This window comes from Pongo pygmaeus, chromosome 11 (genome assembly GCF_028885625.2).
Source record: "Pongo pygmaeus isolate AG05252 chromosome 11, NHGRI_mPonPyg2-v2.0_pri, whole genome shotgun sequence".
NCBI lineage: Eukaryota > Metazoa > Chordata > Mammalia > Primates > Hominidae > Pongo > Pongo pygmaeus.
The window spans coordinates 23,336,011-23,865,483 of record NC_072384.2 but is presented as its reverse complement, the minus strand read 5'-3'; the positions used below and the strand labels follow the sequence as shown (position 1 = coordinate 23,865,483).

The following is a 529,473-nucleotide window of genomic DNA, read 5'->3' as shown; positions in this document are numbered from 1 at the left end:
AATTTTTGTATTTTTAATAGAGTTGGGGTTTTACCATGTTGGCCAGGCTGGTCTTGAACTCCTGACCTCAGGTGATCCACTGGCCTCGGCCTCCAAAAGTGCTGGGATTACAGGCGTGAGCCACCGCGCCCGGCCTATTTTTACTTTTTAAACATTTATATACGTGGCTGGTATTTGTGGCTTGCATTATATTCTTTTTTTTTGAGACAGAGTTTCTCTCTTATTGCCCAGGCTGGAATATAATGGCACAATCTCGGCTCACTGCAACCTCCACCTCCTGGGTTCAAGCGATTCTCCTGCCTCAGCTTCCTGAGTAGCTAGAATTACAGGTGCCCACCACCATACCCGACTAATTATTTTTTGTATTTTTAGTAGAGATGGGGTTTCGCCATGTTGGCCAGGCTGGTCTCCAACTCCTGACCTCAGGTGATCCACCCGCGTCGGCCTCCCAAAGTGCTGGGATTACAGGCACGAGCCACTGTGCCCAGCCGCTTGCATTATATTCTTATTGGATGCAATTTGTCCCAGAGCAGCGGTTTCTCAACCAGAGGTTGTTTTGCCCCCAGAGGACAATGGCAATCTGGTGGGTGGGAGTGCTATTTGTGTATAGTGGGTGGAAGCCAGGGATACTGCTAAACATCCTATAATGCATAGAACAGACCCCACAACAAAGAATTATCCAGCCCGTAATGTCAATAGGACTCAGGTTAGGAAACCCTGGTCTAAAGGTAATAGGTTGTACAATGTCAGGGAAGCCTTCTGATGCCATGTTTGTTTGCCAGGTGAACCTTCCATTTGCCGGGTCATGGCACAGTCTAAAATGGCTGCTGGAGCTCCAGCCACTATGACAGTATTCCTGAAGGAATGGGAGAAAAGGGCATACCTCTCTTTGAGGAAGATGGACACACCACTTCTGCTTTTTTCCTATTGACTGGAACATAGTCACCTGGCCTCCTCCTTGCTATATGGGAGGCTGGGGAATGTAGTCCTTATTGAAGTGGCATGTGCCCAGCCAAAAAGAAGAGGTTCTTACTGAGGAAGATGGGAGAAGGGATTTGAGGGGGAAACTAGTACCAGCCATACTCTGCCAGGGGCACCAGGCAAGGAATGTTATTCCCATTTTACAGCTGAAGAAACAGAGGCACTTTGGTGAGAGGACTTGCCAAGACACAGAGTGAATGGCAGACCCAAGCAGGAACTGAGGCCTCCTGACTACTGGCCGTCTCTTCATCATACCTTGCTGTCCTGCAAACTTGGCTCCATCACATTTGTATCCTTTGAACCCTATTTGCCAATGGCCCATATTGTCATCTCAGATGTGGTTCATCTTCATGTCTGATCCTAGCTTCTCAAGAGAGGAGAATGACTTTTCCAAGATGTTTCTTCAAATTCAGATAAAGTCCGACGTGGCCTTCAGAGGACTACCCCAAGTTCAGTTTCTACGCTTTAACAAATGTATGTCGTCATATGAGATGTTAACAGAGGGGGAAACTTGGGGAAGGGGATATGAGAATTCTGTTTATTATATTGTTAACTTTTCTGTAAATCTAGAATTATGCCAAAATACAAAAATTTCTTTTAAAAATCTTTCTTCAGAATTCAATTGGTCAGCTTAAAATTTGGGCAAGTGTGGTTTGGTTTTCCTGAAGCAGAACTCATCTGCATCATTGACATTACTCATTTTGTCATGCACCAACTAGCCTTGGTGTGGAGCTACTACTGGATGAGGGTATATAGTCTGGGCTATTTGGTGCATGACAAAATGGGGGCAGGGCAGAGACTGGGTGGGGGCATACTATATATATATATATATATATTTTTTTTTTTTTTTTTTTTTTTTTTTTTTTTGAGATGGAATCTCGCTCTGTCGCCCAGGCAGGAGTGCAGTTGTGCGATCTAGGCTCGCTGCAACCGCCGCCTCCCAGCTTCAAGCGACTCTCCTGCCTCAGCCTCCCGAGTAGCTGGGATTACAGGTGCCTGTCACCGCACCTGGCTAATTTTTGTACTTTTAGTAGAGACGGAGTTTCACCATGTTGGCCAGGCTGGTCTCGAACTCCTGACCTCAGGTGCTCAGGTGATCCACCTGTCTTGGCCTCCCAAAGTGCTAGGATTACAGGCATGAGCCACTGCCCCTGGCCTACATATAAGATATATATATATATACACACACACACACCCCCACCTACTCAGGGGTATAGCACCTCCTCCCAGACTGGGTGGGAGATAGATGGATAGATAGATAGATAGATAGATAGATAGATAGATAGATAGATAGATAGCTCGCTCCCATCCAACCTGGGCTATTTGGTGCATGAGAAAATAGAGAGAGAGACAGAGAGAGAGAGCTCATGCTGGATTGTGAAGTACGGTGGTGTGAGCTTGCTCACTGCCCCCTCCAGTTCCCCGGCTCAAGCAATCCCTACACCTCAGCCTCCCGAGCAGCTGAAACTACAGGCGTGTACCACCACACCTGGCTAATTTTGTTTATTTTTTACAGATGGTGTTTCACTATGTTGTCCAGGCTGGTCGCAAACTACTGGAGTCAAGTGATCCTCCTGCCTCAGCCTCTCAAAGTGCTGGGATTACAGGCATGAACAACTACACCTGGCCATACATTTGTGTATATATATATATTTTTTTTTTTTTCAAAAGAGATGGGGTGTATTAGTCCATTCTCGCATTGCTGTAAAGAAATACCTGAGATTAGGTAATTTATAAAGAAAAGAGGTTTAATTGGCTCATGGTTCTGCAGGCTGTATGGGAAGCATAACGACTTCTTCTTGGCTTCCACTGAGACCTCAGGAAACTTCCAATCCCGGAAGGCAAAGGGGGAGTGAGACGTTTCACATGGCCCAAGCAGGAGGAAGGGAAAAGAGGGGAGGAAATTGCTACACACTTTTAAACAACCAGATCTCATGATAACTCATTCACTCACTATCACGAGAGCAGCACCAAGGGGATGGTGCTAACCCGTTCTGAGAACTCCACCCCCACGATCAAATCACCTCCCACCAGGCCCCACTTCCAGCACTGGGGTGGGGGGAAATTACAATTTGACATGAGATTTGGTGGACACATAGATCCAAGCCATATCAAGGGGTCTCACTGTATTGCCCATGCTGGTCTTGACTCCTGGCCTCAAGCAATCCTTCTGCCTTGAACCCCAGTCCCTCCCACGCAAAGACCCTGCTCTGACTCTCCTCCTCTTCCCTCTCTGGCCTAGATTGCTCCCATCAGTCCTTCCAGCAGCAGTCAAGTATTCTCATTCTGACAAGGGCTGCCCTGCTCCCTGCTCAGTAGTCATGGCTAATTGCCCTGGGTGGAGTTGGCCACATGCACTTTGGCACAGCGCCCTCCCTCTAGGGCCAAACAAGCACCCTGTTATCTGCTTCACACCTCCTTCTGCAAACCGCCCTGTTACAGGTGCCAGTCTCTGCAAGGGGCCACGGGGAGCACCTCTAACCCAGGGACTGCGGCTCCAGAGACATGGAGGAAAGCAGTGAGTGAGACTACACAAAGACCCTGGCTGGGGGCACGGCTGAGGCCAAAGAGGGAGAAAACAGAAGTGCTCCCCATTCATTAGCCCACTTAACTCTCAACATCCTAGGGAGGTAGATGTCATCACACCCACTTCACTGATGAGCACACCGAGCCCCTGAGATTCAACAACTTGTCCAAACTTGCACAGCTGGAGGACAGTAGAGCCAGGACAGGGCCCAGGGTGGTCTGGCTTGAAAACCCAGGCCCCATCTGCTGTGCCAAGCTGAAAGGACAAGAAGTTGGAAGAATTTTCTTGAAGAATTCAACACACTGGGGGCTCCCCAGTGAAAGAGCACAGCCAGATCACCCTATAGTGACAATGTGTCAACAGCCCCTCCCATACACTCTGAGCTACCAGGGCAGCTCCCACTATGAGCAGGTAATCGTGGATTGCTCAACACGTGAAAAAGGGCTCTACCATAAGAGATGGAGACCAAAACACAAATGCAGTCATGGGGTGTTGGGGACCAGAATCAAATGGGAGGAACTAGAGACTGCACACGGAAAGAAGACATTAAGAATCTGTCAGGAGCTGGGTGTGGTGGCTCATTCCTGTAATCCCAGCACTTTGGGAGGCTGAGGTGCGTTGGATCACTTGAGGCCAGGAGTTTGAGACCAGCCTGGTCAACATGGCAAAACCCTGTCTCTACTAAAAATACAAAAAAATTAGCTGGGCATGGTGGTGCACACCTGTACTCCCAGCTACCCGGGAGGCTAAGGCACGAGAATTGCTAGAACCAGGAGGTGGAGATTGTGGTGAGCTGAGATCACACCACTGCACTCTAGCCTGGGTGACAGAGTGAGACCCTGTCTCAAGGAAAAAAAAAAAAAAAAGAATCTATTGGGGCCAAACACAGTGGCTCACACCTGTAACCTCAGCGCTTTAGGAGGCTGGGGCAGGAGGATCTCTTGAGGCCAGGAGTTCAAGACCATCCTAGGCAACATAGTGAGACCTGTCCCTGTCTCTACCAAAAAAAAAAAATTAAAAAAGGAATCTCTTAGTGTTGGCATTGGCCATCCCTGAGCTCTAGCTCAGGAAGGCAATGGATGGTCACTGTGTCCCTTGGGCCAGCCGTCATGAATAGCACACACACTATGCACTGCAGCAGCTCTGCAGCATATGGTTGCAGAGTTTGCGCTCCGCAAGAAGCAATAGCCAAGGTGGTGGCTAGGAGACCTGAAGTTCAGCCCATGCTCCTCTCACCAAGCCATGTACCTGGCATGGGGCTGCACCACCTAGAGGAAAGTCACCAAAAGTACCACCTGCTCATTCATCTGAGTGCTCATGTCTGTACCCACCTGGGGCCACACAGGCTGTTAAGTTTCTGTACTTTTTACACCTCAGCTCTTTGCCTCTCTACTGTTCCCACTTCCTAGAGCACTTGCTCCTCAGTGTCCTCCTCCCTGGCCCTAGTTTGCCTAACTGACTTTCATGAGGTTCAGCTCAGCATCACCTCCTCCAGGAAGCCTTCCTTACCCATCCAGAAGAGTAGGCCAGGTGCTCCTCTCCTTCACTCTAAGCTCTGTAGATGTTGGTTCAGTACAACCTCACAGCCCCACAAGCCCAGGCTCAAGATGTCACAGGATCCTTAGGGTGTTGCCTCACCACCCAGAGACCTCTGTGGCTGGTGGCACCTCTGCTTGGGTTTTGCTTGCACCTGCTGGGCTCATTCTTCCCACTCAGCCTGGCAGGCTGCATTTGGCTTGCACTACCAGCCTGGATCCCACACCTGCTAAGGGTTAGAGTTGCCCACTTAAAATCTTTTTTTTTTTCTTTTTGAGATGGAGTCTTGCCCTGTCACCCAGGCTGGAGTGCAATGACGCCACCTTGGCTCACTGCAACCTCCTCCTCCCGGGTTCAAGCGATTCTTCTGCCTCAGCCTCCCAAGTAGCTGGGATTACAGGCGTGTGCCACCGCATTCGGCTGATTTTTGTATTTTTAGTAGAGATGGGGTTTCATCATGTTGGCCAGGTTGGTCTGGAACTCCTGACCTCAGGTGATCCACCTGCCTCAGCCTCCCAAAGTGCTGGGATTACAGGTGTGAGCCACTGTGCCAGGCCCACTTAAGATCTTTTATTTCCTTTTTCCTTGTTAACAAAACCCTGATTTTACGAGGTGTCAGCAGTGTGTGCCCAGCTAAAAAAAAAAAAACTGTATTTCCTAGGCTCCTCAATGAGAGGGCTAACCACATGACTAAATTCTGGCCAATGAGATGTAAGAAGAAGTTGATGGGCGGAGCTTTGGGGGAAGATTCCATAGCAAGTGAGCCGGCCTCAGTGTGCCCCCCAAGGTAAGGTCCCTCAGATGTGTTGTATGGGTCAGCTCCCCAAACTAGGGTTTCATTTTATTATTGTTAGTTGTAGCCATAGGGCACATATTTGAGGGAATTAGCTTCAAAAACAAAATCACACCCTGAAATATTTATTTGGAATTCTGGTAAGGCAACAAAAATATGAAGGTTTAGGTTTCCTACTGTTTATTGATAACCCCCCCAGGAGACAGGGGACATTCTTTTGGTCCTGTACACAGGTTTGTACATAGCATGTTTGTATGCGATCCCCATTCAGCCTGATAGGAATCTCTAGGCACAAATTGGCCACGTGTTTCTATAGATAATGTTAGTGCAGAAAAGATTTGACAGGCTAGAAGCTGACTCTATTGCCTTTTCTTTTTTTTTTTTTTTTTTTTGAGACGGAGTCTTGCTGTGTCGCCTAGGCTGGAGTGCAGTGGCATGATTTCGGCTCACTGCAACCTTTGCCTCCCGGGTTCAAGCGATTCTCTTGCCTCAGCCTCCCAAGTAGCTGGGACTACAGGCTTGCGCCACCAGGCCTGGCTAATTTTTGTATTTTTAGTAGAGATGGGGTTTCACCGTATTGGCCAGGCTGGTTTCAAACTCCTGAACTCAAGTGATCCGCCTGCCTCGGTCTCCCAAAGTGCTGGGATTACAGGCATGAGACACCGCACCTGGCCTGCCTTGCCTTTTCTGAAGTAAATTTTGAATTATATGACCACTGACTTGGGTTTTATTTTGTATTTTCAAGCTTTGTCATTGAATTCTTTAATGTCTGTCTTACAGAAAACCTGTATTCGTAACTCAACAAATGCTGATTTTCCTCACGTTTGTCCTGTACCCCTTTTGGTACCCTCAGAAGTTGATTTTGGTTTTCATGATGGGACTGTTTCTTAGTGTTTTGAATTGGAATAGTTTTGCCTTCTGAAGCTTTAAAATATGATTATAAGTTTTTTTGCAGATTAGGGGGTCCTGTGTAGCATTTGTTGCAACGTGCCACGCCTGTTTAACACTGGATACAGCATGGCTCATTACATTCTGTTGAACCTAGTGGTGAAATCTGAGTAGCATTGTTCCCACCTAAAAGTTCCTAATACTTTATACAAATACATTTTATAGCAAAGGAAGATGGGAGAGAGAGCCGAATCAGTTGACCAGCCTCCTTTTGCCCTTGCCTTTTCTGCTTCCCCCCTGCTTTGAAGGGAGATGTGAAGGCTGGAGCTCAGGCAGCCATCTTGGGAAAGCTAGATGCCCATTCTAATGTTGAGCAGAAATACAAAAGGAGCCTGAATCCCTGGAGACATCATGAAGCCATCACTTCAGCCTTGGTTTTCCCATCAGATCCTAGTTGATACTACTTGATCCCAATTTGGTATCTCAAAGGGGGGCTGCAAGTTACAGAATCTGCAGTTTGGGAATTGGCTGAATGGAGAGGGTTGGGTTTGGGGCTGTAAAGGTTAAGTTGTGGTGAGCTGGAAAGGGAAGGGAGGAAGGAAAAAGAGAAGGAAAGGAAAGGAAAGGAGGAAGGAAGGAAGGAGTTTTCTGCCCACTGGGAAGATCTAATTAAGGGTGTTGCCTTTCCACCTGGACTTATTGTTTCAAATGACCTCAAGGCATTGGCAGAGGGGGATGGGCAAAGGGCAGAGATCATCAGTTACAGAGCCCCAAATTTTCAGACTAAAAAAAGATTTTTATAGTAAGTATAATAGTGATGGGATTAGTGTCCAGAATATATTAAGACTATCCATAAATCAATGAGAATGCAACAAACCACCCAATCACATAATGGGCAACAGAATTGAAGGGGCATTGCTCAGAAGAGGGAACACAAATTGCCCATAAATATATCAAACATTGCTCAACTTCATTAGTAATCGGGAAAATGAAAATTCTGGCCCTGAGATAAGATTTCAGTCAAAAGACTGGCAAAAATTTTCGGAAGACATCAAGTATTGGCCAGGATGTGATGGTGTACATTGATGTAACACTGCAGAAAATAGTCTATCGGGAAAAAGTCAAACATGTACATACTCCATGACCCAGTGATTCCACTCCTAAATATACAGACGTTTTCTACTTATGCTTACAATGATTTGATGTATGATTTTTCGACTTTGCAATGCTGCAAAAGTGATACACATTCAGTGGAAACTGTACTTCGAGTATCCATACAACCATTCTGTTTTTCATTTTCAGTAGTGTATTTAATAAGTTGCATGAAAACTGGGCATGGTGGCTGATGCCTGTAATCCCAGCACTTTGGGAGGCTGAGGCAGGTGGATCACTTGAGGTCAGGAGTTCAAGACCAGCCTGGCCAACACGGTGAAACTCTGTCTCTACTAAAAATACAAAATTAGCCGGGCATGGTGGCGCATGCCTGTAATCCCAGCTACTCAGGTGGCTGTGACAGGAGAATCGCTTGAACCCGGGAGGCAGAGGTTGCAGTGAGCCGTGATCACGCCATTGCACTCCAGCCTTCGAGACAAAGCAAGACACCATCTAAATAATAATAATAATAAGGTACATGAGCTGTTTGATACTTTATAAAATAAGCTCTATGTTAGATGTTTTTGTCCAACTGCAGGCTAATGTATGTGTTCCGAGCACATTTAAGTTAGGCTAGGCTAAGCTATAATATTTGGTAGCTTACGTGTATGAAATGCATTTTCAACTTACAATATTTCCAGTTAACAATGGGTTTATCAGGATGTAACCCTATCTTAAGTTGACAAACATTTGTATTTTCTGGAGAAACACTTGAACATGATCTTCAGAGCAGCAGTGCATATAAAAATAGGGGCAGTTGGCCGGGCGCAGTGGCTCATGCCTGTAATCCCAGCACTTTGGGAGGCTGGGGCGAGCAGATCACGAGGTCAGGAGATCGAGACCATCCTGGCTGACACGGTAAAACTCCATCTCTACTAAAAATGCATGGTGGCGGGCGCCTGTAGTCCCAGCTACTCGGGAGGCTGAGGCAGGAGAATGGCGTGAACCTGGGAGGCGGAGCCTGCAGTGAGCCGAGATCGTGCCACTGCACTCCAGCCTGGGGGAGAGAGCAAGACTCCATCTCAAAAAAAAAAAAAAAAAAAAAAAAATAGGGGCAGTAAGGACCCGTGCTCAACTGTAGAATGGCATAACGTTTCTTAGCAGTGAAAACGGAATCAATATAGCCACATGCATCAACATGGTTCAGTCTGAGAAGCATAATGTTGAAAGGAAAAACTCAAGTTGTAGGAGGATTTTTTTCCATTTGTAGAAAGTGCAAAAAGGGGAAAAATTCAACAATATAATAGAAAGAAATATGTAAATATGTGGGAAAATGTAAAGAAAAGGAATGGTTAATACAAAAATCAAGATTTAAGTCCCCCTGGGGAGAGAGAAAGGATGTGACTGGAGAGGGGACCCGGGCTTCTAAATTATATGTTCCATTTCTTAACCTAAGTGTGGGGGGTGGAGGGAGAACATGGGGGTTTGTTTTCATTTTGAAAAGTCCATATCTATGATATGCACTCTTTTATGTATGATGCATTTCACAATCAAAACAAAACAAAATCAATCACAATCAAAACAAAACAAAAAAACCTGGGAGAAGCAAGCTATTGGACTGTGGTTACTTGCACATAGATTTGACCAGAGTAATATACCCTGCAAGCAAAGTTACTATATTACAAAAAAATAGAAAATCAAAGGCTGACCACAAGGCTCTGACCCTGAACTCATGCCAACAGGAAGCCTATTGCAAAAGCCCTAATTATGGTTTCTGGGAGGGGCATCTCCTCAATGCCCACACCAGCCATGGCCTGGAGGGATAATGGGTCAGGAAGATCCCCATGGATGGCACACCCAGGAGTGCCTCATGAGCTGACCAAAGGACTCACTCCACTGCCCAGGCAGCAAGGCTTCAGGATGTGATCACATTCTGGGGCAGTGATTGTGATGTATTTCCTAGTGTCTCTTTTTTGAATGAGTTTTTGTTGTGGATACCCCATTCTTTCTCTACCACTGTATTTTAGGTGTGTTTGGGACAGATGATTTATCTTTCAGATTATGAGTTGCAGGTCCCTAACAAGATACATCCCCCCCGATGGAGAGGACAACACACCACCCAGGGACCCTGGACTTTGAGCTGATTACAATCACTGGATGAGAAGTGGGCAGGGCACATGTGTTCTGTGGATGGGAAGGGCACGTGATGGGTGATAGATGGCCCAGGGAGAAGACAGAGTAGAGACTGCTCTTGGTCACCAGTATAAACATCCCCTTTCTTCCTTATTAATCAAACCCTGATTTTGTTGGGGGAACAATGTGCTTAGCTAAAACAAACACAAAAACTGTATTTAGCAGTCTTCCTAGCAGTGGGGCAACCATGTGACAAGGTCCTGACCAATGAAATCAGGTGAAATTTCAGTGACGCTTCAGGGAAAGCTTCTTAAAAATATATATATAACTCAGCTAACAAGTGCCCTTCTGCCCTTGCCTTCTTTCTGTTGTCTGGAACATAGACATGAATGTTGAAACAGCAGCAGAAATCTTGTGATCATGAGGCATTCTTTTTTTTTTTTTTTTCTGACACGGAGTTTCGCTCTTGTTGCCCAGGCTGAGTGCAATGGCGTGATCTGGGCTCACTGCAACCTCTGCCTCCTGGGTTCAAGCGGTTCTCCTGCCTCAGCCTCCCAAGTAGCTGGGATTACAGGCAGGCACCACCACGCCTGGCTAATTTTGTATTTTTAGTGGAGACAGGGTTTCTCCATGTTGGTCAGTCTGGTCTCGAACTCCCAACCTCAGGTGATCTGCCCGCTTTGGCCTCCCAAAGTGCTGGGATTACAGGCATGAGCCACTGTGCCTGGCCACAGCATTCTTAATGATAGAAGTGTGGACAGAATGCCTGTGTTCCCGCCAAATTCGTATGTTGAAACCCTAATCCCCAGTGAGACTCTATTTAGAGTAGGGAAGTAATGAAGGTTGAATGAGGCCATAAGGGTAGAACCTGATCTATAGGATAGGTGTCCTTAGAAGAAGAGAAACCAGAGCTCCCTTGCTCGCTCCCACTGACTCTGTGTTCTCCGTTCCATGCTTAGAGGAAAGACTATGTGAAGACAAAGTGGGTGTCTTCAAGCCAGAAAGCGGGTGCTTACCAGAAACCAAACTCCTGCCAAGAACCTTGATGTCGAACTTTCAGCCTCCAGAAGTGTGAGAAAATAAATTTCTGCTGTTTAAGCCAACTAGGCTGTGGTATTTTGTTATGGCAGCCTGAGCTGACTAGGACAGAAATCGTGTGTTATCATTAGATGGTAGCACAGAAAGATCGAAGAATTCTGTGATGAATCAAGGAGCCAAGAAATAGATAATTCAATACTAGTAGTTGGAGACTTCAACCTCACTTTCAATACTGGATAGAACTGGGCAGATAGAAGACTTTAACAACACTATAAACCAACTAGTCCTAAAAAAATATCTATAGAACACTCCACCCAGCAACAGTAGAATGCACATTCTTCTCAAGCACTCGTGGAACTGTTTCCAAACAGGCTAGGTCATAAAATGAGCCTCAATAAATTTAAAAAGATGGAAATCATACAAAGTATGTTCTCTCACCACAATGGAATTAAATTACAAATCAGACCAGGTGTGGTGGCTCACACCTGTAATCCCAGAACTTTGAGAGGCCAAGGTGGGTGGATTGCTTGAGGCCAGGAGTTTAAGACCAGCCTGGGCAACATGGCAAAACTCTGCCTCTACCAAAATTACAAAAATTAGCCAGTCTCATAACCCAATGTCAAAATAAATAAATAAATAAATATTAAAATAAATTACAAATCAGTAAAAAATGAAAATTTGGGAAATTCACTAATATGTGGAAATTAAGCAACATATACCTAAGCAGTCAAATGAAGAATGGGTCAAATAAGTCACAAGGAAAATTAGAAAATACTTTGAGACAAATAAAAATGAAAACATAACATATCAACACTCATGGATGGGCTGGGCACAGTGGCTCGTGCCTGTAATACCAGCACTTTGGGAGGCTGAAGTAGGAAGGTTACTTGAGCCCAGGAATTCAAGACCAGCCTGGGCAACATAGTGAGAGCCCATCTTTACAAAAAAATTTTAAAAAATTAGCCAGGTGTGGTGGTTCACACCTGTGGTCCCAGCTACTTGGGAGGTTGAGGTGGGAGAATCCCTTGAGCCCAGGAGGTTGAAAGCAGCAGTAGGCCATATCCATACCACTGCATTCCGTCCTGGGAAACAGAGTGAGACCCCATTTCAAAAACAACAACAACAACAACAAAAAAATGGATGCAGGACAGACATTGGTAAGACGGTAGACCAAGAATATCCTGGCCATTATTCCCCATGGAAACATTAAATAAACAACTGGAGACTGGTTAAAATACCTCTATGGAAGCTCTGGAAATCAGTCAAGATTTATAGCAAACAAGAAGATTTCATGATGTTTTTACTTGCCTGTGCTCCATCCCCTCCCCAGATGGTGCATTTTGGGGGAGGCAATGTCCTGGTTCCCAGCTTCTTTCCATAAGTCAGAGGGAGCAGAACCAATCAAGTATACCACATTCTAGCCTGTCCAGGGGCTGCCTGAGGGATTGGTCTCTGTAATTGTCTAACTTGGAGCTCAGACAGCCAAAAGTGACAATGCTCAGATCTCGAGCTGGAGGAACCTGTGGGAAGCAATAGTCATAGCTTCTGAAAACTGACCTGCAGACCCCTGAGGTAAGAAATTACTGATTAAGGAATACAATAGAATACCTAAGACCTTGAGAGGAAGCAGGGGGAGGATCTAAGGGGAAATTAAGACGTTTAAAGGTAGGTGGTACATGCCTGTAGTCCCAGCTACTCAGAAAGCTGAGGCAGGAGGATTGTCTGAGCCCAGGAGTTTGAGGCACTAGTGTGCTACGATTGCACCTATGAAAACACCTGGAAAAACCTTATGCCTTCATGCCTGGCTGATTAGTGGTCTGCATGAGACAAGTCTGCAAAGACTGGGAAAGGTGGCTGTTCTGTCAAATGCCCAATTTTTAACAAAGGATCACAAAGTATACAAATACATAGCAAAACATGGCTAATTCAAAGGACCAAAATAAATCTTCATAAACACAGACATCAGCCTTATTGCACAAAGTCTTTAAAAAAATTGCCTTATATACGTTCAAAGAACTAATGGTAAACATGGACAAAGAACTAAAAGAAGGCAGGAAAATGATATATAAACAAAATGAGAATATCAACAAAGAGATAGAAATGATGTACACATAAAAAGAACCAAACAGAAATGCTGAAGCTGAAAAATACAATAACTGAATTGAAAATTTTACCACCAGTATTCAATAACAGATTCGAAAAGGCAGAAAAAAATAATCAGAAACTTGAAGCCAGGTCATTTGAAATTCTTGAGTCTGATGGGCAAGAAAGAAAAAGGAGTGCAGGAAAAAGTGATCAAAGCCTTTGAGACTTGTGGGACACCATCAGGTGGCCCAGTACAATCACTATGAGAGTCCCAGAAAAAAAAGAGAGAAAAAGGGTCAGAGAGATTTTAAGAAATGATATGGCCCCAAATTTCCCATATTTGAGACATGAATATACACATTCAAGAAGCTTAATGAACTTCAACTAGATAAATCTAAAGAGACCCACACCAAGATGTGTTATAATCAAATTGTCAAAAAGCCAAAGACAAAGAAGGTATCTTCAGATCTGCAAGAGAAATGCAACTCATCAAGCGCAAGCAGTCCTCAATAATATTACCAACAAATTTCTCAGCAGAAACCATGCAGGCCAGAAGGCAATGGGATAACATGTTTAAAGTACTGGAAGAATAAAACCTGCCAGTGGAGAATTCTGTATCTGGCAAAACCATCCTTCAAAGATGAGGAAAAAATTACAACATTTTTAGATAAGCAAAGTTGGGAGAAGTTATTATCACTAGACTTCCCTGCAAAAATGGCTAAAGGGAATCCTTGAAGTTAAAACGAAAAAACACCAGATAGTAACTTAAAAACTGTGTGAAAGTATATAGTTCTCTGGTAAAGGTAAATAAATGGGCAAATGTAAAACCAGTATTACTGCAATTTTATTTTAGAACTTCACATTTTATTGTTCTATGTAATTTAAGTACAAAAGCATAAGAAATAATTATAAATCTATGTTAATGGGTACACAATATATAAAGATATAATCTGTGACATCAATAATGTAAAGTGGAGGGGGTGTGGCTGTAAAGGAAGGGTTTTTGTTTGAAATTCAAGTGAAGTTATAGCAGTTTAAAATACATTGTTATAGCTTTGGGATATTATATGCAATCCTCATGGTAACCACAAAGGAAATACATATATAATATACACAAAAGGAAATAAGAAAGGAATCGAAACATCTCACAACAAAAAATCAACTAAACACAAAGAAAGGAAGTAATGGAGGAAATGATGTGCAAAAATTCTTCAAGACATACAGAAAATAAATAACTAAATACCAATAGTAAATTCTTCCCTGTGGGTAATTACTTTAAATGTGAATGAATTAAACTTCCCAATAATAAGACATAGATTGGCAGAATGGCTTTAAAAAACAGTGTTTCTATGTTACAGCATAAGAGACTCACTTTAGGGTTAAGGATACACATTGGTTAAATGTGAAAGGATAGAAAAAGATATTCCAAGCAAATAGTAATAAACAAAGCAGGGATGACTATGTTAATATCAGACAAAATCAATTTTAATGCTAAAAGGGTCAATTCACCAGGAAGACACGACAATTATAAACATATATGCACCACACATCAGAGTTCCTAATTATATGACGTGAATATCAACTGAATTAAAGACAGAAATAGCTCTACTATAACAATAGAAGACTTTAAAACCCAATTTTCAATAATGGATAGAACAACCAGACAGAAGATCAATAAGAAAATAGGGGATTTGAACAATGCTTTAGACAAGTTTGATGTAAAAGATATATACAGAACATCTACCCAGCAACATCACAATACACAATTTTCTCAAGTGCACAAAGGCCAGGGAGGGTGGCTCGCACCTGTAATCCCAGAACTTTGGCAGGCTGAGATGGGAGGATCACTTGAGCCCAGGAGTTCAAGGCCAGCTTGGGCAACATAGAGAGACCCCATCTCCACAAAAAGAAATTTAAAAAATTAGCCAGGTGTGGTGGTGGCAAATGCCTGTAGTCCCAACTGCCTAGAAGGCTAAAGAGGAAGAATTACTTAACACCAGGTCAAGGTTACAGTGAGCTATGATCATGCCACTGCATTTCAGCCTGGGCAACAGAGCAAGATCCTTTCTCAAAAAAAAAAAGAAATAGAGAGAGAGAGAGAGAGAGAAAGAGAGAGAGGAAGGAAAGAAAGAAGGAAGGAGGGAGGGAGGCAAGGAGGGAGGGAGGGAAGAAAGGAAGGAAGGAAAGGAGGGAGGGAGAGAGGGAGGGAGGTGGGGAAGAGGAAAGGAAAGGAAAAGAGAGAGAGAGCAAGAAAGAGAAGAAAGAAAGAAAGGAAAGAAAGAAAGAAAGAAAGGAAAAAAGAAAGAAGGAAAGAAGGAAGGAAAGAAAGCAAGCAAGCAAGAAAGAAAGAAAGAGAGAAGAGAGAGAAAGAAAGAGAAAGAAAGAAAGAACATTATCCAGAAGAGATCATATGTTAGGGCACAAAATAAATCTTAATAAATTTTAGAAGATTAAAATTATGCACAGTGTCTTTTCTGATCACAGTAGAATGAAACTAGAAACCAATAGCAGGAGGAAAATTTGAAAATCCACAAATATGTGGAAATTAAACAACACACTCTTAAACAACCAATGGGTCAAAGAAGAAATCACAAGGGAAAATAGAAAATATCTTCAGACAAATTAAAATGAAAACAGGTTTCTGCTTTTTTGGAGGGCAGTGATCTAATCTGCAGACACCATATCCCCTCTTCCACTTCCTGCTGCAGCCAATAAAGGCCGTTGCTACCATAAAAAAACCAAAACAAAACAACAACAGGTTTCCTCTTTCACCAAGGACCCACCAAGATGAGTCATGCTCACACCAAAGCCGTGAATAAGGTGGCCGGGGTCATCACAGAAAAGCACTACATGAGCCTGGGCAACAACCTCCACATGAACGTGTGTGTGTGTGTGTGTGTGTGTGTGTGTGTGTGTGTGTGTGTGTGGAGATTGCTGTTATCTCCAGTAGGAAGTCCTGCAACAAGATAGCAGGCTATGTCACACATCTGATGCAGAGGATTCAGAGGGTCCCAGTGAGAAATATCTCCATCACGTTTTAGGAGGAGGAGAGAAAAAGGAGAGATAATTCTGTTCCTGAGGTCTCAGTCCTGGATTACGAGATCATTGAAGTAAATTCTGACACTGGGGAAATGCTAAAGCTTTTGGACATTGGGAATCTGTCCAACTTGCAGGTCACTCAGCCTGAAGTTGGGATGAATTTTAAAATGCCACGTGGAATTGTTTGACTGTTTCTGCAATGTTATAATATTTTCAGTAAGCCTGAGACAACAGCAAAAAAATAAAATAAAAACACAAACTAATACTTATGGGATGCAGTATAAACAGCGCTAAGATAATTCATAGCTGTAAACACATTAAAAAAGAAGAAAGATATGAAATCAACAACCTAATGTTACACCTTAAGGAACTAGAAAAATATCCCAAACCTGGCAGAAGGATAGAAATGATAACGATCAAAGCAAACATAAATAAAATAGAGAATTGAAAAACAATACAGAAAATCAGCAAAACCAAGAGCTGGCTCTTTGAAAAGATCAACAAAATTGAAAACAAACCTTTAACTAAGTAGACTTAAGAAAAAAAGAGAAATGTAAAATAACTAATATCAGAATGAAAGAAGGGCCATTCAACTTTACAGAAAAGAAATTATAAGAGAGTACTAGAGGGCCGGGCACAGTGGCTCACCCCTGTAATTCCAGCAGTTTGGGAAGCTGAGGGGGGTGAATCATTTGAGGTCAGGAGTTCAAGACTAGCCTGGACAAATAGTGAAACCCTGTCTCTACTAAAAATACAAAAATTAGCAGGGTGTGGTGGTGCGCGCCTGTAATCCCAGCTATTCGGGAGACTGAGGCAGGAGAATCGCTTGATCCTGGGAGGTGGAGGTTGCGGTGAGCCAAGATCGCACCACTGTACTCCAGTCTGGGCGACAGAGTGAGACCCTGTCTCAAAAAAAAAAAAAAAAAAAAAAAAAAAAAAAGAGTACTAGAATAACTGCATGCTAAAAATATTACATAACCCAGATGAAGTGGACAAACTTATAGAAACACACAACATACCAAGACTTAATGATGAAGACACAGAGACTCTGAAAAGGCCTATCAGTAGGAGGGAGATTGGATTCAGAACCAAAAACCCCTCAACAAAGAAAAGCCTAGGACCAGATGGCTTCACTGGTGAATTCTACCAGACATTTAAAGAAGAACTAACACCACTTCTTCTCAAACTCTTACAAAAAATTGTAGAGAAAGGAACATTTTCAAACTCATTCTGTAAGGCCAACATTACCGTGACATCAAAGACACTGCAAGACAATAAAACTTCAGACAAATATTGCTTATCAATATTGATCCAAAATTCCTCAACAAAATTCTGGTACACCAAATTCAACAGCATATTAAAGGGACACTATGACTAAATGGGATTTACTTCTGGAATAAAAAACTCCAAGGATGGTTTAACATATGAAAATGGATTAATGTAATACAACATAGTACCAGAATGAAAAAAAAATGACCATCTCAATTGATGCAGAAAAATCATGTGACAAAATTCAATAACCTTTCATGACAAAAACAATCAACAGACTAGAAATAGAAGAAAAGTACCTCAACATATTAAAAGCCATATATGGAAAATCCAAAGCTAACTTAACCTGAATGGCAAAAGACTGAAAGCTTTTCTTCTAAGATCAGAAAGAAGACAAAGATGCCTGGTTTCACCACTTCTGTTGGACATAGTACTGGAAGAGTCCTAACCAGAGAAACTGGGCAAGAAAAAGAAGTAAAAGGCATAAAAATTGGAAAGGAAGAAGGGAAATTATCTCTGTTTGCAGACAATATAATCTTACATGTAGAAAACCCTAAAGATTACACACATACACAAACTACTAAATGCATTCAACAAAGTAGCAGGATACAGAATCAATAGGCAAAAATCAGTTAATTTCTGTACACTAACAATGAACAATATAAAAATGAAATTAAGCAAACAATTCCATTTATAATAGTATCACAAAGAATAAAATCCTTAGGAATAAACTTAACCAAGGAGGCAAAAAACTTATACTGAAAACTACAAAATGTTGCTGAAGGAAATTAAAGAAGACACAAATAAGTGGAACGACATTCCATGTTCATGGATTGGAAGTCTTAATACTGTTCAGATGCCAATGTTACTTAAAAGTGATCTACAGACTCAATGCAATCCACACTGAAATCCCTACATTGTATTTTGCAGAAATAGAAAATTCCTGGGGCTGTGTGTGGTGGCTCACGCCTGTAATCCCAGCACTTTGGGAAGCCAAGGCAGGCAGATCACCTGAGGTCAGGAGTTCAAAACCAGCCTGGCTGATATGATGAAACCGTGTCTCTACTAAAAATACAAAAGTTAGCCAGGTGTGGTGGTGTGCACCTGTGATCCCAGCTACCTGGGAGGCTGAGGCAGAAGAATCATTTGAACCCAGGAGGCAGAGTTTGCAGTGAGCTGAGATTGTGCCACTGCACTCCAGCCTGGATGACAGAGCAAGACTCCATCTAAAAAAAAAAACAATCATATGGAATCTCATGAGACTCTGAATATTCAAAATAATATTGAAAAATTTTTTTGAATATTTGTGACACAAATTTGTGACACAAATTTATGACACAAATTTGGAGGTGTCACATTCCCTGAGTTCAAAACTTCCTACAAAGGTACAGTAATCAAAACAGTGTGGTACTGACATAAACATATACACATACAACAATACAATAGAATAAAGAGCCCACAAATCAGCTCTGAATACATGGCCAAATAATTTCAGACAAGGATGCCAAGACCATTTAATGGGGGAAGGGCAGTACTTTAAACAAATGGTGTTGGGAAAACTGGATATCCAAAAGCAATAGAATTATGTTGGGTCCTTATCCTACACCATGTGCAAAAATTAACTCAAAATGAATAGAAGACCTAAATGTTAGAGCTAAAACTATAAAACTCTTCTAAAAAATATAGGACGAACAGTTTATGACATTGAATTTGGCAATGACTTCTTAGTAATGACACCAAAAGCACAGGCAACAAAAGGAAAAATACACAAATGGGACTACATCGAAATTTAAAACTTTAGCAGAGAAACAGAAACTACAAAAAAGAATCAATTAAAAATTTTATACTAAAAATCATAATATCGGAAACAAAAATTTACTTGATAGGCTTAACAGCAGGTTATAAATGACAGACGTATAAGTGAACTTGAAGCTAGATCAAGGGATCTAATCTGAAGGACAGAACAACAACAAAAAATTGAAAATAAAAACACAATCTCAAGGAACTGTAAACAATACTTAAAAACCCTAATCCCCTTGTATTTGGAGTCTTGGAAAAAGAAGAGAAAGAAAATGAGGTGCCAAAAATATTTGAAGACATGATAGCCAACCTTGTCTCAAATTTTGTGGGCATACATTTATAGATTCAAGAAGCTCAGCAAACCCCACACCAAATAAATACCAAAAAATCACAAGGCATATGATTGTCAGATAAGTGAAAATCAAACATAAAGCAAAAGTTTGGAAATAAAGAAAAATAATACGTAATATACAGAAGATCAAGGATAAAAAATGTGAGTGTTCCTCTCATCAGTAACAATGAGAGTCAAAGACGGTGGAACAATATCTCTGAAAAAAAAACAAGAATTGGCTGGGCGTAGTGGTTCATGCCTGTAATCCCAGCACTTTGGAAGGCCGAGGCAGGTAGGTCACCTGAGGTCTAGAGTTCGAGACCAGCCTGACCAACATGGAGAAGCCCCGTCTCTACTAAAAATATGAAATTAGCCAGGTGTGGTGGCGCATGCCTGTAATCCCAGCTACTCAGGAGGCTGAGGCAGGAGAATTGCTTGAACCCAGGAGGCGAAGGTTGTGGTGAGCCGAGATAGCACCCTTGCACTCCAGCCAGGGCAACAAGAGTGAAACTCTGTCTCAAAAAAAAAAAAAAAAAAAAAGATATTTTCAAATAAATGAAAACAAAGACAATTAATCACTAGTAGACCTGCACTATAATAAATACAAAAAGATGTTCTTCAGGTTGAAAGGAAATAATACTAGAAAGAATATCTAGGAAGGAATGAAGAGCACCAGAAATCCTAAATATGTGTATCAATATAGCCAGGCGTGGTGGCTCACACCTGTAATCCCAGCACTTTGAGAGGCCAAGGTGGGTAGATCACCTGAGGTCAGGAGTTTGAGATCAGCCTGGCCAAGACAGTGAAATCCCATCTCTACTAAAAATACAAAAATTAACCAGGCATCGTGGTGGGCACCTGTAATCCCAGCTACTAGAGAGGCTGAGGCAGTAGAACTGCTTGAACCCGGGAGGTGGAGATTGCAGTAAGCCTGAGATCGTGCCACTACACTCTGACACAGATGGGACTCTGTCTCAAAAAAAAAGTGTATAAATATAAATATACAATTTTCTCTTGTTTTTTTTTGAGATGGAGTCTTTCTCTGTTGCCCAGGCTGGAGTGCAGTGGTGTGATCTCAGCTCACTGCAACCTCCGCCTCCCATGTTCAAGCAATTCTCCTGCCTCAGCCTCCTGAGTAGCTGGGATTATACGCACACACCACAATGCCCGGCTAATTTTTTTGTATTTTTAGTAGGGTTTCACCATATTGGCCAGGCTGGTCTTGAACTTCTGACCTCAAGTGATCCACCCACCTCGGCCTCCCAGAGTGCTGGGATTACAGACATGAGCCACAGTGCCTGGTTGACTTTTTTTTTTTTTTTTTTTTTTGAGACAAGCTCTTGCTCTGTCATCCAGGCCAGAGTGCAGTAGCATGATCACAGCTCACTGCAGCCTCCACCACCCAGGCTCAAGCGATTCTCCCATCTCAGCCTCTCAAGCAGCTGGGACTACAGGTGCACCTGTAGGCCCAGTTAATTTTTATATTTTTCGTAGAGATGAGATTTTGCCATATTGCCCAGGCTGGTCCTCTTGATGACTTTAAGATGCATTTGATTGTGTAAAGCAAAAATCATAGCATTGTGTATGGGATTTACAGCATATGTCGAGGTGATACACATGACAATTACTAAAGGATGGGGAGAGTACATGTATCTACATAAGCACAGTCAAGGTTTCTGCATTTTACATGGTGCGGACAATATTATTGATATTTATTTCCAGTGTAATTACATTGTGGTCAGAGGACATGCCCTGCATGATATCAGTCCTTCTAAAAATTTATTCTGATTTGTGGCTGGGTGCGGTGGCTCATGCCTATAATCCCAGCACTTTGGGAGGCCGAGGCAGGCAGTTCATTTGAGGTCAGGAGTTCAAGACCAGGCCAACCAACATGGTGAAACCCTGTCTCTACTAAAAATACAAAAAAAAAAAAAAAAAAAAAAACCTGGGCGTGGTGGCACATGCCTGTAATCTCAGCTACTGGGGGATACTGAGGCAGGAGAATCACTTGAACCCTTGAACCAAGGAGACGGAGGTTGCAGTGAGCCAAGATCATGCCACTGTGCTCCAGCCTGGGCAACAGTGAGACTCCGTCTCAAAAAAGAAAAAATTATTCAGATTTGTTTTATGACTTGGAATCTAGTTTATTTCAGTGTAAACATGTACCTCGTTTTCCACCTAATATCAAGAACATGGTAAGGATGTCTGCTTTCTCTAAACATTGTGCTAGAGGCCCTAGCCAGTGCAAGAAGGCAAGAAAAAGGTGGGGAAAAAGGCAGGCCAGGTGAGGTGGCTCAGCCCTAAAATCCCACCACTTTGGGAGGGTGAGGAGGATGGATTGTTTGAGCCCAGGAGTTCAAGACCAGCCTGGGTAACATGGCGAAACCCTGTCTCTACAAAAAATACAAAAATTGGCGGGGCCTGATGATGTTCGCCTGTATTCCTAGCTACTCGGGAGGCTGAGGTGGAAGGATTGCTTGAGCCTGGGAAGTCAAGGCTTCAGTGTGCCACTGCACTCCAGCCTGGGTGACAGAGCAAGACCCTGTCTCAAAAAAAAAAAAAAAAAAAAGGCACGCAGACCAGAAGAAAGAATTAAAATTGTCTCTATTCTTGAGAACTCTGCAAAATAATTACAAGAATTTAAAAGATAATTTAGAAAGGTCACACAATACAATTTAGTGTGCAAATAATTAAAACTTTAAAATAATTTCCCTTTATACCATCATACCATCAAAAAGTATACAAGTCTTGGAGGTAATTTGTTGTTTTTTTTTTTAGTTGGAGTCTTGCTTTGTCACCTAGGTGTCACAATCAAGGCTCACTGAAGCCTCAAATTCCTGGGCTTAAATGATCCTCCCGACTCAGCCTTCCAAGTAGCCGGGACTACAGGTACATGCTACCGCATCTTGCTAATTTTTAAATTTTTCATAGAGATGGGGGTCTCACTATGTTGCTCCTGGGCTCAGATAATCCTTTCACCTCAGTCTCCTAAAGTGTTGGGATTACAAGTGTGAGCCACCACCCCTGGCCCCTCTGATAATTTTTGACAACCAAAAATACCACACATCGCCAAGTCACCACCAGCAGAGAACCACTGAGAATCTTTAATGTCTTAAAACTTTGGGACTGATGTAGCCAGAACTCAGGAGCAGACTTGACTCTACAGGTCGCTGAATCACAGTGTAGGTTGAGCGTCCAGCCTCACTAGGTTCCTCTTTTTTTTTTTTTTTTTTTTTTTTGAGACGGAGTCTCGCTCTGTTGCCCAGGCTGGAGTGCAGTGGCGCGATCTTGGCTCACTGCAAGCTTCGCCTCCCGGGTTCAAGCGATTTTCCTGCCTCAGCCTCCCAAATAGCTGGGACTACAGGCGCATGCCACTATGCCCGGCTAATTTTTTCATTTTAGTAGAGACGGGGTTTCACCATATTGGTCAGGCTGGTTTTGAACTCCTGACCTCAGGTGACCCACTCGCCTCGGCCTCCCAAAGTGTTGGGATTACAGGAGTGAGCCACCGCGCCCAGCCTAGGTTCCTCTTTTAATAAGGCATGGATGGAGAAAAAGCAGGGCCTCAGGTGTTGGGGGAGGACTGCCTAGGAGGATTCAGGGACACAGAGGATCCCGTACTCTTGAGCTGTCTCCATTTCCCTGCCCTGCCAGTGGAGATACTCACTCCCCCGTAGGAGGAGGCTGCTCCTGCCTTGTTTGAAGACCCTTGCACAGGTGTGACAATCCTCCTTAGGCCCATCCTTACCTGACCTTTGAGTGTCCTCCAAATCCTAGCATACTTTAGGACAATACTTACAAAGAAAACCTGGGGGGACAAGCTTACACACATAAGTGATAGTAAGATTTTGGTATTTTATATCAGGAACAAAAGCACTCAGGGAGTCTACGTGGGGGTGGATTCTGAGAGTGAGAGATGAAGTCGGCAGGAACAAAATTTCAGACCTGGATCTGTTTTGAAAATAAGTGTACTTACTTCAGATCTTGGGATTCCCAAGACTCTTAACTGTACTTCCTGAATCTGCTCCCCTGACAGCCCTCCCCATCTCTGTACAGTTGCCCCTTGAGCAGTGCAGGGATTGGGGCACTGATCCCACCCTGCTTGAGTTGAAAATGTGCATATAACTTTTTTTTTTTTTGAGACAGAGGCTCGCTCTGTTGCCCAGGCTGAAGTGCAGGGGCATGATCTCCACTCACAGCAACATTCACCTCCTAGGTTCAAGCGATTCTCCTGTTGCAGCCTCCTGAGTAGCTGGGATTATAGGTGCCCGCCAGCACACCCAGCTAATTTGTGTATTTTTAGTAAAGACGGGGTTTCACCACGTTGGCCAGGCTGGTCTTGAACTCCTGACCTCAAGAGATCCGCCCACCTCGGCCTCCCAACGTGCTGGGATTACAGGCATGAGCCACCACGCCCGGCCTAAATAAACATATAACTTTTGACTCCCCAAAAACTTAGCTACTAATAGCCTACCATTAACTGGAAGCCTTACCAATATGATAAAGAGTTGAGTAGGCCGGGCGCGGTGGCTCACACCTTTAATCCCAGCACTTTGGGAGGCTGAGGTGGGCAGATCACGAGGTCAGGAGATCGAGACCATCCTGGCTAACACGGTGAAACCCTGTCTCTACTAAAAACACAAAAAATTAGCCGGGCATGGTGGCGGGCTCCTGTAGTCCCAGCTACTCGGGAGGCTGAGGCAGGAGAATGGCGTGAACCTGGGAGGCAGAGCTTGCAGTGAGCCGAGATCGTGCCACTGCATTCCAGCTTGGGCGACAGAGCGAGACTCCGTCTCAAAAAAAAAAAAGAGTTGAGTAACACATATTTTATATATATATAAAACACATTTTTTATACATATAAAATATATATAATAAATATATATAAAATATATATAATAAATATATATAAAATATATATAAAATATACTGTATTCTTAAAGTAAGCCAGAGAAAAGAAAATGTTATTAAGAAAATCACAAGAAGGAGGAAATATTTATTATTCAGTCTGTGGAAGCGGATCATCATAAAGGTTTTCATCTTTGTCATCTTCATGTTGAATAGGCTCAGGAGCAGGAGGAAGAGGAGGGTTTGGCAGAGGCGGAGGAAAATCCACGCGTAGGTGTTCCTATGCAGCTGAAAACCGTGTTGTTCAAGGATCAACTATAATTGCCTAATCCAGCCTTTTAAGATCTCAGGCCAAAAATGTTGGAATCAACCTGAGCTCTTTTTTCTCTCGCTCTATATTCAATCCATCAGCAAAATCTGCATGATCTACTTCAAAAACATATTGAGGCTGAGCATGGTGGCTCATGCCTGTAATTCCAACACTTTGGGAGGCTGAGGCAGGAGGATTGATTGAGCCCAGGAGTTCAAGACCAGCCCGGGCAACACAGTGAGACCCCATCTCTGCAATAAATAAAATAACTAGGTGGGCGTGGTGGTGTGCACCTGTAGTTCTAGCTACTCCGGAGTCTGAGGTGGGAGGATCCCTTGAATCTGGGAGGTTGAAGCTGCAATAAGCCATGTTTGCACCAGTGCACTACAGCCTGGGTGACAGAATGAGACCCTCTCGAAAAAAAAAAAAAGAAGAAAAAAAAAAGGAAAAGAAAAAAAAAGCCTGTGGTGACATGGACAGCGCTGCCTGAAAGGGGCCCTGTGTTTGGCAGGGATGGAGGGATCATGGGTGGCAGAGGCCATGTAGCAGCTCCTCCCAAGGCAAGTCCATGAGACTTCTGGTGACATTGTCTGAGCCTGGGGTCTCTGGGACTGAATGAGATGTGGCAGCCCAGCTAAGCTCCTACTTGATTTATGCGACCAAAAAGCTCCAGGTGTTGAGGATGGATATGTCACCTGAGAAGGCACAATACAGAGTCCCTGCCCCTCACCCAATTCCCAGAGCTCAGTCTCCAGCCTGGGTTCCCCAGAGTGCAGGGGAGGCTGGAAGTCTTGAGAAAAAATCCCATGCTATCATCACGAGGATGGACTCTCAGTCCTCCTCTGGGCCTTCCCTAAAGGTGCATGTGGATCTTTACCAGAGTAACTATGCACTGGACACAGTCTTTTTTAAAAATTATTTTGTTTGTTTGTTTTTGTTTTGTGACAGGGTCTTACTCTGTCACCCAGGCTGGAGGGCAGTGGTGTGATCGTGGCTCACTGCAGCCTCCACCTCCTGGGCTCAAGCAATCCTCTCACCTCAGCCTCCTGAGTAGCTGGGACTATAGGTGCACACCACCCACCACCTCTGGCTAATTGCTTATTTTTGATTTTTGTAGAGATAGGGTCTCGCTCTGTTTCCCAGGCTGGTCCCAAACTCCTGGATGCGAGCCATTCTCCCACTTTGGCCTCCCAAAGTGCTAGGTGGCACGAGCTACTGCACCTGCTCTGGACACAATCTGAGCTCATGCAAATTCCTAGGAAGAAAAAAAATTTGTTACTGCAGTCCATTGGTCAAATGGGGATTTTGGGCATCAGGTGATAATAGGTGGACTTTGGGCCCAGGGGCATCTTGTGTGACCGGTAGGTCTGTAAACACATCCTGTGGCTACTGTGCCTTAACAACTTTCAGAATCTTGGCTGGGGCTCTTTGACACGGGAGAGAGTGCTGTTACTGTTGGAAGAGCTAAACAGAGACCTCTGGGTTCCTCCTGTCTATGAAAATAATTTATTAAAAGCTGCACCGCATCCCTGTTTGAACTTCAAAGATTAATACCACCATCAAAGACTTCAAAGATGCAGAGGTCATCCGTACTGTGGCCTCACAGACTTCACATATTTAGCCTGTAGACAAGACAGCTGATTCTTGGGTACTGGAAAATTTAATAAGGTGGTGACTTCAAATGCAGCTCTTCCATAGACCCTCTCCTTACTGATACAATTCATAGATCCTGGTACCTGGCATTCAGCTGTTGATCTGAATAGAAACAGGAAACACTAGGAATTTTATTTTTATTTTTTGAGACAGGGTCTTGCTCTGTCATCCAGATTGGAGTGCAGTGGCACTATCACGGCTCACAGCAGCCTCTACCTCCCAAGCTCAATCAATCTTCCCACCTCATTCTCCCAAGTAGCTGAGATTATGGACATGCACCACCACATCCAGCTAATTTTTCTATTTTTTTGTAGAGATGGGGTTTCACTATGTTGCCCAGGCTGGTCTCAAACTCCTGGACTCAAGCTATTCACCCGCCTCGGCCTCCCAAAGTGCTGGGATTACAGGTGCGAGCCTCTGCACCTGGCTAGGAGTTTTCTTTTAAATTGATACATAATTTATATACCATACTAGTTACCCTTTTAAAGTGTACAATTTAGTGATTTTTTAGTGTATTCTCAAAGTTGTGCAACTATCACTATGCTTACTTTGGAACATTTTTATGACCCCAAAAAGATCCAGAAGTTTACTGGTACCTGACAAGGAACTAAACATTCCTTTGGCACCTTGCCTTGGAACGATGTCACCTCTCTGGTCCTGGGCCACGACATAGAGAACCGTGCCATCTCATTGTCCACTCAGACATCTTACAGGATGCGCTTATACCTCAATGGATCCAGTGGTGCTCAGCGTGTCTGTGGCGGCTTTGGAGCAAAGCCGTACCCTCTTCTTCTTCTTCTTCTTCTTTTTTTGATATGGAGTCTCACTGTGTCGCCCAGGCTGGAGTGCAATGGCACCATCTTGGCTCACTGCAACCTCCACCTCCTGGTTCAAGCGATTCTCCGGCCTCAGCCTCCCGAGTAGCTGAGACTGCAGGCGTGTGCCACCATTCCCAGCTAATTTTTTGTATCTTTAGTAGAGATGGGGTTTCACCATGTTAGCCAGGATGGTCTTGAACTCCTGACCTCATGATCCGCCTGCCTCAGTCTCCCAAAGTGCTGAGATTACAGGCATGAGCCACCGTGCCCGGCCAGCCATACCCTCTTCTGTGAGTAGCCAGTCTCCCGAGAAACAGCTTTCATTGTGGTTCAGAGTGAATATCCATGGGATACTAGATTACTGTGAACATGGAACTGAACAGCCCAACATGCACTGAATGTCGTCTGATCCGCCAAGCCATGGAGTCTTGTATGCCAGCAGCACCCCACCCTCGAATGAATGGGAGCAGGCTCGTGCAAGTCCTGCAGGCACAAGCAAGTTGCACGAGCAGGTGGTCACCTACCCAGTATGCCTACTCCTGTCACCCTTCCTCCCCACAAACACCCCACGAGCAGTTGACAGGGGAGGAAAGCAATGAAGTCTGGTGTCTGATGGCTCTGAACAATATGCTGGCACCAGCAGAAGATGGATTTCTGGGCCGGGTGCAGTGGCTCACGTCTGTAATCCCAGCACTCTGGGAGGCTGAGGCAGGTGGATTGATGACATGAGTCCAGGAGTCTGAGACCAGCCTGGGCATGTCTCTACTAAAAATACAAAAAGAAATAGCTGGGCATAGTGGCACACACTTGTAATCCCAGCTACTTGATAGGTTGAGGTGGGAGAATCACCTGAGCCCGGGAGGTCAAGGCTGCAGTGAGCCGAGATCATGCCACTGCACTCCACACCCTGGGCAACCAGAATGAGACCCTGTCTCAAAAAAAAGAAAGAAACTGCCGAGCTCAGTGGCTCATGCCTGTAATCCCAATACTTTGGGAGGCCAAGGTGGGTGCACCACTTGAGGTCAGGAGTTTGAGATCAGCCTGGCTAACATGGTGAAACCCCATCTCTACTAAAAATACAAAAATTAGCCGGATGTGGTGGCATGTGCCTGTAATCCCAGCTACTTGGGAGGCTGAGACAGGAGAATCACTTGAACCCAGGAGGCAGAGGTTGCAGTGAGCAGAGATAGCACCACTGCACTCCAGCCTGAGTGACAGAGCAAGACTCTGTCTCAAAAAAAAAAAAAAGAAGATGAACTTCTGCGGAGCTCAGCCCTCCTCAGTGGGGCTCTGAGGACAGTGGAGATGAGAAATCCTCCCCAAAGCACAGAACCTCAAGGATTATATCATGCATCATCCTCTTGTCCAGGAGAGACGATATGAGGTGTGGACCTCTCTAATTTGTGTGTGGTAGCTAACGGTCAGTGGTAAGGAAGTTGGAAAAAGCAAGACGGGCAAAGACTGGTAACAAGAGGGTTAAAGAAAGAAATAGAATGAACCCAGAATGTGAGGATATTTGTGTCTTTTGTGAATGTTCCCCAAAGGGTGCCCATTGCAGAGGAGGTTTTAAATAATCTCTTTCCCTGACCAGTACTTACTCATCAACAGAGTGGAACAGTGGCAGGGGATGGAGGTTATATATTGGTTCAACAGCATGGAATTGACCATTCCAGAGCCAATTTAGCTACGGCTACTACAGAGTGCCCAAGCGGCCTACTGCAGAAATCAACCCTAAGCCTTCAAAATGGCATCATACCCTGGGGGACCAGTCTGCCACCTGCTGGGGGTTGATTGTACTGGGTCCCCTCCGTTATCGAGGGGCAGTGATTTTTTTCCTTATTGAAGTAGGGATTAATTCTGCAAGTGAGGCCGGGTGCGGTGGCTCACACCTGTAATCCCAGCACTTTGGGAGGCCGAGGCGGGCAGATCACCTGAGGTCAGGAGTTCGAGACCAGCCTGGCTAACATGGTGAAACCCCGTCTCTACTAAAAATACAAAAATTAGCCGAGCATGGTGGTGCGAATCTATAATCCCAGCTACTTGGGAGGCTGAGGCTGGAGAATCATTTGAACCTGGGAGGCGGAGTTTGCAGTGAACTGAGATTGTGCCACTCCACTCCAGCCTGGGTGACAAGTGCGAAAACCCATCTCAAAAAAAAAAAAAAAAAAAATCTGCAAGTGAATTTTCCTTCCCTATTTGCCATGTTTCTCCTGCTAGCACCATCTGTGTACTCGCTGGAGGCCTTACTCAGCATTGCTACTGATCAAGAAATGTCTTTCGCAGCATAAAGAAAAGTAAGGCAATGGGCTAAGAATGCCAATGAGATTCACGGGCTTAACCATGTACCTGATCCTTCTGAAGCAGCTGTTCCTGAACGGTGGAATGGCATGTTGAAGACTCAGTTGCGGCACCAGCTAAGAGATGACACCTCTCAAAGTTGTGTTCTTCTTCTAGACAACATGGCACATGCCCTGAATCCCTTACTAATATCTGGCCTTTTTTTCTTTTCCTCTCAGCCCGAATGGGTCCAGGTATCCCGCATTCTACAACTAATAATCGACTCACAAGACACCCTTTTTTTTTTTTTTAATTTTACTTTAAGTTCTGGCATACAGTGCAGAATGTGTAGGTTTGTTACATAGGTATACATGTGCCATGGTGGTTTGCTGCACCTATCAATCCGTCATCTAAGTTTTAAGCCCTGCATGCATTAGGTATTTGTCCTAATGCTCTCCATCCCCTTTGCCCCCTCATATCCCCATGACAGGCCCCGGTGTGTGATGTTCCCCTCCCTGTCTCCATGTGTTCTCATTGTTCAACTCCCACTTACGAGTGAGAATATGCGGTGTTTGGTTTTCTGTTACTGTGTTTGCTGAGAATAATGGCTTGCAGCTTCATTCATGTCCCTGCAAAGGACATGAACTCATTCTTTTTTGTGGCTGCATAGTTTTCCATGATGTATATGTGCCACATTTTCTTTATCCAGTCTATCATTGATGAGCGTTAGGGTTGATCCAAGTCTTTGCTATGATGAACAGTGCTGCAATAAACATACATGTGCATGTGTCTTTATAGAAGCATGATTTATAATCCTTTGGGTATATACCCAGTAATGTGATTGCTGGGTCAAATGGTATTTCTGGTTCTAGATCCTTGAGGAATCGCCATGCTGTCTTCCACAATGGTTGAACTAATTTACACTCCCACCAGCTGTGTAAAAGCCTTCCTATTTCTCCACAGCCTCGCCAGCATCTGTTATTTCCTGACTTTTTAATAATCACCATTCTAACTGGCATGAGATGGTATCTCATTATGGTTTTGATTGACACCTGTTTTTATATCCCCACAATCTTGGGCTCTATTATTTAAGTGGTCTTGGTAACTCAAGGGATGAATGTATCCACTAGAAGAATTAAATTAAATTGGAAATGGAGACTCTCACCTTTGGAGCTCCCCATGCCACTGGAAGGTAGCCCAGAGAAAGGAAGGCTGCCAAGAATGTGGTAGCAGAGACTCCTAATTGCCCCTAATATCTGCTCTTCCCTTCTACCATGAACCCTAACCTTCTGCTGGACACACGGATGTATGTTCAGAAGGCAGACCCTATTTCCCTTGTGCTAGGCAAACCCATGCGACTGAGTTCTGGCCAATGGGACATGAGGGGAAGTGACCTGTCTCAGTACTGGGACATAGCCTGAAATCCCGGGGTACTTGCCGCCCACCTTTGTGCACTTCTTGGAGCCTGGGTGGTCAGATGGCACTCCCTCTGGACTCAGGAGTCTAGAGTCTAGGGGTGATGCAGAAGAATGCAGGGAGGGAAGCAGCCTCGCTTCGGATGACTGTGCCGCCACCACTCCAGCACTGAGCCCCAGTGCAGGACTTGCACACGAGAAGACCTCGGCTCTACGTTGGATAATTTGTCCCTGCTACTCCTGTCGCGTGCAGCAAACGCAAATGTAAGCCTGCTTCTGGGGCTAACACCCTTCCCAGGGTGCTCAGCATTCTGTCTGTCCCCTCCTGCTTCATATTGGCCTGGCTATCCATTTACCATGGGCAAAAGCCTTCTCAAAACGAGTTGAAGACCCACAGTCCTGCTTGGCAGAGGCCCAGGACCCACCCCACGTCTCTCCTGATCCATTGGGCACTTCTGCCTCTCATCTGATCCACTCTGAACTTCTGCCTCTCCTCTGGCCTCCCCTGTCTTCTCTTCATGGGCTCCACCCCAGTTTGCTACTCACCTCCCATTTCTCAGACTTGTGCCCATATTTGTCTTCCTGAGCCACTGTTTCCATTTCTTTTCCCTGCGGCCTCTCTGTCTCCAAACTGCCTCGTGGATCTAAACTGCTGGACACCCAGTTTCAGCACTAGCAGGGCTGCTAGGGACTGGAGTGGGATTCAGATGGGGACTTCATTGGACAATCGAGGGCCTATTGTGTCTGGAATTTATTCCTTCTGGTGGGTTCTCGGTCTCACTGACTTCAAGAATGAAGCGGCGGACCCTTGCGGTGAATGTGACAGCTCTTAAAGATGGTGTGTCTGGAGTTTGTTCCTTCAGATGTGTCCGGAGTTTCTTCCTTCCGGTGGATTTGTGGTCTTGCTGACTTCAAGAAAGAAGCTGCAGACCCTTGTGGTGAGTGTTACAGCTCTTAAAGGTGGTGCAGACCCAAAGAGTGAGCAGCAGCAAGATTTATTATGAAGAGCAAAAGAACAAAGCTTCCACAATGTGGAAGGGGACCTGCTGGCTGGGGTGGCCAGCTTTTATTCCCTTATTTGTCCCCGCCCACGTCCTGCTGATTGGTCCATTTTACAGAGCATTGAATGGTCCATTTTACAGGGTGCTGATTGGTCCATTTTACAGAGTGCTGATTGGTGCATTTACAATCCTTTAGCTAGACACAGAGTACTGATTGGTGTGATTTTACAGAGTGCTGATTGGTGCTTTTACAATCCTTTAGCTAGACACAGAGTGCTGACTGGTGTGTTTTTACAGAGTGCTGTTTGGTGCATTTATAATTCTTTAGCTAGACACAGAGTGCTGACTGGTGCGTTTTTACAAAGTGCTGATTGGTGCATTTACAATCCTTTAGCTAGACACAGAGCGCTGATTGGTGCGTTTTTACAGAGTGCTGATTGGTGCATTTACAATCCTCTAGCTAGACAGAAAAGTTCTTCAAGTCCCCACTGGACCCAGGAAGTCCAGCTGGCTTCACCTCTCACTATCACAAGGCCTGCTACACAGATTCTCAGTCAACACGGCTAAATGAATGAACAACAGATGGTTGAATGAACCAGTAAATGACTACATAAAACACAACCTTGTGCCTACCATGTTTAAAACCAGTACCGCACACTGGATCTCAATAAAAAATCACAACACTGGCAGTGCCAGATATTCACATGGTTTGTGGCCCAAACATTCATTAATGGAGTGCAAGCAATGTGATTTACCCTAGACCCAATGGTGGAGAGGTTAACCCAGGGTGTTACCCAGAGCCCATGTCATTCAGAATGTCACTGGAAAATTGGACCACCGTCACTGGTAGGATGGTGACAGCAAAAGCTCCCCTCTCTCCTCACTGTACTAAGGAGCAAGTAGTGAATTTTTAAAATGACAATTTGATGAAAAATGATGTGTTTATTGTAAAACTTTAGTACTGTAAGTTAACAAGTGTCAAAAGATCAAAATGCTAAATTTTAAATATAAAATAAGTTAATATTATTGTTATTATCATTATTTGTGAGATGGGATCTCACTGTCACCCAGGCTGGAGTGCAGTGGCATGATCTTGGCTCACTGCCACCTCTGCCTCCTAGGCTCAAGAGATCCTCCCACCTCAGCCTCCTGAATAGCTAGGACTACAGGTGTCCGCCACCACACCTGTAAAATTTTTGTATTTTTGGTACAGATGAGGTTTTGCCATGTCTCCCAGGCTAGTCGCAAACTTGTGTACTCAAGAGATCCACCTGCCTTGGCCTCCCAAAGTGCTGGGATTATAGGCATAAGCCACTGTGCCTGGCCTTCTGTTATTTTTAAAGGTAAATATAAACTAAGTTAATATTTTATAAAATGCAACTAAGTTAAAAAAATGTAAAATAAATTAATAAAGATCACTCCCTAATTCTACTCAGGGTAAATAGGCAGAATTCAATGTGGGTCCCACGATTCCTGCCCCACTGGCCAGATGGCTGTAGAATCTCCTTCCCTTGCCTGTGGGCAGGCCTGACCTGATCACATGAACCCTTTACTTCTGGGTCTAGAGGTCAGAGATGAAGTCAGAGATAGATGAAGCTGCAGCAGATGCTTTTCTGTTGGCCTTAAAGAGTACTGTGGTGTGACTGTGTCTCCCAAAATTCCTATGTTGAAATCCTTACCCCTGAGGTAATGGTATCTGGAGGTGGGGCTTTGTGGAGGTGATTAGGTCATGACAGTGGAGCCCTCATGAATGGGACTGGTGCCCTTAGAAGAAGCCCAAGAGAGAGCTCTCACCCCTCCCACAGGGAGAAGGAGAGAACACAGGGAGAAGGCACTGTCCTTAAGGAACAGGCCCTCATCAGACACTGAATCTGCTGGCGCTGTGATCTTGTACTTCCAGGCTCCAGAACGGTGAGAAATCAATTTCTGTTGTTGACAAGCCCCCAGGTTATGGTACTCTATGATATTATAGCAGCTGGCATGGACCAAGAGGAGGAGGCAAACTACCACGTGTGGAGAGGGCCAAAAGGCAGAAGAGAGTGGCAGGAAAGGCCGCCCCTAGGAGGTAAGGGCATCTCCTGGCTGATGGCTGGCAAGAATCCAGGGATGTTAGTTCTACAACCACAAAGAACTGAATTCTGCTAACAACCATGTGAGCCTGCAAGAGGACCCTGAGCTCCAGAAAGGAACTCAGCTCAGCCAACTTACTTTCTTTCTCTCTTTTTCTTTCTTTCTTTCCTTCTTTCTTTTTTTTTTTTTTTTGACAGTTTCACTCTTTCACCCAGGCTGGAGCGCAGTGGTGCAATCTCGGCTCACTGCAACCTCCGTCCCCTGGGTTCAAGCGATTCTCCTGCCTCAGCCTCCCAAGTACCTGGGATTATAGGCACCCACCACCATGCCCAGCTAATTTTTGTATTTTTAGTAGAGACAGTGTTTCAACATGTTGGCCAGGCTGGTCTCGAACTCCTGACCTCAAGTGATCCTCACGCCTTGGCCTCCCAAAGTGCTACGATTACAGGTGTGAGCCATGGCGCCCAGCCTCAGTAAACATCTTGATTTCAGTCTTAGAAGACTTTGAGCAGAGGAGTCAGTCAGAGAACCCAAGATTGGACTCCTGACTATGGAAACTATGAAATCATACATTTGTGTTTTTTGAGCTGCTAATTTTATGGTAAATTTTTATGCAGCAACAGAAATGATTACAGAATGCACAGAAACATGTTCATATATTTTCTTTCATATATGCACACATACAAAATAAAATTGGGGGAGCTGGGTGCAGTGGCTTACACCTGTAATTCCAGGACTTTGGGAGGCTGAGGTGGGCAGATGCTTGAGTTCAAGACCAGCCTGGGCAACATAGTGAAACCCCATCTCCACTAAAAATACAAAAATTAGTCGAGTATGGTGGCACATGCCTGTAGTCCCAGTTACTCCGGAGGCTGAAGTGGTAGGATTACTTGAGTCTGGGAGGCAGAGGCTGCAGTGAACCAAGAGTACACCACTGCACTCCAGCCTGGGCAACAGAGCAAGACCCTGTGTCCAAAAAATAAAAATAAAAAATAAAATTGGGTTTATATTATATATATACACTTTTGCAAATGGCTTTTGTCTCTTAATATGTCATAAGCCTTGGTTACCATTTCGATAGTTTAGTTTTAAAAAATGAAACTTTTGTGTGTTTGTGTGTGCAATGGGGCATACTTGGGCTCTACAGTGAGGTCAGACCCTTCAAAACAGAAGAGTTCTCCTTTAGGAACTGGACTTTCATTTCCTTTTGGTGGGAACACAACAACTATTTCAGTGAACGCCATCTCTTTCCTCAATAATACTGTAAACTCTTTGAGAGCAAGATTTATGCCTTCTATTCCTTTTTATTCTTCTTGGGAATTAATTCAGTGCTGAGCCCCCTTGATAAAGCTGTGGTATGTTGGTGGTGAGAAAAATGTCCTGTGGCCACTCCAGGTGCTAATCCTCTGGTTTCTGGCCCAGAATGGGCTGACCTTAAGAACCCTGTTGTATTATCTGTTCTCAAACTGCTATAAAGACGCTACCCAAGGCTGGGTAGTTTATAAAGGAAAGAGCTTTGATTGACTCACAGTTCCATATGGCTGGGAAGGCCTCAGGAAACTTACAATCATGGCAGAAGGTGAAGGGGCGGAAGGTGAAGCAAGGTCCTTCTTCATGTGGTGGCAGGAGAGAAAAGTGTAAGCAGGGGAAATGGCAAATGCTTATAAAACCATCAGATCTCTGCTGGGCATGGCGACTCATGCCTGTAATTCCAGCACTTTGGGAGCCCAAGGCAGGTGGATCACCTGAGGTTGGGAGTTTGAGACCTGAGGTCAGGACTCCATGACCAACACGGTAAAACCCCGTCTTTACTAAAAATACAAAATTAGCCTGGTGTGGTGACACATGCCTGTAATCCCAGCTACTTGGGAGGCTGAGGCAGGAAAATCGCTTGAACCCAGGAGGCGGAGGTTGCAGTGAGCCAAGATCGCACCACTGCACTCCAGTCTGGGCAACAAGAGTGAAACTCCATCTCAAAAAAAAAAACAAAAAAAACCAAAAACAAAAAACCATCAGATCTCGTGAGACTCACTCACTATTACGAGGACAGCATGGGGGAAACTGCCCCCATGATTCAATCACCTCCCTCCCTTGACATGTGGGGATTACAATTCAAGATGAAATTTGGGTGGGGATACAGAGCCAAACCATATCATCTGTTGAGGTGTGCTAGTTTACTAGAGTTGCCATACCAAATGCCACAGACTGAGTGACTTAAAAAACAGAAATTTATTTTCTCACAGTTCTAGAAGCTAGAGGTTTAAGATCAAGGTGTCAGCAAGGTTGGTTTCCTCTGAGGCCTCTCTCCTAGTCTTGTTGATGATTCACTTCTTCTGCGTCCTCACATGACCTTTCTTCGATGCATGTGTGTCTTCGTCCATCTTATGTTTCTATAACAAAACAGCACAGACTGGGCAATTTACAATAAACAGAAATTTATTTGGCAAACAGTTCTGGAGCCTGGGCAGTTCAAGAGCATGGTGTCAGCATCTGGTGAGGGCTTTCATGCTGCATCATCCCACGGTCCAAGCCAGAAGGGCAAGAGCAAAAATCCACTCCTGGAGGCCTTTTCTTTTTTTTTTTTCCCCCAGACAGGGTCTCACTTTGTCACCCAAGCTGGAGTGCAGTGGCACAATCATGGGTCACTGCAGTCTCAACCTCCTGGACTCAAGCAGTCCCCTCACCTCAGCCTCCCAAGAGTAGCTGGGACTACGGGCACATGCTAACTAAGCCCGGCTTTTATTTTTTGTAGAGCTGAGGTCTCCCTATGTTGCCCAGGCTGGTCTTGAACTCCTGGACTCAAGTGATCCTCCTGCCTCCACCTTCCAAAGTGCTAGGGTTACAGGCGTGAACCACCATGCTCAGCCTTGGAAGCCATTTTTTAAAGACATTAAGCCCACCCATGAGAGTGGAGCCTAATCACCTCTTGAAGGCCCCACTTACAGTGGGTCATGCCTGTAACCCCAACACTTTGGGAGGCTGAGGTGGGCAGATTGCTTGAGGTCAGGAGTTCAATACTGGCCTGACCAACATGGTGAAACCTCGTCTCTACTAAAAATAGAAAAAAATAGCCAGGCATGGTGGCACACACCTATAGTCCCAGCTACTTGGGAGGTTGAGGTGGGAGAATCACCTGAGCCCGGGAGGTCAAGGCTGCAGTGAGCCAAGATCACGCCACTGTGCTCCAGCCTGGGTGACAGAGTGAGACTCCATCTCAAAAAACAGACAAACAAAAAATGCCAGGCACAGTGGCTCATGCCTGTAATCCCAGCACTTTGGGAGGCCAGGGCGGGTGGATCATGAGGTCAGGAGATAGAGACCATCCTGGCCAACATGGTGAAACCCCGTCTCTACTAAAATACAAAAAATTAGCTGGGTGTGGTGGCACGCATCTGTAGTCCCAGCTATTCAGGAGGCTGAGGCAGGGGAATTGCTTGAACCTGGGAGGTAGAGGTTGCAGTGAGCCGAGATCACGTCACTGCACTTCAGCCTGGTGGCAGAGCAAGACTCCGTCTCAAAAAAAAAAAAAAAAAAAAAAAAGAAGCCCCACCTTTTAATGCTGTTATAGTGGCAATTAAATTTCAACATGAGTTTTAGAAAGGACAAGCATTCAAACCATAGCAATGTGCATCGTTGGTACCTCTTTGTGTATCCACGTTTCTTTTTCTTATCAGGACACCAGTCATATTGGATTAGGGCCCACCAGAAAAACCCCATTTTAACCTAATTAACTCTTTTTCTTTTTTTTTTTTTGAGACGGAGTCTTGCTCTGTTGCACCCAGGCTGGAGTGTAGCGGTGCAATCTTGGCTCACTGTAATCTCCACCTCCCAGGTTCAAGTGATTCTCCCGCCTCAGCCTCCCGAGTAGTTGGGATTACAGGTGCCTGCCACCATGGCTGGCTAATTTTTGTATTTTTAGTAGAGACGGGGTTTCACCATTTTGTCCAGGCTGGTCTCAAACTTCTGACCTCAGGTGATCTGCCTGCCTCAGCCTCCCAAAGTGCTGGGATTACAGGTGTGAGCCACTGTGCCTGGCCTAATTAACTCTTTAAGGGCCCTATCTCCAAATAAAGTCACATTCTAAGGTACTGGGGGTTAGGACTTCAACATATTAACTTGGAGGGGGACACAGTTCAGCCATAACACTAGGTCAAGGTGGACTCAGGGTCTTGTCATCGACAGTAGGCAAATAATTTGGAAGGGTGCAGTCAGTCCTGCAGTCACCTGGGAAGGGAGCTGAGCTTTGCAGGGAAATGCTGCCTTCTCTAGGAGGACTTGGGCTTCACAAAATCTGACATGAAACCCCAAGGGAGGCCAACTGAGAACTAAATACAAAAAGAAAAAGGATCTAAGCAATCTGGTTTCCAAAAACAGCTTCTTGTTGGGAACCTCTAGGCCCCTTACCTTTCCCTTAGGATTTGAGGAAGATAGAAGGTCCCCTGGGGGCTTCATCCATGTGAGAGGTGATACCACCTCCCAACCGCAGGCATCCTCCTGCACAGGCTTTTACACATCTTTTAATTTTTAACTTTTTATTATAACAAATGTTTAGTATACAAAAAAGTTTAAACAAAAATATAGAGTACCCTTGTAGACACTTCCGAAGCTTAAATGGTTAGTAGTTTGCCATATTTGCCTTACCTACCTTTTTGTTTCACTTTTTCTTTTCTTTTCGGCTGAATCTCGGTAGCTTCTTATTAGTGTTAATTTTATTTCCACTTACAAATGTAATATAGACTTGGCTGGGCATGGTGGCTCATGTCTGTTATCCCAGCATTTTGGGAGACCAAGGTGGGTGGATCACTTGATGGAGGAGTTCAAGACCAGCCTGGGCAGCATAGCAAAACCCTGTCTCCACAAAAAATACAAAACTTGCCTGGGTGTGGTGACATATGTCTGTTGTCCCAGACACTCAGGAGGCTGAGGTGGGAAGACTGCTTGACCCTGAGAAGTCAAGGCTGCAGTGAGCCAAGATCACACCACTGCACTCCAGCCTGGGTGACAGAGGAAGACTGTCTTTAAAAAAAAAAAAAAAAAAAAAAAAGGGAATAAAGACTCAGTGAAGAAAACTCAGACCATACAGGCTAACATAATGAAACAGAAAAATCACCCATCTTCCCATCATTTAAAAACAACTACAAATCATCTTACAGTGCCTTTCTTCATATATTTCATAATTGAGATTCTTTAATACACATGGCTAATAATTTATCATTTAAAAGTGCTGTTCAAGCACTTCTCCTGCCTCAGCCTCCTGAGTAGCTGGGATTACAGGCATGTGCCACCAAGCCTGGCTAATTTTTTTTGTATTTCTAGTAGAGACAGTGTCACCATGTTGGCCAGGCTGGTCTCGAACTCCTGACCTCAGGTGATCTGCCGGCTTTGGCTTCCCAAAGTGCTGGCCTTACAGGTGTGAGCAACCACGTCTGGCGGGCACCTTTTCTTATACTTTCATTTGGATTCTAGTTTTGTGAACACCACTACTCTATAGCCCACTGTTCTTCTAGATTGTCTTTTCTCCTTATTGATTTAAAAGAGTTTTTCTTTGATATATTTTGATATTGAATCCTTTATTGGTTAAATATATTGCGAATGTATTTTTCCATTCTCTAGGTTACTTTTTCACTCTTTTAATTACTCATTCGATGACTAGAAGCTATATATTTTATGTATTTTATTTTTGAAACATGGTCTCACTCTGTTGCCCAGGCTAGAGGTCAGTGGTGTGATCATGACTCACCGTAGCCTTGGTCTCCTGGGCTCAAGCAATCCTCCAGCCTCAACCTAGGCCCATGCCACCATGTTTGGCTAATATTTGAATTGTTCATAGAGATGAAGTTTTGCCCAGCCTGGTCTTGAACTCCTGGGTGCAAGTGATCCTCCCACCTCAACCTCCCAAAGTGCTGGGATTACAGATTTGAGCCACCATGCCTGGACTGAAATTATTCATTTTAATGAGTCAATTTATTGATCCCTTCCTTAATGAATATTGCTTTTTGTGTTCTATTTAAGAAATCTTTTCTATCCTGGGAGCATGATGATATCTGCCTTAATTATCTTCTAAATAATTTGTTTTGTCTTTCGTGTTCAGGCCTATAATCCTCCTGGAATTAGTTTTGTGCATGGTGTGAGGTAGGGGTCACATTTTTCTTTTCTTTTTTTTTTTCCCATGTGTATCTAGTTGGCTCAGATTATTATTGAAAATGCTTTCCTCTTCTCACTTGATTGCAGTGCCATCTTTGTTTTAAACCAAAGCATGCATGGGTCTATTTTCTCTTTATCTATTTGTCTATTACTGTTGCATACCATACTACCATAATTATTTTGAAGTTTGTAAAAAGTATTGATTTTTGTTTGTTTGTTTTTGAGACAGAGTCTCACCCTGTTGCTCAGGCTGGAGTGCAGTGGCACAGTCTCAGCCCACTGCAAACTCCACCTCTTCGGTTCAAGGGATTCTTCTGCCTCAGCCTCCCAAGTAGCTGGGATTGCAGGCACCCACCATCATGCTAGCTAACTTTTGTATTTTTAGTAGAGATGGGGTTTCACCATGTTGGACAGGCTGGTCTTGATCTCCTGACCTCAGGTGATCTGCCCACCTTGGCCTCCAAAATTATTGATTTTGATAGAACAAATCCTCCCACCTTTATTTTCCTCTTCCTTAAGAGTGTCCTGGCTATTGTTATTCCTTTGCACTTCCATATATAGTTTAAAATCAGCTTATCAAGCTGTATAATAATTCCTGTTGGTATTTTTATTAGAATTGCATTAAATATACAGATCATTTGGGGAGAACTGGTGACTTTACAATACTGTCTTCCGATCCATGAACGTATCTCTCCATTTACTTAAAACTTCATTTTCTTGCAAAAATTTTTCTAATAGTTTTCTTCAAAGTCTTGCCCATTTTAAAAATATTTATTTCTAGATACTCAAAACTTTTATTCTGTTGTAAACATTATTTGTTTAAAAATTTCAGTTTCTTCTTGTGTTTATAGATAGACAGTTTTAACTGAATTTTATTCAGCAACTTTGCTAAACTTATTATGAATTATCATAATTATCTTTAGATATTTTTCGGTTTCCTATTTGCATGGTCATTTCAGTCACAAATTATGACAGTTTTACTTCTTTCTTTCTGATCCTTATGCCTTTAATCTTTCTTCTTGCCCTTCACACCACACCACAGCATTCCATGGAAGTAGCGATAATGTGCATGCTTGTCTTGTTCAGATCTCAGAGGGAAAGCTTTCAACATCTTATCATTAAGTATGATATTTGCTCTGGGTTTTTTCATAAGTTCCTTTTATCAGATTTACACAATTTTCTACTATTCTGAGTTTGCTAAAAGTATTTTTAAAAATCATAAAGATATTGCATTTTATAAAATGCTGTTTCTATATGTCTGATGATTATGATTTTCTCTTATACTCTGTTCATGTGATAAATTCCACTAACTGATTTTCTTTTTTTTTTTCTTTCTTTTTTTATTTTTTAGACGGAGTCTCACTCTGTCACCCAGGCTGGGGTGCAATGGCACGATTTCTGCTCACTGCAACCTCTGCCTCCCAGGTTCAAGTGATTCTCCTGCCTCAGCATCCTGAGTAGCTGGGATTATAGGCATATGCCACCATGCCTGGCTAATTTTTGTATTTTTAGTAGAGACAGGGTTTCACCACGTTGGTCAGGCTGGTCTCGAACTCCTGACCTCATGATCTGTCTTGGCCTCCCAAAGTGCCGGGATTACAGATGTGAGCCACTGCGCTCAGCCTTGATTTCTAATTTAAACCAAACTTGGAGTAAACACTATTTGATCATTATATGTTACAAGATTCCATTCGCTAATGTTTTGTGCAGAATTTTTGTATCTATGTTTAATGAGTAGATGGCCTGTAATTTTCCTTTCTCATAATGTCTTAATCAGGTTTGGTATCAAGGTTATGCTGACCTCATAAGGTAGTGTTTCCTCTCGTTCTATTCTCCGGAAGAGTTTGCATGGAATTGGAATTATTTTCTTCCTTGAATGTTTGGTCAATGTGCAACAGCAGCCATCTGGGTTTGGAGTTTTCTTCATGTGGAAGTTTTAAATTATCTATTAAATTCCCTTAATAGTAATAAGACTGGCTGGGCACGGTGCTCACGCCTGTAATCCCAGCACTTTGGGAGGCCGAGGTGGGTGGATCACTTGAGCTTAGGAGTTCGAGACCAGCCTGGCCAACATGGTGAAACCCCATCTCTACTAAAAATACAAAAGTTAGCCTGCTGTGGTAGTGCACGCCTGTAGTCCCAGCTACTTGGGAGGCTGAGGCAGGAGAATCACTTGAACCTGGGAGGCAGAGGTTGCAGTGAGCCAAGATCCTGCCACTGCACTCCAGCCTGGGCGATAGAGTGAGACTCCATCTCAAAAAAATATATATATATAGTAATAAGAGTATTAACAATTTCTTTTTTCTCGTGTTAGTTTTGAATTCTGTTTTTCTATAATTCATCCATTTCATCTACATTTTGGCATAATATTGTTATTGCTATATTGTACATACTTACCTTTTTTGTTTTATTTGTTTGTTTTTTGAGACAGAGTCTCGCTCTGTTGCCAGGCAGGAGTGCAGTGGCACGATCTCGGCTCACTGCAACCTCCGCCTCCTTGGTTCAAGTGATTCTCCTGCCTCAGCCTCCCAAGTAGCTGGGATTTCAGGCATGCACCGCCACGCCCAGCTAATTTTTGTATTTTCAGTAGAGACGGGATATCAGCATGTTGGCCAGTATGGTTTTGATCTCTTGACCTTGCGATCTGCCCGCCTCAACCTCCCAAAGCACTGGGATTACAGACGTGAGCCATTGTGCTTGGCCTTTTTTATCTTTAAGTGTACAATATAGTAGTGTTTGTTATAGCTACAGAGTTGTGCAACCATCACCATTATTTAAATTCCAGGATATTTTAATAATTCTCCTAAGAAACTATATCCACTAGCAGTTACTCACCATTCTCCATTTCCACCAGCCCCAGGCAACTACTAACCTATTTTACATCTCTATATATTTGCCTATTTTGGACATTTCATATAAGCAGAATTATATAATATGTAGTCTTCTGAGATTGGCTTCTTTTACTTAGCGTAATGTTTTCAAGGTCCATCCATGTTACATTACAGTGTGTATCAGTACATCATTCCCTTTTATGGCCAAATAATATTCCATTGTATAGCTATATATTTTGTTCCTCTGTTCATCACTTGATGAACATTTGTGTTTGCACTTTTTGACTATTATAATGTTGCTACAAACATTCTTGTATACATTTTTGTGTAACATATATTTTCAATTATCTTAAGTAAATATCTAGGTTTGAAATTGCTGGTCATATGGAAACTCTATGTTTTGCTTTTTTAGGGTCTGCCAAACTCTTTTCCAAAATGGCTGTACCATTTTACAATCTCACCAGCAATATATGAAGGATCCAATTTCTTCACATCTTTGTCAACACTTGTTATTGTCTGTCTTTTTGATTCTAGCCATTCTAGTGGGTGTGAAGTGGTATTTCATTGTGGTTTTGATTTGCATTTCTTTAATGACTAATGATGTTTATCATTTTTCATGTGCTTGTTGTCTATTTCTGTGTCTTTTGGGGGAAATGTCTATTCAGATCTTTTGCCCATTTCTAAATTGGTTTGTCTTTTTATTATTGACTTGTAAGAGTTCTTAGGTATTCTGGATACAAGTCCCTTATCAGACATGTGATTTGCAAATATTTTCTTCTATTCTGTGGGGTTTTTTTCTCACTTTTTGTTTGTTTGTTTGAGATGGAGTCTCACTCTGTTGCCCAGGCTGGAGTGCAGTGGGGCGATCTTGGCTCACTACAACCTCCGTCTCCTGGGTTCAAGCAATTCTCCTGCCTCCACTTCCTGAGTAGCTGGGATTACAGGCGTGTGCCACCATGGCTAATTTTTTTGTATTTTTAGTAGAAACAGGGTTTTGTCATGTTGGCCAGGCTGGTCTTGAACTCCTAACCTCATGTGATCTGCCTGCCTTGGCCTCTGAAAGTGCTGGGATTACAGAAGTGAGCCACTACACCCAGCCCTCACTTTTTTTTTTTTTTTTTGAGATGGAGTTTTACTCTGTTGCCCAGGCTGGAGTGCAACCTCCACCTCCTGGGCTCAATAGGTCCTCCTCCCTCAGTCTCCCCAGTAGCTGGGACTACAGGCATGCACCACCATACCTGGCTAAGTTTTTTATTTTGATTTTTAATTTTTTTCAATCTAAAATGTGAAGTCATATAAATTTTTAATTTTTAATAGAGACAGGATCTCATTATGTTGCCCACACTCGTCTCTAACTCCGGGCTCAAGCAAATCTCCTGCCTTGGCCTACCAAAGTGCTGGGATTACAGGTATGAGTCACTGTGCCAAGTCTGTTTTTTCGCTTTTTTGATGTCTTTTGAAGCACAAAAATTTTTAATTCTGATGAAGTCTAATTTATCCATTTTTTATATGTTTGCGTGTGCTTTTGGTGTCATATTGCCTAATACAAGATTACAGATATTTAACATATGCTTTCTTCTAAGAGTATTATAGTTTTTGTTTATTTGTTTCTTTATTTTAGAGATGGAGGTCTCACTATGTTGCCCAGGCTGGCCTTGAACTCCTGGGCTCAAGCTATCCTCCCCTAGCCTGGACAACATAGTGAGACCCTGTCTCTACAAAAAATAAAAAAAATTAGTTGGGCCTGGTGACACAAGCCTGTAGTCCCAGCTACTCAGAAGGCTGAAGTGGGAGGATCACTTGAGCCCAGGAGGTCGAGGCTGCAGTGAGCTGTGATTGCACCACTGCCCTCCAGCCTGGGTGACAGAAAAATACTGTCAAAAAAAAAAAAAAAAAGCTACTCTCCTCAGCTTGCTGAGTAGCTGGGCCTACAGGCATGCCACCATGCCTGGCTTATAGTTTTAGTTCTTGTGTTGGGGTGTTTGGTCCATTTTGAGTTAATTTTTGTATATGGTGTGAGGTAGGGTTCCAAATGTACTCTTATGCACATGGATTCCAGTTGCTCCCAGTTATGTTTTTAACATCTATAGGATCTCTAATAATGTTCCTCATTTCATTCCTGATACTGACAATTCATGCCTTTTCCTTTCTATCTCAATTAATCTTGCCAAGGGTTTATTGGTTTAAAGAAAATTTGTAGAGACAGTCTCACTATGTTGCCTACACTGGTCTCAAACTCCTGGCCTCAAGCAGTTCTCCTGCCTCAGCATCTGAGAATAAGATTATAAACATGAGTCACCACACCTGGCCAGGTTTATTGATTTTTATTTTTGAGATGGGGTCTCACTCTGTCACCTAGACTGGAGTGCAGTGGCATGATCTTGGCTTGCTGCAACCTCCACCTCCTGCACTCAAGTGATCCTCCCATCTCAGCCTCCCAAGTAGCTGGAACTATATAGGTGTGCACCCACCACACCAGGCTAATTTTTGTATTTTGGTAGATACAGGGTTTTGCCATGTTGCCCAGGCTGGTCTCAAACTCCTGAACTCAAGTGATCCACCCACCTCGGCCTCCCAAAGTGCTGGGATTACATGAGTAAGCCACTGCGTCCAGCCATAATTTCAGTTCTTTGAAATCTATTGAGACTTTATTGCCCAGTGTGTGTTTAATTTTTATAAATTGTTCCTGTGTGCATGAAAAGGATGTGGATTATACAGTTGCTGGTTGGAGTTTTATACATTTGCCAATTAGATCAACTTTATTAATTGTACTGTTCAAATTTTCTATATCCTTACTAATTTGGTAAGGGGGCCAGGCTGCTTTTGCTGTTAGTAACTGAGAGAGTTGTATTAAAATCTTCCACTATGATTGAGGTTTTTGCCTATTTTTCCTTTTAGTTCTGTTAGCTCTATTCTCCATGCACTTTGAAGCTGATATATCAGGTACATCAACTTTAGAATTGTGTTAGCTCCCTGATAAATCAAACCTTTTACCATTTTGAAATGTATTCTTTAGTTCTAATACTGCTTTTTGCTTAACTCTACTTTCCCTAATTTTCCTGCAGCTACACAAGCTTTCTTTTGGTGAGTGTTTTCATCATATGTCTTTTTCCAATCTGTTTTCAACTTACCTATATCTTTATATTTAGATATGCCGCAGAATGTAGTTGTGGTTTTTAAAAATCCAATCAAAAAAATGTTGGTAACTTCACCGGTGTATTCTGTCCTTTTTTTTTTTTTTTTTTTTTTTTTTTTGGAGACAGGGTCTCACTCTGTCACCCAGGCTGGAGTGCAGTGGTGCAATCTCAGCTCACTGAAGCCTCTGCCTCCTGGGTTCAAATGATTCTCCTGCCTCAGGCTCCTGAGTAGCTGGGATTACAGGCATGCACCACCATGCCTGGCTCATTTTCTTGGTATTTTTAGTAGAGACAGGTTTTCACCATGTTGGTCAGTCTGGTCTTGAAATCCTGACCTCTGGTGATCCACCTGCCTCAGCCTCCCAAAGCGTTGGGATTATAGGCATGAGCCACCGTGCCTGGCTGCCATTATCTTTTAACATACTGCTTCTGCTGCACTCTGTTTCTCCCCGGCTCTGGGACACCCATTATGTGGAGTTAAGTATTCTTTTTATTACTATGCTTCCTCCCATAGCTTCTGTATTTTCATCTTTCTGTTTCTCTGTGCTTCTCTCTTGATATCATCTTCCAACTTGTCTTCCAGTTCACTAATCATCTTTTCAGCTATATCTAATCTGCTGGCAAAGTTATCCTTTGAGTTCTTAATTTCAATTATTTTGTCTTTCTTTTCTTTTCTTTTTTTTTTTTTTTTTTTTTTGAGACAGAGTTTTGCTCTGTCGCCCAGGCTGGAGTACAGTGGTGTGATCTCAGCTCACTGCAATCTCCACCTCCTGGGTTCATGCCATTCTCCTGCCTCAGCCTCCCGAGTAGCTGGGACTATAGGCGCCCACCACCACACCTGGCTAATTTTTTGTATTTTTAGTAGAGATGGGGTTTCACCGTGTTAGCCAGGATGGTCTCCATCTCCTGACCTCATGATCCACTCACCTTGGCCTCCCAAAGTGCTGGGATTACAGGCGTGAGCCACTGCGCCCGGCCTATTTTGTCTTTCAATTGTAAAAATTTTAAAAATTCTGTCATATTCTTTTTTTTTTTAGTGTAGTATGACAGATTTTTAAAATCTCTAGTCAGTCTTCTGCAGAAATCCTCAATCTTGTCTTTTATCTCTTCGAACATGTTAACGTTATTTTAAAGTCTGTTTGATAGCTCAAATAGTTGGAGCCCTTTGTGGGTCTTCACCCATTGTGTGTTTTTCCATGGGTCTTTGTGCACACTGTCTCCTCATGTGGTGGGCTAAACAGTGTACCTGAAAGTCACATAAGTATCTTGTGGCCCAAATGATGTTATCCTTCTCCAGAGAAGCTTTAGGTTTGTTTCTGCCAGGAACTTGGGGCATTAACAACTTGGATCAGGTTGTTTCTATTAAAGGGAATGTGGCGGTCAAAAGCCTTGCCTGGCATCTCAATTGTCTCTTCTGGAGCAGCAAACACCCCTGGGACACAAGTTGTCCCAAATGTTAGGCTCATCTCTCCAGATTGTCATCCTCTCATCCCCTCCTGCAAGTTCCTGGAAATTGTTTACTACCTTGTTAACGCTCTAATACTATCAATAAATGTTCAAAATATTTTGTCCAGCTTTTCTAGTTACCCTCTGCAGGAGGCTTTGCCCAAAATTATCTAGCGTACCATTGTCAGAAGAGGAAATCCTCCCTACCTTTCTACTTTCCACTTAATATTAACTGTCAGTAATCCCCATGTCTTGAAGAATTTTTTGGACATACACTTTTTTCTTCAAATTTTATTTTAAGTTCAGGGGTACCTGTGCAGGATGTGCAGGTTTTTTGCATAGGTAAACATGTGCTATGGTGTTTGCTGCACAGATCATCCCATCACCTAGGTATTAAGCCCCTCATGCATTAGCTATTCTTCCTGATGCTCTCCCTCCCTCATCCCCTCTGGCAGGCCCCAGTGTGTGTTGTTTTCCCCCATGTGTTCATGTGTTCTCATATTTCAGCTCCCACTTATAAGTGAGAATATGCAGTGTTTGGTTTTCTGTTCCTGTGTTAGACTGCTGAGGATAAGGGCTTCCAGCTCCATCCATGTGCCTGAAAAGGACATGATCTTGTTCCTTTTTATGTCTGCATAGTATTTCATGGTGTATATGTACCACATTTTCTTTATTCAGTCTACCATTGATGGGCATTTAGGTTGATTCCATGTCTTTGCTATGGTGAATAGTGCTGCAGTGAACATATGTGTGCATGTATCTTTATAATAGAATAATCTATATTCCTTTGGGTATATACCCAGCAATAGGATTTTTGGGTCAAATGGTATTTCTGATCTAGATCTTTGAGGAATTGCCACACTGTCTTTCATAATGGTTGAGCTAATTTACACTCCCACCAACAGCGTAAAAGCATTCCTTTTTCTCCACAACCTCGCCAGCATCTGTTGTTTTTTGACTTTTTATTAATAATATTCGCCATTCTGGCTGGTGTGAGATGGTATCTCATTGTGGTTTTGATTTGTATTTCTCTAATGATGAGTGATGTTGAGCTTTTTTTCATGTTTGTTGTCCACATGAATGTCTTCTTTTGAGAAGTGTCTGTTCATGTCCTTTGCCCACTTTTTAATGGGGTCTTTTTTTTTTTCTTGTGAATTTGTTAAAGCTCCTTGTAGACTCTGGATATTAGGCCTTTATCAGATGGATAAATTGTAAAAATTTTCCCTAATTCTGGTAGGTTTTTTGTTCACTCTGATGATAGTTTCTTATGCTGTGCCGAAGCTCCTTAGTTTAATTAGATTCCATTTTTCAATGTTTGCTTTTGCTGCAATTGCTTTTGGTGTTTTCTTCGTGAAATCTTTGCCTGTGCCTAGGACATACACTTTCAACTGGCTGGATGGTCTTCCACCAAAAGGCTAAGCCATCATTTGTGGAGATGTTTTCTCTTCAGTTGGATGCTTTAGTCTTGTCTCTGCATGGCTCAGAGTTCTCTACTACGGATGATGGCATCCCCTCCAGCTAGTTTATATATGTATTTAGAGACAGGGGCTCGTCCTATTGCCCAGGCTGGAGTGCAGTGGTGCAATCTCAGCTCATTGTAACTTCCGCCTCGTGGGCTCAGGTGATCCTTACACCTCAGCCTCCCGGAGTATCTGGGACTATAGGCATGCAGGCATGTGCCACCATGCCTGGTTAATTTTTTTTTTTTTTTTTTTTTTTTTTTTTTTTGGTAGAGATCAGATTTAGTCATGTTGCCCAGGCTGGTCTCACACCCCTGAGCTCAAGTGATCTGCCAGCCTCCGCCTCCCAAAGTGCTGGGATTACAGGTGTGAGCCACTGTGCCCAGCCCCCCTCCAGCTAGTTTAAGCAGAGTGGGACTTCTTAAGACATTTAGGTAGTGGACATCATCATTGGGAGGGCCAGGATGCCAGGGTTGGGTGACACCAAACCAGGAACAACAAGAGACAGGGAAAATTCCTTTCCAAATCTTGGTGGCTGCCACTTGCAGCTTGGTAGCTTTGAGACTGAGGACAAGCTAGAACCTGCACCTGAGATGCCCCACAAGAACCAAATGTAACCACCACTGTGTCCATCCTCAACAAAAGCTGCTTCTCATTTTGCGAGGTGCATCTATCTTCTTGGCAGAACCTAGCCATACATGAAGCCCTGGCATTGAGGGAGAGGGAGCTGGGTCCCACCATAGAAGCAGGCATGATAGCGGGATGGCCCTCAGACTCAACCTCTCCCCACTGCAACCTGACATTTCGAGAGTAGCCACCACCCCATGTGCACCTGCCTCTCTGAGTGTGTCTCTCTTGGATCCTCTTTCCTATACTTTTGGAAAATGTCTCACAGAGAATAAGGGACCTCAGACTTGGCTGGAAAAGCAGGACCCTGTGTGATTAGTGCTAATTTGGATAGCATCAAGACCATTTCAAATCCCTTTGGCTTTTGTTAGGAGGCAAAACCAGGCAGAGAGGAGCCAAGGAGGAGCAGGTGGCGAAGGAGACAGAGCCCGTTAATGCTCTGGCCAGAGGGGCAATGCCCAGCCCTTCCCCACCACCATGTGCAGAAAGTGTCCCACAAAAGCTGACAGTATCTGTATGTGGAGTCGTGCCCTCAGACACAGGCCTGTTAGGACACTGGGCAGTCTCACGCGGAGTGGCTTTCCTCGGATGGGAGTCCACAGAGGTACTCTCAAGGCTCTGTAAATTCTTTACAGGAATTTTACATTTGGGGGTTTTCATGTCTGTGATTGTCTAAAGAATCAATAGGAGACTCACCTAAATTATGGAGACTCACCTAAATAACCACCTTATAACTTGGGATTCTCACACAATTTTAGTCTTTAAGTTATGAAACATTTGATAATGCAAAAGAAAACATAGAACATAAATGATAGTTATGGGCTGTAACAATAAAACACAAACCTGTGAACCCACCCCCAAATTACAAAGCAGAACATCATCTGGTCATTGAAACTGAGGACATGCTCCCCGGATCTCAGTCCCCTCTGCCCCGAACAGGCAGTTACTCTCCTGAATTTGTTTCCTAACCACTCATTTTGTAGAGTTTTACCACGTGTGTGTCTCTAAGAAAATACATGGTTTTGTTCTGGTTATTTTGATCTTAAAAAAGGGCAAGATGCGGCTGGGCGCGGTGGCTCACACTTGTAATCCCAGCATTTGGGAGGCTGAGGTGGGCGGATCACCTGAGCTCAGGAGTTCAAGACCAGCCTGACCAACATGGTGAAACCCCGTCTCTACTAAATACAAAAAATTAGCCGGGCGTGGTGGCGGGCGCCTGTAATCCCAGCTACTTCGGAGGCTGAGGCAGGAGAATAGCTTGAAGCCGGGAGTCGGAGGTTGCGGTGAGCTGAGATCGCGCCACTGCACTCCAGCCTGGGCAACAAGAGCAAAAACTCCATCTCAAAAAAAGAAAGAAAAAAAAAAGGCAAGATGCTCTGTGCTTTCTTCTGTGACTCTCTTTCCCCCCAAAATGGCGTTCCTGATTCCCCATGTGATAAACGCAGCTGCAGTTCCTTCCTTTTCCCTTCATGGTATCGCTTATGTGGGGAGTCTACAGTTTCTTGACCCCTTCTCCTCCCCGGGCGCCTTCGGGCTGTGTCTTGTTTTGCACACCCTTGCTCCAGGGTGTGCCCCAGAAGCAGAACTGTGGGTTGTAAGGTACGCACATCTTCTACTTTACAGACTGTTTTCCACATTGGTCACGCTGCTTGTAACTTTAGGGCTAAGAGAAGCCAAAAGACGGGCTAAGAGAAGCCAAAAGACTCTCTGAGTTTGCAGATAAAAATGAGGAAGCCAGGTTAGACCCCAGGCTGGCTCCACGGCCAAGCACACTTCCCCACTGAACCGGCTCAACTGCCCACCCGACAAAGTACAATGGCTGCCAGGATGTGCAGGCCGTGGCCGCGTGCTCTTACATTTCATTTATTTTTATTTTTATTTTGTATTTTTTGAGATGGGGGTCCTGCTATGTTGCCCAGGTTGGTCTCAAACTCCTGGGATCAAGTGATCCTCCCACCTCAGCCTCCCAAAGTGCTAGCATTACAGGCATGAGCCACTGTGCCTAGCCATATTTGCTCTTTTTTTTTTTTTTTTTTTTTCTGAGATGGAATCTTGCTCTGTCACCCAGGCTGGAGTGCAATGGTGCAATCTCGGCTCACAGCAACCTCCAGCTGTCGGGTTCCAGCGATTCTCGTGCCTCAGCCTCCTGAGTAGCTGGGATTACAGGCGTGCGCCACCACGCCCAGCTAATCTTTTGTATTTTTAGTAGAGATGGGGTTTCACCATGTTGGCCAGGCTGTTCCCGAACTCCTGGCCCCAAATGATCCACCCACCTCGGCCTCCCAAATTGCTGGGATTACAGGTGTGAGCCACCATGCCTGGCCATGTGCTCTTTTATTTCAGTGATTTACAAATATCCCATAAGGTAGATACTGCTGCCATTGGCACTTTTTCCATACAGAGGAAGAAACTGAGGCACGAAGAGTGAAGTAACTTGCCATGGCCACACGAGTTAGGATTTGAACCCAGGCAGTTTAGTAGCAGCCACTGTGTTCTCGAGTACCATGGCAGGGCTCCCGGCTAAGTAGAAAACACTGTAAGCCTCAAGTCACTCCCTTGAGACCACATCCTAGTTGGGGAACCACAAACTAGTCATTCATTCATCCATCCATCCATCCATCCATCTGTCCATCCATCCATCCCGCACCTACCATGGGCCAGGCTAAGTGTTAGGAATACAGAGGTAAAGGACACGGGCCCAGTTCTTAGCCACAGAGATGACTAAGATGACAAATAATTGCACAAATAGATACAGAATGCGTAACAAGTTTAGGAAGGAAAAGCAAAAGGTCTAATTTAGAATATTCTCCAAAAAGGAAGGGGGCCTGGCACTTAAGCTGGGACCTGAAGGATCTGTGAAGTTAGCCAGAGGAGTGCTTGAGCAGGTGAGTGCATGCGTGCGTGTGTGCAGGTGTGTGTGTAGACAGGGGGCCAGGCACAGCCAACAGCAATGCAAAGGCCCCAAGGCCAGGAGGCAGTGCATGGGGCACAGCGGCACAAGACGGGGTGATGGAGAAGGCAGGGGCCAGGTGGCGAGCCCTGTAGGCCATGTTCAAGATTTCGGAATTTTATCCCAGAGAGTGTGTATGGCAGTGACGGGTAGGAGGTAGGCATTGCAAGGTTTGACATGAAATAATGATACATCAGAGGAACGTTTTTTTTTTTTTTTTTTTTTTAGTACTGGTAGCCTTTATTTATTTATCATGTATGCATTTATCAGGAATCCATTGTGCCTTCTGTGCTGTGCTTAGGTGACAGATGAATTTAACACTATTCCTCCCCTTAAAGAGCTCACAGACAAACAATAAATCATGCATTTTTATAAAAACATTCCAAACTGCTCAAAGAGGTGGTGAGTTTTGAGTTTTCTTATTTCCCAGAGGGATAGGGGAAGGAACCTGAGGAATCTGTGGAGGCTGTTCTATGAAGACATTGATCTTTTTTTTTTTTTTTATTGTACTTCTTTTCCTTTTATTTATTTATTTATTTATTTATTTTTTTAATTTATGAAGAATTTATTGATGATTCTTGGGTGTTTCTGGGAGAGGGGGATATGGCAGGGTCATAGGATAATAGTGGAGAGAAGGTCAGGAGATAAACACATGAACAAAGGTCTCTGGTTTTCCTAGGCAGAGGTCCCTGCGGCCTTCTGCAGTGTTTGTGCCCCTGGGTACTTCAGATTAGGGAGTGGTGATGACTCTTAAAGAGCATGCTGCCTTCAAGCATCTGTTTAACAAAGCACATCTTGCACCGCCCTTAGTCCATTTAACCCTGAGTTGACACAGCACATGTTTCAGAGAGCAGGGGGCTGGGGGAAAGGCCATAGATCAACAGCATCCCAAGGCAGAAGAATTTCTCCTAGTCAGAACAAAATGGAGTCTCCTATGCCCACCTCTTTCTACACAGACACAGCAACAATCTGATCTCTCCTTCCTTTCCCCACACTTCCTCCTCTTCTCTTCAACAAAACCGCCATCGTCCTCATGGCCCGCTCCCGATGGTCGCTGTCTCTTCGGAGCTGTTGGGTACACCTCCCAGACAGGGCGGCCGGGCAGAGGCGCTCCTCACCTCCCAGACGGGGCGGCCGGGCAGAGGCGTTCCTCACCTCCCAGACGGGGCGGCCGGGCAGAGGCGCTCCTCACCTCGCAGACGGGGCGGCCGGGCAGAGGCGCTCCCCACCTCCCAGACGGGGCGGCCGGGCAGAGGCTCTCCCCACCTCCCAGACGGGGCGGCCGGGCAGAGGCGCTCCTCACCTCGCAGACGGGGCGGCCGGGCAGAGGCGCTCCCCACTTCCCAGACGGGGCGGCCGGGCAGAGGCGCCCCTCACTTCCTCCCAGACGGGGTGGCGGCCAGGCAGAGGCGCTCCTCACCTCCCAGACGGGGTGGCCGGGCAGAGGCGCTCCCCACTTCCCAGACGGGGCGGCCGGGCAGAGGCGCTCCCCACTTCCCAGACGGGGCGGCCGGGCAGAGGCGCTCCTCACTTCCTCCCAGACGGGGTGGCGGCCAGGCAGAGGCGCTCCTCACCTCCCAGACGGGGTGGCCGGGCAGAGGCGCTCCCCACTTCCCAGACGGGGCGGCCGGGCAGAGGCGCTCCCCACTTCCCAGACGGGGCGGCCGGGCAGAGGCGCTCCTCGCTTCCCAGACGGGGCCGCCCGGGCAGAGACGCTCCTCACTTCCCAGACGGGGCCGCCCGGGCAGAGGCGCTCCTCACTTCCTCCCAGACCAGGTGGCAGCCGGGCAGAGGCGCTCCTCACCTCCCAGACCGGGCGGCCGGGCAGAGACGCTCCTCACTTCCTCCCAGACGGGGTGGCGGCCAGGCAGAGGCGCTCCTCACCTCTCAGACAGGGAGGCCGGGCAGAGGCGCTCCTCACTTCCCAGACGGGGTGGTGGCCAGGCAGAGGCGCTCCTCACTTCCCAGATGGGGTGGCGGCCGGGCAGAGGCGCTCCTCACTTCCCAGATGGGGCAGCCGGGCAGAGGCGCTCCTCACTTCCCAGACGGGGCGGCCGGGCAGAGACGCTCCTCACTTCCTCCCAGACGGGGTGGCGGCCAGGCAGAGGCACTCCTCACCTCCCAGACAGGGAGGCCGGGCAGAGGCGCTCCTCACTTCCCATATGGGGTGGCGGCCAGGCAGAGGTGCTCCTCATCTCCCAGACGGGTCAGCCGGGCATAGGTGCTCCTCACTTCCTCCCAGACGGGGTGGCAGCCGGGCAGAGGCACTCCTCACCTCCCAGACGGGGCGGCTGGGCAGAGGCGCTCCTCACTCCCCATACGGGGTGGCGGCCGGGCAGAGGCGCTCCTCACTTCCTCCCAGATGGGGTGGCGGCCAGACAGAGGCGCTCCTCACCTCCCAGACGGGGCGGCCGGGCAGAGGTGCTCCTCATCTCCCAGACGGGGTGGCCGAGCAGAGGCGCTCCTCACTTCCCAGACGGGGTGGCCAGGCAGAGGCACTCCTCACCTCCCAGACGGGGCGGCCGGGCAGAGGTGCTCCTCACTTCCCATACGGGGTGGCAGCCGGGCAGAGGCGCTCCTTACTTCCCAGATGGGGCAGCCAGGCAGAGGCGCTCCTCACTTCCTCCCAGACGGGGTGGCGGCGAGGCAGAGGCGCTCCTCACTTCCCAGACGGGGCGGCCAGGCAGAGGCGCTCCTCACTTCCTCCCAGGCGGGGTGGCGGCCAGGCAGAGGCACTCCTCACTTCCCAGATGGGGCAGCCGGGCAGAGGCGCTCCTCACTTCCTCCCAGACGGGGTGGCGGCCAGGCAGAGGCACTCCTCACTTCCCAGATGGGGCAGCCGGGCAGAGGTGCTCCTCACTTCCTCCCAGACGGGGTGGCGGCCAGGCAGAGGCACTCCTCACTTCCCAGATGGGGCAGCCGGGCAGAGGCGCTCCTCACTTCCTCCCAGACGGGGTGGCGGCCAGGCAGAGGCGCTCCTCACCTCCCAGACGGGGCGGCCGGACAGAGGCGCTCCTCCCTTCCCAGACGGAGTGGCCAGGCAGAGGCACTCCTCACCTCCCAGAGTGGGCGGCCGGGCAGAGGCGCTCCTCACTTCCCAGAGTGGGCGGCCGGGCAGAGGCGCTCCTCACTTCCCATAGGGGGTGGCAGCCGGGCAGAGGCGCTCCTCACTTCCCAGATGGGGCAGCTGGGCAGAGGCGCTCCTCACTTCCTCCCAGACGGGGTGGCGGCCAGGCAGAGGCGCTCCTCACCTCCCAGACGGGGCGACCGGGCAGAGGCACTCCTCACCTCCCAGACGGGGCGGCTGGGCAGAGGCCCTCCTCACTTCCCATATGGGGTGGCAGCCGGGCAGAGGCGCTCCTCACTTCCCAGACGGGGTGGCGGCCAGGCAGAGGCGCTCCTCACTTCCCAGACGGGGCAGCCGGGCAGAGGCGCTCCTCACTTCCTCCCAGACGGGGTGGCAGCCGGGCAGAGGCGCTCCTCACATCCCAGACGATGGGCGGCCGGGCAGAGGCGCTCCTCACTTCCCAGATAGGGCGGCCGCGCAGAGGGGCTCCTCACATCCCAGACGATGGGCGGCCAGGCAGAGATGCTCCTCACTTCCTAGACGGGGTGGCGGCGGGGCAGAGGCTGTAATCTTAGCACTTTAAGAGGCCAAGGCAGGAGGCTGGTAGGTGGAGGTTGCAGCGAGCCGAGATCACACCACTGCACTCCAGCCTGAGCACCATTGAGCATTGAGTTAGCGAGACTCCGTCTGCAATCCCAGCACCTCGGGAGGCCGAGGTAAGCAGATCACTCGAGGCCAGGAGCTGGAGACCAGCCCGGTCAACACGGCGAAACCCCGTCTCCACCAAAAATACAAAAACCATTCAGGCGTGGCGGCGCGCGGCTGCAATCCCAGGCACTCGGCAGGCCGAGGCAGGAGAGTCACAGGAGCCCGAGGCAGGGAGGTTGCAGCGAGCCGAGATCATGGCAGTACAGTCCAGCTTCGATAACAGCGGGAGACCGAAAAAAGAAGGAGAGGGAGACCGAAGAAAGGGGAGCGGGAGCGGGAGAGGGAGAGGGAGAGGGAGAGGGAGAGCCGTTTTTTTTTTTTAACAGCATGGGCCCGTAATCCCAGCACTCTGGGAGGCAGAGGCAGGAGCATCGCTTGAGGCCAGGAGTTCAGGAGACTGAGGCAGGAGGAATGCTCAAATCCAGGAGGTCCAGGTTTCAGTGAGCCGCGATGGCGCCACTGCACTCCAGCCTGGACAACAGAGTGAGACCCTGTCTCTAAAAAATAAAAAAACAAAGGCTGGGTGCGGTGGCTCACGCCTGTGATCCCAGCACCTTGGGAAGCCGGGGCAGGCAGATCATGAGGTCAGGAGATCGAGACCATCCTGGCTAATACGGTGAAACCCCATCTCTACTAAAAACACAAAAAATTAGCCAGGCGTGGTGGCGGGTGCCTATAGCCCCAACTACTCGGGAGGCTGAGGCAGGAGAATGGCTTGAACCCGGGAGGAGGAGGTTGTAATGAGCCAAGATCACGCCACTGCACTCCAGCCTGGGCAACAGAGTGAGACTCTGTTTCAAAAATAAATAAATAAATAATAAATAAAAAACAAAAAAATACAAATACAAAAGAAAAACCCAGCAGCCATGCAGCTTTGGGGAAGAGGATAGAAGGGGTGGAGGATGTAGGGAGTTGGGAGCGAAGGGCTGGGTAGGAGAGGGTCCCAGCAGCATCTTCTCAATGGGATGCTGGTTGCAGGGGGCTGCGGGTGGGCCAAAGGGGGAGTGGAGGGTGGGGAGAGCCTGGCATCAGTGTCCACAGACTAGAGAGCAGTGAGCAGTGGGAGACGGGCAGGGAAGCCAGGCCTGGCAGCGCTAGGTTTGAGGAGCCCAGGGACAGCGTGGAGGAGGCTCCTGGCAGGTGTTGGGGGTGAGGAGTGAACGGGAGGGGATGCTGGCCCCGTACTGTCCCCAGCCCCGTCATCCCCCCAGGTGGGAAAGGCGCCTGGAAGCCCACGGTTGTCGTGTGAATCTTTCGCGTGGAATGGGGGGTGATAGGGCAGAGACTTTACATCGGTCGTTCATTTGTCCAGAACTTTGTTGAGCGTCATGTGTCAGAAACAGGGGCAGGGACCTCCATGATACTAATAATACAGGAATTATGATGGCTGACATTTGCTGAGGCTTCCGGAAGGGTGTCAGGGACTTTAACACAGTGTGCTAATCCTCACACCGTCACACACACACACCCCAGCCCTACCTCCCTAATTCCCATCTCCTAGGGTTTTACAGAGGAAGAAACTGAGGTCGTCGTAAGCTGGAGTCATCTGGCTATTAAGTCACAGGCTTCAAATCACTCAGGATTGGATTCAAGCCCCAGATTCCAGCACCCAGGCGGCCCTTTCCCCCACCAGGCCCAGTGAGCAGTCGCCCGGGAGTACTGCGGAAATGTTTACCACGAGCTTGGTGTCACACAGCTGGGTGGGCCTGCCTGTGACCACAGCCCACCTGAACTTGCTAACAGGAGTCAGGTGGATAGGAAATGGAACAGAGGCTCAGGGAAGGGACAGAGTTACAAAGCAAAAGACTCCAGTTCAGTCTAGAGCTAGACTTCCTGGGTTTGAATCCCAGTTCTCTTACGAGAGAGACCTGTGACCCCAGGTGAGTTACTCAGAGTCTCTGTGCCACTGTTTCCCATGTGCAAAATGGGAATTATCATAGGAACTGCCTCATGGTGCTGTTGTGAGGATTAAATCAGAAAGCTCAGCAAAGAAAGCATCAGAACAGAGTTTGGCAGGTGGTTTCTGTTTTGTCATTTTGAAACAGGGTCTCTCGCTGTCACCCAGGCTGGAGAGCAGTGGCGCAATCAAGGTTCACTGCAGCCTCGATCTCCTGGGCTCAAGCGATCCTCCCGCCTCCACCTCCGGAGTAGCTGGGACTTCAGGTATTTGCCACTACACCCAGCTAATTTTTAAAACTTTTTGTAGAGAAGGGGGTCTCCCTCTGTTACCCACACTGGTCTTGAATTCCTAGGTTCAATAGATCTTCCTGCCTCAGCCTCCCAAAGTGCTGGGATTACAGGCATGAGCCCCTGCACCCGGCCAGCTTGGCAGTAGTAAGCACTCATAGGTCCCAGCTCTTGTCCCCACTGAAGAATGAGCAAGTGTCCAGGGGAAATGGCAGGACAGCAGACAAGACAGCAGGAGACCAGAGGAGAGGCATGGCCTGGGTGCTAGCCCTGGATATACCTCCGGAGCCTTCCAAGTCCTCATGGTGGGGGAGCAGAGGCCACGGTGGTGCAGAGCCTGAACCACTGCTGTAGGAGGCTGCACTGCCGGCCCCACCCAGACTGTTCCCAGGCACTTGGCAGGGCACAGGGGGAGGCAGGGCATCCCGGAACTGCTGGGAAGTGACCCAGGAACACTGTGTCTCCAGGAGCTCCAGGGCCCGGCAAGTCCACCTGGAGGCCAGGCCCCTGCAGCTGAGGAGGGCATGGCATGAAGCATTTTAATGTCTTCTAAATACATAGCTGGGATGAGACACCCATTCACATGACCTTTGTCCATTCCTGCCTGGAGCCACTGAAGTCAGTTAATAAATACTGGGGGAGGTGGGCTGAGCCTGCGGGGGAAGCGCTGTCCCCTGAGGAGGGAGCTCTGGCCCAGGCAGCTTAGGCCACCATGGTCTTCTCTGCTAATAGCATCCCATTTCACTTTCAAAAGTCCTCGTCCTCCCGTGCTGAGTTAGCTGGTCACCACAGTTACCTGTAATGACAGGGACGGCCTGACATTCCTGAGGCCATGCCTTTTCAGCCACAGCCTGCAGGATTGTCCCCAACCTTAGGGTCAAACCACCTGTCACATTTTAAGCAAAATGCTCTACAGTCCCAAGTGGGGTCCCCAGCCCTGTAGCGGTGGCATTGCCTGCGCGCTCCGCAGAGATGCAGGTTTTCAGGCTGCCCCAGCCCTACTGGGTCAGCAACACAGGCTGGCAGTGAGCCGCTTCACAAGCCCCAAGGGATTCTGATGTGCACTCTGAGTCCTCATAACTCCAGGAGGAGATGGAAGGGTGCGAGGCCTGATGAGGGGAGGGGAGCACTGCCGGACCAAAAGCAGAGTGGGGCCTGGCCCCAACTCCATCAATCACTATTTGGCTGAGGCTCCTCCTGTGCCTGTTTCCTCATTTGGAAACCGAACACGACAGTGCATCCGTCGATCGTATTTCAGGACTGGTGTGAAAAGCAGCAAGATGCTACAGACCAGAATCTTGCAAAGTGTGAAGTTCATCAGCCAAGAATGCTAAGAGCCTCAGTACCCCACCCTTCACTGGTGGCCTGTGACCCTCTGAGAAATGGCAAGGACTTCCTGGCAGCCCTTGATAAGGTAGGGCAATGGCACCAGGGGTTGGAGAACCACATATAGAAAGCTGAACAGGCTGCTGTGCCTGAACCTGGTCCCATCCCCCAGGGTTTTTCTTTTGCTAATGAGTAATGGGCTCTGACTGCACATGCAGGTGTGCCTGTGGGGAGGGAAGGGGGGTGACATCACCCTCTTGTGCATTTCCAGGTCCACAGTAGGAGGCAGGGCAGGTGACCATCGGGAGCATTTATTTTGGGCCAGCTGCTTCACTTACATCATCTCCATGAACTCTCATGGCACCTCTGCTAGGCAGTTATTTTTTAATTTTTTTCTACAGTTTTGAACACAGCCAGGCAGTTCTTAACCCAATTCATAAATGAAAAGACTGAGGCAGGAAGTGACCTGCCCAAGGCGGGCAGGGGTGGAGCTGGGATTCCAGTCCAAGTATCTGTGATCCGGAGCATCCTGTGGCGTCTCAGGCAGGGGTACAAGGTGGTGGGCCACAGGAGAAACGGGTACAGAGTCACTGGATAGTGGCACTCGGGACGTATCATGGAACACGATGGAAAACAACTTTTTAGTAGAAAGTAAAGCTTCAAAATGTGGTCTATCCATACAATAGAATATTATTCAGCCTTAGGAAGGAAATTAAAAATGTGAAAAAATGCAGGTGAACATGTGTTTAAAAATTTAAAAAAGAAATTCTGATACATACATGGATGAACCTTGACATATTAAGCAAAATAAGCCAGTCACAGAAAGCCAAATACTGTATGATCCACTTATGCGAGATGCCCGGCATAGTCAAATTCAGAGAGATGGAAAGTAGAATGCTGGTTGCCAGGGGGCTTGCGGGAGGCAGGAATGGGGGAGTTATGCTTAATGGGGACAGGGTTTGTTTTACTAGTTGAGAGCCCTAGAGAGGGATTCCAGAACACCATGATGGTGATGGTTACACAATGACCTGAATAAATTTACCACCACTGAACAGCACACTTACAAATGGTTAAGATGGTAAATCTTGTTATGTGTATTTTGCCACAATTTTAAGACTTGAAGGAAAAAAGGGCTTCAAAGAAGCAGCTGTGGAGCCCGTGATGTTGTGCATTTGCTCCCAGAAGCTCTGCTCCTGCCCTGCCTAGCCTGCTCCAGTCCCCAGTGACCAGCAGAGAAGAACCGCAGGCATGCAGGGGAGCCCGGCTGCTCTCAGTGGCTCTCCAGCTCATCTCCGGGATCTGAGGCTGAGGCTTTCTCCTGCTTCTACCTTTTCAGGGAGCTACTGTTCTCACTGTTCAGTTGAGGAAATGGAGCCGATGAGGGAGGCCCCTGCTCACGTGGCCTCCAGGAGCATGGCTGGGATTCCAGCCCATGCATCTCATCTCCCACCTTGTCACTGCACACACGGCACAGCAACCAGCTCCCAGGCGACTCCATCAGGTGTGACATTTCCCCAGGTTGACCTTTTTAAAAAAATTTATATTAATATATATATTTTTCAGATGGAGTATCACTCTGTCACCCAGGCTGGAGTGCAGTGGTGTGATCTCGGCTCATTATAGCCTCTGCCTCCTGGGCTCAAGTGATTCTCCCACCTCAGCTTCCTGGGTAGCTGGAATTACAGGCACACCACCACACCCAGCTAATTTTTGTATTTTTAGTAGAGACGGGGTTTTGCCATGTCGCCCAGGCTAGTCTTAAACTCCTGAGCTCAAGTGATCCGCCCGCCTCGGCCTCCCAGAATGCTAGGATTACATGGTTGACCTCTTGATGTCACGAGGGGAAAGAACTCTTCTGATGTATGATTCCTCCTGGATCCTTTATCGAAATGGCTGTGTTCTGATGGCGGGGGTAGGGGATCAGCTATCTGCAGGGCATGGCGGTGATAAAGACATCATCAAGCAGAACATTGAATTAAGTCTCATTTATTCTAGGGCAAACTCAAAAGGGTTTTTTTTTTGTTTTCTTTTTTAGCAAATCCTAGCACATTATTAACAAAAAAAATCTGTACATTTGCCATGATACACTTGAAAGTGAAACAAATAAGATATAAATACAGATATGGATGTAACATGAAAAAGCCCCCAAAAAAAACCCAAAAAACAAAAAAACCCACCCAACCTGGGGGTGTGGGGACCATGCGTGTGAACACAGTGCCAACAAAACTATTTTGGTGGCTGATATTTTTTCAGAGCATTTATGTATTTCCAAACATTATTGTTAGCAAAGTCCTGGTGGGATTCTACAAAGTTCTTATTTGCTGTCCTTTAAAGTGTAACATTATGCTTGATAAATAAAGGGTGGCAGGGAAAGAAAAAGACTGATGAGACAAAGTCAGTTGCATTACCTGCACAGGGTGGTAAGCTAGTGAGGCGCATAGAAAAGGCAGGCCCGTGGCATCGCCGCAGGTCCGGGAAGCACACACAGTGCACTTGAAGGAAGCTGCGTGCCCCGAGGACCGGCTGCACCCTGCCCAGACCCTGGCTGCAGGGGAGGCAGCAGCTTGGAGGAAGCAGGGAGTCAGCCCGCCCAGCCCCGCAGAGGAGCAGCAGGGGTCTCGGCCCCTGGCCAGTCAGGTAGACAGGGAGGCAGAGACAGGCTTAGGTGCTCTGCTCTTTTGTGTTCTGTTTTTCATTGGAACAGGGGCCCTGCAGGGAGGCGGCGGCAAGGCAAGGCAGCTGCAGCTGTCAGGGTCTAGGGGGCGACGGTGGGCTCGGCGCCCTCCCAGTGAGGTGGTGGCGGCATGCGAGTCTCCTCGGCGCGGCGGCAGCAGTTTTCAGATTGAGGCCAAGAGACCTGTGACGTGATTGTATCTCTCTCTAAGTCAGGAGACTGAAGACTGGGCGAGTGACATTCAAGGCTAGCCCTTTGTGAGTACTATGGGGACGTCCAGCAATGTTCGAGATCCTTTCTAAGTACACTGGGGACTGGGGGACCTTCTGGGAGTCAAAGAGCTCAAGAAGAAAGGTCTTTCTAACTGCATTAGGAATAAAGAAACTCATGGATAACCTAGCCCGACGCACATTCCTACAACAGAGGGGTCAACAAGAGACTCCCTAATTCACTTGTAGAGTGTAAAAAAGAAATACCATTAATGACATATTAATAAACAAACAGTATTTATCAGCAAAAGACCTGGTCCTGCTATATTTTGAGCCAAAGCTAGTCAGTAATACCCAACCCCTTGAAACGCATCCCTCAAGTCCCCTAAACAGCAGCAGTGAGGTACCACACATGTGTAGGGTGCACGCACAAACACACACACACCACACAGCACACACACACACACACACACACACACACACACACAGGTCAGCACCCTTGCTTTACTGTTCCTATACACTATGGGGCCTTCATTTTCAGCGCATGTTTCCAAATACATCAGTCTTTCCCAGCTTCCTGCATCCAATCCAGAGGGTCAGGGCAGAGGGGTCTGTGGAAATGATGGTAAGAATCACGTGCTCTGGCACCCAGCCTCTGCTTTCAGTCCTAGCAGTTGCAGTGGGCTCTGCACTGGAATAGCAAATACGTTATTAGAATTAATCTCAACAGAAGCATTTTCCTTATGGAAAAATCAGTTCAATTTATAGGATCTAATACAACGGTAAGAGACAATAGAAGTCCTCATGATTGCATTAAGAATTTCCATTTGGCTTAAGAATTTTACTCAGAATTTATTTAACCAGACTCCAAACCTCTAGTTACTTTTATTGGAGTAATTAGGCTCTAAAGGTGTTTTTAAAAAGGGGGCCTAGTGGTTCCTTGAGGAGGAAGAGAGACTCTAAATATGTGTTCTTTTTAAGTGTGTTTCTAATCCTGTTTTCTGCAATCTGCTACACCTCATAATTACTTTTTCCTTAAATAATGACTATTTCATCAACAGACATTCAAGGAACTACTTCAGTTTATAAAATTAAAAAAAAATTGTGATATCCAGTCTCTCTAGGCTTTTCTTGGCTCTTAATCCCACATTAAACGGAGAAGTCAGAACTAAGATGGTAAAGATGCCATTTACCAGATTAATTGAGACCATGTTAGAACTGAACGGCTTAGGCAGAACTTCGAGGAGAGGAAAGAAGTTGGTGCTAAATCTGAATCACCATGTAGCCCAGACATGAGGGTCTTGGCAGAACCCCCATGACAACAGTGTTCCCAAGGATCTCAGCAGTAAAGATGAAAGACTTCTTTATCTTCTGTGCTTCATGAACTGCCATCTCAGGCATCCCTAAATGATGCCATACATTTATCTTATTTTTGTGTCCAGATTTAAACTTGAAGAATTCCTTTGCATGGAAGTTCTGGGGTAGGGACCTTGTCAGTGGAGTCGATTAGGGAGGGCTGGAAGGAGACTGTTGGGGTGCACTCCCAATTCTACGCTGAAAGCCAGGGCAGTCGGCCTCCAGTCTGGATATGACAAGCAAAATTCCCAGCGTTTGTTAAAAGCCATCTTCAGACTGTTCTTGCCAAGACTTGATTCCCATTTTTAGCAGGTCTCAGAACACAACTTAAAGATATATCACCTTTCATGGTGTCAGCTGTGAAAGGGGCCCCACACAGACCATACTCACAAGAAAATAGGCTAAGGAGGAGGAACACAAAGTAACACCCCACCCCACCCCCAAATATGTTATTAACTGAAAAAAAATGCTAGTTTCTACCAAGTAGTGGCTAGAGCGCTCTGATTTTTAAAAACTGCACCCCACACACATGGTTTCGCCATCTCAGCAGGCTGTACAAGACATGTTTCAGTATGGCTCTTTTCTGTTCTTATTCCTTTTGTTTTGTATGAAGACTGCAATACAGGCCTTGCTTCCTTTACATTCAATACCAGTAAGATTCTACAGAAAAGCTGGAAGGGACCAAAATACTGATTGTAATAAATATTTGTGGGCCTCCTTGTACTGACTGGGCAGCCGATGAAGGGGGTGGGGAAAGGTCTCTGAGAGGCACCACCGATTGCTTCTAGGTCTACACAAGAGACAGGTACTGCCATTAGCTGTGCGTGGAGACATCGGAGGAGGAGCTGCTGTTGCTGTTGGTGGTCTGGGCCCTCTTTATATATAAGTTTAGTAGCTTCATCTGAAAAGAGAAGATGAAACTGAATTAGCAGGAAGAAAAGCAATCAGAAAGTAGAAAACAGCAAAAAGAATCCCAGGTGACAGTAAGAAAACAGCAAGTCCCTTAGTCCCCTTGGTTGAGGAATTCATGATAAAAACGTGTTCGGAGGGCCTGCTGCTCATCCAATGCATCTGCCAGGCGCTAGGGCCACAGAGGAGAGGGAAAAGCAGTGGGCAATTACAAGACCACCACCAGGTGCCACAACTAGGTGGGCCGCAACAGCTCATGGAGGAAAGGATACGGGGGCAGGGCCATTCATCTCAAGGGCGACTGCAGCCCAAAGGCTCCATCAGAGCCAGGAGAAAAGCGGGGTGAGAACCCCGCTCCACAGGGGTGAAGTGGCTGGGCCAAGGTCAGAGGGCAAATCCTCTAACCTTCACACCCTTAGCCTCTTGAGTAGCTGGGACTACAGGCGTGTGACACCATGCCTGGCAGTACTTTAAATGTAAATGGATTAAATTCTTCAATCAAAAGACAGAAATGGGCAGAATGGATAAACATGTGATCCAATTTTATGCTGTCTATAAGAAATTCACTTTAGATCCAAAGACATAAATGGATTGAAAATGAAAGGATATAGCAAGGCTGGCTATACTAATATCAGACAAAACAGACTTGACATCAAAAAAGCTTCTGGAGATAAGACTTCCATACTCCACCCTCAATAATGGATAAAAGAACCGTACAGATGATAAGCAAGCAAATAGAGGACTTAACTTGATAAACCAACTTGATCTAACAGATGTATATGAAACTCAACAACAGAACACACATTCTTCTCAAGGGACACATTAAGTTTCAAATCTATTGAAATTTGATTTGTGATTTAACATATGGTTTATCCTATTCTCCAGGATAGACCATAAGTTAAATCACAAATTAAGTTTCAGTAGATTTAAAAAGATACCAAAGTATCTTCTCCAACCATAATGGGATGAAATACATCAATAATAGAAGAAAAACTAAAAAATTCATCAATTCGTAAAAATTGAGTGAACATATTCTCAAACAACCAATGAGTGAAGAAGAGATCATAAGGTAAACTGGAAGACATATTTAAAAAAAGAATTTTTTTTTTTTTGAGACAGGGTCTCACTCAGAGGCCCAGACTGGAGTGCAGTGGCACAACCTCAGCTCACTGCAGCCTTGACCTTCCAGGATCAGGTGATCCTCCCACCTTAGCTTCCTGACTAGCTGGGACCAGAGGTGCACACCACCATGCCCAGCTAATTTTTGTATTTTGTATGATGGGGCTTTGCCATGTTGACCAGGCTGGTCTTGAACTCTTGGGCTCAAGCGATCCTCCTGCCTCGGCCTCCCAAAGTGCTGGGTTTACTAGCATGAGCCACCGCACCTAGCCTTAAAAAACATCTTGAGACAAATGAAAATGAAAAGACAATTTTTGGGGATGCAGCAAAAGCAGTGCTGAAGAGGGAAATTTAGAGTTATAAATGCTTACATTAAAAAAGAAAGCTCTCTAATCAACAACCTAAATTTTTACCTTAAGGAACTAGAAAAAAGAACTACATCTAAAGCTAGCAGGAGAAAACAATAAAGATTAGAGCAGAGATAAACAAAATAGAGAATAGAAAAATAGAGAAAATTGGCTGGGCATGGTCACGCCTATAATCTCAGCACTGTAGGAGGCTGAGGTGGGAGAATCGTTTGAAGCCAGTTCAAGACCAGACTGGCAACATAGTGAGACCCTATCTCTACAAAACATTTAAAAATTAGCTGTGATTATGTGTGCCTGTAATCCCAGCTACTTGGGGAGGGGCTGAGATGGGAGGATGGCTTGAGTCCAGGAGGTCAAGGGTGCCAGTGAGTCATGATTGTGCCACCGCACTCCAGCCTGAGTGACCAAAAATTAATTAATTAATTAATTAATTAATGCATGCACAGACGCGGTCTTGCTGTTCTCCAGGCTGGTTTGGAGCTTCTGGCCTCAAGTGACCCTGCCAAAGTGCTGGAATTACAGGCGTGAGCCACCCACTCCTGGCCCAGTCAAATAATTTTCAACAAGCATGCCAAGACCGTTCAATGGGGAAAGGATCATCTTTTTAACAGATAAGAAATCGCCATCAGGTTATTTCTTTTCAACAAATGAGATACCCATCCTCATCTCATAGAGGATGGCTATTAGAAATAATGAGAAATAAATTAGAAAAATGAAAAATAAAAACAGAAAATAACAAGTGTTGGTGAGGATGTGGGGAAATCAGAACCCTTGTGCACTGTTGGTCAGAATGTAAAATGGTGCAGTCTCTGTGGAAAACAGCAGGGAGGTTCCTTGAAACATTAAGGACTTGAACAGGTGCACCAGTGTTCACAGCAGCATTAGTCACAGGAGCCAGAAGGTGGAAGCAACCCAGGGTCTATCAACAGATGAACAGATAAACAAACCATGCTATCTACACACAACAGACATTCAGTCTTGAAAAGGAAGGAAATTCTGACAAATGCTGCAACACGGATAAGCCCTGAGGACATTATGCTAAGTGAAATAAGCCAGCCACAAAGGACACATATGATGTAGTTCCACTTATATGAGATACCTGGGGTAGTCAAATTCATGGAGATGGAAAGTAGAATGGTGGATGCCACGGGTTGGGAAAGAAGGAAATAGGAAATTATTGTTTAATGGGTGCAAAGGTTCAGTTTTGCAAAATGAAAAAAGTTTCGAAGATGGATGGTAGTGATGGTTATATAACAATATGAACCACACACTTAAAAATAGTTACATTGGGTCGGATGAAGTGGTTCACACCTGTAATCCCAGCATTTTGGGAGGTGGGTGGATCACTTGAGGTCAAGAGTTCGAGACCAGCCTGACCAACATGGTGAAACCCCGTCTCGACTAAAAATACAAAAACTAGCTGGGCGTGGTGGCAGGCGCCTATAATCCCAGCTACTCAGGAGGCTGAAGCAGGACAATCGTTTGAACCTGGGAGGTGGAGGTTGCAGTGAGCCAAGATCACATCACTGCACTCCAGCCTGGGTGACAGAGTGAGACTCCATCTCAAAAAAAAAAAAGTTACAATAGTAAATTTTGTTATACCACAATAAAAAGACTGGAGGGGGGGAAAAGAAAAGAATGCTTGTTCAAGGTCATAAAACTCGTAAGTGGGGAACAGAGACCAGAAGGCAAGCTGACCCCAAAGCTAGTGTTGCTGCCCTAGCAACACGGCATCTCTCCAAATGTACTACAGAGGTTCCTTCCCTTCATCAGACCTCTTCCTACCGAAGATACCTCTTCCTGGTATCACCTATTTTTTTTCTTAAAAAAAAAAAGACTTTTTTTTGAGACAGAGTTTCGCTCTGTCGCCCAGGCTGAAGTGCAGTGGTGCGTTCTCGGCTCACTGCAACCTCCACCTCCCAGGTTCAAGCGATTCTCCTGCCTCAGCCTCCTGAGTAGCTGGGATTACAGACATGTGCCACCACACCCAGCTAATTTTGTATTTTTAGTAGAGACGGGGTTTCACCACGTTGGTGAGGCTGGTCTTGAACTCCTGACCTCAGATGATCCGCCTGCCTCGGCCTCCCAAAGTGCTGAGATTACAGGTGTGAGCCACCATGCCCAGCCTTCATTTATTAACCTCATTTAAGCAAAAGGAGAGGGTGTTCCCATAGGCCTCTAACACTGGAACACAGGGAGCCATGACTTGATTCTCTTTGTTTCTAGTCAAGGAAATTGAGACAGACTTAGCACCAGGTTCTGCCGCTACCATCTGGTTGAGGAAGGGAGGGAGTTTGTATTAGGAGATGTGTACCTGAGTCTACAAAGTTCATATGAACATACCAGAGCTATTACATGAAAAGAAATTTAGGCCAGACATGGTGGTTCACACCTGCAATCCCAGCACTTTGGGAAGCCAAGGCAGGAGGATCACCTGAGGTCAGGAGTTCGAGACCAGTCTGGCCAACGAGGCAAAACCCCGTGTCGACTAAAAATACAAAAACTTAACCAGGAGTGGTGGTGCATGCCTGTAATCCCAGCTACTCGGGAGGCTGAGGCAGGAGAATCACTTGAACCTGGGAGACAGAGGTTGCAGTGAGCCGAGACTGTGCCACTGCACTCAGCCTGGGTGACAGAGCGAGGTTCCATATAAAAATAATAATAATAAAAAACTTAATGGCTGGATGAACTGGGCTACGAAAGCAGAAAGATGTGAAGGCCAGTCTCTCCAAACTCCTTAGGAACTAAGGTTGTAACTGGGGGAGGGAAGGCGCTGGCTTCTGGTCAGGAATGTGGGTTCTGGACCCAAAGCTTCACCAAGAGTGGCAGCAGCGGGTCAATTGCCAAATGGGGAGGAGAAAACACCTGGATTTTCTCTCCCTTATCCAAAGGGTCAAATGAGTTGATGGGACAACTCTCTTACTCAGGAAAAGTAAAAAGTGCCAGACAAAACCAAGGTGTGACTCATGTTATTTTTGGATGAATTTTCCATTTTATAAATGTAATTTAATTCCCTTTGTGAATTGTATCATCGAAGGTCCTCCCGGTCAGCAGGAATCACCTACAAATCCCTGTTGGAGGTAGGAGAGCTGGGGGGACTTTTGCTCAGTATCTTTCAGATAATTAGGAAGGGGATCTGATGAGGAGCCTGTGTAGCAGTAGGGCGAGGAGAAGGAACTGGAGAACAGAATCAGGTCACCCCCAAACCATGCACTGCACACCTGCCTCATACACCTCTTCCAGCCTGTCTGCTGATTCCTGTTTACAAAAAGAGGAAAGTGTCTCCTCTGGACCACCGGTTCTCAACCAGGGGTGATTTTGCCCCCAGAGGGCATCTGGCCAGGTGTGAGACAGCAGTGATGGTTACAATGGCAGGGGGTGCTATTGGCACATGTTGGTATAGACGGTGGTGATCAGAGATGCTGCTTAAACTTCCTACCACACACAGGACAGCCCACCTCAACAAGGTGGCCCAGAGTGTCAACAGAGCCAAGGTGGAGAAACCCTGCTCTGAACACCCCAGCCAGAGCTTTGCTTCCCCAGAACTCTGGAGAAGCAAGGCTCCGGCTGTTAATGCTCACCAGCTGTATCAAAGCAACAGCTCAATCTGAAATGATGAAATGGGCCCCACTTGCCAATTCCTCCTCTCATAAGAGCAGGCGCTTCTGGTTTCATGTTTTCCACTGGCTTCATTGGATGGAGTGGTTTGTATAAAAAGGTGGGGATTTTAAACTCCACAGAGATGTGCTTTCTCCACAGGCAGGTCCTGAGGTCCCAGGCCCAGCTGGCCTACTCTCCGGGAACCAAGGCCTCACCCCTTCACCACGCCTCTTCTGCCCAGCATGAGGCCAGGTTTTTAATCTGCTCTCACCAGCCCAGCATGTCAGATTTGAGTTTGTTGTTGTTGTTGTTGTTGTTTTAACTAAAACCAATAAGCAGTCTAGCCACTCTCATTTTCAGTGACATCCATTTTGGTCCATTTTCTTCCCCTAATTCCAGACACCCTTAAAGGAACATGAGAGGCAGCAGTGTGAGTAAGAAGTCTGCCTCCTGGAGTCAGGTCTGTGCCCTGGGGCACGTTAAGGGGGATGACCATACCCACAGGGATGTTGCCGTAAACATGAGTCAATGCATGCAAAGTGCGTAGGGCTGCCCCACAGGCTCAAGGTGAGAGCCAGCTGTTGCCACTACTGATGCCCATGAGGGACTGAGCTCTGATTCAGCAACTGCTAAGCAAGCAGGTAAATTTCTTTAGTGTTTCCATGAAAAATCGGATGGTTTCTACTTAAAGTTGTTTTTCTTTTGGAAATAAACCAGCAGCTCAAAATCAGCATTTCATAAACAGGAGTTAAGGCAGACTATGTTGTATAATGTTAGTGTTACCTTAAACTGATTTCACTGTATAGTTCATTTTTATATTTAGAAAAATCCTATTGGAGAAATAAGGCTCAGCTAAAACACAATGAACAAAACCTGTCTGGAATCCAGAGCTGCAGTCAAATGGGTTTATGACAAGCTGGCAGAGCCCAGGTGTGCATATCAGCCCAGGTAACACTATACATACCTTGCTCCCTGTGAGCTGTGCAAGGTGAGGTTTCAGGTCTTCTCCGATTACGGAATAAATTGCCACTAAGCAAAACACACTGGCCTTACGAACACTACTTTCGGTGTTGTCGTAACCCTAGAGAGCCAGAAGGGAACACGAAAAGGAAACCAGATCAAAGATTCATTCCATAGCCAACATCTCATCAACGTTTCCACAAATGCCCTCCGAGTTCAACCTTGGACTTGTCAGTAACAACCAGGATAGACCTCGGCCCCACAATGGAATCCAGACAGCTTTCACACCAAAGTGGTCACAACTTAGCATCAAGAGAAACTTGGTTTCTGGGGTGCGGAAGCAGGAGGGTGGAGAGTCCCAGACTGGTCTCTGCATCTGCACAGGTATCACCGTGTAACAAGCTGCCACCCAAGAAACATTGTAGAGGAGAGAGGATGAGAAAAGGAAATGAAGGGGAAGGAGAACTTGCTTTGTTCCCATTTCTCCCAAAGGTAAAGCAAATTTCCTTGTGAAAATGCCTTTAAAGAAATGAGAACATCATCACTTGCTCTTGTGAGCAAAACCCCTCTACCCTCCAGTGATTGCTGGGGAACGTCTGGTCCCACAGCCTGATGTCTGTGTCCCTTTGCAGCTGGGCCTCCATCTGTCTGTCGGCCTCATCCTGGCCCACACCCAGCTGGGGCTACCTGCTGCTGTTCTCCAAACAGCCTGGGACTCTTCAGTCTCTGTGCCTTTCCCTTTGTTTGGAATAATCTAGTCCTCAACAATTAAGTGTTTAATCCCCAAGCCAAGTGCCCAGCAAACAGCAGCATTGATTAAATGTGATGCTGACTCCTCTCTACCTTTCCCCAGTGAAACTCCCTCGCCAAGGGCCAACTTGAAACCACCTCTTCTATGAACCCTCTTTCCCCCACCCCAACCTGGAAACCCCTTCTCTACTGTCATGTAGCCCATGGTGACACCTGTCGTTGTCTGTGTGGCTGCACAGTAGGCTGAAAATCCTCTGAGGCAGTCCACACAGTGGAACGCAGCTGCTTTATGCCAGTCTGTCTCATGCTTAGAAGAGTTTCAGTAAGTATTTGTGTGCTGCATGAGACCAAGGACCATTGTTTGATTTACACTCCATGGTCCACCTCGCCCAGGACTGGGGCTACAGCAGGTGTGCAATAAGGGTTTGTTGAAGGAATGGACAAAAAAATGATCAAAGTATGTTTATAGTAAACAGACAGTTCATTCTGTGAGCTGCCAGGAAAGTATTCTTAGTGCGTTCAGGAGAGGGGGTGAGCTGGAAGCCGACAGAGGAGGCTGTGAAGTGTCCCTGCCACACGGCCTCACAGGTCCTGCCTGGTTTTTCCTACCCGTCCCTGCCAGTGAAGGAGAAGCACAAAGCCCTTACATTACTTCAAGTTAGGCAGCCCCACACAGGCCTGGGGCAGGTCCCACCAACACGAGGGCCTACCTGCAGTAAGCCTGGGATGATGTCGACGAGGAGCTGCAGCAATGACTCCTTTGCGATCCTCTCGACGACTTTGGTCTGCATCTTGATGGCAGCAAGGTTGATGGGGTAGTCGGCCGTCTGGATGATGGGGCAGAGCACCTTGATGCACTGCTCCGGGTGGATGGAACTGGCTAGTGTGGACGCAGCCTCCTCAGCCGCTCTCACCACCTGAAACACCCAGTTCCCCCAAAGAGTGAGCTCCATATGCCACATGAAGCGGAAGACCAAACATCACTTGATTTCAGAGGCCAAAGGACAATGACCTCACTCAATGTCAGACGGCAGCCATTGCTTCGCCTGGCTCAATTGTTAAACCTGCAGAGTGGTCTGCAGGGTGATATTAAAGGGGAGTGTGGGCCACGGAAAGGCAGGTCTAGGGGATTCTGGGAAAAATCTTAGAAAAGTGGTACTCGGCTGGGCGCGGTGGCTCACGCATGTAATCTCAGCACTTTGGGAGGCCGAGGTGGGCGGATCACGAGGTCAGGAGATCGAGACCATCCTGGCTAACACGGTGAGAACCCATCTCTACTAAAAATACAAAAAATTAGCCGGACGTGTTGGTGGGCACCTGTAGTCCCAGCTACTCAGGAGGCTGAGGCAGGAGAATGGCGTGAACCCGGGAGGCAGAGCTTACAGTGACCCAAGATCGCGCCACTGCACTCCAGCCTGGGCGACAGTGCAAGACTCTGTCTCAAAAAAAAAAAAAAAAAAAAAAAAAAAAAGGAAACAAAAGAAAAGTGGTACTCCAAGTGCGGCCCCTATCAGCCCCAGCAGCAGTGCCAGGAACCTGTTAGAAATGCAACTTCTCAGGCCCACCCAGACCTGCTCACTCAGAGGTGGGCCCCAGCTGGAGGATGAGGTGCAGCGAGCTGTGTTGGTAAGCACCAGGTGATTTCTAGGCACACTAAAATTGGAGAACCTCCGCCCTAGAAGACTAGGACCTGAATACAGAAATGCTTCCCAATGGCTTGTGGGACACCTACAACTGGAGCATCTGCAAAGAAGCCCGGAGGAAATCAGAGTGACTTCAATGCTGGCACTTCCTGGAAGAGGCCCACCTGCCAGGCAGTTGGGAAGGCGCACAAAGAAGCCCCTGAAAGGGTTTTCCTGAGGAATCTCTTCTGGAAAGTTGCTTTTCTAGGACTCTGTGCTCACGATAACCCCTTTGCCTTCCACTTTTAGGGAGGTACATGAAATGGCCATCTCATGGTCAAAGGAGCAGCCTCTGACCTCTGGAGGGCCACAAGACCCTTTTGTAATAAAGATGGAAGCAAAATGCAAAACCCAGTGAGGAAGAAAGAGGACAGCAGAAAGCCTGGTGGAAAGAGCCTTGGCCTTGGGCTCAGGGAGCAGGTCCCAGTCATGCTAGTCCCAAATGCTAAAACTCCATGTCCTCATCTGTAAAACAGGGACATCATAGAGATGAATGGTGAGCAGTACTCAAGATATAGTCAGTAAAGGATGCTTACTACTACCAATGGCACACGAGTACACATTATATAAATGACAGATAAAGACAGGCACCAGGCTATACGCACATGCATTTTCTGACAAAGTACAACAGAACTTGAATACTTTTCGCCTACTGCCAGCCCTGACTGGGCTGGTCATTCCATCCAGATTCCTTTTTGCATTATGTTCCGCTACTCAAAATAACTCAGCTCTAACTTCATACAACAAAAAGGTGAAGACTACCAGCCCACAGCTTCAGTCATCCCAGCCCTTGTGAGTGAAGCAAGACAGGCCCATGGAAACAGCATATGGATCATCTGGAAAGCTGCTTCTAGTTATGGGCATGAAGGGGGTGAAGAAGTCTGTACAAGTCAGGGAGCGTGGGAAACGGACAGGAGGCCCACAGAGAGGCCACCTGAGCTGTGTAGCAGACAGGCCCAGGGCTGGGCTCAGAGGCCATATAAACTGCTTGGGGTCACTTTGGGGCCCTCACTGAGGCTCTTCTGGGGCTCTGGGAAGAGACTGTGGCTCCAGAAGAGGCTCACCTTCACCTTCAGCCCAGGGCTACACTGCCCCATGAACAGGGCTCACTTCAGGGAGTGTGCATGAGTCCATGTGTCAGCTCTGCTCTGTGGAATGGTAAAGGGAAATTTTTCCAACACTAGACAGCTGAGTTCATCTCGTTAACAATGGACACGTTTGGGGCCAGCCGTGCTGCTGTTAGTGGGTTTTTCACTATGAAGCCCCATATGAGCTTTGGCTACTCACACCCACTACCTGGCACTTACACTACAAAACACCTGGAAGAAGGTGCATCAAGGGTTAACGCTCTTTCTCTCAGGGTGGTAAGATTATGGATAACTTTGTTTTCCTCTTCATACTTTTTAGATAGATAGAAAAATTGCAATGAACATTAGGCTGGTGCAAAATTAGTTGCGGTTTTTACCACTACAATATAACCTTTGTAGCAAGGAAAATATATTCCAGAAAATCTACTTGAACTGTCTGAGGCCAGGGAAAGCTGGCAGCCCAGCCCTGGCTCAGGGTGGAAGGTGGCAGGGCGGTGCACTTGAGGAGCAGGCCACGCCTCATTCATCTTCCTGAAGGGAACCCCACCCTGGCATATGAGAGGTGCTCCGTGGTGCAGCCAGCACCATCATCATGACTGTTCCTGCTGACCTCCCACTCTCCATAAAGCCCTTCTGCTGAACTACAAAACTCACTGTCCCTCAGATGTGGCTGACACACACGTCCCAGCCCCTGCCCAGGCCTCCCTATCAGACCGGTGACACTTTTCCCCCAAATTCTGTTCTTCTGTCTGTGACACTCACATGGCACCATATGTAGACGGCTTTGTATTTCTGGTGGCATTTCCATGTGTGTTTCTTCTTACCAAACATCCAGGAACTGGAACATTTCTGTTGTACCTAAGTACCCACTAAGCTGGGCATTTACCAGGAGCTGAGGGACTGAGAATTCATTCTCCTAGCTGTCTGAGAATATATCCCACTTAAAGAAGCCCTATCTCCCTCAAGTCTTTCTTGTTGGAGGTCTTTTGTACTTTCCCTGGGAGGACCCGCTAACTCCTTGCAGCACTGAGTAAAGGCTAGGAGTCTCATGAAATAAGATCACCACATCCATCACCACGTAGCCGGCACCCTGGAGTGAACACACTGCAGCCACCTCTGGGATTATGGATGAATCCCTGGTGGAGCTCCGGATCAGCATGGCTTAAGGGTAAGTACTGTGTACAGGTCAGAACACCCAAGATTCGCCTGTGCTCACTACGTATGTGAAGGTCAGGCTCGAGGACAAAGCACTGTAGAGAGGCAATTTTATTTTAAAAGTCATGTCCAACTCTTAAGCACCTCATAAGATTCTTTCCTCTCATTTGTGCTGTGTGTACGTTTGTTCACCCAGCACTGACCAGGTGCCTCCTGTGTGTCAGAGACTGAGCTCAAAGCTCAGGCCACAGAGCTGAAAAGGACTGGGCCATCCATGCTCTGGTGGTTCAGGGCAGAGTGAGGGTAGTCTATGCAGAGGGGCAGCACGAGGGTGCGGAGACCCAGGAAGGAGCCAGACGGCAGGGACCTGCTACCTGATGCACTTCTTGTGGGTGGCCAGGATTAGATGGGAGGAGGAAGGAGAACGGATATGTGCAGAAGGCTTCTTTGGTGTTCTGCGGGCCTTCCTCCAGCTCAAGGGCCCTCGGCCAAGCACAGCCAGCCTACCTTGCCTCTGCCTCGTCCAGGCACCTCAGTGAGCAGGCCTTCCCCTGCCAGCCAAAGTGTTAGACTCAACATTGATGGCATTGACTCCATGCCACAAATGTACAGGAAGGAGCCTATTTGAAGGAAGCCCACTGTGATTTCTTTTTCTTGCCAGTTCAAACTCCTGCCAAAGGTAGCTTTTTCCACACACGTCACCTGAAAGCAGAGTACTGTTTGGACCCTGGTGTGTACACGTGACCTTTCACTTTTTTACCCTGACAACGGCAGCCTCCAGAGTTAGATGAGCATATTCTCAGCCTCTCAGAGAAGTACAGGAGACAAACCTTAGTTGAATCCTCTGGCAAAAAACTTCCTTGGTCTGAGCTTCCATTTTTTAATAAAAACTCCTAAAGTGAGGATTTTATTTTTAATTTTTTGAGACAGAGTCTCACTCTATCATTCAGGCTGGAGTGCAATGGAGTCATCTGGGCTCACTGCAACCTCTGTTTCTGGGTTCAAGCGATTCTCATGCCTCAGCCTCCCAAGTAGCTGGGATTATAGGTGCGTGCCACCACACCCAGCTAATTTTTGTATTTTTAGTAGAGACGGGGTTTCACCATGTTGACCAGGCTGGTCTCAAACTCCTGGCCTCAAGTGATCCACCCACCTCGGCCTCCAAAGTGCTGGGATTACAAAGCCACTGCGACCAGCCTAAAATGAGGATTTTAAAGTATCTACTTTCACAGTTATCTGAATTGAGACAAGATGTAAACCAGCGTGGTATATTTTAGCTACAAAACACATGATGGCTAAGCCATACATGGAGGCTCACACCTGTAACCCCAGCTACTTGGAAGGCTGTGCTGGGTGGATCACTTGAGCCCAGGAATTTGAGACCAGCCTGGGCAACATGGAGAAACCCCATCTCAAACAAAAACAAAATACAAGCTAGGTGTTGGTGGAGGAATGACACCAGAGTGGAGCTCAGCAGCAGAGGCACCACCAGAAGGCACAGCAGCTGAGCCGGGAGCTCCCAAGTTGCTGGGGATGGGGGGTGAGGGGGGCAGAGCTTTGTGACCCCGAGACTCCACAGAGGGCCAGTCATCACACTGAATGTTCTAAGAATGGGTAACACTGGTAAGCCAGCTCCTTCCCTGGGGTCCAGTGCCAACATCATGATGGGTCTGCCCTCTCCAATGACCTCTAAGATGCCTGAGGTTCCCCAGCAAAGCCTGGCTCCTTCCTATGTGGTGCTTCCTCTCCCTGCCCACACCCTGCCCAGCCACATCTCTATGTCCCTGGCCAAGTCATCCTGAGGACTTACCGCAACAAAACTCCCAGGAAGCCTCATCATGTGTACGCTTTATTTCATCACTGCAGGTAATTATTTTGCTGAAATTGTCCCTCCCACTAGACTAAAAGTTCCTTGAAGGCAAGATCCCATCTTAGCCATCTTTCTATTTCCATGACTGGCACAATGTCCAGTATACGCCAGGTGCTCAATAAATAGCTGTTGAACTAATTTCCCCATAGCGCGCGTACACACATACACACACACACACACACACACACACGGTCTTTCTCTGTTGCCCAGGCTGGAGTGCAAAGGTGTGATCATGGCTCGCTGCAGCCTCGATCTCCTGAGCTCAAGCGATCCTCCTACCTTAGCCTTCCAAGTAGGTGGGATTACAGGCACACATAATATTTTAAGTTTTTTGTAGGGGTCTCAGTATGTGAGATGGGGTCTCGCTATGTTACCCAAACTGGTTTCAAATGATCTGCCCACCTCAGCCTCCCAAAATGCTGGGATTACAGGCTTGAACCACTACACCCAGCCCAGTGTACATATTTTTAATGCTCATGATTCACAAAGTCATATCTGGAGCATGCCACATTGACTTGGATTTACATTTTTCCTAAGGAGCTAGCACAGAAAACTAGGAGCACGGCAGGGTATCTACAAATGATCAACTTGGGCTGTGGAAAAATCTACTGTACCAGGCCCAGAGAGTCCCATTCCAGGTGACACACTGGAAAAGCAACAGACTAGTTCTTTGGAAAAGAGACTTCAGCTCAGGTTTTTCCAGTCACCAATTGTCTGAGGAGGACCGGCATGTTTCTTGGAAGAGCTCCGTCAGGTAATGGGTTACCTCAGACGGGGCACTTTTCTTCCTCCTCCATTTGTGCAGGTCTCAGAGTCTGTGTGTGTTTGGGAAAGCCAAGCATGTGGCTGTGTACCTATGTGGCTGAGTTACACACAGCTGAGTGGACGGTGAAAAGTGGAAGGAGACAGTCCCTCTCTTATCTAATCTGGCCCAGCATTGAAACCATGCTCAGAAACTGCTGGCTTTCTAGTGCAAGAAATCACTGCCCAGGTATCATAACACATCAGCCTGAAAGCTGAGGAACTTTTAGGCTTCTGTTTTTAAACCCGGAGAAAGAAACAAAAAGTCAGACAACACCGGATGATTCTGTAGCGTATCAAAGTTAGAAAGCACTGATGCACAGGAGTCAATATCTGAGGTCCCCCAGGAAGTGGGAAGCAGCTCAGTGGGTGGAAAGAACACGGCTCTGGAGACAGGATTCAAGAGTCGGCAGCGTTGCTTTCCAGGCTTGACAGGAGCAAGCTAAGGGCTCCTGGTGCTCTTCGGGGTTGCAATGAGGATTAGTGAGACCAGGCAATCGATTGCCGGGTTTGTGGTGAGAACTCGCGGTTTTCCTTCTCTCCTCCCCTTCTCCTGCACTCTATTGCCCTTCAGGTTAAGGTGAATTATCCTACAGGGAGCTGCTGGGAAAAAAGGCTGTTTCAGATCTGCTGAGCCAAAACCCAAACCCAAGGAGCCCTTCATCTTACAAAAATCCAGGAATTCTGGATGTGGCCTGCATGAAGCATTTGGTGAAATGTATCTATTATTTTATTTTATTTTGAGACAGAGTCTTGCTCTGTTGCCCAGGCTGGAGTGCAGTGGCGCCATCTTGGTGGGTTCATGCGATTCTCCTGCCTCAGCCTCCGAGTAGCTGGGACTACAGGCGCACACCACCATGCCTAGCTAATTTTTTTGTATTTTTAGTAGAGACAGAGTTTCACCATGTTGGCCAGGCTGGTCTCAAACTCCTGACCTCAAGTGATCTGCCCGCCTCAGCCTCCCAAAGTGCTGGGATTACCGGTGTAAGCCACCACACTCGGATGATCAAATGTATCTAACGTGGATGAGGGCTTTGGTTCTAAAATGTCTGAAAATAAAATGTCAGAAGCTGCACATTAAGATGGGTAGTTTGAGGCCCTCTTTTTCACTGGGGTTAGAGAAAGTTTCCCAAGACAGATGCTGGTTTTGGCAAGGGAGGTAGGTGTTCTCAACTTCCCTCTATATGCCAAACCCCTGGCTTTGGCAAGCTGCCTGAATCAGGGTGAACTTTAGGTTTTGCCCCTGTGTTCTACGTAACATAAGAAGCAAAGATTATAAATGTAAGCAAATAGAGAGCAAAAGTCAACATGGGCAGCAGAAACAAAGGAAGACAACACCACTTAGTACACAAGGTGGCCAGAAGTGGCAAGGATTTAGAAAGGGGTGAGGGACTATTCAAAGAGGACAGGATCAAAAAGACTTCCGGGTTATAATCTGCCTTGAAGTCATCAAAAACTGTTCCAATTCTGCTACAGTCTCATTAGAAACACAGGACTCCTTCCCCTTTCAAAGTCAGTGAAGTAACAATGTCTAGCTAAGAAAAGCATAATTTTCACACCTAGCTTGTCAAAATTGGATCATTACTCAGAATACTGGTGAATGTTTGCTTAAAGCTTTCTTTCTTTTAGCACAAAGTTTTCAAAATTTGGATTGCATGTTTTAGGTTCAGAAGGTTTGATCTGGCTCTGTCACAGACACACCAGAATAACTGGTTGAGTCAAAAAAAAAAAAAAAGCAAAGGTCCAGGAACAACAGTGGCTGGAATCAAAGAACTCTTCATAGTAGTGTCCTGAGCTTAGCTACTCAATCGTGTGGAAGCTAAGGAAGAGTTTAGCGCCACCTTCTGGGAAAGGCCAGAAAGACCTTAAAAAATTGGATTGACCCTGAGTTTAAGTATCCCCCAGTAGACTGGGGAAAAACGACCAATGCCCCAGATTGGCACCGACACGGTCCTGGGATTTACGACGGAGCGCCAGCATGGCCCTGAACCTGGGACGAGGGTCTTCACTTAGCTAGGCTCAGTACCAGAGGGAGGGGAGAAGAAAAGTTCCAGGCTATAAGTCTGGAGACCTGAGTTTTGGCTCTGGTTCTGGCATCAACTAGCCAAGTGAGCTTGGGGTAAATTTCTTCACCTTCTATGCCTCGGTTTTCCTCATCAGTAAAACGAAAGGGAGAATCTGAATCAATTATTTTAAAAGTATTTCAGATTATAAAATCTTATCATCCAACTCTACCTGATGAGTCTTTTCCCCTGAAAAATGTGCATGCACAAAATTCCAGGCAGCTTTGAAGATCTTGAGAAGTAGTGTCTGTATGAAATGACTTCTAACAAGACAGTCATCACATCCTTGCCTGGAAAAGTAGATTCAGGGCAACACAATGGATATCTTCAAATGTGGTCAGGCTCTTAGGCGGGAGATTTATTCTGTTCTACTCTAAGGGGTAGAATTAGGGCCAACAGGGGCAAATGATGAGAAGGAGTGGAAAGAGGGGCTGGGAGCCCAGGAGGTGGTGTGTCCTGCTGTCCTGGAGATGCTGCAGAGGCTGGGCTGGCCTCTCAGGAGGTGCTCAGCATCAGATGGGAAGCTGGGCAGCACGTTTAAGGCTTCTCTTTGGCACTCTAATTCCGGTATCCATCTCTAAAAACTCATGGCATTTCCTAGCCTAACGCTGACAATGTACCGGCTATCCCAGCACAAATATGGACGGATTCCAAACAAAGCAGCAGCCAAAAAATACAAGTCGTGTTTTTGACTGGTGTTTTAGAGTTTACTCAATTGCATTTAATAGCTTCTTAGATGTATTTAGAGAAATGCAGTTATATCTGCTTTATGTAGAATTTTAAAAACTTGACAACAATTCTATTCAAAATCAGTCTACTTTCTTCATTGGAAGAGTATATATAAAAAGGATACTATCTTCAATTTTCAACAATGTCAACCACCTTACCTCACTTGATTTTAATGCTAGCCTCTCAGGGAAGGGTATAAAACACCTGCCCCCCACCTCCCACCCAGCATACAAGTGCTTTAGATATCCAGAGTGTCTATGACTTGTCCACGATCACAGCCCCCGAGCTGGCAAAAGCAGCATGTGAACCCAGGCCTTCAAACCGCAAACTCAAAGGTTTTAACATTAAGTTATGGCTTTTTCTGAAGCTATAAGAGCTAAAGGGCAGGTGTCACATCTGGCTCCTTGAGAGTCAGTTCATCAGCGAGGCAGAACTACTCCCCTACCTGTGAATAACAGCAGGAGCAGCCGCCACCACAGCTGCCACTCAGAAATAGACACTATGCCTGGCACTTTACAAGCCTGTGAGGTGGGCTATGTTTCTTCACTCGACACAGAGAATATGAGGGCTCACAAAATGGTAAGGTAAGTCTCCTGCCATCTTGGCTCAGCGGGGTTCAACCCAGGAGTGTCTTCCAAGCCCATGGCCCCTCTCTTGGCCACATGGCCTGGGCTCCTAGCTAGAGTTCTCTCCCTATGTGCTCCTTCTCAGCCCATCTCAGGTTCTAACTCCCTAAGGAACTCTTCCTTGACTATTCTAGCCCACTCCTAAACTCCTGGTGTATTTCGCTTTGAACCACACATGACTCTTTGCTTTAACCTCAACTAAACCATAAGGACCTTGAAGACTACAGTACACCACTACCCATCAATTATCCAACATTTATTGGAGTTTGTGCTGTTAGTGTGACTGCTGGCTCAGTAACTTGGAATCTCTCGATGAAGCTAAACAGGTTTTGGGGTTTTGTCTTTTTATTAAAAAGCAAAAACCTACAAAGGAAATGGGGCTTCTGGTCATATCCCAAGGTTGGGCCTAGGGAAAACTGAAAATTTAGAATTTGAGGATTTAGGTTTGTTACTCAACAGCAACCTGTATTACTTGAGGCTGGATGAAACACAGATAATCATCTAGTCCACTTGATAGGGTAAAAGATAAGGAAAAACCAAAGTACAGAGGAGTAAAGGCATTTCTCCAGAGTTCATGCAGTATATTATTTCCCAGTGCCCACAGATACAAATGACTGCTGCCCTGAGAGGCATTTAAGGGCCATTCCTGAGCGCAGGGGGTCTGGCTAAGATGAGGTCAGCTAGTGATTCTAACTGGTATTTGATCACAGATCTTCTCTGGCACACTGGTGCTTCTCTCTGACTATGGCATTTGTCTAAAGGACTGCATGAGATACCATGCTGGCTGGGCGAATCAGAAACCAGACAAGTTCCTAGGAAGTTCTCTTTCTTTTATAAATAACCTTGGTCTGATTTTGCCATTTTAATTCTTTAAAGTCATAAAATAAAAAGTTAATTAGAAATGATTTAAAAATAAAACCCCTGAAGACATACTACTGGTGGTTTTATATTTATCTAAGAATCAAACTTCCCAAAACAAGCCAAACCACTTGAAGCTGGATTCTGGTGCCTTAAACACCACGACCTTTGTGTGTGTAGCAAGAAATGTTTGCTGATCCAGCACAGTGACATGAATGATGCTAATATTTTCCTCTTTTAACAGACAAGTGTAACTGGATATTCACTAATGTGGCAAAGTTCAGAATAAGCTAAGTCTAATGATCAGAAAACCTCAATTACAGAATATCTTCAAAAAATAGAGTTGGGCTTCTTTCAAGTTTAAATAAAACATTTACTGTGAACTTCAACATTATGGGTACTATATGCACATCACAATGATTGGCAGCAACAAATATTCTTGCATTGAATGTGCATACAATGATTTATAATTAGTATATCAACTATTTCCTGAGAGATGGGCACTTCTGAAATGAATAAGGATGTCTGAGAACAGTTTTATGTAGCAACAATTGTATAGCATATGACAATTTTAAAAGCATATTTCTATATCATAATATCTTTCATTCTCACAACAGAGCTGCTTATTCAGGGTTATATTGAGATGATGAAACTGGGAACAGCTGGACAACAGCAGACGCAGGACTAAAAACCAGGTTTTCTGCCTCAAGATTTGTATCTCACACTGACCCCAGAATCTCTTTGTAGTATCAATTCTCTTATTTAATCCTCTCTTTTTAATCACCAAAGGAGAGGTTCTGTACCAGCTCTAACAAACAGATTACAAATTCTAATATAAGAAGAGTTCAAATTAATGGAGTTCTCTTGGAAACAGAAAATGGACTCAAAATTTTAAAAGGTCACTCTCAAGGCCTTAGCCCTTTAAGGTATTTGCTAAATGCCAACTCTACTGCAAACCACGGTAACTTCATTAATGAGGCACTGAAACTCAATAGCAAAATTTATTTACTAAAAAGATAAAGTTAGATAATGAAAGAGACTTACTCAAATAGGGACTATGAAAACATTATGTCTAAGCTCAGAAACACCAACTTTTAAAATAAAAACTCTAAATTGGTGTCCAAATCCTTCATCTATCTTGCTTACTATAGAACATGTATGTTAGCTTTGGATGAATGGTGTCTGAGACAGATTTGGTACTTGGCACATTTTCAATGTGTAAGAAACACATTCTGCACGTATTACTTCTTTTAAAAGAAACTGACAAAGCAGACGCTTGCTTATATGAGAAAACAAGCCATCTTATCGTCAGTCCTACCTCATCCATCTTCCCAAATAGCTTTTGTGACAAATTTCAATTTACAGAAATTGTATTTCAAGAAGCTGTCCTTCCTCGCTGCAGTCACATAGTCAGAGCCACAGTGCACATGCTGGTGTGGTAATGTCATGCTGGCAAGAGAAGGGCAGCTGGTGCCAATGTCTCTAAAAGCAGCCCCATGTTAACCTGCCGAGTCTATGCTCTTCATCTCCTGCTGAAGCCCAGTTTTTGTCTGGGAATATAAAACCAACTAGCTTCTTATTGAGAAGGAAGCTCCAAGAGAGCTAACTCTGGGATAAACAAACTTTGGAAGTATTAATAACACAGGAAGATAGACTATGTCTTTGTATGACTAATAAAGTAAGTCTAGAAACATTTCAGATCCTTTTCAATAAATGTTTGGAGTCGTAAGAATTGAATGCAATGATGAGGAAATGGAAGGACTAGAGAACTATTACGTGCCATATTAATATGCCAACAAGATGCCTACAACACAAACTTTATGTCCATCTCAGCCTTCTGCCCTAAAAAATAGCAAGAAGGAATGGAAAAAGATTGGTTAAAATAAGAGGAAGAAGAACTTCAAGGGAAAAGAAAAAAAAAAAAGGAACAAAAAATGAAAACCCAACCCCAAACCTAAATAACACAGGTTCTTGAGTTATTATAGTGGCTCCTGGCAAAGTGACAGAGTAAAGTTTTATAAGGAAACTCCAAGGGCAATGAGTCAAGGTGAGTCAAACTATGCAAAGCAGGAAGGCCTGCCAATGCAGGCATCGTTCCCAACACATCTCCTCCACCAGCTCTACCACAAGTCAGTAACAGCAGCATGGGGACCCTTGAACCCGAGTGCTGCTAAGTTTATTTTAAGCAGGATATATATTCTGCTCTTTTCCCTTGGGCAATTTAAAGGGCCTCATACCTGAGAATTTTCTCTCCTAAATTTCTAATTTTGCAGGGAAAAAAAAAAAGATCTCCCAAGAAAAAAGCAAATAACAAACCAATTACTTAATGTTAACTTATACTTCTTAGGATTCAACTTTAGACAGATATCTTCCAACTGGCGAGTCGGTAAGTGCGTGCCAAGACACCATGGATGGCTTGGTGTTTCATTTAAATGCCCGAGTCTAAGTATGTACTGCCCCATGAAAACAACTGATTTCATCTCTAAGTAAAAGAACATCAGGCCAGGTGCAGTGGCTCATGCCTGTAGTCCCAGCTACTCAGGGGGCTAAGGCAGGAGGACTTCTTGAACCTGGGAGGTGGAGGTTACAGTGAGCACAGGTTGTGCCACTGCACTCCAGCCTGGGTGACAGAGCAAGACCCTGTCTCAAAAACAAAGCAAAACAAAAAGAACATCATTTTAATTTCATTTTTTGATCACATATTCTCATTAAGGAGAAGCAATTATGGTTTAAAAAAGTTAGCACATGCCATTTGCGCCTTAAAGGAGACACAAAACCTAGCTAACGTCTCAGTTCTGCCAGTAACTGCTGTGCATACAGTTCCTCTAGGACAAGCTTGTCCAACCCGTGGCCCAGGATGGCTTTGAATGCACCCCAACACTAATTCATAAACTTTCTTAAAACATTATGAAAATTTTTTGTGATTTTTTTTTTTTTAGGCTCATTGGCTATCGTTAGTGCATTTTATGTGTGGCCTAAGACAATTCTTCCAATGCGGCCCAGGGAAGCCAAAAGATGGGACACCCCTGCTCTAGGACCTTCCCTCCTCACCTGGAAATCACTATGTTGATTGTACTAGCTCATCTGGTCTTCACGTTTTTTAAATGAGTTATTATAAATGAAAAGTGCTTTGTTCAAATGTGAGTGATTATCACCATCATGCAATCAAGCCAGATTTTGGAAACCCAGTGATTAGTCTGAAAACACATCCATCCCCTGTGTACTGTGTGCTGTTCTAGGACTGGCAGGTGGAGAGAGGCCCAGTCTGAGGACAAGACCCTCGCCCTTGCTGAGCTACAATTGTGGTGGAGATTTGAAGAGGTCACATCAGTCACTGCTCAAGCAGTCACACAAATGCCAAACAGAACTATGATCTAGGGTCTGACTCTCTATGTAGACGGAAGAATTGTGTTAATTATAATTCCCTTCATCCATTAGCATGCTCACACGACAGTCACACATGAGCCAAGAGATCAAACTAAGCAAGTTGTTATGTCTCACTCTGGGGTCAAACCCATTATCTGGCATGCTAAGTTTTCTGAAGTTCCAATATATGATTTTGTTCCCCACAGTTCCTTTTACTGAAGGATGTCACTGAATCATTTGTATCAGGACAGCTCCTGCCACCTCCCCATTCTCTGTGGGCTTCTAGCCACTTGAAAGCCTGGTGAGGCATGGGGGCTGGACAATCCAATAAGCAACAAGCTGAGTTTTTGCTGAGTGTGCACCCTCCGTGGCATGTGTGCAGGACACAGAGACATGTCCTGCCGCTCTCTACCAGGCAGCTGAGGTCCCAATGCCAGAAACTGCAGAGATAGCTTGCTAGCATTTTAAATACTCAAAAGTGAGTGGAAGAGGCACAGCAGGGCTGCCTCCACTCAGCCTCATCTTGCAGAGAGAAGCACACTGAACGGCCGGGAGGGAGGAAGGTCAGTACAGCAGCCTGCTACCCACTGTTGGCAGGTGCTGGGCTGGAATCATCCCTGGCCATCTCATTTAATTCTCATGAGAAACTCTGTGGAAATATCCATTCCTATTTTACACACAAGGAAACGGAGGCTCAGAAGGTGAAATGACTGGTCCACAGATCTGGAGCAAGAAGGCGTTGGTTCTGGGACTTGCATGTCTGTGATTCCAAAGCTGGTCTCCACCTCCCACACCAGACTACCGGAGGCTAAATGCCAGAAGGCAGCAGCAGACCCTTCCCTTCCACAAAGGCAGCCAGAAGCACGGACATGGAACACATCTCAGGGGCAGGGCAGGCCTGCTGGAAACAGTGAGAAGGAGCTAGGAACTGAACAAATGGCATTGGCCCTGGAACTGTGCCACTGCTCAGCAAGGACAACAGCAATGGGGACTCCACTCTGTATTACGACATGGCTGAGTTCCAAGGAAGGGGCTCTTAAGCTGTGCACTGATTCTGATTCCTCTATCTCCACATCCCAGCTGCTCCCCATGACCCATCTGTTCAGCACCCCTGGGCACATGACTGACTCACCTCCTTATGGGAGTCTTTGTGGGCTTCCAGAGTCTTCATAATCGTCAGCTCGGCGTAGTTTTTAAATCTCGCTGGTTGATTTCTCAGAATTTCCCTCAAAACTCTCAACGCCAGTGCTCGAATTGAATGCTAGAATACAAAGGGAAAGGAAGACATCACCAAACACCACACAGCACTTTCACACATAGCAGTCAGCAGGGTCGGCAAGTCCAAGCACCCAGTTCTGGGTTCCCTGGAACCTCGCAGAACCCTCTAAACAGATCACACAGCTCACTTGAAATCAGCTTTACTTGACACTGGCTCTCTAGACATCAGCTCCATGAAGGCAGGCACTGTGCCTTAGGGTGACATTCCCAGGACCCAGTGCCTGACAGGCACTGAGAAAAGCTACTTGAACGAGCCATGCACTCAAGACCAAATGAGGATGATACACCTAAGTTCATTATCAGTTTTCTGGGGATTTCCAGATTTCCTGAGGCTTCAGCCTAAAATTATGCTTCTGTAAAATGTATGAAAGAATGTGTATAAAGCACCTGGATGTTTCATCAACACAGCCTGTAAGAGTGAACTCCACCTAAGGACAGTGGAAGGCCTGTCATTATTCCTGACCTTCCATGTGATGAGATCACTGGGTATGTACAGGCCTCGAGTTGGTTAAGGCCACAGTCATGCATCTGGAGGAAAGCCATTCCAAACAGACTCCTAATCTCAATAAAAGAGAACGTAGTTTACACCAAACAGAGCCAGAAAGTACATCCTGATTCTTTGTCACTCATCTGTACAGTTCACACACTAATACACCATTTACCTGTCTTCTACAGGACATCACTTTATCTCCCAACAGAGCCAACAAGGCATAACTGCCTTACGAGCCAATGCTTTGTTTTTTTAAAAAGTATTTTTAAAAAGTTTTTTTTAAAAAGTAAAACAGATTACTTATTACCATTCTTCTATTTTTACTTATCCCTAAACCAAACCATTAATCCGAAGCATTAGAAAGCTATCTGAGTCACCACGGCATGGCATGCAGCAGCCTCCCTGTCACTCGCTTGTCATGCAAGTCCCCTCTAGCTGGCCCTGGGCATGGCCTGTCACCTCCTGGCAATCCTCCCATCCCCTTCCTCCAGCCCCTCACCACAGCACTCTCTTCTCATTTCTCTTCTCCATGTGGATGGAGAAACTTTTTCTTGTAGAGGTTTAATTCTGGTAATTCTCAGCATCTATTCCTGTTTCCACATAAGGGACCATCTCCACAGGTGGGAGAAGGCAGGACTTTGACCAGATTACTCCTCCTTTTAAGAGTTCTCTATGTGCGATGTGCAGATCACAGACCAGGCATGTCAGAAATGCCTAGTTTGTCACATTCAAATGTCTCAGCATGATGAAGCTTTTTTTATTTTTAAATTAATAATACGAAAATCAGAATCATGCTTCTGGAACCTGCCACTTGGACTGATTAAAATTATTGGAACTCTTAACATATGCAGGGGGGGACCAAGATGGAATTTCATGGAATGTAGCATTTAATTAGGTCTTTTAAAATGAACCTTTTTATTTCTCAATTACATATGAAACAAAAATGAAACTCACAAGTAAAAAAGTGCATCCTAAAAGACCACATTCTATGCTAATGAAGTTTTAAGAAATTCTGTGTTAAAGCAACTAGATGCAGGAATGAAGTTCCCTCAACTACTATAAACCCAGTTATAGACCATGCACGTAAGCCAAGCAGCAGCTTGTTGCTGATAAAAACATGACCTTACTAAACGTGCTCAGAAAATGTGATAAATGAACAAATAAATGTTTTGATGTAAACAGTAAGCACAACCCAGAAAGTAAAGCTGAAGCTAAGCCCAATAAGAAAAGGACATCGTGACCCCAATTCATGGAAAGGGGCAAGATAAGGCCAAACCAGCATCTCACGTCTTTGTCTCCAAGGGTCTCCAGCAGCAGGAGCAGAATGGTCTTGAAGTGCTCCTCCCAGACACCGAGGCTGTCTTCCCGTGTGATCTTGAGCAGCTCCAGCAGGGCTCCCTTCCGTTCCTCCACTCGCTCGTTGTGGTTGGACAGCTCTTTCAGAAGGTCAGCCACCAGGTCAGAATGGTCGATGGGCACTGGTGAAACACACCAGACATATGTCACCTCGTGAGGAAATGCCTGGCACAGGGGCTTCCTCAGTGGTGCCCAGTGATCCTTCCCTTCCTGCCTCATCTCCCAGAGGCGACGCCTCCTTCAAGGTTCCCCTCCCACCCTCCGCCCTGCTTCGCTGTCCAGCCTCAGCCTACACACCCTCCACCAACCTTCTCACCAAGCTCACTGTGAAAGCAGAGGTGCGAGACCAGCTGTCCAGTCCCAACAGTCAATGTCTTCACCCTTCCTTGCTATCTTTTCCCTTCTACTTCAGACAAAGAGGAGAAATGCCTGTATCCGCCAAAGCCCCTCCTCAACCCTTTTATTTTCCGAAACTCTCTCCCACTGCCATGGTCCTGAGTCAGCCCCACCACTGGACCGCCTCTTACCAGGGTCAAATCTACTCCCATACACACGTATTCCCCAAGGCCGCCTCACCATCACATCTGATTATCCTCCATTCCCTTCTCAAATGTCTACAGCTTAGGAACCAGCATGGTGAACAAATACCAATCAAGGTGTTTGGACTACTGGTGGACTATCTATGTAGAGACTAAAAACTGGCCCAAGATGACTCAACATAGTTACCTGCAGGGCTGTGAACACGGTTTCTATGGCAGAAAGGCACATCCTTTCTCCTCCATGTTCTTTTAAGAAACCTCAACTCTGAATATTCAACTTTAAATAGAGAGGATGAAAAAACAAACAAATCAGACAAGTTATTAGGAACTACTTATATGTGTATTTGCATACTTCTTTAGCTTCTAAGATTGGGTAGCAAACACACAAGAAAGTCTGAAATGGTAAAGAACTCTGTCATTTCCTCCTGCCTTCCTACCTTTTCCTCCTTTTCTTTAAGCCTTTTAGTACACAGTTGGTGAATAACCAACACTGTAATTTCTACCCTAACATAAAGGATAAGGTAAACAATTCTATAAGCAATGAAAACAAATAGTCCTCTTCTTCCAGGAAGTGCCAGTCCTTACAAACACTATACCCTAATAGCTCACTGCCCAGTAAACAGATGTGTGGGCAGAGTCGGAGATGCTACCTACCAGCATATAAGCAATTAATAGCCAAGTGATTAGGCTTTTAATCCCTACAGCCATTTCTGCTTTCAAACAGAGAACTCCTCTTCTATGTTAGCATTCCCCTACTGTCTGATCCCTGCAAGAGGTTCAGCTTTCTTTTCTTTGTGCCCCGACTGGATCTGGCATCTGCCTCCAGCACAGGCCTTCTCTGGTACTAGTGTGACCACTATCAGTCTGCTCCCCTGACAGACCTTGAGCTCTCTAAGGCCAGGGACTGTGTCTCATGTGCCTCGGTCCCTGGCAACCCATACACTTCATGACACACGGTAGGCCCTTAGTGAATGTTAACTATTTAGAATTCTAATGTAGGTTCTAATTACTCATTCAAACTTGAGAAATAAAACAGGCTTCAAAACAATATTTTTTTAAAAGCACTATCAAATTGAAATAAACCAAATCATGTAACATGAGAGGTGAAAAAATAATTCAGTTCCCGATAAAAATACCATTGTACAAATACATACTCATCACTCACTAGTTTATTCAATAATGGACGCTGGTCTTAACACAGGAGCCAGAAAGAAACCAGACTAGCTCTGCTTCTGCTCCCTACTTCCTATGTTATATGCTTACGTTACATTTTGGGCAAATCTTTCTGACCCCATACTTAGCTTGGCACCACACATGGTAATGCAAATGCTCAGTGTGTATGTCAAACCCCTGCCTCCCAAATGCAGCACGGAGGTCCACACAGCTCCAGGGAGACCTGGTTACAAAGCGGGTGTGAAAAGAGAGGGAAGCCTGGGAGCAGTGCTTCAGGATCTCACTCCACAGCTCAGGGAGCTGGGAAGCAGGTCCAAGGCCTTCACAAAGGCTGAGCCCGTGCTCGCCATCCTGTTTGTTCCTACGGCCCTGGCCCACCTGGGCCCTGGGTTCTACAGCAAAGCCTCCCTGATGGTAGAGTTGGCCTTCCCTCATGCTCAGCTGCGGCAGTGGCTACTTCATATCATGTGTGACTGTTTATTTCCTCACTGCCCCGCTACTTGTGCTTCTGTTCACTGCCGTGTTCCCCATGCCCAAGTGCACAGTAGGGATTCAGTTAAGTAGTGCCTGAACAAATGACTAAGCAGAAAGAACAGACCCAGCATCTCCATTTACATCTGACCAGTGGGCCTGGTGCTGGCCAGACAGGAGGGAGCACAAGGGAAGCACTTCTGGGTGGGGACAGTTAAGTAAAGAGACACCAACCGTCTCGAAGCTGCTCCATGTCGTCATCGAACACAGCCTCTTTCAGGGCGGTCTTGTCGTAGGTGTTGATGGCATCTGAGTAGGGGTACGGGTTGTAGTCTCGCGCCCGCGGCCCTGGGAAGGCACGCGGAGGCTGGGTGTTGAGTAGTGAGGTCTTGTTATCCAGAGCTGTCCGGCCTCCTTCTACCTCACTACCTGCCCAGCCCTCGGTGGCAGGGGAGGCAGCACCCCCATCGCGGGACACCTGGAGCACAGCACACTGTCAGTTCCCTTCTGGGACTTGTAATGGACATTTCCTTTGAATGCTCAGAAATATTAAGAAGGCCAGAGATTTTCACTTGAAATATGTATGTCCAGTGACAAAAGGACAGCTATTAGTACTGCAATGTAAAAATACCAAATCCGTAAACTACCATAAAAGGAACAATATACCTGCATTTGCATCTAGTCTTTACACTTTAAATCTCCTTTACTTTGTAATTTGATGATCCACTTTACCAAGATGTTTTCTGAGGGATAAAAGGCTCAGAAGCCTTTCCTTGAGAAGGAAAGGCTGTCCACTCACACCCCTGCTTTCAAGCACCAGACCAGCAATGGGGGCTTCTCGCTGCGGCCCTGGCCCACATCCACAGACAGAAGCTCCTCCGACCGCCATCATTAAGTCTAATGGGTGTCATCCATCCCCAAATTAATTCCTTGTACTATATGTATTCCTGCCTAGTGCTGGGCCTCAGCGCTTCACAATCTCCTATGACAGAGAACTCAGCACCTCCTAGGCATATCATTCTTCTTTTAGATATTTCTGACTCAGAGTTGTTATGCTGGGTCAAAGAACAGGACTTTGGTATTTCCCAAATTTTGTTTTTCTTCCCTAGTATATTCTGAATGTTGTCTTCAACAAATTCAACTGCTGGCCCTCTGACTGGGCCCTTGCCATGGTATTGACAAGAGCAAATCACTTTTGCTTTTAGGGTCCTCTGCTGTGGGGCACACCACTGGTCTAGCCCCTTTGCAGGCGGCAGTGTAGCCCAGCAGGTGTGGGCTGGCTGCTGGCAACTGGCAACGGGGCCAGACTGTTTTCCTCATCCCAAACATCTGACTACCCAACAACGGTGGAAACATTCCAGGCAGCCAGAACACGTTGGTGACACCTATGGCAAAATTTTTACTTGTGCTGATGACAAGATACATTTCTCTCACTTTATGCTAATACATTTACACTTTTTTCCAGTTTTGGAAAAGTAGATTAATATACCATTTTGATCATTCCTAACATACCATTTTTGATCATTCAGTGTCATTAAATACATTCATGATGTTGTGTAACCATCACCACTATGTATACCCAAAACTTTCTCATCATTCCCAACAAAAACCCTGCATCCTCATCCCTCTCCCTTCCCCACAACCCCTGGTAACCTTTATCTTACTTTGTCTCTTGGAATCTGCCTATGCTAGGTACCTCAGATAAGTGGAATTGCTGAACACATTCCACTGTGTGTATATACCACATTTTATCTGTTCATCTGCTGATGGGCACTTGGATTGCTTTCGCCTTTTGGCTCTTGTGAATAATGCTGCTATGACACACTGGTGCACAAACATCTGTTCAAGTCCCTGCTTTCAATTCTTTTGGACTTGAATCTAGTGGAGGTGCTGGGATGCATTTGGTTTCTAACACCCACAAACAAAATTTTATAATTAAGATGTAAAAATAATATATAATATATGCGTAGACAGAAACAAATTAAGACTAAAAAGGTATAAATCAAATATTAACAGAGGTTTTCTCTGGGTGGAAGAAAATTCATGGATGGTTTTAACTGTTTCTTTTTATAAGTCTTCTAAAAATACTATTATAATGAAAAATTATTTATAAAAGAAAAAGGTAAGCCATTGAACAGGAGGTTTAAAAAAAAAACGAAAAAAGAGAAGGGTTTTAAAAATTTCAGACATTTAAAAAATAAAGCTCAACTCTCAATTCTAATCACTGTTAACAACAAAACCTTACTACCTCAGTGTGTGTCTCCACGCAGGCTTTACGCAGCAGGAACCCAGTGTGCACGCTGGCTTCTGTTTTCCTTTCCTTACACTGCAAGCATTTCCCGTGTGGATGAAGTTTTTGTAACCACCATGTTTAATCACACCACTAACTCTACTTGTGTTTTAAAAAAGATTTACTCAGATGTTCCCCTTTAGTATTTTTGCTACTGTAGATAATGCTGAAATAAGCTACTTTATGGAAATGACATTTTTTTTCTTCTGTTGAGTTCTTTCTTTAGTGTAGATTAACCATACTGGGTAAAGAATATGCAAATCACTTTTGCTAAATATAATTTTACTGAGTTCCAAAACATTGTATCAATTTCCCATGGCACCAACATTACACTAGATCCTTATGCTCTTTCTAGTATTAAATGTTGTAATTTCTATTAAAGCAAAGCAGAAGAGAACCTTGATATAAGTCTGCTGTATTTCTCTAATTGACCGTAAGGATGGGCTTTCTCCCTATGTTGAATGTCTTCATTTTTGCTGTGTGCATCACCCTCCTACTGCATCTGACATTCATCCTATTGGCTTGTCTCCCTAGATTGGGTTTCCTTGTTACGCTTAAGAGGAGATGTACTGGCTCCCGAGTCTTTCACATTTAACACAGTTTTATATCCACCTCAATGTTTTAACTAAACATATGGTAAGTCGTGGCTAAGATGGTGAATTTTGAAGCTCCTCCATTCTTCGATTTTCTTTCTTTTTTTTTGAGACAGAGTTTCACTCTCGTCCCCCAGGCTGGAGTGTAAATGGTGCAATCTCGGCTCACTGCAACCTCCGCCTACTAGGTTCAAGCGATTCTCCTGCCTCAGCCTCCCAAGGAGCTGGGATTACAGGCACGTTCCACCAAACCTGGCTAATTTTTTGTATTTAGTAGAGATGAGGTTTCACCATGTTGGTCAGGATGGTCTGGAACTCCTGACCTCAGCCTCAGGTGATCCACCCGCCTCGGACTCCCAAAGCGCTGGGATTACCAGCACGAGTCACCGTGCCTGGCCCATTCTTCGATTTTCACTGCCACCCTAGCTTTGCTGCTCGAGGCCACATTCTCCAGCAAGAGCAGCCACTGCTCTGACAGACAGCATCTTCACGGCGCTTCCTGACTCCTCCTGGCCCTGCAGCTCTGCCACTGCACTCCCCCCACTCCACCTGTCCCTAGGTGACACTGAGGCTTCCCAGGCCTTGCCCTCTTTATTTTCTCCCTCCCAAATTTTACTCCTTTCAACTCTCATCACAGTATTTTTACACTTGACAAAATCAGAAACCATCTAAATATTCTGAAACAGGACACTGGGTGCCTATCTACAGAACATCATCCACAGGAGGAATCATTGAGTAGCCACAACTCACACAGGAACTGACGGAAAAGCGCTCATGCCCTATGCACAACAGATGGACAGTGTGATATTACTCTTATAAAAGCAATACTCCGCACACTCCCTGCACACATACATGTATAAATATACAAAAAGGAATAGAAAAATACACCCTATAATGTTAACATTGGTTATCTCTAGAGATCGTGATTTCTTCTTTTTCACTTTCTAAGTATTATTTTTTGGGCATATATTAAATGTGTGTGTGTGTGTGTGTGTGTGTGTGTATTTTTTTTTTTAAGGGACACAATCTTACTCTGTCACCCAAGCTGGAGTGCAGTGGCACAATCGTAGCTTACTGCAGCCTCAAACTCCTAGGCTTAAGCAATCCTCTCACTTCAGCTTCTCGAGTAGCTGGGACTACAGGGTGCACACCACCACATCTAGATAAATTATTTTTTTTTTTTTTGTAGAGACAGGAATCTCCGTATGTTGCCCAGGCTGTTCTTGAACTCCTGGGCTCAAGCAATCCTCCTGCCTTGGCCTCCCAAAGTGCTGGGATTGCAGGCGTGAGCCACCATAATTGGAAAAAGTAACCCCTCACGCATCCACCTTTTCTACTGTTCTTGGTAGGAGTTCTGTTTCCCTAGTCAGATTCCCTCATTCCTCACAAGTCCCCCGCTTCAAAGCAGGCCTCCTTCCACTGCCCTGAGAAACCGGCAGTGGGAACACACTCTACTTCCTGCTTCAAGCCCCTAAAGCCGCCCTCCTCCCTAGCTAAGACCAGTCATTCTACCTGGGCCCTAATCTCACATCCCCACATCCTGAAGGATCTGCATCCAATCATCTGCTCCCCTCCACTGTGTAGGCAAGGTTCTTCTCTCCACTGGCCCTGCTGGGAGAGATCTCTCTCATCTGAAATGCCCTTTGATCCTTATTTCTCTCCAGTTTGTTCCTCAACTTCTTCACCCACCGTGATCTGGTTTCCATTCTCAACTCTGCACTCAACTATGCTCACAAGATCCAATGTACTCCTGGAAGAAACTAACTTTGGATATTGCAGACTGTAACTACGTGTAAAGTTTATTTAAGAAGAAAAACATGGAAATCCAGTGAGCCCATTCTCGAAGGAAAGGTCTTAACTTTACATCAAAACATTGGCAAGTAAATGTGTATTTTATATCTTTTAGGTTAAAATAGAACATTTAATGTGGATAATAAGCAAATAATCCAATGGAGCCCTTTCATTTCACATGTGACCTGTTATCTCTTTGCAGCATGGCCCCTTTGGCTAGCATGTCCTTCCTGAAATAGTGTCCCTTATCTTCTGGGCCACCACCGTCTCCTGGTCTCCCTCCTGTCAGCTCTAGCTTCTGTCCTTCCCTTAGTGTTGATGCGCCTTAGGATTCTGTCCTTATCCTTTACCTGGTGATTTCACTTACTTTTCTTTAGTTATCTTCAAGCAACAAATCAATCTCTCTCAAATATCTAACTTCTGCCTAAATCACTGGCTAAAACAGACTGGTATATCCAAAGTCCTGATGGATATATTTGCTTGGATATTCCACAATTACTGCAATTTGCATGTATTCAAAAGAGAATTCGTTATATTTCAAAGAGAGCATCTCCTTCTAGGGTAATATTTCACTGAATTGCACTAGCATTTGCTCAACAGCCCCAGAAGACTTCTGATTCTTCTGCTTCTGCTCATGCCCTGTTCAATCCCACTTCCTTCTGAATTATTCTCCATTCCATAGTTACAGTAGCCTGTCTAAAATATAAGTATGACTATGCCACTTCCCTGCTTAAAGATCCTTCAATGACTCTAGTATCACCAGGGTGAAGTCAAGGCATTGGCTGGGAATACCCCAGTGAGCACATCCTTCCTGCTCTGAATCTCCCCAGCCACTCCTCACGCCCACTCTTCTCCACTTCAGCCACTTCGAATAGGAAATCACACCATGCCTACATCCATGTCTTAGTCTTCAAACAGGCCCTCCTGACTACAACCCTCCTACTCGACCTGGCAAACTCCTCTGGACCTCCATGAGGTTCAGAGGTGACATAGAATCTCTTTTGCAAATCTGATATGGTTTGGCTCTGTGTACTCACCCAAATCTTATGTCAAATTGCAATTTCCAATGTTCAGTGAGGAACCTGGTGGGAGGTAATTCAATCATGGGGGTGGAATTCCCCCTTGCTGTTCTCACGATAGTGAGTGAGTTCTCATAAGACCTGGTTGTTTAGAAGTGTGTAGCACTTCCCCCTTCGCTCTCTCTCTCTCCTTGCCACCATATGAAGACATACTTGCTTCCCCTTTGCCTTTCTCCCATGATTGTAAGTTTCCTGAGGCCTCCCCAGCCAGGCCTCTGGTATAGTCTGTAGAACTGTGAGTCAATTAAACTTCTTTTCTTTATAAATTACCCAGTCTCAGGTAGTTCTTTATAGCAGCGTGAGAACTAACTAATATAGAAAATTGGTACCAGAAATGGGGTATTGCAATAAAGATGCCTGAAAATGTGGAAGCAACTTTGGAACTGGGTAATGGACAGAGGTTGGAACAATTTGGAGGGATCAGAAGACAGGAAAATGATAGAAAGTTTGAAACTTCCTAGAGACTTGTTGAGTGGTTGTGACCAAAATGCTAATAGTGATATGGACAGTTAAGTCCAGGCTGAGGTGGTCTCAGATGAAGATAACAAACTGGAGTAAAGGTCACTCTTGATATGCTTTAGCAAAGAGACTGGCAGCACTGTGCCCCTGCTCTACAGATCTGTGGAACTTTGAAGTTGAGAGAGATGATTTAGGGTATCTGGTGAAAGAAATTTCTAAGCAGTAAAGTGTTCAAGATGTGGCCTGGCTGCTTCTAAAAGCCTCTGTTCATTTGCATAAACACAAAAATGACCTGAAACTAGAACCTATATTTAAAAAGGAAGCAGAGTGTAAAAGTTTGGAAAATTTGCAGCCCAACCAGGCAGGAAAAAAGAAAAACCCATTTTTGGGAAGGAATTCAAGGCTGCAGAAATTTGCACAAGTAATTAAAAGCTGGATGTTAATAGCCAAGACAATGGAGTAATGTCTCCAGGGCATTTCGGAGACCTTCTTGGCAGCCACTCCCATCACAGACCTGGAGGCCTAAGAAGGAAAAATGGTCTTGTGGGCCAGGCCCAGGGTCCTGCTGCTTTGTGCAGCCTTGGTACATGGTGCCCTGCATCCTAGCTGCTCCAGTTCCAGCTATGGCTAAAAGGGGCCAACGTACAGCTTGGGCCATTGTTTCAGAGGGTGTAAACCCCAAGCCTTGGTGGCTTCCATGTGGTGTTGGGCCTGTGGGTATGCAGAAGGCAAGAATTGAGGTTTGGGAGCCTCCACCTAGATTTTAGAGGATGTCTGAAAATGCCTGGATGCACAGGCAAAAGTCTGCTGCAGGGGCAGAGCCCTCACGGAGAACCTCTACTAGGGGAGTGCAGAGGAGAAATGTGGGGTTGGAGCCCCAACAGAGTCCCCACTGGGGCACTTCCTAGTGGAGCAGTGAGAAGAAGGCCATAGTTCTCCAGATCCCAGAATGGTAGCTCCACCAACAGCTTGCACCGTGTGCCTGCAAAAGCTGCAGGTACACAATGTCAGTCCATGAAAGCAGCTGTAGGGGCTGTACCTTGCAGAACCACAAGGGTGGAGCTGCCCAAGGCCTTGGGAGCCTACTCCTTGCATCAGTGTGCCCTGGATGTGAGACATGGAATCAGAGGAGATTATTTTGGAGCTTTAATGACTGCCCTCCTGGGTTTCAGACTTGCATGGGGCCTGTAGTCCCTTTGTTTTGGCCAATTTCTCCCTTTTGGAATGGAAGCATTTACCTAATGCCTGTAGCTCCACTGTATCTTAGAAGTCACTAACTTGTTTTTAATTTTACAGGCTCATAGGTGAAAGGGACTTGCTTTGTCTCAGATTAGACTTTGGACTTGGACTTTTGAGTTAATGCAGGAATGAGTTAAGATTTTGGAGGACTGTTGGGAAGGCATGATTGTGTTTTGAAATGTGAGGTGATGAGATATGGGAGGGGCCAGGGGTAGAATGATATGGTTTGGCTCTGTGTCCCCACCCAAATCTCATGTCAAACTGTAATTCCCAATGTCGGGGGAGGAACCTGGTAGGAGGTGACTGGATCATGGGGGCAGATTTCCCCCTTGCTGTTCTTATGATAGTGAGTTCTCATGAGATCTAGTTGTTTAAAAGTGTACAGCACTTCCCTCTTCACTCTCTCTCCTGTCACCATGTGAAGATGTGCTTGCTTCCCCTTATGCCATGACTGTAAGTTTCCTGAGGCCTTCCCAGCCACGACTCCCTTACACCCTGTGAAACTGTGAGTCAATTAAACCTCTTTTCCTTATAAATTACCTAGTTTCTGGTAGTTCTTTTTTTTTTTTTTTTGAGACAGAGTCTCACTCTGTCACCAGGCTGGAATGCAGTGGCACGATCTCGGCTCACTGCAACCTCTGCATCCCGGGTTCAGGCAATTCTCCTGCCTCAGCCTCCTGAGTAGCTGGGACTACAGGTGTGCACCACCAAGCCCAGCTAATTTTTATATTTGTAGTAGAGACGGGTTTCACCATGTTGGCCAGGATGGTCTCGATCTCTTGACCTCATGATCCGCCCACCTCAGCCTCCCAAAGTGTTGGGATTACAGGTGTGAGCCACTGCACCTGGCTGGTAGTTCTTTATAGCAGTGTGAGAACTGACTAATACAACATCCTCCCTAGGCACCACAACTAGCCATGGGTCTCCTGGATGCTGAGCAGTGGCCATACTCACTGCATCATGATCTTGTGCTTATCTGTCTGCCTCTCCCATGAGACTGGAGCTCTCAGAAAGCCATGGTGGTGTCTGGTTCAGGCTCACCATTTTTATTACATCATGAAACAAAACTATGTCCAGAATAAACAAAAGCAAACTGAGAAAAAAGGCACTTAACGTTCCTTGAAAAGATAGCTGAGGGTTGTTCTTTGGAAATTTTGTAAAACTAATTACCTTGGGCCTCTTAATACTATTTTATGGTTATTATAAAAAAGACAAAAAATAACAAAGGTGAGGATTTGGAGAAAATGAAATTCTTATATACCATTGGTGAGAATGTACATTAGTATAGCCATTATGGAAAACAGTATAGTGGTTTCTCAAAAACCTAAAAATGGAACTACCACACAACCAACAATTCCATTACTGGGAATTTATCCAAAGAAAGGAAATCAGTATAACAAACATACACCCTCATGTTTGTTATAGCACTATTCACAATAGCCAAGATACAGAATCAATATAAGTGTCCCTCAACAAATTGAATGCATAAAGAAAATGTGACATATATACACAATGGAATACTATTCAGCCATAAAAAGAAATGAAAGCCTATCATTCACAGCAACATGGATGAACTGGAGGACATTATGTTAAGTGAAATAAATGAGGTACATTAAGACCAAAATCATATATTCTCACTCATTTATGGGAACTGATAAGAGTTGAGCTCATAGAAGTAGACAGTAGAACTGTGGTTACTAGAGGCTGGGAAAGGGGCGCGGTCAGGGAGGAAAAGAGGCTGGTTAATAGCTGCAAAATTACAGCTAGGTAAGAGGAATAAGTTCTAATGCCCTATAGCAGGAGTCCCTAATCCCCAGGCCATAGACTGGTATTGGTCTGTGGCCTGTTAGGAACTAGGCAGAACAGCAGGTGAGCAGTGGGCAAGTGAGTGAAGCTTCATCTTATTTACAGCCACCCCCCATTGCTCACATTACTGCCTGAGCTCCGCCTCCTGTCAGATCAATGGCAGCATTAAATTCTCATAGGAGCGTCGACTCTATTATGAACTGCGCACGCGAGAGGATCTAGGTTGCGTGGTCCTTATGAGAGTCTAATGCCTGATGATTTGTCGCTGTCTCCGAGCACCCTCAGATAGGGCCAACTAGTTGCAGGAAAATAAGCTCAGGGCTCCCACTGATTCTACATCATAGTGAGTTGTATAATTATTTCATTATATATTACAACGTAGTAACAATAGAAATAAAGTACACAATAAACGTAATGTGCTTGAATCATCCCCAAACCATCCTCCCACCACCTGGCCCGGTCTGTGGAAAAATTATCTTCCACAAAACCAGTTCCTGGTGCCAAAAAGCTTGGGGACTGCTGCTCTAAAGTACTGTAGGGTAAATACAGTTAACAACAGTTTATTGTGTATTTCCAAAACACTAGAAGAGAGAATTTTTCAATGTTCCCAACATAAAGAAATGATAAATGAGGTGATGGATGTACTAATTACCTTGATTTGATTATTACACATTCTACACATGTATCAAAATATCACTTTGTATCCCGTAAATGTGTATAATTATTACATGTCAACTAAAACTAAAAGGAAAACATTATTTTAACTACAGGATAAAAATAATGATGAAGCTCAATAATCATGATGGTCAGTGTTCAGAAGTCTCATTATCTGTCATTTAACTAATACAGAGTTCTTTTTTAGCCTAGGGATACTTACAATATCACACTCCTTTTTGCCATCTCGTTTAATTGGCTCATTCAGATCTTCTTGGCTTCGAAAACTAAACTTTTCAATGGCTTCTGTAACTCCACGTAGAGAACTATAGATTTCTTCAGAGTTCAGGTTCTCTGTATCATAGTCCAGCATGCTAAAGATAAAAAATATTTTATTTCTTAAATCGAGGCATATACATAGAACTGAGATATGGGCATAAGTTACTTCCCACAATTTAAAGAATAAGACATATTTATAGTTTTGTTTATTGGGTGATTTGGAATGAAAAGGAGATGTCATTTGTTAGAGTACCACCACTGGACAATTACACATCTTCCTTGTTAAATATGCCAAATACATTACATCAGCACTCAATAAAAACCAGTGGGAAACAACAGTAACCACGAGAATGCAGGAACTCAAAGAGGGACACTGGTGACTGAAGGCACGAGATAATGAAAGTGGAAAAATAACTTTCTTATTTTGAAGATGGAAAAAAAGGAGTTTGGTTGTTACTGGTCTCAAATGTACAAACTTAAGAGGAATGGGCAGTTGGAAATAAAGCTAGTACTATACGCAAATTTCAAAGGAGCAAAGTAAATGACCTCACAAGGCTAGGTTATACTCCCAGGTATCCAATCCAGAAAACAAATAAAACCCTATTAAAACAAAACAAAACAAAAAACCCTAGACTCAAAGTCAGATCCACCCTACGAATAGGCCCAGAAAGTAACTCTCACATCATCTCACCCAGGAGCTTGCTATTAATATCAGACTCTTCTACATGCTTCTGTTTGGAGTTTTATAATCAAAGCAGATTTTATAAAAAGTCACATTCCTGGATGGACATCTAAAAATCCTCATAAAAGCAAGAAATACTTGTTGTTCACAGAAAAGTGTTATTGACTGCTGTCTTTATAGACACTGGGCACAGCAAAACATGAAATGAAGCAAAAAAGCCAAACAATCCTTTTGGTGCACTGCAGTTTGTCAACAAGTGCCTTTTAGATGTCTGGAAAGTGCACTGAAACAGGGAGAATCCTGAGAACAAAAACCATCCTAAGAATATAAAAGAAAAGCATGGGATGGATATATCAGCATAAAGCAAGCAAAACACGAAGCAACAGTCAACCAAGGGCAAGTTAAAAAAAAAAATCTTAGTTTAAATGTCACTTGTTTCAAGAAAGTTTCAAGAAAAGATCAGATGAATTCGTCTAATTTAATTTTTAAAATAGTCCTGAGCTATATTGAGGATTGCTAGGGACACACAAAGAATCCTTGGCTGTAAGCATGCAACACTGTTTAAGGACTAAAGAAAAGCAATCTTCCTGTTCTTCAAAGAGTAGTAACTGAAGAAATGAAGTATCCTTTCTAAGGGCAACACAACCAATCCTGTACATTCCTGAAGTGAGTTTCCTGTAATGTAAAAATGATGAACATTTACTAAATACTCTTCCTTAAGTATTCTGCCTTAAAAGAAAAAAAAAGTCTGGGCAGATGAGCAAGATAAGATTTGGAGAGCTCTCACTTGGAGTGGCCAGATCTCTACTGGCTTGATGTTGCAATCGTCCAAGTGTTTTCTAGGGCTGGTGCTGGTAGGTTGTTCTAGAGCCCAAGAGCTGACCACAATCTCAAAGATGGGAGCTATTTGTCTAGAATTGCAAATATGGCCCAGATAAAACCCACCTTTCCTGATGAATGAATATTTGGAGAGTTCACAAAAAAAAAATTCAACTCAAAGATTGACTTGAGCATCAAACAAAAAGAAATGTGACTCTTGAACAGGTTTGCTGTTGAAATTCCATGTCTAAACTGACAGGAGGTAGAATAAAAAACCTGAAGAGAATTTAAGATTTCAACCTCTTCTATGTTCACAAGGCTGTCTGTCAAAGAGGCAACACTCCTTAGATGTGAGAAAGGCATGACCAAGGGGCCAGAGGCTCCCCTCCTCCTTCTGAGGACACCACAATACTAGCTTATGTATGGACAAGGCATTTATACATCTGGCCAGTACGCTATTTTTTATATATAAAGACTGAGTATTATGACTCAAACAAAAAATATATATATACAAGATGTAAAAAAATGCCTTAAAATACTTTTAATCACAACAACCAAAAATAACAGCATAGCCCATGCAAAAGAAAAAAATCCAAAAAACTGAAAGAATGATGGAATGGACAAGAGGAAGTCTGGCGGAACGTTCAAGTTTTTTAAGGGATGTCACAATATTATTTTCCATATGTCGCTTCAGATAATGTCAACTTTCAGATAATTCATCTCATTATTCTTAACCTGAACTTTCTTAAAAATATTTCATTTCAGATCACATCACTTCGCTATTACAATAGCCTCTTTTTAAAATAAGAAAATAAAGGATTCTGCCAGGTAATTTCCTCCTTCTCACTTTCAATTAATAAACCAACTCAAACTCCCAATTCAGGAGCACCATTTGCAGAACCAAGAACAATTGAAGGTGTCTTCTTTTAGACTCACTAGCCTGGGGTTTGAAGTATCTCCTTGGTATGAAGCTATAACTGTGAGCTGCAGGTGAGAGGCATAACTGCTTACCTCTAGGAGGAAACGGACCATGCTGCTTTCTTTGCTATTTTTATGCTTTGGCTTGAATTATATTTTTCCAAATCAGTATCTGTTAAGTTCTCACTTAAAGGAAAAAGGAACTTCCCATGAAAGCCATCATCAGGGAGGGTAGATATTGTGTCCTCACAAGCAGTATATGAGGGAGCAGCAGGACAGCCTCAGAAGCTGACTGAGAAGAGACCTGGGAAACCTCAATCTGCCATCTGCCCCACAGCCTGTCTTGTTTCAGCCCTGAGACAACCCCAGGACATAATCCTTGGGTTAGAGGTCAGGCTCTGATCACCTATAAATACTCTGGTTAGACTCCAGAAGGGCTCTCTTAGGGTTTTTTAGATTAGGGAGAATTCCTTAATCAGCCAATAGTCGCTGACCTAAGGTTAGGCCATGCCACCCAACATGGAAGCTGAAAGCGGCCCTGGGCTTGCCCGCTAAAGGATCTATGTCGTGGGGAGGGAGGAGAACATGGGATCAAGTCTCCAAGAGAGAGAAACTGGAGAGAGAAGTCTGCCTTCTTCGTCATTTTGTAGGAAAAGGGTACAATGTATAGAATAGGGATGGTCATTCTTTGTTATGGAATCAATAGGATTTTGGCACAGAGCAAAGAGACAGACATACAGATTCCCTCTTAGTTTTATGTAACTGATGGGTTTTCTAAATGTAAAAGTCTCTAGTCAACTATCCCTGCCTCCAATGGGCAACAGAAGTTATAAGTATTTAGTAAGCATTCTCTCTTAATGAGTTAGGTCAACACGTATCGTGTATGTATGTGAAAGATGATCCTAGGAATGGGATGTGCTCTGGAGGGGCAATCTTGATGGCCGGCTGGCGGTGAAGCTGAGTGCCCATGAGGGAATACAGGTCAACATACTGGGAGATAGTCAACCAACTGATCTTACACTTGGAGGCACAGCTAACCTTAAAAAAAAGAAAAAGGAGTGACCTGCTTTGTTAACATTAAAGACAGCAGCCGTCTCCTCGCCTGCTTGCCCTAACCTTGTGTATCTAGAAACATTCATCGCAGGGTTCTCTGTACATTTTAGAAATGACTTTTAGAGGTATAAGAGCTTCAAAAGGAAGGTGTTGTTAAAATATTTCATTTACTGTTTTTGGCTTCACTATGTAGATTATTTGTATTCCACAAAAGTCAGAATGCAAATCTGCACAAAAGCTATCTATGAAGTATTTAAAAAGTAACAGGCCTTTTTTTTTTTTTTTTAAACCCTTTTCCTACCACATCCTCTATCATAGAGGGTAGAAACTCATCTCACAAAGCACAATGACAGCTGGACTGCCCAGTGCTCTAACAGGTTTCTAGGGAAGAGATTATCTGATCTTTGGACCTTATAAAAAGCATCCCCAAGAGACCCTGAAATAGACATCTGCAGTACTATGTGGACCCTTCTTTGTACCACAGATTTACCATCTGTCAGCATCTGAGGGAAGCCCACCCCTTCTTCCAGACTCATAACATTGTTGCATAACCAGTGTCCATGATGCCACATTCAGCATCAACTGTGGGGGTGCGTGAGGTGACTGACATTTCTCCTTCTTAGAGGCAGGGCATCCTTAGTGAGCTGTAACAGTTATCCTGCCTCTTGGGGATTCCTTTCTGGATCTGTGTGCTCAGACTACCCTCATATGACAGTATGTTAGGAAAGAAATCAGTTACATATAGTTAACAGCAAGGCTGAGAGTGACAGATATGGTTTGGGAAAGAGTAGGTCTTTTTGGCTTCTCAGGGGAATGTCTTCTGCACTTTAGACGCATGCTAAGGAAACTGCTCCCACTATTGCCCACGCTGACCTCACAGCATTTCCTGAGATCTTTCTAGGGGCTGAGCACTGCACTGTACAGAAAGGCCCACAATAATGGGTGGTGATGAATCTGATCAGCTTATAAAGGGTCATCTGTCCCTGTGACACAGCAGGAACCACACTTGTGAGATTTGGCAAAGATCACACACCTGCTCACACTTCTCACCAAGGCTCTACTCCTGCTATGTGACACCAAGGAAGGGACCACACTGGAGGCAGCTTAGAGGCTTTCCCAAAGACCTGAGACGACCTTGGAAACGCAATAATATTGTGACACCTCAGACAAGTTTGACAGGTAGCTTGTTACCTGGGAGAGTAAGAGCGCCTGAGAGCCTTGTGGGAGGGAGCGGTGGGGATGGAGTTAGGCTGAGAAAAGGGAGGTGGGTGCTTCGCTAACCCGTCGGCACTCCAACCCCATAACCGACTGCAGTGATCAGAAGAGGAAAATCAGAGAGAGAAATACAAAAAGCAAAGGGGAGGGGAGGAGGAAAGCACTACACACTAAGTGTCTTAGTCTCTTCTTTCCTTGACAAAGTTCTATTAAAGTTAATCAGAGCAAAATTAGCACTTCATCATACAGAGAAAAGAACAAATTTTGTTTTACAATTTGGTCCTAGATGAGACCGCTTTATTCTTTCCCCTCCCAACCATTGAATGTGTTTACTACTTAAAATCACATGAGATTCCAAGAGTGTCTATGCGTGAGACTATGTGTATATGCCAGTATGAGGGAGTGTGTGTATCTGCATGCACTGGGAAGGACATAACACAATACACAAGAAAATATGGATGCTCACTTTCAGGTAACTCATCAGTTATTTTAGAAAGAACCAAAGAAGAATCATGAGGCCTTAATTCAAATCGGACCAGAGGGACTCCAGCGGGAGGACTCAGAGACCGTGCTACTCTGACTAGAGCTCTCCAGCGTGGAGCAGTGCATTCTTTGAGGCTGTGATCCAGTTGGATGGCGTTCAGAGACAGCACAAGCTGTTTCCTTCTGAAACAACAGTAGCACCACTAGAGGGCTAGTGTGTTAAGTCTCAGCTGCCCAGCTCAGAGTGCCGGGTCATAAAAACCAAATCCCTCTGCTCATACCACCTAATATGAGAACTGAAAATCTTTGAGGAACACAAGTATTCACCTTCCCTTCACAAATGTTACTGGGTGCCTGGGCTTGCAGAGGCCCTGAAGGAGAGTTCTAACAACTGCTGCAATTCAAAAGGATGGAGGGAGAGACTGGGAAAGAGCTGGCTGGCTGGTGATGTGGGGTAAGGCCACGGGTGGAGTCCATGGCATCAGCGCCAGGGTGCCTACAGAGCAGCCCTGCCTGCCACTGGCATTCATTGGCATCGTCACAGCAGGAGCCTCTGCATGCTAGTCTCCCCTGAGCACAGGTATGGTTCTGCTTTATAAGGAAAATAAGGCATTGAGATGCAAAGTCACTAGCATACAGAGGCCTAAAGACACACTGGCCTCTGTGTGGGGCACACACTGGGTCAGATGCACACACTAGGTTTGAGGTGAGGGCATAGGAGGGATGCAGGTGACACCTCAGGCTGGGCCTCTGCTTGGGGAAGGAGTGGCAGACACACCCACCTCCGAGTGTGGGGTGGGGTCTCCCTGTTAAGCCCCACTTTGATTCTATCCATACTCTGGATCCTCTCACAAGAGGATGACTAAAAATTACTTCCTATTGCTAGGGACATACATGCTATTTACACAGAGTCATCCTGCTCTATGACATGTTTGCCAAGAACATATGGCAGACCAGAGCAAGGACCACCATATACTTTTTTTTTCTTAAAGGAAATGGACTTTAGATGACTTCTGAAGCCCCTTGCAACTCAGTTTTTCATTTACCGTAAAATGACATTGGGTAAAATATAAATATGTATTTCACATATTTAGAGCACATAGATCTCTTCTCCAAATACCAAATGGTATTTGTGTATTAGTTGGTAATAGGAAGTTTATTCTTTCACACAGAAATGATGTCTAACGGAATGTTTTACAAAAGTTTAACCTATTATCTACAGCATCTCTACTACTACTGGGTTGATTAAAAAAAAATGACTTCCTCACTGGTGATATATATATATATATATATACACACACATTTTTTTTTTTTAAAGACAGGGTCTCATTCTGTTGTCCAGGCTAGAGTGCAGTGGCATAATGATGGCTCACTGCAGCCTCCATGTCCTGGGCTCAAGCAATCCCCCCACCTCAGCCTCCCAAGTAGCTGAGAACACAGGTGTGTGCCACCATGTCCAGCTAATTTTTTATTCTTTGTAGAGACAGGATCTCACTATGTTACCCAGGCTAGTTTCAAACTCCTGGGCTGAAGCAATCCTCCCACGTTGGCCTCCCAAAGTGCTGAGATTACAGGCATCAGTCACCGTGTCCAGCCACTAGTGATATTTTTAAACAATTATCAGATTTATCATTTTAGAATAGTTTCTTACTATCATCATGATCCAAGTATAGAAATTTTGGACTAAAAAAAAAAGTTTGACAGTTAAAATTAGACTTAAAACAGGCCAGGCGTGGCGGCTCATGCCTGTAATTCCAGCATGTTGGGAGGCAGAGGTGGGCGGATCACCTGATGTCAGGAGTTCGAGACTCCGTCTCTACTAAAAATACAAAAATTAGCTGGGCGTGGTGGTGTACGCCTGTAGTCCCAGCTACTCAGGAGGCTGAGGCATAAGAATCGCTTGAATCCCAAAGGCGGAGGTTTCAGTGAGCAGAGATCATGCCACTGCACTCCAGCCTGAGTGACAGCGTGAGACTTAGTCTCTAAATTAATTAATTAATTAAATAACTGATTAATTTGACTGAAAACAAATAATTGGTAATAGCTTTTCCCCTACAGAATAAAAGGCTAACACTGTCTGGTCAAGATAACTCAAAGGAATGGCAGGTCACAGAAAATCACCACTTTAAGAGCAATGCTCAGAAAAAATAGCTGAGATTATATACAACAGATCTGTCTACCTGTCTGTAGTCTCCTTAAATGAGGTAACCTAGTCAATTCTATTGAGTGCAATAATTCATTTCTTTTATCATTTTCCTGTTAGAAAATATGTAGCCTATTTGAATATTTCTAGTGACATGATAACATGAAACAGTTTTTCCCACTGCTGGACAGTTTTAGTTGGGAGAAAAATCATTTCTTCTGTGAGCTCAAGTTGGCTAAGGCCATCTGGCTATTCATGCACTGAATGATGGCAAGTTTAAAAAAAAAAATTTTTCCAAGAAAGAAACTACATAAATAATTCCCTAAATAAGAATTTGATAACAAGAAAATATTTAGACCACACATGAACTACTGAATATTGAAAATAAATCTCTTTGTTTCTTCCACTGATCTGTAACTATAAATAAAAATTAAGATGAGGCCAATTAAGAAGGAATAATGACCTTGAAAAACACAATTTTTAATGACTTGAGGACCCATGGAGATTGACTTAGCCAGTTTTAGCTCTGATGAATGATACTAACAGCACTATCAAGTTTTTACTTAGATTAGTCCAAATAATAAAATGCTTAATTTGAGTTATACCTTTTGACTTACTAAAGAATATGCCACCCTAAGAATGCAATAACTAAAAGATAAGATGTATGAACTGTATATTATGGAAGAAAAGACTTCCCAATTAATGTTGCATAACTATCTCTTCTAGACAGAGGCAACAATTTACAGAAAATTCAAGTTTTCCATATAATTTTCTCCACTAGAAAAGATAATTTTATGATTTTACTGTCACCACTGTACCATCATATTCGAAAGTCAAGCATATTTTCATTAGTCTCTGGTCTCAATTATTTAATTGTAACAGCCTGTTGAAGCCATGACAACACAGACCAAATCTGGAGACATGATATCACATTGCAGTCTACCTAAACATAGTGCAGAGGCAAATCTGAGGGAGTAAACATAAGGGCAATCTAAACAGCAAGATAAGATAGCTATAGAAAATACTTTGTTTCACCAAGAGGAAAATACAAATTTCTTATGTTCCAAAGTATTTAAAGGATATGAGGAACTGGAAACCTTCAGTGATAAGGAAGAAGTGTGGGAGATTCTTGATCATTTAAAAAACTAAATGTAAAAGCAATTATGTTTTGATATCTTCCTAGTAACAAGGTCCCATTAAAGGGAAAATAGCATACTTGTGGTATTTTCATTTCATTTTAAGATCCTGGTGTCAGCAGCCCTCAGGACACAAGCTTACTGGTTTGTATTGTTAGTGATCCCAAAGAGTTAATCCTGTAGACATATAGAGCATGTGTGCCCCTTGCTGGTCCAGACACTGGCTCTCTCCTAAAAATTTTGGCCTGTAGGGCAACTACTTTGAGTGGGGCCATGGGTAACTCCCAGCCCGTGTGAGGGGGTCACTAAAGCCACCACGCAGGCTTCTAAAGGCTCTTGTCAGATGGTGAAGTATTATCTAAAGATCCCAAGACAAAGCAGTTTCTCTTTTTAAATCATTGCCTCAGCTTCTATAGGGCCAATATTTGCATGGTCCCAACAAGAGTATGCAATGTTGATCCAATTTTAGTTCCCAGATTCTAAATCACAGTCCTTCAGAGCAGCATTCTGCTTCAAACATGATAGTAACTATGTTTAGAATGATTACTTGGTTGAAAAACTACCCTAGACTTGGTGTAACTGACTATAACAAGTTGGCTTGGATGACTAAATACCTTCAGGTTCTACCACCTGCAGAACAGGTAATGAGCTTCTACATGGATTCTATGTAAAACAGTACTAAATACAAACTTTTAGTTGTAGGTACTATTAGGTACTAGTGAGTGTTTAGAGCTACAAGAACCAGAGAACGTTCAGCACACATCGCTCATCTTACCACAGAAGTTAATCCCTTTGCATAAGATTATACAGTTACAATTTGAGTGAGGACTAGAACCCATGGTTCTTGATACTCAATATTCTTTTTGTTATTTAGCTTAGTCTAAAAATCTAGAAATAAGATGCACAGCAATTAAGATGCTTTAGTTTCTTTACTTCTGTGGAAAGTAAAGAAGTGACCTTACCTTGGAGACAGACCCCCATGGGAACAGTTGGTGGGTGAGGTCAGGGGGCTGGTCCTGCTGCTGGTGTGTCGGGAGGGCGTCCGGCCAATGGTATTGCTTGGAGAGCCCTGGGGTGAAGCAGAATAGGCATCGTTATTCAAGGGCTGTATATAGAATATATTCTATTCTTTCCTTGGTCTTTTAACCCACATGTAAATAAATGGGTAGAATCTGCCCAGGATTTTTTTTTTTTCCCCTCAGAATCATAAGGCCAATTTTAAGTGTATATAAACCAAAAATGAATAATCATCATACAGGCACTCCTGGAGTCGAATGATTGATGTTGGGTGTGCTAGAGTGACAGACAAAATTGAGCATTTGCATCTTTCCAGTGTTGAAAAATAAGACCAACTCAGTGAATGAATGACTAACTGGATAACCTAGTGAAAATGTAGCTGACTGAACAACCTGAGAAAAAACGGCATACTTAAATATCAGATTCATTCATTCACTGTGGCTTAGGATGGCCCCATCCTCAGGATGCTCAACATTTCCTGAAAGAGGACAAGGAAACGGGGTATTCTATTAGAGTAGGTTCTAGCTAAGGGCTACGCAGAGGTCATGGACATTATATAGGCACCAATCGTGACCAAAGCACTCACCACACTGGTATTACTGGAATTCTTGAGGTGGTTGTGCAGGAGTTTGGTGGCACCATCCTGGAATGTTTTTGGCAAGGCACCAAGTAACATGGTAAATTCAGGAGTATTCAATTCAAACAGAGAGATTAGCACAATCTGTGCTGCCTAGAAAAAGGAACCATGATTAATTTATGTAATGTACAATAGGTCCTTCATCAAGATGTTGATTAAAGTTGTTTTTAAAAAATATTTTATAAGTAAAATCACTAATAAGAGGGCATTCTAGGCATCAAAAACAAAAAAGCATCTGAAGAAAATAATACCAATCATAAGTAGTCTGACTTCAATCTGGAAAATAAACTCTGGCTTCATTTTAATGCTCTGGCCTTGGAATTCCACAGCACACTAATAATAAATTCCTAGAACTTTTCTTTTGTTGTCTGGTACTAGGAAGGAAGCTGGTTAAGTAGGTAAATGAAACAATTAAAAAATTTTAAAAAGTTTAAGATTGATCCCACTTTAATAATTCAGAACTGAACAGGGATCTCAGTGCACCCTGGGAAGCACATATTTTTAAACAAGCTGCATTAGTTTATCTTGTGAAGCCATACTCCTCTTGACTAAGAAACATGAGAAAATGAGTATAAATACCTCAGAAAAACTTCTACTTTTACACCTATAAACCAAGGAGAGAGACTTTGAGAAGCAAACCAGATTTCGAAGGAGTCTACACTAAAAACATGCTCTTCTGCCTTTTGGAAAATGTTCTACTTTTGCTTATTAATTGAGTCAACACACTGCAAGCCTGCTTGTAGTGATTGTGGTAGCGAGGTAGGCAAAGCAATGAGCTGGAACAAGAGTGGTCAATGAGACTCGGGCTTCTAGTAAGTGATGTGCTTTCTATGGATTTAGTAGCAGGCAATCTGAGCTTAAAGCACAATGCCTGAGGAATTAATTACAATAGTTTTCATTTACAAAAGCTAAGCCAAAAAAAATTTAGTAAATACTAATTGGCATTTCTAATTTATTTCTAAGAGTCAAGAGAAAGAAAAAGACACAAAAAATTGTCTGTGAATATAATCACTTCTTTTTCGTTTTTAACCATAAAGACTTTACAAACATAAAGTCTTTCCAAAGACCATAGTTTTTAAGATTGCAGTAATTATTCAGAATTTTTTTCCATGACATAGAATATTACACAAAAAATGTGCTTGCACAGAAATTCTTTTGGAAATAAACATCACAAAATATTTCAATGGTTTTACAATGCTGAAATTAATTATAGGTCCAGTTAGGACAAAATTACTATTTTGTGCATGGAGAAGGAAAAGAAATCCAAAAACCCAAAGGTATTTAACCAAAAATAAGAATTATGAATTTAAAAATATAATCAAAAGTTACTTTTTTAACATTTTGAAATCGTTCATTAATCACAGTATTGGGCAAAAGTACATTACTTTTTTCCCCTTTAATTTCAAATACAGTCATTAATACCTTTTCCACCCAAATTAAATAAGTGGTCATAATATTTTTATGACATGGGCAAAAAGCATTATTATTAATTGTACTAAAATATACTTTTCTACATTTCATTTTGGAAACATTTTAAACAAATTATCTGAAGGAATCTATTTCACCAATTTAATGTACTGTTAATTTGATATGCATATTTGTATAACACAACAATTTCCAAAACTCATGCAAAGTAACCTGCATATCTTTAAAAAACATTGTATTAGGTGTTAGGAAAAAAAAAAACAATGCATGCAGAAAAATAATGCACTACAAGGAGGAAAGAAAGCAGCAGCCTGGAATTGTAGCAGGAAAAACACATCAATGTCATCAATTTAATTAAAAAATATTGGCACTTAAATTTGGTTGACTGAAAATGGCATTTGAAAGTTATAAAATATATGATTACATTCTTGAATAGTAAGCTTTTTATGTGAAATGTGCCACTGCTTTATTTAAGAGACAATATTTCTTCCCAGAATGTTATCTAATGTCACAAGCTAACTTGAGGCTTTTCATGATGCAAATTATTAACTTAGAAGCTTAGAGTGTTTCCAAAGTAAAATCTTTTAAAAATAAGATCCAAGTTCTAGAAACGGTAGAAAGTATCATTTAAATATACATTTTTTTTATTTTTAAGAAAAGAGACGGGGGTCTCATTGCCCAGGCTGGAGTGCAGTGGCTGTTTACAGGTCCAATCATAGTGCACTGCAGCCTTGAACTCCTGTGCTCCAAGCAATCCTACTGCCTCAGTCTCTGAAGTAGCTGGGATTATAGGCATATGCCATAGTGCTCGGCCCAAGTATCCCATTTTTAAAAGATTTTATATCAGAGTTTTGCAGGGAATTAGACTGTTACTGTTTTCAAATATTTTATCTCCAACCCTCTGAATTAGTGAGAGGTTAAAATATGGAATCCAAGCAAGGAAGAAAACTGGGTAATATTTATCATTACCATCAATATGATCTCATTAAACAAGTAATTCCAGATATGGAACTGGGCTGGAGAAATGCATTAAAAAAGCCTAGGGCATAGCTCATGTTCACTAGTGACTCAAAAAGTAGAGTACGCCACTGTTCTTGTCTGCATATCTGAACTGTTGTCTTCATAAGAGGCAAGACCGTTAGGCAGCCCGATGAAAAACTCTGAGTACTGCTGACTTTTTCTAATGGGCAACCCTAGGGCAATTTATTTTAAGGATCACATGGCAACTTAAAATGAAATGATTCTCACACACACCCTCACAGAGGAATTTGAGAGGTGGGGTTTGTAAAAGGTTCTTCACATCTCACTGCTACCATCTGAAGAGAACTCCCAGGGACATCAACTGTCTTGAATGTTGCACATCTTATAGCAGAAAGGAATTCTTCCTAGCAGATTAGATCAAAACAAAGCTTTGCCAAACACTTCACTGTTGGTATTAATTTGGGAAAACAAAATTTGAGAGGAAAGGCAGAGTTTTCCAATTTATTAAACAACTCACTGCTCCCTTCAGACTCTCATTAAAAATTGCTTCATAAAGTCACCAGAGAAACTATTTCAAAACCATCAGACATTTCTCATTTAGTATCTCTCCTTTCTTTTTTTCAAGAGATGGGGGTCTTGCTATGTTGCCCAGGCTGGAGTACAGTGGCTATTTACAGGCATGATCACTGTGCACTGCAGCCTTGAACTCCTGGAATCCTCCTGCCTCAGCCTCCCAAGTAGCTGGGACTACAGGCATGTGCCACTGTGTCGGCCTAATATCTCTCGTTTTTACTATTCTATTAAAATATGGTAGCAGTCGACATAAACATGGCTATATCACTGAGAAGGTAGTTAATCATAAAACACACCACAACACAAACGTTGACACAGGCACACATACACACGCTCATGTATTATTATATTAATTTTAGATTTCTCAAAAGCTTCCCAGAGCCTTCACAAGGGCAACTGGTATTAATAATCTAAAATGCAAACAGTGAAGTGTGCTGTTTGAAATTAGTACACAGTTTTCAATCTACCTGTTTACAACTTTCTTCCAAGTTTCCTTCTCCAGGCCCAGAGCAGGTTGAAGCTGACCTAGTGGGGAAATCCTCACCTACTCGACTACGCTGAAGCGAGGACTGGCAAACAGGAAAGTTGGGAGGATTGAATCAGAGAGAAGCAGAAAGTGCCTCAACATGGCAATCTGTTAGCTGTAGAAGCATTTGGCTTCTTAGATAAAATCAGCGAGACACACATGATTGAAAGTAAGGAAGAATCAGAATAATAACAGTAGCTGCCAGTTTTAACCCTCAATAGTATCACTAGTTCTTTTATTTAATAATCTTGAAAGTAGTATTCTTGCTTCAGGTGATGAAATGGAAGATGTCCAAATAAGACTTGAAAGAGTCCGGGCGTGGTGGCTCACACCTGTAATAATCCCAGCACTTTGGGAGGCCAAGGTGGGCAGATCAACTGAGGTCAGGAGTTTGAGACCAGCCTGGCCAACATGGTGAAACTCCCGTCTCCACTAAAAATACAAAAATTAGCTGGGTGCGGTGGCATGTGCCTGTAATCCCAGCTACCCAGGAGGCTGAGGCAGGAGAATCGCTGGAACCTGGGAGGTGGAGGTTGCAGTGAGCCGAGATCGTGCCACTGCACTCCAGCCCGGGTGACAGAGCGAGACTGTCTCAACAACAACAAAAAAGACTTGAAAGAGACTCGCAGTCACAGTTAAGCTGAGATCCAGTTATTTGATAGTAAAACCCATAGCTTTCAGACTAGAGGCATGCTGCCTTTATAATCATATTTTTTTTAAAAGTCAACTAGATATCTCACCTTTTCAAGGCAATTTATGTATTAATACTTCTCCCTGCTCTAGCCAACAGCATCTTTATACTTCTAGGTTTCTTTGCCATGCCTTTTTGCCCACACTTCTCAAAACAAGGTTTGAGGGCTAAATCTGTTGCTTCATTTGACAAAGAGAATCACATGTGATAAGCAAACATACAGGCATTTTAAATTCCAAAATGTAAACATACAATTAAAATTCTACTGCCATTACCACATTCCCTTTGATCACATGGCTTCCTAAATCTTAGAAAAAATTCTGATACTCAGTTTATTCCATAAATAACAACAGCAGCAAAACCAAAACAATCCTCAAACAATAATAGCGGAGCTGCAACTGCAAACAAAATGTCTAAGTTTTAATATACTTTATGAAATTTAATCCTCTCAGTAACGCCTGAGGTAAGTGTTATTTGAGAGATGGGTCTCTTTCTGTGGGTGCAAGCAGTCCTCCTGCCTCAGCCTCCCACGAAGCTGGAACTACAAGTGTGCGCCACCATGCCCAGTTTGAGGCAAGTATTATTATTCCCATTTTACAGATAATAAACAAGAACTCAGGGATTAAATTACTTGCTCCAACCCCAATAAGTGGCAGAGGCAGAAGTCAAATGGAGGTCAAACTCCAGAACCCACCTTCTTTCTATCAGTAATATGTACTATTATCTTACGTCAACACAGTGCATTAAGAAAGGTCTAGTGTACGTCTGCATAGTTTCATCACACAACTAAACTAGTCAGGGCTCCCATACTGAGAAAATGGAAAAGTTTACTTTTGGAATAAAGCAGGCTAGTTACAGACAGGGCTGGGCTTTTTCATCTTGTCCAAACCAGTCTCAGTGCGGTAAGCACATCTCACTGGTGATTTGTTTGTGTTTTGATTTTAAAAACACCTTAACAATTTAAGCACGCCTCCCTCCAAAATGTGAAATACCCCAATACACTGAGGTAAGAAGGAAAACAAAATATTAAAAATGCTAAAATCAATTAATCTGGGTTATATCAGTTTGTTATCAGTTTAAAATGCTTCAAAAGTGCTTTCACAAATATGGTTGTATGGACTTAGAGAATGAATTATTATGTTGTCTGAAAAGTCCCCAGGTACTGTTTACATAAAATATTCTCCAGAGATGAGTCTAATATGAGAATTTACTGTATAAATTTCAGACTGAAGGGCTCTTCTGTATTTAGAATACCTACCCTAAAAAAATTAAAGCAGGACATTCACAGAAGAACTTGGTTTAAGATCACAAAATGCTTTTAAATCACCAAGATTTCCACAATCCCTGATATAACCTTTAAAAAACTCTGGAAATGAAGGATGAGGCAGAACAAAGTTTATTTATACAGACATGTATTTTATGTTTAGTGTGTTAAATGATCTAGATAAGAATGGTACTAGTTTTTATACAGTTTAAAATAATTTTAAATCTTATCAATTTTAGATCTTAGAATTGTGATGTAGTATATATCACTACTCTAAGTATTTTATTTAGGCACTACCTTCATTTTGACAGTGCTTCAAGAACGTCTTATATTCTTGGGTAAGGCAGCTGCATCACTTACAAAAGCAACTATATTTATAAATGTTCAACGGATGGTACATCAAAACAGGGAATTTAAATAAAAGTGAATCTACCTCCAAAAAGGATTAATCTGCAGTGCCCTAATGAAGAGTTTGAGGACATCTATTTTAATACTGTCCTATGATACACCTATTTGAATCAAAAGTAATGCTTTACTAGTTAGTGCTGAATGTTACTGAAAGCCAAATAGTTTAGAGCCATGGATATCTTGGATGATTTAAAAAAAAAAAAATCTAGAGGGTGCCAGAATATAGATATGCATCTGCTAAGTAAGTTGAACCACATCATAATTTGCATAGATAGGCAAAAAAGCGCCCTCCTAAAATAAGAGCCAAGGAATTATTGAATAACTATGGAAGCCTTCTGCCAACCCCCGAAAACAGACATCAAAGCCCTGGTAGTCAAGACACGAAGACGGCCCCCAAGATTCCCCATAACGTATTACACCCTATATAACCTCTCCCACCCTTAGAGTGAGCGGGACTTGTGAATATAATGGATATCACTCCCATGATTGTGTTACACGGCAGAAGGGATTTTCAAAAATGTAATTAAGGCCCTAAATCAGTTGACTTTGAGTTAATCCAAAGGGAGATTATCCTGGAAGGGCCTGACCTAATCAGGCAAGCCCTTAAAAGGCATCAAGGAGATTCAAAATGAGAGAGACTCTATGGCTGGCTTTGTTTTAATTTCTCCATTTTTGAAGAAGAGTTTTGCCAAACAGTGAATTCTTGGCTGAGCGCTTTTTTTCTTTCAGCACCTTCAATGTCATCCACTGCCTTCTGTCTTTTGTGGTTTCTGAAGAGAAATGAGCTGTTAATCTTATTGAGGATCCTGTGTATAGGATGAGTTTCTCCCCTCTTGCTGCTTTCAGGATTCTCTCTTTGGCTTTCAGCAATTAGATGTTATGTGTCTAGGTATGAATCCTTTTATTAAAAAATCTTGGCTGGGTGCAGTGGCTCACGCCTGTAATCCCAGCACTTTGGGAGGCCAAGGTGGGCGGATCATGAGGTCAGGAGTTCGAGACCAGCCTGACCAACATGGTGAAACCCCTTCTCTACTAAAAACACAAAAATTAGCCGGGCATGGTGGTGTGTGCCTATAATCCCAGCTACTCGGGAGGCTGAGGCAGGAGAATGGCATGAACCCGGGAGGCGGAGGTTGCAGTGAGCCGAGATCGTGCCACTGCACTCCAGCCTGGGTGACAGAGCGAGACTCCGTCTCAAACAAACAAACAAACCAAAAAAACAAATTTTTTTAGTTTGTTGGGCTACTTAGATGTGTAATTTTTTTTGTCGAATTTGGGGAGTTTCTTAGATATTATTTCTTCATGTATTCTCCCGATAGCTTTGAACAAGCAAACTTCCTGGTAGCCTCTACTAGCTGAGAATGGCTCCCCGTTGACAATCAGGAAGAAAGCAGGCAGCTGAGTTCTACACCTGCAAGAGACTGAAATCTGCCAAGGACCAATGAGCTGGAAGAAGACCTCAGCCTCAGATGAGACTGCAGATCCAGATGACATCTTGTTTCAGCCTTTGAGACACCGACCAGAGGACCCAGAGAACACATGTCAGATTCCTGACTTATTACTGTGAGATAATAAATCTGTATTGTTTCAAGCTAAGTATGTGGTAATTTGTTATGTAATAGAAAACGAATAACGAAGTCAAAAGAAGGGAATTTTCAAAACTAGTTTTAAAAATGATGGCTTCAAAATATTTGAAATGAAATAATTTCCATATGGGTGTTTATCATTCATTACTTCATTCAAAACATATCAATGCCTACTATGTTACTCCAGGTATAGGCCAGGCACTGAGCATGCAGGGTGAGCAAAACAGTCTCCTTACTGGTCATCTTCCCAAACCCTCTGCTTCAGACATATCAGTCTATTTCACTGTTCCCAGACAAATCTCATTTCTTAAACATGACTACTGTCCTTTCCCTAAACTCATCACTTATGCAAACTGCATCCATATTCCACATCTGAGGATGAATCTTATCTTCTCTAGGAAGCTTTCTATGATCAATAAAGAGTGCACTGAGCTGACAACATACAGAAAACCGGGCAGGTATTCCATCAGTTTGAAGGAAGCTGCCCAGGGTAACAGGGCCCTAACCACTAAAGTGGGTTTAGAGGAAGCACAAACACTCTACGTCCAAGGAAGGGAGGTGGGGAAGATGCCAGGGAACAGAGAGGCCAAGCCTAGTCCTGAAGATACTGAGGAGCAACACTGCGTAGCAAGAGAATTTGCAAGAACCAGATCAAGACTATATCAGTAGTCTGTATGTCTTGAGGTTCGTTCCAGGGCCATGGCCCAAAATACTAGGCCTTGTCTGTGTATTAAAAATCAGCCAAGAGTGAAAGGAACCCCAATGAAAAAAACAACAAAGTGTCTAGGCTCTGCCCTATACCAATTAAATCACATTACTTGGGAATAGAGCTCAGAAACCTACATTGATTTTAATTGCAGCCAGGACTGTGAACTATTAATCTAAATCTTCTGAAATTCCTCTGAAGATCAGGATTATTGTCCTAGAACCTGGGTATAAGTTAGGCGTGAAGGTGAGGAGTTAAGTACACCTCACAATGGGAAAGGAGAAGTACGGGGGCAGGCATGGAAAGTAGCACGCCAGTGGAGATAAAGCATTGCGAAGTAACACTGTATAATCCAAAATAACTGAAAACAAGTGTTGAAGCTCATTCAAACAGCAAATGAACAAAGTGATTTCTGGCAATATATCTAATGTTCTCTTTATATTTGGCTTGAGCTAGTATTAAAATAAGTTGAGATTTTTGGAGCATCAGGCTAATCATTTGAAATTATCTGTAATGTTCTGATTAGAATAGTAAGGACAATAAGTCCTAGTTCAAATATCCTAATGTGCACGTCCACAGGGAGTGGGTACTATGATCAAAGCTAGTTTGTCCCAAACAGGCCCTAATCGAGGTAATATGCAAATATAAAATATGTTTCAGCCTGTAGCAGGCAATACTTAAGTAACATTCCATTACAAAAGCACATACTCACATATCACACACATACTTATGTGCTACATACTGAAAGATGTTTGGTCTTTTTTAAGCATCTATTACGTCTTATCAAACTTTTCAACCACATTTTACGATCAGGGGCCCTGTAGCCAGCTAGCGCTAGATCTGCAATTTTGTCTTCAAAGTACGTATTACAAACTGATATAAGGAAAACAAACATCTGTGTGAAAGACACTAATTTACCAGTGATTTCATATTAGAAAATATATAAAACAGATGCCTGCGGAAACCATAAGCCCATCGTGCAAGATTTCAGATTTTCATTTTTATATTCAAAACTGGGCAGAGCTGGAGAGAGAAAAGGGCAACAGCAGAACCTTAGTGACATAGGTTTGTGGGTGGGTGGCATGGTTTTTCAAGTTTCTAAATACATTTCTCTAACACAAGCCCAGGAACAATCTGTAATTACACGTCGGTTCTCTTGGACATACCTTTCTCACGTCTGAACTCTTTGGTTCTGTTGTCCAGGTTATGATTCTAGAAACAGCAAGTCTTGTCTCACTAGAGTTTACAAAATCTGTTGGATCCATCTGTCTGGCCAGAGACTCAATGTATTTCAGGATTGCAACTTTGACCTGAAAGAGCCAATAATTATAAACATTAAGTACACTTGATGAATCTTTGAACATAATTCTTATCAGGTGGCCAGAGAAAAGTAAACCCTGGTGAGGGGGATCTCCTTCCTTTCTCCTGTATTGATAGTTTCCACATGGAGCGACGTCCAACAGGGGAAAAAGCATGAAATGACTGATGGGTAAGTTTGGGGCCAGGAAGAGGCACACGGCTCAGTTTTCTTCATTTTTAGCTGCCTGTAGAGAAGCTTGCTCTGCTCCTCATCTATGCTGCAAGACACTTCCAGGGCAGGAGCCCTTGCGAGGGGCCCGTGGGATTTCCAACTCTGCCACTGACAGCAGGGCACGTTCAACTCTAGTTTTGTCACACATTCTAGGCCGTGTTCTGTAAGGCAGAATTTTCAGTGATCAAGCTGATGCTCTGCCCTAACTTCACCATTAACTTCTCAACTAGTTTTGACTTCAGGAGAAAAAGGTAATTATTTGTTAGGCTCATTCTAAAACCTCCAAAAAGTTAATGATCAAAGAACAGATGATGAACGTGACCTAATTCAAATGAACACACATCCTCCCTCAAACTTGGTCTTGTTATTACAGGTATGATTGTCCACAACATGTAACGATTAACTTTCATAGCTTAGAATGTTAATATTAAACATTCCAATAAGACACCTGTCTCCACACACAAAAATGTCTTAATTTTCTAGTTTAAATATTAATTGTGAAAAAGACTAGTACTGCCCAAATGCTGGTGAGGAAGCAGAAAAACTAGAGCTCTCATAAACTACTGGTAGGAATACAATATGGTATAACCATTTTAGTGGTTTCTAAAAAAGCTAAACATATACTCACCCAATGAACCAGCAAATACACTACTAGGTACTGAACCAAGAGAAACAGGAACATGTCCACAAAGAATCAAACAAGAATGCTCACAGCAGATTTATTCACAATAGCTAAACATGGGTCAAGTATAATATAACAAAAGTAAATTTAAGCAAATTTGAGTACCAGGGTTGAATTGCAATGACAAATAATTACTGACCTTGAGGTTTGGAGTTTGAGTTTGATCCACAATAAATCTCATCAAAATGTTAAACTGTTGATCAAATGGAAAGGAGTCCCTAGGTTGGTGGGAAAAAAGTGCTTATTTTTAAAGAAATTTATTACAAAACAATGTAAAACTATTTAACAAAAGCATACCATTGTAAGTTAATGTATGTAAAACGCTGTTCGCATTTTTAATAAATAGTGCTTTTTGTTTTATGTAAAGTAATACACGTTATACAGAAAATATGGAAAAAGGAAAATCTTTTTGCAAGTCCCCAAACACAAACTAAACTTACTTTGAGTGGCTATTTAAAAAATTAAGACTAAACAATAAACTAAGGAAGAAATTTCTACCTGCCTTTCTAGGGATTCGCTCATTTTCCCTCCAGCTACCTTTCTGGATATTGCTTAAACATAAACATCACTTCTGATACGCAAATCTCATTTTTACATCCTGACCGGGCGGCTTACAGCTGACCCTGCTTAAACTAACCGTATCATCATCATCCTCCTTGGTCCTGGTCACTGCTTAGGGTCCCTGCACACCACAGAAGAATGCCTGTGAGATGGTGACAAAACACTTCCCATCCAGCTACAAATCACACACAGAAGCCTGGGGTCCCAGGAGCCCCTTCTCTCTCTTGGCCAGAGAGTCAGTGCTCTTTCTGTTAAAATGCTGTAATTACTAGTATTAGTTTAAAATTGCACAATGGGGCCCATGTGGAAAATGGTGAAGTAACTTCCATATTAACAGGAAAGATAAATGCAAGGCAAATATCTACACTGCTTTCTTTGAACTCTCTTAGAGATTTTTCCCAATCTACATAAATGTAGTAAAATAAAGAAATAGGTTTGACTCGCTAAAATGAAGCAAATAGAACTGATTTGAAAAGTAAATAAAATCATACAATAAAAATAAAAAGCACATGGCGTATATCAGGTACCAGTGTTATCCTACATATAATTACTAATAAAAAGTAAACTTGATCCAATAGTACCCTGGAATCTTTGAAGATCACTTCGGGAAGGAAAGTATACTTTAGTATACCTAATTTAAGTGACTATGTCAACAAACTACCCACAAAATGTCTCTCCCTTCTTCTGGCAGCATGGGGTGGATGGAGAATACATTTCAGTAATGGGTGTGTATATTCGGGAAATACGCCAGTGTTAGGCACAGGCAAAGGAAAGGAAATTGAGGCAGATTAGCACTCAAGTCTATAAACTGAGAAACAATTCTCAGCCATCACTAAAACCTCCTATTAGTAGCCACTGACTATTCTAGATCAGCTTAAACAGCTGTGCATCTCAACTGCTGAGAAAAAGAAGGGAATATTAAAAATGCTTTAGGCACTCAGACCAAATCTACTGAGATTAGGACTCTTAAAGGGGCATCCAGGAAAACTAACAGGAGGTCACAATTGTATTCCTTAATCACCAAAGTTTAGGAACACAATCTTAATACTCCTACCATTCCTAAAAATATGAAATAGATCTGGTCATTGGTAAATTCACCTAAATTAAGCGACCTATAGGCCAAGTCTGGCTCACATGTGTTTTACTTGGCCTTCACAGTATCTTAAAAAATTCTCGAATATGTTGCCCAAATCCACATTTCTGACCTTTCTTGAAAAGTCTGGTACTACTGAGCCCATGTCCCAATGTGGCCACAACCGGCCCCAGTCTATCAACAGCCCTCCTATCTACTCCACTCAATTATACCAGCTTATCAGCCTAGCACCTCAGTCAATCTTGGCTAAACCTTTATAATCCATTGGTGTAATGGTGTACTGTAATGCTCCCTAACTCCACTAAGTTTAGCCATGCAAAGGAATGACGAAGTTTGAAAGCTTTATTGCAAATTTAGTACATTACTTTGATTCTTACTTATTTATTATTCTTTTTTTATGGCCTCACCGACAGATGCAAGTACATTACTCTGAGTTCATTAAAAACCAGAAGGGAAATCTCTCTGGATAATAGAATTCTATAGCAACGCAATTACACAGATTGACAGGGTCATGGGCCAAAAGAAAACAGCTGGCATCATGGTGTAGAGGAACAGATGCATATTTTGAAGTCAGAGTCATGTAACAGCTGCACGCATAGGGATGCCGGCAGGGCAGGATGTGCTACTGTGCTAGTCAAGGGAGCCAGAGAGGGAAGAGAAGCTTCCAGTGCTATCCATACCACCCCCTGCCCCCACAGGAGGTGAGGACACACACCCACAAGACAGCCTGCAACAACAGAAACAGATGACAGTGCAATCATCAGAAATCCTGGATTTGCGTTCCCATACACCCACTAACACAAAGTCAAGGCAAACTGTCTCTCACTGATAAAATGAGCATCATCTTTAAGGTCCTTCCATCTTGAAATTCTATGATAACTAGAATTATTCCAGTTTGTAGTAACTTATAAAAGTTATTGCCCTGATAATTTTCTGAGTGACTTGGAAGTTATTCCTTTGTTCTTTAAAAAAGTTCACCAATTTGACATTCCCCCCATCCATCTTCCACCAAATCACAACCAAGACATTATTGCAAAGTGTCTTCTGAGATGTTTCAACTTTCATACTTGCACACTGAGGACCCACAACTACAAAGACAATAGAGAAGTGGTTTCTGAACAGCAGCAGCATGTACTTTTTCTAACTTTTCTGGGCTTCAGCAGCTTTTCTTTTCTCACAACAGCCAGAAGGGTCACAAGTACTGCAAATGTGCTATTAATCTCCAGCCAATGTACTACCAATTTAGAGAATTTCCTGGACCAATGGAAACTCTACATCATACACTGATAGAAAAATTTCTAGTAAGACTTGTAAGTTGAAGTAATAAAAATACTAAGGTCTTCAGAAAAATGTAAACAAATATTCTAAATGTTCCCTTTAAATTTTTTTAATGAGAAGAGAATCAATTTCCAAAGTTTTACATTTGTTTATTATATATGTCTTAAATACTCACAAAAGTAATATCAACACAAGGAAGATATGGTATTTCATTTCATGGACTGGTGGGACATGTCAACAAGTATGTCAACAACAGAAAGTGAGAACTGAGTAAAAGAGATATTCAAGTGGGTGACAGAGGCCATGGGTAACAAAAGAGAATGGCAAAAAGTCACTTACAAGTATCCTGTAACATCAAAATGGACCTAACCCTTAAACACTTACCTTGTGACATCTAGAGCCTTTTGAACTTTTGCTTGCACAGATCCAAGTAAATCTGCTCCCATTTTCTTAAGTAATTGTGTGAGAAGAACAAAAAGCCAGTCTTGTAAATCATCCTTATGAATTATTATAAAATCCACAAGAGTCTCCAAAAACATACTGAAAACCTAGACACAAATGAAAACCAAGTACTTCACATTTTGAATTCACGATTTCCTCCGAAGTCTACAAAACATTAAAAATGCCCATACGTGCTTTGCCCAGACTCTTGTAACTTAGGTTAACACTGTTAACAACTGTTCATAGTACAGAAGGAAAATGTAGTGCAGAAAACAGATAAAGGAAAAAGGAATGGAACTTACTCTCTGTTGTGAATTCCACCGCAAACGAGGCCATGCAACAAAACAAATTCCATGTTAGTTGGCAGTGAATTAATACCATTTTCATGCGTTTTTTTAAGAAAACCTGAAAAGGCTACAAGCCAATGAAATATTCTCTCCTCCATCAATGTAAGTCTTTAAAAAGCAGTACAGAGAGAAATTAACTTTTCTGAGTTTAATCCTGAAGGCTTTTCTTTCTTAAACAACAACAAATCCTCTTGTCCTAATTCTATAGTATTCTTATTCACTATCTAGCAGTCAACAAATACTATTATAAAATGAGCCAATAAAAACACCTACTCACTATTGTGTAGCTATTGCTTTTCACGTCAGACATTTTGATGCATACCAATTTCAGATATCATAAAGTAATAGATTACGGCTTAGAATAAAATATATAAAAATATTAACATAATTATCATGCTGTTGTGTAGTGATTTTTGCTAAGGTGATATAGAGCGCACAGTGGAATATCTCTGAACCAATTTCAGAGAGAAAAGTAGCACTGAGTATCCCTACCTTGTTAATGAAACTTGTTCTACTTGGACAAACCACGAACCCTATACCGCCTCATTTCTAGCACAGCAACTATTCACCACCAGGGGTCTCCTGTGAGACAGCTCAGGAAAAAGTCATTCAGCTGTGGGATTCCTGGCTTCGCTTACAAGCAGCTAACAAATACTAACTAAACTGAGACCTCCAAACTCACTGTACAAGAGACTTCTGATGGAAACAAATTTCCTTCTTTATCCTCACATTCTGCTTCTGAATCAGCAATCTAGGGGTGACAGGTAACAGAAATTTATCAATGTTCTAAACCATCTAATAGTGCTTATGTTATAAATCTTAAGAATCTAATTATGCTTATGCGTCAAATCTTACTGCTTTTACCACTACCTTAGAGAAAAATCTTGATAAATTTTATCTTTGGATATCTATGTGGCCTTTAAGCTCAGTCTTTCCTGAATTTTTATTGAGACAGAGTCTCACTCTGTTGTTCAGGCTGGAGTGCAGTGGTGCGATCTCAGCTCACTGTAACCTCCGCCTCCCAGGTTCAAGTGATTGCCTCCCAAGTAACTGGGATTACAGGTGCCCGCCACCATGCCCAGCTAATTTTTATATTTTTAGTAGAGACAGGGTTTTGCCATGTTGGCCAGGCTGGTCTCGAACTCTTGACCTCAGGTGATCCACCCGCCTCGGCCTCCCAAAGTGCTGGGATTACAAGTCTAAGCCACTGTGCCCAGTGGATTTTTATTAATATTGTTAATGTTGACTTTGCTGTGAGGGTCATAGCAGAAAGTTTAAAGACATGCTTCAAGAATGACACTGAGTGAGGAGAGCTGTTGTGGGGGGAGGGGAGGAGAACCCTTGCATTCACTCCCCTTTACTCTCATGAGCACCTCAAAAGGCTGGGACCATATCTTCTTTTCTACATCCCTGCCCCAGAGCAGGTACTCAGTAAATGTTAAATGACTGGGTGAACGAGTGGGTGGATGGATGTTTGATATTTCAAGGACAATTCCTACGAGGAAGCAAGGATAGGAAAACAAAGATGATGACTAACTGGCTGGGCTCTCTGGCCATCACAGGTTTCTTTCTTCCAGTTAAGACTTGGAGGAGCCCATCTTTACTAGGAAAACTGTAGTTGATGCTGCATGTCAGCATTAAAGATTTGCTTCTGCTCATTTAAGGTTCTATCCATTTCCACACCTTACTTTCTTCCTCTAAAAGCATCTAATAGTCTCTAAGGGCCTTCTCCCTAACAATAGTATTTAAAATCTAGACTCCAAGTAAACTTCTGTAAAGATACCCTGTCTCACGCCTTTTCCACCACCCCTGGAAAGTGTTCTGTCCCATACTCATGGGCGTTTCCCCCTCAGCTGGGACTCTCTCATCAAAAAAAGCATTCCTCGGGCTTAGTGTTCCCTATGGCCCTCAGGAGGTGTGGGCACCAGCTAAGTGATCCCCATTCAGCAAGTTCTTGGGAACAGCAAAATCCTATTTCACGAAATAACCTGGTTTTTCAATAAATCCATTACATATTTTCATTTTTTCTATCTTGTCCTATATGGACATATTCTACATGGGATACAAAAATAATTATATACTTATTTTCTTCACTACTATAACATTAAAAAATGCATGATATTATAATATAATCTTATACCCTAGCACCTACCTCACTGTTTGGCTAAGAGGAGACATACAAAAATATTTGCTGAATATAAGACCATCTGATTCTCTCCCTGATAACATTTACTTGAAACACACTTATTTAACTTGAAATTTTATGCACATTTAAGTTTCCAAGAATTCTGTTTTTAAAAGATGTAACATATACTAGTGCTGAAACTGGTGTGACTCTATAAGGTCGGAACTGCACTATCGGGAATTCTCTCTCATTCTTGGGTAGTATATCATATCACACAGAGCACACAGACATGCAGGGGGAAAGATAGGGCAGGCATGACTTCCAGACTTACCTTGCTATGAGGGTCAGCAAACATCCGAGTGAAGATCTCACACAACCTTTTCAGTTCAACTCGACTAGAAGAAATAAAACAGAAATCAATGAATTTACTACTTTTATTATTTTTGAGACAGGGTCTCACTCTATCACCCAGGCTGGAGTGCAGTGGTGCAATCATAGCTCACTATAGCCTTGATCTCCCAAGCTCAAGCGATCCTCCCACCTCAGCCTCCCGAGTAGCTGGGAGGTGCGCACTACCACACCTGGGTAATTTTTTTGATCAGTCAACTACATAAGCTTTACATAATTCATATCTATATAACAATGTTTCTTCACAAACTCTTATTTAATTTATAGCTAAATCAAATAGGAATATAAAACCAGAGATTTGCTCTCATTTTAAGATGAGGAAACTAAGACTGAGTGATTTACTCAAGCTAACACATCTGGAAGTGACAAAGCCATGCACCAAATCCTTTTCATTTTATCCCAGCTGTGTTTTCCACATGCCACAATTGAAAAGCAATGGAATAAAGTTTAAAAAGCATGTCTATCCTGCATTGTAATGAGAGGTACAAAACAAAAAAGGGAAAAAACAAAACAGCATGTGTTTCAGGGTCAGACAGACCTGGATTTTCATCTCAGTTCTGCTGTAAATAAGGTACTCTGGGCCAGGCGCAGTGGCTCACACCTGTAATCCCGGCACTTCGGGAGGCCAAGGCAGGTGGATCACCTTAGGTCAGGAATTCAAGACCGGCCTGGCCAATGTGGTGAAACCCTGTCCCTACTAAAAATAAAAAAATTAGCCAGGCATGGTGGTGGGTGCCTGTAATCCCAGTTACTCAGGAGGCTGAGGCAGGAGAATCGCTTGAACCCAGGAGGCAGAGGTTGCAGTGAGCCGAGATCACACCATTGCACTTCAGCCTGGGCAACAAGAGCGAAACTCAGTCTCAAAAATAAATAAATAAGATAAATAAGTACTCTGCTATCTTTAAGCCTGTGTTTTTCCTTATTGGTCAAACAGGATAAGGACCATGTCACGTGGCTGCTGAGAGAATTAAAAAAGATACAACATTGTACCTTCTACTGTACCTAGGACAAAGCAAACACTCATTTCACATTGGTGCCCTTTGTCTTTTCTGATCCTTGACTACCACCAAGTCCCATGTTTAAAGTTTGATAGAAGGGTCCTCTCTTCCACAAATCATCCCTGATTAATGCCCTCTTATGTGGATGAGACAGTTTGTTCAAGGACCCTTCAATATTGTTAATGACATAACCTAGATTAGACCAATGCCAATCAACAGATTCCTAGAAATTATTCAATGGGTACTTGGTGAACACTAAGAATCTACAAAGTGGGACCACCAGGATTAAACAGATTCTTGAGGAACAATCACGACAAATCATCTTCTGTTTTTGACAGGTCACCAAAGTGTCACAGGATGCCTGCGTTTCAGAAGGCACATGACAAAACTTCCTGTATCGTCTTCGTGAACAGACAAATAATAGGGGCAGGTATGAGTACAGGAGGGTTGAGTCAGACTGCCTGAAGAGCCACAGTGAGAACTGAGCAACTCATCAGCCAGTGCTCAGCCTTACAGAACCCAAGAGGAATGCCCATCTATGACTGTTAACTTATCTTATAAAAATTATCCAAAGGATAAAGTAGACTGAATTTCATGTATTCTAAGTTGCCCATTTCTTAATTCCCATTCACGTCTCCTTTCTCTCGTTTTCACATCTCTGTAATTGAGTCATCTTATAATCAATGACATTTTTGTACTGTTATGGTTTAATACGCAGCATTAATTAAAGGGCTAAAAATAAGGGTGTGTCTATGGTGCCTTAGATTTGACAAAATATGGTATAACCACATACTTTTTTGGTATGTGTAATACATGCTTATTTTAGAAAATTTATAAAACTGAAACAAAGAAAAAAGCAAAAACGATCCATCTAAAAGACAATGCTGTTACTATTTTGGAGTGCTCCATTTTGTTATCTCCTCACTATGTACATTTATAAGCTACATATATGCACACGCGTATCAAAATTTTCCAGACTAAGACTGATAACATTTAATCCAAGACCCTAAAGTATAATGAACCATACTAACCTGCTGAGTTGTTTTATTTTATGTTTTAACCTGAATTGCATACTGTACACCAAGATTTCTCAAATAACATCTACTGGACAAATATAAAACAGAAGGGAACCAAATACGGGGTCTTTTTTTTTTTTTTGGAAACAGGATTTCACTCTGCCACTCAAGCTAGAAGGCAGTGGTGTAATCATAATGCACTGCAATCTCCAACTCTGGGCTCATGTGATCCTCCTGCCTCAGCCTCCAAAGTATCTGGGATTACAGAGGCATATCACCACATCCGGCTAATGTTTTAACTTTTTTGTAGAGATGGGGTCTCCCTTTGTTGCCCAGGCTGGTCTCGAACTCCTGGAGTCGAGTGCTCCTCCTGCCCTGGCCTCTCAAAGTGCTAGGATTACAGGTATGGAGCCACTGTGTCCACCCTAAATCTTTTATCAGCCTAATAAATTATAGAATATTTGCCAGATGGGCTGGGCACGGTGGCTCATGCCTGTAATCCCAGCACTTTGGGGGGCAAAGGCAGGCAGATCACGAGGTCAGGAGTTCGAGACCAGCTTGGCCAATATGCTGAAACCCTGTCTCTATTACAAATACAAAAATTAGCCAGGCGTGGTGGTGTACACCTGTAGTCCCAGCTACTCAGGAGGCTGAGGGAGAAGAATCGCTTGAACCCGGGAGGCGGAGGTTGCAGTGAGCCAAGATCGCGCCACTGCATCCAGCCTGGGCAACAGAGCGAGACTCCATCTCAAAAAAAAAAAAAAAAAAAGTAAAGAAAAAAAGGATATTTGCCAGATATTTCAAAGCAAATGGATGGCAAAGCAAATGGATGGCAAGGACTGTGTCTTAGTCATCTTGGTAGCTTTAGTGCCTGTTCCTGCAAGCAGACCTCTTGAAGACTCCATTAATTATAGGAAATCCCTTTAAATCCCTGAAGAGTCCAACAGGGGATTCAAACTTAGCTCATATTCTTGCTGTGGTCCTCACCTCAGTGTTCTTTGGCTCTTCAGTAAGTTCTGCAGGCCCAGAAGCCCTTCTTTCCTTTCTGACCAGTTTGAACTAGCACAGTGGTTGAGAACTTCTGCTACATCCTCAGTCTGCCGCAGATAATGGGGAATGCCACCATTCCTGGAGCCATATGAGCGCTCAGAGCAAACACTTGAGGCATCACTGTTGGCATCATCGTCAGAATACATCCCATACGGCTCATATCTCCTCCTCACAGGCTTCTTCTGACAGGTCCAATGAGGGATGGGAGTGATTGAGGAAGAAATAGAAAGGTGAAATGACTGTGAGTCATACCAAACAAAATCTACAACAAAGAGTTAAGTGTAAAAAGACACATGCACACACACACTTTTCCTGTGCTTATAGATTAGGGAAATTAAAACAGAAAAGCAGTTTTCCATTAGGTAAAATAACTAATAAGCAAAGCACTCTGTAGTAGAGGGGAAAGAGTATGGCCTCTAGTAAAGTGCGTAGACTTTACAGGAAGACAGATCACAATCTTGGTGCCAACACTGACTGGGCTGCATGACTTCTGAAAGCCTCCTAGGCCTTTTGCTTCAGTTTCCCCATCTTTAAGACAACAATAATTAAACCTATCATACAGGCTTATTGTGAGGATTAAATGAAATTATTTGTTAAATATTTCAGCTGGGCACCTGGCACAATGCAAATACGTGCAGCCAACAGTCCTTCCCCAGTCAAAAGCAATGTATCTTGAGCACGGTCTATGGGTAAACTTGTGTGAATATTTATGTTTCCTAAAAAAGTCAGAATTTGAAATGTCAATGGCAGAAGCAGCCCACGTAAAAGGATTCCTAAGTCATCTCCCTCTGTTGCCCAGGCTGGTTTTGAACTCCTGGCCACTTTTATTAAAGACTTAGGGTTTTGAAACACAAATAGGCTTCTTTGAAAGTAGACTATATTACCCACTTTATTCATTTCTCTGACCCTGAATACAAAACTCTTATACCCACAAATATGATACAGCAGCAACTATACAAAATTGATAAAAACAAAACAAATAGCTATTGGCTTAAACCATACAAATACACTTCTCTAATAATATGGCGTATTCTTGTTAATCCAACTTGCTCAGGACTGTTCTGCCTTAAGCCTATTGTCATAATTATTGATAGCATCCCCCTTTTAATCTCAAAAGCATTTTTATTTGGATAATAAATTACGTGGTCACACAAAATCCAGATTCCTAAAATAAGAAAAATGTTGATAAATCCATTCATGAAATCATGATGACATAAGAATAGGCACAAACTGAGTTAATAAAATGAAACACTACTAGGCAAAGGAGCAGAGCTTGACATTCAACATAAATACTAAAACAGATGTACGTGAAAGGTGGCTGACTCCACCATGAATAAAGACAACAATGATGGCGAATCACTGTTATGATTCAACAAAATCGTATTTCAGACCAGAATTTCTATACTACATTTTTTGGTTTTCACTAGCTTCTAAAAGAAATATACTTGCAACAGAAGAAATAAAGTTGTAAAACAAAAGTTAAAGCACTGGTACCTTGCTCCTGGAGTCTCCTAACAGCTGTAGGCAGGAAAATATTGAAGGATGGGGAAAAAGCATAGAGAATTATGTCAGAAGCATATGTAGGGATTGTTCTTGCAACAAAAGTGTACAGCAAAACATATCTTAGCAAACCAAAAATACAGGTTAGCAAGCATTTCATATCAAGCGAATAATAATAAAGAAAGCTTTCAAAATGGCATTTCCTAACCCTCCTCCAAGTCTCAGAAGACCTTCTGGTAACTTGCTGTAATTCTTTGTTAAAACTTTTCCCATATCGGTGAGGCAAATCTCTAAGGTCACCATTAATTCTACTATCTATTCCTCTGAGACATTCTGTCTGGCGCCGTGGTGTCTATTCAGTGAGGCGAAGATTCTGTACCATTTCTGTGTTTTCTCTTCAGAAGTAGGTCACTTGGAGAGACTGAACACTTTGGACAAAAAGTAACAAGGGCAGCATGAATCTAATGGGAGCTAGAGCTCAGAGAAAAGCTCAAGTCAAGTTAAGCCAAAGCTCAAACTCTCAAGTCCTATTCCGCCTCCTAGAACTTTACACACAGTCCCTTATGCAGTTCTTTAAAGAAATAAGAAATTCCCCTGCCTTAAGTGGAAGTCTTATCATTTCCCACCCCTTTGACCTCCACTTCCCAGGGTCTCTGAATGAATAAGATACAGATTCTAAATGCTGCAACTTGGAAGGACAAACAGCTTCATATAATTCTGTTCCAGCTCTTGACTGTTAAAGCCATGGTTAGAGCAGTTACCCTGAACTCTAGCACCTGCCAGAAAAAAGTCTTTCTATACATAAGGTTGAGGAATACAGGTGGCCAGGCAGCTTGCCTACAGGAAAAGGATTATGAGAGCAGCAAACTGCTCACAGACACTTGTCAAAGAACCTGACTGAGCAGGAACAAATGAGGGCAAGACAAGAAGGAATGAAAACTGGAATCACCATACCATAAACTATAAAATGTTGATCTGACAAAACATGGCTGGATTAAAAACTTCAGAGTCTGAAAGCAGGATATTACATACTTTTTTCCCTTACGAGAGAATAAATCTTAAAACAGCAAGAGCAAGGCCAGTGATCAGACAGTTCTAAAGAACATCCATTTCAAATGCTGAGCACATAAACCAGAATACGCAAGAGACCGTGTGACTAGCTGAAATGCATCTTTAAAAAGCAATCTGACCACAAGCTGATTCTAAGGAACTTTTTGGTACAACCAAAAAAACTGAAGGATCCATGATCATTTATGTTTTTCAGATATTACACTATAATGATGCAAAAACATATTCCACCATTGCTTCACATCCTCAAAGATTTAGGAAAAACAACATAAAATCAAACAGACAAGATAACAGAATAAATGCAAGATTTTCAAACCTCAAACTCTATTACCTATTATTATTATAATACGTCTAGGTTATGCCATCAAAGTCTGTAAAGCAATAGAAGCAACAGAATGGAAAAAAGGAAATGCCAGAAAAAAAACATGGTTAAAAAGAAAAAAAGAAGCCCAGTGACATCTGAGAAGTCCAGGGTCATCAAAAGCTCCTTGATACTGAAGAGCACAGATAAGAAATACTTGACGCTAATATTTTCTGTAAAGTCCATTTTCACTTATATGTGCGCAGAGGTAAAAGTTTAAGGAGCAAACAATATAAATTTACCCAACATTAACACAATTTTAAAGAGTGTCAAAGATGATTTAATAACCTGATTTGGGGACAATTTCCTGTTAAGACAGAGAGAAATGCAGATGAGTATTTCAAAAAGACTCTGTGTACATACATACTGTGCCTCTTACCAAAGCATCGGCAACAGCAGCTTCAAGATCTGTACTTGTGCTCAGAACTCTCATGGCATTCACAGAACCAGGTATTCTTCCTGGCTGGCCAAGCCCAAACCGATCTATTTAAAAAACAAAAGCAAAAGATATGTCACTTTAATTCAAATTATCTCAATTCCTTGCAAGGACTACTGCCTCTTTCCACCAAGTAGACAGAAGCACTGAAAAGTCTCTAGCCAATTTTAACTACACTTGACTTGTTTACCAGTGGTAGAGGTTAAGCTGTTCACATTTAATGCTATCGTGCCACAAAGCACTGTCACTCGTAATTGTTCAAACATGGTATTTTATTATTGAAAAGTTTCTGAGATATGAGAGGGAAGCGGGAACTTATTATAAAAGGGAGCTGGGCTATGAGTTGAGTCTTTTAATCTATTTAGCTTTCCCTGTAGAGGCAAGCGGCCTTGATGTTTGGTCAAACTAATTAGAAAGCTTCATGGTTTCATAAGAGTTCTAATGCAATGTGTGGTAAAAACTTAAAATTTGAAACAAATGAATTGATTTCTGTGCAAGTTTTTATTAGTGTCACTTCTGTTTATTGCTAAGCTCATTTAATTTTAGATACTTGTTCGTCATGATGCCTGTGTCAACAAAAATTAAAAATCAATTTATTAAAATTATTTAATAATCACTGAAAAAATCTAGCACTTTCACTGAAGAACATTAAAAATTTAGATAATATTAGTATAAGTTTTACCTGGGTTCCTCAAATAATTTAGAATGGCAATTTTTATACAGATAAACAAATAATAGAAAGAATCCAAAGAATTTAAAACAAATTTAGTAGTTCAAACGACTATTTTGAGCTTATTTGTGATCATGGAAATGAAAACTCACTTTTTAAATTCCCATTAAATCAGCTGACCAACCTTCCTTAGGAAGTGCTGGAGATTAAAACTGAACTAGGAGAAAGGCAGTGTAAGTCGTATCTTCATTAAGTGTGTTGTACATTATCTACCAGTAAAAAATTTCTTATTTAAAAGTCTAATGTATAAAAACCTTTGGAAGAAAAATGTTAAGATAAAATATTTTCTCTGTGTTAACAAATAAGACATCATTTGGACAAGGAAAATATCTATGTTAGCTATATTCTGGAAGCATCTAGAATAAAAGGGAAGCTAATATCTATTTTACATGAATTGATCTTTCCTACAAAACAATGTATTTAAAATTTTAGATATGTAACAAGACAGTGCCTACAAAACTGGTGAACTTAAAAAGTGAATTGTTATTTAGCTTTTTTAAAATGTCAATTTCAAAACATTATACCTTCCACCACCACAGAAAGGGAGAAAAATTTAAATACTGCTAATCAATAGTTATACAGTCATGAATTTCTTAAAAAGAAACAAAAACTGTATGTTATACTATCCCCTTTTTTAATGCATTTGCCGGTCTTTCCAACTGTCATCTTAACCATTATGTTTAAAAGGTAACGTGCCATATAAACTAAAAAAGGCCAGTAAAAATTACATTTATCTATATTTATCAGTTGAAATATGAAACAAGTGTAAACGTGAGATTTACTATGCACACATAGTTTTGCAGATGATCTTTGTTCAAGTTTTTTTTTTTTCATTAAAAAAGGGTAGATAGTAGGAGACTTATGAGTAACAGAATGAAAGTAATTCAATTATAAGCCATTAAAAAATTACCCAGTATAAACTTAAATAAAACGAAGTCTAATAAAATTAAAAAAAGAAATCTCATGCCAGCAATTCTTGCTCCAGGGAATATACAGATTTTTTCAGATACAAAATTAAAACTATAAGAACAATGCAATTATTCTGTGCTTCCAAGATGCATACAGCTTTGCCATACAGAGTGACTATAGATCATTTGATATCTATCACAGACAATTTGAATTTCAAATCTTAAGGGGAAATGTTTATCTGGATCTAAGCAAAACTATAAGCTTTATGTTTTCACCAGAACAAAATCTGTTCCATATTCTCAAGGCTCTGATACTATTATGAAGTCTGATTTTTCCAAGAGATGAATACATATGACTGTGCTCTCAGTCTGGCCCCTAATCTTCAGGGAAATGTACATAATCAGAATATATAGGAGGCTGGGCATGGCGGCTTTGCCTGTAATCCCAGCACTTTGGGAGGCCAAGGTGGATAAACCGCTTGAGCCCAGGAGTTTTGAGACCAGCCTGGGCAACACAGTGAAATCCCGTCTCTACAAAAAACAACAAAAACTAGCTGGGTATGGTGGCACACACCTGTAGTCCCAGCTACTTGGGGGGCTGAGGTGGGAGGATCGCTTGAGCCCAGGTAGCAGAGGTTGCAGTGAGCCAAGATCACGCTACTACACTCCAAGCCTGGGCAACAGAGTGAGACCCTGTTTCAAAAACAAAAAACAAAAACAAACAAACAAAAAAAGCAAAGGGGGCTTCATTTAGAGGAAGAAAAGAGAAAATACCAGACTCGGTGAATTGGTAACAATCATCACCATCAATCGTCTGAAAATTCATAGATTATGCCTTACTCAATTGAGAAAATTGTAGCCATTAGGGACTGTTAGCATATAAAAATAGTGGCAGTTAAATCTAACAAATTGATGTATTACTGTATGCTTACTTTTTGCCACTGTGGCTAACCAGTGGATGTTGAGTATTGCTAAACAGAGCTGAGAGAGCAGGTTTGGGGTTTGCAGGCTGCAAAGGATACCTCTGGCCTGACTTGATTACCTGAATCCTGATCTTGTTTTTCCATAAAACTTTGAGAACAATACACTTATTTTCATACATATGAAATTATGTATGCTATAATTTGGAGCGCTGTTAACTAAATGGTACCTTAAAAATGTGAACTTGACATCAATAACTAGCGTTAATATTTGACAGTTTATTCGGAGTAAAGACTTTGGAAGAGAAAGAATCTGTTGGGTGATATCCATGCCCCCTTGCCCCACAGGAACCCTAAATAATACCTAATTTTGGTTATTTTCCTGGGGACAGAGTGGCAGGAAGGGAATTACTTCCCTGTTGTTTTAATGTAAATATGAACACTGGAGAAACGATGTTGTCAAACAGTCTATAAAGCATCTACAGCCTATTAACAGAACTATAAACATTCAATAACTTAAAAAAATTAAAGCACATTGGGGAAAAAATATGAGGTGCATACATGCCAAGTGCTAGCCGACACAGATGAAAACAAATGTTAACATGGGTGTGAAACTAGAACATATGAAGAAGCCAAGTCATGCAGTTAGCACTTGTTCACCTGACTGCCCAACAGATTCAGCAGTGGAGAGAGCACTAGTGGACCTGGAATGACGTCGAGAGGCTGCAGGTAAAAGGAATGGCAACACCCACAGGATTAACACAGAAGTACCAGAGACAGAAAATGCCACAGTCCAGAGGAAATGCAGGGACTGCTACCAACAAGGCCATGTTTTCTCATGAGAAGAAATGGTGCTGGATATGAATGGACAGCAAGTGCCAATCCCCAAACTTCACAGTGGCCAGCTGGCTCTCGCACAGCTATTAAACACACAGGCACAACAAAGGCGCTCTTAAAGGTGCTCCAAACTAAGTATGCATCAACCAACTCGGACTCCAGGGTTATATTCACGCCATGAAGCCTCTATCAGCCAGTATGGACATACGCAACATGAAGAACAGCAGGAGTCACAGAGCACCGTCTACATCCCAGAGCAGAACGGCAGTAAGACGGATTGTTAACTCAGCTCACGAGATGTTTTATCAGTATGTGATGCATATGCAACCATGCACCAAAAACAAGCATAGAAGTTCATAATGTTACTTCAACGGAAATAAAATAAAATCACAGGAAGGGGGTTCAACAGTTGGAATTCCATTTTCCCCAGTCAAAATGTTTGTTGTTCTGTTGCATGAATATCCTAATTATTATTATTACTATTGTTTTGAGACAAGGTCTCACTCTGTTGCCCAGGCTGAAGTCCAATGGCACAACAATGGCTCTCTGCAGCCTTGATTCCCCAGGCTCAAGCAGATCCGCCTGCCTCAGCCTCCCAAGTAGCAGGGACTACAGGGATGTGCCACCACATCCGGCTTTGTTTTTCTTTGCAGAGACGAGGTCTCCCTATGTTGCCTGGCTGGTCTCAAACTCCTGGGCTCAAGCAATCTGCCTGCCTCAGCCTTCCAAAGTGCTGGGATTACAGGTGTGAGCCACCACGCCTGGCCATATCCTAATTATTAGTACTTGTGTAATTGTTGGAATTTAGCTGTATTAAGTTTAATGATCTTCCCTGGAGAGGCAGTTACAGTACACTGGTTATGAGTACCAGCTCAGCAATGCAATTGTAAATGCTCGTTGGATCACAACTAGCCATAGGACTGACCTTGGGCAAAGTACTAAATCTATCTGTGTCTCAGTATCTTGTTTGTAAAATGGTGCTAATAATGGTTAATGGTACCTACCTCTTGGGAGTTACTGAGTGGATTAAAAGAGATTATAAAGCAACTTAAACATTGGTTAGTAGTGCTGGGTGGTGCTGGTGGTGGCAGTAACAGTTAAGAGCAACCTCCAATTTACAATCTGACATTATAGTACCATTTTATTAACGAGTATTCTTAATGAGCATATTACTTCATCAACCTGAGGAAATACATGCTAAATTCTGTCCTCATGTGGAGAGAAAACAACTTTTAGAAATAATTATGAAATAAAGACTTGGTTCAAAACATTAATTTATTGACTACAGTTTCATGCAACATATGGCTTTTCCTTAACCTCAGGAAAAACAAAAGATAATATGCTTCCATTCATTACTCTGAAAAATTCACAGTGATTATACCACAGAAAATTTATACGTTTAACAAAATAATACTGAGCAGTGCTACATTTTATCCGTACTACTAGAGTATTCTGTACATGTTAATGCTCTCACATTCAGTCATAAAACATCAATACCTCAAATTCTTCAATATAATTTTTAAGGTCCATGTTGCTTTATGAAATGTGCATCTCTATGGTACATGTGGTATTAAATAGCAAAGATTACCTGGAAATTTTTACCAGCTTGCAAAAAAAGGAAAATGTCCCTTTCTCAAGATTCACAAAAATTAAAACTAAATTGGCAAAGAATATTATAAAATTATCACTTTCCCTAAATAAGGAAGTTGGTAAAATATCTTAAGACTGAAGCAAACTATACATTTTTGTACAAGCACATCACTATCTTGAAAGTCCAGACTGAAATAGTTTTTATGCAGTACCTGATATGTAGGTTCCTTATAAAGTGGTCCTTTGGTTCAGTTTCAACAGAATATTCTAAAAAAAATCTGTCATGCCATGAGTCCTCTGTCACATTCACAAGTTGACACCCAACACTGGAATCTAAGGTAGACCCACTTATGTGAAAGCCTAATTTACAGCAGCCCTAGAGCCCTTAATTTCCCTTAATCAAAAATTATCACCGTAACCATATATATTCATATCATCAAAATGGTCCAAAACAATAAAAATGCAAACTTAAAAATATATATTCACTAGAATATAAGTACTTTCATTCTTTTTGTTGTTGTTGTTGTTGTTAAAGAGTTGGCTACGTAAGTGGATTCAAAGAAGCACTGACACACAATCTCACTAATTTCCAAAAAGGGTGGGAAGAGATTATTAAAATGAATGAGCTAAAGAAGGAACCTTCAGAGGATGTGTAGTAAGCTCCCCTGAGGACAACAACCTTCTGGGATATATCTTTGAGTTCCCAGGTCCTAACCCCAAGCCTGGAAATAAATGACTCAGAAACATCTTCTAACCCCCCACCCCAAGAAGCCTCAGAACAAGCATTTAATATATTTTCGAGAAACAGATGAAAGACATTGAATTATCCAAACTACTTCCAAATGAGGCAGGCTTGAAGTCAAACCTGAATTCAAACCCTGGCTCCACCAGTTAGCTGCATGATCTTGAGAAAGTGGCTTATTCTCCCTAAGACTCTGATGATGATAATACCTGTCCCAGAGGATGAACAGGGACCACATGGCATTATGCCTGCTGACTGCTCCAAATGGTGTGCATACACACGAGCAATGCTGTTGTTCTTACTGGACGTAAGTTTTAGGGTTAGGTTTAACCCAAGGTGGGGAAAAGCATGATACAAAAATTTTAGCTCAAAGACCTTAACTATTGCCCTGACCACAACAGAAGACGTGCTAATGCTAGAGTTTGTGAGGACGCACACCTTCTGCCTTGGTAGTGGCAATTACACATTTCAACATTCTGGGTTGTCACCAAGACTTCTAAGCAGATCCATTTAATCAAACAATGTACAAAACAGACAAGATTCACTCAACCACTCAGTTCAATTAGGATCTCAAGAATTCAGCACACCTTGCCTGCTCCACATGCCAGATTCCAAAGGATGCTTCCACGGACAGTATCAAAAATAACAGTACATATTTGAAAGGAAAACACTGAATTGCTTCTAAGAGACAAAATAACCAATAAAGGATTGAATTTTACTCATAAATAGGTTGTTCAGAAGGTCAAATAGTGAGCAAGGATGCAAAGATATACAGCCTTAATTTAAAAGGAAAAATCACCAGTTCATTCAGAAAAAAAAAAAAAAAAATCATCATTGCCACCTCTGATTATTGAGAATTCTGCTGTAATGCTTCAGACTGCTGTGGAATAGCTGACATGCAATAGGTAAGCTGCCCCACTCAAGGGCTCATGCTAACAAGGTGGAACACCTCACAACTGGTATTGCCTCGCTAAATCACGGGGACCATCTAGCAAGGCTTTGGCATCTGGTTACCTGTTCTTTTTCAGAATCTCATAAAGGACAATCGGTCGTAAAGAAATATATCTAGATTTTGATTACCGACACTGATTAGGGAAAAAAGATCAGAAGAAGTGAGTAACATTAGAAGGAGCTAGGTAGAGGCAAATATTAAGACCTTATGCTTTTGATTTAACATCCCTCTTTTGTAGTGACATGTATAGTTTTCAAAAGACCAGTTACATAAATACATAGTTAAAATTAACAGACTGCTGGAGTCCACAGATCCACATAATTTCAGGTCTACATCTAATTATTATAAAATGATTTCTGCATTTATGCTTATCAAGAGGAAAATGGACATCTGTACAGCACTTAACATGGCAAGCAGCCAAAAATAATTATTGAAGAATACAAAATATTCCTTTTCACAAAAGTACGTGTTGACAGATGTCTTTTGGGGATCGACAGTTTATGCTAACTAAAAAGGGTTTATCATAAGTCCATTTTAGAGACGGCAGGACTATTAACTCTAAAAAGAAAACTCATTTACTTTTCTAAACATTATCGCAATTGTACTTTTGTTCCTTCTTTGGATTAAATTACATATAGACTGATCTGTAGTAAAATTAAAGACAAATTGTAAAAATTCAATGACTAAGAATAAACTTTGGATTAACTTTACTTTTAAGCAGCAACTAACTTTGGCTGAGTTTTGCCTTAGGTTAGAAATTACCACACAGATGGGCTTGCCCGAGAGCAAGTGGTCACAATGACAACAGTACAGAGTGAAGTGGTGTTTTTTTCCTCTAATATATAAAAATTCGAAGTTGCCAAAATTCAAGCATGCAGAGGGGGACAACAAGGGGTAACTAAGGAAGAGGAAAGAAAGAAGAAAGGATCACAAGGACAGTAGAGGAGGAAAAGCAGGTCATTCCACCTAGCAGTGTCTCGGACAAGCAGGGAAAGGAACTCTTTGCTCCTCAGCCAGCGCCTACGTGTACTCACCAAGTGGAGGAAAGCCCCGAGCAGGGCTTGTATCTCGGCTGCTCTCACGGCTGGTATCGCGGCTGCACCCCTGACTCATGCTGGGTCGAGGGATACGGCTGCTCCGTGCTAGTGTGCAGCATGAAGGGTTTCAGAGAAGGTGAACAAGTTTAATGAAGACAGAAAAACTCACAAAATGTCAGTCACATTTGGTTAATGTAATTACGACATTGTTCGCGCTGGGGAGTTCTGATGACTGAGCCACCTATCCATGCTGAGGTCTCACTGACTGACGTGCCAACGGGGGAGGGTTTGGGTAAAATGTGATTATGCTCAATAACTCAGAAAGCTGTGAATTTCAGTATGAAGGTGAAATTACACCTAAATGTAAGAAGTGAAAATAAATCTTTCCGAACAACAAACTGTCATCAGAAAATACAAGATGAAAAGCCTTTTAGAAACGATCAGTTTTTACGAGTTTAGCAAACTTCTCAACAAGAGGACAAAAAACCAAAGCTGTATTCATATGCACTTGTTTCTTAGAAAGGTAATTTAATTTGGATTAACAAACAGAATAACCACACTGGTCACTGAAGTCCATGAACTTACCTAATGATAAGGAAGAGGGCTCACTGCTCCCAGGCTGGCCATCTTCACCAAGAGAAGCCATAAGAGTTGACACAACCAGAGAGAGAGCCTACCCACTCCAAGTAAGTGTGTAGCTGCTTCAAACATATCCAATTCTCGAAACCAGCAGATACAAAAAGTGCGGACTGTTATCCTTTCCTTTACTGATCCCAACATTTTATCCCTGCTTTTTCTATGAAAATCCGAAAAGATCTGCCTGTGCTCTACCAAGCACCACCACTGACCCAGTCTTTCACACTGTGTCTACAGCAAGTAGATCAATACTCTCAATATTTGGGGAAAGATCTCTCCACTGACCTGAGAACAGCAAATAACTTTCTGATTATCTACGGATAAAGTTAATCATTCTCATGTTGTAAAACACCGAGACTACAAGACAGAATTGCATGAATAGCTCAGGGTCTCATAATAACTGGGCTGTGAAGCTCAGAAAAGACCAGGATACCCTTGTTTCTCCATCTGAGAAAATGGAAATACATTACTGGCAAAATACTCCAAAACAACCTTGTATACTGAATACACGTAGGTGGAATGCCTAATGTAATAGCTGATGGGGACAATTTACTCTTCCATCTTGAGAGGATGGACTGGAAAAAATGTCAAGATATTTTAGAAACAATCAACTTGAATCACTGATATCAAAACAAGTATGTTTCTATACTGCAACGAGCATAGTCTCTTATTTAGGAGCAAAGGTTATACAGCCAAAGTATAACAAGAATGTCTTATAAACCAGAATCATAACACTCCCTGATTAAAAAAAGAATACGAAAGGGAAAACTAAAGCCAACTTTCTATTGTGCTCAGCTGCTCAGTGCTAGAGTGGAACTAGACTCTGAAGGCATTTAAGTGATATCCAAATGCTTACTATTGCTCAGGAAAAAAAAAAAGTCAAGCACAGGAACGTAATCTCAACAATCTAGACATAAAGGGCTTTATTGGGGGTTCACCAGAAATTCTTAAGCTCTCCTTAATTTTGCCAGCGTGATGTGAAAGCACTGAATTTTCACTCAAAGTAGTAGTGACTATTTAGTCAGCAATTCTTGATGATATTCTAAACAGCTCCTACAATGACGACAAAAGGAGATGCCAAATTAAATGCTTAAAAAACTAGGGAGCGTGTACTGATTCTACCAATATGGACAACTTTCCTAGAATGTACACAGCAATACCACTCATCCTTAGAGAACCAATGCCAAATCTGAGTCAAAAAATGACCATTCCAGCTCCATGCTATCTCACTGGTCCAGCCACTTGGCCTCTTTGGGTCTCAAGCCTCCCATTAGGAAAATGAGGAAAAAGAACACATCCCCTCATTTTAAATGAGAAGGGTACTGTGAGATAATGCACATACATAAGTATTTCCAAGTCCCTTGCTGAAGAGCACATGTAAAAATTTTGTTGTATTCCACTGCCCACTCCAAAACAAATAATAAAAAAGCTAAAAGGTCTTGATAGTTGTTTAAACAAGTTCATGCTTAGTTGAGCATTTTCTTAATAGTTCTTGCCTGATTATTTCTGAATTCTTCCCAGCCCCATCCCCTTCCTTAAATTCATATACATGCTAGAACAACGGGGGAAAAAAATGCTCTCTTTTTGGTCCGAGTCTGTTTTGTGAAGACAATAAAAAGCATTAACAGCAGTAAACAGATATGATCTGAAATAACAGTATGCATAAATTTCTTAACAAGGTTTACCCCCCTCCGGTATTTCACCCAGAGAGAGTTCATTCACCCATTCGAGCTGATTTTCTCATTTAAATATGGCTAGTAGCAGTATAGAGAACAATAATTCTGTCCGTTTATGATTTTGTGAAAATATGGTCATAGTTACCCTAAACCTCAAGAGCTTTGGCATCATTTACTCATCAAAGTAAATCTAGTGGTGACATCCAAGGTTCAAATGTTAAATAATTTAAAATACAAGAGAAATACAAACTCACTTATACTACTACTTTGAAAGACTAATCTAAAAGAAGGATTTAAAATAAGTATATTTATTTATTTAATTTCTTTTTTTTTTTTTTTTTTTTTGAGATGGAGTCTTGCTGTCACCCGGGCTGGAGAGCAATGGCATGATCTTGACTCATTGCAACCTCTGCCTCCTGGGTTCAAGTGATTCTCTTGTCTCAGCCTCCCGAGTAGCTGGGATTACAGGTGCACACCGCCATGCCTGGCTAATTTTTTGTAGTTTAGTAGAGACGGGGTTTCACCATGTTGCCCAGGCTGGTCTCGAACTCCTGAGCTCAGGCAATCCACCCGCTTTAGCCTTCCAAAGTGCTAGGATTACAGGTGTGAGCCACTGTGCCCGACCTATTTTTTATTTTTGAGACAAAGTCTCCTTCTGTTGACCAGGCTGGGAATGTGGTGGCGCAATCTCGGCTCACTGCAACCTCTGCCTTCCAGGTTTAAGTGCTTCTCCTGCCTCAGCCTCCTAAGTAGCTGGGATTACAGGCACGCACCACCACATCCAGCCAAGTTTTGTATTTTTAATAGAGATGGGGTTTTGCCATGGTGGTCAGGCTGGTCTTGAACTCCTGACCTCAAAGGATTCACCCACCTCGGCCTTCCGAAGTGCTGGGATTACAGGCGTGAGCCACTGCGCCCGGCCTAAAATAAGTATATAAATGACTTTTTATAAATGAATTAATTAGGCGATCAAAACTAAAAGAAAAAAACCCACCAAAATAACTTGTCTCTTTAAGTGCCAAACTAAATGTTCTATGTGAAAATATGTTACAGAGGAGAAGGCATAAGAGGGAGAGACCAGGAAAACATACTTGTACTGTGAACTTCCTAAAAAAGCAGTATTCCTAGGTACCTCTGGGGTCTTCTGCTTACATGAAATGCTGGGAAGCCATAAGATACCCATTTGATTGGTTTACATTTCTTGATAGACACTCTACCCTACTTCAGTGTTTCAATGGTAATCTTGACTTTTACATCTTAAGGAAGGGTCCAACCAGGACTCATAAAAGCAGAATATAAGAGAATTAATAAAAACAACCAGAAGTTAAAGACATGAATGTCTCTCTGGTCTAGACATTTTCATGTCTTGGTCTTAGACAGTAGTCTAATTTCACAGTTGAAATGAACTATTATTAATGTTTAATTATTTCAAAGTATTTTAATCAGAAAACCTTAACATTTAAAATACACATCCACAGAATGAAAGCTGCAAAAATATCAAATGTGTTTTCTTAGCCTTTCCATAGAGGAGTGGGAGCAGGGAACAAGAGCAAACTTCCAAAATATAATCACCATAGATACTAGTGATTTATGTGACTTTATTGTATCTATAAAGTATTATCTTTAAGACACAGAAATAAAACAACTTAAAAATATATTTTTCTACTCAGATAGCTTATGAGGGAACAAATCACCAAGAAAAAAAGAGTATCAGGGATATATTTTGCTTCTTGAATATTCAACAGGAATTACAGGCTGTTCTGCTTAAGAAAACCTAATGCCAAAGAAGAGCCTTGGCATCAGTTTTAAAACAAATGAAAAAAGAAAATTTTGTTAAGAAGTATCATTTCAAACAAAAAGAGGCATAGTTGAACCAAACACAATTTGTAGATCACTTACGATTAATTCCAAACCTAGTTTAGCTATCATTAAAACTGTTGAATTTGTTGGTTTGGGGATTATAGAAAATATTCCTAAAAGATGTTTCTCCTCTTTTTTTCAACAATTATATTGAAAACTGCTACACAATGAGTCAAATGTTAAGAAGCACAGGCATATATCCAGTATATACTAAATGATAACACTAATATATAATCTATTACTGAATAATGCTATTATGTCTGCCACCCTATTAAATGCAATCTCTAAGCAATACCACAGGAAAAAAATGAAAATATATTTTATTCATATATATTTCTTTATATGCATATATTCTCGCAACGTGTGGAAATTTAAAGAAAATATCTTCTTTAATATAAACTATATGTATGACCTCAAAGCTCTACACGTAACTGGTCCCTTTAATTAGCATCAAGGAAGTAACTTTCTTCAAATAACTCTTTGGAAGGGAACAGGCCTAAGTTCCTACTGATGCTCCATAATACCTGTTTTAAAAACGTATAAAATGTTGTCTTTTCAACTACACACAACACAAACTTCCTAGTTAAAACCATGGAACACATTAGAATTATGTTAGATAAATGAAGTTGGGTTATTTCCCAGTTTCAAGAAGAAGATTAAAATGGCATCTTTAATAATATAAAAAGAAAAAAATCTCAAAACAGAAAAGAATCTTTAAATGTATAAAACTAACATGGATTGCAAACAGACATCCTATAAACTTAAACTATTAACTATGGAAAAAGACAGCTAAAACATAACACCTAGATTTAAAATCAAATGCATTTTCCAAACACAAATATGTTACAGCATCAGACATAAAATTCAGATATTCCAGCTGTGACCTTTTCTATGGTTGTATCCACATCAACACCCAAATAACTTGTCAGCTAAGAGACCACACTACGCAATGCCAATAAAAAGTTGGCATCATAGAGATTTACTAAAACCAAGAAATACTTTCTACTTGCTTTGGAAATAGGATTTCAAATCAAATCTTATCCATTCTTAAATATCTTCTCCTGCCTTCTCGTAGCTAAAGTGGCCTTCAAAGACTTTCATGAGCTGGACTCTACCAGTCTCTGCCCCCAACTCCCACCCACTCTGACTTCCTTTACAGCAGCCAAATGAATTACGTATGGCTGCCTCTTGCCTGACTGCTTCTGCAGATGCTTCTCTCTCCTCTAGAGACCTTTCCCCTCATCTCCCCACCCGGACCAATCCCATCTTGTACTTCATGAAAACAGAACCTACTCTGGGCAGCCTCCCCTAGCAAGAAATCTGGGGTGGCCAAGGGTCTAAGATACTCTTTTTTAGGTCATAGTTTTGATTATGTGAAGCACCCCGTCATAGTATTTGTCATACTGTCTTACATTTCCACCTCTCCCCAACAGACATCAAGCTTTTTGAAGTCAGAATCTAAATCTATCTCATGTATCTTCTAATTCTCAGGTCTAACAAAGTGCCTGGTACATCATAGTAAACACTGTTGATGAGATAAATGAATAAATGAGAAAGATAAGCAAACACGATTTAAGAATACAGTAGTCTGATTTTATATTAATACATTTTACCCTTAGGAAGGAAAGAAGTCATAGAGTATGAATTTAGATTTTTTGTATTATATCACAAAGACTTCTAAACTTTTATTTAAAAAGGTAGCGTATGAATTAGATTTTAATGGAGTAAAAGGTATTTAAGCTGCTGACAGTAATTCACATGATTCTACACACTATTACAAAGAAACTAAGTAACACAGAACTAAATATTATATATTGGTTTTAATCAATTCCTAGCTTTCATGCTTAAACAAATCTATGTCAAAAGTAACTATACATATTTTTTCACCATAAGTTTCACCAATTAGATTAGAGAAGTTCAGAATTAAAATAAATGTGGACCCTAAATGTTGTTTTTGAAAAATTCATATAGGTTAATGTCTACTTAGTGCTCATCAGTAAAAGGAAAATGAAAAGCAACACTGCTTCTAATTGTGGGGGAAACACCCTGCTATTTCCCCAATTCCAATGCTTTGTACAATGACTGCAAAACACAAAAGCCTACAATGACATAATTCCTTCCCATCAATTTGAAGGGTTAAGTCCCACATATTTTTCTAACCGAAACCTCAATATGCCATGATCTGTATAAAGCACACCCAGGCAAAGTGACATCCTCAGTTCAAAAAACAGATCTATATTTCCTACATTAGACATAGTCATTAGATTATAATCAAAACTATGACCAAGCTGGGAATGGTATTCCAAGATCTTTGAGAATCCTTACCTAATCCTATTCGGTTTGGACTTGTTTCCCGGCTACATCCCTGGCTCCTGGGAATCTTGCTTCGCTTTTCTGAAGACGGTGTCACAGGTGGGCCTCGTGAGGAGCCCCCAGTAAGTCCACCATAACCACTTCCCAACAATTTTCCTGGGGAACTTGACCGGCTGCCAGCTAAAAGTGAAGAAAAATGACAATGAATAATAGATGTAAATGTAGGAATGAACTATAATACTTTCAAAAGCCAGGTTTTACACATTAATTTGGCTAAAATACAGAATTTTATATAAAAATAAATTTTTATTTGGTGGTAGTAATTTTTTTTAAATGTACGAGCATAAAAGACAATTGAATATCATAAAAGAATATACTTAGAAGAATTACTGGTGGAATAGCCTCCTTATTCCACAGTAAATATCTACAAATACCACAAAGGTGTTTATTCTTATTTTGTTTTTTTTATTCTGTAAGAGCTGATTATGTTAAAAATTTTAGGTGTCACTGCTAGAAGAGCAGAAGTAGAACTATAACAATTTTCTTAGCATTAGCTACAGAAAATGGATCCAAGAAAACTCTATTAATCTGACAAATGATATAAAAGGGAGTAGGGGGATAAAATAACCAGAAACCTGGTAGATAAAAATCACAAAATAAGACAGAAACTCAAACATATTAGTTAATCATAATAAATGTGGCTGGATTAAATTCATCGATTTAAAAGAGATTAAAACAAGCCTGGGCTGGTGGCTCATGTTTGTAGTCCCAGCACTTTGGGAGGCCAAGGTGGGAGGAGTTTGAGCCCAGGAGTTTGAGACCAGTGTGGGCAACAACAGGGAGACCACACTTCTCCAAAAATTGTAAAAATTTGTCAGGCATGGTGGCACATGCCTCTAGTCCCAGCTACCTGGGAGACTGAGGTGGGAGGATCACTTGAGCCCAGGAGGTCAAGGCTGAAGTGAGCCATGATCACACCACTGTACTTCAGACCTGGCAACAGAGCAAGACCCTGTCTCTTAAAAAAGAACAAAAAAGAAAAGAAAAGAAAATGCAAAGTAAAATAAAATGAAATTCAGCTGTCTGGTATTTTTAAGAGTCAAACAATACACCACAAACAAAAACAAACAGAATAAAACACAGCATTTAAAAAAGACAAAGAAGGATATTTAATATTTATGAAAGAATAATTGTCCATGAAGATATAATAATCACGAACCTTTATGCTCCAAACAACATAGTTTTGAAATATAAAACTAAAAAATGATAAAAGTACAGGGAGAAATGGAAAAAGCCATACTTACTGAAAGACCTCATGGAAAGACTAACAATATTGAGAAACTATATACCTCACAGAAATTGACAGAGCAGTCGAAATTGTGTCTGTGTGTGTATATGTATGTATAAAAACACACACTTCCCACATACACATATCCCAACAGATAGAACACACATTCTTTTTACCTTTCCACACATGAGTATTAAAAACAAAAATTGTGTATTAAGCCTCAAAGTAAATCTCAAAAAAAAATCTACAACAGTAGAAATAACATGGACCATATTCTCTGAGAAGTATGCAATAAAACTGGAAATTAACAACAAATAATATGGCTGATAATTTTTATTAATAGGTAAGTAGCTAGATACATATATTACTATTTCTTGGGGGACCTAATTCTCTCTCAGAGAAAACAACAAAATTTTAAGCATCACACCAATACACTCAAATGGCAATCATTTGCATTGATAGATTACCTCCCTAAGTAGAGAAGGCAATACATTCTAAAATATAAAGTATACATTTACTATGTACTAGAATAGAATAACCCAGAGGAAGAAAGCATTTGAAGCAACACTTACCTGTAAATGTGTGTTTATTTTAAATACATATTATTTAAAAATACATATTATATAAATCAAAACCACCATCATTCAAATGAACCACTCAGGTGAATACTCACAAAAATTAATAGTTTATAATGATTTAACTACAAACTGAAGTGAAAAATCATTATAAAAACCAACGAAGAATTTGTCTCAGGACCTATTAATTTTACCCACAAAATTTGAGCTATATAAACTATTAAACTATGTATAAAGGGGAAAGAAATCCATTTCAAACTCTAGAATTTGAGGACAAAGAAAAATGCAGAAAGATTAACTAAGCTTACAATAAAGAGAGAAATTAATATTGTGCAAGGAACAAGGGCTCGGGGAGAATGCCAACAACAACAACAAAAAAAGGCAAGAAGAGAAATGGCTTACCACCAGCAGGATTAGCAGATCTGGATCCTTGATTATGAGAGCAGACCAAAGGACAGGCAAAAAGTGGATTAAAAGACAATAACACAATACAGAAGGTCAGCATGCAACACAACACAAAGGTCTTTGTTCACAAATACATTAGCAAAACAGCTATATTTCCTAGGACTTGTTCCTCCTATTTTTGTACTTATGTTTATCTTTGCCATTCTACATTAGCATTTATTTCAGATCTGTTCATAAAACACTTTCAAACCTACAATGTGCCAGGCCCACATCTGCTTTCTAGCTTTAAGCAACCTGAGGGAAGTGATTGTAACTTACTCATCTGTGTATCACTACCATCTTCAAAAGTGCTTACCACACAGTAAGTGCTCAATAAACATCAACTAACTGAAAGAAACTGCTGTTAACTAGTTTCACCTGTCCTGACTTCCCATAAACCTCAAATATTTAAAATATGCCAATTATTAAGGGCCCTAAATCTAATATTAATGAAGCCTACTTAGTATTAAATCAGGACTATGAATACTAGTATATCTACATTTGTGATATATACACTTATATTTACCACGTATTAAAATAATTTTTTAAATATTTAATTTATATGCATAAGCTTAAGGTATAGGCTTGATCACTGGCTAGTGTGGTCACTCTTCCTGAGTATGATTTGATGAGTGAAGTAAAACTAAGGAGTTTTAAAAGGGGAGCCCCAAGGCTAGGTACAGTATTTTTATAAGACTGAAAAATTAAAGCTCTATTATCACTCTAATCACTATTAGAGAAGGAACTGTAATCTTCACCACCTGCCAAGGTAACCTACACATTCCTAAAACCTGCAATATAAGAGAGAAAATTACAGCATTGACCTAGCTGGGGCAGGGAACCCCAAAGACCCCAATGCTGATAAACAGCATTAGAAAGAAATATGTAAAATACTGTTCAACCCTCAACCTCCACAGAGGGAAGCAACACTGCATAATTACATGCTTAGACATTTTTTATTTGGCTTAATTTCATTATATTGACCTAGATTCTGAGATTTGAACACTTTTTGTCAAGAATTCCTTTGCAGTAAAATTTGACCCATATGTATGAGTCAAATATCCTTTTGTGTCTCCAGGCATCACTAGGGTTCAACAGAATAACCAGAGCCAAGAAGTTGTTCCCAAGACAGACACTTCTGGGCTACACCTGCACCCTGGATCTGAATGAAAATCCAGTTTAAGTTCTACACTAAGCAGGGCATTCTTGGTCTTAATGGACTCAATCTATCCTGAAACTGCATCCCTCATCATGTAAATCCATTCCTAGCCTTCTTTCCTAAACCTACTGAAGTAGACAGGGATCAAGGAGGCTCAACTTCAGCTAGGATGGGAGTCTGCTGATCTGAAACAATTATGACTATAAAGCTTGCGTCCATTTACTGTCTATCACATGCTAGGCTCCTAATGCTCATTAAATCGTCATGAAAACCCCATGAGGGTGGGAATTGTTATCACTCAATTTACAGACAATGAAACAATGGCTCACAAAGGTTAAAAGACTCACCCAACATCACACTGGAGCCAGGATGCAAACCCAGTTTTGTCTGACACTGAAACCCATGTTTGTAGTGTATCACACTACACAATACAACCTAGGCCACAGGAAGGTTCTGTAGCCTCACCAAAGACAGCACTATAACTGATCTTCTGCTTTCTTTACAGAAATTATATAACATGAGAACTGCAGTTATCAAAGGGAAAAGAATTTAAATTCAGAAGGTATTGAACAAGGCCATTTTCTATACTAAGGGAGCTCTTAAGGTTTGGTGCAGACTGAGCACTCTCTACAACAGACAGACAGTTCCTTGGGCCACAAAGGAGGCAGGCAAATGTCAGCTAGTGAGTGCTGTGCTGTGAGACAGCATGCAGCTCCTGGGGACAGGAAGACTCTTCCTTCCCATGCTCACCTTGCCCAGGAGCACTCTGCTACCCAGCTCTACTCGACATGCATAGAGAGGAGGTGGGCCCCTTAAAGTTTATGTGTGGCTGGAAAGTGAGACACCAAGGGAGGATCTGAAGAGTGACCAGAATAAATTCATTCCAGCTGTGGCTGCTTTCATGGCTAAGGCTAACAAACCAACTGACTTCACATATACAGAGACGCAATCATGGAAGCAGCTAGGCAAAGCAAGAGCCCACATGGCAGGAAGAGAGGTGCGGGCTGCAAATGTTAGAGCACAGAATTAAAGGGGGAGAGCTTTTAATGGATTTACTTATTTACCACTGGAAAGAACATAGCATTAATAGTTTTCTGCCCACGTACTGTTCTAAAATTACATCAGAAGGATTTCTTATCAATGCAAAAATGAGTCACAGAACAGATAAGTTACAATTTGACAGGCTTCAAAGGAGGGAGAAAAACTACATTTTAATGTTTAATGCTTAACAATACAAAATGTAAATCACCTGGACAGGAGACAAATGTATGCCTGGAATGTTTCATTTTTTAAGCTTACCCAACAAACAGTAAGATTACTCACAGTATCTCAGAGCCACAAAAAATGTGTTTTTCCCTCTGAAGTCAATATAAAGATTGTAAAATGTTCAACTGCAGAATGAGCTGTTGAATAAAACTGAGGTAAGCAAGAGCATAAAATATGTTTCTTACGCTGGGACTGTGAAACCACTTTAGCGCGACTGCGGCCCCGGTTATCAGGTGTAGAGGCGACGTTGGTGGCACTCCCAGAGCTTTGCCGCCTTGTGCGGATCCGACCTGGAGGACACAGCAAAAACAGTGTTTCACAACATTTCCAGTAAGTGCCACCTCCTCAAGAAAAGAACCCATGCCCCAAAAGAGGGGCACTGACCAGCCAACTACATGGGGAACAACAGCTTCTGTGAGCAGATCCTCCACACGAGGTCTGCCACGTCTGTGTGTGCATGCACACATGTGCATATGATCCGCGCACAACTGTTGTACGAACACAGGATGAACTCCTGAGATGGAGCCATGGACCTGCAGCTGTTTAGGTTCCAACTATTTTAGTATGTTATCTCTTCAGATGAGGAAGTGATATCCATTTGAGGACATTTCCCATAATTTTTTCCAGATTAAATTTTCTCTTTTATTGTCTACAAATCTGACAAATTTCCAAAAACAGAAAATATTTACTGTCACTGTAAAAAACAAACTATAGAAAATAAGAGTAATACCAAAAAAAAACCCAAAATAAAAAAGTCTACCTTCTTAACTCAGCCATCACAGAACTATAGCTCCCCAGTGAATAAATGTGTTTTTGATATGCAGCATTAAACTTCTATTTTTAAAGCATGTATGTCAGTAAGTTTCTAAGATAAAGAAAAGATAAAGCTAAAAAGAGAGATACAGCTAAAAAGAATCAGTATTAGGAGTACCTACAGAAATGATGGCCCAAAGATAATTCAATGCTGTAGGCAGTTATGAAAAAAGTACGGCAATTATTGAACCATGAAGCCATAAAAATAAAAATGAATTCAGAAACATAAAATCATTAGTGATCAAACTAGTATGATTAGTGATTAAACTTTTTTTAAAAAAATATGGGCCTTTTTGGTTTTAAGGGAGCACAAAATGCCTCTCCGGCCATAATTCAATGAGGATAGGAAAAACACAACCAACTTGAACTCCCACTGGCTGTTATGTTGTTCAAAATCACTTCTACCCCCACAAGAGACAAAGCTTACAGAGAAGTAATGCAGGAAGCAAATCCTAAAGCTTGAAAAAGTTTCAAGAAAGGAAGGTAAAGAGCAATGAAAGAAAGCTAGCATTAAAAAAATAATAAAACTAGTTAAGAATTAATGACTTTTCAGTTTAAGGAAAAACTTATACACAAACTCTATAATCTATACAGAAGTGAAAAGCTATACCATTTACTAACAACTATATATGAGTTCATTCAGAATCCTCACAGCATATAAAGTAATTACTCCCATTTTACAGATGAGAAAACCGAGAAACAGGGAAATAAATTAATTTGTTCAACGTGACACTACTGGGCTAGATACCTGTGCCTGGCTGACTGGGAAGCCTATGACTGATGACCTTTGATTTTCCTAAGGAAGTCACCGAGCTAAATCAAGGCAGTCACAAAGGCAAAGTGAACATGAAAAAAACAACTGAATTTAAATTCTTAAACTCATTATAAAATATTTATGTCACAAAAAGATTTTTTAAATGAACACGTATACTCATTTAGCTTAAAAAATAAAAACTCTTCTTTGCTAACCCTCTCGTATTCTACTTTCCCCCAACATCTGGTAACATGATCCTAAACCCAGTGTTCAGCATTCCCTTGTTTTTTTTTTTTTTTTGTAAATACATGTTTTCACAACCAATAACTGTGTGGTTTTGTTTTACATATTTAGAAAGTTTTTAAATTATAACACAAGGTCTATATTTTTCTAAAGCTTACTATTTTGCTATTATTTTATTTGAAAGTCACTTATGTATGGATACAGAACGGATATACTTTATTTTTTCCATATAACTAACCAATATTGAAATAAATTTACTTAACGCTTTTCTTACTGATTAAAATGCCACTTCATTGTTTATCAAGCAGCACTTAGGGGTGTCTGGGTTTCTCAGCCTTCTAGTCTGTCCCACTAGTCAATGTGTCCATACCTACACGACATCACAATACTGTGATTAGCTTTTTATTAATTAATTAATTTATTAGTATATGAGGCAGAGTCTCTTTCTGTCGCCCATGCTGAAGTGCAGTGGTGTGTGACCTTGGCTTACTGCAACCTCCACCTCCTGGGATCAAGCGATTCTCCTGCCTCAGCCTCCCCAGTAGCTGGGATTACAGGAACATGCCACCACACCTGGCTAATTTTTGTATTTTTAGTAGAGTCAGGATCTGACCATGTTGGCCAGGCTGGTCTCCAACTCCTGACCTCAAGTGATCCACCCGCCCTGGCCTCCTAAAGTTCTGGGATTATGGGCGGGAGCCACTGTACCCGGCCGGTGATTAGCCGGTGATTAGCCTTTTTTAAAAGACATCCTGCTAATTGACAGGACAAGTAAATTTGCCTTTTCCTAAGCCCTTTGCTCTCTTCCATATGTATGTGCAGACACAATAACAACGCCTGTGGAAATGTTGACTGGCATTATGTGAAACTCTGGGTTAAGGGGAAAAGCTTTATAATATTGGTCTTCTCATTCATTGTATCTTCTATGTTTATTTAACTTTTTCAATTTTTTTTATAAAGTTTCATCATTTTTTCAAAGTTCTTACTCAATTTTTATAGACTTATTTAAAGTTGCTTTATTTTTATAATTTATTAAATTATATTTTCTGTTCTTGGCAGGTAAGAATGGAATCGTTACATTTTGATCTTAACACTCTAGGATTCTGCTAAACTTTTATTAATTCCGCTAATTTGTATACAGATTTGGGGTTATCTAAATAGAATAACACCCACAAATAACTCATCAGCTTATTACCCTCAAATAATTCACTTCTACTTCTTTGCCTTTATTGTGGTGTCTTGGTCATGTAATATAATGCAAAACAGAAGCAGTGAGGGTAAGCACTGTTGACTCAAACAAGATTTTTTAAAAGAATTTCTGAAATTTCACAGAAAATGTATCTGCCAATAGGTTAAGAAACTTTGGCCCGGTGCGGTGGCTCATGCCTGTAATCCCAGCACTTTAGGAGGCTGAGGTGAGCGGATCACCTGAGGTCGGGAGTTCGAGACCAGCCTGGCCAACGTGGAGAAACCCCATTTCTACTAAAAATGCAAAAATTAGCTGGGCATGGTGGCGAATGCCTGTAATTCCAGCTACTTGGAAGGCTGAGGCAGGAGAATCTCTTGAACCCGGGGCGGATGTTGCAGTGAGCCAAGATTGTGCCACTGTACTCCAGCCTGGGCAAAAGAGCAAAACTCTGTCTAAAAAAGAAAAAAAAGAAAAAAGAAAAGAAAATTCATTTCTGTGCCTAGTTGCCAACAATTTTTATCATAAATGTTTGAATTTTTTGATGTTTTGATCTTTTTAGATAAGAGGGTTTTTCTCCCAAATTTGAACTACATTAATAAATTTTAAAGTAATAGGTGAGGTGCGGCGGCTCACGCCTGTAATCCCAGCACTTTGGGAGGCTGAGGTGGGAGGATCACTTGAGGACAAGAGTTTGACACCAGCCTGGCTAACACGGCAAAACCCCATCTCTACTAAAAATACAAAAAATTAGTTGGGCATGGTAGTGTGGGCCTGTAATGCCAGCTACTTTGAAGGCTGAGGCACGAGAATTGCTTGAACCTGGGAGGCAAAGGTTGCAGTGAGCCGAGATCGTGCCACTGCACTCCAGCCTAGGCGACAAAGTGAGACTCTGTCTCAAAAAGAAAAAAAGAAAAATTAAACCTGGGCTAAACTTACGTGGTCATGGCATACACACCCACATACACAATGTTTGTAGGTATTCTGGTCATACTAGCTGCATAAAACCAGTGAGGGAAGTATTCCCTCTTTTCCTATATTCTGAGTTTACATAAGACTGGAATTACCTAATGCTTTTATTATTATTTTTTTTTGCATCTCCACTGATAAACTGACCATGCAATTATCCAGTGTTTGATACAACTTGTGTGCGGAACCATCCGAGCACGGCAGGAATTTTTGGAGTATCTTTTCCATTTTTTTTTAAGTTTATTTTGGCAGGGTGGGAATAGAGCAATGAACTTTTAACTAACTGATTCAAATAGTTTAATGAGCAGTCTTAAAACTACTCAAATTGCTTGTTTCTTTGAAGAAACAGTTTCGGGTTTTCTTGAAACTTGTACAATTTGTTTTTGAACTGTTAACAAAGCTGTCATAGATTTATCTTACCTTAATTTTAAAAAATTATTTTTTTTCTTTGATACAGAGTCTAGCTCTGCTGCCTAGGCTGGAGTGGAATGGTGCAATCACAGCTCACTGATGCCTCACTTCCCAGGTTCAAGCTGTCCTCCCACCTTAGCCTTCTAGTAGCTGGGAGCAGCTGGGACTACAGGTGTATGTCACCATGCCATACTAATTTTTAAATTTTCTGTAGAGACAGGGGTCTCACTATGTTGCCCAGGCTGGTCTCAAACTCCTGGCCTCAAGCAATCCTCTCACCTTAGCCTCCCGAAGTGCTCAGATTATAGGTGTGAGCCATTGTACCCGGCTTCTCCTATTATCTTTAAAACTCTACTGATCCACATTTATGCCTAATTTATTATTCTTAACAGTTAATTTGTACCTTTTCTGTATTTCAATTGACATTTTTCAAAAGTTTGCCTACTTGATTAGTATTTTCAAAAACTGAAATTTTGCTGGGTGCAGTGGCTCACACCTGTAAGCCCAGCACTTTGGGAGGCTGAGGCAGGTGGATTACTTGAGGCCAGGAGTTAGAGACCAGCCTGGGCAACATAGAGAGACTGTCTCTACTAAAAATGTAAAAATTACCTGGGCGTGGTGGTGCATGCCTACAATCCTCTTTTACTGGCATGAGCCACCACGCCCAACTTTAGTGTCCTTCATCAATTACAAATTTTTTTTTGCCTTTGTTATTAAATACTCTTCAACAGCTTTCTTCTACTGATCCTTTGTCTTCTATCTGTAGTCTTAAAGTTTTAGATTTCTCTCTTTAAATATCACATTGGGCTGGGCGTGGTGGCTCTCCCCTGTAACCTCAGCACTTTGGGAGGCCTAGGCAGAAGGATAGCTTGAGGCTAAGAGTTTGAGACCAGCCTGGGCAACATAGCAAGACCCTGTCTCCATTTAAAAATGATAATAATAAATAAATATTATATTGCTAGAGCTTTAACATAAATCAAGTGTGGCAATCTTTCTCATTTAACCACAAAGCTTGGTTTATTTGACTTTATTTTTACTTTTTTTTCTTTTTTTTTTTTTTTTTTGAGGCAGAGTTTCATTCTCGTTGCCCAGGCTGGAGTCCAATGGCGCAATCTCGGCTCACTGCAACCTCTGTGTCCCGGGTTCAAGTGATTCTCCTGCCTCAGCCTCCCGAGTAGCTGGGAATACAGGCATGTGCCACCACGACTGGCTAATTTTGTATTTTTAGTAGAGACGGGGCTTCTCCATGTTGGTCAGGCTGGTCTCGACCTCCCAACCTCAGGTGATCTGCCCGCCTCAGCCTCCCAAAGTGTTGGGATTACAGGCGTGAGCCACTGTGCCCGCCCTATTTTTACCTTTTTATATGCATGCTTTTGTCTTGGTTTTTCATTTTCCTGTTATCCTCTCTTTTGTTTCCTTCTTTTGGCTTAATTTTTTAAAGATGCCTTACTATCTTTAAATAATATTAAAAACGCATCCATTAAATCACACTTTAGAGGAGATACAGTACTTTTAAGGGCTCCTTCCTTTTAAAATTAAACCTCTTTGAGATAATTATAGATGCCTATGCAGTTTTAAGACATAATAGACCTCTGTGTTCTTTACGCAGTTTCTCTCAGTGGTAACATCTTACAAAGCTATAGTATAAAATCAAACAGGACATGAACCCTGATATGCTCCACCCTTCCTATTCAGACTATTCAGATTTCCCTGTTTTGTTTGCAGTTAATCTTTGGCTTTCCTCTGTAAGTAGTTTCTTTTTCTAGTGGCTTTTATGTCTTTCGTGTTCTGCAATTTTACTTTGTTTTTTTTCCTGAGACAGAATTTTTTTTTTTTATCAAATAGGATTTATTCTTTGGATGCAAAAATGATGAACATACACAACTCAATAAAAGTGATATACCACATTAACAAATTAAAGAATAAAAACAATATGAACAACTCAATAGGTGCTGAAGAAGTGTTTTATAAAATTCAACATGGCTTCATGATAAAAACTCTCAAAAAACTGGGAATGGAGGGAAGTTACCTCAGCATATTAAAGGTCATATATCAAAAACCCACAGACAACATTATAGTAAATAGTAAAAAAAAAAAAAAAAAAGTTTACTCTAAGATGAGGAACAAAACAAGAATGCCTACTTTCACCACTTCTTTTTTTTTAATTTTATTATTATTATACTTTAAGTTTTAGGGTACATGTGCACAATGTGCAGGTAAGTTACATATGTATACATGTGCCATGCTGGTGTGCTGCACCCATTAACTCGTCATTTAGCATTAGGTATATCTCCTAATGCTATCCCTCCCCCCTCCCCCCACCCCACAACAGTCCCCAGAGTGTGATGTTCCCCTTCCTGTGTCCATGTGTTCTCATTGTTCAGTTCCCACCTGTAAGTGAGAATGTGGTGTTTGGCCTTTTGTTCCTGCTGAGAATGATGATTTCCAATTTCATCCGTGTCCCTACAAAGGACATGAACTCATCATTTTTTATGGCTGCAAAGTATTCCATGGTGTATATGTGCCACATTTTCTTAATCCAGTCTATCATTGTTGGACATTTGGGTTGGTTCCAAGTCTTTGCTATTGTGAACAGTGCCGCAATAAACATACGTGTGCATGTGTCTTTATAGCAGCATGCTTTATAGTCCTTTGGGTATATACCCAGTAATGGGATGGCTGGGTCAAATGGTATTTCTAGTTCTAGATCCCTGAGGAATCGCCACACTGATTTCCACAATGGTTGAACTAGTTTACAGTCCCGCCAACAGTGTAAAAGTGTTCCTATTTCTCCACATCCTCTCCAGCACCTGTTGTTTTCTGACTTTTTAATGATTGCCATTCTAACTGGTGTGAGATGGTATCTCATTGTGGTTTTGATTTGCATTTCTCTAATGGCCGGTGATGGTGAGCATTTTTTCATGTTTTTTTGGCTGCATAAATGTCTTCTTTTGAGAAGTGTCTGCTCATGTCCTTCACCCACTTGTGGATGGGGTTGTTTGTTTTTTTCTTATAAATTTGTTGGAGTTCATTGTAGATTCTGGATATCAGCCCTTTGTCAGATGAGTAGGTTGCGAAAATTTTCTCCCATTTTGTAGGTTGCCTGTTCACTCTGATGGTAGTTTCTCTTGCTGTGCAGAAGCTCTTGAGTTTAATTAGATCCCATTTGTCAATTTTGGCTTTTGTTGCCATTGCTTTTGGTGTTTTAGACATGAAGTCCTTGCCCATGCCTATGTCCTGAATGGTAATGCCTAGGTTTTCTTCTAGGGTTTTTATGGTTTTAGGTCTAACGTTTAAGTCTTTAATCCATCTTGAATTGATTTTTGTATAAGGTGTAAGGAAGGGATCCAGTTTCAGCTTTCTACATATGGCTAGCCAGTGTTCCCAGCACCATTTATGAAATAGGGAATCCTTTCCCCATTGCTTGTTTTTCTCAGGTTTGTCAAAGATCAGATAGTTGTAGATATGCGGCGTTATTTCTGAGGGCTCTGTTCTGTTCCATTGATCTATGTCTCTGTTTTGGTACCAGTACCATGCTGTTTTGGTTACTGTAGCCTTGTAGTATAGTTTAAAGTCAGGTAGCGTGATGCCTCCAGCTTTGTTCTTTTGGCTTAGGATTGACTTGGCAATGTGGGCTCTTTTTTGTTTCCATATGAACTTTAAAGTAGTTTTTTCCAATTCTGTGAAGAAAGTCATTGGTAGCTTGATGGGGATGGCATTGAATCTATAAATTACCTTGGGCAGTATGGCCATTTTCACGATATTGATTCTTCCTACCCATGAGCATGGAATGTTCTTCCATTTCTTTGTATCCTCTTTTATTTCATTGAGCAGTGGTTTGTAGTTCTCCTTGAAGAGGTCCTTCACATCCCTTGTAAGTTGGATTCCTAGGTATTTTATTCTCTTTGAAGCAATTGTGAATGGGAGCTCACTCATGATTTGGCTCTCTGTTTGTCTGTTATTGGTGTATAAGAATGCCTGTGATTTTTGTACACTGATTTTGTATCCTGAGACTTTGCTGAAGTTGCTTATCAGCTTAAGGAGATTCTGGGCTGAGACAATGGGGTTTTCTAGATATACAATCAAGTCATCTACAAACAGACAATTTGACTTCCTCTTTTCCTAATTGAATACCCTTTATTTCCTTCTCCTGCCTAATTGCCCTGGCCAGAACTTCCAACACTATGCTGAATAGGAGTGGTGAGAGAGGGCATCCCTGTCTTGTGCCAGTTTTCAAAGGGAATACTTCCAGTTTTTGCCCATTCAGTATGATATTGGCTGTGGGTTTGTCATAGATAGCTCTTATTATTTTGAGATACGTCCCATCAATACCTAAGTTATTGAGAATTTTTAGCATGAAGGGTTGTTGAATTTTTGGCAAAGGCCTTTTCTGCATCTATTGAGATAATCATGTGGTTTTTTTGTCTTTGGTTCTGTTTATATGCTGGACTACATCTATTGATTTGCATATATTGAACCAGCCTTGCATCCCAGGGATGAAGCCCACTTGATCATGGTGGATAAGCTTTTTGATGTGCTGCTGGATTCGGTTTGCCAGTATTTTATTGAGGATTTTTGCATCAATGTTCATCAAGGATATTAGTCTAAAATTCTCTTTTCTGGTTGTGTCTCTGCCAGGCTTTGGTATCAGGATGATGCTGGCCTCATAAAATGAGTTAGGGAGGATTCCCTCTTTTTCTATTGATTGGAATAGTTTAAGAAGGAATGGTACCACTTCCTCCTTGTACCTCTGGTGGAATTCGGCTGTGAATCCATCTGGTCCTGGACTCTTTTTGGTTGGTAAGCTATTGATTATTGCCACAATTTCAGCTCCTGTTATTGGTCTATTCAGAGATTCAATTTCTTCCTGGTTTAGTCTTGGGAGGGTGTATGTGTCGAGGAATTTATCCATTTCTTCTAGATTTTCTAGTTTATTTGCATAGAGGTGTTTGTAGTATTCTCTGATGGTAGTTTGTATTTCCGTGGGATCGGTGGTGATATCCCCTTTATCATTTTTTATTGCGTCTATTTGATTCTTCTCTCTTTTCTTCCTTATTAGTCTTGCTAGCGGTCTATCAATTTTGTTGATCCTTTCAAAAAACCAGCTCCTGGATTCATTAATTTTTCGAAGGGTTTTTTGTGTCTCTATTTCCTTCAGTTCTGCTCTGATTTTAGTTATTTCTTGCCTTCTGCTAGCTTTTGAATGTGTTTGCTCTTGCTTTTCTAGTTCTTTTAATTGTGATGTTAGGGTGTCAATTTTGGATCTTTCCTGCTTTCTCTTGTGGGCATTTAGTGCTATAAATTTCCCTCTACACACTGCTTTGAATGTGTGCCAGCGATTCTGGTATGTTGTGTCTTTGTTCTCGTTGATTTCAAAGAATATCTTTATTTCTGCCTTCATTTTGTTATGAACCCAGTAGTCATTCAGGAGCAGGTTGTTCAGTTTCCATGTAGTTTAGCGGTTTTGAGTGAGTTTCTTACTCCTGAGTTCTAGTTTGATTGCACTGTGGTCTGAGAGACAGTTTGTTATAATTTCTGTTCTTTTACATTTGCTGAGGAGAGCTTTACTTCCAACTATGTAGTCAATTTTGGAATAGGTGTGGTGTGGTGCTGAAAAAAATGTATATTCTGTTGATTTGGGGTGGAGAGTTCTGTAGATGTCTATTAGGTCCGCTTGGTGCAGAGCTGAGTTCAATTCCTGGGTATCCTTGTTAACTTTCTGTCTCATTGATCTGTCTAATGTTGACAGTGGGGTGTTAAAGTCTCCCATTATTATTGTGTGCGAGTCTAAGTCTCTTTGTAGGTCACTCAGGAGTTGCTTTATGCATCTGGGTGCTCCTCTATTGGGTGCATATATATTTAGGATAGTTAGCTCTTCTTGTTGAATTGATCCCTTTACCATTATGTAATGGCCTTCTTTGTCTCTTTTGATCTTTGTTGGTTTCAAGTCTGTTTTATCAGAGACTAGGATTGCAACCCCTGCCTTTTTTTGTTTTCCATTTGCTTGGTAGATCTTCCTCTATCCTTTTATTTTGAGCCTATGTGTGTCTCTGCACATGAGATGGGTTTCCTGAACACAGCACACTGATGGGTCTTGACTCTTTATCCAATTTGCCAGTCTGTGTCTTTTAATTGGAGCATTTAGTCAATTTACATTTAGTTAATATTGTTATGTGTGAATTTGATCCAAGACAGAATTTTACTCTGTCACCCAGGTTGGAGTACAGTGGCGTGATCTCAGCTTACTGCAACCTCTGCCTCCCAGGTTTAAGTGATTCTCATGCCTCAGTTTCCTGAGTAGCTGGGATTACAGACATGTACCACCACACCTGGCTAGTTTTTGTATTTTTAGTGGAGATAAGGTTTTGCCATGTTGGCCAGGCTGGTCTCAAACTCCTGTCCTCAAGTGATCGGCCCACCTCGGCTTCCCAAAGCATTGGGATTAAGGCGTGAGCCACCGTACCTGGCCTTACTATGGTATGTTTAACTGCAGAGTGAGACAGAGACAGTCTCACTCTGTCGCCCAGGCTGGAGTGCAGTGGTGTGATCTCGGTTCACTGCAATTTCCACCTCCTGGGTTCAAGCAATTCTCACACCTCAGCCTCCCAAGTAGCTGGGACTACAGGTTCGAGCCACCATGCTCAGCTAATTTTGGTATTATAAGTAGAGACAGGGTTTCACCATGTTGGCCAGGCTGGTCTCAAACTCCTGGCCTTCAGTGATCCACCCACCTCAGCCTCCCAAAGTGCTGGGATTACAGGCATGAGCCACTGTGTCCAGCTTTAGTGTCTTTCATCAATTATGAAAAATTCCCAACCATCATCTCTTCAAATATTGTCTCTGCCCCATTTTCCCTCTTCTTCTTAAACTCCCATTAGACATGTTAAATTTCTTTACTATCTTGCACGTAACTTAACAACTCTGTCATATTTTCTAACTCTGTACTATGGTCTGGATAAGTTCTTCCTAGCTTTCTTAATTCATGAGTTCTCTCTTCAGTTACACTGATTCTACTGCTCAATGTACCCATGCAGTTTTTTATTTTTATTTTTTTCAGACAGGGTCTTGCTCTGTTGTCCTGACTGGAGTACAGCGGTTATGATCACAACTCACTGCAGCCTCAACCTTCTGTGCTCAAGTGATCCCCCTGCCCCAGCCTCACAAGTATCTGGGGCTACAGGTGTGCACCACCATGCCTGGCTAACCGTAAAAAAAAATTTTGGTACAGATGGGGTCTCACTATATTGCCCAGGCTTAACTCCTGGGCTCAAGCAATCCTCCTGCCTCGGCCTCCAAAATTCCTAAGATTACAGGTGTGATCCACTGTGCCCGACCAGATTTGATTTTAATAATGTATTACATTTTCATTTCTAGAAGTTCCATTCGTTCTTTTTCAAAATCTGCTTGGTCATTCTTGATAGCCTCTTACTCCCTTTCTAAAATTTCACTTTATTTCTTTAACTGTTAAGACAATGAAACAATCACTTTTCTTGGAAATTTATGGGAATTCTTTAAGATCTAGATTAAAGCTGAATTATTCCAAAGAAGATCTCTGATTTTGTTTGTGTCCTGTGGACACAAGTAATCCACAGCCAACTTAAAATGATTTCTCTATTTGGGTTTTTCAGACTAGAAACGTAATGTAAATTCTGACCAGAATCCTGCATCACGATTTTGATTGCACATTCTCAGGGGAGATTACTTTCCCCCTCTAACCAGTACCAGAGTTAAGATGGGCAAATTTCTCTGTTGTTCTTTTCAGTTTAGTAAAGTTAACTTTTTGTTCACTAATGACGATGCAGGTCTTAAGTGGGCTTGGGCTTTCTGTCCTTTATGTCCTGCACAATCATCACATCAAATGCCCAAGGACCCCAGGGTTTAGCCAAAAGCCTCAGGGTGACGGCCAGCATTGACCCTGACATACCAGGGCTCCTGCCATGCTTAGGTTTGAAGCTGTGTGGATTCACTGCTTTTACTCTAGAACAGTAATATATTCTCAACTGTGAGGATTATGCTGGCTACTAAGTTGTATATATCCTTAAAAAATGCGAGTTTCTTATTTTTTTTAAACACTTTAGTTATTTTACATTTTGTAACAGATCCTTAAGTCCTTAAGGGTACATTCTGTTTTTATTCTTTTTCTTTGCTGCCTCTCACTCATAATGGATGTAACACAGAGTATGAACTCTTATTTCGCTGATTTCCATCTGCATGAACCCCGAGGAATGAGATTTGAGAGTAGCTTCCTCTACAGAAGTTTAATGTTTGTTCCTGGCAGGCACCCTTGGGGGCTATAAACACAAACTACTTTAATTCATTAGCTTGGAGTCTTCCAAACACCACAGGTGAAGTAAATTTAAAACCACAACTTGTGTGAGTAGAGAGCTTAGTTACAAATTATGAGAAAAGATTAGGGTTTTTTTTCCCTCTCTGTCTAAGGCAAAGTCAAGACAGACATTATATCAACTTGAAGATAAAGAGGATTTTTTGTGTTGTTTTGTTTTTCTCACCTGTCCACCTTGTCATGGATATAAAGCCCCCTTGTCAATGCTGGCTTAATGCCAACTCTCAATCTTCACCTTGGGTCAGCTCAAGGTCTTGTGATCTGTGTGTCTTGCTATTCACATCAATAACTAAGCCCTCGGGGACAGCCTTAAAAATCAGTTCAAGCTTGTCATTACAGTCTGTGATCCTCTTGGTTTTGAACATTTCCTTACTCTTTTGGGAACACAGCTATGCAGCTTAAAGGGCCTCTGTTGTGTTAAACTCATATATTTATTTTATAGGAAAAGGTGTCTTTTGTTTCATTTTGTTTTGTTTTCAGTTTATTGATTTGGCAATATTACTATGAGTACCTGTGCATGTTTTTAAAAGATGATATAAAATGCTCTGTGGTAATTAGGGGAAAAAAGTTTCAATAACTCCAACAAGCAGGCTGGGCGCAGTGGCTCACGCCTGTAATCCCAGCACTTTGGGAGGCCAAGGCAGGAGGGTCACTTGAGTCCAGGAGTTCGAGACCATCCTGGGCAACATGGCAAAACCCTATCTCTACAAAAAAAAAAATACAAAAAATTAGCAGGGCATGGTGTTGCACACCTGTAGTCCCAGTTACTCGGAAGGCTGAGGTGGATCACTTGAGCCTGGCAAGTCAAGGCTGCAGTGAGCCATGATCATGCCATTGTACTCTAACCTAGGTGACAGAGTAAGACCCTACCTCAAAATACAAATAAATAAATAAAAATAAAGCAACAAGCAGTAAAAATATACTTCAGTTCTGTATTATAATCTATTAAGTGACAGAGACAAGTAGATAGATGTGAAGAGAGAAAAAAAAGTCGGCACAAGTAACAGAAAAAAAAAAAGAGGTAAAGAACTGTACAACAAAAAGAATTTTGAAGGGAAGGATGAACAAGTTACGCATCAACAAACAAACCTAACCAGAGCAAAACCAGACCCAGAGGAAAACAAAGACTTGTGAGAGGAGCCCAAAGCCTTCGACTTTCATGGAATAAAGAAAGATCATTCATCTCATGACTTTTTAATACTGTTCCTAAGGATTCTTTTTCACTCACATTGCCATCTCTTCTAGAAAAGACTCCAAACCAGGAGAAATTCACCCTGTGTACCAAGTGTAGTTTGTAGGCCTGGTTTTCCCAGCTTCTTGTTAGGCAAATGAAAAACCACTAGATAGCCTTACGTCACTAGGGTTTTTCTGTTCCCTACGTGTTTCAAATTTTCTAGCAAATTCCCAAATTACAGATTATAAAATTAAAAGGTCTTCAAAGTAAGTCTCCGTTCTCATCACACTGGGACGTTTTGGCATACATATCTGCTGTACATTTCACTGCTTAGGGGCATAATTAAACCAGCCTTTACTCATACACTGACATCTTTCATAGAACCAAAATGGAAGAACTTGATCATTTCTACATTTCGCTACCTACAACTATTCTCCCCAAAAGAATAATTTCCTGCCAGGCATGGTGGCTTACGCTTGTAATCCCAGCCCTTTGGGAGGCTGAGGCAGGAGGATGACTTGAGCCCAGGAGTTTAAGACCAGACTAGGCAACATAGGGAGACCTCATCTCTACAAAAAAATTAAAAAATTAGCCAGGCAGGTGTGGTGGTGCATGCCTGTAGTCCCAGCTACTCTGACGGACAGGGTGGGGAGCTGAGGCAGGAGGATCACTTGAGCCTGGCAGGTCAAGGTTGCACTGAACTGTGATAGCACCACTGCACACCAGAGCCTGGGTAACAAATAAGACTCTGCCTTTAAAAAAAAAAAAATCCTTCATATTTTAAAAATTTAAAAGAAGCTTAACACCATTTTACTTCTATATATAGACATGCATACTTTTTCCATCATGTAAAAAGACCAATTACCTAAAATTCACAGTTCTTGGATAATTTTTTACATTTTATTTCCCAGTAAAACTGTACTAAAATCTAAGTTCTTTTTCCTGAAGAGAAGACAAGGCTATATAGTTTTGTGTAATCTTAATTAAAATCACTGAAAGTTAAGTTGATATGGCTTTTGACTACATCTTAATAAACATGATTATTCCCCAAAACAAACAATGGTTGTCAGCCCCACAGGCCATTCAAAGCACTGTAACTTTTCATTTAAAGTTACTTATTTTGGGAAAAATATGAATGCTTTTCCTAAGCATACTAGCTTTTTAAAAAAAGTATGAGAATGCATTCATTTACCATATGACATCTCATCATAAACTTCCTCATGTGCAACATAAAAGACATAATGTTTCCCTCATCAAAATCTCCAAAAATTACTGAACATAACATACTGAAGATAACAACCTAGAAATAAACTTTCATCCAAAAGTTGAGTTTTTCGTTCTTTACAAAAAGTATTTTTCTAATTAGCCACAAATGTTAGGATTCCTTGATGTGGACAATGAATAACTCCTAAGGAATATATATTTTTCTCAATTACTATAGTAATAAAATTGCCAGTAAACTCAAACGTACTCCCTAAATTTCTTTTTTTTTTTTTTGAGACGGAGTCTCGCTCTGTTGCCCAGGCTGGAGTGCAATGATGGTGTAATCTCCGCTCACTGCAACCTCCGCCTCCTGGATTCAAGCAATTCTCCTGTTTCAGCCTTTTGAGTAGCTGGGACTAGAGGCGCATGCCACCACATCTGGCTAATTTTTGTATTCTTAGTAGAGACGGGGTTTCACGATGTTGGTCAGGCTGGTCTCGAACTCCTGACCTCAGGTGATCTACCTGCTTGGCCTCCCAAACTGCTGGGATTACAGGGGTGAGCCACTGCACCCACCCTCTAAATTTTTAATTTAGAGCATACAACTGTTTTAAAATCATCTTGTCTCAGAAGCTAGATTATAAAATATTTAAGAGACTGATTAATAAATTTTTAAAAGGCCCATAATGGTTCCAAAAATGCAGGTGGAAAACTCATATTGAAAAGGCACCAAGTGACATCTCCTGCAGACTTTACCTAGAAAACCACTGTGGCTTTTCTAAACAGAACAGGCTCTCTCAGTCTCACCGCTGAGAGAACAATGACAACCCAGAAGTGTTCAAACTTACAGGTCTTTCCAGGCTTTGACTAGCCAGTGTTGCCACAGCCTGTGCAGCCCCAGTACACAAACACTGACACTCCCTATGCTTCTTCAGCAACGGTCTCTATCGTCAGAGTCTGAGCTCTCTATAAAAACAATTTCTCCCAGAAGAAGAAAAACCAGAGAGTTAGTCTCCTGGACAATAACTGAGAGGGCAATGCTGACCTTACTCAGGACTGTGGAACTGATGAAAAAAAAAAAAAGTTAAAAAGTCCTAGGGCTGGATGGAATAACAGGCTGATTTCAATTCTGTTATACAGGCATAGAAATCAGGGCATTCTGGAAAAACATATAATTTCCCATATAATGTCTTTGCTTTCCATTTCATCTACATTATTCTCTTCCACTCTCCTCCTTCCCTCCCAGCAAGGCTGAGAAAACACTCAGGATTGTTTCTTTGGGCAGGAGAAACATAAAATTACCCATATTAGCTTAACAAATGAAGAAAATTATCAACCAGCTTCCCAATCACACCAGCCTCTGCCTTCTGCTGTCAGACATGACGTCCTCATCAGGACAGAGGTTTCTTGCCCTTATTTTAATTCTGGAATTTTTTTTGTTTTACAAACTTGTCCGACCCTAAGAACCACCAATGAGGCTTATTAGAAATTCAGATTCTCTGGTTCCTTCCAAACTTAATCAGCATCCTCAGGGTGAAGGACCTAAGAGTATTTTTTTAGTAAGTATCCAAGTAATTCTCACGATGTGATAAATTTAAGAAACACTGCTCTTGGGATCATGTTCCCCTTTAAAAAAAAAATCCATTCATCTTTCTTTCATGAGTCCCTTAGAAAGTAACATATGGATTAAAAGAACTGAGCTGCACACATCAAGTTAAACCCAGCCAACTTTGCATGCTAGCCCTTTAGAGTGACTAAATAATATATGAAAATGAACTAGCTGTTCCTAACTGTTAAGTAATTATCCTGAAGGTTGGTGGGTCTAAGGCTCTATTTAGGCAGAGAAGGTTCCTCTAAATTTCAATTACTTAAAGCATTATCATGCATTCTATCTAGCAAAGGAATGATATTGTCTTATATGCACTTATCAAAAACCTGCAAAGACTAAAACAACTGTCTAAAATTCAAAAGGTAATACAAAAATAGAAAGAGCTTCTTGAGAATGGCATAAAAAAGAAAATAAAGTGGATCTGGATATGCCGATTTCTTACAGCATTACTATATCCTCGGTGTGTAGCACAGAACATGACACATGGAAGGCATTTAATACACGGTTGATGAGGGGATGAATGAGAGTAAATCAATGAATGGGGCGTGTGTCCGTGAGACAAATAAAAAATAGCATCATATAAGTCAGTAGTACCTTTAGAGGAGAGAAAAATATATTTTTTTATTTCTTTAAATTACCTGTTAGAAAACGTTTACCAGCCTTTAGTCTGAATAACTGACATTGAAATTTACTTTCAAAACAGGAAAGGCAAATCCTGAGAGGCCCACAAAAGCACAAAAGGAAAGAAAAGGAAACAAAAGCTAAGGTAGTGCTTCAGGAGTAATAAAAGCCAAGACAGGCAGTCCATGAGGACAGTAGCACACAGTGTGACATCGACGCTCCTCCCCAGAGTGTGGACTCAGCATTAAAAACCACGCGCAGCATACTTTAGTGCTAAAATTCACAAGAACAAAGACTGAACAAGAAAGGGAAGGAGAACTCAGGTAGAGGTAGGGCAAAAACCCAATGGAGACAGAATGAAAAGAGAGGAGGAGAAATAGCGTGCAACATCTCATGCAGGGACCTTGGTGAGGACAAGTGGGTACTGGGCAACACTTGGTGAGAACAGAGGACCAGAGAAAGTGAGACACACCTCAATCACAGAAACAAACCGCTTACCCTCCGCTTTAGTGGTAGTACCATCTTTAAGCAAATTAAAAAACAAGGGAAGGGATAACAGGGAACAGTTAGTAACATTCAAAAAATTAAAAAGCCGAATGTTATTAGCTACTAAAAAAGCAAAAGTACAATTTAAAACAAAATTAAAAGGGAAACAAGTTAAACAGCAAAGCAGAGTCTGAAGCAAGTAAGTGTGCCTTGTATTGAAATTAGCTTAATATAGCATAATGGTTTTTTTGCCTTTGGAAAATAAAACACAGAAGGGCAACCCAGGGTAGTGCCACAGTTGAAAGAAAGATTGTTTTTTGTTTTAGCCAACTCTCATCCTCTTAAGAGTTCCTTTTTCTTGGAAGAAAGTACCAGCAGAACAGGGCAGAGAGGAGGAACTAGAAGCTAAAATACTAAAGAGTTACCCAAAAGGCAGAGCCAAGTAAGAAGCTCAGAGAAGCTTGCTCTAGCAATGCCTATCCCAACTACACGTCCAGCAGCAAAAGCTGTCAAGCATGGTACCTGAGTCCAGGCCTATGTATTCCATGTCTTCCCTCATGTGTCTGGACTCTAGAAGTTTGGAAAAGGATCATCAGCTTTAATGCTACACTTCTGCAAAGATGTCATGTGTCAACCTAGGTAGCAACTGTAACAAATTCTCACTAGGATTGTGTTATATTTCAATTTTTTGGTGCTTTTGTTTGGGGACAAAATAAGGGAAGTTGAGGTAGAATTCTCAGGAAACAGAGAATTTGAATACCCCAGTCTCGTTCTTTGAAGAGGTTAATACTGGACTGAAAGCTTATCATCAGTGCTTCTGAAGGGTCAGCTCCATATTATCATACCAAAAGACGTGAGGGCTTTTACTAGCACTGGGGGAAGTCTATACCAGCCATATTCAAACACTCCAAATACAGACAGAAAAACAAAAACACTGAGGCTGATTTTTACTCACTTTTTCCAACAATGAAACAAATACTAATTACAAATACTAAAGGTGGATCTAATATACTAAAGCATAGGTAAGTACTGAGAAACGAAACTAAAATTAACAGAACTAATTCAGCATAGGAGGAAGAGTTGTTACTTCTCCTTTGCTCAATGGTTACATATGGACAACACTCCTACATAATGTTGCAATAGTTAAAACGATTTTAAAAAGAGAGTTCTTAATGAGTTTCTTCTGGATTGTTATGGGTGTATGAGGTATTTCCATAAAAACAAGACTGACTGAGCAAATGTTCCAGAACACATATCTTTCAAATTAATAATGCTCCTATCACAATCACACTTTCTTCCACCTTACAGGACAATAGTTTATAAAGAACCTTTATATAATCTCATTTTGCCTCATATATGAGTTAGGTGGCTATTATTACAAGTAATTTGCAGGTATGGAAAATAGATTTACAGATTCCATGGCCTACTCCAGGTCACAGAGCGAATAAATGGCAGACCCTAAAATCTTCTCTGGGTGCTATTTGTTCACTGTGCTTCCAATGTTCAAAACATTTTGAGAACATTAGTTTTAGAACTGACTCTGGAATTTGTCTGAAAGTTACATGAGTAACTCCACCTCGATATTTCAGGAAGTTTAAATTTTATTCATTTCCTTAAAATCTAAAGTAGAACCAATCCAGCTAAGTTTTTGGCTTTGAATGAATTGGCTCTTACAAAAACAAAACGAAATAAACAATTAGCCTGACACATAGTAAGTGTTAAGCATCTGCTGAAAAATATGAGTAGTTGATCTATCACTATGTCAGATATTAAAAGTTTTGGAAGTAGTTTTTAAAAAACTTTTTTGGGCAATCATCAGAGTAAGGGCATGCTCCTCCCAAGGTGACACATGGAAGGACAACACTCTTCTGCACAGACATGGTTATGCTGATTCATGAGCTCATCACATTCCTTCAGATTTCTCCTGCCATTCCCCACAACCCAATCCGATTATCCCTGCCAGCTCTGGTTATATTCTCAAATTGAGAAACACCTAACGACACTGACTACCTTTGGTGAATCCCTCACTGAACCTGCTGGCTCTGCTCCCACCAGCGTCAGAGGGGGAAAAACTTAGCTTTGACAATATGGGAGGTGGCTGGGCTTGCCGTGGAGGGGGAGGAAGAGTTGAGGAAAGGATGTGCTCAGTGCCACACACCCTCTGAGCATGAGTGTACCGTGTACTTACTCAACACTAAAACGGATGATGCACCGAAGAAAGGGACACTCAACAAGGGTGGCTGGCTGATCAGCAGCAAGTGCACAAAGCTACTTAGATTTAAATAGTAGCCCCGCAACAGTGAGACTTGCCTCAATCATGGGTTTGTATTTTGCTAAGAGGTAAGAGTCATCTCTGGCAGAGCAGTGCAGGAGGGAAAGGGTGATAGGGGTGTGGTTACCTAAGGATGCGTATGACCCCGGAGGCAAAGCCGCTGCAGAGCTGAAAGGCGTCGTGCCCGAAGAGGAGGAGACTTTGGATTTGGCACTGGCTGCTGCGTTCACATCAATATCACTTCGAGATCGCTGGAGGGACCCAGTCGTTGACACAGATTTGGTACTAACTGTAGAAGCTTTAAAAGGAGGAGATATGAATAAGGACTACACAGAATTTTGAAAATACACTGCTAAAATTTGATGTTGTTTTGCTTTCCTGAAAACAAATACCAAGTTTTAACAGATGTTGGAGCATAAAAAACTGACAAACAGTTTCTCCTGGTCCCTGAAGAGAGTTCAGGCAATGCCAAAGGAAACTAAAAGTGACCTCAATTGTAATGTATCAATTACATTTGTTTTCTTGTTATCGAAGACTATAAACCCCAAAGACAAGGACCATGTTTCTGCTTACTATGAAGAAGTGAAATAAGGAAAAAATGCTCACATCTAGGGAGTCTCCTCATGAAATGACATAACTGTGCCACACCCTCTTACCTAGAGCCCTCCTCTTTCTGGAACATGCCACTCTCCCACCACTAACCACCATCACACTGCTGCTGCTGCTCAAAACGCCACCAAGATGTCTTCACTGTCTCATCAAAGGATCAGAGACAGGAGGTACAGTTTGTGGCAATGTCAACATGCAGGGGAGGTGGGGAGAAAAGGTCACAGAGCTTCATTCCTAAGTCACCCCGTCAATGTTGTCCTCAGCAGCAAGTGGCCCTGACAAAGCAAAGCTCTGCTGGAGAGTCAGGGCAGGGCAGAGCAGGCTACATTCAGGCCTAAGAAGGAACTGAGGGCAGGCCGCCGGCCTCCCGCACCTGGGCAGCCTCTCACAGCTGCACGTACAGCCCACCAGAGCCAAGAACAGGCCTTCTCCACGGCTGTCAGTCTCACCTCTAGATGTGGTACTTCCAGTAGGACTTCTTTTGGCAGACAGTGGACGACTAAAAGTAAAGATGTATATTACTTATTACATGTACTTTATCTGAATTAATACAAATACAAACTACAACATGAAATTATTACAATGAAGAATTATTTCAGAGTTTTCAGAATTTTGTGGGCAATGTGAACCACAATGTTATAAACTCCCTGATTCCCAACAAAGCTTTAACAATCTATTTTGGACTGCCTTTCGAACACAGAGAGTGAAATAGTAACTACAGACAGAAATTAGAAACACAGAGCAGAGATGATAATTTATTAAGTTACAGAGTTTGAATGCCCTCCATTTCCAAACTTGTCTCCAGGTTCACACTTACATCCTCTGAGAAGACTCTCGGAAGCACTGGTGTGTACAGTTCACACTACTCCATAATTCACTTACGCTATTCCAAAACTGTATTCTAGGACTGCCATATACATTTAACTGAAAAACAGTATGCTAGAGACCAAAGCAACCTATTTCTTACCACTCCGTGGTGGTATCTTACCTTGCACCAGATCTACCTGAAGTAAGGGGGCGTTTTAACAAGCACACATGTAAAAACATAGCTAGAATTTGTGTTTCCATGTGACAAACTTTTAAATACAAATTCTCACATGAATGATAAGCAAAGATGAATCTCTTACTTTAGACTCTCTTGAGAGCTGGAAGACGAGCGGTCTGACTGAGGCAGAGACACTATGCTGTCTGAGTTCTTCAGGTGGGACTGCAGGGCTTTCTGGTAGGAGGACTCCAAGGTGTGGTATAAGTGCTCTGCTTCTCTGCTGAAGTGACTGTGGAAACCCCAGTAACATCTAGAGGAAACACACAAAATCCTGGTCTAATTCAAGGATCCAAACAGGTCTTTCGCTGAACTCTGGAGTATTCGCTGAACTCTGGAGTACACCACAGAAGATTTTCAAGGACTGGAAGCCTCAGTTTAGCTGCTAATAGTAGCAGGAGGAGAGGGTAAACAAAGGAGACCTGGTACGAATCCTGGCCTCACAATTTTACTGTCTTTTAGACAATGGGCAAATCACTTACCCTCTCTCAACCTCAGCCTCATTTATAACATGGGAATTAAAGAGCCTAACTTGCAAAACTGGGAAATCTTAGGGAAGGTGGAGCTAAACATCTAAGACTATACCTAGAACACAGGACAGGCTCATTAAAATGGCAGCTATTATAAATGCAATTTCACATCTCTTCATACAAAGTATTTAAAATTGCCTTAGGTAACATGTGCAAAAGAAAAATTTTAAAATGTTCAGAGCTACTTGAAATCGGTATCACATTATGATTGAAGACCAAGAAAAAATGGGCCTGGGGTGGGGAGGGTCCAATACAAGGATAAAAACAGCATAAACAGATCATTAACAAATCCATTCCTAATAGTTTTTAGCAACGATTAATTATGTCACTTACTTTGGTAGAAACTAGCCAAGAAAAAATGGGCACAAACACTTCATAGTTATAGTAAGCTCAGAAACAAGTGAAATATAATTTAACTGTGAAGGCAGTCAAAGAGCAATAAGTACTAGATCAGGATGTATTAATGCAGCTAAGTAAAACCGTAACGTTGCAGGCTAGTACAATTAGATTTTAGCACGTATCAATTATGAGAGTTGGTCAACTTTAAGAGTAAATTAAAAAAAAATCACAGATGCAACGTTGGCAGTAGTTATCAATGCACTGCCCAACAGAGAATGTCTTAATATCAGACTTCTGGTATTTACAGTCACACTGGCAAAAATTATTTCCAAGGCCGGACACAGTGGCTCACACCTGTAATTCCAGCACTTTGGGAGGCCGAGGCGGGTGGATCACGAGGTCAGGAGATCAAGACTATTGTGGCTAACACGGTGAAACCATGTGTCTACTAAAAATACAAAACATTAGCCAGGCGTGAGGGCAGGCGCCTGTAGTCCCAGATACTTGGGAGGCTGAGGTAGAAGAATGGCGAGAACCTGGGAGGTGGAGTTTGCAGTGAGCCAAGATTGCGCCACTGCACTCCAGCCTGGGCAACAAAATGAGACTCCATCTCAAAAAAAAAAAAAAAAAAAATTTCCAAGAAGGTAACGAATACAGAGGCCATGGCCACATAACTGGAGGAAACTCAGTCCTAATGGCAGAAGTACCTCACTTGTGAGACAGAAACAACAAGTTATCACTGTGATAATCCCCGGCATTAGTAGATCCAACTTCCCTTAATATGATTCACACCAAAGAACCAGATGCTTGCAAAGAAGTGACTGCAGGGAAAGAACTCCCTGTGACCAAGATTTTTCATGGTAAATCATTAAAGCAGCTTTGGATTACAGTATGGCTTAATGAATAAAACAATACATTGAGCATGTATACAACTGCCTTCCAGAGCTATGTGATAATTTGTGATGAATGTAAAAACAAGCATTCTTTTGTCTCCCTCAGTCCTGTTTATTTACAAGGTTGAGTGATGTTATTAAAAAAAGAGAGAAATATTCCAGAATGGCCTTTTGGGAGTTATATTTAAAAGTCACAGTTAACAAATATGTTCAAGTAACCTAACAAGTTTTTAATAAGGCAATCCTATAATTCATGTGAAATATAGAAGTTGTTAATTTAAAAAGTGGTGTACAATAAAAACTTACTTTCTGGCTTCTATTCTTGCTTCGGAATCAGCATCATGTATTCCCTTCTTTATTGTTTCAGCTAATACTGATATGTGTCTAGATATTTAGAAAAGAAAGCAGTAACAATCATAAATGTATGGTTTGATGCAGATGAAACCAGGTGGGAGAAATAACTTCCAAATGGCAACAAGGAGCTGGGAGCCTCTGTGCCAAGGCTGGTCAGTTCCCACATGGCTGGGCGAAGCAGGGTACTCCTACAGTCCTTTAATTTCCAACCCTGCCCCAACACCCTAGCGCCACTCCAACCCACCCACGCCTAAGGACTTTGATAACCATATTCTCTTGTGGGATTTCTTTTAAAAAACACAAGCTGATTTTTTTAAAATCTGCACTTATAGCTCAATCTTTTACGAACCCAAACAACAAAAGCTTGTGTCTTTCACATCAGAACTAGTTTCTATGGAAACCGTGAGATAATCACCTTAATATTAAATAGGCTGTCTACATCAAATACAAAGGGAGAAAAATAAAACTTTCAAATGAGTGAAATTCCTTGAAGGACCTAACACTTGCCTACTAACAGCAACTTGAAACAGTTACCTCATGGGAACTGATGGGAATGTCAAGCAGCAGGGCCAGAGTCAGTAACAGTTTACATTGGCTTTGCAGCTGTCAGAATGCACATGGACATAGTAGTATTTCAACCAATGAAATTCACTAAAAGCGTCTGCGCATATTATGTGGCCAACATCAATAAAACAACAGACGTAGTCATGAAAACAAACGCATATACTCCTCCATTCTTACAGAAAGCCAGCTGGATCACTCACCAAAGCATTCACTCTAAAGACTCAATTCAGAGGGAAAAATGGTTTCAAATCAGATGCTCACCGTTCTAGTGAATGTGTCTGCCATTCTTGTAAAAGCAAATCTAAAAATTCAAAACAGCGCCTAAAAAGTATTAAGAAATACACAACTTATTAATATATATTTTAGTGAAAATGAAACAGCATTTTTCTTAAGTGACCCAATACTATTTTTTATAATTAGTACATTTCTTCTGATTTTTATGATTAGAAAAACAGAACATAAAGAATGAATCAGAACTAATTAAAAACCAAAGCAAATGAAAGTAATTAAGCACCTATTGGTGCCACAGGGACACAGGGACAGGATCCAAGCATTTCTCTTCAATCAGAAGCTTGCACTTCATGGCAACATCACTGAAAGGACTTACCAGTGTCATTCATTTCTATCCTAAGTAATATGTTAACAGAGAATGTACACATGCACAGAAGATCAACAAACATGACAGAATCAGGTCTTTGCATTAATTTCAGAGAATGCTTTGCACAAAAAAAGTTAAAAGTACCTTGAAAAACTAAGTGCTCTCCATATTTTCATGCTAAGGCCCTAAATAGTGCTTAAAATGGATTTTCTCCAATTACTTTGCTTTCCTCCAACCAACCTTTCAGCATCCTTCTTTAAGCCTTTTCACTTTTATGATTCTTCTTGGTCTGATTTATGCACAAAAACAATTTAGATTACATCACCACTTCGGGTTCTACCTCTACAAAATTTTCTTTTTCTGCCCGGGCACAGTGGCTCACTCCTATAATCCCAGCACTTTAGGAGGCCAAGGCGGGCGGATCACTTGAGGTCAGGAGTTCAAGACCAGCCTGGCTAACATGGTGAAACCCCATCTCTACTAAAAATACAAAAATTAACCAGGCATGGTGGCGGGCGCCTGTAATCCCAGCTACTCAGGAGGCTGAGGCAGGAGAATCACTTGAACCCGGGAGGCAGAGGTTGCAGTGAGCCAAGATCGTGCCACTGCACTCCAGCCTAGGCGACAGAGCGAGACTCTGTCAAATAAACAAACAAACAAACAAATAAAAATTTCTTTTTCCTAAGTCTAGCATTTCTATTTTTGTATGAATAAATCCTAATAGTCCTAGGAACCCATTCAAGAACACACAAATCAGAAGTAAAATCTTTCTCTAAAGAAATGACCAGACTTTCTTTCCTACGACCTTCCCAATTCACAACTTATAATCCACACACAATCACTCAATAAATCAAGGCTGGGAGCAGCGGCTCACGCCTGTAATCCCAGCACTTTGGGAGGGCAAGGCAGGAGGATCACTTGAAGCCAGACGTTTGAGACCAGCCTAGGCAACAAAGCAAGACACTGTCTCTACAAAAAAATTTAAAAAAAAAATTAGTTGGGCATGGTGGCATGCACTAATAAAGTCCTAGCTATTTAGGAAGCTGAGGTGGGTGGATTGCTTGGGCCCAGAAGTTTGAGACTGCAATGAACTATGATTGCACCACTGCACTCCAGTTTAGGCAACCAAGTCAGACCCTGTCTCAAAAATAAATAAATAAAAATAATTATTTACTAACCCTTTACCCCACGCTAGATGCTGGAGATCCAATGATAACCAAGACACAGCCCAGAGAACATGAGACAGTTACATTGCCAGAATGCAAGGGGCTCCAGTAGCTCACAGGAGAGCCATGCAGCTTGGTCCTGGGGCTGGCAGTGGTGGGGCCAGAGTGGTAGAGCAAGCCTTTTCAAAGGAAAGGACACCAACTACACACACACATTCCTCACCATCACCCTCCCCATTCCTGCCCCAATCCCCAATCTAAACCATGTTTATTCTACTTTCACCCTTTTGCCTGTGGCATTTCCCAGTCTGGGCTCTTTACTGCACTTATTCCTACTCATCTTTCAAAATGTGGCTCATTTTTAACCCATCTATGAAGCTTCTTGGGAAAACATCAGCAAGCTTTAATCACTGCTGTATCTGAACTCCTAATTCCACAATATATATGTTAATGTCAGAGTGTGTGTAATCCATTTGTTACCAATTCTACGAAGCGAAGCTAAGTACAGGCTGAATATGTAACAGACGGTGCACTGCCTTGCCTACACTGCCCTCTTAAGCTCCCTCTCCCTTTCTGAGGGCAGAGGGCAGAGGGACTGGGCAAGATGGTCCCTATTACTTCTCTCAGCATTAAGACATACAGTTCTGACTGATACCCACTGGCTAAATACAGAAATAATCTGAGTGTGTGGTTCAGAAATTGGTGAGGGTGGCGGCATTTCTACTGTCACAATGACTGTAAGGTGCTACTCATATTTAGTGCCAAAGGCCAGAACTGCTAAATGTTATGAAGTGAATTTTATCTCCCTGCCCCCAACCCCGAAAATTAATATGTTGAAGTCCTTACTCTCAATGTGATGGTTATTTGGAGATGGGACCTTTGGGAAGTGATAAGGTTTAGATTAGGCATGATAATGGGGCCCTCATTATGAGATTAGCATCCCTATAAGAAGAGATAACAGGTAGCTTGTTCTTTCCTCCTTCCCACCCTGCTCTCCCTCTCTCCCATGTAAGGACACAGGAAAACACTGGTCTACAGGCCAGGACGAGAGTCCTCACCAGAATCTGACCTTGCTGGCACGCCGATTTTGAACTTCCAGCCTCTAGGCCAGGGATATCCAATCTTTTGGCTCCTCTGGGCCACAGTGAAAGAAGAATAATTGTCTTGGGCCACAAATAAAATACACTAACACTAATGATAGCAGATGAGCTTAAAAAAAAAATCTCATAATGTTTTAAGAACGTTTACAAATTTGTATTGGGCATTCAAAGCTGCCGTGTGCTGTATGGTTGGACAAGCTTGCTCTAGACTGTGAGAAATAAATCTGTTGTTCACGCCATCCAGTCTGCAGTATTTTGTAATGGGCCCAAGATGATGAATCCCCTAAACATCCTGCAATGTTCCACAACAAAGATCTGTGTCATCTTATTGGAGAAATTTTGCCTTACGCAAGGAAAAACACATTCTGAATTTCTCTTGGAAACCTAACAATAGCGAAATGAAAACAACAGCAAGATGAAAATTACAACAGCCACAGCTGCAACAAATTAAGCTTTCACTAAATGTTTTACGTAATGATTGTGAATCCTCCAAACCTTACAGAGGGGTACCCTTATGCCTAACGAGTCAAACGAGTAAGTGGGAGAGGAATGTTTCAACTGATGCTGGTCAGGTTCTGAAGTTCATAATCATCCCTCTGGCATACCAACTTTACATTCTCATCTCTAGGGGGAGCTAAAGCTGTTCCACTCTAACCCCAGGAGAAGCTGAACCCTAGGTCAAGGGTAGATTGCATTCCCCGGGGTACGCACTTGAGCCACACAGTAAGGAATTACATTTTTTCAGTGGAAGGTATAAATTTCTTTTTTCGTGACTTTAGATAGCTAGATTATTCCTCTTTTCTGTCTTTCATGTAGTTATTAATGAGATGGATATAAAACCAGCTACTAGACATATATCCCAAAAAAATGAAGTCAGTATGTTGAAGAGATATCTGAACTCTCATGATTATCGCAAGACTATTCACCATAGCCAAGATAGGGAATCAACCTAAGTATCCATCAACAGATGAGGAGATAAAGATAATATAGCAGATATACACAACAGAATCTATTCGGCCTTAACGACAACAACAAAATAAATCTTGTCATTTAAGACAAGACAGATAAACCTACAAAATATTATCTTAAATGAAATAAGCCAGGCATACAAAGACAAATACTGCATGATCTCACTTAAGTGTGGAATCCAAAAAAGTCAACTCAGGCTTGGTGCAGTGGCTCACACCTGCAATCCCAGCACTTTGGAGGTTGAGGCCAGCCTGGGCAACATGGTGGGACCTTATCTCTACAAAAAATTTAAAACTTGGCTGGGGGCGTGGTGGCGCACGCCTATGGTCTCAGTTACTTGGGAGACTGAGGCGGAAGGATCACTTGAGGACAGAGATTGCAGTGAGCCATGATTGTGCCACTGCACTCTAGCCTGGGTGACAGAGTGAGGCACCACCTCTAAAGCAAACAAAATTGTACTCATAGAAGTAGAAAGTAGAATGGTGGTTCCCAGAAGCTGGGGGTTGGGAGACTGAGGAGATGTAAAGTATGCAAAATGTCAGGTAGATAGGAGGAAGTTCAAGAGATCGATTGTACATCATAGTGATGGTGACTACAGTTAGTAACAACATTTTATATACTTTAAAATTGCTGAGAGTAGATTTCAAGTGTTCTCACCACAAAAAAATAAGTATGTGAGGTGATACACATGCTAAAGAGCTTGATTTAACCATTCCAAAATGTATACACATTATCAACACAGCATATTGTTCACCGTAAGTCTTCACAATTTTTACTTGCCAATTAAAAAAATAAAGATTGGGCATGGTGGCTCACATCTATAATCCCAGCACTTTGGGAGATCAAGGTGGGAAGACTGCTTGAGCCCAGGATTTCAAGATCATCCTTAGGCAACATAATGAGACCCCCGTCTCTAAAAAAAGTAAAAAAAAGATTAGTGGGCCATGGTGGTGTGTGCCTGTAGTCCCAGCTACTTGGAAGCCCAGGAGCTTGAGGTTACAGTGTGCTGCACTCCAGCCTGGGTGAAAGAAAGAATAGAAAGGAAAGCAATAAAAGAAGAAAGGCGAAAAAGGAAGGAAGGAAAGGAAAAAGGAAAGAAAAGGGAAAAAAAAGGAAGAAAAAGAAAAGGGGAAGGGAAGGGAACAGAAGGGAAAGGAAGAAAAGAAAAGGAAAGGCAAGAAAATTTTTAAAAAGGTGGCCTGTGGCCAATTTGTTAAAAATAATAAAATAAATTTTAAAATGACAAATATAGAGCTGCTTCATGCTTAAGAGGGTCTTGTACCCATAGAAACCCAGCAAGATCAACATGACACCCCAGGAAAAAAGGCAAACAGCTGGCAAAGGTCATCTGGGCTCTAAACCTTAGAGTGAAGGACTTCCACAGGACTAGGATCAAGACACACAGCTAAGGGAATGGGGCCAAGAGGTTGCCCAAGCCTGCCAGTAATTATCTTATAAGACTCCCAATACAGTCTACTGGAAAAGTTTTAGTGGTATTCATGAATTCCCTGAAAACCTACACAAAACTATTCTGTACATTTACCACTTGCTGGGAAGAGGGTCCATAGATTTTAACAGACTCTTAAAACACTCAAGAATCACAGGTCTGAGCTAAGAGAATACAGTCTTTATTCCTCACATGCAGTTCAGAGCAGCTCACCAGGACATGTAAGACAGGGACTCGGGAACAAACCCCTAGCTAGTTACCAGGTTGTATTTGCCTGTGTCTTCCGGGTATATCTCCCACAACTGCGCAGAACTAAGTGACGGTGAAGATTCAGAATCCCAGAAATCGCTAACAGAAGATGCAAACAACACATACCTTTCCCCTTACCTATGTTAATATGAAACTACTGCCATTGATCTTTATGGTATTTTTTTCTTGCATGCAGTTACTGCCTTTACTCAGAGAATAGGGCAGACCAATGACAAAGGTAGGAGGATTATCACAGCAAAAAAATTTACAGGGGGTCCTCTCCCCTTCTCCTTCTGCCACTAGCACCCAAACTCACTTTCTCTCTCACACACACACATATAGAAACATAATAGAGATTGTCCACATTCATTTCCCAAAATATTTAGATCCTGATTCTTCAACTCAAAGTCATTTATTGCAGTGATTTTAAGTAATACTAAGCATGTTATACATGAAATTTTATCCACGGAAGGAGATTTGGAATTTGTTTTGGTTTTTAAACAATTCAAAAACAATGAGAAAACCCTTTAAAATTTACCTTCTAACTGCGACAGACTTAGAGGTACAGTTGCTTGTTATGACAGGTATTAACCTAGGGATGTGTGTGTGCTGTGAAGAACAACAAAAAACAGAGGTCAACACTTGCAAATACAAAAACAAAACAAAATTAAGAGAATCACTTCCTTACTAACCTACTTATAGCACATATACGTTCAGATTAGAATGTCAGTGAGTTTTAAAAGAAAAAAAGAATTCACAGGATATTGTCAAAAGCCATTACAAAATTTACAGAGTTAAGAATAGGCAACATGATGACATGAAGATAAGCCTAAAACAATCATTAGTATGAGGTCTAAATTATATCAGCTGTAGAGATCTGAGTGGGTTTAAAAGGAGTCATCAGACCAATATATTTTGATACTGTTTCAATGGAAATGTCCAATAATGACCTTGGGTTTAACAGTTAAAGTAGGCAGTGCAAGTAAGAACAGTAAGAACTTATAATAAAAAGTAAATAACCAATAATCAAGAATATTCTGGATAGATTTTAGACAACATCATCAAGCCTCAAAGTTTCAAGAGCTGCCTCTGGGCAAAAATGACTTGAAAGTGGTGGGGAGGTAATGTGGAAAACCATTTTAAACCTTTGTGAACTATTAGATTTTGTTAAAAACTTGTGTATAAATTACTTGGATAATTATTTAAATGTAAACAAGTACCTAGAAAACCAAACCAAAGGGAACATTTTGTTTCTGTGCTTACGTGCAATTAATTAAACTCTTGGGTGAACAGTAAAACCACAAGCACCAACACCTAAAATGGAAGGACTGGGACTAAGGAAGTAAGACTAAGAGTAATATCTGAGTAACAAGAATACAATATAAACTCAGTAGCAGACACCAGATGTTTGAACATTTTAAACCAATAGTGAGTTAACAATCAATACCTCATTAACTTTATAACACATCCATAATTCACATTATGGATTATAAAAAGCTCACATGCCACAATTAAGTAGGGGGAAAATATGATATATATACAAAATTCCAATATAATTATGCTAATAAATTTAATTACTCAATATAATTATGTTAACCAAAATGCCTCTAATATTTGTCAACCATCAGTATTTACCACTTGCTTATTTCATGTATGGCCTATAACATACTTACCCGAATAATTAACCTAACAGCTACAACACCAGATGTGGCCATAATTTTGGCACTGTTTGGAATTAAATTAAAGATAGTTGGCATAATGGCTTCGGCTCCATGGTCAAACTTATTCCCCAGAACTGATGACAGATGCCTAAAACAAGAAATGGATACTGGACTGTAGTTATTTTTCTTAGAGACAGTGAAGCATATAAACCACTTAACATCTAGAGCCTTCATTTAAAGTTATCTAGAAAGGACAAGGGTCTAAGATTTACGATGTGCATGTTAAGAACTTGGCAAATAGTTCTTAGCCCAAAAGTTTCTTTTTTTTCTTTTTTTTTTTTTTTTTTAAACATTTCCAACTAGTCTGTGGAGCTTTTTGTCTGTTTTCTAGAGGCAGGATCTCACTATGTTGCCCACGTTGAACTTGAACTCCTGGGCTCAAGCAATCCTCCCACTTTGGCTTTCCAAGTAGCTGGGTCTCCAGGCACATACCAGCCCACCTGCCCCAACTAGTCTTAAAATAGCAAACAAACTGATTATATATTAATAAAACACAAATATGAAAAAGCACCCTTGGCTCCTTTTTCTTTTTTATCTTAACATAAAATATTCAGGCTTTAAAATCTGACTTCAGCCAAAACTTTAAAACAGCTGCAATGCCTCCTCCTGCTGCTGCTGCTTTGATATTCCGACATACATTCTAACACAAAGTTTTATTAGCTTTGATCACTAGTACACGTACAGCTAGAATAAAATTTTACTGCAGTAAATGCCTTTAACTTTATAACTACAGTACTCTTCTAGGAACAAACATTCTGATAACCACGCTACTGCCTGCCAGCAAAAATCAATGAAAAATCAGAGAAACAGGATTTTATAAAATTTCATTTTTCCATATTAATAACGGCTTCCAAGTTTGAAATAAAGGCTTCAGAGCTATGTCATTGAATAAAATTTAAAATCTGTCACACTTCACATAATTGAGCAAAAAGTATTGTAAAACTATTGAAAGAAGTGTTAACTGGAATGGGTCTTGGAGACTAGTCAGAAGTTACATTAAAGAGACCCAGCTCACATGTTCAAGGAGACATCTCTGAAGCTCTGTGGTGACACTATTTTATGGTGAGAATATGGAGCATCGCAGTCCTTACCCCAACGTGATACAAGCCTCCCGCACTACCTGAGACCGCAGATCCTTAGCAGAGAGTTTAAAGGCTCCATCCAAAAGACGCAAATGTTGAAAGAAGTTATCATACTCAGCAGCACCAGCCAAAAGTAAAGATCTAATCTTTTTTAGCTAATGGAAGAGAAAATTCAGAAAAATAGAAAACAATTCTAACGCAGAATATGCAAAACAAAAGAAGCCATCAAATACAAAAGAGATCGTTAACAAAGTTCAACTGATTAGAAAGTTTTCCCAAGAGAATTCAGCCAGTTAAATATTAGCTAATACAATAAACAAATCTACATATCACAAATAAGACTAAATAATTTTTAACTGGAGTATTTGTGACACATATATTGTAATTTCTGCAAAAAAAGTTTTACATTTGAAATATCTTAAAGTATTTATAGATCCTACAACACTAATGATAAATAATTAAACACTTTCGGCTTGCGAAAAGCCCCTCCTCCTAAGCTTACCTCCCCCCCACACCCCACTTCAACTGCCATTTATTTAAGAATCAAAGGAAGAAGCATTCCTATAGTATTTATTATCCTCCACTGAACCATTAACTGGCTGGTCTGAATTTGAAATACAATATAATGGCAATTGTACCACCTCTCTTCTTGCCAGCCAACCAGTAGAAAATAGCCTTCTCAGATAAGACACACCCTCACTTTAATGCCCAGCTCACTTTCCATTAATCTACTTTTAAAAATAAAGGAGACACAACTTTCTAGCAATTGATAAGAAGAAAGAAAAGAATATTGGGGAACATACACTAAAAATGCCACAAAAAAGCCACTTTAAAGGCAAACAATCACAGAATGAAATTTCTGCTAAAGTGAGACTGGAGACTATCATCATACATTCCACAGTTAGGTCTTTGTTAAAAGACCAGGCGATTCATAAAGGTGTAAGTTGGTGTGTTTTCAAAATAAAAATAAAAGGAGATACTCTACTAAAAGGGTGAAGTATAAATATGATAATTTGAATTTAAAATATGTACTATTTAAAATTCATTAGAGCTGTCCCAATTTCATAATAAAGTATTTGAGATATTTAAATACATCTTATGAAAATGTAATCACATGAAGTCAACAGCTTACAGCATTTACTCTCTGCTCCCAATCGTGCTTGTCATCAGATAATATTTCCCTAATTTTGTTTATGGATTCCTCAAGGTCTCGGCTGGAATAAATCTGTAAGCAAAATTAATTTACAATCAATATAAAAACATGCAGAATACACAGATTATTTCTTAATTATATGAAGTCAAGAACATTAAGTATAGTAAAAGAAATTATTTCATTTTTAAGAAATACCTATGGGAAAATATCTGAACAGTTTTGTCTACAATAAGGATCTTTCTCACTATAAATGTGTACCCACAAGATTTGCTACCATATATGAATAACCCTGCCTCAAACATAGCTTTACTACGAACTTAACAGATGATTTCATGTACAAAGAGAAACAAGCCTAATGGGAAACAGCCAGTGATGCCTAAGTCATTTATCAATTAGTATTATTTATAACATGACACTATACCTATAATTTTAAACACTTTCAAATCTACTTTCTCATTTATCCCCACATCTTACCTAGAAAACAGGTAAGGTACAGGGTATAATCAATCTTGATGTATGCTGGGAAGGTCAGGTCAAGTACTTAAGGATGAACCTGAACCCGAGATTGTTTTTTGTTTAAAAACATCCTGTGGCCCAGGATGGAGTGCAGTGGCGCAATCTCAGCTCACGACAAACTCCACCTCCTGGGTTCAAGGGAGCCTCCCACCTCACTCTCCCGAGTAGCTAGAACTATAGGCACAAGCCACCATGGATGATTTTTGTATCTTTTATAGAGATGAGGTTTCGCCATGTTGCCTAGGCCACTGAGATTCTTGTTACCTGCTTTATACACACATGGCAACCAAGGTGGCAAAGAGAGTTGTACATAACAGACAGTAAGTGCCACAGGAATCCAGAGCACAGACAGTCAGTGTAGGCTGAGGAAAAGTATTAGTCTCAATCAGCAACAGACGATACTAAGGCACAAAGCAGTCAAAAACTTGTGGCTGTATCCCAATTTTTATAAATAATCTTTGTTTCATCTGTTAGGTACTTAAAGTGAAGCATCAAAGAACGTATAAACTAAGCTCTTATTAAATCATTCTCTATAACTTTTCAGACACCAAAATCCTTCAAATTTATGAATTTTTCTAAAAAAAAATCCCTAAATAAACATACTTTTTAAATTCTCTAATTTAGCGTCATCTATTTCTTTCTCTTTTATGTGACCTGATCCATAAACTTAAAAATAGAACAACCAATGTCTTTCCTGTTCTTACTGAAAGATCATCTTGGGCCTTGACTTTTGCTCCAACATTTTCTAGTCTGCACCTCAGATCTCCTGTAGTGTTGACAGTTAAAATTACCTGACCTAGTAAACAACATTACATAGGCAGAATTGGAAAATAAAACTTGAAGAGTAAGTTGACCCTTGTTTGTAATCATACTCAAATATCCTCACTGACCTGTACTACAGGTACATCATCAAATGCTTTAATAAAATCCTCTTCATCAACAGCACCAGCTCCTTCTTTTGCAGCTGTAAAAAAGAATTTTAAAAATGTAAACAATATGAAACAACGTATATAACACATACACTGAAGAAGTCTAAACATACACAATCAAAATTACATTTTGGAAGATTCAGAACATTTTTTAAAAAGGCTTCATATAACTTTGGAGTGTCACGAAATTGACAAACATTACTGACTTCATATCAAGATGAAATACAGTAATTCTACAATGCTATATACATTAGCTTAAGGTCACTTACACTACCTGTTTAAGGAGAGACGGTATGGGTTTTAAAGGATTTAGATATTGTATTAATATACAAGTCCTTTGAAAGATTCCTAATAAATGGATCAAGCAGAAAATTTAATCATCAGGGAATAACTTAAATTGTTATTACTGGGAATCCAGCATAACAAATTTGTGAATATTCAAACAAGTCCTAAATAATTTCACAGTTTTATTTAACTTTATATTAGTTTGAAAATATTTCTATTTCCTTGAACTCATGATAACTGTCCTTTTTTTCACTTAAGAATCAGTTATAAGTTTCTCCTACAAACTTACCCTAAGATGCTTTGTATAATTAAAAGTATTTGGAGAAAGTATTTCTTTTTGCTAATATGAGCTCCCCTTTATGTATGAAAATCAAGTGATGCTTTATCAGATTTTTTTCACATTGTAAAAATTGGTGTCTATAGTCATCTTTATAACCCTCATTAATGATTTACATGGATTAGTCTGATTGCTTTTCTAAGACCTTCTTACCACGCGTGTATCTGGTGTTCGGGGTCCTGATAACTATCCAGACAGAAAGGGGCTTTAAAGACAATCCCAGGTAGCAGTAAATGTGTGTCATCACTCTTGCTGAAGATCACTCACACTGTGGAAAAGCTAACTACCATAAAGGACGATAGTCACTCACTGTGATGTGGTGCTCTGTGTCTGTTTTAGCATAAAAACTGGATCCCATTGGGCAGATAGGCCCTGAATGCCTCCTTTGCATAAGACCCTACACCATGTACCCACATATACCAAAGAGGACCCAAAGGCCAACAACAGTCCCTGAGCCTAAGCTATCTGATGAGGCGGAACTAACCAGGAAATTCATGACTATGGCATTAAACAACATGGAAAAAGGATAAGTGCAGGGCTGAAGGGGAAAACTGGGCTGATATGTGCATAATCTACACAGCAGGGACTTCTGGAAGGGGTATGGATGAGAAATGGGAAGGAAAGCACCAGTCTAGTAATTTTCTAAGCCTTGTTTGTGCAACGGATAATTACCCAAGAATAGATCAAGAAAAAAGATTAGAAAGATTGTTCAGGCATTAAAAAGAACAACATATTGATATATGCTACAAGGTAGATGAAACACTGAAAACATTCCCTTTAAAATGGCTAATTTTATGTTATGTGAACTTAATAACAAAAAGTAAAATGTTTTAAAATACACCAAAAAAATGATTAGAAAGAACTAGAAATAAGCACAATTAACATTCTTACAGCTCCTCTATCACCGATGCTGGGGAGGAGGCAGAGTGGTTGCATGCTGGTCTGGTCAAGACACCAATATTCTAGGGCCAGTTCAGAATTCAGGAAAGGCCATCAGGAGACAGCATTTTAATGCTAATCATGAGTACAGCTTTTACTTGGCCCACTCAGCTTCATCTTTTTTGGCTCATGGGATTCCCCAACCCACCACTATCTCCACCACCACCAACAGCTCAAAGCTCACAGCCATCAGTGAAAATGCTTCTACGAGCAGCAGCTACACAATTTTTCTGAGGTAAATTTCAGAGGGAATTTGCATGTAAATGTAAAATTTGAGAGAAAATGAGAGTTGTATATAACAACTAAACTGTCTACATTAGGGGTGAAAGGAAGAATTTATGGGAGAAATCTCCTACAATTTATTTAATGCAACATCCATACTGGTCTCACAAGGAACCATGTTACTTGTAAGAACAAAATGTGTTTTATCTTACTTATTTTTATTCCCGACTTTTAAGTTCAGGGGTACATGTGTAGGATGTGCAGGTTTGTTACATAGGTAAATGTGTGCCACGGTGGTTTGCTGCACAGATCATCCCATCACCTAGGTATTAAGACCAGCACATTAGCTATTCTCCCACCCCAAACCCTGCAACAGGTCCCAGTGTGTGTTTTCCCCACCCATGTGTCCATGTGTTCTCATCATTCAGCTCCCACTTATAAGTGAGAACATGCAGTATTTGGTTTTCTGTTCCTGCATTAGACTGCTGAGGATAATGGCTTCCACCTCCATCCATGTCCCTGCAAAGGACGTGATCTTATTCCTTTTTATGAATGCATAGTATTCCATGGTATATATGTACCACATTTTCTTTATCCAGTCTATCATTGATGGGCATTTAGGTTGATTCCATGTCTTTGCTATTGTGAATAGTGCTGGGATGAACATATGCATACATGTATCTTTATAACAGAATGATTTATATTCCTTTGGGTATATGCCCAGTAATGGGACTGCTGGGTCAAATGGTATTTCTGCCTCTAGGTCTTTGAGGAATTGCCACACTGTCTTCCACAGTGGTTGAATTAATTTACACTCCCACCAACAGTGTAAAAGCACTCCTTTTTCTCCACAACCTCACCAGCATCTATTGTTTTTCTGACTTTTTAATAATAGCCATTCTGACTGGTGTGAGATGGTATCTCATTGTGATTTGCATTTCTCTAATAATCAGTGATGTTGAGCTTTTTTTCATGTTTGTTGGCCGCATGTTCGTCCTCTTTTCATAACTGTCTGCTCATTTTCTTTGCCCACTTTTTAATGGGGTTGTTTTTTCTTGTAAATTTAAATTCCTTGTAGATTCTGGATGTTAGGCCTTTGTCAGATGGATAGATTGCAAAATTTTTCTCCCATTCTGTAGGCTGCGTGTTCTCTCTGATGATAGTTTATTTTGCTGTGCAGAAGCTCTTTAGTTTAATTAGGTCCATTTGTCAATTTTTGCTTTTGTTGCAATTGCTTTTGGCATCTTCGTCATGAAATCTTTGCCCGTGCCTATGTCCTAAATGGTATTGCCTAGATTTTCTTCTAGGGTTTTATAGTTTTGAGTTATACATTTAAGTCTGTCATCCATCTTGAGTTGATTTTTGTATAGCGTATAAGGAAGAAGTCCAGTTTCAATTTTCTGCATATGGCTACCCAGTTCTCCCAGCACCATTTATTAAACAGGGATTTCTTTCCCCATTGCTTGTTTTTATCAGGTTTGTCGAAGATCAGATGGTTGTAGTCGTGGCATCTTTATTTCTGGGTTCTCTATTCTATTCCATTGGTCTATGTGTCTGTTCTTGTACTAGTACCACACTGTTTTGGTTAGGGGTAGCCTTATAGTATAAAGTTGGATAGAGTGATGCCTCCAGCTTTGTTCTTTTTGCTTAGGATTGCCTTGGCTATATGAGCTCTTATTTGGTTCTATATGGATTTTAAGATAGGTTCTTCTAGTTCTGTCAATGTTAGTTTAATAGGAATAGCATTAAATCTATAATTGCTTTGGGCAGTATGGCCATTTCATAATATTAATTCTTCCTATCCATGAGCATGGACTGTTTTTCCATTTGTTTGTATCGTCTCTGATTTCTTTGAACAGTGTTTTGTAGTGCTCCTGAGGAAGTCCTTCATTTCCCTTGTTAGCTGTATTCCTAGGTATTTTATTCTTTTTGTGGCAATTGTGAATGGGAATTCATTCACAATTTGGCTCTCTGCTTGCCTGGTGTTGATGTACAGGAATGATAGCGATATTTGCACATTGATTTTGTATCCTGAGACTTTGCTGAAGTTGCTTATCAGCTTAAGAAGCTTTTGGGCTGAGACAATGGGGTTTTCTAGATATAGGATCATGTCATCTGCAAATAAAGATAGTTTGACTTCCTCTCTTCCTATGTGAATACCCTAACCCTAACCCCAACCCTAAGCCCAACCCCGTGCTCCTTTAGCTCAGTGAAGTTAGTTATTATCCACATTCTGAGGCCTACTTCTGTCATTTCAGCCATCTCAGTCTCAGCCTAGTTCTGAGCTCTTGCTGGAGAGGGGTTGCAGTCATCTAAAGGAAAAGGGGCACTCCGGCTTTTTGAGTTTTCAGCGCTTTTGTGTTGATTCTTTCTCATCTTTGTGGGCTTATCTATCTTTGATCTTTGAGGTTGTAGTCCTTTGGATGGGGTTTTTTGTTGTTGCTGCTTTCTGTTTGTTTTTCCTTTAACAGTCTGGTCACTCTTCCGTGGGGCTGCTGCTACCCAGCTTTCTACAGATTGTCTTTGAGGTCTTGAGCTGTGCCCTTCCTGCATGAAGAGCCTGTGGTCCAGGTAGAGAAATCCAGGTCTTCCACTCCCACAGAGCTACCTCCCGCTGGCCCAGCTCTACTTCATGCTGCCATCCAACAGACACACCAACAGCTGCTACCTCACCATGGCTCACTGGGAACTGGAGCAGAGGTGGCTGGTCTCTACCACCCACAGCACGACCCTGCATGTGGAGTATACACACACGCCCCAATACCTAGGGGCCAGTCTACAAGATATATTTTAAAGACAGGAGTTACAGTGTGACTTCTGGATTATTCTCAGTCTTGTTAAATAGAAATTGTCTAAAACACCCCTAGTGGTTTCAGGCATTGCTGGATCCACATAACTAAATGATGTGATGAGGGTGCGCTCTTGCTCTTATCTCTGAGCTAAGCTTTCCTCTGTGCTGGCTTCCTTCTCCTGCAGGCTCCACCTTACCAGAATGTGGCAAAAGTCAACATAGTAGCTCAAATTTACAACTTACCAGCTTTTCAGCATCAGTATCGCAATGCTAATTCAATTAAAGAATAGCAGGCAGAAACCTGCTGCATATGGGGACTGTATCACTTCTGAGGGCCACCATAGGCAACTACTTGCACCTCTGGTTTGAAAAGCTGGCGTAGCTGACCCCAGAACGCCACACAGGGCTTAGACTAACCTGAAGACTTGGATCCAAGGGTGGATGAACCAAGCCGGCGGGTAGTTCCCATTCCAACGTTTCTCCGAGAACTTGGTGGAGCCTTGGATGATGTAGAACTAGCAGAGGAAGGTCTGTTACCATCCACAGAATCTTCATCGTCGAAATTTTTATCTGAACAGTAAGCACAGAAACCAATGTTTTTTTAAAAACAAAAACTATATATATATACTTCTTCACCTGATTATAAAACAATTAGACTTCGAGACTGATTCTGCATACTCTTTTGGAATCTGAGGTGCTCCTCTAGGGTCTGGAAAGCCTTAGGTTAAGCCCAGAATGAAGCTACAAAGATCATACTTGCTTTCACATACCCAGAATACTTTCACACTCAAATTTTGAAAAATAGAACAAATATAAAGAAGAAAACAATCTCTCATAAAACCACCACCTAGAAACAGTTATTTTCACATTCTGGAACATTTCTGACCATCATGTTGTTTTCTTTTTTTTGAAGACAGAGTCTCACTGTCACTCAGTCCTCTCACCTTGGCCTCTCAAGGTGCTGGGATCACAGGCATGAACCACTGTACTTGGTCACTTGGGTGTACTTTAAAATAACAGCTGAGATGAGAGTATATATCATATTGGAATAGTGCTTACTTCAAATATGTAAATTTTTCCTCTGTGATGAAATATTTTTCATAACCACCATTTTAATAATTGTATGGTACTTTGTAATTGGAAAATGGTACAAATGAAACACTCTTATTGTTAGACATTTAGGGTGTTTCTAAGTCCTCACCATTAGAAATGCAATATTGCAAATACTTTCCTACACTTTTTTTTGTTTGTTTGAATTTCCAATCGTTTTAGGAATGAAAACCATAGAAGCAACAATAGCGGGTCAAAGAGTGTAAAAGTTCTTGATGTATAGTGCCAAAATTATCAGAGAGGTCATATAAATGTACATTTCTCCTAGAAGTTCAAAGAAGTACTCATCCTTCCAAACCATTGCCAACATTTAATATTACCATTTTTAAACTTTAATCAATCTGATAGGTGAAAAAAAAGACTTCACCTTCTATGTTGTATTTCTTTTTTAGTGAAGATGAACATTTTTTTCTTAAGTTCATTAACTTTTAAATTTTCTAAACAGCAGTGGATCCAATCAATACTCCTCAAGTTGCATTTAAAATTTTAAAAAACACAGCTATAATCCTACCACTTTGGGAGGCCAAAATGGGAGGACTGCTTGAGGCCAGGAGTTCAAGACCAGCCTGGGCAACATAGCAAGGTCCTGTCTCTTAAAAATAAAAAAATTTGTCAGATATGGTGGTGTGTGCTTGTAGTCCCAGATACTCAGAAGGCTGAGGCAGGAGCATCAACTTCAGCCCAGGAGCTTGAAGCTGCAGTGAGCCAGGGTCACTCCACTACATTCCAGCCTGGGTGACAGAGCAAGACCCTGTCTCGAGAAAAAAGAAACATCTTTGGAATCTTAAAAATCAACATATTTACGACAATAGTTTAATGATGCAAAATTAAAGTTTATGTATCAAATATAAGAGTGAGTCATTTAGGGGGCTAAACAAAGAACTTAAGAGTAATTTAAATAAAACAAAAAAAATCTGTAGCTGGCAATATTCATGATTTCTGAAAGGGGCATTAGTTCTTTACCAATAAGTTTGAAATAAATCATTGCTATCCAAAAAACATACAAATAGAATCCTGTTTTCCTTGATCTAGTTGCTTCTTAAGCTAAATTATCAACAGCCAAGTCTTGTGTCTACTCAAGACCCCAATGCTCCCTAAAACTCAACAACAATGCACTCCAAATTACATGGTTCAGTTTATTCAACACAGCGTAGGGGGAGGAGGAAAGATATCTTCACAAATCCCTGTCCTTATGCAAATGAGCTCCTTTCACTGTGCCTTTAAAGCCCCCAGATTGTCTTGCTATGCCATGCTGTTCCAAGATGGTTCTTTCAATCCATACATCCATTTTTCATTGATTCAGATGCACAGTGCTCTTAATTAGCATAGACTTCCCATGGATTCAGAAAGTGGTTCATAATGGCCTTCCCAAAAGGAAAATTTAAGTCTAACGTAAAGAATAAGAACAACCCAAAGGAGAAGTCACCCACTGAGTACTGCCAGCATTAGCAGTGACAAGGACAGATCTCACTCAGCCTATCTGTCCTCTGGGGAGCTCCAAGAACATATGAACTGCTGTCATTATTCTACTACCTTTGAAATCATAATCATTCTGCTGAGTGGGAACAGTTCCAGTCTGTGGGACAGGTAAAAAATAAATGGGAGACATGAGGACAATATCATGCTTCACTCACAAATTCATGTAAATTATGTTTAGTTCAGTCTTCTAAAATATGCAGGCATGTCATTTAGAACAGTACTCAGTTGCCAAGATTTTCAATGGACCAATTTCAATGGAATTCCTGAAATTTTTGCTTGCATCAGTGATAGACTAGACGTGGATGACTTAATCTCTTGCAATAAACAGCTAGAAAACCTGACAGTATATATAAAAGAACTACGTGCAGGCACCGGACAACAGCAGTTCAGAACTTGGCTGTTCAGCTAATTTGCATAAAGATATGGATTTGTTTGTTTCTCCCTACAAGAAAAGAAACAAACAAGGTAAGCTATACAATCACCCCAACTTTCTGCCTGGAGGTGTTAATAACTGCCAGGTCACCAAGTACAGGGAAGGGGAACTCAAATTAAACATAGTAGCCCTGCAGATTAGATACTGCAGACAATGAAGAACAGAGTTCAGAGAAGTTCAGAGAAGTGCTAGAAATTACAGGAAGCTACACAGAAAGAGGGCTACAGAAATGTGCTAAGTTCTAGGCCTCACGTGTGTGAGTGAACTTCCACGAAGCAAGGCAGAAAACAACCAAGAAGGTGTGAAATGAACAATTCTTAGAGTTTACACAAGTAGGGAAGCTCCAAACTGCCAAAGTGGAATGTTCTTGGTGACCCACCCAAGGCATTCAATGGAGACCCCCAGAGAGGTCGGGTCTTAGTGAGACTGAAGTATGTCTGGAGTGAAAGTTAAATGAAATCTGCCCTATCAGAGCTTAAAAGCAGGCCTACAGGGCATTAGGCAGACCTGCAAGTAACTTATCTGATTTGCCAAAACAAAGCATGATATTCCTAAAAGAAATATAACAAGACACAGACACTCAACAAGGTAACATTCATAATACACAACATCTAATAAAAAATTCCTTCACTATGTACAGAGAAGACTTACAAAAAAATTTCCTAAACATGACAAGAGGGAAGAAAATGTGGCCCATAATCATGAGGGGCAAAAAAATCAGAAAATAGTAAACTTCTGAGAAATGATGAAATAAGAACACTAAACTTCTATTATAACTATGTTCAATATTAAGAGAATACATAGACAGTCATAAGAAAAAAGAAAGTTTTTTTAAAGAATCCAATGGAACTTACAGATTTTAAGAAAACATAATATCTGAAATGAAAATTTCACTGATTGAGATTAAGTACAGACTAGACATTGTAGAAGTAAAGAAAAAAATCAGGGAACTTAAACATACAGCAATAGAATTTATCCAAAATAAGCACAGAAGCACAGAAACAAAATAGGCTGAAAAAATAAATAAACAGAATAGAGTCTCAGAGACATGAAGGATAATATCAAGCAGTCTAACACACACAACACTGCAGACCCGCAGGACGAGGGGAAGAAGGGGAAGGACAGAAAAAGACTGAGAAATGATGGCCAAAACATTTCCAAATTTGATAGAAACTATAAACCTACAGATCCAAGAAGCTGCACGCCCCAAGCAAGACACACACACACAGAAAAGCATACTGAGGCACACCATAATCAAACTGCTTAAACCCAGACAAGAGCAGCCAGGGGAAGAGACATAGCACACAGAAGAACAAACATAAAAGCAGCAGCAGACTTCATCAGAAACCCTGCCAGCCAAAACACAATGGAAATGACGCTTGAAAATGGTATTCACCTAGAAGTAACCTAGAATTCTATATCCAGTGAAAACATGTTAAGAATAAAGGCAAAATAAAAACTCAAACAAACAAAAATTGTCATCGGCAGACCTGCACTTCAAGAAATGTAACAGGAAGATCTTCAGGCAAAAGGAAAAATGATACCAGCTGGAAACTTGGATTCACATAAAGAAATAAAGAGCAGTAGATACAGTAAATATGTGGATAAATATAAGACTTTCTCCTCATATTTTATTATTTATTCTCCTGTTTTAATTCTTTCACATTATCATTTCTATAAAAGATGACTGACTGTTTAAAGCAAAAATATTTAGCTTTCATTCTTTTTATATTCTTATGTAATAGGCCAATAACCTGGGGGCCAGAGGAACCAAAATTAGGATATATGTTGCTGTACTAGATGACACACACAAAACTATACAGGAAATAAGGCACAGGGAAGGCATGAAGAAAATGGAAGTTGTCCCATTTCCATCCTCAAAGAGCATATATTTTTCAAAGTTAATTATAACGTCTAAATTGCCTGAAGATGTCACACAATAGTGTATCACAAACCTTACTGAGAAGGCATGCCCTTCATCACCAACACCTGTATGAAATGCCTCCCAAAGAAGGGGAGGAGGAGGCCAGGCGTGGTGGCTCACGCCTGTAATCCCAGCACTTTGGGCGGCCGAGGCAGGCAGATCACGAGGTCAGGAGATAGAGACCATCCTGGCTAACACGGTGAAACCCCGTCTCTACTAAAAACATAAAAAATTAGCTGGGCGTGGTGGCGGGCGCCTGAAGTCCCAGCTACTCGGGAGGCTGAGGCAGGAGAATGGCATGAACCCAAGAGGCAGAGGTTGCAGTGAGCCAAGATCGTGCCACTGCACTCCAGCCTGGGTGACAGAGCGAGACTTCGTCTCAAATAAAAAAAAAAAGAAGAGAAGGAGGAAAGGGAATACTGAGCAGCCAGTGTAGGGCTTTTTAAACTGAACTTTAGGAGCCTGATTGTCTTTTTATTTACCCTTTGGAAACAAATCTAACAAGCCTACTTAGCTGATTTCCTAAGCAGATTAGAAGCAACTAACTATAGGGATAGTGACAAGGAGGACGCAAGAATTAAGCAAAGTAATGTTAATAAGTGAGCTGAAGGCCTAATAGCCTAATAGAAACTACGAAAAGCAAACACATGCACATAAAAACCCCTAAACCCAAAATGCTTAGAATACGGTTGACAGTACAGGGGTCAAATCACATCTATACAATAACAGCACAATGACCCCGCGCAACAACTTAAGATTCAATTTTTCAATGATCTGTGAGCTAGTGAAGGAAGTAATTCACATTTCCCATCTCGATTGGAAATTCAGGAAAACAGAGGATAAAAAGTGTATTTATTTTCTAGATTAAGAGCTGGACACAATGCTTTGAACTGAAACACCTGCAAAGGCTTTTGGAGGATAAAAACCAACTGAGCCAATTATTTGAAAACTTAACTAACGTACTGTTTAAAAATAAGTTTAGCCTATGTTTCCTAGCTTTTCAGACATCAGAAATTAAGATTAAATTTAAAAGGAGGCTGGGTCATCAGAAAGGTACCTAGTTTCAGTTAACTGGGAAATTCCACTATGTAGAATGAGCCATTCTGTACCTGGGCAAATAAGCTGTATCTGCAACTGGACCATGGTTACAGTCCAGGATGAAGAGTCTCACGTCCAGGTTCTAACGTTACAGTATTTCTCAGCTAAATTAACCCATACTGAACTCTACTAGCCATCTGGATTCCCATTTTCTTTAGGCTTTTCTGCTAAGCAGACATCTGGTAGTATCTAACCTCTTTTTCTAGAGCTTTAACTAAGGCAGAAATGGGTAAAAATGAGTATTTTTAACTGCAGGCTTGTGCCATTACATCAATTTTAACATTTTCACATAATACAACAGCATATGTTACACACAAAATCATCTTAAGGGGAAGTTCTCTTTAAGCCCACAGAAATAATTAACTGTATCTTCAACCCCACTGCAAAGACTGCCATGGGAGGGACACTTCTCTCATCTGATAGTCTTGGGTAGAAATCTGAAATAAGCAGATGGAAGCCTTCAGTTCCTAGCAAGCATCACCTCCTTTGATTCTTTAAAAATCACCTGAGCTCCATTCCACCTTCTACAGCATCAGGATAAACCACTTAAAAATGACTCATGAAATTTCTACAGAGTGATACTATAATTTTCATCCAACCCTGAATCACCCCACCCCCGGCAATCCAAATAAGTAGACATAATGAAGGGAAAAATAGCAGCAAAACAGCAAAAATAAAGCCAGATTACAAACACAATCATCCATGGCCTTAGAAGCAAACTAGCAGACTTCCAGAAGCTGAACAGGTCTACTACTGAGGTCCAGATGCTGGAGACAGGCTGAGGGATAGCCAGGGCCAGCACTAGGAGGTCAGAACCAGTCCCTTCAGCAGCCTCCACTGAAGTCCCTAAGAAAGCCCCAGCACAGCCCAGCTGCCCCAGAACTGAACTTTAACCAGGCTGCATAGGGGAGATACCCAGCAACAAGCACAGACAGATCAGAAGGAATATACCACTGTGGCTACAAGTTTGGCTATGGGGGGCAGAGATATCAGTCTAAAGACAAACATGAATTCAAGTCTGGTGTCTGGAACTTGTAATTAGAAGCTTTGGGCCATACTGTTCGCTTGAAAAATTTAAACACTCATCTATGAGGACCAACAAAACGTCACAGAGACTAAGAAATATCTGCTCATTGCCTATCTGCCAGGAAAGCCAGAACCTAAACTACAAAGCTTTTCCTTCTCTTCTCCTGAGGCAGGCTTTGATGGATAGAAGCCCAATGGGGAGAAAATGCCTCATTTTCTAAAGAAAAGACAACTATCTCTCTGTTTCACTGCAGCAGGGTCACTTTGAAGAAGCTGCTATCCTGACAGGCTTTCAGATTCACCCACTCCCTGCTAATTGAGATTCTCCTCCAAGGGAGTAAGAAATGTGGCAGCCTACTAACTAGACTATAATTAGCTCTCTCAGGAGGAAGCTGCAGAGAGACAGGATAATGAGCCCAAAGGCGGCTGCTTTTCACAAATATCCCAAAATTTCTTTCTTCTTGAATTTGCAGAGCTCCAAACCTTTTGCAAAGGCTGTTTCTGCTATCTCAATTCTTGTCCCATCTGCTAGACACACCCGTATGCATTCTTGAAAACGCAACTCTACTGCTAGCCTGAGATCCTGCCCGGCTCTGACTATGCATGTACCATTTACTCCATCGCCCCCTGAAATTAGTTGGCTGCAGATCTGTTTGGTCTCTCTGTCCCTGGAGTAGGGACCACTTTGTATTCTTCTTGGTATTTACAACATCTAGAACAGAGTCTGGGCCAACACCCAGTAGACATTAAAAAAAATTTAATTCTGGTAGTCCACATGAAGAAGGGCAAAATTTGTGAATGGATGAAAATCTTTTCTCATATATATTTTTTAGAAGCTTTTATTACTTATTTAACATGCACATGGTTTAATTAGATAATAAATTCAAACAAGGCTATGAAAATAACTGAGGACAAATCAACAGACAATTAAAACCTCAAATACTTTTTAAGCTTCCAAATTTTCCTGCTAGAAAGAAATGTATATCCTTCTTTCCCAATAAAACATACACCTATTTTAAAATTAAGTCACAGTTCCACTATAAGCAATCATAAGCTCCCCAAATTAAACTTAACAATTTGATATATATGCATTTCTAGACTTTAATGCATTCATAAACATGAATTCCATATACACGTATAAAAACTGCTTTTTTGCACACCACCAATATTTTTCTAGATCAATATTAATCTAGTCAATTTTAAAGACTACTTATTGTGACACTGTGTGCATAGACTATATTTAATCAATCATCTATTTATTCATAGTTGAATTGTTTTCAATTTTTCACCTTCATAATACCACTGCAGTCAGTATGTTTAAAAGTAACAAGAAAAGTAACAACTAATAGAATCACAGCACACAACTGTGTACCAGGTCCTAGGTTTGGTTTTGCGTAGTAGTCACATTAAATCCTCCTGACAATGCTGAGAGAAGGACTATTGTCACTTCGGTCTTAAAGCAATTCCCATAAGCTGATGCTTAGGAGGTGCTGGGCATTGTGCTAAGTATATTCTGCACATTGTGTTGTTTAATTCTTACTGCATATGTTTGCTTACTTAAAATTATTTATTTAAGATAATTTCTCAAGTACAGTATCTTCAATATCTCTTATGAATATAAACATTAAAAATCCTCAAAAAATACTAGCAAACCAAATTCAGCAACATATAAAAATAATTAACATTATGGCCATGTGCGACTTATCCCAGGAATGTAATGTTTGTTCAATATACATCATAGTTGTCATATTAATAAAAGATAAAAAACAACATATTCTCTAAACACAGTAAAATGCTTTCATGCTAAAAACACTACAAGCAGGGATTAGAAGAGAACTCCCTCAACCTGATAAAGACCACCTACAGGCCGGGCACGGTGGCTCATGCCTGTAATCCCAGCACTTTGGGAGGCTGAGGCAGGCAGACTGCTTGACATCAGGAGTTTCAGACCAGCCTGACAAACATGGTGAAACCTCATCTCTACTAAAAATACAAAAATTAGCCCACCGTGGTAGCACACTCCTGTAATCCCAGCTACTCGGGAGGCTGAGGCAGGAGGATCGTTTGAAGCCAGGAGGGGGAGGTTGCAGTGATCTGAGATTGCGCCACTGCACTCCAGCCTGGGCGATGGAGCCAGACTCTGTCTCAAAACACACACACACACACACACACACACACACACCCACACACACACACCCACACACACACACACCCCTATCGACAACATGGTGAAAGACCGGATGCTTTCCCCCTAAGACCAAGAACAAGGGAAGATGTTCACTCTCACTACTTCTATTCAACATTGTGGTAGACGTTCTAGCCAGGGAAATCTGACCAGAAAAAGAAAAGCATGCAGACTGGATTGGAAGAACTAAAACTATGGATTGGAAGAACTAAAACTATCTCCATTTACAAATGATTTGATTTGGTATGTAGAAAACACTAAAGAATGCATGCAAAAAATTAGAACCAATAAACAAGTTCAGTGAGGCTGTAGGATATAAAACCAACATTAAAAAATCCATCGTATACTCTATACATCAAATTAAGAAAACAACAATACCATCAATAAAAACACCTAACAAGTTTAACAAAAGGAAACTACATAACATTGTTAAGATCCATTAAAGACAAACCTAATAAATAGAAAGATATTCCACGTTCATATATCGGAGGAATTTTTGCTCATTATCCAAACTATATTCCTTGCCCATCTGTTCCCTCTTAATTTTAACCAAAGTTGGATAAATAGAAAAGTGTAAAAGTGCAAAACACACTGTCTCAATTGAATGGCTGGATAAAGACTTTTTCTTCTAAGTTTCTACCTCCCCTTCTCCATCAAAGTATGGGAACTGGGGTACATGTATCACCCCCAATCCAGTCAATATGGACCAGTGTTAAATAGGGCTGGTTCTACCACTCTGTACAAAAAATCCTTCAATATCCATATTCTGAAACAAAAATTCCTCTCCCTGTTTACAAAATTAAGGAAGGCTTTTGTCAGAACACAGGGAATATAAAAATTTCCAACTTGGCTGGAAATGTTGGCATTTTTGACAATACAAAGGTGGAAATGGCATAACAGAAGCTCTGAGGGTGCTAGCAGAGTGCTACTTCTGCCCTTTGGCACCAGTAATCCATCCTCTACCACAGAAGTGAGCCTGGAATGCAATCAAGCTGCCAGTTAGGGATCACGTTCCATTCCTTCCACCCAAAAGCTTGCTGCCAAAAAGCTGGGCTGGCATTTTAAGATGATCTCAACAATGACACCACCGGTACAGATAACGTGAGAAGACAGAACTGGAGCACAGACAGGTGACAACTCAAAATTCATTTCAGCTTTACTAGTCCTTCACAAAGGGAGTTCAAACGGGACAACACCAGGGAAACACAGGCAAGGAAAACACCATCGGAAACTGGAGAGGGAAATGAACTGTGAGGAGGGCAGAAAGCCAACTTCCACAGATGCCTGCTCCTTAAGGCACTGTAGGAGCTCAAAGTTCACACTGGGTAAGAGCTGCTGAGTGCCTCCTGCAGGTGCAGATCAAGGCACAATTCCTCTTTGGGTCTCAGGTGGAAAATGCCCTGGCTGCTGCTATATAACTTATAACCAGGCTCCAGAGAGATGCAGGCATACTCACAACAGAGGAGCCCAGGGATGATTCTGTGCAGGAAGAAATCCACAGCTCGCACTGGGCAGTGAGCCTGTCCTGGGGCAAAGCTGTAACGTCACAGGCCTGCACTTTCAGCAAGACCAACCTCATGTGAGGTATAAAAAGAAAATGGAAAGAGATAGGCTTCTGTTTCCCTGTGTGAAAAAGGATGATCCTGTCTACCTATGAAATGTGCTGCCCACCCAATATCAACCCCCTTCTTCTACTGACAGCCCAGGGTAACCACCCTTCCCCACTCTCAGAGTGATGACACCTTTGTTTGCCTCAGTGGATCCTGGCCACAGCATCAGGGCTCTCCCAACCCATTACGGTAATTAATTCTAGAACCTCTCTTCTTGTGGACTTAGAGCTATGCAGGTACAAGCCTAGAGCTGTTGGAGCCAACAAACGGCAGTGCCTGCCTAAGAGAGAGGCAAAGCAAAAGAAAGCAGAGTCAGGGGCAGTGAGAGCCGAGGTCTAATGCCTGGCATGCGTCCAAAGGAGGACCGCAAGACCCACACATCCAGACTTCTCAGTTCCACGAGCCAAGTCACTCCCCTTCTCCCTTACACCACTTGGAATGAGGCCTGCATTGCTGGCAACCCAAAGCATCTCTGTACTATATCAAAGGGATGTCATGCAGATTAGACAAAATGCATTAAAGACAGGAAAACCATAAGTATGGGACAAATGTGCAGCTACCCTATTTGTGCTATGCTTTGCATGCAAAAAACCAGCTCTTCAAAAATATTTCAATAGAAGTGAGGGATTAGGAACATAATTTTCCTTAAAAATGGGCTTAAAAGGCCATACAACTAATTCAAGTTAGGCAGCCAAAAAAAAATATATGGACATTCTTGAGAAATGGAGGAAGGCATGGTTAAAACCACCTTCTCTAGAACTGATTCCAAAGGGAAAGTATCCATTTCCCCTTTGTCAAGCGTCCTTAGGAGGTCTCAATGACAATTTTCTCAGGGTCACAGGAAAGAAAATAATTTGTCATTTGTAAGCAAAAGAAAAAAGCTCAATTAGGAATATGCTTCCATCAAGTGGAATCAATGTTTTAAACTCTCTCCAAATCCTCCATGCCCTGTAACTTGGAAGTTCAAGTCCAGAGCACAGGGTCACCTTACAGGTGATTTGGTCTCAAACTAATCATTTCGTTACTTCTGTAATAAAACTGGACTCCCAGAGCACCAGCCTTGCCCTAGCCTCTACCACTGGGAGGCTACTGGAGAGGATACTGCCTCTGAATACCAATAGGTGACCACGTGCATCCTTCTTCATCTCTCCAGCATTTCTCTAGTAAGCACGCTTGTGTCTGAAGTACTCTGTTGGGAGCTGGGATGCAGAAAGGGAAGTCATGGTTCTCACTGTGGAGTGCACAGTCCAACGTGGGAACACATACAATCAACAGCACGTAGGATTCAGTGTGAGGTTTTCCTAACAGCACACACACAATATGACATATGAATCCAAAATAGGGCCAAACAAATTTAGAAAGGATCCACTGTGCCCCCCAACCAACCCTTGGATGTGACCCGTACTACTTGGGTCCACTTAACATTAACTGAGAGTGTGAGAGGCTTTAAATGTGTGCACATCCTACTTAACTCAGGAATATCCTGGGCTACCATGCTCAGTGAATACACAGCGAGAGAGAACAAATTCCAAAGACTCTTCCTGAACAGATGTAGCAGGGGCAAGGAACTCCTGACAGGGGATAATGAACAAACTAGCCAGCTTCCCTCTGCACCTGGACAGGCCCAGGTGCCCCACTACTCTGCGAGTGTGCCCATCCTGGACACTAGGGAACAGAGAATCAAAGACAAAGTCCCCAAGTCATGTCCAGGAGTTAGGGTTCCTGAAGTTAGAATCTCTTGGCCAAACTGGAGGCCCAGTTTAAGTTAACCCTGTTAATACTATGGCTTCCTCAGAGAAAAGAACTTACAGCGACACGTCAAGAGTGATTAAGATCAGTCTTGAAGAAGAGTACCTCTAAACGTATGTCAGAAAGACTATAAACCTACCCTTAGAGCCAAAAAGCAAAGGAAGGGAACACAAAGAGACTGGTACTTTAATATCCAGAGTACCAAAGAGCTCCCTAGGGGGTGAATTAGGGAAGATGAGAATAAACTATCCTTCCTGCTGGAATAGCTAGTCCCCAACACAAAACTCTCTGAGCACCTGGGCTGAGCCCACAGTATCATCTCCTGGAATGACACACTGAAACATCCACAGGAACTCAATTCTCTATAGAAACGTCCACCATTCCTCAATATCCACAAGAGCTCTTAGACTGAAAGCCTGGCTTCATGTGTCATTAAGGACATCATTCCCAGACATATGTGTATTAGTGCCTCAAACTCTGCCCAGGACCGGACAGACCCAGGGTAAGACGAAAACAGACAGAGCCTTCCCCAAGAGAGCTGCTTCTGCTTCTCCCACTTGCTACGTTCGCAGAGCTGGGACCGTCCTCTAGTCCCCTCCATCAGCCACCTAACTCAGAGTTCATCCAGCAGGAGCAAGAGAGGGAGAGGAGAGGGGCTGAAATAAGTAGTCACCTATAGGAATCTTCCTCTTTTAAGATACCAAAGCTCTCCTGGGCAGAAGACTGACCTCATCCATCTGGGCATCCTGCTTTATCTGCCCCTCTTTCCCTCCCCGCCCCACACAGGCCTGGTAGAAAGTTAGTCCTTGAATCACCTCACTGTTGACTTTTGTACTCTCTGGCCATGAATTTCTAGCTGCTTTGAAGCTTCTCTCTGCGGAAACAGGATGACTATAAACATCTACAATAGCTCAGTAAAGCTCAGGATAGCATGAAAAGAATTAACCATTGTAGTGAAGGAAAAAATAAGTTCTTACTTTAGGAATCTGAAGGTTTTTCCTAGCAAATATCTGAGAGAAAGAGAGAGAATATGAATGAATATGTGTGTGTGTATATATGTATGTATGTATATATGTGTATATACATATATACACACACACACAAGAATTTGGGTTTATTTTCTCCAATCAATATTAATATGTCTGTTTTTTGGTGCAATGTTCATTCAAATCTAAATAATTCCAGTCCTACAATTTGAAAAGTTAAAATCATATTTTAGTTGACGGTTTTCAATGATTTTAGTAACACCTTTGGCTAACTACAGCATACATATGCTTAAAACAATAGCTATCTAGAGTTCTCATTGCTGTATTTACATAATTATAAAGAGTTAACATAAACCAAAAATAACTTGTTTCAAAATTTCAAAGTAGTTAGCTTTCTAAAATTCTTTTAATTACACTTGGGTATTATTACAAACCTAAATGCAAATGGCACTCAGCTTCCCTGCTATTATTTGTCTAGAGAATTATCTAGACATTCTGATGCATGGCCGGGTATACAGGCCACACAACTGCAGGCTAAAAACAGGAAGAAAGCAAAGTTTAGGAGGAATCAACATCATGAGAGGTTTCAAGCAAGCGTATTTTAGGAGGAGGAAGTGCAGGTAAGTGCAGTTATTCTACGTAAGGTACAGGATATCCTTAAAGAGATTTTTGTAAATTATAGATATATCACTAAAAGTACCTATTTGATAACTGTCCTCACGCTTTGATCATATGCTCATTTTCTAACCCAAATAGGTCAAGTGAGTGTGCCACACACCACATCTCCATCATCTCGGCCCACCACTGAGGCCTGCTCACCACTACCTTCAGCTTCCCTCCGTATTCCCCAGCTCCCAAGCCAACTGCCCACATAATAATCACATTGCCCAATTTATGCCAAAGACAACCATTGTGTGAGAAATTTCACACCCAATTTATAAGCACCAACATCCCATGCTCCCCTTTGTCCTGCATGCCAAAAAGTCAGCCTTGCTGGGCACAAACACCACCATGCAGGGAACTTCTGAGCACAAACAGTGCAGGGCCAGGGTCTTGGGCCCCATCACAGGGCTTCCATCCAGCTCACAAATATGGAGGCCAGGATTCTCTTCCAGTTGACTATGAACCTCTTGATGGCAGTGGGAGGAAACAAGGGAAAGATACAAGAGAACATGGTGGGGAAGAGGTGGGAGAAAAGGGGAAAAGAAAGGAACAAATGGAGAATGAGAGAGAACAGATTTTCTTAAGCTCTGAGTTCATGAGTAAAGCATTAATTTACTTCAAGAAATAACAGCCAAGATAGTTTATAGGAGGAGCAGGCTAGCTGCCACCTGACTTGGATAACTATCTTCCTCTTTTGTTTATTCATTGAGGATGAGGATCTACTACATTTCAGGCACTTTACTAGTTCCTGGGAATACAGTATGAACAAAACATTCATGCTAACTGCCCAAAGGGACTTTCCAGTACAAAGGGGTATGACATTTGTAAAGACAAATCTGTGATAAAGGCAAAGAAGAAAAAGAACAGTGTTCTGTAACAAAGTGAGGGGAAAGGCAGAGGGTGGTGAGAGACATTTTGGACATGGTGGTTCAGAGAAGGCCAAATCACACTATGCTGTAGGCCTTTTACCAAAGGCATAACCTCATCTACGTGGAAGAGGATTACTCAGGCATCTCTGTCATGGACATGGAATTTAAGAGTAGGAGGCAGAGAAAGGTAGAAGGAAGGTTCCAATTTGCCTTGAAAAATGAAGCAAAAGAATGCCTTTGACTAAGCAGCAGGGCAAGGCTCACTGTTTTGGCAGGAAAAGGGGCCCTACAAAAAGTGTACTCTTTCTCTTTGGAAAGGGTTTACCCTGTGGGTCTAGCCTCACGGCCACCAGCATATGCACACAGGTTATCACAGCCTGGCCTAACTGCAGATAACTGAACATAGTAAGCCAAGCTCAAACACCATTTTCATTTCTGTATAAAGAAACCCAAGTACACTAAAGACTCCAAAAATTGTTTTAAGATAGAAAAGAGGGCCTTCCAATTGTGTGTGTGTGTTTTTCCTTCAAATTTTGTATTTTAAAGACCCATGAGCTGTGTACGGTGGCTCACGCCTGTAATCTCAGCACTTTGGGAGGTCAAGGCAGACAGATCACTTGAAGACAGGAGTTTGAGACCTGCCTGGCCAACACAGTAAAACCCTGTCACTGCTGAAAAAAAAAAACAACAAAAATTAGGGCATGGTGGCAGGCACCTGTAATCCCAGCTACTACAGGCATAGTCCACCACACCAGCTCACATACCCTTTGTGTATGCCAAGGATGTTTGTAAATGCCCGCCCTGTGCCTGGCACTGGGCCGGCTGCTGGTAATTCAGAGGTGAACACAGCAGCTCCCATCTTTATTCTCACAAAGCTGATCATAAGCCAGCATAAGGAGCCTTAGGAAAGCGAATTCCTAGAGGCCACAGAAGTCCAGGCAAGGCATTTCGGAGGAAGCCTCTGCACCAAGACCTGAAAACCAGGCAGGTGTGAGGAAAGTGAAGTGCATTCTAAGTGAGAATAATGTGTGCAAGCTCCCTGGGGCAAGAAAGGGACAAGGCAGGAATGGCAAAGGCACAAAGGCAGTAATGAACGAGAATGGGTGACTACAATGACAGTAATAATGACAACCACAAGCTTCTTCCTGGTAATAGGTTAGAGAATAGTAGGACATTGAAATCATCATTTATCCCTCAAAAAGGAACTGAAAAGGTACAAGGCAGGCCTTAAGTGGGCATATTCTGACTTACATTTTTACTATTCATGGCAAAGGGGAAAGTTTTCAGCAACACTAAGGGATGTGAATAAAGTTTGCAAACTGATGACCGAAAACTGAGACTTCCAGAAGCCAACAACTAAAATTTCAACACCTAGATAATCTCTGAGTGTCATATTACGTAAGAGTCACCACAGATCCTTTCATTGATTAAATGTTCATTTCTCCTTTTGATCACAGTACTTATTTTACCTTTCAACTTGCCCTGAAAGTTATAAATGTCAGAACCCAAATCCCACAGATATCAGATCTACACCCTGTGCTCTTTTGGAGATGTCATTTTAATTATCACTGTAGCAATCTTGACCCAATTCTTTTTGACAATCACTACATAGGCACAAAAGTAAGTCAGGTGGAAAAACTTAGAGCCAAATTTGGAAAAGGTTTCCTACCAGAATGTTCTCTCATACTTTAAAGTAATTACACTAAGAGCTATTTGCCATTTGTGCGAATAATCCTTCAAATCATCCATCTCCGCTTTAATGATCTCTTTCTCCAGAACCCTCTTTAGCTAGAGAGGCAAATACCATACTGCTACATACGAAGACAAAGAGAAATAAGATGACAATTTAACATAAATATCCATGTTACAATAATACTTAATCCTCTAATAGCAATCTCAACTCTACTCCAAGATACAAACCCACCTGAAGCAAACTCACGTACAAACAAAATTCTATGTCCAAGTGTCCAAAACTATAATCACCTACAATCACCTTACCCTCAAAACCTGCTCTCCCTCCAGATTCCTGACTTCAGTTGGTCCTACCACCATTTGTCCACGCCAAAATATGGAATTGCTCTTAACTCTTCCCCTCCTATCTCCCACCAGGTCTTTCCTCACCCACTGCCCTAAATAAGCACTGGGTGTCAGTGCTGCTTAGAACCACCTCTCACTTCCATTCCCTCTCACTCCCACTAAGGCCAACCTAATTCGGGTCTTCCTCATCCCTCAGGTAGATCTGTATTACCAAAGAGTATCCTTACTGGTGTCCATGTCTTTAATCTTTGTATGTTTTGTTTTTTTAATGACCTGTTTTAAATACACGAAACAGTGAAAAAGATTTTCTTAAAGCACATACCCCAACACGCAGATCAACTGTTACCTTTAACTACTGTCCCTAGCGTATTCAGCATTCCTTAGTTTTTCCCTAATGTCCTTTATCTGCTCCAGGATCCCATTCAGGACACCACATTACATTTAGACATCCTGCCTCCCTAGACTCTTCTAGGTTGTGACAGTTTCTCAGACTTTGTTTTCAATGACCTTGACATGGTTAGGGAGTTTATAGAATATCTTTCATTTTGGGTTTGCCTGAGGCTTCTGCCATGTTTCCATAGAGCTTACGGGGCTTTGGGAGGAAGACCACAGAGGTAAAATGCCATTCTCATCACATCCTATCAAGAACACCCACCACACTGACAGACTAGGAAGTTATGCTCCCCTCCTTTAGAATGGGATATTTGCATAAATGATTTGGAATAATTCTGCACAAGAGGTTCGTCTCTTCATCTCCATTTACACACTTTTCAATCATTTTGTTTACATCAGTATGGATCATTAACATTTATTTTATACTTTGGGTTAAAACCCAACACTATTTTACTGTGTTGCTTAAAGTGTTCTAGCTTTGGCTATTGGAAGCACTTTCAGTTGACTCCTGTGTCTCTCAGCCATACCCCCACTGTTGTTTTGTTTTGCTTTTTCTTTGATTTTTTCAACCACTTCCTTACTTTCTGGCCCTGCGAGATACACGGGCTCACCTTGCTCCAGCCCTAAACTCAGCCATTTCCCCAAGGAGCCCTGGTGGTGTTAGTGACCAAGATCTGGGTACTGGATGGTTTCTTTTTACAAGATCTTAGGATACATTTAATTCTGCATCTTGTTTTCTTAGAATACCTTTCCATATCTACACAAAAAGATCAACTATATTATTTTAAACCTCAGTTCAACCTTCATACCTTCTGTTATGAGATCTAGAGCTGCCACAGTGGATGTGTCCCTGTATCAACAGGATGAGATTGATGTGCCAGGCCCAAGGCCCCTCACTGGCTCCTCAGCCAAGGGACTATCATCCCCAATTTGCACACGAGAAAATGAAGGTGGACAGCCATGCTGCCAGTCCCAGGTCACACACTGCCCATGTAGAGGTGACACTCATACCCAGTCTGAGGGATTCCAGAGCACTTGGCCTGACAAGATGGCTTTCTGGAATAAAGACTTGTCTAAGACAGCAAAAACTAGGACTCTCCCCTGTCCTGCAACTAACCCAATTATAGAAACCCAAAACCTTCAGTATCTGTGTTTAAAAGCTGCCCTACCTACTCCTCATGGGGCTGCTGTGAAGTTCATAAAACAGAAAACGCAGGAAAGTGCTCTGAAAACACTAAAGTACTCTACACACCTTGGGAGACCCGCTGCTGTTATATTTTGCAGATTTTTAATGGTCATGAATTAATATATGATTCAAACATGCCACTTCCATAAGAAACAGTATTTTAATCCTTGTTTCCTATCACGACTGCAGTTACTGAGGGTAAAAGTTACCAAAGCATGTAAGCCTGAATTCCAGGTGATAGTGACTAAGGAGGCAGGCAATTTGAAAAAATATATCAAGTGTAAGAATAGTCTTTATTTTAAACTCAGATTCAGGAGGCTATCTCCATGGCTTTTAACATGAAAAAGTTGACTCCCATATTATTTTGACCTGTTGCTAAATACAAACGAAAATATCACAACTGAAGTCAAATGCTACTTGTAAGTGACACACTTTCAAATCCTCAAAGAAAAGGCTCTGAGAGAGGTTACTTCAAAACATGAATTATTTAACTCTCCTGCCCAGGTATTGATTTCCTGCAGCAGTTTAACCTGAAAATAGAATATGATACTTAGGTATGAAATAAAAATATTATCACTGTATACCTTAAATCCTCAATTAAAGAATACAAATATACTTTAAATTCTCAATTTAAAAATATGAGCAGAAATGTGGCATCTTCCAGTACTTTCAGCCCAACTTAACCAAATTTAAGAAAATAGCTATACAAACCTTTAATAATCCACTACAAAATAAACACTGAGCAAAAGTCCTGGATGTATACCCAATTCCCCACAGCAGGAGACAAATAAACACTTGTTACTGTATGCAATTTTACTCTGTGCAATACCTGTTTCAGTAGAAGAGTCTGGAAATACCCTTTGGAGACAACAAATTAAGAGTCTGCCAGCAAAACCACTAGGAAAGCAAGACAGTGATACAGGTTGTTCCCATCACATCAACTGTACCCTACACCTTTAAATGCAAACCCTGTTTACACAGAATCTTCTAAAATCACTTCGATATTGGCCAAACCTGAGAAAAAGCTCTGTGGAAAGACTGAAAACTAACCTAGAAGATTTTTTGTGAACAATACTTCTTTTGTAGTTTTCCTGTACATTTTTGCATTTTTAAAATGCAAAAATGTAAAGGGGAAAAAAATAAACAATGACTTAAGACAGAAGCAGCATCCTTGCACTGCTATCATTTATGCTTTTCCTCTATCACTACTGGGAAAACTTAGAAATTTCTAGCCAGTAGATTCTTTTCAAGACCACTTAGCGTTATTAACAAATACCTTGCAATTGCAAATAGATTTATGTTCATAACCCTCATACTGTGAACATAAGCAGAGAAAAATTAAAAGCCCATGAAATAAACAGAAGATAAAAACACAGCTAGCCTCAGCCTACTGTGCCTACTTCCTCTCTCCTAGTCTTAGAATGTTAACATTGATGTTTATTTCCCTGTAGGTTTCACAATTTTTCACTGCTTAAATACCAACAACATTCATAACAATCATTCCCATGTTTCATCCATGATTTTTAGTTATCAAAGGAATTATAAAATTTTTAAGCATTTCCTAGCCAAGCAGCAATAATTATAAACACTTTTCAGAATATATTAGAATAGCCTACCTTTCCCAGTAGTCATGATTGTCAGTAATCCTGGTATCAAATAAAAACACTGCTCTGAAAGCTATACCTACTCACAGCAACTTAAGCATCAGCAAACTCTCCACCCACACTTGTTCAGTATGATCCGGCAGCACCAATGACAACTGCCACCCTATTCCAGAATAAAAGCCTAGACTAACACTGATTTTTTTAAAAAGGGTTGGGGGGTGGTGGCTGGGGGGAGGTGTGAGCCTTCTCCATCCAACTCTACTCATTTAAGAGAGTCTTCTTTAAAAGTGGTATTAAAAAATTTTAAACCAGTTCTTCCCCCTCAAGAAAAAGAAGAATATTCCTAACACAAATCTTAAAAAGAAAAACATCAAAAAGCAACCTTATTTCCACATAGAAAATAAAATAAGCTGCCCGCTGCAGCTTACACGACTTATGCTGCCATCAGAAGCAGTCTCTTCCAGGCTATTTTAGGTGGGCTTCTTAGCACAGCTCAACACATATGCCAGCCTTGTAACAAACACATTATCCTTGTATTCGTGACTATGGAAACACTTTCCTAAGATACTGAACCACTATCCCAAACCTTGTAATATGCATAGTCTAATAAACAAGCACTGGGAGAGAGTGTGAACCTAGAACTGGCACCTGATCCACTTATTCACAATCATTGCTTTTAAAGGATAAGCATGGATAATAATGGCTTGGCTTCTTAATAAAGAAAAGACAACTGATTTGCCTTTAAATGAATGCTTTGTCCTAGCTACACTAGGCAGTAATTCAGATCTTATCTAACACAATCTGTCAATGGTCTGTTTTCAGACTTGCACAGGTAATTCTCATTTCCAACAAAGTAGAACTGATACCTGTAATATTTTTCAAGTTACAGTTTTTTAAGTGTAAAACCATAAAGCAAAATGCATTTGGCAACAAAATGATACCCTGTACATTCATGTATAAGAGCCAATAATGTTATGATTACTTGTTTCCTACTTTATAGTTTTATTAGCAAATAAATATTGGGTCTTTTACTTCAGCTACAAATTTATTATAGAATTATCATGGATTTAACCAAGATGATAGGTTGTATCTTTCCTCATAAACATGTTAGCTTTGCTCAAGAAACTCAAAAGCATGTGTATTTTTTAACCAAATTAATGTTCATGGGCCTCGAGCTTCAATCAAATCCAATTAAAGATCATTAAGTGGTTGCAGATAAAGGACACTGAGTAGTCCATAATTACTGGCTCTTTCATTCTGAAAATCCAATTCTCCCATGAGCATAAGCACATCTGCATGATTTTAAAACTTACAAATAATTTGCTTTTTGAAACTCATGGAAGGAAAAACTGTAATTTTTGCTTCAAGGGGCTTGCTAATTATATGGAGATGAAAAAAAGAAGAAACATCTATATGGCAACATATTTTTAACTCTCATATTCTCACCATTCAAAGCCGAAAGGCCTTTGGGTAACCTAGCAACAAGAAGGAATCATACAAAGATGAAGTATTCTATTACAGACAGGAAGCCCATTTCAAATTGCTACTTGGCTGCTTTTTCATTGCTGTTTTAGTCACAATTCGATTACGCTTTTAAAAATTAAGTCCATGGGTTTCATATAAATATTAAGCATCAGAGAACAACATAATTTTGCACATCTGAAGATATACAAACCCTGGATAAAACCCTATTATTTCTTAGGAGTACCACCATTAAATATGTTTCTTTCAACTTAGCTAAAATCCAGAACGTTTCTTACTCAAAAGTGCACTGTTGTTCACAAGTAACAAAAGAAAAAAATAAATTGGACTTCATCAAAATTTAAAACCTTTATACACCAAAAGACACTTAAAAGTGAAAAGATTGGCTCACGCCTGTAATCCCAGCACTTTGGGAGGCCGAGGTGGGTAGATCACGAGGTCAGGAGATTGAAACCATCCTGGATAATACGGTGAAACCCCATCTCTACTAAAAATACAAAAAATTAGCCGGGCGTGGTGGCGGGCGCCTGTAGTCCCAGCTACTCGGGAGGCTGAGACAGGAGAATGGTGAGAACCCGGGAGGCAGAGCTTGCAGTGAGCCGAGGTCACGCCAGTGCACTCCAGCCTGGGCGACAGAGCGAGACTCCCTCTCCAAAAAAAAAAGTGAAAAGATAAGCCACAGAATGAAAAAAAAAATTTACAAATCGTATCTGCAAATCATATATAGTTCAACAACAAAAAGATAAACAATTCGATTTTTAAGTGGGCAAAGGACTTGAATAGATGTTTTTCCAACATAGATCTACAAATGGCCAGTAAGAACAGGAAATATGTTCAAACATATTAGTCATTAGGGAAATGCAAATCAAAACCACAATGAGATACGACTTCATATTTACTAGGGTGACTACAATTGAAAAAAAAAAAAAAGCATTGCCAGAAAGTGGAGAATTTGGTAATGGCTAGAGAGAATATAAAATGGTGCAGCCACTGTGGAAAACAGTTTAGTGGGTCCTCAGTAAGTTAAACATAGAATGACCATGTAATAGAGCAATTCTACTCCTGGATATACACTCAAAAGAACTGAAAACAGGTGTTTAAAAGCTTGTATACAAATGTTCAAAGCAGCACTATTCACAATAGACAAAGGTAGAAACAATCCAACTGTCCATCAATAGATGCAGAGTTGCAGCTATCTGTGACTATACTAAAAATAACTGAATTATACACTTGAAATGAATGCTGTCATGGTATGTAAATTATATTTTAACAAAGCAATTTTAAAAGAGCATTACTGTCCATACTACTCAAAGCAATCTATAGATCCAACATAATCCCTATCAAATGCCAATGACATTCTTTACAGAAATAAAAAAGTAATCCCAAAATTCACATGGAACCACAAAAGACTCAGAATAGCCAAAGCCATCCTAAGCAAAAAGAACAAAACTAGAAGAATCACATTATCTGACTTCAAATTATACTACTACCATTGCTGTTTTTGTGACAGTATGGTATTGGAATAAAAACAGACACACAGACCAATGGAACAGAATAGAGATCCCAGAAATAAATCCACACATCTACAGTGAACTCATTTTTGACAACAGTGCTGACGAGAACATACACTGTGGAAAGGACAGTGCTGGAAAAACTGAATATCCATATGCAGAAGAATAAAACTAGACCCCCATCTCTCACCACAAAAATCAAATCAAAATGAATTAAAGAGTTAAACCTAAGACCTCAAACTATAAAACTACTAAAAGAAAACATGGGGGAAACTCTCCAGGACATCGGTCTGGGCAAAGATTTTTTCAGTAACACCCCACAAGTATGGGCAACCAAAGCAAACAATCAACAAAGTATAAGACAACCCACAAAATGCAAGAAAATATTCGCAAACTACCCATCTGACAAGGGATTAATAACCAGAATATATGAAGAGCTCAAACAACTCAATAGAAAAAAAAATCAAATAATTCAATTTAAAAATAAGCAAAAGATCTGAATAGACATTTTTCGAAAGAAGACACACAAATGGCAAACAGGCATATTAAAAAAGTGCTCAACATCATTGATTATCAGAGAAATGCAAATCAAAACTACAATGAGGTATCATCTCAACCCAGTTAAAATGGCTTTAATCCAAAAGACAGGCAATAACAAATTCTGGCAAGGATGTGGAGAAAAGGGAACTCTTATACACTGTTGGTAGAAATGTTAAATGAGTACAGCCACTACGGAAAACAGTAGAGAGGTTCCTCAAAACACTAAAACTAGAACTACCATATGTTCCAGCAATCCCACTGCTAGGTATGTACCCAAAAGAAAGGAAATCAGTATATTGAAGAGATAGCTGCACTGCCATGTTTATTGCAGCACTGTTCACAATAGCCAAGATTGTAAAGCAACCTAAGTGTCCATCAACAGGAGAAGGAATAAAGAAAATGCAATGCCTATACACAATGCAGTACTATTCAGCCATAAAAAGAATGAGATCCTGTCATTTGCAACAACATGGATGGAACTGGAGGAAATTATGTTAAGAGAAGTTAGGCATAGAAAGACAAACTTCGTATGTTCTCACTCATTTGTGGGAGCTAAAAATTAAAACAACTGAACTCATGGAGACAGGGAGTAGAATAACGGATACCAGCAGAGGCTGGGAAGAATAGTGGTGGTGGGGAAGGGAGTGGGGATGGTTAAAAGGTACAAAAAATATAGTTAGACAGAGTAAGATCTAGTATTTGATAGCACAACAGGGTAACTACAGTCAATATTTATTGTATATTTAAAAATAACTGAAAGAGTATAACTGGAATGTTATACTCTTTTGCAACACAAGAAATGATAAATGCTTGAGTTGATGGATACCCTACTTACCTTGATGTGACTGTTATACAAAATACCTCATGTAATCCATAAATATATACAACTGTTATATGTCCATAAAAATTAAAAATATTGGGCCAAGCGCGTTGGCTCATGGCTGTAATCCCAGCACTTTGGGAAGCTGAGATGGGCGAATCACCTGAGGTCAGGAGATTGAGACCATCCTGGCTAACATGGTGAAACCTCGTCTCTACTAAAAATACAAAAAATTACCAAGGTATGGTGGTGGGCGCCTGTAGTCTCAGCTACTCGGGAGACTGAGGCAGAAGAATTGCTTGAACCTGGGAGGTGGAGGTAAAAGTGAGCCAAGATCGCACCACTGCACTCCAGCCTGGGTGACAGAGCAAGACTCCATCTAAAAAATAAATAAACAAATAGGCTGGGCACGGTGGCTCAGGCCTGTAATACCAGCACTTTGGGAGGCTGAGGCGCACAGATTGCCTGAAGTCAAGATTTCGAGACCAGCCTGACCAACATGGTGAAACCCCGTCTCTACTAAAAATACAAAAATTTGCTGGGCATGGTGGTGAGCGCCTGTAATCCCAGCTACTCGGGAGGCTGAGGCAGGAGAAGCGCTCGAACACGGGAGGCGGAGGTTGCGGTGAGCTGAGATCGTGCCATTGCACTCCATTGCACTCCAGCCTGGGCAACAAGAGCAAAACTCCAACTCAAAAAAAGAATAAAAAATTTAAAAAGTAAATAAATAATACATTAAATTTTAAATGCATCCTCCAAAATAATCTGAAAATCTACAAGTATGACAGTTATTCTTAAATATTCTTTTTATTAAAAAAATGAATATACCCCCAAAATTGAGCAACTGGAGGAGAATCTATTATTCTGAGCACCAACCATGTCCCAGGCACTAAGAAATTTGCTAAGAATTTTACACACAATCTCATTTATTCTCCACAAAATCTCTGCAAGGTCTTCACTCCATTTTACAGATGAGCAAATGTGGTTCACAAGAGTTAAGTCACTTGCCCAAAATCCCATAGCTAAAGCGTTGCAAAGCAGGGCACAGACGCCTTTCCTAAGAGGGAAAGAGAGCCACACATTTCCAAAGCAATCCCCCTTGACTTGCTCCCTGACACTGTCCACACTTCCCCACACAGGGGCATGTGGGCACCCACACTCCAAAATTAACAACTATAACTACTGTTTGGCATACACAGTCACCATTTATTAAACAGATACTTGTTGCCAAGTCCTTAGCTGAGTATAGGCTGTTAAATTTTCACAAATGGGAGTAGAAAGACATAGATCATTTAATTGACACCCTTTTGAGTCAGCCTAGGAAGCCCCTCTGTGGACATGCAGTGCTAACCAACCAAGGCAGCCACCAAGTGATCAGAACCTCTGCCCAAGAGGTCGTTGAGGAGCCTGGAAATGAGCCCCACGTTGTCATTCATTCTCTCCTGTGTTTTGCTCAGTTCTCTGTCAGCTCCAGCTCATATGCAACACTCCAGAACCCAGTGGGTATATAAGAATCCATGGGAAAAAGCAGACAGAAAAAGAGTCTAGTCATCTCAGATACTAAGTGTTCGTACATGCACTCAAGATTTACTAAGAGACAAAGAAGAAAAGCTGGTTCCGGTGAAACAAACCAATCACAGAGAACACTGGGACTAAGAGGCCAGTCTGCGAGGTATCCGAGTCTTAGAATGAGCAAAAACAGGCACACAGTCCCCTGTATGCAGGAGGGTTACAGTCCAGTGCCGAGATAGGTATTAGTCAGATAATCGCCAAATGTAAACCTGCAAACATAACACATACCAAGCAGTGGGCTAAGGGGTGCCTGCCCACACTTAACAGAGGGATCTGACGTCATTTGGGAGGCCAACAGATGAATGGAATAAGAAAAATATGTATATATACACAATGGTATATAATTCAGCCATAAAAAAGAATGAAATCCTGTTATTTGTAGCAACATGGATGGAACTAGAGGCCATTATATTATATAAAATAAGCCAAGCACAGAAACACAAACATCACACGTTGTCAGTCATATGTGGGAGCTAAAAGGGTAGATCTCACAAAGGTAGAGATTAGACTGGTGGTTACCAAAGGCCAGGAAGGAGAGGGGGAAGAGTGAAGAGAAAAAATATATATAAGTGTATTTATTACCACTGAATTGTACACTTAAAAATGGTAAAGATTGTTAATTATATATGTAGATTTTACCTCAATAAAAAAGCAATATTTGAGTTAAACTCCATATGAATCAGTGATAATATTTATGAAAAGTTAGGGAGAGGGAGGTATCAAAAATGACACCCAATCTTTAATTTACATACCAGGATGAATAATGGAGCAATCACGCTTATAAGGAGTACAGAAAACACTTAGGGTGGAGCAATATTTATTGTTTTGTGTTTTGTCTTTCAGCCAGAAGTAGAATATAAATTTGGTTTTAGATACATGTTTCAAATACAAGAGGAAATGTCAGACAGGCAGCTGTTTCACATACAGTTCCAATCCTGTACCAAGATCTGTATAGGAGACAAACATTTATGAAAAAAATGTGATATAGCTAATAAATAAAATTACAGCCATGGATATGTGTAACCAGGGAAAAAAGCACTGCCTGAGAAAGGAAAAGGTCTAGAATCAAGCTTTAAGAATTTAATGACTAATTAGTAGACATTAGATAAAGGAAGCCAAGAAGGTGCAGCCCAAAAAGCAGGAAGAAACTAGGAGGAGGTCAGACCCAGCTTTTCTTTCTTTTTTTTTTTTTTTTTAAGATGGAGTCTTGCTCTGTCACCCAGGCTGGAGTGCAGTGACACAATCTCTGCTCACAGCAACCTTCACCTCCCGGGTTCAAGCAATTCTCCTGCCCCAGCCTCCTGAATAGCTAGGACTACAGGAGCCCACCACCACGCCCGGGCCCGGCTAATTTTTTGTATTTTTAGTAAAGATGGGGTTTCACCATGTTAGCCAGGATGGTCTCAATCTCATGATCCACCCACCTTGGCCTCCCAAAGCGCTGGGATTACAGGCGCACACCACCACGCCCAGCTAATTTTTTGTATTTTAGCAGAGAGGGGGTTTCACCGTGTTGCCCAGGCTCGTCTGGAACTCCTGAGCTCAGGCAATCTGCCCGCCTCGGCCTCCCAAAGTGCTAGGATTACAGGCATGAACCACCATGCCTGGCCTCTTTTCTTTCTTTTTACTGTGGTAAAATAGGTAATAGTTTCTTTTTCTTTTTCTTTTTTTTTTTTTTTCTGAGACAGAGTCTCACGACCAGGCTGGAGTGCAGTGGCACCATCTCAGCTCACTGAAACCTCCACCTCCCAAGTTCAAGCGATCCTCCCACCACCCCCGCCGCTGGGACTACAGGGGTGCCCCATCACACCTGGCTAATCTTTGTATTTTTGTAGAGATGGAGTTTCACTATATTGGCCAGGCTGGTCTCAAACTCCTAACCTCAGATAATCTGCTTGTCTCGGCCTCGCAAAGTGCTGAGATTACAGGTGTGAGCCACACTGCACCTGGCCAAAAATAGGCAATAGTTTCTTAGGTATGACAAAAGAAAAAATAAACAGATAAATTGGACTTCATCAAAATTTAACACTTTATATCTCAAGTGACACTATCAAGAAAGTGAAAAGAAAACCCACAGAATAGGAGCAAATATTTGCAAATAAATCACATCTGGTAAGAGTCTGGTATGTAGCACATCTAAAGACCTCTTAAAACTCAACAATAAATAGGCAATTAACTCCTTTAGAAAATGGGCAAAAGATTTATTTGAATAGACATTTCTCCAAACAAGGTATTTAAAGGGTTAATAAGCCCATGAAAAAGATGTTCAATACCATTATTCATCAAGGTAAAGCAAATCAATACCACAATGAGATACCACTTTACACCCACTATGGTGACTATAATGAAAAAGATCGACAATGACAACTGCTGGTGAGGATGTGGAGAAAGTGGAAACTCTTACAGGTTGCTGGTAAGAATATAAAATAGTGCTGCAAAACTGGAAAACTGTGTGTTTACTGTGTTTGAGCAGTTACTCAAAAAGTTAAATGTACAACCCAGCAATTCTACTGCAAGGTATATAGCCAACAGAAATGAAAATACATATCCACATGAAATCTTTTACATCAATGTTCAAAGAATCATTCTTCACAATGGCCAAAAAGTGGAACAACCCCAAACGTCCATCAACAGATGGATAAAGAAAATGCAATCTAATCACACAATGGAATCTTGTTCAGCCATAAAAAGAAATGAACTTCTGATACATGCTACATTATGGATGAACCTTGAAAACATTATGCTAAGTGAAAGACACCAGACACAAAAGCCAAATATTGTATGATTCCAATTATACAAAATGTCCTGAATAGGCAAATCCATAAAGACAGAAAATAGCATGCCAGAAACTAGGGGGAGAGGGGAATAAGGAGTAAGTGCTAATGGGAATGGGACGTGAGGGTGACGAAGTATTTTAGATTTAAATAGTGGTAATAGTTGCACACTTTGTGAATATTCAAAAAAAAAAAAACCACTAAAGCATACACTTTAAAAAGTGAAACACCAGTAGGTAAATTATATATAATCTCAATTTTTAATTTTTAAATGAACAGCAACTAGAAGGAGAATGTATCTCAATTTTTTAAATATACTGATAACTTCACAAAAGGCCTAACACCTATTTCTGATAAAAACTCAGATAAGGGCATTTGACTTTCCTTCTTTAACCTTCATGTGCCCACCTGGGCACACTTTCCTTTCTTTCCTGTTCTAAGGCCTTTTTAAATAAACTTCTATTCCTGCTCTGGAAAAAAAAAAAAAAAAAAGATAAGATAAACAGAAGTAAAGAGAAAACTACCTCATTTTGATAAAGAACATCTACAAAAATCCTACAGCTAATATCATACTTAGCACCTAAGATAGGAACCAGACAAGGATGTCTTGTCTCACCACTCTTATTTTACACAGTACTGGAAGTTCTAGCCAGTGCAATAAGGCAAGAAAAAGAAATTAAAAGCATACGTATCTGAAAGAGATAAAGCTGTTCCTATTTACAGATGACAAGACTGTATATGTAGAAAACCCCACAAAGGCTACAAAAACTCCTACAACTAATAAGTTCAGAAAGGTTGTAATCTAAGCTGTATAAGGTATGAAATGGAGAAAGCAGACGATGAATGGATCTAGAGAAAGCTGAACAGTCAAAGGTCTGAAGTTCAAAAGAGATCAAAGAATTACACTGGGAGTTGTGTTTAAAAAAAAACACGAAGGAGGAGGAGGTGGGGGAGAGAGAGGGAGAGAGAGAGAAAGAGAGAGAGGAAGAGAAAGAAAGAAAAGAAAAGAAAGAAAGAAAGAAAGAAAGAAAGAAAGAAAGAAAGAAAGAAAGAAAGAAAGAAAGAAAGAAAGAAAGAAGGAAGGAAAAGAAAAGAAAAGAGAAAAAAGAGGGAGGGAGGGAAGGAGGGAGGGAAGAAAGGAAGGAAGGATGGATGGATGGATGGATCAATGGAGGGAAGGAAGGAAGGGAAAAGAAAAGAGAAAAAGGAGGAGGAGGAGAAAAGGAGAAAGAAAGAAAGAAAAGAAAAAAGAAAGAGAAAGTTAGATAAAGAGGGAGACAGGTTTTATTCCATCACTACTGCAGTTTCTCTATGCCATCTAAATGTTCAATGAAGGAAATCAGGTGGTTTGTTTTTTGACAGCAATTGAACATTTTACTGGTCTCTCAAAGTTACTGTAAAGAGATGAAAATCATTTAGGTTAGAAATTCTAAAATTTTATACATATGGCTATATATTACTTAGTTTCCTTAAACATTTTGGCTCTAACAATTAAAACAGTAATACTACATATATAAAGCAAAAAGCTGAAATTATCAGCCTCCAAGAAATTTTGTTAAGGCTTCCTTACCATTTGCTATTTTTAACATAGATGTTTAAAAGAACTGTTTCCATCCTCAACCCTACACCTATGTGTGTGCACGTGCACACACACATAAAGGGAATTCGGGGGCAATATTTATACCTAGCCATTTAGAATAAAATGCTGCTTGTGATACATCCAATGCCACACAGTTCTGGCATTCCTGAGGGTGAAATCCTATTTGTCACATCACTGGATCCCAGAGTATATGTACACTCTTTTAGGCAAGATCCCCAGTGTGGATGCAGTCTTTCTCCCCAATGCCAGCACTATAATGAGATTCTGTTTCATAGCTGTCATACTGGCTTATGAAGCACAAACTCACTTTCCTGCCACTGCTTTTACTTATTTGCACAGCAGGTTCTGTCCTAGTGCCAACAATTTTTAAACTGAGAAACCACACAAATGACACAAATACACCCACACAAAAGTAAAAGCCATGTGTCCAGCAACTAACTGCCTGTGAAGACCTGCCTGTGGACACCCAGCAACCCCACTCATCACGAGTGCACCACTCAGATGCCAGATTTCTGGCCCCGGCTCTACCAATGATATGTTTTTAAAAGTTAAAAGTATGTACACTAAAGTACAGGGTAAAGGAGAGAAAATTATACCATAGTTAAAATTATATACAAATTATACAGTTATAGGAAAATGAACTAAGAAAATACAGCGAAAATGATTTTTGATGGTAATAGCTGAATTATATCCATTTTCTACTATTTCTTACAATCTATGAAAAAGAAATGAGGATAAATGAAAGCATTTTTAGATCACTTTAAGTATTTTGTATAGGAAACATGCTGTTCAAAGAAAAATTCCTTTGGAATAATAATAGGTACACAGCAGAGTGTGAGTCAAAAGACTTGCATTCTGTTACCTGCTCTGCCCTTATGGATCAAGTTACTTTGAGGAAAAGTGCTCAGACTTTTCTTTACAATCTCAAGATATTCAAAATGGGAAGGCTTGTACTAGGAAGACAGTAGTAGTGATGAGGAGAATTACTGGGATTCGGGGTGCAGTTTTAAAAGTTAATACAACAGGATTAATGAATTCAGTACTGGTTGTAATCTAAGATACCTGAAAATTCTAAAATAGCTTAGCTATGACACAATGAGGTATCCAGAGTTAGAAAAAGTTTTTCTCAGCAATTAACTTTTTGATATTTTTTCCTTCATACAGGAGTAATTCACTCCTGTCTTTTCCTCTCCTTCTGGAATCACAAGATTTACCCACTAGTTCTCAAATATCATCACAAAGTATAGTGAAAGGAATACAGGAACTGGAAACAATAGATTACAACTGACATCAAAATCATTACTTTATTTATTCAACAATACTTACTGCACACCTATCACAAGCCAGGGACTCTTCAAGGCACTGAACTTATGCTCATTGAGAAAAAAAATAAAGAACAATAAAGGGAATAAAGTAAAGGTCCTGCTCTCATGAGTAAACACATATTTTTCTAGTGATACATGGGAAGAAAACTCAAACAGAGTGAGGGCACAGAGCGTTCCCTCAGAACCCTGGACATGCTATTCTGGTGGCCTCAGTAATGCAGTGATACTATATGAAGTGAGATCTTCATGGAATGAGGGAGGAGGGAGGAGGCCATAATGATACCCACAGGGCAAATAATAGTTCAGGCAGAAGGAATTACAGGCACAGAGGTCCTGAAGCAGGAGATGCTCAGAATGTTCAAAATTAGCAAGGAGGTCAATGTGGCTAGAGCAAAGAGAAATTTCACAAAGAACAATTCAAATGACATCAGAATGGTGGTGGGTGCCAGATCACGCACGGCCCAGTGGGCCATGGTGAGTTGCTGAATTGTAGTCTGGGTGTGATGGGAAGTCTTTGGAGGATTAGGAAGAAGATTAACATCACCTGACTTGTATTCTGAAAGGATTACTCTGGTTGCTATATCAAAAACAGACTTTAGGCATGGGGAAACAGTAGAAGAAAAGATACTGTTTAGGAGGGAAACACAAGAGCCCAGGTAAAATACCATGACAGCTTGTGCTAGGAAGACAGCAGCAGTGATGATGAGAGTTCCTGGGATTCAGGATGCAGTTTTAAAAGTAAAGCCAACAGGATTCATTAATAAATTCAATACAGGTTATGAAAGAAAGTCAGTGATGATTCACTCCATTGTTTCTGGCCTGGAAAACTGGGTGAATGGAGGTTAAGTTTTAAGACTTAGAAACTCTTACTAAATTACCTAATTCAGCTCTTCACATATAACATAAATGATGCGAATGTAAAACTGAAAAAGCAAAAGTAGAGATTGCTTTTTCTACTCACCATTTGCAGATTGTATCATGTTTCCAGATTTCTGGACTTCATCAAATTTTGTAAAAATTACATTCAACCTGTATGAAAGAAAAATGTAAACAAACTATTAACTATCACTGCTCATAGCCAATTATATTAAAATGCTAATGTGAAGTTGATCCCCACCCCCCACCAAAAAAAATCAATGATACAGACCCACCTAATAACAAAACACAGTGACTAAATCAATAACATTAACAATAGCCAACAATAACTGAGCACTTACTATGGGTAAAGAATGGGCCTAGAAGTCTATCTGAAAGATCTCATTTAATCTCCTTAAGGTGACACAGGTGTGGGGTGGAGATTCTAGCCCTGACAGTAGTAATCCAGAGCCCCTGCTCTCTGACATTCTGACTACTCTACACAAAATGTGTATCTTATGAGAAGTGTGTGTTTCTCCTATTTCTTTCTTAGCGCAGACTATCAATTACTTGGGATGGAGCTTTTCAAAATGCACTAATAGTACGTTACAAAGGCTTGTGCTTATTGCTGTGATTCATGCTTAATCCAAAAATGCTATAAATAATTTCTCTAGAAACAAATGCTGTGACTGGATAATCTTCAGCTTAAAAAATCTGTATTACATTTATTTTCTATTAATGGATCATTTCACCTTGGCATTTAAATTAAAGCAAAATTCCTTAACCAGTCTAAATATTCCATCCTAGTGACACCAAAAATGAAAGGAAAAGGTGGGAGAATGCAATCATAATTAGTAGAAAAAGTTAAGAAAAAAGAGGCTTTCTTGAGCCAGGCATGATGGCTCATTACTGTAATCCCAGCACTTTGAGAGGCTGAAGCAGGTGTATCGCCTGAGGTCAGGAGTTTGAGACCAGCCTGGCCAACATAGTGAAATCCCATCTCTACTAAAAATACAAAAAATTAGCTGGGTGTGGTGGTGGGTGCCTGTAATCCCAGCTACTAGGGAGGCTGAGGCAGGAGAATTGCTTGAACCTGGGACACAGAGGTTGCAATGAGCTGAGACCGTGCCACTGCACTCCAGCCTGGGCAACAAGAGCGAAACTCCGTCTCAAAAAAAAAAGAAAGAAAAAGAAAAAAGAGGCTTTCTCACAGGTATATTGGAGTAAGTGTTGAGATTCCAAAACAATGTACCTGTGCATTCAATTTTAGGGACATTTTAAGTGCTTTTTAACAAACCATCCTATCCTGCCAGCTCTCATCATTTCAAATATGTTTGTCTTTTCTTCTCAAGCGAATGGAAGCTCCTCAGGGGTAGAGAAGTGAGCTATATATTCTTTTGGTATTTGTACCAAACACTATGTATGCCATGCAGACGCTCACTCAGGAGAGTTACATCACTATGTTAGACAGCTGGAACCTAACTCCTCACTCTGGAAAACTGTAGGTATTCACACAAGCTCTGGTGTTACTTCATTAATTTGTTCATTCACTCAAAAATACTTGAGTGCCCATTATGTGCCCAACACTGAGCTAGTGAGTTCTTACCCTCTGGAGCTTATGCTATAAGTAACAGAGAGGCCAAAATTACACATCAGCAAATGAGGGGGATGAACCAGCCTGATGCACTGCCTCCCCCCCATTCCATAGGAGACATCAACAATCTTTTCAAGCCATCTTTCCACCAAGCTCAGATGTTCCCTCAGAATCCTTCTCAAAACTATTCTAGGCAGCCACTACCCATTCGTTAAAACTGGCACTGAATAAAACTCCAATTGCCACCTCAGGACCAGATATGAGTAAAACTATAACTCACTTTCAAATCCAGCAGTTACTAAAGAACTGGAAAGATGTCTCACATGATTGTGTTTCTTATGATGTTTCCAATAGCTTCCCTTTTTAAAAGTAACAAAGATCTCCAATGGCTTGACAAACTCATAAATAATATCATGACACAGGTTGCCAGGGCATGCCCTCACTAAGGCACTACTTGATTGTGTCACAACCACACCCTCTGATGTGAGCACGTCTGCAAGTCTGCAAGTTGGAGCCAAGGTATACCTCTAGTCTGGCTGTTCCTGAAATTACTGGAAGAGGGCAAGTATTTCTTCCATTCCTGGGAGAGTATTCACCATTCTAAATGGTAATTGTGTACGAGTCTGCGGATTCTTTCTCAGTGGTGAGGCATTCTCACTGTGGTCACATTACCCACGACCTGGCAAGCCTGAACAACTAGGTATGAGAACACTATAAACATAACTATTACTAGTATGTCCACCTTAATTCAGAATTCCCTCTGCTTTTACTCTCCTGTCTCACTAGCTCCCTCATTCTCTGCTCAGTAATGCTGCTACAACAGCTCCTATCAAGGTTACCACCTAAAGAGACAGTCTAACACCAACAAAGCATCCTTAGGAATGAAAGGACTGGTTTTTGTTTGCTAGCTCTCAGCACAAAAATATAAAATGTCTCTCTTGGGACCTACGGATTCACACAAATCTAAAAGGATGAGTTTTATATATTCAAAGACATTGAATACGTAACTAATGATTACCCTCTGAAGCCACCAAATTGTTTTATTTTAAATCTCTGGATTTCCATTTAAAATAAATTTCTTTACTGGTTTGACAACCACCATCTTCCTCTATTTTTTCTGAATTTAAATTTCCATATTAAACTCTTCAATCCAATTAGAACTTATGTTACTATAAGATTTAGTTCAAGTTAGTTCCTTCCTAGAAAATTTTATATATAAATTTTAAATAATTTCCTGGAAGCAAATACTTAATCACAGCAATCTCAGTCAATAAGCTGCATCCATATACTCAGAGCTTCTAGCATGAAAAAGAGAAATCAACATAAACACATACTTAAAAATCCAAACTTGGAGGACAGAAGAGATTTTGAAGAGAAAGAAAAAGTTTTAAAAAAAAGTCATTAGTGCTCCCAAAGAGATAAGAGAAAATATTGTGATCATAAAACAGGAGAGGAGCCCTTTAAAATGGCAGAATAAGGACCCTTGAAAATCTGCTTCAAAGAAGCAAAGAAAACATTGGCAAAAACTGTCCAAATCAACTTATCATCATGGCAAGTGTGAAAACTAGCAGCCTGGCAGCCACTAGAAAGAGCTGAAGCTCCCAAGTCTGGAGCTCCCTAAAAGTCCCCATTCCCAAAACTATCATTCCACCTATCTGGCACATCCCTGCAAGCCCAATTGCAGGGCTTGTCTTTATCTGACCTGACTTAGAGCTTGTTCAATGTTAGAGGCCTTTTCCCTGAGGCGATGATCAAAACTAACCAGTGACAACTTTTCAACATGGCAGATACCCGAGACAGAAATAACAACTGGGGCAAAGAAGCTGACCAAAAATAGAAAAAAAAAAGGAGGGGAGGCGGGGGTAGAAATTGAGATGTCCACAGCAAACTTTGAAAACACTGACATACTCCTGGGAACCTGGGAGGTCACGTATATGTGCAAGGCTGTGCACATGCACAGGCCCAGGAAAGACCCCTGAAGCCTCTAATGTCCCCACTGGCTGACTGTGACACTCTGAACAAGCAGGAAGTAAAAAGGAAGCTAGAGGTGCAAAACACCTTTCAGAGCACTGAAAGCATGCCCCCAAAACACAGAGCCAGTCAGTAGAGGCTGGGAGACTTACTGGTTCAACATGTTTAAGGAAATCTCTGTTCAATCATTAGCTAACCGCTAAGCTAACCAACCAGAGAATTCAGTGGCCACATAAAACAAAGAACAAAGACTTTAAGGAATTCTTTCAGGAAAGTCACTAGACCAAAATAAGCAACAAAAACAATAAACAGCAACAACAAAAAATCTGGGGAGGGGAAAGAATATGATTTCCTGAGTTGCCACAATATATTATTTAAAGTGTCCAGTTTCAACAAGAAATGATGAGACAAAGAAACAAGAAAATATGGCCCATACAAAGGAAATAAAAATCAGTCAACAAAAACTATTTTTAAGGAAACCTATACATTGGCTTAACTCAATGAAGACTTCAAGTCAACTAATATAAATATGTTGAAAGATCTAAAGAAAACTATTTCTGAAGAATTAAAATACAAGAACAATGTCTCACCAAATAGAGAATAACAACAAACAAAAAGAATATATTTAAAAGAACCATATAGAAATTCTGGAGATGAAAAGTACAATAACTGAAATTAAAAATTCACTAGGAGGAGTTAAACAACAGATTTGAGCTGAGACAAGAAGGAATCAACAAATTTGAAGGTCAGTCAATTGATACCATATCCTATCTAAGTAACAGAAACAAACAAACAAAATGAACAGAGCCTAAGAGATCATCTTACAAAACCAATGTACTAACATAGTCACATAACAGAAGTCCCAGGAAAACAGAAAAAAGAAAAGGAGATACGGTACTTTTCAAAGGATTTTTTGGGTCAGATTCTTTGCCCTAGTTGTTACCGTTGCCTCAGACATCTACCACGTTGAAAAATTATCAAAAAAAGATACATGAAGAATAATGGCTAAAAACTTCACAAATTTGATATAAAACAATCTATATATTTAACAAGCAACTCCAAACAGGATAAACTTAAAGAGATCCAAATCTAGACACAATAACCAAACTGTCACAAGAGAAGACAAAGAGAAAATCTTTAAAGCAACAATGGAGAACCCACTCATTGTGCACAAGGGATCCTCAAAAAGGTCAATATCTGATTTCTCATGAGAAACCATGAAAGCCAGAGTGGAGCAGGGTGGGAATAGATAATATATTCAAAGCTCTGAAATTAAAAAAGACAATCAACCAAGAATTCTATATGTAACAAAACTATTCACCAAAAACAAAGGAGAACTTAAGATATTACCAGATAAACGAAAAACAACAGTCCTTTGCGTTGAAATGAAAGGACACTGTACAACAGCTCAAATCCACATGAAGAAATAAAAAAAAAGTAAAAATAACTACATAGGTAAATATAAAATATAGTATAAAGGTACTTTTTGTTCTTAGCTCTTTTCTTGTCCTACATAACTTAAAAAGAAACTGCATAAAGCAATAATTATAGAACTATATGCACTGGTGGGCTTATAATGTATAAAGATGTAATTTGCATGACAGTAGCAAAAAAAAGAAGTAAACAGAGCTAAGTAGAAGTTTTCAATACTGAATTTAATAGTATCAATTTAAACTAGACTGTTTAAAGTCAAGATGTTAATTGCAAGCCCCAGAGCAACTGCGAATAATTCCCCCCAAAAAACTAAAATAAACAGAAAGTTATAGTAGTACACTAGAAAATACCTATTTAACACAAAATAACACAGTAACAGAGGAACAAAGAAACAAGTCATGACATATAAAACATGAATAGCACACCTGCAGACATAAATTCTACCTTACCAGTACTACATTAAATATAAATAGATTAAACACTCCAACGGAAAGTTAAAAAAAGTCAGACTGCATAAACAAATAAGACTCAACTTTATAGTGTCTACAAGAGACTCATTGTGTTTATTTTTTTTTATAAAAGATGGGGTTTCACCAGGTTGCCCAGGCTGAACTAGAGCTTAAGTCACCCTCCTGCCTCAGCTTTCCCAGTAGCTGTAACTGGGAGTACATGCCACCACACCCAGCCTAAGAGACACTTAAGACTCAAAGTCACAAAGTGGTTGAAAAGTAAAGGATGGGAAAAGATATTTCATGCAAACAGTACACAAAAGAGAGCTAGAATGGTTACAGTGATAACAAGTAACACAGACCTTAAGACAAAACTTCTCTCTGTGCACAAAGAAAGACATTTTACAATAGTAAAAGAGTCAATGCTCAGGGGATCATAACAATTATAAACATATATGCACCTAAGAACAGAGCCCAAAATACAGGAAGCAAAAAGTGACAACTGAAGAGAGAAATAGATAATTCAACAGTATTAACTGGAAACTTCAATATGTACATTCCTTAATGGATTTTAAAAACCAGAAAGAGGATCAACCAGAAAATAAGACTTCAATGACACTATAATCCAACTAGAACAAACATCTGTAAGACATTCAAACAAACAATATCAGAATACAGATTCTTGTTTTTTGAGACAGGGTCTCTCTCTGTCACCCAAGCTGGAGTGCAGTGGCACGATCTCAGCTCACTGCAACCTCAACCTCCCAAGCTGGAGAGATTCTCCTGCCTCAGCATCTCATATAGCTACGACCACAGGCACATGCTACCACACCCAACTAATTTTTTAATTTTTTTGTAGCAACGGGGTCTCATGTTGCCCAGGCTGGTCTTGAACTCCTGGGCTCAAGCAATCCTTCCGTCTCGGCCTCCCAAAGGGATGGGATTACAGGAATGAGCCACTGGGCCTGCCTTACAGATTCTTTTCAAGTGTACATGGAACATTATCCAGGAGTCCACATGCCAGGCCACAAAAATAAGCCTCAATAAATTTCAAGCCGGGCACGGTGGACCACACCTGTAATCTCAGCACTTGGGGACGCTGAGGCAGGTGGAACACATGAGGGCAGAAGTTTGAGATCATCCTGGCCAATGTGGCAAAACCTCGTCTCTACTAAAATTACAAAAATTAGCCGGGTGTGGTGGTATACATCTGTAATCCCAGCTACTTTAGGAGACTGAGGCACAAGAATTGCTTGAACCCAGGAGGCAGAGGGTGCAGTGAGCCAAGACTGTACTACTGCACTCCAGCCTAGACAAAAGAATGAGACTCCGCCTCAAAAAAATGTTTTTAATTTAAAAAACAGATTTCAAATGACTGAAACCACACAAATTATGTTCTCTAACCACAATAGGATAAAATCAGAAATTAATAACAAAAAGAAATGAGAAACAAAAAAATGTAGAAATCAAACACTCCTAAGTAACAAATAACTCAAAAATGAAAACAAAAAGGAATTAGAAAATACTTTGAGATAAATGAAAACATTAACATATCAAAACTTATGGAATACAGCTAAAGCAGCACTTAGAAATGCATAGGTGTAGACGTCTACATTAAAACAGAAGATCTCAAATCAATAACCTTCCATCTTAAAAAACTGGAAAAAGACAAGTACATCAAACCAATCAAAAGTAAAGATTAGAGTGAAATAAGCAAAATATATACAACAGGGAAAACAGAAAAATCAATGAAACCAGAAGTTAGTTCTTTGAAAAGGCAAAAACTGACAAACCTTAACTAGACTGACCAGAAGAGCAAAGGCTCAAATTAATGAAATAAGAACCTTGAAAGGGAAGGCATCACTGCTGAGCATGTACAAATAAAAAGGATTACAGGGGAATTCTATGAACAATTATACGCCAACAATTAGATAACCAAGATAAAATGACTAAACTCCTACAGAGACCCAAGCTACCAAAACTGATTCGAAAAGAAACAAAAAATCTGATAGACCCCTAACAAGTAGAGAAATTGAATTAGTGACCCCTAACAAGTAAAGAGATTGAATAAGTGATTCAAAAAAAAATCAGCCTGAGACCAGCCTGGGCAATATGGCAAAAACCCATCTGTACAAAAAATACAGAAATTACTCACGCATGGTGGCATGCGCCTGTAGTCCCAGCTACTTGGGAGGCCAAGGCGGAATGATTACTTGAGCCCAGGAAGTCAAGGCTGCAGTGAGCAATGATCATGTCATTGCACTCCAGCCCAGGCAACAGAGCGAGATCCTGCCTCAAAAAATAATAATAATAAATAAAAATAATTTTAAAAATTAAATAAATGAACGAATGAATGAATGAGTGAATGAACCAAGAAAGAAAAGGCCTGGTCTCCAAGAAACAGCAGATGCACCTGCCGAGAAAGGTGAAGCAAAGACCCAGGATGACAAAGAGGTGTCAGGATGATAGGTTTGCAAGAGGCAGTGAAGGCAGCCAGTCCAGGCTGAAACAGGCTTCATGGACTTACACAACTGGCAGAGAAGTTAGCAAGTAGAAAGTATGAGTATGCAGTAAGTATATAGACAACTATACAAATGAAACTAAAACAGTTAACTCCAGGAAAAACAAAAAGTTGTAAGAAAAAGGTAATCATAGTTTGTCAAATATTAATAGTGAACTGTAAATAGCATTCATAATCATAATATGAACTATATGTTGTCCTTACCAAAATTAAAATATGACTTTATTTGATAGATGAGGAGATTGGAAGTATATATGAGAGAGGTTAAGAGAAAAGAGAGCGGTCAGGGGCAGTGGCTCATGCCTGTAATCCCAGCACTTTGGGAGGCCGAGGCGGGTGGATCACCTGAGGTCGGGAGTTCGAGATCAGCCTAACCAACATGGAGAAACCCCGTCTCTACTAAAAATACAAAATTAGCCAGGCATGGTGGTGCATGCCAGCAATCCCAGCTACTCCGGAGGCTGAGGCAGAAGAATCACTTGAACCCAGGAGGTGGAGGTTGCAGTGAGCCGAGATCACACCACTGCACTCCGGCCTGAGCAACAAGAGTGAAACTCCATCTCAAAAAAAAGGGAGAGAGAGAGAGAGCTGAAATTCAGCCTCCATAGTGAAAAGTATAAGTCTTATAGTGACAAAAAATTTTTAAATAGCAATACCTGCCGATTATTAGGAGAACAGTAAATAACAAAAGGATCAATAAAAACAGTTGACAGCGTTTGCCTCTGAGGAGCAGAAAATGGCAGAAAGAGTGAGGAATTGTCTGTTCAAAAATGTATCTTATAAATCTAGTTGAATCTCTGTGTGTACAAATAACTACGACAAAAAATAAAATTAAAAATAAGTGATGTCTCAGAGCAATTTATCATCTGCTTTCACCTTGGGTTCTCTTTAACACTAAAGCTTTAGCAAGCAAGTTAAAAATTTTAAAGTACCAATTTTCCCTTTCCGAAACAATCATTAAGTAATAAAACCTAATGAATGTTTATAAATTTTAAAATAGATAGCAAACGAGTAAATATTATGAAATCTGTTTTTTAAAAAAGTAGGTTCACAATGCAAGCTACCAAATAGTTATAATGAATCAAGTGACCTATGTCTCAGCCCTGTCTATAAGTTAAATTATCTTCAGGTTTAAAGCCACTGCTTTTTAGAAGCTTGGTTCCCAAATGATGATCCCAGAAGAAATTTAACATCAGTGACCTTTTTCCCAACACTCTGCAAACTAAAATATGTGATACTGACTAAAAATATTTCCTAGAAGACTCAATGGGATGAGAGTGAACGTCAGGATATGCTGAAATTTTATGAAAGTAACAAAGAGTTAACATTTTAAGTTGTCAAGCATGCCTCACAGAGTATCACACAACTACAGATATCTTATGATGGCTAGAAGTTATTTATTTTCTGAACATATATACATGAACTATAATAATACATGTAAAAACCATGTTAAATGGTCAAATATTCTATACCTTTAGGGCCTCAACTACTCTGAGACCGCATGTAAGCAGGGAGACCCTCTAACATGAAGATTTTGTTAACTACCTCCACTTTATTATCTGGCTCGATATGATTTTGGCCACAAGAAGAGAAGACTGAAATAACAACAAATGGCCTTAATCCCTAATTCCAGCTCCTCCAAAGTGAAGCTAGTTGTACAGGTCTCTTTTCTCAACTGCGAAATGGACAAAGAAAATTGTTACTTGAATGGGATTACTACTCTTGCTATTTAAGTCATTTAGGTGATCTCACTAAGGCATTTTCTTCACCACGTATTTCTTAGAGATATAATTAATCGTATTCTTCTCAACATACTCTCTTGGTGAACAAACTCTTATGAAGACATTTTTAATTTAGAACTAAATCCAACTTTTGGAAAGCATTAAGCAAATTTTACAATATTGTACTAGTCCTATGGAAACTTGCTAAGTTGAAAAATCTACGCTCACAAAATTACTAAAAAATCTATAATGATGTAAGAGAAGTCTAGACTATTCAAGTAATCCAGTCACCCATGTGGAGCCACATATAGCAGATGCTGAAGTTTTCTGATACCATAAAAGCCTCATTCCATTTGGGCACAAAAACAAAGGTGGTAACTGGAGCCTCTGCCCCTCAGAGTTCTAGATCTTAGGTAACTGTCTTGTAGTAAACGCAAAGAAACTTGAAGTTTCAGCTTCTCTCACTAGAGTAAGGTTTTTAAAGAACAGCATAGTTCTCCAAGCACTTGTGTATGCCAAAGTGTCACAATATGGATGTGAAGGGTGCGGGTCCATTTCCCTAAGAACACCCTCTCCATTTTGGAGAATTTGTAGGAGGATTTTAGGTAATGTGAGCTAGCAGAAACCCTCATTTCTATTCAGAGGTCCAAGTTCTTTTGTAGCACCTTTTTTAATGTTTTGTTTTGTTTTGTTTTTAAATAAAAAAGAGAAGAAGGAGGCGGTCATGTGAAGAACCTGAGAAACATGTGACTGAGAAGCTGGAAAAGGTGGCTTTAACTCCAGCTCCGGCATCCAGACCTCTGAGGTCCCACCGTGTTGGGGATCTCCAGAACCACCCCCAGGCTTACTGGTTCACTAGGAAGACTCACAGGACTCAGCACAATCATAGTCACAGCTGTGATTTTTTATAGCAAAAGGATACAAAGCACAATCAGCAAAAGAAAAAGATGTATGGGGTGAAACCCAGAGGATACCAGGCAAGCATCCTAGAGACTCTCCTGGTAGAGTCACACAGGACACATTTAATCCCTCAGCAGTGACTTGTAACAACACAAGTGAGATGCTTTCTATCAGGAATGCTCCTTAGAGACTCAGTGCCCAGGGTTTTTCCTGGGGGCTGGTCATGTAAACACCCTCTGCCTGGCACTTAACAAAATGCCAGACTCCCAGAAGGAAAGCAGGTATTCAGCATAAACCAAATTGTGCTGTGCAGTTTGACACAGTGAGCCACTCTTATTCCACTTGTTGGGAATGGTGGGGGCCCTCCCCAAATCCACATTTCTAGTCACCAGCACGGGGCCAGGCCTGTAAGCAGGCCTTTCTAAGGACAGCAGTCTCAGGCCAGCTGCATTAACTCTTTCCTGCACTCACCTCTCTAGATCTCGGTTTCACCATGTCATTTCCCCCTGATTTGCTACTTTGCTGTGGTTACCCTCCAAAAATACAGAGGAAGCCTCCTGTTAAGATGGAAACTGTGTAAAATGGTGGATTCATGGTCTGGGGTCACATCAAGTTACACAGCATGGCATGAGGCCATCCCTGCAGCAGGGCAGGGTTTCACTCTCGAGACCTGTTTTCCCAACAATCACGGTGACTTCGTCATTAAACAGTCCCTTCCCTTGATATCATGCCTTCCCTGCTCATCTGTGCCCTCCAACTTTCCCTAAGAGATTGTTTAGTATTGCTATTGAGTTCTTTTTCCTCCTGTGTTCTCACCATATATTCAAAGACCAGAAGGCTGAGGTTCACAAAACACAGGAACTTTAAAAAAAAAAAAAAAAACAAACTATTATCACAGATTATCTTTTGTAAAGAACATGAAAAGTAGTTTTATTCCCATCTAATCACCCTGTGCACAGATGGCGAGAGCAATTCCAAATCAGGCATGACTCTCAACCACAAGGAAGCACAGTCCACTTGTCTGCCCATGGAGCCGCCACTTGAGGGTCTGGGGCCCACCGCCGTCATGTTTGCCTTAAAGACATCAAGACAGTTGACTCCTGTATACTTCAATATTCCATCCCATTTCCAGATGCCCAGTATGCCATAAATTCTTTTGTGAAACAGGACGGAGAAAATTAAAAGGCAAGTCAGAAGAACAGGGTTTTGAACTTGGGTCTCTCTCTTAGTAGCTGTGTAATCTCTCAAAAGTCACTTCATGTTTCTAGGCCTCTGGGGTTTCCATGGATAAAATGACAGGCTCAGATAAGCTGCCCTGTGAGTCCACTCCAGTTCTGTCTGGAATTTTAACACTACTTTCCCCCTTAAAGGAATGACCCAGGGTAAAAGTTTGGAATTAATTTGGTGTTAAGTTTCTCCATCACAGTTAAAATTATACATATCTGATCACTACATTATTTTAAAAATCTGGACTATAACAAAGTCACATTTGTGGACTCCAATTGTCTTGGGTCTGACGAGACGCTGATCCCCTTGCATGGGCTTATATACATTGCGAATGACATGAAAACAGAAAGTTACATTTAAAACATGATTACCAAAATTATAACTTATGAATTTTTATCCAAACACATTCTGGAATGGCTTCATTCATTCAAATATATTCTAAGCACCTACTATACTAAGTGCTGTCTGTACAGATATAGATACAGAATCATAGATATAGAACCATAAAAATTAAGAGTGCTGAATTTTTCAATACCAATTGCTTTTAAAATCAGTATGTGGCATGGGACCTGGCCAGTTGTCTGAGTGAGAAACTCTCATTTCTGAGGAACTGGAATGGGAGCAGACCCCTGATGAATGATCTGGACAAAATCTCCAGTGACCCTCTAACCGTAGATTCTCTGAATAAAATAACCACAACAGAAAAAGTATTGCAAATCAAGATATTAACTGGAAAAGAATGGGGGTGGGGGTGGGGGGGGGTAGAGCAGAAGAAAGGAAAAAATCTGCACTCACCGGGACTGTGGCAATCCTTTTTTACTGAGATCTGCCCTCACACGTTCTCCTACATGTCTGTAAATTTCCACTAAGCTGTTTATTGCTGCATCTCGAACCTAGATATAAAAGAAGAGATCTTACAGCTGCTCTGTGTCATCCCCCAGCAAGTCCTGCTGGGACACAACAGGCCATATACCACCCCAACTTATCACCATTTTACCAGTGCAACTGTGAATACAATCCTTACATACATTTGTCTAGAGAAAGCCATGTTTGACAGTTTTCACTTTGCTGATACAATGTCAAAGGGTAGTAAAACTGTGGGACCCCCATCCCTATATACACGGCAAAGTCCATATCCTTAGTTCTTTCCATTCTTTAAGGTAATTTTGGAAAACTGGAATTTTCAGACCATCTTTCCAAATTAAGAAACAACACTAAAAATAAATAAATGATACTAAAAATAAAATACCATGTAAAACACTCTGGATTTAAGTCAATTAAACAAATACTTAATGAGCAACAAAAATGGGTAGTACAGGCTATATGAAGTCCCATACTCAAGAAGCCCCTAGTCCTAAGAAGGAGATTTCTAAAAAGTCCTAAAATTCTACATTACAGGGCATGATGCAATAAACATTATTCAAGAGCATAAAGAGCTTGCAGTTTAAAGAAGGGAGCAATCACATTAGGGGATGTCAAGGGATGCTGTATGAGGAAGAAACCACTGCAAAGTGCTTGGAACAGCAGGATTTCACCAGGTCCAGATGGAATGAGCGGATTCCGAATAAGACACAGCCTGTGCAAAGGCATGAAAGCAGACATGCACGGCACATGCTTCAGGAAGAGGAAGTACGCCAGTCTGGCTAGACCAGATCAAACTAAGAAAGCAGCATGAAATACGAAATAAGGTGTGAAAGACAGGGTAGATTTTTTTTCTAACCTGGAGAAATTTGAATACGGACTGTATATTACACATCACTGTATCCATGCTAAATTTCCAGGGTGAGAGAAATGACATGAGTTTATATAAGAAAATATCCTTGTTATTAAATGATACACACTGGTAAGTCTAGGGTTAAAAATATCATCATAAGCCGGGCGCGGTGGCTCACGCCTAGAATCCCAGCACTTTGGGAGGCCGAAGTGGGCAGATCACAAGGTCAGGAGTTCGAGACCAGCCTGGCCAACATGGTGAAACCTTGTCTCTACTATAAATACAAAGAAATTAGCCGGGCGTGGTGGCGCATGCACCTGTAGTCCAGCTCCTCAGGAGGCTGACGCAGGAGAATCGCTTGAACCCGGGAGGCGGAGTTTGCAGTAAGCTGAGATTATGCCACTGCACTCCAGCCTGGGCAACAGAGCAAGACTCTGTCTCAGAAAGAAAAAAAGAAAAAATCATTATATCTGCATGTTAATTTCAAATGGCTCAAGAAAAAAGTATGCGTCTGTATATGTATGTATGTGTGTACACAGAGATACAGAACAAATGTGACAAATGTTAACTGGTAAATACACTCACTTTCTCTGTATGTTAAAAAATTTGCAAATAAAAAGGTAGGAAGAAAAACATTTTTAAAACATAAAATGGAACTAAGGCCAGGTGGTACTGGGGAGACTGTGCTTAATTCAGTAAGCAAAGATGGGAGTACAACATCAAGGTAGTGGAGAATGAAGAGAAAAGAAGTAGGAATACAAACAAAAATTTACAATTTGAAATACTGAAGGGAGTCCTCTGATTTAACAGTGTTACATGACAGGTAACTTTACTCATAATTTTTATCTCTTCCAGTGGAAAAAGGCAAATCTTAGGCTATATTGTCACCCAAAACCTCATGCTATGGACTGAACTGTGTGCCCCCAAAATTCAAATGATGAAGCCCTAACTCTCCAACATATTTCAAGATAGGGCCTATAAGGATGCAATTAAGGGCCAAGCATGGTGGCTCACACCTGTAATCCCAGCACTTTGGGAGGCCAAGGTAGGAGCACAGCTTGAGCCCAGGGATTTGGGACCAGCCTGGGCAACAAAGTGAGCGCCCATCTCTACAAAAAAAGTTTTTCTTAATTAGCTGGACCAGTTGGTACTCACCTACAGTCCTACCTACTTGGGGGGGCCTGAGGTAGGAGGATCACTCAAGCTCAGGAGTTGGAGGCTGCAGTGAGCTATAATCCTACCACCACACTCTAGCCTCAGAGATAAAGCAAGACTCAAGTATTTTTTGTTTTTTTTTTTTTTAGAAAAAGGAGGTAACTGGGTATGGTGGCTCGTGCTTATAATCCCAGCACTTTGGAAGGCCCAGGCAGGCGAGTTTAAGTTCAGGAGTTTGAGTTCAGGCGAGTTCGAGGTCAGGAGTTCGAGACCAGCCTGACCAACATGGTGAAACCCCATCTCTACTAAAAAATACAAAAATCAGCTGGGCGTGGTGGCGCACGCCTGTAATCCCAGCTTGGGAGGCTGAGGTAGGAGAATCACTTAAACCCGGGAGGCAGAGGTTGCAGTGAGCTGAGATCACACGACTGCATTCCAGCCTGGGTGACAGAGCGAGACCCCCGTCTCAAAAAAAAAAACAGGCAATTAAGATTAAATGAGGTCATGATGGTAGGACCCTAAAATTAGAGGATTAGTGTCCTCATAAGAGAAGCCAGAGAGCTGGGTACACACACAGAAGAGGTCATATAAGCACATAGTGAGATGGCAGCCATCTACAAGCCAGGAAGAGAGCCCCAACCAGAACCCGGCCTCCCAAACTGTGAGAAAATTAATTTCTGTTGTTTAACTCACTCAGTCTACAGCATTTTGTTATGGCAGCCAGAGGTGACAAACACAGATTATCAGTTTATTTTTGGGGGAAAAAAATAATTTCTAATGTTAGGGAACATTTTTACATTGAAAATGCGGTCAGGCACGGTGGCTCATGCCTGTAATCCCAGCACTTTGGGTGGCCGAGGCAGGCAGATCACTGGAGGTCAGGAGTTGAAGACCAGCCTGGCCAACATGGTGAAACCCTGTCTCTACTAAAAATACAAAAAAAAAACTTTAGCTGGGCATGGTGGTGAGCGCCTGTTAGTCCCAGCTACTTGGGACACTGAGGCACAAGAATCGCTTGAACCCAGGAGGCAGAGGTTGCAGTGAGCCAAGATCACACCACTTCACTCCAGTCTGGGTGACAGAGCAAGACGCTGTCTCAAGAAAAAGAAAAAAGAAAAATGCACATATTACAGAAGTAGTCAATGCTACTATACCTTGAATATTATTAAAGTATATCACCATTGCTTAGTTTCTAGGGATAACATCTGCTCAGAGCAAATCTCAATGGGTGATCTCTTTAAAGAACAATCAATACCCAGTCAGCTACTTAGAAAGTCTGGGCCATAAACGTTTAAGAGACTTACTGGAAAAATTACTAGCTTTAGAGTCAAATATTAATAAGTAGACTTAAGGACCTACTTGGCCATTTAGGGAGCTGTGTAACCTTAGACAAAACACTAGAACTCCTTTGGTCTCAATTTCCTCCTCTGTAAATTGAGGGTTGCTCTGAGGACTGAAAGAAATAACAGTTTCATTCAACAAATATTTGAGTGCCTACTAGGTGAAAATGAACTGAAACGCCTACACAGGCCAGGCAGTGACATGAGGAGTGAGTGACTGCAGGAGGCTGAGTGCAGGGTGACAAATGGCACTGGCAGGGAACCCTGGAGGCAGGGACAGAAGAGAGATAAGGTGCTCAGGCAGATGGGCCAGCACCACCCAGCCACAGAGGAATGGAAGCACAGCTTTACCAGACCTTCTATCCTTTCAAGAAAAGTTAAAAATATACATCTCCCAAATATAAACTCATTTGAACTCAAAATGTAAAATTAAAACATTCTGCAGGCACAAGCATACACACACCCACGAAGCTATAGGCTGAAACCAGCTTTTTGCCAGCAGTTTGTTACCTATAGTTTGTATCTATAAAGCAATCAACACAATGGCTAGTGTTATCTATATCTTTTAAACCAACATCTTTATCCTTTAAAATAATCGTTCCTTAGACCTAGAAAGTTACAGGGTCAGATAGCATTTAGGGGTCTAAACTATTCTTCACTGAAGAACTGCAGATGAACAGATATTCTTTGATACTGCAAAGTAGGACACTCTAATAGAGAAGAGGTTTAAATAAAAGCCATTCAGCTGAGACTGAAGGACAATGCAGCTATTCGCTTCTACACAGGCTCTCACTGGTCTCGCACTGCCTCTCCCTGCTGATCCCTCAGGCTCACCACAGAAAGGCACTGCAACGTGTCAGGCCATGAAGACTGCAAAAAGACAAGAGCCCCATACATGCAGCACGCTCTGCCAGGTCTTATATGCATGCTTTACAGAATCTAAGGTCTCCAATGTCTGACCGTGTTGTTCCTTCCTTCCTCATAGTCACTGCACACTGGAGGGTGTAGAGGCTGGCAAGGTTAGTCACCTGCCCAAGGCACACAGATCAGGAATGGCAGGCTGGGGCACCTCTCTGGGGGCAAGCCAACATCCTTCTCACCAGCGCACTGCACCTTATTGTGGATGCCAAAATAAAGGCTTCCTGCAAAGCAAAAAACTCAAAGGAAGGCTTCCGCCCTAGGGTGGGGGACAGGGAAGCAGTCTATAGACTAATGAGACCCTAAATCCACCCTGTCCTCCTAGAACCCAGCACAGCCCCACAGCCAGTGCCTTGGAGCGTGGGTACCCCAGCACCCCAGCACAGCTGTGCCCAAGAGCCCACCCCTGGCTCCCAGGCTGCAACTGTGGCAGGGCCGCATGGGAGCTCTGTCAAGCCAGCAGTAGAGGTGCTCCTCCCTCCTCCTGAGCTCTGTCCAGCTGGAGACAGCATGAAATTAGCAATGGTCATCATGTTTCAAGATGTTTTAGGCTTTGAAAACGTCACCAAACTCAACAAGAGGGCCAGCAGTCAGCATGGGGAGTCCCACTGGACGCAACCCTCTGCCAGCCTGCCTGCAAAAGGGTAGGTGAGGTGCTGGGAAGATGAAATCAAAAGTCTTCAGGCAGAACTCAGGCTTTTCTTATCTAGTCAAGGGAATTCCTATTGTTAGGATGCCTCGGACCACTGGCTGCCTCTGTTACAGCCACTGCCCTGTCCTCATCAACAAGTACAGACTTCATACTGAAATCCCCACCTCCAGGAAGAAAAGCTTCCCTCAGCTCAGGAGGTACATCCTTAGTGTACGGCCATCACAGAATTCTAGTCCCTTCCCAGCAGCTGGGTCACACAGGGGCATGGAATGCAACTCTCCAACAATGAAACATGAGGGGAATCTGTGGGAAAGCTTCTAGAAAACATTTCTCTGCTCTTGGAAAAAGACATTCAGGGAAAAGTGAACACTGGCTGGGTATTTGACGATAGGAGAGAACTGCTGATTCTCGGGACACAGGAGGTGACAATGGTATTAAAGTTATGTTTTTGAGGGAAAAAAAGTCTATCTTTTAAAACATTTAAGAGTTAAATAAATGTGGTCTAAGATTTGCCTCAACATAATCTAACTTTTGCTTCAAAATAATGGGGTGGAGGAGGGGAAAAAGACAAAACTGAACTGGCCTTGTCAAATGAGCTGATGGCACATGAGGACGCTTTATGGCACTCTCACTGCTTGTGTGTATGTTTGAACCTTTCCATATGAAAGTTGAAAACAGAAGAGGAGCTCACAAAGCAGCAGCCTCCTCTCTGCCAGGCCAACCGTGCGTGCGTGCGGCAGCTATACCTGTGCTGTGCCTGTGCTGAGAGCTCTAGGGGGCAATGCACACAGGCTGAGGTGCCCAAGACTCCGGCTCCAAGCTACTGGCAGATCCCGGAAACTTCCTATGTCAGGACCTGTCGTCACGCAGAATGACACATTTCCCTACTGCTCTAATGATTCTGAGTTGGGCTTTCAGTTACTTGTAACCAAAAGCATCCTAGCCCACACACACTGTGCACCTGTGGCCCACTCTGAAAGGCTTCCCTGCTCTGAGTCACTGCACTCAGACCACCAAGGAAATGAACACTTGCCGAGTTAATTTTAAACACCAAATCCAGTCTTTGTTAGCCGCTGCCTGAAGAGCTGAAAGAGGATTCTCCATACACTGGCCGTAGGGAAATGAAGAGCTGGAGGCTGACTACTAGGTCAGGTGCCTGAGTGCAGAGACAACACTGATACAACAGTGTCCTCTCTGGTCTGAGACTTGGCAAATAAGGGAAAGTCATTCGAATAGTTATGGGACATTGGGAACTGCAAAGAGGAACAAGTTATAATCTTAACTCTAGAGGTTCAGAGACTAGTAGGAAAGATTAATGAAAAAATTAAAATAAAGGCAACAGCAAAAGCACATGCAAGCTACACAAGAACCCCAGAAGCAGAAATAATTAACTTGGTTAGTATCGGGGAGGTAGGTGGCAGAACTTCCTGGCAAAAGGGAGATATGGATTGATTGTATGTCTGTGTATGTGTGTGTGTGTGTGCACACGTGCAAATGTATGTGTGGACAAAACATTCCTAAGGCACATGTGAATATATGGATTATTTTCAGAGTGCTCAATTTGGAATACTCTAGCTGTAAATCCTGTCTACTACAGAATACTGAAAGCTGCCTGTAGAGTACCAACCTCATCTTATGGATGAGGTGGGGGAAATGAAAAAACAAAACAAATAATAAGAACTTTCGCAAAAGCAGACACACAGGTCTAGAACTCAACCCACAAAACCACTATAGGCTCCAAAGTCCTGGCCAAAGCCTAGGGCTTCCTGGCACAAAAAGTATAACTGACATTAAAGACACTAGGCAGGAAGTGCTAACTTGAATTTTTGGCTTAATGAAACATTTTAAACAAGTCTCACATTTTCTATCTTATTTTAAAAAACTATCTCTTTGCTTCTTCATAAATTATTTTGTAAAATTATATAATCTATTTATGATTTATACAGCAGTAAGATGTAACCCATTTAAATGTACTACTTTTGTTTTTCAGTTGTATTATTATTATTATTACCCATAATCAGTCCAGGAGCACCTGATTTTTGGTAGTGAAACTAGTGTCTGGTATATGGCAGTATGTGTATAGTCTACTCCAGGGCTGCCAATGTTTGGTATCAGTATGGCTACGTCAATATCACAAATATATCTCAAGACACTAAGGCTATCCTACAATTAAGGTTTTTCATACATTTAAAGCACTATACACCTGGGTTTCTCAGAAACCCACTGGCACATGGTAGGTGCATGATTTCTGCAAATGAAAATGACCATCTCAGATGATGAGGAGACTACTGAGTAACTTGGCCTTCTGAGAGTCTTCTACTTAGACCAACAGGTCACACCAGCACCTAAGAACATTCACTTGCAAGGACTCTCATAAGGATTGAGGGGTGAGGCACTTCCCACTGCCTCCACTTTAAAGGGGAAACAGGCTCAAGATGCAAGTGACCCCAAGGTCAGCTATTACCTGCAAAGCAGGGATCTATGCCTTTAACCTAGGTGTCTTACATTGTGTCAGGTAGCTCAAGTATTAATATTAAACATACTCTGCCTTTTGGCAGCTTTAGAACAGTATGTCAAACTGTTGAAGACTCGACATTATCTTAAACTCTTAAACAACTGAATCTACATTTTGAAATTGTGGGATTGTGCTGATCATTTGAAATTTAATCTGTGTACTTCTAAAATAAAGAAAATCTTGTTAAAATCCCTAGAGACCTTACAAGTTAACCCTAGATCTAAAGGAGAAAAATAGTATCAGAGAGTAGCCCAACACAAAAACAGACTAGGCCCTTCCTGTCTCCTTTCTACCAAAGCTTCAGGGAACTTTTAAGCGAGACCTCCTCTAGCAGAAAACTTCAGAGAAAAGGAAAACCTGTGAAGAGTAGGGCATTCTCCAAGGCTTATCTGAATAGCTTCAAGGATGAGAATGTACCCATTCAAAATTTTAAATGTGCTTAACATTCCACTCCCAATGTCTCTTAAAATTTACACCGAATCCATGATCTTTTGGGCGGGGAAATACTGAGGTTATTCATCAGTGAAGAGCCCTAGGACAACGAGGCATTTCCTTCACTTCCTCTGGAGGATGTGGTCCGCCTCAGTTGCAGAAGCAAAATTTGAGGCTCAGAAGCAAAATCAAGCTAGTAATCTCTATCCCCTTCCCCAAAAAGCCCAAGGATCCACACAGACAAGACAGGTCCACAGCATGAGCTCTGGCTAAATATATGTGGAAGAAAAAGAGGAAGAAGGGGAAACGGGGGTGAGTGAGGGGATCCTGTGGGATGGACTGCAGTGTGGTGCACAGCCATGCAGTGCTCCCCTCCCCAAACCAGACTCTAGACAACGTCCCTTGTTGTAGTTCTGGATGGTGTAGGTCTGGTCTGTGTTCTTATATTGCCCCACCACAGAAGTGCATTTAGAGGAGCCAGCCCTGCACCGCCCACCCCAGGTATTAAGATCTCCACAGGCAGTGTGAACATTCACATCACCTGTCTGGCCAAAGTCAGCAACTGAATGAGGAGAGAATCACCTCAGCAAGTTGGCTTTTCTGCTCTGCTAGAGCACTCCATGTGACGGCAGCGAAACCCCCAGAGTGCGGCCTCTACAAAGGATTTTTCCCATGGAAAACAAAAACAGAAACAAAACCAAAAGGGGGAAGGATACAAAACGATAATCTATTTGGTAATTTAGAATCTTTTTAAAAAATAGCACAATTTATTTTTAAATTAACGATGAATATAAAGTATGATTAAGTAAATAAAAATGTCTAAACATTTATTTCCAATGCCATATATTTTCCTTTTTTTTTTTAAAAAAAGAAAAAGTCTTGCTGGGTTGCCCAGGCTGGAATGCAGTGGCACGATCTTGGCTCACTGTAACCTCTGCCTCCCAGATTCATGTGATTCTTGTGCCTCAGGCTCCCAAGTAGCTGCGATCACAGGTGAACGACACCATGCCTGGCTAATTTTTGTATTTTTGGTAGAGATGGGGTTTCACCATGTTGCCCTGGCTGGTCTCAAACTCCTGGCCTCAAGTGATCCACCCACCTTGGCCTCCTAAAGTGCTGGGATTACTGGCTTACTGGCATGAGCCACCACGTGCCCGGCCTAATGCTATGTATTTTCAAAAAAGGCTGAAAAAGGGCATGAGTGGAAGAAGAAAGCAGGGAGACAGCAGACGACAGGCAGTGAGGAGGGGAGAGGCTGGGGTAGAAGGAGCAGCACAAAAGCTAAAGAGAAGGGAGAGACACCTGCTACTGGAACTAAGAGCAAGATAAGGAAAGGGCCTGGAGAGCAGGAGGGGAGGGGTGCCGGCTCAGGGGAGCTAGAGGCCACGGGAGGTTGGGTGGAAGGCCAGCCTGATACAGCCTCCTGGGAGGGTAACTTAGCAGTTATCAACAAGATTTCACAGGACAGGCCACTGACCATACATATTTCTCTTGTAAATTACTGTTCCATTTTCTGTCCCTTCTTCTAATGACGTATCATTCTTATCAGTTTGTATGACATAATAAAAATGACTCTGGTTGAGAAATAGCATTGAACTGGGAGGAGAGTTCAATGCTATTTCTCCAGCCCAGACTTGTACAACTTTGTGAATTGCCTGGTAACTCACAGGTGAGACAGCCAGCTCCTCTCCTACCCTCACACTAAGGAAGTGGTACTTTTTGTTAATTTAGGTAAAGTCTGCAGTTCTTAAGGGTTCAGTTGGAGGAGTTTCTACAATGATATACACAGTGGAGCCACCCCCCAAAGCAAAATGTAGAACATTCCCATCACCTCAGAAAAGTCCCCTCAGACCCTCTTCCAATCATTCTCCCCAACCTCAGCAGATTCTGCACTACCACTCCCGGCACCACCCCTTTTGGCTGCAGAGGTGGTGGCCAGAGATCTTATCTTCGAGGCTAGTCTGGATAACGTCGATTTCTAGGCTAGTGATTTCTCAGCCCTGTGTATAGAAGAGGACAGAGTGGCCACCACATTTACCAATTTTATACTTAAATGTAAACTTATTTTATACATTTAAATGTATAAATATTTTATAAATGCTAATAGGTACTGGATCTCTTAAATAATCATCATTGTTCTATGAAGATTAGGACTCCAGTCCCATCCACCACGGAACATCAGAATGCATCTCAACAGTCTGTAAGCAATGACTTCTCCCCAGGGTGTTCCTTCTCACTCACCTGGCTGTTTGGATCTCCAAGTAAGTTGCATATATGTGGCACAATCTTGCTTAGTGTTAAAGTCTGTGCTCCAGAGCTGAAAACAAAATGAATGCTTTCTTGTTAGTGAGAACTGAGGAAAGAAAGAAAGACGCCTGTCTGCCCACACCTGCCCTTCCCGTGTCTCCCCAATCCCCATCACCAGCTCATACCAAGTCTCTCTCCATCCCATCCACACTGGCTCCAAAGTAAATGTGTCTGATGGCCCCTTTGCACAGAGTTCAAAACCTAGGGTGGCTTCTCCTAGATGAGTCTTCCTCTTGTCCCCCAGGGCTCTGGCCAATCTGGCCCTAACCCTTTAAGGCTGGGCCAGAGCTCCAGCCCCCCAGGTCCCACCTGCCTCACAGGTGCTGCCTCTGCATTACTATTCTGTCACTGTAAGCCAACTACGAGTCACTTGAGGGACCTTGTTTAATTCTCCCGTGTGCTGTGGCAGAGCTAGACATTCAGGCAACACCGCTGGATGAAAAGACTGCAATCAAATCAGAGCATCTACCCTACTGGGGCACATCTGAGCCAAGTACTGCCCTACTGGGGCACATTTGAGTTACAATTTTCACCATCACCATCCCTGTCATGATAAATAGCCTTTGTGAATAAAAATCTCTTGGTTAATCTGCCTACTACCTTAGCATAAATTCCTAGAACTGGAGCTACTGTGATCAAAGGCTAGAAGTTTTTTTTTTTTTAAGCTTCAGCTACATATGGCCAAATTTAATGGCACTGAAAAGGCTAACATATTAAGATGGAAAAAATTTACAAGTAATATAAACATTGTAATCTCAATTTTGTTTTTAAAAATAACATAACTTTACAGGTTAGGATAAAATGCACCAAATTTAACAGTGATTATCTGAAGGTAACAGAATTATAGTAATCTCTATTTTTTCCTTGTGTAAATTTTTATGATATATACAGTATTTTTTCATAATCAGAAAAAAAGGCTTGAAATTTGTAATTTTTAAAAAGCCTCTCCTACAAATAAGCACATGAAAAAAATGTTCACCATCAACAGCCATTAGATAAATACAAATTAAAACCACAATGAGGTATTACTACACACATATAAAAATGGCTAAAATAAAAAAGTGACATCCAATGGCTAGCAAGGGTATGAAGAAACCAGATTATTCGGACATTGCTGGTAGGAATGTAAAACAGTATGGACAACTCTGGGGGAAAAATTGGCAGTACCTTTTAAACTAAAAATGAACTTATCAAATCACTCAGCAAGTGTACTCTTGGGCACTGATCCAAGAGACATGGAAACTTATGTTCATGTAGAAACTTGTACATGAATGTTCATAGCAGCTTTATTCATAAAAGCCAAAAATTGGAAATCACCCAAATGTTCTTCAACAGGTGACTAGTTTAACCAACTGTGATACATCTATACCAAGGAATTCTATTTAGCAATAAAATGAACTATCAAATGACAGGTGCAACCTCAAGGGCATTATGCTGAGTGAAAAAAAGATAAACTCAAAAGGTTACATATTGTATAATTCCATTTACATAACATTCTTGAAATGACAAAATCATAGGGAGGGAGAACAGATTCATGGAAATTCAAATAGATTCATGGTGGCCAGGGGTCAGGATGCAGCTACACACAGCAGCATGAAGGAGCCCTGCAGTGACTGTGCAGTTGTATACACACACAAATGCACATGTGGTTTTACCTGAGAAATTTGCGCAAGTTCTAGGGATTGTATCAATCTCAACTTCCTGGTACTGATTCTGTACTATAGTTATTCAAGGTGCTAACATTGGGCAAGGGTGGGTAAAGGGGGCGTGAGATCTCATACTACACTTCTTTGCAACTTCCTGTAAATCTATAATTATTTCAAAATAAAAAGTTTTTAAAAATTCCGCCACATAAAAATATCAGGCTCAACCCAGACTTACGCATTGAGTGTTGCTATAAGGCAGAGACAGATGCCTTCTCGAGTACGGAAATTCTTGTGTTTGAAGCCTCCAAGCATTCTGTCCCATACGTACTGCAGATGACAAAGAACAGGTGAGGAAAGGAGAAGACTGCTGCAGCTGTCACTTTGTAAGGGAGCAATAGAAGGCAAGCCTCTTAACAAGTGCCAAATTAGTCTCATCTTCTACCAACACATTTAATCCTCTTGAGAGCATATTGGAAAATAATGACATCTATCATGCTATCAAGTATACCAAATTATAATTTTTAAAACACATTCATTTACATAATTGCATTTAATTCTCCCAAGAACCCTGAAAGAGAGGTATAACTGTCCTCATTTTATGGGTGAGGAAAGCAAGGTCAAAGGAGCCAGTGAGTTGGCAAAGATCACACACTCACACTGCCCTCTGCTTTTTCTGATCACCCCCCAATAAAAGACAGTAGAAGCTGGGAAGGCAGGGCTGTTTCGGTCCATCCCAGCAGCCCCAATTCACTAGAAGACAGGGGCCAGGGCTCCAGCCAGGCCTCCTGACTCCCCAGACACCACAGCTCCCTTTGCAGAGCATTGGAGAGTCGGTTACATAAATGAGCTGAAGAGTCTAATGGATTAAAACTAAGTATATTAGATTCACTAATTTATTCAATACCCCCATGTTAAATTCACTAATTTATTCATCTCATACTTTTGTGACTGATTTATTTAAATATCTTGCATGGGGAAACAGATAGAATGCTGTGAAAATTTTTATCTGTAATATATCAGCTTAAGTCTATGGAGTCACACCGTTTGTGCAAGTACACACACACACCCTCGCACACGCATGCACGCGCACTGGCCAGCTGACCGCAAAACACATCTCTTGCCCCTACCTGGGGATTAGCAGCTTGATCCATGATCTTTAGCAGCAGAGTTTGGTCCTGCTCCCTCACAGAGTCTTTAGCATCTCCTAGTCTGTCTATTAGACTTGGCAGCACTGAAAATCAAAATGGAAACTGATCAAATGAAACCCTATTTGGGGGTCTGTGGTCACCAAGTATTGCTATTTCAATTATGTGGGAAGACAAACCCCTGACCTAAATGATGTATCTTATTCTAAAACCACTCATCAGCTCTACTCTTCTTGCTGAAGTCCATGAAAGTCACCAAAAGAGTCTGCAACATCCTTCCGCATGGACACATATACTATTTGTCTTCCTCCTTACCCCCACGTTCCTCCAGCCAGTTCCCAACGTATTTGTAAGCTGATAAAAATGGAAGACCTTGACAGGAAGAGTCAACAGAAAGGAAAATTTAGGTAAAAGACAAGGAGAGGGGCTCCAGCATATGTGTTTGGGGGTGAAAGGAGTGGGCACTTATGAATAAATCTTAAGTTTCATTACTATTGTGTATTTTTAGTTTTACATCACACCCAAACACACAAGACAGAGCCCGGCTCTCCATCTTCCCCCACATACCCAGGGTGGACCCTCCCACCAGTGCTCCAAGTGCAGCTGTACACCAGAGACCAGCTTATTTTAAGAGTTTGTAAACCTCTATTACATGAGATATCCCTGAATAATTCAGCTTATTTAGGAGGAAAATGTAACACTATTAAAATATCAAATGTCTAAAAGTAAAGGCTTTTTTAAAATTTGTAAACAGTCGGTGCTCACGACCTTTTCAGAAGGAGCATATTGGTCGGAAAGTTAACAGTAAAGAATACATGTGTACCAATGTAAAATAGAGAAATTCCATAAGGAAATGGTTGCATAGAGGTGCTTAGTGTTTATACCGCCCCCATGAAACACCGGAGGTCAGGAATTTAGAGGTATTTAAATCTATGAAATCTGTGGGTTTTGTTCCATTTTGCTGACATATTGTTTTCCCTTCAAAATAAGAGTGAACATTTACTATACACTTGTAATGACATTTACAATCAAGGTGAAAATAGTCATGCCAACCATAATCATCTGGAGAAAAACACAACCGGCTTGATTTTATAGGATTTCTCAAAGAAAACTGCCTCTCATTAAAGAGGAGCGGGGTCAGGGTCAAATATGACTTGGTTGGCACTAAAGGGTGGCAGCTAATTTAGCGTAAGAAATAAAAATGGCACTAATATTTCATATTAGAACACGTATTAGCAAGCTCCGTATGAGAACACAGTGAAGCCAGTACCAAGGTATGGGGGAGGGTAAAGGCGCCCGCAGGCCCAGAGGCCAGGGGAGTCCACCTGGAAGTGAAGGCAGCGGGGCGGCGGGCCGAGGCTGCGGGTGCTAAGGGGGCTGCGGGGGAGGGCGGGGACTGGCTGTTTGGGAGGAGCGGAAGGGAGAGAGAAGGGGCTGGAGGGGAGGCAGGGTGGCTGCTGGGAGGGTTTGGGAGCAGCTAAGTGAAGGAGCCGGGGAGGCCGAGGGAAGGCTGGGGGTGTGAAAGGGCCGGGTCCGCTCCACAAGTGCCGCAGCTCACCTGTGCCGATCTGCGCCTTGAACCGATCCTGCAGCCGAGTCACCAGGGCGGACAGGATGTCCATGCCCAGCAGAACCACCTGCAGCGGGAAACACCGGGAGCCTGTTAGCGGCCGGCCTGCGGGGCAGTGCTCCCGCCCACCCGCTCCAGGGACGCCTAGACATTTCTGGCCCAGACGCAGTCCGAGAGTCCAGACGCATGCCGACTGGAGGACCAAAGAGATTAGCACGAGGAAGGATGATCTTCCACAAAAAGAGCTGTGTACAGCTATAATGGAAAATACTCGGTGAGGCGAAACGAAATAAAAGGCAATTCAGCGTAGCCAAACCCGGGTTAGCTGCCCGTGGAGTTCAATAGCGCGCCGCGGTCCCGCCCCCATCGGTCCCGCCCCCGCCAGCCCCGCCCCGGCGGGAAAAGCGTATGCAAATTTTCGAGCGGCCGACGCGTGGTCTTCTGGGTAAAACCGAGCCGCCGCTTTTGCGACCCTTCAGAGCCTCAGAAAACAAAGAATTGGTGGTGTCGTCGAAAGCTATGGAGGCTGGAGGTAAGTTAGCTACCAGACCGACTAGGGCGAGGCTCACGAATTAATTACCACAACCCATTCAGGTATTGGCGCTTCCTGCTTGCAGCGCAAAAACATTCTGTCGCAACCATCCTTTTCTTGGGGTTGCGCTACTGTCCAATGAGCGCTTAGTGAGGGCAGTACTGCTAACGCCTAAACAACACACCCGCATCAACTAAAGCTTTGCTTTACTTTGGTGCAATTTTTGGAAAAATCAAAACCTGTTTTTCAAGATCTGCAAGTTAAAATAGCAGTAAGTTATAAGTAAGCTACGATTTCATCGTTAAGCCAGTAGGTGGTACACAACATACGTGGTTTCACGGTTTTAACGGAGATTGTTTTAGGTTTTTTTTATCGTAAAAACGGGAGAAGTTTCAGCGTTTCAAAGTAACTTTACCCGGATCATCTACTTCGACTGTCCTGTAAACTCCTTTATGCTAAGCCAACCCAGTAGTCTAGGTCAAGTTACAATAGGAGACGGAATTTCAGTAGGTCTTTGCATCTCACATAAAATGTAATCCAGGCCGGGCGCGGTGGCTCACGCCTGCAATCCCAGCACTTTGGCAGGCCGAGGCGGGCGGATCACGAGGTCAGGAGATCGAGACCATCCTGGCTAACACGGTGAAACTCCGTCTCTCCTAAAAATACAAAAAATTAGCCAGGCGAGGTGGCGGGCGCCTGTAGTCCCAGCTGCTCGGAGGCTGAGGCAGGAGAATGGCGTGAATCCGGGGGGGTGGAGCCTGCAGTGAGCAGAGCTCGCGCCACTGCACTCCAGCCTGTGCGACAGCGAGACTCCGTCTCAAAAAAAAAAAAGTAATCCCAGCACTTGGGGAGGCCGAGGCGGGTGGATCAGGAGGTCAGGCGATAGAGACCATCCTGGCCAACGTGGTGAAACCCCATCTCTACTAAAAATACAAAAATTAGCTGGGCCTGGTGGCGCAAGCCTGTAGTCCTAGCTACTTGGGAGGCTGAGGCAGGAGAATCGCTTGAACCTGGGAGGCGGAGGTTGCAATGAGCCGATATCGGGCCACTGCACTCCAGCCTGGCGACAGAGCAAGACTCGGTCTCAAAAAAAAAAAAAGAAAAAGAAGTGTGAAATAGTGAGCTTTTTGTGGAATGGTCCAATAGTCAGATTAACCCCTTCCTCTGTAGGAAGCAGTTTTGCACTGTGAGACTTCATTAAACATGCTTCCAACACAAAGCCGGGCACTGCCCAATGTTCACACAACAACCAAACAGGACGGGGCAACAGTTAGGATTTCTTGTATACAGCCTGTGCCTGCCTCTGGCGGCTGATAAAAGCAAAAACTGCAGACTTTTCTATTGGGCTTTGAAATCCACTGCTTCAAAACTGAAGGAATCTAAATTGGCCCAATAATCCCCACAATATATAAAATGTTCTTGCAAGAAACTGGCTAGTTGACAATATTGAATAAAATAATTTTTTTTTTTTTTTTAGACGGAGTCTCGCTGTCGCCCAGGCTGGAGTGTAAGTGGTGCGATCTCGGCTCCCTGCAAGCTCCGCCTCCCGTGTTCACGCCATTCTCCTGCCTCAGCCTCCAGAGTAGCTGGGACTGACTACAGGCGCCCGCCACCACGCCCGGCTAATTTTTTCTATTTTTTTAGTAGAGACGGGGTTTCACCGTGTTAGCCAGGATGGTCTCCATCTCCTGACCTCGCCCGTCTCGGCCTCCCAAAGTGCTGGGATTACAGGCGTGAGCCACCGCGCCCAGCCAGAAAATAATTTTTAAAACTTTTATAAAGAGAACAATTTGTAAACAGATTTTTTTAATAATATAATAATGGTATAAACACTTTAAAATAATGACTCTACTTTCGAGCTAAAAAGGATTAGGCTTCACACTATGACTTCCTTCCAGAGTACAGCATGAAGTGGGTGAGTAACTATCCTGCGGAGAAAACTGACAGACGCAACCTCAGCCAGACGGTGGAGGTCAACATCAAGTATACTTGATATGATGTCATGGAAACGGCATTTTGCCTCTGTGATAGTCCTTCCCAAAACCCTTAAGCCCAGTCTAAACATCAGGAAAACATCAGAGAAATTCCAATAGAGGGGCATCCTACAAAACACCTGACCAGTACCCCTCAAAACTGTCCAGGTCATCAAAAACAAGAACTCTGAGAAACTGTCAGAGCAAACAGGAGCCGAGGGAAACATAACAACTAAATGTAATGAGGTATCCTGGAAGAGAGTGTGAAACAGAAAGATGACATTTTTCCTTAGGTAGAAACTAAGGAAATATGAATAAAGCATGAACTCTAGTTAATAATAATACATCAACACTGGCTCATTAATTGTAATAAACCACATTAATGTTAGATATAATAATGAGATGATATTATCTTTGTAATTTTTCTGTAAAAAAGTTTATTTTTTAAAAAGAACAGCCCATCACTTGAGTTATTTAGCTTTTGTCTGGTGAAATCTTAAGCTTATCTGCACAGCTGCATTACTGGTTGCAGGTAGGGGTGTTATTCATGACAGAAACATCCCTTCATACATCTTTCAAGGCTAAGGTAAAGAGGACTATTGTTTATTTGGGGGAAAGCTGACGTCAGCTTTTCCAGGATGGCAGTTTACTTGGTAGGTCTGAGCAGAGAAGGCCTCGCTAAGCCCCGGATAGTCAAGTTTCAATGCGTTGCCTAGAGGAACTGGGGAGCCTGGAAACTCCCAAAGAAGACTGAGTGGGTAGATGCACCTGAGCCCCAGAGAAATAGGACAGGAGAGGTCCAGGGTGCCAGCCAGGAGGACAGAAGGCAGTTCCAGGCACTTTCACAGCTCAGGCCCTTCTCCTGGGTTTCCATTTCCCTACTGAAGAAAGGGATACATGAAAAAGTCCTTGCCCAGAAGACCACTCTGATAATTAACTATAAAAACCTCTTTGTGCCTAAACCTCCTCATCTGTAAAACAGAGACAATAATAACAGCTACCTTGTGGGTTGTTGTGAGGATTAAATAAAGTGTGTATGTAAACTGTGCCTGGCAAGTGGTAAGGGTACTTTTTTTTTTTTTCCTATTTCTGCTTTCTTCAGCCCTTAGGTTTATAAAACCAACTTCTTCTGCATGGCTCACTGGAATACACAATTCTGTTTTATGGAATGAGGTGTTACCTGATTCTACAGTCACGAATAAAAGTCAATCAAAATCTTTAAATTTGTTGTAATTTTTTTCTTCCAACACCATTAACTCTGCGTGACCCTTGAGCACTGCCTCTGACATTTTACTTAATTATCTACGTTTGTGCTTGTTTCCCCAGCTACACTCCTTGAATGTAAGGAATACCATAATCTTGCATTTCCTCAGAATTCCCATAATAAGTAGCACAATGCTGGGTACGAGGTAGGTGATCAATAAACCCTACTGTATTGATGTGAATGAGACTGGAATAGATGAGTTCTCAAGGTCCAACACATCTTCTTTATCCTAAAAACCTTTAAAAGACTCTTTTGTAAAAGAGAGAAGAGGGTTGACCAGGTCACTGGGACCAACACTCCTGCCGAGCACAACTAAAAATGCTGGATATAAGAGAACATCTGCAGCATCAGAGAACTAAGAAGGCACAGAAGAACTTCCAGGTCAAGAAACACAGACAACCAAAATTCACAGATATGAGCCTGCAACAACTGGTTCACTTTGCCCTGGGGCCATTTATACACTGGGAAAGGGCACAGAGAATCACTTTTAATAACCTCTTGGGTCATCTAGGAGGGCAAAGGTTAGATTCCAAAGCCCTCCAAAGTTGGTGACCTAGTTAACCCTCTACCACATGTGCTGGAAACCCAAATGGCTAGACTTTAGGAGGAGAGTGAGTTGGAAATAAAACAGCCTTCACAGGGACTGCAGCCCAGTTTCCAAGCATCTGGGTGGCCCGGAAAAATCCTAATCCCTGACATCAGATTAAAGTGAGTTTAGACTGTTTGTGCCCAAAAGCCCTGAACAGATAAAAGCACAAGTCATTTTTGGATAAAGAAAACATCATCTTAATAATCTAGTCCTTGGATTATTCCCATAAAAATTTTTCTTTTGTTGTTGTTGTTTGTTTTTTTGAGACGGAGTCTCGCTCTGTCGCCCATGCTGGAGCGCAATGACACGATCTCTGCTCACTGCAACCTCCCGGGTTCAAGAGATTCTCGTGCTTCAGCCTCCCGAGTAGCTGGGATGTGTTATCAGCCCGGCTAATTTTTGTATTTTTAGTAGAGACGGGGTTTTATCATGTTGGCCAGACCGTTCTCGAACTCCTGACCTCAAGCAATCTGCCTGCCTCAGTTCCCAAAGTGCTGGGATTACTGACGTGAGCCATTGCGCCTGGCCTATTCCTGTAACAATTTTTCAAAGAGAACATCTGAAACATAACCAAAGACAACCGTTCACACAGGACAAAGTAAATGAAAACTAGCAGAAACAAAGACCAACCTGGACTCTGGATCCCTGGATAGGAGAATAATTGCAAATGGACTTTAAAATAACAAGTCAGGCCGGGTGTAGTGTCTCACGCCTGTAATCCCAGCACTTTGGGAGGCCGAGGCAGGCAGAGCAGGCGGATTGCCTGAGCTTAGGAGTTCAAGACTAGCCTGGGCAACGTGGCGAAATGCCATCTCTATGAAAAAATACAAAAATTAGCTGGGCGTGGTGGCGTGCACCTGTGGTCCCAGCTGCTCTGCTCAGGAAGCTGAGGTGGGAGGATCACTTGAGCCTGGGAGGTGGAAGTTGCAGCGAGTGGAGATCGCGCCACTGCACTCCAGCCTGGGCGACAGAGAGACACCTTGTCTCAATAAATAAATTAATTAAATTAAATAACAAGTCTTATTATGTCTAAGAAGAAAAAACACATGATTAAAGTTTTGGGTAGAGAAATGACAACTTTTAAAGTTACATAGGTTAAACAAATAATATAAGAGAAAATTAAATACTCAATGAATGGGCTCTTTTTCCTAAGTGCGCTGTAAATACATGAAGAGAACTAAACAGGAAACTAAGTCTGCAGAAAAAATCCAGAATAAAGTAAAGAGAAGCAAAAAGATGGAATATTCAAAAGAATAGGCAAGAGAGAATAGAGAGAAAACATCAAGTTTAAATGGAATTCAAAAAGAAGAAATGAGAGACAATAGGTATAAAGCAACGGCTGACATTCATTAGAATTTTTTTTTTTTTTTTTTTTTTTTGGAGATAGGATCATGCTCTGTCACCCAGGCTGGAGTGTAGCTGCGTGATTTCGGCTCACTGCAACCTCCATCTCCCAGCTTCAAGTGATCCTCCCGCCTCAGCAACCCGCCCCCTCCCCAGTAGCTGGGACTACAGGCACGTGCCACCACACCACCCAGCTAATTTTTTGTGTTTTTGTAGAGGAGGGGTTTTGCCATGTTGCCCAGGCTGGTCTTGAACTTCTGGACTCAAGCGATCCGACTGTGTTGGCCTCCCAGAGTGCTGGGATTACAGGCATGAGCCACTGCACCCAGCCCTATTTTATTAAAAAATAAAAAATAAATAGTGTTGGTGAAGATGTAGAGAAACTGGAATTCTTGTATACTGCTGGTGAAGTATAAAATGGTGGAGTTGTTGTGGAAAATGGTTATAGCAGTTCCTCAAAAAAGATTCGGGCTGGGCACGGTGGCTCACGCCTGTAATCCCAGCACATTGGGAGGCTGAGGCTGGCGGATCACTAAGTCAGGAGATCGAGACCATCCTGGCTAACACAGTGAAACCCCGTCTCTACTAAAAATACAAAAAAATTAGCCGGCCGTTGTGGCGGGCGCCTGTAGTCCCAGCTACTCGGGAGGCTGAGGCAGGAGAATGGCATGAACCTGGGAGGTGGAGCTTGCAGTGAGTCAAGATTGTGCCACTGCACTCCAGCCTGGGTGACAGAGCGAGACTGTCTCAAAAAAAAAAAAAAAAAAAAAAGATTAAAAATAATATTACCATATGATTCCAGCAATTCCACTTCTGGGCATATACCCAAAAGAAGTAAAAGCAGAGTTTCCAAAGACAGTTGTAAACCCATGTTCACAGCATCATTACCTACAAGAGTAAAAAGGTGAAAACAACTGAAGTGTTGATTGACAGATGAATGAATATACAAAATGGAGTCTACCAGTCTACCCATACAATGGAACTTTAGGCCTTTTCTGAAACACTACAACATGGTTGAACCTTGAAGGCATTATGTGGAATAAAGTAAGCCAGTCACAAAGACAAATATTGTCTGGTTCCACTTACATGAAACACCTAGAGTAGTCAAATTCACTGATACAGAAAGTGAACTGGTGGCTGCCAGGGGTTGTGGAAGGGAGAAATGAGAGTTATTATTTAATGGCTATTGGGTGTCAGTTTTACAAGAGAAAAACATTCTGGAAAGAGACGTTGGTGATGGTTGCACAATTCAAATGTACTTAATGCCGCTGAATTGTACACAAAACTAGTTACATGGTGAATTTTATGTTCTGTATATCTTACTACAATTAGAAATAACTTTTAAACAATAGCTGATGGTTATGAAGCTTGTGTTATGGGGTAATAGAAATGCTCTAAAATTAGATAGTGGTGATGGTTGTACAACTCTGTGAATGTACTATAAACCACTGAATTTTACACCTTTAAAAAGAATAAAAGGCCGGGCACAGTGGCTCACACCTGTAATCCCAGCAATTTCAGAGGTCAAGGCGGGCAGATCGCTTGAGCCCAGGAGTTTGAGACCAGCCTTAGCAACATGGCAAAATCCTGTCTCTACAAAAAATGCAAAAATTAGCCAGGCCTGGTGGCACAAGCCTGTAGTCTCAGCTACTCAGAACGCTGAGGTGAGAGGATCGCTCAAGCCCAGGAGGTTGAGGCTGCAGTGAGCCGTGATCTTGTCACTGCACTCCAGCCTGGGTGACAGAGCAAGATCCTGTGTCCAAGAAAAAAAAAAAGAGAGAGAGAGAGAGAAGCAATACCTGAAGAGATAATGGCTGAAAATGTTCCAAAAACTGAAGAAAAACATCAAGCCACAGATTCAAGAAACCCGGTGTATCACAGCACACTAAGGAAAAAGAAATCCAAACCTAGATACATTAGCTACATTGTTTAAAAGATGAAAATTAAGACCAATACTGCCAACAATAAAGAAATGCATCAGCAAAGTGAAGAAAGACAATTACTAATTACCAACCTATAATTCTATGATCTGTAAAATAACCTTTCTAGAAAGTGAAATAATTCTCATACAAAAACTAAAAGAACTTTTCAATACTTATCTTAGAAGCTATCCATTCTTTTAAATTCAATTTTAGTGACTGTCCTGGTGCTACTGGTTTAACAATAAATCATTCCATGTAACTTGCCATATTAATAACATGATTTTCCCCTTTATTATGTTAATCACCGCAAAAGATACAAAGCATCTGAGAAATTGAACATCCACTGCATTCATGATTAAAAATTCTTAGCTGATTAGGAAAAGAAAGATTCTTCCTTAACTTCATAAAGGATATATTTTTTTCAAACCTACAAAAAGCATCACACTTAATGATGAAATGCTGAAAGCTTTCTCTCTGAGACTGGAACATGACAAAAATATCCACTGTACAATTTCTGTTCAACATTGTACCTGCAGTCCTAGCTAACTAATTTTGGCAAGAAAAAAATAAAATAAAAGTGGCCAGGCGTGGTGGCTCACGCCTGTAATCCCAGCACTTTGGAAGGCCGAGGCGGGTGGATCACCTGAGGTCAGGAGTTGGAACCCAGTCTGACCAACATGGAGAAACCCCGTCTCTACCAAAAATACAAAATTAGCCGGGCATGGTGGCGCATGCCTGTAATCCCAGCCATTTGGGAGGCTGAGGCAGGAGAATCGTTTGAACCCGGGAGACAGAGGTTGCAGTGAGCCAAGATTGCGCCATTGTACTCCAGCCTGGGTGATAAGAGCAAAACTCCGTCTCAAAAAATTAAAAAAAAAAAAATATATGAAAATTGACCAAAAAAATTATCATTCTGAATGGAAAATACAACTGAGTAAAAAAAATCTAGAAGGCGCTGGGCATGGTGGCTCATGCCTGTAATCCCAGCACTTTGGGAGGCCATGGCAGGCAGATCACGAGGTCAGGAGATGGAGACCATCCTGGCCAAGATGGGGAAACCCCATCTCTACTAAAAATACAAAAATTACCCGGGCATGGCAGCAGGCACCTGTAATCCCAGCTACTCGGGAGGCTGAGGCAGAGAACTGCTTGAACCCAGGAAGCAGAGGTTGCAGTGAGCCGAGATTGTGCCACTGCACTCCAGCCTGGGCAACAGAGCAAGACTCAGTCTCAAAAAAAAAAAAAAAAACTAGAAGATCTAAAGATGCATTATAAAATTAATAAGTTTTGCAAGACTAATACAAAGCCAATATATATGAAAAAAATTACATTTCTATTCTCATAATAAGTCAAAAAGGAAAGTTAAAAATGTTCCTATTTTTAATTTTATAAAAATAAACACCTAAGAATAAATCTAGCCAAAATAAATATCTGCCCAAAAAGCTATGTAACAATTTTTAAAATTTTTTTAAGATAGCTAAAATAAATGGAAAGATAAAACTATAGGCTGGAATACTCAGTACTGTGAAATTTTCAGTTCTCCCAAATTGATCTAAACATTCAATAAAATTCCACTAAAAACCCTAATAAACACAAACATGTATTTTTTTAAGAACTGAACAAGTTGATTCCAAAATACGTGTGATAATACGAATGGCAAGGCACTCTTTTGGTTAAACAAGGTGATAAAACTTGCTCCCCACGGATATCAAGATTTATTACAATATCACAGGAATTAAGACAATGTGCTATCAGTTGATGGACAGACACGTACACCAACAGACAGGATGAAAAACAGACTCGGGCCTATGGGGGTATTTTATGACAAAGTAGGCATTACAGAACAGTGACAAGCGGGCTACTTTTTAAATTGATGCCCCTGGATCAACTGAATATCTACATGGATTTAAAAAGAAGCTGACTCCTACCTCACACCCTGCACAAAAAATGAATTCCTGATAATAGATAAACGTGCAGAAAGCAAAGCAATAAACCTTTTAGAAAATAACATAATAGCTTCATGATCCCAGGATAGAGGAAAATATCAGGACACAATAAACACAAACGATAAAGGACAAGGTTGATGAACTGGACCAAATTAGAATTAAGAACTTTGGTATATCAAAACCACTTAATAAAGTCAAAGTCAAGTCACGCTAGAAGAAGATATTACAAAACAAATAAGCAACAACAGGCTTGTTTCTAGAATATATAAAGGTGCTCTACAAAGCAACTGATAGGCAAGCCAGCAGAAAAACGGGCAAAATATGTGAAGAGGCACTTCACAAAAGACACCAATAGTCAACATTCTAAGAAAAGTTGTTCAATTTCTACTAGTCATCAAGGAAGTGCAAATTAAATGAGACACTACTGCACACTCACAATGGCTAAAACGGAAAAAGACCCACAAGACTGAGTGTTAACAAGGATGTGGTACCACAGAAACTCTCCTGCATGCTAGCAGGAATGTAAGTTGGCATAATCAACACTTTAGAAAACATCTTGGCATTAGCTAACAAATCTGAAGATATGCAGCAATACTGCTGCTAGGAATACAACCAACAGAAACACATGCATACATATAACAGGTGAAATGCGTGAGAATGCTCAGAGCAGCACTACTACAGTAGCCAAAAACTAGAAATCCTTAAGTCCATCCACTGTGGAATGTTGAAGTTGTAGGTTTCATACTAAGAGATGCAATAAACATTGAAAATAAATGAATCACAGTTACACTCAGCAATACAAAATCTTGTAAGAATGAATCAAAAGGCCAGAAACATACCCACATTTCTATGAAGTTCAAAAACAAGCGAATAAAGTGGGCATGGTGGTGTCTATGGTCCCAGCTACTTGGGAGGCTGAGGCTGGATGATCGCTTGAGCACAGGAGTTCAAGTCCAGCGTGGGCAAGACAGTGAGACCCCATTTCTAAAAATAATTAATTTTTTAAAACCAAGCAAACATGGCCAGGCACAGTGGTTCACACCTGTAATCCCAGCACTTTGGGAGGCTGAGGTGAGCGAATCAAGAGGTCAGGAGTTCAAGACCAGCCTGACCAACATGGTGAAACCCCGTTTCTACTAAAAATACAAAAAATTAGCTGGGCCTAGTGGCAGGCGCCTGTAATCCCAGCTACTTAGAGGCTGAGGCAGGAGAATCGCTTGAACCCGGGAGGCAGAGATTGCAGTGAGCCTAGATCGCACCACTGCACTCCAGCCTGTGCAACAGAGTGAGACTCCATCAAAAAAAAAGAAAAAAGGAAACATAAACTGTAATCTTAAGGTGCATATTTAGATAATAAAACTAAAAAGAAAAGCCAGAAAGCAGTTATCATAAAAGTCAGAAGAGTGGTTACTTAGGGGAGTCCTGGTGGCGATGTCCTATGCAATGTTCTATTTCTTGTCCTGAAGATCAATTAAACAGCTATTAGCTTTAAAATACATCATTAAATTGTGTCTTTGTGTTTTGTGCACATTCTATACACACTTCACAGTTTTAAGTTTTAAAAATTAGAGCAGTGGGAGCGATGCTGACCATTAGACCTATAAGTTTATAACAAGAAGCTTAGACCTCCAAAACACTTGTAAAGGCCCCAAAATGGAACAGTTATCTTTCCAGAACATGAGGTCTGCTCATTGAGCAAAGAAAGGAATATTCAATCCTTTTCTCCAAAAAACATCCATAACGGACAAACTAGGTGGTAAAAACAGGCCATTTCTTAAGCTTCAGAAGACTGGATTGTCTGAGGTAAAAACAATGTTCACATTCATATTGCACTTTATTGTTTTAAGGTATTTTGCATGAATCTGAGTAATCTCACAATAATCCTGAGATATAGAACGTATTATCCTTATTTTGGAAATAAGGAAAATAAAGACCAAAAGACTTATCCAGGGTTGTAAAGTTTGGTAAATGACCAAACTGCAAATAAGCCCGAGCCTCCTGACTACACCAAAGCCATTTTCACTATAACATAATAATGATATACACAAAACCCCACATTTTTAGTCTTTTTCATCTCTCTTTCTCTCTCTCTAGCTAGCTTAAGACCTTCTCTGCCGATATCAGATAAACTTCAAACGTCAGCCTTGGCGCTACACCTCTCTGAGGCTCTGGGAATGCCTCAGCTAGGAAAAAAAGCACTGGCTTTGTAAGCACATCTTTGGGGCTGACATCCAGCTCTCCTCCCATGGCAGCTGCTCCATCTCCGAGCTTCAAATGCTCACTCAGTAAAACCAGAATAATAATACATTTACCTTAAAGAGTACACATGAGGCTAACGAAGTTTCAACAAAATGCTCGGAATGTCACAGGCACCCAGTAAGTACTATTTCCCTTCTTTATGAGAGCAGCACTTTTAAAAATAATAAAGCGTGGCTTACTGAGTTAAGGGGCAAACAAAGTAGGCACGAAATCTAGAAAAGAAAATAAGGTTGCCTAAAATTCCATCACTCAACAATACCCCTGTTACTGTGTTGGTGACTATCCTGCAAGACATCCAGGCACACGCACATGCACATTTTTCCATTCAACGTGCAACGGACATCTTCCCAAGTCAATAAATACACATGTACACCCCTATTTTCAGTGGCTTTATAATATTGTACCTAGGTATCATCATCACTCACCCAGTCCTACTAATATGCAGGGTTTTCATTATTTTACACAATACGATGATGGATACACACTTCTACATATGTGCTCTCATCCCCTTATTACAAATGCTGAAAACATTTGCTGAGTCAAAAAGAAAACATACTGTATACTATACTGTTAGCTCTGTTTTTAATGTAATGCACTAGGTGCTGCTTTAAAAACAGGACTATGCCCTGCTGATTTCTACACATTTTTTAGTTATTTTAAAAGACTAGATTGCAATCTCACTAAGTAAGGAGAAATTAGCACTCTACACTGTACTTCTCACATTCAAGAATAAAAACACAACACAAATACCCCCTCAAGAAAAGGGTGATAGTCAGTGACTTTGCATATACACACGTACGATGGGAGTAGTTACCGTTACCCAAATTTGTTATCCTTCAAAGCAGTCACCTAGGAAGTGCCTGGGTGCTCAACCCAACAACAATGCCACCGCGCAGTCTATTTTTAAAATTCCTCTTCTGGAATGCCCTCCAGAGATAGTTTATAAACCATAAAAGTAAATGTCTGTTAAAATACGTAATTAATATTAGATTAATGGGACTTACAAAGTTATGGACTATTACCAGTAATCGTCCATATAAAGGATTTTACCCTTCAAAAGGTATTTAGGATCATCATACCATCAAACCACTTTCTTTTATTACACATGAGGCCAGCAATATGCCAAGTCACACTAGGAGACAAGGTTTAAAATACAATGAGAGGCAGAGTTAGTAACCTTTGTTTGAAGACCTAGACCAATCCAATACAGCTTTCAGCAATGATAGAAATGTTCTACATCAGTGATGTCCAATACAGTAGCCACTAGCCACATATGGTTACTGAGCAAACGAAAGGTAGCTAGTGCAAATGTGAAACAGGACTTTTCATTTAACTTTGCTTAATCTAACTGTAAACCACCACAGGAGGCTCATGGCTACTGTGCTGGACAGTGCTGCTCTAGACCACTGGCTGCAAACTCGGACACGTAGGTAAAAATAAGACCGGTTATGTGATGGGGGTAAGGGGACCATGGAAACTTGGGGCACCTCTTAAAGCTCCAGTCACTTGATAACATGTGGGGCTGAAGGGCAGTAAGGCCACATCTCCTGATTTTAAACCCTGGCAACTTATCCAGAGAATTTTAAAGCACTAAAGAGACCAAACAAAACATATTTGTGGGTCATATCCAGTCACAGACCTCTAAATTTGCAGTCTCTCTCATCCAGATACATCCCATAAACATGAGATCAGGCACCAAGACATTCATGATGGTTTAAGGAAATAAACAAAAATCCAAGTTTCCCATATGGACTTTCAAAATTTTCCCTGATATGCTTCCAAGCTGACCTACCTGTTCCTCTCTCCCAGCAGCCCCCAGCCCACCAACAGGACTCACAGCTCTTCCTCCTGCCCAAGATTCCTAGAGTCTCCCTAGACTCCTCCAAAGCCCAGGTCCCAATCCTTCTAAGAGACAGTTCCAGCTAGCCCCCTCCACAAGGTCTCCAGCCTCCTAATTTCTCTAAACCCCAATCTGAATAGTACTTTTTTCTATCTCCTTTATATGCATACTAAGTAACTCTCCAAAAAGACCACAAACTACTCAAAGCAGAGCAGATTCTTACACAACCTTTCTCACGCACTCACTTGCCCAGAGACAGTAAGAAAAAGTAGGGGGCAGACGGGAAGTCATGGGGCAGTAAACATCTATTTTGCAGAGATTCTCTATTTAATCCTCATAACAATATTTTGAGGCAAATATCATACCTATAAATATGCCTACTTTGCAGATAAGGAAACTAAGCCCAAAAAGATGAACAAATAATTAGGCAAGGTCACTCCGTGATTATGTGGCTTAAATAATGTTCACTAATCCACTAGTCTTACAAAAGGGCAAACCAAGAACACTAAGTTTGTAATGACACCCAAGTCAAATCACTTTTCTGTGTCTACTTTTTCCAGAGAACCATCTGCCCACTGGTTGTGCTTCTGACAAAAAGTGTGTAACAGAAGCCGTTCCGAGAGTGTACTGTAACTAATTTTAGAGACAAAAATATCTGTGAATTGGCTCATTGGTTATAGCTCCAAGCATTCCAATCTCCACAGAGGCACCATGAGAGACAAATCAACTCCTTCCTAAAGTAAGGAGTAATCTCCTTCCACTGATTTTTCTCAGAGTTCATGCCAGGGTGAAAACCTGACAAAAATCTTAGTTCCAGGATGACATTTTACTACTTTTAAAAAATATATACCAAAAAAAAAAAAAAGATATTACTACCCTTTCTTGAAATGTTGAAATCTGGAAAAATACAACAATAGTCTGTGCTTAACATACTCTCTAACTCATGCAATGCATGTTTTTTAAAGGGGGGAAGGTGCATTCATTTATTTACTTAAAATTTATTGATCGCTTATTAGAATTCTATATACTTGATCAAATATCAATCAAGTATAAGGGTAGGGACGAACAAGCTGTTAGACATATAAGGAGTTACTAAACACACATGTACCACATGACTGCAATTCCATTCCATAAATAAGGATTTGGGTCAGTAACAAGAAAATAAACCAAAAAAGAGAAAAACATGGGATCCTAGAAACAGAGGGGCCAACTCAAAAGAGAGGTGAAGGCAATTACCAAGATGACAGCGAAAGGGATTCTCAGAATGATGGCAGGGCACTTAATTTTTTCTTTCTTTCTTTTTCTTTTCTTTTCTTTTTTTTTTCTTTTTTTTTTTTTGAGATGGAGCCTTGCTCTGTCGCTAAGGCTAGAGTGTAGTGATGGGATCTTGGCTCACTGCAACCTCCACCTCCCAGGCTCAAGCAATTCTCCTGCCTCAGCCTCCTGAGTAGCTGGGATTACAGGCATGTGCCAACACACCCAACTAATTTTTGTATTTTTAGTAGAGACAGGGTTTCACTATGTTGGCCAGGCTGGTCTTGAACTCCTGACCTCAAGTGATCCACCTGCCTCGGCCTCCCACAGTGTGGGGATTACAGGTGTCAGCCACTGCACCCGGCCTGGGCACCTAATTAAAATCAGCACAGCAAGGGCAGAGAATGAGGGCAAGCTAGAAATCAACAGGGGGAATACGAAGCTGATGGTCCAAAATCGAATCTCCAAGTTTGTCTCCAAAAAGTTTTTGTTTTTCTCTTGTTTGGTTTTTTTTATCACAGGGGCGGGGCGGGCACGGAGCAGACATTTGCTTGAATCATGATCCAAAAAAATCCACACATGACATTTAGCAGGTATGGCACATGACAATTCCAGGTTATTCTAAAGGTTCCCTGACTCTAGAGTGGGCCCCTCCTATCCCATTTCTTTTCGTGTCATTTTCATGCTGTAGAAATCTGGTCAGTTCTGCTGTGAAGAGAGCCACAGTCAGCTTTGTCTGTCTCCTTGGGCACCGCTGAACTTGGCCCTCTACGTGTGCACTTCCTGCAGATGGAAGCCAGCTCCAGAGACCTGACTAGATTCAGATTCAACATTTCTGCCCACAATATAATCTTTATTCCAATAATATCTTCCACATTCCATCCAATCGAAGACACCACCAACTTTATAAACACCAAAGAAATAACTGGTGACAAACTGTTACCCAATTGATCAAAAGACTCATCTTGATATCAGAGATGGTAAAGCTGTAGAGGTTAAAAAAAAAAGTGTCTCAGAGTTGGAATTCTATTACAGTTTGCTCATTACTTAAAAAAATAAAAAACTTTCTTTAATTGGATTTATAGTTCTATAGAATGACAGCTTCAAAAACACCTTTTAAAACAGAAAGATTCTTAGAAGTATGGCATGCTTTACATGCAATGCCTCTTGGAAACAGAAATGATCTTTCGAGGTACCTTCCAACCATGGATTTCAAGGCCCTTTCCCTTTCACATCCCACCCCAACACATTTCCTGTGATTTATCACATCTCTATACTTTAGCCATGAGACTACCTCTCAGGGGATACCCAGAAAAAGTAAAAACAAGGAACAGCTAAAAAATTCAGTTATGTTGGAAATAACTTGGCAGTTTCTTTAAAAACGAAACACACATGTACCCTATGACTGCAATTCCATTCCTAGGTATCTACCTAGAAATGAAATATAGAAATCAAAGTGTAGGGGGGTGGCCAAGATGGCTGACTAGAAGCATCCAGTGTGCGCAGCTCTCACGACAGGAGCGAAGGGGCGAGTAAATACAGCACCTTCAATTAAACATCCAGGTACACGCATTGGGACCAATCAAGGAAACAACTCCACCCATGGAAAACGGAGAAAAGCAAGGCAGGACGGTGGCCCACTTGGGAGTGAAATGGAGCCAGGGGAACTTCCCCCATTCAGGGAAGCAGTGAGTGAATATGGGACCCCGGGAACCACGCTTCTTCCACAGATCTTTTTACAACCCTCGGGTCAGGAGACTGCCTCACGAACCCACTCTACCAGGGTCTTCAGTCTGACAGAGCTACGTGGAATCTTGGCAGAGTCGTTTCTCAGGCGCCAACAGAGACCTGAGAGCCTTAGATACCCAGGCTTTCTGGGCTTCAGGGCAAAAGGAGCTGCAATTCCACCTTTGGGTTTGAAGTGCCCAAAGCAACTGGGGGCTGAAGCAGACCCTGAGCATAGCATGGCTGCTCTATGAAAAAGAGGTCAGACTGCTTTTTTAAGCAGGTCCCTGATCCCATTCCTCTTCAGTGGGTGGGCCCTCCCAACTGAGGTCTCCAACCACCACCTACAGGTGCCTTTGGGCTGACAACAGATCCGTACCTTCCTGGGACAGAGCTCCCAGAGGGAGGGGCAGGCCACTACCTCTGCTGTTTTGCAGCCTTCACTGTTGATACCGCCAGGTACTGGAAAATCCAAGGCAACTGGGGACTGGAGTGGACCCCCAACATGTTGCAGCAGCCCTACAGAAAAGTGGCCAGACGGTTACGTGGGTACCCATTCCCATATCTCCTCATCAGCAGGTCCTCCAGGCCTGGGCCTCCAGCCACCCCCTTACCAGAGCTATCCAGCCAGTAGCAACTCAGCAACTCCCTGGACAGAGACCACATGGCAACTGAAAGCCTCTCTGCCGCTGCCTCTGCAGTGGAACTGCCCTTGCTACCCTCGGACTAACAAAGAAGCACAGACCCTAAGTGCCTTATCCACACCTCCAACAAGGAGGGGAGGCTAGTCCGTCTCCCAAGGACCCACCCACCCCCCTACTCTTCACCAGACAGGGAACCCCCAGCTTGGGCTCACAGCACAGACCCTCCATCCTGGGCTGATTGCACTGAGTGACTGCTGACCTGCATCTCTCTGGGGTGGAGCCCACAAGAGACAATCAAATGACCCTCGGCCACAACCACTACTAAGGTCCCTTCCTCTGCTGTCTCCAAACTGGAAAAAAAACATAAACACTGAGATTGTCCCAGAGCTGCAGTGGGCAGCTCGGGAATGCCAAGCTGTGATCTATAGCCAGTACTCAAGGTGGAGAGAAACCCACGCTTTTTGAGAATTGAGAGGGAACACGGCTGCAACTGTGAGGAAATACGGGGGAGCCACACAACCAAGCAAGAATCTACCATGACCAGTATGCCTACATGCCACATACCAGATCACAACCCAAAGCTTCACCACCAAAAATACCTCGCTAACATACCACCCTCTGAAACCAAAGACAAGAAGTCAGCTTCAAAGACCCTAAACAAAGACTCAGCCCTGTGAAAACATCCAGCAAATCAGTCACTTGACTGTACTCGATCTATACTGCAGTTAAAGGAACACCCAGACTTAGAGACAAGCAAAAAACCAATGCAAGAACTCCAGTAACTGTCACATGTCTTCCAACAACCACACCAGTTCTCCAACAAGAGTTCTTAACCAGGCTGAGCTGGCTGAATGACAAAAATAGAATTCAGAATATGGATAGGAACCAAGATCACTGAGATTCAGGAGAATAGCAAAACTCAATCCAAGGAAAGTAAGAACCAAAATAAAATGATACAGGAGCTGAAGGACAAAATAGCCAGTATAAAAAAGAACCTAAAGGATCTGACAGAGCTGAATAACACAATACAAGAATTTCACAATGCACTCACAAGTATTAACAGCAGAATAAACCAAGCTGAAGAAAGAATCTTGGAACTTGAAGACTGGCTCTCTGAAATAAGAGTCAGACAAAAATAGTGAAAAAAAGAATAAGGAATGAACAAAACCTCAAGAAGTATGGGACTGTGTAAAGAAGCCAAATCTATGAAAAATTGGTATCCCTGAAAGGGAGAAGAAAGCAAACAACTTACAAAATATATTTCAGGGTATCATCCATGAAAACTTCCCCAACCCTGCTAGAGAAGCCAAAAGTCAAATTCAGGAAATACAGAGAACTCCTGCAAGATGCTACACATGAAGATCACCTCCAAAACACATAATCATCAGATTTTCCAAGGTTGAAATGTAAGAAAGGATGTTAAAGGCAGCTAGAGAGAAAGGGCAGGTCACCTACAAAGGGAAACCTGTCAGGCTAAGAACGGACTTCTCAGCTAAAACCCTGTAAGTCAGAAGAGATTGGGGGCCTATATTCAACATTCTTAAATAAAAAAAAAAAATCTTCAACCAAGAATTTCATATCCAGCCAAACTAAGCTCTTTAAGCAAAGGAAAAATAGGAACTTTTTTCAGATAAGCAAATGTTGAAGGAGTTCGTTACCACCAGATCTGCCTTACAAGAGATCTTGAAAGGAGCACTAAATGTATTAATATAGTAGAAGGGAAAGATCACTACCAACAAATGCAAAAACACAAACCAGTGTTAAATATGCAGACCAGCGATACTATAAAGCAGCCACACAAACAAGCCAGCATAATAACCAGCTAAGAACACAATGACAGGATTAAATACACACATATAAAACTAACCTTGAATGTAAATGGGCTAAATGCCCTACATAAAAGGCACAGAGTGGCAAGCTGGATAAAAAAGCAAGACCCAATGGTATGCTTTATTCAAGAAACCCATCTCACATGTAATGACACCCATAGGCTCAAACTAAATGGATGGAGGAAAATCTACCAAGCAAATGGAAAACAGAAAAAAGCCAGGGTTGCAATCCTAATTTCAGACAAAGAGACTTTAAAACAACAAAGATCAAAAAAGACAAAGATGGGCATTACATAATGGTAAAGGGTTCAATTCAACAAGAAGACCTAACTATCCTAAATACATATATGCACCCAACACAAGAGCACCCAGATTCATAAAGAAAGTTCTTAGAGACCTTCAAAGAGATTTACACTCCCACAAAATAATACTGGGAGACGTCAACACTCTACTGACAATATTAGACAGATCATCAAGGCAGAAAATTTATAAAGATATTCAAGACCGGAACTCAACACTAGACCAATGGATCTGATAAATCTCTACAGAACTCTCCACCCAAAAATAACAGAATATATATGCTTCAGATCATCACATGGCACATACTCTAAAATCAACCACATAATTGGACATGAAACAATCCTCTGCAAAAAAAAAAAAAGGCCAGGCGCAGTGACTCACGCCTGTAATCCCAGCACTTTGGGAGGCCAAGGTGGGCGGATCATGAGGTCAGGAGATCGAGACCATCCTGGCTAACATGGTGAAACCCTGTCTCTACTAAAAATACAAAAAAATTAGCCGGGCTTGGTGGCGGGTACCTGCAGTCCCAGCTACTCAGGAGGCTGAGGCAGGAGAATGGCGTGAACCTGGGAGGTGAAGCTTGCAGTGAGCCGAGATTTCGCCACTGCACTCCAGCCTGGGCAACAGAGCGAGACTCCATCTCAAAACAAAAACAAAAACAAAAACAAAAACAAAAACTTGAAATTACACCAAACACACTCTTGGACCACAGCACATTAAAAATAGAAGTCAACACTAAGAAAATCACTGAAAATCATACAATTACATGTAAATTAAACAACATGCTCCTGTAAGACTTTAGGGTAAATAAAGAAATTAAGGCAGAAATCAAGAAGCTCTTTGAAACTAATGAGAACAAAGATACAACATACCAGAATCTCTGGGACACAGCTAAGACAGTGTTAAGACAGTAATTCATAGCACTAAATGCCAACATAAAAAGAAAGATCTCAAGTTAACAACCTAACATCACAACTGAAAGAATTAGAGAAACAAGGACAAATCAACCCAAAAGCTAGCAGAAGACAAGAAATAACCAAAATCAGAGTTGAAATGAAGGAAATTGAGACATGAAAAACAATTTAAAAAAATCGACAAATCCAGGAGTTTTTTTAAAAAAATTAATAAGATAAATAGGCTGCTAGCTAGACTAATAAAGAAGATAAAAGGGAAGATCCAAATAAACACAATTAGAAATGATGAAGAAAATGTTACTGCTGACCCCATAAAAATAAAAACCATCAGAAACTACTATGAACACCTCTATGCACACAAACTAGAAAGCCTGGAAGAGATGAATTAATTCCCGGACACATACAGTCTCCTAAGACTGAACCAGGAAGAAACTGATTCCCTGAGCAGACAAATAATGAGCTCCAAAACTGAATTCGTAATAAAAAGCCTACCAACCAAATTCACAGCCAAATTCTACTAGATGTACAAAGAACAGCTGATACCATTCCTACTGAAACTATTCCAAACACTTGAGGAGGAGGGACTCCTACCCAACTCATTCTACTAGGCCACCATCATACTAATACCAAAACCTGGAAGAGACACAACAAAAAAAGAAACCTCAAGCCAATATCCTTGATGAACATTGATACAAAAATCTTCAACAAAATACTTGCAAACCGAATCCAGGAGCACATCAAAAAGCTAATTCACTATGATCAAATAAGCTTCATCCCTGGGATGCGAGGTTGGTTCAACATATGCAAATCAATAAATGTGATTGATCACATAAACAGAACTGAAGACAAAACCACATGATTATCTCAACTGATGCAGAAAGGGTTTTCAATAAAATTAAACACCCCTTCATGTTATTAGGTATTGAAGGAACATACTTCAAAGTAACAGCCACCTCTGACAAACCCACAGCCAACACCATACTGAATGGGGAAAAGCTAGAAGCATTCCCCTTGAAAACCAGCACAAGACAAGGATGCTCACTATCACCACTCCTATTCAACATAGTATTGGAAGGCCTAGCTAGAGCAATCAGGCAAGAGAAAGAAATAAAGGGCATCCAAATAAGAAGAGAGGAAGTCAAACTATCCCTATTTGTAGACAATACGATTCTATATCTAGAAAACCCCACAGTCTCGGCCCAAAAGCTCATTCAGCGATAAACAGCTTCAGCAAAGTTTCTGGATACAAAATCAATATACAAAAATCACTAGCATTCCTATACACCAACAACAGGCAAGCAGAGAGTCAAGGCATGAATGAACTCCCATTCACAATTGCCACAAAAAGAATAAAACACCTAGGAATACAGCGAACCAGGGAGGTAAAAGATCTCTACAATGAGTTACAAAACACTGCTCAGAGAAATCAGAGAAGACACAAACAAATGGAAAAATATCCCATGCCCATGGATAGGAAGAATCAATATCATTAAATGGTCATACTACCCAAAGCAATTTACAGATTCAGTGCTATTCCTATTAAAACTACCACTGACATTCTTCAAAGAACTAGAAAAAAATATTTTAAAATTCATATGGAACAAGAAAAAAAGCCCGAATAGCCAAGGCAATCCTATGCAAAAAGAACAAGGCTGAAGGCATCACATTACCTGACTTCAAACTATACTACAGTAACCAAAACAGCATGCTACTCATACAAAAACAGGCATATAGACCAATGGAACAGAATAGAAAGCCCAGAAACAGGCTGCACACCTATGACCATCTGATCTTCAACAAGCTGACAGAAACAAGCAATGGGGAAAAAACTTCCTATTCAATAAATGGTGCTGAGATAACTGGCTAGCCATCTGCAGAAGATTAAAGCTGGACCCCTGCCTTACACCATACATAAAAATCAAGTCATGATGAATTAAAGACTTAAATGTCAAACCGAAAACTATAAAAACCCTGGAAGACAACCTAAGCAATACCATCCTGGACACAGGAATGGGCAAAGTTTTCATGACAAAGACACCAAAAACAATCGCAACAAAAGCAAAAATTTACAAATGGGATCTAATTAAACTTAAGAGCTTCTGCACAGCAAAAGAAATTATCAACAGAGTAAACAGACAACCTACAGAATGGGAGAAAATATTTGCAAACCACGCATCTGACAAAGGTCTAATATCCAGCATCTATAAGAAACTTAAACAAATTTACAAGAGAAAAAACAACCCCATTAAAATACAGGCAAAGGACATGAACAGACACTTTTCAAAAGAAGACATACATGCAGCCAACATGCAGGCATATGAAAAAAAGCTCAACGTCACTGATCTTTAGAGAAATGCAAATCAAAACCACAATGAGATACCATCTCACACAGTCAGAATGGCTATTATTAAAAAGTCAAAAAGTAACAGACGCTGGTGAGGTTGCAGAGAAAAGGGAACACTTACACACTGTTGGTGGGAGTGTAAATTAGTTAAACCACTGTGGAGAGCAGTCTGGCAATTCCTCAAAGAGCTAGAAGCAGAACTACCACTCGACCTAGCAATCCCATTACTGGGTATATACCCAAAGGAATATAAATCATTCTACCATAAAGACACATGCATGTGTATGTTAACTGCAGCACTATTCACAATAGCAAAGACATGGAATCAACCTACATGCCCATCAGTGACAGACTGGATAATGAAAAAGTGGTACATACACACCATGGAATACTATGCAGTCATAAAAAGGAATGAGATCACATCTTTTATGGGAACATGGATGGAGCTGGAGGCTATTATCCTTAGCAAACTAACGCAGAAACAGAAAACCAAATATTGCATGTTCTCACTTGTAAGTGGGAGCTAAATGATGAGAACACATGAACACAAAGAAGGGAACAACAGACACTGAGGCCTACTTGAGGGTGGAGGGTGGGAGGAGGGAGAGGAGCAGAAAAGATAACTTTTGGGTACTGGGCTTAATACCTGGGTGATGAAATAATCTGTACAACAAACCCCTGTGACATGAGTTCACCTCTGTAACAAACCTTCACATGTACTCTGGAACCTAAAATAAAACTTTAAAAGTAAATAAATAAAATTTAAAAATAAAATAAAATAGCAAGGTACTGCATTTTTTAAAAACAAAAATGGGCCAGGCATGGTGGCGCACGCCTGTAATCCCACCACTTTGGGAGGCTAAGGTGGGAGGATCATGAGGTCAGGAGATGGAGACCATCCTGGCCAACATGGTGAAACCCTGTCTCTACTAAAATACAAAAAATTAGCCAGGCGTGGTGGCAGGCACCTGTAGTCCCAGCTACTAGGGAGGCTGAGGCAGGGGAATCGCTTGAACCTGGGAGGCGGAGGCTGCAGTGAGCCGAGATCGCGTCACTGCACTCCAGCCTGGTGACAGAGCAAGATTCCGTCTCAAAAATAAGTAAATAAATAAGTAAAAAATAAAAAGGTATGGTCACATAAAGATTTGTATCTTTAATTATTCATCATTAATTATGAATTAATGCATAATTATGAAATGCTGTCATAATTCATATAGCAGTATTATTCACAATGGCAAAAAGCAGAAATAAGCCAAATGTCCATCAAATTATGAATGGATAAACAAAATGTGGTAGATCCATATAATTAAATAACACTCAACAGGCTACAGACAGTGGCTCACACCTGCAATTTCCGAACTTTGGGAGGCCAAGATGGGAGAACTGCTTAAAGCGCAGTAGTTCAAGATTAGCCTAGGTAACATAGTCAGATGCCATATCTCTAAAAAAAAAAAAAAAAAACTTAGATGTGTGTGGTGGCGTGTGCCTGTAGTCCCAGCTATACTGGAGGCTGAGGTGGGAGGACCAGTTGAGCCTGGGAGGTCAAGGCTGCAGTGAGCCACGATCACCAACTGCACTCTGGCCTGGGCAACAAAGCAAGACCCTGTCTCAAAAAATAAATTAAAAAGAAAGAAATAACAACAATAAAGAAGAACAAACTATTGACACATGCTATGACATAGATGAAGCATGAAAACATGATGTGAAGTACAATAAATCAGATAGGCTGGTTGAAGTGGCTCACACCTGTAATCCTAACACTTTGGAAGGCCAAGGCAGGCGGACTGCTTGAGCCCAAGAGTTTGAGACCAGCCTGGGCAACACAGGAAGACCCTGCCTCTACAAAAAGTAAAAAAAAAAAAAAAAAAAATTAGCCAGGAGTGGTGGCACTTGCCCTGTGGTCCCAGCTACTCAGGAGGTTGAGGTGGGAGGATGGGGTAGGCCCAGGAGTTCACGGCTGCAGTGAGCTGAGATGGCACCACTGCATACCTGCCTGACCTTGTCTTAAAAAAAAAGGAATTAGATTAAAAGACTACATATTATATGTTCCCATTTATAGGAAATGTCCAGAAAGGGCAAATCAGTAGAAACAGAAAACAGACACATCATTGCCTAGAGCTAGGGGTAGAAGTGAGGGTTGACTGCAAATGGCCTGAGGGATCTTTTTGGGCTGATAGAGAAATGTGAAGATGGTTGCACAACTCTGTAATTTTACTAAAAATAATTAAATTGTACATTTAACAGGTAAATTTTATGGTATATAAATTATACCTCAATAAAGCCATTTTTAAGAAAAGCAAAATCTGTTAGTAGGCTTAAAACAATTCTCCTAGTGACTGAATCATGCACAGAAGAACTTATTATACTTGCCCAAAACAAGTATTTCTTATTTCTCTATCCAGAAATATTGGCTGTTGTGGAAGAAAGCAAGGCCCTGGGTCAGGAACTGAGAGCTGTGGGTGGAAAGCAACATGGTCTGTGCAGACCCAGAGTCCTAATGGAGTCGAGAACTCCCTGGAGAGCTCACGCTGCTCCCTGGGAGGTCAAGGCTGCAGTGAGGTCTCTCAGCAGGTCTCTCTGTGGCCCATGAATCGTCTGCAGTTTTCCTGGATGTGCTGTGCTCTCGCATGCTCCTGCCTGCAGCACTGTGCGTTCTCTCTGCTGTCTGCTCTTGTGCCTCTTTCAGGACACGCTTCAAGCCTCATCAACTTCAGTGGCCTCCCACCAATATCCACCAGCCTGAGACAGAAGTTGTGTTTCCAGCCACCTATTATACTGTTCTTCTAGCAGTCAGACTCATTTGTGACCTCTGATTTTTAAAACGATCTATTTCTCTAATGCCAAGAGTCTAGACTGCAACCTTCCAGAAGATAGGTTTTTATTCATCTATAATCAGCATCAACTATAATGATAGCAAATTTTGAGGAGGAGGATGGAGGGAAGCTGAATAAGACAAACAGAAAAGAAGGTAAATATCATAAACTACGTATTCCAATTAACAAACCCGAATACAATGACTGCCATCAAGACATTATCACTCTGTCCTACTTGTATCCTTGCTTCCAATCCCAGCCCACTCAAGGTCTACTCTCAACAGACAAGCATAATGTCTTTTTTTTCTTTTTTTAAGACAGAGTCTCGCTCTATCAAGTACAGTGATGCGATCTTGGCTCACTGCAATCTCCGCCTCCTGGGTTCAAGCGATTATCCTGCCTCAGCCTCCTGAGTAGCTAGGATTACAGGCGTGTGCCACCAAGCCCAGTTAATTTTTTTGTATTTTTAGTAGAGATGGGGTTTCACCATGTTGGTCAGGCTGGAACTTCTGACCTCGTGATCCACCCACCTTGGCCTTCCAAAGTGCTGAAATTACAGGTGTGAGCCACGGCGCCTGCCTCCTACCCACCGCTTTTTTTTTTTTTTTTTGAGACAGGCTGGAATGCAGTGGCATGATCTCAGCTCACTGCCACCTCTGCCTCCCAGGTTCAAGCAAATTCTTGGCCTCAGCCTTCCAAGTAGCTGGGATTACAGGCACACGCCATCACGCCTAGCCAATTTTCGTATTTTTTGTATAAAGATAGGGTTTCGCCATGTTGGCCAGGCTGGTCTCACATTCCTGGCCTCAAGTGATCTGCCCGCCTTAGCCTCCCAAAGTGCTGGGATTACAGGTGTGAACCACCATGCCCAGCCACAGAATGTCCTTTTGAAAGGCAAGTCGTATCATTTCAATCCTCTCTTCAACACCATCCAATGGCTCCCCAGCTTGGGTAAGAGCCAGTCTTACTATGGCCTACAAGCCCTCATGATCTGACCTCTCATTACCTCTCTGAGCTTATCTAGTGGTCCTGCCCACTCCCTTCGCTGGCCTCCTGGCTGTTCATCAGATGTGCCAGACCCCTTCCACTCTCTGCACCGGGTGCTCTGTATGCCTGGAATGCTCTTCCCCGAGATACCTACCTAGCTTGTTCCAGCATCTCCTTCAAGTCTTTGTTCAAATGCCATAAAATTCACTGTTTACATGGTTATTGGCTCCTTCCCCCAAGTAACACATAAGCTCCATGAAGACAGAAATATTCATCTGATTATCATTGCTATTGTCTAGAACCGTATTTGTTGAATAAATGAACAAATCCCATTGGCAGGCCTTATTGCTCACCTGGAAAAATATCTTTCTGTTGGGTTCTAAATTAAGTTGAACACGAATGAGTAACTTCTGACATGCATCTCCCCTCCCATACTTCTTGCTGCCAAAAAGTGATACCAAAATACAAATAAAGAGAAACTAATACAACTAAAGCACCATGCAAACAGCAGTACCTGTAGTACAGTCCTGTACTAGGTCACAAGACCTGCATCCTAGTTCTGCTACCAAATGACTCTAGGTATGTTATTAATACTTGCATAATCGGGGCAACTGTCTACAAAACTAAAACTAGTGGTCTCTGAGACTCTGCAAGCTCTGTGGTTTGAATTCTGTTCTTCATTCTCCCTATTTTGCAGTGCTGCTCACTGTGAATGTTGTCAATCCCTGTTGCTGGGCCCTGCCCTAGGTTTCTACTGCTTCCTTTCTCAAGAGCACGCGATAGAACTTACTCTTTCCTGGTTATCAGTTCAGATGATAAGTTCTGTTTGTGCCTTTCTTCACTCAGTAGATAGCTTAAAGCAGTGGCCTCTAAACTTTTTGATTACATAGAATATCTATTATGTGGCCGGGCTTGGTGGCTCACACCTGTAATCACAGCACTTTGAGAGGCTGAGGCGGACGGATCACAAGGTCAGGAGTTCGAGACCAGCCTGGCCAATATGGTGAAACCCCATCTCTACTAAAAATACAAAAATTAGCTGGGCGTGGTGGCAGGTGCCTACAATCCCAGCTACCCAGGAGGCTGAGGCAGGAGAATCGCTTGAACCTGGGAGGCAGAGGTTGCAGTGAGCCAAGATCGCACCACTGCACTCCAGCCTAGGCGACAAAGTGAGACTCTGTCTCTAAATAAATAAATAAATAAAAGAACAATGGAGGGTGGAAAGAACAGAATCAACCATAAGCTCTGCTAACTTTTTAGTCTACTGTAGAACCCTGGAGACGGACGTTGCAGTGAGCTGAGATCATGCCACTGCACTCCAGCCTGGGCAATGGAGTAATACTTCATCTTGGAAAAAAAGAAAAAAGAAAAAAAAAGAACACCTATTATGTGTAGGCCGGGCAAGGTGGCCCATGCCTGTAATCCTAGCACTTTGGGAGGCCAAGGTGGGCAGATCACAAAGTCAGGAGTTCAAGACCAGCCTGGACAAGATGGTGAAACCCCGTCTCTACTAAAAATACTAAAATTAGCCGGGCATGGTGGTGGGCACCTGTAATCCCAGCTACTCAGGAGGCTGAGGCAGAGAATTGCTTGAACCCAGGAAGCTGAGGTTGCAGTGAGCCAAGATTATACCACTGCCCTCCAGCCTGGGTGACAGAGTGAGACTCCATCTCAAAAAGAAAACAAACAAACAAAAAAGAACACCTATTATGTGTATTTACTTATAAATCATACAATCTATTGTTATGTAAACGTAGTTGTAAAGCATATGTAAAACAGAATAACTTCAAAGAATAAGGTGAAAAATAAATATTAACAAGGAGCTGTAATGTTCTTCCTGTAGCCCAATGGACTAGCCTGTCCCTCATAGAAACCACTAATCTAAAATGAAAGCAGCATCACCCAGATTGAAAATGGGAAAGCAACAGAAAAAAAGAAATCCTCCAGGCATCCTAGGAAGCATCTCTGCTATGGTTTGAATGTGCCCCCCAAATTTCACGTTATAAATTTAATCTACAATGCTGCAGTATTGAAAGGCGAGGCTTTTAAAGAAGGGACTGTGTCATGAGGGCTCTGTCTTCACGAATGGATAAATGAATTAATGGGTTATCATGCGAGTGGAACTAGTGGCTTTATAAGAAGAGGAAGAGAGACCTGAGCTAAAGCACTCACAGCCCCTCACCATGTGATACCCCGCACCACCTCAGGACTCTGTAGAGAATGCCCACCAGCTAGAAGGCTCTCACCAGAGGTGGCCCTTTGACTCTGGACTTCTTGGCCCTCATGACTATAAGAAAAAAATTCCTTTTTAAAATAACTTATCCAGTTTCAGGTATTCTGTTATAAACAAAAGAAAATGGACTAATAGCCACTTGCTGCTAATTGGGGGAAAGTTACAGTTAAGGTGATATATTCTTAAGTGCCTCAGACTCCAAATCACAAAGAATTTCAGAGCTAGCCAGATTCTCTCATGGTTCTGCTCAGAATGTTTCATAAGAATGACCTTGCAAACTGAAGCTTTCAACCTGGCCTGGGTACCTTAAGAATATTTTATGAACAATCAATCCACCGAACTGTACCTATCAACAGACCCTGGTTAACTGCACAGAGTACCTGAAAGCCCTCCCTTGTCTGAATTCACACAGAAAACTTTTAGAGCCACGGCACTGTGATGGAGGGAAGAAGGTGTGGACCACACCTCATGAGATGTGCAAACAACATGGCTCATGACAAACCCAGCAGAATGCTCAATCTTTAGAAACCCAAGATGGCTACAGCAATACAGACCATGACAACTTTTGGCAAGGACATGGAGAAACTGAAACCCTCATACATTATTGGTGGGATTGTAAAATAATGTAGCCACTCTGGAAAACAATCTAGCAGTTCCCCAAAATGTTTATAACATAAAATTACCATATGTCTCATACATTCAGCTCCTAGGTATATACCCAAGAGATTTTAAAATCTACATCCACACAAAAACATGAATGTTCATAATAGTATTATTCATAATAGTCAAAAAGTGAAAACAACATAATATCTAACAACTGACAAAACGTGGTATACCTACATAATGGAATATTATTTGGCAATAAAAAGAAATTAAGTACTGAATTCATGCTACAACATGGGTAAACCTTGAAAACATTATGATATAAATGGAAGAAGTCAGATACAAAAGACCACATATTGCATGATTCTAGTTTATGAAATATCTGGAATAGAGACAGAAAAAAGAAATCCAAAGACAGAAAGTTGATTAGTTGGTTGCCAGAAGCTTTGGACAGAGAGGATGGGGAGTAACTGCTGATGGGTATAGAGTTCCTTTTTAATACAATGAAAATCTTCAGAAATTAGACAGTGGTGATGAGCACACAACTCTGAATATACAAAAAAACCACTTAATTGTAAACTATAAAATGGTGAATTTTATAATTCATGATATATAAATTATATTTTAGTACATTAATAATTATCATCATCATCATTATAATGGCTAATGAAATGTGGTATCCTGGATTGGATCCAAAAAAAGAAAAAAGACATTAGTGGAAACACTGATGAAATCCAAATAAAACCTGTAGTTTGATTAATAGTGTTGTACCAAGTCCCTTGTATTGCTTAAGTTTTGATAAATGTACCATGGCACTGTAAGAAGCTCACACTAAGGGAAGCTGGGTGAAATGTACATGGGAACTCTTAAATCACTTCAAAGTAAAGAAAAAATTTAATGATAATGAAAAAACTTAAAGTACTATACTTGAATACTACAAAATACAGCGCAGCTACAGGAAAGAATAATTTAGACCTACATGTATTTAACATGGGAAGATGTCCGTGTTATGAAGTTTTTAAAAACAGCAAGCTGCAGAACAGTATGCAAAATAGTATGACTGCATTTCCTTAAAAACTTACATGCAATGTTTGTGAGCAATGTGTTTGTATGCCGGGGAATAGGATTTTCACCTTGGGCTTCATACGTGTGTATGAAGGAATTTTCACAACAGATACACATAAATTTGAAATTTAAGAAAGCCACGATAAAAACAATTTTTAACATTTTAAGTTTTAAACACACATATCCCCTCAGAAGCTGCCTGCCAGGAAGGAATGGAAGATAGTCTTCTGTCTAGGTTTTCTCTGCAAAGTGGAGAAGGAATCCATATCCAAGAACATCCCTCTGCTCCACGGTTATTTCCACCTCTAGGAATAAGGGGTATCACATCAGTACCAGGCATTCTAAGAACAGCAAGTTACTGACAATCCTTGAAGTTAAATGCTGGGTGCATAGATTCGTTAAAACATTCTCTCTACTTTCGTCTATGTTTCACAATTTTCTTTTTGTTTTCGCCCAAGCTAGAGTGCAGTGGTGCGATCTCAGCTCACCACAACCTCTGCCTCCCAGGTTCAAGCAATTCTCCTGCATCAGCCTCCCAAGTAGCCAGGATTACAGGTGTCCGCCACCACAACTGGCTAATTTTTGTTTTTTTTGTTTGTTTGTTTTTTGTGTTTTGAGACGGAGTCTCACTCTGTAGCCCAGGCTGGAGTGCAATGGCACCAACTCGGCTCACTGCAACCTCTGCCTCCTGGGTTCAAGTGATTTTCCTGCCTCGGCCTCCCGAGTAGCTGGGATTACAGGCATGGGGCCACCATGCCCAGCTAATTTTTGTATTTTTAGCAGACAGGGTTTTGCCACGTTGGCCTGGCTGGTCTCGAACTCCTGGCCTCAGGTGATCCAACCACCTCATCCTCCCAAAGTGTTGGGATTACAGGCATGAGCCACCACACCCAGCCCAATGTTTCGCAATTTTCATAATACAAAGTTGAAAAAGTAATAATAAACGTGTCCTATAGGTTTGATCTTTAGGAACTATATCTCCTTAACTACCTGGGAACCAGGATTAAGACTCGTGACTATTATTCTAGGCAAAGAATTACTACTGTAAAATCTATCTTAAAGCCTTCTTTTCTCTTACCTTAAATACTGCAGTGACTAAAAAAGAGTAGCTTGCAGTGCACTGATCTCATACAATCACTATTAGAAAAACTAGAGACAAAATGGAACAATAAGACAAATATTTAGATCAAAAGTATCCAATCTTTTGGTTTCCCTGGGCCCCACTGGAAGAAGAAATGTCTTGGGCCACACATAAAATACACTAACGCTAATGACAGCTGATGAGCTTAAAAAAAAAATCGCAAAAAAATTTCATAATGTTTTAACAAAGTTTGTGAATTTGTGTTGGGCCACATTCAAAGCTGTCCTGGGCCTCTGAGCCAGGGGTTGGAAACCTTGATTTAGATGGAGATAAGGGCAAGTGAGTCAGGCCTTCTGAAATACTGGGCTCTCTAAATAAAGGATAGTGCAAGTATTTAAAGGGGAAAGGAAATGCCAAAGTTAGAGTTGATACACTCACTATTCTCCCTTGAAGAAAATCATCAGTTTCCTATCTTTGAGTGGCTTATCTATAAGGGTTATTACATGTCTGCAGGCATTAGGATTGCAAAAATCAGAGGTAAAGCTGTTTTCATCAGGGAGTCTGGCAATTTACAAGAAAGGGGCTCAAAACTACATTATGTTAGGGCTTAATGTTAGACAAGTATTCTTTGTCTTCTGTGGTTTTTCTTGAGATGAAATGTTTTACTTCTGACTGTGGGACTAATGTGTTCCTACACATTGCAACATAAAACGGATTTCTCACTATGAACCTTAGAGAAACAGCTTGACAACCTTTGTCCTGGACAGCAAGCGTTCTTAGACCCAGGGCCAAGTGACTTCTCTTTGACTCCTCTGAGCAAAGCCCAGCGCCGGCCACAGCACAGGAACCTGGGCAGGCAGTCCACCCTCAGGGCCTGCCTGTGACCCCTGCTAACCTGTGCGGAACAAACATGTGCTGAAGGATTTGAGTTCTTCAGAGGACTTGGGAAACTGACTTATAGAAAATGCTCAGCACGTGGCCTAGCATGAGGCATTCTTTAAATCTGAGTCTCCTCCCCATTCCATCTCTCATCCCTTTTCCTGAATTCTGTCTTTACTGATTTATCTAGTCATCCAGCAAAGAACAAATCACTCCAAAGCCATGGCAGGCTAGAACACAACTAGTTACTCCAACACTGAGAGTCCTATGACTCCCTCCATAAAATCAACTGAGTAGAATACTGAACAGCTCTTCTGAACATTTTCAGACAAATCTCTATTCTAGAAACCTTTCCACTGGGGAACTATCTCAAACTCTTCAATTATTTACTAGGAGATCAAACATAAGCACAGAAACACAACACGCAAATTTCACTTAAGCTTAGCTTTTGTCCTCTGGGGTTTTATTATTGTTCAGGTTTTGTCTTTCAATGATGTGGCTTGGTACAGAGAACCCTCTCCTGCTTTTGATTTTATTCTTTCAGAATCTGGAAAGGAGGTCAGCTGTCCTTTCTAGGCTTCAGTTCCTCCATCTGTAAAATGAAGTTGTTCTAAATTATTTTTCATGTCTCTTCTAAATTTAAAATGTTATATGCACACACCTTTTTGAGTCCCTATGACAGTCCCAACACAGGCCAAGCTAATCACGTGACCGACACTTCCCCAGAGGCACTTGGCTGAGGCTCCTGGGGTTGGGGGTGGGCAATGTACCTGCCCCATCTGGTGTCACACTCCTAAGGTGTGCCTTCCCTCCCAACTGACCCCTTTCAAATCAAGTACAAGGCATCTCTTCTTAACTGGAGGCTTCCCCCAACGCCAAGTAGCCTTCACTTCTCTCTCCCTTCTCTAACCACAACACTTGAGGATAACATAAGTGGGCACTTGATTTTTCTCCACTTTTTTCATAGGATAGTTCATATCATGCTGAACAGGCTGTCAAGAAACGACCACCTGATGATTTGTTGAAAGAGTCTACATCACATTGAAAAAGGAGATGTATAAAGCAACAAGACTTTGTCAAAGGCCAGTAGCACTTTTAAAGAGGAGGCAGAAAGAATCAGCAGAAACCTCATGTCTGGATTGAGCATCACCTCTTCCATTCCAGAATTTCATTCATGCTTTCAAACATACCATGCTTTTAGCCAAAAAATAAAAAATTAACATGCCGACACACTTAATGAATTCTCTTATTAAAAAATATGCTAACTTGTTCTAGCATAGAAAGCTTAGAGGTAGGATATGGAAATCAAAAATAAATTTGCTGCTTTAATTTCTTCTAACTTCCAACTTTTTGTAAAACAAAAAGGCCCTGAGAACTTGGAACAAATTCTCAGCTCTGGGGAAATTAGCTTCTTTTATATTACCTCCCACTCTTATCTAATCCTGATTTCAAATTTCAAAAGTAAGCAAAACCAAATTTGGGAGAAATAAACAAAAAAGAATGAGCAAGGGGTGAAAATGAAAGTTCATCGTATTCATTTGTTTTCATGCTGCTGATAAAGACATATCCAAGACTGGACAATTTACAAAAGAAAGAGGTTTATTGGACTTACAGTTCCACATGGCTGGAGAGGCCTCACAATCATGGGGGAAGGCAAGGAGGAGCAAGTCATGTCTTACGTGGATGGCAGCAGGCAAAGAGAGAGCTTGGGCAGGGAAACTCCCGTTTTTAAAACCATCAGATCTTGTGAGACCCATTCACTATCACAAGAACAGCAAGGGAAAGACCTGTCCCCATGATTCAATCATCTCCCACTAGGTCCCACTCACAATGTGTGGGAATTATGGGATGAGATTTGGGTGGGAATACAAAGCCAAACCACATCATTCATGAGGTAATTATTCCAAATGAGGAATTCACTGCTTAGCTAAAGGCAATGATGAAAAACAAAAAAAGATGGCGGCGGGGTAGGGAGCTAACATTTATCCATTCTTCTATAAATGTTCCATGTACGAACCATGTTTTAGGAATCTATTCTTTCTGAGACCCTGTCACTTAACCTCTCTGGCCCAGCACTGGACAATCTCATATCATGACTAAAATGGTTTGAGTTCTATAATTAAGGACTTCACCATAACTTAGAACCAATGAAGAAGAATTATCAAAGATTTTAGTCAGAAAGGGCCTTGGTCATCACCCTGTATTGATTTACCCTGTTTTAGTGACAGATTTATCACCTGTACTCACGTCCAAGTCCAAGGGGCTCTAAAGCCCAGCTCTCTCTATGGTATGATATTTTATTACCAGGGGTGGAGAGAATTAGGAATCCAAGTCCAAAGCTATACCAGTTAAACACAGGAAACCAAGCACACATTTTCATCAACTTTTGCTCCTGACAGCCCATCAGAATGACAGAAGTACAGATTATCACTGAAACAACTTAGAGAACTGAGGCATTGGTAGAACACAAGGAGCCATCAGCAAATAAATTTTTCCCCAAACACAATTTGAGAAGAAGAAAAGAGAGGGAAAGCCACAACCCAGAATATGCTCCAAAGGGTCTGCAGTTGGCATGAAAGCTTATCCTCCTGGTCCCTAAGTAAGTTCTGGGTTCCTGTGGCAGCTATGGGGCAAGAAGCACTGGGACACTGGGACAAGCAGGAGAATGCAGGTGGACAAGGGGACTGCCACTGTCAGAGAAAAGAAGTTGTATACACAGGTGGGGAAAGACGAGGAGGAGGCCTATCAACAGGCCAGACTGGGCCCCCTGCAGAGAGGCTCAATTCTGTCATGAGATGAGAGTTCACATATTTGCCACCCACCACTAGACTATGAATAAGGTAACCACATAATTTATCATCTGAAGTGGGGAACTTTGAGATTCAAAGGGCGTACTCTTACACCAGGACAAGAGGCATGAATAGGGAATGTCCCAGGCTACGTGGACATAGGGTCTCCCTAGGCATGAGTTCCTCAGGGCAGGAACTAGGTCTCATTCTGCTCTGTATTCTCAAGACCAAGGAGGCTCTCAGTAAACATGCAGAATAACTCATGTGACTACTTTCTCCAGTAAATCAAATTTGCCAAAAGCAATCAGTAGAGTATTTCTACCGGGCTGCCTTGTTGCACAAGTCCAGGAGGCACTATCACAGCCCCACGCAGCAGCTGTGTTCACATGAAAGGAGATGCACTTTTTTTAAGAAATTTGTTTTTAAACCCTCTCTAAATGAGCTTTGAAATGAACTTCCTCCACATCCACAGCCAACCAAAGCTCTGCCCTGAAGCCACTTTCCCACTGAACTTGCTGTGACTTTCCATGTTCATCCCTCCCTTGGCAGGGACAGGCTGTCAGAGCCCTGAGAGCTGCAGAGACAGCTGATGCCCCATACTGTGAGCCCAGAGCCTTTTTTCACTAGGCCGCTCCAATTCTGGCATTATCTGACTTAGCAACTCAAATCAAAGATCATCAGGCATGACCAGCAGATCTGCATGCTCAAGTCTAGATGCTGACAGCAACACTGACAGTCAGAACACACATTAAGAGCAGAACGACCCTAAAGCTTGTTCTAAGTCCTTTCCCTGTTTGCACCAGTTTGCTGTAGTTATCCACAGGTAAGGTACTAAAACAAGGGCCTTAGGATTTATCTCTTTTCCGAAGAGAAAACACCCAAAAAGCACAAGTGAACTTTCTTGCAGGGGTGTTTCAGGGACAGCCAGAAACAAGCACACAGCAGGAGCTAGCACTGGGCTCTGAGACTGACAGCTGTGAGTCCTATTAATGGACCTCCAGCACCCTTCTTACATTTCACTGCTTTAATCCAAGCTACCAAACAATTCTAATGAGACCAGCCTATAAACTATTCAGGTGCCTCTGAAGCAATCATCTCAAAGTCCTCCCACAAGAGGGGGTAGATGTGTGGATGCAAAAAGAGAAATGGGGAGGAAAGCAGTGCGACCACAGGCCAGACCTCAAGGTGCCTTGCATTTCTTGGACCCCATTATCAGATCACATGCTAGGTGTATAATGTGAATTCCCATGTTTATAAATCCTGTAATTACTTTGCAAACTGTATTACTCTGTAATGTGTTCTGTGCTGCACCATATTTTGTGTTAAAAGTAATAGTCTGTAAAACGTAAGCAGTAAGTGGAAACAACTTGGTCCTCTCTGTTTTTCTTGAAAGACTGGGTTTTCAAGTAGAACTATGGCAGAGAACTAAAGAAATATTGTTTATAAGCATAATGCCCAAGATGTCTGCAAACAGGACTTCCTTAGGTGAGGGAGATTCAAAGTTCCGAAACAGTAAGCATTGTAGACAAATTACAATCATTTTATTGAGGATTTACTGTGTGCAAAGCACAAGCTCATGTCTTAAATTACTTTCAGATGCCACTAGTAATTTTGATAATAACTACCTACCAATGCCAAATGCTCAAACTAGTACCCAACTAGTTCCCCTAACATTCCAGTAATCCATCCTCAATCTCATTACCTCTTACCCACTGAACTATTTCCTAGGAACCACTTACTCATCCTCAAGTTGGCTGAGACACCACCATAATTTTTTTACTTTCCAAGACGCAACTTGGAACACCCCAGGAGCCTGCTCAAAAACCTTCAATGAACCCTCAGAGCCTGCTTAAAAAACAGCTTAACAGCCCTGGTGTGGCCTTCACGCCCTCTGAAGCTGGGCACCAATCTCTCTCCAGGAAGCACAGTTCAGGGGAAGAGTTTGGGTTCTGAACCCAGATAGCCCCATTTCAGATGCCAGCTCTACCACTTATCTTCACCTATTAAAGGGGAATTACAACAGCAACCAACAAGATGGTTGTGAGGATGAAGGAAAATAATTTGCCTAAAAGAGCTCTGCACAGGCCTGGTATGCAGAACTGTTCCATAAACGTTAGCTATTTTCATTATCCTCAGCTTCTTCCACTCACTGAACAAACAGTCGAGCACCGCTGTGGGCCAGGCACCGTCCTGTCCTGATGCTCAGCGTACAGACTGAACAAAACAAAGTCCTTGCCCTCCGGGAGCTACCCAAGAATAGGGGGAAGGAGAGTAACCCAGAGCTTCACTACACATGATCCATGGGCCAAAGTGGAACTTCTCCAGATGGCTCCAGCATTGCTCAGCACTATTTCCACCTGGAAAGTTTACTTCTACCTGACCAAATCCTGCCTATCTTATAAGATCCAGCTCCAGGGCCACCATTTCCAGAAGCTTTCGCTAGTTACCTCCCACAGAAGGGCAGCCTGGACTTAGCACTCTGCATCTCCTGTAACTGGTTGGCTGTAATATACGACACAAGGTCCTCCCGTGCAAACGTCTCCTCTGCTATAATCACTAGTTTGAAGGCAGGGAATAGAATTTTTCTCCCTTTAACTCCCTGGCACATCTTATCTTCACATACACACAAACACAAAATGTGTGAACCAGGCAAATAAATCTCTACCCTAATTATCCTCTTATCATGCTATGACTAAGCCATGAAATCTTTAAATCCCTTTAGATTTAAAGAGAAATCTGGACTACAAAGAGGTGTTAGGAAAGAAAAGAAATACCTTTGGAGCACCACATAATACAAATACACGATATCAGAGTTTAGTGATTTATCTTGGCTAAGAAGTTATAAAGTCTCTTTCTTTATGTGACTACTTCTATCTTCCTAGATGGGGTTGGGAAGCTGGTAAAGTTTTGGTGGACTGGTGAACTTCTAAGATTTTCATGCTTTTACATCCATGAATCAAAAACAGAGAAAGATCAAGGCTTCATACACTTTCAGGATGTCATCAGAGTATCCAGTTTCTAACATGCATTGAACAGCACCAGTACAGAACAGAGGGAAGATTCATCCACTTGTCTAGAGGGCTTCAGACAGATGTGTACTGTGCTCTCAGACTCAGGGCTGAATCAATAATGGACAGGGGCGGCTAATGACGCCCAGCCAGAATTGGTTCAGTATGATTCAGAGTTCAGAGATAGCACATCACTGCTAAGCAGGGGTCAAAGAGACCTAGCTTCCATCCCTCCTGGAACCCTGGGGGCAACTGTAACCACTGTAACCACTGGAGGAGTGGTCAGTGGCCTTCAGAGCCCCCTGGTCCTCACATTGGGGCAGTCTAATCAGATAACAAATGACCCTCAGAAAACTCAGGCTTTGATTTCAAACAAGAAACGTGTTGTATTCTAGACGAGCAAAAGAACAAATGAAACAAACATTTCTTTAATAACCATAACCCAACTTTAGTGAAGACTGCCCAGCACTAAGCAAGTAACAGGCTCACAACTGAAAGAAGGGATGAGTCTATCTGGAGAAAGGATTTTTCCACATAACTGAGGACTGATTCTAAATGTCTTAAGTTTCCATTTAGTTAATGGAAATCTCCTAAAATGTACTAGACATTTCTATTATAGAGAATAATCTAGAGTTTGGCTTTTCTTGAAGTCACCATTACAAATACAGCCATTGTGCGAAGCTCAAGTCCAAGAGTTGCTTTCCAGGGTCCTATAAAATAGAGCAAATCAGAGAACTCTGTCATATCCAGGTCCTTGGTCTTCCCCCACCTTCACTTACTGCTGAGACACTGGAGGAGACAAACTTCTCCACAAGTTTTAGTTAGGGAGGTGGCAGGAATAGTTTGGAGGAATAGAATTGGTAGGGTAGCCTCTGGCTGTCCTGAGCTGGTGTCATATATCCTTTAAGCCAGAGGGATGTAAAAGGTTGCTCTCAGGAAAGCCATGTGCCTTCCGGAGATATAAATGTTCAATCCCTCATTATGTTAATTTACTCAATAAATATTTATTGAGTGGCCACCATGTCCCAAGCACTGTTTTAGGCAATAGAGATGCTAATGACTTTGCCTGTCTTCCTAAACTGCCATGAGAGGTCTCTGCCTCAAGAATCTTACATTCAAGTAGAAGGAATTTCAAATAGTGGCAAAGTAATTGGCTGAGGGTAGAGACTATTTTAGCTAAGGACGTCACAGAAGGTTTCTAAACAGTGAGTTTAAGCTGAGACCCAAATGATAGGATATAGCTCATAACACAGAGATCGGGAGAAAGCCAACTAACCATTAGAAAGCCCTCCAAAGCACAATCTAGAGACAGAGATCAGGGCAGCTGGAGGACACTAAAAGACAGCAGGAATGAGAACAAGGCCAAGAGACAGCTAGGGCTAGGCCTTGGGCACAAGGTCATTTACCCTTGTAAAGTAAATGTTTTAATTTTATTTTAAGTATAATGGGAAGACACTGGAGAAGGTTAGGCTGACAAGTGATAGAACCCAATTTATGACATTAAAAGATTTCTCACGGCCGGACATGGTGGCTCACACCTGTAATCCCAACACTTTGGGAGGCCAAGGAGGGCAAATCACCTGAGATCAGGAGTTTGAGACCAGCCTGACCAACATGATGAAATGGGATATAAAAGGTTAGCAGGGCGTGGTGGTGCATGCCTGTAGCCCCAGCTACTCGGGAGGCTGAGGCAGGAGAATCGCTTGAACCCAGGAGGCTAAGGTTGCAGTGAGCCAAGATTGCGGCACTGCACTCCAGCCTGGTGACAGAGCGAGACTCTGTCTCAAAAAAAAAGATTACTTGGAATGCTGTGTGCACTGGAGGCTCACCAAGGCCAACCTTGTTTGTAAACTGTGCTGATGTGACAATAGCACATGGTGGTTAAGAGTGCAGACTCTGGACTAGATTCTGCCACTTACTACTGGTGTAATTTTGAGCAAATTAATTCCTCTATGTGCCTCAGTTTCTGCATCTGTCAAAGGAAGATATTTGCTGTTTTAGTTTCCGTGTTAAGGATAAAAGTTTAAAAAGGGGGGCGTCCAAGTGTCTAAATATCTCTAATATGCACACACTTCTTTCCAAGAGGCCTCTAGCATATCAGTCTGTTCTCTCCTCTCTCCCTCCTTCTTTCCCTCCCCACCCAACTCCCAAAGGAAAGAGACAGGTGGCACAATCTTGTTAACAAAGTAAAAAGTACCTCTCCTTTTTATTGCTGGAGACTATCACTAGGGTGGGAGGAAGAAGTATGCCCAAAATGTGATCTAGAATTTAGTGCACCACTCAGTAGAACACTGTTTCTTAAACATAAAGCCAATCTTCTCTTGTGTAGAAAGGTTTTCCTTCTCAAAGTGAAAAACATCTCTGTGGCTAAAGTCATTCATGCTGAGCATTTCAGCAACATGGTAGACTCCCATACGCCTGATTGTTCATTTTCTAACAGCTGCAGGCAGAATCTAGTGAACTCTTAATGATCCACAAGGCTTTCAGCCTGCCATGCATCCTCTCTCACAGCAAGCATGTAGTTTTCAATATCAGGGAGCCCGGCTTCTCCCTTCAAAAGGCAAGAGGCGGTGAGTGTATCAATATTCCTTCTACAATGTGAAAACTAGAATTTCTATGTCTAGATTTCCTTCACTGGGACCCTGTATGATATAATACCATGAGTCTTCTATTTGGAATTTTCTGAGAACAAATCACAATTTAAATTCAAGTTCTTCAATTAGTAACAAAGGTTAGGATGGATGCCAAGGCTTTCATCCAACTAAAACTCATTTTCTGGATTTACTGGATATGAAGGAAACGAGGAATATTCCTGGCTGATTCCCAGGTGTCCCCTCCCACTCGCTTACCCCTCCCACTTCACTCTCATGAGAAATGAAAGTCACCCATGGGATTTGGATGCCCATTAGAATCTTCCTGCCTTACAGAACCACGGCTACAAATTCATCCCTCTCATAAAGCTATACTGAATTAGGATACAACTATAAGAGAGGAAATTGTCACAGGGATTTCTGTTTTTTTAATGACAAGGCACATTAAGCAAAAAACACAAAGAAAAGGCCACCTCAAATACAAGCAAGCAGGAGACACTTATTATGCAGCTTAATATAATTAAATTTATTTATTTAGTTTTTTTTTTTTTTCTTTTGGGATGGGTCTCACTCTGTCACCCAGGCTGGAGTACAGTAGTGCGATCTTGGCTCACCACAATCTCTGCCTCCCAGGCTCAAGCAATCCTCCCACCTCGGCCTCCCAAGTAGTTGGGATTGTAGGTGTGCGCCACCATGCCCGGCTAGTTTTTTTATTTGTTTTGTTTTGTTTTGCTTTGGTAGAGATGGGCTTTCACCATGTTGCCGAAGCTAATATAATTAAATTTAATAAGCAGTTACTATATGCTGGGTACTGCTGTGCAAGCAGCGGGTTCAGACACACAAAGAAAAATCAAACTATGGCCCTCTTCTGCAAAAATATCAATATTATAGTTGAAACAAGTATGCAAATGGCAACAACATAAAGCAAAACATGGTCTGGCAAAGTGTGGTGTGGGCTCAGTGGTATAGGAGCAAGCCATTTTAACTGGGAAAAATTAGCACAGGCTTCACAGGAGCCATACCATTTAAGCTGAGTCTTCAATCATGAAAAGAAGTTTCACAAGGCCAACAAGAGGCAATCCATACAGAGGAAAGAGAATGGGGTGGCGGGAGGATGCACCAAATCAGTGTGGCTACAGTATGGAGGGAACGTGGTGGAAGAAAAGCAGAAAATGGCATATTTAGGACAAAAATATTAGAGGGTGTTGAGTATCATGCTCAGGTGTTTGGGCTTTCTTCTTCAGGCAGCAGAGAACTCAAGGCTCCGGAGCAGGGATGGACAAACAAATCTGTGTTTTAGAAAGCTCACCTGTAAAAGATGTAGTACTGAATACAAAAAAAAAAGAGAAAGAAAGCCACTTGGCCTAGGGAGGGAAACTAGTTGGAAAGCAGCTTCAAAAGGCTAAGGAAGAGAAAAATGGCATCTGATTCCTATAGCAGAGGCAGAATTAGAAGAAAAAAAAGGCAGAGGTCTGATAGGTAGATACTTCAGATAAAATAATAGGGCCAGGCGCAGTGGCTCACGCCTGTAATCCCAGCACTTTGGGAGGCCGAAGCGGGTGGATCACCAGGTCAGGAGATCGAGACGATCCTGGCTAACACAGTGAAACCCCGTCTCTACTAAAAATACAAAAAATTAGCTGGGCGTGGTGGCGGGCGCCTGTAGTCCCAGCTACTCGGGAGGCTGAGGCAAGAGAATGGCATGAACCCGGGAGGCAAAGATTGCAGTGAGCCGAGGTTGCACCACTGCACTCCAGCCTGGGCAGCAGATCGAGACTCCGTCTCAAAAAATAAAAAAGACGACATTTTCTACATGCTTTTCTGCCATTTTCAAATAGGCACACATTCTTAAGGGGGCGGGGGACAAAAAATAATTATTTCAGAGAAAAAAACTACTACAATTTATTGACAATTGGATTGTGTGTGCTGGGAAAGAGGAACATTTGAGACATAAAGAGTTAAAAGTTAGGGCCAGGGGCAGTGGCTCAGGCACCTGTAATCCCAGAACTCTGGGAGGCTGAGGAGGGAAGATCACTTGAGCTCAGAAGTTTGAGACTAGCCTGGGCAACATGGTGAAACCACATTTCTACCAAAAATATATACATAATAATTTTTTTTAAGTTAAAAGTTAACCCCAGACTTCCATTGATGGTGACTGGTCATGCCTCAAACCTAAACAAGAACAAAGGAGGAAAGGAAGCATAGTTCATCCACCATCTTCTTCTGACCAATGAGAAAAGGGAAAGGGTATTAAATCTAGCTCGGGTCCCACTAACCCAGAGCTGAACTAAAATTACTCTGTAGTGCTCACGAAAACAGTTTTGTTTTGTTTTGTTTTTGAGATGGGGTCTCGCCCCGTCGCCCAGGCTAGAGTGCAGTGGTACAATCTCAGCTCACTGCAACCTCCACCTCCCGGGTTCAAGCAATTCCCCTGCCTTGGCCTCTCTAGTAGCTGGGATTACAGGTGCCTGCCACCACGCCCAGCTAGTTTTTGTATTTTTAGTAGAGATGGGGTTTTGCCATGTTGCCCAGGCTGGTCTTGAACTCCTGACCTCAGGTGATTCACCCACCTCATCCTCCCGAAGTGCTGGGATTACAGGCATGAGCCACTGCGCCCAGCCGAAAACACAGTTTTCTAAGCAAAATAAATATAAACAAAGGAACGTGTAAACAATGTGACAGCAGGATATGGTTAAGAAACAGTTTCAAGTTTAAAGTCCTTTTTTAAGGGTCTTTAGCATGCCAAGAATGTATATGCTAATAAATTAGTTCTCTAATTTTTAAGACACCTGTTAAATAACATTATTGCACTATTTGGCCCAAAAGTATCATGGTCTGGATTACCACATTCACTACAGTTAGATCATATTTCTTCATTGTCTAAGTTAATTCTCTCATATTAATTGATATTTGTTCCTATTACCCTGTCACTTCAAATCTGAAATGCTGAATTAGGAGACTTTTCAGTTCAAAAGCCAATAGACACACAATTTAAGTACAAATAAAACTGAATACATGTGAGTAAAATTATTGGTTTGTATCAGTATCAATATCCTGGTTGTGATTTGATACCATAGTTTGGCCAAATGTTACCATTTTGGGAAACTGGGCATTTATAAAAAGGATCTCTCTGTATTTTTCCTTATAACTGCATGTGAATCTATGATTACCTCAACTTTAAAAGGGAGAGGGTAGCCTAAAAAAACAAAACAAAACAAAAGCTAATGGGCAACTCTGTCCTGTGAAACCCTATTTGCTCTCACCACACATAGACCAGCAACAAAAACAGAAGCTTTGCAGAGAGTACAGTGGTGGTTACCAGGGTGTCTGGGGGATTCCGCTGGGGAGACACAAAATTTCAGTTAGACAAGAGGAATAAGTTTAAGGGATCTATTGTACAATATGGTAACTATAGCTATTAATAATGTACTGTATTCTTAAAAATCACAGATGGCCCGAGGCAGGCAAATCACAAGGTCAGGAGATCGAGACCATCCTGGCTAACACGGTGAAACCCCGTCTCTACTAAAAACAGAAAAATTAGCTGGGTGTGGTGGTGGGCGCCTATAGTCCCAGTTACTCGGGAGGCTGAGTCAGGAGAATGGCGTGAACCCAGGAGGCGGAGCTTGCAGTGAGCTGAGATTGTGCCACTGCACTCCAGCCTGGGCAACACAGCCAGACTCCATCTCAAAAAAAAAAAAAAAAAATCACTGATGGCTGGGCGCCGTGGCTCACACCTATAATCCTAGCACTTTGGGAGGCCGAGGTGGGTGGATCACCTTAGGTCAGGAGTTCCAGACCAGCCTGGCCAACAAGGTGAAACCCTGTCTCCACTAAAAATACAAAAATTAGCTGAGTGTGGTGGCACACGCCTGTAATCCCAGCTACTTGGGAGGCTGAGGCAAGAGAATCACTTGAACCAGGGAAGTGGCGGTTGCAGGGAGCCAAGATTGTGCCACTGCACTTCAGCCTGGGTGACAGAGCAGGACTCCATTAAAAAAAAAAAAAAAAAAAAAAAAAAACCAGGCGCGGTGGCTCACGCCTGTAATCCCAGCACCTTGGGAGGCCGAGGCAGGCGGATCATGAGGTCAGGAGTTCAAGACCAGCCTGGCCAACATGATGAAACCCTGTCTCTACTAGAAATACAAAAACTAGCTGGGCATGGTGGCGCGTGCCTATAATCCAAGCTACATGGGAGGCTGAGGCAGGAGAATTGCTTGAACCAGGACCCAGGAAGTGGAGGCTGCAGTGAGCCGAGATCGTGCCATTGCACTCCAACTTGGGCTACAGAGGGAGATTCTGTCTCAAAAAAAAAAAAAAAAAAAAAAAAAAAGAAATCACTAAGAGATTTTAAATGTTCTCACCATAAAAAAAAAAAAAAAACTATGTGAGGTAATGCATATACTAATTAGCTCAATTTAGCCATTCCACAATATATACATATTTCAAAGCATCATGTTGTACATAATATATACAATTTTTGTCAATTAAAAATACATTTCTTTTTTTTTCCTTTGAAACAAGTCTCCCTCTGTCTCCCAGGGCTGGAGTGCAGTGGCGCAATTTCGGCTCACTGCAACCTCCGCCTCCCAGGTTCAAGCAATTCTCCTGCCCTCAGCCTCCCAAGTAGCTAGGATTAGACGTGCACCACCATGCCCGGCTAATTTTTTTTTTTTAGTAGAGACAGGTTTCACCGCGTTGGCCAGGCTGGTCTTAAACTTCTGACCTCAGATGATCTGCCTGCCTTGGCCTCCCAAAGTGCTGGGATTACAGGGGTGAGCCACCATACCCAGCTACATTAATTTTTTAATAAAAAACTTTTTTCAAAAAGGGGAGGCTTTAGAGCTAATTGCTTATAAGTAAAAGCATGAAAATGTATCAGATTCTGAAGCTCACACACCACAAAGTAAAAGGGAGAAAGTAAGAGAAGATTCATGAATAATAAGCTTTACACAGTCCTGTAAAGAGGTGTGGCAGGTAGTATTATTGCTCTCCATCATACAAACCAGGAAGCAAAGGCTCAGTGACGTGAAGTGGTCTGCCCAAGTCTACGCACCAGAGTAAAGCAAGTGTTCACAACTCAATATAAAAACACGAAAACGAAAAGTAATTTCCTACTAGGAGAGGAGTGGGTGAGGAGAGGCAGAAAGGAGGAGGACGGATAAATACACCTAAGATAACATTACTTAAGTGGCATAATCTCCAAAGCATCGGTGTAAATATCCAGGCTCAAGACCTGCTACAGGGCTTCACATTATGAGCTACAGAGAAGGAGACACAGTTAAATGTGTCCCTACCCAACAACAGAGGGTGCAGATTCTCACCCCCAACTAAAAAATGACTGATATTGCTAAGAGCATGACACAGGCCAAAGCCAACCTTTGAATCCCTGACGGATAGGCCCCTATAATAGCAAGGTATTACACAACCTGGCCTGCAATTATTATTTGTATTTGACCATCAAAAAATCTTGTGGAATACCATGAACAGGAAGGGTTAGAGGTCTTTTCATTTATTAGACAGATTTTACTGAGTAACAACTATGTGCCCAGGCACTAAGCAAGGTGTTACAGGTAATTTTTTTTTTTTAAAGGGGGTGGATATGGGGTGAGAGGTACAGACATTAATCAAATTATCACAACATAAATTAAGCCATGGTAAATGTTACAAGGTAAAGCTTTGAAGGCATACAAAATGGATGCAGGAATGCCCAGCAGGAACAGATCTAGGTTATGGGATCTCAAAAACAAAACACAGTCCCTGCCCGCTGGAAGCTCATAATCTAGTGAGGAAGACTTGTACGAAGAGGTAGCTTGAGTATAGTGCAACACCAGGTAAAAGTGCTTCCTTGTGTTCCAAGCCTGACAAGATGTTCTAGGCTTATCTATCTCAGACACTTTCTGCTTAGATTTGAAACCAGCCACTTCTCCAAGGAGCCCCAATTCCTTTCACTGGGAATTGGCCCTTTCAGATTAGCTCTGTGCCCTCTGACATGGCTTGAAAGGGCTCCTACTGGCTAATATGAGACCTCAAGAAGATGCTCAAATGAATGGAACACCAAGTATGTTTAAATTCATGAGTTATATTAATACTAAAATGATCCTCTTTCTTATGGAGACTGGTAGACACTAACTCATGTTCTGAAAATCTAAGGAAAGAATAAAGCAGTCAAACTACCTTTCCTATACAGAATGCATTTCAGAATAATCAACTAGTTGAAGAGGCAAAGTTCTTTATAGAAGAATCACAGCTAATAAATAATAGAACTGAAGGAAATGACAGAATTAGAAAATGTCCTATTTTTGTGACAACTGAGGATAACTGAACACAAACTAATTAGTAGGTGACATTAAGGGACTGGCGGTAATTTTGTTAGGCGTGATAATGGTACCATGGTTATTTTTTAAGACCTTATTATGGATACATATTAAAATATTTATAGGTAAAATGATAGGACATGTGGAATGTGCTTTAAAATTCTCCAGGGGACTGAGGGGCAGCAGAGGGAAGACAGATGAAACAAAAGCAGCAGAACACTGAGAGTTGTTGAAGCTGGATGATGAATATGGAGGTTCATTGTTTTATTTTCTTTACTCTTACATATCTTTAAAAAAAAATCCATGACAAAAGGTTGGGAAAAAAGATCCACCTTTATGCATGGGATAATTATCACAATGCACACTTCAAATGGCAAAAATGTGCAAATGACCTAAATCTCTATCAATAGGAGACAAATTAAGTAGATCGTAACACATAAAAAGGAATCCTATGAGGCCATAAAAATGAACATATTTCAACAAGAAAACATATCTGGCTAACTTTTTACACTGAGTAAAACAAAGCAACAAACAAACAGGCTATAGAATAGCATATATGGTGAAATTCTAATGTGATATATGCACAGAGAAATGCCAGGAAGGCTGTTCCCCACGGTGTGGGCATCTCTGGGAGGTAATGTATTAGGCAAGTTATTTTCCTCACTGTTCTGTGGGAACTTCTCATAAAGACACTGACCCACATAATTCTTTGGGAAGCAAGAGGGTTCAAGTTTATTTTTAGTTTCCTCAAATTTAAAATGAGGTTGAAAATATGGTTCTTCTGGTGATTTAATGAATAAAATACTGAAAGCAATTATCACAAGATCTGGCATATAACTAGATATTCAAAATATGTTAGAGGCCAGGTGCAGTGGTACATGCCTGTGATCCTAGCACTTTAGGAGGCCAAGACAGGAGAAGTGCTTGAGTCCAGGAGTTCAAGAGTAGCCTGGGCAACACAGACGACCCTATCTCTACAAAAATTTCATTGATTGATTGAGACAGGGTCTCACTCTGTCACCCAGGCTACAGGGCAGTGGTATGATCTCTGCTCACTGCAACTTCTCCCTTCTGGGCTCAAGCGATCCTCCCACCCCAACCTCCTGAGTAACTGGAGTTATAGGCACCTGCCACCATGTCCGGCTAATTTTTTTTTATTTTTTATAGAGATGGGGTTTCACCATGTTGCTCGGGCTGGTCTCCAACTCATTAGCTCACGCAATCCACCGACCTCGGCCTCCCAAAGTGCGAGGATTACACAGGCATGAGCCACCACACCCTGCCGCTAGAAAAGATGAAAAACAAACAAACAAAAAACATGCATGCCTGCAGTCCCAGCTACTCAGGAAGCTGAGGTGGGAGGATCACTTAAGGCCAAGAGTTTGAGGCTGTAGTGAGGTATGACTACACCACTGCACTCCAGCCTGGACAAGACAGTGAGAGACTATCTCAAAAAAAAAAAAAAAAAAAAAGTCTGGCCAGGCGCGGTGGCTCATGCCTGTAATCCCGACACTTTGGGAGGCCGAGGCTGGTGGATCACGAGGTCAGGAGATCGAGACCATCCTGGCCAACATGGTGAAACCCTGTCTCTACTAAAAATACAAAAATTAGCTGAGTGTGGTGGCGCATGCCTGTAGTCCCAGCTACTTGGGAGGCTGAGGCAGGAGAATCACTCGAACCAGGGAGGCAGAGGTTGCAGTGAGCCGAGATGGTGCCACTGCACTCAAGCCTGGCAACAGAGCAAGACTCCGTCTCAAAAAAAAAAAAAAGTTAGACCTCTTTTTGCTTTTTTACATTCCAAAACCAAAATAAAGCAATTGCTTCTTAAAAACACAAACATTTGGAAGTGACAGTAAGAGGAATTAAAAAAACACACAAACAAAAAAACCTCACTCTGTAAGTCTAAAACTCATACACTTATACACTTCCCCTCTCTTCCTCCATAAATACCATAAAATTCATCCTGTTAAAGTGTACAATTCAGTAATTTAATTATTTGTTGACACCTAATATACATTTGTTTCATTTTAAAGATAGAATTCAGTCTTCCTTAATACAGCCCCATAATGTATCTTCTGAAACAAATCTTTGAAAATACAGTATTATCCATGTCCTTAGACCGTCACTTCGTAACAACATTTTAGAGGTGAGCCTAGTCATTTAATCATACGGTTTTTTTACTCTCACATCAAATGCCTGTGAAAATTCAGCATTCTCTCAGAACCAGGCTTCTCCGTAATTTACTATGAAGAAGACAGAGGGGCTAGGGGGATCTGAAGGAGCTTTGTGTCACATGTATGGGATTCCTTCACATATGGAATCCCTTCCCCTCTTCTAGCCCACTTGTTAAAAATTGGTGTTTCATGTGCAGATCATAAAATTCATCTTTTTAAAGTGCACAACTCCGTAATTTACAGTATATGCACAGGTTGTGCAGCCATCACCACTATCTAATTCTAAAATATCTTCGTAATCTCAAAAGAAACCGTTATCCATTAGCAGCTGCTCCCGATCCCTCCTCCTCTCAGTCCCTGGCAACCACTAATGCAATTCTCATTCTCACTAAGGCTATTTTGTTGGTGAAGGGGAGAGGAAGATGCAAGACATTCATTCTTGAGTCAAAGGATCTCCATTCTATGAGGTTTGTAATATAATATACAAAGAACAAGCTTTAACTCCACATGTACCATTATGCATTGAGGAAGATAAATAAGCATCTTCGTCTTCAATTAATCCTTCTACTATAAAGCAGAAATCAAACCAAACTGCCAGATTTGGCTTACTCTGACTGCACTGCTAATAAACTCTGAACATTTGGCATGGCATATTTCATAATCTTCTATCTCAAAAGTCTGAGGCAAAAATAACAAAAAAAGAAAATCTGCAGCAATTACCATGAAAAAATAAACTAAATGTAAAAAGTAGTAAATGAAGTCATTAAAACAAGCTAAATTCATACCAGTGTTTGCTCATTTCACCGGCAAAACTCATCAAAACAGTTCAAGTATTAAATGTAGTAAGAGATTTTCTACAGATTTTTATTTTTGTCTTTTTAGAGCAACCAGATTAAAATTTAAGGGAAAAAAGTGGGACTGATAAAGTGGAATATGCTTTAGTGGATACCTGATCCTAACTGTAATATTGCTTGGTATTGCCCATATATTAAAGATGCAAAGTTACTTTATTGTGAGCAGAATTCCAAGAGAAAAATTAAGAAATCACTGTGAGGTACCAGTGATCTTCTCTAATTTCAGAACTGCAACTGTATACCTAACAAGGGCATTACTTTTTACAACAAATCTTTTATTTCTTCATGTAGCAGACAACATAAATCATGTATCATCCTTAATCATATCATGACAAATACCTTCTCAAAAGCACTTGTAGAAGAAAATTTTAAAATTTCTCTTTATAAAATAATGTATGCCTATTGTGAGGTATTTTAAAAATGCAAGACAGAAATATAACCTATCTATAATTTCATCAATTAGATTAACATCATTAACATTTTCATTTCTTTCCAGATCATTTTTCTACACATTTGTACAAAGTTGAGACTTTGCTGTATTTAAATTTTGCACTTGCCTTTTTCATTTTACATTATTCCATTAGCATGTCCCCCAAATCACTGAAAACTCTTTATAAACTATACTTGCTGCAGAGTGCACCATCACCTGGATAAACATGTAAATACTTGTACACATTTATCTTATATTCTCCTAGTGCTGGGTAGTTAAGATTTCCCAATTTGAAAGCCATTATTTCTTATTTCAAGTGATTTTTTTAAATCATCATGCATATATTTTTTTTCTTGGACACACAACACATGCACAAAGGCCATATAATTTGGTTCCAAAGGACTTGGATATTTTCAAGCCATTGTGATGCAGAGTAACTGCCAAAAACTACATTCCTGTCTGAGAAAAAATATCATTCATATCATTAGGACTTTGGAATGAACAAACACTGACCCATACATTCTTTAAACCACTTAGAAATTAAAGGCCATGCCCTCAATCAGTCAAAAAGCATTCTCTCCTATCTTAAATGTGCAATCAGACCCCTCTCCTGACCTTTAATACCAAAAACGTGAGGAAGAAAGATTCACTTTGTTTACCTGTGTCATTTTGGTAATGGCTATCTTACATAGCTGACCTTGAATTTCTAATTTAGACTCTATTCACAGGCAGACCAGCACTCCACAAAGGTCACTCTGCAGAGCAAAGGATCCCAGGAACTATTATACAGTACCCTGGAATCGTTTCTCTGCCTCCCGAAAGGCCTTTTGTTCTTAAGTAAGAAAGAAATAAGGCCAGGAACGGTGGCTCAAGCCTATAATCCCAACACTTTGGAAGGTCAAGACAGGAGGATTGCTTGAGCCCAGGAGTTTGACACCAGCCTGGGCAACATGGTGAGACCCCATCTCTACAAACAATTTAAAAATTAGCTGATCAGGGTGGCGAATGCCTATACTCCCAGCTACTTGGAAGGCTGAGTTAGGAAGATTGCTTGAGCCCGGGAGGCAGAAGTTGCAGTGAGCCAAGATTGTGCCACTGCACTCCCACCTGGATGACAAAGCGAGATACTGTCTCAAAAAAGAAAAGAAAAGTCCAGGCACAGTGGCTCACGACTGTAATCCCAGCACTTTGGGAGGCCCAGGCGGGCGGATCACTTGAGGCCAGGAGTTCAAGACCAGCCTGTCCCAACTGAAAACACAAAAATTAGGCAGGTGTGGTGGCAGGTGTCTGTAATCCCAGCTACTTGGGAGGCTGAGGCAGGAGAATCATCTGAACCCAGGAGATGGAGGTGGCAGTGAGCCAAGATCGTGCCACTGCACTCCAGCCTGGGTGACAGAGTGAGAATCTGTAGAAAGAAAGAAGAAAGAAAGGAAAGAAAGGAAAAAAAGGAAGAAAAAAAGAAAAAGGGAAGTGGGGGAGCAGAGGGAGGGAGGGAGGGAGGACAGGACAGACAGAACAGGACAGGAAAGGGAAAGAGAGAAAGAGAGAGAGAAAGACAAAGGGAGAGAGAGAGAGAAAGAGAAAGGGAGAGAGAAAGAGAGAAGGAGAGAGAAAGAAAGAAAAAGAAAGGTGGATGGATAGATGAATGGATGGAAGGAAGGAAAAGAGAGAGAAAGAAGCGGGGGAAGAAGGAAGAGAAAGAAAGATACATGTTTTCGGAAGGAAGGAAAGAAGGGAGGGAGAAAGAAAGACGGAAAGAAAGGCAGAAAAGAGGGAAAGACAGAAAGGAACAAAGACAGGAAGACAGAAAGCAGGGAGGGAGGGAAGAAAAAGGGAAAGGGAAAGGGGAAGGGGAAGGGAGAGAGGGAGAGACAGGGAGAGAGAGGGAGAGACAGGGAGAGAGAAGGAGAGAGAGGGAGAGAGAGGGAGAGAGAGGGGGAGAGAAAGAGAGAGAGAGAGGGAGAGAGAGAGAGAGAAAGTTTTCTTCCTAAACTTGGTTCTAAGGTAGTCAAAATTATTCTTCTGGCTGTTAAAATGCTAGTCCACCTAAAATCCTTATACCTTCAAAAGGTGTTTTTCTTTTCTTTCTTTCTTCCTTTTTTTTTTTTTTTTTTTTTTTTAAACTGAGACAGAGTCTCGCTCTGTCGCCCAGGCTGGAGTACAGTGGCGCGATCTCAGCTCACTGCAACCTCTGCCTCCCAGGTTCAAGCAATGCTCTTGCCTCAGCTTCCCAAGTAGCTGGGACTACAGGTGCCTGCCACCACACCCGGCTAATTTTTGTATTTTTAGTAGAGACGGGGTTTCACCATGTTGGCAAGGCTGGCCTCAAACTCCTGACATCAAGTGATCCACCCGCCTCAGCCTCCCAAAGTGCTAGGATTACAGGCATGAGCCACCGCGCCCAGCCAAAGGTGTTCCACTTATTCATCTGCGAATACCAAGCCAGTGCCCAGTTACTACAAGGGACCGTTGTTGCTCTTCCAAGCATCTGCTGAACTTTTTCTTTTATTCCCTCCATTGAAAATTTAAACATACTACCCACTACTATTAGCCCCGTGGGAAATCTAAGACTTGTTTTATTTTTCTTACCATACTCCCTAAACAATGTGACTATAAAGCAAAGTTACACCTATTAGCCAGAGGTTGCATGAAGGACCATTCAAATTCCAGTTAAATGCTATGTGGTTCAGAGACTATTACTTAACCCGGAGGAGTCCCAGAGCTAACTAACCTCTGGGAATTGTGATAAAATTGAAGAATAATGCATATATAAAAACCTGACACACAGCAGGAGATCAAATACATGGTGATTATCTTCATGATGTTCAGACCATTTCTTTTCTACAGTCCCCACCACCATTTATCCATTTTGGCAAAATATGCAAAGCAAACATTTCTAATTCACTCTTCACTTCACTCAAGCAAAATCATCTCCCTTTTTTCACAGCATGTCCATCAAGTACCCATATAATGTTTATCAAAGCTAGTATCTCCCCTTTCAAGTCTATTCCTGTTCTTGCTCATTTGTATTCTCTTTCGTTCTTCACTGCTATGGTGTGGATGTTTGTGTCCCCTCCAAAATTTATGTTGAAACTGAAACTCAATGTGATAGCATCAAGAGTCGAGGCTTTGGGGAGGTGATTAAGTCATGAGGGCAGAGCTCTCATGAATGAGACTAACACTTTATGAAAGTGTTAGGATCTTTTCTGAAATATCTTTATGTAAAAAATGGGGGGGAGGGCAGGTGGAGGAACTAGCTAGACCCTTTTTTGCCCTTCCACTCTTCTGCCATGTGAGGACACAGCGTTTGTCCCCTCCAGATGATGCAGCAACAAGGTACCATCCTGGTAGCCAAGACCAGGCCCTCACCACTCAACCTACCAGCACCTTGACCTTAGACTGCCAGCCTCCAGAACTGTGAGAAATACATTTATTTTTTATTTTTGTGGAGATGGGCATCTCGCTCTGTTTGTTGCCCAGACTGGTCTCAAACTCCTGGGCTCAACTGATCTTCCCACCTCGGCCTCCCAAAGTGCTGGGATTACAGGCATGAGCCACTGCACCTGGCCAAATTTTTATTATTTATAAATCACCCAGTCTGTGGTTATTTGGTTACTGCAGCAGAAACAGACTAAGACATTCTCTATGATCAGTTTTATGCTCATTTGGATGCAATTTCTTCCAACACTGAAAAACTTGTAGGGCATTCCATTACTTAAACAGTCAAACTGCTGCTTACGTGGCAACTTAAAGTCTCTCCCTTACTCCAGCCTGGTTGAGAATCATCTACCTGAAACTTACACATGATCTAAGCCTGGTTTTCAAGGAAAGGTGGAGAGGGAGGCTAAATGCCCCCAGGTGATTCTGATATGCCTCACAAAGAGATGACTGCTTATTTCCAGAATAGATTTAAAAAAAAATAAAATGGTTGGGTATGTACCCCACAATCCTTTTTTTTTTTTCTTTCTGGAAACAGGGTCTCACTCTGTCACCCAGGTGGGAGTCCACAATCCACTTTAGTACACATTTTGACACACTGAGAAACCTGGCCCAGTAGCCTTCACCCATTACACGGCAAAGACACTCAGTCAATGCACCCTCAACTACCGTCTCTTAAAATGACAAACTGTTTATCCCTCTGTGGCCTCTCTACCACTGTTTGGCTGTTTGGGTACAATTTAAATCCATAACAGGTCATCAAAGGCAAGCAGTGACAGTGCTGGAATGCTGGATCAACCACAAAGAAACGAAAGAAGGCTATCACACTGGATGCTATAAAATGATCATAAAGCTAACAAGTACTTACTATACGTCAGCACTTACGATACGTCAACCACTTTCTACACATGAACTCTTTTACGCTCACGACAACCCTACGGATCAACGCTGTCCCCATTCTGCAGAAGAAAAACTATGGAGAGATTAAGAAACTTATCCAGTACCACACAGCTACTGAGGGAAGGTCTAAAGCGGGGAGTGTGAATTCTAACCCAAACAGTCTGGTCCCAGGTTAACTTTTCAATTATGAATTGCCTATTTTACATAGCTGGAGTCACCTTCAAATAAAAGAAGAGAAAGAAGAACACCAACTAGGAACTGATGAGGGGAAGCCCCAACATTACAAAATGCTTTCAAGACATCTCTGTAGCTTGAGAGCATTTGTCAGCAGGTTACAAAAAACAACAGATGGAATAGCCAGAGGTAGGTCATGATTTCAGAGGACATGCAAGTACAGAAAGCAACTGCGAAGTGAGATTTAGAACACAGCTCCGTAGAGACTAAGTATACTTGCTCTCCTTTGCCAGCGTTCCGATTTCTATGACTGCATCCCCTGCCCTAAACAGGGTATATCTAGTTTTGGAGATAGGAAAAAACAAAAAAACAGATCAATTTTCCTTATAGAAAGCAATCAAGATCTCAGTCTATAAAAATAAGTCATTTGGCCAGGCATGGTGGCTACCGCCTTTATCCCAGCCCTTTGGGAGGCCAAAGCGGGCAGATCACGTGGTCAAGAGATCAAGACCATCCTGGCCAACAAGGTGAAACACCATCTCTACTAAAAATACAAAATTAGATGGGCACGGTCGTGCGTACCTGTAGTCCCAGCTGCTCAGGAGACTGAGCCAGGAGAATTGCTTGAACCCAGGAGGCGGAGGTGGTTGCAGTAAGCCGAGATCGTGCCACTGCACTCCAGCCTGAGCAACAGGGCAAGACTCCATCTCAAAAAAAAAAAAAAAAAAAAAGGTCTTTTAACCAAGATACTTCAGGTTTCTCAAGAGCATAGCTACTTGGGGGAAAAAATAGTGACTTCTGGATGGCTTCCCATTCTGCCACATTCAACCTGACCACTCTACTTGCTCCTTTAGTTAAAGATAACAGACATGGGCAGAAAGAAACAAACACATACCTAATGCAAATATAGCTGACATGTACTTTGACGTTTTTGAGGACCCTATTTTCTTTTTTTTGAGACATAGTCTCATTCTATCATCTAGGATGGAATGCAGTGGCATGATCTCGGCTCATGCAACCTCAGCCTCCCAGTTCAAGTAATTCTCCTGCCTCAGCCACCCAAGTAGCTGGGATTCCAGGCACACGCCACCACGCCCAGCTAATTTTTGTATTTAATAGAGATGGGGTTTCACCGTGTTGGCCAGGCTGGTCTCAAATGCCTGACCTGAAGTGATCCACCCGCCTCAGCCTCCCAAAGTGCTGGGATTACACTGCACCCAGCTCCTATTCTTTAAAAAGAAAAATTTTAAATCCTAGTTGTATTATTTAAAAATTTCCCAACAATAAAAAACTTATAAAGTAGTAATCCCTATAATTCTCTCCACCCCCCTTAAAAAATACACTATTAATAGTTTGGCATATGTCATACCAGATTTTTCTCTATGCATAGGCATAAGGTTTTCTTAAACTAAACTATGCTCAATATGAATTTAAAAAAAAAAAAAAAAAAGACAACTGTCCTGAGTGTGCATGAATGTGTTTCCATTGTGTCCACACCCACCTGTGCTTTGGGGCCCTGTGAGCATAAATCCTCCTCCTTCACTGTATATGAAGAGCTGCACGTTGAAGCCCCTGAGGCTTAGGTTAGTAGCATACACTCAGCCCCCATGCAGTATGTACTGTGAAGCGCACTGCTTTCTCCCAGCTGCTCTGAGCATACTTTTCTCAAAGTAGCATGACCAAGCAAGTTGGCTGATCCTGGCTAAAATAAAGTATCCCAGGGAAGAAAGATGTGGCCTTAAGAGAATAGATCTGGGCCGGGCACAGTGGCTCACACCTGTCATCCCAACACTTTGGGAGGCCGAGGCGGGCGGATCACAAGGTGAGTAGTTCAAGACCAGCCTGGCCAGTATGGTGAAACCCTGTCTCAACTAAAAATATAAAAATTAGCCGGGCACGGTGGTGCGAGCCTGTAGTCCCAGCTACTTGGGAGGCTGAGGCAGGAGAATTGCCTGAACCCGGGAGGCAGAGGTTGCAGTGAGCTGAGATCGTACAACTGCACTGCAGCCTGGGCAACGGGGCAAGACTCTGATTCAAAAAAAAAAAAAAAAAAAAAGAAGACAGAGAATAGATCAGAACCTTAAGGGGTAAGAGGTGTGCAGGGAATCCCGCCCTCCCCCCATCCTTAGAACATCCCCCTGCCTGGATCCACGGCAGGGCTGGAAATTGGGCCTGGAGCTTTCCCTTTCCTAATACCCCTACCACATCCTCCTCTTAATTTCCTTAACACCTCACCTTCCCTTCTCTTCTCATTTTAAAACCCCTCCATTTGGGACCTCTAACAGAAGAGCACAAACTGGCTCTTAGAAAAATATGTGATGAATAAACATAAGAAGCTCAATGTCAGCCAGGTGAGGTGGCTCACGCCTGTAATCCCAACACTTTGGGAGGCTGAGGCAGGTGAATCACCTGAGGTCAGGAGGTTCGAGACTAGTCTGGCCAACATAGTGAAATCCCATCTCTACTACAAATACAAAAATTAGATGGGTGTACTGGCACATGCCTGTAGTCCCAGCTACTCAGGAGGCTGAGGCAGGAGAATCGCTTGAACCCGGGAGGAGGAGGTTACAGTGAGCCGAGATCGCGCCACTGCACTCCAGCCTGGACGACAGAATGATACTCTAACTCAAAAAAAAAAAAAAGAAAAGAAAAAATAATAAAAGTATATGATGAATAAACATAAGCAGCTTAACACTGGCCAGGCGCGGTGGCTTACGCCTGTAATCTCAGCACTTTGGGAGGCTGAGGCGGGCGCATCACCTGAAGTCAGGAGGTTCAAGACTAGCCTGGTCAACATAGGGAGACCCTGTCTCTACTAAAAATACAAAAATTAGCCGGGTGTATTGGCACTACCCTGTAGTCCCAGCTACTCAGGAGGCTGAGGCAGGAGAATCACTTGAACCCGGGAGGCGGAGGTTGCAGTGAGCCAAGATCATGCCACTGCACTCCAGCCTGGATGACAGAAAGAGACACCATCTCAAAAAAAAAAAAAAAAAAGGTTGAACTTCACCAGTTTAACTCTCATTCCCTATAACACAATACCCAGTGACAGTTTTAAACAAGACAGGTTATGTGGTAAGTGTATGTCTGAAGTCTTAAAGCAGAATATAATCCCTTATACATATCAATACCTAAAGAATTCAAACTTCACATTTATACAGAAAAAATGGCATCGTGCCCATAAAAATACTACTATTTTGGTAGAATTACAAAATTTAGTATAATCACTAAGGATAAATCCTCGATTTAAAGAGGTTGGGAAAGCTGGAAAAGTTCTTGCTTGATGACACAGCTGAAAGCCCAAATAATGAAAGATCATCAGAAGAGAAAATCAACGAAATAAAGTACAAACACAGAGACATATTATGCCAAGCACTGGGCAGTGCCTGGGCATGCCTCAGGTCTCCATGAAGTATGCAGTAGTCTCCTCTTATGGACAAGAAATGAAGGCTCAATGGCACATCTAAATCCACACAAATAGTAAGAAGAGAGCTGTGATACAAACCCTGACCTCTGATCCCAATGCCTGAGGCTTCCACTGGAACCCTGAGGCCTCCCCCAAGCAATCTAAAGTATGAAGTTCATGATTCCCCCAGTGGTCGCACATGGGCCATTTGCCCCCAGTTGAGCCACCCTTCTTTTAGGAGACTTGGTACTCCTTGCCCTGTCCCTTTACATGAGTGGGAGCGACCATTTTCGTGCACAGCCATGTCTCCCCGGCTACAATGCATAGGCTGAGGGTTTATGGGGATTGTTCGGGGATTTGTGGTTGTTTTACTCCAAGCTGGGAAAAGAGAAACTCAGTCTTCTGATAGTGGAGCTGCAAGATCTGAGTTGGGGTCATAAACAGCATGAACACAACAACACTGAAGAGAGGCCTGCATCCAAAAATGCAGCCACAGGGCAGACAGAAACACAGTTCTCGCCACCAAGTCCCCAGTGCTGTCTCCAGAGTGATCTCAACCACCACGCTGGCCTTGCCTCCTATGATCTGAAATAGTACTGACCATCATTTTCTTTACAAAGGTGTTTTTTGAAAAACATTCTTTAGTTTAGGCTAGAATCAAACAGAGAATCAAATAAGATCACATACTTACCCATCACTACCCAACAAAAACATACCACTATGGGCCGGGTGCGGTGGCTCACGCCTGTTATCCCAGCACTTTGGGAGGCCAAGGCGGGCGGATCACCTAAGGTCAAGAGTTTGAGACCAGCCTGGCCAACATGGTAAAACCCTGTCTCTACTAAAAATACAAAAATTAGCCGGGTGTGGTGGTGCACGCCTGTAGTCTCAGCTACTCAGGAGGCTGAGGCAGGAGAATCGCTTGAACCTAGGAGGCAGAGGTTGCGGTGAGCCGAGGCCGTACCATTGCACTCCAGCCTGGGTGACAAGAGTGAAACTCTGTCTCAAAAAAAAAAAAAAAAAAAAAAAAACACTATTATTTAACAGTATTATTTGCCATCTTCCAATTTAGCCCAGTTAAGATGAGCTGATATTTATTAGGTTATAGTAGGTGTGAAAGCACTTGGAAAAAAGAGTGGAATATTCAAAAGAAATGGATTTTGATGTTTTTTTCTCACAACTCTATTGGGAGATAAATCAATATTATCCTCATTTTGTGGAGAAAAAAAGATAACTGGATTAAACAACAACAAATAGATCCATTTCAATGTGAACATCGTTGAGGTATCAGGTCTTCCTCCTCCTGCATATAGGCATCTCCTGCTCTACTAATGTTTAATACACCTCAGACAGACAATTTTCATCAATCAGTTAACAGGGAAATGAGAGCAACAAAAATAAAACTTTTATTTATCTTATTTCCTCTTAAAATGTGCTCTTATCTGAAAGATTACAAGCAGAAGAAATAGTCTCCACTGCTGCTCCTAACAACAAACAGGTATCTTTGGCCCATTTCAAAGGAAAAATATCAAGAGAAATGGTAACACCCAGGATTAATATGGAGGCACTCCTGCAACACTGACAGGTGGGCAATCTGCCGAACTCTGAACCAGCAATTCAGCCTTTCAGAACTTCCAGCACAGAGGTATACAAGAGGGCAGAAACACGTATGTACAGGGATGTTCAGTGCAGTGATGCTATGGCCAAAAGATGAGAAACCACTTGGATGACAGCAACCATGTACAGAAAAAGAAATGAAAGCTACAAATGTATAGAAGAGAATATTACATTAAAAATATTTTAAATCATCTTATAAGTGATATAACTTACTCACTGCTAAGATGATCATGACACATGTTTAACTTAAACAGCTGACAAAATAGCTGTTTTATATAAATATTCTTTCCATCTTTTTTCTACAGATATAAACAATAAGATAATTATCTCAGGGCAAAAGACTGAGTGATTTTAATTTTTTCATTACAACTTTAAAAAAAAGTTCCTGTTTATACAATTAAGTACATATTACTTTTACTGTAATAAAAACAAATTATTATCATTTGCAAAAATCATCTAAGCAGCCTCCAGAAATGTGTTTGAAAAACGTTGTTCCCAAGCAATATGTATAAATCACAAAGAACATAAGCTTAGAATTCTCAGCCAAAGTAAGAAGTCAAAGACAAAAATATCTCCATGCCTATTTTTCTAAATGTTCTTCAAAAATTATTTGATTTTTTTTTTTTTTTTGAGATGGAGTCCGGCTGTGTCGCCCAGGCTGGAGTGCAATGGTGCGATCTCGGCTCACTGCAACCTCCGCCTCCCGGGTTCAAGCGATTCTCCTGCCTCAGCCTGCCAAGTAGCTGGGACCACAGGCGCGCACCACCACGCCCAGCTAATTTTTGTATTTTTAGTGGAGATGGGTTTCACCATGTTGGCCAGGATGGTCTCCATCTCCTGACCTCGAGATCCGCACGCTTCGGCCTCCCAAAGTGCTGGGATTACAGGCGTGAGCCACCGCGTCCGGCCAAATTATTTGATTTTTAAAAATTACTTCTCTAAATCAAAAAGAAGTCAAATGCACCATGCAGAAAAAGAACTTGGACATCTTTTTTTACAAGGCTATCCATAGCCAATAAATTGTATCACGAAGCCTGAAATCTCAAACAATTATCATCCCAGTCCTTCATATATGCACACTAATACCAAAAACCACTAGGTCGTCCTCCTCCCTAATGACATTACTCAAATTTGCTTCTCCCTCACTTCCTCTTAGTCCTAGTCCACAACGCCTTCATCAGACAATCTTCAGCACCCACTACTGCAGTGTCTGGGTGAGACCCAGACACCTCTCCCTGAGGTCTTTCAATGGCTTCGATTGCCCTGCGAATCAGTACTGAAGTCCTACACTACAGTGCTGCAGGGAAGTCTCTCTCGATTGCCCTCAGGGCTCCTCTACCTAGGAAATGTGCTCAACCTCGCTGGTGCACAACCAGGCCACTTATAACTCAGAATATTATCTCTATTAAGGACACCTGAACATCTTCCTTCATGGAGCCAGCTGAGCTATCTCTTGTCCCTCATCCAAAAGAATCCTAAAGGCCATCTCATCCACAAAGCTTTTAAGGATGGTTAAACACCGAGAGATTCCTACCAGTCATCAAAGAACTTCCTCCCCATTTATAACCACATCTATTTGTTCCATAATGGACAGCCATCTTTAACAGCTTCTTCTTTGCCCCTCCCCAAAATCCCATGTAAAATGCAGCTGTAGATCAAATAATTCTTCCAGGTTGACCTCCCATTCTCTACTTCGAGCCATTTTCATCTGATTTCTCTGGATTTCTTACCATGGTCCTTGTCACAGACTCTCCCTCTACCTAACCTGTTCAATAGATAACTTGGTAGGACCACCAGCTTGGTTTTCTTTTTACTCCAATGCTGTCTGACAATTCCCCCTTAGCCCACAGTTCAAGCTGGTGAGTTCTGTCTATAGCTGAATAACCTGGATCTCACTTACACTCAGATTGTGTCATCCATTTGCATGTTTTGCTTTTCTTCCCCTCCTACAAAGCGTCCTTTAATATCCTGCTAACTCCAGGAAGATATTTTGCTATTACACGTCTTTTTATATTCCCTTCATAATATTTATGAAAACTTTTAGGTAGCCATCGCTCCATTTTTACTTCAGGCTCAAACCAAACTTCATCGCATTTTTATATGTTCACTAAATTATTAGGTTGCCTTAAACAATGTATGAATATAAATGTACCTGAGTAACATTAATTTTAAACACTTTTTTCTCCTTCAAAGCAGTTCCTTTTTGTGATAACTATCAAAATATACACTTCATTCTTTCTATACATTTCAAAAATATATGAAGCCAACATAGGATATATATTTCAAAAACATATGAAGCCAACTAATAAATGAAGAAGGAATGGTGAACTAGAAAATCACCCTTTGGCAACCAGCATAATAATTAATAACTGTTATAAGTAAAAATCATCAATGGATTCTGAAGCTATAGGTGAAAGTTTGATGAGTAACAGGATATTTATACAGTCTCAAACTATCTCCCCACAAGATATCTATTAATTAGAAAGAGAGGAAAAAAGTAACTTTTTGAAGAAACCTGGCAAACACCTCTTTAACCATGTAGGAGGAAGAGATATCGTGTGCCTCCTGATGTGAGGCACTGAGAAGGATATGTCACGTCTACAGTATTCCTGCCAAAACTGTATAAACTTCATCTAACCAGGAGGAAGCATCAAACAACGTCAAATTGACGAACTACACACAGTAAGGTGACCTAATTCTTCAAAAGTATTAAGTCAAGAAAAATAAGGAAAGACTGACAATGAACTGTTCCAGTGTAAAGGAAACTATGGCCGGGGGCGGTGGCTCACACCTGTAATCCCAGCACTTAGGGAGGCCCAGGCGGGTGGATCACCTGAGGTCAGGAGTTCGAGACCAGCCTGACCAACATGGTAAAACTCCGCCTCTACTAAAAATACAAAATTAGCCGGGCATGGTGGTGCCTGCCTATAATCCCAGCTACTTGGGAGGCTGAGGCAGGAGAATCGCTTGATCCAGGGAGGCGGAGATTGCAGGGAGCTGAGATCGCGCCACTGCTCTCCAGCCTAGGCACCAAGAGAGAAGAGAAAAACTCCGTCTCAAAAAAAAAAAAAAAAGGAAACTACACAAATATGAGACCTAAATGTAGTGTGTGCTCCAGAACTGGATCACGAAACAGGATTAAAAAAAATTTTTTTTCGGCCAGGCGCAGTGGCTCACGCCTGTAATCCCAGCACTTTGGGAGGCCGAGGCGGGTGGATCACCTGAGCTTGGGAGTTCAAGACCAGCATGACCAACGTGCAGAAACCCCATCTTTACTAAAAATACAAAATTAGCCATGGTGGTGGTGCATGCCTGTAATCCCAGCTACTCAGGAGGCAAGAGAATCATTGAACCCCGGAGGCGGAGGTTGCGGTGAGCCGAGATCGCGCCACTGCACTCCAGCCTGGGTAACAAGAGCGAAACTCCGTCAAAAAAAAAAGGCTGGGCGCGTTGGCTCAGGCCTGTAATCCCAGCACTTTGGGAGGCCGAGGCGGGTGTGTCATGAGGTCAGGAGATCGAGACCATCCTGGCTAACACGGTGAAACCCCTCTCTACTAAAAATACAAAAAACTAGCCGGGCGTGGTGGCAGGCGCCTGCAGTCCCAGCTACTCAGGAGGCTGAGGCAGGAGAATGGCGTGAACCCGGGAGGCGGGGCTTGCAGTGAACCAAGATCACGCCACTGCACTCCAGCCTGGGCGACAGAGTGAGACTCCGTCTCGAAAAAAAAAAAAAAAAAAATTTCTTGTTGCTATAAAGGACATTAGCATGACAACAGGTGAAATTTGAGTATGTCTCATCAATTAGGTATTAATAGTCTATCAATTTTTTTTTTTTTGTATTGTTAGCCAGAATGTTCTCCATCTCCTGACCTCGTGATCCGCCCGCCTTGGCCTCCCAAAGTGCTGGGATTACAGGCGTGAGCCACCGCGCCTGGCCAGTAGTCTATCAATCTTATTCCTGATTTAGATTAGATAGCTGTCCTAACATTATATAAATGAATGACCTTGTTTCTAAGAATCACTGTACACACAGGTATTGCAATGGAGCACTGTATCTACTACTCTCAAGTGATTACAATAAGCATAATAATAGAGAAAATAAGACAAATGTGATAAAGAGTTAACTGGGGTCCAGGTGAAACATACATGAAAATTCTTTTAACTGTTTTCTGAAGTTCTCCCATATGTCTGAATATTTTCCAAAATAAAAAGTTTAAAAAGTATGTATGGTCATGATTCTAACAGGACCAAAGGACTATTTTAAATATATTCATCTTAAATATTTTTTATTAAAGTCTAATTCAAAACTCCCTCCCTTTAAGAAATCAACTGTGGGGTACGTCCTTACACCCTTTTCTTTTATGCTCCAATAAATGCTGCTATTACCTCTGCTACAAAATTATAAAGAAAATACTGCATATTGCTTCAGTGGTGGGTGCTACAGTCAGACTATTCAGACTAACATCCTGCCTCTGACACTTTCTAGTCATGTAACCTCGGGCAAGTTTCTTCAATGTCCCCACTTAAAGAATAGGAATAATCACAGGGCTTATCATTACAGCATCTATGTTATAATTACACCAAGCAATGCATGCAAAACGCTTAACAGTGTCTAGCACATAATGGCACTTAATAAGTGTTAGCTACTAGTAAACATTAGCTGTTAATCATTAGCTTCATTGTTAGGTCCATGTTCTCACTCCAGCTGTTTTTCTTTCTGCCTTGACATTCAATTTATTACTTCTTCTGTTGCATGTATCCTTATTTAAATTTTAGTTTTCTGAAACAAGGGAAAGTATAAGTGTTAAAAATTTTACAATCAAGTGAAATCTTCCTATAACAGGGGGCCTCAGTCAATGGACTGGTTTATACCGGTCGGTTTTTAACTCACCCTTCACAGACTTCCCAGCCAGCTGCTGCTCTACTCAGGGATTTTATTATCAACACTGCACAACTGATGGATTCATATCTTATTGCAAGAGACCCAAGGCCTCTGTTCCAGGGCACAGGCTAACTGACTAGGCCACAAGAAAACATGTAACCTCAGTCCCACATAAAAGTTAACTTTCCTTAGATTTTATGATTATTTGGCCCCATAATATACATTTTCGTCAACTTCCTTTTACTGACCACATGCTACATATTAAAAGCACTACACTGGCACCTTATATATGTGGGCTTACTGAATCCTCTATGTGGTAAATATAATCAGACCTATTTTACAGATGAGAAAATACATTCTAGAGAAAGCTACCTGCTCAAATATATGAGTGGCAGAGCCAGAACAGGAATCCAGACAATTCACACTCAAATCTAAAATATTTCCAGTACACTTTGTTGCCCTTGCATATAGGTAAACACATTTAGGAAGAAATGCCACTAATTACATACATCAAGGACACCATTTTTACCAACAATCCATATAAATTTTCTTGAAATAACCTTTCCTAAGGTTTTTTGTTTTTCCTTAATGCTGCTAACTGTAGCTTTTCTACTTATGACAGAGGCACCTGTCTTTTTAGATTACACCATGGAAATTCACCTCCTACAGCCAATAGGACAAACACTGCAAGGAAAACCTGGAAAAAATGGACAGTCTCTGAAAGGATGTGTCACTTGGTGGCAGCAGCGAGGAGACTGCCAGAAAAGGAAACAGAAGTCACTTAATCTGAATCCAATAATCTTTTCTGGCTCTCCTCTCAAGGACACAAGCGGGAAAATAAAAACCTCAATGAAAGCCAAGGTTTTGGAGATAGGCAAAGGAAATGAGAGGAACCTCCCTTATCTGTCAACACAGTCTCCTCCTGCCCATAAACACACTTGATCTAGGGGTAACATGTGCTCTGTAAAGCAGATTAGGAGAGACTACATCTTTTACAGTCTACCAAGAAAGCGCTACCCAGAAAGGCAGAAACAAGAAAGGAAGAGAGACTTTCTCAGAACCCTCTGCAGCTTACACCTTTGGTTCTTCATAACCCTCTTTAAACCCACCTCTCTGTCAAGGCCTCTCCAACTAAGCACACCCTAACGTTTCTTCCTTCTCCACGTGACAGAATTCATACAAATCCCTATGATGCAATTTAGCACTGAATTATTTCCTACCCTACACTGTGCACTGCCCTCTCATGTGCCCTCCCCGCTCCTCCAATCAGACCACAGGGCAGAAGAAAAGGACGCTCTGGGTTAATAGGGAACCCACAAATTTCAAATATAAGGCAGCACGGAATGGGCCTTGAGACAAATCAAATGTACACGGAGATGAAGTCCACACAGACTGGACAGACCTAGACAGCTTAGGCACTGGGCCGGGACCGTACGCAGTTTTTCCCTACTGTATAAGTATAGCAACTGGCACATCATACGTGTTTAATTAACTCTGGTTGTTGCATAAGGACTTGAGTTCAAGTCTCAGAAATCTTAATTACTAGCTTTATCACCTTGAACAAGTTAGCTAAGTTTTTGAGCATCAGTCTTCTCATTTGTAAAATGGGAAAAACAATGTCTACCTCATATGGTAATTACAATTTAAAAAATGAACACATATTTAGCACAATTTCTGGCTCACATTAAATGCACCACAGCCATAGACTATCATTACTATTCTACAGTATTAAATACAGGTCCACGATTGCTTATCCAAAACTCTAGAGGCCAGGTATATTCTGGAATACAGAATTTTTCAGATTTTTAGGAAGATAAAATAGTGCACAGAGTGAGAGAGAGAGAGAGAGAGTGTAATATAGCCCCTTGAACAGAATCCGGGGCAGCAACCCACAATCAAGCACATTAATATTTTTGTAGTGAAACATAGCCTAGCCAGGTACATACAGACTATAAATAGTCTCATGTCAGTTCACTTCAGGTCAAATGGCAAATTAGTAATTAAAAACACTAGGCTTTCAGAGTGCTTTCAATTTTGAAACTGCGGAGAAAGGCCTGTGGGACTGTATTCACAAAAAGCACCAAGCTCCTGCTAAGAAACATTGTTTCCAATGAGCCCAGTAAAGGTACAGGTACTTGCACTGGTGTGGTGTGGATGTGAGGCTGCATGTTACTGCACTGCTGGGCAGAATCAAAGCTGTCAAGATGACCTGAGAAAGCTGCGTAGCATAAGTCCCTCCCAATTCCCTCCAGTTGCATAGCCCAGGCAGTCTCTCCAAGACAGGTAATTCTTAACGTTTCATCCCTTCTTACCTGATGAGGGAAGAAGGAAGAACAGAAGCAGCTGGAAGTGAGTGCAAGAACCTATCCCCACCATTTTTCCCTTTCTGCAAGTTTTAAGGCAGACAGGAACAGGAGACCAGATCAATGAGGACAGCCATATTCAAAATTTGGGGTTATTTTTATTATTTAATGTCTCCTTCCAGGATTCCCATGGTCACTATGACAACATGGAACCTTCACAAATCCTTCCATGTTGAACAGCACCCCCATGGTGTAGCATAGTGCTGTTCTGAATGTACGCTTATTTAAATAACCAATTACTCAACCCACAGATGGCTTCTACTACCAAAGAAAGTCCAAGGCCAGCTCACTGTAGATGATTAGCAGTAAGCTAACAGAATTCAAGCTGATCCCAACATGAGCCTGAGTGAGAGAGGCAAGTTTTTCTGAAATATCACACAAGGTAGTCTAAAAACAAATGTGATCTATTTAATCTAAATTAATGCTCTCCCCCATTCCCAAATTCTATGCAAATGATAAGCCTCCCTACCCATCTCCCAGATGAATCACTAATGGTTCTCACCACTGAAGGAAAAAGTGTTTACCTAAGTGGCACACAGTTGGTCCTCAATGTTCTAGTGAAGGGATAGGCAAACCATGGTCCAAGGGCCAAAGTGGCCCTCAGCCTGTTTCTGCAGATCAAGTTTTACTGGAACACAGCCAAGCCTGTTCATTTACCTATTACCTGTCACTGCTTTTGCAATACAATGATTCATATTAGTTGAATATTTCAAAGAGCATATGGTCTCACAAAGCCTAAAATAGGTATTATCTGGGTTTTAAGGAAAAGTTTACTAAACCCTGTTCTTATGAAAGCAGCACTAGCCAGAAAATCAGAGACCTATATTTAAATCCAGTTCCATAATCACTAGTTAAAATTGCCTCATTATTTCTAAGCCTCAGTTACTTCCTGTATAAAAATTAGGATACCACTATCTATTTACCCTGCAGGGTTGTTATAAAGACTACATGAGATAAGACAGATAACATACCTGAAACTAAGTAAGGAATAAATGGTAGCCATTAAATTGCCATTGATACCACATATACATCTGTCTGTAAAGAAACACTTAAATGCAAAGTTACTCAAGCTCCAGGCATGTTTTTATTTTTATTTATTTATTTATTTATTTATTTATTTTTGAGACAGAGTCTCACTCTGTTGCCCAGGCTAGAGTGCAGTGGCACAACCTCAGCTCACTGCAAACCCTGCCTCCCAGGTTCAAGCAATTCTCCTGCCTCAGCCTCCAAGTAGCTGGGACTACAGGTGTGCGCCACCACGCCCGGCTGATTTTTGTATTTTTAGTAGATATGGGGGTTTCACCATGTTGGCCAGGCTGGTCTTGAACTCTTGACCTCATGATCCACCCACCTCAGCCTCCCAAAGTGCTGGGATTACAGGCGTGATTCACTACACCTGGTCGTATTTTTTTTTTAATAAGCCATTGAGCTGACATTCATCTACCTTCCCTGTTAAGAAAAGGAATAACAACACACAAGTACTATTGTTTGGGCAAGCCAAAATTACTTCTCCATTCTTTTTTCAGCCCTTAATTTAAAGAAAAAAAAAAAAAAAACAGCCGGGCACGGTGGCTCACAACTGTAATCCCAGCACTTTGGGAGGCCGAGGCTGGCGGATCATGCAGTCAGGAGTTCAAGACCAGCCTGGACAGTATGGTAAAACCCTGTCTCTACTAAAAATACAAAAATTAGCCAGGTGTGGTGGTACATGCCTGTAGTCCCAGCTACTCGGGAGGCTGAGGCAGAAGAATCACTTGAACCCAGGAGGTGGAGGTTGCAGTGAGCCTAGATTGCACCACTGCACTCCAGCCTGGGCGAGAGAGTGAGACTCCATCTCAAAAAAAAAAAAAAAAAAAAAAAAATTCAAGCAGCCAAGGTCACAAGGTCAGGCATTGTGGCTCATGCCTGTAATCCCAGCATTTTGAGAGGCCAAGGCAGTCGGATCACTGGAGGTCAGGAGTTGGAGACCAGCCTGGCCAACATGGCGAAGCCCCATCTCTACTAAAAATACAGAAAAAAATCAGCCAGGCATGGTGGCACGCACCTGTCATCCCAGCTACTCAGGAGGCTGAGGCACAACAATCATTTGAACCAGGAAGCAAAGGTAACAGTGAGCCAAGATCGCGCCACTGCACTCCAGCCTGGGTGGCAGAGTGAGACTCTGTCAAAAAAAAAAAATTTCAAGAAGCCAAGCTTCAAAGTTTTGTTTAATATAAAGCTAATCCCTTTAATCTAAAATATTAAAGGAATTATCTATTTAAAAAATGCCAAATAAAGCGAAACTGTACCTCAGGGTTTCAATTTTAAAAATCTTGACTTATAATTAAGAAAAAAAGGGAAGTAGGACCTAAAAGGTAGTTTCCAGGTTTCAGTAAAGCAACCAGCAATATCTGGCTGAGGAGTCTAAGTTCCTGAGATCACTCATGGAACCAGTATTTGTTGAGCACCCACGATGTTCCATACTCTGGGCTCCAGATGTGAACATGCAGGCTGCTACTACACTTAAAGAAATTACAAACCATAAAACATGGCCCTTGAGTGCAAAAACCACCTCTATTAAGTCATATAAAATATTAGAGCTTGAGGGCTCCCAAGAGATTATCTAGTCTAATATCTGCATTGTACAAACAGGTTTAACTGAGTTGTCCATGGTTACAAGCAAGTTAGTGGTAAATCCCAACTTCCTGACTTTCCTTCACACTAATCTGTCTTTGTTTAGGAATTACTTCACCAAGAGTCAAGTCTTAATCTTTCATTCCCTTGTAACCCTGCAAATGTCATTCTGGAAAAACTAACCAATCTTCAAAATTCTCAATTCCTTTAGACAGTGTTACTACTTTCTTCTTCTGTCTTCCCACAGAACTCTGTATATTTGCATTACTACACACACTACTCTGTACTGTATAACTTGTTTATTTATCAGTTTCCTCTCCATAGACTATGAGCTCCTTGAAGACAATTACTTTTGCACCAATCTAATAATTTAACATCCATGCTACCCCAGTCCCAACCTCAACCTCCTTTTCCTATTAGGACCCTGATACTATTCAAGTATCCGTCCTCCTTCACATGGTCACATGCTTCACTCAAGGGAGGACCCCACTTAAGACCAGTAGGTTAAGCATGGCATTCAAAGGCAATCACAGACACTCGTTTTCCAGTGGTGCTGGGGTGGGCACGCAAAGCCACTCTAGCAAATGCAATGAAAGAAAAGTCTGCTGGGGAGCTTCTGAGAAAGGTTTCCTTCCCTCAAGTGAAAGGTACAAGAAGACATTCTCCTTCCCTGGACATTGCCTTAACTACTACTGGATTTATTTGAGACACTAGATTTCCTTGGAGAACTTTAGGTTATTTGAGTCAGTTTCACTCTTAGTCAGAAGCATCCTAATAAGCACATAGAAAAAGTGGTGAGTTGTGACTCAAAAACACAGACAAGGTGATTTCACAGCCCTTAAAAATGTAACAACCATGGCTAACATCTGACTGAATGAGGAAAAGCTTTCAGCTTTTTTTTTTTTTTTGAGATGGAGTCTTGCTCTGTCACCCAGGCTGGAGTGCAATGGCATGATCTTGGCTCACTGCAACCTCCGCCTTCCAGGTTCAAGCAATTCTCCTACCTCAGCCTCCTGAGTAGCTGGGATTACAGGGTGTGCCACTATGCCCAGCTAATTTTTGTATTTTTAGTAGAGATGGGGTTTCACCATGTTGGCCAGGCTAGTCTCAAACTCCTGACCTCGTGATCTGCCTGCCTCGGCCTCCCAAAGTGCTGGGATTACAGGCATGAGCCATCGCACTCAGCCAGCTTTCAGCTTTTAAGAACTGGAACAGTACAAATATGCCCACTCTCACCCTCTTTTTCAGCATAGTACTGGAAGTCCTTCCCAGAGCAATTAGGCAAGAGAAAGAAATAAAAGGCATCCAAATTGGAAAGAGTAGGTAAAATTGTCCCTGTTTGCAGATGACATGATCTTATATACAGAAAAACCTAAAGATTCTACCAAAAAACTCTTACTCCTGATGACTGAAATCGGTACGGTTACAGGATACAAATGTACAAAAATGAGTAGCATTTCTATACACCAACAACAAACTAGCTAAAAAAGAAATCAAGAAGGCAATTCCGGCCGGGCACAGTGGCTCACGCCTGTAATCCCAGCACTTTGGGAGGCCAAGGCGGGTGGATCACCTGAGGTCACGAGTTCGAAACCAACCTGGCCAACGTGGTGAAACCCCATCTCTACTAAAAATACAAAAATCAGCTGGGTATGGTGGTGCACGCCTGCAGTCCCAGCTATTCAGGAGGCTGAGGCAGGAAAATCGCTTGAACCCAGGAGGCGGAGGTTGCAGTGAGCCGAGATTACGCCACTGCACTCCAGCCTGGGCGAAAGAGCAAGACTCCATCTCAAAAAAAAAAGAAGAAGAAGAAGAAGAAGAAGAAAGCGGCAATTCCATTTATGACAGCTACCAAAAATAAAATACCTAGGAATAAATTTAACCAAGGAGATGAAAGGCCTCTACAAGGAAAACTAAAAAACACTGATAAAAGAAACTGAAGAGGATACAAACAAATAGAAAGACATCACATGCTCATGGATTAGAGGAATTAATATAGTTAAAATGACAATAGCAATCTACAGATTGAATGCCATTCTATCAAAATACCAATGACATTCTTCACAGAAATAGAAAAAAAAAGTCCTAAAATTTGTATGGAACCACAAAAGACCCTGAATAGCCAAAGCAACTCTGAGCAAAAAGAACAAAGCTAGAGGCATCACACTAACAGACCTCAAAGTAAACTACAAAGCTGTAGTAACCAAAACAACCTGGTACTGTCATAAAAACAGACACATAGGCCAATGGAACAAAATAGGGAACACAGAAATTAATCTACATATCTACGGCCAACTGACTTTTGACAAAGGTGCCAAGAACACTCACTGGGGAAAGGCCAGTCTCTTCAAGAAATGTTACTGGGAAAACTGGATATCCATATGCAGAAGAATAAAACTAGATCCCCATCTCTCACCCTATACAAAAATCAACTGTAAATGGATCAAAGACCTAAATGTAAGACCCAAAACAATAAAACTGCTAGACGAAAACATTTAAGAAATGTTTCAGGACATTAGTCTGGGAAAATATTTTATAAATAAGACCTCAAAAGCACAAGAAACAAAACCAAAAATGAACAAATGGGATGATATTAAACTAAAAAGCTTCAGGGCAACCAAGAAACAACAGAGTAAAAAGACAAGCTGCAGAATGGGAGAAGATATTTGCAAATTACTCCTCTGACAGGAGATTTTTTTTTTTAAGCCAGTAAAATTTAGCAGTGGGGAGTTGTATACCAACTTTAATGACACTATGTTAAATTCTGATAACTCATTACCATTGGACCAGCCAAACAGGGGATTAATATCCAGAATAAACAAGGAACTCAAATATCTCAACAGAAAAAAAAAATATATATATATATATATATATATATCCAATTTTAAAAATGGACAAATAATCTGAACAGACATTTCTCAAAGGAAGACATACCAATGGCCAACAAATATATGAAAAAATGTTCGACATCACTAATCATGAGGGAAATGCAAATCAAAACCACAATGAGGTATCATCTCACCCCTGTTAGGATGGCTATTATCAAAAAGACAAAAAATAATAAATGCTAATGAGGATGCAGCAGAGAAAAGGGAACTCTTATACACTGTTGGTGGGAATGTAAACTAGTACAGCCGCTATGGAAAACAGTATGGAAGTTCCTTAAAAAACTATAACTAGAACTACCATAGGATCCAGCAATCCCACTAGTGGGAATTTATTCAAATGAAAAGAAATCAGAATGTGGAAGAGCTATCTGCTCCCCCATGTTCACTGCAGCACTATTCACAACAGCAAAAGAATCAACCTACGTGTCCAACAACAGAGAATGGATAAAGAAAATGTGGTATATTCAATGGAATATTATTTAGCTGTTAAAAAGAATAAAACCCTGTCCTTCACAGCAACATGGATGGAACTAGAGGGCATTATGTTAAGTGAAATAAGCCAGGAACAGAAAGTTAAACACTACATGTTCTCATTCATATGTGAAGCTAAATAAAAGTTAATCTCATAAGTAAAAAGTAGAAGAGAGGATAGCAGAGGCTGGGAAGGATAGGAGGAAGAGAGGTATAGGAAGAGATTTGTTGAAGAATACAAAATTACAGCTAGATAGGAGGAATAACTTCTAGTGTTATATACCACTGTAGGATGACTAGAGTTAACAGTAATATAGTTTCAATTAGCTAGAAGGAGGATATTAAACATTCCCAACACAAAGAAATGATAAACATTTGAGATGATGGATATACTAATTACCCTGACCTGATCACTATAAATTATATTCGTCAAAATATCATTAGGTATCCCACGAGTATGTAAAATTATTTGTCAATTTTTACAAATTACTTTTAAAAAAGAACAAAATTATAGTGACTAGACTTTATCACCTCTCATCTCTTTTAACACTCCCACTATCCAGCACCAATGCCAAACACATAAGAAGCAATTGATAATTTCAGCTAAGTGAATAAACAGATGAATGAAATAGAATTTTAGCCAGAGTTTAAAGACAGGTAGGATAGGCTGGGCGTGGTGGCACACGCCTGTAATCCCGGCACTTTGGGAGGAGGGGGCGGGTGGCTTGCTTGAGCCCAGGAGTTCAAGACCAGCCTGGGCAACATGGTAAAACCTTGTCTCTACAAAAATACAAAAATTAGCTGGGCATGGTGGTGCACATCTGTAGTCCCAGCTACTTGAGAGGCTGAGGTGGGAAGACTGCTTGAGCCCAGGAGGTGGAGGTTGCAGTGAGCCGAGATAGTGCCACTGCACTCCAGCCTGGGTAACAAAGCAAGACTCGGTCTCAAAAATAAATATATGAAGACAGGTAGGATAAATTTTATATCCAGTGATAAGGGAAATATTAGGGCCATAGGTAACGTATTTAGAAAACAGTACATACTAGAGCAAAGGAGTCCTGTGACTTTTTAAGTCCAAACCAATCTCAAAAGATTGAGTCAATGAAAAAAGCACAAAAGATTCTATTTCTGTAAGCCCCTTTTACAACGTCTATAGCACCTATTAGCAGTCATGCAAGCTCTCCACTCTTCCTTCCATCTCAACCTTGGCCCAAAGGGGCCTCCCTCCCTCTAGGGAAATGAAGAGAGAGAATAAGGGGACGGGGACAGGGCAGGAAGCAGAGAGAGGAATACCACCTCTTCAGCACTTCAAGTCCAATCTAGTTTTTATTCAGGAAAACTGTCTTTGAAAGGTAAAATGGTCAACCTTCACAACTCATTTGACCCAGGGGACCTGGCCTCCACCCCCACACCCCACTCCCTACCAAGGTCACATAAACAGCCTTGACCTTTAGATCCTGAAGGATATCCTCTAGGCCATTACACACAGTCACAGAGAAGTCCTTGAAAACCTATTTCTGTCCAGGTACCTGGGCCAGCTTCACAACAGTGACCTGAAGGTAAAATGCTCCACACCCTATTACCAATTCAATCCCCCAGAGAAAATCAGTGAAGACATTTGCTATTTATAAAGGGCAACTCACCAAGGTCTCCGTACCTATTTGCTGCAAAACATAATATACACATTAACTTCAAGGCTACAAATGCTTGTCAACTTTCCAACAAAAAAGCCTCCCCTTATCTGTTCACTTGACCTTCTGTCAAAGTGCTAAAGGATGAGAATTTTTTGATCTTCAATAAGTATCAAAGAATACTTTCTCCAGAATGAAATAACCCAAGGCCACAATCTGATTGAGTGTCTTACTATAAACCAAGGAAGCATGCTGACTGCTCACAAGGGATTTTTACAACGGCCAATTTTGATCTACCAATGCAGCCCAGCCACCTCCAAAAGTGCCTTCTAAAGCACAGCTTACCTTGTAATTGCTAGAGTTCACCCAAGAGGTAGCAAGTCCATCCACAAGTTTATCTAACATGGTCTGGTCATGCTCAAGGTCAGCAGACTTCTGTTTGTCTGAGAAATAGTCTATCAGTTCTTGGCCAACCTGCAATCGTTTCCCCACATCCTTCTGCAACACCTGCGCCAGGCAGGACTCCATGCGAGGCTCCATAGTGGAATTCAAATCCAGATCCAGCAAAAGCTAGAGGGCAGTCAGGATGACTCCCTCCCAGCAGACGTATCTGGGAGGTTGCCTCTTTGTTCGCTGAAGGTTACTAAGAGCCTGTGTTTCAAAGATGCAATCTGGGGAATGGCAACAATGCACCATGTGTGTCTGAAGAGCAGCTGGTAGGATATTAAAAGTCCAATTTAAATAACTAGTAGGAGATAAAGGAGTGAGTGGCAGAGTGATGTTCTACTATTGGGTCTGAAATACTTCATAATTCAGCAGTCCATTCTGAAAAGTAAGAGAAGAGAACGACAAATTAGCACAGATAACATAACACCCAAATGTTATGAAACATTAAATCAAAGACAAAGCAATTCATGCTGCAGAATCATTTATAATCACAAGCAGAGAGAGAAGCATGAATGGCTTGGCAACCATATCGGAATAACATAATTATTATTTTTATCAGGAAGAGTATCGAAGCCCAAAGAAGAGCCAATGAGCCACACAGTTGGCAGGTTGATGTTTTCCACAATTTCCCAGCTTATAAATGCACCAGTCAGGAAAGCAATCTTCTGCTTTAGCTAGCATATTTATTTGTAACTTCAATTCTATTTCTCACCAGAAATCTAACACCACTCTGTGTCTGAATCATTATAGGTACTGCAGCTTACTGCCTTACTCTCAGTCTTCTAAGAAAAACCAAGCATGGGAAATGAGGAAGGCTCTATAGAAAACACTGTTAACCAAAGTGGCTGGCTTGGTCACATTAAACAAAGTCAAGGGCAGCAGCTACATCACACTACTTTACAATGGAGTAAGTGGTAGCCTCCACCTCCTCCTCCCTACAACAAAGAAAAGAAAGACACAAAAAGAGAAAGGAGGTGGGCGCGGTGGCTCACGCCTGTAATCCCAACACTTTGGGAGGCCGGGGCAGGCAGATCATTTGAGGTCAGGAGTTCCAGACAGCCTGGCCAACATGGTGAAACCCTGTCTCCACTAAAAATACAAAAATTAGCTGGGCATGGTGGCAGTGCCTGTAGTCCCAGCTACTCAGGAGGCTGAGGCAGGAGAATCACTTAAACCCAGGAGGCAGAGCTTGCAGTGAGCCGAGATTGCACCACTGTACTCCAGCCTGGGCGACAGAGCGCGACTCCGTCAAAAAAGGCCGGGTACGGTGGCTCACGCCTGTAATCTCAGCACTTTGGGAGGCCGAGGCAGGCGGATCACCTGAGGTCAGGAATTCAAGACCAGCCTGGCCAACATGGTGAAACCCCATCTCCAAAAATATAAAAACTAGCCAGGTGTGGTGGTGGACACCTGTAATCCCAGCTACTCAGGAGGCTGAGGGAGAATTGTTTGAATCCAGGAGACGGAGGTTGCAGTGAGCCGACACAGTGCCACTGCACTCCAGCCTGGGTGACAGAGCAAGACTCTGTCTCAAAAAAAAGAGAAAGGAAACAGGCTCATATTCTGATCAGATATTGACACAGTATTCTCAGCTGACAATAGCACCATTTGGGCCTAGTGTTTTGATATTAAAATTAGGAGATCTCAAAATCATGTTTGAGTAGGGTAAAATACATGATATGGGGAAAGTACCAAAACTGTTTTAACCACACAAATTGCATAAGCTGTCTCGTTAACCTATAGCTGCTGGAGAATTGTACAAATTTATTTCTTACTTACCCTAAAACCATTACTTAATTCCTTTCATTTTAAACCAAGAAGACCCATAGGAAACCTGTCTTCAAGATTCAGTACCTCCCTGATACTGTGCCAAACTGAAGCTTTTTTCACACCAGTAGTAAGTCCCAACTTTCAAAGTTTCCAGAAAATATATCTTTGTTTTCTAAAGTAAAATTAAAATTCTCAGTAGAGTAACTCACATTCTGAACACAGCAATTCTCTCCCCTTTCTAATACCACCCCATCCCCACCCCTAATTCAACATAAAAACATTGAGATTCTTTCTGAGGTATGGAATCACATACATCAAGTCATTCAGTGAGGAAAACCCTCCTTCAAAGCCCCAGCACATAACTACCCATCTTCTACTTTACTGCTTCCAACAACACAGAAGAGGGAGGGATAGCATTCAACAGGACTTAGTATCTCACAGAGCAATCCTTCCTTATACTGAGAAGAGATCTGCTTTCCAGTTATGTCCAAATGCTGGAACTAGTCCATCCTTCACAAGAAAGAGCTTCAAAAGCAGCTATTATCCTTCATTCCAATTTTTAGTACAAATGTAATACTTCCAGTTCCTTTATCATCTCTTATGTTGGACTAAAGAAGGTATCAACGATACGGGAAAACTTAAGAAACCAAAAGAATCTCTTTCTGGGCCTACTATTAGTCCAAGAAGCAGATCAAATAAGCAGGTTGGTGGTATATTAAAAATGGCCACAAATTCTTTGCTACTCCTCCCTCACCAAGGTGGAGCCCAAGTCCCCTCCTGCAGTGACTCCGGGCTTAACCCTGTGAAATCAGCAACTACAAAAGCAAGCAGAGACTTGCTATACAAGCAATGGAACTTGCCCTCTTAGAACGCTGCCCTGGGACGGCCATGCTGTAAGGAAGCTGGCCTAGCCTATTGGACATGAGAGGCCACTTGGGGAACCAACATGCTCTGACCAACAGCCAGCAGCAACTGCCAGACATGTGAGTGAGGCCATCTGGGACCATCTACCCATTCCAGTCGTCATCCGACTGCAGTTACGCCAGTAAGTGTAAGGAAACAAGCAGAAAAGCCACCAAGACAAACCACAGAATTACGAGAAATAACATTTCATTGTTGTTTTATTTAAGCCACTAAATTCATAGCAGTTGGTTACACAGCAATAAATAACTGATATATTCCTTCTTCCCCTAAACAACTATCATTCATTTTCATTCATTCTCAATGAAAAAAAATTTCATAGTGTTTACTCCTTCAAGGGGCCTAAAATGAACAGATACTAACCAATAATAATAATAATACAATTTAAGGAGCTACATGAGGTGTCAGGTTCTGTGTTTATATAATACTGATTTATATAATACTATCTCTAGTTCTTCAACTCTATAAAGTAGGTGTTAACATCCTTATTTATAGATTAAGAAATTGAGGTAAAGTAAAGGTAAGTAATTTTCCAAGGTTGCATGGACAATGAGTTTCCTTTCCCCACCTTGAAAACATTATTAGAAGTCTTAGCCTAATTCTGTTTTGACTCAAGAGGTCAGATTTCCTGTTTAGATAGGAAGCAACAGGCAAGAGAGCAAGGTCTCCATTCCTTAAGTAAACACTAGGAAAGTTCCCATTCGTTCAAGTCACCCTACCGTGATTTATAAATATATATCATAAGAAAACCTCCCATTCAACCATAATTGTGTAAGATTTCTAACAAATAAGCATATGCTTCTTGAATGTAATTATGCAACAAAGGCTTAGTACACTCAAAAATAGGTCATAAATTCCTATGAACGAAATGCAAAGAATGAAAGAGACTGGAAGCCCCTAGGCTTCAAGCAGATTGAATTCTCTCTTCTTTTTCTTCTTAATTTAAAATGACGAGTTGGTGGGTGCAGCGCACCAGCATGGCACATGTATACATATGTAACTTACCTGCACATTGCGCACATGTACCATAAAACCTAAAGTATAATAATAATAATAATAATAATAAAAGAAAAAAAAATTGGTAAAAAAAAAAAAGGTAACTATTCTCTCTTACACTTATTCTTATTAAACTGATGTTTTTGGACTTTTTTCATGCTTTTGTGTGTTTTCTACATCTCTACTTTCAGGGAGTATTAATCACATAGCTCCAAATTCACAAGGTACAAAAGTGCAAGACCTGCCTTCCACCCCTGACCCTCACAGCCACCAGTTTCTCTCCTTAAAAGCAAGTAATGGCCGGGCGCAGTGGCTCAAGCCTGTAATCCCAACACTTTGGGAGGCCGAGGCAGGTGGATCATGAGGTCAGGAGACGGAGAGCAGCCTGGCCAACATGGTGAAACCCTGTCTCTACCAAAAATACAAAAATTAGCTGGGCATGGTGGCACGTGCCTGTAATCCCAGCTACTTGGGAGGCTGAGGCAGGAGAATCGCTTGAAGCAGGGAGTCAGAGGTTGCAGTGAGCCGATCATGCCACTGCACTCCAGCCTGGCAACAGAGAGAGACTGTGTCTCAAAAAATAAATAAATAAAAAATAAGCAAGTAATGTCACCAGTTTCCCATGTATCCTTTCAGAAATATTTTCAGCTATCAAAACAAATAAATATATGTGTTCTCCTCCCTGAATCCTCTAGGAAGGTTTTCTAAACATTTGCAATTAAATTATAAAAACAGAAATCAAAAAATAATTGTATTTTAAAATAAAGAAAACTTAGAAAATAAGAGGGAAAAAGGATGACGTGGAGGAGTAAGAGAAGGAGGAGGAGTTACAGGAGGAAGAGGAGCTGGAGGAGGAGGAGGAGAAGTTACAGGAGGAAGAGAAGCCTGAGGAGGAGGAGTTACAGGAGGAAGAGAAGCTGGAGGAGGAGGAGGAGTTATGAGAGGAAGAGGAACTGGAGGAGGAGTAGTTACAGGAGGAGGAGGAGTTACAGGAGGAAGAGGAACTGGAGGAGGAGGAGTTACAGGAGGAAGAGGAGCTGGAGGAGGAGGAAGAGTTACAGGAGGAAGAGGAACTGGAGGAGGAGGAAGAGTGACAGGAGGAAGAGGAACTAGAGGAGGAGGAGGAGTTACAGGAGGAAGAGGGGCTGGAGGAGGAAGAGGAGTTACAGGAGGAAGAGGAACTGGAGGAGGAGGAGTTGGAGGAGTTACAGGAGAAAGAGGAACTGGAGGAGGAGGAGGAGTTATGAGAGGAAGAGGAACTGGAGGAGGAGGAGGAGTTATGAGAGGAAGAGGAACTGGAGGAGGAGGAGGAGTTATAGGAGGAAGAGGAACTGGAGGAGGAGGAAGAGTTACAGGAGGAACAGGAACTGGAGGAGGAGGAAGAGTTACAGGAAGAAGACGAACTGGAGGAGGAAGAGGAGTTACAGGACGAAGAGGAACTGGAGAAGGAGGAGGAGTTGGAGGAAGAGGAACTGAAGGAGGAGGACTTGGAGGAAGAGGAACTGGAGGAGGAGGAGTTGGAGGAGTTACAGGAGAAAGAGGAATTGGAGGAGGAGGAGGAGTTACAGGAGGAAGAGGACAAGGAGGAGGGGGAGTTACAGGAGGAAGAGGAACTGAAGGAGGAGGAGGAGGAAGAGGAACTGGAGGAGGAGGAGTTGGAGGAGTTACAGGAGAAAGACGAAATGGAGGAGGAGGAGGAGTTACAGGAGAAAGAGGAACTGGAGGAGGAGGAGGAGTTACAGGAGAAAGAGGAACTGGAGGAGGAGGAGTTGGAGGAGTTACATGAGGAAGAAGAACTGGAGGAGGAGGAGTCACAGGCAGAATAGGAGCTGGAGGAGGAGGAGGAGGAGTTACAGGAGAAAGAGGAACTGGAGGATGATGAGGAGGAGGAGTTACAGGAGGAAGAGGAACTGGAGGAGGAGGAGTTACAGGAGAAAGAGGAACTGGAGGATGATGAGGAGGAGGAGTTACAGGAGGAAGAGGAACTGGAGGAGGAGGCATTGGAGGAGTTACAGGAGAAAGAGGAACTGGAGGATGATGAGGAGGAGGAGTTACAGGAGGAAGAGGAACTGGAGGAGGAGGCATTGGAGGAGTTACAGGAGAAAGAGGAACTGGAGGAGGAGGAGGAGTCACAGGAGGAAGAGGCACTGGAGGAGGAGGAGTTGGAGGAGTTACAGGAGGAAGAGGAACCGAATGAGGAGGAGTTGGAGCAGTTACAGGAGGAAGAAGAACTGGAGGAGGAGGCGGAGTTGGAGGAGTTACAGAAGGAAGAGGAACCGAAGGAGGAGGAGTTGGAGGAGTTACAGGAGGAAGAGGAACTGGAGGAGGAGGAGGAGTTACAGGAGGAAGAGGAACTGGAGGAGGAGGAAGAGTTACAGGAGGAAGAGGAACTGGAGGAGGAGGAGTTGGAGGAGTTACAGAAGAAAGAGGAACTGGAGGAGGAGGAGTTACAGGAGGAAGAGGAACTGGAGGAGGAGGAGTTGGAGGAGTTACAGAAGAAAGAGCAACTGGAGGAGGAGGAGGAGTTACAGGAGGAAGAGGAACTGGAGGAGGAAGAGCTGGAGGAGTTACAGGAGGAAGAGGATGAGGAGGAGGAGTTATACGCAGAAGAGGAGCTGGAGGAGGAGTTGCAGGAGGAAGAGGAGCATGAGGAGAAGGAGGAGTTACAGGAGGAAGAGGAACTAGAGGAGGAGGAGGAGTTACAGGAGGAAGAGGAGCATGAGGAGAAGGAGGAGTTACAGGAGGAAGAGGAACTACAGGAGGAGGAGGAGTTACAAGAGGAAGAGGAGCATGAGGAGGAGGAGTTATAGGAGAAAGAGGAACTGGAGAAGGAGAAATTGGAGGAGTTGGAGGAGGAGGATTTGGAAGAATTGAAAGAGGAGGAGGACTTGGAGGAGGAGGAAAAGTGGAAGGAAGAGGAAGAGGAGGAATTAGAGAAGCTGGAGAGGGAAAAGAGGAGGAGGAGTTGAGAGAGTTGGTGGAGAAGGAGAAAAAGGAGAAAGAGATGAAGTTAGAGAAGTTGGAGGAGGAAGAAGAAGAGGAGCTGATGGAGCTGGAGGAGGAAGTAAAACTCTCTTCCATCCACCCATATCCTGCCCAGGCTCTCCATGAGGGAAAAGTAGAACAAGGAAACCTAGGTCTAAAGTTAACCATAACCAGTGGTCACCTATGGCTGAGCTAAGTAAAAACCAGGTCTATTAGTCTATTATATTTAAGACATAATGGGAGGCACTGCGATACAAAAATAAACAGGACTCAGCCCTTGCCTGCCTTTAGTGAGATTATGAACTACTGTTTACAATCCCTGCAGTCAGTTCTATAATCATCATTCAAAAGAGCAGTGTTACAGAGAAGAATTACCTTACAGCAGTGTTGACATCAGAGATTATTCAGAATGTAACACTATTTCTGAGTCCAAAAAAAGTTCAATTTTCATAATTTTCCAAAAGAATATGAGAGACATTAAAATGATACAGAAGAAACAGCAGAGGAGGTGACAATAGCAAAACATCTTTATTCTTCTTCATCAGGAAAAGTTTTCTCCTTTAGCAAGATCTACTATGAAGGCTACTGAACACACTAAATGTCACTGCTGTATCAGTCACCTGAGAAAAGGGACACATTTCGGATATTTCTGAAAAAATGGTCCAACTCTTCCCAAACGCAAACCCCTTTCATTCTCCAACACCAACATTCTCTGCCCCCACTACAGTAGTTAGGTTCCAAGCATCTCAACCTTTTCCTGTCACATCATCTTGGTCCACAGGGCCAAAACAATAAAAGGTCAAGACAATTGCCCTAGTCATGCTCCTTTATAGTACCCTGGAAAGTAGAAATTATCAGAGGAACCAGAACAATGGGCCAACTCTGCTGCAGGTCAACAGGAAAAAGTTTAAAAATACCAACTTCAACAAGAAGGAAGGAACACACAATAAAAAAAGACATCTTGATGTAATGAAAAGAGGCATCAAGTTGGGAATTTTGGCCTCTGGTCTTGACTCCCAAGTGGCACTGTGGAGAATACCAGCTCTAGCATGCATCAAATAAGATTAAGAATGAAAAAGGACATGCACAGAGCCTTTTTTTTAAAAAAAAAAAGCACCTATCTCCAGCCCCTTAATTACCATATCTACCTGTGGCACTTACACACACTATCAATAAAGAACTATTAACAATGGGGGATGGAAAGAAGAACAGAATCAACCATAAGTTCTGACAACTTTTTTAGTCTACTGTAGACTACTTTGTAAGAAATTAAAAGGAGGACCATTTATACTTAGTAGCTTAAAACAATAATGAATTAATATTTCCCATAAGTCTACAAGGTGGCTGGGCTCAGCTGGGAAGATCTTGTGCTAGTCTTTCCTGGGATCATTCATGCAGCTGAGTCATCTGGCATTTTTACTGCAGCTAAAGGCTCTACAATGGTGTCATTCACATGTCTGGGACTCTGGTGCTGGCTGTTGGCTGGGCCTCTCTCCACACATGATCTCTAACCATTCAGTGGCATAGCCTAGAGCTCATCATGTAGTGGCTGGAGCACTCCAAGATGACAAAGGGTGAGGCTACCAGGCCTCCTGAGGCCTGGGATCCACAACTTGCATGTTACTTCTGCCACAATCTATTGGTAAAAGCAAGTCACAAGGCCAGTCCACATTAAAAGTGTGAGGAAGCCAGGCGCGGTGGCTCATGCCTGTAATCCCAGCACTTTGGGAGGCCAAGGCAGGTGGATCACCTGAGGTCAGGAGCTCAAGACTAGCCTGGTCCACATGGTGAAACCCCATCCCTACTAAAAATATAAAAATTAGCCAGGCATGGTGGTATGCGCCTGTAATCCCAGCTACTCAAGAGGCTGAGGCAGGGAAATCACTTGAGCCTGGGAGGCGGAGGTTGTGGTGAGCTGAGATCATACCACTGCACTCCAGTCTGGGCGACAGAGTAAGACTCTGTCTCAAAAACAAACAAACAAACAAAAAAAAAAACAAAAACAAAAGTGTGAGGAAATGGATTCTACCAATCAATAGGAGGAGCTACAAAATACTGTGACATCTTTTTCAATCTAACACATATGTACTCAATGGATATTTGTAGAATGAATAAACGGATGGAGCGAATATATTCATATACCCTGTTTATCCATTACCAGTCTATCTGAATCATTTTTATTTACTCATCAACTTATCAAATATAAAATCTCACTATAGAATATACTAAAGAAATAACTATAGTCTATAACTTCACTTGAAAGAGCTTCCAACATACTCAGAGAGGACAAGACATACACACACACAAAAGGCTTGTCAATGTCGGAGGTCAACACAAACACGAGATGTATAATTAGCAGATTTAACAACTAAAATACTGCACCTGCCAAATAAGGAATGTGAATAAGTACTATGAAAATTCAGAGGAAGGAATGGATTAAGAAGGCTTGGAATGACCAAGTCAAAACTATATAAACAAGATTCAGCTTGAGCTTTGTGTTAAAATGTGGCTAGGATGTGCATTTAATAGTTATGGTGGCCAGGCCCAGTGGCTCACGCCTGTAATCCCAGCATTTTGGGAGGCCAAAGTGGGCGGATCACCTGAAGTCAGGAGTTCCAGACCAGCCTGGCCAACATGGCGAAACTCCATCTCTACTAAAAATACAAAAATTAGCCGGGCATAGTGGCACACGCCTGTAATCCCAGCTACTTGGGAGGCTGAGGAAGGAGAATCGCTTGGACCCGGGAGGTGGAGGTTGCAGCGAGCCAAGATCACGGAACTGCATTCCAGCTTGCGCCATGGGAATGAGACTCCATCTCAAAAAAAACAAACAAAAAAAAATAGTTACAGCACTTAAGGAAAAACAGCATAAGCAAAATGAGGGAGGTGAAGAGTGGTATGGCAGACATAGTGAGATACCTGTGAGGTAAGTAAGCATTATTATTCTCATTTTGAAGATACAGAAATGCAGCTCAGAAAGGTTAAAAAAACAAAAACAGGTCGGGCGCAGTGGCTCACACCTGTAATCCCAGCATTTTCAGAGGCTGAGGGGGCCGGAAGTTCGAGACCAGCCTGGCCAACATGGCAAAATCCTGTCTCCACTAAAATATAGAAATTAGCAGTGTGGTGGCACACGCCTGTAATCCCAGCTACTCAAGAAGGTGAGGCAGGAGAATCGCTTGAACCCAGGAGGCGCAAGTTGCAGGAGCCGAGATCGTGCCACTGCACTCCAGCCTGGGTGACAAAGCAAGACTCCGTCTCAAAAAAAAAATAAATAAATAAAATTAACAAATAAATTTAAAAAAACAAAAACAAACAAAAAAATCTGCCTAAGGTTTTAAAACTAATAGCTGTCAAGCAATAATTCAAAACCAGATCTGCCTGGCCCCAAAGTTTGTGTTCTTTTCACTATACTACAACTTCATTGAAATTAAGCATGAGCATTTACTAACTGAAACATGAAAACGTTTCAGCTACAGCATGTGGGGCATAAGAAGGAGAAAATTAAGAAACACAAAGTCAAATCATAAATAAGGAGTTCAAGAAGCCTTAATAAAATAATATTCCATACCAGAGTATCAAGAAGGAATTAAATTACCAGCACCAGTTAATCAATAACCACATTAAAAAATATCCCTGGGGCGAGGTGCGGTCACTCACGCCTGTAATCTCAACACTTTGGGAGGCCACGGCGGGTGGATCACCCGAGGTCAGAAGTTCGAGACCAGCCTGGCCAACATGGTGAAACCCCATCTCTACTAAAAATACAAAAATTAGCCAGGCATGGTGGCAGGCGCCTGTAATCCCAGGTACTCGGGAGGCTGACACAATAGAATCGCTTGAACCTGGGAGGCGGAGGTTGCAGTGAGCAGAGATTGCACCATTGCACTCCAGCCTGGGCAAAGAGCAAAACTCTGTCTCAAAAAAATAAAAAATAAAAATCTCCCTGGAAAATAGGGTTGAAAGAGGGTATGATAATTTAAAGCCAGTTCTGGAAGAAGGTATGATAGTTTCATGCCAGAAAGAAGGTATGATAGTTTAAAGCCAGAAATTAGCAGGATTTACTCACACTAAGTTAGCATGTTTCTATCAATAAGACAATCTTTTCTGTATTAGGATGATTTCTGCAACAATTACAATATGATCGAAAACGAAGAAAGACGCACTGCCATTCCCTGCCAGCAGGAAGTCTGTTCTTAGTCTACCTGTTCCTGCTGTCCTTTCCTTCTCTTTTTTCTCCCTCCCACTGTCCCACTCATTTTGAGGCCCACACATTCACTCAGTCAGCAAGCATTTACTCTGACAGGTATTGAACTATGCTAACTACTAAAAATCACAGAAAGTCAAGACTTCATCAAGGCCTTCAAGAAGGTCACTGCCTGAAAGAAGAAAGAGACAAACACAAACAGTCAAAATAGCATGGGGACAAGTCTTAAACCAGAAGTTTATAGAAGGTGCTGTAGGTAGAAGAGGAAGGAAGATAAAACTGCCTGAGGGAACTCAGTAATGCTTCAACTGGGAATTGCAAGGATGGGGCACTGCACCTACAACTAAGCACCAAGCAGCTCAGCACCAAACAGCTCAGCACCAGGACAGCCCCAGCTTTCATTTGTCAGTCACAGGTCCTTCCCTGTCTTCCACTGCAGACTCACACTCCAGCCTCCCTGACTCCCTCCCTATCTCCTCTCAGCTTCCTTAATGGTTTCAGCACCCACACAGATGACAACAACTCCTCCTTTCTGCCTCCTCAGACCTTTAACCTTCCAGTTGTCTGCTCCCAGGAATCAGCAATCTCTCCTCTGCTAGCTCATTCCCAGCCGCTTGTAAATGTACTCTAAATCACTCATCTCACAAAGGCCCTCTCTTGAGCTCACATGCCTTTCATCAATGACACCATCAACAGTGAAGCTTCTTTAAGCCATTGTCTACACCAGCCAGCTCCACTGATGCACTTCCTGTCCCCTCCACAGACCCTCTGATCTGGCTTCACTCACTCACTCCACAAGAGCAGCTCCTGTCAGAATCACCAGTGACAGCCATGTTGGCAAATCCAAGGAAGACTTTTCTGTACTTAACAAACTGCACCACTCAGCAGCAATCCAAAGTCGATCGCCCCTTCCTTCTTGAAAAATTCCCTACTTGTGTGAAAACAAATGCTTATGCCTTCTTGCTACTTCTCTGGTTGCATCTACTAAACCATCTCTCATCTCTACCCACCTTCCAGATCTCTGTTGGTGGGCTCAGTCCCGTGCCTCTTGTCCCCTCACACTGCTCACTCCAAAATAACCAGCATCCATTCCCATGCCTATAAACTGATGTCTCCCAAATTTGTATCTCCAAGCCAAATACCTCTGAGCTCTAGTCATATACACTGGCCTCCTTTTGGTTCCAAACTCTTTACTACTTCAGGGCTTTTGCTTATGTTGTTCCTTCTGCCAAAAACTCTCCTTACACCTATATTGGCCCGGCTACCTCTTTTTCATCTTTCAGACTTCAGCTTAAATGCTAGCTCCTCAGAGACCCATTGGAAGGCCATTCTAGGGGTACCCCTTGTCACTGCATGCTGTTTTCTACTTTCAAGCACTTAAGGTGTAATTCTATCACGTATTTACTGTCTGATTTCCCAAGAGGACTGTCAGCCTCAAGAAGGTAGGGACCTAACTTATTTTGTTCACCTAATGCCTATGATGCCTGTTGCAAACAAGGTACTCCAGAAATACTCGTCCAAAGAATAAAGTTTGCTTGGGCTGAAAATCAAAGGACAAACAGTCACTGGCAGTCATAAGTTGAGTTCCATTCTTTCTTAGAAGCAGAGGTAAGGGAGAAGGTAGAAAACATTACAGGTAAAAGGAATGTGCAAATACATATGGACAAAGCACAGACGCAAGAGTGTGTGGCCTGTTAGAGGAAACAAGCAGTCTAGAAAGATCACAGAACTGGTTCCCAACCTGTAAACATTACTGATCCCCACTCCTGAGGTGAAAGGGGAAAGTTATTGGAAGGATGTCTGATAATTATTCCATACATACACCAAGAATTATCTATACAGACAAAATATTCATATTCATATGTTTTAATACTGAAAGTATTCATATTTTTCAAGCTTAATTTTATGCATTATGAATGTATTATGAATTTTTTAATGCAAAAATAATATAAAAAGTGTTTCTAAATTCTTAGTTTGATGTTTTTATTTCAATTAACAAATACTAGAAATTCTACTAAAGTTCTCTAGAGCTCTGTAATTCTAGATACTAAGAAGATGAAATAATTCTCAAAAAGCCTGTAAAATACCAGTCAGGCATACAACAGAAAGACTGTACAGAGATAAGGCCCAACAGTCAATTTATTGCACCAAAAGTCAACAATGCTTCGGTCTTGCAGGGAAATCTATACAAGTCATCTCTGAACTGGAGAATCTAGAAACTGGATGGATATATAATTGAGTACCTTGGAAAGATCATTAAAAGCTGGAATTACTCAAGTATACTCAAGAATATTCTGCAGTAGGGAAAAAATCAGAGTTAAACTAATTTTCTCTCATTCTCTATCCCTCACTCCAGCGTGCACAATGATTAATTACAATGTAGTTATGACAAAATCCAACCACAATGTAAAAGCACCAAAATGAATAAAAGGTTCAGGCTCACCACATTACATTAAAGGCAGGTCACATGAACAACAAAATAAAATCATTAACATAGGTTAACTTTCAGCTGATAAAATTACAGGCCCCTTAATCTTATCTTTGTGCTTTCCTGTGTTTTCCAAATTTTTTCTATGATGAATACATATTACTTTTATAATTACAATTAGAAAAATGGTATTCAAAACTCAGGCAGTATCATTTCACAGTGGAGGGAAACCTACCTTTCAATACTATGGAACACAGTGAAGTAAAGAATAAGAAAAAAATTCCTAAGAAAATGGAGCTAGCAGATCAGTTATTTCCACAAAAACATGTTGTAAAAAACTACAGGCTGGTCAACACAAATAACTGCAAAAACAAACAACAAAAAAAGGCAACTGTATTACAGTACACTTGCCATCAGAAAATAATAGAAAAAATACTCCACAGGTGTCAGATAACGTACTCATGATTACAATTTGCCTTCACTAGTATTTTAATAAAGTAAATTTTAAAAATCCTCTCAGACATTTTAAACATATTTTTCCCTAAATGTGAACTGTAAAAGTAGAACACAGTTTTCATTCCATTTTTTCTCCTCCTGTGGCAGGTTTAGGCTATCGGATTAAAATTTCTTCTATTTTTTTCTACTCCTTGAAACTCGCTCAAAGATGAAACAAGATGGACATCCACTGAGAACTGCTGAAGCTTGGTGATGGGCATTCCAGGGTTTGTTATAATCTCTTTACTTGTATATCTGTTAGAAATTATCCAAGGCCGGGCTTGGTGGCTTAGATCTGTAATCCCAGAGCTTTGAGAGGCCCCGGTGGATGGATCACCTGAGGTCAGGAGTTCAAGACCAGTCTAGCCAACATAGCGAAACCCCGTCTCTACTAAAAATATGAAAAGTAGCCGGGAGTGGTGGCGCATGCCTGTAATCCCAGCTACTCAGGAGGCTGAGGTGGGAGAACTGCTTGAACCCAGAGGCGGAAGTCACAGTGAGCCAAAATTGTGCCACTGCACTCCAGCCTGGGCAACAGAGCAAGACTCCTGTCTCAAAAAAAAACAAAAAAAAAGAAATTACCCAGAATTAGCAGGGCCAGTGGCACATGCCTGATTAGGGATCAGAAATTATCTATAATCAAAGTGGCATCTAATTGTCGTTTTGATTTTCATCTAAGGACTAAGGATACTGGGCTTCTTTTTTTTTTTGAGATGAAGTCTCATTCTGTCGCCAGGCTGGAGTGCAGTGGCGCAATCTCGACTCACTGCAACCTCTGCCTCCGGGGTTCAAGCAATTCTCCCACCTCAGCATTCCGAGTAGCTGGGACTACAGGTACGTGCCACCACGCCCAGCTAAATATTGTATTTTTAGTAAAGACGGGGTTTCACCATATTGGCCAGGATGGTCTCGATCTATTGACTTAGTGATCCACCCACCTTGGCCTCCCAAAGTGCTGGGATTACAGGCATGAGCCACCACGCCCAGCCTTGACTTCTTTTCATGGATGTACTGGCCATTTGGACATCATCTTTGAAGAAGTATCTGATCAAATCTTTTGCTCATTTGTTAACTGGGTTATGTGTCTTTTTACTGTTGATTTTAATAATTTCTAAAATATATTTTGGATAAAAGTCCTTTATCAGATATATGACAAACATTTTTTCTCATTCTGGGATGTCTTCATTTTCTTGATGGTGCCATTTGAAAAAAAAAGTTTTCTGTTTTAATGAAGATCAATTTACCCGTTTTTCTTCCGGTGCCTATGTTTTAGGTGTCATACTGAAGAAGCCACGCACGGTGGCTCGCACCTGTAATCCCAGCAGGTTTGGGAGGCCGAGACAGGCAGACTGCTTGAGCTCACGAGTTTGAGACCAGCCTGGGCAATGTGGCAAATCCTATCTCTACAAAAAATTCAAAAATTAGCTGGTACATGCTTGTAGTCCCAGCCACTCGGGAGGCTAAAGTAGGAGGATCGTTGAGCCCAGCAGGAAGTCAAGGCTGCAGTGAGCTGCGATCCCCCTACTGTACCCCAGCCTCAGTGACAGAGTGAGACCCTGTATCAAAAAAAGAAAAAGAAAAAAGAAACCATTGTGTAATACAAGGGCATGAAGATTTACAACCATGTTTTCTTCTGAGTTGTTTTTTTCTTTTTTAATAGAGATGGCATCTCACTATGTTGCCCAGGCTGGTCTTGAATTCCTGGGCTCAAGTGATCCTCCCACCTTGGCCTCCAAAGTGCTGGGATTACAGGTGTGACCCACTAGGCTCAGCCTGAGTTTTATTGTTTCAGATCTTACATTTAGGTCTATGATGAATTCTGAATTTATATATATAAGTGAGGTAAGGGTCCAAATTCCTTTTTTTGTTATGTGGACCTGTACCACCATCATTTGTTGAAAAAGATGATTCTTTCTCCACCTAACTGTCCTTGCACTTTGTTGAAAATCAATTGACCATAAACAGAAGGGTTTAGTTCTGGATTCTCATTCTATTCCATTGATCTATATGTGCATCTTTATGCCAGTATCAGATTGTCTCAATTACTGTAACTTTGTACTAAGTTATGAAAGTCCTCTAACTTTTTTTCAAGATTGTTTTGGCAATTCTGGGTCTCTTGCATTTCTACATGAGTTTTAAGATCAGCTTGTCAATTTCTGCAAAGTAGGCAACTGGGTTTGTTTTTTGTTTGTTTGTTTTTTTATGAGACGGAGTCTCACTCTGTCACCCAGGCTAGAATGTGGTGGCGTAATCTTGGCTTACTGCAAACTTTGCCTCCCAGGTTCAAGCAATCCTCCTGCCTCAGCCTCCCAAGCAGCTGGGATTACAGGCACGCACCACCATGCTCAGCTAATTTTTGTATTTTTAGTAGAGATGGGGTTTCAGCATGTTGTTCAGGCTGGTCTCAAACTCTTGACCTCACACCTGCCTCAGCCTCCCAAAGTGCTGGGATTATAGGCATGAGCCACCTCACCTGGCCTGGAATTTTAATAGGGATTGTGCTAAATCTATATGGGGAATATTACCATCATAACAATATTAAGTCTTCCAATCCCTGAACATAGAGTATCTTTCCATTTATTTAGATCTTTCAATGATGTTTTATAGTTCAGAATGTAAGCTCTGGCCAGGCACAGTGGCTCACGCCTGTAATCCCAGCACTTCGGGAGGTCGAGGCAGGTGGATCACTTGAACTCAGGAGTTTGAGACCAACCTGGGCAACATGGAGAAACCTAGTCTCTAAAAAAAAACAAAAACTAGCCAGGCGGGGTGGTATACACCCGTGGTACCAACTACTCAGGAGGCTAAGGTGGAAGGATCACTTGAGCCCAGGAGGCGGAGGTTGCAGTGAGCTGATACTATGCCACTGCACTCCAGCGTGGGCGACAAGAGTGAGACCCTGTCTCAAAAAAAAAAAAAAAAAAGAATGTAAGTTCTGCACTTCTTTTGTTAACTTTATTCCCAAATGTTTCATTCTTTTTGACGCTATTGTGAATGGAATTGTTCCCTTGGTTTCATTTTTGAATTATTCGTTGTAAATGTATAACAATAAAATTAATTTCTGTATATTGATCCCGTATTCTGCAACTTTGAAGAGCTCATAACAGTTTTATAATGCATTCCTTAGGATGTTTTATATACAAGATCATACCATCTGCAAATAGAGATTATCTTATTTCCTTTCCAATATGAACACCTTTTCTTTCTTTTTCTTCCCTAACTGTCCTGGCTAGAACCTCCAATACAGTGTTAAAGCTAAGTGTCAAAGAGACTATACATGTTTTGGTCAGGCGCAGTGGCTCACACCTATAATCCCAGCACTTTGGGAGGCCAAGGTGGGTGGATCACTTAAGCTCAGGAGTTCGAGACCAGCCTGGGCAACATAGTAAAACTCCGTCTATATAAAAAATATCTATATATATATAAATTTTTAAAAAATTAAAGACTATATGTCTTGTTCCTAATCTTAGGACAGCTTTCTGTCTTTCATCATTAAGTATGATATTAGCTGTAGGTTTTCAAAGATGGCCTTTATCACACTAAGGAAGTTCCCTTCCATTTCTAATTTATTGAATGTTTTTTATCATGAAACAATGTTGGATTTAATCAAATATTTTTCCTGCCACTATTGAGATGATCACGTTGGTCTTGTCTTTTATTCTATTACATGGCATGTTAATTTACAGACATTAGGCCAACTTTGCAATCCTGGGATAATTCCCACTCGGTCACAGTATAGAATTCTTCTGATATGTTGCTATATTCAGTTTGCAAGTATTTTGTTAAGGTATTTTACACCTATATCCATAAAGAATACTGTTCTGTAGTTTTCTTGTCTTGTGACGTTTTTGCCTGGTTTTGGTATCAGCCTAATAATGTCCTCATACGATAAACTGGAAAGTAATACCTCTTCTTTATTTTGAAAGAGTGTGTGAAGAATTTATGTTGATTCTTCTTTAAGTATTTGGTAGAATCACAAAATGCAAAGTCATCTGGACCTAAGCTTTTTTGGGAGGGGCTTTTTTATTGCTAATTCAATCTCTTTACTTTATTGGTCTATTTAGCTTTTCTATTTCTTTGTGAGGTTGAGGCAGGAGAATCACTTGAACCCAGGAGGCAAACGCTGAAGTGAGCCAACATCACACCACTGCACTCCACCCTGAGCAACAGAGCAATACTCCGTCTCAAACAAACAAAAAAGACTTTCTATTTCTTTTTGAGTTAATTTCAGTAGTGTCTTTCAAAGAATGCATACATTTCATATGTGTTATCTAACTTATTGGCATAAAATGGTTCCTAGTATTTCCTTATAATCTTTTTAAATTTCCATGTAAGGTCAGTAGTGATGTCCTTTCTTTCATTCCTCATTTTATTAATTTATTAACCTAGCTCAAGGTTTGTGCATTTTGTTGATCTTTGGGCAGAACCTATTTTTGGTTTGATTTTCCCTACTTTTTTTCCCTCTATTTCATTTATTTCCATTCTAGATTTTACTATTATATTCCTTTTGCTCACTTTGGATTTAGTGTGTTCTTCTTTCACTAGTTTCTTAAGGTGGAAGATTAGGTTATGGATTTGACATCTTTCTTCTTTTTTTAATACAAGCATTTATAGCTATAAATTTCCTTCTGGGAACTGCTTTTGCTGTATCCCCTAGCTTATGGTGTATTCTTTGTTTTTCGCATGAAGCATAGTAGGCCCTCAATAAACATTCATTGTTGAAAAATGAGTGGCAGGGGTTTTTTTCTTCTTCTTCTTGTTTTTTGAGATGGATTCTCGCTCTGCCACCCAGGCTGGAGTGCAGTGGACAGTTGCATGATCTGGGCTCACTGCAACCTCCACTTCCTGGGTCCAAGCTATTCTCCTGCCTCAGCCTCCCAAGTAGCTGGGATTACAGGCACCCACCACCAAGCCCGGCTAATTTTTTGTATTTTTAGTAGAATGGGGTTTCGCCATGTTGGCCAGGCTGGTCTTGAACACCTGACCTCACGTGATCCACCTGCCTTGGCCTCCCAAAGTGCTGGGATTACAGGCATGAGCCACCACGCCCAGCCCAGGGGTGTTTTTTTGTTTTTTTTGTTTTCAATTTTGGTAAAACATACATCAGATTTGCCATTTTAACTATTTTTAAACGTACAATTAATTCAGTGGTATAAAGTACATTCACATTGTTTGCAACCATCATCATGATGATATGATATATTTTGTCTTTATCTCAGAGTATTTTCCAATTTTCCTGTGGCTTTCTCTTTGAATCACTGGTGATTTCAGTGTGTGCAGTTTAATTTTCACATATTCTGAATTCCCCAAATTTCCTTCTGTTATTGATATCTAATTTCATTCCATTATGGTCAGAGAACATAGTATGATTTCCATCCGTTAAATTAATTGAGGCTTGTTTTATGGTATAACATATGGTCTATCCTGAAATGTTCCATATGCGCTTCAGAACAATGTGTATCCTGCTATTATTGGAAGGGGTGTTCTATAAATGTCTGTCCCTTAATGATTTAAAAGTTTGCCTGCATCTAGACAAGGTTTAAGAAAAAAAACTGTCAATTATTTCAATTTTAAAATTTTCATTTTATGCCCCACTTTCTATACTAAGTATTCCATGTGCATGTACAAATGAAAAGCAAGTCTCCCTTCAAAAACAAAAATGTTTCTAGTAACACATGAAGAGTTGGTTTCTAACAGTGAAATTCACTAAAAAGCTAAGCACAAAGGAGCATATATGCTAGCTTGAGAGATTTTCTTCCTTTTTTCTTTTTTTTTTTTTTTTTGAGACAGAGTCTCACTCTGTTATCCAGGCTGGAGTGCACTGGCACAATCTCGGCTCACTGCAACCTCCGCCTCCCAGGTTCAAGCGATTCTCCTGCCTGAGCCTCCCAAACAGCTGGGATTACAGGCACCCGCCACCAGTCCCAATTAATTTTTGTATTTTTAGTAGAGATGGGGTTTCACCATGTTGGCCAGGCTGGTCTTGAACTCCTGACTTCAGGTGATCCGCCCGCCTTGGCCTCTCAAAGTGCTGGCATTACAAGCGTGAGCCACCGCGCCCTGCCTGCTTGAGAGATTTTCTAAGAGGTTCCTGAAACAAAAAAATCCCCAGACTTAGGTAAGTAAGAAGAGAAGAGAACAGGCTGGGCGCAGTGGCTCACACCTGTAATCCCAGCACTTTGGGAGGCCGAGGCGGGCACATCACGAGGTCAAGAGACCAAGACGATGGAGACCATCCTGGCCAACATGGTGAAACCTCGTCTCTACTAAAAATACAAAAATTAGCTGGGCATGGTGGCGCACACCTGTAATCCCAGCTACTCGGGAGGCTGAGGCAAGAGAATCACTTGAAGCCAGGAGGCAGAGGCTTCAGTGAGCTGAGATGGCACCACTGCATTCCAGCCTGGTGGCAGAGCGAGACTCCATCTCAAAAAAAACAAGAAAAAGAGAGAAGAGGACATCTGATATGTCATTTGATACAGTATGACAGCTGACATGGCCATCCCAAATTTCCCAAGGGAGCTAGGTTATACCCAGTTGAAAAAAAAGAAAACACCATTAAGTCCTGGGTATTTAATGTGAAGACAGAAGGTGTAAGAAGGATGAGGATTTAAAAAAACAAGAGAAGTCTTTCTGTGTTACTGAATAAAAAAGTCAAGCTCTAAAGAATTAATACACCAATAGTTTTAAATTTGGCTTTCATTTCATCAATAAAATAAGTATAGCTACTTCATATTTGAAGCAGTACCTTCCGATGTATTAAGTGATCATACAAATGCTACTTTCTCTATTCCCTATAAAACCTCTGTCAGATTGTAATTATAATGCCTATTTTACAGACAAGAAAAGATTCAGAAGCAAAGTGACTTCTGGAGTCACACAGCAAGTATGAATCAGAACCAGAATTTTGATTCCTTTTTTTTGTTTTGTTTTGTTTTAGAGAGATGGGGTCTTGCTATGTTGCCCATGCTGGTCTTGAACTCCCGGCCTCAAGTGATTCTCCCACTTTGGCCTCCCAAAACACTGGGATTATAGATGTGAGCCACTGCACCTGGCCAGAACCAACATTTGAACTTCACTTTCTAATTCAAAATCCAGGGCTATTTTCACCAAAATGCGGCTCCTTCTTCTCACCAACAATAGATACACATCTCTGAGTACTTTAGACACACATATCATTTAGGAAAAAGACCTACAAAGGAAAGATATGTCCATCATAATGTTCTCAAAATAAAAGCTGAAAAGCCTGAATATAGAGGAACAACTAGTACCTGGCACAGCACCTCATATTAAGCAAGTGATCCACAAAGAATAAATGAAGATAAAGAACCATCACATGCATTCCCACAAGTAGTCTTAGGAGAGTAATCAGCAACATTTAGTTCAAAGAGTTCAGTACGTCCCATAGATGCCAATGGCAAGCCAAAAGTATGATCAAAAATAGGAAAAAGAGGGGAAAACTAGGATAATGTAGGGAAAAGAAGACACAGCACAGCAGGAAAAGAGGAGAAACAACAAAATATGTGTAACCATTGGGGGAAACTGGGTGAAGGGTAAACAAGAACTCCTTGTACATTTTTTGCAACTTCTTGTGAATCTATAATTATTTCACAATAGGAAGTTAAAGAAAACAAAAGAAAAAAGTGGAAAGACACATGAAATGGAAAGGCTCTTGGTCCCAGTTTCCTAAGTTCACTGAGTACCTAATGTACCAGGCAATCTGCCAGGCACTGCCCTCGACAAGCTCCATGTTCACTGCAGAGAGAAAGACAAGTAAATAATCTATTCCACCAAGTATATCAAGACGCTTTCCTGCAAGGCTCTATTTTTCCAATTCCTTAAGAAACATGGAAAAAAGAAAGGCTACAACAGTGAAACAAATATAAGGTCACCACTAGGTAAAGCTACACCTTAGGTGTACCTGAGCATGAGAATGCAGGCTTTGCATATTGTCCCTCACCATCCAAGCATGTTTACCTTGCTTAGGCAAGATTCATACTCCTCAGTATGAATCTGATGGACGAGGAAAACGTGCAGAGTCATAAACAGCCTTCAAAGATAAGGAACCCTGCGCTTGCTAAAGAAAGAGAACTGAAATGAGGGCTTTAGAGATTCATTTATTCATTGACAATTTAGATCTTATTATGTTACTTCAAACCCTTTCAATGCAACTTAAGTGACTTGTCAGGGAAAAATAATGTGGAACATCACCTGAGCAATGACAAAGGCTACTGAAAAGACAGTTTCATATACTATCAAATAAGGAATTTTATACACTGTATACAATTTCAAATACTATGAAATACTGTGAAATTTCATACCCTGTCCACCACTATTCAATCATATTTCAAGCTCATATACTTTAAGTCTGTACTTTACTAAGTTTATACCTAACAAAAATTTGCTGTATTTCTCAGATAAGCTATATTGGGACACTGCTTTTACTAAAATGAAATTTTTATGGTTATGTTTTATAGATTTACCAAAAAAAAATTCCAAAAGAAAAGCGCAAAAAGAGAGCTGTGCCTTAACAATGTTAGTATGAACTGGGTTGTACTACATACAGCAGCTCAGTTTCCAAAACGAGTTGTGATTGCCTCAATATTTTTCCAACATAAACTTATTCCTATTCAACATTAACATGGTTTTCCTTAAAATATCAAAAAGCCTAACCATCACTCTAGTCCTACATTTTCAAATACAGACACTTAAGAATGTAATTGAGGCCAGGCACGATGGCTTACACATTTATCCCAGCAGTTTGGGAGCCTGAGGCGCGTGGATCACTTGAGGCTAGGAATTCGAGACCAGCCTTGCCAACATGGTGAAACCCCGTCTCTACTAAAAATAAAAAAATTCGCCTCTGCCTGACCACTCCGTCTGGGAGGTGAGGAGCGCCTCTGCCCGGCCGCCCCGTCTGGGAGGTGAGGAGTGCCTCTGCCCGGCCGTCACCCCGTCTGGGAGGAAGTGAGGAGCACCTCTGCCCGGCTGCCCCGTCTGGGAGATGAGGAGCACCTCTGCCCGGCTGCCCCGTCTGGGAGATGAGGAGCACCTCTGCCCGGCCGCCCCGTCTGGGAGGTGAGGAGTGCCTCTGCCCGGCTGCCACCCCGTCTGGGAGGAAGTGAGGAGCACCTCTGCCCGGCCGCCCCCTCTGGGAAGTGAGGAGCGCCTCTGCCTGGCCGCCACCCCGTCTGGGAGGAAGTGAGGAGCGCCTCTGCCTGGCTGCCCCATCTGGGAAGGGAGGAGCACCTCTGCCCGGCCGCCACACCGTCTGGGAAGTGAGGAGCGCCTCTGCCTGGCTGCCCCATCTGGGAAGGGAGGAGCACCTCTGCCCGGCCGCCACACCGTCTGGGAAGTGAGGAGCGCCTCTGCCTGGTCGCCCCGTCTAGGAGGTGAGGAGCGCCTCTGCCCGGCCGCCCAGTCTGGGAAGTGAGGAGCGTCTCTGCCCGGCCGCCCTGTCTGGGAGGTGAGGAGCGCCTCTGCCTGGCCGCCACCCCATCTGGGAGGAAGTGAGGAGCGTCTCTGCCCGGCCGCCCCGTCTGGGAAGTGAGGAGCGCCTCTGCCCGGCCGCCCCCTCTGGGAAGTGAGGAGCGCCTCTGCTCGGCCGCCCCCTCTGGGAAGTGAGGAGCGCCTCTGCCCGGCCGCCCCGTCTGGGAGGTGAAGAGCGCCTCTGCCCGGCTGCCACCCGGTCTGGGAGGAACTGAGGAGCGCCTCTGCCCGGGCGGCCCCGTCTGGGAAGCGAGGAGCGCCTCTGCCCGGGCAGCCCCGTCGGGGAAGTGAGGAGCGCCTCTGCCCGGCCGCCCCGTCTGGGAGGAGAGGAGCGCCTCTGCCCGGGCGGCCCCGTCTGGGAAGCGAGGGGCGCCTCTGCCCAGCCGCCCTGTCTGGGAGGTGAGGAGCGCCTCTGCCCGGCTGCCCTGTCTGGGAGGTGTACCCAACAGCTCCGAAGAGACAGCGACCATCGGGAGCGGGCCATGAGGACGATGGCGGTTTTGTTGAAGAGAAGGGGAGGAAGTGTGGGGAAAGGAAGGAGAGATCAGATTGTTGCTGTGTCTGTGTAGAAAGGGGTGGGCATAGGAGACTCCATTTTGTTCTGACTAGGAGAAATTCTTCTGCCTTGGGATGCTGTTGATCTATGGCCTTTCCCCCAGCCCCCTGCTCTCTGAAACATGTGCTGTGTCAACTCAGGGTTAAATGGATTAAGGGTGGTGCAAGATGTGCTTTGTTAAACAGATGCTTGAAGGCAGCATGCTCTTTAAGAGTCATCACCACTCCCTAATCTCAAGTACTCAGGGGCACAAACACTGCAGAAGGCCGCAGGGTCCTCTGCCTAGGAAAACCAGAGACCTTTGTTCATGTGTTTATCTCCTGACCTTCTCTCCACTATTATCCTATGACCCTGCCATATCCCCCTCTCCGAGAAACACCCAAGAATGATCAATAAATACTTCAGAAATTAAAAAAAATAAAAAATAAAAATAAAAAAAAATAAAATAAAAATAAAAATAAAAAAATTAGCCGGGCGTGGTGGCGCACGCCTGTAACCCCAGCTACTCCTGATGCTGAGGCACAAGAATCGCTTGAACTCGGGAGGCAGAGGTTGCACAGTCAAGATCACACCACTGCACTCCGGCCTGGGTGACAGAACAAGACTCCATCTCAAAAAAAAAAAAAAAAAAAAAAAAAATGTAATTGAATATAATCAAATAAACACTTTAATGCACTGCTGATGAGAATAAAAAGTAATAATCCATAGGACAATTTGGCAACATCTCTTGATCCAACCAGTTCAAATCTAAGAATGCATCTAAGGAAAAATTTATCAAGTATGCTAAAATGGGCTGGGCACCGTGGCTCCTGACAGAGCGAGACTCCATCTCAAAAAAAAAAAAAGAAAGTATACCAAACTGAACATATCAAGTTGTTCATTGCAGCTGGTCATCCTTTTTTCTCTTTCTCTGTTTTGGTCATCCTTTTTTAATGAAATAATCCTAAATGTTAATGAACAGGGAATTGGGAAATAAATTACAGTACATCCATACAACAGCATGCTATACAGTTACCAAGAATGATGATAAAAAATCTATTCTTGCCGGGCGCGGTGGCTCAGCCTGTAATCCCAGCACTTTGGGAGGCCGAGGCGGGCAGATCATGAGGTCAGGAGATCAAGACCATCCTGGCTAACACGGTGAAACCCCATCTCTACTAAAAATACAAAAAATTAGCCAGGCGTGGTGGCAGGCACCTGCAGTCCCAGCTACTTGGGAGGCTGAGGTGGGAGAATGGCGTGAATCCAGGAGGCAGAGCTTGCAGTGATCTGAGATCGTTCCACTGCATTCCAGCCTGGGTGACAGAGCCAGACTCCATCCCAAAAAAATATATAAAAAATAAAAAATAAATTTAAAAATCTGTTCTTATTGGACTTTAAAGATATCTGCAATCATTTTAGTGAAAAAAGCAAACTAGAAAACAATTAGAAAAGCAAACTAGGCTGGGAGCGGTGGCTCACGCCGGTAATCCCAGGACTTTGGGAGGCCGAGGCCAGTGGATCACCTGAGGTCAGGAATTTGAGACCAGCCTGGCCAACATGGTGAAACCCCATGTCTACTAAAAATACAAAAATTAGCTGGGCATGGTGGCAGGCACCTGTAATCCCAAGTACTTGAGAGACTGAGGCAGGAGAATCACTTGAACCTGGGAGGCAGAGGTTGCAGTGAGCCAAGATCGCGCCACTGCACTCTAGCCTGGGCGACAAGAGCGAAACTCCACCTCAAAAAAAAAATAAAAAAGCAAACTGGAAAACAAAAATGATGCCATTTTTGTTTATAAAATAAAAACTATTTATTTATATGCGTCATACATAGAAAATGTATGGAAGGGAACACACTAAAATGTTAATACTATGTTTTCCCTTTTTTTATTGAGATGGAGTCTTGCTCTGTCACCCAGGCTGAACTGCAGTGATGCGATCTTGGCTCACTGCAAGCTTCGCCTCCCAGGTTCAAGCTATTCTCCTGCCTCAGCCTCCTGAGTAGCTGGGATTACAGGTGTGCACTACCGTGCCCAGCTAACTTTACATTTTTAGTAGAGACAGGATTTCGCCATGTTGGCCAGGCTGGTCTCGAACTCCTGACCTCAAGTGATCCACCTGCCTTCGTCTCCCAAACTGCTAGGATTACAGGCATGAGCCTCCACGCCCAGCCTCTATTCCTATTCTTTCTAGTTAAATCATACTCTATCCAATAAATTTCAGAAAGTTGTTTTTAAAGTTAAATCAAATTGTAATACTGATATCACAATCATCATCCATTACTACAAGTATTGAAAACCACAGAAAGTTTGGTAGATCACCATATTGGAAAGAAACAAACACACACACACACACACACACACACACACGCAGAAGCAATTACTCAGTAAATCTTCTGTATCTAGTACTCATCTCTAGAAGGCAGTATTGGTAACACCTATAAGGAAACAAAACTTATTCCTGCCTCGTCCAGTCACAAAATTCTTGCCAAGTCAAAAGAGAAAAGCAAACAAGAAATGAGAAGAGGCCAGGCATGGTGGCTCACGCCTATAATCCCAGCACTTTGGGAGGCCAAGGTGGGTGGACTGCCTGAGGTCAGGAGTTTGAGACCAGCCTGGCCAACATGGCGAAATTCTGTCTCTACTGACAATAAAAAAATTAGCCGGGCATGGTGGTGGATGCCTGTAATCCCAACTACTCGAGAGGCTGAGGCAGGAGAATCGCTTGAACCCAGCAGAGGTTGCAGTGAGCCGAGATCTGGCCATTGCACTCCAGCCTGGACAACAAGAGCAAAACTATGTCTCAAAAAAAAAAAAGAGGCCGGGCACGGTGGCTCACGCCTGTAATCCCAGCACTTTGGGAGGCCGAGGTCGGTGGACCACAAGGTCAGGAGATCAAGACCATCCTGGCTAACACAGTGAAACCCCGTCTCTACTAAAAATACAAAAAATTAGCCGGGTGTGGTGGCGGGCGCCCATAGTCCCAGCTACTCGGGAGGCTGAGGCAGTAGAATGGCGTGAACCCGGGAGATGGAGGTTGCAGTGGGCCGAGACTGCACCATTGCACTCCAGCCTGGGCGACAGAGCGAGACTCCATCTCAGAAAAAAAAAAAAAAAAAGGAAGAAAAAAAAAAGAAAAAGAAAGAAATGAAAAGAAAAGTGCTCAATTTGCTTTTGATCACTGAACTATAGTCATGTTTTAATTCAAAAAATGATACATGACATGTTTCTACGCCATTTTGAAATTAGCTTTTTTTTTTTTTTTTTTGAGATGGAGTCTCACTCTGTCACCAGGCTAGAGTGCAGTGGTACAATCCTGGCTCACTGCAACTTCCGCCTCCTAGATTCAAGCAATTCTCCTGCCTCAGCCTCCCGAATAGCTGGGACTACAGCCGCACACCACCAGGCCCAGCTAATTTTTGTATTTTTAGTAGAGACGGGGTTTCACCATGTTGACCAGGATGGTCTCGATCTCTTGACCTCATGATCTGCCCACCTTGACCTCCCAAAGTGCTGGGATTACAGGCGTGAGCCACCAGGCCCAGCCTGAAATTACATTTTTTAAACATATTTTTAAAATACATATTGCAGGCCAGGCACAGTGGCTCACACCTGTAATCCCAGCACTTTGGGAGGTCGAGGTGGGAGGATTGCTTGAGCTCAGCCTGGGCAACATAGTGAGACCCTATCTCCACAAAAAATACAAAAATCAGGCCGGGCGCAGTGGCTCACACCTGTAATCCCAGCACTTTGAGAGGCCAAGGTGGGTGGATCACCTGAGGTCAACACTTCAAGACCAGCCTGGTCAACATGGTGAAACCCTGTCTCTAGTAAAAATGCAAAAATTAGCTGGGCGTGGTGGCATGCCAATGTAATCCCAGCTACTCGGGAGGCTGAGGTGGGAGAACTGCTTGAACCCAGGAGGCGGAAGGTGTAGTGAGCCGAGATCACGCCACTGCACTCCAGCCCAGGTGACAGAGCAAGACCCCATCTCAAAACAAATAAAATAAAATAAAATAAAATAAATAAAATAAACAATACAAAAATCAGCCAGGCATAGTAGTAGGCACCTGTGGTCCCAGCTACCTGGGAGGCTGAGATGGGAGGATGGTTGGAACCTGGGAGGCAGAGGTTGCAGTGAGCTGAGATTGTGTCACTGTACTCTAGCCTGGGCGATAGAGCTTTGTCTCAAAAAACAAACAAAAATGTATCTTGTATTGCAGGTTGGATTTCATTAAAACCTCCAACGTGAATAATCTGGGAATATCTATTTATAGCAATGTTAAGGCACGTAAATTTTAACCCAAAATGTCAACTTCTGGGAATTTATTCATATATGTGTAAAAATAATATATTATAGAATTATTCTTTGCAGCACTGTTTATAAAAGCAAAAGATTAGATAAAACTAAATGTTCATCAATAGAGGACTCAGGAAATCATGATATGCCATGCAACAGCATACTATTCAGTCATACTATTCATTAAAAAAAAAAAGAAGGAAGTCTTCAATGTACTCACATAGAATGATTTCCAAGATATATGAAGCTTAAAAAAAGTAAAATGCGCCGGACGAGGTGGCTCATGCCTGTAAACCCAACACTTTGGGAGGCTGAGGTTGGTGGATCACCTGAGGTCAGGAATTCAAGACTAGCCTGACCAACATGCAGAAACCTCGTCTCTACTAAAAATACAAAATTAGCCAGGCATGGTGGCGCATGCCTGTAATCCTAGCTACTAGGGAGGCTGAGACAGGAGAACCACTTGAACCTGGGAGGTGGAGGTTGCAGTGAGCCGAGATTGCTCCATTGCACTCTAGCCTGGGCAACAAGAGTGAAACTCTGTCTCAGAAAAAAAAGAAAAAAAGAAAAATGCAAAAGTAGTCTATAATCAGCCACGAACTGTACAAAAACAGAGGGAAGGGTGTGTGTGTGTGTATATATATATGTATATATGTATGTGTGTGTATATATATATACGCGTATATATATATGGGCTTTTTTTTTCATGAATATAATTAATAACATTGGGGACTCCAGGGAAAGAAATTGGGTGGATGGCAGACAAGCTAGAAGAGAAACTTAAATTTTTAATTCATGTGTATATATATCACCTGTTCAAAAAAAAGTTTATAACAGAAAAATTTCATGCATTTAATTAATAGTCCTATTTCTCACTCTACACAATTTAAGCAAGATGAAGTGAATTCTCATATAATACATTTACATTCACTCATAATAAAGAGATACAAGTATATCCCCCAGATACCTTCTTAAAACTTCTATGTTCAATAACGCACATAATAAACTTGTAACTGCAATTCAAAATATTATTAATACCATCACCATTCAGAAGCAAATACAATAGCAACAAGTTTCCTAAAAGAACAATGTCTAACCCCTGTCCCGCAAATTCCAAAATTGAATCACTGACCAGTTTATAATTCAAGTAAGGATCTGAAAATACAAGAGTCCTAATTTCATCAACATCTAGGACTCCCCACAACATGTTAGTTTCAAACAGCCTTCTTCTCTCAGCAAGAGTGCTTTCTTGCCTCTTATCTGTAGCCACTTCTCAAAATGAGAACATGACATTACTATAGCCAAAAGTCAACCTCCTTGTCTCATGGTCACAAGCTAGGTCCCCAGCCAACACTGCTCTCTCAAAAATGGAAGACAGCAAAACAGGGCCGGGTGCAGTGGCTCACGTCTGTAATCCCAGCACTTTGGGAGGCCAAGGAGAGTGGATCATGAGGTCAGGAGATCGAGACCATCCTGGCTAACACGGTGAAACCCCATCTCTACTAAAAATAAAAAAAAATCAGCCAGGCGTAGTGGCAGACACCTGTAGTCCTCCCTACTCGGTAGGCTGAGGCAGGAGAATGGCGTGAACCTGGGAGGCAGAGTTTGCAGTGAGCCCCACTGCACTCCAGCCTGGGCGACAGAGCGAGACTCCGTCTCAAAAAAAAAAAAACAGACCCCAGAGTACCCACCAGGAGAGTGTGCACCTGGTTCGTGGCCTCACATCCTTCAGGCCAAAATAGGAAGGGGCCACATCTCTTCTCCCAGCCACAGATTAGGATCCCATCCCTCTTCAGTTTTCCCATAGTAGCACGCTTAATACACAGAATAATAACCATTACTTGTCTGCCTTCCTTCTTAGGCATGGAGCTCCTTGGGAACAAGGCTTGAGAGCCTTTCTCTCTGCCCTTAAACATAACAGCAAAGTTTGCTGAATGATGATTTTGATCAAGTTACACAGTTTGTTCAATCTCTAGTAATTACCTAGGATATACCCTAGAATAACGCTTTTATTTTAATGTCAGCAGTTTCATTAAGGACTCTCTGTTTTTAGGCCCATTTCTTATTAATGCCTTGTGTACACCCTTTCTGCATCACCTCCAGTCTCCCTACCCCACCCCAAAAGAGGTCTAGTAACCAGATAATCACAATGAAATGTTTCTAATCTCCCAGTGCTTAGTCATTCTTTCACGACTCCATAAAATCAGTAACTCTACTATTAAACTAAATACTGTCCCTTTGTCCAAACAAATCCTCCTTTGTCCACTTCAGAAATCTACTGCATGTTCTGAAAAGAAAGACAGAATGGCAAGCTTTTCCCACTATGTTTACTTTAGAAATGCAGTCACAGACCACAGGAAATCTGCCTGGCACGCCAATCACTGCCAACAGGTACGCTCAATCAGCAGTAAGCCCAGACAGCTCATATTGAGAGCATTTTTTAGAGGGCCACCTTCCTCAGAATAGGATCCCATGCCTGGAGGGTAATTTATTAAATGAAAAGAATGCTGCTTCTGTCAAACTTTTTAGACAAAATATATGCACAAAAGTATAGCAATAGCTATAGATTCAGATACATACCAGCCCAACTTCTCCATAAAGAAGGATGGAGGTAGTTAAAGATAGTTTGCATCCCTCCTTCCTACTCTCCCTGGCATAAATCATGCTTCCTACTAAGGGAGTTTAAACTCTTGTTAAATCACTCTCTTAGAGAGCTAGGCACTGTAGCTCACTCCTAAATCCAATCCCAGCACTTTAGGAGGCTGAGGAGGGAGGATCACTTGAAGCCAAGAGTTCTAGGCAGCAGTGAGCTATGATCACACCACACTGCACTCCAACCTGGGCAACAAAGCGAGATTGCGTCTGTAAAAAAAAAAAAGAAAAGAAAAGAAAGAAAATGACTCTGTTGATTGACAATTATCTGGAAAGCATATGAAATGCTGTATTTACTCTGGCCTCTCTGATGTTGTTATGTTGCTTGGAACTAAAGAGAATAAAATAATTCCTTCCTTTGTTTCCACTGTTAATAATAAATGTCTTCTAAAAAAGACAATAGATAAATAACCAACACCTCATATAATAAAAGTGTTTACATAACAAGATACTAAGAAATACCTTAAGAGTCAAAATTTACTGGAAAACAAAAAGCAAAGGCCAACCTTCAAGGTGAATCTTTCCCTTCACTGACATCTGGACTGTAGATTACAAAATGGACTCCCCAGGGAGGTCTGATCTCTTAGGGCAAGTAACATTAGCCACTACCAAACACTAAAGAGAGCGATGGAGGGAAATATGATAATACAGATTCAGAGAGAAAGATCAGAGACTTCACTAGTTAACTTTTGGAATTTCTGAACAAGAATTTTCTAATGCTGTTTATTTTAATTTTTTGTTAGAAAAGTAATACATACTCACTGCTCAAATTCAAAATAATTTTTGAAACTAAGAGCATTTGTCAAAAATGAAAAGTCAAGATCTAGACATACAAAATAACCTCTAAAATGAGTATATTTCTCAATTCAAAATTCAGTTACCAGAATCTTAAATAGCTAGTTAACAAATTTTCAGGCCAGGCGCAGTGGCTCACGCCTGTTATCCCAACCTTTTGGGAGGCACAGGCAGGCACATTGCTTGAGCCCAGGAGTTTGAGATCAGCCTGAGCAATATGAGACCTTGTTTCTAAAAAAATAATAAATTTTGAGGCCGGGCGCAGTGGCTCACGCCTGTAATCCCAGCACTTTGGGAGGCTAAGGCAGGTGGATCACAAGGTCAGGAGTTCAAGATGAACCTGGTCAAGATGGCGAAACCCTGTCTCTACTAAAAATACAAAAATTGGCTGGGCACAGCGCAGGCGCCTGTAATGCCAGCTACTCGGGAAGCTGAGGCAGGAGAATCGCTTGAACCCGTGGGGTGGAGATTACAGTGGGCCGAGATTGCGCCACTGCACTCCAACCTGGGTGACAGAGTGAGACTCCATTTCAAAAAATAATAATAATAATAACAATAATAAATTTTAGGGTGGGCGCGGTGGCTCATGCCTGTAATCCCAACACTTTGGGAGGCTGAGGCGGATGGATCACCTGAGGTCAGGAATTCAAGACCAGCCTGACCAATATGCTGAAACCCCATCTCTACTAAAAAAATACAAAATTAGCAGGATGAGGTGGCTCATGCCTGTAATCCCAGCTACTCTGGAGGCTGAGGCATGAGAATCGCTTGAACAAAGGAGTCGGAGGTTGCAGTGAGCTAAGATCACACCACTGCACTCCAGCCTGGGCAACAAGAGCAAAACTCCATCTCAAAAAAATAACAATAATAATAATAAATTTTTAAAAAAATTTCAGACATCCATAAAATGAGCCACATATTATGCTACCTAACTAGAGCTTACCCAAATACCATGCGTCACACACAAAAAAGTCCTAAGGCATTGGAAAGATCAAGATACTATTGTCAATCCCTATACATTTGGTAAAATGACTTAAAAGAACTTGAGTAAAAAACTTTGAAGAACTTTTTAATACATCAACCAGTAATTTTTTAAGAATGATTTTCTGCAACTACCCCAAATGTATTCACATAGATCTATGTTCAGCTTCACAATTCAGTCAAGTTAAGCCTACCACCTGTATGGTACTAGACTAGGCACCAGAGTGATGTCCTCTCCTCAAGAGAAAAGGAAATTGAGAAAGAAAGAAATAGAACATATACTCTCCTACCCCAAAGGTCCTTACAATCTGTTTTTGGGACACAAACTATTTAAAAGTTAAATAACAACACAAAGTTAAAAGAAAGGAGGGGAATTCACATTTATTAAGTGCCTCATATATCAAGCAGCAACACAATAACACACACAAAACATCCACATCTCCTGTTTTGAAGGAGGAAAATAAGGAAAGAGGAGGAGGTTGAGAGAATAGGAAATAAAGTCAAAAACCCAAAGCAAACTATAAATGCTACTCAGGGTTACAGAAAATAAGTAATTAAAACATTTATATTGGTCTTCAACAAATGGTGCTAGGACAACTGGCTATCTACACGAAAAAAAAAGAAGTCAGACCCCTACCTCACACCATGTACAAAAATTAACTCAAAGTGGATCAAGGACCTCAAAGTAAGAACTAAAATTATAAAATCTTAGAGGAAAACACAGGGATAAATCTTCATTGCTTTGAATTTGGCAATAAATTCTTATATATGCTAACATAAACACAAAGCTTAAAAAAAAATTTAAGCTGGCGTGGTGGCTCATGCCTATGATTATAGGCAGCACTTTGGGAAGCAGAGGCAGTTGGATCACCCGAGGTGAAGAGTTTCAGACCAGCCTGGCCAACATGGTGAAACTCCATCTCTATGAAAAATACAAAACTTAGCCAGGAATGGTGGTGCACGCCTGTAATCTCAGTTACTCAGGAGGAGGCAGGAGAATGGCTTGAACCCAGGAGGCAGAGGATGCAGTGAGCTGAGATTGTGCCACCGCATCCTAGCCTGGGCGACAGAGTGAGACTCCATCTCAAAAAAAAAAAAAAAAGAATTTAAAAACCTTTTTAAGAAAAAAAGAATCCTTCCTGTAAGAGATAACTTTAAAAAGAATAAAAAACAAAAAAGGAGGTAACACAAGCAACAAAAGAGGACATTATCAAGAAAGTAAAAAGACAACCTACTGAGTGTGAGAAAATATTTGCAAATCATATATCTGACAAAGGACTTGTAACCAGAAGACATAAATCAATCATAAAACTCAAAAACAAAAAGGCAAACAATCCAATTTAAAAATAAGAAACAGACTTCAACAGACATTTCTCCAAAGAAGACATACAAATGACCAACACATGAAAAGATGCCTAACAACTTAGTCATTAGGAAAATGAAAATCAAAACCAAATTAAGATACTACTTATATTATAGAATGGTTATAATAAAAATAAAAATAAAAAAACACAGAAAATGACATGTGTTGGTGAGAATGTGGAGAAATTGGAACCCTTGTACATTCCTAGTCAGAATGTAAAATGGTACAGCCACTGTGAAAAACAGCTCAGCAATTGCTCCAAAAAGTTACAACACAGAATCACCCAAATGACCCAACAATTCCACTCCAAGGTATATACCCAAAAGAAATGAAAACAGAGATTCAAACATATTGTACAGTAGTGTTCACTGCACCATTATTCACAATAGCCAAAGAGCAGAAACAAGCCAACGTCCACCAACAAATTAATGGATAAACAAAATGTGGTATATCCATACAATAGAACATTACTCAGCAATAAAAAAAGAATGGTGTTCTTTTTTCTTTTTTTTTTTTGAGACAGAGGTTTGCTCTTTTAGCTGAGGCTGGAGTGCAGTGGCATGATCTCGGCTCACTGCAACCTCCGCCTCCCAGGCTCAAGCAATTCTCCTGCCTCAGCCTCCCAAGTAGCTGGGATTACAGGCACACACCACCACACCCAGCTAATTTTTTGTATTTTTAGTAGAGACAGGGTTTCATCATGTTGGTCAGGCTGGTCTTGAACTCCTGACCTCAGGTGATCCACTCGCCTTGGCCTCCCCAAATGCTGGGATTACAGGCATGAGCCACCATGCCCAGCCAAGAATGGAGTTCTAATACATGCTACGACACAAATAAACTTTGAAAACATAGCGCAAATGGGGCCAGGCGTGGTGGCTCAAGCCTGTAACCCCAGCATTTTGGGAGGCTGAGGCAGGCGGATCACGAGGTCAGGAGATCGAGACCATCCTGGTTAACACGGTGAAACCCCGTCTCTACTAAAAATACAAAAAATTAGCTGGGCACGGTGGAGGGCACCTGTAGTCCCAGCTACTCGGGAGGCTGAGGCAGGAGAGTGGCGTGAACCCAGGAGGCGGAGCTTGCAGTGAGCCGAGACTGCGCCACTGCACTCCAGCCTGGGTGACAAAGCGGGACTCTGTCTCAAAAAAAAAAAAACAAAACACTGTGCAAATGAAATAAGCCAGTCACAAAAGGAAAATATTGTATAATTCCATTTATATGAAATATCCAGAATAGGCAAATCCATTGAGTCAGAAAGTAGTTCAGAGGTTACCAGGTGCTGGGAGACAGAGGAATGGGGAGTTATTGCTTAATGGCTACAGAGTTTCTATTTGGGATGATGGAAAAGATTTGGAAACAGATTATGGCAATGGTGGCACAATAGCATTAATGTAATTAATGCCACTTAATTGCATACTTAATAATGTTAGGCCAGGCGCAGTGGCTCACGCCTGTAATCCCAGCACTTTGGGAGGGGAACAAGGCAGGCAGATCACCTGAGGTCGGGGGTTCAAGACCAGCCTAGCCAACATGGAGAAACCCTGTCTCTACTAAAAATACAAAATTAGCCAGGCGTGGTGGCACATGCCTGTAATCTCAGCTACTCAGGAAGCTGAGGCAGGAGAATCACTTGAACACAGGAGGCAGAGGTTGCAGTGAGCCAAGATTGTGCCATGGCACTACAGCCTGGGCAACAAGAGGGAAACTCCATCTCAAAAAAAAAAAAAAAGGATTATAAATCATGTTACTATAAAGACACATGCACACGTATGTTTACTGGGGCACTATTCACAACAGCAAAGACTTGGAACCAACCCAAATGTCCATCAATGATAGACTGGATTAAGAAAATGTGGCACATATATACCAAGGAATACTATGCAGCCATAAAAAAGGATGAGTTCATGTCCTTTGTAGGGACATGGATGAAGCTGGAAACCATCAATCTGAACAAACTATCACAAGGACAGAAAACCAAACACCGCATGTTCTCACTCACAGGTGGGAATGAGAACACTTGGACACAGGGTGGGGAACATCACACACTGGGGCCTGTCGTGGGGTTGGAGGCGGGGGGAGGAATAGCATTGGGAGAAATACCTAATGTAAATGACAGGTTGATGGGTGCAGCGGGCCAGCATGGCACATGTATAACTATGTAATGAACCTGCACATTGTGCACATGTACCCTAGAACTTAAAGTATAATACAAAAAAAATGGTTTCAATGGACAATTTTATGTTATGTATATTTTATTACAATAAAACACTTGAAAGGAAAAAAAAAAACTTTATCAGGTCTTCAATAATCTGGATTGTCTAAAGTTAGATTTCATATCACGAACTCAAATCTAAAAAGGACTATACAGTCATCTGCTCTAATCCTCGTGGAAACCCTAGTGGGAAGTCTGCATCTCTACATCCCTCCTGACTAGTGAGTGGTATCCAGATGCTGGCAGATAGTGGCAACAGACCTTTCCCCAAGGCAGCCCACTGACCTTCATGAAGGAAGAACAACCTGAGCTGGAGAAAAAAAAAAAAAAAAAAAAAGGGATAAATGAAAAGCATGCTGAAGATTTTAAAAGCCAAATTCTGCTATTCTGCAGGTGTGTGACAAGGAACAAATTATTCAACTTCTCCAAGTCTCTGCTTTCTCTCATTATAAAATGACAATAGCACCTGCCTTTAAATGTTACTGTAAGAATTGGCAGAAGTATACCTCTAGCACCCATTCAACTGCCTGGCAAATGGTGAGTGTTCTATCTCACGGTAATTGCTAGTGTGACAATAGGTCTATGTGCCACCTTTCAGCCAACCAAAGGCTGAGCAGGATATGGCCTGGGCTGGGAGAACACTATGACTTACCAGAACTTAAATAAAACAGCCACCAGCACCACAGAAAAACATCAGAGAAGGAGCTGTTTTTATGCAGTTCAACTCTCTTAGGAAAGACTGGCTTATTGTTCCAAGAACGAACCCAGCTACTCTTCATTTAGGAAGGCACTGCTACACAATTCATTTTCTCTATACAACAGGCCTCTGTTAGCATGTCCGGGCTACTGTTCGTAACAGAGTCTGCCTCTACCCACAGGAAAGACATAGTCTGTGAAGAAAATTCGCTAAAAGGTAGTCCCCAGAGGCTGCTCTCAAACTTGTGTAGCCCCAGAAGCACTTGGGGAACCTGTTAAAAAAAAAAAACAGGTATCGCCCACACCCACAGATATTCTGATTACTAAATATTTTACACAGGAGCCTAGCACACAACTGTTTAAAGAAACACTAGAAGGTAGGCCACAAAAACGTAATAAGATAACATTCTGAGGTGGACAACTACAACCATCTGTCTCACAAAGCAAAGGCTGCATTTTCCTCTATGCCCATCTAGAAATGGAATAGTTTTGGTCATGCCAGACAACATTGGAAACCAAGGAAGTAACAGAGACCACCTGCATGTAATACCCAATGTGAGTTTCATACAGTTTCGTCATACTGAAGGCCCTCATGATTGCTTATTCTTTTTTAAAATAAACACAAAAAGTAACGAAAAATAAAAATAATGTACCAGCTACACCTCATATAATAGCAAAAAATATACTTAAATTATATTCACCAAAAGTTGGTAACATTTTTGTGAAACTAACACATTCTTAGATTGCTGGGAAAATTACTAAATGGTACAAATTTTTGGTTAGCCAGTGGCAATACATATTAAAAGTCATAAATATGAGGCTGGATGTGCTGGTATGCACCTACAGTCCCAGCTACTCAGGAGTCTAAGGTGGGAGGATCACTGAGCCCAGGAGTTCGAGTAGCCTAGGCAACATAGTAAGACCCTGCCTCTTTAAAAACAAAACAAAAAAAAAGGTCATAAATACCCTTCAATTCAATAATCCCACTTATTTGAATTTATCCTAAGGGAATAACACAAAAGAAACTATACAAAAAAGACAGTCACTACTGGATTACATATAATAAAAAAATAAATAAATAAATAACTACTCAGACACAGTGGCTCATGCCTATAATCCCAGCACTTTGGGATGGTGAGGCAGGAGGATTGCTTGAGTCCAGGAGTTTGAGACCAGCCTGGGCAACATAGTGGGACCCTGTCTCTACAAAAAACACAAAAATTAGCAAAGGTGGTGGCACACACCTGGCTAATCCCAGCTACTCAGGAGGCTGAGGTGGAAGGTCAAGACTGCAGTAAGCCATGATCATACCACCACACTCCACCCTGGGTGACAGAGCAGGTATCTTTTTGCTAAAAAAAAGAAAAAAGAAAATCTTCATGTCAAAACTCTCAGGCCAGGTGCAGTGGTTCACACCTGCAATCCCAGCATTTGGGAGGCTGAGGCAGGTGGATCACTTGAGGTCAGGAGTTCGAGACCAGCCTGGCCAACATGGTGAAACCCTGTATCTACTAAAAATACAACAATGAGCCGGGCGTGGTGGCGCACATCTGTAATCTCAGCTACGTGGGAGGCTGAGGCAGAAGAGTCGCTTGAATCCGGGAGGCGGAGGTTGCAGTAAGCTGAGATTGCGCCACTTCACTCCAGCCTGGGCGTCAGAGTGAGACCCTGTCCCCAAAAAAATCTCGGTTTACCAAAATTTGCCATATTAACTCAAAATGACAAAACTATTAAAACTTAAAATTACATACACTATGTAATTATAAGAAAACCATTCATAAAACATGCAAGACCTAAAATTACTTACAAAAAGAATGGACACATGGACAGCCTCAAAGAGTGATATATCGGGAAGTAATAGCTCATGTTGAAATGGTCTGATGGAGTTTTCCTCCACTGGTCTCTCAACTTCCCATATTATTGCTACATTATTGTAGTAAGACTATAAATAAATTTAACTGATTCTGCCTGGAGAGTTAATTGGACAGCAGTGAGAGAAAGTCCTACACTGACCTCAGCTATCCTGAATGAAGACAGGCTCACCTAAACGCACCATGCTATCAGATGGCCACAAGGCCAGTTCTAGATTTCTGTCCCCAAAAGATCAATCTTAACAGATACACAAAAATATAAAACCTTGAATTTACTTTTTTTCCTTTTATTCTTTTCTTTAAATACTCTAAAAGTAGTATTTTTCTAAAAGCAAGTATATACGCACTAAGGGAAAGGAGGAAATCTGATTTGACAGCTATTGGCATGGCAAAAAGACTAGAAGACTTCATGAGCCACAACTTCAATATAAGCCAAGATGATGTAGCTAGGAAACAGTGTGGTTCACATGAAAAGGACATTAAGCTGAGAGACAGAAGGCCCAGTTCTCATTCTAGATCAATCAGGGTGAATTTCATTTGCAGGCCTTGATTTCTCATCTGCAAATTGATAGGATCATGATGCTATCTCCCCTACCCATCTCATAGGACTTGGAAGGGAACAAAGATTATGACTGTAAAAGTGCATTAAAAAACATTTTTATCTTTTAAATCTGGCCATTATTATTATGAAGACATTTATTTATAAATCTACAAAAAAAGGGTAACAGTGTGTGGAAGGACACATTCCAAACTGGTAAGTGGGTGTTTCTCCAGGAGTCTGAAATTGGGAGCCATGCCTTTACCTATATCTGCATTGTTTGAATCTTTTAGGAACATCTATTCATCTATTACTTGGGGAATGTTAAAATTTTAATTTGTAAAAGCTAATGATATCCTGAATGTAAAGTGCAGAGTTCTCCACCTCTGGGTCATCTAAGAATCATCTAGAGACTGTTAAAACTGTGGCTACCCAGGTCCCATACAAATTCTCTGGGTGGAAGATAATAAAATAAGGCCAGGCTGCTTGTATTTTAACAAGGTCCCAAAGAGATTCCAGTGACTTGATTACTGCAACTACTACTACACGGTTATTAACTCCTACCATGTATTACCCACTTAACACATACCAGTCACTATCCTCAACACTTTACACATATTATCTCATTTAATCCTGACAACAACCTATAGGTAGGTGCTACAATTAACACTGCCCTCCCCTCACCCTCATTTTACAGATGAAGACACTAAAATATTGAGATTATGTAACTGACCTAAAATCACAGCACTTGTAAGTGGCAGAGCCAGAATGCACAAGGAAATTTGAAAATCATTGATTCAGTTTCCTAACCTAAGAAAACAGCTGTATATTCTGGTCAGGTCATATCTTCTGTTTTGTTTCAGACACTGCATTTAAAGGACATTTAAAAAAAAAAAAAAAAACAATGGCCGGGGGCAGTGGGTCACGCCTGCAATCCCAGCACTTCGGGAGGTGGAGGCAGGCAGATCACCTGAGGTCAGGAGTTTGAGATCAGCCTGGCCCAACATGGTAAAACCCCGTCTCTACTAGAAATACAAAAATTAGCCAGGCGTGTGAAACACCATGCCTGTAGTCCCAAGCTACTCAGGAGGCTGAGGCAAGAGAATTGCTTGAACCTGGGAGATGGAGGCTGCAGTGAGCCGACATCGCACCACTGCACTCCAGCCTTGGCGATAGAGCAAGACTCCGTCTCGGGGGCCGGTGGCGGGGGGAACAGTTGGGCCAGGCTTCCTAGCACTTTGGTAGGCCAAGGCAGGAGGATCACTTGTGCCCAGGAGTTCAAGACCAGCATGGGCAACATGGTGAGACTCTATCTCCACAAAACACTTCTAAAACAAAATTTAGAAAATTAGCCAGGTGTGGTGGTGCATGCCTGTAGTCCCAGCTACTCAAGAGGCTGAAGCAGGAGGATTGATTAAGTCCAGAAGGTCAAGGCTGCAGTGAGCCGTGACCATGCCACTGCACTCCAGCTTGAGCAACAGAGCAAAACCATCTCAAAAAAAAAAAAAAAACAAGAGTTGCCTAAAGCATGGTGAGCCATATCAAACCAGGAAAGGACTAACGATTTAGGGCTGTTTGCATACTTTCATTATAACCAGCCATCAATTCATGTTATTGTCTCCCTAACGAGACTGCAAGCCCCTGAAGCACAGGGGCCATGGATGTCTCTTCAACTGTACCCTCTTGGTACCTGGTGCTCAATTCAAGAGAGAGTTTAATAAGTAAATTAATCAATAAGTCTAGAAGTGTGTTATCTGTCATGGGAAATATGAAGCGCTATTATATGAAGAAGAAACAGACTTAATTCAGGTTCCTTCAGGAAGTACAACTAAGGTCAATAGGTGAAAGGGAGGGAGCAGACTGTAGTAGTAATCTAAAAACATTTCTGGCAACCAAGACCTGTCCAGGGACAGATGCCTGCAGTTTGACACTGATGATCAGAATGTAGCAAACATAAGGAAGGATGCTGGACTACTGAGCCTCTAACAACTCCTCCAAAGCTCAAATTCTATTAGTCTACATTAGGATACATTTGTTTATTCTTTCACACATTCTACAGTTTCCATTAGTTAGACAAGTCACTTAGTCACTTAGTAAGCAACAGAGGACACACAATGTGTTCTACAAACTCCCTGTGCCCTCAAGGATCTAGAGAAGAGTAAATGCACAAGAGTGAATCTAAGCAAGCAGGAAGGTGATATATACAACAGGAAGCAGCAAGGAGTGAGGAAACTTCCAGGCAGGAAACAAGACAGAAGTTAACAAAGGTGTTATGGAAGAAACGTCACCATTTGAGCACACCTGAGCTAGATCTTTAGGATCTATGAGGGGAGGTGGGATGAGGGCTGTCATAAGAATTTGGGGAGGAAAATCATTGTGTGGCAGTAACGGTCTGGGCATAAAGGCGGCAGAAAAGCCCTGGGGAGGTGAAGAACAAGCTAGAAACAAGCAGTAAATGCCGGCATTTTAGAGGTCATTTAGTCAAACACACATACCTTTACTTTGTTGATGATGCCCCGCTGGCAATGGGTAAAAAAGTTAGTTCATTTTTTAAAATTACATCTTACAAACCAAAAACTATATCATCGATGATTTCTACTTTGCTTAGTTTTTGTTTTTAAGACTAACAGATCCTTCCCTTGTTTTGTTTTTGTTTTTAGACAGGGTATCACTCTGTCATCCAAGCTATAGCGCAGTGGCACGATTTCGGCTCACTGTAGCCTCAGCCTCCCAGACTCACAGATCCTCCCACCTCATCCCCCCAAGTAGCTGGGACTACAGGTGCACACCACTATCCCCAGCTAACTTTTGTATTTTTTGTAGAGACACAGGGTTTCACCATGTTGCCCAGGTTGGTCTCAAACTCCATGCGACCCGCCCGCCTTGGCCTCCCAAAATGCTAGCATTACAGATGTAAGCCACTGCACCCAGCCTCTTCTCTTGTTTTCTAGGAAATCTTTTAAATGTTCTGTTTTTAAACATTTAAGTTTTACTTCTGTCTACTATTTCCACTATTTGACAACTAGATTTAGTTACCAAAAATGACAGTTTCAGTAACTCAGTTGAACCTAACATTTGTAATCACTTAAACGTCTATATTTACCAACAGTACTACAAAACAAAAAAAAAATCTAAAAATTATTAAGTAGAAGATTATTAAGAATAGATGGGTCTCAAACAGTAAATTCAAGTCTCAGGCCCAAGAAGCCATCTCATTCAACTTATAAATCAAGACACTAACCTACTTAAGAAAATAAACAAGACGGAAGCAAAAAATCTAAATCTAGGCCGGGCGCGGTGGCTCACGCCTGTAATCCCAGCACTTTAGGAGGCCGAGGCAGGCGGATCATGAGGTCAAGAGATCGAGGCCATCCTGGCTAACACGGTGAAACACCGTCTCTACTAAAAAATGCAAAAAAATTAGCCAGGCATGGTGGCGGGCACCTGTAGTCCCAGCTACTCCGGAGGCTGAGGGAGGAGAACGGTGTGAACCCGGAAGGCGGAGCTTGCAGTGAGCCCAGATCACGCCACTGCATTCCAGCCTGGGTAACACAGCGAGACTCCATCTCAAAAAAAAAAAAAGAAAAAAAAAATCTAAATCTAAAACCAGTAAACACGGGCCGAGCACGATTGCTCGCGCCTGTAATCCCAGCACTTTGGGAGGCCAAGGCAGGCAGATCACCAGAGGTCAGGAGTTCAAGACCAGCCTGGCCAACGTGGTGAAACCCTGTCTCTACTAAAAATACAAAAATTAGCCAGGCATGGTTGTGGGTGCCTGTAATGCCAGCTACTCAGGCGGCTGAGGCAGGAGAATCACTTGAACCCAGGAGGCGGAGATTGCAGTGAGCTGAGATTGCACTTCAGCCTGGGCGACAAGAGTGAAACTCTGTTTCAAAAATAAAAATAAAAATAAATAATAAATAAAACCAGTAAACAAAATATAACACACTTAAATGACAAACTTAATGTTCTTCTGGCCAATCATTTCTCAACATCCCTGTCAAACTATTTTAAGGGTCTGAAATCTTGCTCTATAAAAAGCAAGTTCCCATCATCTGAACTACACTTAAAAAGATTCTATCCCACTAGTTACTGAAGCATAATACACCAGGCTTCAGTTTTACTTGCTATCAATTAAAAAAAAATGTTTACCTCTTTTACATAAATAAAGTGGAATCTGTGGGTTAATTCAAAAGCCTGACATACTAGGAGATCTGGGTTTTCCATTCTAACACAAATTTATGGTGCAAACTTAGCAAAAGCCTTTTCTGTATTTGCCAATTCGGTTGTAACACAGAGATACAATATTTGACACCTCCACCACCAACAAAGTCTCCTCTAAGGAGTCCTGACTTTGATTAACCTTACCTGGGAGAATTAAAAGCTATGGCTGAAAACTCCTTCATAAAAACTAAAACTTTAGAAGTCTAAAATGGTGTTACAAGGTAGCCCATAATAAACAATGAATTATAGAAACTGAGATTTCAGTAACAACTGCTAAAAAGGTGTATTACACAATTTAACAAGATAACCAGATCATCAAAATTTAAATTTCTTAGCAAATGTAAAAAATAAATAATATTCAGTACTCTGAGGCACTGTGCTACTTTTTATCTATGTGGTCTCTACATCAATGTCTCCCAATCCCTTGATGAGCAAACGGAGCCAATATCCAGGATCCCTCATATCGAGATCAGTTACCGTCGTAAATAATCGTAGTAATAAAAACAATTTCTAATGCCAGAACTGAAAACGGACTGTGGCACCCAAATAGGGTCCAAGGTACATGGCGGCATGAAACTATTTCTCGCTTCTGACTCTTCTGCATCACTGTCTCCCAAAGGACTAGAGAATCTGAAGCTCTCATTGCCACATCTACAAATTAAAGTATCATGTTTAAAGAGCTCACAGGTTCTACGAATGGTCAGTATTTAATGAACGCACCCCACTACACAGAAACTCACCCAGCTGCAAACTCAGCTGCAAACTCACCACAGCGTGGTTTCAGACTCCACATTAATTTTTTTTTTATTTTAGAAACGAACAACTATTTTAAAAACATTATGTAATAATTTAAACTCTGGAAAGCCCCATACTCATCCCAGCAGCTCGGAAAACGGAAAGCAAAATTCGATTAGCTCCATTGTACCTAGCCAGGCTAACGTGCAAGATCACACACTCATCTTCGTCAGAGCGTCTCTGCCAATACCAAAGAACAACAAAGGCAAGTTGAGAAGTCTGCACAGGCTTAACTCAGCACTTGTTCGCTTTCCCAGCTTCAGAAAGAAGCTCTTCGAAGGCCCCGGGGACCAAGGGGACCTTGTGCATCCCATCAAGCCGGCCGCTCCGCTCGGCGCCGCTCGCGTAGCTTTTGTCTGGCCCGGTTGGGAGCCCAGGACGGGAGCCCGGGCCGCCCGCCTCCCGGCACCCCTTCTCTCTGGATCTTTCTCCACACCCATCACTCGCCGATGACTAGTTGTTGTGGGTTTCTCTCCCTCGCCCCCTCCCTTCCTTTCAAACGCGCCCCGGGCTCGCTGGCTTCTCCCACCCGGCAGGGGAGACTCGGGTTAGGAAGGGGGCCCGGGTGGGGTTTGGAAAAGGGAAACAGAGAGAGGCACACAAAGCCCGACTGACCCCCACGGCCGATCCCCTCCCTCTGCAAAGCAGCCTGGGCTCAGCGACCTACTGGTTGGATAAACAACCCTCGCATCCCGCTCCTCGCCAGGGTCCCACCTCAGGGCCGCCCCATCCCCCCAAAGTGCACCCAAGAGCCGATGACAGCGCTGGACATCGCCCCCACCCAGACCCGGCGCCCGCCACTGCGCGGGAGGGGCCAGGGCCGCGGGAAGGCTCGGGTCTGACCCTCCGCCCCCTGACCGGGTACTTACAGCCCTGTTTTTCGTTACTGTTGCCTCTGCGGACCAGAGAGCCGCCGCCTTCTCCTCCACCCCAATGAGGTTAAGCGCTTGGTGCGGGGATTAAAAAAAAAAAAAAAAAAGAAAAAAAAAAAAAGACCGAGAGAGCGAGAGAGACGCCGAGGGCGCCTGCGCAGTGCGGTCACCCTTTTTCTTCTTACCGCCACCAACTCGGCTACACCATAGAGAGCGTAAACCAAGACCAGAGAGGCGGCTGCCTCTCTATGGTAACGCCCCGCGCAGGCGCCGGCCTGGCCGTGTTAGGCTTCGCTGGCGTAAAGTCCCCGGGAGTTCTGGCCCTCACGGAGAACGTTAGTTGACCCTGATGGGGACCCGTAGGGTAAAGGTTTTGTTTTTGTTTTTTTTAAGGAAAAGGTGGCCCGAGTGTGGTTAGGCCTCTTGGGAAGCTGCGACAAAACTCGAGTTAGACAAGGAAGGTCGGAACTAAGTGGTCACAGCAACAATGCACCAGCAAGCAGGGAGCGTGATAGGAAGAGCTAAAGAGGAGTCGGGAAACCCTGGGTAAAAGTCGTCCAAGTGGAACTTCGTTTGGTCGGGGGTCTGATACTCGAAGGAAACGGTCTTTCACTTCTGGGTTAGGGCGTCCGCCCACAGGGCGACTGCAATGAAGGAAATTGTGCCCTGCGACTTCCCGTAACAGAGCTGTGTGTCCACGCTCCCTTTTCCGAGCAGGCGCGGACTTTTGTGCCGGAAGTAAACTTGTTAATGGTTCTTTGCCTTTTGGGGAGGGGAGATAGCCCCGAGAAGGCTTCGGAGACCCTTGAGTCGGCCAGCGAGCAGGGTTTCGTACTTGAGCGCCTCCACAAATAAACGCTCCTTCGCTCTTCCGTCGCGTGCGTTTCCCTGGGATAATAAGTGGGAAAGTAGTGGCTTTTATTTTTTTGAGACAGGGCTCACCGCCGTCGCCCAGGCTGGATGGAGTGCAATGGCGTGATCACGGCTCACTGCAGCCTCGACTTCACAGGCGCAGGTGATCCTCCTGCCTTAGCCTCCCGAGTAGCTGGAATTACAGGCGCGCACCACCACCCCCAACTACTTTTTGTATTTTTTTGTAGAGATGGGTTTCACCATGTTTCCCAGCCTTGTGTCAAACTCCTGACCTCAAGTGATCCGCCGTCTTGGGTCTTCGAAAGTGCTGGGACTGCAGGAATGAGCCACCGCATCTGGCCCGGAAAGTGTTTTGGAGGGTAGAAAACTGCAAATTATAGGACTGCCTTCAAGGATCCCGAAGGACCCACAGATTTGCCGCATCGGGCTCCTATGCGCGCCGCTAATTTCATGTGTTGAGATGCACTGCCCAGTGCGTTGTTTTTACTGGAGGAGCTTGTGTGCGGAGCTCCTTGCTAGTGTCATGTGTATGTGTTGGGATGGGAGAGAAGTGCAGGAGAACTATGAGATAATGCCCCCTGATCCTCAGGGTCTTAGGAGGTATGGTCGGAGAGGCTAAGCTAAAGCATGAAAGCCATGTGTAGGCCCTTCTGTGTAGTGCAGAAAAGGGAGAGGTATGTGGTTTGAAAGAGTAGGGATGACATGGAGGGTGCGACTCCTGGTTGGATCTATGAACTAGTGTCCTTGTGACGAAAGTACATGCAACCTTTTGAAAATGGATGGGTGATAATGAAAGACCATTCCAGAGAAGAAACACCATGGTGCAAAGGCTCAAGAGGCATACTGGAAGTACAATGAAGAGAGCAATCTAACTGAAATGGGAAAAAAAGAAATAGTGTAAAAAGATTTGATGAGAAAGATGGAATCGATTTTTAAATTTTTTTATCTACACAACAAAATTTATCATCTTAACCATTTTTTAGTGAATAATTCGTTAGTATTAAGTATATTTACCTTGTGCAACCAGTCTCCAGAATTCTTTTCATCTTGCAAAACAAACTCCTCACCCATTAAACAATTTCTCATTCGCCGTTTTCCAGCTAGCCTTGGTAACCTCCATTCTAGTTCTGTCTCTATGAATTTGACTACTTTAGGTACCTCATGTAAGTGGTATCATACAGTATTTGTCTTTTTGTGACTGGCATATTTTACATAGCATAATCTCCTTGTGGTTTATCCATGTTGTAGCATGTGTCAGAATTTCTTTTCCTTTTAAGACTAAATAATATTCCATTGTATGTATATACCACCTGTGTTATTTCCACTTTTTGGCTATTGTGAATAATACTGCTTCAAACGTGTGTACAAATAACTCTTCAAGATCCTTTTAGGCTGATACAGAGATAGTAAGTTATCTTGATTGTTCACTGTCAGTTACAGACCAAACTCCTTGTTCTCCTTGTGCTTCACTTCTCACCACTGCACTTGGCTAGTCTTAAACAAAAAAAGAAAAACCTTGATTTTAATAGCTTGTGGGGACAGACGCAGTGGCTCACGCCTATAATCCCAACACTTTGGGAAGCCAAGGCGGGTGGATCACTTGAGGTCAAGAGTTCGAGACCAGCCTGGCCAACATGGTAAAACCCCATCTCTACTAAAAATACAAAAATTAGCCGGGTGTGATGGCACACACCTATAATCCCAGCTACTCAGGAGGCTGAGGCAGGAGAAATGCTTGAACCCAGGAAGTGGAGGTTGTGGTGAACGGAAATTGCGCCACCGCACTCAACCTGGGCGACAGCGAGACTCCGTCTCAAAAATTAATATTAATAGAATGTGGGAGATTTTGAAACCAAGTATAGAAATTCATACTTTATATTGTTTAAGGTCCTTGACTAGGCATAGTAACATGATGAAAGAACTGTTGTGGGTTTGTTTGTTTGTTTTCCGAGACAGAGTCTCGCTCTGTTGCCCAGGCTAGAGTGCAGTGGTGTGATCTCGGCTCACTGCAACCTCCACCTCCCTGGTTCAAGCGATTCTCTTGCCTCAGCCTCCTGAGTAGCTGGGACTACAGGCACATGCCACCACGCCCAACTAATTGTTGTATTTTTAGTAGAGGCAGGGTTTCACCATGTTGGCCAGGATGGTCTCAATCTCTTGACCTCACGATCCAGCCTCCCAAAGTGCTGGGATTACAGGCATGAGCCACCTCGCCCGACTAGAAAGATCTGTTTCAGAAAGCAACTCTGGCAGTGGAAGCTGAATACATACTACATTTCTATAAAGCATTTATGGAGGCCTCTAGATATGCCAGGCATTGTACTACTGCTTTATGTAAATTATTGATGGGTCCATGAATCCATTAAAATAAATGTGAGCCAGTTGTTATGCACCCCAATTTACAGGCAAGAAAATCAAGGTTCTGAGTTGCACATGGGCTGAGAAAAGGCTCACCAACCACATGTACACACAAGAGATTAGGAAAGAAAACTGCCATTGGAGCCAGGCCCCATTAAGCACTGAGTATTCACTGGTTTGGATGAGGATACTGAAAGAAAAAAATGACATGTAAGAGTGACTTTTCTCAGGAGAAAGAATAGGCTGACATCAAGAGTCTTTGCTGTCACATTAGTGGTATGTATAAGGGCACAACACAACAGAAGTACGTTTTTCAAGGTTCCTAAAAGAACCCTGGGGTTTGCTTTTAGGTTTTGTATTACCTTTAACAAATATAAAATGCCAGGTAAATATATCTTTGTATGTAGTAGAAAAATTAGTAAGACATACCTTCTCTACTCAACATTTCATCTTTCATTTTATATTCTCAAAAATACTGTGAGGTCTTTTAAGGAAATGATCTCCTTTTGGCAGATGAGGAAATTAAGGGCCAGGGAGGAAAAATTATCTTCCCAATGTCACATGCCTCATTGGTCTCAAAGCTTTGACTGGAACCTGAGCCTCCAGAATTGCTGCTATGCTTTCATCTCCCTTAGAGAGATAGATAACAGTAGTCAGAGTGAGTGGACAATTCTTCTATTCAGTCAGTCTGATCTTCCTCAGGGATGCATATCCAGACTCCTATGGAGCTAGTGATAGTTAAACAAAGAGGCAGAGAATAAAGTGCCTTATAAATAGCATTCATACACTCAAAAATATTGTGTGCCGATACTGTGCCAAACAGCAAAGCAGGGAAAAATCCCTGTCCTCATAGCAGAGACTAAAAATAAGTAAAATATATACTAAGACAGGTAGGGTAAGTGTTGGCAGGAAAGAGTGAAGCGGTGAGAGGGGAATAGGGTGAGCCGAGAATAGGGAGGGAGGTTTTTGTTTATACCAGAGGGAAAGGAGCACCACTGAGAAGGCAAACTGTACAAAGATCTAAAGGAGGCAAAGGAACAAGAAATGTGCCTTGGGTGGACAGGGAACATTCCGGGTGGAATAACAAGTGCAGAAATCATTGAGGCAGAAAGATGCCTACTACATTCTAAGAACAGAAAGCAGTCCAGAGTGATAGAAGCAGAGTACAGGAGGGTAAAAGTAGGAAATGAAGTCAGAGAGGTAAGAGGAATTCAAATTGGGCATGGACTTACAGGCCATTGTAAGGACTTTGGCTTTTTCTGAGGGAGATGGGAAGCCATCGTTGAGTAGAAAAATAATGAAATTCTACTTATATAATTAAAGAATCACATTGACTTTTATTTTGACACTAGATTATTGAGGAGCAAGGGGGATCACTTAGGAAGCTATTGTAATACTCCAGGTGAGAGATAAGTGGCATAGAAAAGGTGCAAGCAGTGGAGGGACGAGGTATCTGGATATATTCAGGGTGGCACACAGGATTTGATGACAGTTTATGTAGGATGTGAGAAAATGAAGGGAGTCCAAGGTGACATCGATTTTTGGCCTGAGCATTTTGAAGAATGGAGTTGCCATTTACTGAAATGGGAAAGATGGAGGAGCAGGTTGGGGATGGGAAGAGATAAATTCCATTTTGGGCCAGGCACAGTGGCTCACATCTGTAATCCCAGCATTTTGGGAGGCCAAGGGAGGCAGATCGCTTGAGCTCAGGAGTTCAAAACCAGCCTGGGTAACATGGTGAAACCCCATCTCTACAAAAATTAGCCAGGTGTGGTGGCAGATGCCCATAGTCTCAGCTGCTTGGGAGGATCACTTGAGCCCTGGAGGTGGAGGTTGTAGTGAGCCAAAATGGTGCCACTGCACTCCAGCCTGGGTGACAGAATGAGACCCCATCTCAAAAAGACAAACAAACAAAAATTCTGTTTTGGAGCTTAAATGTGAGATGCCTATTAGAATGCCACATGAAAATATCAAGAAGAGAGTTAGATATGTAGGAGTCTGGAATTTAGAAATGTCCAGACTGGAGATGTAAATTTGGGAGAGAGCATGGAGAGAGTATTTGAAGCCATGAAATAATCTACATATAAAGTGTAGACAGAAGTTTGAGAAAGGTGTCTTAGGCACTGAAATAGGAGGAAACCAGGAAAAGAATCCCAGTTGAACTGGGTGGGGAGGACGGCTCAAGGAAGAACAACCATGTCAATTGCTGGGCTCTAACTGGCCACTGCTTATGATAGTGGAGTAGTAAGGATAAAAGCCTGATTGGAATGGATTTAGAATAGAATGGTGGGAACGGAATTGGAGAGAGGGAGAATAGATAATTTGGGTATGGAGTTGGTTGTAAGGATAGGGGGAGAAAAGTGATAACTGCAAGGGGTCAAGACAGTGGTTTTAAAATTACTTCACAAATTTTTTAGTATTTCTAAAAGAATTCTTTTTTTAATAAATGTAACTTCAGACCGCTATCGTTCCTTTATATCAACTACCCTGTTATTCAAATTAACCCAACTATCTTATAAAATTTTTTGCTACCAGCTTTATTGAGATATAATTCATATACCATACTATTCACTCATTTAAAGTATACAATTCAACAACTTTAGTACATTCAAAGAGTTGTGCAGGCTGGGCGCGGCGGCACATGCCTGTAATTCCAGCACATTGGGAAGCCAAGACAAGAGGATCATTTGAGCCAAGGAGTTCGAGATCAACCTGGGCAACATGCAAAACCACTTCTCTACAAAAATTAGCTAGGCGTGGTGTTGTGCGCCTGTAGTCCCAGCTACCTGGGAGGCTGAGGTGGGAGGATTACTTGAGCCCAGGAGGCAGACATTGCAGTGAGCGCCACTGCACTCCAGCCTGGGCAACAAAGTGAGACCTTGTCTCAAAAAAAAAAAAAAAAGTTGTGCAACCACCATCACAATTTGTTTTAGGACATTTTCATCACCCCAAAAAGAAACATTACTATGCACTTAGGGTGATAATGATGTGTCAGTGTAGCTTCATTAATTGTAACCGCTCTGGTGAGGGATGTTGATAATGGGGTGACTGATTTTGATTTGCTGTGTGTGTGTGTGTGTGTGTGTGTGAGAGAGAGAGAGAGAGAGAGACAGGGTCTCACTCTGTCACCCAGGCTGGCATGCAGTAGCACAATTACAGCTCACCACAATTTCAACCTCCCATCGCAGCCTCCTGAGCAGCTGGGACAACAAACGTGCACCACCATGCCTGGCTAATTTTTGTATTTTCTGTAGAGACAGGGTTTCACCATGTTGCCCAGACTTGTCTTGAAGTCAGCTCAAGTGAGCCCCTGCCTTGGCCTCCCAGAGTGCTGAGATTACAGGCCTGAGCCACCATGCCTGGCCAATTTGCTTTTTTTTTTTTGAGACAGGTCTCGCTCTGTTGCCCAGGCTGGTGTGTGTGCAGGCTGGCACAATATTGGCTCACTGCAGCCTCCACCTCCTGGGCTCAAGCGATCCTCCCACCTCAGCCTTCCAAGTAGCTAGGACTACAGACATGTGCCACCATGACTAGCTAATTTTTTTTATTTTTTTGTAGAGACGGGATTTAGCCATGTCACTCAGGCTGGTCTCAAACTACTGGGCTCAAGTGATCCTCTCACCTTGGCCTCCGAAAGTGCTGGGATTACAGGTGTGAGCCACTGCACCCAGCAGATCATGTGTTTTTTATTCTTTATTAATATGGGACATTACATTGCTTGTATGAATTCCCAGAGCAAATCTCACTTGATTATGATGTATAATCCTTTTTATATGTCACTGAAATTGATTTGCTAGTATTTTGTTGAAGACTTTTGCATCTTTGTTAATAAGAGCTATTGAGGCAGGGCATGGTGATGAATGCCTGTAATCCCAGCACTTTGGAAGGCCAAGGCGGGAGGATTGCTTGAGCTCGGGAGTTGGAGACAAGCCCAGGCAACACATTGAAACCCTGTCTCTACAAAAAATACAAACATTAGCTGGGCATGATGATGTGTGCCTGTAGTTCCAGCTACTTGGGAGGCTGAGGCGGAAGGGTCACTTGAGCCCTGGAGGTCAAGGCTGCAGTGTGCCAAAATTGCACCACTGCATTCCAGCCTGGGCAACAGAGTGAGACCCTGTCTCAAAAAATAAATAAGTAAATAAAAGATATTTGTCTCTAATTTTCTTGTGATGTCTGATTTTGGTATCAAGATAATACTGGCCATATAAAATGAGTTGCGAAATGTTCCCTCCTCATCTATTTTTTCAAGAATTTGTGAAGTTTTGCATTCATTATTATTACTTTTCTGACTCTGTCACCCAGGCTAGAGTGCAGTGGCACCATCTCAGCTCACTGCAACCACCCCCTGAGTTCAAGCGATTCTTGTACCTTAGCCTCCCGAGTAGCTGGGACTATAGGTGTGTGCCACCAGGCCCAGCTAATTTTTGTATTTTATTTATTTGTTTATTTATTTATTGAGATGGAGTCTCACTCTATTGCTCAGGCTCCTAGGCTGGAGTGCAGTGGCGTGATCTTGGCTCACTGCAACCTTCGCCTCCCAGGTTCAAGCAATTCTCCTGCCTCAGCCTCCTGAGTAGCTGGGATTACAGGCGCGTGTCGCCACGCCCGGTAAATTTTTGTATTTTTAGTAGAGATGGGGTTTCACTGTGTTGGACAGGCTGGTCTCGAACTCCTGACCTCGTGATCCACCCACCTTGGCCTCCCCAAAGTGCTGGGATTACAGATATGAGCTATGCCTAGCTAATTTTTTTATTTTAAGTGGAAACAGGGTTTCGTTATGTTGGCCAGGCTGGTCTCAAACTCCTGGCCTCAAGTGATCCACCCACCTCGGCCTCCCAAAGTGCTGGGAGTACAGGTGTGAGCCACTGTGCCCAGCCTGCATTCTGTATTTTTTTGTTTATTTGTTTGTTTTTGAGATGGACTTTTGCTCTGTCACCCAGGCTGGAGTGCAGTGTTGCAATCTTGGCTCACTGCAGCCTCTGCCTCCTGGGTTCAAGTGATTCTCCTGCCTCAGCCTCCTGAGTAGCTGGGATTACAGGCACCTGCCACCAAGCCCAGCTAATTTTTGTTTTTTTGTATTTTTAGTAGAGACAGGGTTTTACCATGTTGAGCAGGGAATGGTCTTGAGCTCCTGACCTCATAATCCACCCGCCTCAGCCTCCCAAAGTGCTGGGATTATAGCCGTGAGCCACCACACCCAGCGATCGTTGATTATTTTTTAAATGTTTGGTAGAATTTACCAGTGAAGCCATTTGGGCCTAGGCTTTTTTTTGTGGGTAGTTTTTCTTTCTTTCTTTCTTCTTCTTAATTCAATCTCTTTATTATAAGTCTATTCAGACTTTCTATTTCTTCTCAAGTCAGTTTCAGTAGTTTATGTCATTCTAGGAATTTGTCCATTTTATGTAAGTTATCTATTTTGTTGGCATTTAGGTATTCATAGTATTCTTTTTTAATTCTCTTTATTTCTGTAAGGTCAGTATTAATGTAGTCTCGTAATACTGCTTTTTTCCAGTTTGTTCAAATCAGGACAAATAATTCTGATGCACAATATTCGATTTATTTGTCTCTGAGCTCTCTTGTAATATATAGATTTCCTTCCATCTCATTTTTTCTTGATATATATTTATTGAAGAAATGAAATTACTTGTATATTTCTCACATTCTATATTTTTCTGATTCTATTCTTGGAAGTCATTAACATGTTCTTCTATCCCCTAGCTAGTTGATAGGTAGTTCTTTATTGTGATTTAGGTTTGATTTTTTTATGGCAAACTATTTCTTTTTTTTCCACCAGTTGTCAAATGATCCTTTATTGAAATATTTTCCTTTGTGCTTCTTAACTAGCTGGGCATTCCACAGCACCACTGTTGATGTCATCTATGATGTCATGAGGGTGGCGGCCGTCAACATTACAACCCAAAGACTAGGCAGTCCCCAGGATCTCTTTAATGGTTCCAGAGAGTTCTCTGGATCTCTCCAGATCGGTGCCACATCTGTTGAGCAATGTTGATGATCTCATCAAAAGTGATATTCCCACTGTGTTGAATGTTTTTCTGTTTCTTTCTGTCTCTTGGTGGTTCCTTGAGGGCTTTGATGATCAGGGCAGAGGCAGAAGGCACCACCTCAATCTGGGCCTGTCTGTTCTGAATGGTCAGTTTCACTATAATCCTCAGGCCCTTCCAGTCACCCGTTGCCTTGGCCATGTCATCACCAACGCTTTTTGGAGACAGACCCAGGGGGCCAATCTGGGGGCCAGCGCAGACATGGCACCGACTTCACCCCCGGTGCACCTCAGGTATACAACTTTGATCTCCTTGGGGTTGAACTTTGGCAGCATGGTGGAGGCGGCTGGTGTCGGATGAACCCAGATTCGGGATGACCGAAGAAAGTTGCACCTTGGCCTCCTCCGAGCTGAGAGCCGAAAGCAGCAAAACTATTTATACATCGATTATCAGGCACATAGTTTCCAATTTTATCTCTTTTCGTGAAGTTGGCAGTCATTGATGACCACTGCCTAGGTTCATTATTACAATTGAAATAGTTCAATAGAAGGCAGAGTAAGTGGACATCAATCAGTCCAGATTATAAGAACTTTTGGGAGGTGACTTTTGATGATTGTGAGTACTACATTCTATACTATTCTTAGAACCTTGGCGTCAGGGCTGGGCGCGGTGGCTCAGGCCTGTAATCCCAGCACTTTGGGAGGCTGAGGCGGGCGGATCACCTGAGGTCAGGAGTTTGAGACCAGCGTTACCAATATGGCGAAATCCTGTCTCTACTAAAAACACAAAAATTAGACAGGCATGGTGGCTTGTGCCTGTAGTCCCAGCTACTCAGGAGGCTGAGACAGGAGAATTGCATGGATCCGGGAGGCGGAGGTATCGTGCCACTGCACACCAGCCTGGGCAACAGAGCGAGACTCCATCTCAAAAATAAATAAATAAATAAATAACCTCTGAGTCAGGAGATGGGATCTACTCCTAACTCTGCCACCAACTAACTGAGCATCCTCTTTGGCACCTGTTTTCTCATCTGTAGAATGGGGGAATAAACTAATACGATGTCTAGGACTTTTGGCTATTCTAACATTCTCTGATTAAACAAGTAGAGGACTTAATCTTTACCAAAGATGATTTGGGTGAGTTAAAAAGGAACTGCTGACCTTGTGTTATTATTCCCATTTCATACCAAAAATGTTTATTTCAAAGCCAACATTTATCAGTCATTAAATCCAGTAAAGTATATAACAGAGTCCATTAAAAGTATTATGAGGCAAGGTATGGTGGCTCACTTCTGTAACGCCAGCACTTTGGGAGGCCGAGGTAGGCAGATTGCTTGAGTCCAGGAGTTCACGACCAGCCTGGCCCACATAGCAAGACCCCATCTCTACAAAAAATACAAAATTTAGCCAGGCACAATGGTGCATGCCTGTAGTCCCAGCTACTTGGTGGGGCTGAGCTGGGAGGATCACTTGAGCCCAGGCGGTCAAGGCTGCAGTGAGCCATGAGCGTGCTACTCCACTCTAGCCTGGATGACAGAGTGAGACCCTGTCTCAAAAAAAACAAACAAAAAAAGTGAAAAGTATCATGAGAGCAGAAAGCCAAGGCCAAAAGCGTTGTTTTCTGGATTCTAGTTCTGGCTCTGCAGCTAATCAGCATGCCCTCTTAGGGTCCTGTCCATAGAGTAAAAGATTGCATGAGTAGCTCTAAAGGCCTGTAAGCTTTATGATTTTATGCCTATTCTTGATTTTTCCCGCAGTTTTGAGGATGCTATTTTTGTTAATATCTTTTTTTTGTACTTTAAGTTTTAGGGTACATGTGTACAATGTGCAAGTTTGTTACATATGTATACATGTGCCATGTTGGTGTGCTGCACCCATTAACTCGTTAACATTAGGTATATCTCCTAATGCTATCCCTCCCCTCTCCCCCCACCCTATTTTTGTTAATATCTTTAGCTCTACTTGTTTTTATCTGCATTCTGATTATGCTTTACTCAGCCACTAACTGGCATAGGCCTGCCCCAGGTGTCAGTTCATACAGCAAATTCAGCTTGAGCATAAAGAACTTTCTGGAAGAAAATACACCAAAATATTAGCAATTTATTATTTCTAGGTGGTAAGATTATTGGTCATTTTAAAACTTACATTTGTATTCTTTATTTTATTCTACAAACATATATTTTTTTGGCCAGGCGCGGTGGCTCACATCTGTAATCCCTGCACTTTGGGAGGCTAAGGCAGGTGGATTAGCCAGGCATGGTGATGGGTGCTTGTAATCCCAGCTACTTGGGAGGCTGAGGCAGGAGAATAACTTGAACCCGGGAGGCAGAGGTTGCAGTGAGCTGAGATCGTACCAGTGCACTCCTGCCTAGACGACAGAGTGAGTCCCTCTGTCAAAGACACACACACACACTATATATATATATACACATGCATATATGTATATATATTTTTTTTTAAAAATTTTTTATTTTTAGTAGAGACAGGGTCTCGCTATGTTGCCCAGGCTGGTCTTGAACTCCTGGGATCAAGGGATCCTCTCACCTCAGCCTCCCAGAGTGCTGAGATTACAGACGTGAGCCACTATGGCTGGCACTTTTTTTTTGAAATGGAGTCTCTCTCTCCTGTTGCCCGGATTGGAGTGCAATGGCGTGATCTTGGCAACCTCTGCTTCTCAGGTTCAAGCAATTCTCCTGTCTCAGCCTCCCAAGTAGCTGGGATTACAGGCATGCACCACCACGCCCAACTAAGGCATATTTTTATAATATTTTAAAAGTTATTCTTAAAGCATTTGATAGCATATTTTTGATTGCATGCCCCAGCAAAGAGGAATCACTAAACTTTAGGTAGATAGATTTCTTTCTCTTCCTATAATTCAGTTTGGCAGCATCTTCCATTCTAAGTTAACCTAAATACTTTAGTAATAAAGACTTACATGTATCTAATTAGATAGTCAGCTTTACTTAATCTTCTTAATCATCTAGATTAGATGTTAAGTGAAAAAATATTTTATGCCTACAGAAATTAAGATTCGGAAAGAACAGTAGCACATACATGCTATCAACATCTGTGTCATAACTCATATGGAATATGGATTTGCACTACTTGGGGAACAGGTAGTGTCTGCTAGAGAAGTGGTGTGACAGAAACATGGGCAAAGGCAGGGTGTGTCTTTTGTAAATGATGAAAACAGAAGATTAAAAACAAGTTTGCTAAATCATGTTCATAACCACTCCCTGGAGAGCAATTACTCTGATTACTTGACTTACCTGGTAAGTACCACCCACTGTAGGAGAAAATACAGGTGTTTGGTTCACTCTTACGGGTTTCCCCATGTGCAAAGGTGTTATGCTGCTGCTATGCTCCTCTTTAAACACTGTAATAGCAGCTACTGGAGAATGGTAGAGTAAGGGGTGCCGTGACAGCTGTCAACTCACTGTGTGATCCAGACGAGTAACGTAGCCTGGTCGCAAGCTCCAAGGTTACTTATCTTTAATGGAGGGGATAGTTCTAGTTTCCAGTGTTATCATGACTAGTAAAATTGATATTATAAAATCCACTTCTCAGTAAGGAAGGCAGTTTGAAAGGGTTCTTATTGTGTGAAGCGTGACAAACACAGGCAGTTCTATGGACAGTGTTTATGTAAAACAAATGATTGAATAGCCATTTGAACATTAACCGTTGCCCAGTGTGTTATAATCTGCACCTGCTCAGGCATTTTGAAGACTCTTCTTACACCTAGTAAGGACCAAGGGCAAATAGCAAAAAGTAACCTGACATAGAGTTTTAGTTTGGAGATTTTCTTTTAAATTGCCCTCTGTGAGATTTCTCAAGCAACACTGGTCCAAGCCAATTTGCAAATGGACTCTTGTGCCAGTGGCTCAATCAACCCATCCAAATGCAGAGAACCATTTGGAGGCATTCAAAACAAAATGAGGGGCAATTTTCTTTCATTTATATGCTGTCTGTTAGCCTCTCTTTCACCAAAAATTAACCTGATTGTGGGTATGCATACCTGAAAAAACACAATTTTTACACTCAAGGAAGTTTCATAGGAAAAAATCAACTATTACTAAACTATACAGTTACTACAGTGATGGAGATGTGTGCAGGCTGCTATAGGAACATAAAAGGGAGCTCCTAACAGGTGTGGGTGAGTCAAAGAGCTGGGGAGGAATGAAGGCAACATTCTTGAGCTAAACCAAATAAACAAAACATTGCAACTCACAATTATGACCTATTTCAAACTCTTAGAACTACAATAATGATTTAGACTAGTTCTCATTTGGACAGAGTTTATTTACTCTTATAGTTTCGAGCACCCCTTAATCTTTCCATTTTAACAAGGGCATATGGAGCTTCACAGATAATATCTCCAAAAATGGGCATAATTTTACTTGTGGACCATCACCTGCACACACACTTCAAGGTCACTTTCATACAGCAAAGTGAGGAAAGAGTTTATTAGCTAGATCAGAATGTGTAAATGAGGCCGGGTGTGGTGGCTCACACCTGTAATTCCAGCACTTTGGGAGGCCAAAGTGGGTGGATCTCTTGTGGTCAGGAGTTAGAGACCAGCTGGGCCAACATGGTGAAACCCCGTCTCTACTAAAAATACAAAAATTAGCTGGCATGGTGGCAGGCACCTGTAGTCCCGGCTACTCAGGAGGCTGAGGCAGGACAATCCCTTGAACCCAGGAGGTGGAGATTGCAGTGAGCCAAGATTACGCCACTGCACTTCAGACTGGCGACAGAGCAAGACTCTGTCTCAAAAAAACAATGTGTAAATGAAACTGCCCTATTATTTCTGCTTTAGTAAAAACAACAGATTCTAGTCAGTATTTGTTCACTTATATTGGGCATAAGATAATTCCTGCTATTTGTTGCAAATCTTGGCATACTGCCTGATTGTCTTGCATGGGAATCTTGGACTGCAACGACAGCAATTTCATGACTGTCTTTCTTCTATTTTTGTTTTTGCCACGTTAGTTATATCATGCAGTACTTGAAGGTGGAGTCTGTCACTCTGTCAGCCTGCAGTTTAAAAAGTTAGATGATGCATTAAGAAATCAACAAATTTTGCCAGGAAGGCAGTGTGTGCCTGTAGTCCTAACTTCTCCAAAGACTGAGTCAGGAGGATTGCTTGAACCTAGCAGTTTGAATCCAGTCTGGGCAACATAGTGAGACCCTTTGTCTTAAAAAAAATCAACACATTTTAAAATTATTTCAAGATTTTTATTTGCCATATTTCCAAGCTAGTATTATTTATTTAGAGTTTCCTATTGCGGGTGAAATTCTCTTGTCTTTTGCTGTTTGCAGTAACTTGAGTCTTTTTTCATCTCCTCAGATAATCTACTTATATTCATGCCAAGTTTTCTAGTTTTCTTATTGCTTCCTCTAATTTTTAAATAAAGTATATACAATATTGAGCATAGTTTCTCATTAGTCTGTTCACAGTCACTAAATTAATCCTCAAATGTATTTGATTCTATCACTTTCCAAAATTTGCCTTTGCTGGTTCATAATGTAGTTACCTAACGTCCCCAGCTCTGCCCTCGCTCATGAACTGTATTTCTCTACATTACCACCACACTGCATTGGCATTCTGAGTCATCTGGGATTAGGTATCCTTTCTGCTATTAACTATGTAATATTTAAACTTCCCCACTTGCCCATCTCCTTTATTTCGTATTCAAACACCGCATGAATTTAATGTTCGTTGCTTTTAACCTGTAATTCCTGACTGCAACAGGTAGTTAGTTGCCACCTCTTGAAATTAACAGATTTGACTAGAAGCTGACACTTCTTACTCCCACTGAACTTAGTATTTTACATTTATATAAATTCAAAAAGCAAAATCATACCTTATCAGTGGGCCCTCTTTGTCCATTGATAACATAATATTGCAATATAAACAAAAAGTATTTGTACCATACCTCAGAAAACAAATTAGATTACTATTAGTGCAAAACAGGGGAAAAGTAGAAAAATGTTATTGTAAAGAGACTATCAACCACTTCAAGGGATTTATCAGGTAACTGCCTGTGTAAGTTACAAAGACAATGCTAACCTATAACTAGTGTATACCTAGATGAGCCGCCAGGACATTTGCCTAATGGCAGATGGGGTAATTGGACTCCACACCTTCAACTTAGGCACATGGAAAACAGCATCCCTAAAAGTTGCCTGGGGATGACCAGTATTGAACCAACCAGCTTAGTGGAGGAACTACTAAGACCTTAGAGAGAGAAACTTCAGAGCCAAGGAATTTCTTGGCAGAGCCTCAGATTCTGCCTTAGAATCATGGAAAGGTAGATCTAGAAGATAACTTAGAGATCATTTAATCCAGTGCCCTTATTTTACGGTGAAAAACTGAAGGCCAGAGAAGTTAAGGAGTTTGCCTAAGGTCTCACACTCGTAGTTAGTGACAGATTCAGAGCTAGAACTAGATCATCCTGACTGCATTTCAGTAGTCTTAGAGCTGGCCGACAAATTTAACAACTCCCATTGAACCCATGTTCCAAAAGGTATTTTATATCGAGCTTATGAACACCCCTTTTTAAATTTATTTTATTTATTTATTTATTATATTTTAAATTCTGGGATACATGTCCAGAACATGCAGGTTTGTTACATAGGTATACATGTGCCATGGTGGCTTGCTGCACCCATCAACCTGCCATTCTAAGTTTTAAGCCCCGCATTCATTAGGTATTTGTCCTAGTGCTCTGCCTCCCGTTGCCCCCCATCCCTTGACAGGCCACCGTGTGTGATGTTCCCCTTCCTGTGTCCATGTGTTCTCATTGTTCACCTCCCACTTTTGAGTGAGAACATGCAGTGTTTGGTTTTCTGTATGAACACCCCTTTCACAGAAAATTAGGCAAACAGGTTGGAATATTTGGAATAGAAAACATTTATTATAAAGTCACAAGAAATACCTGTGTAGACTTGCTGACTGGAAGTATTTGGCTTCCCTAAGACAAAGAAGAGTCTTAGTCATCTGGTTAAAGTTAAAAACGATTGTGTCACCAGGCTGAAAGCAGACATTCTGTGGAAGCAGTAGGCTGAAATTAGAACTGAATACAAGAGTTTAGAGAAAATTGAATTTGGAGCTATCTCACAACACTGGGAGTTATTCTGTTTTTGTTTGCTTTTAATATTTCAGGCACACAAAAAAGAATAGTGACTACAATGAACTCCTTGTGTAGCCCCACCAGACCCCATTTTCTTCCCTCCCCACTGAATTTGGTGCTTATATTTCCATACCTATTCATGTGGTTTTCCTATACGTAAATGTATCCCTAAGTGATGTTTAGCATTATTTTCATATTTTAAGCTACATAAATGTTATCGTATTGTATATATCTTTCAACAACTTGCTTTTTTTTTTTTTTTTTTTTTTTGCTTAATACTACATTTTTGAGATTTATCCTATTGATAAATAGGATTTCTCTAACTAATTTATTTGGAGATGAGGTCCCGCTGTGTTGCCCAGGCTGGAATGCAGTGGCAGTTCACAGGCACAATCGTAGCACAATGTGGCCTTGAACTCCTGGACGCAAGTGACCTCTTGCCTCAGGCTCCTGAGTAGCTGGGGACTACAGGCCCCAGCCGTTGCACCAGGCCAGCTAATTCATTTTAACTGCTTTATGGTGTTCCATTGTATGAACATTTCAGCATTCAGCTAATCTCCTATTGATTGACATCTAGTGAGTTTCCAGGTTTTTTTATTTGCTTTGTTTCATTTGCTGTTTTATTTTAATGTTGCTACTATAAACATTTTTATAAAACTGGTGCCTGTGTGAAAGAGTTTGTCTAGTGACACTTACAAGGTCTCAGTGTATGTGTGAAAATCTTGAGTTTAGCAAAAAGATCTCAAAATAGCAGGTTATGAGACTAACACGAGGACTGTGTATTTTTAGAGTTTTAACTTTTGTGAATCTGAAGAGTGTAAAATACTATTTCCTTCTGGTTTTAATTTCTCTGATTCCTTGTGGGGCTGAGTACCTTTCCATGTGTTCACAGACAATTTGGATCTCCTCTTCTCCCTAGGTCACTTTTCAGATGAGCTGCTGAACTTTTTATTGTTCATTCTGAAAAATGTTCTATAGTCATTATGTAAATCCTTATTATATGCATTGCCAATATCTTCTCCTAATCTGGAGCTTGACTTTTCACTTTTATAATGATATATTTTCATGAACATATTTATCAATCTTTTATTTTTTATTTACACTTATTATTTCTTTAAAACATCATTTTTTCACTCTAAGGTCATAAGATATTCCCCAATATTTTTCTTTAGTTTTTTTTAAAGTTGTATTTTTTACAATCTTCAAGTCTTTTATGTGCCAGGAATTAACTTGTGTGTAGTGTGAGGTCAGGAGCTAGTTTTATTTTTTTCTACATCGACAAGCAATCGTTTAGAAACCATTAATTGAATGTTACATTTCTTCCCCACAGGTGGGTAATGGCACTTTCATCATATATGCTGGACTCTCTATCAGTCAGGTTATTATTCCTGTGCCTTATTATACCATATTAATTACTATATCTTTATGGTTAGTCTCAATATCTGGAAAGCCCCTATTTGTCAAGTGGATGCAATGGGAGCTAGATGGATTTGCACTATCCTTCTTGAATACCACCCAAGAGGTATGAATACTGTGGGGAAGGAAACCCAGAAGGATGTTATCTTAGCCCTTTTGTGTTGCTATAAAGGAATACTTGAGGCTGTGTAATTTATAAAGAAAAGAGGATTATTTGGCTCACAGTTCTGCAGGCTGTATAAGAAGCATGATCCAGCCTGACCAACATGGTAAAACCCTGTCTCTACTAAAAATACAAAAATTAGCCGGGCATGGTGGTGCGCCTGTAATCCCAGCTACTCAGGAGGCTGAGGCAAGAGAACTGCTTGAACCTGGGAGGCGGAATTTGCTGAACCAAAATCATGCCGCTGCACTCCAGCCTGGGTGACAGAATCTCAGGGGAAAAAAAAAAAGCATGATGCCAGAATCTGCTTCTGGCAAGGGCTTCTGGCTGTTTCTACCAGTGGCAGAAGGGTAAGGGGAACTGGCAGATTCAGAGATCACGTGGTGAGAGGGGTGGCAAGAAGTGGGAGGAGGTGCCAGGCTGTTTTTAGTGACCAGCTTTCCTGGTAACTAATAGAGTGAGAACTCAGTACCACAAGGACAGCACCAAGCCATTCATGAGGCACCTGCCCCATGACTGAGCAAAACACCTTCCATTAGGCCCCACCTCTAACATGGGGGACCACATTTTAACATGAGGTTTAGGGGGACATGAAAACTATATCGGAGACTATGGGGTCAGCCATTGTTGCAGTAGCTGAGTGGGGGAAGTGGGAATCCTGGAACTGGAGATCAGTGTCCCACACCACGGAACTGTGCTCTATGGAGACCTGTGGGGCCCTCTAAGAACTCACATGTGTGTCTCCTGAGAGACATCCAGGCCTTGGATACCTGCCCACAAAGGGCCTCTGTGGTCCTTCAGTGTTATTAAGTAGAACAACAGCAACCAGCAGAGGACTCCAGTTGCTTCCAGTGAAGTAAAAAGACACTTTCTCTGAAAGTGGAGTTAAGAACACAATTCTACTTACAATGGCTGGGCGTGCTGGCTCATGCTTGTAATCCTAGCACTTTGGGAAACTGAGATGGGCAGATAACTTGAGGTCAGGAGTTCGAGACCAGCCTGGCCAACATGGTGAAACCTTGTCTCTACTAAAATACAAAAATTAGCAGGGTGTGGTGTCACATGCCTGTGGTCCCAGCTACTTGGGGAACTGAGGCATGAGAATCCCTTGAACCTGGCAGGTGGAGGTTGTAGTGAGCTGAGATCACACCACACACTTCAGCCTGGGCAACAGAGCGAGACTCCATGACAGAAAGAGAGAGAGAGAAAGAAAGAAAGAAAGAAAATTGTGCTTAAAATAACAGCAAAAAGAATAAAACAGGAATAGATTTAGCAAAAGAAGTACAAGACTTGTACGCTGAAAACTATTGAAAGAAATTAAAGAAGACCAAACAAAATCCCAGCCAGCTTCTTTGTACAAATTGACAAACTAATCCTACAATTAATGTGGAAATGCAAGAGACCGAGAAAAGCCAAACTATTTTGGAAAAAAAAAAACAAAGTTCCTGGAGGACTCATACTTTCTAATTTCAAAGCTACAATAATCAAAACTTACTACAAAACCAAAATAATCAAAACAGCATGGTATTGGCCTACATATAGACATATTGACCAATGGAATAGAATTAAGAGTTTATAAATAAACTCATATATCTGTGTTGAATTGATTTTCAACCAGGGTGCCAATTCAGTGAGAAACAAACATCCTTTCAACAAATGGCTCTAGGACAACTGGATAGCTACATGCAAAAGAATGAAGTTAGACCCCTTGCCTCATACCATATGTAGAAATCTACATGAAACTAAAACTGCTTTAAAAAATAGTCTATTTATTTAGAAACAGGGTCTTGCTCTGTCACCCAGGCTGGAGTACTCTGACACAATATCTCACTGCAGCTTCAAACTCCTGGGCTCAAGTGATGCTCCTGCCTCAGCCTCCTGATAGCTAGGATTACAGACATATGCCACCATGCCCAGCTATTATTTAATTTTCTGTACAGACCAAGACTGGGTCTTGCCATGTTGCCCAGGCTGGTCTCAAACTGCTGGACTCAAGTGATCCTCCCACCTCAGCCTCACAGCACACTGCTGCAAATTCCATGAGACGGGTGAAAAACTATGAGTTCCCAACGTGTGAGAAGGAGGAAACCTGCCTCTGAACACACATCTCCACTGCAGAACCTCAAAACCCAGATTACGGAAGAAGGATTTAACCTTGCCTAGAGCTGAAATGGATTTAGTATAAAATATAAAAGTAGAAACAGTAGCAGGAAGAGCCTTGTAGGCGCTCGCATTCTCCAGCTTGGGCCAGGGAAGCCATCCCTGACTGTATCTCACAGAGGCCATTGAGGAAGACAGTTGGCAGAATTTGGGCAGGGTCGCAGGGTGAAATAAGCTTCCAAATGAACTGTGTAATAATTTTGACTGGGCGCAAACTCTGTCGAGCAGAAATCGGGGGTGAAAGTGAACTGCTGCAGAAAGGAGCATAGGAGCCACAGCTGATAGTGTGGGCAGACAGGGAGGGGCGAGGCCTGAAATTCATGCTGGCTTTCTCAGTGGGGAAACTTATACCCTGGGGCTAGGTCTGAGTCCTGCACACCAGCTGCCTGGAGATAAACTGTGCTGTTAGCGGGGCACAGTGGGAGTGAAACTGGCCTTGCCAACTGTGTGGGAGCTGGGTGAGCCATGTGGCTACTTACTTTCCCCCACTTCCCTGGTGACAGAGGCAGCCATAATCCACACTGGAACATAACCCCATTTGCCTGAGAATCAGCCCCCTATCCCCCACAGTGGCTGTGGCAAAACAGTCTGAACTCAGACCTGCCTAATCTTGCCCCAACCTGATGGTATTTCCCTACCCACCCCAGTGCCCAATCACAAAAGACAAATTCTTGGGAGCTTTATAGGCCTACTCATCACGTGAGAAACCTGAACACTTATCCTGACCAACTCAGGGCAAGCTTATATCCCCCTTCTACTATCACAGCTGGTGCCCTCCTGAAAGTACCACCTCCTGGCTGGATGCCAGCCAACTCAAGATATGACAGCAACTCATGACAAAATAACCATGCTCCAAGGAAGGAAAAAACAGCTAATTCCACTATCTGCAACATCCTGGCTAAACAGAGGTCCTGTCCATGTGGCAACATCACTGCTATCATAACCAGCATTTGAGAAAGCCAGCACACTAAATAAACATCTACAACCAAGGCTTCTCATAGAGTCTATGTCACTCCCCTGCCACCTCCCCCAGAGGAGGTGCTGGTATCCATAGCTGGGAGACCTGAAGATGGATTACATCACAAGACTCTTTGCAGACACTCCCCAGCATGATCCTGGAGCTTGGAAGCCCCACTGGATGCCTAGACCCAGAAGAGCAATAACAATCACCACAGTCCGGCTCTCAGAAAGCCCCATCCCTAAGGAAAGGGGTAGTCCACCACATCACGGGATCACCCTGTGAGACAAAAGAATCTGAACAGCAGCCCTTGAGTTCCAGATTTTTCCACTAAAATAGTCTACCCAATGAGAAGAAATCAAAAACATAATTCAGGTAATATGACAAAACAAGGTTCTATAACACCCACAAAAGACCACACTAGCTTCCTAGCAATGGATCCAAACCCAGAAGGAATCTCTGAATTGCCAGATAAAGAATTCAGAAGGTTGATTATTAAGCTACTCAAGGAGATGCTAGAGAAAGGTGAAAACCAACTTAAAGAAATGTAAAAATCAAGCCAGGTGCGGTGGCTCACACTTGTAATCCCAACACTTTGGGAAGCCAAGGCAAGTCACTTGAGGCCAGGAGTTTTGAGACCAGCCTGGCCAACATGGCAAAACCCTGTCTGTACTAAAACAAAAACAAAAATTAGCCTGGCTTGGTGGTACATTCCTGTAGTCCCAGCTAACTCAGGATGCTGAGGTGGAAGGATCACTTGAACATAGGAGGTAGAGGTTGCAGTGAGCCAAGATCATGCAACTGCATGCCAACCTGGGTGACGAGCGAGAGCCTGTCTTAAAACAAAACAAAAAGTTAAAAAACAGTACAGGACATGGATGAAAAATTCCCCAGAGGTATAGATATCATAAAGAAAAAACAATTGGGCCGGGCGTGGTGGCTCATGCCTATAATCCCAGCACTTTGGGAGGCCAAGGTGGGCAGATCACCTGAGGTCAGGAGTTCGTGACCAGCCTGACCAAAATGGAGAAACGCCGTCTCTACTAAAAATACAAAATTAGCTGGGCATGGTGGTGCATGCCTGTAATCCCAGCTACATGGGAGGCTGAGGCAGGAGAATCGCTTGAACCCAGGAGGCAGAGGTTGTGGTGAGCCAAGATCATGCCATTGCACTCCAGCCTGGGCAACAAAAGTGAAACTCTTGTCTCAAAAAAAAGAAAAAAAGAAAAAAAAGAAAAGAAAAAACAATCACAACTTCTGGAAATGAAAGACACACTTAGAGACATACAAAATGCACTGGAAAGTGTCAACAATAGACTAGAACACGTAGAAGAAAAAACTTCAGAGCTTGAAAAGGCTTTTGAATTAACCCAATCAGACAAAGACAAAGAAAAAGGAATTTTACAAAATGAAGAAAGCCACCAAGAAATTGGGGATTATGTTAAATAGACAAAACTAAAAATAATTGGTATTCCTGAGGAAGAAGAGAAATCTAAAAGTTTGGAAAACGTATTTGAGGGAATAATCAAGGAAAACTTCTCTGGTCTTGCTAGAGATCTAAACATCCAAATAGAAGAAGCTCAAAGAACACCTGGGAAAATCATTGCAAAAAGATCACCTAGGCACACAGTCATCAGGTTATCTAAAGCCAAAACGAAGGAAAGAATCTTGAGAGCTGTGAGGCAAAAGCCTCAGACAACCTATAAAGGAAAATCTATCAGATTAACAGCAGATTTCTCAGCAGAAACTCTACAAGCCAGAAGTGATTGAGGTCCTATCTTTAGCATCCTCAGACAAAATAATTGCCAGCCAAGAATTCCGTATCCAGCAAAACTAACCTTCATATATGAAAAAGAGAGAAATTATTTTTCAGACAAACAAATGCTGAGAGAATTTGTCACTACTAAGCCAGCACTACAAGAAATGCTAAAAGGAGTTCTATATCTTGAAACAAAACTTCAAAATATACCAAAATAGAACCTCCTTAAAGCATACATTTCACAGGGCCTATAAAACAATGAAAAACAAACAAGGTATTCAGGCAACAACTAGCATGAAGAATAAAATAGTACCTCACATCTCAATAATAGAATGAATGTGAATGGCCTAAATGCTCCTCTTAAAAGATGCAGAATGGGCCGGGTGTGGTGGCTCACGCTTGTAATCGCAGCACTTTGGGAGGCCAAGGCGGGCAGATCGCGAGGTCAGGAGATCAAGACCATCCTGGCTGACACAGTGAAACCCTATCTCTACTAAAAATACAAAAAAATAGGCCAGGCATGGCGGCAGGTGCCTGTAGTCCCAGCTAATCAGGAGGCTGAGGAAGGAGAATGGTGTGAACCCGGGAGGCGGAGCTTGCAGTGAGCCGAGATCGTGCCTCTGCACTCCAGCCTGGGCGACAGAGTGAGACTCCGTCTCAAAAAAAAAAAAAAAAAAAAAATTGCAGAATGGCAGAATGGATAAAAATCTACCAACCACATATCTTCTGTCTTCAAGAGACTGGCCTAATGCATAAGGAGTTACATAAACTTAATGTAAAGGAGTGGAAAAAGATATTCCTTGCAAATGGAAACCAAAAGTGAGGAAGAGTAGCTATTCTTATATCAGACAAAACAGACTTTAAAGCAACAAGTTAAAAAAGACAAAGAGGGACATTATATAATGATAAAAAGATCATTTCAACAAGAAAATGTCACAATCCTAAATATATATGCACCTAATACTGGAGGTCCCAAATTTATAAAACAATTATTACTAGACCTAAGAAATGAGATAGATGGCAACACAATAATAGTCAGGGACAGCCGGGTGCAATGGCTCACACCTGTAATCCCAGCACTTTGGGAGGCCAAAGCAGGTGGATCACCTGAGGTCAGGAGTTTGAGACCAGCCTGGCCAATGTGGCGAAACCCTGTCTCTACTAAAAATACAAAAAGTAGCTGGGTGTGGTAGCACATGCCTGTAATCCCAGCTACTCAGGAGGCTGAGTTAGGAGAATCGCTTGAACCCAGGAGGCAGAGGTTGCAGTGAGCTGAGATTGTGCCACTGCCCTCCAGCATGGGAGATAGAGTGAGACTCCATTTCAAAAAAATAAAAAAATAGTAGTTGGGGACTTCAATACTCCAGTGACAGCACTAGACAAGTCATCAAGACAAAAAGTAAACAAAGAAACAATGGAGCTGGACATGGTGGCTCACACCTGTAATCTCAGCACTTTGGGAAGCCAAAGTGGGCAGATCACCTGAGGTCAGGAGTTCGAGACCAGCCTAGCCAACATGGTGAAACCCTGTCCCTACTAAAAATACAAAAATTTGCTGGGTGTGGTGGCACATACCTGTAATCCCAGCTAATTGGGAGGCTGAGGCAGGATAATCACTTGGACCACAGAGGTGGAGGTTGCAGTGAGCCGAGATCATGCCGCTGCACTCCAGCCTGGATGACAGAGTGAGACTCTGTGTCACGAAAGGAAGGAGGGAAGGAAGGAAGGAAGGAAAGGAAAGAAAGGATTTAAACTATACCATAGAACAAATGGTCTCAACAGATATTTACAGAACTTGTACCTAACAACTACAGAGTATACATTCTTTTCAGCAACACATGGAACATTCTCCAAGATAAAACATATGATGGGCCACAAAACATGTCTCAATAAATTTAAGAAAACTGAAGTAATATCAAGTACTCTTTCAGACCATAGTGGAAAAAAACTGGAAATTAACTCCAAAAAGAACGCTCAAAACTATACAAATACAGGGAAACTTAATAATCTGCTCATGAATGATCTTTGGATCAGCAATGAAATCAAGATGGAAATTAAAGAATTCTTTGAACTGAATAATAATAGTGACAGAACTTATCAAAACATCTGGCATATAGCAAAAGTGGTTCTAAGAAGAAAGTTCATAGCATTAAATGCCTATATCAAAAAGTCTGAGAAAGCACAAATAGCCAATCTACGGTCACACCTCAGGTAACTAGAGAAATAAGTGCAAACCAAACCCAAACCCAGCAGAGGGAAAAAAAATTACAAGGGTCAGAGCAGAACTAAATGAAATTGAAATAGAAAAATATATAAAATATAAATGAAACAAAAAGCTAGTTCTTTCAAAAAAAAATGATAGACCATTAGTGAGATAAACCAAAAAAAGAAGGGAGAAGATCCAAATAAGTTCAATTAGAAATGAAACGGGAGATATTACTACTGATACCACAGAAATAAAAAATGATTTAAGACTACTGTGAACACCTTTACACACACAAACTAGAAAACCTAGAGGAGATGGATAAATTTCTGGAAATATACAAGCCTCCTAGATTAAATCAGGAAGAAACAGAAACTCTGAACAGACCAATAACAAGTAGTGAGATTGAAACAGTAATGAAAAAAAAAAAATGCCAACAGCAAAAAAAAAGGTCCAGGACTAGATGGATTCACAGATGAATTCTATCAGGCATTTGAAGAAGAATTGGTACTGAGCATAATGAAATTATTCCAAAAGATAGAGAAAGTGGAAATCCTCCCTAAATAATTCTATGAAGGCCGGGTGCAGTGGCTCATGCCTATAATCCCAGCAATTTGGGAGGCTGAAGCAGGCAGATTACTTGAGGTCAGGAGTTCAAGAACAGCCTGGCCAACATGGTGAAACCCCATCTCTACTAAAAATTCAAAAATTAGCTGGGCGTAGTGGCAGGCACCTGTAATCCCAGCTACTCATGAGGCTGAAGCAGGAGAATTGCTTGAACCTGGGAGGCAGAGATTGCAGTGAGCCAAGATTGCACCACTGCACTACAGCTTGGGCAACAAGAGCGAAACTTTGTCCAAAAAAAAAAAAAGAAGAAACTCTTTGAAGCCAGTATTACTCTAATACCGAAACCAGGAAAAGACATAACAACAACAACAAAAATGCAGACCAATATCCCTGATGAACATAGATGCGATAATCCTCAACAAAATACTGGCTAACCAAAACCAACAGCATATCGAAAAGATAACACATCATGATAAAGATAACACATGATTATACTAGGGATGCAGGGATGGTTTACCATATGCAAGTCAATAAGTGTGATACATCACATAAACAGAATTAAAAACAAAAAATCATGATCATCTCAATAGATGCTGAAAAAGCATTTGACAAAATCCAGCATCCCTTTATGATTAAAACCCTAAGCAAAATCGGCATAGAAGGGACGTGCCTCAAGGTAATAACCATCTATGACAAACCCTCAGGCAACATTATACTGAACAGGGAAAGGTTGAAAGCATTCCCCCTGAGAACTGGAACAAGACAAGGATGCCCATTTTTATCACTGCTGTTCAATATAGTACTGGAAATCCTAGCCACAGCAATCAGACAAGAGAAAGAAATAAAGGGCATCCAAATTGGTAAAGAGGAAGTCAAACTGTTGCTGTTTGCCGATGATATGATTGTATATCTAGAAAACCCTAAAGATTCATCCAAAAAGCTCCTAAACCTGATAAATGAATTCAGTAAAGTTTCAGGATATAAAATCAATGTACACAAATAAGTAGCACTGCTATACACCAGCAGTGACCAACCTGAGAATCAAATCAAGAACTCAACCCTTTTAACAACAGCTGTAAAAAATAATATAAAATACTTAGAAATATACCTAACCAAGGATGTGAAAGATCTCTACAAGGAAAACTACAAAATACTGCTGAAATAAATCATAGATGACACAAACAAATGGGAACACATCTCATGCTCATGGATGGGTAGAATCAGTATTGTGAAAATGACCATACAGTCAAAAGCAATCTACAAATTCAGTGCAATTCCTGTCAAAATACCATCATTGTTTTTCACAGAACTATAAAAATAAAATCCTAAAATTCACATGGAACCAAAAAAGAGCCCACATAGCCAAAGTGAGACTAAGAAGAACAAATCTGGAGGCATCACATTACCTGACTTCAAACTATACTACAAGGCTATAGTTACCAAAACAGCATGGTACTGGTATAAAAATAGGCATGTACATCAATGCAACAGAATAGAGTACCCAGAAATAAAGCCAAATATGTAAAGCCAACTGATCTTCGACAAAGCAAACAAAAACATAAAGTGGAGAAGGACACCCTATTCAACAAAGGGTGCACCTTAACCACAAATGGTGCTGGGATTGTTGGCAAGTCACATGTAGAAGAATGAAACTTAATCCTCATGTCTCACCCTATACAAAAATCAACTCAAAATGGATCAAAGACTTGGATCTAAGACCTGAAACCATAAAAATTCTAGAATATAATATTGGAAAAACTCTTCTAGACATTGGCTAAGGTAGAGTTAATGACTAAGAACCCAAAAGCAAATACAACAAAAACAAAAATAAATAGATGAGACCTAATTAAACTAAAAAGCTTCTGCAGACAGAAAAAAAAAAATCAGCAGTCTTGGCTGGGTGTGGTGGCTCACGCCTGTAATCTCAGCACTTTGGGAGGCCAAGGTGGGTGGATCACCTAAGGTTAGGAGTTCGAGACCAGCCTGGCCAACATGGCGAAACCCCATCTCTACTAAAAATACAAAAATTATCTGAGCATGGTGGTGCATGCCTGTAATCCCAGCTACTCAAGAGGCTGAGGCAGGAGAATTGCTTGAACCTGGGAGACAGAGATTGCAGTGAGCCGAGATAGCATCACTGCACTCCAGCCTGGGCGACAGAGCGAGACCCTGTCTCAAAAATAAAATAAAATAAGGCCAGGCATGGTGGCTCATGCCTATAATCCCAGCACTTTGGGAGGCTGAGGTGGGCGGATGACAAGGTCAGGAGATCGAGACCATCCTGGCTAACACAGTGAAACCCCGTCTCTACTAAAAAATACAAAAAAATTAGCCAGGCGTGGTGGCAGGCACCTGTAGTCCCAGCTACTCGGGAGACTGAGGCAGGAGAATGGCATGAACCCGGGAGGCAGAGCTTGCAGTGAGCTGAGATCACGCCACGGCACTCCAGCCTGAGCGAGAGTGCGAGACTCCATCTCAAAAAAAATAAAAATAAAAATAAAATAAATTAAAATAAAAATAATCAGCAGAGTAAACAGAGAACCCCCAGAGTGGGAGAAAATTTTCACAGACTATTCATCCAACAAAGGACTAATACCCAGAATCTACTAGGAACTCAAACAAATCAGCAAAAAAAAAAAAAATCCCATTGAAAAGTGGGCTAAGGACATGAATACACAATTCTCAAAAGAAGATATACAAATGGCCAACAAACATGAAAAAAATGCTCAGCGTCACTAATTTTCAGGGAAATGCAAATCAAAACCACAATGCAATACCACCTTACTCCTGCAAGAACGGCCGTAATTTAAATATCAAAATATAATAGATGTTGACGTGGATGTGGTGAAAAGGGAACACTTTTACACTGCTGGTGGGAATGTAGTACAAACACTATGGAAAACAGTATGGAGAATCCCTTAAGAACTAAAAGTAGAATTACCATTTGATACAGCAATCCCACTAATGGGTATCTACCCAAAGGAAAAGAAGTCATTGTATGAAACAGACTTACACACGCATGTACATAGCAACACAATTTGCAATTGCAAAAATATGGAACCAGCCTAACCCTGATTTCCAGTGGAAATCCTAGGAAGTTATGATGTTAGTTGTGGGCTTGTAAAAGAAAAACAACAGCAAACAAACAAACAAAAAAAGAAAAACCTCGGAAGCAAGTAATTTGAGATGGTTTATGTGAGTTTTTGTGATGAAAACTATTTTCTAATGTTTAGAAAGATGTTTCCACAATTTTTTGTTTCTTAACAGAACTAAATATTTAGCTTTTCTGTATCATATAGATGACTCAGACATTTTGTGATTAGCTATTACCCAAGTTGACATAACATGACTTTAAGTTATTGAAAAAGATTTTTTAAACAATGTAAAGCTCATTTATAAACTTTTATTTATTCTCTTTTGCAAGTAAACCTTATGGTAAATAATAAAAAACATTAAAAAGTAAATAAAGTTTTATTTATTCTTAGGAATTATGCTTGAGTAGCTCATTAAACAAAGTTAGCTACTGAAACTGCCTTTGCAGGGCCGAGCAGTGGCTCACGCCTGTAATCCCAGCACTTTAGGAGGCCCAGGCAGGTGCATTACCTGAGGTCAGGAGTTAGAGACCAGCCTAGCCAACATGGTAAAACTCTTTCTCTACTAAAAATATAAAAAATTAGGCAGGTGTGGTGGTGGGTGCCTGTAATCCCAGCTACTCGGGAAGCTGAGGCAGGAGAACCACTTGAACCCAGGAGATGGAGGTTGCAGTGAGCTGAGGTCACATCATTGCACTCCAGCCTGGACAACAAGAGCAAGACTCCATCTCAGAAAAAAAAAAAAAGAAAAGAAAAAAAGAAACTGCCTTTGCAAAATTATAACTGAGACAGTGAAAGAAATCTAACTTAACTGACCATCTTGCTTCTAGCATACAAGCTGTCTTTGTTCAGTCCATCTTGCCTAGGGACTAGATTGTGTTTGTAGGACTAACATTTGACACAAGATTAGAAATTATGATTTAGGAGTCATGCAGCTGGAGGCTAAAAGATTATGACCCTCCCTAAATTTCTCTCAAGATCAGTGCTTGAGATATTTTGCAGACCCTGCACTTGATGGATCAGCTGGCTCCACCCAGATTGATAAACTGGCTCATCTGATCTTGTAGCCCCTACCCATGAACTGACTCATTGCAAGAAGACAGCTTCAACTCCCTAAGATTTCATCTCTGACCTGACCAATCAGCACTCCTGGCTCACTGGGTTCTCCCCACCCACTAGGTTGTCCTTAAAAATTCTGTTCCCAAAATGCTTGGGGAGACTGATTTGAGTAATAAAACTCTGGTTTCTGCACAGCTGGCTCTGTGTGAATTACTCCTTCTCTATTGCAATTCCCCTGTCTTGAGAAATCGGCTGTCTCTAGGCAGTGGGCAAGGTGAACCCATTGGGCACTTACACCATCATCTTCAGTTTTTTCTTTGTAATCATGTTTACATTCCACAAATGTTAGGAAGTTAGAACTTTAGCCAGAACTCTAAAGTTAAATACACGGGTATTTTGTTGATCAGAGGACACAGTTGTTTTCATTAAATTAACAGTATTAAACTAGTCTTATTTACCAACAATTTACACAAATCATTTGAACTAAAAGGCATTTGAGTTAGCATATATTTTTCTCATAAAATATATAATTTAAGTGCTTACTTTTTCTTTAACCCAATTAATTAGAGTTTTCATGTATTTTGGTAGTGAAATATCACATCCACATGGCATATATAAACATATATACATACAGACATACAAACAAAAGCAGAGTCTGTAGCTTGATAAACTTCATTTGCCAGGGTTTTTTTTGTTTTTTTTGTTTTTGTTTTCTTTTTTTTTTTTTTTATTTGAGATGGAGTCTTGCTCTGTTGCCCAGGCTAGAGTGCAGTGGCGTGATCTCAGCTCACTGCAACACCCACTTCCTGGGTTCAAGCGATTCTCCTGCCTCAGCCTCCCGAGTAGCTGGGATTACAGGTGCCTGCCACTGTGCCCAGCTAATTTTTGTATTTTTAGTAGAGATGGGGTTTTGCCATGTTGGCCAGTGTGGTCTCAAACTCCTAACCTCATGATCCGCCCACCTTGGCCTCCCAAAGTGCTGGGATTACAGGCATGAGCCACCGCACCCAGAAACCATTTGCCAGTTTTTAAATAGTTTCTCTCCCTTCTTTAGACTATGGAGCCCTAAACAACAGTTAGCAACGTAACCCTTAATTTGCACTTCCAAAGACATGACTCTTAAGTGAAAATTTACATCCCAAAGGCACAGCACTTAGATCTAAACACCATTATCTGCTGAGATGAAGAAAGATATGGGTAAAGATTCAGTCGAAGTGAGATTGCCAGGAAAAGTATCTTAAACAAAGGCAGGGATTGTTATGTAAACTTTAAACCAATGTCTTCCCCATCTTAAGAGTTTTGTGGGGGTTTTTTTGTTTGGTTTTTTAGACAAGGTGTCATTGTATTACCTGGACTGGGGTGCAATGGTGCAATTTTGGCTCGCTGCAGTCTCCACTTCCCTAAGGCCACAAGATTCAAAGTTAGGATAATACATGTTACACTGTTAACTTTTAGCAAACTTTACTTTTGTTGAAAATCATGTAAGTTTGGGATTTTGGACTAAGACCTCTTTAGTCCAAATTAACTTGGAATTAGTATAGATGGTTCCTTCCTGGTTCTGTAAGTACTTTAAGGCTTGGCTGAGTGCAGAGCTCACACGTTTGAGCAGACCAATTATTAGGCAATTTTCCTAACTCTATTTCTACAAGAATTTCCCTATCAATTACTGAATACTCGTTGTGTCTTTTTCCCACAATCAGCCAGGAGGAACCATGTATCATCCTGTCCTGAAGGGAGTTCCTCCTAGGTCTGGTCGGACCTTTGTATGGTAGTTAATTAAGATTTAGATCCCCTGTTAGGAAACCTGCAGGGTTAAGGGAATTATCAGTGGTTAATGTTAAATCATATTTTTCTAACAGAAAGACCTCATACATTAATATTCTTGAGTCAGTAAGCTGCCTTTTTGCTTTTGTGACTTAGGATAGTTCTGACCTGGTGAGGTGTGCTCACAGTGAGGTTTCCTCTAAAAGTTATTTTTGTACTTTCTTCAGTTAGCAAAGCAGTTGCTGCTACAGATTGAATGCATTTGGGCCATCCCCTGGGTTACTGGGTTAAGGATTTTTGATAGGAAGGCTACTGGTTGTCAGTGGCCTCCGTGCTTTCGGGATATGCCCTTGTTTACACTGACAACAAGATGGAATAGCTACTTAAGGAGGGTAAATCTAGGACAGGGGCAGTTACTAATAGATGTTTTAACCTTTCCACCTGTTGGATTTCTGGTAATTGCCAAATGAGGAGGGGCTTTTGCCCATCTTGCGTGAACTTTTTGTATAAGCGTTTTGTTTTTAGGGCATAAGAGGCTATCCATAGATGACAGTATCTGACTTATCTTAAAATTTTCTAAGTTGTTGTTTAGTCTCCGGCAGAGGCAAAGGTATGATGCTTTCAGTCCATTCAAGCTCAATTTGCCATTTACCTTTGCTAATTAAATGACTTGTTCTAATATTTGACTAAATAAATTTGAAGACTTCATAAACCCTTGAGGTAAGACTGTCTATCGGTATTGCTATTTTCAATCCGAGTGAAGGTCTTCTCACTCAAAGGCAAATAGGTCCTGGCTGTCTTCCGTGAACGGACAAACCCAGAAGGCATCTTTTAAATCTATTACCATAACAACAGGGTGGGTAGTTTGGACTTGATTAATAGCTCTAAGGTCTTGCACTAACTGGTATGACCCGTCTGGCTTCTTTACAGGCAGTATTGGAGTTTTATAGGGTCACGGAGAAGACCTTCAATTATAGCTTTTACATTTACTCTGGCTTTTAAAGGAATAGGGTACATTGCTTTCCTTTACTACTTCTATCCCTCTCCTTCTCTCTCTCTCTCTCTCTGACTCTCTTAAGTTTTTTTTTTATCCTTCTAATATTTTAACATTAGTCCTGGGGGATTATTAGGGGGAATATTATTGTTGCTAGCTTTATTTCTTTTATCCTTTACCTTACTTGGGGTATTTCCCATTTTTGGGGTGAGGCTCAATTTCCCTTACCAGAAATATCTCACCTTTTGGGGTGAGGCTCAATTTCCCTTACTGGCAATGTCTCACCTTTTGGAGTGAGGCTCAATTTCCCTCAATGGAAATGTCTTGCCTTTTAGGGTGAGGCTCAATTTCCCTTACTGGAAATGTCTCACCTTTTGGGTTGAGGCTCAATTTCCCTCACTGGAAATGTCTCACCTTTTGGGGCGATGCTCAATTTCCCTTACCGGAAATGTCTCGCCTCTTTTTAATCCCCAAGATACCCCAACCAAGGAATACTTCACTGCCCCCTGTGGCTTTTCTTTCCTTAGTCCCGGCTAAGGAAAGCTTTACCACCCCTACGGCTTCTCTTTCCTTGGTATGTCCCAACCAAGGACTGTTTCACTGCCCCTGCAGTTTTTCTTTCCTTAGTCCCTACCACCAAAGGAATACTTTACCAGCTCCTCTGGCGTTTCCTTCTTTGTTTGTGCATGAGGTTGTCTGGTCCACGTGGTATGTGAGGATCCTTTACCCCAGGTCACCGGCCAGTTTCTTTCCACATTGCTGAGAGTCTGGGTTTATTCATCACACCCAGTAGGTCTCGGTTCCTCACCCCTGAGGCTGCTGAAATGAGACGGCGGGGCGCCTCCTTACGAGAGAGGACCAGAGACCACCCAGAGGAGAGTGGGTCCCTGTACGGGCCACCAAATTGTTAGAAATGCAAAATGCTTGTTCCCTGGTGCCACAAAGAAATAGCACTCAAACATAAATTTAATTTTCTCAGCAAGGCAATTTTTACTTTCTGCAGAAAGGGTGCTCCTTACAGATGGAACAATGGTGAGGTCACACCAGGACAGGGGAGGGGCAGGAGTTCTTATTCCTGATGCTAGTAGCCCCTACTGCTGTGTTGTTGCCCTAATGGCTAGGATTGGACTGCACAGTCTAAGCTAATCCTGATTGGCTATGTTAAAAAGAGCAGGAGTATGAGCTGGAGTGGTGGGGTGAGTAGTTTGGTGGGAAGGACAGTTAGGAACAGGTAACTAAAGGTGACTTAGGTCAGAGCAGGTGACCACCAAGGGAACAGATGTGAACTACTGATTTGGACTGGCGGGAAAGTTGTTTACTGAAACTAGAGGCAAGGAGGTGAAGAGAACCAGGAAGTTAAACTTTAAAATGGAGAATCAAAGAATAAGAGAGCTGGACATACTGACATACTGATTCTTTGAAGAGAAACTTAGGGTTCACTATATTTAACAGGAGGCCGAGACAGGAGGATCGCGTGAGCCCAGGAGTTTGAGACCAGCCTGGGCAAAATAGTAAGACCCCATCTTATTAAAAAAAAATTTTTTTTTTTTGAAATGGGGTCTCTCTCTGTTGCCTGGGCTGGAGTGCAGTGGTGCTATCTCCACTCCCTCAACCTCTCAGCCAATCCTCCCACCTCAGCTTCGTGAGTAGCTGGGACTACAGGCATGCACCACCCTGCCCAGCTAATTTTCATATTTTTTTGTAGAGACAGGTTTTCATCATGTTGCCCAGCCTGGTCTCAAACTCCTGAGCTCAGGCAATCCTCTCACCTCGGCCTCCCAAAGTGCTGGGATTACAGGCATGAGCCACCACACCTGGCCTTAAAAAAAATTTTTTTTAATATGTGGAAAGCAGACACAAGTAGAAGCCAGCACAACTAGCTAACTTCCCCTAGTGATAGAGGCAGGAGACAGGCAAATGCCATCTATGTCATTATATATAGGGAGCTTGCCTAAACATGCCCACGGTGGAAAATTCCGTCCCTTAACACATGCACAGTAAGAGAAATAAATCAATGCAGAGTGGCCATTTCCTTTATTGCCTTCTGAACATTTACCTTTCTAGTGTCCTTTCTTTTTGCATCTCACACATTAACTCTCTCTAGCCTCATCCGGCTCTTGAATCCTTGCCTAACTTGACTTCTTTCACGTCTACATCCACATCCACATCCTCTCACAGTGCTAATTTTTCTTTTTATGAGAGCTGTTGCTAACAGATTGGCTTTTTTTTCTTAAGTCTTTAATTTACTTTTTTTTTTTTTTTTTTTCTGAGTTCTCCTGCTCCTACGGCCAGCTGGCGGGGCTGGGCAAAGGCACAGGCCTTGCCCCCGCGCACTGCTGTCTGTCTCTCCTGTTTTTTTCTGATCCTCTTTTTCACACTTACTCTTAGTATTTCTTTTTCTTTTGCTCTTTCCCGGTTTTGTTCCTTGGTCACAGTTAACATACACCTTGATGGCCACTTTTATAGACTAGGTGGTATTCATGCCTGCAGCTTCTGCTTCATGTTACCCTGGGCTTGCTTTACAAATAAAATATTCACTGCATACTGATTTTCAGCAGCCTCAGGGTTAATTGGGGTATAAAGCCAGAATGCTTTATAGAGTCTCTTATAAAACTGACTTAGGTTCTTGTCAGCTCCTTGAAGGATTTCTGAAATCTTTTTTATATTACTTGCTTTTTTTCTACCATCTTTTAGACTCTGCAGAAGTGCTTCTCAGTACCTCTGCAAACGCTGAAGCTGAATTGCATTCTCTGGGTCTTTTTTTCCCTTTTTTCTAGAGTTTAACAGGCTCTTTTCTTTATACAATTTTTTATGCACTTGGAGGGTTAAACAGGCATACCCAGAGTCAGTGTAAATGTTTACAGTCTTACCTTCACTGAGTTCTAAGGCCCGAATTAAAGCAATGAGCTCAGCTTAACAACAGTGTCCAGGGTTACCACCGCATATTCTGCACATCTCTCTCCTTGTGGATTGATGAAGCTGTTCCTGTCCACGTATAGCTCCCAGTCTACTGATGCCCAAGGCTGGTCCCGGAGGTCAGGTCTGCTAGAGTAAACTTGAGTCCAACACCTCTACACAGTTATGCTTGACAGGGCTTTAGCTGCCGGGAGCAAGATGGCGGGTTCAGGATGTTTCCAGTTTAGTAGATCAATGGTTGAAAAGGGCTGATAGATGAAAGTCTGTTGTCCTCCCACCCCCTGGATGTGGGCCTGGTCACTATAATAGACAGGTCCTCGTGTCTCCCTGAGAGGCATTTGCATAGCCTCTCAGATCTGAGACAGCCCACTTGACTATCTTGACTTCCTTCCTTGGCCTCTCGAAGCTCTGATCCTCCCCTTCGAGATGAGACCTGGAGCGTGTTAGCTCCTGAATCTCGTTTCTGAGGGGGTTGTTGGCCTCGGTAAAGTGGGGTAGGCTGGGATATATGGAGAAAGAATTTCTGTCATCTCTGGCGGCTCCTGCAAAACTGGCTTCTCTTGCTGTTTCTGGGACTCCCTTTCTTTTTAACTCTGTGTCTGCTGGCGAAGCTGCTCTTTTACTTTTGCCTTTTTTGCAATAAGCTGTTCAACAGGGCTAAATTTATGCCGGTTTTGTCTATATTATATTTAACCATGAGTCAATATAAAGGAATTTGATCTAGGTATGTTGGCTGTCCTCTGACCTCTGTCACCACCTTCAATACATGGCCAATTGTTCCCTGTCTATAGTTCCTTCAGTGGGCCATCTAACACCAAAAGAGGGCAATTCTAATTCACTCAGAGTTCTTAACCTCTAGGGGGTTAACTTAACTCTATAATCTCCTGCAAAACCTTTCTTAAGGTTCTGTAACATGCATTTTAATAGAGTAAGTTTTGATGATTTGATGACTTTCCTTTTATTTTTCTTTTTGAAATTTTTTAACACAGTTCCTAGTGGAGTGGGCTTACTTTGTGTCTGACCTGTTTTTCTCTTGAAACAAAACAACATGCACACTACAAGAAGGAAAGGGTAAAAGGTCACTCACTCATCTAATTCACACTAAATCAAAATCAAAACTAAAACCAAAGTGTTGTTAAAGACACACCTGTTCGTCAAGCAATTTAAGCCAAGTCAAAATCAGAACCAAAAACAAAGTACCAATAAAGGCATGCCTGTTTATCAAGCAATTCAAATCAAGTCAAAATCAAGGCTAAAACCAAAGTATCAAGCAATTCAAGTCAAGTCAAAAACAAAAACCAAAGTGCCAGTACAGGCACGCTGTGGGTGATCAGGCCACGCTTCCACTCAAATGGAGTAGGCAAGTTCCAAAGACCAGTCTTACCAAGCAGATGTCCGGACTTAAAATGCCAGTTCCTTCCCGGTGTTCAGCCACTGTGTTGATCCTCCACCGGGACCTGCCATGCGCTGCTCTGGCGAGGCGTTCCACCAGGGCAAATGCCTACCAGGGAGCACTCCCAGGATCTGCATCACCCAAGCTGGAGTCCCCCGCAGGGATGCTCTACAGGGCAGGCATAAGCTGCCTAAGGGGCTACCTCGACCGTCAGTTAATCACCTCGCTTCCCGGTCAGGGAACCAAGAAATGTAGCAGGACGAGCCGCAGGCAAAACTCCTCAGACACCAAATTAAAGAAGGAAGAGGTTTTTATTCGGCCGGGAGCATCAGCAAACTCACATCTTAAGAGCCGAGCTCTCCGAAAAGAAATTCTTGGCCTTTTTAAAGGCTTACAACTTTAAGGGGTCCCTGTGAAAGGGTTGTGATAAATCGAGCAATTTATCGATTTATCGATATGTGACTGGGGGCTACATGCATCAGCTAACAGAACAAAAAGTTTTACAGTGCTTTTTTCATACAGTGTCTGGAATTTACAGATAACAGAAGTAGTTTAGGTCAGGGGTTGATGTTATTATTATTACTTTTTTTAACTCCTAGGGCAGGGTGGTGGTGCCAAGGTTGTCTGGCTATTTATCTTACTTTTGTTTTTTCCAACTTTTTGCTTTTTCTCTCCTCCTGTCTTGTGAACTAGGCAAGGCGGGGGGAGGAGGGCAGCAGGAGTAGTAGTGGTCTCCTTCCTTAAGACTAAGGGCCAGCATGCACACTGGAAGAATGGGGTAGAGGCACCAGGAATTCATGCCTAATGCTGGAGAGGAGCCGGCCTCTTCAACGTGCACGTGGTGGCCTTGTGTTCAATTCGTGAGGTGGATACCTGCATATAGGACCCTCCTTTTGCTTAATAAATTCCGCCCTCCTCACCTTTCTTTTCTTTCTTTTGAGACTGAGTCCTGCTCTGTTGCCGAGGCTGGAGTGCAGTGGCATGCTCTTGGCTCACTGCAACCTCCGCCTCCCAGGTTCAAGTGATTCTCCTGCCTCAGCCTCCTGAGTAGCTGGGACTACAGGCATGTACCACCATGCCTGGCTAATTTTTTGTATTTTTAGTAGAGATGGGGTTTCACTAATTTGGCCAGGCTGGTCTTAAACTCCTGACCTCACGTGTCTGCCCACCTCAGCCTCCCAAAATGCTGAGATACAGGCGTGAGCCACTGCACCTGGCCCCATCCTCACCTTTCAATGTTTCTGCATGCCTAATTTTTCTGGATTTAGCTGAACCAAGGAACAAAAAATTCTGCATCACTAGTTGTGCTGGCTTCCACTTGTGCCTGCCAGTATCCCACGTTTACATTTAATCTTGGGTTCCCAAAGACAGGAACATCATGAGACCAGGCCACACAGTGCTTCCACAGCGCACCTCACTGTAAACACATCCCCCTTGGGGGGAGGGGGGAGGGACAGCTTTAGGAGATATACCTAATGCTAAATGATGAGTTAATGGGTGCAGCACACCAGCATGGCACATGTATACATATGTAACTAACCTGCACATTGTGCACATGTACCCTAAAACTTAAAGTATAATAATAATTAAAAAAAAAAAAAAGAATGTGAAACAATGGGAATCCTTAAATATTCCTGGCTGAAATAAAAAATTGGTATAATTACAGTATTAAAAAAAAAAAAGACATTCCCCTGAGGCTAGTGGGCAACCCATTGCAAATCAGCCCACTCTGTGATCGGCCCGTCGTCCATCAGAGTCTTATTCATTGGTAGTGAATGTTCCCACAACCTCCACGTGTTCAAACCTGCCTTTTAATCTAAGTGCATAAAGAACAAATAGCCCATTGCAATAACAATCATTCACTACAACCCTGTCAGCCACTTTCCAGGTTTTGCCAGTGACTTGTCAGCCACTGCACACGCAAAAGTCAAGTTCTCTCACAGTAAAAAGTAATTCCTGGTTACTGGGTATATACCCAAAGGATTATAAATCATGCTGCTATAAAGACACATGCACACGTATGTTTATTGCGGCACTATTCACAATAGCAAAGACTTGGAACCCACCCAAATGTCCAACAATGATAGACTGGATTAAGAAAATGTGGCACATATACACCATGGAATACTATGCAGCCATAAAAAAATGATGAGTTCATGTCCTCTGTAGGGACATGGATGAAGCTGGAAACCATCATTGTCAGCTAACTATCACAAGGACAAAAAACCAAACACCGCATGTTCTCACTCATAGATGGGAATTGAACAATGAGAACACATGGACACCGGAAGGGGAACATCATACACCGGGGCCTGTTTTGGGGTGGGAGGAGGGGGGAGGGATAGCATTAGGAGATATACCTAATATTAAATGATGAGTTAATGGGTGCAGCACACCAACATGGCACATTTTTACATATGTAACAAACCCAATTCATAGTACCCCAAAAGCCAAAGATCAGGTACTACTTTTAACAGCTCTTGGCCTGGCACAGTGGCTCATGCTTATAATCCCAGCACATTGAGAGGCCGAGGCGGGCAGATCACCTAAGTTCAGGAGTTCAAGACCAGCCTGGCCAACATGGTGAAACCGTGTCTCTACAAAAATACAAAAATTAGCCGGGCATAATGATGGGTGCCTGTAATCCCAGCTACTCAGGAGGCTGAGACAGGAGAACTGTTTGAACCCAGGAGGTGGAGGTTGCAGTGAGCCGAGATTGTGCCACTGTACTCCAGACTGGGTGACTGAGACTCCACCTCAAAGAAAAACAACAACAAAAACCAGCTCTTATAATTCTTCATTAGTAACAATTTTGTTTCCTCCATGGCAATATGAATTGTGACTTGTGAATTAAAAGCATTAGAATTTGAAAAAATTTTGGCTGGACTTGGTAGCTTATGCCTGTAATTCCCAGCACTTTGGGAGGCCGAGCGAGGCAGGCAGATCACCTGAGGTCTGGAGTTCAAGACCAGCCTGACCAACATGGTGAAACCCCTTCTCTACTAAAACAATACAAAAATTAGCCCGGTGTGGTGGCACGTGCCTGTAGTCCCAGCCACTCGGGAGGCTGAGGCAGGAGAATCGCTTGAACCCGGGAGGCAGAGGTTGCAGTGACCCAAGACATGCCACCATACTCCAGCCTGGGTGACAGAGTGAGACTTGGTCTCAAAAAATAAATAAATAAATAATAATAAATAAAATAAAATAAAATTCAAAATTATCTGGGCATCCTGAATTTTATCTGACATGCCCTTTCATCAAATTGCTATATCCTTTGTCTTTCCTCAATTATATTTTATCATGAAGGCCTTTCCCAACCATTTTATTTAGTATGGCTCCCCCACCTCCACTTCTTTCATAGATCGTTCTGGCCCTAGCACCAGTGCACAGCACAGTTTCCTGTTTATTTGCTTAGTGTCTGTCTCGTTCAGTATAGAATGTAATCTTGTGGCGGGCATGGTGGCTAACACCTGTAATCCCAGCACTTTGGGAGGCTGAGGCGCGTGCATCATTTGAGGTCAGGAGTTCAACACCAGCCTGACCAACGTGGTGAAACCCCGTCTCTACTAAAAATACAAAAAAATTAGTCCAGCGTGGTGGCACAAGCCTGTAGTCACAGCTACTCAGGAGACTGATGCAGGAGAATTGCTGGAACCCAAGAGACAGAGGTTGCAGTGAGTTGAGATCGCACCACTGCACTCCAGCCTGGGCGACAGAGTGAGACTCCATCTCAAAAAAAATAATCTTATAAGGGCAGAATTTTGATGCTATGTTCACCACTGACTCCAAAATGGCACATAGCAGGCTCTCAATAGATATCTATTGAACAAATGGAAGCATAAATGAACAAGCTATGCTACACTTGCTTTCTCCAGCACCATGGGAGCAGATCCAGGGAGCAGACAGGGAAAGAAGGCTACAGCCCCTGCCCCCTGGTGGAGCTGGAAGAATCAATAATTTTCATTTATTTATTCATCTAATGTGCTTTGCACGCTCCCTATCTGCCAGGATCAGCTTGTTGCCAGGGATACTGGGTAAACAATCCCACAAGGTTCCTGTGGTCTGGAGGAAGAAACAGACATTAACGCACAATAGGGAGATGGTTACTTAATTATAATGGTGAACTGTCAATGAAGGAAAAGAAAAAAAAAAAAAAGTCTAACTTGGTATAGGGGTCAGAGAAGACTTCCTCAAGGAAGGGATGTGGAGTTGAGGCCTGAGGCTGAGCATGAATTAACTGGAGGCAGAGCTCTGTGGGTGGAGATGTCATTCCAAGCAGGAAGCCCAGTTAATGCAGGTACCTTGATAGAAGGAAGGCCAGAGTGAGGAAAAAGGCCGAGTTACAGGCAGTTACTAGGAACCTTGTGGCCTGATTTGTCACTGAGAAGGAAGCAATAGCCAGCTCAGAGGACCTTGTAGTTCAGGTGATGCCCCATTTCTGTGTCAGTCTATTTTTGCCTTGCTATAAAGAAATACCTGAGGCTGGGTAATTTATAAAGAAAAGAGGTTTAATTTGGCTCACAGTTTCGTAGGCGCCAGGAAGCATGGCGCTGGCATCTGCTCCTGGTGAAGCCTCAGGGAGCTTTCAATCACGGCGGAAGGTGAAGGAGGAGCAGGTGTGTCACATGGTGAGAGTGGGACACAGAGACAGAGAGAGGGAGAGAGTGCAAGAGAGAGCAAAAGAGGGAGGAGGAGCCAGGCTTCTTTAAACAGCCAGCTCTCATGTGAACTAACAGAGCAAGAACTCACTCATCACCTTGGGGAGGACACCAAGCCATTCATGAGGGATCCACCCGCAAGACCCAGACACCTCCCACCAGGCCCCACCTCCAACACTGGGAATCGCATTTCTTTTTCTTTGTTTTTTAATTTTTTACTTTAAGTTATGGGATACATGTGCAGAATGTGCAGGTTTGTTACATAGGTATACATGTGCCATGGTGGTCTGCTGCACCTATCAACCTGTCATCTAGGTTTTAAGCCCCACATGCATTAGGTATTTGCCCTAATGCTCTCCCTCCCCTTGCTCCTCCCCCCATAGGCCCTGGTGTGTGACATTCCTGTCCCTGTGTCCATGTGTTCTCATTGTTCAACTCCCACTTATGAGTGGGAACATGTGGTATTTGGTTTTCTGTTCCTGTGTTAGTTTGCTGAGGATAATGGCTTCCAGCTTCATCCATGTCCCTGCAAAGGACATGAACTCATTCTTTTTTATGGTTGCATAGTATTCCATGTTGTATATTTGCCACATTTTCTTTATTCAGTCTATTATTGATGGACATTTGGGTTGGTTCCAAGTCTTTGCTATTGTAAATACTGCTGCAATAAACATACATGTGCATGTGTCTTTTTTTTGAGTCAGAGTCTCGCTCTGTCGCCCAGGCTGGAGTGCAGTGGCAAGATCTCGGCTCGCTGCAACCTCAGCCTCCCAGGTTCAAGCAATTCTCCTGCCTCAGCCTCCCGAGTAGCTGGGATTACAAGCACACGCCACCATACTCGGCTAATTTTTTGTATTTTTAGTAGAGAAGGGGTTTTGCCATGTTGGCCAGGCTGGTCTCAAACTCCCAGCCTCATGATCTGCCTGCCTCAGCCTCCCAAAGTGCTGGGATTACAGGTGTGAGCCACAATGCCTAGCCATGTGTCTTTATAGTAGAATGATTTATATTCCTTTGAGTATATGCCCCATGGGAGGGAATCACATTTCAACATGAGATTTGGAGGGGACACACATCTGAACCATATCACACAGCATATTCCCAACTCCAGCTCCCTCCTCTCCACAAGAATGTAGAATACCCATCACTACCAGGATCAGCTACCTTGAGCCCAATCCTCTGTAACTCACTGAGATGCTATGAAGTGGCTGGTAGGTGCCACACTGTGCCACAGTCATGCTCCAAGACAGTGTGGAGTGAGGGCCAGAGGGCCAGGAGGCAGGATTTGTTTGGAGACATTTTCTTTCTTCAAACCTCAGTTTCCTCATAAATCAAATAAATGATTGCAGAAGATAAGCTCATATTAATTCCAGTTCTAGGAAAAATCTATGTTCCAAACAGTAGCACTGACTAATGGAAAGTACAACTGGCTGTTTCCCTTGAACAGTGGGTTTACTGTTGTTTTTCCAATTATAAAAGTAATAAGATTATTTGTAAACTACAGAAAAGTAGAAAAAGTTTCTTGAATGAGATTTGGTTTTCAATCAGGGCAAATAAAGACTTTTCTGGGGTTAAGGGGGCTCTTTCTTGTTCATTACTTTATACGGACCTGTACTGGGGACTGGTCAGCTGTTCAACTACAATGCACCCAGTTTTGGTTCTGTGCCAGGATTAGGCCTACAGTATTTCAGAATTCATATACAAACCCCAATAAAGTGTTAAAGGAGATGACTGCCCTATAACCTATGTTTTGCTGAATGTTTACTTGAGTTTTTTTTTTTTACCATCCTCAGGAGTGTGGTATTGTAACTGAAACTCTCCAGGAAAATTCCTCTGCTTAAAACTAAAATCAAGTGTATCTCAAGAAACTCTACTGTCCCATCTGAAATGCCTCTGTTGTGTGTTGTCTGCAAAGGTGGAGTGTCCCTGTTTTGTTCAGGCTGGTCTTGAACTCCTGGGTTCAAGGAAATCTCTCTCCTCAGCCTCCTGTGTAGCGGGGACTATAGGCACCTGGCTGTGGTGGATACTATTATGCCAAATTCCAGTCAGCATCCTCTTTTAAATGAAGTTGAAAGGAGAGATGATGAAACTGGCAGTGGTACTGAATGGGAAATAAAGGTGGGAATACACATTGTGAGTGAAGACATGGAAGTAACTTCTGCAATACAACCTTGTAAGAGTCTTAATGCTACACTCCTTTGTTTATCAAATGATGTACCTTTATTGTAAGGGAAGAAACTGGGCCATTCCCTCTGGTATTGAGAGGCAATTTGGAATCTCTGCCATTTCTTAGGACTGAGTATTTAATGTACTATTTTGTGGAAATCTGAGAGGCAGAAATGGGATTTAATGATCTCAACTATCATCCATCTAAAAAACCTAATTTGCAATTTTAAATAAAATGGCATGTTGCCTTCTACTATTCTCTTTTTGTTTTTTGAGACAGAGTCTTGCTCTGTCACCCAGGCTGGAGTGCAGTGGCACGATCTCGGCTCACTGCAACCACTGCCTCCCGGGTTCAAGCGATTCTCCTGCCTCAACCTCCTGGGTAGCTGGGATTACAGGCACACGCCACCATTCTAGGCTAATTTATTTTTTTTGAGATGGAGTCTCGCTGTGTTGCCCAGGCTGGAGTGCATTGGTGCAATCTCGGCTCACTGCAACCTCTGCCTCCCGGGTTTAAGCGATTCTCCTGCCTCAGCCTCCTAAGTAGCTGGGATTACAGGTGCGCCAACACGCCTGGCTAATTTTTGTATTTTTAGTAGAGACGGGGTTTCACCATGTTGACCAGGCTGGTCTCAAACTCCTGACCTCAGGTGATATGCCTGCCTCAGCCTCAGCCTCCCAAAGTGCTGGTGTGAGCCACGGCTCCCAGCTTACTATTCCCCTTTTAAAAACAGGAACCACCCCTGCATTTAATTTTTTGAAGTCTGATTTATTTATTTATTTATTTATTTATTTGGAGATGGGGTCTCGTTCTGTCACCCAGGCTGGAGTGCAGTGGCGCAATCTCAGCTCACTGCAACCTTTGCCTCCTGGGTTCAAGCGATTCTCCTGCCTCAGCCTCCTGAGTAGCTGGGACTAAAGGTACCTGCCACCACGACTGGTGAATTTCTGTATTTTTAGTAGAGATGGGATTTCACCATGCTGGTCAGGCTGGTCAGGCTGGTCCACTATGTTGGCCAGGCTGGTTTCAAACTCCTGACCTCAGGTGATCTGCCTGCCTCGGCCTCCCAAAGTGCTGGGATTACAGACGTGAGCCACTGTGCCCAGCCAAAGTCTTATTTATGAACAAAGTTTGTACTATTAAAAAGTAGTCAGGTACGGTGGCTCACACCTGTAATCCCAGCACTTTGCGGGACTGAGGCGGGTGGATTGCCTGAGGTCAGGAGTTCAAGACCAGCCTGGCCAACATAGTGAAACCCCATCTTTACTGAAAATACAAAAAATTCGCTGGGTGTGATGGCGGGCACCTGTAATCCCAGCTACTAGGGAGGCTGAGGCAGGAGAAGCGCTTGAACGTGGGAGGCGGAGGTTGTGGTAAGCCAAGATCGCACCATTGCACTCCAGCCTTGGCAACAAGAGCGAAACTCCGTCTCAAGCAAGCAAACAAACAAAGTAGAAAAAAATAAAATTTTCTCTGTCTCATTATCCAAAGATAACTAGTATTAAAATGTCTCACTGTATACATTCTTTTTTTTTTTTTTTTGAGATGGAGTTTCACTCTTGTTGCCCAGGCTGGAGTGCAATGGCACGATCTCAGCTCACCGCAACCTCCACCTCCCATGTTCAAGCGATTCTCCTGCCTCAGCTTCCCCGAGTAGCTGGGATTACAGGTATGTGCCACCACACCCAGCTAATTTTTTGTATTTTTAACAGAGACAGGGTTTCTCCATGTTGGTCAGGCTGGTCTCGAACTTCCGACCTTAGGTGATGCCCCCCGCCTCGGCCTCCCAAAGTGCTGGGATTACAGGCATGAGCCACCGCGCCCAGCCATACATTACTCTTGTTTTAACACAGCCATCATTGAACTCTATATTAAATACTGAGTTTAGTTGTTTTCATTTATTTCAACAATAATCATTTGGCTTTATTATAATCAGTTTTTCATGATTACAATTCACAGTACTATTCTCCTATAGTTGAGTGTTTTAGTATCATTTTTTACGTTATTAATAATGTTGCAATTGGTATTTTGGTACAGAAAGCTTTTATTGTATTTAGAATTATTTCCTTAGGCTAGAGTCCCAGAACAAAGATCAAAAAGTACAAACATTTTTAAGGTTCTTGACACTTTAAAAATGACTTTCCAGCAGGGCATGGTGACTCATGACTATAATCCCAGCACTTTGAGAGTCCAGCAGTTTGAGAACTGCCTGGGCAACATAGCAAGAACCTGCCTCTATTATTTAAAAAAAAAAAAAGATTAAAAAGATTTAAAAAATTAAAAAATTACTTCCCAAAAGCATTTGCTAGTATACATGCCCACCAGCAATATAAGTCTCTGTCTCTCGTAATTTTTTTTTGAAAATATCCGCAATTTATTGTGGTGGAAGATTTTTTGAGGTGGTGTCATATTTTGGGATGGTGTGTCTTGAGCCCCAACAGAACATATTCTGAATCCAAAACCTCAAAATTGGCTAAGACCCAAAATGTTGGTCATTTGCATTTGGCGGATTAAATGAAACAAATCACCTTTCCCCCACTGACAATTCCCCATCAGGGATCACCAAGGGCCAGAAAAAGGCCAGGGACTCTGGTAGATGTCTGGGGTACAGTGAGGTCATTGCAAATGGCTTTTTTCCGGGCTCTGTCACAACCTGGGAGAATATTCCTAGGGATGACAGAGTTGGGGAGGGCACACCCAGATTCTGTTTCTTAACCACCTTCAGGCACTGCAGGTAAGAACTGTGGTTTTGATCCGTAAATGACTTGATGATGAACATCTCCAGTGGAAGTGGGCAGTCTAGGCTGAGGCTCACTAGGGGAGAGAGGCAGGCCTGAGGGAAGGTGAGAGGCACCAATGTCAGCATGACAAGGGATACTCCTGTGTCGCAGCAAGGCTTGGCAAGTGCCTCCCACAGCAAAAGGCTTCTACAAAGCTGGCAGCATCCAAATGTCAGCATCGAACTTAAGCAAACAGAAAGAGGTTATTTAATTCCCTTTAACTAATGTGTATCTATATGTGTGTGTATATATATATATATATATCTCAAAATGTTAAGAGGGGTTATTTCTTAATTTCTGAGATGATGAATCATCTTTATATTCTTCTTTATACTTGTGTATTATTTTTAAATTTCTAAAATAAACAACTACCATTTTCAAATTGCAAACATCCAGACTCCATAAATCATTGTAAAAATACTTTAAGTGGAAACTCAATTGGAAGGAAATTCTAGTTAAATATGGCAGATGGAACATCAGAATTTATTTCTTCTTCCTACTTGAAACATCACTAATGTTAACAAAAGTATTAAAGCAGGCATAAATCCAAAAGACAAAGAAATAGGAGAAAGAAGATGACAATAGCTTAGAGATGTCCACAAAGTAGAGGAAGCCAAAAAGCAAGGGACAGAGAACTAGCACTACACAGAGAAAGCTGTCGCTGGCCAGGCGCTGTGGCTCACGCCTATAATCCCAGCACTTTGGGAGGCCGAGGCTGGTGGATCACAAGGTCAGGAGTTCGAGACCAGCTCAGCCAACATGGTGAAACCCCATCTCTACTAAAAATACAAAAATTAGCTGGGTGTTGTGGCGTGCACCTGTAATCCCAGCTACTTGGGAGGCTGAGGCAGGAGAATTGCTTGAAGCCAGGAGGTGGAGGTTGTAGTGAGCCGAGATCGTGCCACTGCACTCCAGCCTGCGCAATAGAGCAAGAGTCTGTCTGTGGCGGGGGAGTGGCGGGGAAGAGAAAGCTGTTCCTTATGGCTGCTGCAGGGCCTGGAGGTCCAGGAGTCCAATGGGAAGGAACAGGCACAGGGGAGGGTAGGATGGGGCTAATAGCAGGACTGCATGTGAGTCTGTTTAGAAGCAGGCTGTGCCCCATAGAACAGGGCCTGACCCATCTAGATGCTTAATAACATTTGTTAATGAATGGGTGAAAGGGTAAAGGAATGGCCTTCCAGTTGGAACTGAGGCCTCTCTGGTTGCCCTGTTAAGAGGGCACATCAGAAGAACCTTTCCACATTGAGACATTGAATCTGTGCCCCCAGGGCTGAGGCCACATTATGGCACTGGCACTCAAGGGCTAAATGCACACGCACCCGTGTTCAGTGTCAAGCCTCCCTTGGTGTGGCTGCTGCTGCTGCCCTCTGCCCTCAGCCCATAGGAAGAACCCAAGGAAATGGCTGGGACAGAGGGAAGAGGAACAGCTGGGGCTGAGAAGCAAGGATGAAACTTGGCTGGCTGCACCTTCAGAGCAGACCTCTGCATGTGACCCTGTTCCTAACCCCAATTGCACAGGGGCCTTGAGCATCTGTGGACAAGACCCCATGGAAGCACTCACGCCCCTCTCCGTTCCTGCTGGAGGATGGACCTCCCTCTCCCAAGCCAGGCTTCCCTGCCTTCAATGATTCTGGACGAGCACTGCACCAGCCACTTGCCCTGGGGAGGGAATTGTTTCACAGACCTTTGACACCTAACAAACAGTCCTGCTCCCACCTAGGGAGACCCACACTTATCAAATACTGTCTTCAATTTACACTGGTTGCATTCTCTCTGCCGGCCTGTGAGGAAAAACCATTTTCCCAGTCTGAGGAAATAGAGGCTCCGATAAGCTAAATAACAACCCCCAGTCCAGTCTCTGCACCTGGGCCTGGCAAAGATTCCTCCGAGAGCTTTCCAGATTCCACACTTGCTGACTGTGGCTTCCTCTGTGCAGGGCACTGGCTAGCCCTGGGGACACTCAAAGGTAAATGGGCCTTGTTTTTTCCTTCCAGGAGTTTGCTTATCTTAGAAGAGATTGGAAAGTAGCCAAGTGGCTACAGAGCACGAGTCAGAATAGGGTCACTGTTGTAGGAGCACAAAGGAGAGAAAGAAATTCAGGTAGGGCTGGCAGGAAGAGCTCAGGGCCCTTTCTAAGGAAGGAGGACTTGTGCTGACTCTTGAGAAAAAGAAGGGCTCTCCAAGCGGTTTGGCAAGGAAGTCCATCCGGTGCAGGGGGACACACATCAGTCATGGTCAGCTGGGACAAGCTGGAGGGCAGCCTCAGAGGCTAAGGGCTGGTAGGGCAGGGGCTGAACCTTAGGCAGCTTCCCTGGCAGCACTTGTAGGCCAGCTTCTAGGAGGCAGAGTCTGGGCGGGAACGCCTGAGGATGAGAAGGTATTAGAGCAGAAACCAGAGCTAGGCAGTGGGAACAGAGAGGAAGACCAACAGGAAGGACACTGCTGAGGGAAAGACAGAGGACTGTGGACAGGCAGAGGGCAGGGGACAGAGGCCCAAAGGAGGCCCTGCCTTCGGGCCACCAGGAGACAAGAGGCACCCTACCCTGTTCTGTAGTGGGTGGGTTTTAAAGCTCTGTGTGTTAATTTCCTATCCAAAAGTCCTTTTAAAAAATAGATCATAATCCCAGCACTTTGGGAGGCCAAGGTGGGTGGATCACCTGAGGTCGGGAGTTCGAGACCAGCCTGACCAACATGGAGAAACCCTGTCTCTACAAAAAATACAAAATTAGCCGGGCGTAGTGGTGCATGCCTGTACTTCAGCTACTCGGGAGGCTGAGGCACGAGAATTGCTTGAACCCGGCAGGCGGAGGTTGCAGTGAGCCGAGATCATGCCATTGCACTCCAGCCTGGACAACAAGAGCAAAACTCTGTTTCGAAACAAAAAAATAGACCAATGAGGCTAGGCTCGGTGGCTCACGCCTGTAATCCCAGCACTTTGGGAGGCCAAGGTAGATGGATCACCTGAGGTCAGGAGTTCAAGACCAGCCTAGCCAACATGATGAAACCCCGTCTCTACTAAAAATGCAAAAATTAGCCGGGCATGGTAGCACTCACCTGTAATCTCAGCTACTCAGGAGGCTAAGGCAGGAGAATTCTTGAACCCGGGAGGCGGAGGTTGCAGTGAGCCGAGATTGTGCCACTGCACTCCAGCCTGGGAGACAGAGCAAGACTCCGTCTGAAAAAAAAATGGACCAATGAGTGGATAAACAAAATGTGGTATATATATAAATGGAATATTATTCAGCCTGAAAAAGCAAGGAGATTCTGACACGTGCTACTACACGGATGAATGTTATGAACAATGTGATAAGTGAGATAAGCCAGACACAAAAGGACACATCCTGTATGATTCCACTTACATGAGGTCCCTAGAGTAGTCAAATTTGTAGTGATAGAAAGTAAGATGGCGGTTGCCAGGACCTGAGAGGAGAGGGGAATGGGAAGTGAGCATTTAATGGGCGCAGAGTTTCAGCTGGAGAGTGTGAAAAAGTTCTGTGGATGGGTGGTGGTGATGGTTGCACAACAATGCGAATGTACTTAATGCCACTCAACTGCACACTTAAAAATGGTTAAGATGCTACATTTTAGGCTGGATGCGGTGGCTCATGCCTATAATCCCTGCACTTTGGGAGGCTGAGGCAGGTGGGTAGCTTGAGCTTAGGAGTTCAAAACCAGCCTGGGTCCAGGCACAGTGACTCATGCCTATAATCCCAGCACTTTGGGAGGCCGAGGCAGGTGGATCACCTGAGGTCAGGAGTTCGAGACCACGCTGGCCAACATGGTGAAACCCCGTCTCTACTAAAAATACAAAAATTGGCCAGGCGTGGTGGTGGGCGCCTATAATTCCAGCTACTCAGGAGGCTGAGGCAGAAGAATCGCTTGAACCCAGGAGGCGGAGATTGTAGTGAGCCAAGATCGTGCCATTTCACTCTAGCCTGGGAGAAAGAGTGAGACTCTGTCTCAAAACAAACAAACAAACCCCACCAACCTGGGTAACATGGTGAAACCTTGTCTCTACAAAAAAATACAAAAATTAGCTGGGCATGGTGGTATGCACCTGTAGTCCCAGCTACTTCAGAGGCTGAGGTGGGAGGATGGTTTGAGTCCTGGAGGTGGAGGATGCAGTGAGCCGAGATGGTTCCACTGTACTCCAGCCTTGGCAACAGAGTGAGACCCTGTCTCAAAAAAATACGCATTTTAGGTATATTTACCACACACACACATACAAATAGGCCAGTGCAAGATGAGCCAGAAGAGAGCTGCTTTGTTCAGTCTGAGTGACTAAGAGTGATGATGCCATCCACCCAGACAGGAAGCAGACCGGGTGAGCAGGTTTGTGGGGAGAGATGAGGTCAGTTCTCGGAGGTGACAAGGCTCCTAATGATCAAACCCTCAGTAGAGACCCACTGTGCCCGCATGGGAGGTGCTTTGCCCCCACCTCCCTCGGCCTCGCAAGGCGAAGGCTCTTGCTTTCATTTCACAGGGAAGCTAACGGTGTTTAGCCAGTATGACCCAGATTTGTCCAGCCCACTGTGCCCATCTGGATTGGGGTGCTGAGGGCCATTCCTTGTGATGCGGCCAGCAAGCAAGGGGTGACCTGGAGCTGAGAGAGCAGATGAGAATCAGAGAAGCTGCAACATTTCCTGCACTGAGATCCTCCTGGTAAAGCCACAGGCATGGCTTGGCCCCTGCAGGAAGGAAGCAAGAGGGAGAGAAGGGGGAAGCCCTACATGTAAGACACTCTCTCTACTGAGTCCTGCCGATCCCAGCAGCTCCTCCTGGAGAAATGTCTACCCCAGTGTTCCCAAGTTAAGACCTTGGCCTTGCTCAGCACCTGCCCAGCAGCTGATGCTAGGACCTCTGCCAAGCATGAGGAGAGGAGCCAGCTCAAAGTGACTCATTCTAAATCAGGCTGGCTCCATGGATCCGGATCAATGCCCTGGACCTCATCTGGCAGTGAGGAACCAGTGGGAGGAGAGGTACGTGCTGGACTCCACTGGACAGCATGTAGTCTCTCGGTAGAAGCAAAGACACCAGCCTTGCACTGAGCCAGCCCAGCCAGGGAAGAGTGGAGAGGAGGCAAGGCTGGGGGCTGGTGGGTGACTGTGTAATTCCCAAGCCAGGTGAAAATCTGTATGGGTTTTGAGGAGGAGGTCACTTCCCAGCTCCAAATAATAGAAGCATCCAGAAGGAAATAACCAGAGGCTTCTGCCAATTGATCTGGAGACTGGGAAAAGGTCCCACAGTTATTAATAACCTCCGTGTTCTGGGAACTGATTTCATGCACCAGACAAAGGGATTAAAAAGTTGCTGGTGAAGGCAAAGTGGTTTCAGCCAAAGCTCTCCTTTCTGTCTCCCAATATATGAGCATTTTTCTCCACAGGAACCCTTAGGGCTGATTGGCCCTTGGACAAATCTGGTGAGCTGGGAGCTGTGTGGCTGACTGGCATATTTTGATAACCACTCTGTTGTCGTGAAGTACTTTCTTCCAGCAACCCTCATTTCACTCGCTCTGAGTATGGGGGTGAAAACAATTGCTTCTGTAGCTTCTGAAAAAAAGCTGAGGATGGAGCCCACTTCTGGGCTGAGCCCTTAGCAGCATGTCCTGTAGGAATCCTGGAAGAGAGACACTATATTAATTAATTCTTCAAAGTTAATGCACTTCAACTCGTACAACAGAGCTGTGGTGATGCTGTTACACAGCTGCCCTTTTGCAGGTATTGGGCCCACTCAGTAAGAGAATACAAATAAATAGGTTAAGATCTGAGAGACTGTTAGAGAGATGGCTTCCTGTAGAGACAGTGTTAGAAACCACAGTCAGGGCTGGGCGCGGTGGCTCACGCCTGTAATCCCAGCACTTTGGGAGGCCAAGACTGGCGGATCATGAGGTCAGGAGTTCAAGACTAGCCTGGCCACCATGGCAAAACCCCGTCTCTACTAAAAAAAATACAAAAATTAGCCAGGCGTGGTGGCGGGCGCCTGTAATCCCAGCTACTCGAGAGGCTGAGACAGGAGAATCACTTGAACCTGGGAGGCGGAGGTTGCAGAGAGCCAAGATTGTGCCATTGCCCTCCAGCCTGGGTGACAAGAGACAAGTGCAAGACTCTGTCTCAAAAAAAAAAAAAAAAAAAAAAAAAAAGAAACAACAGTCAGCACAGTCAGTTTGCTCACTTACTAAACTATGAGCAGCTTGAAGGAAGGGTAAGTGTCTCACCCATATCGATACCCATATCTGACAGTGCCCATCAAGATTAGTTGCTCTGTAAATTAATAATAATTGCATGCTGTTGTGACATGTTATTTCAAAAGACAACCAGCCACTACTTACAACTCCTTTCCTGTGATAATTTATTTTCTGGTCTCAGCCAAGGAGATAAGAACTGAAACTGCCTTTGCAAAATTATGACTGAGACGGTGAAAGAGGTCTAACTTCACCAACTCCATCTTGCTTCTAACCTCTAAGCTATCCTTGTTCTTTCCTGGGCATAGGCTAAACTAATTTTGGGAGAAACTTAGCTTATAGTTTAAACAAAGACAGTAACAGCCCTTTCCCAAGCAGACCTCCTTCTTGCCTGAGGACTAGATTGCCTTTGTAATACTAACACTAGCTACAAGATTAGAAATTATGGTTTAGGGGTCATGCAGCTGGAGGCTACAAGATTCTGACCCTCCCTACACTGCTCCTAAGAACAGTGCCTGAGATATTCTTCAGCCCCTGCACTTGATGGATCAGCTGGCACCACCCAGATCAATAAACTGGCTCATCTGATCTTGTGGTCCCCACCCATGAACTGACTCAGCACAAAAAGACAGCTTAGACTCCCTGTGATTTCATCTCTGACCTGACCAATCAGCACTCTTGGCTGACTGGCTTCCCCTCACTCACCAAATTACCTTTAAAAGCTCTTCATCCCCGATGCCGGGCACGGTGGCTCACGCCTGTAATCCCAGCACTTTGGGAGGCCGAGGTGGGTGGATCACGGGGTCAGGAGATCGAGACCATCCTGGCTAACACGGTGAAACCCCATCTCTATTAAAAATTAGAAAAAATTAGCCTGGCGTGGTGGCGGGCGCCTGTAGTCCCAGCTACTTGGAAGGCTGAGGCAGGAGAATGGCGTGAACCCGGGAGGCGGAGCTTGCAGTGAGCCGAGATTGCACCACTGCACTCCAGCCTGGGCGACAGAGCGAGACTCCGTCTGAAAAAAAAAAGCTCTGCTCCCTGAATGCTTGGAGAGACTGATTTGAGTAATAAAGCTCCAGTCTCCCGCACAGCCAACTCTGCGTAAATTACTCTTTCTGCATTGCGATTCCCCTGTCTTGATGAATCGGCTCTGTGTAGGCAGTGGGCAAGGTGAACCTCTTGGGTGGTTACAGAACTGTCTCTTGTCTTTGTTCCCACCGGTTCCCATTGGTGGGATCCCCGGTCCCCAAGCACAGTCAGGAGCAGATCTTTGCCAGGCTCTGTGACTCACTCACAGCCCAACACTGGTCAAGTACACAGTTCGTCTGTGCACTCAGCACATGCAAAGGTAAATTCTTCTTTCCTGTCCCTCTTCTTGCAGCCCCTTTGTCTACTGATATAAATGTTGACCAGAGGTTTTCTAACTCTCTCTCCAAGCCTCCCACCTAAATTACTGTAAAAGACGCTTAACTGGCCTTTGGTCCCTTTCAACCTATTTTCCTTTCTGCAGTGAGAGTGCTTTTTTTGTTGTTTCTTTTTTCTTTTTTTTTTTAAGACTGAGTCTTGCTCTGTTGCCCAGGCTGGAGTGCAATGGTGCAATCTTGGCTCACCTCAACCTCCACCTCCCGGGTTCAAGCGATTCTCCTGCCTCAGCCTCCGGAGTAGCTGGGACCACAGGCATGTGCCACCATGCTCGGCTGATTTTTGTATTTTTAGTAGAGACGGGGTTTCTCCATGTTGGCCAGGGTAGTATCGAACTCCTGACCTCAAGCGATCTGCCTGCCTCGGCCTTCCAAAGTGTTGGGATTACAGGTGTGAGCTACCGCACCTGGCCTGACAGTGCTTTTATTCAAACACAATCAGGTTTTAATTCAGCCTCTTGAATAGCTAGGGCTATGGGCACATGCCACCAGGCCTGGCTTCTGGCAGATTCTTATAAACATACCAGCCGGGCGCCGTGGCTAATGCCTATAATCCCAGCACTTTGGGAGGCTGAGGCAGGCAGATCACCTGAGGTCGGGAGTTCAAGACCAGCCTGACCAACATGGAGAAACCCCATCTCTACTAAAAATACACAATTAGCTGGGAGTGGTGGCACATGCCTGTAATCCCAGCTGCTCGGGAGGCTGAGGCAGGAGAATCGCTTGAACCCAGGAGGCAGACGCTACAGTGAGCCAAGATGTCACCATTGCACTCCAGCCTGGGCAACAAGAACGAAACTCCGTCTTTAAAAAAAAAAAAAAGTAAACATACCTATGACCTAGCATTTCACTCCTGAGTTACCTACTCACAAGAAATGGAAACGTTCACAAAAAAACTTGTCTTTCACAAAAGTTTCATTTCAAATAGCCAACCACTGGAAACAATCCAAATGTCCATCAATTGGTGAACAAATCGTGGTAATCGATACAATGCGACTCTGCTTAGAAATTTTTAAAAATGAATTACTGATACACGTGACATAGATGAATCTCTAAAGCATTATGCTAAATGACAGAAACTAGACACAGAATACCACATACTTTATTTACAAGAAAGAACAGAAAGGCAGAACCATTGTTTCAGAAAGCCGATCAGTGGCTACCTGGAGCTGGGAATGGGGGAAGGGGCTTGACTGCAAAGGGGCAAGAGTGATGGTTGGAGTAATGGTGGCTTTACAACTGTATGGGTTTGTTGAAACCCATTGAATATTTTATTTAAAATTGGTAAACTTTACTGTTTGTAAATTATACTTAAATAAAGTTGATTTAAAAAATAAGTAGGCTAAGGCGCAGTGGCTCACGCCTGTAATCCCAGCACTTTGGGAGGCCGAGGTGGGTAGATCACGAGGTCAGGAGATTGAGATCATCCTGGCTAACATGGTGAAACCCCGTCTCTACTAAAAATACAAAAAAAAATTAGCCTGGCGTGGTGGCAGGCGCCTGTAGTCCCAGCTACTCAGGAGGCTGAGGCAGGAGAATGGCGTGAACCCGGGAGGCGGAGCTTGCAGTGAGCTGAGATGGCACCACTGCACTCCAGCATGGGCAACGGTTCGAGACTCCATCTCAAAAAAAAATAATAATAATGATACATAAATAAATAGGCTGGGCGTGGTGGCTCACTCCTGTAATCTCAGCACTTTGGGAGGCCAAGGCGGGCACTTGAGGTCAGGAGTTCGAGACCAGCCTGGCCAACATGACAAAACCCCGTCTCTACTAAAAGTACAAAAATTTTACGGGCATGGTGTCGGGCGCCTGTAATCCCAGCTACTCGGAAAGCTGTGGCCGGAATTGCTTGAACCCGGGAGGTGGAGGTTGCAGTGAGCAGAGATCACGCCATTGCACTCTAGCCTGGGTGACAGAGCGAGACTCCATCTCAAAAATAAATAAATAAATAAATAAATAAATAAATAAATAAATAAATAAAGCCATGTAATAGTGAAAAAAAAACCCACCGTCTGGAAAAAGATTAAAGAAGTGATAGAGAATTGCACAGTGTGGAGGCTTAAGACAGGGCGCTCTGGAGGAATCAACTTCCATCCAACCAGGGGGTGTTTGGTGCAGGAGAGGTAGCCTGGCAGATTGTTCTTAGGCTGTGGTTCTTAAACTTTGGTTGCCATCAGGACAGCTTGGGAACTTGGGAAAAAACAGATGAGCAGGCCGTATCCTGCTGCCATGAGCCTGGGCCTCTGTGTTCTTGTCAGGCTCTTTCTTAGGCAGTGACCATATTGGACTTCCCTGGTTTCCTCTAACTCACACTGCCAGTTCCTCCCCAGAGCTTTGTGTGCGTTCTTTCCCTTTCTGGAAGGCTTGGGCACTTTCCTGCCACTGGGGTTGGGTTAAGTCCCCTTATCATGTGCCCCTGGCTTACTGCTCCTGCTTTCCATAGCACACAACTTATAATCACTTATTTGGCATCTGCCTTCCTCATGGGATCGTAAGCTCTATAAGGACAGGGCCCAGGTCACCAATGTGTGGAACGGTGCCTGACCCACTGTTAATTTATCTGTTCTTTGACCACGGTCCTGAAGAGATGCCCAGGAGGATTGAGGAGATTGAGGTCAAGATTGTGGCCCAGTGTGTGGAGCTCCAAGCCAGCTCTTCCCCTTTCAAAACCAGAAAAGCCGCATGTTTAGACTGCTCTAGGAGATTCATCTCCATTACAATACAGGTGGGTAATGAGTTTCCCTCATAAACTAAGCTTTTTTTTTCCTTTTCTTTTTTATTTAATTTTCACATCAGATATGTAATGTGCCAAGGTAATAACAAGGTTTGAGGGAGGCAAATCTCACACGAGTGTGATAACTCAAAAGATCTAAACTAAGTTTTGAAACATATCCATGAGTGGGTTTTTCCTCCACAGGGTAAGATTTTCTCCACATGTTTCGACTTGGGTGCATGGGCATTGTCTTCCCTACCTGTGGCTTTCAAAAGACCACGGGTGCGAAGTCCAAGCTCTGACTCTTCTGCCTATGATTCTCTGTCAAATGAGGGGCCGAAATTAAAACTACAACGAGGTATCACTAAACACCCACTAGAGTGGCTAAAATTGAAAATTCTGACTACACAAAATATTGGCAAGGATGTAGAGCAACTGGGACTCCCATACATTGCTGTTGGAAGTAGTCTGGCGGGTTCCTATAAAGTTAGAATAAATTTATCATATAACCCAGAGATCCAACTTGTACGTATTTATCCAAGAGAAATAAAAACATAATGTTCATTCAAAGCCTTGTATATGAATATTTATAAGTGCTTTATTAATGATAGCATAAAACTGGAAGCAATTAAAATGTCTATCAGCTGGTGAATGGACAAACTGTGCTTCATTCACCCAGCAATAAAAAGAACTACTGACACATGGATGATCCCAAAGTGCTTATGGTCTGTGAAACAGAGAAAAATGAGCCCATGCTATATGATTCCATTCATATGAAATTATAGAAAAGTTTAGCCAGGCGTGATGGCAGGCGCCTGTAGTCCCAGCTCCTTGGGAGGCTGAGGCAGGAGAATCACTTGAACCCTGGAAGGGGGAGGTTGCAGTGAGCTGAGATTGTGCCACTGCACTCAAGCCTGGGTGGCAGAGCGAGACTCCGTCTCAAAAAAAAAAAAAAAAAGAAATTATAGAAAAGACAAACTATAAGGTCAGAAATGAGATCAATGGTAGCCTGGAACCAGGGGTTGTGGGAGGAGATTGGCCACAAAGGAGCATGAGGGAACTTTGGAGTGATGGAAGTATTCTGCATTTTGATTGTGGGGCTGGTTGCACAAGTGTATGTATTTGTCAAAATTCATTCAACAGCTGGTCATGGTGGGCTCACACCTGTAATCCCAGTGCTTTGAGAGGCTGAGGTGCAATAAACTGACATTAAAGTCTGTTTTGGACCAGGCGCCGTGGCTCATGCCTGTAATCCCAGCACTTTGGGAGGCCAAGGCGGGCACATCACCTAGGTCAGGAGTTTGAGACCAGCCTGGCTAACGTGGTGAAATCCCGTCTTTACTAAAAGTACAAAAGTTAGCCGGGCATGGTGGCATAAGCCTGTAGTCCCAGCTACTCGGGAGGCTGAGGCAGAATTGCTTGAACCGGGGAGGCAGAGGTTGCAGTGAGCTGAGATCACACCATTGCACTCCAGCCTGGCAACACAGCAAGACTTCGTCTCAAAAAAAAAAAAAAAAAAATTTTGTTTTGTTTTTAAGGCCTACTTCAATGCAAGCAGAACAAATTTTTAATCTCTGAAAACATGGCTTTTGAAAGGAAAAAATAAAAACTCTGCCACTGGGCTTGTGTTACCTGCTTAAAAGATCTGGTGGCTGAATGAAGGTCATTATATCATCAGAGAAAGCCCTCACTTCCTGACACATGTAGTATCTGTGAGGAACAATTAATTGCAACCCTATACCCCCTGCACAAGTGATTTTTTATGGTCTCACAACCCCAGGTTGTTAAAATGAAAGGTCAACATCCCTGCTGGTTAGTGAGAAATTCTTCACGGACACATACCTGCCTGGTGATTTGTTGGTCATTTTTCCATTTAGCAGGCAGCTGTGGGTAACGTTTAACCAGGAAAAGAGAGGCTAAATTATGCAAGACATTTACAACGTCAAGAGGGGAGAAACTTCCCTCTGGTCACACTGGGGGTGGCAAGAGTATGTATGGACTTCCTCCCATTTTACCAGCAAAACAGGTGCCAAACATCCCCCGTGGGCTTCTGAGAGCCCCTGCTCTCAGCTTGCTGAGACTTTTGGAAACTGTTTGAAGGCTTCCAAACACCTGCTAACAGGAAGACAAAAGAGTGAGGTTTCTATTTTCCGACTTCATCAGGATGATAGGAATGTTCTTGAGTCCACTGCAGCCCTTCGCTGTGACCACATCAGCAGGGCGGGAGCAGGGGTGGAGCTGGCAGCGGGCCTCTTCCCACCACTGCTCTTGAGCCCATCTCTGACGGTATCATTCCCAGCTATTTGTTCTAAGTTTTTCCTCTTAAACCTATGATTGTTTCAAATCTGCCAGTTTATCTTTTTTTTTCTGTTTTCTTTCCTTTCTCTTTTTTTTTTCCTTTTTTTTTTTTGATTCATTCAAATATTTATTAAGCGGCTGAGGAGATACAAAGGCAACTTAAAACATTGTCAGAGGTGAGGCAAATGCACAAGTAATAGAAAGGAAAGGGCAAGGTTCACTGAATCACAGCAGTCAGAAGAAAGTGCTTTAGGGAACCAAGAGTGAGATTGTTTCTAGCCTGAAGAGGCATGGGTGGCAAATCAGAAAAGGGGATTGAGATTAAAATAGAAGACTTCAGTCTGGATTGTTGATGACACTCAGTATGGACTATATTTGTCTCTCCTTTTCCTTTCTCCCCATCTTTGGGCTTAATTTACCAGCAGTGCCCTGGACTGTTCAATGCGCTTTTTTTATACTTGCTTGCATTTTTGCTTTAATGTCTTCTATGGAACTAGGTCCTTTCGGTGTTTTAGGAGTTTTTTCCTGTTTTTTTGAAGGAGTCTTGTCCTTTTGATCTTGGTGTTGACGGTTTTGAGTCTTTTCCATTCTGATTTGACTTTTGTGCATTTTTGGCTGGAGTATCTCGTATAGATTTCTTCACCGGTGCTTTTTCTTCAGCTTCCCCATCATCAAAATCATCAAAATCATCATCATCATCATCATCATCATCATCATCTTCGTCTTCATGGCAGCAACTTTTACTTTTTTCTGTGGAACCTTGCTACCACCTCCACGGGCCGACCGCTTTCCAGATACACTTAAGAGTTTCACATCCTCCTCCTCTTCATCTTCTGACTCTGCATCTTCCTCCACAGCTACTAAGTGCTGTCCACTAATATACACTGGCCCTGAACCACACTTCAACCGTAGGACCACTGGTGGTGTGATTTCAAAGCCCCCAAGGGAATCCTTTGGCTGTACAGACATTTTCAAAGTTGCCAGTGTTACTTTAATTGGACTGCCTTTGTAATTCATTGCCTCTGCTTCAACAATATGCAATTCATCCTTTGCACCAGCCCTTGAACTGGGAGAACAGCCGCGCAGGACGGAATCACACCAGGTTTTTTTTTTGTTTTTTTTTTTTTTTTTTTAGATGGTATTTTGCTCTTGTTGCCCAGGCTGGAGTGTAATGGCATGATCTCGGCTCACTGCAACCTCCGCCTCCCGGCTTCAAACAATTCTCCTGCCTCAGCCTCCTGAGTAGCTGGGATTACAGGCATGCACCACCATGCCCAGCTAATTTTGTATTTTTAGTAGAGACAGGGTTTCGCCATGTTGGTCAGGCTAGTCTTGAACTCCCGACCTCAGGTAATCCGCCCGCCTCAGCTTCCCAAAGTGCTGGGATTACAGGAGTGAGCCACCATGCCCAGCCTCCTTTCTTTTTTTTTTTTTTTAAGACAGAGTCTCGCTATATTGCCCAGACTGGTCTCAAACTCCTGGACTCAAGCAGTACTCCCACATCCCAGATAGTTGGGACTATAGGTGTGTGCCACTATGCCCAACAAATCAGCCAATTAATAATAATAAAAAAAAAAATCTGTTGCCTGTATTAGGACATTTTTGCTGCCTGTGACAGAAATTTAACTCAAACTGGTTTTGGGGTGAAAAAGAAAATTATTAGCACACCTTACTGAAAAGTCTAGGGAATGTCATGCATGGCTAGATTGAGGGACTCAGACAAGGGCATCAGGAAACCATCTCCTTCCATCTCTTGGTTTGGCTTTCTTTGGGGCTGGCTTTATTCTTGGGCTAGAGCTCCCTGTGGTGATGAAAGGGCCGCCAGCTGCTCCTCCGAGTTTGGAGACACTGTGGGAAGTGTGCCTATCCCAATAGTTCTAGCAAGAGTCCTAGGGAGGACTCTCATTTGCCCAAACTTTATAACATGTCTGTCCCTGCGGCCTGGGCCTTGTTGCCACTGGCAGGACCTCTTGCTGGGGTCACTCACATGGGTTGATTTGAAAGGGAGACTCGCATGGGTTGACTAGAGTGGGGAGAGGTGGTGAATTCAAAGAAAACTGGGAGGCGAACGCACAAGGCCAACGAGGCTGGGAACCAGAAAGAGCAGACGTCTGCCGCAGTCCTCCTTTGTTTCTTAGGCGTTTCCTAGCATGGTGTGCTGAATCTTGGGTCTTCTCTAACCCCCACATTGCATCAGATAATTTCCTCCTTTCCAATGAATGAACTCATTGGGCACTTCTCTCACATACGCCCACATCTGAACTATTCACTCCCTTGGCACTTCCTGAGTGCCTGTTCTGTGCAGTTGATTGCCAAGTGTGAGGGAGCAGGTGGAGGTGGGCACAAGATTGAACGGGACACAGTCCGAGGGAGACAGACGGTAAACAATTACAGTGGGGTCTGTCCCTCTGGCTTTTCGAGTTTGTGCCTACCTCCCTGTGTTCCCAGTTTTTGTACCTCAGAAATGCTCTCTGATGTTAGACACTGATCTGTGACAGGTAGGACAGATCAGTCAAGGTGGTGGAGGAGCATGGTTGTGGGAGGTGCGTTGACTGTGGCTATTTACTCTGCCAGAGAGGAGGCACTGATTGCTCTGGTCAGCCAGTCTTGGAGCTGTCCCTCACCAGGGCAGGCTGGGGGTCGCATCAGAACTTCTTTTCCAGTGAGGATTTGTGGGGCTCAAATGAATTCTAGAATTTAGGGCAGGAGGGACCTTGACTGGCAAATTCAGTGCCTTCTCTCCCTGATACAAGTGCCTAGGCTCAGAGAGGGAAGGGGGCTACACCATGGCACCCCAGCAGGTTCCCGCATGCCCGGAAGACAATCTCCATCCCTGACTTCTGCCTTGTGTCGCCTGCCTTCCGCATCACTGCGGCCGGGGCTTTATGGAATGTAGTTAATGTCATTTCCTGGGAGGCAAAAAAATTAATCCTGTAAGAGAAGAAATAAAAGGCAATGCCTCTGGTTTATAGAATGCCATTTCCAAAAAAGGAAAATGAGTTATGGAGAAAGATTTTCATTGAATGAATGGGGGAAGTAAGAAAATAAGTAGCTAATACTGAAAGAAAAACATGACATACTGGGGACTAAAAGAGATACAGGTGAGCATAGCAACTGTGTGGCACCTACAGCAGCCTAAATAGGGCCATGGATAGCTTGCATGTGGCCAGCATCATAATTCATCAAATCCAAGATGCCTGTGGATGTAAGACACTCCACAATTTATGTACCATTAAGAAAGAAAGAAAACACTCTGCCAATTATACTCTGATATGCCACAGGTGAATTTCTGTGGCCAAATCCATGGCCTGTAGAGGTAGATGTAAAATCTGCACCCCAGCTGGGTGCAGTGGCTCACGCCTGTAACCCCAGCACTTTGGGAGGCCGAGGCAGGTCAGGAGTTCGAGACAAGCCTGGCCAACATGGTGAAACCCCGTCTCTACTAAAATACAAAAATTAGCTGGGCGTGGTGGTGCACGCCTGTAATCCCAGCTGCTCAGGAGGCTGAGGCAGGAGAGAGAATCACTTGAGCCAGGGAGGCAGACGTTGCAGTGAGCCGAGATCATGCCACTGCACTCCAGCCTGGGCAACAGAGTTAAAAAAAAAAATCTGCATTCCTTGCTCCCAATCCCACTAAGTGAGAGTAAAAAGAATAAGAACCATGGGCAGGACTGATCTGGGATGCATGGTTAAGAACAGGACAAGGACTCAGCTAGGAGGAATCATTTACCTTACACCAGTTTGGATGCTAAGCATCACAGGAGAAGTTTGAGACAAGCTGCCTAACAAAAGTATGATCTTCTATGAACTGGGGTCTTTGTTGCCTTGTTCCTTCCAAAGGGATCTTCTCATTCTTAACCTGTCCATGAATGTCTCAAATATATTATTATTGATTAGAAGAATATTTTTTCAGACCAGTAAGCAGCACAAAAAAATGTTTGGAAAAAGAAAACTACCCTACAGTACAGTTTCACATTTTTCTTTCCTTCTTTTTGTTTTTTGAGACGGAGTCTCACTCTGTCACCCAGGCTGGAGTGCAGTGGCGTGATCTTGGCTCACTGCAACCTCCGCCTCCTGGGTTCACGCCATTCTCCTGCCTCAGCCTCCTGAGTAGCTGGGACTACAGGCACCCACCACCACGCCCGGCTAATCTTTTTTGTGTTTTTAGTAGACATGGGGTTTCACCATGTCAGCCAGGATGGTCTCCATCTCCTGACCTCGTGATCCGCCCGCCTTGGCCTCCCAAAGTTCTGGGATTACAGGCGTGAGCCACCGCGCCCAGCCATTCAGTTTCACATTTTTCTAAAGCAGAGCAAAAGATGAAGAAAATGGATTTGTAACTTCCAGAAGCTGGTGAAAACATTTTACTCTAAAAAGAAATAAAAATGTCATAAGGAGAAAGGGACATAGCCCTTGGAACCAGGCTGACTTGGGTTTCAATTTTGACTCCAATCAAGAGGCCTCAGGTAGAAGTAATGTCCCAAAAATGATGAGGGCAGTCACAGTTTCAAGAACAGCTGGGGAGCTCCATGCTTCCTACCCTTGCTCTTCGATGTGGGAGGTGCCGTGTTACCTCTGATGAGGGGACTGCTTTAGCGTTATTTGACTCTTCCTTCATTGTTTAATTTGAAATATAATAGCTTGTATAAACTGAAAGGATAGGCCGAGCTAGGTGGCTCACGCCTGTAATCCCAACACTCTGGGAGGCTGAGGAGGGTGGATTGAGGTCAGGAGTTTGAGACCAGCCTGGTCAACATGGTGAAACCCCCATCTCTACTAAAAATACAAAAATTAGCTGGGCGTGGTGAGTGCCTGTAATCCCAGCTACTCAGGAGGCTGAGGCACGAGAATTGGTTGAACCTGAGAGGCAGCGGTTGCAGTGAGTCGAGATCATGCCATTTCACTCCAGCCTGGGCAATAGAGCAAGACTCAGCCTCAAAAAATAAAAATAAAACCCAAAAAACTAAAAGGATTATACAATTTCAAGGCTGGAAACTTGCTTAGCTCTCCTATTGCAAGGTCATTGCCAGATTGCTCAATCCAATTGTCCATTTTCGGACTGATCTTAACATGTCTAGCAACATGAGGCCCAGCTGATCACTTTCTCCCCCTGGGTAACACCCTCTTCACTTGACTTCCGGGACACAGTGCACTGGCTTTTCCTTCACCTTGCTATTTCTGCTTTTCGGTGTCGTCTGCTGGTTCCAGGCCCATTGTCCTGGCCTCTAGACATGAGAGGGCTCCAGGGCCCTTGCTCCTTTTTGATCTCACTGGGTCTCCTGGCTGTCTCCTGAACTGATGTCTCCAGCTCAGAACTCTTCTGTGAACCACAGGCTTCTCTCCAGCTGCACACTCTGGCTTACCCCATAACTATCAGGAGCATCAAACTTACCATTTTTAAAGCATAACTTCTGATCTCCACTCTTCCTTCAAACATCTTCCCACAGCCTTCCTCATCTCAGCCAAGGCACCTCCCTTCTTCCAGTTGCTCAGGTCAAAGTACTCGGTGTCAAACTTGACTCCTCTTTTTCCCTCTCACATTCATATCAAAATCATCAGCTACACCTGTCAGCCACTTTTTTTTTTGTTTTTTTTGAGACAGAGGAGTCTCTCTCTGTCACCCAGTCTGGAGCGCAGTGGCGTGATCTCAGCTCACTGCAGCTTCGACCTCCCAGGCTCAAGTTATCCTCCCGGCTTACCCTCCCAAGTAGCTGGGACGACAGGCACGTGCCACCATGCCCAGCTAATTTTTTATTTTTTGTAAAGATGGGGTCTCTCTATGTTGCCCAGGCTGGTCTCAGACTCCTGGGCACAAGTGATCCATCCACCTACACCTCCCAAAGTGCTGGGATTATAGGGGTGAGCCACCACACCCGGCCTACTTTCAACATTTATCCAGAATGTGAGCACTTTTCACTTTCCTTGCTATCACCAGGTCCAACCCGCCACTGACGCCCATCTGGATTACTCAATAGCATCAACCTCCTGTGTGTCCTTACAGTCTATTCTCACTGCTGCAGTATTGAGCATTGATCCCTTAAACCGTAAACCCACTGATGCTCCTGACTCACTCAGAGTCAAAGCCAATGGTTTACAGTGGCCTCCATGGTCCTGACGCACCTGTTTACTGTCCTTCGCTACTTCCCTCTTCGCAACTCTGTTCCAGCTACACTGGTGCCCTTGCTGTTTCTAAAATAATCATGCCTGTAGTCTCAGCTGCTCAAGAGGCCAAGGCAGGAGGAATGCTTGAGCCCAGGAATTCAAGGCTGCGGTGAGCTGTAATTGTGCCACTGCACTCCCACCTGGATGACAGAGTGAGCCCCACCTCTAAAAAAGTAAAAATAATAAAATAACCCAGCCTGGTTGGCCTCTGGGCCTTTGCAGTTGCTGTTCCCTCTGCCTTAAAATCTTTTCCTCCAAGATCTCTGCATAGCTCCCTCACTTCCTCAAAAGGGCCTCCGCTCAAATGTCACGTTCAGGATGAGGCCTTCCTGATCACCCACTGAAAATGGCAGTCCCACTTCCACCTCTAGAAGTCCCTAAGCCCATTTCTTGTTTTATTTTTCTCCACAGTACTTACCATTTGTGCCACAGAATGTATTTCTTTACTTCTTTTTTTTTTTTTTTTTTTTTTTTTTTTGAGATGGAGTCTCCCTCTGTCAACTACACTGGAGTGCAATGGCATGATCTCTATTCACTACAACCTCCGCCTCCTGGGTTCAAGCAATTGTCCTGCCTCAGCCTCCCAAGTAGATGGGATTGCAGGCTCCCACCACCGCACCTGGCTAAATTTTTTTTTGTATTTTTAGTAGAGACGGGGTTTCACCATGTTGGCCAGGCTGGTTTCGAACTCCTGATCTCAGGTGATCTGCCCTCCTCGGCCTCCCAAAATGCTGGGATTACAAGTGTGAGCCACTGCGCCCGACCTTCTTTATTTCTTTATCTGGTAATTGCTTGTCTTGCAATGCTGCATATAAGCCTCATGGGGTCAGGAATTTTTGTTTTGTTCACTGCTGATGCGCAGTGCCTGACACATGGTGGGCACTCACGAATGTTTTGAATGCATTCATTCATTAAACAAATGTAATGTGCCAGCCCTGTCCCCATCACTGGGGATACTGCCTGGGAAGCTGGGGAGGATTGGTGGCATGTCCACTTGAGTAGCAAGCTGGTCAGGGGACTGAGGCAGAGGAGCAATGCCTGGGACAGAGATACCTTCTCAAGCCATGTGAATTTTCATACCATTTGCATATATTACCTATTCAGATAATAAATTAAATGGAAAAAAAAGTCACAGGAAAATAAGGAGCCGACGGAATAACATGCCTTTTATGGCTGGTTCTACATTAACATCAAATCGGATAGCTGGCTAAATACAAATTTGCAAGGTAGGGAAGTTATACAGCTTGCATTTACTAAACTACTAGGTGCAGTTTTTAAAATTATACCAGGCATGCCTTGGCAGTGGTTTTTGTTTTTTATAAAGTTGATTAGAAGTCCGGGCACGGTGGCTCATGCCTGTAATCCCAACACTTTGAGAGGCCAAGGCGGGCGAATCACCTGAGGTCAGGAGTTCGAGACTAGCGTGAACAACATGGAGAAACCCCATCTCTACTAAAAATACAATATTAGCCGCGTGTGGTGGCTCATGCCTGTAATCCCAGCTACTCGGGAGGCTGAGGCAGGAGAATCGCTTGAACAAGGGAGGTGGAAGTTGCAGTGAGCTGAGATCGCACCATTGCACTCTAGACCAGGCGACAGGAGCGAAACTTGGTCTAAAAAAAAAAAAAAAGTTAATTAGAGAAAAGCCACAATATTTATCATCTAGCCAAGTGTTAAAGGAGAAATAGAAGAAAAATTAACACAGTCCTTCAGAATAAAAAACTGCCAATGAGTATCCTGCATCACTGCCAAAAACATCTCAACATTTTCTCTTTGGGGACAGATAATTAGGATATTTCCCCTGGTTCCTCTTGCAAGAGTCCTACTTTCCCCAAACCAGCGAACTCCTCTTTTGAATAACCAAATCACAGAACCTGTGAATGAAGCTACAGAGAACAACAGCATTACTCATGGCACATTTGCTGTGGAAACTATGTTTGGCAAGTATCAAATGTCTGAATTTCTTTTCCTGGACTTTGTAGGGTTGACAGCATTTATTTATAACCAGGGAGATTCCAAAATTGGCTCCTATCAGCAAAGAAAAGTAATGTCTGCGATACTGCTACAAGTTCATTTTCTTTTTGTTAATACAAATTGAAGCAGAGCAGGCCACTGCAATAATTGGTAAGCTACTTAATTATAAAACAGATTGGTTACTGCAACAGGATAAATTTGTAGACAGGTATGTGAAACATTCCCTAATTGGATCAATGGGACGGGACATTAACTCCTGACCTCAGGTAAACACTAACTAGCCAAATCGTTTTATTATTTTGTTTTTATTTGTTTTGGAGAGAAAAAGGACAGAAATAGATCACCTACATATAACTTGAAAAATATTTCCAAAATGTTGAGGTTTACTAGCTGAAGTAGAAAAATGCTCCAAATTCTAAGTCCAGTGTTTACTTCATGTTTATAGTTCAGGCCTCATGAATAAGAAATAAAACCAAAATAGCCCAGTGACTGGAAAACAGGAAATATACTCTGAACACCAAGGGCTACAGATTGTGTTTACAGTGATTGTGGTACTAAAGCAAAGTTCTCTTGTGTAAATTTATTTATTTATTTATTTTTGAGACGGAGTCTCGCTCTGTTGACAGGTTGGAGTGCAATGGTGCGATCTCAGCTCACTGCAATCTCCAGCTCCCGGGTTCAAGTGATTCTCGTGCCTCAGCCTCCCAGCTGGGATTACAGGCACCTGACAGGACACCCAGCTAATTTTGTATTTTTAGTAGAGACGGGGTTTCACCATGTTGGCCAGGATGGTCTTAAACTCCTGACCTCAAGTGATCCACCTGCCTCAGCCTCCCAAGTGTTGGGATTACAGGAGTGAGCCACTGCGCCCGGCCGAAACTTTCCTTTTAGATAGAGCCATCATTTTAATATATACCTAAGAACATTATATACACTGTATATAATTATATATAATTATTTGCTGGCCAGGGGCAGTGGCTCATGCCTGTAATCCTAGCACTTTGGGACACTGAGGCAGGAGGATCACTTGACGCCAGGAATTCCAGACCAGCCTGGGCAACATACTGAGGACCCATTTCTAAAAAAAAAAAAAAAAAAGGTTGGGCTCAGTGGCTCACGCCTATAATCCCAGTACTTTGGGAGGCGGGCAGATCACCTGAGGTCAGTCAGGAGTTTGAGACCAGCCTGGTCAACATGGTGAAACCCCATTTCTAGTAAAAATACAAAAAAAATAGCCAGCCGTGGTGGCTACAGATGCCTGTAATCCCATCTACTCGGGAGGCTGAGGCAGGAGAATCACTTGAACCAGGGAGGCCGAGGTTTCAGTGAGCCGAGACCATGCCATTGCACTCCACCCTGGGTGACAAGAGCAAAACTCCATCTCAAGAAAAAAAAAAAAAAAATTAGCCAGGCCTCATGCAAGTTCCCATAGTTTCAGCTACTCAGGAGGCCAAGGTGGGAGGATCACTTTAGGCCAGGAGTTCAAGGCTGCAGTGAGCTATTATCATGCTACGGCACTCTAGCCAGGGCGACACAGTGAGATCCTGTCTCTAAAAACCAATACAAACCAAACCAAAACTGCTTTGGCCATGCACAGCGGCTCACGCCTATAATCCCAGCATTTCAGGAAGTCAAGGTGAGAGGACTGCTTGAGGCCAGGAATTGGAGACCAACCTGGGCAATATAGTGAGACTCCGTCTCTCTATAAAAAAAAAATAAATAATTTGCACATAAATATTGTAAAATTAATCAAAGTTATATTTCTTCATCTTTATACACAAATTCATAAGGTAAATATTTTCATGGTTCATGTCATTGGAATGTTGTATTGCCGGTGATCCAAACCCATTTGGCAAATATATTTTCACCAATTGTCAATTATTGGAAAGATGTTTCCTAAGCACCAAATTGCTTAAGGGGCATTTGATAGTGGTAGTTTCTGTCCTGTAGTAGCGTAGAAATTGGTGGGCTGAGGCTGGGCGCAGTGGCTCACGCCTGTAATCCCAGCACTCTGGGAGGCCGAGGCAGGTGGATCACCTGAGGTCACGAGTTCAAGACCAGCCTGGCCAACATGGTGAAACCCTGTCTCTACTAAAAATACAAAATTAGCCAGTTGTCGTGTCGGGTGCCTGTAATCTCAGCTACTCAGGAGGCTGAGGCAGGAGAATCGCTTGAACCTGGGAGGCGGAAGCTGCAGTGAACCAAGATTGTGCCAGTGCACTCCAGCCTGGGTAAAAGAGTGAGACTCCAGCCGCGCACAGTGGCTCATGCCTGTAATCCCAGTACTTTAGGAGGCCGAGGCGGGTGGATCACCTGAGGTCAGGAGTTCAAGACCAGTCTGGCCAATGTGGTGAAGTCCCGTCTCTACTAAAAAGGCAAAAATTGGCTGGGCATGGTGGCAGGCACCTGTAATCCCAGCTACTCAGGAGGCTGAGGTAGGAGAGCTGCTTAAGCCCAGGAGATGGAGGTTGCAGTGAGCTGAGATTGCACCACTGCACTCCAGCCTGGGCAACAGAGCGAGACTCCGTCTCAAAAAAAAAAAAAAGTTAACACTAGGGTATAAACCCCTTTAATAATTTTGGATTTTTGCCAATCTCTTTAAGTGCAATGAGTTAACTGTAGATTTTCTTTGCCTGCTTCAGCCTTCTCAGAAGCTGGTACCTCAGGCTCATGCCACCATGCCAGGCTGACTATAAATTTCAAGTGCCTGGGATCTATTGCCACCTAGCGTTATATTGCTCTGAGTTATTTCAAGGCTGAGCTTTTAAGAATAGAAATCTTGTTAGCCTTATTCATTCCATGTGTGCCCCAGTGCCCCATTTCTGCCCCCAATTCATAAAGTCACTAGGTCCCTCCACCAATAACTTGGAGAAGAGAAACAAAACAGCAAAAAAGGAAAGTCGGTCAGGCGCGGTGGCTCACGCCTGTAATCCCAGCACTTTGGGAGGCTGAGGTGGGTGGATCACTTGAGGTCAGGAGCTCGAAACCATCCTGGCTAACATGGTGAAGCCTCATCTCTACTAAAAATACAAAAGTTAGCCAAGTGTGGGGGCAGGCGCCTGTAATCCCAGCGACTCAGGAGGCTGAGGCAGGAGAATCGCTTGAAACAGGGAGGCAGGGGTTGCAGTGAGCTGAGATCGCACCACTGCACTCCAGCCTGGGCATCACAGCAAGACTCTGTCTCAAAGACAATGACAACAACAACTACAACAACAACAAAGGAAAGTCACTAGGTCTTGTCTTTTACTTCTCCCTGTTTTTTTGTTTGTTTTTAGAGAGGGGGTCTTGCTCTCTTACCCAGACTGGAGTGCAGTGGTCCCCTCCAGTGCTCACTGGTGTCTCAAACTCCTGGGCTCATGCAATCCTTCCATGTCATCTCAGCCTCCCAAAGTGCTGGGATGACAGGCGTGAGGCATTGCCCCCAGCCCTTTTCCTTTCCATGGCCACGAATAATCTAGCATTTATGCTAATCCCACTGAAAGTAAACGTTAAGAACTTGAGTCCATTCAACTGGGTCACCATAGACAATCTGTGGGCAAGCTACCTAAGCTCCCGGGGCTTCAGTTTACTCATCTTTCAGATGGGAATAGTAATATCTGTAGAGTTTTTCTGAGGAAATAAGTTCAAATATTTTAAATGTTTACAATAGTACCTTACATATGCAAACGTAATAAACGTTAATTATTATTGCATACTTCATGTTATGCCTGAGTCCTTTTTTTATTTTTATTTTTTGAGACGGAGTCTCGCCCTGTCACCCAGGCTGGAGTGCAGTGGTGTGATCTCGGCTCACTGCAACCTCCGCCTCCCAGGTTCAAGCGATTCTCCTGCCTCAGCCTCCCAAGTAGCTGGGATTACAGGCGCGTGCCACCACGTGTGGCTAATTTTTTTGTATTTTTAGCAGACAAGGAGTTTCCCCATGCTGGCCAGGCTGATCTTGAACTCCTGACCTCGTGATCCGCCTGCCTCGGCCTCCCAAAGTTCTGGGATTACAGGCGTAAACCACAGCGCCCGGCCGCCTGAGTCCTTAAATGGAGTATAAGCGTTGGAAAGTCATTATTACTTCCTGTTTTATGGTCAAAAGACAGAAATTAGGTTTCTCTATGACAATTCAGGGGGATTGTTTTAAGAGATTTTTTTTTTCGGGTCAGTCTTGCTCTGTCACCCAGGCTGGAGTACAGTGGCATGATCTCAGCTTACTGCAACCTTGGCTTCCCAGGTTCAAGTGATTCTCCTGCCTTAGCCTCCTGAGTAGCTGGGATTATAGGCATGTGCTACCACGCCTGGCTGATTTTTTTTTTTTTTTTTGAGACAGAATTTTACTCCTGTTGCCCAGGCTGGAGTGCGATGGCATGATCTTGGCTCACTGCAACCTCTGCCTCCCGGGTTCCAGCGATTCTCCTGCCTCAGCCTCCTGAGTAGCTGGGATTACAGGTGCCCGCCACCACAGCCGGCTAATTTTTGTACTTTTAGTAGAGATGTGGTTTCTCCATGTTGGTCAGGCTGGTCTTGAACTCCCGACCTCAGGTGATCTGCCCACCTCTGCCTCCCAAAGTGCTGGGATTACAGGTGTGAGCCACTGTGCTCACCTGAGAGGTCTATTTTGGATAAAAAGTCTTTTGCACATATTTTCACCCAATCTAGTTTATCTTTTCATTCTCTTAAGTGTCTTTCACCATGAAATTTTTTTTTTTTTTTTTTTGCCCCGAGACAGAGTCTTGCTCTGTCACCCAGGCTGAAGTGCAGTGGCAAGATCTCAGCTCACTGCAACATCTGCCTTCTGGGTTCAAGCAATTCTCCTGCCTCAGCCTCCTGAGTAGCTGGGATTACAGGTGTGCACAACCACGTCCGGCTAATTTTTGTATTTTTAGTAGAGGTGGGGTTCCATCATGTTGGCCAGGCTGGTCTTGAACTCCTGACCTCGTGTGTTCCACCTGTGTTGTTGGCCTCCCAAAGTGCTGGGATTATAGGAGTGAGCTACCATGCCCGGCCACATTTTTGTTTTTGTTTGTTTTGAGACAGTGTTTCGCTCGTTGCCTAGGCTGGAGTGCAGTGGCGTGATCTCGGCTCACCACAACCTCCACCTCCTGGGTTCAAGCGATTCTTCTGCCCTAGCCTCCTGAGTAGCTGGGATTACAGGCATGCACCACCACGCCTGGCTAATTTTATATTTTTAGTAGAGACAGGGTTTCTCCATGTTGGTCAGGCTGGTCTTGAACTCCCGACCTCAGGTGATCCGCCTGCCTTGGCCTCCCAAAATGCTGGGATTACAGGTGTGAGCCACTGGGCGCCTGGCCTTTTTTTGTTTTTAATTGGGCAGCCCTGAACCAGAATAGGTTCAGAAAGACTCCTCACCAAGCAAGTTTTAAATTTTGATTAAGTCCAGTTTATCAACTTTTCTTTTCTATAGATCATGCTTTTGGTTTCATGTTTAACTCTTTGCCTAAACACAGGTCATGAAGATTTTTCTGTTTTCTTCTAAAAATTTTTTAGTTTTATGTTTTACATTTAGGTCTGTGATACATTTTGAGTTCATTTTTGTAGAAGGTGTGAAGCTAGTGTTTCCAATCAACATTGCTTGCAGATGTTCACCTGTTGATGTTAACCTAAAATAAGATTTTATATATATATATATATATATATATATATATATATTTGGAGACGGAGTCTCGCTCTGTCACCCAGGCTGAATGTAATGGCTTGATCTCGGCTCACTGCAACCTCCACCTCCCAGGTTCAAGTGATTCTCCTGCCTCAGCCTCCCTAGTAGCTGGGATTACAGGCGCCTGCCACCATGCCCAGCTAATTTTTGTATTTTTAGTAGAGACAAGGTTCACCATGTTGGCCAGGCTGGTCTTGAACACCTGACCTCAGGTGATCCACCCCTCGGCCTCCCAAAGTGCTGGGATTACAGGCGTGAGCCACCGCCCCTGGCCAAGTATGATTTCAATTGAGTATATTCCTCACTTGAAAATCATTTGTAGAATTCTATTACCTTTCTGTCATGGTAGGTGCTAGCATGTTATTACACTGCCGTTAGTCATCTTCTGTTGAAAGATAGGTGTAGTCCCTCAGTTACGTAGATTTCGAAATATGGAAATTTCCCTTGCACTTTTACTGAAGTTTGAAAACACTATTGGAAGCACAGTTTGAGGTTGGAAAATATATCTGCTGTAACTATCGTGTGGGAATGCAGATCTCACGGCTTTTAACTCTCCACAGCACAGGAAGTACATAAAGTAGCTTGATATTACTCGTGATTCAAATGTTGTCATCAAAATGATTTTTCAGCCTTGTAAGTTTTGAATGTAAGTGGCTTTGCCTTTTAATTCTAAATTGAACTCATTGACTTAAATTCATGAAGAAACAGCAAGTTTGCAGCAAAATCTACTTTCTGAACCTGTTCAGTATTTGATGATAATAGTTAACAGAATGTTCTCACTCACAAATTTTAAATCTTGGCCCTGAACTCAGAAAGTCTAGGTAAATCTTTATCACTGCTAAGCCATCAAACTGCTGCGTGGTAGGTAGGGTGAGTCAGGATGTTCTGTTTCTATTTCTGTCAAAAATCCACGGAACTGCTGCTGATGGCCAAGTCCATGGGAACAAATGAAGTGCACTGGTGACTACTGCTTCAATGACACGATAGGTTCATGTATTTTCTGAAAAGCACCTGCTGGTAATTCATACAATGACTAGCTTTCAAATGCCCTATATTTTCACAAATGGGAAATTTGTTCGACTAAGCCCTTTTCCACTACATACGTATTTTTGCCGCTATCAGTTGTGGCCCAACTTGGCAAATCCCGCTTCAGGTTGTAATAAATTTCTCAACTTTGAAAATATTTTTGCTTACAGTTGCTCCACAGACTATTCAGAGGCTAATTGTTCAGTCACTTCCAGGGTGACTTCTAAGGTCCAATTTTCCTGGGACTGAGGAGGTTCCCAGAATGTGGGACTTCCAGTGTTTAAGCCAGAAAGGTTCTGGGCAAACTGAAATAAACTGATCGTCCTAACACTTCCAACTCGGCAATGACTCTTTGAACGATCAACTGAGCAGTATTGGCAACACCTGTTAGCCCCTCAGGAGCCAAGGAAAACGTTCAAAATTATTTGTCTTGTTTTTAAACTATTGATGTTGCTTCCTCAAGCAACTGTTTTCACTGAAAGGCCAACAGTTCTAAGTTTATTTTGATGGCTCATGCCTGTAATCCCAACACTTTGGGATGAGGAGGGAAGACGGCTTAAGATCAGGAGTTCAAGACCAGCCCAGGCAATAAAGTGAGACGTCTCTACCAAAAATAGTTAATTGGGCATCATGGCATGTGCCTGTGGTCCCAGCTACTTGGGAAACTGAGCGGGGAGGTTCACTTGAGCCTGGCAGGCAGAGGCTATAGCGAGTCACGATCATGCCACTGCACTCCAGCCTGGGCCACAGAGTGAGATCCTGTCTCTAACAACAACAACTACAACAACAAGTTTATTTTCTCTGGCCACATTTCTTCTGCTGTTGGAATCAAACACAAGTATCTCATCATTGCTAAATGGCTTTCCTTGCTTGGCTAACCAATAAGCCACTTGGAAACTTACTTTAGTTACAGCCTCATTTTCCTGTCAAGAAATTGGGTGCCGATACTCCATTTTATTTTTATGTTTTTGAGACAGAGTTTCGCTCTTGTTGCCCAGGCTGGAGTGCAATAGCACGGTCTCAGCTCACTGCAATCTCTGCCTCCCAGGTTCAAGTGATTCTCCTGCCTCAGCCTCCCGAGTAGCTGGGATTACAGGCGCCCACCACCACGCCTGGCTAATTTTTTGCATTTTTCATTTTTTGAGATGGAGTTTGTTCTTGGTGCCCAGGCTGCAGTGCACTGGTGATCTCGGCTCACTGCAACCTCCACCTCCCGGGTTCAAGCGATTCTCCTGCCTCAGCCTCCTGAGTAGCTGCAATTACAGGTGCCAGCCACCAAGCCTGGCTAATTTTTTTGTATTTTTAGCAGAGATGGGGTTTCACCATGTTGGACATGCTGGTCTTGAACTCCTGACCTCAGGTGATCCACCCGCTTCAGCCTCCCAAAGTGCTGGGATTACAGGCGTGAGCCACTGCGCCCGGCCAATTTTTTGTATTTTTGGTGTTTTGTTTATTATTTTGAGACAGAGTCTCACTCTGTCGCCAAAGCTTGAGTGCAGTGGCACGATCTCAGATCACTGCAACCTCTGCCTCCAGGGTTCAAACAATTCTCCTGCCTCAGCCTCCTGAGTAGCTGGGACTACAGGTGCCCGCCACTATGCCCAGCTAATTTTTTGTATTTTTAGTAGAGATGGGGGTTTCACCATGTTAGCCAGGATGGTCTTGATCTCTTGACCTCGTGATCTGCCTGCCTCGGCCTCCCAAAGTGCTGGGATTACAGGCGTGAGTCACTGTGCCCAGTTTCTTGTATTTTTAGTAGAGATGAGGTTTCACCATGTTGGCTAGGCTGCTCTTGAACTCCTGACCTCAGGTGATATGCCTGCCTTGGCCTCCCAAAGTACTGGGATTAACAGGTGTGAGCCACCGCACCCAGCTGATACTCCATTTTAAACGTCTAACTCTTCTGATGCATTCCTATGAGTTGGGACTACTCCAATGATGAAATGCACAATCTGTAGTGCATCCAGCAGCAGCACCAAGCAGAGGACCACATATGGTCTGTTACAACTGAGTTCCTATAGCAGAAAAGTAGCCACAGACAGCATATACACACAAGTGTGGCTGCATTCCAGTAAGTCTTTATTTACATACACTGAAATGTGAATTCTCTATCATTTTCATGTGCTGTACTTTCTCCCCAACCACTTCAAGAAATAGGCTTTGCTGCATTAAAGCGAGATTTTAGAATTCATATTAGCAGTCTCATACCACAATCAGCCAGGGCTACAATTTCCAGTCACAGTGACCAGTTGCCTTGGCTTTGGCCACGATGTATTCCAAGCGATAGTAATGGAAAACCCCGTTCTGAACTTGTGTCAACTTCATTCATTCGCCATTCAAAGGCCATTTCTGTGGCATCTATTCACTCGACACTCCATCTTATGGCCAATACACAGCTCGTGAAATGTCGGACTCCAACCGAAACTTGTCTGTGGACTAATTCTTTTTTTCCTTTATAGCTTTTTGTCTGATTATATATAATAGCAACAAAAACCTCATTAATTTTTAAAAATTAAGAAAGCGAAAAATGGCTAGCCTGGTGGCTCATGATAGTAATCCCAGCACTTTAGGAGGCTGAGGCAAGAGGATCGTTTGACCCCAGGAATTCAAGAACACTGTGAGCAACATAGCAAGACCCGTTTCAACGAAAAAAACAAAAAAGAAACAGGGAAAAACCTAATTAGTTTGATAACTGAATTAATTTTGATATATACTTTTCCATTAAAAAAATGTTTTTTTACAAAAAATGTCTATAGCTGGCTGGGCGTGGTGGCTCATGCCTGTAATCCCAGCACTTTGGGAGGCCAAGGCGGGTGGATCATTTGAGGTCAGGAGTTCGAGACCAGCCTGGCCAACATGGTGAAATCCTGTCTCTAATAATACACAAATCAGCTGGGCGTGGTAGTGCATGCCTGTAATCCCAAGTACTCAGGAGACTGAGGCAGGGGCATCACTTGAACCACGGAGGTAGAGCTTGCAGTGAGCAGAGATTGTGCAACTGCAGTCTAGCCTGGGTAACGCTGAGTGAGACTCCGTCTCTAAACAAACAAATACGGGGGGTGGCAGGTGGCTGTTCAGGAAGGGAGAAATACTCAGTTCATCTTGCCATGTACATGTATGTGTTTGAATGCACATGCCCCTTAAGATCAAACACAACAGACTTATGACACAAATAAACCAGTCTTCACATGGAGAACCTTATCTGATGCTTTCCCAGGGGAAACCAGACAGATGTCCAGATCCATGAAGCTCAGAGATGGTTCAAATAGGGCATTATTTAACAAATACATACTAAATCTTCCATGTGCCAGGAACCATTCTAGAGATCTAATCTGCTTTTCGCATGTACTTAAAACCAACTCTATTTTGCATCAGAACACCTAGCCCTGTATCGTATTAAAGACTTAAGAAATGCTAGATGAAAGAATGCTTAGTGGCAATGAATTAAAAAAAATTTTTTTTTAAGAGAGTGATAATGAATTTTGTTTTTTGAGACGGAGTTTCGCTCTTGTTGCCCAGCCTGGAGTGCAATGGTGTGATCTTGGCTCACTGCAACTTCCGCCTCCCGGGTTCAACTAATTCTCCTGCCTCAGCCTCCTGAGTAGCTGGGATTATAGGCATGTGCCACCACAGCCGGCGAATTTTGTATTTTTAGTATAGACGGGGTTTCTCCACGTTGGTCAGGCTGGGATTACAGGCGTGAGCCACCGCACCCAGCTTTTTTTTTGTTTTTAAGAGACAGGATCTTGCTCTGTCGCTCTGGCTGGAGTGCAGTGGTGCAACCATAGGTCACTGTAGCCTCAAACTCCTGGGTTCAGTGATCCTTTTGCCTCAGCATCCTAAGTAGGTGGGACTATAGGCATGCGTCACCATGCCCACCTCATTTTTTTTTGAGACGGAGTCTCCTCTGTCACCAGGCTGGAGTGCAGTGGCCCGATATTGGCCCACTGCAACCTCCGCCTCCTGGGTTCACGCGATTCTCCTGCCTCAGCCTCCCAAGCAGCTGGGACTACAGGTACCTGCCACCACGCCCATTTAATTTTTGTATTTTTAGTAGAAATGGGGTTTCACCATGTTGGCCAGGATGGTCTTGATCTCTTGACCTCATGATCCACCCGCCTCAGCCTCCCAAAGTACTGGGATTACAGGCGCGAGCTACCGTGCCTGGCTTCATTTTTAAAATTTTTTTGTAGAGAGGGGCTCTCATCATGTTGCCCAGGCTGGTCTCCAACTCCTAGACTTAAGTGATCCTCCTGCCTCAGCCTCCCAAAGTGCTGGGATTACAGGCACAAGCTACTACATCTGATGGCAATGTTTTTAAAGAGTCTGAATTCGCTAATGAAGGGGAAAATTTATTATCTTTTTTTCCCAATGACTCCCAAGTCCTACTCGCAAACGAATAAATTATAGAAAAAAAGTTTAATTGCTGGTTATTGTTTGAATCTTGAAATACAATTCTTCACTGATGATACTGGTATAAAATGTTGGTTATTAATTCATGCTAGCACAACCAAAACTAATTTAACATTATTGGTAAAAATGAGTCATTTTTGAATCTCTATTAAAATCTGAACACATAAACAAATCTGTGCTAACACTGGAATTGCCTTCTCACTCTACATATAATTAAACTTCCAGCTTCAACCATCTGATGTTGAAATCTAAAGCACCCCCATGAGTTAAATGTCCCTGACAAACCATGTAGGTGGACAAACAAGATTGGTGGTCTTTAACTGCTGGCGACAGAAAAGGCTGCAGTTTAGTACTTAAACCTGCAGTTAGTGGTCAACTTTCTATCCGGGCAGAGTAAACTAAGGAGAGCTATGAAATATCATAAGAAAACTAGAGGCCAGGACAAAGAGGCAATGTCAGCCAAGCCACTGCAAGCTGGTATGCACCCCTGTATTTCAGCCAAGGGCAGGCAATCCAAAATTACACACTGCTTTCCTTAACTTGACCAAACAGTGTATTTTTCCTCTGAAAATCTTGTCAAAGGTTGTATTTCATTGTACCTAGTGAAATACAAAGTCCACTCTCATAAAAATATTATATTTTTCAGAAGAAATATAATACATTGAAAATCACTGATTGCTTTTTCTTCGTCTTTTTTTCCGTGAATGTGTAGGTGTTTGAGTCTCTTGTATTTCTTCTTTTACACTGGATATGGGCTGTTTGAAAACTATTTCATCATCTTTATCATCATCATTCAGTTCAGCCACTTCAGATTTTCGCCTCTCCAAAAATGTTGGTGTACAAACTGGTGTGGGGCCCTGGATTCAACAAGTAAAGATTATAATACATAAATGTAAAACACGATTATGACTTTACCCAAAAATATCGTCTCTCCTCTATTTTTACAAGTTGTGCCCCATTATTTTAGCTCTGTTACCATCTTTTGGTGATACTATTGCAAAGAATAAAGAACTCAGATGCTTATCAAACTTAGTACAGAAATTCACAATTAACAAATATAGCATGTTCCATTATAAGGTTTTAGGCAGAAAACTGCTAAATCAACAATAAAGATCTACCAAATGTCACAATATTTAATTTGAAATCTTAAAATGAGAGTAGCAGAAACTGCTTTTCCTCCTTCAAATTATTTCTGTAATATCTGGTGTCTGGAGTATTGAAAACCATTTTACCTGGCTATCCACAGTCTTCTCAGGAGTGTCAAGAGTACCTGAAACTTTTTTCTTCTTCTTACGTAAAACCTTAAAATAAATTTTAAAAGACATCAATTTGAATATTGATCAGCTATAGTAGTCTTGAATATGTTTTCCTACTTATCCTTCTCTAATATCTTGCATGGAAAATGATAAAAAACATTTTACCTGGCCTTTTGTAGATGTCTGACGATTAGTTTTTGAAATACTTTCCGTTTTCTGTAAAATCTTTAATAAAGAAGTTAGAAATTGACAGTCTCATATCTTTTCTTTCTAAACTTAGCATTAGATCCTCATATATATCATCAGTAAATCCTCCCTAAATGATAAGAGCATTTCAATTTAAAAAATCAAAACTCATAAATACAGTGAATTATCTCAAGTAAAGGGCAAAACTAGGAAAAACCCAGTAGAGGAATTGACAGAGCTGCAGAGGTTGAAGGGAAGGCCAAAACCTGGGGCTCACTGATTCACAGAATCCTGAACTCAGGAGGGTGGAAGCAGGAAAAATGTGCAAAGGCAGGCCACCCCCATCTCCTAAGTCACAAACAGGGTACAGGAAAAGCAGTGCTTGCATGCCTCTTTTCAAGTTTCACTGTCTCAGTTCCCAAATGGTTCACAAGAGTACCAGGGCCTAAGGCCTTGGCGAAATATTCTAATACTATTAAAGACAGTATTTGGGATTTGGGCAAAAAATTAACCACCGAGAATTGAAGCAAAGGAGGGTAACACAGTCATCTAGTTTCTGGATAAGGTTAAAAACCTAGTAAATTGGCTGGGCGCAGTGGCTCACGCCTACAATCCCAGCACTTTGGGAGGCTGAGGTGGGTGGATCATGAGGTCAGGAGTTCGAGACCAGCCTGGCTAACATGGTGAAACCCTATCTCTACTAAAAAAAAAAAAATACAAAAAATTAGCTGGGTGTGGTGGTGTGTGCCTGTAGTCCCAGCTACTCGTGGGGGCTGAGGCAGGAGAATCACTTGAACCCGGGAGGCGGAGGTTGCAGTGAGCCGAGATAGTGCCACTGCACTCCAGCCTGGGCAACAGAGGGAGACTCTCAAAAAAAAAAAAAAAAAGAAAAAAATGAGACGTTTATCTATACTAGCCACACCATAATAAGCTTCATTCTTGATCTATAATAAAAGACATAGCTCTCCTCACTGTGACAGATGGAGGAAAGGTTCAGTGTTTTGGTATCTACTTATAGCATACAGTAAACCAAAGACTTAATTCTGGCAGTGTCACCTCTGAATGACAATCTTTTTCTTTTCTGGCGATACGGTCTTGCTCTGTTGCTGAGGCTGGAGTGCAATGGTACAATCACAGCTCACTGCAAACTTTAAATCCTAGGCTCAGGAGATCCTGTTGCCTCAGCCTCCTGAGTAGCAAGGACTACAGGCACACACTACCTCACCTGGCTAATAAATGGCAATCTAAGAGTCTTTAGTTAAATAGTGGGTTTACTTCAGTAACTTAAAACAGATCATGTAAGTTAAACAAATCAGATTATCTCCTTAAAAGAAGTTTCCTCTTCTGTATAATGGAAATAACAGAATCTGGTCTCATAATGTTTTAGGAAGAACCTACAATGGAATGTTTCAAAAGTTTAGTCAGGCCAGGCATGGTGGCTCACACCTGTAATCCCAGCACTTTTGGAGGCTGAGGTGGATGGATCACCTGAGGTCAAGAGTTTGAGACCAGACTGACCAACATGGCGAAACCCATTTCTACTAAAAATACAAAAAATTAGCCAGGTATGGTGGCGTGCACCTGTAATCTCAGCTACTCGTGAGGGTGAGGCAGGAGAATCGCTTGAACCTGGGAGGTGGAGGTTGCAATGAGCTGAGATTGTGCCACTGCACTCCAGCCTGCCTGGGCAACACAGCAAGACTCTGTCTCAAAAAAAAAAAAAAAAAAAAAAAAAAGGCCGGGTGCAGTAGCTCATACCTGTAATCCCAGCACTTTGGGAGGCCGAGGCGGGCGGATCACCTGAGGTCAGGAGTTCAATACCAGCCTGACCAACATGGAGAAACCTTGTCTCTACTAAAAATACAAAATTAGCCGGGGTGGTGGCGCATGCCTGTAATGTCAGCTACTCGGGAGGCTGAGGCAGAAGAATCGCTTGAACCCCGGAGGCGGAGGTTGCGGTGAGCCAAGATCACACCATCGCACCCCAGCCTGGGCAACAAGGGCAAAACTCCATCTCAAAAAAGAAAAAAGAATTTAGTAAAAAAACTGGCTGGGCACGTAGCTCACGCCTATTATCCGAACACTTTGGGACGCTGAGGTGGGCGGATCACCTGAGGTCAGGAGTTCGAGACCAGCCTGGCCAATGTGGAGAAACCTTGTCTCTACTAAAAATACAAAAATTAGCCAGGCGTGGTGGTGTGTGCCTGTAATCCCAACTACTTGGGAGGCTAGAGGCAGGAGAATTGCTTGAACCCAGGATGTGGAGGTTGCAGTGAGCCAAGATTGTGATAAGCGCTAGGCTAGGTACTTTACAAGGTACAAAGCTGCCCCCTCCCCTCCCCACAACAAACCACAAAAAAGGTTTCACGAATATTTACCAAAGAAGGAAAATCATAATCAATTCCTTTTTTAGCTAATTTCTTCCTGAGTAATCTTTCTTTCTTTTTAAATCGCTCCTCCATCCGTAGCTTTTGTGTTAGTGTCCGATTCCGATTATACCGTTTCACTGATGGATATGATGGCTGCTTAAATGGAATATTCCAGTCTTTAAAGAGTTCTTTATGTACTTTTTCAGGTGGCATAAAATGACCTATTTTTAAAAAGAAAAAAACATCAAGGTATTTTAACGTTAACTTTATAATCTCCCCAGTGCCATTCCTCACATAACAAAATGATATGGCTGGGTACAGTGGCTCACACCTGTAATCCCAGGTTCTCTCACAGCAATGGGAAGTGAATAGAGAGACACTACCTGGGCAGCCTTGTCAGCTGTGAACTTGGGTACCTAAGACGGCCACATGCCACCATGGGCACAGGGAAGCCAGAAACTTTGCTTTGCCTCCCAAGGGCAGCAGGACCTCGACAGGGATGCTGTCTGCACCCTATGCACTGCAGGGTAGGGGCTGCACTGGCTCCTTTCTGCAGGATGAACTACTCATCTGGTGCTGTCACTCTTCCACTCCTTCTGGCTTCTCTCGTGTGGAAGAGCTGCAGCCATCACCATTTAGACAGATTTTGCAATGCGATTCCTGACCTTTGATGCTATCCCTACTGCCCTCAGGATAAATTAGGAACTCACTGACTTAGAAGGCCTTCAGTAACCTGACCTGAAGCCTCTTCTTGCTACCTCATCTCTTGCTACTTTTCCTCACATTCTCTCACAGCCAAATGGTTAGGCACCTCTGGTTAGTCATTCACTGTCCCTCAGCCAGGAATGGTCTGTCTTCACTCCTGTCCCCTTCACCTGGCTTGCTCCTGTTTAGTCTTCAGGTTTCAATGTCAATTATTCTTCCTTAGAGAAGCCTTTCACAGCCCATAAGGATGGGTTAGCTGCTCCTCCCATGTGTCCCCAAGGTAACTTGTCCAGTTCCATTTAGGGTAAAAACAGCTCTCAGGCTAGGAGATTTTAAAATTCCAATTAGAATCTGCCTGCAACATACACTGAAATCCTTGCACCATTCTGTAAGAGTCATCCCAGAGATGAAGTGGCATGTCCAAGCAGCTAGGCAAGCCGCCTTTCCCACCACAGTCACCCACCAGCATCAGGCACCCAGGCAACCCTGTGGTAAGACAGGAGCACTTACACTTCAGGAGTCTTTCACCAAACAGGTAGTTGTTCATTGTTTCAGCAACTATCTTGGCAACATCCTCAGACTCAAACTCCACAAATGCATAGCCTTTGCTATTTCCAGTCTGCAACAGAGAATCCGCCACAAAAAGTAGAACAATTAAATTTGAATGCATCATCAAATTTCTAAAATGCCATTATTTTAAATAATGTATATTAGCCCCTTATCAAATATTACCACATGCTTAATTCTAACTTCAATTCACATATTCTGGGGACTGTTATGGGAAAAAGAAAAGATGCACAAGTCTGAACACACAGCTGATTTTCTGGTATTCTTGGGATTTTGGTTACATATGATAAATACACAATTCCTATAGCTGGAATTTATTCAGTAACAATACCCCATGGTATTAAAAAAGTCTTCAACTTAAAAGTCACATGGCTTAACAGTGGGAATCAGGAGGCTCATTTCCAGCACCAGTTGTGTCAATAACAAGCAACTTGGACACTTCCACAATTGAGTCTCAGCTTAATTATCTTCAACAGGGGGATTCTGGGAAAAATTTAAATCCTCAAAATCCATTTATAATCCCAGCACTCAAAAGGGAGGGGAAGGCCAGGCGCGGTGGCTCACCCCTGCAATCCCAGCACTTTGGGAGGCCGAGGCGGGTGGATCATCTGAGGTCAGGAGCTCAAGACCAGCCTGGTCAACATGGTGAAACCCCATCTCTACTAAAAATAAAAAATATTCACTTTGGGAGGCCGAGGTAGGTGGATCTTCAGGTCAGGGGTTCGAGACCAGCCTGGCCAACATGGGGAAACCCCACCTCTACTATAAGATACAAAAAATTAGCTGGGCATGGTGACACACACCTGTAATACCAGCTACTGGGGAGGGTGAGCTGGAAGAATCACTTGAACCCAAGAGGCGGAGGTTGTAGTGAGCTGAGATTGCACCACTGCACTCCAGCCTGGGCGACAGAACAAGACTCCATCTCAAAAAAGAAAAACTAGGCCAAGAGAGGTGGCTCATGCCTGTAATCCCAGCACTCTGGGAGGCCGAGGTGGGTGGATCACCTGAGGTCAGGAGTTCGAAACCATCCTGACCAATATGGTGAAACCCCGTCTCTACTAAAAATACAAAAATTAGCCGGGCATGGTGGCATGCGACTATAATCCCAGCTATTCAGGAGGCTGAGGCAGGAGAATCGCTTGAACCCGAGAGGCTGAGGGTGCAGTGAGCCAAGACCGTGCCACTGCACTCCAGCCCGGGCAACAGAGTGAGACTCCGTTTAAAAAAAAAAAAAATTAGCCAGGCATGGTGGCAGGCACCTGTAATCCCAGCTACTTGGGAGGCTGGGACAGGAGAATCGCTTGAACCCGGGAGGTGGACATCACAGTCAGCTGAGAACTGTGCCACTGCACTCCAGCCTGGGCGACAGAGCGAGACTCCGTCTCAAACAAAACAAAACAAAAAACTGAATAGAATGAAACAGAAAATCAATGCATCACACAAAACTAGTTTAAATATTGTCTCATTGGGCTTTTATTTCAGTTATGCTTACACGCATGTGTATGTGTGCTGGTTTGTGCTGTAAAACTTTTTTTTAAAACCCTCATCTTTGTGATGGTAAAAACTTACTTCTTATTGTGAGCCAAAGTCTGCAAAATACTCTTCTAGAAAAATCTGCCTATACCTGCACAAAGATTGTTCCTAGCAGCTTCATCTAAAGAGTTAAAAATATTAAAAAACCTAATGTTCGGGCTAGGTACAGTGGCTCGCTCACGCTTGTAATCCCAGCACCTTGGGAGGCCGAGGTGGGCGGATCACCTGAGGTCAGGAGTTTGAGACCAGCCTGGCCAAAACATGGTGAAACACTGTTTCTACTAAAAATACAAAAATTAGCCAGGTGCAGTGGCCGGTACCTGTAATCCCAGCCACTCAGGAGGGTGAGGCAGGAGAATCACTTGAATCTGGGAGGCAGAGGTTGCAGTGAGCCGGGATCGCCCCCGAAAACAAAACCTAATGTTTAATAGGAGGGTGGATAAACTTTAATAACCTAAGTAACGAGCAATGATAAAAAAGGCACTAGAGTTACACGGATAAAGCTCAGATTATTGAATAAAAAAATTCAGCCGAAGAATGATAGAAATAATATAATTTTAAAATAATACTATGTGTACATTTATATACATACACATATGTATTGTAGTACATATATATATATATATAGTAAAAACTTATAAACATATATAGACATCAAAACTGAATTTGTGGCCAGGCACAGTGGCTCACGCCTGTAATCCCAGCACTTTGGGAGGCCAAGGCGGGAGGATCACAAGGTAAGGAGTTCAAGACCAGCCTGGCCAACATAGTGAAACCCTGTCTCTAGTAAAACACACAAAAAAATTAGTCAGGCGTGGTGGCAGGCGCCTGTAATCCCAGCTACTTGGGAGGGTGAGGCAAGGAGAATCGCTTGAACCTGGGAGGCGGAGGTTGCAGTGAGCTGAGATTGCACCACTGCACTCCAGCCCGGGCGACAGTGCAAGCCTCAGTCTTGAAAAAAAGAAAACTGAATTTGTGAATTTAATTCCCTAATTAAAGGAGAAGGTGGAGAGCAGTGGGAAGGGTACAAAAGGGACCTCAATTCTACCTATAATCTGTATCTTTAGGACAACTAACAGATGATGGATGCGCACCCTAGCCCCCACATGCTAAATCAAATAGGTGTCTATGGCTACAACCAATTAAAGTTTATGTGCAGGAAAAGAAAAGAAAGTGGGTCACTCCTCTACTATTGAAACAAGCTATGTAAAGCTTTTTCTCATTAGAAGGCAGGTATGACACAAATAGTAATTATACTTATATAGTGTTTTTTGTGTGCCAAGCAATACTCTAAAGACTTTATATTTAACCTTTGACTAAATACTCCCAGGAAGTTTTACTTATATTTAACAGATCACAACACTGAAGCATGGTAAGGTCACATCACTCTAACTAGTAAGGTGTAGAGCCTGGCCCCAAACCTTGGCAGTCCAACTCCAGAGTCCTTATCTTTATTCACTATATAAACCTTTGCTATTATAAGGATGCTTGTACCAGAGGCTAGTACAAGAAGATGTATAAACCTGGGCCTCATACTGAAGTTCATTTACCAGGACTGTCAATTTAATGTAAGGATTTGGAGAAATGTAAAAAACAGACTTTTACAATAATACTGATTTTGCTCCTGTAGCTGTTTCAGATTCTAAACCTCCTCCACTCTCCTTTTTGGAGGAAATCTGATAAGCAATAATGTATGTGTGAACGTGCTCTTTAATGTCAAGGATAATACACATTTGAAAAACAAAACATTACATCCAATTGCAAAAATCTTACCCTTTTACTTCTGGACAGTCTGAACCGTGTCACAGTGCCAAACTGGGAGAAATATGAAAAGATCTGGGTTTCGTTAAGTAGGTTAGGTAGGTGGCGCACATAGACTACTCCAGGTGTAAGTTGTTCTTGTTTTTTTCGCTGAAGACGTAAAGACCAGGTAAATTAAATATATAAATAAGAAAATCACATTGTAACAAAACCCCTAGCCCTCGGCCCAAGAACCTACTCTGCATTTCCACTTACCACAGTAGTAATTAAAGAACTGGCTGTTTAGTGTTTCTCTCCTCACAAAAGCCATGGTCAAGCAGTAGTCAACTATCTTTCCAGCCTGGCATCCCAGCACCCAATATAATATTAGTGCTCAATAACTATGTCAATCAACGGATAAGCAAGGACATCTTTGAACAAGCCATTTTAGATCTTCTGCCCAGAAAACTCTACATAAATGTAGCCTTCAATTTGGTATGCATATTACTGTTTACTCGCACTTCATCGTAAAATTTTCGATACGCTTAACTCTCACGGTACAGATTAGCCTTTCGGCGTCTCAGTCATCATACCCTTACCTCTGTAACAAGAACTTCTAAGTTTTCCTGTGTATTTTACGCTAAAAACCACAGAAAGTATAAGCGATGTCAGGGGCCCTAGTCAGCAAGTGGAATTTGGCAAATACTCTATTTTAATAACTCCCAGATCACCAACCCGGCATACAAACCTCCCGAATGTGTTAAGTCTGGGGCCCCCACTTTCGGGGGGAACGCGGAAGCGTGACAGCTCTAACCCGGAGATAACCTGTGGTATGGGAGCCTATTCCCTCCAGCTGGTTCCTTCCACTGCTTCCGTCACCCCAATACTTCCCCCTTACCCCCCACATGAAAGCTCCAAGGCCTCAGCGGCCAAACCCCTCCATCATTTACCGACCAGCGTAAACCCTTTCGTCTCGGAAACCGTGGCCTGCAAGCTTAAGAGGTCGGTCCCTGATTCGGTCGATTCCACTTGGGAGACCCTGGAGGTAATGAAGGCGTACGCGAAGGCAAGGGGCGGCCGGGCCGGGAGCCGTGCAACCTCAGATACCCCCTAGACCCGGTCCATCGCCACCCCCTTGCAGCCTGGGCCAGGGTGCCTGCTCACCCGGGTTATGCGCTTGCGAACCTGCGCCACCTCCTTTTGAAACTCGACATCTTCCTGCGGGTTAAGCGACAGGATTGGCCCAACCGGGACAGAAAAAGTCGCCATGCCAAAAGCGGCCGACGCTAACTCCACGCGGCGCTCCCGGAAACGTCGGGCTCCTAGCTCCCCCGAGGCGGAAGTAGAGGCAGGACAGGGGCGCGGCGAAGCGCGGAGGCGAGGCGTGGCGAGGGGCGGGGAGGGCCATGAGTCGGGCGCGGGGTTGGAGCAGGGGTTGCCCGGAGAAGCTGGGGCGGGGCACGGGGTGTGGCTAGGCGCAGGGCCGGGCATGAATTGCGCCGAGGGTCGAGGGCGGGGCACGAGGTCATGGCGAGAGACTGGGAGACGCCTGAGTCACGCGGAGGCGCGACATGGGGCGTGACGAGGAGAGGAGGGCGGGGCGTGAGTAGCGCCGAGGCGCGGGGGCGGGGCGCGGCGCGGCAGCGGGGTTTGGGGCTGGGCCGTGGGGAGCTCCCGCACCCTCGGCTGTCGGGGCGCCGGTTGACTTCGCTTAAGAGTGCCTGAAACAACTACGTTCACGCCTACTTTCAAAGAAGGTCTAAAATAAATTACAAAACAGTACCTGTGTCCTTGAGATGCTGCTCTCATTCCTCAATTTGCTTATTATTATTTTTGAGACAGAGTTTCGCTTTGGTTGCCCAGGCTGGAGTGCAATGGCGCAATCTCGGCTCACTGCAACTTCCAGCTTCCAACTTCCGCCTCCCAGGTTCAAGCGATTCTCCTGCCTCAGTCTTCCGAGTAGCTGATTACAGGCGCCCGCCACCACGCCCGGCTTATTTTGTATTTTTAGTAGAAACGGGGCTTCACCATGTTGGTCAGGCTGGTCTCGAACTGCTGACCTCAAGTGATCCACCCGCCTCAGCCTCCCAAAGAGCTGGGATAACAGGCGTGAGCTACCGCGCCCCGCCCTAATTTGGTTATTCTTTCACTCACTTGTGGGTGAGCCCTCCTGTGTGGCCCTGTCCGCGGCCCGTTGAGAGCTTACAGCCTGGGGGCAGCATGGCTGCTTTAAGAGACAGAAGAGCCTCGTGGGGGAGAGGCACACTGGGTGGCGGCCCTTAGAGAACTTACAGCCTGAGGGCAGCATGGCTGCTTTAGGAGACCGAAGAGCCTCGTGGGGGAGAGGCACACTGGGTGGCGCAGGAGGGTCCCCTTAGGAGGTGGCGTTAGCACCGAGGCCTGAAGGCTGAGGAGCAGGGTGTGGAGAACTAAGCGCCTGCCGTCAGCTGGACCGGACAGGCCTGCACAAGTAGGCTAGAAGGAAGGACCCGGCAGTGGGGTTGGAGCCCAGCACAGGAGGGAGGAAGAGCTGCGAGGGGGCAGGCTGGAGCCCCATGACTCTGTGTGTCAAAGTATGAAAATGGGGTTTTGTTGTAAATGTGAGGGGATGTGCGGGTTTAAAGCGAGGCTGTGGCGGTTTGCATCTTTCTTTTCTTTTTTTTTGAGACGGAGTCTTGTTCTGTCGCCCAGGTTGGAGTGCAGTGGCGCGATCTCGGCTCATTCACTGCAACCTCCGCCTCCTGGGTTCAAGCGATTCTCCTACCTCAGCCTCCCGAGTAGCTGGGACTACAGGTGCACACCACTACTCCGGCTAGTTTTTGTATTTTTAGTAGAAACGAGGTTTCGTCATTTTGGCCAGGCTGGTCGCGAACCCATGACCTTAAGTGATCTACCCGCCTCGGCCCCCCAAAGTGCTGGGATTACAGGCGTGAGCCACCGCACCCGGCCTGTTTGTACCTTTCAAATACTTTTATACTAATGAGTAACTGAGTGGAGAGGAAGGGTGGGGAGTGGATTGCCAAGGGAGCAGGGCGGTGAGGCGAGAGCGACAGATCAAGCACAGCTGTTGTCAGGGGATAGCCGCGGCCCCTGTTCTGGAAGCCACGAAGGCGTGAAGGCGGCCCAGGTTGTGTGTGCCCGAAGAGTGGCCTGTGGGCCTGAGGTGGAGACCCTGGGAGGGAGTGCCAAGCGAAGCCAGCCCACTTCCTCTAACAGACGCGCCTCCCACGCTCACAGTCTTCGCCTCCTTCACCCCGACACCATCCACCCTCTGGCTCAGCGCCACCGTCATCCCCAAGGGGGCATCTCTGACCCTGTAGCAAAGTCAGTTCTTCCAGTTAAGCGCTCTCTTCCCATTGCGTTTTTATGGCTAGGCTGGATTCTCGGAGTGAGCGAGCAATTTGATTCTTTTTCAGGGCTGCCCCTTTCCATGGGCTTGTTCTTGCTCCCCACAGGATGAAATCTTGGGGAGAGCTCCGCACTTGTGATTGCTCCTCAGATGTCAGTCAATAGAAGCATGTTCCACGCGTTCAAAATCTAATATCAAATGTCTCCTCTCCCCAGCTCAGTGTCTCAGGCAGAGAAATCCCCAAAGGGGAGCACAGCCCACATCGTCTTTCTTCTTGGCTCCACCTTCTCTCTACATCCCAGTTTCTGTTTTTGGGCTTTCCAGGATTAGGACAGGGAAGAGAGGGAGGAGAAAACAGAAAGGGGCTCCTTGCTGGCAGGTGCCACGTGGCCAGGGAGCTTCAGAGGCGGCAAATGCCAGGTTGCTGGCACCTTGTCTCCAAGCACACTTTTGAGGTGTCCCTCACCTGGTTGCTCATGACTCCACCTGCCTGCCAGCTGAGGTCAGCTCTGTGCCCAGAGGCTCCTCCTGGAAGGGCCTTTCCAAGTGGATTTTATCATCCTGATCCTTTAAGAAGGGCCACATCTTTTGTCTGTCACTGCCGTGGGATTGCACTCTGCGTTGCTGCCAGGCACGCCTCCTGGCTGGCATCATAGATGTTGGTGTATAAACCAGGTACAAGTTCCTGTATCACCCAAATTCCAGAGGATGTAGACCAAGTTCACTGGTTCCCTGAAGGTACCATCCGTGTCCTCGTGTGTGTGTGTGTGTGTGTGTGTGTGTGTGTGTGAACACTCCCCTCCTTCCTGAAGGTGGAATCTTGACATGTCTTATAGCTACTTAGGGGAGATGAGGATATGGGAAGGAATGACAGCAAGCAATTCTCTATGGAAATCCTTTCTCAGGTTTTCCCAGTCACCTCCACCTCTATGAGTTCCTGGCCTTGCCTTACACCCCCCCAGGTGGGTAATGATCCAAGGCTTCTCAAACTTGAATGAGCATGTGGATTGCCTGGGGCCCTTGGGACCAGGCAGGTGCTGATTCAGTAGGTCTGAGGTGGCCCAGGTTCTGTGTTCCTGACAAGCTTCCAGAAGAGGCCGATACTCCATAGACCACACTCAGAAGCAGGAATAGAGATTTGTGGCGTTGATTACTGGGTCAGAATTCTGGGACAGAATGTATTCTGTCACCCTCCAAAAGATCTGTTCAAGTCCTAATCGCTGGTACATGGGTACGTGTGAATGAGACTGTACTTGGAGAGTCTTTGAGGATGGAATCACATTAAGATGAGGTCATGACTGGGCACGGTGGCTCACGCCTGTAATCCCAGCACTTTTGGAGGCTGAGGCGGGCACATCACTCGAGGTCAGGAGTTCGAGACTAGCCTGGCCAACATGGTGAAACTCTGTCTCTACTAAAAATACAAAAAGTAGCCAAGCGTGGTGGCATGTGCCTGTAATCCCAGCTACTCGGGAGGCTGCGGTGGGAGAATCGCTTGAACCCGGGAGGGAGAGGTTGCAGTGAGCCGAGATTGTGCCATTGCACTCCAGCCTGGCGACAGCAAGATTCTGTCTCAAAACAAAACAAAACAAAGATGAGGTCCTGTTGGGTTTGGTAAACCATGACTAGTGTCCCGTGAGAAGAGAGCATTTTGGGCGTGCACACACGCAGAATGCCAGGTGATGGGCAAAGCAGAAGTTGGAGTGATGCTGCCACCAGCATCCACAATTGTGAGAGAGTATGTTTCTGTTGTTTTAAGGCTTTCCGTCTGTGGTAAGTTATCCTGGCAGCCACAGGGAAAAATACAGTTGCTGCACAGCCTGCGTGGTCTGAGGACAGCACCGGTCCTGGGCCTGCCTTGGTATGTTGGGTTCTCGTTGCCTGTTAGGGCAGGTCCTGGAGGACCTCCGGGATGCTCATAGATGGATGCCAGGCCCCCTCTCCTCCTTCCCTCCCTCTCTCCTTTCCTTCCTCCTTCCCTTTCTTCCTTTTGATGTGTTTGTTTGTTTTTAATTCTTCCTTCTGATTTTGCATGTAGATGGGGAGCTACTGACCCTTTGGGTGGGACAGTTCTTCACTGAGCTGGACCGTCCTGTGCATACTACTTTTGTACCCTCGTCCCCTGCTCATTGTAACAATCAAAATGCCTCTGGGCATTTCCATACAGCCTCGAGCGGACTATTGAGTCCTCAGTGTGTGTAACCTGCTTCTCTTCCTGCACGAATCACCCAGGCCTCCTCCATCCCCCATGCCACCCCACCCTTATCACCTGTGGCCTGGAGCACCTACTGGGGGCCAAGCATGGAAACTGAGGAGGGCTGGTGGCAGGGCTGGGCAGGCAGCAGCGTGAGGCAGGGTACATGAGAGACCAGGAGGGAGAGGGCTCTCTGGGGTGGGGCTGAGGTTCCCCCACTGCTCAGCCCTGTTTCCCTTCCCCCTCCTGTGTTCCTCTCCCTCCCCACCACTCTGCCTGGTCCCTGTGGGGTTGCCTGATGAGCCACTCTGATATCTGGCCCAGCTGTCCCTTGGTCACAGGATTTCTTAGTATGTTTGGGTTACTATGACAAAAATAGCATAGACCAGGTGGCTTATAAAAAACAGATGTTTACTTCTCACAGTTCTGGAGGCTGGAAGTCCACGATCAGGGTGTTGGGAGGTTGGTGTCTGTTGAGGACCCACTTCCTGGTTTGTATGAACTGTCTTCAGTAGTGTCCTCACATGGCCGAGAGAGAAGCAAGCTCCCCGGTGTCTCTTCTTATAAGGTCCCTAATCGCATCATGGGGCTCCACCTCATGACCTCATCACCTCCCACAGGCCCCATCTCTTCCTACCATCAGAATGGGGATCAGGGCTTCAACATAGGAATTTTGGGGGGACACATTCAGTCCAGCAAAGGGATTCTAGGGATGGGCCTGAAAGGGGCAGCTCTGTAGGAAGAAGTGGGGAGAAACCCTTGTCTGTGTCACCTCAACAGTGTGGCCTCCATAAATGCCAGTCTGCAGAGAATTCAGGGCCATGTGATCTGAAGCGGTGAGGGAAATTTCCTTCCTCTTCTGCTGGGATTGGCCATCATTTCTGCCATGCTTTGCCCTGTGTGAGGTTTAACATGTACGGCCCCAAGACTAGACACCAAGTCTGGCAGTGTCCCACCGGAGGCTGGCGGACTGCTAGAAAGGGTGCGGGCGAGTGGAGAGTGGGGTGCTCAGAGGGCCTGGATTCCCTCTGATGGCCCCTGTGCTGACTCACCCCATCCCCTCCCCATCACAGGATCCCTTCCTGCCTTTCAGTAAGGGGTGTGGGTGTCCTGGGTCCTGTGGGGTTGCAGTCCTCATTGTGGCACCCTCTTCCCAGCCTGAAGCCTGTCTTCTGTTGGGCTCATCAGCCTCCCTCATCACCCTGGTCCCCAACCCTTTTCTCTGTTCTCCTACTGCAGGCCTCAACTTCCAACCAGTCTTGTTTCCACCCCCTCCTGCCATTCAAGGAACCTTGCAGAAGTGCAGCTCCAATTATCTGGCCTTCTGGGCTATTAAATGAGGCATCATTTCACCCTTAAATTAGCCCAAATGTCTACTGTGTTCATATTCATGTTGGGAAAGGGGCAGACACAGGGGCTCACCCAGGCTCTGGTGGGCAGGGGGTGGAAATTAGTTCAACTTCTCTGGGTAGTGATGTGACAAAATGTGTCAAGAACTTTAAAAATAGGACCTATCAAAAGAAATGATCTTAAATCCTGATAAGGGCTTACAAAGCATCACTATGCCATTTATAATAGGAAGAACTGGAAACAATCTAAATAGCCTATGATAAGGAACTGGGTTAAAACACATGGTGTGTGCATTTGCTGCGTGAAACATTAAAAATGTTTGCATTTCAAAATTATTTTAAAATTTATAAACCACCGCAGTCACAAAGGAGAAGGAAATCATGTCCTTTGTAGCAACATGGATGGAACTGGAGGCCATTATCCTAGGTGAGCTAACCCAGAAACAGAAAACCGAATACTTCATATTCTCATAAGTGGGAGCTAAACAGTGGGTACATATGGACATAAAAATAGAAATGACAGACACTGGGGACTCCAAAAGAGAGGAGGTGGGAGAGGGAAGAGGCTTGAAAAATTACGTGCTGGGACGATGTTCACTGTGTGGGTGATGAGTACACTGGAAACCCAGTCACCACCAGTATGCAGTGTACCCATGTAATAAACAAGCACAGAGCTGCCCCTTTCAGGCCCATCCCTAGAATCCCTTTGCCTGATTCTAAAAATAAAATAAAATAAAATATTATGAGACACAATGAGATGATCATTTTTATGTGACGAGGGTTATTTTTTATGCATTTATTTATTTTAAGAGACAGAGTCTCACTCTGTTACCCAGGCTAGAGTGTAGCTAGGCGATCACGGCTCACTGCAGCCTCCACCTCCTGGGCTCAAGCAGTCTTCCCACCTTGGCCTCCCAGTGTTGGGATTACAGCCATGAGCCATGGCGCCTGGCCACAACTGTTCTTTTTTTTAAAATTTATTTTAGTTATATAAACTTTTTTAAACAGACAAGACCTACAGACTTACTTCTTCCTGGGCAGACCACAGTATTGCCCCAGCTGCCAGTGGTGTTGGCGTGCTGGCTCTGGACACAAAGGCCCCAGAAGTGGCACAGCCCTCTGTGGACCTGAATCTCCTTTAGTTGCTCCAGGTCTTCGTGGAACTTGTTGTCCAGACCATTGGCTAGGACCCGGCTATATTTTCCATCCTTTGCATGCTCCTTTCCTTTTCCTTTTCCCTTTCCTTTCTTTTCCTTTCCTTTCTTTTTTCTTTTTCTTTTTCCTTTTTTTTGAGATGGAATTTCACTCTTGTTGCCCAGGCTGGAGTGCAGTGGTGCAATCTTGGCTCACTGCAACCTTCACCTCCTGGCTTCAAGCGATTCTCCTGCCTCAGCCTCCCAAGTAGCTGGGATTACAGGCATGTGCCACCATGCCTGGCTAATTTTTGTTGTTGTTGTTGTTGTTATGTGTAATCTACACACTGCTTTATGGTAACAAATGTGAACATTTAAGCCAAATTTTTAAAGATAATAAAAGTGGAAAAAATAAACTCAAGATAGGATTGACTACTTAAATATACTAACACAACCATGGAATAAAATGAAGGGGATGCACATATCCCTAAAAATGTTAACAGGCTCAGGTGGCTTTATGGGTAAGTTCTACCAAATTTTTATTGAATAAAAATGATACTATATACCCTATGAACTGTTTCAGACCCGAAAAATAAAAAAGGAAAGCTCCTCAATTAATTCTAGAATCCTAGTTTAACTTCACACCTAAACCAAATAAATAGCTTTTTTTAAAAATTTAAATCATAACATTTAATTCAGTTGTGAATGTCTTCCACATCACATTATTTCTTTTTTTTTTCTTTTTTAAAAAATTATACTTTAAGTTCTGGGTTACATGTGCAGAATGTGTAGTTTTGTTACATAGCTATACATGTTCCATGGTGGTTTGCTGCACCCATCAACCCGTCACCTACCTTAGGTATTTCTCCTAATATTATCCCTCCCCTAGTCACCCACCCCCTGACAGGCCCTGGTGTGTGATGTTCCCCTCCCTGTGTCCATGTGTTCCCATTGTTCAACTCCCACTTATGAGTGAGAACACGTGGTGTTTGGCTTTCTGATCTTGTGACAGTTTGCTGAGAATGATGGTTTCCTGCTTCATCCATGTCCCTACAAAGGACATGAACTCATCCTTTTTTATGGCTGCATAGTATTCCATGATGTATATGTGCCATATTTTCTTAATCCACTCTATCATTAATGGACATTTGGGTTGGTTCCAAGTCTTTGCTATTGTTAATAGTGCCACAGTAAACATATGTGTACCTGTGTCTTTATCGCAGAATGATTTATAATCCTTTGGGTATATGCCCCGTAATGGGATTGCTGGGTCAAATGGTATTTCTAGTTCTAGATCATTGAGGAATTACCACACTGTCTTCCACAATGGTTGAACTAATTTACACTCCCACCCACAGTGTAAAAGCATTCCTATTTTTCTACAACCTCTCCAGCATCTGTTGTTTATTGACTTTTTAATGATCACCATGCTAACTGGCATGAGATGGTATCTCATTGGGGTTTTGATTTGCGTTTCTCTAATGACCAGTGATGATGAGCATTTTTTCATATGTCTGTTGGCTGCATAAATGTCTTCTTTTGAAAAGTGTCTGTTCATATTCTTTGCCCATGTTTTGATGGGGTTGTTTTTTTTCTTGTAAATTTGTTTAAGTTCTTTGTAGATTCTGGATATTAGCCCTTTGTCAGATGGATAGATTGCAAAAATTTTCTCCCATTCTGTAGGTTGCCTGTTCACTCTGATGATAGTTTCTTTTGCTGTGTAGAAGCTCTTTAGTTTAATTAGATCCCATTTGTTACTTTTGGCTTTTGTTGCCATTGCTTTTGGTGTTTTAGACATGAAGTCTTTGCCCATGCCTATGTCCTGAATGGTATCATGGTCCTCGGTCTTATGTTTAAGTGTTTGATCCATCTTGTGTTGATTTTTGTATAAGGTATAAGGAAGGGGTCCAGTTTCAGTTTTCTGCATATGGCTAGCCAGTTTTCCCAACACCATTTATTAAATAGGGAATCTTTTCCCCATTGCTTGTGTGTGTCAGGTTTATCAAAGATCAGATGGTTTTAGATGTGTGGTGTTATTTCTGAGGCCTCCATTCTGTTCCATTGGTCTATATATCTGTTTTGGTACTAATACCATGCTGTTTTGGTTACTGTAGCCTTGTAGTATACTTTGAAGTCAGGTAGTGTGATGCCTCCAGCTTTGTTCTTCTTGCCTAGGATTGTCTTGGCTATGTGATGCCTGGCTAATTTTTGTATTTTTAGTAGAGACAGGGTTTCAGCATGTTGGTCAGGCTAGTCTTGAACTCCTGAGCTCAGGTGATCCGCCTGCCTTGGCCTCCCAGAGTGCTGGGATTACAGGCGTGAGCCACTGCAGCTGGCCTTTGCATGCTTCTCTATGTTAAAGAACCAGTCTGGGAGTAAAAGAAAGGTCAAAACTTTAATGGAAAGATGTTCGAAAATATAGGGAATCTCCCCACCCCCCACCAAATTTCAATATATATGTAAGAAACATCATTCAAACATATTGGAAAGTTAAGTGAGGCTCCTTTACCCACTGATGAGATTGTTAATGTTTAAGACATCTACACATTAACACTCTGTATGAATCATTACAACTACACTGGAGGGCAATTTGGCCAAGTTGATTAATTTATCACAGATCTGTTGTCTGCCAGGTATTGAAAAGGGTTCACAATGCCATGAGGTGGAGGGTGACTCAACCCCCTTAGGAGCATGTGGAAAGGTTGGAGGCATTTGGGATTTTCACACAGACTTGGTGGTGCCACTGATAGGTCTGTTAGAGATATGGAACATCCTGCACTGAATGGGACAGTCCCCTGTGTTCCTTCTGTTATCCACTGTTTCTTCTCCCCCATCCCCTGCCTTTGCTGTGCCTTCCTGCAGACAGTGCTGAGCTCCCCACACCGCTGATTTGTTTTGACTGCAGGAATGAGTGCGGATGTGAGATTGTGTGAGTTCTGGGTGAGGTGTTAACTGTTCTGTGCTTGCTCACTCTCTCGTGCTGGTGCCATCCACCATGAGACATTTGCAGGCAGCCACTGCTCCCTCAGAGGAGATGTGACGGTGCAGCAGCCCACATTCGGAAGCCCCAGACCTGTGAGCCGGATATCACTGTTTGTCATGAGCACTGAGATTTGGGGGTTGTTTGTTACACATCGTTATCATACATAATCTAACATAAGGAATAATTGTCCCTGTAAATACCACAAGCACGCCCAGCCCTCTGCCTGAAAAACACAGAAGAGGAACAAAATGGAGTGGTGGGCTGAACATGCACTGTCAACACATGATCACAGCACAGACAACATGATTACACATTGAAGTAAAGGCCTTCAACGACAAGTTGAAAGGTGGGATGTAAAAGGAATGGGAGGAATGAGTGGGATGTCCGTGAAAGTTTCCCCAGGTTATAACATTTAAGACCCGAGATGAGTGGCTGGCATGGTGGCTCATGCCTGTAATCACAGCACTTTGGGAGGCCAAGGTGGGCGGATCACCTGAGGTCAGGAGTTCGAGACCAGCCTGGCCAACAGGGTGAAACTCCGTATCTACTAAAAATACAAAAATTAGCCAGGTGTGGTGGCAGGCGCCTGTAATCCCAGATACTTGGGAGGCTGAGGCAGGAGCACTGCTTGAATCTGGGAGGCTGAGGTTGCAGTGAGCTGAGATCGTGCCATTGCACTCTAGCCTGGGTGACAAGAGTGAAACTCCGTCTCAAAAAAAAAAAAAAAAAATTAGCAGGATGTGGTGGTGCATGCTGGTAGTCCCAGCTACTTGGGAGGCTGAGGTGAGAGGATGACTTGAGCCTAGGAGGTCGAGGCTGCAGTGAGTGGTGATCACACTACTGCACTCCAGGAATGATAGATTGAGACCCTGTCTCTAAAAAAAAAAAAAATGTCCCAACAAAAGCCTGTTCTCCTTAGCCAAAAGACCAAGAAAGGAACAGGTTAGCAAGACAGAAAACTGTTCTTTTTTTTTTTCTTCTTTTGTCACCTCTGGCCATACAGAAAACTTTTAGACAATAATGGCTCTACTCTAGCCAAACACACAGAAAAAACACTACTGCCCCATACCTCACATATGCCAGCAAAGTCTCAGTGGGGAGCCTAGACTTCCATCCTCATGAGGCTCGCTGATGCACCCAAACACCCCTGCCATGATGCTGTCAGAGAAAGCCAGGAGAGAAGCTGGGGCTTTCAACCTGCCAGCTGATAATGTCAGTGGTAATGGTGGTGTTGGTGGAGACCATGTGTGGAGGCTGGATTTCCAACCCCATTTAGCAGTAAAGAGAAGCCCCTCCGCTTGGGTGTCAACAGAAGCCAAATGGGAAACCTGGCCGTATATTTCCACCAGAAAGTCACAAGGCAGTGTCCTCCTCCTCTTGCTGGAGAAGTGTTAGAAGAAGCCAGTTAAAACAAAACGTTTAAATAAGATCCAGAGTTTCACAGCATAATACAAAAATGTTCAGGTTTCAATAGAAAATCACTTGTCATACTAAGAACGAGGAAGATCTCAAACTGAATGCAACAAGATAATCAATAGATGCTGGTATAGTCTGAATGTTTATATTGCTTTTCCCCCCACCAAATCCATATGTTGAAATCCTAACCTCCCCAAAGTGATGGTATTAGGAGGTAGGGCCTTTGGAAGGTGATTTGGTCATGAGGGGATAGCTCTCATGGATTAGTGACCTTATAAAAGAGGCCCTGGAGAGCCCCCAGCCCCTTCTGCCATATGAAGACACAGTGAAAAGACGGTCATTTATGAACCAGGAAGTGTGTCCTTAGCAGACATGAATTTGCTAGCCTCTAGATCTTGGACTTCCCAGCCTCCAGAACTGTGAGAAATAAGTTTCTGTTATTATAAGCCATCCAGTTTTTGGCATTTTGTTATAGCAGTCTGAGTGGGCCAAGAAAGATGCCAATACCAAGATGACAGAGATGTTAGAATTATTTTATAAAGATTTTAAAGCAACCATGATTAAAATTCCTCCACGAGCAATTCTGAACATACTTGTAATGAATGAAAGAAATAGTAAGTCTCATCAAAGAAACAGAAAGTCTTGGCAATAAAATAGAGGCTATAAAAAACCAAATGGGAATTTTAGAATTGAAAAATAGAGTGAACAAAAATAAAAGCTCAGTATTTGGGCAGAATGTAGAATACAGAAGAAAGAATCAATGAACTGGAAGACAGAAAAATAAAAATTATAAATCTGAACAACAGAGAGAAAATAGGCTAAAAAATGAACACAGCACCAAGGACCTCTGAGATTATAACAAAAGATGTAATATTATTGTCATCAGAGTTTCTGAAGGAGAAGAGAGAGAAGGGAAGGTTGAAAAAGCACTCAAAGAAAAAATGTTTAGGCTGGGCACCGTGGCTCACGCCTATAATCCCAGCACTTTGGGAGGCCAAGGCAGGTGGATCACTTGAGCCCAGGGGTTCAAGACCAGCCTGAGCAACATGTGAAACCCCGCCTCTAGAATAAATACAAAAATTAGCCAAGCGTGGTGGTGCATGCCTGTGGTCTCTGCTACTTGGGAGGCTGAGGTGGGAGGATCACTTGACCCTGTGAGGCTGAGGTTGAAGTGAGCTGTGATTGTGCCACTACATTTAGCCTGGGTGATAGAGTGAGACTCCATCTCAAAAAGAATAAAAAAGAAAAAATGTTCAAAGACTCCCAAAATTTAGGAAGACACATATACCTAAGATTTAAGAAGGTGAGCAAGCAAACCCCAAACAGAATAAACTCACAAGAAGTCCATGTGAAAACACAATATAATTACATTTCTGAAAACTAAAGACAAAAAAAAAAAAAAATCTCAAAAGCAGCCAGAGGAAAAAAAAAGACTTTACCTGTAAGGGAAAAATAATTGACAGCAGATTTGTCATTAAAAACTCTGAAGTTTAGGGAAAAGTGGCAAATTTTTCAAAGGGTGAATGTGAAGAACTGTCAGCCCAGAATCCTATACACAGGGAAAATATACTTTAGCAATGAAAGGGAAATCAAGACATTTGCAGATAAAGGAACGCTATTAGAATTTGTTGCAGCAGACCTACCCTAAAAGAATGGCAAAAAATTCTCTAAATGGGAAAGAAACAATAAGAGAAGGAAACCTTGGAACATTAGGAATGAAGAAAGAACACAGTAAGCAAAAATATGGGTAAATTCAATAGATTTTCCTTCTCTTGAGTTTTCTAAACTATGTTTGATTGTTGAAGTGAAAATTATAATATTGACTGATGTGGTTATAACTGTATGTAGAGGAAACATTCAACTATTATATTATTAATGGGGGAGAGTAAAGGGACATAGGGAAATAAAGTTTCTATATTTCACTTGAGCTAATAAAATGATAATACCAGTAGACAGTGATAAATGTCTATACACACACACACACACACACACACACACGCAACATTTAGAGTAACCACAAAGCTATGCAAAGAGATCTTTTCAAAAACAATGCAAAGTGGAATTCTTAAAAATCTTCACAGGAAGGCAGAAAAAGAAAACAGAAATAAAAAACAGAGAACAAACAAAGCAAAAAACCAAAATGGCAGACTTAAGTGCTAACACATCAATAATAACATCAAATATAAATGGTTTAAATATACCAATTAAAGGACAGAGATTGGTGAGTGAATTTTCCAAAAAAGACCCAACTATATCCTATCTGGAAGAAATTCACTTCAAATATAAAGATATAGGCAATGATAGAGGCAGGTTGAAATTAAAAAAATGATAAAACATATATAACGCAAATAATAAAAGGAAAGCAAGAGTGGCTATAAAAATATCAGATAAAATAGACTTCAGTAGAAAAAAATGATGAGTGACAGAGAGGAACATTATATAATCATAAAAAGTCTATCCACTAAGAAGACATAATAATCCTAAATGTGTATGTAGCAAGCAAAAGAGTTGCAAATTTGTGAAACAAAAACTGACAGAACTGAGAGGGGAAATAAAGAAATCTATGGCCCGGTGCTGTGGCTCATGCCTGTAATCCCAACACTTTGGGAGGCTGAGGCGGGTGGATCACGAGGTCAAGAGATCGAGACCAGTCTGGCCAATATGGTGAAACCCCATCTCTAATAAAAATACGAAAATTAGCTGGGCGTGGTGGTGTGCACCTGTAGTCCCAGCTACTTGGGAGGCTGAGGCAGGAGAATTGCTTGAACCCAGGAGGCAGAGGTTGCAGTGAGCCGAGATCACGTCACTGCACTCCAGCCCGAGTGACAGAGTGAGACTCCATCTCAAAAAAAAAAAAAAAAAATTAAACAGAGAACTAGTTATTTTAAGCGATCAATAAAGTGGATAAACCTCCAGCAAGATTGACAAAGAGAAACAAAGAGAAAATGAATAAATTCTTCCTATCAGGAATGAAATACAGGGTGGCACTAGAGAGCCTGAAGATGACAAAAGAATATAAGGAAATACTATAAACAACTCTATTCAGATAAATTTGACTTAGACTAAATGAACTAATTCCTTTAAAAAAACACAGCTACCATAGCTCACCCAATATTAAATAGATACTTTGTAGCCTGGGCAACATAGCCAGACCCCATCTCTACCAAAAAAGACAAAAATTAGCCAGGTGTGGTGGCATGTGCCTATAGTCCCAGCTACTGGGTAGGCTGAGGCAGAAGAATCACCTGCTGATAGAGTGAGACCCCATCTCTTAAAGAAAAAGATACTTTGAGTAGCACTATGACTATTAGGAAACTGAATTTGCAATAAAAATTCCCCAAAAGAGATCTCCAAAGAAGGTTTCGTTGGAGAAGGTTTCAGCAGAGAATTCTACCAACTACTTAAAGAATAAACAGCAATCTGCATAAGCTCTTCCAGATAACAGACCAGAAGGGAACACTTTCCAGTTCTTTATGAACTGTATTGGGGAGGAAAAGCTTTCTCTTTATTATATTTTGTTCAGTTTATGGGGGCCTCCAAAAAAATTATTTATTTGAGGCAGGGTCTCACTCTGTCACCCAGGCTTGAGTGCAGTGGCACAATCATGGCTCACTGCAGCCGTGGCTTCCTGAGCTCAAGTGATCCTCCCACCTCAGCCTCTGAAGTAGCTGGGACCACAGGCATGCACTACCATGTTCAGCCAATTTTCAAAACATTTTTTGCAGAGATGGCAGTCTCACTATGTTGCCCAGGCTGGTCTGGAACTCATGGGCTCAAGTGATCCTCCTCGTTAGCCTTTTAAAGTGGTGGGATTACAGGTGTGAGCCACCATGCCCAGCCAGGGCCTGCAAATTAAACGGACAAAAGACAGATTAATGGAACAGAAAATCAGCATGGGCATATAAGAACTCAACAACACCATCAACTAATAGGGTCTAATTAAACTTTTTATAGGACACTCCCAAAAAAGGCTTATTTGCGTGGATGCTGGAGCTAGCAAAATAAGTTAGCTAGCCTACTAAATGGTTAAAGTTAGAGGTTTATGTCTGGGCGCAGTGGTTGATACCTGTAATCTCAGCATTTTGAAAGGCTGAGGCAGGAGGATTTCTTGAGCCCAGGAGTTCAAGACCAGACTGGGCAACGTAATGAGAACAAAAAATGAAACAGAACAAAACAACAACAACAAAAAACACACAAAAAAACAAAGAAACAAAAAACCAGTTAGTGGCTTGTGTGCCTAACTCAGTAGGTAAAACGGAGAGGTGACGAAAGTTTGTATGAGAACAAATAGGATTCTTTAGGACAGACGAATGGGTTTTGGGAGAACAGGAGATAAGAAAGGGTTTAAAATTTTTTTTGAGACTGAGTCTGTTGCCCAGGCTATAGTGCAGTGGTGTGATCTCGGCTAACTGCAACCTCTGCCTCCCGGGTTCAAGCGATTCTTCTGCCTCAGTCTCCCGAGTTGCCGGGATTACAGGCGCGCGCCACCACGCCCGGCTAATTTTTGTATCTTTAGTAGAGACGGAGTTTCACCATGTTGGTCAGGCTGGTCTCGAACTCCTGACCTCGTGATCTGCCCGCCTCGGCCTCCCAAAGTGCTGGGATTACAGGTGTGAGCCACCGCGCCCGGCCGATAGTTTTTTAAAAATGTAGGTGCTAGTGGTCTTACTGTCTTCTTCGTGGACATGAAATTATTCTCATATAATGAGAATTAAATATGATCCTTCATGCAAAGAATTTAGAATAACGTCAGAAACAAAGCAAGCAATAAATTATCATTTAGTTGATAAGAATCATTCCAATTCATCTGGCGAGTGCAACACACACACACACTGTATTTGTGTATGGAATAACTGTTCAAGAACACACACACACACAGTATTTGTGTATGAAATAATTCTTCAAGAACAAAGGGGAAACTTATAGGGCATGGAAGGGGAATTAGGGCAAGGTGTGAGTGGTAAGAGAAACATCCCACCGCACACGCTTAAAAAAGCCGTTTAATTTAAAAATAGGTAATACAGCCATACAGAGAAGACATTAAAATAAAAGATCTACACAGAAAATTTTCGCTCCCAATCCATTCCCTACTCAGTCCTACATACATTACTTTTATTTTCCTTTTTTTGGAAATGCACTGGCCCCCTACTTTCTCACGAAGGCTGAACTCTCTCTACGTTCTTCTGCACCTGTTTTTTGTGCATACTCTTTCGTTGTGAAATATTTCCCCCTCAACTGTTGTTGTGTATGAAATAAATACACACATATAAGCTAAACAGCCCCGCTTGCCCGCACCACCTACACGCCCGTCCCCGCCCTCCCTCAGGCCCACGTGCTCCGAGAGCCGCCTTCGCAGGTTGTTTCTGGCGATGCCTGTCTGAAGGCCTCACACTGAGGCCCCGCCCACTCTCCCTCTCCTCTGCCCTTTGGACGTGCGCCTCTGTTCCGAACGCGGCGGACGGCGCCTCAGGCAGCGCGGCGGACAGCCCGTCCTCCGGCGCGCCGCGAGCCTCGGAGGACCCCAGCGACGGTCGTGGCGTAAGACCGGGGGTACGCGGCGATAGCGGCGGCCGTTGCGATTGATTGCGCTGGTTGCCTCCGGAGTCCACTTCCTTGGCCGCCCTTGCTACACTGGCTGATTGTTGTGCAGCCGGCGCCATGTCTGTGAGCGAGATCTTCGTGGAGCTGCAGGGCTTTTTGGCTGCCGAGCAGGACATCCGAGAGGCGAGCCCCCTCCCTTCCCCATTCCCTTTGCCTTTCCATGTCTAGTTGGGCCACTTCGCCCGGCCCTCCTCTGCCGCTCAGTCTCGGGCGGTGGGGACGCCTCCGAGGGTGGGTTGCTTCCCCTCTAGCTTTAGGTTAGGCACTCCCCGCCCCCGCCCCAAATTTTGCTGCTCTGTCCTGATTCCCCGTGTTCGAGTCTCAGCTTCTCAGCATCACTTGCCTCGTTTGTGTCAGTTTTCTTTCTTTTCAGCACTTGTTTATATCGAAGGCTCGATTAGCACCTGGTCTTCAGCGAATGAGCGTTTCGTGTATTTTTGTTGCTGTCTTAAAAGCACATGTGATCTCCTGCTTAAAACTCTCCTATGGTTTCCTATCCCACACAGGATGAAAAATCAGACTCTACTGTGGGTCACATGGTCTCTCTTCAATCTCGTTTATGCTCTCTGTCTTTGTGTATGATGTTCACTTTACCTCTTCTAGTGCCCCAAATAGCTTCCTGCCTGTTCGCTTTTCCTGGAATTTGCTTCTTTCCCGTTCTTTTCCTGATTGTCTCGTATTTATCTTATTGACGTCACAGTCTAAGCGATCTATTTCCTGTTATGTTTTCTAGTAGCGCATTAACTTTTTTTATGTGTGTAATATTGATTATTTAAAAAAAATCTTCTCCCCCATTGTATGTTAAACCGCCAGAGGGAAGGGATTGTGTGCTTAGTTCCCCAGTATTTACACAGTGCCTCGCGCATAAGTATGCTCAGTGAATATTTTAAAAATGAATTAGAGGTGGGGAGCGGCGCCTCATGCCTGTAATTCCAGCATTTTGGGAGGCCGGGGCGGCCAGATCACCTGAGGTAAGGAGTTTGAGACCAGCCTGGCCAACTTGGGGAAACCCTGTCTCTACTAAAAATATAAAAGAAAGTTAACTGGGCATGGTTGCGCACGCCTGTAATCCCAGCTACTCGAGAGGCTGAAGCAGGAGAATGGCGTGAACCCGGGAGGCGGAGGTTGCGGTGAGCCGAGATCGTGCCATTGCACTCCAGCCTGGGTGACAGAGCGAGACTCCGTCTCAAAAAAAAAAAAGAAAAAAGAAAAAAAAAGAATTAGAAATACCCGACTTTTGTATTGCATTTAACTCTTCATCTTGCAAGTTGCGTTCACACACGTCATCCATTATAATGTCCTAATTGAATACTTGGGGTGAATGGGTGGCTATTATCTTTTAAAGGGTATCTGAGGTATCTAAGGCTTTTTAGTGACTTTTTGAAGTCTTACAGAGGAAATAAGTGGAAAAGTCAGGATTCAAACTTGGTTATGATAGATCACATAAGCTATCTAATGTGTTTGGTGTGAGTGTATGACAATAATTCTGTTAAGTATCTGATTTTTATTTTTAATTCTCTCTAGGAAATCAGAAAAGTTGTACAGAGTTTAGAACAAACAGCTCGAGAGATTTTAACTCTACTGCAAGGGGTCCATCAGGGTGCTGGGTTTCAGGACAGTAAGTTCTTTGTTTTGTATCCAATTATCAGTCTCTTATTTAGAGGGAGAGTTTCTATCCAGAAGACATTTTATAATGAAAAATGGCTATCGTGCTTTATGGTGAGTAAAAATTGAAGAAGTAGGTGATTTGATAATTTTGGTTGATTTTTCTTCCACTTCCACACAGTATGGTTTAAACAGAGATGTTTTCTATTGTGAGGGCATTCTACTGATGATAATTACAATTGCTTAACCCATTTCCTGTAAAGTGCAGCTCTCTGCCAGCACAGTATTCTCAGGGTAAGCGGGAAAAGGGTTTGTTATTATTTTTTTAATTTTTTTTTTTTCTGAGACGGAGTTTCGCTCTTGTTGCCCAGGCTGGAGTGCAGTGGCGCCATCTCAGCTCACTGCAACCTCCGCCTCCTGGGTTCAAGCAATTCTCCTGCCTCAGCCTCCTGAGTAGCTGGTGTTACAGGTGCCCGCCATCACGCCCAGCTACTTGTTTTTTTTTTTTTTTTTTGTATTTTTATTAGAGATGGGGTTTCACTTTGTTGGCCAGGCTGAGCTTGCACTCCTGACCTCAGATGATCCGCCTGGCTGGGCCTCCCAAACTGCTGGGATTACAGGCGTGAGCCACCGCACCTGGCCCAAGGGTTTGTAACTGTTTTGTGTTATCTAGCGACTTTTATTTGGCCCTTTGTGTGTGTGTGTATGTGTGTATGTGTGTGTATGCACCTGTGTGTATTTGAATCCAGCCTTTCAGTGATTGAATACCTTTTAATATGAGATTAAAAGGTATAAAATGTTTTCAAATTAATGTGTTTATAATCAGCCTCTTGAATGAAAATAAAATATGTCAAGTTTAGACATGGAACCTTCATTGTAAGGTATTGCCAGCACAGCTAAAGGAGCTATATTTTCAGATACAAGAATGATACAATAATGCATTTACACGTGCCAGAGGCAAGTGATTTTTCTTAATGATACGGAGTTGGTCATCCTGATTGTTAATACTTGGTAAGGGCTTTTTTCTGCCAAATATGGGAGGAAGAAGCAATGCAATTTTAGGCATCCTCTGAGGAGTGAACAGGAATAGCAGCTGGTGTGCAGCTCCTTAAGGATGACGTTATTTATGACAACCAAACCAATTACCAGTGTGTCTCCTAATATATTCCGTTTTAGCAAGTTGTTTATTTTTCAGTATAGCTAATTAGTAGGGAAACTGGGGATGATATTTTGAAAGCCAGGTTCAAAAGCACAGATGTGTACATTAGATGTGAGGTTTTTTTGTTGATTAATTTCCAGATAGATTACTTAGATTATTAAGCAAGAACTGTATTTGAAATTTGGTAAATTTTTCATTACATTTGGTTATCTTTTGTGACTAGTTCCAAAGAGGTGTTTGAAAGCTCGAGAACATTTTGGTACAGTAAAAACACATCTAACATCTTTGAAGACCAAATTTCCTGCTGAACAGTATTACAGGTTTGTAAGAAAAATAGCATTATTTTATAATGTTAGGTAAAAAAAAAAGGAGAAAAATTATGTGTACCAAATGATTGCTTACAACTAGGCAAACATCCTGTGTAGAAGTAACAAAAAGAGAAAAAACCGAACTAATAATGGTTATGACAAAAATTGGTGATTTTATTTTTTTCTTCTTTTTACTTTCTAAATCTTAAGGAACATGTATTACTTTTGCAGTGAAAAAGCAATTAAAAAGAAAATGTGGTATGAGGGTCAAAAGTGAGAATATCTTTTTGCTATATACAAGTTTCTTGTGAAATTGGATGAACTATAGTTAGTGAAATAATGAGATTAGGTGGCAGTATATATATGGAGTCGAGTTTTACTTTGAAGTTGAATTTCACTGCCAAGTGATGTAATTAGCTAATATTTTATGCCATGTCTTCTTATTAAAATCAACACTGTTGATTTAAGATACACCATTGTTTTATGTACCAGTAGGGAAGGAAAATTTTGCCAGTCATAAATGTGAAACATGGGCCAGGCGTGGTGGCTCACGCCTGTAATCCTAGCACTTTGGGAGGCCAAGGCGGGCAGATCACCTGAGGTCAGGAGTTTGAGACAGCCTGGCCAGCATGGCGAAACCCCGTCTCTACTAAAAATATGAAAATTAGCCAGGTGGTGGCTTATGCCTGTAACCCCAGCCACTTCAGAGGCTGAGGCAGGAGAATCGCTTGAACCAGGCAGGCGGAGTTTGCAGTGAGCCAAGATGGTGCCATTGCACTCCAGCCTGGGCAACAGAGTGAGACTCCATCTAAAAAAAAAAAAAAAAACTTGTGAAACATGGATTGTGAAATGTCTCCTGGTTTCATAGGTGTTAAACTGGGAAAAACTGCATCTGAATCAAGACTTTCTACTTATTTTAATTTTCTTACTGAAAAAGATGTTCTTTTAAGACGTATATATCAACAGTAAATAGGATGAGTATTTTCAGGGGTGGATAGTATAACCTTATGAGAATATTCTTTTAAGGCAGAGGTTAACAAACCACTAGTGGCTGCTGCCTCTGGGAGCTAAGAATTGCTTTTGTTTTTTCAAGAGTTGTTAAAAAAAAGAAAATCCCAGATAAGAATATGTAACAGTGAAAGTGTCCCACAAAGCCTAAAATATTTACTACTTGGCCCTTTACAGAAAAGATTTGCTGATCCTTGCTGTAAGGCAGGGGTTCCCAACCCCCAGGCCGTGGACTGGTACTGGTCTGTGGCCTGTTAGGAACTGGGATGCACAGAAGGAGGCGAGCGGTAGGTGAGCGAGTGAAGCTTCATCTGTATTTACAGCCGCTCCCCATCACTTGCAATACTGCCTGAGCTCCACCTCCTGTCAGATTGGTGGCAGCATTCGATTCTCATAGTAGTGTGAACCCTATTGTGGACTGTGCATGCGGGAGATCTAGGTTGCGTGCTCCTTATGAGAATCTAATACTTGATGATCTGAAGTGGAACAATTTCATCCTGAAACCATCCGCCCCCCTTCTGTGGAAAAATTGTCTTCCACGAAACTGGTCCCTGGTGCTGAAAAGGTCAAGGACCGCTGTTGTAATAGCTGAAGCACAGAGAGAGGTAGGACAGTAGAACAGATGGGGTCTTTAGAGACCATCTTCTCTGGAGGTCACACACAGGCTGCCCTCTGGCTGGATTTGGCCTTCAGAAGGGTTTGTGTGACCTGCATTATGTTGAGACCTTTTTTTGAATGTGTTGCCACATTTGAAAATCAGGAGGCATGGTGTAAATATCCACAGGTTGTAAAATTTCCTTTTTTCAGGCTTCTAGCTCAGTATTCTATTTTAAGTGCATTTGTTTAGTGATTGCAAATGGTAATTTTGTGAATCAGAATTTTCTTGGTATTCTGCACTCAAATCAATGTAGGAATACGTTGAGGATGATACATAATTGCAGTTGTCTTCAATCATCAGTTGCAAATTTTTATTTTTTTCAGAGCAGTATCATTGTTCTTACTGATTAAATTTAGAAAGCACAATTGCTCTTGTCATCTGTAATCTTCAGTTTTCTTCTTTCTGTCTTTTTTTTTTTTTTTTTTTTTTTTTGAGACGGAGTGTCACTCTGTTGCTCAGGGTGGAGTGCAGTGGTGTGATGTTGCTCACTGCAACCTCTGCCTCCCGGGTTCAAGCAATTCTCCTGCCTCAGCCTCCCGAGTAGCTGGGACTATGGGTGCCCACCACCATGCCTGGCTAATTTTTATATTTTTAGTAGAGAGGGGATTTTGCCATGTTGGCCAGGCTGGTCTTGAATTCGTTACCTCAGGTGATCAACCTGCCTCTGCTTCTCAAAGTGCTGGGATTACAGGTGTGAGCCATTGCACCTGGCGTAAATTTTCATACTCATCAAAATTAGACCATGTTTCTCACTGATTAAACTTAAATAATTGTTATAAATTTGAACTTGTAAAATTAATGCTAAATGTCATATTTCTCTTTATATATTGGGGGTTTGTGTAAGATTTTATTTGAAAAATGATCGCATTTCCAAACCGTTTGAACATGGCTGTATTAAACCCATCTTTCTGAAGGTCCCTAACCTTGGAGGCTAAATGTGCTTATTTTCATGCAGATTTCATGAGCACTGGAGGTTTGTGTTGCAGCGCTTGGTCTTCTTGGCAGCATTTGTTGTGTATTTGGAAACAGAAACACTAGTGACTCGAGAAGCAGTTACAGAAATTCTTGGCAGTAAGTGTCTTTATTAGTGGGATCTGCAGAATCAGGCATGGTTGCTTAGTTTTTGGTGGAAAGGGTGGTTGTACTTTGTTTATTAAAACAAACAAGAATTAACTAAAAACCACTTATAGTTGTAGCTTGGTATCCGAGGATGATGCTTCCAGAGCTCTCCCAATACTCAAATCTGAGGATGTTCAAGTCCCTTATATAACTGGTGTAGTATTTGCATATAACCTATACACATCCTCCCACATACTTTAAATCATCTCTAGATTTCTTAAAATATCTAATACAGTATAAGTGCTATGTAAATATTTTTTTTTTTTTTGAGACAGAGTCTCACTCTGTCGCCCAGGCTGGAGTGCAGTGGCGTAATGTCCACTCACTGCAACCTCCACCTCCCAGGTTCAAGTGATTCTCCTGCCTCAGCCTCCCGAGTAGCTGGGATTACAGGTGCCTGCCACTACGCCCAGCTAATTTTTTGTATATATATATTTTTTCCGAAATGGAGTTTTGCTCTTGTTGCCCAGGCTGTAGTGCAATGATGCAATCTCAGCTCATCACAACCTCCACCTCCTGGGTGCAAGCATTTCTCCTACCTCAGCCTCCTGAGTAGCTGGAATTACAGGCATGCACTACCACACCTGGCTAATTTTATATTTTTAGTAGAGATGAGGTTTCTCCATGTTGGTCAGGCTGGTCTTGAACTCCTGACCTCAGGTGATCTGCCCGCCTCAGCCTCCCAAAGTGCTGGGATTACAGGCGTGAGCGACCGCACCCAGCCAATTTTTTGTATTTTTTTAGTAGAAACAGGGTTTCACCATGTTGGCCAGGCTGGTCTTGAACTCCTGACCTCGTGATTTGCCCGCCTTGGCCTCCCAAAGTGCTGGGATTACAGGCATGAGCCACCGCGCCTGGCCTTTTCCCAAATATTTTCTATCCACAGTTGGTTAGCACAGAGGGCCGACTCTACTTGGAAATGCAAAAGCTAAAAATAACAATGGCAAACACATTTGCACTTGCTTTAGTTTTTAAAATTGAATTTTTTAGAATTTCAAGCCTACAGAAAAATTGAAAGAATAGTACAATGAATACCTGTTTACATGCCACTTAGATTGACCACTTGTTAACATTTTGCTACATCTGCTTAATCTTCTCATTTTGTGTGTGTCTTTGTCAGCCATTTGAAAGTTGCAAATATCGTAACTCCTTTCTTAAATGCTTTATCATGTGCTTTCTAACAAGAAGTATATTCTGTGACACAACTAGATACCGTTTTTGATAGTATTTTTGAGGGAAGACTGAATTGAATTTTGCTTAAGAACTCAAAAAATCCATAGTGAGGTCTAGTTGCCAAGGTTGTGAATATATTAAAAAGCCAGTTTTTAAAAGATTCATCCTTTCTTTACTTACTTTGGGAGAAATTATGTGTATATTTTTATATTCTGAGGCTTAACTTGCATTCACAGCATGACTTTATTTTCATGTGTTTTTTAGTTGAGCCAGATCGGGAGAAAGGATTTCATCTGGATGTAGAAGATTATCTCTCAGGAGTTCTAATTCTTGCCAGTGAACTGGTAAGCTCAGTAACTTGCTGGTTGCTTTTTTGATCTTTCTGCTTCACTGTCAGTTTTTTTTTTTTTTTTTTGAGACAGAGTCTTGCTCTGTCGCCCAGGCTGGAGTGCAGTGGCGCAATCTCATCTCACTGCAAGCTCCGCCTCCCGAGTTCGTGCAGTTCTCCTGCCTCAGCCTCCCGAGTAGCTGGGACTACAGGCGCCTGCCACCACGCCCGGCTAATTTTTTTTTGTATTTTTAGTAGAGACGGGGTTTCACCGTGTTAGCCAGGATGGTCTCGATCTCCTGACCTCGTGATCTGCCCACCTCGGCCTCCCAAAGTGCTGGGATTATAGGCGTGAGCCACTGTGCCTGGCCCACTGTCTGTTTTTAAAATGGGTACCAAAATTCAGAATGTCTTAATTCTTTTCTAAGCCATCTCTCAGTCACCAGGTAGTCACTGACTGGCACTGTATGTGTTATAGTTTACTAGGCATCAGAGAAAAGCCAGATCAAATGATGAGTGCATACTTACTGAGTTAAGAATTTTTAACAGATGATAAGACCTCTTCCTTTTAGGGTAGTGGCAAAACATTTATTCCTGGTAACTGTTAATCCATGTAATTGTTTTGGACACTCTTTTGTCTATATAACTAAGTTATTCTTATCCTTTATTCCTTTAATCAGTATCTAGGGAAATTGCCCTGTAAAAGTCTAAAGAAAAAAAAAGCTGTCAGTAGCAAAATTGAGTAGTTGTGATAGAGACTGTGCCAGTCTGCAGAGGTGAAAATATTTACTATCTGGCTCATTAAGAAAAAGTTTGCTTGTCCTTGCTCCAGAGGAAAGCAGTCCAGGGCTGGTCTGATGATTCCTTGATCTTTGGCCCTAGGTTCTTCTAGCTTCAGCTTCTTTCTTATGTTCCAGAACTGTTGCTCTAGTCACATCTTCACTCTAGCCAGCAGTAGGAGGAAATAGGGAAAACAGTATGCCCTCCCGCTTTAAGGACATTTCTTTGAAGTTGTACACACAACTTCTGTTAACATTCTGGTGCCTTGCCTGCAGGGAGGCAGAAATGGAGTCTATTGGAGTGGGTATGTGTGCATTGAAAACCTGAGGAAGATGGTGAGAATGGATGATGGGGTCCACTTGCAGGCTGTACCACTTGTCTGGCTTGTTGGAGACACCTGACCAGTAAACAGGAAGCATCTTGTTAGTATTAGTTGTTAAGTGTAAGGTGTCTTTAGGACCATACATGTTGGGGCCGGGTGCAGTGGCTTACGCTTGTAATCCTGGCAGTTTTGGAGGCCAAGGTGGGAGGATCCCTTGAGGCCAGGAGTTCCACACCAGCCTAAGCAACAAAGCAAGACCCCTTCTCTATATTAAAAACAAACAAACAAACAAACAAAAAACCTGTATGTGAGACCAAAAAAAAACCCGTATGTTGGGAATGCACTAAAGGGGTGGTAAGTCTGGAAAAGTGGAGAGGATTTTACAGAAAGGGGAATCTTTTTTATTTTAATATATTTTTTAAAGCCGGTCAAATGGAGCAGTGGGGGGTTGTATACTGACACTGAGAAGGGGAGTCTTGAGTTGGGTCTTGAAATCAATCTTAGTTCTCTTTCAAGACAGGGTTACACTCACATAATTTTAGTTTCTTATCCCAAGTCTGCCTTACTTGATTCTAGGTGACTGGAGTTGCAGCTTAGTAGGTGGGCTCTAGAAATGTGATCATTTGGCCGAGGTTGGAAGAGGTAGTGGAGCTGCTGTGATTACTTTGTCGTTTATTTCTTCGATATGATAGCAGATGAGCTGTAAAGATGTTTGTGTAATGTAACACTTTATTATGCAATAGCCAGTTTAAGAAATTAGAGAAATTTTAGATGTTAGTAATATTAAATTTTACTTGGCAGAAATGGTCTCATTTTCAGTGGGATTCTTTTCAGAGAAGCTCCTGTCTTGTCTGTACTTGCGTGTACCCTGAGATAGAACATCAGCGTAGCTGTCTAGGCTTGCGGTTCTTCTGGTTGTGATTCAGAGGAAGATGTGCTGAGGAGGAGCCATGTTGTAACAAGCCCCTGTTTTCTCTTTCCTGGTACAGTCGAGGCTGTCTGTCAACAGCGTGACTGCTGGAGACTACTCCCGACCCCTCCACATCTCCACCTTCATCAATGAGCTGGATTCTGGTTTCCGCCTTCTCAACCTGAAAAATGACTCCCTGAGGAAGCGCTACGACGGATTGAAGTATGACGTGAAGAAAGTAGAGGAGGTGGTCTATGATCTCTCCATCCGGGGCTTCAATAAGGAGACGGCAGCAGCTTGTGTTGAAAAATAGGAGGCTCTCCTTGCTCCTGGCCTTGCTGACCTCAGCGATTGCCAGGAAGGGGTGAGCACAGAGTGCCTCTTACGGTAGTTAGGATGCCCAGTTGCTAAACACTGCGCTTTATTTTCTTAACCAGTTGTGGTGTGAGTATCAGAATTGAAACACTTTTTTGGGGGTAAAAAATATAGCCTTTACATGGACAGAATTTTCTTTGTTGTTTCAGTGAATTTGCCTGTAATTCAGTGTATTTCAGTTCCGTCAGAAAGTGTAAATGTTAGTTTCTTGGTAAAGTCCTTTTCTTGCTTACCTTGACTGTTGATGTACTGATTGAGAAGTTCATTGTCTCGTTTGTGATTCTTCCAGATGTGATGCTTGATATTTTCTATATGCGAGTTAGCCATCCACACCCAGGCATAGCGTGGATACAGTATAAAAATAGATAATTAAAAAGATGGTTGCCAAGCAAGGAAAACTTATTTTATATTTTCCCTTCCTTATTTTAAGCATTGTGAGTAAATCAGATGTTGAATTCTTTTGCCAAGGGAATTATAGCCCCAGGTTCTCTCTCACTGCCATCAAACTATAAAAGATTAAACTGCAAAGTCAAGCTCAACAGATTATTTTGGAAAGTTTTTGTATTAAGGGATTTAGTAACATCATTTGGTTTTCCACCAGGCAGGGAGTAGGGCTTAGTGTTTTAAAACACCTCTGCTTTCTGATGTTGCCTTAATATTCTGCTATTGCAGCAATTAAAAATTGTCTTCATGTACATTTGGAACTAACACGTGATGTGATATATTCCTAAACTATGAAACCTTTTTCCTAGTAGTCAGCTAGATCGTTTGTTCTGGGAGTATAAAGCCACCCACGTAAGTTAATAAGCAAAATCCTGACTGTTATGTTGTTAGAGAAAAATGCTTTGCTTTGTCTGGAAGAAAGATAAAATAGTGAATTATAAATAAGTCAGGCCGGGCGTGGTGGCTCACACCTGTAATCCCAGCACACTGGGAGGCCGAGGCAGGGGGATTGCTTGAGCTCAGGAGTTCGAGACCAGCCTGGGCAACAAAGTGAGACTCCATCTCTATATAAAAATAAAAACCACGAAAGCACACACAAAATAAATCAGTGGGATTTGGTAATGTGTTTTAGCGTAAGAAATTTCAGGTTGTTGGTGACTATCCCAACAGTCATGTTTTAAATGTACAGTTTGGGGCAAGTCATGTAAATACTGTTGGTGGTCTTCCCCCTACGCCCCAATTTTCAGGTAGTACTAAGAGTATGTGCCAGGAAACTCTTGCTATTGAATTGAGATGATTAAAATGGTGACTTAATCCATAGTTATTTTGCACCCACTGAAAGGAAAGTGCTTTCCAGAATACTACGAAGTATCTAAAAGTGTCACCTTTTCTTGCCTGATCAACAATTTGGGCTTCCTGTTTGTACAAGGGGCCATTTGGCATACCTTTCACAGCTTTTATCAGGCCAAGTTAAAGGCTGACTACATTTTTTCATCATGAGAAAAGCAGTTGAAATGAGGCATGAGTTACTGTGCATTGGGATTTTAGAACAATTTTCTTGTGACAGCTCTTTTTGTGAAGTTAGGTTCTTAAAAGTGCCCATGATGGTCACTTAAAATGTGCAGTAATAGCACTGCCAGGATCAAGCATGAAAGGCTTTTAAATTAGATCATCACACATAAGGCAATACGTTTGATAATAGTTTTTTTTTTTTTTAACCTCTTTAAGTATTGATTCTGCTTGAGAATATTGAAGTACTTGCCAGAAGTTGTGGATTTCAGTTTTAACAAATGCTATTAAAGTGGAGAAGCACACTCTGGTCTTGGAATTCCATTTGAGGATTTAGAAGTGTCATGTTTATAACTATTCAGTTGTCTTTGTTGCTGGCTTGTTGTAAAGCAATAAAATTTTTTTTGGTCTTTTTGTAAGTGAGTGTGCTGCTGTAAGAAATCTCCCATGTGCATAACAAATTCTGAATATTTTTTGAGGCTAAAGAAGACCGGGTTGACAAGCAGATACTGCTGTGTAATGGTTACACTAACCAAAAGACACCAGCCGCTCAGAGTTCTGTACTGTAAAGCGCAGATAACATTTGTGTGTTTTACCTTGATTGGGGAATTAAAAGTCATTTAACTGAAGATGTTGAGAAACCTGGGCTCTGGTTTTAGTATACCGGAATTACTTTTTTCCAATTTTAGAAAATCAAGCAGGTTAGAGAAAATAGAGATGAATTAGGGGACACTGTCTTATGGATTCATTTATAAGAAGAGAACCAGCCATATACACTTGGGGAGATTTGCCGCATCTTAAACTTGAATAATAATATGAGTAATGCTTAAGGGAGTTTAATAGAGAAGGAAAGCTTTGGCAGTGTTTTGAGACCTTAAGTGGCTAAACAGATGAGACAAACATGCGGGTTGCTACTGGCATAGTTTCATAATTGTGTACTCGGAAATTAAAGTTTGCTTGTTTCTTGGTCTGGATTAAACTGTTTGTCCTCCTTTTCAGACAGAGCATCACAGTCAGGGCTGACACCAAAATAAGACTTTCCCTGAGCCTGAAATAATTTTTTTTTTTTTAAGTATCTACTGTAATAAGCATCAAACAAGCAGAAATAAACAATGTCCCTTCCCCTGGACTACAACAACAGCAATAACAAACATTTAAAGGCGGTAAAATTGCCAGGACTGGTGGGTTGGTTGAGTGGGCTGGGTGCGGGTAGTGGGATGAGATGGGACGGGAAGGGAGGAATGTAGCATTGCTGCCAGGTTTCTGGCCAAGGTTTGGTGCCATTCACTGAGGTGAGTGTAGGAAGATCGCATGTCTGGAGCGGGCTGGGCAGCTGATGCATTTGCTTTTGGATGTGTTGGATTTATGACACTGGAGCGGCAGGTGGATAAATCAAAAGTGGGTAAGATCTCCCTGGAGAGCGTGTAGAATGAGAAGAGTCACAAGCTGGGGACAAATTCTTGGTTAACAGCATGGCTTAACAAGGTAGGCAGAGGAAATGGAGTCCATGAGGAAGTGGAGAAATGGTCAGAGAGGCTAACAGAATGGGAAGAGTGGCTTGATTCAGAAGCCAGGGAATAAAGGGTCTTAAGTGTTTGGGTGAGGGATTTAAAATAATCTACAGCCTGGGAGCTCCATGACTAATCTGTCAGGTTAGGCTAGGTTATCCTGTGGGAACACCACCAGATCTCATAGGCAAAGAACAAGGTTTCTCCTTCACATTCCCTCTCCATTGCAGCTTAGCTGGGGATCTGTTCCACGTTGTCCTTATGTAGGGTGACAGAGCAGCCACTAACTGGACCATTGCTAGTTTTAGTGGGAGAGGGAGGAAGCTGTGGAGTGTCTTGCACAAATACATGATCTGGTCACTCTGACAATTATTGTTTTTTTTTTTGGAGATAGTCTGGCTCTGTCACCAGGGCTGGAGTGCATTAGTGCAATCTAGGCTCACTGCATCCTTCACCTCTTGGGCTCAAGCGATCCTCCCACTTCAGCACCTCCTGGGCTCAAGCGATCCTCCCACTTCAGCACCTCCTGGGCTCAAGCGATCCTCCCACTTCAGCCTCCCTAGTATCAATAGCTGGGACTATAGGTGCAGGCTACCATGCCTGGCTAATATTTAAAATTTTTTATAGAGACAGGGTTTCACTATGTTGCCCAGGCTGGTCTCAAACTCCTGGGCTCAAGTGATCCTCCCACTTTGGCCTCCCAATGTGTTGGGATTACAGATGTGAGCCACTACACCCAGCCTCAATTCATTGTTTAGAGGTAGACATGTGGCCCTGCTAAACCACAAGGGGGTCAGAAAGTAAAATCCTATCTTGTAGGATGAGAGTCAGGATGGATAGACAAAATACTGAAGTTTGGGGGTATGTTTAGTTCAATTTGTTAAATATATAGTTGTAATATTTCCATATACACATGAACACCAATTGGCTTGGGAGGGAGAGAAGATGCCCCAGGACCACTCTCCTGTTTGACAGAGTTCTCTGGTATGTGTGCATTTGTGTTGGATTTGTGTTACGTTTTAAGCCAACATTCAGCGAGCTCTATGTGTTCCATGCGCTGGGCTAAACATTTTGTTTAATTATCTCATTTTGTCCTTATATAAGACAACTATATGAGGTAGCTACTACTACTTTCCCTATTTTAGACTTGGCTTAGAGAGGGCAATTAACTTGCTGTGGGTTCATAGTTATGAAATGAAACAGCTGCTGTTCAGAACCCAGTTATTCTGCCTCGACATTGCAACAGACCATTTCTTCCTGGATGCTCTTGCATGGCATTCTTTCATAGCCTGGCAAGGCAAACATCAGATCCACAAATAGTTAAGAGCACAAAGTGTATGTTTAACTTTGGGCTAAGTGTGGTTTGTCATAAAAATAAGCATGAAAATAAATAGACTTGGTCCTCACCCTCAAGATGTTTAGGTCTAGTTGCAGGGGAGGAAGTGGTGAGAAAAGATACTAAACAGGTAAGAGGTTAAATATTCAACTAATATTTGAGTGCCTACTATGATCTATTTTTAACAGCTTTATTGAAATACATTCACATGTAAAATTGACCCATATCAAGTGTTCGATTCAGTGATTTAATTTACCATGTGGTGGAAGCATCACTATAAATCAGTTTTAGAACTTTTTTTTAATCTCTCCAAAATATCCCTGCTCCTACTGCCAGCCCTAGGTGACACTAATCTAATTTTCATCTCTATAAAGTTGCCTTTTCTGGATATTTCATAGAAATAGACTCCTACAGTATATGATCTCTTACGTCTTTTCGCTTAGCATAATGTTTTAAAGGTTCATAACATATGTTAGTTTGTTCCTTTTTATTGCTAAGTACTATTCCATTGTTTGGATATTCCACATTTTTTGTTTTTTTTTGAGACAGAGTCTTGTTCTGTCACCCAGGCTGGAGTGCAGTGGCTTGATCTCAGCTCTCTGCAATCTCCGCCTCCCGGGTTCAAGCGATTCTCCTGCGTCAGCCTCCTGAATAGCTGGGATTACAGGTGTGTGCCACCATGCCCAGCTAATTTTTGTATTTTTAGTAGAGACAGGGTTTCGCCATCTTGGCCGGGCGGGCTTTGCCATGTTGGCCAGACAAGTTTTGCCATGTTGGCCAGGCTGGTCTTGAACTCTTGACCTCAGGTGATCCTCCTGCCTCGGCCTCCCAAAGTGCTGAGATTACAGGCATGAGTCCGGCCAGATATTCCACATTGTATCTACACATTCATCACATGATGACACATTGAAGTTTCCATTTTTTTGGCTGTTATGAATAATGCTGCTCTGAACATTAGCATGCAAGTCTGTGTGTGAATGTAAGTTTCTATTTCTTTTGGATAGGTACCTAGGAATCTGTGGTAAAAATGGTAAGTTTATGTTTAGTTTTTTAAGAAACTGCCAATCTGTTTCCAAAGTGGCTGCACTATTTTAAATTCCCACCAGCAATATATGAGGGTTCCCTACTAGGAGTTTAAATTCAAGACAATAACAGACAAGATATCATAGTCACAGTACTTAATTTCTAAATACCTTGTGAATAATTGCATAGTTTAGGAGCTGTAGTTTGAACTAGGTCATGAAAGAAGTGAGTTTTTTTTTTTTCTTTTTGAGATAGAATGTTACTCTGTTGCCCAGGCTGGAGTGCAGTGGCACAATCTTGGCTCACTGCAACCTCCACCTCCTAGGTTCAAGCAATTCTGCCTCAGCCTCCTGAGTAGCTGGGACTACAGGTATGCGTCACCACACCCAGCTAATTTTTGTATTTTTAATAGAGACAGAGTTTCACCATGTTGCCCAGGCTGGTCTCGAACTCCTGACCTCAGGTCATCCACCTGCCTTGGCCTTCCTAAGTGCTGGGATTACAGGCGTGAGCCACTGCCGAAAGAGGTGAGATTTAGGCAAGCATGGAACTAGGAGAAGGTCATTTTGGTTGGGCAGAATAATTGACACCAATGTGGAAACGTGTCACATTTAATGGGGTTAGGGATGTCACCCATGTGAGTGGAAGAAGAACTCTGGCAAGGTTGGATTGTTAGATTTAGGAAAGGTTGAATTGGGGGGTTAGGAAGTTTGGACTTCGAATCACAGGCATTGGAGGACTGAAGGGTTTTTTTGAGGCGAGGAGGGAGCAGCTTTAGAGTTAGATAGTCCTAGTTTTGAATCCTGCGTCTATCATGTTATCAATGGGGAGAGACCACAGGCAGGGACACCTGGGAGCAAGCTCTTGCTGTCTTTGAGGTAAGGGTCAGATTGGGTAGCTGGTGATAGGCATGACTGGGTAAGGGCAGATGGAGTGCACTGCAGAGAGAGAACTGGCCAAACTTGCTGACTGATGGAGTTGGGGTAGACAGAGAAGTTGGGGTAGCTGAGAGAAGTGAAAAGCTGCCTGAGCTTCTGAAAGAATATCCATGGGAAAAGTGGAGCTATTTTCTGGGGGAAGAGGAGAAGATGAGAAGTTCAATTTTGCAAGTGTTGAGTTTACTGTGCTAGATGTTGCATGGCTGGCTGTACTTTTTGGACTAGAATTTTGGGTGCCTGAGGCTGGAGGTGAGGGAGTCCTTTAGATATAGAGTAGATCTTGGAACTGTGACTGTGATGAAGAGGGAGCCCAGGGACATGATTGAAGACACCAAGAAGATGGGAGGAGCCAGAGGCCTGTGTCCAGGTCTGCCCAAGCAGGAGCTGGGGCCGTTATGTGACAGATGCACTGTGCTTTCTCTCCTACTGCACTAGAAATCCTTTACTTACTATGAAGACTTTAAGGTTTTTGGCTGAAGGAAAATAAACCTATGAAAATATGTAGAATCCCCATAGAAGAAAGTTGGGCTTGTTAGAAAAAAAATGACAAAGGAAGTAACCTATTTACCCTGACCCTTACATCAGTTACTCATGATCATCTGTTGTGATTTAATATTAATTAACATTTACCCACAGCCATCTGCTCTGGCTAGAGTTGTGCGTTCATCCGTTGCAGCTGTGTTTTTTCATGATCGAATGCTGGCCTTGCTCTCTGGACCCACCAGCTGGACCTGCCAGCAAGACCAGTTCAGAAGTCAGAAAGATTCCCCTTCAGCTTCCTCTGCCACGTCCCTGCTGTCAGAGCTTCCTTTGGTGAACCCTTTGCTCACCCTGACAATGGAAGTCAAGCCAGATAATTTTTCACAGTTGGGAAGTACAAAGGGCAGGATGTTTGCTTTTACTTTCTGGGGGAAGACAGCAAGATTGTTGTAATCATTTAAAGGGTTGTTTTGAAAGCACAGTTGATGGACTGGGCACTTCTACTTTGATACAGTATTAGACCCAGCACCAATACAACAAAGACTCATTTTTTTTTTTTTTTTTTTTTTGAGACGGAGTCTTGCTCTGTTGCCCAGGCTGGAGTGCAGTGGTACGATCTCGGCTCACTGCAGCCTCCGCCTCCCAGGTTCAAGTGATTATCCTGCCTCAGCCTCCTGAGTAGCTGAGATTACAGGTGCCCGCCACCATGCCCAGCTAATTTTTATATTTTTAGTAGAGATGGCATTTCACCATGTTGGCCAGGCTGGTCTCGAACTCCTGACCTCAGGTGATCCACCGGCCTCAGCCTCCCAAAGTGCTGGGATGACAGGCGTGAGCCACCGTGCCCCGCCACAGCAAAGACTCAAAATCAGTCAGTGTTAGTGTTTGGACTTTATTTCTTTGTATCTAGACGTTAACTCTCAAATCTCCAAGACAAAGAACAAAGGATCAGCAGGGATGGACCCAGTTTCACTTTCTTCAGCTGTTCCCAGGAGAGTTTAGCCGTCAGTCTTCCTGGGATCAGCCCCAGAGGTGGGCATGAGTGGGTTAACGACAGGAGTCCTTCCCCGGGGGACTTGGGAAGCCCGTCTTATGTCCTGTCCCACCCCCTCAAAGAACAAGGACATGACTTTATATTGTTTTATAAAACTGATGAAATGGGTGCCCAGGTTCTTGGGCTGTGGCCTGCCTGTATCACCAAGCAGCTGTAACCTTTCCTTAAACTGAAAACAGAAAGAGGAATATTTCCCCAACTACCTTCGCTGAGGAAAAAGGAAGTGGGGTTGACACAAGCATTTGTGAGCTGACTCCAGAAGGAGAAGGAGAACCTTGGCTTTAATCTTCATTTAAAAAATACACATTGGAAGGACGGGAGGGAATATAGTTGATACTGCCTGGTGTTCTGTCAGAGGTACGGTGTGAGTTGCAGGGAATATTTAAATGTCGTATCATTGCTTCATGGTACATTTTGTATGATTTCCTCCTTTTTGACTCATGCTACTTTTATTGGAATAAGAAATCATCATAGAAAATTGGGAAATTGGCTAGGCATGGTGGCTTATGCCTGTAATCCCAGCACTTTGGGAGGCTGAGGCAGGTGGATTGCTTGAGCTCAGGACTTTGAGACCAGCCTGGCCAACATGGCGAAACCCTGTCTCTACTAAAAATACAAAAATTAGCCGGGTGTGGTGGTGTGCACCTGTAGTCTCAGCTGCTAGGGGTACTGAGGCGGGAGGATCGCTTGAGCCCAGGAAGTCGAGGCTGCAGTGCCTGGGTGACACAGTGAGAACTCTCTGTTTCAAAAAAAAAAAAACAACTGAGAAATTGCCAAAAAATGATCAAAATGTGTATATATTTTTTGCATTGTGATTTATCCTAAATATACTACTGACTTTTAAAAGACTTTCTGAGATGCCTGTGAATTCTACTATGACCTTTTGATTTGATATTGTTGTTTAGCTAATGGCTCATGTGAATGGTCCCTTCTCTTTGCTGAACTCCTTTGCAAAAGTGCAGAGGGTTCGGTTGGTCTGCTGTTCTCTGCAAGCTCCGTGGATGCGCAGGTTCTGCAGTCAAGCTGCCTCTGTCCCTTAGCAGCAGGTTTTTCATTGTCCCTTTTGTACAAAGTTGTGATAAAATAAAAACTTCAGCTAAATTAAATTTAAAAGAGTTTAATTGAGCAATGAACAATTTGCAAATCGGGCAGCCTCCTGAGCCAGAGTATGCTCAGTGACTCTAGCGTAGCCACATGGTGGAAGATTTATGGACAGAAAAAGAAAAGTGGGCCGGGCGTGGTGGCTCATGACTGTAATCCCAGCACTATGGGAGGCCAAGGCAGGTGGATCACCTGAGGTCAGGAGTTCGAGACCAGCCTGGCCAACATGGTGAAACCCTGTCTCTACTAAAAACACAAACAATTAGGCGGAGTGTGATGGCTCACGCCTGTAATCCCAGTACTTTGGGAGGCTGAGGCGGGCAGGTCACGAGGTCAGGAGTTTGAGACCAGCCTGGCCAACATGGTGAAACCCCGTCTCTACAAAAAATCAAAAATTAGGTGGCAGGCGCCTGTAATCCCAGCCACTTGGGAGGCTGAGGCAGGAGAATCCATTGAACCCAGGAGGTGGAGGTTGCAGTGAGCCGAGATGGTGCCACTGCACTCCAGCCTGGGTGACAGAGCGAGAATTTGTCCTGGAAAAACAACAACAACAACAACAAAAACGAAAAAATACCACAGGGCTGGGCATGGTGGCTCATGCCTGTAATCCCAGCACTTTGGGAGGCCGAGGTGGGTGGATCACCTGAGGTCAGGAGTTCATGACCAGCCTGACCACCGTGGTGAAACCCTGTCTCTACTAAAAATACAAAAATTAGCTGGGCATGGTGGCGGGCGCCTGTAATCCCAGCTACTTGGGAGGCTGAGGGAAGAGAATTGCTTGAACCCGGGAGGCGGAGGTTGCAGTGAGCCGTGATCACACCACTGCACTCCAGCCTGGGCAACAGAGTGAGACTCCATCTCAAAAACAAAACAAACAAAAAAAATCGGAACCCGGGAGGCAGAGGGCGGAGGTTGCAGTGAGCTGAGATTGTGCCATTGCACTCCAGCCTGGGCAACAAGAGCGAAACTCCGTCTCAAAAAAAAAAAAAAAAAAAGTAAAAAGGAAAGTGATGGACAGAAAACAAAAATGAAGTACAGAAACAGCCTGGTTGGTTACAGCTGGATGTTTGCTTTATTTGAACCATGGTTCAAACGGATGGCTACATTTGATTGGCCAAAACTTGGTGATTGGCATTAAGTGTAGGCTATGGTCTGTTTACACCTCTACTTGTTACAGTTCACGATGTACGGAGAAACCTTTAGGCTGAACTTAAAATATGTAAGGAGGCAGCTTTAGGTAAACTTGATTTAACAGCTGACATTATTGAAAAAAACATACCACTGTTGGGTATTCCTATGAAACTAGACGATGTTGTATGCCATTTTCTTCTTTGTTAAAGCATTTTTACATTCATCACATCATCTGACTTTTGAAGCTGTCCTGTGACCCATTCTGTGTGACTCCTGGGGTTGATGGCTTATGTCTCAGACAGTTGGAGGAGGAGGTGTTCCCAGGGGTTGCACTGCTTTTCTTCCTCAGCCAGCCCATCCTCTCTCTCTGCTCACTTACAGGCTTGTCAGCCTGTTCTTTAGCCTTGAATTCTGGTCACCACTTGACAGTGTCAAGGGTTCAAAACTGATCTGCTGCTGTGGAAAACACTTTTAAAAAGTTAATTTTTTTTTTTTTTTTTTTTTTTTAAGACAGAGTCTCGCTCTGTCGCCCAGGCTAGAGTGCAGTGGTGCGATCTCGGCTCACTGCAGGCTCCGCCTCCCGGGTTCACGCCATTCTCCTGCCTCAGCCTCTCGAGTAGCTGGGACTACAGGCGCCCACCACCAAGCCCGGCTAATTTTTTTGTGTTTTTAGTAGAGACGGGGTTTCACTGTGTTAGCCAGGATGGTCTCGATCTCCTGACCTCGTGATCCGCCCACCTCGGCCTCCCAAAGTGCTGGGATTACAAGTGTGAGCCACTACGCCTGGCCAAAAGTTAATTTTTAATTTCTAATTTTTTAAAATTAGAGATTAATTCTCACTATGTTGCCCAGGCTGGTCTCAAACTCCTGGCCTCAAGTGATCCTCCCACCTTGGCCTCCCAAAGTGCTGGGATTACAGGTGTGAGCCACCGCACCAGGCCCCTCAAAGTGTTAAACAGAGTTACCACGTATCCTCGTCATCCCACTCAGGATATACTTGAGAGAACTGAAAAACCTACATCCACAGAAAAACAAGAATGTTGGTAACAGCATTATTCACAATAGCCAGAGAGTGGAAACCATTTAAATGTCCATCAACTAAAGAATGGATAAACAAAATGTGGTGTTTCCTTACAATGAAATATTATTTGGCAATAAAAAAATGAAATATACATGCTACAACAAAGATGACCCTTGAAAACATTATGCTAAGTGAAAAAAGCCAATCACAAAAGACCATACCCTCTTCTATAATCCTGCAATTATAGTAGGCTGCTGGTTCAACAGGCAGAAGAATGGGAAGGGACTGTGGTGGAGACTCTAGGTAGGAGCTGAAGGACCCTGTGCCCTTAGAAAAGATGGACACATTTCTGTGTCTAGATTGGCGGTCCACTTGGTGCATTGGGAAGCGAGTCACTTGCATGTATAGGGGAGAGACTTGGAGAGATAAATCAGGGTGGGGCTTGATATGCGGCTTTCAGCTTATATTGGGCCACATAACTTGGAGTTGTCTTTACTCTCATTGATTGGGGAACTGTTGGAGAATGTCCACTAAATTCTACAGTTGAAAGATTATCTGTGTCTTTGACACACTGCTGTGGGCTTCCTGAGAATATCCTGTGGGTTGAGCATCTGGTAATTCCTCAGGATCAGTTACAGCCTTTACTTGCAAGAATTTTCAACCATAAAAAAGAAATTTATTGGAAAGGTGAGCAGCTTGCAGAAGTTATACAAAAGCTTATGGACTGCATCTTGAGAAAAATTGTGGTTAAATGTACATAAGATTTACCATTTCAACCATTTTTAGTGAGCAGTTCTGTGGCATTGATACATTCACATTGTTGTACAACCTTCACCACTATCCATCTTCAGAACTTTTTCATCTTTTCCAATTGAGATTCTTTTTTTTTTTTTGAGACAGAGTCTTGCTCTGTTGCCCAGATGCCCAGACTGGAGTGCAGTGGCGTGATCTTGGCTCACTGCAACCTCTGCCTCCTGGGTTCAAGCGATTCTCCTGCCTCAGCCTCACAAGTAGCTGGGATTACAGGCATGCATCACCACGCCTGGCTAATTTTTTGTATTTTTAGTAGAGACGGGGTTTCGCCATGTTGGCCAGGCTGGTCTTGAACTCCTGACCTCAGGTGATCCACCCACCTTGGCTTCCCAAAGTGCTAGGATTACAGGCGTGAGCCACTGTGCCTGGCCTTCCAACTGAAATTCTGTACCCATTAAATAATAACTCCCTTTTACCCCTCTTCCTAGCCCTAGCAACCCTCATTATACTTTCCGTCTCTATGAATTAGACAATGCTGGCTACTGAATGTCAGTAGAACCACACAGTATTTATCCTTTTGTGACCGGACTGGCTTATTTCATTAGCATAATGGCTTCCAGGCTTAGCCATATTGTAACATGTGTCAGAATGCTCTTCCTCTTCAGAGCTGAGTAACATTTCATTGTGTGTGTAGACCACATATTGTTTGTCTATGACCTGCCGGTGGGTACTTGGGTTGCTCTGCCTTTTTGCTATGGCGAATCAGACTGCACTTTTAAGACAACGTGTAGTAGGTATGATTTTTATGGGCCATGAGCTTAGGTATGCAAAAAAGTAAATTTCTCTATAACAGAATCTGATTTCCGTCTTGAACATATCTTCTCTCTTGTAGTATAAACAATTCCAGTGTGTTTTTCCTCAGTGACGTAAGGGTGTTTTCGTGATTTTGGATGAGAATTCAGTTCAGGATTTTCTTTCCTTCTGACCACATCCCTTTGATGGGTCTCAGTTCTGTGCCATGGCAATGTGTGTGTGTGTGAGAGAGAGGGAGAGAGAGAGAGAGAGTGTGTGTGTGTGTGTGTGAGAAAGAGAGTATGTATGTGTGAGAGAGAGGGAGAGAGAGAGTGTGTGTGTGTGATTGTGTGTGCACGTGTGTGTGGCTGGTCTGCAGTCATGCTCTGCCTTAGGCTGACAGCTTTGGAGGTGCAAATGTGTGTTTCTCTCATTCTACTTTGGCATCCATCATGAAGCCCGCCTTTCCCTGGCCTCGGACCATATGGCCCATGCTTGTCTTTGCTGCGGCTTTCCCTTCTCTTGATTGCAGGACCAGCTCTTCTCCACTGGTTGACTTTTACACTCCACTGGGAGACGTGGGGAAATTTGGCTTACACATTACATGGGGCCGAGGGAGCCTCGTGGGGTTGCCCCAGCATGTTGGTTGCCATTCTATAGAATTGTTCCATGCCTTAACAGTACAAGAAAGTACTGCAAGGCTGTCACCTCCTGGGAGTCTCGACAAGGGGCGGGGTGAAAGTCCCCTCTCCTTTGTCAGATCGGAATGTGTTGAGGAGTTCTGTTATCCTCTTATCTTGGAGATCACCTTCGGGGACTGGTTAGGAGCCAAGATTCTCATGAATTTCTCACTCTGAATCGTCTTCCAACTCTTTTTCTATCCTTAGAATGTTTTAATCTCCTTTCTCTAGTGGGGGAAAAACTGGCTAGAGAAGCATTTCTCTAAGCCCCGTGTTTATATAGGCATACCTCTGAGATAATTTTGAGCTCGGTTCCAGACAACTACAATAAAGCAAATATCAGAATACAGTGAGTCACATGAATTTCTTCATTTCCCAGTGCATATAAAAGGTTATGTTTAGGGCTGGGTGCAATGGCTCACACCTGTAATCCCAGCACTTGGGAGGCTGAGGTGGGAGGATTGCTGGAGACCAGGAGTTTGAGACCAGCCTGGGCAACATAGCAAGACCCTGTCTTTACAAAAAAATGAAAAAATTAGCTGGGCATGGTGGCACACATTTGTAGTCCTAGCTGTTAGTCCGAACTGCACTGTTTTATAAGCTCCCTGCTATTTTACAGACTTTGGTTAAAGCAAAACATTTTATAGGGGTTTGGGCCATGCGAAACATTCTGCATAACCACCTGACCACAAGGCGGACAAAGGCCGTATTAAAGAAACATCCCTATCATATCTTGGTGGGCAAAGGTCCAAGGAACACCACGATGACAGCCCACCGGAACAAGGGCCAGAACCACCTCATCACGGGAACATCTTTTCAATATCCTGCCGGGCAGCAAGCCATACTGCTCAGACCCCTCCCGCCCATACCTATAAGTACCCCCAGCCGATAAGCAGTGGTGGGCACTGGCATTAGGATGGTTCCCCACTTCTGTAGGTTTTATGCTGGACATAAAGCGTGCATTTGCTGTGGAGCTGCCCTCTCTGTGTGGGTGTCCCTCACCTTCCCTGCAAAACCTAACACTAGCTCCTTGGGAGACTGAGGCTGGAGGATCGTTTGAGCCCAGGAATTTGAGGTTATAGTGAGCTCTGACTGTGCCACTGCACTCCAGCTTAGGAGAAAGAGTGAGACCCTGTCGCTAAAGAACAAAACAAAGCACAACTCAATATCTACAAAGCCCCATAAAATGAAGTATGTCTGTACCAAGAGCTCAGAAGCTGAACTCCAGGAAGAGACTTTGAATTCTCAGCTTTGCTGTGAATTGTGGTTCCTGAGCCCCAGGAGCTGTGCTAGACATAGCCTTCAGGTTTACTTACCCGTTTACTCCACTCTGCTCTGTCTCCTTAGAGGATGACATCAAAGGGCTGCATTGGTTTCCAGTTTCTGGATGTATCTGGCCAATAAGGAGCACTGATAAAGACTGAGGAGGGAGGAAAGTAAGATCGGGATGACTTTGTCTGTTAACCCAGGATCATAGCTCCTGCCTGGGGACTTTGTCCTCACAGTTCTCTTCCTCTGTTCAGCTTCTGATAACCACGCCCTTCTCTCAGCCAGGATGACAACAGCGCTGCCCTATGATTAGGTAAGGGGCACGACATTAGCCCTCATGTTTTCTTCAAACACTATCCATCCCTTTATAGATTATCCTTTTATTAAACTCTCCTCAAATTACCCAATTTGAGTATGCCACTGATTTCCTGTTGGGGTTCTGACTGATAATAATGCACCTTCACTGACAACCACACCACCACCCATTGACTATCCAATGTGAGAGGAGGCCCCGAAGCAAAACCAGTAAGAGGAATGCATTCCGATAAGCTAACAGATGTTTTCTACATGAACAAGGTGCAGCTGCTCTTCCATGTTACTGGCATGCTCTACTATGAGCCCGTACGTAGGTCAGGTGCCGGGGAATGGATGGTATGTATTCCCTGGGGGATGGGGTGGGAGGAGGTGTTTGGCTTATCTCTATTGTTTTACAAAAATCCTTTCTCCCTACAAATTTTAAAGGCTATAGAAGTTCATTAGTAAATTGAAAAAAAAAATAGGAACCCATGAGAAATTTAAAAAAATACTTATTTGTACCACCCAGAGGAAACTACTATTAAAATATTGGTTTACAGTCTTCCATTTTTTTTTTCTATTTCACTATAAAGAGTAATATTGATATTTGATACAAAATTTCTAGTTTTTCATTATGACAAATAATAGTGTGATAAATATCTTGGTATGCAGTCATTGATTGCATCTCTGAGGTTATTTCCTTTTGAAGATTCCTAGAACTTATATTCATATATTTGCTTTTTTTTTTTTTTTTTTTATATGGAGTCTCGCTCTGTCACCCAGGCTGGAGTACAGTGGCATGATCTTGGCTCACTGCAACCTCTGCCTCCCAGGTTCAAGTGATTCTCCTGCCTCAGCCTCACAAGTAGCTGGGATTACAGGGATGAGCCACCATGCCTGGCTAATTTTTGTATTTTTAGTGGAGACAGGGTTTTGCCACATTGGCCAGGCTGGTCTTGAACTCCTAACCTCAGGTGATCCACCCACGTCGGCTTCCCAAAGTGCTGGGATTACAGGCATGAGCCACTGTGCCTGCCCAAACTCATATATTTGAATTAAGTCAGCTTGGGCTGCCATAACAAAATACCATAGACTAGGTGACTTAAACAATAGAAATTTATTTCTCACAATTTTGGAGGCTGGAAAGTCCAAGATCAAGGTTCTGGCTGATTTGGTTTCTGGAAAGGGCTCACTCCCTGGCTTGCAGACGGCTGCCTTCTCACTGTGTCCTCACATGACACAGAGAGGGCTCTGATAGCTCTTCCTCTTCTATAAGGGCACCATCTCTGTCTGATTGAGACCCCGCCCTTATGACCTCATTTAACCTTCATAACCTCCTCATAGGCCTAATCTCCAAATACAGTCACATTGGGTGGTTAGGGCTTCAACATGTAAATGTTAGAGGGTCACCATTCAGTCCGTAACAAAGGATATAAATATTTTAAAGACTAGATACATAATTGCAAATTGCTTTCCAGAAAAGTCATCCCAGTTTATGCTACCACCAGCTATATGTAAAAGTGGCTGTCTCACCACCCTGTCACTAGCATGGCTTATTATGAGTTTGAAAATTTGCTTACTTTTACCAATGTATCTTTTTTACTATTTTATTGTTTATTCTTTTCTTAATACCAGCCTCTCAAAATACCCACTATAACCTGGGTGTGGTGGCTTACGCCTATAATCCTTTGTTCAGCTTCTGATTGCTAGGCTGATGTGGGAGGATTACTTGAACCCAGGAGTTGAGACCAGCCCGGACAACATAGAAAGATGCTGTCACTACAAAAAGTTAAAAAATTAGCTAAGCATGGTGGCGTGCACCTGTAGATCCAGCTACTCAAGAGGCTGAGGTGGGAGGATTGCTTGAGCTCTGGAGGTCGAGGCTGCAGAGAGCTATGATGGTGCACTGCGCTCCAGCTTGGGTGACAGTGAGATCATCTCTTGCTCTCAAAAAAAGAAAACTTACTGCTAATATTTTTGTGGTTCTAAATTTTCCAAAAACTAGAATTATAGTCTACATTCTGCTTGTAATTTGCATCTTTTAAATTTAGAAATACGTGAATTTCACTTTTATTATATTTTCTTTGTATCCACTTCATTATTTAAAATTTATCATTGCTTAAAATGATTACATCAGTAGTAATGTTTGTTATAAAAATGTGATTCACCTCTTTATGTGGCAAGTTTCTGAAATAACATATGGGTCAAGAGTATCGTGTCCCTCTTTGGAAAATGCCATCTGCCGTAGCTTCCTTGAGTGCAGGGATTCTCGAGGGGCTCTGGAAACTCCTGTCTGTGGACTTGTTTCAAGAGACATTGGTTCCTGTGGGCACCAGGCTTCTACCCTAGCACGGTTCCTGTTCCTGTGCCATGTTGGGTCTCCCTGGGGAGAGGACAGCTCCTGGGGTGGCCCTAGGGCTGCTGCATGGCAAAGTCCAATGTATCATTCTTATGCCTTTGCGTCCTTATAGCCAAGGAAGGGGAGTGCCTGGTGCTGCCGGTGGGCCAGCTGTGGTTCCTGCCCTATGGCCTTCCCAGAGGCTCTGATTTCTTGTGTGGCTCATGGTCAGCTTGTGAGTCTGAATGTTTAGTAGCATCTGAAAAGAACCACAGTAGAGGCTGTACCCTGAAATATAGTCTGTACAGGAAAGGCAGATAATTACTTGATTCTTTCCTTTTAATTATCAGTTTCCAGAATGATGAATTGGTGCCCTAGCAACCCCGAAAAGTGACCAATGAGGGTTTCCTTTTCCTTCTCACACTTAAAAAAGCAGCCTTATTGAGGTATAATTTTTTTCCTCTTGTTATATATATAAATTTTATTTTATTTTATTATTTTTTAAAATTTCAATAGGTTTTTGGGGAAGAGGTATTATTTGGTTACATGAGTACGTTCTTTAGTGGTGATTTCTAAGATTTTGGTGTACCCACGACCTGAGGAGTGTGCACTGTAGCCAATTTGTAGTCTTTTATTCCTTGCCAGCCTCCGACCTTTCCCCCGAGTTCCCAAAGTCCAATGTATCATTCTTATGCCTCTGCATCCCCATAGCTTAGCTCCCATGTATGAGAGAACAAACTATGTTTGGTTTTCCATTCCTGAGTTACTTCACTTAGAATAATAGTCTCCAATTCTATCCAGGTTGCTGTGAATGCCATTATTTCATTCCTTTTTATGGCTGAGTAGTATTCCATGGTATATACATATATACCACAATTTCTTTATCCACTCATTGATTGATGGGCATTTGGGATGGTTCCATATTTTTGCAATTGCAAATTGTGCTGCTATAAACATGTGTGTGCAAGTATCTTTTTCATATAATGACTTCTTTTCCTCTGGGTAGATACCTAGTAGGGGGATTGCTGGATCAAATTGTAGATCTACTTTTAGTTCTCTAAGGAATCCTTATCGAGGCATAATTTAAATAAAATAAAATTCACCAATTTTAAGCATACAGTTTTGGTGAGTTTTAAATATAATCAGGTAACTGCCACCACTATCAAGACATAGAACATTTCTACCAACTCTAAAAGTTCCTTCATGCTCTCAATGAATCCAGGCTCCTGGCAACTATTTATCTGCTTTATCACTACAATTTTGCCTTCTCTAGAATTTCATATAAATGGACTTGTATGTAGACTTTTGTGTCTGGTTAATTTCAGCTAGCATAATGCTTTCATATTGTTTATTTATTTACTTTTTGGGTAGAGATGAGGTCTTGCTGTGTTGCCCAGGTAGGTCTCAAACTCCTGGCATCAAGCAATCCTCCCACTTCAGCCTCCCAAAGTGCTGGGACTACAGGTGTGAGCCTCCGCGCCCAGCCTGCTTTTTAAATTCATCGATGTTTGTGTATAGTGGTAGTTTATTCCTTTTCTTTTTCTTTTTTTTCTCCACTGCAGGAAACGGAGTTTGTTCCTTTCCTGTTGCTGAGCAGATTCATGTGTATGGATGTACCACAGTTCATTCATCCACTCACTAGCAGATGAATAAATGGGTTGTCTCCAGCTTTTTGATATCTTGAATAGAGCTGCTATAAACATTCCCCTATAGGTCTTTGTGTGGATGTGTTTTTATTTCTCTTGGGTAAATAACCATGAATGAGATTGCTGACTCATGATAAGCATATAGTTAACTTTATAAGATACTGTCAAAATGTTTTCTGAAATGCTTATATTTTGATTCTCACTGATCAATTAGTAACATATACCCTGTAAAAATGCACAGATCTCAAAAAACTAAAAATAGGATTACCATATGATCTAGTAATTCCACATCACTGCATATATCTAAAGTAATTGAAAGTAGGGTCTTGAGAGATATTTGCACACCCATGCTCATAGCAGCATCATTCACAATAGCCAAAAGGTGGAAGCAACCCAAGCGTCCATTGATGGATGAATGAATAAACAAAATGTGGTGTATACACACAGTGGGTTATTATTCCGCCTTAAAAAGGAAGAAATTCTGACACATGCTACAACATGGATGAACCTGGAGGACATTATGCTTGAAATCAGCTGGACTCAAAAGGACAAATACTGTTTATGATTCCACTTATAAAAGGCACCTAGAGTAGTCAAATTCGTAGTAGAATGGTGGTTGCCGAGGACTGGGGAAGGAGAAGAATGGGGAGTTACTGTTTAACAGGTGTGGAGCTTGTTTTGCAAGATGAAAAGAATTCTGTACATTGGTTGAACAGCAGTGGGAATATACTTAACACCACTGAACTCTACACTTAGAAATGGTTAAGATGATAAATATAAAAAAGATAAAAATAACAAATAAAATGATAAACATAAACAACAAATCATAGAAAAAATAAATGTGCCTGTGTAACTGCCTCCAGATAAGATACCAGCACCCTAGAAGCTTCTTGTCTATTCCTAGCCACTGCTCTGCCCATCCTAAAAGTAACCACTATCCTGACTTCTCTCATCATGCATGAGTTTTGTCTGTTTGTGAACTTAACCAAAACGCAATAATTTCTGTAACATTTTGACATAACCTGGGAGTGTCTGATAGTTTTCTTACTTTTAGACACAAGATATTCTAGACTCAGTATTCATTTTCTGCCGCAGAACTGGAGTAGCCATGTCTCAAAGGTCTCTTGGTTCCCTTTAGGGGAAAACGGTATTTAGAGACCACAATATGGGCACAAGGGTTTACTAGTTGCTACTGGGTTATCATTGCTGCCGGCCTTTTCAGTGGTCAATGCTTTGACATACATAGTTTTAAAAATTTATTTATTTATTTTTCAGACAGGATCGTGCTCTGTTACCCAGGCTGGAGTGCAGTGGCAGGATCATAGCTCACTGCAACCTCTAACTCGGGCTCAAGTGATCCTCTTGCCTCAGTCCCCTGAATAACTGGGACTACAAGCATGTGCTGCCTCACCTGACTAATTTTTTAAAACATTTTTTGTGGAGATAAACTCTCGCTATGTTGCCCATTCTGGTCTCAAACTCAAGTGATCCTCCTTCCTTGGCCTCCCAAAATGTTGAGATTACAGGCATGAATCACTGCACCCAGCCCATACTTTTCATTTTTTCATTTTTTCTTTATTTTTTTATTTTTTGAGACAGAGTCTCACTCTTCTCACCCAGGCTGGAGTGCAATGGCACGATCTTGGCTCACTGCAACCTCTACCTCCCGGGTTCAAGTGCTTCTCCTGCCTCAGCCTCCCGAGTAGCTGGGATTACAGGTGCCCGACACCACACCCAGCTAATTTTTATATTTTTAGTAGAAGTGGGGTTTCACCATGTTAGCCAGGCTGGTCTTGAACTCCTGACCTCAGGTGATCTGCCTGCCTTGGTCTCCCAAAGTTCTGGGATTGCAGGCATGAACCACCATGCCCGGCCCCATACTTTTTAAAATAGAAAAATAATTCATGAATTTATTCTGATATTTCCAATCCAATTTACAGATGATAGCATTTTAACTTTTTTGAATTTTATGTTTGACTCTCTTTTTTCTACCCTAAACATTTTTGTGCTTGATGATATTACCGTAATTTCTTACATGCCTTCTCTTATTATCTATATTTATATCCATATCTCTTGCTCAGCAGTAATTTCAAAATACTAATTCCAGGCTGGGCTCAGTGGCTCACGCCTGTGATCTTGGCACTTTGGGAGGCTGAGGTGGGAGAATTGCTTGAGTCCAGGAGCTTGAGACCAGCCTGGACATCATGGGGAGATCCCATCTCTATAAAAATAAAATAAAATTAAAATTAAAAAAAAACAAAATACTGATTCCAATGATGTTGTTAACATTAAGTCTACTGAATGTGGTTTAAGATTTCTTTATGGTTCTTTCTTGTCTTTAGGATGTATTTGTATTTGTCCTTAGGGAGGTACTATTAAAAGGAAACTATGTATTTCATAGTCACTTGACATAATTTTTATGCCATAAACTTGATATACTATGAAGCTCATTAGTTTCAGCTTGAGTTTGATTTTTAGGAATGGCTTTATTTTTGCTTTTAATCTAACTTTATACAAGGTACATTCAAAGATGCCTACATTTTATCCGTGCCTCCTCTGCTCTGTTTTTTCTATTTCCCTAGAGTCATGGGTTTCAAACTATGTGCCAAGGTACCCCAGGGCACCATTTTGATCTCAAAGAGGCACCTTTGCTGGAAAATAGGTTAGAGCAAAGAGAGGTAGGCAGAGGAAACTGTAGCCAAGCTCATGCTGCAGCAACAATCTGGGTGGGGAGCAAATTTGGATGCTGCACAGCCAAGAGAGTACCAACATGCCCTACTCAGACAAGCAGTCTCTCTTCAACTCTAGCCCCTCCCTGCACCGCATTCTTACCCTTGTTCTTTTCCTCCTTCTTTAGGATTGAGTGTGACTCGTTTCTGAAGTCTTGCTTGGAACAAAATTCCCAGCACTCTTGGGATAAGATTGGGATAATGTTCCCAGGCTGAAGCATTCTGTAGCTGAGACTTGAATTGTACAGCATCTTAGAGATAAGGAAATAGGTTCCGAGCCATGCCCTGCACTGGGACCTGAGCCCACAGCAGTCCTGGTCCAAAGCCGATGCTCCTTCCATTTGCTGTGCTGCTGCCACAGTCTCTATTTTCAAGGATTTCGCTGTCTGATCAGGGCAGTAAGGTGCAATGTAGGACACCAGCAATACAGGGGTGTGTAAGGAAAATAGCAGGGGTGGGCTAAGAAACGGTGAGTGTAGTAGGTCTGAGCAGCCTGGGGTCAGCCACACTGTGGGTGCATCACCCCATTCTAGCTCCTACTGTCCACAGTCAGCCTTGCCTCTGAGTCCTTATCAAGTAAGCTTGGAGAAACATTGACACATCAGCTAACCTCTTTGGCTGAAAAAAGAATATGAGAAAAGATGAAATGGTAAGGATAAAGAATAATCTTATTTTTCTCTAGAAATGTATCAAGTAGAAAGAGAAAGTCTCAGGCTGGGTGTGGTGACTCACACCTGTAATCCCAGCACTTTGGGAGGCTGAGGCAGGAGGATCGCTTGAGCCCAGGAGTTTGAGACCAGCCTGGGCAACATAGTGGGACCCTGTCTCTGAAAAAAAAAAATAAATAAAAATAAATAAGTAAATAAAAGAAGAAGGAGAAAAGAAGGTGAAAGTCTCTTATAATTCTACTCTCCAGAAATAAGTGCTTGTTTATCAGTTTGACTATATTCTTCCTTATTTATTCTATAGATATGACTAAAGAAAACATTTAATTATGAAAAATTTAAAACTCTGGAACAGTTGGCTTTTATAGCCAACACCTATAAACCCACCATCTAGATTTTACTATTAACATTTTACTGTACTTGTCTTATCATATGTTTGTCTTGTTGCTATACTTTTTTTTTGAGACTGGGTCTCGCTCTGTTGCCCAGGCTGGAGTGCAGTGGTGTGATCTCAGCTCACTGCAGCCTCCAGCTCCCCCCGGGTTTCAGCAATTCTCCTGCCTCCACCACTCAAGTAGCTGGGATTACAGGTACATGCCACCACACCTGGCTAATTTTTGTATTTTTAGTAGAGATGAGGTTTTGCCATGTTTTCCAGACTGGTCTTGAAGTCCTGAGCTCAAGTGATCTGCCCACCTCAGCCGCCCAAAGTGCTTAGATCACAGGCATGAGCCACCGCACCCAGCGATTTACTTTTTTGAAAGAAAAACTTCACATGCTCTCCTGGAGTCTAAGACAAGATTGATCGATCTATCTGTCTGTCTATCTCTGTCTATAGATATATATGCACATACACACACATACATACATAGGTACACACACATATAAATACAGTCAAGCCTCATTATTCACAGATTCTGTATTTGTGAATTCACCTACTTGTTAAAATTTACTAGTAACTCCAAAAATAATCTTCATGGTCATTCCCAGACATGCTCAGAGTGGTAAAAAACTGAATTCTCCAATGTGCACATTTCCAGATGAGGTGAACAAGGGGATACTCTGCCTTCTTGGTTCAGCTCTCACACTGTAAACAAGTGTCCATTTTGTGGTCTATTTAGTGCTACTTTTTAAACACTTAAAAAATTTTAAATTTAACTTTTTTTTTTTTTTTTTTTGAGATGGAGTTTTTGCTCTGTTGCTCAGGCCGGAGTGCAGTGGCATTATCTTGGCTCACTGCAACCTCTGCCTCCTGGATTCAGGTGATTCTCCTGCCTCAGCCTCCCGAGTAGCTAGGGTTATAGGTGCTTGCCACCATGCCCAGCTACATTTTTTTTTTTTTTTTTCTGAGACAGAGTTTCGCTCTTGTTGCCCAGGCTGGAGTCCAGTGGCATGATCGCGGCTCACTGCAACCTCTGCCTCCTGGATTCAAGTGATTCTCCTGCCTCAGCCTCCCAAGTAGCTGGGGTTACAGGCATGTGCCACCATGCCTGGCTAATTTTTTTTTATTTTTAGTAGAGATGGAGTTTCTCCATGTTGGTCAGGCTGGTCTTGAACTCCCAATCTCAGGTGATCTGCCTGTCTTGGCCTTCCAAAGTGCTGGGATTACAGGCGTGAGCCACCATGCCCAGCCTAATTTTTGTATTTTTAGTAGAGACTGGGTTTCACCATGTTGTCCAGGCTGGTCTTGAACTCTCAACCTCAGGTAATCCACCTGCCTCAGTCTCCCAAAGTGCTAGGATTACAGGCATGAACAATCACGTCTGGCCTTAACTTGTTTTTGGAGATGGGGTCTCACTCAGTCACCCAGGCTGGAGTGCTGTGGCATGTATGATCATAGTTCACTGCAGCCTTGAACTCCTGGGCTCAAATGATCCTCCCTCCTCAGTCTCCTGAGTAGCTGGGAGTACAGGTGTGTGCCACCACATGTAGCTAACACTTTTTACATTTGTATGCTTTTTTTGGGGGGATTTCACTGGTTAAAATGGCCCCCAAGGATAGTGCTCAAGTGCTGTCTAGTGTTTCTAAGTGCAAGAAGGCTGTTATGGGCCTTACGGAGAAGATATGTGTGTTAGACAAGCTTCACTTAGTCATGCATTACAGTGCTATTGGCTGTAATTTTAATGTTAATGAATCAATAACATGTAGTAAATGAGGTGTCTTTAAAGAGAACACTCATAAAACAAGGTTATGTATTGACTGGTTGATGAAAACCTTGTGAGCAAAGGCTTGCAGGAACCTAACCCTGTATTTCCCATAGGAGCCATAGTTCAGTATTTGTAATTCAGTGCTTGCAGTGACTTTATAGAACATAACTACCAGGAATAATGAGAATTGAGTGTGTATGTATACGTGTGTTTTCCCACATGCAGCACTCTCATCTAATCTGGTTGGATTGTAAATTAGTGTAATTTGGAAAGCAGTGTATTGAGTATCCGAAAAATGCACAGTGTTTGAATCTAATTACTTATTTCCTGAGATTATAGCCTGAAGGAATAATCCTAAATACTGAAAAACTTTAACTACAAAGATGTTCATTGTAGTGCCAAATAGATTACAGTATATCTATATAATGGAAAATAATAAAGTATTTATCAAGTTTTTATCATAAGATTGCAAATCACTTATGATATAGTGTCGTGTGGAAAACCAGGATATGCACTTCTGTATACGATGTGATAACTCCTTCACATTGCAGGTGTTTCTCAAATGCCATCAGCCTGCGGGGTGGGTAGGGGGCAATGAACACCTGCAGTGCCTTCCTCCCTTCTCGCCACCCCCCACCAGCACCTCCTTGGAAGTCTCTTCCTTTGGTCACGGAGGGAGGCTAGTCTTAGCCACTGCACTCTTTCCCATTAGTCTACAAGGGCTATGGTTGAAAGAAATGACCCACAATCTACGTCTACTCAGCTCCTTGAGGATCTCATCCCCAAAGCTGTGGAAGATTTCTTGTCCCTGTTTACTTCCACCGCCTGCCATCCTGGTTGCAATAGGAACTGTGACAGGAGCAGGGCACTGCTGGGGCAGAGGGGGTCTTTGTCACCTGCTGGGCTGGTTGCAGGTCTGGATTCTTTTCCCCAGCCCCGCCACTATGTAGAGAGCACCCGATGCTCGGGAGAATCACGGGGCTGCCTCCCCTCCCCTCCCCTCCCGTCCTCTCCCCTCCCCTCCCGTCCTCTCCCCTCTCCCCTCCCCTCCCGTCCCCTCCCCTCTCCTCACCTCTCCTCTCCTCCCCTTCTTGTACCATCCTGCAATCAGCTGCCATTTCTCTACTCCTTCATCTGGCTCTCTAGGCCACCAGCAGCAGAAGCTCCCAAGATGACCAACACTGTTTCTTGCTGGGAAGAAGGTGGTCTTTCCTTACATATGTGAAAAAGCGTAGGCATGGAAGGAAGGCCAGAAGGAAAACTCGAAAGTGTTAACAGTGATGACACTCAGATAGTACCGATGTACCTTATAGAGAAAATATGTGTGTTAAATAAGGTAGGTGACCTTTTCTTCCTTCTATTTTTCTGTAGTTTTCAATTTTTCTTTAATGAGCATTTATGGCCTTTATAATTGGAGGAAAGAAAGAACAGGGGCTCAGAGAGGTTAGTTAATTAGGCCAAGGGGGCACTTGCTGTATATTCACAGATAGGTAGTTGGGGCTCAGGGACAAGGGTCGTTTTCTGGAAACTGAAGCCCAGGGAGGGAGGATGCTTAGTGATAATTTTTACTGATCTTCTTGCTCACCCTCTTGACGCTCCCTGGAAGAGAAATGTGGGTGAGGTCCCTGTAGCATTGTCATTGCTCTGTGCTCCACCCACACTCAGGGTGAGAGGGAGATTCTTTAGCTTTGTTTTTCTTGCTAGCTAGTCAAAGGCGACTAATTCATGTGGTATGTACTTTGGATGGGACTGGCTATGTAGTTGGAAGTGCCCAGTGCAAAATGAAAATGTGGGGGGTTGTCTGTATGTTCAAAAACTAGTAAGAATTTCAAGACGGTGGCAGCAGAAATTTAAGTCAAGCACAGTGTCTTTCTAAATGTGAGGTCTTGTGGGACTGTCCAGGTTTCTTTCTTGTGAAGCTGGCCCTGCCTGTGGACACTTCCACTGGACCCCTGTAAGCCATGCCCAGGGAAGGGATGGAAAAGGAGGCTTAGAAGGCAGTGACAGATGGAAGGCAGGGGCCTGCAGGAGAGCAGTAGAGGAGAGAGAGTCCCCCTGGCGGCCCCATCTCCGTGGCGAGTCTGGAATCCAGAATGGGTCCTATTTGAGATATTAAAGAGTTAGGAGATGCAACTTCTGTTCTCTGTACTGTGCAAACATGAATGAATCTCTCCTGTTTTCTCCTCCCCTCCCCTCTCCTTTCTTCCTCTCCCCTCCTCTCCCCTCCCTGCCTTTTCTTGTCTCAGTTTCCTTATTTCCACAATGAGGGGGATGGAGTTGATCTGTAGAGTCTCTGCCAGCTCAAAAAATTCTGTGATTTGGACTTTCTGTGCTCATATAGCCCATGTGACAGCAGCTACAAATATGTTCCATGAGGTCCTGAGTTGAGCAGCTTCTTTCAAGACGTAGGTCAGGGCTGTGACACAGAAGTATCATGGTGACCTTGGGGATGGTGACAGTGGCTAAAAGATGTTGAGAGAGACAGTGCAAGAGAGGAAAGCATCTTCACCCTGGACCCTAATATGGAGACACCTTTGACTAGCTAGCAAGAAAGATAAAACTTAAAATCTCCCTCTCTTCTGTCGAATGTGGGCAGAACACAGTGATTCTGAAGCTGCAGAGAGTGGGAAGCCATCCCCAGGGAAACCTAAACACCGAGAGCTGGTTGTGTTGGAGGAAGCAACCTTTAGCATTCCGATCGCATAAAGTACTTGGTATGTCAGGTGAATTTTTGTATTACAATGTTGGCAGAGATTTCTTGTGAATTTCTGGCAAGTAGCAATGTGGACCCTGATTTTAAAGGAAGCTGTAGCCCTGTATAGAAGACGTGAAAAAAGAACAGAATGGGATGGTCAGTTTAGAGTTTTCACTGGTTCCTTAGATGGAAGGACTGAAAATTAATATCAGGATCCTGCTATATGTTTAGCTTGTACATATCGATACTCAGTTTCATGCGCTTCCCATTTTGTAGTGGGAGTTCAGTTATTCATAAGTTGTTTTGTTGTCTTCACAACATCCTGTGCTGATGAGCTCTTCCAGGCATTGTTCTAGAGGTGTATTCAGAGCAGCTGGTCGACATTCTGTTTTGCAGAGGGACAGGGTTATGGGTGTGACACGTTGAATTTGCAAATCGAATTTATGAGGGCTTTGATGACGTTTTATGTGAAGATAAAGCAAAAGAAAAGCCTCAAGCTGTGGTGCAGAGAAATATGAGAAGACTGATTTATGTGAGGAAATGGGAATTTGCAGGGCAGTTTTGCTTGGCTATGTAAATACATTTTTTCATCAATATTTGCAATTTCGTATAAAAGAATTTGCGTTTATGGCCAGGTGGGGTGGCTCACGCCTGTAACCTCAGCTCTTTGGAAGGCCAAGATGGGAGGATGGCTTGAGGCCAGGAATTTGAGACTAATCTGGGCAACATAGTAAGACCCTGTCTCTATGAAAAAATAAAAACACAAAAAAACTAACCGTGTGTGGTGGTGTGTATCTATAGTTCCAGCTACTCAGGAGGCTGAAGCGGGAAGATCACTTAAGCCCAGGAGTTGGAGGCTGCAATGAGCTATGATCCCACCACTGCAGTCTAGCCTGGGTGACAGAGCAAGACATTGTCTCAAAAGAAAAAAAAATGAATTTGTGTTTGTAATACTTTTAAATTTTCTTTTTTTGATAAGTAAGATTTTTTTTTTTTGTCCACTTGGCCAGTCCAAAGGTCCTTTTCATTGTCATTGGGTGGGCCAGTTTTTCTCCTCCCATCTTCTATGATGCATGTATGTTTTGGATCAACGATCCTCTGGTGATCTCTTTTCCCTAAGTTTAATGTAACTTTTCCTTTTGCATGCCAGTTTCATGTTTTCTCACAGAAGTACTGGGAAAGGATCTTTATATTTAACTTTATTTATTTATTTATTTATTTTTGAGACAGTCTTGCTCTGTTGCCCAGGCTGGAGTGCAGTGGCGTCATCTTGGCTCACTGCAACCTCCGCCTCCTGGGTTCAAGTGATTCTTGTGCCTCAGTGTCCTGAGTAGCTGGGACTACAGGTGTGCATCACCACACCCGGCTAAGTTTGGTATTTTTTGGTAGAGACAGGGTTTTACCATGTTGGCCAGGCTGGTCTTGAACTCTTGACCTCAAGTGATCAGCCTTCCTTGGTCTCCCAAAGTTCTGGGATTACAGGCATGAGCCACTGAGCCTAGCCTTTATACTTAACTTAAAAATTGTTTTTATTTATTTACTTTTGAGACGGTGGTCTCACGAGGTTGCCCAGGCTGGTCTCAAACTCCTGGGCTCAAGCGATTCTCCTGCCTTGGCCTCCAAAGTGCCAAGATTAAAGGTGTGAGCCACCCCGCCCAGTCCATATTTAATGTTTGACTCAAATTTTTCTCTTTCCTTTAGGATAGAAAAATAATACATGCCAAAAGAAATTTGAGGAACAAATTCAGGTAAGTCTGGTGGTTCTGACACCACTGTGGAATTAAAAGATCACTAAACATAGCCTAAGATTTAAGGCCTGCTGGTGGAGGGAAGACAGATATTTTCATCTTTTTTAGGTCCTGAAGTTCAAAGAATGCATTAACATCGTTTGTAATTGAAAGCATTTGTGAGATAGTGGAAGCCACAGACTCACAGCTCTGGGAAGGAATTTTAACAGGTTATCCTGTTCAGACAAGACACCAGCATCTTCATTTACTTAGTCAGAAAATCAAGGCTCACATAAGCTAGGCGGTATATACACAGGTGCCCACGAAGAAAGTGGGTCTGCTTTGATGAAGGTTATTTAGATGCGGCCGATAGACTGCAAAGATGGCACCAGTGATCTATCCCTGGATGCACATTCCGTTTCTTGCATCAGTGGCCGGGGGGTCGGGGGACTGTTTCCTCTCCTCTTGACTGGGCAGGCTCTGTGACATCTTTTGACTGGATGTCACAGTCTTGGAGTGACACAGTGGACTTCTTGGCCCAGATCTTCAGAGGCCTTGCAGCTTCTGTTTTGGCCATCTTTTTAATTATATTTTTATTTATTTATTTGTTTTGAGACATAATCTCACTCTACCACCTGGGCTGGAATGCAGTGGCAGAAATCATAGCTCACTGCAGCCTTGACCTCCTGGGTTCAAACGATCCTCCCACCTCAGCTACCTGAGTAGCTGGGACTGTAGGCATGTGCCACGACACCCAGCTAATTTTTGTATCTTTTACAGAGATGGTATCTCATCATGTTGCCCAGGCTGGTCTCTAACTGCTGGGATCAAGCGATCTGCCCGCCCCCGCCTTCTGAAGTGCTGGGATTATAGACGTGAGCCACCGTTCCGGCCTGGGCCACTTTGAGATCCAGTTGCTGTGTCAAGAAGCTAATCCCATCAACTCACAGATCATAAGAAATAATAAATCATTGTTTTACGCCACCAAATTATGGTGTAGTTTGTTATGCAGCCATAGCTAACCAAAAGTTATGGTCAACTATCATTTGGAAACATATGCATTTTGGGGTTACTTCTCTATGTAATCCTGCTGAAGTTTCTGTCAATTAGAGGAGTCCCCTCTAATAATAGTGGTGATAGTAGCGGTGATAATAACAATGAACGTCGTGACACAAAGAGTTAGGACTTGACAGGTATGGAGTTTGTAGTGAGATGAAGATTATGAAAATAAATGACATCACATTTTTGTAAACGATGAATCCCACACCTATGTTATTTATTTCCTCAGCCCTGAGACAGGTCAAGGAAACAGCCCTCCAGTCTTCCTCAAGAAATGTAGACTGAATCAGCATGTACCCTCCCCTGGAAGAACGCAGGAGCTGCGCATTCCTGGGATCTCAGCAGGGCTTTTGGGAAGAGCAGAACTGGGCTGGGGTCACGGTTTCCGGGCTGACTCTAGATTTTCCCCGGCTTTTGTCACCTGTGATGGCTGGAGAGTATCTGAAGATGACGGGTGACTCCAGGACCTACGGCTCCCTCCTTAGGAGCAGGGTGGGGTACCAGGTTGCACACAGGTGATGATGGGGGGTGGGCTGTCCAGCACACAGCTTGGTGAGAAGGATTTGAGATAGTCACCCCACTTTCTGGTGATACAGACCCTCTACTCCCAGCGACACAAGATGGTTGGACCCACGGCTGATTTACTGCCTTACTCCCATTCTTTATGGGGCCAGTTTTAATGAGCACCCAAGCAGAAATGCCTTTGACTCCTGCATTGTGAATAACCGTTATCAATAAACGGGCAAGCTGCTTGCCATGGAACCTTGCATATTTCCATATTAATAACGCCATAAACTCCCCCAAAATGACGTCTCAGCCACTCAAAATGCAGAGGCTCACTTCTGTGCACTCAGGGGCTGAGGATGGGGCTAGTGAGCTCCAGAAGGAGCAACGCAGTGGGCCCTGCCTGGGAGCCCAGGACCTGGGTCCTCACTCTCCCGGTGCCCAGCTCCCTTCTCTCCCATGTGTGTCCCCATGGGGTCTACCTCTAGGGAGGAAGTAGCCAATTCCATGGGTACTTCCTCATGGGTAACTGGAGGAGCGTCAGGAAGTTTTGTCTGCTTTCAGATATATTCCACATGAGTCTGCCAATTTGTCTGAGATTCCATCATTTAAAAACTCAATTAACCTGAGTACTCAAGTTACTCCAAACTCCTGGATTCCTATATGAAAAGGCAAATATCTTAGGGACAGAGTGTAGAGATTTCATCAGTTTTCAATAATAGGCTGTTAGCAATTAATGTCATTGATTCACGTGACATATTTGCTGAACATCTACTGTGTTCTAGGAGCTGGGAATATGGTAGTGAAAAAAACACACACAAAATCCATGCCCTCCAGAAGCTTCAAGTGGAGGGAGATAAATGGTAAACAAATAAATATGTGAAATGTGTAGCACATCAGACGGTGAGAAATGTGACATTAAATAAAGTGGGGAGGAGAACAGGGAGTAGCTACACTGGGGAATTCGTGGAGTCATTTCCCACAGGGCAGTTGGCCAAGAGCAGATCCTTGGAAGATTCTCTTCGGGGACAGAGGTGTCTGGGAGAGGGAGAATTTGGGGCCACTCCTCCATATAGAGTGGCTTCCTCTCCCCTAGGTCAGGTTCCAGGGGAAGAGAGATCTCAGAAAGAAATCAAGTCTCTCTAGGCTGGGCGCGATGGCTCACGCCTGTAATCCCAGCACTTTGGGAGGCCAAGGCAGGCAGATCACCTGAGGTCAGGAGTTCAAGACCAGCCTGGCCAACATGGTGAAACCCCATCTCTACTAAAAAACAAATACGAAAATTAGCTGGGCGTGGTGGCAGGTGCCTATAATCCCAGCTACTTGAGAGGCTGAGGCAGGAGAATCACTTAAACCTGGGAGGCGGAGGTTGCAGTGAGCTGAAATCGCGCCATTGCACTCCAGCCTGGGGAACAAGAGCGAGACTTCATCTCAAAAAAAAAAAAAAAAAAAAGAAATCATTTCTCTCTTCTCTTTCCAGCCAGTGGCCTTAGCTTGTGAAGCTTGGATGACGGCCGAGGCCCTCAGACCCCTTGGCCCATCCTCAACTCCAGGTCTTCAAAAACCCAACACCTGTTCGTCATTTCTGTGGCTTCCCAGGGAGTCTTACTCTTCTCCTTCAAGCTGGTGGGTTTGACTCTGAGCAGTTTCTGTGCAGCCACAAAGATTCTTATGTGAGATACACTGCTGCTTCAGAGTGCTCCAACCCGTCTCCCCCGATTAAACACTAACCAGGGCTGCCACAGCAAAGTGGCTTGAGTGGGTGACGTCAACAACAGATTTACTTTCTCATAGTTCTGGAAGCAGGTGTCCAGGATCAAGATGGTGGCAAGGCTATTCCTTCTGTTGCCTCTCTCCTTGCCTTGTGGATGACCGTCTCCTCCGCGTCTTTCCAAGCAAGATCTCTCCTCTGTGCACGTCAGTGTCTTCGCTTCCTCTTCTTATGAAGACACCGGTCATGTTGGGTGAGCGCCTGCCTATGTGACCTCATTTTAACTGAGTTATCTTTATAAAGACTGTCTCTAAACATAGTCCTATTCTGAGGTACTGGGTGTTAGGATTTCAACACATAAATTTTGGGGGGACACAGCTCAGCCCATACGATGAGCAACTCGCCCTTTGCAGAAGGTCCATGTGGGAGAGGAGGAGGGGCTCACTCCACACTCTCCATGGCAACTGCTCAGTCTCTGGGTATTTGGTTCTTTCACAGTCCCGTCTTGGCCCTTCCACCAGCAGGCTTTTCCTTTTTCAGTTTTAGATTGCTGATCTTTGTCCATCGTCATCCAGCCTCACTCACTCTTCTTCTTCCTTGTTCCCCAGAGGCTATTGCTGGCCTCCTCTTCTCCCTTTGGCTTTGCCTCTGGAAACTCCTGATTATGAGCGGGAGCTTCCCCCTTCTTCTAATGGAGAGGTGTCGATTGCCACCCAGAGCACAAGGTTGGCTTCCTCCCCAAATAATGACCCCAGAGCTTTCCCATACCTCAGCACTCTTCCTGGGGACTTCTCATGCCTGCCACTGGAGTGGCAGCTTCTTCACCAGCTTAGCTGTGGAAGGCACAGCTGGTGGACACCTGATTTCATCTGGGAAGCAATGAGCCAGTTAAAAATGCTCATCTTGGCCAGGCACGGTGGCTCACGCCTGTAATCCTAGCACTTTGGGAGGCCGAGGCAGGCAGATCACAAGGTCAGGAGTTCGAGACCAGCTTGGCCAACATGATGAAATCCCGTCCCTACTAAAAATGCATAAATTAGCTGACTGTGGTGGTGCGTGCCTTTAATCCCAGCTATTTAGGAGGCTGAGGCAGGAGAATCACTTGGGAGGCGGAAGTTGCGGTGAGCTGAGATCGAGCCACTGCATTCCAGCCTGGGCGACAGAGCAAGACTCCTTCTCAAAATAATAAATAAATAAATAAATAAATAATGCTCATCTTAAGGCCAGGTGTGGTGGCTGACGCCTGTAATCCCAGCACTTTGGGAGGCCAAGGCAGGCAGCTCATGAGGTCAAGAGATCAAGACCATCCTGGCCAATGTGGTGAAACCCCATCTCTACTAAAAATACAAAAATTAGCCAGGTGTGTTTGCGGGAGCCTGTAGTCCCAGCTACTTGGGAGGCCGAGGTGGGAGAATCACTTGAACCCAGGAGGTGGAAGTTGCAGTGAGCCGAGACTGTGCCACTGCACTCCAGCCTGAGCAACAAAGCGAGACTCTGTCTGGAAAAAAAAAAAAAAAGCTCGTCTTCCAGGACTCCCTTGCAGGAGAGGGCGGCCATGTGACACCATTCTGGCTAATAAAGTGGGAGTGGAAGTCACCAGGAAGTGCCCTGGGAGAACTTGGAAAAGGGACACATGTTCACTAGCACAACCACTGGCCCTTTGCCATCTGCATCTTCCAGCCTGGGATGAGAATGCAGCAGCCGCCGTCCATGACCTGCGTGTTGACAACCAAATGTTAAGGCTGACAGGGAAGGAAAAGAGAAGGAAGGGGGTCCTTGGTAACATCTTTGAGCACTAGCCCTAGGCAACCACTTCTAGGTGTCTTGTTACATGAGACAAATGATTCCTAACTTGTTAAGGTAGATTTTTTTTTTGAGGCATTCAACCAAATGCAGTCCCGACTAATACACTTTTGGGATTGGTTATTTGTGGTTCAGTAGAGCAAGAATCAGCTACAGAGGCAGGAAGAAAAAGCCTGGTAGATGGCCTGGGATTAGGTCCTAATTCAAATTTTCACCTCAGGATAGTGCCAGGGCTTTGGTGCATGTGTATCCTCTCCTTGGCTGGTGGCTTTCACTTTTCTCTCTCCCTTTCCCAGAGCTCGTGGTTGCAATGTGCCTGCTCATCTGAATCTTCCTGGCCTTGAATGTCCTCTTCTCAGCATCCAGGAATGTCCAATCATTCATCCAACAACCAGTCTGGGCTAATGAGCCAGGCATGGTGCCTGGTGTATAGTTAGCACTCAACACATAGACCATAATTGAGTTAACAAATAAGAGATGATGATGGGAGCTATTGCTAGGTAACATGCATATATTTATCATGCATTTGCTTATTCATCAATTTAAAGGAAAGTTTGTTTTCTCTCATTGTAAGAAACAGCATTAGCTGTCCTTTTACTGTGTGTTAGACGCCGTGTTAGGTGCTTTGCTTTCATTTTTGCTTATCTTCAGAAGAAGTCTGCAGGATAGATATTGTGCCCATTTTATAGATGAAGAAAATGAGATTTAGAAAGCCAAAGGCACAAACACAGTAAATGGCGAAGCAAACTTTCAAATCCTCTGAAGTTAACGCTTTTTTCAATATAGTATAGTAAATATACCATGCTGCGGTTCATAAAATTAATGCATGCTTATTAGAGCATAAATATTTATATACATATATGTATACATGGAATATATAGATCATATGTGTATAGTTTCTATAGAAATTATAGCAAAATAGAAAAAACGGCTTAATCTCTCCACATAGTTTGGCTTCTACCCATATATTTCAGACGATTGAAGTCAAACTACAGGAGCAAATTGTTTGTACACTTGCTATGTACCAGGAATTGTCACAAGTTTGGTTTTTATTCACCTATCACTTAGCATGAGCATTTTTCATTGTCTATGCACTTTAATGCATTGATCAAATGCATTAATCAATCAATGATTAATGCATCAATCCAAACTCCTGTCTTTGTTGTCTGGTCATTGATGGCATGGATTTTCACTTGTTGCAGGAGAGCACTGGGGGCCACGGGCTTTGGGCATCTTAGAAGCCTCAATAGAAGAAGCAGGTCCTAAGTCATGATGTTGGCTCACTGCAGCCTCTGTATTCTGGGTTCAAGTGATTCTCCTGCCTCAGCCTCCCAAGTAGCTGGGAACTATAGGTGTGTGCCACCATGCCCGGCTAATTTTTGTGTTTTTAGTAGAGATGGGATTTCACCGTGTTGGCTAGGTTTGTCTCAAATGCCTGATCTCAGGTGATCCACCTGCCTCGGCCTCAAAGTGTTGGGATTACAGGCATGAGCCACTGTGCCCAGCCTAGGAATAACTTTATGACCTTGGGATAGGCAATTATTTCTTTGATATGATAACAAAAACACAATCCACAAAAAAAAGTAGATAAACTGGACTTCATCAAAATTAAAAACTTTTGTGCTTCAAAGTAGAGTATAAAGAAAGTGAAAAGACACCCTACAGAATGAGGCAAAATATTTGCAAATTACATATCTGATGAGATCAGGTGCATTCAGGGTGGTATGGCCATAGATTGCAAATTGCATATCTAATAATATCTTATCTCCAGAAGATATAAAAAATTCTTACAAGGCAACAACAAAAACACAAGTAACCAATTAAAAAGTAGGCAACAAATCTAAATAGATATTCCTCCAAAGAGTGACCAATAAGGACATGAAAAGATGCTCGCATTGTTAGCTATCAGGGAAATGCAGATCAAAACCACAATGAGATATCACTTCACACCTGCTAGGATGGCTACAATAAAAAAGACTGATAATAAGTGTTGGCAAGAATGTGGGGAAACTAGAGTCCTCATACACGGCTAATGGGAATGTAAAATGGCATAGCCACTTTGCAAAAACAGTATGGCAGTTCTTCAAATGGTTAAACATAGAATTAGACATCCATCTATAATTGATGAATGGATAAACAATATGGGATATCAATTCTATTCACCTATAAAAAGGAATGAAGAATTGATAAATGCTACAACATGGATGAACCTTGTCAAGTTTAAGTCAAATGAAAGATTACGTCAAATGAAAGATATGAAAGAACCCAGCCACAAAAGGCTACAAACTATATGATTTCATTGATATGAAATGTCCAGAATGGGTGGCTCTTTAGAGATAGAAAATAGATTAGTGGTTGCCTGGGGTTGAGGGCCATGGAGAGGGACTGAGGGTGATGGCTAAGGGGCGCGGGATTTCTTTTTGGGTTAATAAACATATTCTATTATTGATTGTGGTGATGGGTACTCAACTTTGTGAATATGCTAAAAGCCATTGAATTGTATACTTTCAATGGGAGAATTGTATGTGATGTGAATTATATCAATAAAACTGTTAAAAAAAGAAAAAAAAATGAAATGTCAGTGAAGATTCTGTATGCATGACCCAGGAAAGACTGGCTGACCTTCACTTTGTGACTCCACAGCCCCTGTTAGGAGGCTACTTGGAACACATCAGTGTTTGAATTTGTTCCCATGTCTGTGTTTAGGGAGGCCCCTACTCTCTCCCATCGCAAGCTGGCTTCACCCCTCAGGGTGTTCAAGCTGCTCTGCTGTCTGCATGAGTATCTTCCTCCATAGGTTGGCCCAGAAGACTGGTTAGGGACCTTGGGGCTTGAAGAATGACATGGTGGTGAATTCTCTGGGTTTTCTTTTTTATATTATTTTATTATACTTTAAGTTCTGGGATACATGTGTAGATTGTGCAGGTTTATTACATAGGTATACATGTGCCATGGTGGTTTGCTGCACCCATGAACCCATCATCTACATTAGGTATTTCTCTTAATGCTATCCCTCCCCTAACCGCCCACCCCCTGACAGGACCTGGTGTGTGATGTTCCCCTGCCTGTGTCCATGGGTTCCATTGTTCAACTCCCACTTATGAGTAAGAACATGCGGTGTTTGGTTTTCTGTTCCTGTGTTACTCTGGGTTTTCTTTTTGCCTCCCTTATATTCCAGATGGGAAGCTGGGGGAAGTGTCAACCTGAAACCATTAACAGGCACAGAAAAAAAGAAAAAGCCCCAAGAAAAGCCTGTTTATTCTAGGCAAAGGACCAAGAAATTGCCATCCAAGAAAATACCCACCCGATTCCAGCCAAACACAGAAAGAAAAACTGCTTCCTATGCCCACCCAGACCCCATGGTGTTGGTGGTGCTGAGTGGGGAGCTGCATTTTGGGCCCCACCTGGAGTCAGTGAAATTACACCTGAACCTGGTGGCAGTGAGGTGATGAGTGTGTGTGCTCGGCTTCTGCTGGTGTCAGTGGGCCCCAGCCAGGAGCCGAATGTCCACTCCCACTTTGGCCTTCATGCTATTTCTAAATAGGGTGACTGCCTACAGAAAAGAAAGAAAAAAGGTTAAGTGGGATCTAGAGTCTTAATGCACAATGTCCTTCTAAGGAATGCGGTTTTGCCAAGAACCAGGAAAATCTCAGTTTGAATGAGAAAAGACAATCAATAGATGTCAACACAGAGATGATACAGAAATTAGATGGTAAAGCGGTCATCATTAAAATGCTGCAATAAGCAATTACAAACATGTTTGAAACAAATGATAAATAAAGTCTTAGCAAGGCAACTGAAGGTATAAGGAAAAGCAAATGAAAAGTTTAGAACTAAAAAATACAATAACTGCAATAAAAAAGTCAGTGTGTGCACTCAATAGCAGGATGAATATAAAAGATGAAAGAATTGGTGAACTTGAAGACAGAACAACAGAAATTACCTGATTTGAACAGTGGGGAAACAGATGGAAAAAAAATGACAAGAGCCTCAGGGATCTGTGGGACAACAAAAAAAGATCTAATATTTGTATTATTGGAGTTCCAGAAGGAGATAAGGAAGCATGGGCTGAAAAAGATTTGGAGAAATGATGATTGAAAACTTGCGAAATTTGTCAAAAGACACAAACCAAACTTGGCAAAAGACACAAACCAACAGAGGCTGATGAATCCCAGACAAGATAAGCCCAAAGAAATCCACACTGAAATAGTCAGTCAAAAACTAAAGACAAAGAAAAATCTTGAAAGCATCTAGAGAGATAAGGCATTACCTTTAAAGAGATGATGGAGGGGCCGGGTGCGGTGGCTCACGCCTGTAATCCCAACACTTTGGGAGGTGGTGGCGGGTGGAGATGATGGAGGATTTCTCATAAGTGAACACAGAGGCCACAAAGAAGAGAAACATTTTTCAAGTAAAATGCTGACTTGCTCCAAAATGTCTTTTTCTGCTGCCTTAAATTCATACCATTTTTTTTTTTTGAGATGGTGTTTTCACTCTTGTTGCACAGGATGGAGTGCAATGGCACAATCTTGGCTCACTGAAACCTCTGCCTCCTGGGTCCAAGCGATTCTCCTGCCTCAGCCTCCCAAGTAGCTGGGATTACAGGCATGTACCACTACACCCGGCTAATTTTTTTGTATTTAGTAGAGATGGGGTTTCACTATGTTGGTCAGGCTGTTCTTGAACTCCTGACCTCAAGTGATCCACCCACCTCGACCTCCCAAAGTGCTGGGATTACAGGCAACTCACACCATTCTTAATTCCTTTATTTAAGCATTACCTTCTCCATGAGCATTACTCATAAATTGTAGTCTCATCTTCTTAGTGGAAATGTTAACTTTTTTCATTAAAGCTTTGTCTAGATAATTCTTAAAAATAATTATTGTGATTAAATATCTTAACTTTTCTAATTGGTTATTGCTAAATTATGGAAAATCTATTATTCTGAAAATTTAGCTTGTATTCTAGCTACATTGCTGAATTCCTATGAATTTTAATAGTTTGAGAGCTTATTCTTTGTAATTTATAGATAAACAAAATATCACCCAACAATGCATTCTTCTCTATGCCATTCTAAAATGTCGAATTCTTATTTCCATTTCATGTATTTACAGTGTTGGCTAAAAAAATCTAGAAAAAGGGTAATAATAACTGTTGTAGGAAGTAGTCTCGTTTTTAATTTTAACTAGCAGTGTTTAATTTTAACTAGTAGTGTTTTCTAAAGTGTGTTTCATGTGGTTCTAAGGTTTCTGAACGTTTTGGTAATGTTCGGCTAAACAGAATATATATTTTATATATATATATATATACACTGCACAGCTTAGATAGGACAGTGTCTTAGATAGGACAGTGCTCACTGTGCATTTTCAGGAGGTGAGGGCAGCAGGCAAGGGACCCTTCCTTTTTTTCGCTTTATTTGTAGAGTCTTTCATGCATCAGTTGTTAGATAGTTGGCCCTCCAAATCTCATGTTGAAATTTGATCTCCAACATGAAAGGTGCAGCCTATTGCCAGGTGTTTTGGTCATGGAGGTGGATCCCTCATAAAGGGCTTGGTGCTGTCCTTGTGGTAACGAGTAAGTTCCAGCTCTATTGGTTCCCATGAGAACTGGTTGTTGAAAAGAACCTGGGATTTCCTTCCCATCTCTCCCTTTCTTCTTCCCTTGCTATGTGATGCCTGCTCCCCTTCCCCTTCTGCCATGAGTGGAAGCAGCTTGAGGTGTTCACTAGAAGCAGATACTGGCATCATGCTTCTGATACAGTCTGCAGAACTGTAAAACCTCTTTTCTTTATAAATTACCCAGCCTCAGGTATCCCTTTCTAGCAATGCAAATGGACTAAGACAGTTGTCTAGGGGCACACTTGGGGAAATGCTGCTTTAGAATTTCCCTGAGATGTATGCTGCGAGGAATTGGGTTGAAATGATATTCTCTCTAATAAAAGAAGTATCTTCCTAGTTCTGAAATATTCACTTCAGTTATCTTTGGCTCATGGAATTAGACTGGGAGAGTCAAGTGATTAAAATGAAGTTATTCTTTTTGTTCTCATATTATCAAACGGTTTTAAATGAACTGGTATTAGTTTTAAAATTAATCAAGAACCCATGAAATGCAAATACTTCTGGAGAGAGAACATCTTCAGTATGGATTTGATCAGAATTGTTCTCTATGAGGAAGGAAGGTGCCATCTGAGAGTTCGTGTGTGTGTGTGTGTGTGTGTGTGTGTGTGTGTGTGTGTGTTTAGGGAGCTGAAAGAGGAAGCCAGGACCGAGGTGGGAGTTTGAGGCACATCACTGAGTGGGTGACATCATTTTGCTGCTTGATTGGCTGCCAGCCAGAGGCCGTTAGGGGCCTGGGCTTTTTTTCTGCCCATTTCAATTGTAGCCAAATTCGCCGTCAGCAAGTTGAGTGAAAATCTTTTAGGCCAGTTGTTCACACATTTGGTGGATGAAATCAAATATTCGAATCACTTTTTGTGGCATTCAACAAATTCAATTTTTATGTAAAATCATCTCCTAACTCTTCAGAAAGCTGTTTATTTTTCTTCTAAGAAGGCACAAGGTCAATGCTCTTTTTCAAATGAATATAATTTCTTGAAAGCCAAAAATTATAGCTTTTAATGATGTTTTTCTTTTCTTGTGATGAAATACCTCTGATCTTGGTCTATTTAATGGCAGCATTTGAATTTTCTTTCTCTCTCTTTCCTTCTTCCCCCCTTCCTCTCGCCTCCCTTTCTTTCTTCCCTCTTTCTCTTTCTTCTTTCTTTCCTTCCTTTCTTCCTGGGAGAGGGACATTAGGAGGGGAAACTGTCTCTTCTGAAACGGTCTTTTCAAAATGCCTTTGTTAAAGTCATGTATTAGTAGGATCTAGGAGATCCAACAAAGAAAAGAAATAACAACAACAGCAGCCACTCCTCCTCCTACTAATGTCTGTTTACTAAGCACTTTCCATATGAGAGGGACTATTCTAAGTGCTTTGCATGTATCATCTTATTTGAGCCTCACAACATTCCTGTGAGCAGGAATTATCCATAGATCTGAGGAAACAGAGAGGTTAAGTAATTCACTCAAGATCACACAGTCAGTAAATTACAGAGCCGGAACTTGAATCCATGCATCTTCCACTATCTACTCCAACCAGCTAAATTTATTGTACAAGTTAGAAATTATGAGTGACTTCAAATTAAGGCATTTCCCTTGAGAGAAGAAAAAAATACGGATCTGTTGATACTCTGGTGGAAAGAGA

General features: G+C 42.5%; 3 protein-coding genes, 1 long non-coding RNA gene, 1 other non-coding gene and 3 pseudogenes across 21 annotated transcripts; 3 read left to right on the top strand and 5 right to left on the bottom strand.

The window, feature by feature from the left end:
- Nucleotides 1-61,756: 61,756 nt before the first annotated feature.
- CLASP1 (cytoplasmic linker associated protein 1) lies at nucleotides 61,757-374,198 on the bottom strand. 14 transcript variants are annotated; one of them, XM_063647336.1, is made up of 41 exons: nucleotides 373,775-373,906; nucleotides 373,238-373,287; nucleotides 328,751-329,230; nucleotides 253,508-253,586; nucleotides 251,932-252,035; nucleotides 251,040-251,131; nucleotides 249,093-249,168; nucleotides 238,921-239,018; nucleotides 226,415-226,482; nucleotides 193,895-194,047; nucleotides 188,865-188,938; nucleotides 187,438-187,530; nucleotides 186,315-186,460; nucleotides 185,176-185,311; nucleotides 184,041-184,111; nucleotides 178,235-178,294; nucleotides 177,362-177,439; nucleotides 175,379-175,546; nucleotides 174,701-174,750; nucleotides 173,770-173,940; nucleotides 171,893-171,940; nucleotides 153,743-153,847; nucleotides 151,091-151,117; nucleotides 148,838-149,005; nucleotides 134,568-134,671; nucleotides 132,754-132,777; nucleotides 131,197-131,441; nucleotides 128,119-128,182; nucleotides 125,259-125,422; nucleotides 122,082-122,160; nucleotides 120,896-121,039; nucleotides 111,519-111,662; nucleotides 110,878-110,984; nucleotides 101,411-101,561; nucleotides 91,511-91,754; nucleotides 89,820-89,909; nucleotides 89,025-89,215; nucleotides 87,102-87,230; nucleotides 72,442-72,648; nucleotides 70,986-71,102; nucleotides 61,757-64,926 (listed from the first exon to the last, which is right to left on the bottom strand). In XM_063647336.1, the coding sequence occupies exons 3-41, from the start codon at nucleotides 328,943-328,945 to the stop codon at nucleotides 64,840-64,842; spliced, it is 4,551 nt and encodes a 1,516-aa protein (XP_063503406.1). In that variant the 5' UTR covers nucleotides 328,946-329,230; nucleotides 373,238-373,287; nucleotides 373,775-373,906; the 3' UTR covers nucleotides 61,757-64,839. The 14 variants fall into 14 exon arrangements, with proteins under 14 accessions (XP_063503406.1, XP_063503407.1, XP_063503408.1 ...); XM_063647337.1 differs by lacking the exons at nucleotides 151,091-151,117; nucleotides 373,238-373,287; nucleotides 373,775-373,906 and adding an exon at nucleotides 373,977-374,198; XM_063647338.1 differs by lacking the exons at nucleotides 151,091-151,117; nucleotides 373,238-373,287; nucleotides 373,775-373,906 and adding an exon at nucleotides 373,977-374,198 and having other exon boundaries at nucleotides 131,197-131,438.
- LOC129032272 (U4atac minor spliceosomal RNA) lies at nucleotides 254,157-254,282 on the top strand. The gene has a single exon (XR_008501286.1). It is a non-coding gene; the product is annotated as a U4atac minor spliceosomal RNA (small nuclear RNA).
- Nucleotides 374,199-374,254: 56 nt separating the features above from the next.
- LOC129032175 (uncharacterized) lies at nucleotides 374,255-376,159 on the top strand. Its single transcript, XR_008501211.2, has 2 exons — nucleotides 374,255-374,994; nucleotides 375,080-376,159. It is a non-coding gene; the product is annotated as an uncharacterized LOC129032175 (long non-coding RNA).
- A 6,890-nt stretch (nucleotides 376,160-383,049) lies between these two features.
- Nucleotides 383,050-383,565, bottom strand: LOC129031885 (large ribosomal subunit protein uL11-like; annotated as a pseudogene).
- Nucleotides 383,566-430,788: 47,223 nt separating this feature from the next.
- LOC129032309 (small nucleolar RNA U13) lies at nucleotides 430,789-430,879 on the bottom strand (annotated as a pseudogene).
- Nucleotides 430,880-433,195: 2,316 nt separating this feature from the next.
- Nucleotides 433,196-434,062, bottom strand: LOC129031916 (nucleophosmin-like; annotated as a pseudogene).
- An 18,175-nt stretch (nucleotides 434,063-452,237) lies between these two features.
- NIFK (nucleolar protein interacting with the FHA domain of MKI67) lies at nucleotides 452,238-462,183 on the bottom strand. Its single transcript, XM_054477767.2, has 7 exons — nucleotides 461,770-462,183; nucleotides 460,639-460,776; nucleotides 457,273-457,381; nucleotides 456,067-456,278; nucleotides 453,668-453,727; nucleotides 453,479-453,547; nucleotides 452,238-453,103 (listed from the first exon to the last, which is right to left on the bottom strand). The coding sequence occupies exons 1-7, from the start codon at nucleotides 462,094-462,096 to the stop codon at nucleotides 452,915-452,917; spliced, it is 1,104 nt and encodes a 367-aa protein (XP_054333742.1). The 5' UTR covers nucleotides 462,097-462,183; the 3' UTR covers nucleotides 452,238-452,914.
- Nucleotides 462,184-478,452: 16,269 nt separating this feature from the next.
- TSN (translin) lies at nucleotides 478,453-490,246 on the top strand. Of its 4 annotated transcripts, none has more exons than XM_054477762.2 (6): nucleotides 478,453-478,753; nucleotides 480,155-480,248; nucleotides 481,618-481,714; nucleotides 484,324-484,439; nucleotides 485,925-486,004; nucleotides 488,080-490,246. In XM_054477762.2, the coding sequence occupies exons 1-6, from the start codon at nucleotides 478,688-478,690 to the stop codon at nucleotides 488,311-488,313; spliced, it is 687 nt and encodes a 228-aa protein (XP_054333737.1). In that variant the 5' UTR covers nucleotides 478,453-478,687; the 3' UTR covers nucleotides 488,314-490,246. The 4 variants fall into 4 exon arrangements, with proteins under 4 accessions (XP_054333737.1, XP_054333741.1, XP_054333738.1 ...); XM_054477763.2 differs by having other exon boundaries at nucleotides 478,544-479,601; XM_054477764.2 differs by having other exon boundaries at nucleotides 478,752-478,861; nucleotides 480,155-480,349.
- The last annotated feature ends 39,227 nt before the right edge of the window (nucleotides 490,247-529,473 follow it).

What these genes read in the sequence shown, in the direction of transcription:
- CLASP1 (XM_063647336.1), bottom strand. Translation starts at nt 328,945, where the DNA reads ATGGAGCCTCGCATGGAGTCCTGCCTGGCGCAGGTGTTGCAGAAGGAT. An exon ending in GCAAGAATAGAAGCCAGAAA is followed by an intron (nt 175,547 to 177,361) that starts GTAAGTTTTTAT and finishes TGTTTCCTCTAG; the next exon opens with ATGTTACTGGGGTTTCCACA. An exon ending in AGTGGTTTCACAGTCCCAGC is followed by an intron (nt 151,118 to 153,742) that starts GTAAGAAACATA and finishes CTCATAATCAAG; the next exon opens with GATCCAGATCTGCTAATCCT.
- NIFK (XM_054477767.2), bottom strand. Translation starts at nt 462,096, where the DNA reads ATGCCCGGCCCTGCGCCTAGCCACACCCCGTGCCCCGCCCCAGCTTCT. An exon ending in ATTATGATTTTCCTTCTTTG is followed by an intron (nt 453,728 to 456,066) that starts GTAAATATTCGT and finishes TCTTTATTAAAG; the next exon opens with ATTTTACAGAAAACGGAAAG. An exon ending in AGAAGACTGTGGATAGCCAG is followed by an intron (nt 453,104 to 453,478) that starts GTAAAATGGTTT and finishes TGTTGAATCCAG; the next exon opens with GGCCCCACACCAGTTTGTAC.
- TSN (XM_054477762.2), top strand. Translation starts at nt 478,688, where the DNA reads ATGTCTGTGAGCGAGATCTTCGTGGAGCTGCAGGGCTTTTTGGCTGCC. An exon ending in CCGAGCAGGACATCCGAGAG is followed by an intron (nt 478,754 to 480,154) that starts GCGAGCCCCCTC and finishes AATTCTCTCTAG; the next exon opens with GAAATCAGAAAAGTTGTACA. An exon ending in GGGTGCTGGGTTTCAGGACA is followed by an intron (nt 480,249 to 481,617) that starts GTAAGTTCTTTG and finishes TTTTGTGACTAG; the next exon opens with TTCCAAAGAGGTGTTTGAAA.